Consider the following 576716-nt stretch of genomic DNA (forward strand, 5'->3'; position numbering starts at 1 on the left):
CAACAGCACATGCATAATCCCATCACTGGGCAGAGGGAGTGGTGCTTACTTCCTTTTGGGACCAACATGCCACAAAATCAGAGCAACAAAGAAGCTGGACATCTGAACTGGATTGTCCATTTTACAAGAGGGAAACTGAGGACTAAAGGGAAATGAATGTGAAAGATGTTCAAAAACAGTCCCTTTCATCTCCTAGAGAGGAGGAAAAGGACTTTAAGATGGTGCCCTTCTGTTTGCAGCCATAAAACCCAATCTCAGGGTCACATTTTTGCCACATTAAATAAAAGCTTGCTGTCAAGTGACAGGGACCGCCATGAGGCACTAACTGGGCTTTCCAGCCTTCTGGTCTGCTGGTCATGTAGCCTGGCATACTCTTGAGTCCAAGGAACAAACTTTTGCAGTATTTAGGTTTCATGAATCAAAGAATAATGATTCTCATAAATCTTACTCAAATACAGAAATAATGATGTTTAAAAGATAATGCCTGTTCAAGTTTTACCAACCACTACAAATCATTGAAAGATGCTAACAAATACCACTGATTGTAGCCTTGACCAAAACCAAGTGAAGGAAATGTTAAACCAGAAGTTTCCAATTTGTATTTGCAAAATTTCTGCAAAGGATGGCTACCAGGAACTTGTGCTCCTCAGGAGACCCTGATGAAAGTGTGTTGGTGACCCATAAGTTGTGAGAAATGACCCCCCGCCCTTCCTCCTGTCACCCTGCAGATATGAGAGCTCCTGGTTGAGACCTCCTCCCAGAATCAAAGGGGACGTTTCAGCCCCTCCCTGACCTTGGCTCACACTCTGGCTGTGTGCCCAGCCCCTCTCTCTCCTCATCCTTCAGCTTGGCTTCTCCTTGCCCTCAGGTGGGAGTTGAGGTCCCACTCATAAAAAGAGTCAACAATGTTTCTGGTGACCTGATCTGGCAAATGGGCAATAAGCCAGGCCTTGGAAACAATGTCAAGTCAGTCATTCCTGAGGTTCTTTGGCAGCAGAACCTTCAAAGAGCAGCATGGGCATCATTATTGGGATGGCGTATGTGTGAAACAGAGTCTTCAGTGATAATACTAGGCCTACAATGGACAGAAAGTTGGTGTTGGAATTAGTATTGGTGCCAAACCTTCAGCTCCATGAAAGCGGGATCCAATCATCTGTTTGGTTTTCTATCATTTTGCAGCTGGGAGAGTGCCTGACAGTTACCAGGTATGCAAGGCCTAGTGTGGAAAAAACAACTGTTGAAGGATCCCGTCTGAGGCCAACAGCTGCGTTGCTTCCTATAATCCTGGGTCTCCCGACAACCCCTATGACCTGACCCAGGGCAACTGCTGGCCTTGCCATGTGGCAACCCCTGGAGAAGAGTGACAGGCAGCAAGGAAGCTGGGGGAACTACTCCTTTGTACCCTTGGGGACCCCTCTCTGGGTAGGGAGAAAGGAAGAATATTGTGTACATGATCCATACAGAGGATTTCTCGCTGGGCAAAACATTTTCAGCAAAGTGAAATTTGTAAAGAGAGATGGGGGGACTATTTTGAAGTGTCTTTAGTTTCACAGGCAAGACACTCTAACCCATTTATTTTTAAAAATTATTTATTTGGCTGTGCTGGGTCTTAGTTGCAGCATGCGGGAGCTTCAGTAGCAGCATGTGGGATCTATCGCATTCCTTGATCAGGGATCGAACCCAGGCCCCCTGCATTGGGAACATGGAGTCTTACCCACTGGACCATCAGGGAATTCCTTCTAACCTAAATGGAGATTATGGATGAGGTGTGTGTTGGGAGGGATTGGCTTTGGCTGGAGCTTGGGGCCAAGACTGATACTCACCCAAAAGACAGGGAGGGAGGGAGGGGGATTTTCTTATACAGAATAGAAAGCTAGGTGAGGAGGAGGAAAGCACAGCATGGTCACCATGGACGAGGGCTTACAAAAAAGACTCAACGCATTTTTATTTGAGTGTTTATTATTTTTTTTTCCAAAGAAATCCATGCAAAGGGAAAGACAGAGAGAAAGACATGGCAACCATGTTCTAGCAGCCAAACATAGGAAAATAATTTGGCACAATTTGATTTTTTTTTATTGCAAAAGACAATCTATACTACCACTAAAATTTGCCCTCCTCATGGAGATGCCACGTGATTTTCGAAAACGTAACGCAGGGTTAGTCTTCTACTTAATGGCTGAAGGAGGTATAGAAGATAAAAAAATAGGGAAAAAGAAAAAGGTGGTTCCCTTTATAGAGGGAGACCACAGGGTGCTGAAGGGCAGCACATATCCTGAGCTTGGCAGTCAGTGCACCAGGAGGAAAAAGCACAGCACAGAGATTGCCAGGCTGGTGAGAAGCTTCAGGGGAGGATGGCCATTCCCAAGGTTGGGAGAGGCAACTATCTCGTTGTCCTTCTGATTCACATGTTGCTTGCTTCCGGGAGCATCGTCCACGTCCAGATCATAAGCCAGTTCTGCCGAAAGAGAAGAAAGACTTTAATGCAGGCTCACCAACGGCTTCAGGTATGCACTCTTCATGGCCAGGCACTTGTCTGGACTGCTGGGGTAGCCCGGCTTTGAGTTCTTCCTTTCCTCGAAAGGAAGGCCACTGGGAGATGGGACGAAAACACGGGTGAGGAGCTGGGGGCCCGCCCGAGGAAGAGGGCTAGTGGTATTCCTGCCAGAGAGCACACCAGCAAGGCGCACGTGAGCTGGCCACGCCCCTCCTGCCCTTGGCTCCACCCACACCCCGGGGTGCACACTGGCCCTTGTCACGTCTCCTGGTCGGCAAGGCTGTGCCATGTGGTAACTACATGCATGTTCTCATGTGTATATGTGTGGGTGGGGGAGGGGATGTGAACCCCCAGTGTACCTTTTCTGTGTCTTGCACCCCTGGCCTTAGAGTTGACAGTAGGGTAGTTTGCCATTGAAAGTTGTTTTATTTTTCTGAAATATTTCTTCTTTTATCTATATGGTCTTTTCATTGCTTTTCATTCACACATGATATGCATAGGATTTAAATTGATATCAAGTAAATTAAGATTAAGAGGCCTATGGGTAACAGTCCTTCTTTGCCTACCATTATGAGATATCTTTATGATTCTGAAAAGAAACTGGGGTACTGGTGTTGGCCTAACTCAAAAGTCCCCCAGAAGGCAAATCTAAGTTAATAGTGGTGTATCAGGAAATTAAAGATGGTTGGCCCAAGGCTCAGTTTCTTTTAGATTTGCTTTTCCAGATTTAGAGTGCAAATCTTTTCTTTTGGCTTTTCTAGACTCGGTCACCAATGTTTCTATTTCAATATCTTGTGAAGGTGATGTGATGCGAGCAACTTCAGCAGCCAACTGTCCTGTGGCCAATGGAGCCAGAAAGATCTCTTGGGGACATGGAGATGCTTAGCAACAGGCAGAGAGGAAATGACTGGGATTCTGCAGAAGGAAGGAAGGAAGAGGAAGGAAGAGCTCCTCTTACAGCGGATGAAACATGCAATAAGTCACAGGAAGAAGGTGTGGGGACTCAGCTGGTCCAGGATGTGTGCAGAGCAGGGCCTAAGACCAGGGCTGCTGTTAACAGGCTGGCATTGCTGAGAGCAGACAGCAAAGTCAAGGTGATCAAAGCCAAAGGGTCTGATTACACAGTCCGCAGTGCTACTTTCCAAAGGGCTATTGCAGATTATAATGCCACTAGCAATGATGAGGGAACCAAATTTACTATGTCTCAATAAAAAAAGATACTGTAGTCTGTATAAGGTGATACCTCACAGTTTCTTTAATTTGCATGTATCTGATTACTAGTATGGACTTCCCAGGTGGTGCAGTGGTAAAGAAGCTGCCTGCCAACGCAGGAGACGCAGATGCGGGTTCATTCCCTGGATTGGGACGATCCCCTGGAGAAGGGCATGGCAACCCACTCCACTATTCTTGCCTGGAGAATCCCATGGACAGAGCAGCCTGGTGGGGTGCAGTCATGGGATCACAAAGAGTTGGACACGACTGAGCACACATGTGCAATTATTAGTATAGATGAAGGTTTTTTTTGTTGTTCACTAATTATATTTCTCAATGAAGGACAGTTCATATTCTTTGCCTTCTTATCTAATTGGTATTGATGTTTTTCCTATTAATCTGAATGCATATTTCATTGAGTCCTTTGCTTATCATATTCAATACAAATAATTTTTCTATTTTGTTATGAACTATATTTTTCATTGCTGTACAAAGAAATGTCCTAACTTCCAATATATAGGAATCTGACCACATTGTGCTCTTCTGAAGCTGAGGAAGTGTTTCTTCTTCATTGTTAATAATTCAAATCAAAATTTCCCACGAACCCTCTTACTGAGGGAAAAGCAAATCAGCAGACTAATCTCCATTCCTTCTCCCCCCACAATAACTAGATACAAAGAAAATCAAAGAGAAAAAGAACAAAGAGCAATGCTTTGCTTGGAAATCAGACCTCTGTCTCTGCAAGGTGAATGGTGCAGGGCACACAGAGCAGGCGGAGGTCAGCTGTCAGTCGGCAAGGACAGTGCAGGCTTAGGGCCTGATCAGATTTCACCAGCCTTGAGAACACATATGGCTGGGTCTGCTGAAAGCCCAGCCTTGAGTTTCACGGCAACATCTCAACTTAAATGAAGAGGAGTATTTTTAGGACTGACCTGAATGAGAGCCTTCTCAGCAGAGCTTTCAAATTCCTTTTCCGGATATTCCCCTTGCCCAACATCAGGATTAAACAAACAACATCTACTACTGTGAACACTTGGTTCCCATACTATTTATCTTGCTCTTCAAATAATCCATGAACACTACACACTTTTGTCTACTATAGCAGTTATGGTACACCCAGGAATTATGTTAAATCCAGCAGTTTCTCATCTTTGTACCACCCAATACATCTTTTGTTATATCTAGGATCTATGCTTTGAAATTATAAAAATGACTACCAATTATCGAGTCCTCATTGTGTGCCAGGCACTGTGCTAAGTACCCTTTATATACATGATCTCATGTAATTGAACACTCTCAGCAATGTTATGAAATAGGTATTATAATTCCCATTTTACTGATGAGGAAGCTCAAGCTCAGGTTACTTTTTTGCCCATGTTTACACGTCTATGGGGTCACACAGAGTCGGACATGACTGAAGTGACTTAGCATAGCATAGCATAGCATACATAGCTGGTAAGTGGCAGAAGTGTTCTTTGAACACAGGGCTAACTCTGAACTTCACATGGAGCTATACTATACACAAATTGCAAGATTTTATATACCAAATATACTGCAGTGATTAAGTAGTAATGGGTTCCTTCTTGAAAAAAAAAAAACCAAAACCTCAATTAGTGAAAATATCCTGCCAATGAGAACTAAAAACCAGATGAAATAAATGAAGCAAAAAGACGACTTACAGACTGGGAGAAAATATTTGCAAATGATGTGACCAACAACAGCTTAATTTCCAAAACAAACGGTTCATACAACGCAACAATAACAAAAACCCCAACAACCCAACTTAGGTCTTATGGGCCCAAGATCTAAATCAACATTTCTCCAGAGAAGACATACAGGTGGCCAACAGGCAATAAAAAGATGCTCAACATCACTAATTATTAGGAAAATGCAAATCGAAACCACAATGAGATATCACCTCACACCAGTCAAAACGGCTATCATTAGAAACCCTACAAATAACAAAGAGAGGGAGTGGAGAACAGGGAACCCACCTACACTGTTGGTGGCAATGTAAGCTGCGCAGCCATTACGGAAAACATTATGGAGGGTATCCCAGGAAACTAAAAATAGAGTTGACATATGATCCGTCAACCCCACTCCTGCGTGTATATCTGAACAAAACTATAATTCAAAAAGATACATGCACCTCAGTGTTCACAGCATCATGATTTACAATTGCCAAGATATGGAAGGAACTTAAATGTTCATCCACAGATGAATGAATAAAGATCTGGTCTGTGTATATACACACACACATATATATGGAATATCGCTCAGCCATAAAAAAGAACGAAGTAATGCCGTTTGTAGCAATATGGATGGATCTAGAGATTATCATACTAAGTGAAGTCAGAAAGAAATACAAATACCTTATGATATCACTTATATGTATGGCATCTAAAATATGACACAAATGAACTTATCTATGAAACAGACAGACTCACAGACGTAGGGAACAGACTTGTGGTTGTCAAGGAGGAGGAAGGGCAGGGGAAGGATGGGAGTTTGGGATTAGCAGATACAAACTACTACATATAAAATGGATAAACAACAAGGTCCTACTATATAGCACAGGGAACTGTAGTCAGTATCTGGTGATAAACCAGAGTGGAAAATATTTAAAAAGTATCTATGTGTATAACTGAATCACTCTGCTATACAGCAGAAACAGAACACTGTAAATCAACTATACATCAATAGGAAAAAGCACATGAGAGAAATCAACATTTCTGCATACAACCGATCACAGTTGATTAAGTAGCCTTCTGAAGCTTTGTGAACTACTGAAAAGAGTTTTAGGTTTTGGGACCCCAAGTGGTTTTTATATCAGCTCTATTTTCCTGAAGCAATCAGCAATGATGGCCAAGGCCATCAGACACACACCTGGCATAAAGCTGGGCCAAGTCTCCTACCTCCAAATGATCCTAGGAATATTCAGAATAATACCTTCCTGTGCTTCCTACGCTGTGGCTATGGGTTTCCTGAGGCTTCCCACCCAGCAGCAGCAAAGCTTTATCACTCAGTCCTATAGCCAGGCTCCCGTGGCTGATACTGATTGGGGTCCCAGCAAAGATTCATTCTGAGCCTGGGCCACCATCATGAAGAATAGAGATAAAGAGGACAGCTTAGCATGACAAGGAAGCACTATGGGACACAGAGGAAATAGAGATTTGGTTAAGATAAGCATGGACATTCCTGGACAGGGGAAATACAATCCAATTTAATTCAACAAACTTAATGGCAGCCTACTATGTCCCAAGCATTGAGCTAGAAGATTGGAGAAAGACTTACTTAATGTTTGCCTTGAGGAATCCACACTATGGTGGGATTACAGACCAATAGACAAACCAACAAGACACATGACAGAAAGTGGAAAGGGTTCAGATAAAGGCAAAAATGAAACACCAGGGGGTTAGAAAGGAGAGAAGGGACTTCCCTTGTCTAGTGGTTAAGAATCAGCCTTCCCAACCTAGATGTCCATTGACAGATGAGTGGATAAAGAAGATATGGTACATATATACAATGAAGTATTACTCAGCCATTAAAAAGGAATGAAACTGGGCCATTTGTAGTGATGTGGATGGTCCTAGAGTCTGTCATACAGAATGAAGTCAGTCAGAAAGAGAAAAATATCATATATTAATGCAATATGTGAAATCTAGAAAAATGGTACCAATGAACCTATTTGCAGGGCAGGAATAGAGATGCAGACAGAGAGAACAGACATGTAGACTTGGGGTGGAGAAGGGGAGGGTGGGACATATTGAGAGAGTAACACTGACCGCCATGTATAAAATAGCTAGCTAGTGGGAAATCTGGTGCTCTGTGATCATCTAGGGGGTGAGATGTTCAAAAGGAAGGGGATGTCTAAGTCACGTTGTTGTACAGCAGAAACTAACACAACATTGTAAAGCAATTATACTGCCCCCCCCCCCCAAAAATCCGCCTTCCAATGCCGGTGGTGCAGGTTTGACCTCGGGTCAAGAAACTAAGATCCAACATGCCACAGTTTCAAGAAAGCCTGCGTGCTGCAATGAAGACCCAGCATGGCCAAAATATCAATTTTAAAAACAAAGAAGGGAGAGAAATTCCAAATAAAAAGCTTGCTGGAGGGCTCCTTTGGACAATTGGGTTATAACTGTGCCATGAAGCATGGGTGGACTGTGGCAGGGCTGAGTGAGACGGTTACCCATTTCAGGCAGAGGGTTCCGCTGGAGTCGAATCATCAACACCCGAGACTGCTGAGGGCATGCTCAGTGCGCGCCAGTGGCCTCTATGGAGGGAAGCAATGTTGAGCGCTCATTGTTGTGGGGGGTGTGTTTGTGCACGTGTTGCTTGCTGATGATAAAGGGTAAGACAGGAAGGAAAAGAAAATAAAGGCCAGATCTTGACAGATTAGAAAGATAAAACTTTATTCTGTGGGCAATAGGGAGCCACTGCAGGTTTCTAAGGAAGGAATCCGCACAATCTGTTTTGTGTTTTTCAGAAAGATCATTGTTAATAGTTTGGAGGACAGCCCTAAGTGGGTGGGAGAGACTTGTCAGACATCTTGTCTTGGGAAAAACAAGAAGCCTGTGGGAACAGTATCTGGGGATCTGCCAGTAGCAAATATTACAAAAAAAAAAAAAATCAAAAACCTACGAAGAAGCTAAATCTACACCAAACCAAGACCATCTCATTTTGCTACATGCCAGATGCATTATGGGGATCACCACAAACCATACTCTTAAATCACTCATATTTTTATGTTGATCAGTGATGTTTGGTTAGGTCCATAGTGTAAAATGTACATAAATTGTTTCTGTCTTGCAGTTGAATGTCAGTGAGAACCTTTTGGGCCAGCAAGGAGATTTTCATGCTAAATTCAAAAATCTGTTTCTATTTGTCATCAGTTTAACTACACCCAGAGGGTTAGACCCAACAGTCTGTACTAATTACAGACTCAGCCCTGACTCTCATTTTGCTCTTATGTCCTTTGTGTTGCAGATTAGATAATCCCTTTAAATTATCATCAGTCATTTAGGCCTGAGCTTTGTGTGGAAAAAGTTTTCTGCATTGGAAGAAGCACTTACTCTGGGGTACAACCCTGAATATTTATTGGAAGGACTGATGCTAAAGCTGAAGCTCCAATACTTTGGCCATCTGATGTGAAGAGCTGACTCATTGGAAAAGACCCTGATGCTGGGAAAGATTGAAAGGAGGTGAAGGGGAGAACAGAAGATGAAATGGTTGGATGGCATCACCGACTCAATGGACATGACTTTGAGCAAGCTCTGGGAGTTGGTGATAGACAAGGAAGCCTGGCATACTGCAGTCCATGGGGTCACAAAGAGTCAGAAACAACTCAACAATACTACCAACAACCCCATTCTTAGTTATTCAGAATCTCCTAGGGGAGTTAAGGAAGATGCCTCCATCCTGGGAGTCTGGAGCCCTGGGTTCCAGGCCTGGCTCAGTCACTGAGTTACTATTTTACCTTTGGCAAGTCACCTCTCCCGGGCCTCAGTCACCCCATTTTGCTAAATCAAGGTACTGGACTGGATGAACTCTAAATTTCCTTCTAGTTTTATTTCTCTCTGATTCCAAGGCTCTTGGGGCCCAGTGAGGAGCACAGTCTGCTCAGGCCGCCATCATTCCTCTACCCACAGCAGCCAAGATGGCTGCCCCACCAGAGCACCTGTAAGCTGCAGTCAGTTGCTTTTCCTGGGGTGTGAGCCTTCCTAGTGATGTTCACCAGCGACCAAATTCTGAATCCTCTTTCTTCTTAAGCTGGTTTAATGGTGGATAAGAGACCCTGGCAAGAAATAAATCCATGCTGGACTGTTTTTATTTTCTTTAAACCCTGACGGCTCCTAAAAGGCCATAAACACCAAGCCCTGGGGGAGAAGTTGCTGAGGTACATCAAGCAGGCATGCACAGGCAACCAAGGAAAATCCGTCAGCCAGTGAGACAAGCCTTTGGGCCCTTACAGAGCCACTGGGGTCTTGAACATATAAGAAGATTCAAACGCTCACCCTCTGGTGGCATGGGCATCAAGCAGGGCAAGGCAGCCCTAGAGGGGCCTCACCCACCCCAGCTGGCGGACTTCACAGGGGCAGCCCAAGAGAAGAGTTGTCATTGCGATACCAGGGGAGCAAATGCTGCTGCTGAGCTGAACAGGGGGTGTCTTCCTTGCCAAGCCTTCACCAGCAGAAGGCTTCAATCCAGGCCCTAATATGGCAACAGAGCAACACTGTTCTCCCCGTGTTTTGTATCTGCTGTGTTTAGTCAGGCCCTGGGACATGAGTATGTGAAACCAGCATGCACTGCTTGGTAGGCCCCCGAGGCTGAAATGGGGAAAATCACTAGAAATTGTACTATTGCACACTCTGCTGCCCCTTCCCACAGAAGCCTTTGGGCTGTTGGCTTCTGAATCCCTAATTGATCTTGGTTTTCCTTGTCCTCCCCTCAATACAACCTTCCTTCCTGCCACATCAACGCCCCCCCCCCCACCACCTTTGTGAACTTTCAGGTGTGAAATGACTACTTAAGACTTGAAAGCAGAGGAAAATGACTTTGTTAATGAACCTCAGGTCTCTGGGAGTGAGTCGGAGATTTTCTTCTTCATAGATCAGACGAGGGAAATGGCACACTTGAGGCCTCTGGTTTTAATTGGTCTAATGGGACTCCTTTTAGGGTCCATTTCACAACGTGCCTTCGTGACAAATAAGTGAGCTGCCTATTTCCCTAGCTAAGTGACTGCAAATTCTGGGAACAAGCCAGTCACCGCTCCTGGAAGAGGGCCGGGGCAATGAGATGCCCACTTCATTTCCTACAGCTAATTCCAGCCTACAAATACCCTTAGGTACACTGCTAGATGCTGAAAGGATCCAGTGGATTTACCGCTAGTACAGGCATGGCCTCTCTTCCTCTAGGCTCTGTTTCTCAGTCTGGGCTGGGTGTACCTTCAGGTTACACTGCAGTGGGCTGTGGGGACATGAGGCCATGGCATGCTTCTTCCCAGGGATTTAGAGGGAAGAGCACACTATTTTATACTGGGACATGCAAGGCTGTATGATGGAGCAAAAGGCTGTTATTTGCAAACTCAGTTAAGATTTCATCAAGTATTTCCCGTTTACTAGGATCTCCAGGTTATGTCCCAGATCCTCAGAATCAGGTGTTCACTCCCACTCTTCACTGCTGTATAATGGTTTTAAGAGCACCATGGGATACTTGGGTCACCCAGGCTGTGTATACTATCAAAGCTGGGCTATTCTGACCACATATTCCTGATTAATGACTTAAAGTAACTTTTGCGATGGTAACTTCCTTGTCAGGAGAGGAATGCCACAGTAATTGCCCTTAAATGGGGCTCAGAAAGCTTAGTGTCTAATACAAAATGGCGTCCAGGGGATTTGGCCACTAACTATGCCTCACTTTTGTGTCCAGCCACTGAGAAAGGAACAAAGAAGAACATCATGTAATACGTTTGGAGACTGTCATTTTGCTGTAGAATCTTATTATGATGTGGGCCAATGCTATACTTGTTTAGGTACATCATGAGTCAAGTCATATTTCCCGAAACAGAACAACTTCATCCTGGAAGCTGACAGTGTGGATGGGTGGTGTGGGTGCTGGCTTTCCTCCACCACCAGCCTGAGAATGATCACCACCTTCCACGGGAGTGTCATAACTATTACTCTCAGAGATTCAGACCCTTCTCTCAGAGATTCAGACCCTTCTCATCTGAGGCTGCCTAAGGGCTCCACAGGAATCACGGTTCCTCAAAGCCTTTCCTTCCCACGGGAAGTAATGGCCTGAGACTCACTGGAATATGAGAAGCCGGTGACAGAGACATGATTCAGCCAGGGCCAGGGGAGAAGATGAAGAAAACAGGCTTCAAGAAGGCAAGTGAAGAGAACACTTTGAAGAGAGGAGGGGAAGCACAGTAGAATATTATAGAAAGGTCAAGGAAAGTAAGGACTAAGAAGCTACTCAAAGTGTCAACAAGAAGGTGATGGAAGATTTTTGAGAGAACTTTCGATCAGGTTGGACCAAAAGCAGATAGTACTGAATTGAGAAGAGAGTGGGCGCTGATGTGGATTCACTCAATACTGATTAGCCTTTGGAGAGTGAGTGAGATGAAGCACTGTCGTCAGAACTGTGTCTTGTGGCAGAGGTATCAGCAAACGCCTGCACAACCAAGCTTCATTAGGAGGTGTCTCCAGAGTTCCAACTCCAGATGGTCTTGGAAATGCTATATTCTTGTTATCCCTGATGCATTAATACCTGTACCAATGTTTATAGCAGATTATTCACAGCAGCCAGGAGGTGGAAGAAACCCAAATGTCTATCCGTTGATTCATGGATAAAGAAAACGTGGTCTACCCATATGATGGAATATTGTTCAGCCATAGAAAGGGATGAAGTACTGCTGCCTGCTACAAGATTATATGAACCTTAAAAACCTGACACTAACTGAAAGAAGCCAGCCACTAAATACCACATAATACATGATTCCATTTCTATAAATATAACTAGGCAGAATAGGCAAATTTTGGCAATGGTGGTAATGGTCGCACACGTTACAAGTGTAAATAATGCCTGTGAATTGTATACATAATGGTTAAAAAGACAAGTGTTTTGTGATATATATTTCACCGTGATTAAAAAACTATAGAAGCCAAAAGATAATGGCATTTACGGGTACATCCTAGCTCCTAAGGGGAGTGTGAATGCAGCGTTCCTCTGGCATTTTACTTTAGAGACGAGTGAGTGTGTGAATATACCTGATACCAAAACAGCCACCCCCAAAAGGTATGCTTCGAAATTCAAGTTGTCCAAAAAAATTTAAATGGATATTTAAGCACTACCTTAGAATTGCAAATATGGCTCCTCAATTGGGAGTGAAGGAAGAGGGCAATTTTTGTCAAGAATTTTAATCTGAGGCTATTTTAAGAGAAATTTATATACAACCGCAGGAAACTTACATTTACTTTTGTGAGTCACACAAATGCTAAGCTGAAAATGCATTTTTTAAAAACATCAATGAAGGAATAAATACACTCTGTCCTCATTACTTTAAAAAATTTAATGGTTTAGATTCACAGAGCTCTGTTTATAATATAAATTTCGAACATGATGCAGCTACAGAGGTATGCATCATTGGGCTTTGAAGATGTAGAAGGAAGATACAAAATGTCACTTTTTGTAGCCAAATCAAATCGCTGAGGGGGCGGTTAGGAGTGAGGGAATGCCCTTATAGTCCCTTGGAACCCGCGCTCCAAGATGCTTAATAAAAAACTCTCTGATAGTAGTTGACATAGGGCTTTAGACAGACTTGAATGGGAAAACCTCAAATCTGGTACTCTTCCGTTTTTAATCAGCCATGGTGGATCTTACAAAAAATGTACCTGAGAACTAAACTGCTTACAACATCCAACAGCAAAGGAAAGTTACTAGAATAATAGCCAATAGGTCAAAATGGCTCAAGTCCCTGAAAACACTCAGCCTGGGTGTAGGAACATTACAGGCCAGAAATCAACAGGAGGCAGGTGTCTTCATAAATGAAAGATGAAAAGCCTCTCTAAGTGGTTTTATCTGAAGCTGTTCCCCAAAAACTCTCCAGTTGTGAAATGCCCCCCTCATCATTAATGGGATTTGGGGAACTGAGTTTATTTTACTATCAATTTACTTGGAAGAACACATTGTCATCCTGGCTCCCTCCTCCCTTCCCATCTTTGGGTCTGGACTGTCAGTACACCACCGTTCACAAAGGTGCCACTTCCTGTGTCTGTGTGGGGGTTTTTGGCTGAGCTGCTTGGCATGTGGGATCTTAGATCCGTGACCAGGGATGGAACCCATGCCCCCCTGCAGTGGGAGCATGGAGACTTAACCACTGGACTGCCAGGGAAGTCCCCCCTCCTCAGTCTTTGGGCAGTGACCATTTCTCCTCTTCTCCTCAGCCTCTCTCCCCCTGTTTTCTCCCCTCCCGCCAGTCCTCAGTGCCCTAGCAGACAAGGTGCCCATTGCTCTCCAATGGCCCGCTGCTGTCCGGGAAGAAAGAATATGTTCTATTCTGTGACAGCAGAAAAAAGACAAATACCCTTTTCCCCAATCACTTGTTGAATCACATTTCTCTCTTCTCAAAATCCGATGATGGCTCCCTACTGCATGTGGGTAAAGTCCTAGTTCCTTAGCATGGGCATTCATGAGCTTCTTGAACTCATCTTGTCTTGCTTTGCAGTTTCAACTGCCCATGTATTTCCCCAAGTACCATAGACTGTGGTCATACCACCCCGTTTATTATTTTGTGAGAGTGGCAAGTGCTTTGAGCTTCCCATGTCTTTCTTCATGCTGTTCCCTCAACTTGGGATGGCATCTCTTTTTTTCCCTCTCTCTCAGGCTTCAACTTACATGGCACTTCTTCCAGGAAGCTTTCTTTCCCTTATCACCCCAGTCCAGATGAATCACTTCTCTCTTTGATTATTAATTGGATTGTACTTCTATCATAGCATGAATTTCAATCTGCAGCATACGTAGTCGAGTTAGTCACTCAGCTAGGCTTGGAGCCCCATCAAAGGAAGAAATGAGTCTTACTCCTCTCTGTAGCTCCCACCTGGTACTGAGCTAGCAGAGACAGTGAAAAACTGAATGAATGCGTGAATCAATGGCCACACAAATGAACATGTAACCCCAGTCTACTGAGAATATGAAGGTGAAGGGCTACCTCCTTAGTAGATACCCTTCCTGAGAAGTCTATCTTTATCAACTGAAGATTTCCTTAGCGGAAGGAGTCCCACGGAACAATGATGAACATAACACAAAGGCAGGGCCAACAGTGTGGGTGGCCCAGGAAGCACATGGCAGCGTTCAAACCCTGACCTTTAGATACCAAAACCGCCCTTTCAATAGCCAGTTCTCATTACCCACAGCATCAGTTCACTGTACTGAGTGTGGACGGAATCTACACGATTTGCTTCTTACTCCCTTTCACTGTCTGAAACTCGATGCCTTACTATGTAAGCAAGGGACTGCTGCTGCTGCTGCTGCTAAGTCGCTTCAGTCGTGTCCGACTCTGTGCGACCCCATGGACTGCAGCCCACCAGGCTTCCCCGTCCCTGGGATTCTCCAGGCAAGAACACTGGAGTGGGTTGCCATTGCCTTCTCCAAGCAAGGGACACATGCCAGCATCCTGGGTGCCATGCTGGGTGGGAAACAGGATTGCTGGTGAGCGGGTTCCATTTCTTTTTCACTTGGAACCGTTGTGATTGGCTTTCCATACCTTTGACCCTTGCCCTTGCCCCGGAATCTACCCACCACTGGAGCATACCCTGCCCTTTCCATCACCACCAATTCCCAAATGAGGAGCTGTTTTCTGGTGATGGACATTTCAGTGCCTGTCCCTGCAACATCAAAATACAGCTTCATGAATGAAGTCCCTTGCTTGGCTGTAAAAGCACAGAGCAGTAAGACCTCAATCCCTATAGTCACACGTGCCGGCACCCCTTCCCCTTGCAGAGGTCTGTGGAATGGCTGCCAGGAAAATACAATTATGTGCTGGCATGAGAATAAATACAATTCCTTAACCTAAAAGTTCTGTGTTTTCATTCCCCCCCTTTCCATTTCTCTATTCACTTCTTTTTCTCTTTCCATTGCTCTTTAAACTCATTTCCTCTGTCCAATTATCCCTTCTCTCCTGTCTCTACAGTGATCTTTTCCATATCCTTAGGCAAAGGGCAAGGTTGGAATCCTCTGATGGATTCCGAATGTTAAAGATGCTTTTCTGTTCCTCTGCACTTTGATTTAAACCTCTAACCTGGGTTCCATTTGTTTTAGAAGAGGTTCTAGTATCTCCTTAATCTTCCATCAACATATCCATGGCCTTCCTGTTTACCCTCGGCACCATTCCTGCCTCTCAGCTCAGTGTCCTTCATTGCCCCACCCCCCCACCGGCCACCTCCACTGACCTACTTATCTGCCACTGCTCCACCCCCCTGCACCACGCATACCACTGTTGCTCCTTCCCTTCTCTTTCTCATCTCAGACTTCTTGCTTCATAGCCATACCATTTTAGTACTTCTGTTTCACAGCCTTGTCATCCTTCTAAGGAGAAAATGATTTGAACTCAAAAGAGATAAAGAATTTTCTTTAATTACTGCAATCTGACAATTGCATAGGCTGCCCCTAGGCAGTGAGATCCATCTCGGAAGTGGTCCATGAGAATTTGGACAGCCATTTGGTAGAAAGACTGGTGAAGGGATTCAAACATAGAATGAGGGGGTGAAGGTAAATAGCTTCTGATGACCCTTCCAAACCCGAGATTCTAGGATTTCATTCAGGTCTTTCTAGGTCTCATGGCAGGGATAAACGGTGAAGGGACAGGGTTCAAGTGACCTTTGCATTCCTCCCTTTGACACAGACACTGTCTAGAGAGGAATCTAAAGAGACTGCTTTGGATTCTCTCTTTCAAAGAAAGGGATCAGTGTCTTTTGGAGACCATGAGTAGCTTAGAGACCAGAGCTTTAAGTTTGCCAAAGAGTTATCAACCAAGACATAAATTTAAGGGAGTAACTACTGACCTGCCTAGGGTAGGGAGAAACCCCCGCACAAAATCTGTCCCACTTATTAAGATAGAGGCTAAGTCTCAGAAATAACGTGAGCATTTGTCAGGCAATATGAAATGTGCATGGGCCTCCCTGGTGGCTCAGACTGTAAAGAATCTGCCTGCAATGCAGTGATCCAGGTTTGATCCCTGGCCCTGGGTCGGGAAGATCCCTGAAAAAGGAAATGGCAACTCACTCTAGTATTCTTGCCTGGAAAATTCCACGGACAGAGGAGCCTAACTGGCTACAGTCCATGGGGTCGCAAAGAGTTGGACACAACTGAGTAACTCACACACTATGAAACATGCATATATGGTATGGGATGGCCATAAGAGGATGCTGTTTATAGAGAAGACAGAACAAGCATCTTAGGAATTCTTTCCATGGAAAGTTTTCCCTATCAACAGGAAACAATTATCAGTAATTTGCAGGTGGTAGACACCTCGCTCAGTACAGCCACATAACGGTATCATTCAGGATCCAGAGGAAGAAAAGAGTATCTTGTAATAAACCACAGCATCACTGACTCAACAGATATGAATTTGAGCAAAATCTTGGAGATAGTAAAGGACAAGAGGAGTCTGGTGTGCTGTAGTCCATATAGTTGCAAGAGTATGGGACAGGACTTAGCGACTGAACAACAACAACAAAAATAAACCATAATGGAAAAATATCTGAAAAAGAGTATGTATGCATATATGTGTGTGTATGAATCAGCTTGCCATTCACCTGAAACTAACAAAATGTTGTAATTCAACTATACTTCAATTAAAAAATAAATACATAAAAAATAAATAGGGTTGTGCTTGCTTTGGCAGCACGTATACTAAAACTGGAATGATACAGAGACAATTAGCATGGTCCCTGCACAAGGATGACATGCAAATTCATTAAGTGTTCCATATTTTTAAAAAATACATAGGGCAGCCCTAGTTCCTTATAACTAAGAAGGGGCAGAAGTTTTCCATATTGTTTTTACCTGTCTACAGAATAAGGCAAATGTGCCTGTTAACACACAAATACATCTCATTGGCCAAATCAATTTAAGAAGGGAAATGACTGAGAAGAATGAGGAATCAGGCTATAAGCATAAGAGAGGTGTTAGAAAATGAATGATGAGATTTCAGACTGAAAGGCCTTGCAGGGGCAATAATGAAGCCACATTTAAAGACACTAAAATGCAACCAACAACAACAAAACAGATCAGAACCGGGGCCTTATAGCCTGGCACTATAAAATGGAAATATATGCTAGAAGTTAATACAAATAATGAACACAGCAACTATACTGCAATCATCTGAAGGAAGACAGGGAATAGGGTGGTAGTGTTTATTGCTGGGTGAAAAGCAAATCACACACATACAGGAGATTTTGATGTTGCAAGAGATTGGGGAAGGATCAGGATGTGGCATCAGCAATGTACGCTTCCTGCCTTTATTTCATGGGACTTTTTCTAACCAATTACGGAGAAGAGATTAGACTGGAAAGTTCTCCCTGGAATCGGAGCTTGCTTCAAACTAAGTTCCAATAGATACTTCCCCCACCCCTCATTTTTACTTTTTAAAGAAATTTATTGAGTACATACCACATCACCTACTTTAAGTAAATTTCAGGTATACAGTTCAATGACTTTTAGTAAATTTAGCAAGGTGTGCAACCATTGTAATTCAATTTTAGACCATTTTTATCAGTCATGGAGGAGAAGGCAATGGCACTCCACTCCAGTACTCTTGCCTGGAAAATCCCATGGATGGAGGAGCCTGGTGGGCTGCAGTCCATGGGGTCGCTAAGAGTCGGACACGACTGAGTGACTTCACTTTCACTTTTCACTTTCATGCATTGGAGAAGGAAATGGCAACCCACTCCAGTGTTCTTGCCTGGAGAATCCCAGGGGCAGGAGAGCCTGGTGGGCTGCCGTCTATGGGGTCGCACAGAGTCGGACACGACTGACGAGACTTAGCAGCAGCAGCAGCAGCTATCAGTCATGCAGCTTTACCCATAAGGTCCCTCGTACTAGTTTACAGTTAATCCCTCAATGGTTTCTTTTGAGTTTCTCATCTTCTCATCTTGAGCTCTCTGCATCATCGAATACTGTTGTTGGCTACTCTGTCTTAAAACTTGCTGTCCCCCTCACTATCTGATACCACTTCCTCTCGGGTCCCTCCTCTAATCATTCTCAGACTGCTCTGGGGGCTGTTTTTCTTAAGGACAGGCGTTCTCTCCTTCTTTGACTCTCCTCACTTCTCACTTGATAAGCCTTCTTGAACGTTCTCATCTGTGGCCCTGGTTTTCTCTTTCCCCAGAGTCCCAGATCTATCTCTTGCTCAGACATTGTCTGGAAAGTGAACTGTTCTGACCTGGATGTCCCTCAGGCAACGCAGACTCAATAAGCCACAAACAACACAGCGTTTCTATTCCCTTAGCTGCTCTTCTTCCAGTGGGCCCCTGCTGCCCCACCCTTGCCCCACTTCAGCTTAGCTTCAACTAGCCATCCAGTACTTGAAAACTGGATGAAGCACAAGCTGGAATCAAGATTGCCAGGAGAAATATCAATAACCTCAGATATGCCGATGACACCACCCTTATGGCAGAAAGTGAAGAGGAACTAAAGAGACTTGATGAAAGTGAAAGAGGAGAGTGAAAAAGTTGGCTTAGAACTCAACATTCAGAAAACTAAGATCGTGGCATCTGGTCCCATCACTTCATGGCAAATAGATGGGGAAACAGTGACAGACTGTATTTTCTTGGGCTCCCAAATCACTGCAGATGGTAACTGCAGCCATGAAATTAAAAGATGCTTGCTCCTTGGAAGAAAAGTTATGACCAACCTAGACAGCTTATTAAAAAGCAGAGACATTACTTTGCCAACAAAGGTCCATCTAGTCAAAGCTACAGTTTTTCCAGTAGTCATGTATGGATATAAGAGTTGGAGTATAAAGAAAGCTGAGCACTGAAGAATTGATGCTTTTGAACTGTGGTGTTGGAGAAGACTCTTGAGAGTCCCTTGGACTGCAAGGAGATCCAACCAGTCCATCTAAAGGAAATCAGTCCTGAATATTCATTGAAAGTGAAGAGGGAATTCATAGGGCCTGGACTCCATCTTGGCCTGCTCATGCTGATCATGCTCGGCCACCTCTCCAATGGACTCTGAGCTCTGTGTTTAGTGACTATGGAAACAACAGAAGGATAAGACCCCCTCCGGACAGGCCATAAATTTTTCCGTACCTATCGGAGTGTAACCTTGGGCTTATTGATTATTGGCCAATTGTTTAACTGTTTGAGCACATAACATGTGAATTGATGGGGTTATTGGGATTGTATTTTCCTTGGTTTATGTAAGTCTCAAGGAATTTGGAGTGGTGGGTTCAGACATGTACACATGGGGTATAAAAGATTTTCACAAATGCTGGTCGGGGTCCTTGGCTAAGAGGAGACTCTGCCTTGGGCCCGCCGGTGTAATAAACTGCACTCCACTATCTGCACTGTCCTTCTGAGTGAGTTTGTTTCCGGGAACGCATGGCTACAACAGAAGGACTGATGCTGAAGCTGAAACTCCAATACTTTGGCCACCTGATGTGAAGAACTGACTCATTTGAAAAGACCCTGATGCTGGGAAAGATTGAAGGTGGGAGGAGAAGGGGATGACAGAGGATGAGATGGTTGGATGGCATCACCGACTCAATGGACATGAGTTTGAGTAAACTCTGGGGGTTGGTGATGGACAGGGAGGCCTGGCGTGCTGCAGTTCCATGGGGTTGCAAAGAGTCAAACACGACTGAGCGACTGGACTGAACTGAGCTATCCAGTTGCCCAAGCCAGAAACCCACAAGCCACCCTAGATTCCTTTTCCTTTTTCATCCTCCAGGTCTAATTAATTGTCACATCCCATGAATTCTGCTTCCTTAATATTTTGTGACTTCTTCCCCTTCCCAGCGCCACTGCTTATTCCCACTATTGCTTAGATGACATTATTCTAACCTCTCCCCTGGTCTCCTTCTCATGTAAACCATCCTCCACACAGTTGATAGACTCCTTTTATTTTGTTAATTTTTGAAGTACTCAACACATGAATATGTTCTTGAAGCTAAAGACTGAAACAATACCTGAATATATGGAGTTAAAAAAAAAAAAAAAAGCCAGCCACCTTTTCAACATGTCCCTTTCCACAACTCCAAAGAGGTAATTACCAGTAAATGTATTTTCTGTGCATATGCTACAAGGTCTTGGAAATCTTTGAATGTTAATACATGGAGAACTGCCTCATTCCTTTAACCACTGCGAGAAATTCCATAGTATGAATAGATATAACGGTGCTATTAGGCATTTTCCCACTAATAGGCATTTAGTTTGTTTTTAATTTCTCCCCAGCATGAACAAGGCTGTAGTGAACATCCTCTGACACACACCTTTGAAAACATGGTGTCTTTCTTTCAGAAATATCCCGAGAATAACACTGGCAAGTAGGGATGGAGGCTATGCATGGGAGATAAGTCGCAAGATAGTAGGACAGAAGTTGGGAAAGCTGGGTTGGAGATTTTGAGAGTAAGAAGATTATTTTTTTCTTAAAATGATGACATTCAGTTCAGTTCAGTTCAGTCACTCAGTCGTGTCCGACTCTTTGCAACCCCATGAATCGCAGCACACCAGGCCTCCCTGTCCATCACCAACTCTCAGAGTTCACTCAAACTCATGTCCATCGAGTCAGTGATGCCATCCAGCCATCTCATCCTCTGTTGTCCCCTTTTCCTCCTGCCCCCAATCCCTCCCAGCATCAGGGTCTTTTCCAATGAGTCAACTCTTCACATGAGGTGGCCAAAGTACTGGAGTTTCAGCTTTAGCATCATTCCTTCCAAAGAAATCCCAGGGCTGATCTCCTTTAGGATGGACTGGTTGGACCTCCTTGTAGTCCAAGGGACTCTCAAGAGTCTTTTCCAACACCACACTTCAAAAGCATCAATTCTTCGACACTAAGCTTTCTTCACAGTCCAACTCTCACATCCATACATAACCACTGGAAAAACCATAGCCTTGACTAGACGGACCTTTGTTGGCAAAGTAATGTCTCTGCTTTTGAATATGCTATCTAGGTAGGTCATAACTTTCCTTCCAAGGAGTAAGCGTCTTTTAATTTCATGGCTGCAGTCACCATCTGCAGTGATTTTGGAGCCCAGAAAAATAAAGTCTGACACTGTTTCCACTTTTTCCCCCATCTATTTCCCATAAAGTGATGGGACTGGATGCCATGATCTTTGTTTTCTGAATGTTGAGCTTTAAGCCAACTTTTTCACTCTCCTCTTTCACTTTCATCAAGAGGCTTTTGAGTTCCTCTTCACTTTCTGCCATAAGGGTGGTGTCATCTGCATATCTGAGGTTATTGATATTTCTCCCGGCAATCTTGATTCCAGCTTGTGTTTCTTCCAGCCCAGCGTTTCTCATTTTGTACTCTGCATAGAAGTTAAATAAGCAGGGTGACAGTATACAGCCTTGACGTACTCCTTTTCCTATTTGGAACCGGTCTGTTGTTCCATGTCCGGTTCTAACTGTTGCTTCCTGCCCTGCATATAGGTTTCTCAAGAGGCAGGTCAGGTGGTCTGGTATTCCCATCTCGTTCAGAATTTCCCACAGTTTATTGTGATCCACACAGTCAAAGGCTTTTGCATAGTCAATAAAGCAGAAATAGATGTTTTTCTGGAACTCTCTTGCTTTTTCGATGATCCATTGGATGTTGGCAATTTGATCTCTGGTTCCTCATAGAGGATATTAATAATATGTTTATGTGTGTTACGTTGCTTCAGTTGTGTCCGACTCTTTGCAACATTATGGACTGTAACCCACCAGGCTCTTCTGTCCATAGGATTCTTCAGGCTAGAATGCTGGAGTGGGTTGCCATGCCCTCCTCCAGGGAACCTTCCTGACCCAGGGATTGAAGCCATATCTTTTACATCTCCAGCATCAGCAGGCTGATTCTTTATCACTAGTGCCACCTGGGAAGCCCATCAATAACATAGGATGATATTAAAGCATCTTTGGGGAAAAATCATCTTATCACCCTATTGCAACAGCTATTTTTAAAACAGATATTCATTTAAAACAAAGGAGGTACTTCTGAGTTATAACAAATCTGTCTGGTCACAACAGCCACAGAATACCTGGGAGTCACAATGACCCACTTCCAATGCAAGGGGCATAGGTTCGATCCCTAGTTAGGGAACTACGATCCCACATGCTGTGCAGCACAGCCCCCCACCCCCCAACAAAAACCCCTAATATTATGCTTTACTGTATAAACTGGATTGTGGAACAAATCCTAGTACATAAGCTGTCTTTGGTTATACCCATTTTACTATTGTATTCCATTTTTATTTTCACAATTTTAGAAGGATATTGAGAATACTTCCCAGAGCAGAGAATCCAGATCATTAAGGGGATGGAAACTAGATCTGAGGAAGTGAAATGAAAATATAATTGTCCTGTGATCTGTGATTCACTTCTAAAAGTGGTGACATCTTGTCCTGATACCCACTTGGCTGAGTTTTTAATGCCACTAATAAGTTCATTGCTCAGCCTGCAAATCCACCACCGCATTAGCAGCAAGGAACACTATAAGGGGGAATCAAAATGAGCAAACTGTAATTAGGTATGCCATGTCACCAGAGAAAGTAATTTACTAAAGGGATTACCATGATTAAAGATGCATTCTCCTTAAATAGAGATTGTTTTCTTCCATTGATTTGTCCCAATCAATTCCCCCTATGTCATGCAGTATTCCAGTTGGACAGCAATTTTTGTTGTCTTTTTAATTTCTCTGCCAAGAGATTACAGAAAGTAAGTCAAGCTTCTGCGGTCACTATAATTTCCTCACAAATGGAAGAAGTATTAACAGAGGACTATAGAGACAGATTACAGCTTAGGTCACCCAGGGGAGAAATCCGAAGCCCCCTTTTGACTAACAACAAGGTAAGTAATCCTCAAATCTTTTTTTCCCCTTAGTATTAAGCCTAAGACCGAGTTTAGGAGGCCTCCTTTTCAATTTGATTTTTTTTTTCTTTTTTTGGCTTCACCTTTCTCATGCCCTAGGCAGGCAGGCAGAATGTAGAGAGTATGGGGCCCTGGATACAGACTTAGGCAGCATTCTTCACCCCCCAGTCTCTCTCAGCCTGCCTTATTTACCTCGTGACTTTTTTCTCTTTCCCTAAAACCTCTTCTAACCCTTGCGGTTTCCATAGTGCTCTTTTGGCAGAAAATAGGACTGAAAATGTATCCAATTCTGGGTCCTTATATTTGTTACAAATACCTGAGTTGTTCTAAAAGATGTCATTTTAAATGTGATATCACCGATAACCCCTTGAATTGGACGAGTGGCAGCCATGGCTGAATAGAAGGGTTTGTGTTATGTATGGTTGGTCCGGTGTAATTAACTAATTACTTGCTGAGCACTAGGAACATTTATTGACGTCCTGAGAACCATGCAGGCCCGGCACTGCGGTTCTCACTGACGGCACCCATCCTCAAGGAGTCCATCTGGGGAGGCGCAGACCATGAGTATCAACTGGGAGCCTGTTGTTTGCTAGACACTGTGCCAGGAGCCATAGGGGATACGGAGATGAGGAAAACTCAGTCGTTGGCCTCAAGGACCCCTCTATCCTGTCAGGAAGGAGAGACAGGAACAAAAATCACTGTATCCAGGTTAGAATGGGGCAAGTGCCACAAGAAAGGCAGGAGCTGAGTGCAGTGGGGGTTCTGGGGTGGAGCCTGACCCTTGCACCTTTCTAGTTCTGCCTGTAAGCAGAGAATCCTTGGTTACTGGGCACCAAAGTTGTGCTGCTTCTTAAGTGAGAAGGATGAGAAGTATGAGAAGATATGTAAATGTGATTTCTAAACCTTAACGTGCTCTACAAGTGTGTTATTTTTTTAAATATAAATTTATTTTTTAATATAAATTTATTTATTTTAATTGGAGGCTAATTACTTTACAATATTGTATTGGTTTTGCCATACATCAACATGAATCCGCTACGGGTGTTATTTTTTGTTACTTGAGAAAACCAGAAATATTAGTCCTCTCTCTGGAGAGACATTGCTCTAGAGCCTAAGTAAATCTCTCCTGTTTTCCCACCCCCACCCTACCCCTCCTCTCTCTGGCTCTCATCTTTTCTGTGTGATGGCCCATGGAGCTCAGGGAAGGATCTTGTCGTGTCCTTTGGTCTCAGTCACTGACTGACAGGAAACGTAGGTCAGTAACTCAGGGCCGGATGTGAGTGGGTGTGGAGGGCCCCCTGCCTTCACGCGGGGTTCTCTGTGCTGCATGATTTCCAGCGCACCGCTTCACTGGTGTTCTGTGTATCTGAGCACAGGCATGGTGGGGTGCAGCTGCTCTTCAAATGAAACCCTAAACCCTTTCAAACACTCGGCAATCTTTCTACTTTCTCTGCTTGCGAGGCTCCGAAGATTTCCCTCCATACATTTTTCCAGCATGATGTGAGATGCCAGTTAGTCCAGAGAGATTTATGAGAATGTCATTTACATGTAGTCTCCCTTAAAAAGGAGTTCCCTATCCCCTGGAGTTTTTGCCACTAATTATCTGTCAGTTTATTTGCACATTTTATGAACTGAAGAGCAAATATATGCCCACTTAAAAACAAACACACGTGGATGGATTATTTTGCCAGTCCTGATTATTGAACTACAGACAAAAGTCAGAGATAATCAAAGAGGTTGGATGCAATGAGCCCGGGGTGTGACAAAATCTCATATTCTCATTCCTCCTTAAGGAAAGGAAAGTAAACTTCCTTCAACAATGTAGGACATGTCTTACTGAGGCATTAAACACATACACCACTTTCCAAAGAGTTTCTGGCTGAGAGGCTCTACTGTGCTAGCCTTGATCACCTTCCAACTTCTCTCACTACCTACCCACCCCCTGCGCCCCCACGCCTGTCTAAAAATACCAACTCACCTTGGGTAAGAAGCTGTAGTTAGGGGAAGGTTTCATCCAGTAGATTGGTAAACAGACTATCAGCCTGAATGACTGAAATTAGCAAGGCTAATGCAATGTCACTATTCAAAACAGCACCAATTTGGAATTTCTTAATGGCCTCAGGAGAGGGAGTCTTTATACATCCTACAATCTCTCTTCATTCTTACCTAAATTCCTTCTCATAGATGTTATGAATGGCCTGTTTTGTAGCCAACACAAACTTTGTCCAGTAAAATAATGTCAAGAACTCAGAATGAAAAGAGATTAGCTGTTCCTGGCTCCTGTTATTTTAAAGCAGAAATAACTTTGGCTTCTACTGATTCATAGACAAAGCTTGAAATGCAAAGCATGCTCAACTCTAGATTCAGCATGAAAAGGACCTTAAAATATGCCCAAGTGCAAGTAATGGACTTATTAAAGGGAAGAAAAGAGGCACTTTTCACAGACTCCCAAGCTCTTTAGTCCTGTCATATCAGTAATCTTGCTTAAGAATTTCTTTCTATTTACATTTCTTCTCCCTTTAAATATCCTCAGGACGCATATGGCATCAAGTATTGAAGCTTGTAAGACATTAATTTCTTTATGTTAATAATGGAGAAGGCATGTAAAGTGCACAAGTGATAGAACTTGGAGCACTTGCAACGATTTCAATAGGAATTAAAAATCAGTTCTGTATTTTTAATTGAACACCTGATAATTCATCAACACATATTTGGGGAAGCAAACTTCCAGTGGCTTCTTTGGACTCTTTTTGGCATTGTTCCAGACCAAGTGCATTCTCCATTAGGAAATTTAGTTTATATTTGATGACAAAAGCATGAACTGCACCATTTGAGTGATTATGAAAACCTGTATAAATTCATAATAATATGGCTTGAAAGCCATAGTACATAAAACACAAAGTTCTAAAATATACACATGGCACACACATATAGACTTTCTGTTTTAACTTTAAGAGAACTCAAAAGAATGAAATTAGGCCCTGGAAAACTTCTGGGCATCTTGGAATATTCGTGTAAAATCAAAAAGGTGAAGGAGTCACGAAAACCTTCTCAAGCAGCATTAAAATAAGGAGGCCGCCTGGCTCAGTTTCCCTTAGAGGTATGAGGTTCTAGTCTTGAGTTTCCCCAAGATCAAGAATAAATGAGGAGGTGGGAGGGAGGTTCAGGATGGAGGGGACACATGTACGCCTACCAATATTGTAATTATCCTCCAATTAAAATAAATAAATAAATTTAAAAACAAAGAATAAATGACTTGATGTCTGTGCCTTAGTCTCCATCTGCAATAAGATAATGTGGTAAAGTAGAACTCAGATGGAATTTGCACGGCCAGGTCCGTTCTGGAGAGATGCTAGTCTGCTTCCACTGGATTAGTCTGCAATGAGGATCACCATCATGGAGCTGCCCCGGGAATGTTAGGATCTAGAAGGGCAGTGTCAGAGACTGAGGGTCCCAGCTTCTTAACCCATTCTCTCAGGTCCCTCACCTACTAGCTATGTGACCACATTTTTTAAAATCTGAGCTCTTGATTGCTAATCTGAAAAGCGAACATAATACCACTACCTTCATAGGTTTATCGAGGGAATTGACTGAAATAATACATAAGTCCTAATTTGTGGACCAAAGAAAGGGAAATGGTCGGGAACAAAGAAAAAAAGACAACTGAAATATGTTTCTGTTCCCTGAATAGGCTGAGTTTGGGTATATTTAAATTTTTGTTTAGGGACCAATAAATGAAGCTGAGCTACAAGAATCCAAAACACTTGGAGGATGAAAGAGGCAGGCTGGCTATCTAATGCTATGGAAACAAGACAATTCAACTTTCTTTTTTAGAAAGTCAGTCCAGTTGATTTGTGTCTAGATAGTTAGATTGAGTTTGAACATGCAATTAGTGGTACTTAATGTTACATATATTAGAAATAATCTGATTCACAAAATCCGCTCAAATGAGAAAGAGGCAGTTACAGGTAACTGAAGATATGAAATGTCTTCTTGCATACAGTTCTTGTGACTGTTTTGAAATGCCAGATACTAGATTTCAGATATAAATCAAGTTGTCACTCCTCATAGCTTTGTGATGGTAAAAAGCAATAGGCTAGCACATCAAGCATTTTTGAAATAACAAAGTTCAAATACTTCCTTTTTCCTTTGCGGGCAGTTCAGTCTACTTAACCCTTCATTTGCTGACAAGGCTTCCCTCAATTTTATTCCTCCAAAGCCAGGACTCTGGGCCCAGGCACCTGTAAGTATGTGATTTTGCCAGGTCGGGCTCTATGTCCCATTTCCTATGTGTGAACCATGACCATTTCTAACAATGTGTCCTGTGTCGTGGCCCTCAAAAATGTAGGGGTGGGGTTCTGGCCAACTATTCACCAGACTTCATTTCCCATGCCAACACTTCTTCTAGAAGTACTTGGGAGGAGTGTGCTGAAAGGTTGGGACAATGCCAAATTATGAATTCATAACCTAATAGAGGAGTTCAGGAGCTTAAAGGGATCCCAGAATCAAGTCTGAGATTTTGACCCACCCTTGAGTGACCTGCCACTGTTAGTTGGCCTTGAGACCATTTATCAACCTTGATCTCTGTTACCAGTCCACAAGCTCCCTGGGGGAGATGGATCCTGGATCTGCAGAAGGAATAGGAAGAAATCAGATAGCCCCACGTAGTTAACGCGTCTACCTGGGACAAAATTGAGAAGACAAGTGTATCTCTTCCCATTTTAATGTCCTTTGCATCATGGTCCTTCTTATCTTCTCAAGAGATTTACTGACTTCACGCTGTCTTGTAGCAGATCAGGGCAACTTTCCTAGGCTAGCACTGCTCCATCAGTACCCAATTCTCTCAACATGTCCCTCTCCCCCATCACAACACAACAGTCTCAAGCCCTATTTCTGCAGAGCCCTGGGTTTTGTTTAAGTGACAATGAGTGCTCATGAACAAATCAGAGACTGCCATCCTTTTCCTGTGATGCATACTGTGTAAACTCTAGGAATGCCAAATAGATCAGGGAGGAAGGTAGTATAGTGGTAAGAGTCCTAGACTGGGAGCCAGAAACAGAGATGTCAATAACAGACCAACTATATACTAAACTCTGACTTCGGGCAAGTTATATAACTTCTCTGGACCATAGTTTCCTCACCTGTAAAAACAGCGTTGCTGTAAGGTTGTGTGCGAACACTTAGCATGGCGTCTGGCACAGAGCGGGTACCTCCAAAATGTAAACATTCCAGAAAAAGGCAAATAGGGATGGGAGATTCCTGGCCCCTCCCTCACGCCCTCAAGATATAAAAGGACACTCATAAAGGGGACAACAGAGGATGAGATGGCTGGATGGCATCACTGACTCGATGGACATGAGTTTGAGTAAGCTCCAGGACTTGGTGATAGAAAGGGAAGCCTGGCATGCTGCAGTCCATGGGGTTGCAAAGAGTTGGACACGACTTAGCGACTGAACTGAACTGAATCTTCCAAGGTAGTGCAAGTGGTAAAGAACCTGCCTGCCAATCCAGGAGACCTAAGAGACATAGCTTTGATCCCTGGGTCAGGAAGATCCCCTGGAGGAGGGCATGGCAACCCACTCCAGCATTCTTGCCTGGAGAATCCCATGGACAGAGGAGCCTGGCGGGCTACAGTCCATCATGTCGCACAGAGTCAGACACGACTGAAGTGACTTAGCACACACACACATAATCTTATGTACTTCAATTGTGCACACCAGTGGACCAAAGCTCCAGGGGACTTTAATGCTTATGTAGATTTAAACTCTCAAAAATAATTTATGAATTTTTCTTCTCTCAAGGATTCTTTTGGCAGAACCAATACAAATATGCTAATAACACAAACCACAAGAAGAATGGAAGATGAACAATCAATATAACCACTACAAAAATATCAGGCAGCTGCTCTTCTTTCAACTGGTTCAAAGTTGCTAAGTCTTCATGCTGGTGTCTCCTTTTTAAACAAATATGTTACTGCAGATGGTTTATATCCTTTCCACTCAACTGTGGGATTTCACATGTATGGGAGGTGCTAGGCAAAGATGCAGAAACTGTCACGTCTTTAATACCCAAGTAGCGTGCAGTCAGGCTTTCCCAACGCCCACCACCCTGTGCTCTTTCGGCTCCTGACCTCCACGGTAGCCTTGCAGGAGTGAATGAAAATACCCTGGGAGCAGCTGTCACGTCTCTGCTCAAGAATCACCAGTGCCTCCCCGCTGTTCCTAGGATTAAGTACAAACTCTTTGGTTCTATACCTTCCTTCCTCCTGGGAGAGCACATATTATCACATGTGGCTTCTTCATCCTCATCATGTCTAACAATGTGTGAGGCACAGAGGAGGTATGCCATAAAAATGTGTAAATTGAGCTGAAATAACTGGCTGAATTCAATTCTCTCTGAGCACCTTGTCTTCAGCCCTTGCACCTTCCCAAGTTAATGCAGATGAGGGCATTTCCCCATGCCATCAACCACCTGCCTACAGTTAGCCAGAAAGGAACTTGGAAAACTTTGAAGGTGGCCACTAAAAATCATCAAGTGGCCCATCCTCAAGGGACCTTTGTAACTATGGAGCCCTTAACAGATTTATGCTTTTGGGGAGAATTGAGCTATGAAATAACGTGAAATAAGGAGAAAGCATTCCTGGCATGCCACAGGCAGCAAAGGGAGATTTTGAGGAAAAGACAGACCTGAGAGCAGATCTACACTCCACCTATCGCCAGCAGTAAGACTTTGAGCAAGTCACTTGACTTCTTTTAGCCTCGGTTTTGTCATCTCTGCGGCTGCTGCTAAGTCGGTTCAGTCGTGTCCGACTCTGTGCGACCCCATAGACGGCAGCCCACTAGGCCCCCCCGTCCCTGGGATTCTCCAGGCAAGAACACTGGAGTGGGTTGCCATTTCCTTCTCCAATGCATGCAAGTGAAAAGTCAAAGTGAAGTCGCTCAGTCGTGTCCGACTCTTAGCAACCTCATGGACTGCAGTCCACCAGGCTCCTCCGTCCATGGGATTTTCCAGGCAAGAGTACTGGAGTGGGGTGCCATTGCCTTCTCCATTTGTCATCTCTAAAGGGAGCCTAATTACCTCCCCCACTAGCTGCTGCGCACATTACATGAGAGCATTTATGTCAAGTTCCTCGTAGAAGACTCGATATTTAGTGGGATCTCAATAAATATTTGTTGGTCAAAAGTGGAAGAATGACTAATTTTCCCAAATAAAGCCATTAGCCTCAGAACTGGACTGGCCAGAATGCTTCCTTTGAATCATTTTTCCATGTAGAGCTTGCCAGGCTCCATGATGATACCCACTCCCCAATGTGTATTGCTGGCCCAATGGATTCTGTTGCAGATTACGATCTGTTTCAGTGATGCGTCTGCTGGCACAATGAGTGAGTCATTTGTCTAGAGTGCAGGTGTTGACGGCGGCAGTGAGGGATTCCTATGTGTAGTTTAAGAACTATCATCCACGTCCAGATGCCAACAGGGTGGCCCTCCTCTGGAGAGGACACGGGGGCCTGACCTGAATGAAGGCACTTCTGTTCATAGCATGGGGCACTAGGAGTTATTGTGGCTTTTCAACTTTTTTTTTGGCTTCCTAACTGAGAACTGAATTCGTTTTTTTTTACATTTATTTTTAATTGAAGGATAATTGCTTTACAATATTCTGAATTCAATTTTTAAAACACACACACACACACACACACACACACACACACACACACACACACAAACTCTACCCACATGGTGGTATGGAAGTCAAACGGGCACTGACATCACTACTTGTCTTCTATTCTTCCAAAATCTTTAGCTGTACTGCAGCTAAGCCTGTGAAACCTATGGACACCACATGAGGTATCAAAATGAATATAACACACCTGTATAGCTTCAGGTATCCTATGCAAATAAAATACTCACCAATTGGTTTATGCTGCAGAAGGTGAGCAGACACAAGGTCAAAACATGACCTTGGGCCTTTTCTTCCTACAGAGAGGGCCTTATCCCCTCAGCTCCACCTTACCTCTCACCACCAGCAACCACCACTGTGCCCTGTGACCTAGCTCAAGCTTGACTTCTAGACCACAAAAGTGATGAGTAATGAACAAAACCAAAAACCTTTGAGTCTGTCCATACGTCAGTAGCTTCCAAGCAGAGACAGGAAAGATAGGATAAAATTAAAAAGGGAATCTTCCCCTTTCCTTCCACCTTTTTCTGAAATTCAGTGACACCCAAGCAGGAATTGGCTCAAGAGTCACAAGGGCAGAGAAAAGTTCAGTATTTCCCTTATTTCTTCTGCACTGATGCCAGCAGGAAGCTGCAAGGAACACATTCTTATCAGGCTAGTTCCTTCCCTTTGTTCAAGTACTTTGGAGTGTATACTGTGTACCATACCGTGGATTGAATGCCAAGTTTCCTGGGTGGACCCAGTCTCTTCCCCTTCCTAGAGTGCACCTAAGTGTGTAACGGCGGCACAGAACTGCATGTCCAATCTGCCTTGCCACGAGACCCTTACCTTGGCTCTAAGAAGAGAAACAACAGACTAAAGACTCTGATCACTTAAAAATTATGGCCACATCCCATTGGAGTAGCATCCTCCAATTCTGAAAACACAATTAAGAGTTGCACATTTTGCCTGTGATGGACAAAACTCACATTCTCCTTGGCAGTCAAACCAATGGTCCATAGCAGAGCTCTTTTAGTTGCTTACTTTTCTTCCATTTGAGTTTCCTGTTCCTCATTTGGATTTATCCTTGCCTTTATCTCCTGAAAATGTGGTCAAGCTATTGACCAATGTCTCTGGCACTAAAGATTTTCCCCATCTCCCTAAGAATACTTTTTAAAAGAAAATATAGAAATGCAGTTTAATTGAAAGTCAACTTGGAATTCAACATGCTCCACATATCTGTCAAAAAGGGATTGCAGAGAGGCCCAAATCCAACAAATAAAAACTGGGGCCCATTTACAACACATGTTTTCCTCTTGACTTTACCAGAGAAGCACTTTAAGAGAAACCAAAGCATTTCTCATTTATTTACACATAAAACCTTTCATGTTCTTTTCAATGTACCAAAAACTTTACGGAACTTTTCAAAGGGATTTTGAGAGAAAAGGAAGTCATACTGGACAACAATAAACAAACTACCAAACCAGTTGAAACTGCTTTAAAAACCTAACAATGCAAAATTCTGAATGAATTCAATCCTTAACAAAGGATAAGCTCCAGGTCTGACATAGGAGAACAAATCCTCAGAGAATAATCAGAAGGCTAGAATGAAGCACCGAACGCCCAATTTGTATCACTCAACCTGATGAGCAACTTAAGCAGAGAGAAAGCTACTACAGTCCGCAGTGAGCCGCTCCCTTCTGTAGGCTAACAAGGAAGCCAGAGGAAGGCAAGCGACAGACCCAGTAGATTACCTCCCAGATGTCCAGAAAGCATGTCCTCCCTCTCCATGTTCCCTCTAGTAAAGGGGTGCCTATTGACTCCAGAAACAGTCACATAGTACCCACGCTGGGCCAGGAACAATGCTAAGTGCTGAGGGTACAAAGTTGAACAAGACATGATCCCTGTATTTAAGGCCAGCTACAACTGACAGAGCATCTACCACGTGGGTTCTTAGTGCGCATAATTTCATTTAACCCTCATAAGAATCCTATGAAGTAGTGATATCTCCATTTTACAAATGTAGGGACTGAGACGCAGAGAAGCGTGGTTGTCCAAAACACTTGTATGTGGCTACATTCTCATCTACTGTGTTACATTGTCTCAGTCAGGTACAGAGAAAGTTTAGAGGAGGAATTGAGCACTTCTGGGTTGGGTATGAATGTTTTAAAGTCATGGAGATTTTATGAGGGAAGAAGCACTGAAAAGGAGGCTGGAAAGCATGGGTAGGTATGGATAAGTGTAGATTAAGGGGAAGGAGGAAGTGGAAGGACAGATATAAATATTTCAGATGGAAAAAGAATGGTAAATAGGGAGGCACAAAGGCACAGAAAAATGGAAAATATTCAGGAAACACTTTGGCTGTACTGAGCGAGAAGAAGCAAGGGATTAGATGGGAAAGGCTGAGTAGGATGAAACTGTAGAGGGCCATAAAAAAATGAGTAGTTCAGTCCAGTCACTCAGTCATGTCAGACTCCTTGCAACCCCATGGACCGCAGCACACCAGGCTTCCCTGTCCATCACCAACTCCTGGAGCCTACTCAAACTCATGTCCATCACGTCAGTGATGCCATCCAACCATCTCATTCTCTGTCGACCCCTTCTCCCACCTTCAATTCAATAAATGAACAAATATAAAGCAGTTGTCCAATGCAGATGAGCTTTTAACCTTGGAGCTACAATCCTTTCAAAGCTGTGGTGTTCCTGCTCTATTTCTGTCTACAGCCAAACACTAGGAAGATTTTAGGACCAACTGTGTGTTGCGTGTGTGTGTATGTGAGACTTAGAAACCATGATCCCAGTTCCTGGGAGCTGGGGACAGAAGTTGCCTTTCTTCACAGGAGAGCCCACTGCCGTGAACCTAGTTCCTGACCATCACTGTTGATGGGAACTTTAATTGAAGTAAAGATACAACTTCAATTATAATAGCCTCGAAGCCTGATTCTATAAATTCTTCTCCAACCAGAAAGGTTTTATATTTTTCTTAGCAAAATTAGCATTTGGGAATTAAATGTTGTATTTCACATTACTCTGTGCTGAATGGACGTTGGTATCCATTTTACGGTTAAATGTGAGACACATGTGGCCATATCTGCATAGTGTCCCTATAGATACAGACAGTAAGCTCTTAAGAGCCATCTTCATATTGCATAATGAGTATTAGCAGATGGAAGTTATTTTAGATTACATAAATTTTGGTTATGCTAGAAACATCAGCTTTAACACATTTGTATCAATACAGAACATTTTAAAACAGAGATATTAATGAATGTAATATGAAATGGGCACATCTGTGGATGATTCATTTTAAGTTGAACAAAAGGATTCTCTTAAAGGCATCCAATGTCTCAGCTCTCACTAGAATCAGGCCCTACTGAGCTTGGGCTTCTGTCTTTTCTCAGCATGAGATTCACTGCCTTTACTAGCTTGATTTACTGAAAGAGAATTAGATATACAGTCCAGGTCTGAGAACCTGGTCTTTGGCCATCTTTATATTACTGTAGCCAGTGTGTACCCAATTTTAGTACTTAGAGACAGGATATTTTGTGGTTGATTTTAAGAGCATTTATGTAAGAAGTAAAAAAAAAACCTCATAAGAAATGGTTCTCCTGTGTTTCAAACTTAAGCTTACCTACTGTGAATGTCTGTGATTTTTATTATTGCATAGCTTTATAAACTTATACATATGTGCATGGCATAAGTATCATGAGGATTTAGAATAATGAAAAGAGATCGGATTTTTTCTTTTTGTCTTGAAACCCACATCTTGGTTGATCATAATATTTTTATTTCTTTGATGTTTATTTGCATTACCTTATAAATCTACAAGTGAGAAATTTTCACTGACAAAAGGCAATATTGAACACCATTTAAAATAGGAAATTAGTTCCAGAACTTATTTTTTTGAGGTACAGCCAGCTTTTAAAAATGGCATAAATGATAGCAACAGACAATTTAGGCATCACGTTTGACTTCATCCAGTCACTCAGAGTCAGCCATTGTGTTCTATGCATTTAGGCTGTCTACTTCTTTTCAGGTGTATTGATAGCCATTTTCTACAGCTGATCTGATTTTGTCACTGAGGAGATTGAGAATACTGGTCAAATAGAGGTTTCTTACTTTCTGGACTCTTATGGCTTCAGCAACAGGATAACAAACCACCACATTCAAGTACTCAAAATCCCCTCACTTCTGTGCTGGTTTATATCAGTTGCTTCAGCCTGGGAGGCGTGGCAGAAGGATTGAAAGCTCCAAGTTCAGATAAGCCACAAAGTGGAAAGTTCAATCAAAGATCCTTCCTCCATGTCCTTTAGAAGAGGGCATGTGATTCACAATTACCATTTGATTTTAGGGTTAAAAACAGACCTATAGGAAGTCTCTTCTGAAGGGAAAGGGAAAAGGAAGGATAGGAAAGGGAAAGATAGGGAAGGGAAGGATAGGGATGGGGAAGGAAGGACAGGGAAGAGGAAGGAAGGACAGAAAAGGGGAAGGAAGGATAGGGAAGGATAGGGAAGGGAAGGATAGAGAAGGGAAGGATAGGGAATGATAGGGAAGGGAAGGGAAGGATAAGGAAAGATATGGAAATAAGGAAAGATAGGGAAATTTAGGGAAGGCTGAGTCGGACACGACTGAGCGACTTCACTTTCACGCATTGGAGAAGGAAATGGCAACCCACTCCAGTGTTCTTGCCTGGAGAATCCCAGGGATGGGGGAGCCTGGTGGGCTGCCGTCTATGGGGTCACACAGAGTCGGACATGACTGAAGCGACTTAGCAGCAGAAGCAGGGAAGGGAAGGGAAGGGAAGGGAAGGATAAGGAAAGATACATAAATAAGGAAAGATAGGGAAATTTAGGGAAGGGGAGGGAAGGATAGAGAATGGAAGGGAAAGATAGGAAAAGATAGGGAAGGATAGGGAAGGGAAGGGAATGAGAGAGGAGGAAAGGGGAGGATAAGGAAAGCTAGGGAAATGAGGAGAGATAGGGAAACTTATGGAAGGACTGGGAATGGCCGGGAAGGATAGGGAAGTGGAGGGAAGGGAAGGGGAGGGCAGAATAGTGAAAGATAAGGATGGGGAGGAAAGGGGAGGGAAGGATAGGGAAAGATAGGGAAATTTAGAGAAGGATAGGGAAAGGATGGGAAGGATAGGGAAGGGAAGTATATGGAAGGGAAGAATAGGGAAGGTACAGGAAGGATAGGGAAGGGGAGGGAAGGGAAGGGAAGGATAGGAAATGGTAGGAAAGGATAGGCAAGGGAAGAGAAGAGAAGTTTGAATGGAAGGGAATGGAAGTTTGAAAGGAAGGTTGAAGGGCAGTTTGAAGGGCAGGTCATGGCACGGTACTACTTTCCCTGAAGCCATTAAGTTTTAGTATGTTGTATCTTCATTTTCATTTATCTCAAAATATTTTCTAATTTACTTTGTGATTTCTTTTTCAATATAGTTTATTTAGGTTTATGTTGTGTACATAAATAAATAAATTAAATCAAAGAAGAAAGTCATTTGGGAAATTAACCAAAATCAATGTAACAGAAAACAGAAAAACCAATAGATGAAATCAACAAAACCAAAAATTGGTTCTTTGAAATATCAGAAAATTGACCAACATTTAGCTCAAGTGAATAAGGAAAAGAAAGAAAAAAAATTACTAAAATCAGGAATGAAAAAGGAACATTACAACTAACCTTATAGGAAAAAATTATAAGGAAATATTGTGAACAGCTGTATACCAACACAATTAGATACCCTAGATGAAATGGATATATTAATAGAAATACACAAACTACCAAAACTGACTTAAGAAGAAATAGAAAGTCTGAAGTGACAAAGCCCAGGCCCAGATGGCTTTTTCTATCAAATGTTGAAAGAAGAATTAACAACAATCCTTCATAACTCTTCCAAAAAGCAGAAGTGGAAACACTACTAACTTATTATATGAGGCCATGATACTACTATGTAAATATAACACAAAGGGAAATAAACTACAGACCAATATCCATGATAAGTATAAGCACAAAACTTTACAAGATATAAGCAAAGCAAATCCAGCAATATGTAAAAAGGACCATATACCATGACCAAGTGAGATTTATCCTAGGAATGCAAGGTTGGTTTAACATACAAAATGTAAACAATATAATACACCATATTATCAGAATAAAGACAAATCCCACATACTTATTTTAATAAATGCAGGAAAAGGATTTGACAAAAATAAACATTTTTCATGATAAAAGCACTTAACAAGTTAAGAATAGAATGGAATTTCCTCAAAATGATAAAGGGCATCCACAAAAAACCCAGTGCTAACATCATATTTAAGGGTGAATGTATAAAAGCTTTCCCCACAAGGTCAGAAACAAGAAGGATGTCAGATCTTGCCTCTTCTATTCAACATTGTAGAAGTTATAGCCAGTGTAGTCAGGCCAGGAAAGAAATAAAAAGTGTCCAGACTGGCAAGGAAGCAGTGAAATTATCTTTATTTGCAAACAACACAATTCTGCATGTATAAAATTCTGAGGAAATCACTAAAAAATATTAGAAGTAATAAATGAGTTCAGCAAGGTAGAAGAATACTAGATCAATATACAAAAGTCAAATGTATTTCTATACACTTGGGATGAGCAATCAGAAAATTAGGGAAACAATTCCATTTACAACATTATCAAAAACAATAAAATATGTAGACATACATTTAATAAGAGCCATGTAAAACCTATATTCTGAATACTATAATACACTGTTGAAAAAAATTAAAGACCTAGATAAGCAAAAAGTCACCCCATTCATGGACTGGGAGACTTAATATTGATAAGGTATCAACTCCCCCAAATTTTTCTACAAATCTAGAAATTGACAAGCAGATCCTAAAATTCATAAGGAAATTCAAAATACCCACAATAGCCAAAACAATCTTGAAAAAGGAGAACAAAGTTGGAGGCCTCACATTTCCATGTTTAAAAACTTACTGCACATATAGAAATCAAGACAGTGAGGAACTGGCAAAAGTATATATTAATAGAATAAAATTGAAAGTCTAGAAATAAACTTTCACATTTGTAATAAACTGACTTTGATAACAGTATAAAGATCATCTAATAGAGAAAGAATAGCCTTTTCAACACGTGGTAGCGTAACTGGATATCCATGTGCAGAAGAATGAATTTGGATCCCTATCTCACACTATGTGCCAAAATGAAAATGGATCGAAAGACCTAAATGTAAGAACTAACACTATAAAACTCCTAGAAGAAGTGTAAATCTTTCTGACCTGAGATTAGGCAATCATTCCTTATATATGACATGAAAAGCACAAGTGAAAAGAAGAAAAACAATAAATTGGACACTACCAAAATGAAAAACTTTTGTGCCGCAAACAATAGCGTAAAGTGAAAAGGTAAGTCAAGCGTGGGAAAATACATGTACAAGTCATATCTGATAGGAGTTTTGTATTTAGAATATATAAATACAACCCAGCAGTGAAAAGAAAATAACAATTTAAAATGGTCAAAGGATCTGAATAGACATTTTTCCACAAAGAAGATCTACAAATGGCCAATAAGCACATGAAAAGATGCTCAACATCATTAGTTATCAGGAAAAGGCAAATCCAAACCACAAGGAGATACCACATCACATCCACTAGGATATAATAAAAAAGGTAAATATTGGAAAGGATGTGGAGAAATCGCAACATTCACATACCACTGGTGATAATATAAAACAGTATAGTCACTTTGACAAACAATCTGGCAGTTCTCAAAACAGCAAAGACTTAACCATAAGCCCCAGAAATTCCACTCCTAGTTTTATTTCCAAGAGCAACAAAAACATATCCACACAAAATCTTGTTCATAGCAGCATTATTTATAATAGCCAAAAAGTGGGACCAACCCAAACTTCCATCAACAGTACATTGTGATCTATTCATACAATGAAATACTATTTGGCAATAAAAAAACTGAAGTATTATACATACTTCAACATGAATGAATCTTGAAAGTATTATGCTGAATGAGAGAAGCCAGTCACAAAGGATCACAAGTAGTAAGATTCCATCTATACAAAATTTCAACAACAGGCAAATTCATAGAAACAGAAAGTAGATTAGTGCTTACCTAGAGTTGGGGCGGGGGGCAAGTGGGAGGGATAACGGTCTATGACTAAGGGGCATGGAGTTCCTTTTTCAGATAATGAACATATTCTCAAATTGTGGCAACAGTTGTGCAACTCTGTGAATATACTAAAAACCACTGAATTCCACACTTAAAATGGGTGATTATATAGGTATTTTAAAGATATCTTAAAAAAAGCTGTTACTAAAAATAAAAAAATGACCAGTTCATCAACTCATATTTAAAATGAGATTCCATAGAGGCCCACATTAATAAATGCAACATTCTTTATAAAGTGGAGATTATCTATATTCATTGGTCACATCATATGAGCCAAAGATAACCACTGGTTCAAGTTATTTTAGATTTTTTGTCATTTCTTACCAGATTTTTCTGTGAACAAATTTATACTTTTCAGCCAAGGTTGTAGATGTTTAAAACTCATCTGTTCTTCATGGAACATGTCCGATCTCTGGCTGGCCAGAAAAGAGGACTGATTTAGTGAGCATGTCTAGGCTCAAGGAAAAGAGGAATAAACACTAGACCAGATTTGTTTATATTTTTACAAAAGTCCAAGTTGACCAATTCAGTGGATCCTCTCATGCACTCTATTTGCATTCCTGTGTCTACCTTTTCTCATCGGGAGAACCAAGAACAAGGGGGCTCAGGGTTGGCCAGTGGAGCACAGCATAGATAGAATGGCCAGTTTCAGGACCCTAGTGCTGAATCCTGGTCATGACCTGTTTGTGGACCTGTCTCATGGGCTGCCAACTGAAGGCTTACATGGCATAGACAGGTGTCCTATGAACCAAGAAGGGAGGAGGCAGAGCAAAGGGTTGGCTTTAGAATTTCATGGCCTTTGGAGCCAAAAAGGCATGGGTTGGAATCTGGGTTCAACCATTTATTAGTTGCATTATCTTAAGACATGTACTTAATCTCTCTGAGCTTCATTTTCCTCATCTGTAAAATGGGGGATATAATATCACCAACCTTTCAGAGGATATTGTAGAGATTAAATGTGGTAATATTCAGGCCAGTGTAATCACAGAGAGAATTACCAGTGTTGAGTGTTACTATGTTTCTGACTATCGTTGTTGTTGTTACTGCTAGAATGAAGTTCATTCCCACAATCATTTTGAATCTTTGAAACATGCAATTCTCTAATGTACGAAAGACCTACAAAAAGCCAGGCTCACTCCCAAGTATGCAATTTAAAATTTAGAGTTGCATGGAAGGGATAATGAATAATTCCAAATGTATTATTTTAGCTGGGGCACTGGGCCCAAGAACAGCACATGGGGCCTTTAGCCTGGCTGCCTGCTCAGTCTCCCAGAACCAAGATTATGCAGGTTTCCAAAGATATGTTCAGGATAAGCTGTCTAAACCAACTGCTGCCCCAGCAAATGATAGCCTAGGACGTACTCAGGCCAGATGGTCACAGAGCACAAGAATGCGCTGTGGGTCAATAATTATAGGTCTCAAGTGGAGCGGAGAGGCGTGAACTCAGATCTCCCAAGCACGGAGAGTGAGTTACTCGAACACCATGTGCTCTACGGTCCCTGCTTTAGGGCCAGACTCAGGCACCCAGAGGAACTGTGATTCATAGGAAAGATACCAGGTTACAGAGAGAGAGAAAGGAGAGGGAACCCAGACTAGCCCAACAAAACTGGCCTGAGCACCATGCTTTCAGCTCATCCCTTCACGACCTAATCCCTAAAGGCTGGAGAGACCCTGAACTACGCCTGCTGAGGCTGTTCTGATTTTGAGCATCAAGTCCATGGAGAAAGTCAATGGCTATTTACCGGCATAAGAGGACTGTTATCATCATCACCAACAAATATTCATCAGCTACATGCACTGGGCCATGTAGCAAGGTAGTTATGGAAATGCTTTTTGTCATCAGAAAGAGTTGGGCTCCAATTCTAGTTCTTACCATGAATTGACCTTGGGCCAGTAATCCAACTCTCTGAGCCTGGGTTTTCTCCTGTACACAAGCTAATATTAAAACCACATAGGATTGTCAGAGGGTTTAATCAGATGATGAATTTGAAAGCTGTTTGTAAGTCACAATCTGCTAGTTGATTTTTGTTAGGTGCAGAATGGTGGATCTAGGGTTTTGGAAAAGGAAGAGACATGGAAGGCTGAGGCCATCAAACATGAGCTTTGTGGAGGAAGATTTAAGTACTGGAGGGGAGAACAGAGGGCATCACAGGCAGATGTAATGAATGATCTGATCAAAGAGAAGTAGGTGGTAATGAGATTGGTATGTTCAGGCAAAAGATGGACACTTGTAGTTATAAAAAGTTCCAGACGACACTGGAATCATTAGCACATCCATGGTCTCGTGATCTGAGTTCAGGGTTAATAGGCACCTTGGTCTGGGGATCAGGAAATACAGGCTGCACAGTCCTCACTACTATTTGACACCAATGCAGAGCTGTCTGCTCAGGTCTTGGACAAGGACATTTTTTCCCTCCCGGCCAAGTGCCTTGTCTCCTGGTAGTGCTTGCCACTACGCCACTGATGCAGCCCAGACAGCCAGACATGAAGCTAAGATGAAAGCAACAACACGTCTATTACCCACCAAAATAGCCTATTCCTTAAAGCAATTAGATTCCTGATTAGAACACTTTAATGGGGAATGAAAAAGTGCTTAGAAGGCAAGAAGTTATTAAACAAATGGATCAAATATATTTACATACACACAAATGTACACTGCATATCATCACTGAAATAAGAAAAGGTTAATCATTGGAAAAACACAGCACAATTCATTGTGATGTATTCTTTTAAAATCCAATACCCCTCTAATCTTGCTCTTTTAATTTATGAACACTCAGTTCAGTTCAGTCACTCAGTTGTGTCCAGTTCTTTGTGATCCCATGGACTGCAACACACCAGGCTTCCCTGTCCATCACCAACTCCTGGAGCTTACTCAAACTCATGTCCATTGAGTCAGTGATGCCATCCAACCTTCTCATCCTCTGCTGTCCCCTTCTCCTCCTGCCTTCAATGTTTCCCAGCATCAGGGTCTTTTCCAATGAGTCAGTTCTTCCCAACAGGTGGCCAAAGTATTGGAGCTTCAGTATCAGTCCTTCCAATGAATATTCAGGACTGATCTCCTTTAGGATGGACTGGTGGATCTCCTTGCAGTCCAAGGGACTCTCAAGAGTCTTCTCCAACACCACAGTTCAAAAGCATCAATTCTTTGGCACTCAGCTTTCTTTATAGTCCAAATCTCACATCCACACATGACTACTGGAGAAGTAATAGCTTTGACTAGACGGACCTTTGTTGGCAAAGTAATGTCTCTGCTTTTTAATATGCTGTCTAGGTTGGTCAGAACTTTTTTTCCAGGAGCAAGCATCTTTTAATTTCATGGCTGCAGTCAATATCTGCATTGATTTTGGAGTCTAAGAAAATAAAGTCTGTCACTGTTTCCATTATTTCCCCATCTTTTTGCCATGAAGTGATGGGACCAGATGCCATGATCTTGGTTTTCTGAATGCTGAGTTTTAAGCCAGCTTTTTCACTCTCCTTTTTCACTTTCATCAAGAGGCTCTTCAGTTCCTCTTCACTTTCTGCCATAACAGTGGTATCATCTGCATATCTGAGGTTATTGATATTTTTCCTGGCAATCTTGATTCCAGCTTGTGTTTCATTCAGCCCAGCATTTCGCATGATGCATTCTGCATATAAATTAAAGAAGGATGACAATATACAGCCTTGACATACTCCTTTCCTGATTTGGAACCAGTCTGTTGTTCCATGTCCAGTTCTAACTGTTGCTTCCTGACCTGCATACAGATTTCTCAGGAGGCAGGTTAGGTGGTCTGGTATTCCCATCTCTTGAAGAAGTTTCCGCAGTTTGTTGTGATCCACACAGTCAAAGGCTTTAACGTAGTAAATGAAGCAGACATAGATGTTTTTCTGGAACCCTCTTGCTTTTTCTATGATCCAACAGATGTTGGCAATTTGATCCCTGATTGCCATGCCTTTTCTAAATCCAGCTTGAACATCTGGAAGTTCTCAGTACACGTACTGTTGCAGCCTAGCTTAGAGAATTTTGAGTATTACTTTGCTAGCATGTGAGGTGAGTACAGTTGTGTGCTAGTTTAAACATTCTTTGGCATTGCCTTTGGGACTGGAATGAAAACTGACCTTTTCAGTCCTGTGACCACTGCAATTTCCCAAATTTGCTGGTATATTGAGTGCAGCACTTTCACAGCATCATCTTTTAGGATTTTAAATAGCTCAACTGGAATTCCATCACCTCCATTAGCTTTGTTGGTAGTGATTCTTCCTAAGGCCCACTTGACTTCACATTCTAGGATGTCTGGCTCTAGGTGAGTGATCACACTATCATGGTTATCTGGGTCATTAAGAACATTTCTGTCTTTTATTGTGCCCATCTTTGCATGAAATCTTCCCTTGGTATCTCTAATTTTCTTTAAGAGATCTGTAGTCTTTCCCATTCTATTGTTTTCCTCTATTTCTTTGCATTGATCACTGAGGAAGGTTTTCTTATCTCTCCTCACTATTCTTTGGAACTCTGCATTCAAATGGATATATCTTTCCTTTTCTCATTTGCCTTTTGCTTCTGAAGATTCATTTGGAAATCATATAGGTCGTCATTTGGATAGGCTTGTTTTAATTCACTTTCCTTTTTGGATTTCTTTTTCTTGGGGATGGTTTTGATCACTGCCTCTTGTACAGTGTCATGAAGCTCCATCCATAGTTCTTCAGGCACCCTATCAGATCTAATCCCTTGAACCTATTTGTCATTTCCACTGTAAAATTGTAAGAGATTTGATTTAGGTTATACCTGAATGGTCTAGTGGTTTCCCTACTTTCTTCAATTTAAGTCTGAATTTTGCAATAAGGAGTTCATGATCTGAGCCACAGTCAGCTCTTGATCTTGCGTTTGCTGACTGTATAGACCTTCTTCATCTTTGGTCGCAAAAATTATAATCAATCTGATTTCAGTATTGAACATCTGGTGATGTCCACGTGTAGAGTTGTTTCTTGTGTTGTTGAAAGAGGGTTTTTGCTATGACCAATGCGTTTGATTGGCAAAACTCTGTTAGCCTTTGCCCTGCTTCATTTTGTACTCCAAGGCCAAACTTGTCTCTTACTCCAGGTATCTCTTGACTTCCTACTTTTGCATTCCAATCCCTTATGATGAAAAGGGCATCTTTTTTGGTGCTAATTCTAGAAGGTTTTGTAGGTCATCATAGAACTGTTCAACTTCAGCTTCTTTGGCATTAGTGGCTGGGGCAAAGAATTGGATTACTGTGATGTTGAATGGTTTGTCTTGGAAACAAACAGAGATCATTCTGTCGTTTTTGAGATTGTACTGCACTTTGGACTCTTATTGACTAAGAAGGCTACTCAATTTCTTCTAAGGGATTCCGGCCCACAGTAGTAGATAAAATGGTCATCTGAATTAAGTTCGCCCATTCCAGTCCATTTTAGTTCACTGATTCCTAATATGTCGATGTTCGCTCTTGCCATCTTCTGTTTGACCACTTCCAATTTACCTTGATTCATGCACCTAACATTCCAGGTTCCTATGCAATATTGTTCTTTACAGAATCGGACTTCACTTCTATTACCGGTTGCATCCACAACTGGGTGTTCTTTTCTCTTTGACTCTGTCTCTTCCTTCTTTCTGGAGTTATTTCTCTACTCTTCTCCAGTAGCATATTGGGCACCTACTGACCTGGGGAGTTCATCTTTCAGTGTCTATCTCTTTGCCTTTTCATACTGTTCATGAGGTTCTCAAGGCAAGAATACTGAAGTGTTTTGCCATTCCCTTCTCCAGTGGACCATGTTTTGTCAAAACTCTCCACCATGACCTGTCTGTCTTGGGTGGCCCTACACGGCATGGCTCATAGTTTCATTGAGTTAGACATGGCTGTGATCCAGGTGATCAGTTTGGTTAGTTTTCTTTGATTGTGGATTTCATTCTGCCTGCCTTTTACAAATAGCTGAGAAAAGAAGAGAAGGTAAAGGCAAAGGAGATAAGGAAAGATATACCCATCTGAATGCAGAGTTCCAAAGAATAGCAAGGAGAGATAAGAAAGCCTTCCTCAGTGATCAATGCAAAGAAATAAAAAAAAAAAATCAGCAGAGGCCACAGGATTGGAAAAGGTGTTTTCATTCCAATCCCAAAGAAAGGCAATGCTGAAGAATGTTTAAACTACCGCACAATTGCACTCATCTCACACACTAGCAAAGTAATGCTCAAAATTCTCTAAACTAGGCTTCAACAGTACTGTGAAAACTTCTTCAAGAGATGGGAATACCAGACCACCTTACCTGCCTCCTGAGAAATCTGTATGCGGGTCAAGAAGCAACAGTTAGAACCAGACATGGAAAAAGAGACTGGTTCCAAATTGGGAAAGGAGTACATCAACGCTATATACTGTCACCCTGCTTGTTTAACTTATATGCAGAGTACATCATGTGAAATGCTGGGATGGATGAAGCACAAGCTGGAATCAAAATTGCTGGGAGAAATATCAATAACCTCAGATATGCAGATGATACCACTCTTACGGAAGAAAGCGAAGAGGAACTGAAGAGCCTTTTGATGAAAGTGAAAGAGCAGAGTGAAAAAGCTGGCTTGAAACTCAACATTCAAAAAACTAAGATCATGGCATCTGGTCCCATCACTCCATGGCAAATAGATGGGGAAACAATGGAAACAGTGAGAGACTTTATTTTCTTGAACTCCAAAATCACTGCAGATGGTCACTGAATTCATGAAATTAAAAGTCGCTTGCTCCATGGAATAAAACCTCTGACCAACCTAGACAGCATATTAAAAAGCAGAGACATTACTTTGCCAACAAAGGTCTGTCTAGTCAAAGCTATGGCTTTTCCAGTAATCATGTATGGATGTGAGAGTTGGACTATAAAGAAAGCTGAGTGCTGAAGAATTGATGGTTTTGAACTGTGGTGTTGGAGAAGACTTTTAAGAGTCCCTTGGACTGCAAGGTATTCAAACCAGTCAATCCTAAAGGAGATCAGTCTTGACTATTCATTGGAAGGATTGATGCTAAAGCTGAAGCTCAATACTTTGGCCACTTGATGTGAAGAACTGACTCATTGGAAAAGACCCTGATGCTGGGAAAGATTAAAGGCAGGAGGAGAAGGGGACAACAGAGGATGAGATGGTTGGATGGCATCACCGACTCAATAGATGTGAGTTTGAGTAAGCTCTGGGAGTTAGTGATGGACAGGGAAGCCTGGCGTGCTGCAGTCCATGGGGTTGCAAAGAGTTGGACATGACTGAGCATCTGAACTGACAGACTGAGTTCACTTTCCTACTGATGTCTGCCCTGTGAGTAGAACAGATGTGTTGAAGGCTGGATGGATTTGTACTCGTCACAGTGGTCCTTTTCCAAGAATGATAAATACTTTGGGTTCCAAAAGATTAAAGACAAACAGATAAACCCTAGCATGGGTGCCTGGTGACTTGATTGGCTCTCTTTATATTCATCCAAATGACTCAGTGATGTGTTTTCAGCTTTTCTTGCCCTAATGATCTCTCTCAGTGCCACTGATTTTGTTAGGTCTTTAATATTTTATACCTCTCTGTGCAGTTTCTTCATCTGCAAAACAGAATAATGGTACCTACCCCACAGGACTGTTAGGAAGATAAAATCAATTGCTTCACAGAAAATGCTGAAAACATTACTCAATATATAGTAAACACTCAAAAAAAGTGAGCTCTTGTTATCATGCCAAATCTATCACTACCTCCTTCATGCTGTCTCTGAATGGCACTGGGATCTGTGCAGTTGCCCAACGAAGGAACAATCATCTGGTTCTTGACTACTCTTTCTTCTTCATCTTGCCACATCTAAACAATTGGGCTCTGTTGATTCTTCTTCTTAATGTGCATAGAGATTTCCAAAATGCAAGTCTGACCACGTCATAATTCTCCCGTAACTCGTACTCTCCCAAACTCCCAGCCTTCATATACATACACGTGGAAAATCTTACACCAGCCAACCAGAGTGCCACCTCTGATCTCTGGGTGGTGTGCCCTGCAGTAGTATGTTGAGAAGGATTATGAGGTCACATCTGGGCCCAGTGGAATGGGGTGCTGTGATTGATTATCAATGTCTGCCATGAGAGGGGTGGGGGTAGGGAGGCTGATGACCCATATGTTGTGAATTTATAGACCCTGCTATAGGATCAAGGCCAAGCTCCTTAACAAGGCAGAGAAGGCTTTCATGCTCTGACCCTAACTAATCTTCTGGCCTCACCTCTCGCCTCTCTTTGCTGTGGCCCATCATGCTGCATATTGTTCCCAGAACCACCATGCTCTTTCTCACCTCCATGTCTTTTCTCATATTATCCTCCTGCCTTGCAATGCCTTCCACCTTTCCCCTGACTCTTACACATTGTTTTAAGACTCAGCTTACTTTCTGACCACCCTGTCTGGGTTTGAAGCTTTTCCTTTGTGTTTCCACAACCCCATGTGCATACAGCAATCCGTACCTTAATCACATCACATCATAATTATCTAGTTCAGTGTCTGTCCCCCATGCTCCCGACTGGACTAGGTGCTTACATGGGCAGGTACTGTGCTTATTCATAGCTGTATGTCCAGGGTCACGCGACAAAAACTTATTGAGCACAGGTGATGTGCCGGGCACTGGCAATCACCTGACTTCAAGCTCATAATGGCTAGAATGGGTATTAACAAAACAAAGCACTCTTGAGGGCAAGGATTCACTGTGGAGGAAGGCACATCTGAGCTGAGTTTTAAAGGTAAAGAAGGGGAAACTTTTCTGGGCTAAAAAACCAGCATGTGCAGAGTATTAACAGCCAACAGTTATTAGAACCCATCGAGGGGCACACACTGAGCTAAGTGCTTTATGTGTGTCGCAAATACAGGGATTTATAAAGGCTCAGGCAGGCCTTAAAGAGCAGAACAGCAAGTTCAGGAACAGCAAGAAATTCAAAGTAGTTGGAACATAGGGTGGGGTAGGGATTAGCGGGAGACAAGATTAGAGGAGGAGGCTGAGCCTGATTGAGAAAGGCTGGGCTGTGAGATCTGGCTTCAGGACTTCTCATTGTTTCCTGGAATCCAGGGACAGCAAGGAGAACGCCCTTCTGACCTCAAGTTGCCATTGTAGGGAGACTACAACAGCTCCTTGAAGGAAGGTAGACTAATTTCCATTCCTTAAGCTGAATCTGATTGAGACGCTAAAACTCCTGTTTTAGGCTCAAGTATGCCTTATGTGTTCAGGTTGAGAAAGCCCTGGAACTGAAATGTGCATAATTTCTACAGATACTGCCCAAATCATTACCACTACCAAAACCTAATCCATCTTCATGAAGTGGCGGATGGGGAGAAGGAAAGCCAGAACATAAAAAACTAAACGGAGAGAGAATTCATGGCTCCTTGCTCTAAAACGCCTGAGTCAGAAAGATATTAGGGCAGAAAAGTGCTATCTCTGGATGTCAACTAAAAATGATAAAGCATTTATGAGCCAATAGACATGAAATCCTTTCATTATTGACTTAGTCTTCTAGTGCTGTGTGCACAGACACATTCAGAAATCTGCAGAAGCAGAGCACAGACGTTCTGACTGCACTGCTGCGTACCTGGGTAGAAAATCTCCAATACCCTGCTCCAACTGCATTTTGGGAGAATCTCATTCCTCAGTCCTATAGCAACCAGTGCTGTTCATGTGAGTATGAGTAACATGTTGCCTCCCGGCACAAACAAGAAAGAAATGTTAAAAGGGAGAGTGGGGGTGTGTTCCAAATTTAGCTTTCCTTCCAACCTCTGCCCATATGGTTGGTGGTTAAAAAAATTATTACCAAGCCAACAAAATGTAACCTGATATTAGGAGTTCCACTCTCAGTCTGTGAAACCAGGGCTAATCCCAGCACACGGCATTCATTTGTCTTAATACCCGCCGATATAGGGAGACTCAGCTCTGAAAGTGGGCCTTGCTTTGGTGCCCCATGAGCTGGACTACAAGACTCCCAAATCTAGATTTGGGAGGGAGCTGAAGAGATTTCCATTGGTTAGCAGAGAGATTTCAATGGCAGTCCATCAACCTCAACAGGGAATAAGGGCTTTTGAGGAAGGAAAAAAAAAAAAAAAAACTTTATGCATCTGGTTAATAGTTTCCAAGTTTCCAATTCTAGGATTCCTAAGGAATTCCAAAGGCATCTTAGATTTCAGACTAACAGACAATGAGGGGCTCTTTCATTTGCCAGCATAACTTTGGAAGAGAGAAATTTTCTCCCACTTGTGGTAGAAAGAGCTATTGATTCAAGCCTAGAAACTTTAAGGTTGAAGGAAGGAAAATAATCTTTCAAAGCACTCCCTTTACCCCATGATGTGCTGGTAAATGTTTAATAACTGGCTCTCTCTCCAAAAAAAAAAAAAAAAAAGCATGCATGTTGGCTTATTTTAAATTTTGTTGGAATAAAGGATGTGGGTCATACAATTTACATACCATAAAATCTATCAATATTCTTTAAACTCCAAAAAAAGCCAGTTGGTTTTCATAGAATGCTTTCACTGACTTTTGCCAGACTCTGGCATCTGTAGCCAGGCCAAGGTTGCAATTGACAAGCAAGTGTAGTTCCTGCAAGAACACTGCTTGATATATTGGTTTACATTAAGGAACAGGACAAAAATGAAATAACAAAGACTTATGTGGGAACATCACTCCTTTATCAATGACAGTAGTGACTTTTCTGCTAAATTGGATAATAGTTTTCAAATAGTGGAAGAATAGTTTCTCGATGTATTGTGCTATTTATTCACAACAAAATAGCTACAGAGACAACCCCATTTAAAGTTTAATCTGCACTGCTAACATTTTTTTCCATCACTTTCTTGACTCTAGATTCTTGACAATCAACAAACCAATAAGTCAAGCCCTCATTTGTAGTTTTCAGTGATTTCTGGGGTGTAAATATTTCTGTCATGGTCAATTTCAAGCTAATGATGTGAAGACACTACACACAGAGTTGGGAAGAGTAGACAGTACTTCTACCACTCAGGCACAAGGAGACACAGATAATGTCAAAAAGGCATAGGTAATGTCAAACCAGTCAGTTCTAAAGGAATCCAACCCTGAATATTCATTGGAAAGACATGCTGAAGCTGAAGCTCCAATACTTTGGTCACCTGATATGAAGAGCCAACTCATTGGAAAAGACCCTAATGCTGGGAAAGATTGATGGCAAGAGAAGAAGGGGATGGCAGAGGATGAGATGGTTAGATAACATCACTGAATCAATGGACATGAGTTTGAGCAAACTCCGGGAGATAATGAAAGACAGGGAAGCCTGGCATGCTGCAGTTCATGGGGTCGCAAAGAGTCAGACGTGACTGAGTGACTGAACAACAATGGTAAAACTACTAAAATAACCAGGATCTGATGAATTTTGAATGGCTTGTTTTTAATAGAATATAATTATAGCTATATAGAATTTAATTTTTAAGAATGGCTATTTTAAACAACTGAGTCATGAAAATTCTGAAAAGAACAGTTGGCTCATGTGAACCAGTGCAAGCCAGCAGCGGTACCCCACTGCCCCCACCCCCATCTAGACTGCTGCTTGAGTCTATTCCACCTCTGGGTCCAAGGGTAGGGAGTGATCCAAGGCAGAGACAGACAGCGGGTTACTTCTTCCCACTCAGAGTGGGGTCTGCTGCTCTTTACTGCCAGTTTTCGAGGACATAAGTCCAGAAGTTGCAATAAGCACTTAGACATTTTTATAGCAATTTGACAGAGAGATTTTTTAGATCTGCTGAGTCTCATAATTACAAACTGTGGCTTTTATTTTTGTAGGCCTTTTTATCATTTCCTTTTATTATGTTGTACAAAAGTATTGGTCCATGACAGATTTGGGAGGAACAACAATTGCAACAAAAAAACAAACTAAAAAAATACTCTGGTTCTTCACTAGAGAACCTGAATGTACTGGCCTATTCTTTGAGGCCAGAGTTGGAAGGGAGAGTGGTGGAGGAGATAAGGGTGAACTGGACAACCTTAATATTGACCATTCAGCCATTAAGGATAAAGAATTGTAACTGGAGGAGGGTCCATATCCCAGTTTGCTTTTCTAACATGAGGCAGGAAGCTACAAGCCTGGAAATAATTGGGGAGAAATTAGAACTGGATTCTCATAGTAGTAAAACAAATCTAGAGGCTGTGAGTGACAGACAGGATGTTGAAAAGAATTGCTCCCTGGAAGAGTCTGCCATTTGTAAGGATCCATTTGCTTAGGAAAATAGTTGCAGAAAATCATAATTGGTGACAGGTGCTCAAATACAACCAGAAAATCTCTTCTCCACTCCTCTTTCTTTCCTGGAGCCTGAAAAATTGCCTCATTGGTTTGCTCCAACAACTTGGTTCTCTTTTGTTCTACTTACATGTCTGCATCATAAAACCACAGCATCTCAGAGCTATTCAGGACCATGGAAGTCAAGAGCCCCTAATGTAGGTATTTATCCATTCTCTGACATTCCACTCTACCCTCACACCAAGCCAATGTTTCTGATATATAGTTGTTCATTCACTCAGTCGTGTCTGACTCTGTGACCCCATGGATGGCAGCACGCCAGGCTTCCCTGTCCTTCACTATCCCCCAGAGTTTGCTCAAACTCATGTCTATTGAGTCGATGATGCCATTCAACCATCTCATCCTCTGCCACCCCCTTCTCCTTTTGCCTTCAATCATTCCCAGCATCAGGGTCTTTTCCAATGAGTCAGCTCTTTGCATCAGGTGGCCAAAGTACTGGAGCTTCAGCTTCAGATATGTGGTTACTCACTCTCTAATCAAACACCTCCAGAGTCAGGAAGCTGATTTCCTAGAACAATCCATTCCACTGAAGAATTGCTTAAAGTGGAAAGTTTAACCTTTTTGTCAGTCAAAATATATCTCCTTATAAATTCCAAGTATCGGTTCTAGATCTATTCTCATCTTCCATATGCAAGACCTCTAAATAGTAGAAAGTGAAAGTGAAGTTGCTCAGTCATGTCCGACTCTTTGTGACCCCATGGACTGTAGCCTACCAGGCTCCTCCATCCATGGGATTTTCCAGGCAAGAGTGCTGGAGTGGATTGCCATTTCCTTCTCCAGGGGATCTTCCCGACCCAGGAATCAAACCCAGGTCTCCTGCACTGCAGGCAGACGCTTTACCATCTGAGCCACCAGGGAAGCCCCCTAATTCTCCTCTTGTAGAGACTGAATGCTGGGACTTTTTTTCAGTTGTCCTTCCATTGACCCTGTTTGCAGATTCTTCTCCATCCTGCTCACTCTCCTCAGGATGCACTCAAGGCTACAGACTCACAATGTCTCACACAGTGTATCCTCCCCCTCACTGGAGGCCCTACCCCGGTATTGACTGGAAGAGGGATCTCTTGTCTCTTGGCTCACAACTTCCATTGCTAGAAGGATACTTTGAGGAAGCTAATGAAAGAAGCTTCCCAGGAGGCGCTAGTGGTAAAGAACCCGCCTGCCAATGCAGGAGACATAAGACTTGGGTTTGATCCCTGGGTCAGGAAGATCCTCTGGAGGAGGGCATGACAACCCACTCCAGTATTCTTGCTGGGAGAATCCCATGGACAGAGGAGCCTGGCGGACTACAGTCCATGGGGTCGCACAGAGTCGGACATGACTGAAGCGACCGAGCACACACACACAATGAAAGAAGCAGAGCGCGTGAAAGCTACCAAGTAGGATGCAAAAAGAAGCAAATGCTGACAAGTAAACCTTGCCCATGGATAACTGAAGTATTTATCAAACACCTACTGAATGACAACTGGGGCAAGGCAGGAGAAGGAAGCAGAGGTTGGTGACTGATTGCTGATGACAAAGACTTGCTTTCTAACCTCTGAGAGGCACATCATTAATCAAAGAAACCACTTCATTCGGAAAGCCATCCTGAATGTGCTAATGAGATTGCCCCCTGGTTTAACAGAGACTGTTCTCAGACACCAGAATTTGCAGACTAGCCTTGACTCCATTTTTGTTTACTTGGTAATTATATTAGTGCTTAAGTCCACCAATGAGCTACAAATTAAGATTCTGTCTGCACAGGTATTCCCATTCTCATCTTTAAAGGTTTTATTTACCATCACCCATATCCATTAGGATTGTTTTAAAAAAAATCAAAAGGCAGTAAGTAAGTCTATTTAGAAATATCAAAAACCAGTAGTGCTTTGGATCATTTTTCTGGATCATTAAACATCTCTTGGACAGGTGTGTACGTAGGCAGGGTCTGTAAGAAGATTTCCTTTCAGAAAGACTAACAACAAAAACTGCCAGTAATGTCATTCCTACCAAAGGAAACTGGAACTCTCCTGTCCCTGGCACAGGCAAATAAGAGGAAGAAAGTACCTCTGTTCTTTTCACCATATTAACAAAGTTAACAGACAGCACTGTCTGAATTGGAAAGAGACTTGATAACATGTGTGTGCACTTGTGCAATGCGTGTAGTTTCAGGGGTTTTGTGGAAGGTCAGTGATTGTAGGGCAGCTGATGACTCTGAGTCCCTCCTCTAAGAATGGGACCTCAGCCTGGCTTCATATCTAATCTCCACCTGCAGCCCCTGGGACTGTGCTCACCACGTGCTCTCAGCTTCTCCCTTGTTCTGCAGGCTCATGATTCCTTGCTCCCCTGGGGTCCTCTGATTTGGCTCCCTCTAGAGTCCATCGTTCATCAGGAGAATGTAGGGCCATCACTCAGGTTTGATTAGACATTGAATCTCTCTTTCTGGTGCTCCCAGATCCCTTGGGGATGAAGTGAGGATCCCTTCACTTCTCTCTGTCAGCTCAGGTGGAGGCTCTGGGCTGGCCACTTTCGTGCTGGTTCTGCTCTTTCTTTTCTGCTAGTAAGTATTGAACCTCCCCCTCCTATTCCTTTCTAGTCACACTAGATCACAGCAATTAGTTGAGGCTGTCACTCAAGTGGCCAACATGGCTTCCTCCAGGGGAATCAATCACCCCATTTAGCCACATTCATATAGTCAACTGTTTCCTTTTAATTTGAAAATTGATGACAAAATATAATACAATGGTCACAAATTGCTCACACTATCCCCAACACTCCCCCAATTCTTACAGTTGTATGGAAGGTCTACCAATAAGCAGAAGCATTATAGCATTTCCCCTGATAAAAGCCTCATGGCCTAATGGTTCAGAGGGCAGTAGACCCACAAACGTGAACCTCAGCATATGTCCTTTAAAATAACAAGATGGTAACTTTAGTTTTTACCTTTCCTTATTCTCATCTTCCACCAGCTTACCTGAAGTAATTCCCTAGTCAACACTAAGGCGTGGGGATGGCCCCTTTCTGGGTACACTTACTCAGTTGGCTGGTAATGTCACTATGAAAGTTTGCATCCAGATCCCTCTGCGTGAGCCATGGGAACTGCACAAAGCTCTGGGGTGAGGTGGGAATGGCTGTCTTGTCCATGTATTAGCCTGAACCACCTGGTCTGTGTCTGGGAGAAAAGTGCTATTATAGTGAGCTTTGGTTCCTTCAGCTTCCCTATGGCATTTGATCTCTAAAAGAGAAGATCAAGGCATGAAAGCAGATTGCTTGTAGCTAAGAGCAAGATAGAATGGAAAGAATCAGGGGCCCTTTCATGACCCTACCCAACTCATTGTCCTCCCCTGCCCTGACTGCCCTACTAACACCAAAGAAAACAAAACATAACTAGCTGAGATTCTTTCAAGATGTACATGACTACTACTTTTGTGACTGGTTATTTGCACAACTCAGCAGACATATTTGTCATTGTTTAAATACCTTCTTACTGGGCTAAAAACAAGTTAATGAGCAACTGAAAATGCTACCCTGGGGATGAAAAAAAGAGGGAGCACATTATAGTGAAATTTGTTGGCCAGAACATTGGGAATTTAATTTATTATTCTTATTTTAGCTGTAGGCTTTTGATGAATAAAATTCAATTATGACCCCATGGTACCAAATAATATTAATAAATGTTACCCTAAATGGGTAATTGCTTTACAGTTTATAAAGTATTTTTATATTCATTATCACATGTGTTTCATTCAATACCATATGAAGTGGGCAGATCAGGAAATAATTTATTATTTTTGCATATGAGGAATATGAGGCTCAGAGGAGTTGAGTGACTTTGTCCAAGTCCAACACTGGGAGGTAACAGAGCAGAACTGAGACTCAGTTTGTCTGACTCCACAGATGAAATGCCCTCCTTCCCGTGATATCTCAAGCTTCAGCAGCCTAAGGGTAGGAGAGTGTCCCGATCACCCATCAGATGGGACCTACCTCCCAGGGTAAATGACAGGGGGTCCACTTATGCTGAGATCTCATGGTTGAGGGACTGATATCCTAAGGAAGAAGGCTGAAGGGAGTCACTACAGGATCTTAGCTGAGAATTTCAGAAGTGCACTTAGTGGTTAGCAACCTTCAACATAAGTGCCAAAGATCTGACTGCTGGGTTTCCAAGGAGTGCAAAGGAAGTGAGATCAGGTCATTCAAACTATAGAATACATTGTGGGAAAACTGCCATAATCTATTCCCAGACTTGTTACCAGCAGGGCAGTATAAATCCGCACATATTTTGAGCTCTGAACAGGACTTGATGACTTTCCCATTAAAAAAATCCAAGGACATTTCATTCTCCTACAAACCCTGTACTCATTCTTCAGCAGGCAATATGATTTGTTCTAAAGTGTGAAAAATTTGCAGATGTTACCCATGATCAAAGGCCCATTTTAGAGTTCCTCCATTAATTTTACCCTTTTCACCAAGCCAACCAGTCAATGACTTACACGTGACTACCAGCCCACATTTGTGAGGGTTTGAATTGACAGTTCAGAAGAACAGTTTAAGCCACTGAAGCATCCTTCCCTTATTCTATGTGCACAAGTGTGTTAGGAATCGGAGTATAAGGCTACATCCACTTAAAAAAAAAAAAAGAATGAAAATCATTGGCTTAAAAATATTTTCTAATCTCTGTTTTTAGCAAGAGGAGAGTCATTGTTCTTTTGCTTCTAGATTGTAAAGTAACTGTAGGGAGGGAGTATGGGGTGCAGAGACTCATGGGGCTCACAGCTTCTCTCCAGAACTGCTGGGAAGGGGTGACTGGAAGGGGTGGGGAAGCAGCCAGCTTCTGTCCCTCCCAACAGCTGGGGAAGACAGAGAGGAATGGTAGAAGGGACCTACTGAGACTTGGATTCACCTTCCCTTCCAGTCAGGGAACAAGTGTCAAGTTTTCTTTTTTCAGTCCTCACACTGACATGAAGAGACTGCATGTTTCTTGAGGGCAAATATTTCCACAAGAAACACTGGCTGAGTATGGCAGGAGACTGCCCTTTGGCTCTAGGGCTGGTTCAAGTCCTAGGCCCGAGGTATGTTCCATGGACTGTTCTCCTCACGCTGCCACCAAGCAGCTGAAGCCCCTCTGCCTCCCAAGGAGCCACAAGGAATGTTCCTATATTCTATGGTCTGTTTCTGCTTTCCTCATCCAAAGAAATCAGCTTTTGCAGTATCCATTCTTTGGCCCAGCTTGAGACAAGAGCCTCTTTGTTTTCTGACTCGCTGCTATAAAGATGTTAGGCTCGCCAGCATGCTTTGGCTGTACCCACAGAACAGCACAAGCTGGAGCAAGAAGAGGTCCAGGAGAGACAGGGGTGAGGGAGTGCTAACACAGATGTCTCTGAGACAGGTACTTCTTGCTGGGAGTTTTTCTGTGAGCATAAATTTCAATTGTGTTTCCAACAGCAGGTATGCACATATGCACACCTACATGTGTGTGTGTGTGTGTGTACATGTGTGCGCATGGGCATGTGTGTGTGTTTTCTCTGTGGGTGAGACTTGGCGGACAGGAAGCAGATGCTTAAGATGCTTAGTCATCATGTCTTGGCCAGGGACACATGGCCAGAGCTTGCAAAGCTTCTCAGGGCTCAGCCCCAGCCAAAGCTCTGCGAGTTGCCAGCTACCCAAACAGCTTACAATAAGAGCTTTGACAAGGCCAAAAACTAGGAACAATGCTGATGGCAACCTGGCAACAAAACAGTCATCTTATTGCACCAGGTCCATCATGGATGATCTATCTTTGGAAGGGAGTCTGAACATGGGTGTTCAATGCGAGTGCTTTATAACTCATGCACTAAATTCAATCTTTTCAGAAAATACATGCTGAACTAGGGTTGCTGAGAAAGCCAAAGAGCTTCCAGAGACTTTGGAATAATAATAACAGTCCTCTGGTTGTTATAAATATTTGTAGAGCTTCATAGGTTACAAAGCACTTTCACACTTATTATCACCTTTGATTTTCACAACCACCCATTGAGGTAGGCAAGTATGATCATCCCCATTTTATAGCTAAAGAAACTGAGGCTCAGAGCAGCTACATAACTTGCTCAAGGTCCCACTGTAGTAAATATGCTAGGACTAGAACCAAAGTATCCTAACCTATCACAGAGATGATGGGCCTTGGGCCTCTCTTATACTCCTTAGAGTACTTAGCTCAATGCAGGGACAGGTTAGTGGCTTCTGGGATGCTTCAAGTATTAAGCCTAAATGCCACAAGAGTTCAATTAGAAAGTGGTAACGACTAAACAAATCACCTAGGAATTGTGTTAATATGACCTCCTGATTCAGTAGGTCTTGAGGTGGGGCCTAAGATCCTGCATTTCTAACAAGCTCCCAGTTGATACAGATGCTGTTGCTCCATGGACCCCACTTGGAGTAGCATGGAGTAAGGGGAGCTTGCAGAATGTCGGTTACCTGGCTTTAGTTGCCTTTTATGGGTCTTAAATAAACCAAAAAATAAGGCGATTAATTCTGATCTACATTTGCAGGCTCTTGGAGTTCCCATAGGTCAGTAGCAAGAGCAACACGCCAGGTGCTTTAACAGTAGGTAACATTTTTGGAGTGTTTACTAGGTCCAGACCCTGTGCCAAGTGCTTTGCATGGATTATTTTATTTAATGGCCACAACACTATGAAACAGGCTGAGAAAAGAGGTAACCCTCCAAAAGGAAAACATATTAGCCTTGTTTTGAGAAGTGAAAGGAATAGGTCAGCTGTAACTGTGGGTAAGAAGACATCGTTTAGTGGTCATCTCAGCAGCAATTAAATCCAACAATCGGAAAGAAGGGTCAGACTCCAAATTCAGAAAGAAGAATTATAGGAAAAAAGAGAGCACTTGGGAAACTTTAGGATGAAGACTTTTAAAAGTGAATATAGCTCAGAAAGCCTGGTTACTGCTCAGAATTTCTTATGAGTATCCTACAAGTGTGCCGAGGGCCAGGTGTGGGCAGCCCTTGGTAAGAAGCCTGGCTTGTCTGACTGGGACAGTCAAAGGAGCTAGTATAGAGAAAATAAGATCTGTTTTAATGTGTAAATAGCTCAGGAGAAGAACAAAACACAGGGAATCTGCATGGTCAGAAGAAGGTGTCCCTGAAAGACTCCGGTAAGCATGTTGCCAGGGACTAAAGCCAACATCACCACAGACTGTTGGCACTAGCATGGCCAGCGAGAGATGCCTGGGCATTCTCTTCATTTTACAAATGGAGAAACTGACTTCTCAAAGGAGGCAGGGGCTCGTCCTGGGACACATGGGAGTTGGAAGCAAAGCCAAGAATAGAAGCTCCGTGTCCTGCACTTCCTCCAGTGCATCAAAAGCTGGGAATAAGTGAGCCAGGGAGAGCAGCCAGTAGGACTGCTTGCTGGCCAGAGTGCAAAAGAACTGTTCGGGGACAAAAGGGAGACAGGAGAGAGATTGAACATACTCTGAGCCTTGTTTTTTATTTTCAAGTTGTCTTTTGGAGGAAGGAATTTGGAAGCTCTAAATGAGATAGAGGTAAATGCACACAGTGTTCCAAGTCTAGTTGACTAAGTGGATGCTGATGTATCACCAGGATCAGATGGCATCTACCCAGATTTGAGGTAAAATTGTGTAATAGCTGACCAAAGTGTATAGCTTGTTATTCCTAATAGCTATTGTGCCACGAGCCTGGCAGATTGCCAGTGAGTCTCCTCTTTATAAGAAGCATTTCAAAGGGGACTCAAGGAACTCCAGGCAGGTAGGCTCACTGAACATGTTTAGGCAAGTGTACCCTATTGGGAGCAAAGCATCATTTTTTCTGTAAATTAAATTAACCACCATTTGTGTGGCATTTTACAGTTGACAAAGCACTTAGGGTTAATCATGCCTAACTAATTGACTAGAATTCTTTGAGAGGATAAATGTGCATTTGGACAAAGGGAAACCAGTAGATGTAATCTATTTATATTTTGAAAAGGCCCTTGACAAGCTCCCACACCAAACACTCTTTAAAAAAGTTAAGTCACCATGGAATTGGGGAATTGCACTTTGAAATGGATAAGGAAGTGGCTTCTAGGCAGGAGAGCAAGAGGAGGGATAAACAGGGACTTCTGGAGAAACACGAACAGTGGTGTGTACTAAGGATCAGCATGGGGACCAGTTACTAGTTTGCTGAGTCATCTAAGCAGCCTTTAGCTGACCACAAGCTTTTTGGGGGGAGCAAAATGCAAAGCAGATTTGTCCAATAAATGGCCTCTGAAAGCCGACTGCCTGACTCTGAATCCTGACTCTGACCTTAGCCACTGCATGACCTTAAGCAAATTACTCTACCTCTTCCAGCATCAGTTTTCTTATCTGTAAAGTGGGAATAATAATAGTGGTGTTGTGAAAATGACATGAGGCAACGTGTGTGAATTTCTGGCACAGCGCTTGCAGCATGGTAAGTGTCCAATAAACAAAACCTTCTATGAGTTTTACTTATTATGTTTACTCAACATTCTTTATGCAGGATGCCAGGCTCTTGAGTGACCATGTTATGCCTTAGGAATGGACTTTGGGAGACAGTGCAGACTATTTCTTGAACGTATCGGCAGAATTTGTTTTAGTAATTCAGAGGGCAGAGATAAGTATGCAATGAGATGGTTGTGAAAGATTTCATTGAAGGAAACGAACAATTATGGAGCATCCAGTATGTTGCAGATACTGGGACAGATGCTTCACAAACTTTTTCCCTTGATTTGATCCTGAACTAGTTGCTTAATGATGGATGGATCAAATGGATCCCCTTTTGATGGATGAGGGAATGCAGATTTAGCTAGGAGGCTAAGAACTGACCCAGGTCCTGCTAGCGCATAAGGAATAGAGCCAGAATTCAAATACAAGTTTACTCGACCCCTAAAAATATTTTCACTGCATAATACTTGAAATGCATTTTTAGGGATGAGTATAATTCAATAGAAACTAAAAGGGTATGTACATAGAAATAATTGTGGGGAACATTTGAAGACAGGAATAAGAACAGTATGTCAATTCATGCTCCTGGGGGATGAGTATGGTTTGTTCTTTCCGAAGTGTAGGGTTGCTGTGGGGCTAGTGGTGGGAAGTGACACTGGAAGGATACTCTAGGCTAGACCAGAAAGCCCTCAGAACTCTGCTAAGGAGTCTGAGCATAACCCTCCAGGCAACAGGATGGAGCTGAGCTAGGAAGAGGTAGGAGATGCTTTAGAAAGATTAACCTGGCAGCTGTACAAGGTGAATTTGGTGGAATCTTCTGCCTGGGTCTCTGATTCTTTGTTCTCTAATCTGTTAGCCTAAGGCTCTCAATACTCCTGGCTTAGCCTAGAAGCCTGGAGACCACTTAGAATGTGATTTTAGCATAGGCGGGGGTGGGGGATGTGAGGAAAGGAGGATAGAAAGGAAACAGTGAGAGAAGCAGAAAAAAAATGATAAATCATCTACAGAGATTTGGTGCCCAACTGTATATGAAAGGCAAGGGAGACGAGTCAAAGATGACTTCAGTTTTAAGCCTCAGAGACTGGGATAATGGTAGTGGCATTAGAAAAATCATGATATTAAGGGAGGAACCAGTTTGAGATGGTCTATTGTTAAGTTTGATTTATGATACATAGAGTTAGGGGTAATGGTGGGAAAGTCAGGAAGAAGAAAGCTAGTAAGTAGCTGGAGATCTGGGAAGGTAGCTCAGGAGACCAGTGAAGACTGGAGGTAATGATTTTATGAGTTATCCCCACAGTGGTATAATACTTAAAGAATGTTCACGGCAGCATTAACCACACAGCCAAGAGGTAGAAACAGCCTAAATGTGCACTGATGGCTAAAGGAATAAAGTAATCACGGACAGGCATACAGTGGAACATTATTTAGCCTTAAGAAGAGGGAAATCATGTAGTCATACCCTACAATGTGGATGAAACTTGAGGACATCATGCTGGGTGAAATAAACCAGTCACAGAAGGGCCACATGACTCCGCTTCTATGAGGGAGCAAAGTAGCCAAACTCATAGATGCAGAAAGTCAAATGCTGGTGCCAGGGACTGAGGGGGGGGAAAGGGAACTTAGTGTTTTATGGGGACAGATTTTCAGTCATACAAATGAAGTCTAGAGATCTGCTGTACAATCTGTATATTATTATTAATAACAATACTGTACACTTAAAAGTTTGTTATGAGGGACTTCCCTGATGGTCCAGTGGCTAAGACTCTGTGCTCCCAAGGCAGGGGGCCCAGGTTCCAACCCTGGTCAGGGAACTAGAGCCTACATCCCACAACGAAGGGTTCACATGCTGCAACTAAAGATCCTACACGCCACAATGAAGGTCAAAATTCTTATGTGCGGCAATTAAAGACTTGGTACAGTCAAAAAAATAAATATTTGAAAAAGTTTGTTAAGAGGGTAGATTTCATGTTAGATTTCTTTTGCCAGAATAAAAAAAAAAAAAAAAGAACTTACAGAAATCATTTTTAAAAAATGAAATAGCCAAAGTAGATAAGATATGTATTTTCTCTGGAGAAGTGAGAAAACATAGAAGCTTAAGAAGAGACTCAGTTTCAGGACAGCATATAAATAGGGAAGGAAAGGGGCTGAAACAGAAAGAGGAGCTTGTAGGGTCTCAGAGGCCACAGGCAATAGGATTTCAAGGAGAAGGCTGTGCATTGCAGAAGGAAGAACGGACACCAGAAGTCTTAAGACCCAAGTTGGATTTCTAGCTCTTTCATTTAGGTGAATCTCATTTCTTCTCTGAGCGCCAATTTTCTTGTAGTCATACACTACTTTATCTCTCTGTATAAATGGAAACAAGAATGCCTATCCATACGAAAGCATTTTGAACACTGGGCGAATTGATACAAATGTGGCTGGTTAAGAAATATTTTTTGTTATGGCTGTTTGCCTTCTTGGCAGCATCAGCTCTCTATTTTTCTTCTACTTGTTTTCATGTAGCTGTACAGTTATGTAGCATAGCCTATCAGTATTAAACTACTAGTGGAAAAAACCAAATATGACATTCTCAGAGGAGAAGGTCACCTAATGTCTTTTCTTTGAAAGTTACCCCATCATTGGTTTTTCACTAGGCTCTCAAGATTGCATTTCTTTTTGCATCTCTTTGTATAACTGAGAAGAACCAAGGAAATTTCCAGTAGGAAACAAAGCCAACTGATTTAGGTCAGTTCATTTTAGACAATGAAAAACAGGAAGTTACCCTTTTAGGTCCAGAGAATTTTTAAAAAGCTACCTGAAAACTTCATTTTTCTCAAGTGTCACCTTTCCTTGATGGCATTGTGTGTTACAGAGATTTTAGTGAAGTTATAAAGAGCAGATTCAATTGGTATTTAATTCCCAAGCATCACCATTTTAGCTCAGATTTGAACCAGCACTAATCACTTACCCGCAAGGAAGCGGAGCTGGTTCTTCACTTTCATCATTCCATCACCAGAGCCTCCGATGCACTCATCTTCATCATCGCCACAGTCTCCACTTTCAAGCCCTTCCTCATCAAGGTTTTTATCCAGAACTCTACCTTTGGGTACAGACATGGTCCTCAGGAGCTGAAAGAAAACAACCAGGATTGCAGCAACTTTTCATATTTCTCAGGTAGGTCTAAGACAGTGTGTTTTTAATGGGAAGCATTTTAAAATGTGAAAAAGAGCTACACAGAAAGTTTTAAAAATCATTTTCAAACTTACATAGACATACATTGCTTATACTCTTTAGAGCTGCATACTTCTGGACCTTTCCATAGCATTTGACATGATTCTCCACTCTTCCACTCTACTGCCGCCATCAGTAGCCAGAATGAGGATCGTATCAGAACTTTCCCATGTCTTAAGCCTCCGTGGGAGGAGAAGCCACTGATGAGGAACTAAGTCATGATAGGCAAAGCATATTTATAGGCTGAGAGAACACCAAGTTCAGAAAAGATGCCTGTGAAAGCCCACTAGATCTATATTTACATTCACCTAATTAAATCAGCAAATGCATCCCACCACATGAAGAAAATGGCAGTGACATTTTATACACATTTAGATGAATACTTATAATTAATTGTTTCATACTATGCCCTGACCACTTGAAAAACTTTAAAAAATATCTCCATCTTCTACAGTTTCCATAAGATGCTTTGAGATTCATTCTGCTTTATTGTAGATCATATACCTAATAAGAGGCATGCCTGTTTTGCTCTGCAGTATCTGGCCTTTCAGTCACACAGTCGATGCCTTTTTAATTTTAGGGTGACTTCCACTCCCAAAAGTCTCACCACAGACTCAGAAGCCCAGCTCACAGCATGAGTGGTCTTCTGAGGGCAATTTTACTTTTCCTCACCATCTCTCCCCAAGGTTGTATTCCAATACCCTCTGTTCCTACTGTAGCTTCGGCCCCACCATCCATGTTTAGTCCTAAATATCAGTCCACCTCCTATTTTTAAATAATGGACAACAAAAGATGTGGATATGCAGAAAGTGAGACTTTCGCAATTGCAGAACAAGTATCCAAGAAAAGAAACGCTGCATATTTACACAGGCACATGTTGGTTTCCGTGGCTTTCACTGTCTGTGTTCACTGGCCCTGCAAAATATACTTTTCTGCTCTCCACCTGTGATTTAGCTGTTACACCATGATCTACTTGGAACAAGCTATATACCATAGAGAAATGTGACTCTGCAGGTTTGTTTCCCTTTCCAAGCAAAGAAAGAAAAATCCACAACAAAAAGCTGGTTCTTTCCTGGGCAACAGCCTCTAATGGTATCAGTGAAGCCAACCCCTCTATCATCTTCTACTCCAGCACCATCTCCACCATCAAACTCTAAACACATTTCCTTCTCTACCCTTTCCCCCATCCTACGCATCTAAACGTAAAATATAGACACAAAGGCTGGGATAAGCTAGACCAGCAGTTCTCTAACATTTAGATTTCAGGACCCCTTTATACTCTTATTGGGAATATCATGGAACTTTTGATTATACAGTTGTATCTATCAACATTACCATCTCATAAATTATAACTGAGAAGTTAAAAGAAATATTTAAAAACATAACAAATAAAAATCCCATAACATGTTAACATAAATAGCATTTTTAATGAAAAAGAAATATATTTTCCCCTGACATAAACCCATTAGAAGGAAGGCTGGCATAGTTTTACATTTTTGCAAGTATCTTTAATATCTAGCTTCATATGATACCTGGATTAACATATCTACTTCTCCCTTCAATCTGTTGTTATATGTTGTTTCAGCTGAAACATTTGCAGAAAATCCAGCCTCTCACAGGTATGTAATGGGAAAAGACAGAAGTATTTTATTAAGAGTAGCCTTTTCAGATAATTCTGGATATTTTTCATTGAAACTACATAAAAACTCAACAAGTGAAAAAGGTTACTTGCAATGTTGAATATGAAACCATATAAGTAAACTTTCCATGTTATGTTACATTAAAATCCATTGGTATGTTTTGAATATCGAATGGGCCTTTTACCCATTTTGTCTCATCATGCACAGATCATCTGGAAAATATTGGTTCACTGAGCTCTGCAGGTCTCCCAAATGTTGACACCTTTCATTATATGATATTTTTTAAATCACATTCATTAACATCACCTCCAATCTCATTTAAAAAGTCTTTGAAGCATTGGGAAGCTCTCAGGGTCATGGTGGTAGATACAAGTTTTCCAAAATTTTAATTTACTCTTTAAAGTTTGAATTTTATCCTTGGCAACAAATACTGTCAGCATTTCCTTTAACTGTTAGGCTCTCTTTGTTCCTTTCAAATAAAATGTCTAACAAATACTCAAGCCTGCATAACCATAGTTTGTCAGTCAGTAAAAAAGGCTAATTTAGCTCATGGCTTAAATAATCTCACAAATGCTTTTCCTTCAGACACATATCAACACAGTTTGTAGCATAAGTACCTTACACGTAAGTCAAATGTCATAACGCAGAATGTATTTTTTAAAGTACACTCAATTGTTAAGGTTTAATATATTAATCATTTTTACTGCCTTAGCAATGATATTCTTAAGTGGAGTGCCTTTTATTTTCCTGCAAGTGTAGTGATTACGAGTACAATTTGGTGTCACTGCCTTGATTCATACTGCGGTACTGACAGTTGTTCTCACTATTGCTTCTGTATCATCAGTGCAAATATCAGCACAGTGAAAAGGCAAATAATATTTAGTATTGTTGTGCAAGTCATTTTGACTGTGTGGGTCCTTGGGTTTCATGGACTACCAGGGTTCATTAACTATTTGAGTACTACTACCTAGACGATGTCATTTCAGTTTGACCAAACCACCCTAATTTCTTCCATTACCATTATGAAATGAACGCGAAAACTGCTTTTGACATACACGTTTTAAGGTCAATTTTGAAAAACACATCTTTCATGTATGTCACAGATTACCTGAATTAGAACTGTTCACATAAGGGGAATCTGTGGTTAGATACAGCTTTGTGGACTTGCTATTTCTCAAGCACATCCCACATCTGTGCCTTTTATTAATCCCTTCAGCAAACATTAATTGAGCACCTAATGTGAGTTGTTTTCATTTCCGTCTATTGAAAGCACTCCATCCTTTCAAGCCAAGTTCAAATGTCACTTCCTTAATAAAGCCTTCTTGGCCACCACAGATGGTCATTATAATTCTCCCTTTCCCTCTTCCAGCACTGCTCCCTGTATCTGTACCTCCCAAATAGCACTTTATGAATGCAGCCTGGTATTATTTATTGTACATGTGGCTTCACTCCACCACCAGACACTGAATGCCTTATTTATCTCTGAACCCCATACCATTTAAAGCAGTGTCTGGCACATAGTTGTTGTTTAGTCTCTAAGTTGTAGCCAACTCTTTTGTGACCCCATGGACTGTAGCTTTCCAGGCTTCTCTGTCCATGGGATTCTCCAGGCAAGAATACTGGAATGGGTTGCCATTTCCTCCTCCAGGGGATTTTCCAGACCCAGTGATCGAACCCTCATCTTCTGCATTGGCAGGCGGGCTCTTTACCACTGAGCTACCAGGGAAGCCCCTGGTACATGATTGGCACTCAATAGCACTGAACTGAAGCAAAAGGAAGTGGCATGGAATATTTAATTCTCTAAGAGCTACTTCCACAACCTCATAAAAAAAGAGAAAGCCAAAGCACAGATGAATTATAGAAAAACTTGTAAATGAATAGCTAAAGGCTTTTGGACGACCCTGGCTGAGATCTGTAGCTAATCTTTGAGAGGCTGTTTTCCAACCTCGTGTACAATGCCTCCAGTATTCTCTGGTATTTCAGGTTTTTTTTAAAAGTGCAATTAAAAAAAAAACTTTAAAACTTTGCCAGTGAAATTACTTCTTTAGTTCTTAAATTACTCCCACTTGGGTGACAACTTCAGCATTGAAGAAGGATTATAGCACACTTTCCAACCATATTACATACACGTTGCTGATGAGCCTAACCCTCACACATTAACAAAACCAATCCAAACCTAGAAAGCCAATGTTAATGCAAAAGTCTTAAAGGACTCTGAAGCACCAGAGTGTTGAAAGAAGGGTAATGTGTCAGAGATGAGGAGTTGCCAGTGAGGACTGTGGATTTAGTACAGCCTGGAATTTGGCATAGAAATCAAATCAGCTAATTACAATTCACAATATTGACCTTCTCGTTCCCTCTCTCACTCTTTACAATGTCTTCCAGACTGAACGCTCACTTTATGAAAGGAAAGTTATGAGGACCTTGCACAGTTAACTTTAGGTGCCTAATGCTTTTGATTAACTGTTTGCCATTTTCAAAGGACAATATCCTATTAGCTTTTTAAAAGCCAGGGCTCAGAATAATGATTATTAATGTAAACTATCTTATTAAAACACTGGTCTGATGATTTTGCTCCACGACCCCACTGAAACATTCACTAAACCTGACATTTCTGCCTTGCATCATTCGGCCGGCCCTAGTGAGAAGTACCTGAGACCTTTCCACTGCACAGCTTTTTCCATTTTCTACCCTCCTTGCTACTCTGTTGACTCACATGAAACTTTCACAGTTGCTTAAATATACAATCAGTTTTTATTTTATGATGTCATATTTTCATTATGTAAGTATTAAAATAGAAAGATGAAAGAAAGGGATATAAGGGGGAAATTCCAATTTCCAAACTTTAAGAACCAGTGTTTGGTTTTCGAGGGTAGGGTTTGCTTCTAACGGCTGTATTTTTACACAGTTGAACTTGCATTTTAGAATTTAGAGTGACTCGGGTTAGAATCCTGGCTTTCCCCCTCATTAACTTCTTTTCTTCCACTACTAACTTTGCTGCTTAATCTCCCTAAACCTCAATGTCCTCATCTGTAAAATGAGGGAAATGCCTGTCTTCTAGAATTGTTGTAATGAATAAATGTGATCAATGTAATACTTCAAATGTGTTTAAAACACCTACACAGTGCCCTCCGGGGATCTACCAGAATCTACCTAACCATTTTCCTAATTTTGAAAATATTACATTACTTCTAGTTCTTTTGCTCCTATAAATAAAGATGGATCATCAGGAGTATTCAACAGTTCTTTCCATATTTTGGATTATTTCCTTAGTTTCCCATTAGTAGGATTACTGGGTCAAATGGTATGTACATTTTTATGTACCATGAGAGTGAGTCTTCAATTTCCATCTGAATCACCTAGGATGTTTGTTAAAAACTCCAGCTTCCAGGCCCCACCCACAGAGCTTTTAATTGAATAGGTCTGGGGTGGAGCACAGCCCCATCCAGCCCTGTCCCCACCTTCCCGTGAGTGAACCACAGACCACACTTTAAGAAGGGCTACTCTAGTGATAGACAGAGTGCCTGATGAACTATGGACGGAGGTTCGTGACATTGTCCAGGAGACAGGGATCAAGACCATCCCCATGGAAAAGAAATGCAAAAAAGCAAAATGGCTGTCTGGGGAGGCCTTACAAATAGCTGTGAAAAGAAGAGAAGCAAAAAGCAAAGGAGAAAAGGAAAGATACAAGCATCTGAATGCAGAGTTCCAAAGAATAGCAAGAAGAGATAAGAAAGCCTTCTTCAGCGATCAATGCAAAGAAATAGGGGAAAACAACAGAATGGGAAAGACTAGAGATCTCTTCAAGAAAATTAGAGATACCAAGGGAACATTTCATGCAAAGATGGGCTCGATAAAGGACAGAAAAGGTATGGACCTAAGAGAAGCAGAAGATATTAAGAAGAGGTGGCCAGAATACAGAGAAGAACTGTACAGAAAAGATCTTCACAACCAAGATAATCACGATGGTGTGATCACTGACCTAGAGCCAGAAATCCTGGAATGTGAAGTCAAGTGGGCCTTAGAAAGCATCACTACGAACAAAGCTAGTGGAGGTGATGGAATTCCAGTTGAGCTATTTCAAATCCTGAAAGATGATGCTGTGAAAGTGCTGCACTCAATATGCCAGACTTTGGAAAACTCAGCAGTGGCCACAGGACTGGAAAAGGTCAGTTTTCATTCCAATCCCAAAGAAAGGCAATGCCAAAGAATACTCAAACTACTGCACAATTGCACTCATCTCATACGCTAGTAAAGTAATGCTCAAAATTCTCCAAGCCAGGCTTCAGCAATACGTGAACCATGAACTTCCTGATGTTCAAGCTGGTTTTAGGAACGGCAGAGGAACCAGAGATCAAATTGCCAACATCCGCTGGACCATGGAAAAAGCAGGAGAGTTCCAGAAAAACATCTATTTCTGCTTTATTGACTATGCCAAAGCCTTTGACTGTGTGGATCACAATAAACTGTGGAAAATTCTTCAAGAGATGGGAATACCAGACCACCTGACCTGCCTCTTGAGAAACCTATATGCAGGTCAGGAAGCAACAGTTAGAACTGGACATGGAACAACAGGCTGGTTCCAAATAGGAAAAGGAGTACATCAAGGCTGTATATTGTCACCCTGCTTATTTAACTTACATGCAGAGTACATCATGAGAAACGCTGAGCTGGAAGAAGCACAAGCTGGAATCAAGATTGCCGGGAGAAATATCAATAACCTCAGATATGCAGAGGACACCACCCTTATGGCAGGAAGTGAAGAGGAACTCAAAAGCCTCTTGATGAAAGTGAAAGAGGAGAGTGAAAAAGTTGGCTTAAAGCTCAACATTCAGAAAACGAAGATCATGGCATCCGGTCCCATCACTTCATGGGAAATAGATGGGGAAACAGTGGAAACAGTGGCTGACTTTATTTTTCTGGGCTCCAAAATCACTGCAGATGGTAATTGCAGCCATGAAATTAAAAGATGCTTACTCCTTGGAAGGAAAGTTATGACCAACCTAGATAGCATATTGAAAAGCAAAGACATTACTTTGCCAACAAAGGTTCGTCTAGTCAAGGCTATGGTTTTTCCAGTGGTAATGTATGGATGTGAGAGTTGGACTGTGAAGAAAGCTGAGCACTGAAGAATTGATGCTTTTGAACTGTGGTGTTGGAGAAGACTCTTGAGAGTCCCTTGGACTGGCAAGGAGATCCAACCAGTCCATTCTGAAGGAGATCAGCCCTGGGTGTTCTTTGGAAGAAATGATGCTGAAGCTGAAACTCCAGTACTTTGGCCACCTCATGTGAAGAGTCGACTCATTGGAAAAGACTCTGATGCTGGGAGGGATTGGGGGCAGGAGGAAAAGGGGACGACAGAGGATGAGATGGCTGGATGGCATCACCGACTCGATGGACGTGAGTCTGAGTGAACTCCGGGAGTTGGTGATGGACAGGGAGGCCTGGCGTGCTGTGATTCATGGGGTCGCAAAGAGTCGGACACAACTGAGCTGAACTGAACTGACTCTAGTGTTACTCCACCTCCCAGAAACCCAGTGAAACCATCTTTGGACAAGAGTCACCTCAGCTCCACAGGTGTCTGAATCCTTAATGCATGTTCTTCAAACCATTTTATTAAAAATCAGATGATTTCCTTTTTACTTAGGTATGGACACCATGACCTTTTGTCTTTGTAGTTAATGAAAATACTCTTGTGTAAAGTGAGTGACTTCAGGATTACAAAGGGAAATATTTAAGTTTCCTTGGAACAGGTATTCAGGGTTCTGTGATAAAAGGAAACAAGCCTCAAATAATTACTTAAGAAAATTAGAACCACAGGATAAGAGCAAAAAAGGCTTTCTAGAGTACAGCAATTTCATGTTCTTAAAACCATAACCAAGATAACAAAAGAACACTGCAGCATGGGACAGTGTGATTTGGCCAAAGCTCTTTTCATGCTTGGTTGACAGGAAAACAAAGATCAAACGATGTACTTGTTGTTCTTAGGGGGATCAAATATGCTGAAATTAGAACAGAGGGAAAAAAAAAAAAAGAACAGAGAGAGCAGCAATTCTCTATCTGCCTATATGGTATAAGTAATGTGCCTCTTGGAATTATCTTGATTGTAAAAATATGGACTTTATCAGCCACACACTTTGCTAGGACTTAACATATGTTCTTTCATGTAATCCTCAAATCCACACTATCAATTTGTATAAACAAGGAAGATTGCCATCCCCATTTCCCATGTCAAGGGAGGCTGGGAGAGGAGATAAGACTAGACCAAGCACTAAGTAAGTGATAGAGTCCTCATTAAAAATAGAGTCTTCTTCTAAGTCCTCAGGTCTTCAAAAAAAAAAAAATAAATAAATAAAAACAAAAAACAAAACCTATGCTCTCTTAGGTAAAGACATCAACTAATGGGGCCTTCCTTCACATTTTTTGTCATCTTGACTTCTTTACCTAAGATAATTTCCAGTTCAATCTCATTTTCTCAGACACTATCCATGAACTATACCTTGATGGGAAAGCCTTCTGTTATTGGCTGGGAGAGCTGGTTGGGGGGACAGGGTGAAGGGGGAGATAATGACACCGGATGCCTCCTGCTTTTTTCCCAGCCTCGCATCTCCTGTGTCTTAAAGAACCAAACCATCGTATCACAAACACATTTGTTTTGAAAAGCTTCAGACAGCTGGTTAGAATAGAATGAAGAATTCCATCACTGCTGCTACATGGCTAAGAGTTTTCTTGACTTCAAGCACTTTAGCATTTTAAAAATAAAGGATAAATAACCAAATATGGGGCTTGGTACATATTTTGAGGATTTAGCTAGTTTTGTCTCTTTTGGCCACTCACATACCTCTCTCTAGGCATTTTTCAAAATATCTGGAATCCAGGTTACCTTTTAAAGCTATTGAGCTGGGCTTACAAAACTGATTTTGAACTATTTGGGTGCTCAGCATTATACAACCTGCAAGGAATGCTTTGGGGGCTCGGCTTTCCATGTCCACAGCGATGTAAATACATGCTTGACTGTTTGTATTTGAGTAGCATAAGCTAATGGGAAACAAATGTAGTGGCTCCAATGAATCCCAGCTTTGGAGGAATGCCATTATTATTTATACGTTGTGCACAGCCACGAGACCTAGGGCACGTGACCTCTGCTTTGCGTGCACAGTTTCTTTGAACTAATGCACCAAACCACAGTCACAACTAATTGGAAACAATTGCAACTCCACACGTTTGAGGAGAAGCCAGAACCAAAGTGCATAGGGCTAGAATGAATGGCTATATAGGCACTTCACACATTGGAGAGGCAATAAAATATAGCCCTTAAGAGTGTGAGCTCTGGAATCTGACCAGCATGGATTTGAATCTCTACTCAGCATACTTACTATCTGTGTTACTTTGGGCAAGTCACTCAACCTCTTCGAGTTTCAGTTTCCATGCCCATAAAAGAGAGGATAATGCTATTTATTAACTTCACAGGGTTGTTGAAGATTTAAACTCAATAGTACCTTTCACCTTTCATAGTCCCATGTATCTTCTTTCATAGAACTTTCCACAGTCTGTAATTATACAGTCCCCCGTTGCACCCCCACTAACAGAAGAAATAACCGTCTGTTTCAATTACCGGTGTGTAGTGCAGTGTTTGGTACAAAGTAAACGTTTACTAAATATTCATTAAATGGATGAATGACTAAATAGAAGAATGGGTACAAAGTGCTTAGCACATTGCCTGGCGAGGCTCAAACGTGTTAACTCTGTTGCTGAGGTTGATGGTGATGATCGTAAAGATGCGGAAAGGGAGGAAGAGGAGAAGCAGTAGCAGGCACAGGAGCCACCATGAAGGGCTTATTACAAATGCTTTGTGAAGCCAAACAAGTAACACTCCATGGCCAAATACTGAGGCACCAGGAGACAGGGTGGGTGAAATGTTTTTAAGAGGCTGGGGAAAGCCTTCTGGATGCTCCCAGGAAGATAAGGGTCTATGCACTAGGGATGCACGCAGAGAGAGAAATGTGCAGTAATAGATAGCAGTGGGCCTGTCAGAGGCTCTATACACTCCTGCCTGGGCATTGCTTCCACTTCTGCCTCTTACCCACAGCACATGCTTTCTCTACCACTTCTAGCTTCCCCGATTCTTACTTGATGTTTGTTAATGTAGAGTGGAAACGTGTGAAAATAAGTCCTCCCAATTCAGTAAGTACCTGGATAGTAAAACAAGCCAGGAGGTAAGAGAAGCGAACTTGGGATGAAATTAAAACTATTCCCATGGGGCTCCCTCCCAGTGGTAGAAAAGGTTCTCTGCAGTTTTAGGAAGCTGTCCACTGCCTTAAAATAAAAATATCTACAATAATATTACTAATAGCTTAGAATAGCTTAGAATAATAAAATTACTAATAGCTTAGAACTGTAGAGTTTTATACTTTTCTAAGAGGAGGCAAAGCATGGTGGCTAAAAAGCTCACTCTAGAGAAAAAAAACTTGTATTCAAATCTAGACTTTATCATTTACTAGCTTTGTTACTATAAGCAAGTTATTCTTTCACCTCTCTGAGTCTTATATTTCTTATCTATAAAATGTGTTTCATAATACCTATTCCTATCTCCCACATTGCATTATCATGGGGATAAAATGAGGTAATCCATGTAAAGCACTAAGTTTAGTATCTGGCACATAGTAAGTAGTTACACAATAGTGTATTAAATTTTATATTAAAATAATACATTTATAAGATCTGAATCTCTGAAGAGGATGAATTCTGAATTTTTGGTTCCAGTTAACATTCAGCTATGGCCTGGGTAAGACTTGTTCTGTGGGACACGTGTTGTTTAGTCGCTCAGTCATGTCCGACTCTTTGCAATCCTATGGACTGTAGCCCACGAGGCTCCCCTGTCCATAGAATTGTCTAGGCAAGAATACTGGAATGGGTTGCCAATTCCTTCTCCAGGGGATCTTCCCAACCCAGGGATCGAAGCCATGTCTACTGCATTGGCAGGCAGATTCTTTACTACTGGGAAGCCTATAAGCGCTCAATAAATATTAGTTATTACTATCAGCATTTCATTATTTTTATAATTAAAGGTATTTCTATTTTCTCAGTGGATCCATCTTGCACCCCTGTAAGGCAGCAGGGCAAGTATTATTAGGTTCATTTTTATAAATAAAGAACTTGGAGCTGAGGGAGATATGAGGCAATGTACTCATTTTTACCTTGAAAAAGTTCAAGTGTAGGTACTTTAAGGTGGTTAGGATTTGGAACGGGGCCAGGGAGGAAGGCTTTTGTACTCCAGCATTAAATTGGAAAGGGTATGGCCCTGGGATGAGCACCATTCCTGATACATAACAGGTGCTTAGGAAATGCTTGGTGATCGAAAGAATGAATGAACCAAAGGGCTAACAAAATAAGCAAGCAATTTATTCACCGAATTTTGGTTCTCTCAATCTCCCTCTCTTCAACTCTGGTCTCATAAGCCACTGCTATTGCTTTCGCATGGTTTTAGCTGATTCCTGCCAGGGAGCCCTGGATATACTGAGGCTAGACCGATGTACAGATACACGGAGTGACTGACTGCCAGCAGGTCCTTTACTCCCCCCTGGCTGAGGGAGCCCCTTCCTCTGATAAAGTGGGATAAATTGAAAGAGGAAGGCAGGAAATTAATCTTTTTAAGCAAATGAACCAACTAATTCAAAGGATGTAGCCAAAACCAACCAAAGCACTAAGGGGCTGAACATGGTTCCTTCGGGCCACCTGGTGAGCCTTTGCCAATCCCCAGGTGAGTCTTCTGTTTCTAGACGAGTTGGTCTAATGGGGGTCAGTTCCGTGCTCTGTAATGACCTCCTTTAGTGTCTCTAGCATTACTAGAATGAATCTCATTTTAGGGGTTCAAAAGCCCCACAAACACAGTTCTGGTTCTAAGGCTGGAGTCAAGGCTGGCCTAGCCTCCAGGAGCCGGCCAGATTGGGCTGATTTGCCAGTGTGGCCGCAAAATGCAAATGCAGCAGGGTAACCTTTCAGGCCGCCAAGCCCAGTTTTCCTCGGAAGGCATTCAACCCTGGCCACCACCATTGTTGAAGATGAGTGACCTTTTTGTCCCCATGTCAGTTTTAAATTGTGAAAAGTCTCAGAGATGAAATGTATCTTCTTTTCTGGAATGAAAACTTACATTGAAGACATCTGTGAAACCCCATAGCTCTACTTGGTTTCCAAAGGAATCACCTTGTTAGACGTGGGAGGGCCACTGACGGAGGGTAAAGGCCCCAGGGTGAGGGTATATTAGGATATCGCGTTTCCTCGGGGAACTGAGGTTACACAGACATGATCTGCACATTTGCTGTTGTCCTAGTGTATAAGTGGGACTCATTCCAAATAGATATTTTGTGGTTATACTTTTGGGAAATGAGAATTCTTGCCTCTAAAAATAACCTCTGTGAATGAACCACAGCAGCTATGTCATCAAGCACAGGGCTTGAAGAGTCAACCTCAATGGCCGGAGTAGAGGGTTCACTATCTTTCAGGAGGAGGCCCACCAAGGGTTAGTGAGATGCCTCTAGTTTTCCTGTGAGAGCTTCCTGCCTTTAAAGGTGAGGTCTAGATCAGGGTTGATAAATAGGTTTTCAGTGAAAACCGTTTTCCTTCTCTGGTGTACGCTTAGAAAAATATGAACTTCAAATATGCTTCAGATAATTAAGGCTGCATCGTATTATTCTGAAGTGTAATAAATGGCCTGGTGCCTCTGGTACAAGTAAATTAGCTGGGACTTGATGAAAAACTAGATTCTGAGTTTCTAGTTATTCTTTCCTTGGAAATCAGAGTGCTTTAAACCCTTCCCTTTCCAAGTTTTAGGCTGTAGATTCCTAAGAGGGAAGGAGGCTCCCATAGGAAACAGAAAACATGAGTAAAATTATTTTAATAATCATATCTAATCACATACTTTTAAAGGTTGAAATAGATGAATCAAAAGATTTAAAGGTTGAAATAGATGAATCAAAAGATTTAAAGGTTGAAATAGATGACTCAAAAGAATGGTGCTCTTCAACAATGTTCACAGCAGCATTATTCACAATAGCCAAGACATGGAAGCAACCTAAATGCCCACTGAAAAATGAATGGATAAAGAAGATGTGGTAATACACATACATACATATACATACATCCAAAGGCATATTAGTCATAAAAAGAATGAAATAACGCAAAATGCACCAACATAGATGAATCTATAGATAACCATATTAAGTGAAGTAACCCAAAGACAAAGATCATATGATATCATTTATATGTGGAATGTAAACTAGGATACAAATGAACTTATTTACAAAACACAAATACTTTTAGAAATTCCACCTGCAGAAGTTTCTGCTGGGTTGATTGTATATTCTTATGAAATAACTGCTACTTAGCATTTGGCTAAACTATCCTTCACACTCACCTTTCATCCCCTAAATAAAACACTCACTCACTTAGTATATGGCAATACTTGCCACTTGGTAGCACATCTTAGATTAATTTCACTTCTCTGACGTAAATAAGCAGAGTTGGAGTCTAGTACAGATATAATTATTTTCATCCCCATCTGGGTTTCTCTAATCATTGCTTCTTATTCTTAAATTCCAAATCTCATCAAGCACTTCTCCTATTGGCTCTGCCTAGGAATCCATTTCTCATACAGGCCCCTTGTTTTTCCTAAAAAGCTCATTACGATTTAACCACAAGGTCTGGGAAGAGCACCATGTAGCCAAGTCCAGCTAATTTGTATTCAGTGTTGGGCAGAGCTTGATTCTGTGCTATTTTGGTGGTGTATATGTCCTAGGGATTATTTTCCTTGTTGGCTCTTTGGTGGATGGGGTATGTAGATTTTGCTTGCTACTAGAACTGAAGAGCTTGGCTGGCTATCTTACCTGAGTTCCTTCTCTATTTCACACAACTATTTGGTGGTGATGGTAGTGATAGAGTAGCAGGAATAGGAGAATGTAAGTGTGGGAGGGGAAAAGGACAGTTTATGACAGGCTGCAGCCAACACATATTTATAATTTTACCTTTATTTGTTTCTTTTCATTGAGCTCAGTAAGTAAGAATGGCTTTATCAGTTCTAACACGGACTTCTCCACCATCTTCTGAGACTCTTTTTAGTCATATTAACATTTTGTTAAATAAACACCTGTTTCCCTCCCCCACAATGTTTAACCTCTTTTGATATAGTGGGTAATATGCACACATTCTGAACATCTTGTTTATTCAACACATTTCTGGATACAGCCATGGTAATTTTCATCTTTGAAGAAATTAGCTCATATGCCCATGCAACAGGTAAGGAGATGGTTGGGAAGCAGAGAACTTACCTCTCAGAGAATGGCGTCCAATGTAAGAAATGGAGATATTAGGTGTATTGAGCACCCTAAAGTAGTCAGCATTATATTCAGCCTGTTACTAAGGGAATCAGGTCATAGACCTGGAATGGTAAGTGAGTTCGAAAGGACCTGAGAGATCATATGGTCCAATCCCATTTTACAGATGAGCACAGCAAGCCCACACAGACAATTGTTAGTAGAGCTTTTCAGCACATCAGTGCTGCCTAATCCTTGGGGATATCACAGGAGAATCAGTTGACAGCAGGTAGGAGAGAGGCTCGGAGAAGGCAATGGCACCCCACTCCAGTACTCTTGCCTGGAAAATCCCATGGACGGAGGAGCCTGGTAGGCTGCAGTCCATGGGGTTGCTAGGAGTTAGATATGACTGAGCAACTTCACTTTCACTTTTCACTTTCATGCATTGGAGAAGGAAATGGCAACCCACTCCAGTATTCTTGCCTGGAGAATCCCAGGGATGGGGGAGCCTGGTGGGCTGCCATCTGTGGGGTTGCATAGAGTTGGACACGACTGAAGCAACTTAGCAGCAGCAGAAGAGAGGCAAAGGGACTTGCAAAATGACTTTAAAAACAGGGGCTTCCCTTCTGGCTCAGCTGGTAAAGAATCCACCTGCAATGTGGGACACCTGGGTTTGATCCCTGGGTTGGGAAGATCCCCTGGAGAAGGGAAAGGGTACCCACTCCAGTATTCTGGCCTAGAGAATTCCATGGATTTTATAGTCCATGGGGTCACACAAAAAAAGAAAAAATAAATATATAAAAAATAAAAACAGGAAGGAAGGCGATGAGGTTCTTTCTCCTGGATCATTAGTAGTAGTCAAAGCACAGGCTACGAAGAGGACAGCGTGGCTCCTGAGAACTTGGCAGCCAATTTCCAGGTTGGCATGGGTAAGGGGTAATAATAGAACATGAAGCCTGCCCTCAAGAAGTATATAGTCCAAAAGCAGTTCTTCTCTAGAAGGTGTAAAAAGCAGTGGAATAACACCTTCCAAAGTCCTCATCTTATCTGTTTCCGATTAGGTGGATAAATTCACCTGCCAAAGTATTGGTACTTCTTTATTTTCTCCCATTCATCTCTTCCTGCCTATTCCCAAATAATTCTGGTTGAAAACATCTTAGAGAGGCTTAATCATACTGAAATCCTTGCATTTGCATTCAATTACACATAATTCCATTTTGTTTCCTACTCTCATTACATTTAAGCATTTTGTTAAAATAAATGGTAAATTCCTAAGTTATGGTAGCTTTCAACTAAATTGAAACTTCAAATATGTTGCAGTCCCAAAGATTAGGTTTGGTAGGCTGGTTATAATCTTTATATCTTTAAATAATAATTATGTTTGGGGACTACCATGATATTTCAGATGGTCGACATCTTGTGTTTTAATGGTTCCAGAAAGAGACAGGAATATGTAGTGTAACCATCAGTGATGTTATATGTAGTGATTCTACAAGTTTGAACTAAATTCCAGCATCATTATTTGTCAGTTAATAGTGCAGAGACTTTCTGCTATAAATACATCACCTACAGCATCAGAGACAAAGTGTTCAACAAATTTACACACTGAGGTACTCACCGTTATGCAGATACCTTAATTCATGGAAAACAAGTGCATAACTGCCTTAATTAGTACAGGTTTTACAGGAAGCTGCTGTTACTGCTAAACAAATTCTTCTCCTTTCCCAAACATGACCCTAGTCCAGGCCACCTCCAACTTGACTTGTATTTCTTATTCTATTTACACAAGCCAGAAAAAATATTTTCTATCAGCTCAGCTGGGAAAATAGATCCTTCACTTTTGTCTACACTACCTCCCTTTTAGAGGAGCAAATCATTCCCTATATTTCTTTGTGAAGTTCCACTTTCTAGCTCTATGTTAAAAAACTATCCAAACCTACTATTTCTAACAGCTCTATTTAAAATCAAAGACAAAGGAAGAATTATGAAAGCAGTGAGAGAAGCAACTCATCATGTACAAGTAATAATCAATAGGATTAACAACCAATTTCTCATAAAAAACCAAGAAGCCAAAGACAGTGGGATAAGAGATTCAAAACACTGAAAAAAAATTTTAAAAACTCTGTCAACCAAGAATTCTATGGGCTTCCCTGATTGCTCCATGGTAAAGAAGCCACCTGCCAATGCAGGAGCTGTAGGAGACTGTGGGCTCAATCCTTGGGTCAGGAAGATCCCCTGGAGAAGGAAATAGTAACCCACTCCAGTATTCTTGCCTGGAGAATCCCATGGACGGAGAAGCCTGGGGGGCTACAGTCCATAGGGTCACAAAGACTCAGATATGACTGAGCACGCACGCAAAAATTCTATATCCAGCAAAACAGTCCTTCAAAAAACTGAAGACATTTCCGGAAAAACAGTAAAGGAGTTTGTCACTATTAAACATGCCTTCAAGAAATGGTACAGGGAATCCTTTCAGCTGAAATGAAAAGATACTAGACAATATCCCAAAAGCTGTAGGAAGAAATGAAGAAAACTAGAAAAAGTAACTCCATTGATTATTATTATTCAATTTTTACTTGGTAAATATTTTTCCTATTTCTTTTATTATTTTTATTTTCAATTAATTTTTTCTTTGGCTGTACCATGTGGCATGCAATGGTACAATGGATTGAACCCAACCCCCTGTGGTGGAAGTGCAGAATCTTAACAATTGGACCACCAGGGAAGTCCCTATTTCTTTTAAAGGAAAATTGCATAAAGTAATAATTACAATTATGCATGGATGGACTTATAAAGATATAAGGTGTATGGTAATAATAGCACAGAGGAGAGAGGGAACAAAACTATAGAGTAGTAACATTAAGTTAGTATTAATCCAAACTATCAATGTGCATGCTCAGTCTCTTAGTCATGTCTGACTCTTTGCAACCCCATGGACTGTGACCCACCAGGGTCCTCTGTCTGTGGGATTTTCGTGGCAAGAATACTTGAGTGGGTTGCCATGCCCTCCTCCAAGGGATCTTCGTGACTCAGGGACTGGTCAACTCAGGGATCAAACCCACGACTCTTGTGTCTCCTGCATTGGCAGGTGGATTCTTTACTACAAGCGCCACCTGGGAAGCCCAACTGTTATAGTTAAGATGTTAACTGTAATCCACAGGGAAACTACAAATAAAATAATTTTTAAATGTGATAAAATAGATGACAAGGGAATTAAATTACAAACTAGAAAATATTTAATGCAAAAGGCAGTTATGGAGAAAGAGAGAGAAAGAGACATAAGATATGTAGAAAACAAGCAAGATGATGTGAATCCTATTATATCAATATGACATTAACCATAATTGGATTAAACTCTCCAATCTAAAGGCAGAGATCTAATTATATGCTATGCTATGCTATGCTAAGTCACTTCAGTCGTGTCCGACTCTGTGTGACCCCATAGACGGCAGCCCACCAGGCTTCCCCATCCCTGGGATTCTCCAGGCAAGAACACTAGAGTGGGTTGCCATTTCCTTCTCCAATGCATGAAAGTGAAAAGTGAAAGTGAAGTCGCTCAGTCGTGTCCGACTCTTAGCGACCCCATGGACTGCAGCCTACCAGGCTCCTCTGTCCATGGGATTTGCCAGGCAAGAGTACTGGAGTGGGGTGCCACTGCCTTCTCCGGATCTAATTATAAACTGCCTATAAGAGACACACTCCCCACTCAAAGATAAAAATAGGTTGAAAGTAAAAAGATAAGAAAATATACTATGCAAAGAGTAACTTAAAAAGAGCTAGAATTGTTATACTCATATCAGATAAGATATATTTTAAGACAAAAATTGGTACTATAGACAAAGAAGTTCATTTTTTAAAAACATTGAGGGTCAAGGCCAATCCTTTACAATTATAAATGTATATGCATCTAACAACAGAACTTGAAAAGACATGAAGTAAAAACTGACAGAATTGAAAGGAAAAGTAAGCAATTTAAAAATAATAACTAGGGGCTTCCCTGGTGGCTCAGGGGTAAAGAATCCGTCTGCCAATGCAGGAGACACTTGTTCGATCCCTGATCTGGGAAGAAGCCACATGCCATGGAGCAACTAAGCCCATGCACCGTCACTGTTGAGCCAGTGCTCTAGAGCCCAGGAGTCATGACTGCTGAGCCCACGTACCCCGCCGCCCATGCTCCACAACAAGAGAAGCCAGCACTTTGAGAAGACCGTGCACCGCTGGAGAGGAGTCCCTGCTCACTGCAACTAGCGAAAAGCCTGAGCAGCAATGAAGACCCAGCATAGCCAAAAATAAATAAAATGATATTGTAAAGCAATTTCCCTGCAATTAGAAAATAAATTAAAAAAACTGGCACACTCATAACTATAGATATTAATATCCTATTTTAAATAATGGCGAGAGCAACTAGACAGATTATCAACAGGATATAAATGACTTAAACAACATTATAAACTGGTGCTGAGGAAACTGGATATCCATATGCAAAAGAATGATTTTGATTCCTACTTCATATAAATGATTTTTGATCTCTACCTCATGTACAACAATTAACTCAAAGTGACTGAAAGCCAAAATGTAAGACCTAAAATTATAAAGCCCTTAGGAGAAAATACAGGGGTAAATCTTTGTGAATTTCAGTGAGGCAAAGTGTAAGTGACAAAAGAAACAAAATCAATTGGACTTCATCAAAATGAACAACTTGTGTGTGACAAAAAAGACTATCAAAAAAGTGAAAAGACAACTCACAGACTGAGAAAAATTCTTTGAAAACCACATATCTGATAAGGGTCTTGTATCCACATTATCTAATGAACTCTCGTAAGTAAAAAATGAAAAGAGACCTGATTTTTAAAATCTAAAAAAGATCTGAATAAACATTTATCTAAAGATATGTAAATGGTCAATTAAAAGATATTCAACATCATGAGTCATTCAGTTCAGTTCAGTTCAGTTGCTAAGTTGTGTCCGACTCTTTGTGACCCCATGAATCGCAGCACACCAGGCCTCCCTGTCCATCACCAACTCCCGGAGTTCACTCAGATTCACGTCCATTGAGTCAGTGATGCCATCCAGCCATCTCATCCTCTGTCGTCCCTTTCTCCTCCTGCCCCCAATCCCTCCCAGCATCAACATGAGTCGTTACTGACATGCAAATCAAAAATCACAATGAGTTATCACTTCACACCCACTAAGATGGCAACAATAATAATCAGAAAATAACAAGTTAGGATATGGAAAAAGGGGAATCCTCATACATTGCTTATGGGAATGTAAAATGGTACAGTCATTGTTGAAATGGTTTCACTGTTCTTCAATAAGTTAAATTGTTACATATAACTTAATAAAATTATATACATTATAAATATATAATTACCATATGACCCAGCAATTTCACTCCTAGGTATATACCCAAAATAACTGAAATCAAGGACTCCAGCAGATACCTGAACACAAGTGTTCAAAGCAGTATTATTCACAATAGACAAAAGGTAGAAACAACCCAAATGTCCATCAGTGAATTAATGGATACATAAAATATAGTGTATCCACACAATGGAATATTACTCAGCCATGAAAAAGGAACAAAGCACTAATACATACTGCAACATGGGTGAACCTTGAACACATTATGCTAAGTGAAATAAGTCAGTTAAAAGGACCATACATTATATGATGCCATTTATATAAAATGTTCAGAATAGGCAAATTCATAGGAACAGAAAGTAGATTAGTGGTTCCCACAAGTTGGGGGAGGGGAGAATGGGGAGTGACTGCTAATAATATGGGTTTTCTTTTTTGGGGTGATGAAAATGTTCTGGAATTAGATAGTGGCGATGGTTGAAAGGCAATGCCAAAGAATGCTCAAACTACCGCACAATTGTACTCATCTCACACACTAGTAAAGTAATGCTCAAAATTCTCCAAGCCAGGATTCAGCAATACGTGAACCGTGAACTTCCAGTTGTTCAAGCTGGTTTTAGAAAAGGCAGAGGAACCAGAGATAAAATTGCCAACATCCGCTGGATCATGGAAAAAGCAAGAGAGTTCCAGAAAAACATCTATTTCTGCTTTATTGACTATGCCAAAGCCTTTGACTGTGTGGATCACAATAAACTGTGGAAAATTCTGAACGAGATGGGAATACCAGACCACCTGACCTGCCTGTTGAGAAATCTGTATGCAGGTCAGGAAGCAACAGTTAGAACTGGACATGGAACAACAGACATATTTCCTATTTGGAACAACAGTTTCAAAGAGTAAAAGGAGTACGTCAAGGCTGTATATTGTCACCCTGCTTATTTAACTTCTATGCAGAGTACATCATGAGAAACGCTGGACTGGAAAAAACACAAGCTGGAATCAAGATTGCCGGGAGAAATATCAATAACCTCAGATATGCAGATGACACCACTCTTATGGCAGAAAGTGAAGAGGAACTAAAAAGCCTCTTGATGAAAGTGAAAGTGGAGAGTGAAAAAGTTGGCTTAAAGCTCAATATTCAGAAAACGAAGATCATGGCATCCGGTCCCATCACTTCATGGGAAATAGATGGAGAAACAGTGGAAACAGTGTCAGACTTTATTTTTCTGGGCTCCAAAATCACTGCAGATGGTGACTGCAGCCATGCAATTAAAAGACACTTACTCCTGGGAAGGAAAGTTATGACCAACCTAGGTAGCATATTCAAAAACAGAGACATTACTTTGCCAACAAAAGTCCGTCTAGTCAAGGCTATGGTTTTTCCTGTGGTCATGTATGGATGTGAGTTGGACTGTGAAGAAGGCTGAGCACCGAAGAATTGATGCTTTTGAACTGTGGTGTTGGAGAAGACTCTTGAGAGTCCCTTGGACTGCAAGGAGATCCAACCAGTCCATCCTGAAGGAGATCAGCCCCGGGATTTCTTTGGAAGGAATGATGCTAAAGCTGAAACTCCAGTACTTTGGCCACCTCATGCGAAGAGTTGACTCATTGGAAAAGACTCTGATGCTGGGAGGGACTGGGGGCAGGAGGAGAAGGGGACGACAGAGGATGAGATGGCTGGATGGCATCACTGATTCGATGGACGTGAGTCTGGGTGAACTCTGGGAGTTGGTGATGGACAGGGAGGCCTGGCGTGCTGCGATTCATGGGGTCGCAAAGAGTCGGACACAACTGAGCGACTGAACTGAACTGAACTGATGGTTGCACAACTTGGTCAATATACTAATAACCAGTAGACCATACATTTAAATAAGATAAATTTTGTAGTATGTGCATTTTATTTCTCAATAAAAAGAGAAAAAAATGGAAACAACTAATTAGGAAAAATTTGCAACCCCAAATTTAGAAATAAACTTTCTATTGCTAGAATTGAAAAGGTCACTGAAAAATTCTACTCTGTGGACAGAGAAGCCTAGTGGGCTACAGTCCATGGGGTCACAAAGAGTCAGACATGACTGAGCAACTAAGCACAGCACAGCATATCTTATTACACCAAAATCTCAGTGACCTCAACTTCCACAAGAATCTCTCATGGATTTGCTTTCAGTACTCATTCAGACCATGGAAAGCGAGTCATGCGAGGAGAAGGGCCATCAAGGAGAAGCAACATTGCTAGTCCTGATATGACAAGGGCCTGTAGAATTTTAGTACATGATGAAACACTGGGAAAAAGAATTCAGTAAACAGTTGTCATTTGGCTAAATTCTTGAGGTAGAAAATGAAAATGATTCCTAAACCATGAATAATGTATTGGAAAGTTATGGTTTCCTGGGGGAGTTGAATTCACTCCTACTGTTAATAGTAATAGTGCTGTGTGAATGACTCTCTGGATCCCAAGTGGGAAACTTGGCAAATGAGGTTGTTATATTTCTGAAATTTCCATCATATTTCCAGTCTCATCTTACAAGGGAAATATTATCATCTGATGCTTTTGGAACATGGCTATACTCTTTCCTTTAAACTAACAGTGCTAGCTTTCTGATAAGTACAAATTCAACAAAAGCCTACTTCTAAATCTGGTTGGATGATTCAAAGCTTTATCTGTTCTAATCCATAGGTAACTTAAGACACCACATGTAATATTTTGGAGCCTATTTTTACACAAACAGAAAAATGGTAAATTCTAAATACATTTCAAACATATAAGGAAAACAAGTGCTTCTGTGGACAATCTCTCTATAGGGATTGCCTCCCTGCGCTCTGAGTTAACAGACTGCCCTGTGGGCATTGGCTGTAGGAGTACAGCCATTCTGTACTGCTTATTCCAAGAACTACACAGTTACGAAACTAGTAATTCTCTTTATGAAAGAGCTGCCTACTAGGCTTCTCGTTTGCACCACTGCATCTTACTGACATCTGTCAATCATACCAGGAACCTGGAGTCTAGGACAAGGGGAAGATACGGCTTAATCAGTTTGCCTTTTAGTGTTGATGGGTTAGGCATTTTAACGATAGTTAACGCCGCCTTTATTTTTGTTGTTGTTACTATTGTTTATAACCTTTGCACCTGAGGTTGTTGTATAGATGAAGTTTAGCAATCTTAAAACAACTAGACTGAACCTATCTCAACACCTGCATTGGGGTTGTTTATGTAGTTGATGGCTTCCCCCAAGAAACTCTTGAAACCCACATGTCCCAATTCTAACTATTCTAATATACTAAGAATCCCTGAAGAGATCAATGAAATAAACCACTGGTTGACATCAGACTCCCAAGTGAGTTGCTCAGTCATGTCCGACTCTTTGTGATCCCATGGACTGTAGCCCACCAGGCTCTTCTTTCCATAGAATTTTCCAGGCAAGAATACTGGAGTGGGTTGCCATTCGCTTCTCCAGGGGATCTTCCCAACCCAGGGATCGAACCTGGCTTTCCCACATTGCAGGAAGATTCTTAACCATCTGAGCTACCAAGTGTGAGTCCCATAGATTACAGAATAATGACTCCCAAGGTTGACATCAGAAGTGTCATCCTAATAACTGGTTGATTGTTGATAGCTCTTAAACTGGTTAATAGCACAGGATCTTAAATACATACACACTAATTAACATATTAGTAATTAGTAAGTGAATATGAACGTTACCAAAAAGTACCCCACCCCCATTTTTTACGCAACATACATTTTATCTATATTATATTCTTACCAAACTTTCCTATCAAGTAAACTATTTCCTGGTTTTTATTAAGCTACATAGCCTGTGTATCATTTACAAATACAGAGTTCCTATAAAACCTGATAATTCACAATAACAATTCCCTTCAGAATCTGAATAAATCTGCTATAGGCATCCGCACAAATCAAAGCCACCAAGTAATTCCAGCGGATATATTTGACCTAATTGCTATATGTTTACACATAAAACAAAATGTCACATTATAGTTGACTGTACATTCTTACATGCTGTGAATGCTGATTTATTTCAGGTTTTAAGTTTCATGTTCAGCCTACAAATTGTATTACCTAAGAGAAATTGCATTCTGGCTTTCAAATAAAAACCCTTGCTATTTGCCTGTCTAATAAATTATAAACAAGTTTGATCTGGAGTCATAGCTATATTGGGCCCCTGCAGATCATCTTCTAATGGGGTAGCACAGTGTACTGCAAAGGACAGGCAGGTCTTCTCGGCTTTGACACTCTCTGGGTCTTGGGGGAACTCTCTCCCCTTCTCTGAACCTTGGTTTCCCTGCATATATAACGAGGGGTTTGGACTGCATGAGCTCCAAGTCTTTTCTAGCTCTGACAGGCTATGATTTTCAGAGATTGTTAAGAAGAGGTAAGGACAGGAAAAGGGGAAATTATTTTCAAATGATTCTTTGTGAAAGAGACTTGAGTTTTGGGGACTCAGGATTTTGTGTGTGTGTGGCAATGCAAGGAAACCTGATCTAATTTTAGCTTCAACACAGTAAGGAATAATTGCTAATCAAATGTTAATAAAATGCTTACAGGCTTTAGGTCTGGAAAAGTCATTTTAAACAGAAAAACAATTGGGAATGTCAGCTGTTTTTTCACCTGTTCCTAGAGGAAATTCTTGGCTTTTAACTATGACATCCTCCTTTAACTCAACTACACTACATTTAAACCTACTAGCAACCTCTCATTTTGAATTACACAGCAAGATATTCAACCCAGAGAATTGTCTTTCCCTTGACCTGAATCCTGTTCATCCAAAGGTTCCAGCACTGCATTGAAGTTCCTGCTTAGGAGGGCCTCCTGTCTATGCTAGAATGACTAGATGCCCTAATGAAACCATGAAACTTTATAATGAGATACTAAAGACTGTCCCCTCCCTAAGAATACTTTCTATGCTTGATGGCCTCCTCTCTCAACTGCCAAACTGCAGGGCTGAACTTGCAAGCAGGCAGAAGAGTTGGTTGTGGACAAGCAGAGATCTGAGAGGTGCTGGGTGGCACTGTGTCCCCAAATCTTTTCCTTCTTAGGTACTTGCAGGGCTTGACATTCCAACTCTAGAGACACATTCCTTTGGGATAAACACTGATCACCTCAGGTGTCTTCCTGAAATAGAATGTCTGTTGGAGAGGTGAGTTATTAAATCACCAACACTTTGTAGTAATATTTCCTAGGGAGAAATCCTTAATATATTTTCCCTTGTTCCATAATACTGTGGAAAAAGAGATCCATGGTCAGATAAGTTGGGAAAACACATTATGCTACATCTCTTCATAAAGTGTCATAATGCATATTAGCATAGTAAAGGTTCTAAGTCCTGATGTAAACAAATTTTATTTCATCCACTGTTTAATCCTTAGGTGAGCATATGGAATGCTTCTGAAAAAAAATTTAAATTGGTCCAATACACATAACATTTACCATCTTAACCATTTAAAAATATATAGTTCACCAGTGTTATGTATGCTCACATTGCTGTGCACCCAATTTCCAGAACATTTTCATTTTGCAAAACTAAAACTTCTCATCCATTAAACAACAACTTCCCATTTCTCCCTTCTCCCAGCCCCTGGCAACCAATGTTCTACTTTCTGTCTCTATGAATTTGACTCCTCTAGATACTTCATGTAAGTATAATAATATGGTACTGTCCTTTCGTGCCTGGCTTATTTCACTCAGCATAATGCCTGCAAGGTTCATCCATGTTGTAGCAAGTGAGAGGATTTCCTCCTAGGCTGAATAATATTTCATTGCATGTACATACTACATTTTGTTTATCCATTTATCCATTGATGGACATTTGGGTTTCTCTTACCTCTTGGCTATTGTAAATAATGCTGCTATAAACGTGGGTATGCAAATATCTCTTTGAGATTCTGCTTTCAATTCTTTTGGATATATACTCAGAAATGGAATTGCTATATCATACGGTAATTTAATATTTAATTTCTTGAGGAACCCCCATACTGTTTTCCATGGTGGTTGCACCATCTTACATTCCCATCAACAGGGCACAAGGATCCCAGTTTCTCCACCGTCTTGACAACACTTGTTATTTACTGTTTTTATTGACAGTAGGCACCCAAATGGGCTTCCCTGGTGGCTCAATGGTAAAGAATTTGCCTGCCAATGCAGGAGATGAGAGTTTGATCCCTGGGTCAGGAATATCCCCTGGAGAAGGAAATGGCAACCCACTCTAGTATTCTTGCCTGGGAAATCCCATGGACAGAGGAGCCTGACAGGGTCGCAAGAGTCAGACATGACTTAGCAACTAAACAACAACAACAAGGCACCCAAATAGGTGGATCTCAGTGTGGCTTTGATTTGCATCTTCCTAATGATGCTTTTGAACTGTGGTGTTGGAGAAGACTCTTGAGAGTCCCTTGGACTGCAAGGAGATCCAACCAGTCCATTCTGAAGGAGATCAGCCCTGGGATTTCTTTGGAAGGAATGATGCTAAAGCCGAAACTCCAATACTTTGGCCACCTCATGCGAAGAGTTGACTCATTGGAAAAGACTCTGATGCTGGGAGGGATTGGGGGCAGGAGGAGAAGGGGATGACAGAGGATGAGATGGCTGGATGGCATCACCAACTCGATGCACATGAGTCTGAATAGGCTTCGGGAGTTGGTGATGGACAGGGAGGCCTGGCGTGCTGCAATTCATGGGGTCGCCAAGAGTCGGACACGACTGAGCGACTGAACTGAACTGAACTGAATGATTAGTGATTTTGAGCATCTTTCCATCTGCTTGTTGAAAGAACAGTTTTTTTTGTTTTGTTTTGTTTTTTTTTTTTTTACACCATATCAGTAAAATTTCTGGGAAACACACTCAGAGGTATATTGCTAGAGCAGATGAATGATAATGACTGCTTTTCAGGATAGAGGAGTTTTTGTCCATTTATTTTAAGAGCAGCTAATATTTACTAGTTTGAAGGTAACATATATACAGTTAGTATGTGTCCAGACAGTGATTATCTCTGGGTGGTAGGATTAGGAGTGAATTAATTTATTTTTACTTTTATGTAATTTCTAAATTTCTACAATTAACCTGTATTAAGTAATTTTTAAACTCTAGTATGCTGCTGCTGCTTAGTAGCTTCAGTCGTGTCTGACTCTGTGTGACCCTATGGATGATAGCCTGCCAGGCTCCTCTGTCCATGGAATTCTCTGGGCAAGAATACTGGACTGGGTAGCCATTTCCTCCTCCAGGGGATCTTCCCAACCCAGGGACTGAACCCAGGTCTCCTGCAGTGCAGGCAGATTCTTTACCATCTGACCCACCAGGGAAACCCAAACATTAGTATGCTATGCTATGCTATGCTATGCTATGCTAAGTCACTTCAGTCGTGTCCGGCTCTGTGCGACCCCATAGACGGCAGCCCACCAGGCTCCCCGGTCCCTGGGATTCTCCAGGCAAGAACACTGGAGGGGGTTGCCATTTCCTTCTCCAGTGCGTGAAAGTGAAAAGTGAAAGTGAAGTCGCTCAGTCGTGTCCGACTCTTAGCGACCCCATGGATTGCAGCCTAACAGGCTCCTCCGCCCATGGGATTTTCCAAGCAAGAGTACTGGAGTGGGGTGCCACTGCCTTCTCCGAAACGTTAGTATACTTGATGATAAATAGCTAGAGTGCAGTACTGTGCTAGCTGTTTTGGCCGTAGCACTCAGCCTCCAGTGATCCTTTTCTTGTCACAATTTTTATGTTCTTGTGTGCCATTTAGCAGTTTCTTAGGTTCTGACTTATATCATTTGCTAATTATTCTCTGTGCATGAATATTGACAGCTTCAATACTTGCAAAATCTTTAGGGGAAGGCACTGTGTTTTATATTTCTTTTGCATACCCCAGTAATAATAACCACAATTTCCAACCCTAACAAGCCACATCATCTAACAAAGGATGTGTTTCTCTGTGTTCATGTGGTATCTGACCACGTGAAGCAGTTTGGGAGTCTTCATATAGATATTACAATACCGAAATTCTGGTGCGTTCTCAGTGATTTATGAGGCAAAACAGACAAATGTTTAAAAGTATGCTCTTGAATGATGCAGAACTGTTACCCAAACCCAACAATAAAACATTCTCAAAACATTAGAGGACACTGAATATAAGAAATTAAACAATAATTTCTCCAATATTACAAACACTAGTATTCTTATTTCTCCATTTAAATTTTGGACAATATTTTGATTCTACAACTTAGCATTTTGTCAAACATTGTTTAATTGGTTTTATGTAAACTGACTTGTTCCTAAAATAATATCCAATCAGAATATGCCATCTCATCTATTAGCTTTCCTCCTCTCAACAGATGTTCTGAGTCCTCATTGTTTCCAGATTACAATCAAGCTGTCCATAATACAGAAATCCAAACATCTGGGCCAAGGGAAAATGGGCAAAACCATTCAATCAGGTAATGGAGGAAATGCTTCCTGCAAGTTTATCAAACAGCTATTCCCACAAGTGATATCCTGAAGTTACTAATCTGGGCTTTGCTGAAATTCTGATACAAAAAACCAGAGTGGACCTTTATGTGTGGCTGCCTGATCGAGTGGAAAGAGTAGAGGATGTGGAGCCAGACCTGGGGTCAAAACTCAGCTCTACCAACTTGCCAACTGGTTACACATACACAAGTCACTTCCCTAATCGGTCTCATCTGTAATAAGCAGATTAAAATGCAGTCATCCCTCTGTATTCATGGGGTTTTCATTCTAGTTCCCCACGTGGATACCAGGATCCTCAGGTGCTCACAACCCTTATATAAAATGGCAAAGTATTTGCATACAACCTATGCACATCCTTCTGTATACTTTAAATCATCTATAGATTACTTGCAATATCTAATACAGTTGTAAATGTGATGTAAGGTGCTCTCTAAATAGTTGCCCATGGTTAGCAAACTCAAGTTTTGCTCTTTGGAACTGTCTGGAATTTTTTTTTTCCCTGAATACTTTCGATTTGAGGTAGGTTGAATCCACAGATGTGGAAACTTCAGGTAGATGACTGACCATAGTACCTAAGAGCAACTGTGAGGAATCAATGAGATGATACATGTAAAAGTATTTTGTAATATGTCACCCATAGTAATTTACGGTAAGTTTCTTGGTGGCTCAGCTGGTAAAGATTCCGTCTGTGACGCAGGAGACCTGGGTTTGATCTCTGGGTTGGGAAGATCCCCTGGAGAAGGGAAAGGCTACCCACTCCAGTATTCTGGCCTGGAGAATCCCATGGACTGTAAAGAGCTGGACACGACTGAGCGATTTTCACACACACACTACAGAGAAACTCTACTTAGAAGATTATCAATGTCTTCAGAAAGTCTGTTTAACCCAGGCAACTATTATGGACCATTTTAGTCCTTCACTTATTCAAAACAAAACAAACAAAAGCCCCAAAACAACTGAAAGAGAATCAAGCTAATTAATATGTAGAAGAGAGGAGTGTATAATCTCCTAGCATAGTCACACTTTTCCCCTTATCTTCTCTTATTTAAACTATAAAATATCCATGCAAAATGACTGAGCAGGCATTTCATTAAAGAATATATACAGACTGCCAAGAAACACATGAAAATGTGCTTACCACCATGACCCACTAGGGAAACACAAATTAAAACCACAATGAGATACTACTACACATCTACCTAAAAGTCTACACTCAAAGAATGAGAGTACCAAGTGCTGAATAGGATACAGACAAATTAGAGCTCTCCCACATTGCTTGTGGGACTGTCAAATGGTACAATCACTTTGGAAAACAGTTTAGAGTTTCTTAAAAAGTTAAACATTTATTTATCATATGACCCTCCTGGGTATCTACCCAGAAGAAATTAAAACATACTGTGGAGTCCCAGACCAAGGTCACAGGTGCAAGGCCTTGTTCCAAGGCCACAGACATGGAGCCCAGAATAAGGTCATCTCTGGAAATGACTGAACCCCACAGCAGCCACTGCCATGAGCCACCCTGATCTAAACTGGCCAGCTCCCTGACTCCATATTAGGTAAAAATGCCCATCCTAACCAATCACCTAATGCCACCCTTCCAGCAGGAATTTTGTTTTGAAGCTATAAAAATTGGCTGCTAGCCTATGAAAGGGGTCAACTCTCCCTTGAACCAGCCTGCTGTTCCAACTGTCAGCTTTCCCTGGTTTGTCAGGAGCTCAGCCTCCTGAGCTCGCAGTGCCCTGATTATCTCTAATCTTTGTTTTTCATAAACTCACTCCTTTCTGAAATACTGTATCTGGAAATTCTTTTCCAATCTGCACACAGACCATGACACATATGTCCATACAAAGCCTTCTACATGAACGTTCAAAGCAGCATTATTTATAGTAGTCCAAATCTGGAAACATTCACCAACAACTGGTGAATGGATAAACAAAATGGGGTATATATCCAGACACTGAAAGACTACTCAGCAATAAAAAGGAACAAAATATTGATATATGCTACAACATAAATGAACCTCAAAAACATTATGCTAAGTAAAAAAAAGCCTGACACAGAAGCTATATTGTATATAATTGTGTTTATATGAAATATTCAGAAAAGGTAAATCTATAGGGACAGAAAGCAGTTTAGTAATTGCTTGGGGCTGGGAATGAGTACAGAAAGTGACTCCAAACAGGCATGGAGAAATTGTTGGGCTGATGGAAATGTTCCAAATTGGATTGGGGTGATGGTTGCTCAACTGTATACATTTAGTAAAACTCTTCAGACTGTATGTATGACAAACCTAGACAGCATATTAAAAAGCAGAGACATTACTTTGCTAACAAAGGTCTATATAATCAAAGCTATGGTTTTTCCAGTGGTTATGTATTAGTGTGAGAGTTGGACTGTGAAGAAGACTGAGCGCTGAAGAATTCATGCTTTTGAACTGTGGTGCTAGAGAAGACTCTTGAGAGTCCCTTGGACTGCAAGGAGATCCAACCAGTCCATCCTAAAGGAAATCAATTCTGAATATTCATTGGTAGAAATGATGATAAAGCTGAAGCTCCAATACTTTGGCCACCTGATGCAAAGAGCTGACTCATTAGAAAAGACCCTGATGCTGGGACAGATTGAAGGCAGGAGAAGATGATGACAGAGGACAAGATGGTTGGATGGCATCACCGACTCAATGGACATGAGTTTGAGCAAGCTCCAGGAGTTGGTGAAGGACAGGGAAGCCTGGTGTGCTGCAGTCCATGGGGTCTCAAAGAGTCGGACACAACTGAACGACTGAACAACAATGGGTGAATTTTATTAAATGTAAATTATATTTCACTAAAGTGGTTAAAAATCTCTTTGTAAAAAAGGGAGAAATGCCAGTCAATGTGACAAAGGAGAAAAACAAGCTTTGATGAAAATGCCTGCCCTTGGAATCAAAACCCAATAGGAAGCCAGCAATGTCTTCCCAGATTCCTTTCTTATCCTAGCTTTCAGCCACTGTAATCATGCCATTAGCTTGGAGACACATTAACTACAGCAAGTTCAAGTTGATACTTTTAAAAACTCAATTACTACTCCTCTGAGATTTCTCTTTTCCATCCCATGTCTTTCAGTTTTTTCAATATTTGTTTTATGTTGTTCCCCCCGGAAATGTGTTGTTTTGCTCAATTTATACACACTTCTTCCTTCTATAGTCTGCATGAGCTCTTTTCTCTTCCTCTTTCCTAATTCCATGCTCATGGCTCTTACAGGCAGTATTTCATAGCAATGAATTTATATTGGAACAGACAGATCCCAACAGATAACTGAACTACTTACTTGTAGAACTAGTGATTTCCAATCTATACTAACTCTTGTATGGATGCAAAATATCATTATCTATCCAACAATGCAGAAGTGAACAGAAAATGAAAATAGGCCAGCTAGACAATACTTTGAGTTACTCTGCGAGGACTGGAGGACTTGGCATCAGACAAATGCACTGCATGTGTGAATGCTTTAGTCATGTCCGACTCTTTGTGGCCCTGCCAGGCTCCTCTGTCCGTGGGATTTTCCAGGCAAGAATACTGGAGTGGGTTGTCTTGCCCTTTTACAGGGGATCTTCCCAACCCAGGGATCGAACCCACATCTCCTGCGTCTCCTGCATTGCAGGCAGATTCTTTACCACTAAGCTACCAGGTAAAGCCCTGAACCAAAGGCAGAGGTAGCCAAGAAGAGTCTTGGACACTGAAGCGACACCTTAAAGCATCTCTCTCTATATTGTACAACGTAGTCATAAAAGGTAAGGAAGTCTACTTTAGAAAGGTTTCTTTAAAAAAAAATAAATAAAAAAGAGTTAACATTTTGAAATTTTGGTCCTAACTTTGAGGTGTCAAAACTACCTGGGCTTTCCAGAATTCCCAAGAAATTTAGGACCTCAATGTTTAAAATGTACCTAAGATGATATGCCAGACGCATGATTTGTTTATCAAACCACAACCAACACATTCATTATGCTCTGGTATACTGCAAAGAGTAAAGCATTTGGAGTCTGAGGACCTGGATTCTTAAGTCCTTTGTTTCCTCCACTTACTGGAAGTGAAACCTTCGGCAGATCTCTGAACCTCACAAATCTCTAGTTTCCTATGCTATAAAATTAGGATAACAGTAATACCTACCTCACAGGGTTATGGGAATTAAATGTGCTTGTGTATATAAAAAGGACTTTGTAAACTGCAGAGACCCATGCCAATAGAAGCTTTCTACTTTCCAGAAACTCCAAAATTCTTTAGATGTTACTCTGAACTTATAGGGCATGCCCCAAGATTACTTCAAAAAACATTGCTTTCATTTCCCTATCTCTAAGGGGTCTTGTTGATCCTGACATATCTGGCCTTGCATATGGTGGTTTCTTACTCTGCTGCACACATTAACGTTTAGTCTGCAGTGTTTGAATCTGTTTCTTACACTAACACTTCCTGGCTCACGAAAGAAAAAACACCATCGATCCAACATTTCTATTGCACCACTTTCCCTGAAGGATTTCCACATGCATTCCCCACTGGGTGAGATGCAACTGCTATTTAACAGCATATAGCAACACTATGCAAGGGTCTGAGACAGGATGCGAGCGAGGCAATATTGTATGCTGCTGAAAGGACAAGGCGAGCCAATGTCAACAGATGCAATTACCAGATGTGAACGCTGGCCAAGGCGGCCTGGGCAAACTCTCCTTTAAGAACTGCCATGGGACCTTTAATGCCCCCAAAGTCACTGCAACCTTGGCATCACATCTTATTCAAAGCAGAAACTTCTGGAGCCCTGACCCTTTGCATTTGCATCAATCTAGTTTTGACTGGGGGCCAGGGGTGACTTACATGGTTTTACTAGTAGATCTCCCCTTGCTATTCAGAAGGTAGGCTCTCTGGAAAATTCACTTCTAAATATGAACTTGGCATTATTTTGGAGTGATTTAAAGGGATGATAGCTGGAATGGATCTGGACACAAGCCACAATTTAATACTCCTTCCCCATGTGGCTGCCTTTTCCACTTCCAACATGCTGGGAAGAGCAGTTGTACTCCAGTCCCACATGAACTTGGAATGAGCCAACTGTCCTTACTTTGTTCTCACTTTGACACTTATTTCCTTTCCAGTACAAGACAGGTGCACTGCTGCTTGTAGAGTAGGGCAATGGAAATGTACTGGGAAGAATGATGCTCTAAAAGGCAGTAGATGCCTTAGCCAACCAGATCCGAAGGGAGAGTAAGGAAGTTTACTCTTAGTAAACTCCACTCTCCCCAGGGCTTCCTCTCGCAGGCCATCCATGATGACTTCCACAATGATGTCCAGAAAGAAACTCTACTAGGGGCAACATAAATTCACCCAGGGATTGTCTTTCAAATCTATTAAACTCTGGATGGCAAAATAATAAGGATGTGTAAGCACCTGGTCATCAAAATGAGTCATTACTAGATATTTTAATTGAATCTATTTTCAATACAGCAGGAAGTGTCAAATATTTATGTGTTCCTACATGACGAGAAGGGTTTTTGTCCCCTAGGGAGTCCAGATGTGTGTTAGACAAACTACTATTCTCACACCTTTACAAACACACAGAAGGAATCTGGCCTACCTGCTTATTCCATTTTGTACTATGAGGTGTTACTTTAAAAATGTGAACAGATCCTTTATTCATGATAAAACAGGAGAAAAACCAATCACTTGGAATTTATGATCAGTTAATTTTTTCATTCTCGAACCTAAAAATGAATTGATTGTTCCTTCACCCACCAGCCTTTTCTCCTCTGTTCCCTTCCTTCCCATCCATTAGTGTTGATAAATCAAGTCTGTTTGTGGTTTGTGGCAGTGTTTGTCTAGGAAGGGTGTGATATTTGAATGGGGGGGGGGGATATACCAAGGCTCCAAGTTGGCCTCAAGAACAATGAATCACCAATAATATATCTTGTGCTTTCCTCCTTCCACTCTTCAGTTGGTGTCCATGCATACTATATCATACACTATGTACATCTTTCTGTTTTCTAGTGTAGGTATATATGAAAACCTTGCCTCTAAATTTAATTGTGGATCCTAAGAGTAGAGGCAGAGTTCTAATATTGTCCCCAAGGGACCTGGCTTCAAAGGAATGATATGGTTCAGATATTTTTTTTTTTAAGATTCTGTGGTTAGACTTTTCTCTCAGGCTGCTAACTCAAGTTCATAACTGCCCAAGCTACAATTCCAGTGAGTCCCCCAACTCTCACAACCCTCACCAGGTACCTTCACTAATTCCCGTCTTCCAAATACACCATACGGTTTCACACCTCCATGCTTTGTCCATGCTATGCTCTTAGCCTTGTGTAACCTCCTCAGTTAAAATTCTATGTATCTTCCAAAAATCATCTCATATGTCATTTCCTTCACAGATTCTTCCCCAATTCCTGTTCAGTTCAGTTGCTCAGTCATGTCCGACTCTTTGCGACCCCATGAATCGCAGCACTCCAGGCCTCCTTGTCCATCACCAACTCCCGGAGTTCACTCAAACTCATGTCCATCGAGTCGGTGATGCCATCCAGTCATCTCATCCTCTGTCGTCCCCTTCTCCTCCTGCCCCCAATCCCTCCCAGCATCAGAGTCTTTTCCAATGAGTCAATTCTTCGCATGAGGTGGCCAAAGTATTGGAGTTTCAGCTTCAGCATCAGTCCTTCCAATGAACACCCAGGACTGGTCTTCTTTAGGATGGACTGGTTGGATCTCCTTGCAGTCCAAGGGACTCTCAAGAGTCTTCTCCAACACCACACTTCAAAAACATCAATTCTTTGGCACTCAGCTTTCTTCACAGTCCAACTCTCACATCCATACATGACCACTGGAAAAACCATAGCCTTGACTAGACGGACCTTTGTTGGCAAAGTAATGTCTCTGTAGCTGAATCTGTTTCATCTGTGCTCCCACAACAGTTTGTTTGGGCCTGTCTTAAAATCCCAGTCACATTCTGCCTTGTATTGTAATTATTTGTGTCTCTGTCTGTCTCCTCCATGAGACTAACAACTTTTTGAGGGTGGAACTGTGTCTGATTCATCTTTGTGCCTCTACAGATTCCCAGGGCCTAGCCAAGTGCCTGGTACTCAGTGGCTAAATAAACAATAAGCATTTAGAATAGGAGCTCAAGTACTATATGTTGATTTATTGAACTGTCTATGTCTTCTAGCTGTTAATCAAGGAGCCTGGCATAGACCACAAACCCAATACAGAACACAGAACATCTGTGTCAGAATAATTCCCCAAATTTTTAAATGTCAAATTTTTGGAAATTTGTTTGAATTCTTTTGCTTGCACGAAACCTTTGTGGGCCTGGCAGTTAATAGAAAAAAAAAATCACTGACTGACCTCCAAGAGTTTTAGCCACAGAACATTTTGCAGACATTAAGAATGAAAGCTTCTGTTTAGGCAGTACTGGTTAATTTCTAACACAAAGTTATTTCTGGTCACAGTGTTAGGGCATAGATTATTTTTCACTTTTCTCAACACTGTCATGCCCTGAACAAACACTCTTTTTTGGAGAGTCTGCCTTTCTGAGGGTCCCAAATAAAAGAAACCTCTACTGATGACATCCCCTCCCCTTCAGCCTATCGGGAGCTGGGTGGGGTGGGTAGTGGTCTCCCTGCAGGATGTTCTTGCTGTGGCCGCCAGAAGCTCCAAATAAATGACCTACAATCCTTCCCTAGAAAAAATTAGGGAAAAGTGCCTTGGAACATGCTCCACTGATACTAACTAAATATGTTTGCCAGTGTTTCCAGCATCAGGCCCAGTAAATCTGTGAGATGCTAGGTGTCGATTTGTGGTTTTTTCCCCTCTTTCTGAATTCTAGACATCTTGGAATCTATGTCGTTGATATTCCAACATGCAAGTTATTTATCATGACTAACACAGACAGAATTACCTGCTGCTGCATTCCAGGTATATAAGTATGTCCCTGTCTAACCTGCTTCCTCCCTCCAGCTGTCTCGGTGTAGGGGAAATGGGGATTCCCTCCCCCACCCCACATCTTCTCCAACAACTGTGATGTCAAATGCAATTATTTGCAGAGGAATCTGCTGTGTGCATGGATGAAAGGGACACATGCAAATCCTCAACAAGAAAAGGAAATACCAGCTCTGGGGAAATATGTCCCAAAAGCATGCCGCTCGGCTTGGCGACTCTGCCCAAGGCCCCCTGTGCAGATATTAACAAGCTGAGCACAATATGACTTTAGGAATGCAAAGAAAAAACTGTTTAACAGTTGAAAAATCTCCTCCTCAATCTGAGGTCAACCCAGCTAATAAAAAAACTTCAAAAACTTCTGAAAAACCATGAATAAGCCCCAGATGTTCCTGTTCTCGGCTAAACTTTCCACCAAGTCGTTTCATACCCTCTAGTTTTCACAAGTAAAACTATTGCAACCTCTTGTGCTTTCCTATCTCTTTCCAAAGAAAATGGCCTCCAGTCAAATTCCTTCTCCCACCCACAGTAACTAATTGTCCATACTGTTATTCATCTCCTTTTCTGAAGAAGAATTAAATTGGCAAGATCCCTTAGTCCAAGGGTGGGGACCTTTATTCTCCCAAGGGCCACTGACCCACAGAGGGAACAAAAATCAATGGGGGCCACACACAATTAAGAAACCACTTGATTTAGTCTAGTTTGTATTTGTTTTTGTGGAATAAATATAAAATATTCACTTCATCTCCTCTAGAAAAATAACAGAGGGGGGAAAAAGCTCCATTCAAAAGATACAATAAGTGGTTAAAATATAGTCCAGGTCTATGCTACAGCAAGTTTGGGCAATGAGGTGGTTAAATAAAAAGATGTGGAGGGAGAGGTAAGAGAAAAATTGGGAAAATAAGAGAAAAAAAATGAAAGGTAAGGCAAAGAAACAAGCCAGGAGATTGTGAGAGGAAGTCGAAAAACAGATTCCGAGAGAAAGGAAAAGAGGGGAAAACAAGAGCTAGGCTTGGCAGACTCCCTAGTTAATGTCTTGGTTGCAGTAAACAGCTTGTACCCACCCCCCGTGCTCCCTGTACGCTGGGTATTAGAGTTAAGTTATCACCGGCCTTTGAAATCCTTATTAGCTTTCTAGCAGTTTCAGAAAAGTCCTCTCTGTGCTGAGAAACAGCTGGTCTGCTTTGATTTTCAAACTTCAAAGCTAGTTTTTGAAATAAAGATTATTTTCGCAAGAAAGTCTGAAGGTTTTACATGTGTGTAAAGGAATGACTGAAAAATCTCTGACGTTGCAAAGCTGTCAGATGGCCTTATCTTTGGTCTCTGAGAGATTAGGGCTGTCTTATTTCATAGAGTCTGGATATTATATCTGGAATCAACATTTATTCTATAGATTTGAAAGGTTTTTTTTCCCCCAAATCAAACTTAGTGGGGTTTAGCTGAAAGCTGGTGTAGCAGACAACATGCAATGGAGACCACATACACATCTCTGAGTTAAGTCAAAACAACCAGCGCCCATGGCTCTTTACTACTCTTCTCCCAATGAAAGTTCAACTTCTGAATGACTGCACCTAGCAACTCACTAAGAGAGATGTTGCTTCGAAGCTGCAATACTGATTTTAGAGCTACTATATATGTGCTGCTGCTGCTGCTATGTCGCTTCAGTCGTGTCCGACTCTGTGCGACCCCATAGACGGCAGCCACCAGGCTCCCCGGTCCCTGGGATTCTCCAGGCAAGAACACTGGAGTGGGTTGCCATTTCCTTCTCCAATGCATGAAAGTGAAAAGTGAAAGTGAAGTCGCTCAGTCGTGTCCGACTCTTAATGACCCCATGGACTGTAGCCCACCAGGCTCCTCCGTCCATGGGATTTTCCAGGCAAGAGTACTGGAGTGGGGTGCCATTGCCTTCTCCATGTATGTGCTACTGTACCTTATTCCCAGAATATTTGGGATTACCCTCTGCTGATGGTGTATTAAAGGCAAAACGTAACAGGAAAATGTCCAGAGAAGGGGAAGTAAGATAATGAAAGGGGAGAAGAAGGCAAAGCTATATGATGACAGATGAAAATCACTGATACCCTGAGTCTGAAAACATGAAGGCTAATGGGAAAAATGAGAGAAATGCATATAGCTGTGATGGGTAGGGTAACTACAGTCTTTGTCCCAGAACACTGCTTTTTCAGATTTAAAGATGATTTTTAAAAAGTACTTGGGAAGAGAACAGAGAAGTAGAAAATAAAATGAAAACTACCCCACTATTGCTAATGTTTTGATATGTAGTTTTACAGACTCTTTCCCTGTACGTACCTTTATACATGTGCTAATTTTTTGTTAAAATTGGATTGTACTTTAGTACTGTCTCATCACCTGATTTTTGTACTTCACAGTATATCACGGATAGCTTTCTATCTATAACAAAATTTTAACAATGTTTTTAATGGCTTCAGATTATTCCATTGTATAAAAATGGCGTAGTTCACATAATAAATCTCCTATTGATAGACATGTGCACTGCTTTTAATTTTTCCATGCTAACACCACCACTGAAATATCCTTATACACACATCTTTTTTTTTCCAGATCAGCCTTTTAACTTAAATATTACAATCATCAAAGCCTCATCATTGTTGTTGTCATTGTAATCATCATCCAGAGACACAGGTATAAGATTTTACACCGAACATAAGTCATATTTTGGGAAATTATTATTTTCCCTACACAAGCATATATGCAACAAAGCATTTTGAATTGTACATCCAAGTGCAAATCATTCCAACATATTATCATCCATTTATGTTGTAATTTTAAATTTTTCTATAAATTCTTAGCTTATACACACATCTTTGTGGACTGTCACACTCTTGCCCTGGCAGAAATTGCTACAGGTAGAGCTACTGGTTCCAGGCTACTTCCAATGACTTGCCATATACTGAGACTGTCTTAATGGTTCTTCTCCCCTCCAAAGAGTGGAAGAAAGATCACAGAACTTAGAGTAAATGCAACCTTTTAGTCACTTAAAATCTGAGTGTCAATATCTTCATCTATAAAGGAGAATATTAATGTATTCAGAAAACTAAGATCATGGTATCTGGTCCCATCACTTCATGGCAAATAGATGGGGAAACAGTGGCTGACTGTATTTTCCTGGGCTCCAAAATCACTGCAGATGGTGATTGAAGCCATGAAATTAAAAGACCCTTACTCCTTGGAAGGAAAGTTATGACCAATCTAGACAGCATATTAAAAAGCAGAGACATTACTTTGGCAACAAAGGTCCATCTAGTCAAGGCTATGGTTTTTCCAATAGTCACGTATGGATGTGAGAGTTGGACTGTGAAGAAAGCTGAGCACTGAGGAATTGATGCTTTTGAACTGTGGTGTTGGAGAAGACTCTTGAGAGTCCCTTGGACTGCAAGGAGATCCAACCAGTCCATCCTAAAGGAGATCAGTCCTGGGTGTTCTATTGGAAGGAATGATGTTGAAGCTGAAACTCCAATACTTTGGCCACCTGATGTGAAGATCTGACCCATTTGAAAAGACCCTGATGCTGGGAAAGATTGAGGGCAGGAGGAGAAGGGGACGACAGAGGATGAGACGGTTGGATGGCATCACTGACTCAATGGACATGGGTTTGGGTGGACCCCGGGAGTTGGTGATGGACAGGGAGGCCTGGTGTGCGGTGGTTCATGGGGTCGGAAAGACTCAGACACGACTGAGCAACTGAACTGAACCGAAATGAATGATAACCAGCTCACAGAATATTTGTGAGAAATACACATGGTCATGTAAATTAAAGAGCCTCATACACTTTAAAGCACTCTGTGGTGTTAGTGTCTTAGCTGTGTCTGACACTTTGTGACCCCATGAACTGTAACCCACCAGGGTCCTCTGTCCACGGGACTCTCCAGGCAAGAATACTGGAGTGGGTTGCCATTCACTTCTTCAGGGGATCTTCCTGACCCAGGTCTCCTGCATTGAAGGCAGATTCTTTACTATCTGAGCCAACAAGGAAGGCCCTTAAAGCACTTTAAATGCAGAAATTCTGATTTTCTTAACATTTTATACTAAGAATTTGGAGGCACTTTTAGGGAGTATATTCTCCTAGATGTCCCCCACACTAAGAGTGCTCAAAGAAACCTCTGAGGGCTTGCCATCACCCAAAATAGCATTCCTGAGTCTCCAGACCTCAACTGTCTGCCTACAGGGGGCAAGGGGGAACCGTTCAACCTAGTAGATGTCTGGCTGCCATATACCAAGGTGGCATTTGATTCCCCAAGTTGTGTGCTACATGGTATTCACCTGGTGATTGTTTACCATTGTCTGCTGTACTGGGGAGAAAAGTTTATCATGTTTTCTTCCTCATTCAGCCCTCTATAAATACACCCAGTTTGCGTGGGCCTGAATTGAACGCTCTGGCAAGAAACCAACTTTCTCAGGAAGAAAGAGATCAGTTGCATTACAACACAACTTGCAAATTCCTTTCCAAACTTCTGGTGTTTTTGCTTTGGAAAAAAAAGTGCTGCTGTTCATTATCACTAGCCAAAACCATTTATAGATTATGGATTTTTTTTTTAATCTAGAAAGGAGCACATAGCAAGTATGGTTCTCAAGCCAAAAGCATTTATATAGATTATTTTAAATCTAGAAGGAGCATATAGAAAGCATGGGGCTTCTTAATTAGATGTTTTGAAACACCCAGTAATACCAGCACTCAGCAAGTACTCGATAAATGCTATGTAGTCTTGATCACTGTCTTTCTCCAGGAGTCATTTTTTAACTTTCTATTAAAGACAGAATCATCACTAAGGGCATAGAGAAAAAAAATCAACCTATAAGAAAAATTTTAACTTATATGGAATATGAGAGTGGGTGGATAGGAAGATGAGAAGCGAGCAGTTGTGGGCAAAGAGGTTCCCCATCTCAGAGAAGGTAGCATGGCATAAGTGGGAGTCAAGTCCCATATTTGGGGGACTTATAAAAGGAAAGCAACAAGTATTTTTGTGGTAGAGACAGAAGTTATACAAATGAATCAACAAAAGAAAAATATAAAGTGAAATGTAAAGTCATATTGGAGACTTCAGTGCTATAAGAAAACAAAGATGTTATAAAAAAAAAAAAAAAAAAAGATTGCCCATCCCTAGAAGCCAAGGGCAGTGAGTGTCTTATCGATTTTTCTAGTCACTGTGCCCATCAGGGGATTGGAGGTGAAGTAAGGCAGGCCTGGAGTAAGGGTGATGGTATACAGATAGAAAAGGATCTCAGACAAAGAAGGTTACAAAGAATGACATGAAAGCACTTAGTGATTGACGGGCTCCAGGGAAGAGAGACCAGGGCTAGATGATGCTGAGAGTAGATAAGATCACAGACCCATTTGTCTTCCCTTACAGAAACTACTTCCTATAGAAAAGCACAAGAAATATGTTTAAACAGGATAGATGATGATAAAGATTTTGATCACCTGATTCTCGCCTGCAAATAAGAAAGTTTCCTACATATAACTGAGGCAGGAACCACCACAGTCTTCAGAATCCAGGAAGATGAGTTGAGAAATAAAACAGGGACATGAATTATAATTCCATCTTAGCTCTTCAAGCCTCAACAAGCTGAGCTTGAAGTAGAAAGGAGACAGCCAGAAAATGAAAATTCCTGTTACTCAGGCTCTGGCAGATAAAGTAGGTTTCCCATCTCCTCTCAATACCATATTTTAGAGAGACAGAGTTAGCATAGTAGGAGGGAGCAGGTCACAGCCTCGGGTCTCTGTCAAAAATCACTGCACTGGATGGGAACCATGGCATAGCCGCCAAATGAAGGTCAACAAAGGAAGACAGAACAGTGAGATCACGAATTTGCCAAGTTCTGAACGAATGGAATAGTGGACTCATGGGGTGGACATGGTACAATTCCACCATGTTTCTCAAGAAAGTGAAGAAAGAGAGATCTTAAATGTCCTCATCATAAAAAAGAAATATAATGATGTGATTGAATGGAGATGTTAGCTAATGCTATGGTGGTCATCATTTTATGATATAGAAGTGTATCAAATCAACACATTGTACATCTTAAACTTTCATGATGTTATATGTCAATTATACTCAATAAAACTGGAAAAAGTAAAATAAAATTTTAAATCAAAGGAAGCACTATTCTAGATGGTTTTGGCAGATTTAGCGTATTCTGTACATACTTTTAAAGGTTAAACTGTAACGTAATATTTAATTTTTTTAATGCTGGAAAGAATGCCCCTGCTTTCTCTCTTTCATGCATGCACACTATCTCCCTATAAACAAAATACATTTGCCCTATCCCAATATTCCTTAAAGTCTCAACCCAATACAGACTCAACTCTAAGTCCAAAAATCTCATTAATCATCTTAGCTGAAAAGTCCCAAATCTCATCATCTCAATCAAGTACTAGTGAGACATTGCACATAATCCATTCTAGGTCAGAATTTCCCCTCTGTCTGTATGCCTGTGAAACTAGAAAACAAGTTTTCTGCTGCCCAAATTCCATGGTAAAACAGGCGTAGGATAAAACTTACAGACTCCCTACACTGGAGTTAAACAGCTGGTTCAAAAGCTGGAACAGAATACTTCACTTATTCACACAATAAAAAGTCATTGCCTAAGATGTGCCAGGCACTGTTCTAGAAGCAGAAGATACAGTGGTGAGTGGGGCAGATAAGACCCTACCCTTGTGGAAGTGCTGTAAACAGGCTTTTACACTGCCTGCCTTCTCTGTATCTTCTCTGACCAGCAAGGGCACAAGAGTGCTAAGGTGGAGAGAAAAAGTGGTATCGAGTGCCTGCCAGCCAGCCAGCCTCGGCGAAAGGTCAGCTCAGCTCAGCTCATTGTCAGCAGACGTTTGAGTAAAATGAACAAACAGGGCCCTATACTTTATAAAGTGTATAAAGTTCTTGAAGACCATTCTAGGGAAACAGCACAAACTATAAGTAGCTGCCATAATTAGAAAGACACAGGAGTTGGTAACAAATGGGAAAATGTGTTTTAAGGAGGTTGGAGAAGGCGAACAGTCACCGCTTCCCTTGGGTCCCCCCCCTTCCTCTTTGTGAGGCTGTCACGAAACACAGTCGTCTCTCCAACACATCTAAGCACCCACGGTGGCAGCTGAAGAAAAACCACTATAATCTCTCTCACTCTTTCTCACAGTTTTGGTAATTTTTGAGGCTTCGGTGAATGGATGACGCTCAACATTCAACAGCCAAGGAGCCACTTTTAATTGGAATCCTGAATAAAAAAGTGTGTAACAAATTGATTAAAAAGTAATAGTTAACACATTCACCAGGGACTCTAAATACTCTATTGTGAGAACTTCTACTTCAGGTTCAATGAAATACCAGAATTAAAAATAATTTTTTTTTCTGTGAGACCTGAGTTAGGTACTGGTCTGCTGTGAGGTCACACCACGCTACCTTCACTCTTGAAGCCCGAACCAATGCACGCTCCAGCCTCCCTATGTCCTGGCTAACAACCAGAAGATGACTGGCTTGAACAGGTACAGAGCAGTTTTCATCCCCCGAACTGTTCCGTCAGGAGGTGGAAAGGAAGGTGAATGATTTTTAGTAGCAAGCATCACATCTTTGCCTTGTGAACCTGAGCAAGCTTAACTGAACTTTTTGCTTCCAATTTCTGATGTCCAAGCCACCCTTCATGCTCCTCGTGGAGTTAACATCATAAAACACTGATCTGACCTCGTCACTCTGGCTCCAGCGCCTGCACTAGCTCAGGAAATATTGGTTTATTAAACAGGTAGTATCAGTTTATTAAAAACTCACGTGGAGTCGTGAAATTTACAATCCCCAAAGAGTTCTTCTGAACCTTTAAAAAGAATAGATAGTATTTCTCTAGCTACTTACTTGCACGCCCCCCTCTCTCTCTAGCCCAACTTCCACTGCTAACAGAGGGAAAGTCAGATGCTCTATACTATTCATGACCCTCCCAAATTTTGCAGTATACCATCTTTTCAGTCTCATCTCTCACTACTTACATCCTCTTCCACTCTGGTTATCGATGCACTTTCATGTCTTTGTGCCACTGTACATACCACGTTTCTCTGCCAGGAAGATCCTTCCCACCAACCTCTATCTGTCAAAATTCTCCTCATCTTTCAAAGCCATAAAGGCTTAAAGGCTACCTATTTTTGAAGTCTTGAAATTAACCCTTCCCTTCTCTGGGTGAGCAGAGTACTTGGTTTATATTTGTCTAGTGACACTTACACTATGCATGGGATTATAGTTATGTAGGTATGTTTTCATTACCCTCCTTGAAAGCAAGAATTGTGCTTAAACTTATTCCTATATCCTTGTCCACAGCCCCTACCTCCAGTACATAGAGCTGCTCAATAGTGAACAAATGAATTCAATGATAATGATACACGTATATGTAAGAAGTCTATACAAGGAGGAGGGATTCTTTATATCTTAACAATAGAGCCCACCAGACTCAGCATTGCACATAAGGTGTGCATTCAATAAATCAGTGCTAAATGAACAGTGAGGAGATATATATATATATTATAAATTTATATATGTTTTACTTTTTTTCCTGATTGAGTTTCATTTTGAAAAGAAGTCATAGAAGGAATCATGGTTTAACTGATTTCCAAGAACAACAGATAAGAACAAAGACTGTTCATCCAAGCAGAAGCTTAGACCTGAGCTCCCTCTCAGCCTCTTACAATAAAACCTGTAGCTTTAACAATAATTGGTACTGTGGGTTATCAGATTGCAATTATTGATCAACCAATTTGCTACACTAGCCGGGGGAATGACATTCTGTAAAATAGAAACTAGCAGTAAGAAAACTGTTCCCTACAGGGACACCCTTATCATACACTTGGGTCTGGCAAACAAAGGCAACAGCGCCACTGGATTCTGGTCTGGAGATCCTTCAACTGCCTTCAAGAATCCATATGCAGCTATAACTAACTGCCTCTAGCTTGGCTTAATCTTTTGTACCAGCCCATTAATGAGTCTGGATTCCTTCCCCATTTTCCATGGTATCCCAGGCAGGGATAAAGGCTCAGGCAGCAGGGGGCAGCTCTCTTTTTGCCTGACAACAAGTGGCGGCTGGTCCCAGCGTGTAGCTAACAAATTCCATGGTTCTTAGATGGCAGAGCCCATGGAAGGGGTCTTGTCTGCCTTAGACTCTGCAATGCAAAATTGAGCTTTGGGAATTTGGGCCTAGGCAGTGTTCCTGGCATTTGTGACATCACCCCGACAGCTGAAAGTGATGGTGTCTCAAGAAAGCTCAGTAACCCCAAGCCCTGTGAATTCTTTCTGCTCTGTCGGCATGCGAAATACACACACACACACACACACACACTCATGAACATATTATATGCCACTCAAAATCATTCTAAATACCTCCTGTGAGACATATGCCAATAAGGATAACATGTCAGCCGGGTTTTAAATATAGGAACTGCTCACCATCTTCAACCAGAGAGCAAGATGTTCAAAAGGAATGCAGATTAATTTGCCCTGAACTTTATAGCTCTGAAGTCTTTTCACTTGATACCATCCTTCCATGAAAGGTCCTGGTGGGGCTCAAGATTAAAATCGGACTTCTGGATCATGGTCTCTAAGTTATACTCTAAGGATAGCCTGCCTATTAATAGATCTTCCACTTTAGGGCAGAGTTCAAACTTGGAAAAATCTGAGGAACTTAATTTAAACGCACGCTCCTTCATATATGTGTGTGTGTACATACACATATGAACATATTAATACATATATATGCATATATAATTTTTAAATTTATCAGCTTCATTTTCCATTCAGTTACCTTGAGCCAAACTGAACATTAAATAGTTAAAAAATCTGTCAAGGATTCGCTAGACATACTTTTCCAAGACTCTTTATGATTGAGATAATTATATTTAAAATCATTTAAACAATAATTCGACCTAGAAAAGTTAGAGTTTCTACATTCCAAAAACTGATAAACTGAGGCACAGTGAATCAAGTTACTTAAAAGGTTACCTGTGACTTTCCTTTATGTTAACTCTTCAGACTATCATAACATGAAGAAAAAGAGTAGCTATAATTTATTGCAAGGGTCCCCATCCTCCAGGCCATGGACTCGTACCTCCCATCATATCAGTGGCAGCATTAGATTAGAAATAAAGTGCTCACGGAGATGACCCTGGGGGATGGGATGGGGAGGGAGGTGGGAGGGGGTTCTGGATGGGGAACACATTTGCACCCGTGGCTGATTCATGTCGATGTATGGCAAAAACCACTACAACATTGGAAATTAGCCTCCAATTAAAATAAATTGATTGATTTAAAATAAAGAAACAAAGTGCTCAGTAAATGTAATGCACTTGAATCATCTCAAAACCATTCCCCCACAACCCTGCTCTATGGAAAATTGTCTTCCATGAAACCGGTCCCTGGTGGCAAAGAGGTTGGAGACCAATGATTTACTGTGCTACTACATGTATTATCTCTAACACTTCTATTAAATCTTCAAGATAGATTGCAGTATAGCTATTTCACAGATTAGGGGACTTGAGGTACAATGAGGTTAACTAATTCGGCCATAAGCTAGGCAATCACAAAGTGACACATCTGGGACTTAAACATTAGATCTACGTTTGGTTCTAAAGCCTTTGTACTTCCCCCAAACTAGATTATATAGTGTTGTGGCTCTCCAATTTCTCATTATGACTGTAAGTCACCTACCAGTAAGACTTTACAACGGAAACAGGTAGTATTGGTTTATTAAAAACTCATGTGGAATAGTGAACCTTACAATCCTCAAAGAGTTCTTCTGAACCTTTAAATAGGATAGATACTATTTCTCTAGCTACTTACTTGCATGCTCTCCCTCCTCTACTCCAACACATATGTATATATTTACCTGCCTCTGTTCCTCCCACCCCCCCAGTAATGGCCACAACATCAAAAGAGTGGCTAAATCATGTTTGTGAATCTTCATGTAATACTTCCCATTTTTCCCTGAAACATTTCACCTTGCTAGTTTTCTCTGCCATTCTATCCTACTGAGATATTTTGAGATCCTGATTGTGTTATCTATGCATCGGCTAACCCCATCTAGCTTCATGCCATCACTAAATATCAGAATATGTCTTCTCTGTCTGTAGTAAGGCATTGGTAACAACTTTAGGCAGTAAAGGTCAAAGCAAATAGCTAAAAGCCTCTCTCCAGGCTAACACTGACACATTAAGAAAATACTCTTTAGGAATGATGCTGAATTAGCTACACACTCCCCAAACCATACGATTACTTAAGCCAACATTTTGTGTCACTTGTTTAAAAATGATCATAGGAGTTTCTGGCAAACACTTTGCTGAAATCTAGGTATACCATATCTATATCACATGTACATATAAGTAAGGGGAAGTGGTCTGATTTGTTCTGAGTGAGCCCAAAGTGGCTCCTAGTAACCATCACCATGGTGTCTGGAAGCTCACAGTCTCCAAGATTCTGGTCTAGAATTCGGGGAAGATGTGATACCAGGTTCCCTGATGTGTGGTTTCCATAATCCAATTGCCCCTCCTTATTCAAGGTGAGGGTAAAACTTTGTGCCTTTCTCCAGTCTTTTGGCTCTTCTTCTGCTTGTTGTGATGACTCAAAATTTGCTAATAGTGATACCATGTGAATAACCAGAAGACTCTTCAGTGCTATGGGATATAAACTGATCTGAACTTGGGCATCATTATCTAGGACTTATCACAATGGGAATTCTCTTAGCTGATTTGGTCTTGTCAACTGCTTACCCATAGCGCAGTGATGAACTAGCAAGATATGGACTGTGAAGTAAATAACACAGATCCACTAAACAAGTAAGACCATCTTTAGAGGTTAAAGCGTCTGCCTGCAATGTGGGAGACCTGGGTTTGATCCCTGGGTCAGGAAGATTTCCCTGGAGAAGGAAATGGCAACCCACTCCAGTATTCTTGCCTGGAGAATCCCATGGACGGAGCAGCCTGGTGGGCTACAGTCCACGGGGTCGCAAAGAGTCGGACACGACTGAGCGACTTCACTTTCACTTTAACTATATTAGGAAATTATCCAAGACAATGAAGTACATATGAATAATATCACAATTTTTACTTTGAACATTAATTATAACTCTGCTGGAAATATTCCACTCAAAATTTGCTATGCAAAATTACCATGGTTGCTATCTAAGGAAAGCATATAGTTAGGCACACAGAACTGACCCCATTATTGTTACTTTACATTCACTAAATACTAACACTGAGCCTACACAGAATATGGAAACATCCCTGGCCATATGTCAAATAAGCTTACAGTTGAAGGTTAGGTCTCAGTGTGTGTGTGCGCTAAGTCACTTCAATCGTGTCTGACTCTGCAACCTATGGACTGCAGCCCACCAGGCTCCTCTGTCCATGGGATTCTCCAGGCAAGGATACTAGAGTGGGTTGCCATGCCCTCCTCCACGGGATCTTCCCGACCCAGGGATTGAACCCATGTCTCTTAAGTCTCCTGCATTGGCAGGCTGGTTCTTAACCACTAATGCCACCTGGGAAGCCCTAGGTCTCAATAACCATGGGTATAAAGGAGTAAGGCCAAACTTTTGGTTGAGCCAATTAACATATGGCTGCCATCCTGGGGCAAACGTATCTGCTCTCTATTCAGAAGTTAGTTTTATTACCATTGAATTTTGTCAAAATCCTAATGACATGGCCAAGGAAAACTTTGTTTTGGTCTTCAGCTTCAAAGAAGATACTTTTGGCTCACCAACATGAGAATAATGGGCCTTCCAATGGGAACATCATTTCCAATAGGAATAATGTCTCCACCAACCCATTCATACTTTCCATATTGTCTCCATTTTAACTAACAGTTCATTTTAGGAGTGGCAGATGGAGATTGGAAGGCATTCTGTGACTGCGTTGTGTATTGTAGATACTTAGTACATTCATTGAGTGAATGCTCACATGAAGAAATGGCTCCATATGGGATTAAACCTTTAATATTAGCTTCAAGGGCACTCTGAGACTTTTTATTGTTTTAGCAGTTGAAGCCCTTTGTTTAAGTGAAATCTTATTTAGAAGACCCATATGTAAAGCAGATTTTAGACACTCTGGTTAAAATAGGAATGGGGGACGCAGAATAACCCACACAGCACGTCTCCCACATCTCTACTCTCCGTGGAACACAATCTGAACACACTGCCTTGACAACTGAGCTAACTGGCACATAAGCCCACTGACTAATATGATGCTAATTTTGCCATTCTGGAAGGAGGGAGAAGCACTGGATAAATCATTATAGGGTACCCAGGAAGGTGGAGGAGTTGAGATACGAGCATGAGAGTGAACGGATGACTAATGACTAATCCTGAGTGTGGACAGGAGCCCAAGTCAGACTGTGTGAGTGGGCATAAAACCACGAGCAATAGGTCCTGCTGACTCTGCCCGGTTTGGGTCCAGTGATCCCAGCAGAGAGTCCCCTGCCCCGGCTCCTAGCCCACGTGCAACCACTGCTCACTGGGTTTAATGAGGCAGGAGGCACTGAGGCGTGCTTATTATGACCAAACACTAGTTAATAGATATGACAAGAGATAATAATTAGCAAGTTCCTGTCTCTTGCTATGCCCATTTTCGTTCCAAAGATGAACTGCTTCAGTAGGGGCTTCTGCTGTGGTTGGGAGTTCTGTATAAGAAAATGTGCTTGCGTGTTTAGAAGCATGTTTTGGATTACACAAGAGCCTTTGGAAGCAGAGCAAAGGCACCACAAACTATCAATCTGTTTGTTTCCCAGGCCCAGCTTTGTCACTTACTAGCAGTGTGACTTTGGACAAGTCATTTCTCTCTCTAGGTTTTCATTTCCTCATCTATAAAATCCAAGGGCTGGACCCTAAAACCGAAACATCCCTGCACACTAGAACAGTGCACTTACATAACCCTCTTCTTTAGTACAAAAGCTGGTTAATATTCAATGTGAAAAGTACCTTAAATTAAATCAAAGTTCAGAAATAAATTTAGGGCAACAAAGATTAACTTCTTTGAATGAACTGATCTATAAAATACTGTATATAAGGGTCTATTCTGTAAATGCCACTATGTTAGGTGCTGTAGAAAACAGACTTGTATGCATGATTTCAGACTTAAGGAGCTGACAATCCAGAGGCAGGATACATATATGTTCATAAATATATCAGGATAAAAGTTGTCTCTGAATTTCCGAATAGTATTTGAACATACATACACCAATATACTGCTTATAATACAGGTTTACGGGGGGCAGAGAGCAATCATTTGTAAGCATTTATTTTTGCTGTGTTATATTTGGCCAGCAGGTAGATGTAAATAAGAGACTACGGATTTCATAGATATTTTGGAAATATATTTCTAACTTTGTAAACCCAATAGCCTTTATAGTTTGATAGAATTTCCTTTTCATATGTAGAACTTGTCTTTCCATAGCTAACACTTCCAATGCTGCTGCTACTGCTGCTAAGTCGCTTCAGTCGTTGTCTGACTCTGTGCGACCCCATAGACAGCAGCCCACCAGGCTCCTCCGTCCATGGGATTTTCCAGGCAAGAGTACTGGAGCGGGGTGCCATTGCCTTCTCCGAACACTTCCAATACTTCTTACTAAAAAAAACCTTATGAAAGAGTATAATACTGCAATGAAAAAAGATCATGTATTTCCTTTCACTGATAAGCCACAATCACCAGCAAATGTTGTTGCTATCAACAACATTTTGGCTTACCACTCTTGACTTATCTTCTGCTTTTGAATAACTTAACTTAATGTGCAAAGATTAAAATACATGACCCAATTTAAGTACCTTTAATCCTGTATCCTCTAAAAAAAGCAAATAGTTCATTTTCAAGAAATTTAATATGAAATACTTGGGAATTCATCTTGGTGCAGTGTTATTAAACTGTACACAGTAATTAAGATATTAAAAACACATGCTCCCCAAAGCCACCAGACATTGTAATTATTTTTCAAGCTATTAAGCAAAATGACAGAAGATTTTTTAATGATAAATGTGTTTTGGAATGCATCAGCTAATTCCCTTTTACTTCATGAGATCATGTTTAGCTCCACAGAGTCTAGGTCTGGGATTTGAAGACCAACTCGCATTGTTCTTTTATAACTCAGAAGTCATTCATTGGCTGTTGTTAACATGCCATTGTAGATACTCAGTCTTTCACACACACACACATTCTGACTCCATATGGAAATGGCAATTATTACAGTTCGGCTACACTATTTGTATGTGAAGAAGTGTGAGAGACACTGGAACATAATTTCATTTGGAAAGGCCTTTTATTTAAATTTGACTCTCAAAACGTTTCTCCTTTGGTTTAGAAATTTTAGATCAGTGTTAGCTTTTCTAGCAACCACTGGAGTAGGCCAGCATTTTATGACTCTCACTGGTTTTATTGTGAGAAAAAAGTTACTCAAAGAATTTTTGATCATGCTTGAGATTCATTTAAAGATTTTAAAAACTTACATGCTAAGGTATGCCCTGGGTACTTATCTGACATGTAACAACTTTATTAATTGATTTATTAAAGTTGCAACTTTCTATTTCAAAGTCAGTGCCTTTTCACGATACCAAAATAATCTGTCAGGCATCTTAAAAATACTTTTCAGGTATTTATGAAGGGGGATGGAAGTGGAGACATTCCACTGTCTGCTCGACATTTAAAATTTTCTTTGGCCATTTAAAATCATTTTATGAGTTAGAGATAGCTAATAGAAAGTTTGTCTGCTGTCTATGTCACAAAGCGCCTCGGTTGCCACACCATACACAATTGGGGTCAGTTTTCTAGGACTCTTCCCAGTGGATGCTTGGTAAACAACATGCTTACTCTTTCTCTGCTGCCGATTTTAGAGCTTCAGACCACAGACATTACTACATTAGGGACTTGGAAAACAAATTAAGGAGTTTCTGCTATTTGTACTTCTTTCTGCACATCTTTTATATATGGATCATGCTAACCATAGCAAGGCATGCTGTGTATTCAAAGACATACAAGGAAATAGCACAGAGACTGAGATCAGTCCCCGTGGATTCTAGGTCTAGTTTGACCACTTACTATATGAAGGTCACTTAGACATCCAGTGCCCATAGGTTCTTCATCTGGTAAATCTAGGTAATAATGTCTGCTTCTCTGAGTCACTGTGAAGATCCATTTATGTAATGTTCATGAAAGAGCTTTACAAACTGAATTGTGCTGTGCAAATTGATGGCAGAATTATTATCATTCATATGGAGTCACATGGCTAACACGATCTGAAGACAGATCACCTATCTGGTTCTGGAGGAGGGTGATAAATGCAAAAGTGTTTTTGTAGTTTAATGTTTTCATGGCCTAATGAGAACAAGGCAGGAGAACAGAAGAATTGGGTAGGGGGAAGGGCAAGTTTAAGTTCCATCTGCCCAGGCTGGAAGACTGGTGGGAAGGGAAGAATCTCTGAAAAGATGCGAGGTTACAAAGTAGAAAGGGGTGACCTGGGAACAGGGTGTTTAAAAAAGAGTGGCAGGGCAGAGAATAAAGTCACCAGACTTGTTCACAAGAGGGTGCTGGGTTAAAGCCTGACCTTGAGCCACAAATCACTGAATCACACGGCTGGAAGGAATCTTAAGAGGCCACCTCGTCCACACCCCCACCATTCAGCAGGACATTTCAACCATCCCAAACAGATGAGACTATCCAACTTTGAATGAAAAGCTCTGACACCAAATGAGCAGGTATTGACTGCTCTGGCTTCAGCTGTTTCCAACAGGCAGGAAAACAATTTCTGGAATTTCATTTGAACCCGAACTGAAACCGAGGGAAAATAATAAACAGCTAGGTTTTTCATGGAAACAATAGCTTCTGTAGTAGTTTAAGGTCTGCGACATTAACACTAACGACACAGCAAGTCTTAGAGAGAAACTGTTACCAACAAACTGAGTTAGAGGACGCACAGGCCACAGTGGCCTGTGGGTAAGAGTGGATCATGATCATTCTTGGTATTTGTAGGGTCTTCTCTCCATGTAGGAGCCTTGAAGCAGGATAGTAAGAAAAACACAATTTTTCTTTTAAAGCAATATGGCCCAGCAAATTCCAGGACTGATATTGAGGACTTAAGAGTTCAATTCCTCTCCTAACACAAGACAATAAATCCTCACACACAAATTAGAAACTGCAAAGGAAATAAAAGGGTCCTCATTTCCAATCGTGGGAATGTTACACAAGAACTCTGGTTTGGAAGGAGGAGGGGAGGACATTCCACACCTGCAGGTCTTCGCAGGAAAGGGGCCCTGGGCCTGACCCTGAACACGTCCCCTCCAGGTTACATCGTGGGACTGTCAATACGGAAATAATGTTACATTACTCCCTCAGTGAATATATTATTTCACCTCCTATCAACAGCAACCATAACTTGAAAGGAGGCAGCTGAGAATTTCCATGGAAGAAAGTGAAGAGGTCTTGGGGGATGTGCTCATAAACGGCCTAGCCACAGTCCATCTGGATGGACACACACGGGCATGTGTGCATAGACCAAAGTAGCTCTGCACTGACAGTTGCATATGTTGGAGCGGCCTACCGTACTTTAATAGTGGCAGCACCAAGCGAGGAGCTTAGGAAAATAACAGTATACTCTTGGATTCTCCACTCACTTACATGTGAACTGAGGCAAGTTAACTTGATTCTACCTCCTCATCACTCTAACTTTAGGTCAATGTAGCCAGGCCTTCAGTGAATCCAGATGTTTGGCAGTGACTAGGAAACAACATCTGGATGATTGGTTGAATTTTCAACTGAACTTACTGGATGTTTTGGCAGCATGCCCACACAGCCCTTAATGGCTTTCTGCCTCAGTTTCCCTAGCTATAAAAAAAGGTTCAAACATTATCACTTACCTCCCAGGAGGCAGTGAGGATGAAATAATACCCAAGGGTAACAATGAGTTCCTGAAAAGAATGATTCTTTGACAGCACTGTATCTTATACAATTCCAGGCTGGATTTTTTTTTTCCAATATGAGCAGTTAGGACTTTTAGGACATAAAAGCACTTTGAAATATGGTTCAATGCTACACAAATACAACACATTATCATCATCATCCCATTCTTCATTGTGACTTCCCTAAAGTGTCTCACTTTCAGATTGAACCATGGCCAAAATATGAATTTTACTGAAGGTCTGAAAGATGATATATTTTGGCCATGTAAAGCAATACAGATGAGACAAGAAAAAACCAGCGTGGGTGTTTGGAGCCCAGCCAATTTTAACAGCTCAACTTAAACAGGTAAAACTGGTCTATCAATGAGAATTAATTGGTTGCTCAATGGTATTTATAAAGGAACCAAAAACGTCCACACATATGTCCATTGGCAAAGGTAGGAGAAAGTAATTATAATGGTGACCTCTCCGACACTGACAATATGCACCTCCCTATGAAGAGGCTTCACCTTTTGCGGCTGAAAGTTAGCAGGAAGAGAAAGAAGGAAACATGGGAGAGAAAGATGTATCAAAGGGATCTCTTTGATCCACCCAAAATTTGGGTGGCAGAGTTAGACTGGGAAAAAGTATTGGAATACTATTCTCTTTCAGACTCACTCCAAGTCCTGACTACAGAGGACATCCTGACTACAATAATCACCTTAATTGTGTCATGCACATGCAATTATGTGTGTGTGTGTGTATACATATATATATATATATATATATACATTTTACATATATATGCATATGTGTAAAATGTATAATTATACATAAATTTTATATAATGGGATATGAATAGACATAGATACATAGATATGATTTCTTATACTCACAATAACCTTGTAAGGAACTATTTTGCTAACTCTAAATACTACAGATGAAAACTAAAGCTCAGAGAAGTTGAATGATTTGCTCAAAGTTATATATCTAGTAAGACCCACAGTTGAATTGGGATCCACATGGATTCAAAGCCCATGTTCTATTCATTATATGACATGGTCTCCCAGAGCATTAATATCAAACACCCAAAGTCTTGACTGAGGGGCTTGCTATAAATTGTCACTTTTAGTGACTGCCAGATCATATGCTCTGATGCAGCTTTCCCTTTTTACAGGGTGGGGCTCCATCCACAGGTCTTTCTCTGATATTTCTTACGAAATCCTTCTCACAGTACCCAGCCCACCTCAGGCCTAAGCAAGTCACCCCAAAACTGATGAGCAACATCACTGTCTAGCTCTTCTTCATTATTGGCTGCCTTGTCTTTGTATTTAAACATGTGTTTCTCCTCCAAGGAAGGTATGAAAACAGGCCAGACTCCTTTTGAATCCTCAAACTCCCTGGAACCTGGCTGAGCACATAGTAGGTATTCCTTCATGTCTGGTGACCAAAGACATCTGTTGACACTATTCATTTAAAATGAGGGGCACAGAGATGGACCCTGAGGTTCTGGCCTTACCAGTGCTTGGATCTAACCAGTTGAGTGGAGTCACCCAGACACATTTGGTTTGAGATAATTTAGAAATAATTCAAAGAAACACTGCCTTTGTCCCCAGGTAAAGCACACCATCAGCAATGGGAGGTTTACGCTGTGCTCTGAATTCTTCAGAGATGTGTTTTGAAACATCTTGTATGTAACCAGGCTTTATAGAACTTAGCGAGGTTGTGAGTTCACCAAAAAGAAGGATCTGTTATGCAAATGCTGCCACGATTCTGTGCTCAGAAGCAGTAACAACTAATTATTAAGTGCTCACGGAGAGCAGAGCACTTCATTAGGCTCTGGAGGAATCTCACTCAAAAGTGTAGTAAATACTTTCACAATGCCATTCGCCATGAAATATGTCACTATTAGGAAGGCCCTTCCAAACATTTTTCCTAAAAGCTATAAAGATTTCACTGCTAAACTTCACAGGAAAAGACAAAATCATGCCAATGTCATCCTACAGAAACCTCTGTCCTTGCAGCAGGAGTTTAATTTCATTAAGTCCTTCCTCAGCTATGAATAGAAGTCAGCAGTGCCAGGGTCCTCCCACCCATGGACCATAGGGTAGGAACACTGCCACTCTGGTATCTGGTGGCATTTTTGATGGCATTTTTTAAACTGTGGCCACAAAGCAATCACAAGCAGATGGTACAACTGACTTCTATTTGTGTCTCAGTTACTAAACTCCTGAGAAGAAAAACTGTGCAAGTCAAGGGAATCTGTGGGTGCTCTGTGCATGGCAGTGACTCAGAAGTTGGCATGGGTGCAGTGAAGCTGGTCCTCTCGTATCTTGCTGGTGGCAGTGAAAGCTGTCACATCCCCATTGGACAGCAGTTTGGAAACATGCAGTAAAACGCTCATATCCTTTAACCCCATAACTCCAGTATGTTAAGAAATTGAGCTAAGATCAGGAGACAGCACTATGCAGGAGGTCGCTTTATTTAATGGTAAAAATTTCAAGCAATCTGAATGCATAGCAAAGGCAAATTAATTATAATTAACACTCAAAGGAATCTTTCGGGGCCACAAAAGATGATTAGTATGCAGATTTGTGGCAACATGAAAAAATGTTTCCAACACAGTGTTAATTTTAAGCAGCAGAAATCACTAATATACTTCCCATTATGTAAAAAGCCTATGTGTGATTTTTTTGACCAAATATTAAAAAATATAAAAATGAAAACAGGGTGGACTAGTGGGGTTGAGACAAATACTTTTCCTTCTGTATTCCAAGCTTTCTCTTATGTTGCGATATTTTCTTTATAATTTAAAAATGGGGTGAAAACAAAGGTCAGAAGTCCTGTTTAGCAGAGAGACTCTGAAGACGATGAACATGGCTGCCTTTCCAATAAGCCCAAGAATACAGTTTGAACGCTCAACATCGTCCATTGCTCAATTTTTTGCCATATCTGTTTTTGCTGGATACACACATACCTGGTTAATGTGCTTCAGTTTGTCAATAATTTGACTGACCACTGGCTCAGGGCCCTTCATTTTCAGCTCATGGAGGTTGAACTGATTCTTCATTCCATTCCTTGCTGCCTTTTGGCTGTATCTGGAAATATGAAGGTAAAGAAAAGGTTTGTCACAAGAGAGTTCCAAGCAAAGTGCAAGTTGACTGTATTTGGCACATGGTCGAGCTGACCACAAGCCACCTTTAGCCTTCCAGCCCGTGGGATGACTGCATGGTACAAAGGTAGACCACTCCAGATAGAGTCTACTTGTACTGGAGAACATTCACTCAAAAGTCAACAAGTTTCATCCACCTCATTAGAACTGATTCAAACGTATTCTTTTTAACGGCTGAGTAATATTCCATTGTGTATATTAAACTGGAGCCTATTATACAGAGTGAAATAAGCCAGAAAGAAAAACACCAATACAGTATACTAATGCATATATGTGGAATTTAGAAAGATGGTAACGATAACCCTGTATGCGAGACAGCAAAAGAGACACAGATGTATAGAACAGTCTTTTGGACTCTGTGGGAGAGGGCGAGGGCGGGATGATACGGGAGAAGGGCATTGAAACATGTAAATTATCATATATGAAACAAATCGCCAGTCCAGGTTCGATGCATGATACAGGAAGCTTGGGGCTGGTGCACTGGGATGGCCCAGAGGGATGGGATGGGGAGGGAGGTGGGAGGGGGGTTCAGGATGGGGAACATGTGTACACCCATGGTGGATTCATGTCAATGTATGGTAAAACCAATACAATATTGCAAAGTGTTTTTTTTTTTTTAAAGTTAACAAGTATTAATTCACCATTCCTTTTTTCTCGGTGTTGGGGATATAGCAATGAACAAGACAGAGACAAGGTCTCTGCCCTTATTTTGCCCTCCATCTAGTGTAGAGTCCAGAAGAGCACTAAGGGAGGTGCTGGGTTTTGGCCAGGGAAGCACACAGGAGGGTCCTTAATTCTGAGTGTGCTTTCTATTCATCTGAAGGATAAAGACTCTTGCATGTTCTTTACTTCTTCCTCCTTCTCCACTTCCTCCTCCCATCATTTCCTGCAGGTCTGGGCAGCCCAGCTCCTCCTGAAAAGGCTTTCCCAACCCATTTGCAGCATAAATTATACCTGCCAGCTTCTGTCTCTGTTCTCCACAGGGAGGCAAACCAGCAGCTCAAGGGAAGGTTTTAACGTGGTCCCCCAGGATAAGACATAGGTTTCTGCTTCAAGAATGAAGTTTCAAGCTATCTATGGACATCCTCACCAGCATGAGAATGGGGGATATTTACAATCCTGGGCAATTCTGCCTTTCAGTGTGGGGCTTTGTCAACTTCAACTGGAACAGTAATTCACTACTGAGGTGGTTTCTTTGCTGGCTTCATGGTTCCAGACCTTTGTACATTTACTCATCTTTCAAAACAAGGCAAACAGACACAAAACAAAAACAAGAAACAGATTTAATTTTCTCCTTTATCTTTTCTCATGTAGAAAGACCAGAACACTGTTACCAAAGGGGGAAAAGGCTTTGATCTCTTTTTTTTTTTTTTCCTTTTTCCTCATCCTGATAATGGAATATTTTCTTAAAGAAATGGAAAAATTAGCAGGACTTTTGCCCCTACCTTATACACTTAAAAAATTACAATAGGGCAGTTGAATTAAGGGCAAATTCATATTTTTTACTCATATTTTTAATTACAAAAATAACAGTGCTCATTGAAGACAATTAAAATATACAGACATAATCAAAGCATACAGCACAAGTTCTTGCATCATCTTATCCTTCCAAGAGAGAGTCATCTTTAAGTTTGATATATATTCTTCTAGAGGTTTCCACATGCACATGTGTGCATATGTGCATGCTCAGCCGCTCAGTCGTGTCCGACTCTTTGCGACTCTATGAACTGTAGCCCGCCAGGCTCCTCTGTCCATGGTATTCTCCAGGTGAGACTACTGGAGTGAGTTGCCATGCCCTCCTCCAGGGAATCTTCCCAACATGGGGATTGAACTCACGTCTGCCTTCATCTCCTGCATTGCAGGCAGATTCTTTACCCACTGAGCCACGTGGGAAGCCCTTCACAGGCGTATACTAACATGCAAGTCTAACCAAAATTGGAATTGTACTATTTATGCTGATTTGCAACTTATCACTTAATATGTATCTTGGATACATTTCTGTGTCAGAACATAAATAACTGCTTTGTTTTTATTCCTCTGTATGGCTAGATCATAAATTATTTATCTAATCTCTTACTGATAAACAAGTGAGGTATTTCTAATATTTTACTAATATAAACAATGCTACAAAGAACATCCTTGTATGGTGATCTTTGTACATTTCATGAATGTCTATTAAGGATAAGTTCCTAGAATTTAATCAATTTGTACTTCTAATCCCAAATTATGACATGCCAAGAATAATTAACACCACTGTATTTTTGCACAGCATTTTACAAAGCGGTTTTGTATCACTTAGCTCACTTGAGCTTCTCAGCCACACTGTGAGGAGATAGGGCAGACCTCATTATCTCTTTATTATTGAAAATTTCACAACTTCAGAAGACAGTGATCTAATAGATGCTTCCTTATAGTATAATACTCTGTCAATATTCAGTTCAGTTCAGTTCAGTCGCTCAGTCCTGTCCAACTCTTTGTGACCCCATGAATTGCAGCACGCCAGGCCTCCCTGTCCATCACCAACTCCCGGAGTTCACTCAAACTCACGTCCATCAAGTCGATGATGTCATCCAGCCATCTCATCTTCTGTCATCCCCTTCTCCTCCTGCCCCCAATCCCTTCCAGCATCAGAGTCTTTTCCAATGAGTCAACTCTTCGCATGAGGTGGCCAAAGTATTGGAGTTTCAGCTTTAGCATCTTTCCTTCCAAAGAACACCCAGGACTGGTCTCCTTTAGAATGGACTGGTTGGATCTCCCTGCAGTCCAAGGGACTCTCAAGAGTCTTCTCCAACACCACAGTTCAAAAGCATCAATTCTTCAGTGCTCGGCTTTCTTTATAGTCCAATTCTCACATCCATACATGACCACTGGAAAAATCATAGCCTTGACTAGACAGACCTTTGTTGGCAAAGTAATGTCTCTGCTTTTGAATATGCTATCTAGGTTGGTTATAACCCTCCTTCCAAGGAGTAAGCGTCTTTTAATTTCATGGCTGCAATCACCATCTGCCGTGATTTTGGAGCCCCAAAAAATAAAGTCTGACACTGTTTCCACTATTTCCCCATCTATTTCCCATGAAGTGATGGGACCAGATACCATGATCTTAGTTTTCTGAATGTTGAGCTTTAAGCCAACTTTTTCACTCTCCTCTTTCACTTTCATCAAGAGGCTCTTTAGTTCCTCTTCACTTTCTGCCATAAGGGTGGTGTCATCTGCATATCTGAGGTTACTGATATTTCTCCCGACAATCTTGATTCCAGCTTGTGCTTCTTCCAGCCCAGCATTTCTCATGATGTCCTCTGCATATAAGTTAAATAAGCAGGGTGACAATATACAGCCTTGACTATTTAGCTTACCTAACGTTAAAACTTAGCGAATACAATGTGTGTGCATGTGAAGTACTTCAGTTGTGCCTGACTCTTTGCGACTCCATAGACTGTAGCCCGCCAGGCTCCTCTGTTCAAGGGATTCTCCTGGCAAGAATACTGGAATGGGTTGCCATGTCCTTCTCCAGTGAATATACAGATCACCCACCAGATACCAATTGCCTTTGGGGGCTGTGTTAAAGAAATGTAATGCATTTCTTTAAGGGAAATTCTTTGTTTATATATCTGGTGAGAATCAGCTCCCCACTAGCCTCCTTTTGTGTGCTTGTATATAATGCTGTCTGTTTAAATATCATCTCCCTCTTGATGACCACCAACTCCATCCTCTTTTTCTTTATATCTACTGATGCCTGAAGCAGAGACCTGATTCACAGGTAAAGAGGTAAGCAGTTCTAAAATGAACTTTAGGAACGTGTCCCTAGAGACATCTCCCTGGACTTATTCCTATTGAAGCCTGCCCACGCCTATAAAACAAGTCACCTTCTAAAGTTTATTATCCTCAGTGGAATAGTGTAAAGACATCTACCAACTTAGTGACTTTGCCCTGTACTCCTTCTTCCAAATCATTTATAAATATTAAGTCAAATTAGTCCCATAGCTGATCCCTTGTGGCCCTACTGTCTATTTCCTGCCATTCAGAAAAATGCCCTTTCAGCTCTTTTTTTTTGTTTCTTACCTCCAAGTCTTGGATAAGGAGCCGGGACTAAACTAAACATGGTGACTCAATTTTTTAAAAACAGCCTTGAGTTTAAAAGCTTGCCAAACTTTCTGAAAGTTGAAACAGCATCCACTATTTTGCTCTATCCATGTGCTATTTAAATCCTCAAAAGACTTAGTAAATTAAGCATGGTTTCTGGTTACAGAAGTGTTGGGAAGAGCCGGCTTATGGCTTAGACCTAAAACTTTATTTTATTTACTCCACAAAGCAGTAACCAAAAGTACTGGTTCGATTGATGTCTACATCTGCTAAAATTTAGTGGCCCTATTTTTAAATTTAGTGGCACTATTTTAAAACTCTCCAGGAACTCTGCTCTTCCCCTATCCATTTAGGTATGTGAATACCTCTCCCCCATCCCCAATACTATGTCCTGTTTCTCACACCTCTACTCTTTTCTCCTTAGCCAGACAAAATGTAGAGCAGAATCTTAAAATTCTTGAGTGTTCAAATGGAATACTACGCAGACATCAAAAGAACAAAGTTAGAACAAAGCTGAAGATGGCCCCAAATTCTTGAAATCTGGTGATGCTACCATCACTGATAGGGTTCCTGGCAAGCGCACGTGTGTTGAGAGCTTCTCTATCCTCCTCTGAGCCATTTTGCTGTTCGCGACATGAGACAGATGGTTCCTGTGGGTGTCATCAAAGCAGTAGACAAGAAGGCAACTGGAGCTGGCAAGGTCACCAAGTCTGCCCAGAAAGCTCAGAAGGCTAAATGAACAACATCCTCAATACCTGCCATCTTAATCAGTGGTGGAAGAATGGTCTCAGAACTGTTTGTCTCAATTGGCCATTTAAGCTCAATAGTGAAAGACTAGTTAATGGTAACCGGGCATGATAAACCTTCAGAAGGAAAGGAGAATATTTTGTGGACCATTCATTTTTGTGTGGCCGTTCTAAGTCATTGGTCTTCAAAATCAGTACTTTTTAATGGAAACAACTTGATTAAAAATATGTCATAGAATTTGAGACACTTAAAAAATTTAATGAGAAAAAAAAGAATGGTAAAAGCAGTTACTTCCAGTAAGTAAGATATTGGGGGAAATTTTACTTTTTTATGTCCTTCTATATCTTTTACACTTTAAAACCTTTACAGTAATTTTTAATGAGTGAAAATTTATATAGCAGTTATTTTTAAGGCAAAAGAAAACAACATGAAACAACAACAATAACAACAAGAAAAAACAAACCAAAGGAAAATAAAAAGTGGGCCTAACTCCTAGGCCTCACTCAGAGCCTCTGGGAAAATATTCTTGTTAATCAGAGTTATGTTGGCCATGACTAGATCCCCGGCTTAACGGTGATCCCTTATGAGAACACATGTTTGGGCCAGTACATACAATGTCACCCTGGAATTCCTTCACACCTCAGATGGTTATCATCAGGTCACAAACTATACTTTGTTAGGTTAAACACAGCCTATATGTTTTCTACTCTTCAATGAGGTAATGCTAACCTATTTCAAAAGGACAGTCAGTAAGGATATGACTGAATGTGTATTATTATGAGGACCCTGTCTCTAAACAGAGGCATAAAAGCCATTCAAGTTCTTGCCCACCTTCCCAGAAGATGCATAGAGTCCTCTCCTGATGGGAGTTGAGGGCCTCCCTGGGATTCATTCTGAACTGCTGCTCTTGCACCCAAATGCATTGTGGGTACCACTCTGAGTGGCTTGTGCTCCTTCCACATACATTCCATTTGCCAGCCTGTATAGTCTGCGAGCTCTCTGAAGGCAGAGGCTTGGTTAGTTGTCTTGTGTACCACCCAGAGCACCTCCGAGTGCATGCAGTAACACCAGCTGGCAGTGCCGAGTGCTCTCTCTGTGCCAGATACTGTTCCAGCATGAGGAAAAATACAACCCGCAGCACCACACTGAGTCCTCCTAAAAGCCCTACAAGATGGACAGTATTATCATCAGCTCCTTCTTGCAAAGAAGAACACCGAGGCATGAAGTGAAGCCACTTGCCGAAGGTCACACAGCTACCCAATAGCAAAGCTAGAGTTTGAACGTTTGAGTCTACGTCCAGCTGCCTCTGTTCTTAACCGCTCCACTGCTATTATTCTTTAGAAATAATCCACGCTGACTAAATATTTGACGTTTCCATTTCACGCTGCCCAATTCATGGTATGATACAATTAGCCAGCTACTGGTGATGGTCTACGAGGCTCACAACAGGGCCTGCCACAACAGCTCTCTTTACCTAATCAGCGGATTCCTGGGCTTGCCCTTTAAAAGCCCTTGAGGAGAGCCCTGTGTATGGAGTTTCTTCTCCCAAACAGAGATCCAACAGCATCACCATTCAGTGAAATATTTGCATTCTTGAAAGATAAGGTATTGAAGTTAGACATATAAATAATCCTCCTCCACCACCACTGTATAGACAAACACCAAAGGTGATCTGAAATCTCTAAGGACAATAGGAAAGTGAATGTTGGCGAAGGCCTCCCTGCCATGTAGCAATACGACATATGCAATGGAACCCCAGGGAATTTTATGTAACATACATGCTCCAAGCTTTAAGCTCAGAGGGACTCAGTTAGGGGTGTCTCTGTAGAGTTGCAGTAATTAATTCATTCATCCAGCATTTTATTTTCACTCACTTCCTCTGTGCCCCTGGTGTACAATGGTTCCTGACAGGTTTTCAGTGAGGCTGAGCCACTGCGGCCACAATTCTCCCCACCCAGACTGCCCAGAGTGTCAGGAATGGGGACACTGTTGGCCATGGGGGATTTTAAGGATGGGTTATCTGCTTAGCAACACTCATCTCTAATTAGATTAACTGTCCTCTCTCCAGAACACTGCTTTTTCCTAAAGCTTTGACATGGTTCTGGCAATGAATACTGGCCAGTGGAGGAGGAAAAATAGAGAGGCGCTCCTGCCTCCTAAATCTAAACTCTTCTTAACTGGACATGTTATGCGTGATGTTAGAAGTGTCCCCATAAAGCATTACCTGTGGTGTCTTCTTCCCCCATCCAGTGTGGTACCTGCTTATTAGCACAAAAATAGCAAATTTGATTTGTAAAGTGAAAGGAAGACACGTCTCTGTTCAGGCAGATTGGGCAGGGATGGAGGGGCGACACCTTGCAAAAGCCGTAAAGAGCAAAGGAACCCAATGAAAATAGGACATCTGGGCGTGATGGTGTTAGGACAACCGACACAAAGAGAGCACTAGTAGAAGAGGAATAGAATCAAACGTGTAAAATGGGCAGTCTTTTCTTCCTGGGTCTGTGCCGGCTGAGGCAGCACAGGTGAAGTGGAAGGAAATCAATGGATTCAAACATACAGCATTCAAATAGGAAGCACCCTTGTCCAATCCACTGATGGCGCAGATGAAGAAACTGAGACCCAGGGAGGGACTTTCCCAGCAGCACAGGTAGTTAGTATCATAACTCTCACCTTTAGAAGAAATTTCTTCTTTAAAAGCTTCCTTAAATACACGTTGGTGATTTTGAGCATTGCTAGTACAGATGCAGGAGAGAGAAGTTGCTAGAAAATTCACTTTCCTCCTTCTTCTAGGCATTAGACTACTGGAAAGTATTCGAAAGCAAGTCTTAGAAAAACCAACTTGCCCCCTCCCCCCACCAAATATTTAATTTCACAGAAGCTTGTTTCATTTACTGCAGGGGTTTTAGATGATCTACAAAGTTACAGATCTCACATTCTCGGTGCGCCATCTTATGGAAAGGCTGCAGTATTGCAAGTAGCCCTTTGCCCAAACAGTGATTTATCAGACTGTTTCCTTGGAAAGCACTCCGGCTGCAACAATCACTGTGAAAAAATGGCATAATTTAAAGAGTATAAATACCTTTAAAAACAAACTACAACACAGGGTAGAAAACCCACCTTATCAATAGGCCTAAGAAAATGTTCTTTTTCTATCCAAGATGCAGTCTTCATTTACATAAATGAACAGAAAAATAAAGCAAAAGTGAAAATTGCTGAGTTTAATAAATATGTTTAATAAAGAAGGCAGCAATTTGCTTCTCATTTATGTATGCACAAGTCTAAAGAAAAATGGTTTTCATAATTGTTGGTACAGCAATACCACTTCAGAGCAAATATCAGACAGGAGAGTGCCAGAAACAGATATGACCACCGGACTCCAAGAACTACTTTGATTCTCAAACAATAGCCTTTCAGAAATTACAGATATATTTCAACAGAAAGGAAGCAAAATTTAGAGTAGAAATCAGGGGGCTGAAAGCCCATTTATACCTCATCTAGTGGACATTACCTATATAAGGGAATAGCTATATTAGAATCCACTTTTAGCCTAGTTTCAAACCTCACTGTGAGGAGAGACTAAAAGATTGGTCTTGGAATATAATCAAGAAGTCATTTAAACCTCAAGAAGCGAAGAATATTTTCCAGATGGTGAGGAAAGCTTGAGAAGTTGATATCACCCGCTGTGGGGAACAGCCTCCTGCAGAGATGGGGAGGCAGAGAGAAAATGCCTGAATGTTTGTCTGAAGAGGCAAACTCCACAGAGGAGCCTGGAGGTAAGGAGAGAGAAAAGTAAATAAGGAAGCAAAAGCGATTCCTGTGAGAACCGCGGCATAGGCAGAGCCTGATGTGTGGGAAGGTTGGTGAGAACAGCCTCCTGGGCTTTGAGCCCTGACCACGGGCAGCCGACACCAAGCCAGGGCGGGCAGGGCTGCTGAAGGGTTCTCTGAGGGGTGTCCTTGAGGGGAACATACCAAGGAGGAGAGGAATCTGAGCCAGTGTAAGATTTCCAAAAATAGCAAAAAAAAAAAAAAAGGCAATTCAAAGTTCACTAATTGGGAGTGGAGACGTAGCAGCACAAGGTGTGTGATGGTGATTTATCATTAAATCACCCCAAACTCATTTACCGAGTCCCTCTAGGCCAGACAGTGGGCTTCCCTGATAGCTCAGTTGGTAAAGAATCCGCCTGCAATGCAGGAAACCCCAGTTTGATTCCTGGATTGGGAAGATCCACTGGAGAAGGGATAGGCTACCCACTCCAGTCTTCTTGGGCTTCCCTTGTGGCTCAGCTCGTAAAGAATCTGCCTGCAGTGTGGGAGACCTAGGTTCGATCCCTGGGTTGGGAAGATCCCCTGGAGAAGGGAAAAGCTACCCACTCCAGTATTCTGGCCTGGAGAATTCCAAAGAGTCAGACACGACTGAGTGACTTTTACTTTCCAGCCCAGAAAACCAGATGTTTTCTTGTCCCACTGGAGTTAAACCAAAAGGAAGTGGTTTTTACCTTTTTTTAAATTTTTTTTGAAAGTTAGATTTTAACTCAAAAATATTTGAGTCATAAAGGACCCTCGAAATCATTTAGTTCAATGCACCGAGGCCAAACAGTAGCCATCCAAATTATTATTGGTATCACTGCTGATGGAATGTGATTAAAGCCACAACGTCCCCCAAATAGAAAAGCCAAGAAGAAGAGGTCAAAGAACAGGTCGCACACACGAGAACATTGTATGAAAGTAACTGATGTTGAAAATAATGATCAATAATTATTTATTTTTAAAAGGTAAAATTCAGTCCTGTCTACATAGTTTACTGAGACAGCAAAGACCGTATACTTTAGAAAGGCTGAGTAATATGGTGCAAAGAGCACTGGTCCTAGAGTCAAGACATACGTTCAAAGGCTGCTACTGTGTGACTTTTGACAAGTAACTAAACTCTCCTGGACTTGAGTGTCCTTATCTCTGAAATAGGGATAATGCCACCACATTTGTTTTGAGGATTAGCTGATGTAATGAATGTTAGCAAATTTAAGATAACATACGTTAAGTGTTTAGAAGAGGGCCCAACACATTTATACGAGCACTGGTATTGTTTTGTGAAAGTATCCGACACAAAATAGGCCTTCAATAAATGTTACTTGGAAAAGAATTTTCTGAAGTAGAATGAATAAATCTTGCCATGAATACTTAGGGGAAGCTTCAAGTCTGCTCATCCCTGTACAGAGAGAACTGGAGAAGTGGAAGAGTCTCCGTTGGGTGAGTAGCCAGCACTGAGCAGGCAGGCCTGATTGAAAGGAACTACTCCTCAGCAGAGAGCTCCTCACAAAACTGCTAGTGGACGGGGCGTCTGAGGCAGGGAACTTATGGTTAGGACTTCAAACGGTTCAGAATTTATTTTAGTCCATTGAAGAAGACATTGTTGACCTGTGCCCCAGGGCAGACAGCCAAGTTTCCCGAGTGATCAACTTTGGGTGTCAGAAGCCTTTTCACTCTCTCCTCCCTCCACATTTCATGTTCCTGCTCTCTGTGACAGAAAATATTCTGCTTCCACTTTGCATATAACTGTCACAAGTAATGAATTAGATGGCTCTTGGAAACACCCACACACTTTTTCAAATCTTTCTCTTCAGAACACTGCTTTGTTTGTCCCAGGTCCCTGCGGGATCCAGAACAAACATCCATTCTTTAATGCAAGGATCTTCAAAATGAAGAAGAGAACTTTCAAACTCTACCTACAATCACACTTCACAGACTGAAGAGGAGTGTCAGGGAGAGGCAAGTCTGAGTTAGAGAAGAATGTAACTTGTGGATTTTTTCCTTGCATTGCGTTTTACAAAGAAAAGCCTCCTAAATGTTGCTTTGGATGTCTTGCTGAACCTTATTTCATGAACTGACAAAGACTGTGAGCAAAGGATAAACTGTTTTTACATGAATGGGTACTACTGAAATGCTTTAAAAGAAAGCTCAACATTCTTGTCACTGTTTCGTTGTCAGTGTCTAAGCCACAGTCCTTTACAGGCCCCTAATCCTTGAGAAACCTGTATGCAGGTCAAGAAGCAAGTTAGAACCAGACTTGAAACAACAGACAGGAGAAAGGAGTTTGTTAAGGCTGTATGTTGTCACCCTGTTTATTTAACTTATATTCAGAGTACATAATGCAAAATGCTGGCCTGGATGAATCCCAGGCTGGAATCAAGACTGCAGGAAGAAATACTGATAACCTCATATATGCCTATGATACCACTCTAATGGCATAAAGTGAAGAGGAAGTAAACAGCCTCTTGATGAGGGTCAAAGAGGAGAGAGAAAAACCTGGCTTAAAACTCAGCATTGAGAAAACTAAGATCATGGCATCCTGTCCCATCACTTCATGGCAAATAGATGGGGAAAATGTGGAGAAACAGTGGCATATTTTATTTTCTTGGGCTCCAAAATCACTGTCGATGGTGACTGCAGCCATGAAATTAAAAGACGCTTGCTCCTTGGAAGGAAAGTGATAACAAACCTAGACAGCGTATTAAAGAGAAACATCACTTTGCCAACAAAGGTCCGGATAGTTAAAGCTATGGTTTTTTCAGTAGTCATGTACGGATGTGAGAGTTGGACCATATAGAAGGTTGAGCACTGAAGAGTTGATGCTTTCAAACTGTGGTGCTCGAGAAGACTCTTGAGAGTCCTTTGGACTGCAAGGAGATCCAACCAGTCAATTCTAAAGGAAATCAGTCCTGAATATTCATTGGAAGATCTGATGCTGAAGCTGAAGCTCCAATACTGTGGACACCTGATAAGAGCCGATTCATTGGGAAAGACCCTGATGCTGGGAAAGATGGAAGGCAGAAGAAGGGGATGACAGAGGATGAGATGGTTGGATGGCATCACTGGCTCAATGGACATGAGTTTGAACAAACTCCAGGGGACAGTGAAGGTCAGGGAAGCCTGGCATGTTGTGCTCCATGGGGTCAGAAAGAGTCAGACATGACTTAGCGACTGAACAACAACAATAAATCTTCAGTGCATGGGATTAGGCCTACTGAGATCCTGAGACAATGGTGAGAGCTTAGCTGTCTGACCTATCCTTGGAGCCAGTATTTCATGCTTTTGGGGTGAACCCTACATGTTCAGGCATGGCTTCGTCTTGTCAGGTATATTTTCCTGGGCCATATGGCCAAATTCCATCCTGGTTTCTGTGTTTATATTCACCTGAGTCAGTCCTCTGCTTTATCCAGTGGCCAGCATACAACAGGCAGTCAATAAACCTCTATTGAAATGAATTGAGACTGAAGACTTCATCCAAAGCTGATCTATTCTGCCCAGCTCTTGTCAGTCTGTTCCCCTGGGGTCTTCCCCCCAAATCTGGAGCCAGTGACTGAGGACCTGCATTATACTGGACTTCTGTCTGGGCCCTGCCAGGAAAACCTGCTACTGTGTCCCAAGCCTCCAGATCGCAGCACTTTGGAAAACAATGGCCAGGTAGGGGATGGCAGAGTTCCTGCCTGAGGCCCCAGTGAACACCATCATTCAAGTGGTGGGTCACTGCCCACTTGGGCCAGCCGAACAGGAGAGTTGCCACAGCGCGAACACCACTCACTCATGCAGCTTGTGTCCCATCGCTTGGGCTCCCACACTGAGCCCACCCACACTACACAATATCAATTTGCATCACAAACCCTATTCCAGTGGTCTAAACTTTGGCCCGCTTCTGAGAAGATTTTACCATTGTGAAAGCAATTCTTTGAACCCATCTGTTATACTCGCTACGGTCAAGGCAATAACTTCGAGAGGGTTTCAAATCTGATGGTGAAATTTCCAGGTTCTCAGTTTTGGGGGTCAGAAAAAGGATTTGCTGTCTTCCATCAGTACAGAGGCTTCCCAGGTGGCACTAGTGGTAAAGAACCCACCTGCCCATGCAGGAGATGTAAGAGACATGGGTTCGATTCCTGGGTCAGGACAATTCCCCTGGGGAAGGGAATAACAACCCAGTGACAAAAAGATATCTGAGCTTAGAAGTAAAGAGAAGAGTTTTGTGCTACCTTAACCACGGAGAAGGCAATGGCACCCCACTCCAGTACTCTTGCCTGGAAACTCCCATGGGCAGAGGAGCCTGGTAGGCTGCAGTCCATGGGGTCGCGAAGAGTCGGACACGACTGAGCAACTAAACTTTCACTTTTCACTTTCTTGCATTGGAGAAGGAAATGGCAACCCACTCCAGTGTTCTTGCCTGGAGAATCCCAGGGATGGGGGAGCCTGGTGGGCTGCCGTCTATGGGGTCACACAGAGTCGGACACGACCGAAGTGACTTAGCAGCAGCAGCAGCTACCTTAAGCAATGTGATTCCCTGGTGGCTCAGATGGTAAAGAATCCACCTGCAATGTGGGACACCTGGGTTCAATCCTTGGGTTGGGAAGATCCCCTGGAGGAGGGCATGGCAACCCACTCCAATATTCTTGCCTGGAGAATCCCACGGACAGAGGAGCCTGGTGGGCTATGGTCCATGGGGTTGCAACGAGTTGGACACGACTGAAGCGACTTAGCACATGTCAGTACAGAATGCAAATACCTTCTATTCTGCACTTGCCTATTAAGCATCTACGCAGCTCTGTGCTTAGTCACAGAACCCTGGGAGTTAGAGACACTGAACTGTCCAGTGTCCTAAGCCCACTATCCCCAGTTTGGACTTCACAGACCAGATTCTGGTTTGGTCTTTGGCAAATCTGGTCCTCAGAAAATGAAATCTTCAACTAGTGACTGTGTGGGATTTCCCTGCAAACTGATGCTTGAGAACGTGCAGCCCACCACTTCATGAGCTGAGGACACACACCGGCCTCCATCACGACACCCAGAGAGCCAGCAGAGGGCGCCTCTGTGGCTGATGGAGAGGAGAAGAAACTAGCAAGAAGAAGGCGTTAGACTTGCCCAAGGACACTAAAAAGTCTGGCCCGAAGAAAGCAGAACTGCCACTTCTGCTGCCTTCTCTTAAACTCGGTCCCAGAGCCCCAGGATGCAGGCTGCAGTCAGGGCCCTGGGGAGCAGAAGGAAACACTCTGGTGGAAGTGTGTTCCAGTATTCCCCTGGTGGAAGACGGTGCCCATGGTGGGCATGGCCAGAGGAACCAGACTAGAGCCACCAGCCCTTCCACTGCCAATAGCAGAACAGCTCTGTCCTTGGCGGGCCCAAGTCTGGCACGGCTGCTCTCTAGTCACCAGCAATAAAATAACACTCAAGAGTAACAGAGTGAAGGAAAGGTGAACTGAAGTGTAAACCACCCCTACTCCAGCCTCCCCAGCAGTTGGCAGGTGCCTCCAGGTCCTCGACTCTTTGCACCTGCTCTCCGGCCAGAACAAGGGGCCTATTGTGTGCAGCTGTGTGCAGGGTGGTGCTAAGCAAACAAGAAGTGCCTCTCCTGATCATAAAGTAGATGGGATTCCAGGAAAACTTTACTCAGCCAAATAAAAGTGATTGTAAAGCACTTGGTGAAATATAAACTGCTACACAAATACTTAATAAAAGCTCACAGCAATGCACACAAGGACAGCTAGGTCAAAAATTACCCTAGCTCTCTAGCCCTGAGGGTTTCAGCAAAGAGAGAATTGTCTCCCTCCCTTGGGTTTGCTCAGCCACTTTGTATCCCTCTGCTCTGACCTGCCCTTCAGCCCCTGGCACTCCACTCGATGGATCTCTCCCCGCACTGATAGAGCTCTGTGGATTGAGGGCTTCTCATTTTCATTCTGGGTGGTTGTGTCAAATATTATTTGGAGCAACAGACACTGAATTCCATTTCTTTTGCTCAGAAGCTCCACTGGGGTCGTGTGGTGCTATGGGGGTGGCAATTTCTTTAAGGTTTAATTATGTGAATTTCACCCCAAACTCTCCAATATCAGAAACTGAGTACTCTGACAGCTCAATCAGCCAACCTACCTGCCCCCCTGTAGCCCCAAAGATACCCGAAGGATCTGTTCTAATGAGAATGATTACACCCCGGGGCTCCTTTTCAATTGCTTTCACTTTGGTCTGTTTGGGAAGCCATCAGAGAAAGAACTGGATATTCAATGTCATCAAGGAGGCTTTAGAGCAATCCTCCTCCATTCAGACTCCCCCCTTCCATCAAATATCCTTGCCATTGAAACTCATGGACTGTTAGAGCTGGAAAGAGCTTTAGAGGTCATCTTGTCTAACTCCATTTTACAAATAGAAGACTGGCGGTCAGTGACTTGCCCAAGGTCACACAAACCAGTTTGTGGTAGAGTTAAGAGCCAAGCTGGACTTCCAGTCTAGGGCTAAAGGGGTCTCTACTTGCATGGGCTTCACATTCATAGGTAATGGTGTTATCATAGGAGCCATGGTGTAGGGGAGATGGAATGGAGGGCTGGCCTCAGAAGGAGGTGAAGGTCATTGGCTCTTTCTCCCAGGGGATACCACCTTCCAGCCCTGAGAAAATTTGAAAGCTGAGAAGCATGGTGCAAGAGGCAGAAAAAGAACTGCAATTCCCTGGGCCAGGACTGGGGACAGACCAAGGGAAGGATAGAATTTAGCAGCACAGGCCAAGAAAAGCCACACAGAACACCTATCCCAAGTGTGCTGGACTAGGAGAACAAGCTTAGATCAGGGTTTCCATCAAGAACAGGAAGAAGAGAAGCCAAGCGTGTGACAGGCAGTGTCGTGGACAAGACAGCATAGACTACCTGATTTCGGATCCTACCTCTCTTAATAGTGCCGTGGCTTTTGTTGCTATTTAACCATATCATTGGGGCTTCCCTTTTGTCTCAGCTGGTAAAGAATCTGCCTGCAATGCGGGAGACCTGGGTTCAATCCCTGGGTTGGGAAGATCCCCTGGAGAAGGGAAAGGCTACCCACTCCAGTATTCAGGCCTGGAGAGTTCCATGGACTGTACACTCCATGGGGTTGCAAAGAGTCAGACACGACTGAGTGACTTTCACTTTCAACCACATCAATAAATGAGGGTAATAATCATGTCCTGAAGAACTATGGATGGAGATTCATAACACTGTACAACAGGCACTGATCAAAACCATCCCAAGAAAAAGAAATGCAAAAAGGCAAAATGGTTGACTGAGCTATTCTCAAATAGCTGAGAAAAGAAGAGAAGCAAAGGCAAAGGAGAAAAAGAAAGATATATCCATCTGAATGCAGATTTCCAAAGAAGAGCAAGGAGAGATAAGAAAGCCTTTTCCAGTGAACAATGCAAAGAAATAGAGGAAAACAACAGGAGAGATCCTTTCAAGAAAATTAGAGATACCAAGGGAACATTTCATTCAAAGACAGGCACAATAAAGGACAGAAACAGTATGGACCTAACAGAAGCAGAAAATATTAAGAAGAGATGGCAAGAAGACACAGAAAAACTATACAAAAAAGATCTTCATGACCCAGATAACCATGATGGTGTGATCACTCACCTAGAGCCAGACATCTTAGAGTGTGAAGTCAAGTGGGCCTTAGGAAACATCACTATGAACAAAGCTAGTGGAGGTGATGGGATTCCAGCTGAGCTATTTCAAATCCTGAAAGATGATGCTGTGAAAGTGCTGCACTCAATATGCCAGCAAATTTGGAACACTCAGTAGTGGCCACGGGACTGGAAAAAGTCAGTTTTCATTCTAATCCCAAAGAAGGGCAATGCCAAAGAATGTTCAAACTACTGCACAATTGTACTCATTTCACATGCTAGCAAAGAATGCTCAAAATCCTTCAAGCTAGGCTTCAACAGTACATGAACTGAGAACTTCCAGATGTTCAAGCTGGATTTAGAAAAGGCAGAGGAATCAGAGATCAAATTACCAGCATCCATTGGATCATAGAAAAAGCAAGAGAATTTCAGAAAAACATCTACTTCTGCTTCATTAACCACACTAAAACCTTTGACTGTGTATATCACAACAAACTGTGGAAAATTCTTCAGGAGATGGGAATACCAGACCACCGGGTCTGCCTCCTGAGAAATCTGTATGCAGGTCAAGAAGCAACAGTTAGAACCAGACATGGAACAATAGACTGGTTCCAAATTGGGAAAGGAGTACGTCAAAGCTCTATATTGTCACCCTGCTTATTTAACTTATATGCAGAGTACATCATGTGAAATGCTGGGCTGGATGAAGCACAAGCTGGAATCAAGGTTGCAGGGAGAATTATCAATAACCTCAGATATGCAGATGACACCGCCCTTATGGTAGAAAGCAAAAAGGATTAAAGAGCCTCTTGATGAAGGTGAACGAGGAGAGTGGAAAAGCTGGCTTAAACATCAACATTCAAAAAACGAAGACCATGGCATCTAGTCCTATCACTTCATGGCAAAAAGATGGGGAAACAATGGAAACAGTGACAGACTTTTATTTTCTTGGGCTCCAAAATTACTGTGGATGGTGACTGTAGCCACCAAATTAAAAGATGTCTGCTCCTTGGAAGAAAAGCAACAACAAACCTAGACAGCATATTAAAAAGCAGAGACATTACTTTGCAGACAAAGGTCTATATAGTCAAAGCTATGGTTTTTCCAGTAGTCATGTATGGATGTTAGAGCTGGACAATAAAAAAGGCTGAGTGCCAAAGAATTCATGCTTTTGAACTGTGGTGCTTGAGAAGACTCTTGAGAGTCCCTTGGACAGCAAGGAGATCCAACCAGTCCATCCTAAAGGAAATCAGTCCTGAATATTCATTGGAAGGGCTGATGCTGAAGCTGAAGCTCCAATACTTTGGCCACCTGATGTGAAGAACTGACTTGTTGGAAAAGACCTTGATGCTGGGAAAGATTAAAGGCAGGAGGAGAAGGGGACAACAGAAGATGAAATGGTTCGATGGCATCAGCGACTCAATGGGCATGAGTTTGAGCAGCTCTGGGAGATGATGAAGGACAGGGAAGCCCGGCGTGCTGCAGTCCATGGGGTCACAACGAGTTGGACACAACTGAGCGACAGAACAACAACAATCACGTCCAGATCAGAAGGCTGTGGTGAGAATTAACTTAATGCACACATGAGAAGCACTATAGAAATGTTAGCCATTCTTTTGATTAAGACTTTCACTGTTTCAGTCCTACTCTCTGCAGTCAAATGCTCTACCCCTGGGCTATGCCACCTCCACTCAGTCCTACTTTCTGAAGTTTCACTGCACGCTCAGACAGGAATTAGAGGGGGCAAAGGGAAGAGAGAAGGTTTCAGAATGCCTCAGGGAAGAAAAGGTAAGAGAAGGTAAACCGTGACGGCTGAAAGCCGAACAGATCTGCAGTTCCCCAGCAACACTTCAATCATCCAGTGTAAACCTCCTATGGTGGTGCCTTTTCCCTATGCTCCTAAGGGCATAGTTGCCAGGAGATGACCAACTGTCCCTCTTTGCCTGAGACTGAGAAATTTCCCAGGACTTGGGACATTCTGTGCCCAAATTAGAAAGTCTTGGGCCAACCTGACCAAGCTGATCACCACAGGGGCCAGAGGGTGTTTGCGGTTCAGGATCCCTATGTTATAACCAGAGGACAGAGCACTCCAGCTAAATGCCATCTGCTGGGGTTTGGAAAAGCTGGGTCATCCAGAAGCCATGTGAAGGGGGGCTTTAATTGGACTTTCATCATATCTATGAAGAGCAGGGGAAGAGTTTCTAAAATTAATGGGTTTCATCAGGGGTACGTTAGCCCGTTTGAGGATGTTGGTCTTCAGCAGGACATTCGCACAATAGCCTCATTATCAACGATCCTTATTGGTTCACTTTGATTCTCTGATGCAGGCTTTCTTCAAGTTCTATTCCCAGTGGTGTTGTTATATGTGCTTGAATGTAATAAAGCTGCATTTATTTTAAAAGTCTGTCACTAAGACTTTTCATTACTTTAAACTGATGCTACAAATCCCCCAAAGTATCTCCTTAAGCAGGGCCAATCAGTTTATTCAACACTGTGGAATGGCTTGTTTAAAAATAGAAGTTTGTGGGAATAGGTGGATTTGCTTAAGGAAAAAAGGAATTTAAAGATGTTTTCGATGTGGACTATTTTTTAAGTTTTTATTGAATTTGCTACAATATTCTTCTGTGTCATGTTTTGGTTTTTTGGCCGCAAAGCATGTGGGATCTTAGCTCCCTAACCAGGGACTGAACCTGAACCCCTCCTCCATGGGAAGGTGAAGTTTTAACCACTGGATCACCAGGAAGTCCCCAATTTTTTTAAAGTACTCTTTCTGGAGAGATGCATAGACAGAGAGATACTCAGGAAGATGCTCAAAGCTGTGTATTCATAAAGAGAGTCCAGTAATGCTATGCTAATTAGCCAACACATAATGCCATTTATTCAAGGTAAAACTTCCCTCCGTGTCTGATCTATTTTTCTACATTTTTGTTGTTTAGTCCCTAAGTTGTCTCTGACTTTTTTGTGACCCCATGGGCTGCAGCCCACCAGGCAAGAATACTGGAATGGGTTGCCATTTCCTTCTCCAGATGATCTTCCCGAAGTGAAGTGAAGTGAATGTCACTCAGTCGTGTCCAACTCTTTGCGACCCCATGGACTATACAGTCCATGGAATTCTCCAGGCCAGAATACTGGAGTGGGTAGCCTTTCCCTTCTCCAGAGGATCTTCCCAACCCAGGGAACAAACCTACATCTCCTACATTGGCAAGCGGATTCTTTACCACTGAGCCACTTGGGAAGCACTTTTCTACATTAACACCTGGTAAATGGAGGGTGCCTCACAATTTTCAAAGATATTTCATATGCATTTGCTTATTGGAGGCTCACAACAACCCTATGAGGTCAGCAGGGGAAGCATTAATTTCACCATTTCATAGAAGGAGGAAATAAAACATAGAGTTAAAGTAAACCTGTCCAAAGGCAGACACATATACCATGAGCAAGCTGGATCTGGTACTCAGGTTTGTTACCGACAAGTATGTTTGTTGGTTCATTTATTGAATTCAACAGTATTCAACAGTAGAGAGAGTCAATCCTACGGCAGGTACAACTAAACAGGGAGGATACATAGAGAAGACACAGGGCTTGTCTTCTAGTGGAAGATTAGATAAAACATGCTCACTGGAGATGTGCCAGAGGGACACCTATGTGCTGAGGGTCTTAACTCAGACTGGGCTTGGGGCAGGAGGATTCAGGCTCCTCAGAGGAGATGCCATTGAGTCAAGGATAAGGAGGGGCAGGCCACAGCAATAGCTTTTTCTGGCCCCTTCAGGCCTTTTCTGGTCCTGGTCATTAAGCTTTTCAGCCTGAGTTTTTTTTTGGTGGGGGGGCACACTGCATGGCATGTGGGATCTTAGTTCCTTGACCAGGGATCGAACCCTCACTCACTCCCTGTACTGGCAGCTCGGAGGCTTAACTACTCGATATCCAGGGAACTGCCCAGCCTGAGTTCTTGTGTAGCATAACCCTCTACACATCCCTTGGACCCAAGGCTGGTGCACCCTGACCCCAGGTGAGGCCAGCTCACTCTGGCTCTCTTTCAAGAGGGACTTATCCCAGCTCTGGGCCTGAAGCTGTGCCCAGAAGCAAGAAGGGGGACAAAATGGGCCATCGAGTAACTCAAACTATGGTGGCTTAAGATCCATCCATTCGGAGACACGTGGACCACTAAAATACCAGGGGGCAAAATGTAGACGCTCCTGTGACACCGGAGCTACAAATCAAAGTAAATTTTCCTTCAGAGGGAAATGAAACTTCATTACAGAGGCGACAAATCCAAGGATCAAAGGCACACTCACGTAAAAAAGTAACATTCATTGGCTTGAGAAATTGGGCAATCATGACTGATTTTAATGACCTCTCTCCTTTTCCACAAAGGTTAACCCAAGGGTGACAGAAAGGACTTCAGAGAATTGGGCAACTAGATTTGCCCTGCAACCTCTCCCTTCCTGGTTTCTAACGTAAGTAAAATAGAAAGATTCCCTGAATGAGTCACTGTTAAGAAGTTCTAGGTGGAACCGTTGAAACGGCCTTTGCTATGAAACAAGATATTAAAGGTAGGCAGTCTAGTCTAGGACATATCCATAGATGCAATTAACTCTCACTTTATCAGCAGTGGGCCCAAATGCCTACCACCTGTGCTGAACAGGGGCAAGGGTGAGGATTTTAACATTTTTGCAGAAGGAAGAAAAAAAAAAGATAAAGATGAGAGGGAGTGGGTGAAGCTGTCTCCCTATTCAGTTCAGTTCAGTTGCTCAGTCGTATCTGACTTTTTGCAACGCCAGGGACTGCAGTACACCAGGCTTTCCTGTCCATCACCAACTCCTAGAGGCTACCCCAATTCATGTCCATCACGTCAGTGATGCCATCCAACCATCCCATCCTCTGTCGTCCCCTTCTCCTCCTGCCTTCAATCTTTCCCAGCATCACGGTCTTTTCCAATGAGTCAGTTCTTCACATCAGGTTGGAAAATATTGGAGTTTCAGCTTCAGCATCAGTCCTTCCAATGAATATTCAGGACTGATTTCCTTTAGGATGGACTGGTTGGATCTCCTTGCAGTCCAAGGGACTCTCAAGAGTCTTTTCCAACACCACAGTTCAAAAGCATCAATTCTTCAGTGCTCAGCTTTCTTTATAGTCCAACTCTCACATCCATACATGACTACTGGAAAAACCATAGTTTCGACTAGACGGACCTTTGTTGGTAAAAGACTTCAGAAATGGATCACTGAAGGGAATTAAAGTCATGCAGAGCTCCATGTCTCTTCCAGTAAAGAACGGGAAGAACCATTTTTATAGGCTCATTTTATTGAAGAACAGCAATAGCAGCTACCATTTCTTAAGGGCCTACTATATTTTGGGCACTGTACTCTGTATTCACAATATCTCTGAATCCTGTCAACAATTCATTAAAGGTAGAAATTATTAACTCCATTGGGCAGATGTGGAAATGGGCTCAGAGAAGAGAAAGAGCTAATACCTACTGGAGCAGAAATCCAAACCCAGGCTTGCTGACCCGAAAGCTATGCATTGAAACAACTACTCCATGGCTTTTTATGATTGCCCCATAACTTTTCAATTTGCCTCTGGGTGCTTTTTGTTAATTCCTAACTGCTTGACTTTATTAGTAAAAATCACCAGAGAAACGCAACCAATATTTTGCATTCGCTTAAGTATAGGAGGTAAAGGGCAAAAAACAAACAAACAAACAAAAAACCTGCAGAGCTGAGTTTCTCGCAAAGGAGCCCCCAAAAGCCTACCCTGGGGCAAGAACTGGGGCCAGTGGCAGTAGGGAAGGGGCACCTGCCAATCGTTTCCTGCAGCGGGTAAAATCTATAGGAGATCACAGCAGCCCCAACAATAAGGCAGCCAGAGGGGTCTAAGAGCAGAGCCACTGGCAAGAGCCTCCCAAGAGGCTCCCCTAACAGGCCTCTGCCTGTCCTTCAAACTCAGAGTCTCAAGAGTCCATTTTCTTGATGCTCAGTGACTGCCAGAAATAACTCTTCTGGGTCAGAGCACCTGGATGAAAACGTTTCAGGCGGGTTCTGCTTGTGTCAGTCAAAGGCGTTCTGATGCAGCAACACTGCTATCACTCAAGGACTGACTGTCCACTTCAGACAGAAAAGGCCGGGGCACTTGTCCCGCCCAGCAGCCTTGTTTCAGTCAATTCGCCACCTCCCTTACGTGCTCTCAGAGCGCTGAATAGAAAGCAATGGCAGACTTCAAATTTGTAAATAAATATCAATCAGAATGTATACAGCCAAAACTATGTTGGGTACCATCAGCGATTCTGACGTTACTTAAAACATTTCTGGAGTGCCTCTCCGGAAAGTCTATGTAAAACCAGTTTAAGTGTCACAAGAAATACACAGCTCCTTTTATCCTCTTACCCCAAATAGATCCCAAATGGTATAACGCAGCTTAAGCAGCCTCCCCATTCAACAGTGTGGTTCCAAAAGACTTACAGATATTTACCCCAAATCCAGTGTGCCTTGACAGGAAGAATGGCCTACAACTCTTCACCCTGGCCCTGGCCATTTACCTGTCCTGTTCAACCACACCCTAATGATGTGCCAATATCAACAACAGCGATCATGTACTCATGTGTCAGCACAGCCCTTCACAACAGTCCTGCAGAACAGGTACAATTATGCCCATCTCAAAATAAGGGAAGAGGTTGTGCTGTTAAAGGACCTGCCAGAAGCACACAGTCAATGTCTAAACCAAGATTAAACCCTTCACCTGTATCATTCTAGTGACTGCGCTCACTCTTCCAGACACGCACCAATCACCAGGCTCATGCATCCTAACCTCTCAGGGCCTTCTCTAATTCTCCATCTGTATCACTGATGATCAGTGGGGCTGAACACCAACAGCTTGCAGACTGGGAAACTGACCATATGACCTCAAGGCTTTTTCTCCAGGGAATCTTCCCAACCCAGGGATCAAACCCAGGTCTCCCGCACTGCAGGCAGATTCTTTACCAGCTGAGCCACTAGGGAAGCCCAAGAATACTGGAGTGGGTAGCCTATTCCTTCTCCAGAGGATCAAACCGGGGTCTCCTGCACTGCAGGCAGATTCTTTACCAACTGAGCTATCAGGGACCCTTTCCTAAAGAAGATGTCAAAAAATATTTTGAGGACTGGTGGCCTCAGTGAAGTCAGTCCATGACCTACTAAAGTTGCCTACTCTGAAGGAAGCAATAATACCTCAAGCACATAGAAGCCCTGATGTGTTAAATAAATAATTTCTTAAAAGCAATTATAGTCCTTCATGGATCCGTCTCCTAAGCCTTCCAAGCAAAAATGGAGCAGTGCATGGAGCAGTGACCATAATAGGAGACAGGCCTTACTCCACCTTCAGAATCACATTTCAAAGAGGAAGCTGTGTGGTGAGATTGGTTTGGTGAGGGTATGGATGTGTGGGGTCCTGTCTTGAAGGCCCAAATGCTCTTCTTATAATGAGATGATCCAACTGAGCGTGGGTGGGGCTGGCCTAAGTACTAATAGGGCACACTCTGCTTCAAGAATAGGTCATCCAGCCTTCAACAGGTGGTTACAGACATCTGTGCTGAGCCATGAGGGTGTCTCCTCTCACTACTTTAGACCTGACAGTTGACAAGCCCATCCTGAATGTGGCAGACCACATTATGCTGTTAGTCACTAGGATAAGCTGGGTTTTTCTCACTCAATTCTGCAGGTTGAGCTGCTGTATGTGACACTATAATCTTAAGGGATAAATGTCACTGTATTGCCATAGAGTAGGTCCTGAAAAATAGCTGTCACTAGAGGCAAGTTTTGAAATAAATATATGATGGAGAATATGCCAATCTAAGCCCTTAGAGGAATTATTGCACGGGGGTGCATGCCAAATGTATCTATTTTACCTTATCAGGATTATAAAAAATCTTTCACTGACACAAATATTTCATGCTACACCAAGTTAAGCCATTTTCTATGTAATCTATTTTTCCTTCCAAACTTTTCCGTGAGCAATTATGTTTACCTAAAGCAAGTTAGAATGTAAGCTGCCATACTAGCTATACCTCAGTACTTTCATTCTAGGACACACAGTCAAATCAGAAAAAATTCAAGAGTCATGTTTCTGCTTCCAGGAAGATTGAATAAAATGAAATCCAAAAATGTCTGAAGGGGACCGAGAAGCCGTGGAGGCAGACAGTGCTCCAAACAAAATAATATTTTCCTGGTCAAAAAAAAAGGAAAACCAACCAAATCCCTATTTGTTCCTCTCTCCCTCCTACCAGCCTTTCACAAGCAGAGCTTCCTGCAGGATAGGGGGCAGAGGAAGAACTAGCAATGAGAAGAGCTGGGATACTGAAGACTGCACCTCAGATTATAATCCTCCAGCCACCACAACAGGGGCTGCTGAGAAAAGATATAAGCCCTGGCTTCAGCACGAGTTTAGTCTGGTTTGTGCCTAAACCAGCTCAGAAGCCAATGACTTTAGAACTTGACTCAATATCACTCAATTTTATTTCCATGATCCACTGTTTACTTTCTTTCCTCTGTCCACTTCCTCTTGGCTCTGTTTTTCTGTAATCTTATATTTGCTTCTCCATCGGGGTTTTCACTGGCTATACCATATTTAAAAATCTATGTATACAGCCTTGAGCCTTCAAAAACTACAACATAATCCTAAACAAACAGAAGGCAAACAATAATAATAACTTATTTTAGCATGAGAGTATGGGAGCTATATGTAGCAACTGCTGAATTCTGCTGGCCTGTTCTGATGTGATTGGAATGAGCTGTGCAAATGTCTGTGTCTGAATATCTATACACTCGGCACATAGGTCTTTTCTGCAATTAATCATTCATTGCCAGATTGAAGATTCTGAAGGTCTTTTCGTTTTGCTCTGTGAACCAGTGAAAAACCTTTTAGTGTTACAAATTGGCCCCTCCCCCTACCTCAAATCCTCAAAACAGTGTTCTTTAAATAACTGCATTATAAAAACAGAATCAACAATTTTCCCTCATCTTTCCTGCATATACAGCAAAAATCAACCATTTTGTTCATCTCAATTAAAAAAAATTATTTTGCACATGTCAGAAATTGGGTGTTAATGGTTCTCACATTCATTCCCACTTGTTGCTATGACACAGTCTATCCCTCCAATCCAGCAGAAGAAAAATAGTCTCATTACCCTACTTTCCTGAAGCATTCATAAGGTTTCGAGACCAGAACAAAACTCGAGAAGTAAAATAATTGCTTAGTATATTCCTGCTTCTGCCTTTCCAATTAAGTAGAGAAATCCTGGAGAGGCCTTATAAACATTGGAAGACTTGTCTGATCAGTGGCAACAAGGGAAAATTCGCAGTAAGAGTATGTGTCTATAGTCTCTCAGGTGAAGTGGAAGGTAAGATTATGTAAGAGGCAGAGGACATGCCTTCACTGCAGTGTGACCCTGCGGATCTCATGGAGTTTATTCTCTAATGCCAGGTGCCCCGTGTACTCCACCCAGAGTCCCAGCGTCATACTGAGGAAGTGCAAAATGGATACTGATCCACAATGAACACAAGTGGCTATGTAGATCTATCAGCCAGAAGAGAACAGAAACATTCTGGGGCTGACATCTAGATCCAGGCCATGGAGGCCAACAACATGGCAGAGGAGCAGCAAAACCAGCTAGGACTGGATCAGAGAGGGAACCGAGGCATCGTGCCACAAAGCACAAATAGTTGTACATGTGGAATTGATGAACGTCAAGGTCACCAGGGAAGTAGAAACTCCTGGAGGAGGTATGCTGACTGTAGGAGAAGCCAGCTGAGTATACATACAACACTGAGAAAAAAGGACTCAGAGGAGAATGACTGCAAAGGCCCATGGAGATGAGGACAGGTGGAGGAGAGCCTAGCACGGGAATGCTGCTCAAGTATGATGAGGATGAAGACATAAAGCTTTGGCTCTCTTATCCTCAAGGTTAAGCGTGAGCCAAGCTGATTCAGAGGGGGTGGGAAAAGCCTAACCAGGGCGGTAGTTGCTCAGGGTTAACATAAAAACGGGTGGAGGGACTTCCCTGGTGGTACAGTGATGGGAATCCGCCTATCAGTGCAGGAGACAGAGGTTTGATATCTGGTCCAGGAAGATTCACATGCCATGGGGCAAATTAAGTCCGGATGCCACAACTACTGAGCCTGTACTCCTCAGCAAGAGAAGCCACCGCAATAAGAAGCCTGCACGCCGCGACTAGAGAGTAGTCCCCACTCACCGTAACCACAGAAAGCCCATGCGCAGCAACAAAGACTCAGCGCAACCGAAAAAAAAAAGGGGGTGGAAAACTGATGACTGGATAAACAAAATGTACTATATCCATACAATGAAATATTATTGGCCATAAGAAGAAAAGAAGTGCTGGTACATGCTACAACTTGGATGAACCTTAAAAAGCATTATGCTAAGTGAATTGTTCCATTTATACGAAATATCCAGAATAGGTAAATCTAGAGATTGAAAGCAGTTGGTTAGTTGCCAGAGGCTGACGGAAGGGGAGAATGGGAAGTGACCACTAATCGGTACAAGGTTTCTTCTGGGGCGATGATATAGTCTTAGAACAAGATAGAGGTGCTGATTGTACAACACTGTGAATGTGCTAAATGCCACTGAATTGTACACCATAAAATGGTTACTTTTATATCATATGAATTTCACCTCAACACACACACACAAGCACGCATAGTTATCTTTATAGGTTGGGTTTTTGTTCCTTTGAAAATTCCTTACTTTTAGTCAAGAAAATTTATGAAAATCAAGAATCTTGAAAAAGAATAAGATTTGTCAGTGGGGACACCTGATTAAAATGAAAATATTGATGCTGAAGAAAATATCAATTAGTATCAGCTGGGTTATCATAGCAATTTATACCCTCCCACTATGGATCCACAGATCTCTCAACTTTTAAAGAGTCAAAGTGATTGTCACTCTATAGGCCATATTTCATATTCTTTCAGTTTTATCTCTTGTGAATAAACTTAATTGAACTATGCAGGAAAAGATACCCAATACAGATGGGTAGAACCTCTGCTTTGACACCTCTGAGGGGAGCTCTCTCTGGACTGCTGAGTAAAAAGGCTGGCTGATTTTTTCCCTTATTTTTCTCCTCACTGAGTTGTAAACCCCTCAGCAGGGGCAGGCACTGGCTTATAATACCTATCACTGATGCCCCACAGGGCCTAGTACATACTAAGTGCTCAATTTTTGTTGAAGGAACCTGAATTATCAGATGTTAAATGGAAAAACCAGCATTTTTTCTAAGGTTTTTGAACATGTATAGGTTCAAATAATTTCTCTCATGCTAATTCAAAATAAACAATTAAATAATAAAACAGGGCTTACGTGGTATCAAACTGTTTAAAAGAAGAATGAAAATTTCAGCCAGATAGTTGGCCTAACAGTTCTAAAAAGGTGCTTGAGAATGTATTTGCTAAATTGTTCACCCTTCATACGGGTATTTTCAGCATCATTGCAGGCAAAGCCTACATTTAGCTGTTTTTAAGCCCAGTGTTAGCTTTCTTCCGTGGGCACCTTTATATTTATCTTGGTCTCAGGGATTCTCTAATTGAAATTCTCTGTGCTTCTACAAAGGCAAAAGATGGAGGATTTTCTGCCTTTGGCAGTGGTAGGAGGTTTTTGCCTGAAGGATACATGCTGGTTCTCATGATGGAGTATACCTCACATGACTCAAGCTTGCTAATTTGAAGACTTCTTTGTGAAATCCTGGAAGCCAATATTTATTTCCAGCCAAGATGGGGAGGAGGTGGAGGGAGGGGGAGGTGAGAAGACAAATGATGCTTACGTGGTACTCCCTGAGACTAGATGTGTGAAAACGTTCTTTTCCTGCATAGTTTGATTAATTTTATTCAGAAGAGATAAAAACTGAAAGGATGCGAGATATGGCTCTGTTCAGAGAGACAGTGACTTGTTTGACTTTTAAAAGTTGAGAAATAGGTAGATCCACAGTGGGAGGGTATAAATAGTTATGATAACCCAGCTGATGTGGATTTTTAACATCAATATTTTCATTTTAATCATGTGTCTCCACTGACAAGTCTTCGGGATCCTTGATTTTCATTAATTTTCTTGATTTAAAGTAAAATATTTTCAAAGGAACACAAATCCAACCTATAAAGATAACAAAGTCACAACCCATTTGACAATATGAAGTGGCAACTGTTACTTAAGACTAAATGAGAAATTCAATGAAAAGCCTCAGAGAGGGGATATAACTATAGATGATACATGCAGCTCAAGACTACTCTTCATAAATGGTGCAAAGAGAGGGCACACATATGCTTAGACTACAGAACTTCATATTATTAAATGTATATTCTTGAGTAATTTGGTAAAAACCTAGTTTAAGACTATTTCCTGCTCCCATCATTGCATCCCATGCTATGCAGGCTAAGTTGCTTCAGTCGTGTCCGACTCCATACGACCCCATAGACGGCAGCCCACCAGGCTCCTCTGTCCCTGAAATTCTCCAGACAAGAACACTGGAGTGGGTTGCCATTTCCTTCTCCAATCACTGCATTAGGTCAGTGATTAAAGTCCAGGTTAATGATAAGCCAAGGTTGCCAACCATGGAAGAAGCACTTCCTGGATTACATTACCCGTATTCTGTCTACAAATAACATTTGACTTCCTTCCTTCCTCCCACCTTCTTTCTCTTCCTTCCTTCATTTTCTGCATCATATATATTAACAATAAAAGTTGCTTTGAAAAAAATAGGTTTTGCAGAAGTAACAAATAAGAGCTTGAAATAATGGCTTTCCTCCATACTATAATATTTATTATTTTGTTCAATATCCTAAGATATTAAAAGCTGGCAAATTAAACAGAAAAGTTTTGTTTAGCAGAGCTATTTTCATGGTGCAAAAGTGCCCCCTTGGTTAACTTCTGGACTCATTCAAAGTTAGCAGGCTTTGGATTCCACCATTTGATAGAAAAGGATTTTCTCAGTTTCAGGACAACATCCTTCATGAAAGTATACCGAACATGAATAGTTTATATGAGTAAAATTCAATTTTTAAAAATCCCACTAATTCAAAAAACATAGGACTGCCTAAGAAGAAACTGTTTTGAATTAACTAAAACGGGATCATCTGATATATCAGAAGATATATCCAGTGCAGTGACAACATTTGCTCTAAATGATCACAACAAGGAGGAAACAAATATTAGTGCTGATACATAGTAGGTACTCAAATATTTGTTAAATGAGTAAATGAATGAATGATTACAACAGTAAATAAGTATAAACTAAAATTTGCTTTTTAATTAAAAAAACCATGGTTATGCTGCTCAAAACAAATGAAAAATTGTTCATTTTTCACCATCTTAATATACCAGTGGGTAAGTTATTAGGATGGTTTCTCATCAAGTTTACACAAGAACCACATACTGAACCTGTGGGAATTTTCTTTTTGAAATATGATATCATTTATACCTGTTTTAATGGAGAAGGAAATGGCAACCCACTCCAGTATTCTTGCCTGGAGAATTCCATGGACAAAGGAGCCTGGCGGGCTACAGTCCATGGGGTCGCACAGAGTCGGACACGACTAAGCGACTAAACAGCATACCCGTTTTAAAGCATCTGCTTTTTATAAAGCCAAATACCAACTGCTTCTCTTTGATAATTTAAATGAATATGCCACAACAGTTGGATACATTTTCATGATTCTACTCAGCACCTGATAGAAATTTTAGCATGATAAATATACACCCCATTCCCATTGTTCCAGGTCAGTACAAAGCTTAGTTGAGAAACAAGCTGTTTTCAGGCCTATGTTCTACTTTGCCCTGGGAAGAGGAGGGGTGGTGGGGGAAGGTAGAAAGAAGAGAACTAACACCAACTGAGCTTCCAGTATGTGCCTGCCTGCTAGGGGCTTTATCTCACCTGCTAGTTACAACAATACTGGGAGATACCCCTTTCTTACAGAAGAGGATCTTGACACTTTCTGGGTGAAGTGACTGACCCAAGACCACACCGAGTCAGCAGCAGAGCCGAGATGAAAACCCAAGTTCATCTGGCTCCAAAGCGTTCCTCTGTCCATGCCATTACATCTAATTACATGCTAATTAATTCCATTTAGCATCATTATTAATTATCCTATGTCTGGATATTGGGTTCTGCTAGAATGTAAAGGTCCTCAAAGCAAGTAACTTGCCTGTCATCTTGTTCATCTTCATACCCCTAGCACCCACCTCAATGCCTAATGCATAGTATCTCAAAACATAATCATAAACATAAATCTCAAAACATAAATGTTGAAGGTATGGATGAATGAATGGATAAGGAAATAAAACACACAGACTGTTGGAACTAGTGCTGCTTTAACCCAACCACCTCAGTTCTTGCCTCAAGTCACTTGCCCTGGGTTAAACAACTGGTCAGTGAAAGATTCAGAACTTGCACCCAGGTCTCTTCTGTACTCCCCTCTACAATATGCTACCCCTTGCACACACATTTTTGAAAGCATGTTCATCCACCCCATTATGGAGTTTCCTAAGCATTTTACCCTCCTGATTTAATTCTTTAATTGTAAGCCATTTTTTACACATACAAAGCAATGGCGGTCAGGAATATCACTAGCCCGCTAGAATGAAGGCTCCTTGAGGATAGGAAAATTTGCCTGTTCTGTTTACTTCTACATGAGAGGCACTTAGAAAATGCTCAGTAAATCTTTGCTGAAAAATAATATATATTATTTCCTTTCCAGCGATAAGCAAATTCTTCAGACATGACAAATGTTAGTACAGATAATACTAAGAAACACTCAAAGAATCAAACATTTCAATAAAAATGATGTGAAATGGTACTCCTCCTTCCCTCCCCTTTCTTCTTTTCTCCATCTTCATCTATAACACAGGGGGAAATAATGCAATTTCATAGGATTGACATAAGGATAAAGAGAGTTAACACATACAAACACTTAGCATGGTGCTTGATATGTAGTTCATTCTCATAAATAATGACCATTAGTACAAATATGATTTCTTTAAATCAATCAATCAATAAGGGCCCACATGAGAAGGTGGAAGAAGCCAAAGACCCACAGAAAAAAGACTTGCCTTATGCTTACCATTTGTAAAATGTACCTGAATCCATAGTTCTCTGTGCGCTTCAAAGTTTGTAAGTTCTATGAGGGCTGTAAGTTATAGACAGTATGTGCCATGTCATAGATGTTCATGTGTATGTTTTTTTCTATTATTTTTCTCATGAAATGAATGGAGAGAAGACATAACTAAGCCTGAGATGAGCATATGATGAGTATTTCTCATATATTGCTATATTTAACATTCAAAAAAGATTACCTCTCCACGAGTTCTTGTCCATTCCAGCAAAGAGTGTCATTTTCAGCCACAGGGCTATGGCTGCAGATGTAGCCAGGCAAAGCACTATAGAAGCTGATGAAAGATTTTAACTTCTGAATTAGTTCCCTGAAAGAAAAACAAAACATCTGTGCATAAGACGCAAGTAAACCCAGTATGAGGAAAGTTTAATTTCCTTATCAGCATGACAGAAAGGCTCTGCCAGGCTGATTAGAGCAATAAATGATTTTAAAAGACATTCTTGGCTACAAGGTCACAATTTAGGTTTTTTTTTAAATCAATAAAATGATATTAGAAAAAAAAGTTGCCTGCCATATAAGGTGCTATTCCTATCAGAAGGATGATTTAATTCTAACATCCATTTTCTAACACGTTCAGCTTCCATTTTTCATTCAGATGCTGTTACCTACATTCTCAAAGGTGCTGATTACAAGGCACATTGAAGCGCTACATATCTTTTGGCTTCTGAGTGTAATTGAGTGCATTGATTGTAATTTTCAATGCTATTACCCTAGAGATGGCCCCTTTCCATATAGACGCTGGCTATTAGTTGCAGATCAGAATCGCAGGGTGCTCAGAGCAGTATAAGCTCTATGAAATTCTCCTGACAATGTCATCAAAGAAACTCACATCTGCTAGAGGAGGAAGGTTTCTTTGTTCTTTGTTTGTATATTGTGGTTCCTATAAGGGGGTTGGGAGGGCTCCTAGTATATTTTATATATTTGCTCTGGCTTTCATGTTATAGGAGTGCGTGTGAGAGACAGACACACACAGAGAGAGAGAAAACATACTATATATGCAAATATGTATAAACACACACCCATAAATACCCGCAAAATTTTTGGCCTATTATCTTCTTTCAGATGTACATGAACACACAAAATAAGACACTATAGACTGGAGGGAAGTGTATATGCTTATAAAGAAATACTAAACTATCTATGCAATAGATGTCCAGTAGCAAACAAACCAAAATAAAATACTATTTTCTAAAGCAATATTTCTAGTATCAATAGAAAGGAAATTAAAGAGTACTTCCTGTATCCAAGTTTATCTTAAGTCTCCACTAAGTTTTTAGAGAGTCTCACTAGGGAATTTCCTGGCAGTGGAGTAATTATTCAATATTGTCTCCAGGCTAAGAATGGACTGACCTGATATACAGGCCTCTGGAGGAGCTAGAGGCCTGAATCTCATTTGGACACTGGTGAGAGCCCAGAAATGCCTTCTGGGGGTTGTTCTCAGATTTGGCTAAAAGAAGAAGACTGGTGGAAATTATTTTCTTGCATTTAATGCCATTTTCCATTTTATTACCATAAGACGACTCATTTCAACTAATGATTCAGAAGAAGACAGAGAGAATGCGTGCTTACAATACTTGGGACATCTTCAGAAAGGCTCGAATCACAGTAAAGCCAGGGTGATGGACAGAACAACTGGGGAAGGGCTATTGAGACATATATAACTCCTGATACCCCAACAGTTACTTCCTGTTATGCTCAAACTCTCTCATAGTCTACTCCTGGTGGCTGCGCTTCGTCAATCTCCAAAGTGAAGAGGCTCAGTATAGGGCTCTGAACATAAAAGTCAACATTAGAGTTTCTCACAGAGGAAAAAGATGGGTTCAATTAACGCTAATAGGGGAGATGCTCCATTTTACAAGGTAATAATACGGTTCCCAAGAGTGGAAATTGAAAGACTAAAGGCTGAGGCCGAGTAATTCCCCTCCTTACACGAGGAAATGGAATATGGCTATTAGTCTATGAGAAGTGATGGCCCTCCCTTTAATGAAAGTTTCCCTTAGGCCTCCTCCTACCTCCAAATTTTCTCTCACTAACATAGCACTGGCAATAAAAACTGAACTCATAGCAAAGCCTTCCAGTTTGACTTCTCTAGAAGTTAAAAAAAAAAAAAACTCAGCATAACACTCTGAACTGCTTCCAGCCTCCCAACTCTTGCAGTCTTTTTCTTGGCTGATCATAAAGATCACTGACACACTGGAGCAGATTCAGAGAGGGTCTATCTAAGTGTTGAGGGGACGAAGGGCTGTGATAAACCTAAGACCTCCCACTTTAGTATGGAAAGATATTACTCGGTTGGGTCAAGATAAAAGTCTAAGAAAGCCACAAGGAATGTAAATAATGTCTGGCTCATTAAAACTGTAGAACTTAGGGAATCTCTCTGACACTTGAACAGGGTAGCCTGGGGAAATAAAAGATCATCTTACTTCACAGAGTACTCATTACCTCCATAGGACATACACGATGGATCTAAGAGACTGTATTTTTAAAACTTGTTCCTGAATTAGTTATTTTGAATTTAGAACACAGTATCATCTAGGAGCTATGATATAATGATGGTTGGGTTCTCAGGACAGCCCCTTAAAACCTATTAGGAGTAGTAGCTAAGAGCACTGATTTTGGAGTCTAACTCATATGAGTTTCAAATGTCAATTATTCCCTCACTTACTTAACAGGAAAACCTTACTAGACAGACTAAACTTCTCTGAGGCTTAGTTTCTTTATTTTAAAATGAAGCAAATGATAGGTTGCTGGGATGATTAAATGAGACAATGCATGTAAAGTGCTTAGCATAGTACCTGGCACAGAATAATACCTCACAATGTTAGCCATTTGGCAATTTATTTCCATTATTATGAGCCTGTAGAATATAAATATATAATCTATAGAAATATATATTATATTCCAGATAAACTTATGTATGCAAGATAATTAAGCTTTTTCAAGTCCCAGATAACTTTATATACACAAGATAAATAATATTTCGTCTGTTAAAGTGGGTATGAAAAAGTACAACCATGTTCTCTCCCTAAATATTTTTCCTGTTACTCTTTTTCAGAGACTAGATAGCTATTGGACTGGGTAAATCACTGGACTAATCTGGTATAGCAGTTTGGATGGTCTTTACTTGGTAGGAAAGTGGTGGTGGCCTTCATAAGGATTCGTGTCTAAGAATCTGATGTTGAATTTTAAAAGGTAGATTAATCATCAGGTGGGATACCAAGGGGGGAAGGGAGGAGGGAAGGGATGGATTGGGAGATTAGGGTTGGCATATATACACTGCTGCTGCTAAGTCACTTCAGTCATGTCCAACTCTGTGCGACGCCATAGACGGCAGCCCACCAGGCTCCCCAGTCCCTGGGATTCTCCAGGCAAGAACACTGGAGTGGGTTGCCATTTCCTTCTCCAATGCATAAAAGTGAAAAGTGAAAGTTTAGTTGCTCAGTCGTGTCCGACTCTTCACGACCCCATGGACTGCAGCCTACCAGGCTCCTCCGTCCATGGGATTTTCCAGGCAAGAGTACTGGAGTGGGGTGCCATTGCCTTCTCCCATATATACACTACTATGCATAAAATATATAACTGATGAGAACCAACTACATAGCACACGGAACTCTACTCAATACTCTGTGTAATGGCCTATATGGGAAGAGAATCTAAAAATGAGGGGATATATGTATATGTATAACTGATTCACTTTGCTGTACAGCAGAAACTAAGAACAATGTAAAGCAGCTATATGCCGATTTAAAAAAAGAATTGAGATTCAAAAACAATTAAAAAAATTTTCTTAAATAAAAAGGTAGGTTAATCCTCAGGGAAATGTAAATCAAAACCACAGTAAGATACCACATCACCAGCATGACTATAATAAAAAAAGACAGGAAGTGAAGAAACTGGAACTCTCACACATTGCTGGTGGGAATGCAAAATAGTGCAACCACTGTGGAAAAGAGTTTGGTGGTTTTTCACAAAGTTAAGCATAGAGTTCCCACATGACCCAGCAATTCCACTACTATAACAGGTATATACACAAAATAATTAAAAACAAGTACTCCTAATAAGTACATGTACACACCTGCTCAGAGCAGTACTATTAACAATAGCAAAAGGCAGAACAAGACAGATGTGCATCAACTGATAAATGGATAAATGATTACATATTCCATATGATGGAGTATTATTCAGTCTTAAAATGAAAAAAGTATTCCTACATTCTGTAACAGAGGTGTACCTTGAGAACATTATGCTAAGTGAAAGAAACCAGTCATGAAAGACCACATACGATTGATTCCATTCATGTGAAATGTCCAGAATAGGCAAATGGAGAGAGACATAAGGTAGATCAGTAGTTGCTTTGGGCTGGGACAGATGAAGGCTGGGGAACGACAGCTACAGGGTATGGGGTTTCTTCTGAAGGTGACAAAAACGTTCGAGAATTCATTATGGTGAGGGTTGTACAACTCTTTGACTATAGTAAAAACAGCTGAATTACATACTTTAAATGGATGAATTGTATGGTGTGTGGATTATATTTCAATAAAGCTGTTACTGAGATATAACTCCAGAAAAGCTACAAGGTGAAATATGTCTTAGAGAAAGAGAGGGCTTGTCTACAAGAGAGAGAGACTCCTTGAAATAGTGGAAAGAGACAGTCAGGAGAGCTGGGAAAGAGCCAGTTTGGATGGACTTGAAAAAAAGATAAGGGTGAAGCGTGAGAAAAGAAATTTGTAAGAGCAGCAAAGACTGGTTAAAATCTATTTCTTCCATCTTAGAAAATGAACTCTGCTGCTTTTTTCTCATTATAAAAGAAAAATGTATGTTCAGTATTGAGAATTTATAGAATATAGAAATGCAGAAAGGAAAAAACCCTCTTATTTATAGTCCTACCAGCCAGAGATAATCATTGCTAATATTATAGAACATAGACATGTAGAAGGGAAAAAAAATCTCTTATTTATAGTCCTACCAGCCACAGATAATCACTGTTAATATTTGGATATATTTCCTTTGTAGACTTTCCTCTCCAGAAAAGTTTTACTGTTATTTCTCTAAAACCTATTCTTCTTGATAGGCTATCCACTGAGTTCTTTTTGGTTCTCAGTGTACATTACCCCCATTAGAATCCACCGAGAATCCAGGGTGGGTTTGGTATACAAAGAACATCAAAATGATGAAATAAATGCTTGTTCTCAAGTAACCCCCAGGACCTGCGGGATGAGGCAGTAGCTGCTCGATGTGAACAAGGAGCAGGGCTCTAGCGCATCTAGAAAACTGGCCAATACTTCACAGTCCCCACATACAGCTTTTCGGTTCCAAAAGACTGAGAAAATAAGTCTTGGTTTCCAAAAACTTTGATTTTTTAAAAGAAAGCCAGACGTTACATTTTTCAGGATAGAAGACTTCCTAAACTGATGGAGAGCTGATGACACCATAGCCCCCAAAGTAGCAAAGTAGGACAGAAGCAGTTTACTGCCTACTGGGTTTACTGGGCATCTCTTTCTCCTCTTCTTTGTCACTCCTTCCTACACTTGTTCTGGCATGGGAACTAAGTATATTTTACTTTTATCTTTTCTTAAGTAACTTTCTGTCTCCCTGCTTATACTAGTAAGTTTAGAAGGAGATGAGTTGAATATTTTATTTCTTTAAAGAAAGATACCGAAAACTAAATTGACATATTAATTACCCATGTGTGACTCAGTTCAGATTTCTTTTCTTTGTGCTAGTAGCACATGACAGACAACAAAAAAATCTCCACTCATGAAATAAGGCAGTCTGCTCAACTGAATTGTCTCTGGTTAAAAAAAGGAAAAAAGTTTGGACAATTAGTTGCCTGGAATGGAAAAAACAATTTAATTGAAGGGAATGTTCTTTGATTCCAATTCCACTTTATTCTAATCATACATGTCAAACATATCATTTGACATATAAATAGTGGAGCCATAGGCTCTCGCTTGGGACAAACCCAATGCTTGCTCACAGCAGTCTACTCAGGAAAAAGAGTCTCTTCAATGTGTTAAATGTGGAACTAAAGGACAGGGCCCCTTTGCATGCACGAACTATTTTGAAATGTTGCAGATGGGCACACGTGATCTTCCCTGGGGTCTCCCACCATCCTCAAGAGGAGAGTCCCCTTCTTGAGTTGAGGGGGAGGGGATTCCCTTGGCTTTCTTGCAATGATTTGCTTGGGCCAGGCATCAAAGCAGCACTAATTGAAAACCACTGCAAATAAAAACAGCCTTTCATCCCCAACTGCAGATCTTGAACTTTTCTCCTTTATCACCAGGATTTTTTTTTCTTAATATAAAATAATATGAGCTCAAAAAAATTGAAAACACAAAAAAGCATGTAAACTAAAATAATTATCATTAGAATGATGCAGAATCGTGCTTAATTCTGCTGCAGAGAACCTTTCACAGTCTGACCCTAAACTATCATTTTCTACCATTCCAAAGACTAGCCCAGACTTTTTCTCATACTGTTCCCTTTGCCTGGAATACACTCTTTTCCTTCTTTCATTTGTAGAATTTCTGTTCTTCCTTCAAGGCTCAACTTAAGAGTTACCTTTTCACAAGAGAGCTGCTAACTTTCCCATCTATGATGCTGCCATTCTTTTGTACATAGCCCTGTTTTGGTACTCACCCATCAATGTATCAAAATTGTGTGTCTCTGTCTCCCTAACTAGGCTAGGAGCTCCTCCTATTTATCAGAGCCTAGGCCTTATACCAACATAGATGGTGTTGACAAATGTTGAAAGCAGCAGAGTTCTATTTTGGGCAGAATGACTTGTACCAGACCTGAAACTCATTGATTCATTCAGGACATGTTTTGTTGTTTTGTTCAGAGGGGGGAAGGCACCACTGAGCTTACAAAGCTGCCCGGCCAAACCAGAGCAGCAATCGGAGAGGCAGTGGGAGTAAGCATTGATTCTGGACCAGGGAGCTGAGATCAGCTTTTGTTCTTTCCCTTCTAGGTCATTACTAGTGTCACCTAATCCATTGCCCCTTTAGGCCAAGTCAGAGAGGAAAGGGAGGAGGGGGAGTGCAGGACAAGGGAGGCTGGAATACATAGATGTAATTTCATGAGGGTAGAGGGACCATGTGACTTTCTCACGGGTTAGCAGTTGGGCCAGAAGCTTGGTATGTAGATGCTGAATGGACTATATTCGACTACAGATTTTGTGTTTGGAAAAGGGAAAGATAGTGCTCATGTCATAAAATACCAAACTTTGGGGGGATATGCAAATGACAAGGTAAGTAGTATCATAGGGGAAGTGGTGAAAGAGACATTCATTAGAGCAAAGGAGGGTCAGACTGACATCTGAGATGTGCTGAAAATGTTCGAGTTGGAAAGGGCTGTGAAAATATCATTTCTTCTATTCTGATTGTCCTACTTGTACATCTTGTCCTATCCTCACTGGTTGAAATCTGATGACAGATATTTTCAATATTTGTATCTCCAAGGATTGCTGAGTCCCATACTTAGACCACCAGTTGAGTTATCAAATCGCCTTTAAATTGAACTAAGCAATTTCTAAGATTAGTTGTGTGTTGCAAACTACCCAGTTGGGGGCAGACAAAACAAACAGATGATTTCTGAATGCTACCAAAGGAATCCTGCATTTCTTTGTGTGTTTTTATTTTAATAAGGCAATGGAGCTTTTCAACTCATAATCATATTCAGACAGCTTGCTTACAACCGCCACAAACTGAAAGCTACAATAGGGCTCCTTTCCAATTATCAGAGGATGGCCCTGGAGCATGGGTGTGAGGGGTGCTGGAGGCACATATATTTTTTGGACAGTGTAAAATGCTGTGCAGAACAAAAAGAGAAATTTACAAAGGTACTACCACTCTGCCCAAACAAGCCCTCTTAATAACATCAGATTGCAGGGGGCAGTGCATTTAGCAAGAGAGCATCTTAACCTTCAATTCTCCACTCTCCCTAAGAGGGTTTACAATGCCTATCTGAGAGAGTTAAATGAAATCAGATACTCTCCTGTTGCTTTGTTTTCTTATTCCAGCAGAGAATTCAGAAAGAAGGGCTCCATCTCAGTTTTGCTTCAGTTTGCAAAAAAGATGAGAAGCATTATGGGGTGGGCTCATGTTTCCAACACCCAAGGAGTCCTACCTGACTGCAACTTATTCAAGTCTACAGGTTTTGCCATTTTTCTCACTACCCTTTCTTTTCTTTGGCGGTTAGCAACAAATTCAAAAATGAGTTTAACAAAGTGCCAAATCTGGGTGCTCAGCCAGGAACTCATTTACCAATTTTTTTCTTTTCCCTGGAGGAATCAACACCCATAGAGCTCTCCCCAATAAGGCAAAAGGGGATAGATCTCACAGAGCCCAAGATAGAAGGCAGCAGGATCTTAATAAACCTATTTACTTATAAGTGTGTTTAGGTTGACAGAGTAAACTCAAAATGTGACTGGAATAGTGTGCTATTTTGAAAAAGCTTTACATGTGATTCTGTTACAAATTAATACACCATATCTCCCATGAAGCCTCCACTCTATCTGGGCAGAGCTCTCTCCTCCCTTGTTGGCTGCCTCCATAGACACTGCACATTCTTTTGCACTTATAAAACTGGTTTGAAATTATTTGTACTTAAGTCTATTTCCACATTAGACTGATTTGGCAGAGCAGAGACTGTGTTTTGACTTTCAGTGCCCAGTATACATTTTGGCACATAATAGGTGTTTCCCAAATTTCTGAACTGAACAACAGCAGCAACAACAAAATATATATATATACACATACATACACACACACATATATATACACACAGTACTATATATGTAATTTATATTATGCTGTAAATAAAAATAAATATAACAAACAAACATTACAATTTCTGTTTCATTTTATGTATTATTTATAAATAATTAACACATATTATATAAATTCCTCATTTCAGTGCAATATGCAAGAGATTTCCACTAGTTAAAGATCAACAAGTAATGTTAATTTCTCAGGTGGTTTGGGCAGAGTGAAAGCAACGGAGAACAATGGACAGGGGACAGACAGAAGCTAAAAAGGGCCTCGAGAAATGCCTTAATTTCGTCTTCCCAGAAAGACAAAAATTTCCCAAAGAACCCCTTTGCTCTGTGGAAATGGTTCTCAGAGCACTCTGGTGCCAGGACCCCTGAGATGGTTTTAAATATGTCCAAGGACTTTCTCAGTGGTCCCGTGATTAGGACTCCACACTTCCACTGCAGGGAGTGCAGGTTTGATCCCTGCTCGGGGAACTAAAATCCCGCATGCCTTGTGGCACTGCCAAAATAAAAAATATGTCCACAAAATCTTTGACACTCCTCTATTCAAGAGGTGGAGCTCAATTTCCCTCCCCTTGCATGTGGACTAGAACTGGTGACTTGTGTTTAACAAATCAAATACATCAGAAATGACAGTGTATCACTTCTGAGACTAGGTTGTAAGAAACATTGCGGCTTTCTCCTTGCTCTCTCTCTTCCATGGCTCACTTATTCTGGGGAAGTCAGCAGCCGAGTTATAAGGACACTCAGAAGGTCCGTGTGGTAAGAAACGGAGGCCTCCTTCCAATCAACTAACTTGTTCCACGTGTAAATGAGTCCCCTTGGAGGTGGACCCTCCTGCTTCCCGTCACCTGTCAGTGGACTGCAGCTCCAGGAAACACCTTGACCGAAATTTCTTTGAGACTAAGGAGCACCCAGCTAAGCTGCTCCCAAAGTCCTGACAGAAACTGGGAGATAATAAATGTTTGTTGTTTTAAATAACTGTTTTGTTGTCACTTTTTATATAGCCCTAGATAACCAACACAACCCAAAAGGTTCTTAAGAATTGTTGAGGACCCCGAAGAGCTTTTGTTTACATGATATATAGTGACATCTACGGTTTTAGAAATTAAAACTCAGGAAAAAAATTTTAATTTATTATTAATTTTAAACCAACAAGTCTTGATATGTTAGCATAAATAACATTTTAATGAAAAAAGTGTGAAAAGCAGTAAAGCTTTTGCGTTTTTGCAAAATATCTTCGCTGCCTGGCTGAACAGGAGACAGCTAAATTTCGGCATTGGTTTCTATATTTAATGTGTTGTCATATATTATTTTGGTTGAAGTGTATGAATAAAAACCAGCTTCACACAGATATGTAGTTAGTAAAAGGAAGATCTTACACACCTCTGAAAGAGTTTCTGGGACTCCCTGAGTTCTCAAATCACACTTCAAAACTGCTGCTCTAGGGAAACTAGAAATGTATTAGGTTGGAAGTCAACAAAGAAAATGGGACTTCCTGAAATGCTTTGGAGGACTGTCTCTCAAGTGGCCTTACTGCCCTCTCTCGCTCTAAACTGTATCATATATGCTTAAGAGTTGCCATTTCAAAATCTCCTGTAGTAAATGGGTATGAAAGAAAATAATTTAGTCCAAATCTGAGACTGTTACTTATTTCATCTCTTAATTTTCCATCTCTAGGCCAATCTCTCCCAATCCTCTCAAAGTCATCACAAGGCTAAACTCATGCCTAGCTATTCCTGAGCCAGTGGCAGGGTTGGCTACTGGTGCAGTCCTTTTGGGGAAATCAGTTCTTCAAGATTTGCACTGAACTTCCCAATCCAGTTTTTATGCTTTATAGGAAGGCATGAAACTATAATAGGGAAGGGGGGAATCCAGATGGGGGAGGGAAGAATGAAAAGAATAAGAAACTTTAATTTGGTCCCTCAACTGCTGTCTTAAGGAACTGAAACCAAATCCTTCATTTTATCATTCTTAAAAGAGTGTGTAGAGTGTACACTGTAGGTGTGTACACATCAGAGTGTCTTGCCAGTTTCTCTTTGGTGAACTCACCCCAGACTCAATGTCTGGGAATTGGGAAAGACACAAACCAAGCCATGGAATTGTGAGACCAGATCATAAATAAAAAAGGTTTTGCTTAATCAATAAAAATCTTGGGAAATCTATTCCACTCTGTGTTGCTGTACTGGATATTTACATATGGTAAATTTACATTTAAATATGGCTTGGATATAATACAATATCTATTTTCTTTTAACATTAACAGAGGATAGAATTTAATTAATTGAATACTCTACTCAGAAGAACTAAATAACATGTATTTAAGAAGCTTCACTCCAGTGGTTTTTGATCTTAAAACACAATTGATAATTGTATGCTGAAATCGAGAAGGAAAAAAAAAAACCCTCTCACCTTCTTCGGCTGGATAAGGTTTCTTCACGTTCTACACGAGCAACTTTTAATACCTTCTTGTCAATAAATAGATCTTCAGGATAATAAGCAGATCTATATTGACGTTGTTGAGAATGGGCACATAACTTGCCAATCTGAAAAAAGAAATGCAATATAATTATATGATACTTTCACAGATATGATAGTAGAAACAAATTCTGAAAAGCACTTCAATTTCTTCCCCAATTTCTTTTTAAAGAGCAGAACGAAGCTATTACTGGAGTCAAAAAAGGTGATACGCTTTTAAGGCAAAGAACCAGGAAGGCTGAAGACCGGCGGGGGCACTCTGGGTGCAGTCTATTCACAGATTTCCTCAGATGAAAATGCCTTATTTCTATAGTGAAGTACACGTTAGAAAGGACCCTCTACACAGGACTTATGCTACTGATACCTTTCAATGGCACTTGATATTTATCCCTAGGAAGTTCACAAATGGAAACTTTCAAGTTTAGGAAGGTTTGGTGTAGGAAGTGAAGGGGTGTGTGGGAGATGTACAGAGTAGTCTGTTAATAGAAGAGCAACCTCCTGCACACAAAGTGATCTGATTCTTCTGAGCATTTTGCTAGCTCTTTTTAAAATTATATAAATCTCAGGTGTACAGCATTAGAATTTAAAGCTTAGCTCTATTACACTCAGAGCAATGATAAAAATGGCATCAGCTTTCTTATCTCAAATCTAAATGATTTGGTGAAAATATTTGTAGATTTGTTATTTGTTCACTTTCAGTCAAAAGCCTGAATAAACTTCTATATAAGTATGAATATTAACATATGTTTCCCTTTGTGCCAGATGCTATGCTTCGTTTCCTTGTGTGTTATTTTAATAAGGCAACTCACTGTGTGCTAAGTCGCTTCAGTCGTGTCCAGATCTTTGCGACCCTAGGGACTGGAGCCCATGAGGCTCCTCTGTCCAGGGGATTCTCCACGCAAGAATACTGGAGTGGGGTATCGTTTCCTTCTCCAGGGGATCTTCCTGACCCAGGGACTGAACCTACGTCTCTTTACATCTCTTGCACTGGCAGGTGGGTTCTTCACCACTAGCGCCACCACTTTAATAAGGCAGAGGGCTTTTCAATTCATAATCAGATTCAGACTTCCCATTTTATAGCTGAGGAAACTGAGGCTCAGAGAGGTGATGTGACTTGCCTGAGACAAAGAGGCAGTGGATTCAGCGTCTGACTTGGAACCTACATGTCTGACTTCAAAGCTAATGCAACATCGCCTTCCAAGAAGATAATGCTTGGTTTCCAGTTGCTTACATTCTATGTTTTGGGGGATAAGAAAGAATTCCCAGTTCTCAAAAACATAGACAAGGTTTAAATATAGATTGTATACTTTAGGGAAAATACTAGAGATACTTTGTGAAGACAAAGGTTATATCTTTGTCAACTTCTATACCTCCATGGAATTCACACTGGATTTTATACATGGTTAGGCATTTAGTAAAGACATAATTGAAGTGAATTGAAGGAAAATCCTAGTATCTGATCTGGCATACCATTCTACCGAGAGGCCATGGGCTCTGAGTGCTAATCCCAGCTTTTGGATTTCTGAAGATGGTCCTGATCATATTCACTAAGCTATCAATCTCTTAATAAAGGGACAAATAGCATGTAGCTGGTATAGCTTTGGAAAGTTATCCATATATAAATGAATTTTTGAAGTATAAAAAAATTTAGAATCCGCAGTAATATCACCTCCATTTATGAAAGACAGCACCTATATAGCATGATATTCAGACTACCTCTTCTCAATAGTTTATCTTAATGAGAATAAAACAAAAGTTGCAGACATTTTAAAACATTCCATTTGGCTTTGGAATGTATGATACTGTATTTTTCAGATGTGTTTATGTAATGTCACTTGACTTGGGCTAATTAACTTCAAATGAAGAGTCTATTTTCTGAATTCGCCCCATTTGATGGCAGTCTGGTAGGGTACTTTAGGTAGGGGCTGCGTGGCTGCACTGGGGAGTTAAGTTCTAATAACTTACATAATGCAGCTACAAATAACTGAGGGCAGACTGTGCATCATAAAATTATGTCCTTAGACACATAGGCATTTCTTTGTTAAACTGCACATGACCGTTCATGGAACAAAATCTTGATTTTCCTTCCATAAATATCTATTTATGACTCTGTGAACACATATCAATGTTAGAGTTTATTTCGTAGAGATTCATGGATTCTAATCATCACATTCAGGAGCACAGGACACACTGTCTTCATCAACACCTGTTTCAAATCCAGCACCAAAATCACAATCTTTCACACATCTTGCACAGTAACTTGTCTACTCGCAACCCACAGCTGCAAAATCTCCCTCGCCATTGAAAGTCTGTCCTTTGTATCAGTGAATACTAATTGGACCCCAGCAAGACTTTAAAGTTTTGAGTCCCTCCAAATCTACTGGAAAGGGGGCCAGCTGAAGCAGAAGTAGGAAGGTTAAGAACAAATGAGAATGTAGCAAGCCTGCAGTCTGACCTTTCTTCCCAAGCCACCCAATGTGGCATTATCAAGCCGACTTCCCAAGGCTCTGTGTGGGGTAAGGGGCAAACAATGGTATCCTGCCAACACCCCCACTGCCCCATCTGAAATCTGCCACATCTTATCAGACAGGCTGTATTTTCTTCCACAAATCTACCATGAAGCAAATTCTTCTCATATACAAAGCATTTGTCAAATGTAGACCCCCCTTTGGGCCCTTCTCTCCACATCTTTCTCCTCCACACTGTGTGAGCTGTAGGTGAATATTATGAGCTTATTTTGAGAAGTAGACATAAAAAGAAAACATAATTTACAAAGAGATGTGGTATTCACATTAAAGAGGTCCTTTCAGCTTCCTACTTGGGAAACCTCAGGCTATGCTGAGAGACCTGGCTCTTATTCTATAGCTGCACTTGCTAAAGAAGTCAGCCTCCCAAGTGGCATTTGAGAAATCAGTATCCTGCCCAGGAGTTTTAGACTCTTAAATAAAAAGTGCAGTCCAATTTCTTCTCACTGACTAATGTACCTAGTCAAGGATACCACTACCTTTAAATCTACTTAGTTGGAGTGAATTTATTGGATACGAAGGTGTCTCTATCAGTAGACCGGGAATATAAAACCTTTCTGTTCTCCATGAACTGTGATTCCTAATGGTGCCTTTATTTATGTGCCAGAACCTGTGGCAGGGAAAGCAACAGTGCTCTGAAGTGTTATAAGATCCAAAGTGTTAGAAGAAGCCAGGGCCTCTGAGCATGTCCAGGCCAGCAGGTCATTGTTGGTTCTAGGAACTCTCAGGTGACAAAAAACTCAGACTTGATCTTTCCCTCTAACCAGAGTCCAGAAGCACTGGCTTTGCACATACATGGAGAATATACACTGCTGGGCCCAGCAAGGTATTTGTAAGAGCCCAGTAGACTGGACATCAGGAAGTGTGGCCTAAACCCCACTTCCACCTGTCACTGAGGGAAGGACTTCCTTTTGACCTCCCATAGTTCCAATCCACCTGTAACTCTAGTCTCAAAAGAGGAAGATGTGGTATTTGAAGTGCCATATTTTATTCTGGGCTCCTTTGAAAATGTGGGGATTCCTTTCCCAAGAGAGTAATTTACCGAAAATTTTGAAACTATGCCAAGCATTTGGGTTTGAAGCAATTCATACATACACCCCATAATCAACATGTCAAGAAATGCAGATACTCTACTGATTAAATTCATTCTCAGGCTCCCATTCATTGTTGGTTCTAGGAACTCTCAGGTGACAAAAAACTCAAACTTGATCTTTCCCTCCAGATGGCTGAGCAGAGAAAGAGAGTCTATGTTTTAAGCTTCTCATCAACACCAATGCCTTGCATTTGTTACATAATATGTCTCTCCAGCCTGGTGCTTCACAAAAAACCTCTCCACCCATTCCCTATTGTATCCAGTGAGTCCTACCACAGTGCTCCGAGGCATATAGTACAGGTATTATTGACCCTAAAGAGATAAAGAAACTGAGGCTCACAAAAGTTAAGGAACAAAAACAGAGTCAAATGCCTAGTAAATGGCAGAGCCGGGGACTAGAACCCAGATTTGTCTGACTTTAAAACCTATGGTTTTGTTTTTGCTTTTCCCCCCTATGCCATGGATTTCTATCAAGAGGATTGACTCTGAGGCTTGGTGTGGCCTGGTTCCATAGTCATGTGGACATCCCACCCATAACTGCAGAAAGATAATGATTATGAAACCTCTAAAACTATACTTCAAAGAAGGGCTCGTTCTTAAAGATCAATAGAAAAGTGATACCCAATTTTGACCAAAGTTTCAGAAAGTATTGCTCATGGAATGATTTAAACTCTTTGACCGGCCAGACAAGATTCATTTCATAACCATACCAAAGCACTGAATGTCAAGTTCTGTTGGATGTGGGAACGTGGTTCTCAAGTAGGTCTAGCCTGCTGCTTACTGCCTGCAGGATATCCCTGGACCCTGCCAGGTCTGTTCTGGTATCTGGCTTAAGTATATCCTTTACAGTTTCTCCCCAAATGGAAATTCCAGGTTAATCCTATGGCTACAAGAATTCAAGAGGTTTAAGCTTTTAGCTATAATGGCCTACATTAATGAGTATCTCTGCCTCTCCCCTACTCTTAACTAGCCCTAACTGCTCTCTATTTAAACATCAGATGTATGACTTTACATTCTCTTTCTTAAAAAGCAGCTAAGGAAGGGTGGTGGGGTGGCAGGCGGGTGGGTGTATGTGTGCCTTAACTTATATGGTCCATAACAGAAGGAAGAGCAGGAGGGAAGGGGGAAGAGGAGGAAGGAGAGGAAGCAGCAGAAGTGAAAAGAGAAAAGTTCCCATCACTAAGGCAGTGGTGGGAGCTGAGCCACGACGACACATACTGCCCTCAGCAATCTGACCGCTTCTAATTGGTAAGATGGATATCCCACTGACTTGTCCTGTGAGCAGTACAGCTCCTTTCCTCTCAAGAGCTGTGCCTGAGGCCACCAAGACTTGAGGACCTCTAGGGGACCTTTTCAGTTTTATTTAATGACAGAATAACTACTCTGCTAGAATCCAGCTGATGACTGTGGTCCCAAGGAGTGTTTCTCTGAGAAATGTTGCTAAATAATTCATATAAATTTAGTCTTCCATTGTCGATGGATGTAGCAGAATCCTGAAGAATTAAAAATAAAATATCCTATATAGTTATACAATTTAATATTGATTCTGACCCTGCAGTCCACTCTGGTGGAATATTATGTGTGGCCTTTGTTTTAGGGAACCTTGGGGCTGGCTAGAGGGTAGTGTGGAAAGGCCGAAAGTTTCCAGTTAAATGAAAAGAATGAACTTCAGTTCATTTTGTTCAATTGTCTATCATATCATTGTTCAATTTCACTTAATTAAATCTTAAAAGTTTTAAAACAAAATATACATTGAAATTATGTGATATACAACATAAACTTTTAAACAGTAGCAACCATGCCCATTTAACAATTCTACAGGTATAATAAAAATGCTAATATATGTTAATGTTTAGTCTGTGGTTAATGTTTTGTCTTGTTAATTTCCCCAGGGCTTTTATTACTGATTTAAATCTGCCACACTACTCAACTGATTGCACTGCTTCCACGAACTGCATGGAAGTAGCTCAAATGAATACTGATTAACAGAAATGAACAAACATTTGGCTGGGCCAACCATTCTTATTATATGCTTGTAATCATTACATACATTTTCTTACAATGAGATGGGCATGGCAGGCAGTTTCCACTCATTTTTCCTACAGAATATATGCATATGAGTATTAAATTAATTTATAACCTTGTACTTCGGGAAGAACATCATTATTAATTAACTATTGATTGATCAGGATAGAGAGCACAGAGGATAATGAACAGACCTGGGGACAATGTGAGCATTTTATGCTCCCACAGATTTGCTGTGACTCATCATTAATTGCTTGACCATTAAAATAAAAGCTCACTAATAATCTGTAATGTATTCTGAATCAAGCTATTTTTAAAAATCAGGTGCCACTGTTTGAACATTTCATTCAAGTCAGCTCTTTAAATAAGCTGGAATTTTAAAAAGTGGAACTAATGTCCTATAGATCAGTCTGATGTTTAGTGGAACTATATCACTTACGTGAAAAGAGTCAGGAGACCTGGGTTCCAGTCCCAGTACATCCTCCTACCATTTCAATAACTCTAGAAGAGTCCTTTAATCACCTTCAAACTCGGCTTCGTCGTCTGTAAACTGAAGATAATAATGCCTGCTGTACCTGGCAGTAGTGTGAAGATCAAATAAAATAATGGATGAAAGTGAAATGTCTCCCACATCCAGAAAGAAAATGGACTCATTCATTCCATAAGGCAGAACTGCTTACCTTTGGCAACCCTCTTTGTGAATTAGAATCCTGGCCCAGCTGGTCAGGTACATAGCTACCAATAAGTAATATTTGGAGGAGTTCTTTAAAAGGGGGACTTTGGGGAACTAGTGAAACTGTTTGGTGAGACTGGATCCCCACTCTGAAAGGGAGCTATACTGAGTCTGCCCACATTGTTCATGCATCACAGTCTGATCTGTTTTGCGCTGGGACCCCTGGGATATCCCATTCTGTTCTTCAGGGTTCCAATTATTGATGGGTGGTACATGATCTTCGCCAGTTACTCTGTGTCTCTAACTTGTTTACTTGTGTCCATGGGAATGAATGCTGTGAGGAGGCGAGACAGGTTTTAAAAAATCATTTTGTGGAAGAGACTTTTATTTTTAGTAATTTATAACTGCCATAAGTGGATTCTGAGAAGAAACAGAACCGTGCATGTGTTCCTAAAGTTTATGTAATACCAATCCCTTCCCAGCACCAGGAGCCTAGGACTTTATTGTTTAATCACATATGGCCAATATTGTGGGGGCTAAAAGAGAACTCCATGCAGTCAATAAACTAAATACTGAATTCAAACATCACTCTTTCAAGTATACTCATCTGCTTGTGTTCCCTGTCCCAGCGAACAGGAATCAATCACCTACTCACAATTGCTCAAGCCAGAAGAAATGAAAGCATTTCTGGTGAATTCTCCCTCTCCCTGACTTCTCTATGTCCAGCCACTAAGTCTTATTTTTTTCTCTCATATAACTTTTAAACTTCTGGGCTTTTCTCTATACTCAGCTTTTAGGATACCATAAACTGCCTCAAGAAACTCCAATACTTTGGCCACCTGATCTGAAGAACTGACTCATTGGGAAAGACTCTAATGCTGGGAAAGATTGAAGGGGAAGGAGAAGGGGACGACAGAGGATGAGATGGTTGGATGGCACCACCAACTCAATGGACATGAGTTTAAGTAAGCTCTGGGAGTTGGTGATGGACAGGGAGGCCTGGCGTGATGCAGTCCATGGGGTCACAAAGAATCGGACACGACTGAGAGACTGAATTGAACTGAAACTGCCTCTTAGAGCAGTGCTTCTCAAACTTGGATATGCATACAAATCACCTGGGATCCTACACAGTTAGATTCGAACACATACAGTATATCTGGGGTGAGGTCTGGGATGAGCAGCAAGGTCCTTGGGCTACTGCTAAGTCACTTCAGTCGTGTCCGACTCTGTGCGACCCCACAGACAGCAGCCCACCAGGCTCCCCCGTCCCTGGGATTCTCCAGGCAAGAACACTGGAGTGGGTTGCCATTTCCTTCTCCAATGCATGAAAGTGAAAAGTGAAAGTGAAGTCGCTCAGTCGTGTCCGACTCTTTGCGACCCCATGGACTGCAGCCCACCGGGCTCCTCCGTCCATGGGATTTTCCAGGCAAGAGTACTGGAGTGGGGTGCCATTGCCTTCTCCGAAGGTCCCTGGGCAGTGGTTATCAAAGTGTGGCTCCAAAACAAGCAGCATCAGTATCACCTGGGAACTCATTACAAATGCAAATTTTAAGGCCTGACCTTAAACCTATTGAATCAAAAACCCTGGGAGTAGGGTCTGGCCATCCTCCAGGGGATTTTGATACACTTCAAGTTGGAAAACCACCAGTACATAGATGAGCCCAGCATCCTCTTGATTGGCCTTCCAACCTCCAGTTTTGACCTCTTTCAATTCAGAGGAACCTGACATGGCTACAGTCCATGGGGTTGCAAAGCATCAGACACGACTGAGCGACTGAACAACAGCAAATTCATTCCCTTAACAGCAGTTCTCTGAGACCCTCTCAGGAAGTCCTAGAGGTCAAATCTATTATCATAATAGTACTAAGACTTAACTTGGTCTAGTCCCTCACAAATACATTGAATAATTTTCCAGAGACGTCATGTTGTATAATGACATCATTGCTCTGGAATATGTGGGTCTAGGTAGCAGGTTTAGGGCACAAATATATTTTATTTCAGAGGTTAATTTATTCTCAGTCCTTAGTGCTCTCATTGGCTATTTACTTAGGTTATGCCTACTATAATTTTTGTAACTTCATTATCATTTAATTTTAAAATCCGGAAGCTTTGTGTCTATGTGAAAACACAGTAAGTAACTACAGTTTGTAGTCTTATTTGCAATAATAAACATTTTCTGAAAAAGTATTAAGATTAACTATAAACAAAAATACAACAAAACCTCATTCCTTTGGCCTTATATACATTAATAATTCATCATAGTATGTATGATTCAACATTTCAGAATACGATTGTAGTGTGAGCTAAGTTGTAGTCATCTTGAAAATCATTCAGTTTAAAGAAAAAGGAGTAAAAAAAGGAGTTAAATATTTAAAAGAAGTTATGAGCTCTTTAAAAGTCAAAATTTGTTAGAGCTTTTCAAAATAGAAATGGAAAAACAACTGAAGCATAGTTTACAGTAAGCTGTTATATTACAGTAGCTGGAGAGTTACACATGGGGTGAAGAAACGAATAAACACGGAAGGATTGATATTTGCTCAATGTCTACAGGATGAAGACTCAATAGGAAAAAAAAAATCACACCACCTTCCAATGAAAGAAGGTAACTCACCAAATTAAAGATTTAGCTGCAAACATAAAGATGGAGTTATACCTCCTCAATTGAGTTTTTGCCTTTCAAATGGACAAGTCTACACTCATGAGCTGGACCTGCTATTTTGCTTATATCCATCCAGTATAACTAATCATCGAAGATCTATGAGAATTTGGGGGAAAAACATGAGCAGTGTGGAAATACTGTGTTGAATAATGTTGAAATTCATGATTTATCTTCAAAAAACTATGAGGGCATTTACATTGATGATGCAAAAGATATAGGAGGTAAAACTGCTGGCAGCTTAGCATGAGTCAGGTTAGAGACACCAAATTCTTAATAGTAGTCACTGTACTTCCCACTGCTAAGCACTTCTGGTTTTTAAAAAAGCCAATTTCACTTAATGCACTTGAAGAAACAGTAAAAATTTTAGTAAATGTTCACCCTTGGAAAGGAACAAAATAAGCCGGTTACTTTAAAGAAAACAATTGACAGTTTGTAACCAATGATAAAATTTGCATTATCAGGGCTCCCAGTTCCACATGTAAGGAGTTTGGAAGTTGCCACTCCATCTAAAAAACAAGTAAGAAGCTAAACAAGACTGAAAATTCAACTCTTTCCAGATCTATAAGAGAGGAGGGGAGAGCTGGTAAACTACTACTACCAAAATGAGAGAAACAGATAGCAAATAGAGGGAGTAAGGGCTTACAAAGCACAGACTTAGGAGCAGAAACTGCCTTGGGAACCCAGGGCTGGAGTAGGAAAACAAACTGTAACTGGCAAACTGCTAGAGGCTCAACAAAGACAACTTTGAAAGTTAAACTCTCCAGAGATACCTAGTCATAAAGGCACCCCAACAATGTGAATTTTACCTTCAGGAGTTTGACCAGCTTCCCATAGTAAATGTCTGAGAAAAAAATTCCTCATGCTTCCAGCATGGAGAAAGGGAAAGGAATCATTTTGAAATACACCAGAGCACTCTGGTCTTCTCAACAAGGCTTGCCCTCACCAGAAACCAATTAACTAAAGCCTAATGCTATAGGGTATTTTCAGAACCTAACTCACCTGGGCAAGAGAAATACCCAACTCCAGCCCACTCTAGCCATCCTGTCCCACCTAATAGCGGAGGTGGAATTTTAAAAACTGAGAAACAGTTGGGAGGTTTATGCTCCAGAGGCTTAGGCTCATTAAAAGTCCAAGACCTAAATATAAGACTGTAGACTGCCTCCTCTTCCCTACATCTTACTATCATATCATTACAGGCCTATTTATAGCAGTTCCTTTTAAGCAGTAGATCATGTCCAGCTATCAAGAAGAAAATTACAAGGCATACTAAAAGGCAAAAAGCACTAATTAAAGAGACAGCAAGATGTAGGAATTATCAGGCTGGGAATTTAAAACAACTATGACCTATTAATAATGGATACAGTAAACAGTACCCAAGAACAGATTGGCAATGTAAGCACAGAGATGGAAATTCTAAGAAAGCCGAAAAGAAACACTAAACAGAAAACTACTAACAGAAATGAAGTATGCCTTTGATGGGCTTATTAGCAGATTGGACACAGCTGAGAAAAGAATCTCTAACTGGAGGATATGTCAACAGAATGCTCTAAAACAGAAAAGCAAAGAGAAAAGAGACAAAAACAGTAGAATATCTAAGAACTGTGGGGCAACTACAAAAGGTGTAACATATACATAATGGGACTATCAGAAGGAGAAGAAAGAACAGAAGAAATATTTAAAATAGTAATGACTGAGAATTTCTCTAAAGTTAGACACCAAATCATAGATATAGAAAGCTTGGAGAACATCTAGCAGGATAAATGCACCCCCTGCAAAAAAAAAAAAAAACAAAAAAACACAAAAACCCACACATAGGCATACAATTTTCAAAATACAGAAAATCAAAGATGAAGAAAAATTCCTGAAAGAAATCTGGGATGGAGGAAATATCCTACTTATAGAGAAACAAAGATAATAATTATAGCTGACATTTCTTTAGGAACCATGCAAGCAAAAAGAGAGTGGAGTAAAAATAAAGTGTGGAGAGAAAAAAAATCACCAATCTAGAAAGTTGAGAGTAATCTGAAAAATTACCATTCAAAAGTGAAGGAGAAATGAAAACTTTCTCTGACAAACAAAAATTAAGAGAGTTTGTTGCTGGTAGACCTGCCTTGCAAGAAATGTTAAAAGAAGTTCTTTAGAGAGATGGAAAATAATATGGCTCAGAAACTTGGATCTATATAAAGAAAGAAGAGCACTGAAAAAGGAATAAGTGAAGATGAAATAAAAACAAAACCTCTTTTCTTACTCTTAAACTGGAGAAGGCAATGGCACCCCACTCCAGTACTTTTGCCTAGAAAATCCCATGGACGGAGGAGCCTGGTAGGCTGCAGTCCATGGGGTCACTAGAGTCGGACACGACTGAGCGACTTCACTTTCACTTTTCACTTTCATGCATTGGAGAAGGAAATGGCAACCCACTCCAGTGTTCTTGCCTGGAGAATCCCAGGGACGGGGGAGCCTGGTGGGCCGCCGTCTGTGGGGTCGCACAGAGTCAGACACGACTGAAGTGACTTAGCAGCATATATAAATGAAATGAATGACAGCAATTATACAAGAAATGGGAGTAAGTAATTGGGATTATTTCGTTATTATAAGGTATTCACACTATCTGCAAAGTGGTGTAGTGTTATTTGAATGTGAACCTGGATTAGTTGTAAATGTATATTGCAAACTCCAGGGCAACCAATAAAAAAAGCTTAAAAGAACTAAAATTGATAGACTAAGAAAGGAGAAAATAGTGGAGTCACATAAAAAGCTCAGTTAAAACTACAAAAAGCAGGAGAAGAGTGGAAGACAAAACCAAGAACAATGTACAAGGGCAGCAAATAGAAAACACGGTGACCAAGACATTCATACATACATAAATATTAACTTTGAATGTCAGTGGTCTACATGAATTAACTAAAAGACAGAAATTTTCAGGGTAGATCAAAAACATGACCTAACTATATGTTGTCTACAAGAAACCCACTTTAAATATAAAAACCCATAGAGATTAAAAGTAAATGGGTGGAGAAAAATGTACCATGCTAACACTAATCAAAAGATAGCAGGCACAGCTATACTGATTTCAGATAGAGCAGACTTCAAAGTAAGAAAATTTATCAGGGATAAAAAAGGGCATTACACAGTGATAGAGAGGTCAATTCTCCAACAATTCTTAACATGTATGTGCATAACAATAGAACATTAAGCCACATGAGGCAAAAACTGATAGAACTGCCAGGGAAAATAGATGAATCCACTATCATAGTTAGAGGCTTCAACACACCTCTCTCAGAAATAAACAAATCCCAGCAGGCAGAAAATCAGTAAGGACATAGTGGAACTTAACAACACTATCAATCAACTGGATATAATTGACATCTATAGACTATGTCATCTACCAACAGCAGAATATACATTCTTCTCAGATACACATGGGACATTCACCAAGATGAACCACATTCTAGGCTATAAACACATCTTAAAATGTTTAAAAGCAAAGGAATCATATAATATCTACAGTTTGACCACAAAAGAATGGAATTGGAAATCAATAACAGAAACATAACTGGAATATTCCAAAATACTGGAAGATAAGATAACATGTTTCTAAATAACACTTTGGAGAAGGCAATGGCACCCCACTCCAGTACTCTTGCCTGGAAAATCCCATGGATGGAGGAGCCTGGAAGGCTGCAGTCCATGGGGTCGCTGAGGGTCAGACACGACTGAGTGACTTCACTTTCACTTTTCACTTTCATGCATTGGAGAAGGAAATGGCAACCCACTCCAGTGTTCTTGCCTGGAGAATCCCAGGGACGGGGGAGCCTGGTGGGCTGCCGTCTATGGGGTCGCACAGAGTTGGACACGACTGAAGTGACTTAGCAGCAGCAGCAGCAAATAACACTTTGGTCAAAGAAGACTAAAAGAAGATGAAAATACAACTTAACAAAATTTGTGGGATGCTGTAAAAGTAGTGCTCAGAGTGAAATGTATAGCATTAAATATGTAATTAAAAAATCAGAAAGTTCTAAAATCATACGTTTCTACCTTAAGAAACTAGAAAGTGACAAGCAAATTAAATCTCATGTAAGCAGAAGAAAAGAAATAATATGACTTAGAGCAGAAATCAGTAAAACCGGAAACAGGAAATCAATAGAGAAGATCAATAAAACCAAAAGCTGGTTCTTTGTGAAAATTGATTTAATTGATAATCCTCTGGTCAGGCTAAGAAAAAAGTAGAGGACACAGATTACTAATAACAGAAATGAAAATAAATTAAAAGGAAATAAGGGAATACTATGAACAGCTCTATGCCCACAAATTTGATAACCTATATGAAATGGACCAATTCCTTTAAAGACATAATCTGCCAAAACTTACACAAGAATTAGATGATCTGATTAGAACTACACCTAGTAAAGAAATTGAATCAATGATGAATATCTTTCCAAAGCAGAAAGAACTAGGCCCAGATGGATCACTGGTGAATTCTATCAAACATTTAAAGAAGAAATTATGCCAATTCTCTACAATCTCTTTCACAGGATACAAGAAAAGGGAACACCTCTTCACTCACTATAGGAAATCACTGATACCAAAATAGCTAATGAACATGAACATGCTTGTGTGCTCAGTCGTGTCCAACTCGTTGCAACCCCATGGACTGTAGCCTGCCAGGCTCCTCTGGCCATGGGATTTTTTTTTTCAGACAAGAATACTGGAGTGTGTAGCCATTTCCTTCTCCTGGGGATCATCCCAAGCCAGGGATCAAACTGGAGTGTCCTGGGTCTTTAGTATTGCAGGCAGATTCTTTACCCGCTGAGCCATTGGGAAAGCACCCCAAATAAAGACATTATATTAAAAGATCTTTCATATTATAAGTGATAAAAGAAATACAAATTAAAATGAGATACCACTACACACCTATTAGAAGGACTGTAGAATTATTCTGGCTATTAGAATGCCCCAAATCTGTAAAACTAACAACACCAAATGCTGATGAGGATGTGGAGAAGCAGGTATTCTCATACATTGCTGGTGGGACTGCAAAACGGTACAGCCATTTGGGAAGACAGTTTGGTGGTTTCTTGCAAAATTAACCACACTCTTACCACATGACCCACCAATTGCACTCCTTCCTAGTTTCCTAAAGGAGCTGAAAACTTATGACTACACAAAAACCCACACAAGGATGTTTATAGAAGCTTTATTGCATAATTGCTGAAACTCAGAAGCAATCAAGATGTCCCTTAGTAGGTGAAATGAGTAAAAAGTTGTGATACAGTCAGACAATGGGATTTAGTTCAGCACTAAAAAGAAATTAGCTATGCTATGTTAAGTCATGTCAGTTGTGTCCGACTCTGTGTGACCCCATGGATGGCAGCCCACCAGGCTCCCCCGTCCCTGGGATTCTCCAGGCAAGAACACTGGAGTGGGTTGCCATTTCCTTCTCCAATGCATGAAAGTGAAAAGTGAAAGTGAAGTCGCTCAGTCGTGTCCGACTCTTCACGACCCCATGGACTGCAGCCTACCAGGCTCATTTGTCCATGGGATTTTCCAGGCAAGAGAACTAGAGTGGAGTGCCATTGCCTTCTCTGGAAATTAGCTATAAAGCCATGAAAAACATGGAGGAAACTTACATGCATATTAGTAAGTGAAAAAAGCCCATATGAAAAAGGCTACTTACTACATGATTCTAATTAGATGATATCCTGGTAAAGGAAAACTATGGAGACAGTGAAAAGATCAGTGGTTGTCAGGGTCGGGGGTAGGTGCAGACATGAATAGGCAGAGGATAGAGGATTTTTAGATGAGTAAAAGTACCCTGTATTATATTACATTGATAGATATATGTCATTATACTTCTGTTCAAAGCCATAAAACACATAATATCTAGTGAAGCCTAACATAAACTATGGACTTTGGTTGATAATGATGTTGCAGTGTAGGTTCATCCTTGTAAAAATTTTTTAAAAAGAAAAAAAATAAGGACTAGCCTGGTAAAATGGGGAGAGTTATGCATGTTTGAGGTCAGGGGCTATATAAGAAATCTCTGTACCTTCCTCTCAAATTTGTTGTAAACCTGAAACTGCTCTAAAAAATAAAACCTTTCTTTTTTGCCACATTGTGCAGTATGCAGGACCTTAGTTTCCCGACCAGGGATCAAACAAGTGCCCCCTGCAATGGAAGTGTGGAGTCTTAACCACTGGACTGCCAGGGAAATCCCAATAAAGTCTTTCAATAAAAAAAAGCTTCCACTATCAAGTAAAAATCAGGATTTGGTAAAACTTAGTTCTTCCACTATGAGCTTTACAGCTTTTGATGAGGCTGTGGTGATATTAACGCCTATGGTATTTTGATATTGTACAGTGAAGCATGTTAACCTTTGGCAGATCTGCATAACTCAGTGAACCCCATTTTTCAAATGATACAAAATCACATAATGGCTAAAGATCCACTAAAACTGCAAGGAAGATTTTTTTTTTGTAACAGAAAATAAAAAGTTAATTGATATGTTTCAGGTTCCATATTGCAGCTAACCTTTAAGAAACTGTCACTTAAAAAAAAAGGAAACTGTCACTTGTCAAATTTTTATGTAATATCAGAGAATGCCTTAGTTATCTTAAAAGCATATTAAAACACTGCTCTTTTTCCAACTGTTTATCTGTGTGAGATCAAATTTTCATCAGTTTAACCACACTGAGTGCAGAAGCAGATATGATAATCCTACTATTAAGGATTATTAAGTCTACTAGTAAGTCAAAAGAAAAAGATTTACAAAATGTAAAACAATGCCACTCATCCCATTAAAGGATTTTGTTTTGGAAAACGTATCTATTTTCTTAGAAAAATATATGTGAGCATGATGACTTTACTATTTGTTTTAAGAAATCATTTGTATTTATGTGGCTTGTACCAGCTCTTAGTTGAGGCATGGGAGATCTTTAGTTATAGCATGTGGGATCCAGTTCCCTGAGCAGGGATTGAACCCGGTACCCTGAATTGGCAGCACAGAATCTTAGCCCCTGGACCACCAAGGAAGTCCCTATTATTTTTTAAATAAAATAGTAAATAAGTATTTTAAAATCCTGTTTTAATTTCTAATACAATAAATAACAATAGATATAATTCACATAAGCAAGTCTCTTTGGAGGCTTCTATACTTTTTAAGAGTGAGAAAGAGTCCTGACACCAAAGGTTTCCTGCATACTAACACCCAGAATAATCAGAAAACAATAATTTATAAGTAAATTACAAAGTATTTATAGTAAATAAAGCATTATTTATCTACTGTGTTTGGAGAGCTTCACAGGTAGCTCAGTGGTAAGGAGTTCACCCTCAATGAAGGATACGCGGGCTCAATCCCTGGGTGGGAAAGATACCCTGGAGAACGGCATGGCAACCCACTCCAGTATTTTTGCCTGGGAAGTCCCATGGACAGAGGAGTCTGGCAGGCTACAGTCCATAGGGTTGCAAAGAGTTGGACATGACTTAGCAACAAAACAACAACAAAATGTGTTCTGAGTGCTGGAGTCACAGCAAAGATAATATCATTACTCAGCTTAAAAGCCTTCAGTGGCTTCCCATAGCCTTTAGGATAAAATATATATCTTACCTTCACTTACAATATCCTTGATGATCTTGTTCCTGCAAAACTCCGAGCTTTGTGTCTCCCTCCTCCCATCACATTTTATGCTGAGTTCTTTCATAGCATCATAAGCTTTTTACACATGCTCTACATTCTGCCTGGAAACCATCCCCTTTTTCTTTGGGTTCCAATTTATATTTGACTTCCTTCCAGAAACTTTTCCTGTCCCCCAAAGTCTGGATTTGATCTAATTCTCTAATCTCCTACAGTCCTCTATACTTCCCTGACCATGGTACTTATGACACCGCATTGTAATATTACTTCTTTGAGCCTGTCTGTCCACAAAGGTGTAAGCTTCACAAGGACATAGACAAAAGCAGTCTTGTTCATCACTGAATTACCAGTGCTCAGCAAAACTCTCTACTTATTAGGTGATTAATAAATATTTGTTGAATGAATAATAAATTAAGCAATAAAATGTTATATAACATATGTATCAAAATACCAATCATAGGACATCAGCAAAAATTTCTGCATATGTATCTAGGAGAAATCTCTCCTTCAAAAAAGCTGTGAAAAAACTGGAAAAAAAAGTCAGAATCAACATTTTCATAGCTCGAGAAATTAACAAAAGGACTGCAAAGATCCAAGGAGTATTTATTCAAGAAAATGACTGAACCTCTGAAAGAGTAGTGAGCATTCTATGAATCCAGTAATAGCCTGATATCAAAATTGCAAAGATATCACACACACACACACACACACACACAAAACGGAGAAGGCAATGGCACCCCACTCCAGTACTCTTGCCTGGAAAATCCCATGGACAAATGAGCCTGGTAGGCTGCAGTCCATGGGGTCGCTAAGAGTCAGACACGACTGAGCGACTTCACTTTCACTTTTCACTTTCATGCATTGGAGAAGGAAATGGCAACCCACTCCAGTGTTCTTGCCTGGAGAATCCCAGGGACTGGGGAGCCTGGTGGGCTGCAGTCTATGGGGTCACACAGAGTCGGACACAACTGAAGCGACTTAGAAAAAAAAATCACAAAAAAAGAAAACTACAGAAAAATATCACTTATGAAGATAGACTAAAAAATCCTCAACAAAATTCTAACAAGCTGCATCTAGTAACACATCCCTGAATTTGGAACCCTACCTCATAAAGACTTATACTTAAGTGCTATAAATATACAACTTTTAGAAGAAAATATAGGCATAAAGTTTTGTGACACTGGATTTATTTGGCAATGATTTCTTAGATATGACACTAAAAACACAATTGACAAAAGAAAAAATAGATAAACTGGACTTCATATAAATTAAGTACTTTCATGCCTCAAAGGACACTATTAAGAATGTGAAAAGAAAACCTACAGAGTGAGAGATAATATTTTCAAATCATATATCTGATAAGCATCTAGTATTCTGAACACTAAAGAACTCTTATGACTCAACAATAAAATAATAATAATATTAAATACATGGATATAATCTGATTAGCCCCTTTATAGTCTATCACTTGCCTGATACTAATTATGCATCTTCATTTCTCATAGCTTGTTGCTATTCATGTGTCTGTTCCTATTCACTGGGTTTCCCTGGTGGCTCAGTGGGTAAGGAATCTGCCTGCAATGCAGGAGACCCAGGTTCGATCCCTGGGTCAGGAAGATCTCCTGCAGATGGGAATGGCAATCCACTCCAGTATTCTTGTCTCGAGAATCCCACGGACAGAGGAGCCTGGAGGGCTACAGCTCATGGGGTGGCAAAGACTTGGACACCACTGAGTGACTAACACTTTTACTTCCTATTCACTATGCACAATTAAAACTTGAGTCTGACGAAGAGGTATAGTATGTAATGGGAATGCATAGTATGGAAAACTGAGGCTGACTATCATGCAACATTACCTACCACTCTATCACAGAATTCCAGATCACATACAGCAATGTCCATGCTATCCCAGGTACAGGCTACCACCGCACAGTACAATGTGTCAGGAGAGCCGAATTTTGGATTTTCTTTAACTCACTCCGATTATCACTGTTGTTAAATTCTGAGAGGCTGAAGGGGTAGGGTATTAGATGAGTTAAAAAGAAAAAATATTAGAGTACAACATACATTATGTATATACTCCATTTCTCATGCAAATATTCAAAAACCACTGTACTGCCAGGCACTACTCCTAAAATTGTATGGGAAGCCATGTACTGATAGATGGCAGCAGGACTGTTCCAGGATTGTTCCGACTGTAACTTCAGCCAAACCCACTAGCCACAGTCCATCTAAATAAAGACATGGTCTCTGACCAATACCTGGAGTCTCTGCTGATTGCCCTGCACTGTAGACAGACCTCTGCTGATTGGTTTTAGCAAAAGATATAATCAGAAGGGTTCAGAAATACTGCTGAGATGAATTTTGAAAAGGACATGATTGAAAAGAGAGAAAAAAAATCAGGTGAATTGAGAAGAGTTGTGACCTCTGAACAGAAATAGCACAAAGAAACTCATCTTGCGCGTTTCCTCTGTGACAGCAGCGTTGAACACTGCTATCGTTCTCACCCTTTCAGCCTATAGATGTTATTTTCACTTTTTCCTCCAATCTCTTCTTTTGGTCACTTCCTTAAATGTCTGTCATGGTTTTCCTACACCCTGGATTGGCTTCTGTCCTTGCCTATGCAATTAATGAGGTAATATAGAGCCTCAAATTCTAAACTCTATTTATCTATGTGTATATAATGACTAGCCCATTGATCTAAATCAAGGTGTGAATATATATTTGAAAACAAATATAAATAAATGTTTAAAATTCATATATCAAAAAAAATTAAGGAGGTAGTGCCATTTTGTCAGCTTGTGATTCTTTTTGTTCCCTAGTATTTGCACAACTCCAGCCACCCCACAGAACTCTGGGGCATCATCTAAAATGGGCTTTCACCTGCTGCCTTCAATACGCTTAGACTCACAGACACATGGATGTCAGGGCTGGCAGGCACCAGGAAATTAGTTAGGCCAATTCTCCCTTTTACAGATAGGAAACTGAGATCCAGAGAAGGTCACGGGTTTACACATGGCCAGCTTTTGGAAGTGCTGGATGTGCCCACAGAATTCATCTCAGTTGAATTTCGCTTTCTGCAAAGAGATTTTAGAAGCTTTCCCAAATACAATAAAACTCAAACAGAAATGGTATCGAAATGGATTGCTGTTTTGTATCATCTGTGCTCCTCCACCCTACCATTATGAATAATTGAGAAATTATTGAAATTGAAGGATCTACTGCTTATAGATCATTTAAGAATGAAGGATATTCTAGGCCAGTTTCAGGAAATCTGTATGGTAAGCATTCTAATAACTAACATTGTGGTTAGTTATAGCCCTTTGCTCTTTACAAAGCACTTGTCCATATTACATTATGACATAGGTGCCTTATAACCAGGTCTATGAAGATCTTATGCCTATTTTTACCAAGAGAGGTTCTAAGAAGTTAAGTGATTGCTCAAGGCCACACAGCTAATAAGGGACAAAAAAGGGCCTTTAAACCAGGACCTAACACTCCAAATTCCAACATGCTTCTCTATAGTCCCTGTTGAGGAAACTGTTTGGGAGTAACTTAGAATCAAAGATTCACCAAGTTCAAAGTTAATACTTAAGAAACTGTGGTCTTCAAGAAGATGGAAAAAATGAGTACCAACAAAAATAACCCTGGCCAAGTGTTTCCTGTATTTCTTTCCTAACAACAAAAATGGTCTCAAGTGACACACACATTGTCCAGTTGGACATGGTGATTGAAAAATGGGACCTATTTTTGATTTATGCTGAAGAGTAATAAGGACTTCACTTGAAATGTGTCTTAGGTACACCAGATCTGAACTTTAAAACCCATCTCTTATTCTTCATGAGTTACTCAATTAGTAGGGTGAATATCCAAGGCCTATTCTAGCCCGAGCTCTGCTACTGGGACCTTTGTGCCCTTGGTTAGGCCTTCTCGGGGCCTCAGTTTTCTCATCTACAAGATGAAGGGGACTGGATTAAATAAGCACTCCCAACTGTGGAATCTTAAAATCCTATGGCTCTAAGAGCAGGTATGGTGCCAGGAAAAAGGAGTCATTCCCCTTTGAAAGTAGAGGCTGTCTCCTTCCTTGCCCATCATTTTGCCTTTTTTTTCCCCCTCATGGTTTTGCAGCCACTATAATAAAGATAAGCAAGACTTGGACAAGAAGCTTGCTCCCTGTATCATGATCTTTTAACAGATTTCATAATTTAATATAGTGATGTGACAACTAATAATGAAAAATAAACAGAAGTTTGAGGGACATACACGGGGCTTCTGATGGGCACCATCAGATCAGAGAGTCTGCAACCTGTCAGGAGAACATATTACCTTGGGCAGCTGGGGCTCACAGAGAATCGCCCACTGATTTCAAAGGCCCTTCAATGGTACCCAGAATTATTGTTAATAGAAATACTCTCAGGTCAGCTATAGACCCCTAAGACAAATCATTTAGCCTCTACATAACACAGGAGAATTGCAAAACAAGTTTGTTCCAAGGAGAAAGGTACTTTTAGCAAAAATCCTTGTTGTAGCATTGGATTCTGCCCATGTGGGAATTGTCTGCACAAAATTAGTGACGTCTATTACAAAATACTGGTAGAGGCAATTCTGCTGACTCCACAGCAGGCACGGCAGCTATGCAAACCCTCTCGGATTGGGGACACCTGAAACATACTGTTCGACTTGAAGAACAATCAAATTGCTTCATTTCTGAGTCAATTTACAGTGAGTAAGAGCAGGACTTCTAAGACATATGTCCAGAGGAGGGCAAGTGTGATAAAGAAATGAATTACTGTGAAAATGACTGAAGAAGAAAGGGAAGAAAAGCAACGCTTGGCTACACATAGCTGGTGATAATAATTCTTCCAGATCTTCCGAGGAATCAGCCCCCGGTCTTTTAACAAGAGGAAAAGAAACAAAATGAGATTCTCACCCTTTGCAACAAAGGGACAAGCACTAGTGTTAATAACACTGCTGTGGAGAACAGGCAAGTGGACACTGGAAGTCCAATAGAGTTACCAGGAAAAGACAAGATGATGAGTAGCTTTTTTGTATTGACTTTCCTTCAGCAACTTCTGATCAACTGACAAATCAGCAGGCCTCTTGCTAGTGTCATGAAATCATATGTTTCTGGAGCCAAAGAGAGGGAGCAAGCCTGGACATATGAGTGCTCTATCTGCTCAGTTTTATTAAAAACTCATTGCTTGTTGCTAAGATGTATCACAAAAGATTGCTTTTCTAATAAACAATAAAGACAGTCTCTTCATTCTGTTTCCTTATCTATGTTTCCCTAACATATAAAATAATATCTGCCTCACGTCTTGTTATCCTGCCAGAGCTAATAACATACATGACTCAGAAGTGGATTGTTTTGATCCGAACATTGGCAGTTCAGCAACAAAAGAACACGATGACATTCAGGTTCCAGCTCCCCTGCAAAAGGCCGCTAAGTAGGTCTCCCTTCAGACACCACCTCAAATATCAATTCTGAGACAGCGAATCTGGATTACTGAGTAAAAATAAATGCTTAAAAAGCAACTAATTAAATAATCATAAGAAAAACACATGAAGTAGAATGACTGCATGAAGTCAGCATTCAGTTTTATGGATCACACTATAAAAATAGTCCTTACACAAATGTCCAAAGGGCAAACAAAGCTACAAGGAGCTCCGTGGAGTCTTGCAGCCACCTACTCATTCACTTTCTTGGTCACTCACCTCTCTGATGTATCAATCTGCCATCCTCTTCTCACACGCTCCCCTCTCAGCAGACAGTCACATGTCTGTCTTCCTATTCTTACTCTTAGGTGTTCAAATAGTCCTTCTCTCCATCGCCCCACTCACCTCCATGCTCACAAATCTTTCTGTTTACTCTGCAAGGAGGATTTTACTTGAAATGTGTCTTCCAAAGAAATCATTCCCTATCTGGGTGGCCTCGTATGTTGTCCAATGAAAACGCTGGCAGTCATGTGCTCTTCTTATCAAGAATTCCCTTCAGATCTAAATTTCTTACCTGTGATCTGCCCCTCTCTGTGTGTTGACTTCAGTCTTTGTGTTCACTCTCAGGTTACAGACTTCACAACATGGGCCGGGAGGCAAGGTGCTTCACTTGAGCCCTCAAAACATACACATCTGATCCCAGGTCTCCTGCTGCTGCTTTTTTTTTTTCTTTTCTGCTGTACCACGTGGCAAGTGGGATCTTAGTTCCTGAACCAAGGGTTGAACCCATACCTGCCCCTCCACCCCTTGCCATGGAAAAACAGAATCTTAACCACTGAGCCTCCAGGGAAGTCCTCTCCTGCCTCTTCTTAAATGGAAAGAAAATATATGTGATTTCACTCCACTCAACCTCAGCTTCCTCATCTGTAGAATGGGGACAATAATAAGTTTCACTTTATGTCATTGTGGTGAGGGTTAAAAGAAAGGATCTATACAAAGTGCTCAGCACTAAGCTCGGTATATAAAAGGGACTCAAAAAACAGCAATTCCCTTTCCTCCAATGCATACTGTATGCCCACCCTGTCACTCCACTCTCTAATCTTACCAAAAATTTTAAAAAGTGACAGAGGGCTCTTCTGAACATACTTTATGTTCTTCCTCTTCACTCCCTTTTACCATGGTTATCTCCAACTTCCTGTTCTCCTCTATATGCATCCTTCCTCTCCAATCTGGTTCTCTGGTTCCTCACTGGTACAAGAATATGAATGGACTAAACCAGCTCTAAGGATTCCAAACAGCACAACTATAGCCACAGTCTGGGTTCCAATGCTTCTTGGGCAAACATCCGTTATAACGACTCCCTCAGAAATAGATTGGATATTGACAGCACATCATACAGGAAATTGTCCAATAGGAAATTATTGTGGGTATTTTATTTTGAACTGGATTTTTCTCTGGTCAGGGAAAAGTGCATAAGACACAGTTAGACATTTGTCATTTCAATGAAAATCCCTGAAAAGCAAACACTTACTACGATTTAGATGAAGCCATGGCCTTTTTATTAAAAGCATGAAACTGACATACGGTGCTTCCCCATCCCCAGGGAAACAAGCTTTCTGGGTTCTATTTATTTGCTTCTGAAAGTTTTATTGAGTTTTCACTTTGAGACCTGAAAACTGTCCTAAAAGGCAATAAAATGGCACAAGGCTAGCCCTAGTTCTCCCCACAAGCAAACTGCCTCACGCCTATGCCAGTGGCCTCTGTGGCCTGTGTAGCAATGCCCGCCCTCTGCTGTCACTTCTTCAGTTAAAGATCTGCCTCTGGAGATAAAACACCATGTAGCAGGTCTTCCCATAAAAGGAAATTGCAATCTGTTCTCACTATTACATTTTTATTGAAGAAGAAGAATTGAGAAGGAAGAGGAGGGAGAAGGAGGCAGGAAAGGAAAGCAATGAAGAGAAGGAGCAGAAGATGAAGGACAATTTAGACAAGAAACAAAGTTGCCTATTAGGGTCGGTTATTCTCAAGTGAACCAGGCATCATCCTATAAATCTCTGCTGTTGCATAGTTTATTTGAAACCATCATGGACTCAATGAGTTTACCCAATTCTATTTCCACAAACTAAAAGTACACCAATCCAGCCTAGAGAGTTTAGCATGGTATCACCCAGGCCATTTGGTTTGGTATCTCCTTTAGCAATGTTCGCTAAAAACAAAGATTGGCTATGGCTTGACTTTTAAAGCTATGTATCCAATTTGAGACAATAAGTACATTTTATTCTGGAAGCTAGCAATTAGCTATTTGTATGCAATTTATGACTGAATAAAACTTGAGTCTTCAAGGGCATTTGCTAAAAAGCTGTGCATTAGCTTTTCTACCAGTGACTTCATGAGTGCTTTTTTTAAAAAAATTACTACTCATAAAACTCAAGTAGAAAAATTATTAATGATGTTCAGGTTTCTTAATTAGTCCTACTTTCCCTTAATGAGAGTCTAAAAGCAAGGGTATAATTTTATAGGAAGTGGTTTCTTTAGAAACAGGACCAGTTCCCTTCCCCACAAACCTTTTCTGTTTTCTTTTCTGGAAACAATCCAGGCCCACCCAGACATCCAAGCTCCTGTTTCCAAACCTCCCATATATACAGGTGACTGGTCCAGAGTGGGAGGCCTGACCTCTCCAGCACCCATGTTGCCCTCTTGCTGCTGGAGCCAGCTACAGTGGGCCTTGGGGAAAGGCAGTATATCAGACTCCTTTCTTCCAAAGTCAATCCAAGGTCTCAGGATCCGGGTGGCCTGCTACTGCTTAGGACAGAAGTCTGGGCCATAGGATGAGTTCTGGGAGTGAGTAAGAAAGACCCTCTTCCTTCTATATTCCTTAGTCTCTACCTAAGTTCCATGCCTCTGTGGTTCCTTGTCAACAATCATCTATTCCCCACAAACTTGGTGCTCGCCTCTTCACTGGCTGGAAGAGCCTTTATTCATGGGGAAGTTCTCTGTGACAGCTTCCCAGGCTAGGTTGCTGTTGCTGCTGCTGCTGCTAAGTTGCTTCAGTCGTGTCCGACTCTGTGCAACCCCATAGATGGCAGCCCACCAGGCTCCCCCATCCCTGGGATTCTCCAGGCAAGAACACTGGAGTGGGTTGCCATTTCCTTCTCCAATGCATGAAAGTGAAAGTTAAAGTGAAGTTGCTAAGTCGTGTCCGACTCTTAGCGACCCCATGGATTGCAGCCTACCAGGCTCCTCCGTCCATGGGATTTTCCAGGCAAGAGTACTGTAGTGGGGTGCCATTGCCTTCTCCACAGGCTAGGTTAGAAGCCCCTTAACCTATGTCCTTATATTGTGTATTGGATGGTCTCTGTTTCTGTCAATTGTATCCCTCACAAGACAGTGAACTCTTTTGAGAGCAGGGTCTGACTTTTTAAAAAATCTTTTTATTCATACCACACAATCCAGTACAGAACATACCTAAAGTACTCAACAAACACTCATTAGATGTATAGATAAAGCTGTGACCTTGGTAATAATGGTTATTACCACTGAGTCAGGCAAGTATTGGCTTCTGGAGAAAAACCTTTTCAAAGGAAGTCAGTTTTCTGAAATGAACCACCTAACAAAAGAAGTACCATACACATTGTCAAACACTGAAGATATAACAGTCAAATGTTCTTTTTTACCCCTATTTTTAAGCATTAGTTTAATTAACACTGATGCTTTCAAAGTCCTAGAAATAATCAGGATCATTAGTGTCAGCTAGAAAAAGGTATGAAGAAAGTTTCTGTAATATAGCCCAAACTGTTTTCACAAGATAGTCTGGAAATAAATAGCTCACTATGAAATTTATGACTTGCTTTATATATTAATCAACGGTACAGTGGTGCTCTAACAAGGTTAAAAGTGTTCGCTGATTTCCATTATAAAGATAATTTCAATCAAGCAGCCTAACAGTCTCATGGTGTAGGTCATTCTATAACTCAATTGTACTAATGACTATGGCACGCATGCAAACAAGAGAATAACACTGGCTGAAAGAGCAAACCTAGAATAAATGTTTTATTGAAAAAAAACAATGATTTGCATCTTGTATTTTCAATGACCTTTTTAGTACTCATCTGCAGATGAAATAGAATCATTCCTCATGGCACAACAGATACCTTTTGTTCCTGCTCATCTATTTTGTGTAAATTATATATGCTGACCTTTAATTGGCTATAACTGGAGCACATTCTGAGCAACACTTTCATATTGATTTGCGTAGACTTCTGCACGAGTCTAAGAGAAACAAGACTGACGGTTTCTATTCACTATTTATATAGCGAGCCATCTTTAAGATGTTCTCCAAGTCTAAACTGCATATTTGTATTTGATTCCTTCTGCATAAAGACTTTCTCAGGTAACTTTTAAACACATAGATACAGAATACCTTGGCAAGAAATTTCATCCTCTGCCTATTTTAATTTTCTTCACCTAAAAATGCTCATAATATATAATTATGGCTGATATGTGCTGTTGTATTGCAGAAACCAATACAACAATGTAAAGCAATTTTCCTCAAATTAAAAAATAAATTAAAAATAAAATTAAAAAGATCATATGGGAAAAAAGGCTCATAAGAGTCTGTACATTGAAATCCACACTCATAATGCATTTATTGTGATTTCTAGGAATCCTGTAATCAAGAAACAAAGAGAATCAAGAAGCATCTTAGATGTTATTTTGAATATTTTTTGGTAGGAGCAGATACAGTAAGTCCCCTCCATATGAACCTTCAAGTTGTGAACTTTCAAAGCTGCGAATATGTTTGCATGTCCAATAATGAAAGTTAGCATACTCACTATGTCCTATCAAAGAATTAATATTTTAGAAAGAATACTGGCGTGTTTGTCAGAAACCATAGGTTTTACACCCTAATATGACATTAACTAGTTCATCTTTGGAAAATCCTTTGCCCCAAATCATATGCCTGAGTATTCTCAGCTTCAAAGTAAGGAGACTAGAGTAGATCTTTGAGGGTTATTTCTGACTCTAAATATAAAGTGGAAAGTTGGTTTAAAAAAGAAGCTTTAATTTAATAAAATTCAACATCCATTCATGATAAAAATTCTTATGAAAGTGGGTATAGTGGGAACATATCTCAACTCAATAAAAGCTATTTATGACAAACCCACAGCAAATATAATACTCATCAGTGAAAAGCTGAAAGCCTTCCCACTAAAATCTGAAGACAAGGATGCCCACTCTCATCACTTCAATTCAATACAGTATTGCAAGTCCTAGTCACGGCACTCAAGACAAGAAAAAGAAATAAAAGGTATTGAAATTAGTAGGGAAGAAACATGATATTATATATCAAAAACTCTAAAGATTCCATACAAACTATTAGAACTCATACATTCAGCAAGGTAGCGGTATACAAAATTAACACAGAGAAATTGGTTGCATTTCTTTATACTAACAATGAAATATCAGAAACGGAGTGTAAGCAAACAATCCCCTTTAAAATCTCATTTAATACTTAGAAACCTCACCAAGGAGGTGAAAGACATATGCTGAGAACTAAAAAACATTAATAAAGGAATGAAAGAGGATTCAAAGAAATGGAAAGATGTTCTATGCTTGTGAATTGGAAAAATTAATATTGTTAAGATGGCCACAACTCAAAGCACTCTATAGATTTAATGCAATCTGTATCAAATTGGAGAAGGCAACGGCACCCCACTCCAGTACTCTTGCCTGGAAAATCCATGGACGGAGAAGCCTGGGGGGCTGCAGTCCATGGGATCGCTAAGAGTCAGACACGACTGAGCGACTTCACTTTCACTTTTCACTTTCATGCATTGGAGGAGGAAATGGCAACCCACTCCAGTGTTCTTGCCTGAGAAATCCCATTAACAGAGGAGCCTGGCAGGCTATAGTCCATGGGGTCACAATAGAGTCAGATACAACTTAGCAACCAAACAACAACAACAACATCAAATGACCCATGAAATTTTCCACAGAACTAGAATAAACAATCCTAAAATGTATATGGAACCGTAAGATATCCAGAATTGCCAAAGCAAACCTGAAGAAAAAACCAAACAGGAGGTATAACCCTCTCATACATCAGATAACACTACAAAGCTACAGTAATCAAAACAGGGTAGTACTGGCGCAGAAAGAGACAATGGATCAATGGAACAGAATAAGCCCACACACCTATGTCAGTTAATTATCAACAAAGGAGGGAAGAGTATACAATGGAGAAAAGATAGTCTCTTCAGCAATTGGTGTTACGAAAGTTAGAGAACCACATGCAAATCGATGAAATTAGCACACACCATCACACTATATACAAACATAAACTCAAAATGGCTTAAATATAAGACATGATACCATAAAACTCCTATAAGAGAACAAAGGCAAAACATTCTGTGACATAAATCGTACAAATGTTTTCTTAGGTCTGTCTTTCAAGGCAATAGAAAACAAAGCAAAAATAAACAAATAGAACCTACTCAAATTTACAAGCTGTTGCACAGTAAAGAAACCATAAACAAAATAAAAGACAAGCAAAGGACTGGCAGAAAATATTTGAAAATGATGCAACTGACAAGTGCTTAATTTGCAAACCATACGAACAACTAGTACAATTCAATAACAAGTAAACAAAAGCCCAATTGAAAAACGGGCAGAAGACCTAAATATACATTTTTCCAAAGAAGACATACAGATAGTCAATAGGCACATGAAAAGATACTCATTATCACTAATTATTGGAGAAATGCAAATCAAAACTACATTAAGTTACCACTCCATAACAGAAAGAATGGCCACCATTAAAAACTCTAGAAATAATAAATGTTGGAGAGGATGTGGAGAAAAAGGAATCCTCTTACACTGTTGGTGAAAATGTAAACTGGTACAGCCACTATGGAAAACAGTCTGAAGTTACCTTAAAAACAACAACAACTAAAAACAGACTTGTCATGTGACCCAGCAATCACACTCCTGGTCACATACTGAAACAAAACTAAACTTGAAAAGGTACATGCATCCCTATGTTCCAAGCAGACCCATTTACAATAAGCAAGACATGGAACAACCTAAATATCCACTGACAGATGAAGGCATGCAGAAGATGTGATACACGCATACCATGGAATATTGTGTGTGTGTGCTCAGTCGTGCCCCACTCTTTGCAAGCCGACTGTAGATCGCCGGGCTCCTCTCTCGATGGAACTTTCCAGGCAAGAATACTGGAGTGGGTTACCATTTCCTACTCAGCCATAAAAGAATGAAATAATACCATATGCAGCAACATAGATGGACTTAGAGATTATCATACTAAATGAACTAAGTCAGAAAGAGAAAGACAAATACCATATGATATCACGTATACATGGTATCCGGAGAAGGCAATGGCACCCCACTCTGGTACTCTTGCCTGGAAAATCCCATGGACAAATGAGCCTGGTGGGCTGAAGTCCATGGGGTCGCTAAGAGTCGGACACGACTGAGCGACTTCACTTTCACTTTTCACTTTCATGCATTGGAGAAGGAAATGGCAACCCACTCCAGTGTTCTTGCCTGGAGAATCCCAGGGACGGGGGAGCCTGGTGGCTGCCGTCTATGGGGTCGCACAGAGTCGGACACGGCTGAAGTGACTTAGCAGCAGCAGCAGCATACATAGACTCTAAAATACAACCCAAATGAAAATATTTATGAAACAAAAACAGACTCACAGACATAGAGAACAGACTTCTGGTTGTCAAGAGAGGAGGTTTGGGAGTTGGGAGATTGGGATTAGCAGATACAAACTATTATATATAGGAGGGGTAAACAAGATCCTACCATACAGCACAGGTGATTATATGCACTATCCTGGGATGAGCCATAATGGAAAAGAATATGAAAAAGAATATATATGTATAACTGAAAAAAATGCAAAACTTTATACCACCTACAGGACAAAGAAGGAAGACAGACCAAGTGAGACCTTTTCCCAGGATCAGAGATCAGGAGGTTTCAATAACAGAAACAAAAGTCCTAACCCACGGTCAGCATTTCCCAAGGATGTTTTTGAGAAGAGATGGTAAAGGAAGCTTGTGGTTTCGGAGGATACTTCCTGTGGCATCCCTGACAGAGCACAACCTCAGCTTTTTAAAACTGACATGAGGCCAATCCCAAGAATGACGTTTCAGGTTTTTATGGTCTTCTTTTATGGACATGTATGCTTGTGCTAACCTGGGCTATTTGTCTATATTTCTACACTTCAGTGTTTTACTTTCCCCTATAAGTTGATATTACATTTGGCCAATTAGCCAAATAGTACAAAGCAAACATCTTGAAGTATTTATGGATTTTTCCTTTGATCCCAGAACTTACAGATGCTACTAAAATACCCACTTAGTATTTGTTTTTCCAGTCTTTACAACAGGCAGTTGTATCATATTTGCTTACTTTGCTGTGCTTCTAATCCTCACTGCTCTGTCTTGCTGATTTGTCTACCACATTCTATCAACTAAATCTCCCCATTCTGGCTTGACAGATAAAACAAGGAAATGTCTTCCCTATGATAACTCGTTGTAGCTGCTGGACTGATAGGTTTCTTTCTTTATTAATCCAATAGGGTCTTTTATTTTGCAGAGTTAAGCTCCCCATATAGAGTTCTCACTTGTTACTTCCTAAAAGCTGTGTATTGCCTTGAAAGTTGCATTCAAGGAGTGTTTCTTTCTTCCTCTTCTTCTGTCACTTTGAAATCCAAGGCCAAGCCCAGGAGGGTTGGCTGGTATGGGTGTGGAGTGAGGTTTCTGGCTAATAATCTAAGCAAGGAAATTTAGATGCTGTATTAAGAGAGGGGACTGAAGGAATGGAAGGAGAAACAGGCAAGTAATTTAGATCCAGGCAAGCCTGATGGCCACTAGATTCAGGCCAGAAGTTTCAGGCATCCAGATAAGGATCTATAAAACACAAGCCCAGGGACCTGATACAGAGTCTAGACAAGAAGACAGCAGCATCTGGGCAAAGAGTCTAAATGGCAGATAGATGGTATTAACAAAAAGGGAACATGAATCCTACGGTACTACTATCAAAGCCAGAGAGAACATGAAAAACCTTATAAAAAATCAGAGGCCTAAATTAGTTATCTGCACTGTCCCCAAACCTGAGGCAAAAAGGCTAGATATCAAATTGAGTGACTAAGAAAAATTAAGAATTGGACTTCCCTGGTGGTTCAGGGGTAAAGAACCCGCCTGCCAATGCGGTTCAATCCCTGGTCCAGGAAGATCTCACATGCCATGGGGCAACTAAAGCCATGCTCCACAACTACAGGAGCACGCACACCGAGAGCCCAAGCTCCGCCACAGGAAGCCACCACAATGGGGAGCCCACGCACTACAACTAGAGAAAAACCCGCAAGCAACAGAGACTCAGCACAGCCAAAAATAAAGAAAGAAGATTCTATGAAACAAGAAAAGTGAAGAATGAAATGAGAGAAGAAGCAGTAACTCTTCCTTAAAAACCAAAAGTAGGCTGAGAATAAGCAATATTCAAGTGACAAGAAACCAGTAATCATCCAAATCAGACAAAAGGATAGAGGGAGAGATTTGGGCAAATATACAGATGCTTCTATTCATCTCAACACCTCCTAGACACCAGTCAAAAACAAAACAATGAAAAATACCCTCTTCAGGAGGGAGAGGTGTCTGGAGGGACTGGATCACCCAAAATGGCACTTGAAATGGCTCAAATTTGTACAGTTACTGTGCGGCTTTCCCCTTGCTTTGGCCTGATTCAATCCTTTATAGGGTATCCACCCCAGAATGTCAGTATTAAAGAGCTTGCTACACTTTATTTTCTATATACACAAAGAACTATCATTAACTGAAATATTAACTGTGCTGTGCTTAGTTGCTCAGTCATGTCCAACTCCTTGGACTGTAGCCCCCCAGGCTTCTCTATCCATGGGGATTCTGCAGGGAAGAATACTGGAGTAGTTTGCCATGCCTTCCTCGAAATATAAACTGGTTCCCTCAAATTAATTTTTCATTGCCTGCAAGTATGCTTTGGATGAGAAGTTGTGTGTCAGAGAGACCACACACTTTCTTCTGAGTTACTTTCTTCTACTTGTGAGCAGTTCTCAGCAGGGCAACTTAGAAGGGCAGTTAGTTGTATTGTCACCCTGCTTATTTAACTTCTATGCAGAGTACATCATGAGACACGCTGGGTTGGAAGAAGCACAAGCTGGAAGCAAGATTGTCGGGAGAAATCTCAATAACCTCAGATATGCAGATGACACCACCCTCATGGCAGAAAGTGAAGAACTAAACAGCTTCTTGATGAAAGTGAAAGAGGAGAGTGAAAAAGTTGGCTTAAAGCTCCACATTCAGAAAACAAACATCATGGCATCCAGTCCCATCACTTCATGGCAAATAGATGGGGAAACAATGGAAACAGTGGCTGACTTTATTTTTGGGGGGCTCCAAAATCACTGCAGATGCTGATTACAGCCATGAAATTAAAAGATGCTTGCTCCTTGGAAGAAAAGTTATGTCCAACCTAGACGGCATATTAAAAAGCAGAGACATTACTTTGTCAGCAAAGGTCCATCTAGTCAAGGCTATGGTTTTTTCCAGTAGTCATGTATGGATGTGAGAGTTGGACCATAAAGAAAGCTGAGCACCAAGGAATTGATGCTTTTGAATTGTGGTGTTGGAGAAGACTCTTGAGAGTCGCTTGGACTGCAAGGAGATCCAACCAGTCCATCCTAAAGGAGATCAGTCCTGGGTGTTCACTGGAAGGACTGATGTTGAAGCTGAAACTCCAATACTTGGCCACCTGATGCGAAGAGCTGACTCATTTGAAAAGACCCTGATGCTGGGAAAGATTGAAGACAGGAGGAGAAGGGGACGACAGAGGATGAGATGGTCGGATGGCATCCCTGACTCAATGGACATGAGTTTGAGTAAACTCCGTGAGTTGGTGATGGACAGGGAGGCCTGGCATGATGCAATCGATGGGGTCACCAAGAGTCGGACACGACTGAGTGAACTGAACTAGTTTTATTTGTGAAAGCAGCCTTCCAGGGGTGGGACTGGCATTGTCACTACATTCCTTCCCAGAGGGGAGGCTGGAACTACACTGTCCAATCTGTATCATGTGACCATTGAGCACATGAAATGTGACTAGTCCAAGTTGAGATGAAAAACAAATGTAAAATATCTCATTAACAATTTTTAAAATGCTGATTACATGCCAAAACGCTAATTCGGGGGCATAATTAGGCTAAATAAAAATATTAACTTCACCTATTTCTTCCAACCTTTTACTGTGGCTTTTAGAAAATTTAAGATTACTATGTGGCTTACATTATACTTCTATTGAGCAGTACTAACTTGGAAATAACACTGAGATACATTGTCGCCAAAGGAAAGTACAAAGTATATTGAATTGTAGGGAGAAAGGAAAATTAAAATTCCATGAAGACTAAACACAAAAAAAGTAGATGACTGCAAAATAAGACTCAGAATTAGTTGGCAGAGCTGATAGTAGAACTGTGAGAGGGCCTTTTCCAGATAACAAATAATTTTCAAATTCTAGAACAACAAGTAGACAATTATTTGGCCACCAGAGTGGACAGGGCATTGAAAAAAACCAAAGCACTGGTCTATCAATATCTCACTGGAATTGTTAGTATAAATCTAAGTAGACTCTGACAATTTAAGTTGTGTACTGTTAAGTCCTAGAACAGCTACTAAGAAAATAACAAAAGAAGTGGAAAAAAATCTTCAAAGAAATGAAAATGTTACACTAAAAAATATAAACTTAATGGCAAAGAAGGAAACAAAGGAGGAACACAGACAAAAAAATATATGAGGCAAATAGAAAACTAAGAGTAAAATGGCAGATGTAAATCCTACCATATCTGTAAGTACATTAAATATAAATGCACTAGATACACAAGTCAAAAGAGAAGGAAGAAAATAGTAAGTTAGAGCACAAATTAATAAAATCAAGAATACAAAAACAAAGAAAGCAACAAAATTGAAAGTTGGTTCTGTGAAAAAAATTAACAAGATCAATCTACCTTTAGTTAGGTTGACAGAAAAAAGAGTCAAATTACTATCTAAGGAATGAAAGAGGGGACATTAGTACAAGTCTTATATAAACAAAATACGTCTTAAGGAATTACTAAGAAAAATTGCATGTCAACAAACTATATAACATAGATGCTAAATGGACAAATTCCTAAAACGGCAAAAATGACTCAAGAAGAAATAGAAAATCTGTATCAATTCATAACAAAGCGATTGAATTAGCAATTTGAATCTTCCCATTTAAAAAAAAAAAAAAAAAGCCCAGGGCCAGATGGCCTTACTGGCAAATTCTACCAAACATTTAAAGAATAATTAATGCCAATCCTTATAAAACCCTTTTGAAAAAACAGAAGAGGTGGGAACACATCTCAACTCATTCTATGAGGTTAATACTACTCTGATAGCAAAACCAGACAAAGACTACAAGGAAACTATAGACCAATATCTCTCATGAAGATAAATATCAAAATCCTCAACAAAAAGGTATAAAACAAAGCCCACCAATGCATTAAAAGGATCATATATCACAACCAAGTGATATTTGTCCCAGAGATGCAAGGGAGGTATAACATCTAGTATAATAATTAGTTTAATTATTATTATTGTTATCACTTTAGTATACTTATTACATTAATAGAATAAAAGACACATATATATTAGATGCAGAAGAGGAATCTGATTAAAAAAATCAATATACCTTGACAATAAAAACAATCAACAAACTAGCAATACAAAGGAACTTCCTCAAACTAATAAAAGGTATTTATGAAAAACTCACAGCTAACTCTATACTTAATGGGGAAAGACTGAAGACTTTTTTTCTTAAGATTAATAAAAAGACACAGATGTCCATTCTTGCCATTTCACTCGAGGTTCAATCCATACATTTATGGTCAATTGATTTTTGAAAAAGTTTTTAAGACCATTCAATGGGGAAAAAACAGTGTTTTCAACAAATGGAGCTGTGAAAACTGGATGCTGCTGCTGCTGCTGCTAAGCCACTTCAGTCGTGTCCGACTCTGTGCGACCCCATAGACAGCAGCCCACCAGGCTCCCCCGTCCCTGGGATTCTCCAGGCAAGAACACTGGCGTGGGTTGTCATTTCCTTCTCCAATGCATGAAAGTAAAAAGTGAAAGTGAAGTTGCTCAGTCGTGTCCGACTCTAGCGACCCCATGGACCGCAGCCCACCAGGCTCCTCCGTCCATGGGATTTTCCAGGCAAGAGTACTGGAGTGCGGTGCCATTGCCTTCTCCTGAAAACTGGATATCCACAAGCAAAAGAATGAAGTTGTACCCCTACCTCACACCAAATATAGAAAATTAACTCAAAATGGATCATACATCTATACATAAGAACAAAGCCTAAAAAATTTTTAGAAGAAACCATAGGTGTAAATCATCGTGACTTTGGATTAGGCAATGATTTCTTAGATATGACATACACACAAAAATATATAAATTAGACTTCAACAAAATTATAAACTTTCATGTTTTAAAGGATATTATTAGAAAAATGAAAAGACATCCCACACCATGGGAGAAAATATTTGCAAATCATATATCTGATAAGTGTCTCATATCAAGAATATACAAATAATCCTTACAATTCAACAATGGAATGACAGATACCCCAATTTAAAAATTGAAGAAGGATCTCAATAGACCCTTTCACCAAAGAAGATATACATCTTATTTGGCCAACAATCACAAGAAAATTACTCAACATCAACAGTCATTATGCTCAGTCTCTCAATTGTGTCTGACTCTTTGAAATCCCATAGACTGTAGCCCACTAGACTCCTCTATCCATGGGATTTTCCTGGCAAGAATACTGGAGTGGATTGTCATTTCCTCCTCCAGGGCATCTTCCCGACCCAGGGATTGAACCTACGTCTCTTGCATTTCCCGCATTACAGGTGGATCCTTTATCACTGAGTCACAGGGGAAGCCAATCTATATTTATACAATGGAGTATTATTTGGTCATAAAAAGGAAAGAAGTAGTGAAACATTCTATAATATGGATGAACCTTGAATACATTATGTTACGTGAAAGGTACCAGACAAAAAAGGCTGGACTTGTATGATTCAATTTCTATGAAATGTCTAGAACAAACAAATCCACAGAGACAGAAAGCAGATCAGAGGTTTTCAGGGTAAGGGCTTAGGTGGGTGGTGGGGAGGAGAAGAGGGAGTGACAACTTATTGGTACAGAGTTTCTTATGGAAAGATAAAACTGTACTAATACTGATTTTTGGTGATGGTTACACAACTCCACAAATATACTAAAACCCACTGAATTGTACACTTTAAATGGGTAAATTGGTAAATGTATTCTATATGAATTATATCTCAATAAATTAAAAAAAGTAATGATGTGGGATTTACCACTAACTCAGTGGGAACAAGGATTTGGACTGGAAATTAAATTGATTTAAAAATACAAGATGCTCCAGACAATGGGATATTATTTAGCATTAAAATGAAATGAGCTATCAAAAAGACATGGAGGAAGATTAAATGCATACTACTAAGAGAAAGGAAACAATCTGAAAAGGCTACATGCTGTGTGATTCCAACTACATGACATTCTGGGAAAGGCAAATCTATGGGGACAGTAAAACATAACAGCCGTTGCTAGAAGTTCAAGGCTGGGGTGGAGCAGAAAGGAGGGATGAATAGGCATGCACAGAGAATTTTTAAGGCAGTAAAACTGTTCTGTATGATGCTATGATGGTAGATACATGTCACTGTACATTCATCAAAACCAATAGAATGTATAACACCAAGTAAAGTGTTCGTCGCTCAGTCGTGTCTCTTTGCAACCCCATGGACTGTAGACGACCAGGCTCCTCTGTCTGTGGAATTCTCCAGGCAAGAATACTGGAGTGGGTTGCCATTTCCTTCTCCAGGGGATCTTCCTGACCCAGGGATTGAACCCAAGTCTCCTGCACTGCAGGCAGATTCTTTACCTCTGAGCCACCAGGGAAGCCCAAGAGTGAACCCTAATATAAAGGATGGACTTTGGGTGATAATGATACATATCAGTGTAGGCTCATCGATTATAACAGATGTACCACTCTGGTGCAGGATGTTGATAGTGGGGGAGGCTATGGATATTGAGGAGGCAAGAGATATATGAGAAATCTTGGTACTTTCTGCTCAATTTTGCTGTGAACTTAAAAAGTACTTTAAAATAGTCTATTTTTTTTAAAGAAAGCATTTAAAATGTACTTTATTATACTTCTGATTTTGTGGATGGAGAATCATGCTCTCTATACTGATGCTGGGAAAGGCTGAAGGCAAAAGGAGAAAGGGGGCAGCAAAGAATGAGATGGTTAGATAGCATCACTGACTCAATGGACATGAGTTTGAGCAATCTCCAGGAGATATTGGAAGACAGGGAAGCCTGGCATGCTGCAGTCCTTGGGGTCACAAAGAGACATGACGCAATTTAGTGACTGAACAACAACAATACTTTTGATGGCTCCTCACTATCCCAAGGAGGGACTCCATTCCCCTTTAGCTTGATTTAAGAGAAAAATGAAACCCCTACCCTATGGAAGACTAGAGGTGAGGAGAGAATGGTAGTCACATGCTAAAACTGATGCAATCAAGAAAATGTCAATTAAGAAAACCCTGATACACACTGTATTTTTTAAATCTAGAATTTATGACTTATTTGTATTATGCCAGCATGAGTGGAGCAATGATTATATTAAATAAATACTGTAGATGACATGTGCCAAGAGAAAATCATTTTCAGATGGTTTAATTCACTTCCCATGTTCCTGTTTCTCTCCTGTAACTCCCTTCACTTCCTCCCTACTGTTTTCTTCTTTTCCCTATGTCCAAAGAAATAGAATGAAAACCCAAATCCCCCAAATCATAAAGGTAGTTGCCATTCATTACAAGGCGGGGAAGAGACTCTGAGTAGGCAGGATGGATAAGAACAGACAACAAAATTGGAGGATTTCATAAAAGTATAATGTCTAAAACAAGAGGATATCATTAAATTATCCCAAAGACATGTACTAGGTATCTATTCATTTCTTCCGTTTGAACTTTTTATTTTGTAATGAGGTATAGCCGATCTATTTATTTTTCTACCAACCTAAATTTAATCATCATTTAACAGTAGTACCCAGCAAAAGCAATTTAGCATCATACTGCATCAGATACACTCCAAAACAAAGGGACCATCAGCACAGCTTGAGTCCTCCTCCACTCCCAAGTATTTCAGCACTAAACCCAAACAAATTCAATGAATGCTAGAAATCCCCATTGGGAATCTAGATATATCACACTGCCCTTTATTCATGAGTCTTCTGTGAAGATGTCTCTGAGCAGCTGGAAAACTTATGAGTTCAACTTGATCTGCCTGGCTGGGCATCAGCTCACCTGAATACCTGGGGGAACATGATTGATCCTCCTGGTTATTCGTGGCAAGCATTGGAAAAATGGAAGGAGAGGCCTATAGCCATACAGGCTGAATGAACTTGTTCAAAACCACACCAAGGACTTCCCTGGTGGCTCAGTGGAGAGGAGTCTGCCTGCCAATGCAGAGAACATGGGTCTGATCTGTGGTCTGGGAGGATTCCACATGCCACGGAGCTGCTGCTGCTGCTGCTGCGTCGCTTCAGTCATGTCCAACTCTGTGCGACCCCTGAGACGGCAGCCCACCAGGCTCCCCCGTCCCTGGGATTCTCCAGGCAAGAATTCTGGAGTGGGTTGCCATTTCCTTCTCCAATGCATGGAAGTGAAAAGTGAAAGTGAAGTCGTGTCTGACTCTTCGCGACCCCATGGACTGCAGCCCACCAGGCTCCTCCGTCCATGGGATTTTCCAGGCAAGAGTACTGGAGTGGGGTGCCATTGCCATGGAGCAGTTCAGTCCAAATGCCACAACTCCTGAGCCAGTGCTCTGGAGCCTGAACCACAACTACTGAAGCCCATGCAGCCCAGAGCCTGTGCTCCCCAACAACAGAAGCCACCGCAATAAGCACCCTGTGCGCCACAACTAGAGAGCAACCCCCACTCGCCACAACTAGAGAGAAGCCTGTGCAGCAACGAAGACCCAGCACAGCCACAAATAAAACTAAATCAATCAACAAACAAATAAATAAAACACACCAAACTCTGAATGAAAAGACCTGCAGGAGCTTCAAGTCCTCAGGAGACATGTGGAGTACCTCGACAAGCAACCTCGCCTGACAGAGAGCTATCCTAGTGTTAGGAAAAGAATCCCGAAATTCTGCTCCAACCCAACTGGTTTCATCTGTTGAAACGGCAGTCTAATATTTGTGCTACCAGCTTCTGTCATAGGGTTTTTGTCACAAGGGCTCGGTAAATATTTATCAATGATGGTGTTGCTAATGAGAGGATCCCAAAGATGAACGCCCCCATGTGAGGAAAGACCTAGGAAGAAAAGGCCACTTGGTATCACAGCATATGAAATCTATCATGTTACATGTCAGATTTCATAGTGCTACTAGGTGCTAGGCATCCCCGCTAATTTGCATAATAGTTCTAAGAGGTTGGCATTTTCCTCCCCATTTTACAGATGATACAGCTAAGAATAGGGAGATTATACACTATGCCCAGTGTCACTAAGATAAGGACTGGCTGAGCAGAGATTCACACCATAACTCCTGAAGCCTGTGTTCCTTCTACTACATCAGAGCACCTTTTTTTACCCTGCTCCTTGCAATACCAGGCTGGCCCATTCCTGTGCAGGGTATTGACTTGGCTTTCCATCTTGAAAGCTTTGCTCTTAAAAATCTCTATGGTGCTATTAAAATGAATGTTGCAATTTATTATCCCTGGTTTCTTGAAGAGTCTTTGGTCAATGATAACCAAAGCTGAGACAATTCTGAATGGGGCTTTTCACAGCAGAGTGGTTTGAGTCATGCATTATTTTTTTTAAAAAATCAATGGATTACAGATTCAGAAGAAATGATGGAGGAAGAAACAGACTTTAACTTGATAAACACAGATGTGTGAGGGAAACATTCCCATAAGTACTGTATTCTTTCACCCTCTGTGATCCAGGGCTTGTTACTATCCTTTTCATGCTGGAAGGAAATATAACACGCACTCTATAGCTTCCATCTGTGAAGTTTGATTACGACAATTTATCACAATTACTGTTTTATTTTTAATCAGAGTAAGGGCACTAATTTAGTTTCTTGCTCTTTTGTCCACAGTACTTTGTCTAGAAAACTTGTGAAGAGACTGTCCAAGGGTAATTTATTTTTTTTATTTTTTTTTAATTTTATTTTATTTTTAAACTTTACATAATTGTATTAGTTTTGCCAAATATCAAAATGAATCCACCACAGGTATAAGGGTAATTTAAAGTATTCATAATTTTTAAAAAATCTGCTAGGAGGTTGCTATAGTCAAGAAACCTATTCACTTTACATTAAGAATTGTTCAGCAGAATGGGGCAGTAGAGTAAATCAGAAACTCAATTACTATGGAATCCCTTTTCCTGTTTGGAAAGAGATCATTGCAGGGTTTAATGCATAATAAGAAAGGCACAGAACTTAGTATTTCATTGGATTTCTGATCTGAAAGGGGGGAACCTTAAGTGCCATTATCTTTTAAAGTATCTCTTAAACCTAAGCTTATCAAAAATGGTTTTTTTTTTAAAGGGTAAATGGAATAGACCCTGATCCTGGGGGGAAGTCTGAGCTCTAAACAGATTTAGAAAAATCTAATTAGGATTTATTTAAGTATGAGAAAATGCAGAGAATAAAAGCTAAGCCCATAAGAATGGTTTCCATGCTGTTTTCAAGGCCACATATAGGAAATAGGATGAATGATAACAGAGAGCAGTCAGGAATGAAAGACCCTAAGCGATTCCCTGGCTCCACATTGTGCCTCATTTCTACCAAATAAGTCATCTTGTGTCCACCTGCAGAGGGAGCCAGGCTCCACTTTGACACTGAAGACTGGCTGTGGCTCTGGGCAAGAGAAGACCCTAAGAAGGCCCTCCATTAAAAAGCAACCTTGTAGCTGCCACCTACTTCCTGGTGTTTCTGCCTCAGTTCTTTAACCTGGAAAAATGGTACTAATGATCATTTTTCCTTCCTTGTCGGGATTGTCATAAACATTAAATGAGTTAATCCACATAAAGGGCTTAGAACTACGTGTGGCATATGCAAGTGCTTATAATAATCACTTTCATCATCATCCCATTCTTCACTGTACAGATTAAGTCACTTTTCCAACACCAGTCTCCTGTGGTAGCACAAGGCACAGACTTTGTATCAATAGTCTGCTTCCTGAACTGATGTTATTTCCCCTTTACGATGCATAGCAGGTGATTGCAAAAGCACTGAAAGGCCCCTCACACATTTAAATAGTTCCCCCTACAGCTGTGTCATGGTGACTGCGATCTCCAGCCTTAATAACCCCTTTGAAGAGTTTTCTGGTGATATAAAATTTCGTTAAGTGAAGTGGGTTTGTCTCAGGAGAGGAACACATTAGAGAACTAGCAAAAGTAGAAATGGACTTCCTGTGATGACTAAACCGTGATTAAACATCATTTTAAACCAAATGCAAACCCTGAATGAACACTGAGACTGAGAAAGACACAGACAGGTATAATTTTGAAGAAGAGGGAGGGGGGATAGGTTTAGAACAGAGGGTGGTCAGAGGTGGAGGCCAGGCAACTGGGGAAAAAAAGGGTTAATGTCTTTCAGGAGGGTTCAGGGGACTTCAACTTCATTCACAAACATTACGCTCTTAGGTTTTATCGCATGAACCTGAGCCTTGAACTCAGATCTAATTATTCATAATTTTCTAGAAGCGTAAGAGCAACCTGCACCCAAAACTCAAGAGATATGTGTATGCTGGCTGACAAGGTGATTTCTGGGCCAAATCAAAGTCTCTTTCAGCTCTACTTCATGAAATTTAATGATAAAAATAATTCACAGTGTAGGTTTGAGTTAGAAAAAGAGGGGTTCATCTACTAACTACATAAGAATACCAAGAACGACTTTTAAAAATCATACATTTAGATTTTTTCTTTGGAAAAAAAAGATACAACATTCACTTCAAGCATTACTGGGGCTGCATATTTTATGAGGTTTATTTGGACTGCATATCTTTGATGGGCTCTATTTGTGGCTGAAAGTACAAACATACTGATTACAATCACTCTTTCCTACATTTAGGAACAAAATTAATTATCTGCAAAAAGCAGAAAGGCTTAGACAGACTCTCAGTCAGTAAATGATAATAGACAGCACCCAAATATAATGACTCTGTTTCCTACTTTATCTGTTTTAGGCATTCTGAGTGGAATGAAAAAAAGGAAAAATTAATTCACTTTCTGAATGTTCTTCGGAAAGGATTTGAATTTGGGCAACAGGAAGTCAGAATCAACCCTCCCCAACCTCCCACTCCCCCTCCATTTAAAACAAGAAAGCCACCTTGATGGAGGGTGCACTTCGCAAAGAGACTTTTTTTTAAACCTTCTAGTTTTTAGTACAGCTTTTATTTGTTTTTGTTTACTTTATAGGCTTAGAAGAGAGGGTGATCAGAGGTTGAGGCCGGGCAAGGGATGAAAGGGCTGAAGTCTTTCAGGAGAGGAATTTATTGGAATGATATGACTAACAGTTATACATGTCTCATTTTACTAGGTGTTTTATAATATGCTGATACATTGTTGTATTCGAAATGCTTTATATGTTAATTCTACAGTTTTTTAATTTTACAAAGTCCTTCTTTCCACAATGTTATTCAGGTATAATTTTCAATTTATACATTTCGCCCATTTCAAGTGTACAATTTAATGATTTTTACTAAATTTATGAAGTTGTGCAACCATGACAAACCTTTTTGGCAACATTTTCATCTCCCAAATAAGATCCCTCATGCCCATTCTAGCTGTAGCTCAGATGATAAAGAATCTCCCTGCCAGGCAGGAGGCCTGGGTTCGAACCCCAGGTCAGGAAGATCCACTGGAGAAAGGAATGGTAACCCACTCCAGTGGTCTTGCCCGGAGAATCCCATGGACAGAGGAGCCTGGCAGGCTACAGTCCATGGGGTCACAAAGAGTCAGACACAACTGAGTGACTAACTACACTACTACTGATGCATTCTGAATCCCTATCGCCAAGGGGACATTTTAAAGGACATTAAGAACTCTGTACCTTCACCAAAACAAGGGTTATTTATCTTACTCTATTAGGCAATGGCAACCCACTCCTGTATTCTTGCCTGGAGAACCCCATGGACGGAGGAGCCTAGTAGGCTACATACAGTCCACGGGGTCACAAAGAGTCGGACACGACTGAGCGACTTCACTTTCCCTTTCTTTCTATTAACAGTCTAGATAGCATATTCAAAAGCACAGATATTACTTTGCCAACAAAGGTCTGTCCAGTCAAGGCTATGGTTTTTCCAGTGGTCAAGTATGGATGTGAGAGTTGGACTGTGAAGAAAGCTGAGCGCCGAAGAATCGATGCTTTTGAATTGTGGTGTTGGAGAAGACTCTTGAGAGTCCCTTGGACTGCAAGGAGGTTCAACCAGTCCATCCTAAAGGAGACCAGTCCTGGGTGTTCATTGGAAGGACTGATGCTCAGGCTGAAACTCCAATACTTTGACCACCTCATGCGAAGAGTTGACTCATTGGAAAAGACTCTGATGCTGGGAGGGATTGGGGGCAGGAGGAGAAGGGGACGACAGAGGATGAGATGGCTGGATGGCATCACCAACTCGATGGACATGAGTCTGAGTGAACTCCGGGAGTTGGTGATGGACAGGGAGGCCTGGCGTGCTGTGATTCATGGGGTCACAAAGAGTCGGACACGACTGAGTGACTGAACTGAACTGAACTGATTAACAGTCTACCCACTAAGGAAAATAATGGCAAACAGAAAGAGGTAGAACAGTACCTAGTACCAGAACTCAGAAAGTTGTGGCTGCTGGTGATGATGAAAGTGTGTGTTTTATCTTATGAAGGCTGTAAGACACTGGAAGAAATCTGCCCCAAATTCTGTCATCGTGGCCTTATGTGAAATTCTTTATTACAGCAAATATTATAACTATCCCTTCCCTGGAGGAAATGACTATACTACAGTGTAAGTGCGTTTAAAAATGCTTCTGTGATGTTCATAATACATGCTTAATTTTTAATGTGGGTGGGGAGTGACAGCCCTTTAAGAAACGGGCCAAGTGGAAAGCATTTTCTGCCTGAGACCTGAGAAACACAGCAAAATGCATAGCAGAGGCCATCTGCAGCACTACTGCAAGCGAATGACGTAGCCCTACAGCTGCCAAAGGTAACCTTATTCCAAGTGGGTAAAAAAGAATCAGAGGAATCACACTGTGTACATGACTCCATTTTTCTGAGGTGTTTAAGGTTCTGCAATTAAAAAAAGAGAAGCAAGTATTCGAGAGCTTTTCTACCCTCACCAGATAGAAGGCTGCTTTCCCTCTGCTCTGATTCCCAGACCACCCAACATTAAAAAGGCATTTTGGACTCCCTCATTCTCATCATGGGAACAGATGGATTCTCTGAATACCAGGTCATCAGTGAGGCCTTCCTAGACTGCTGCCCACTTGAACAAATATTCCTGACTTTCTAACCTTTCTGAATATATTCCAAGCACAAATCTGTCCTCCACAGCACTCCTACAGACATGGATAAGCATCTGCTTACTACTCGGTGGTTATCACTTGCTTCATCATGCTGCTGCTAAGTTGCTTCAGTCGTGTCTGACTCTGTGCGACCCCATAGACGGAAGCCCACCAGGCTCCGCCATCCCTGGGATTCTCCAGGCAAGAACACTGGAGTGGGTTGCCATTTCCTTCTCCAATGCGTCAAAGTGAAGATGCTCAGTCGTGTCCGACTCTTCGTGACCCCATGGACTACAGCCTACCAGGCTCCTCTGTCCATAAAACAGAAAAGTCTCAGGCAAGCTACTTAGCAACACAAAACTCCCAAACCCAGAGCCTGAACAAGCAAGAAAGGAAACAAGAGCTTGGAGACTGAAAGAGACAGCAACAGAGTAGTAAGCAGATGGAGGCCCAAAGGGGTGAGTTTACTCCTAACCAGAGGCAACTACTCAAATGCCCCTTTTATATTTTTTAAAGTATTCTCTGAAGACATGAGAAAACAGCTGCCATCTATTCTTCGATGTTCCTTCTGCTAGCGTCCAACAGTTGGCGCACATCCAGCCTTTTGACTAACCAGTCAAGGCTGAGCTAAGTGTCTTTCAGCAACTTCTTATTTCCTTGACAGATCCTCCAGAAGCATCATGAACTTGAGAAGTTTTGGCAGCCATCCAAGGTTGGGGGACTCATGTGTTGCAAGATAATTCTCCATGGTCCTCTTGTGTTTCTGCACGTCTTATAAACATAGGCACATCTCCCCGCCCCCAGACTATTTGTATCAAGTATCTTTCTATACCAAATAGTCTTGGAAGATAGTAATGGTGTCTCTGTCAGAGAAAGCAGGGGACAGTCTTAGTATCTATGAGAAAAGATTTGAGTTCCCTAAAAGCTTGTGTGAGGGAACACAGCTCCACCCATCAACAGAAAATTGGATTAAAGATTTACTGAGCATGGCCCCACCCATCAGAACAAGACCCAGTTTCCCCCTCAGTCAGTCTCTCCCACCAGGAAGCTTCCATAAGCCTCTTATCCTTCTCCATCAGGGGGAAGACAGACTGAAAACAACAATCACAGAAAACTAACCAATCTGATCACATGGACCACAGCCTTGTCTAACTCAATGGAACTATGAGCCATGCCATGTAGGGCCACCCAAGACGGACGAGTCATGGTAAAGAGTTCTGACCAAATATGGTCCACTGGAGAAGGGAATGGCAAACCACTTCAGTATTCCTGCCTTGAGAACCCCATGAACAGCATGAAAAGGCAAAAAGATAGGACACTGAAAGATGAATATATTTCATCTTATACTTATACTTATACATCTTATACACAATATACTTCATCAATAGCATATATAGAATATGCTATTGAAGATCAGTGCAGAAATAACTCCAGAAAGAATGAGGAGACAGAGCCAGAGCAAAAACAACATCCAGTTATGTATGTGACTGGTGATAGAAGCAAAGTCTGATGCTGTAAAGAGCAATATTGCATAGGAACTGGGAATGTTAGATCTATGATTTGAGGCAAATTGGAAGTGGTCAAACAGGGGATGGCAAGACTGAATGTTGACATTATAGGAATCAGCAAACTAAAACAGACTGGGATGGGTGAATTTAACTCAGATGACCATTATATCTACTACTGTGGGCAGGAACCCCTTAGAAGAAATGGAGCAGCCATCATGGTCAACAAAAGAGTCCAAAATGCAGTACTTGGATGCAAACTAAAAAACGAAAGAAAGATCTCTGTTTGGTTCCAAGGTAAACCATTCAATATTCATGGTAATCCAAGTCTATGCCCCGACCAGTAATGCTGAAGAAGCTGAAGTTGAATGGTTTTATGAAGACCTACAAGACCTTCTAGAACTAACACCCAAAAAAGAGGCCCTTTTCATTATAGGGGACTAGAATGCAAAAGTAGGAAGTCAAGAAACACCTGGAGTAACAGGCAAATTTGGCCTTGGAGTATAGAATGAAGCAGGGCAAAGGCTAATAGAGTTTTGCCAAGAGAACACACTGGTCATAGCAAACACCCTCTTCCAACAACACAAGAGAAGACTCTACACATGGACATCACCAGATGGTTATATCAAAATTAGATTGATTATATTCTTTGCAGCCAAACATGGAGAAGCTCTATACAGTCAGCAAAAACAAGACCAAAAGCTGACTGTGCCTCAGATCATGAATTCCTTATTGCCAAATTCAGACTGAAATTGAAGAAAGTAGGGAAAACCACTAGACCATTCAGATATGACCTAAATCAAATCTCTTATGATTATACAGTAGATGTGAGAAATAGATTCAAAGGATTAGATCTGATAGACAGAGTGCCTGATGAACTATGGACGGAGGTTCGTGACATTGTACAGGAGACAGGGATCAAGACCATGCCCAAGAAAATGAAATGCAAAAAAAGCAAAATGGTTGTCTGAGGAGGCCTTACAAATAGCTGTGAAAAGAAGAGAAGCCAAAAGCAAAGGAAAAGGAAAGATATACCTATTTGAATGCAGAGTTCAAAGAATAGCAAGGAAAGATAAGAAAGCCTTCCTCAGTGATTAATGCAAAGAAATAGAGGAAAACAATAGAATGGGAAAGACTAGAGATCTCTTCAAGAAAATTAGAGATACCAAGGGAACTTTCCACACAAAGATGGGCACAATAAAGGACAGAAATGGTATGGACCTAACAGAAGCAGAAGATATTAAGAAGAGGTGGCAAGAATACACAGAAGAACTGTACAAAAAAGATCTTCACAACCCAGATAATCACAATGGTGTGATTACTCACCTAGAGCCAGACATACTGGAATGTGAAGTCAAGTGGGCCTTAGAAAGCATCACTACGAACAAAGCTAGTGGAGGTGATGGAATTCCAGCTGAGCTATTTCAAATCCTAGAAGATGATGCTGTGAAAGTGCTGCACTCAATATGCCAGCAAATTTGGAAAACTCAGCAGTGGCCACAGGACTGGAAAAAGTCAGTTTTCATTCCAATCCCAAAGAAAGGCAATGCCAAAGAATGCTCAAACTACTGCACAATTGCTCTCATGTCACACGCTAGTAAAGCAATGCTCAAAATTCTCCAAGCCAGGCTACAACAGTACATGAACTATGAACTTCCAGATGTTCAAGCTGGTTTTAGAAAAGGCGGAGGAACCAGAGATCAAATTGCCAACATCCGCTGGATCATAGAAAAAGCAAGAGAGTTCCAAAAACCATCTATTTCTGCTTTATTGACTACGCCAAATCCTTTGACTGTGTGGATCACCACAAACTATGGAAAATTCTTCAAGAGATGCCAGACCACCCTCCCTGCCTCTTGAGAAATCTCCATGCAGGTCAGGAAGCAACAGTTAGAACTGGACATGGAACAAGAGACTGGTTACAAATTGGGAAAGGAGTACATCAAGGCTGTATATTGTCATCGTGCTTTTTTAACTTATATGCAGAGTACATCCTGAGAAACGCTGGGCTGGAAGAAGCACAAGCTGGAATCAAGATTGCTGGGAGACAATGTTCATTGCAGCACTGTTTACAATAGCCAGGACATGGAAGCAACCTAGATGCCCATCGGCAGATGAATGGATAATAAAGCTGTGGTACATATACACAATGGAGTATTACTCAGCTAATAAAAAGAATGCATTTGAATCAGTTCTAATGAGGTGGATGAAACTGGAGCCTATTATACAGAGCAAAGTAAGTCAGAAAGAAAAACAGCAATACAGTATATTAACGCATATATATGGAATTTAGAAAGATGATAATGATGACCCTATATGCGAGACAGCGAAAGAGACACAGATGTAAAGAACAGACTTTTGTACTCTGTGGGAGAAGGCGAGGGTGGGATGATTTGAGAGAATAGTATTGAAACATGTATATTATTATATGTGAAACAGATCACCAGTCCAGGTTCGATGTGTGAGACAGGGTGCTCAGGGCTGGTGCACTGGGATGACCATGAGGGATGGGATGGGGAGGGAGATGGGAGGGGGGTTCAGGGTGGGGAACATATGTACACCCATGGCTGATTCATGTCAATGTATGGCAAAAACCACCACAATATTGTAAAGTAATTAGCTTCCAATTAAAATAAATAAATTAAAAAAAAAGATTGCTGGGAGAAATATCAATAACCTCAGATACGCAGATGACACCACCCTTATGGCAGAAAGGGAAGAAGAACTAAACAGCCTCTTGATGAAAGTGAAAGAGGAGAGTGAAAAAGTTGGCTTAAAACTCAACATTCAGAAAACTAAGATCATGGCATCCGGTCCCATCACTTCATGGATAATAGATGGGGAAACAGTAGAAACAGTGTCAGACTTTGTTTCTGGGGGCTCCAAAATCACTGCAGATGGTGATTGCAGCCATGAGATTAAAAGACGCTTACTCCTTGGAAGAAAAGTTATGTCCAACCTGGACAGCATATTAAAAAGCAGAGACATTACTTTGTCAACAAAGGTCCATCTAGTCAAGGCTATGGTTTTTCCAGTAGTCATGTATGGATGTGAGAGTTGGACTATAAAGAAAGCTGACTGCTGAGGAATTGATGCTTTTGAACTGTGGTGTTGGAGAAGACTCTTGAGAGTCCCTTGGACTGCAAGGACATCCAACCAGTCCATCCTAAAGGAAATCAGTCCTGAATATTCATTGGAAGGACTGATGTTGAAGCTGAAACTCCAATACTTTGGCCACCTGATGTGAAGAGCTAACTCATTTGAAAAGACCCTGATGCTGGGAAAGATTGAAGGCAGGAGGAGAAGGGGATGACAGAGGGTGAGATGGTTGTATGGCATCACTGACTCAATGGACATGAGTTTGAGTAAACTCCCGGAGTTGGCAATGGACAGGGAGGCCTGGTGTGCTGCAGTCCATGGGGTCATAAAGAGTCAGACACGGCTTAGCGACTGAACTGAACTGAAGTTCAAGCCTCCTCTCCTGTAATGCACCTCACTGTGTGTGTAGGAGTCATCTGGTCCTCTTTGCCTTTCCCTGTGGGAGCTGGGGCTTGGGGACCCAGCACAAATGCTGATACCCTGGCTACTGCTCTCGTGAGAAGTAAACTGTGCTGCACATCTGAGCCGGAGTCTCCTCTCCTTATCCAGCATCCATGATACTGGCTGCGCAACTTGTTAGTTTGCAATCAGGGTAAAAATCTCAGATGTTTCACAGTTCTTGAGGATACTTTCTTGCCACATTACTCCAGAGACCACGGCAAGGGGGGAAGACTTCTTTCTAAAGATTCAGAACATATAATCACAGTGCCACTCTTGCCAAGGCAAAGGCAAGTAATTCTAGATTTGTGAGGAGCCCATTGGATTCCCTAATATGACCCATAATATACATAATTTCAAGATGAAGCATTATAGAGCTTCCCTTGTGTGACCACTGTTTGAAACATGTCCCAAAATTAACATTAGGTGCCTGAAAGTGATGTAGATTTTTTCATTTGTATTTGGCTTGTCAATAAATAGGTACTCTATGTTTTAAAACTATATATTTTCCCCATGGGAATCACTAAAGCTATTTTTATTGTGAACAAAAAAAAGATGGCATGCTGTAAACATTTTTCTCTCTCCAGAAATGGACCTCATGGAAATAAAGCTGCTTACCACAGTTCTAGATGCTGACCTGCAGACAGTAATTAGGCAGTGAGCCATTTACTTGTTTTTATCACTTTGAAATCACTTGCTACTGACAACAGCTTGTATGAATTCAGACAAGGTATCTCTATATGAGACTAAAAAATGAAAGTCCAAAGTGATGGCATGAGGAGAAAAACACTGACATTCTGACACCTGAGAAATAACCTCAGCTTTCAAAAGCGTAGGGCTAATCTTGGAAATTCTGATGAGCTACAGTCACTCACATAGACAGCAAAATATAAGAATTTGATAGAGTGAATTATTATTGAGGATCAACAGAGAATCTTCCCGAGAGCTTCCTAGCTCACATAAATAAATACTGACTTCACTGAAGATATGTTCAGAAATTCTACCTAAGAAAATGGATGTACCTGAATACTGGAATATGTTAGGTACTCAGTAGGCAGTGTTACTAATATTAAGGAGACTCCATAATGGAGACCTGGGTGTACTGAAGTCCAGAATCAAAGACAAATGCATTAAAAACTGTATGTTGATACAACAGGCAGACTCCAAACACTGCAGCGGCAAGATAATCCATCCCTCATCGCTGGCACAGTGCATACAGATTCTAGGCAAAGTCGTTTCACCATGTGACTGGGTCTTCCATCACCTATAAAAACATTCATTCTTCCTCTAGAAACTATTCTGTGCCTTTAAATGTTACGGAGACAAAAAAATCTCATGTTTTGTAGTACTTGATTGAGGAATACTATAGGAGAAATCTCCAAGGAGGGAGAATGAATTCACAAACTGATTGTGCAGCTGTAAAAACAGTAGAGAGTAATACAGGATATTAAACAAGATAATCAAGACCCACATAGCCTGTGGCAAAGGAATGAAAATTTTGGTGAGAAGATAGTGAACCTATTTGAAAGAGCAATGTAGAGAAACTGTGAGAAGCATGTGCTTTGGAGTCCGACAGATCCAGCTTTGAATCCCAGCTCTGCTACCTCCTGGCCAAATGATTTCTGAGGACAGCAACAGTCACGGTCATCTTTCCAGCCACTTCTTGCACCTCCTATGTCTGTTAGTGGCTCCACAATTGGACACTCACTAAATGTTCCCTGAGATGAATGTTATTTCAGACAGTGCTAAAATTAATATCATAGTGAGGAAAGACCGGTTCCAAATTGATAAAGAGTACATCCAGGCTGTATATTGTCACCTTGCTTATTAAACTTATATGCAGAGTACATCATGCAAAATGCCAGGCTGGATGAAGCACAAGCTCAAATCAAGGTTGCCGGGAGAAATATCAATAACCTCAGATATGCAGATGACACCACCCCTATGGCAGAAAGCGAAGAGGAACTAAAGAGCCTCTTGATGAAAGTAAAAGAGGAGAGTGAAAAAGTTGGCTTAAAGCTCAACATTAAAAAAACTAAGATCATGGCATCCGGTCCCATCACTTCACGGAAATAGATGGGAAACAATGGAAACAGTGATAGACTTTATTTCTGGGGGGCTCCAAAATCACTGCAGATGGTGACTGTAGTCTTGAAATTAAAAGATGCCTGCTCCCTGGAAGAAAAGCTATGACCAACCTAGACAGCATATTAAAAAGCAGAGACATTGCTTTGCTGACAAAGGTCCATCTACTCAAGGCTATGGTTTTTCCAGTGGTCATGTATGGATGTGAGAGTTGGACCATAAAGAAAGCTGAGTGCCGAAGAATTGATACTTTTGAGCTGTGGTGTTGGAGAAGACTCTTGAGAGTCCCTTGGAGAGTAAAATCAAACCAGTCAGTCCTAAAGGAAATCAGTCCTGAATATTCATTGAAAGGACTGATGCTGAAGCTCCAATACTTTGGCCACCTGTTGGGAAGAATTGACTCAGTGGAAAAGACCCTGATGCTGGGAAAGATTGACGCTGGGAGGGGAAGGGGCTGACAGAAGATGAGATGGTTGGATGGCATGACTGACTCGATGGACATGAGTTTGAGCAAGCTCCAGGAGTTGGTGATGGACAGGGAAGAGTCCATGGGGTCACAAGGAGTTGGACATGACTGATCGAGTGAACTGAAGTGAGGAAAGAAGGGGAAAAACAGAGAAGGTAGAAAAGGTTGCAGTTTTGGACAACATTCAATGAAGCACATAACTAGTCAAGGTAATGAAATTGTGGGAGAGGAAACACTAATGCTGAGAAACTCTGAAATGAATCAATAAAGAAAGTACATAAGTAAAAATGGAAAAATAAAAGTGCAAACAGCCATGTGAGGACATATCAGCAATTTACTTTAGGGGGGGTAAAGAAAGTAAGCACAATCATAGAGATTCTTGAGAAACCTTCTGAATTAGCAATAAACATCCAACATGCTGATTACTGGGCTTCCCTGGTGGCTCAGACAGAAAAGAATCTGCCTGCAATGCAGGAAACCCGGGTTCAATCCCTAGGTCAGGTAGATCCCCTGGAGAAGGGAATGGCAACCTGCTCCAATATTCTTGCCTGGAGAATCCTGTCCATGGGGTCGCCAAGAGTCAGATACAGCTGAAGGACAGAGCACATCCATAAGGTATGGAATTCAATAATGTGCTGATAAATTTTAAAATGACACTCTCAAATACTACCCAAATGATGCCTCAATACTATTAAAGACCTACTCAGTACTCACTTGGGGCCATGATATTTAACCTAGTTCACAAATGTAGATGAAGAACCAAGATGGATCTATTTACAGTCCCATCATTAATACTTTTCAGTAAAACTTTTCTCTTTCCTTACCTTCCTCTCACCTCTTCTCTCTTTCTCTCTCTCACACATATAAACACACAATAAAATATTGGTATTTTTATCCACTTCTTTGGGTTAAAATAACATGAAACGTCCTGGCACTTAAAAACAAGTTTAAGAAAAACTCATTATCCATTTGGCACTTAGAAACACGCTGTAGAAAGAGTACTGCACTGTGGCTTAGTTAGTACTTGCCATGTGCCTCGAACTCTGCCAGGTACTTTGAACCTATCATTTCAGTGAATTCCCACGTATCAGCCCCATTTGATAGATGTGCTCACAGCTTTGCCATTGTCATTCACTTCCAACCTCTGGGCCTTATCTTCTAAACAAGGTGGCTGGATTTGCTTCCAAGGAAGTATCAGAATCAAATGGAGTACTTTTTAAGTGACAAATTCTCTGGCACAGACCTATGGTATCAGAATCCCCAGGGCAGGGGGAGGGGCTCCAGGAATCTGTTTAATGAGTTCCCTAGATGATTGTGGTGATGAGTCAAGTTTGAGAACCACATGCTTACCACCTCCAGGCGTGCAGCAAGGAACAACATCCTAACATTTGCTCACATGTCTTCACTTGGTAGTCTGAAGAAGGGAAAAGTATCTTAGGGAAAACTAAAACACTAAGAGGGCATAATTATAAAAAATTCACAGTGCCCCACTCACTTCAGATCAGATCAGATCAGATCAGTCGCTCAGTCGTGTCCGACTTTTTGCGACCCCATGAATCACAGCACGCCAGTCCTCACCAAAAAACCAAAATGTCCTTCATGATCTGGGGTAGATGAGCAAAGTCCCAGCTTGGCAGACTTCATGGCTCCTGCATTGTAGGTGGATTCTTTACTGCAGAGCCACTGGGTAAGCCCATGGCAGACTTCATGCACAGCTTATAGCTAGCTAAAAATGCTGTCCTAACAGAGCTCTGGAAGAGCTGATTTTCACAGAGGTCTCTCACAACTTAACCTCAATCAGGACTAACTGGCCGGGTCTCACATTTGATCACAAGCGGAAGGTGAGGGAGCTGCAGCAGAATCTCATTAATGCCTTAGTTTTCAAGGCGCTTAGGCTTGGGGGCCTTCTGTGGTTTTGTTAACGGGAATAGTGCTCTGCAATCCACCCAGCCCTCACTTCCCCTCACCACCCATAATGAATGACCCGGCCCCTTGATGGGGCATACAGAGTATACTGGATCACACCTGGGCCGTGATTCCCCACCCCCACCATTTGGTATACATTACTTAGAGCTGGCAATCATAAACCAGTAACAAGGCAGAGTTTACATACACTTTCTGTTCTAGTTTATGCATTCCCTGGGGAAGACAGACTTCACGCTCTCATAACCAGCAGGGAACTGGGAGCAATCAGGCCCTTAATGGCCAAAACAGAAAGGGACTGACTGCCTCACTGAGCACCTCCTGACAGCCAAGGCTTTTCTTCCTGAATGATCATGGCATGAAATGTACTCCCTGTGTGTGTGTACACGTGCGCACACACAGATGGGCCCACGTGCACCTAACACACAGCAGGGTTGGCACCCCCAAAATAGCTGTTCAATTTAAGTTCAAGATGTCTTTGCAGAATCCTAATGGAGCTTTTTGAGTGAAAATCTGGGAGGGTCTTATGGGAGACAGATCAGTGTGGTGGAAAGAGTGCTCGACTGTAGCAGCAGCAGACCTTGGACCCTACTTCTGGCTCCTCCACTAACTACATAACTGTGGGCAAGCCTCTCTGAACTTTATTTTTTCATTTGTAAAATCAAAGGGACTGGACTAGGTAATCTCTTTCAGGCCTTCTAAGATTCACATTATAGTGAGATGTTCACTGTGCTGAAAATTAGTCAGTTACACGTCCATCTGTCAACAAAGCTAAACTGACCTTGTAAAGACTTAAGAACTATGTCTGGGGCCATTGAGTACCCAGCAGCTGGCAAAGTGCCATGAATAGAGCACATGCTTAAGAAATGTTCACTAAATAAACTTTCATGTCTAGAGCCTGATCAAAATAGTGGACTCAATCCACTACCAGCTCCGCCCCACCTTTTTTTCTGTGTTGAAAATAACTAGAGTAGAAAACATGTTTTCAAAATGTTGCTGTCAAAGTGACCAATATCAGTTTTCGAAATGTTGCTGTCAAAGTGACCAATATCAGAGGCAAACTTTAAAGCCTCCCATACTCTGTCTTTAATGTTATCTTCTTGTTTTTCCTCTTATTGAAGACATTTCCACACCCCTGGCACTCCGCTTTGTGTCGGACACATAGAGGGCCCTCAACGAACATCAGGTGAAATGAACATATGAATGCGCTGGCTTTTCATTTTTCTAATTCTCTGAGATTTACTTTTGTTTAAGGCCTAAGAATCTGGCCTCAAATTATAAAGCAATCAGAGGAATAATTAACCACTGAAGAACACTATTGCTAGGACATTTCTGTTCATTTTACTATAAAATATTTTCTCAGCAAATGTGTTTTAAATGGCTAACATTCTGAATGGGACAATTAGAGCAGCTCTGTGAGTAGCCATCCTGTGGGTTGCATCATTTTTTGTTCTCCTTTCTTGTTTAATTCACCAAAGAAACCAATTACCCCTATCATTTCGTACTTGCAGCGCTTAAGGACAGGGCTAAATGGCCCAATCTGCCCTCCACATTCTGGGTAAGCGATGGTTCAGAGTACATAGCAGTTGCACTGCATAGAAGGTAAGAGCATGAATCAAGTAAGGCAACAAGCCAGGGTTGGAACCCAAGTTTCCCCACTGCCATTTAACTAGCTTTGATGTCTGGGCAAGGTATTTAGGCTCTGTGAAGTGAAGTGAAAGTCGCTCAGTCGTGTCTGACTCTGCGGCCTGTGGACTATACAGTCCATGGAATTCTCCAGGCCAGAATACTGGAGTGGGTAGCCTTTCCCTTCTCCAGGGGAGCCTCCCAACCCAGGGATCAAACCCAGGTCTCCCGCACTGCAGGCAGATTCTTTACCAGCTGAGCCACTAAGCTTCATCTTGTTGCTGTGTCTGACTCTTTGCAACCCCATGGACTGCAGCACGCCAGGCCTCCTTGTCCCTCACCATCTCCCAGAGTTTGCCCTAGTTCATATTCATCACATCGGTGATGCCATCCAGCCATCTCATCCTCTGATGCCCTCTTCTCATTCTGCCCTTAATCTTTCCCAGCATCAGGGACTTTTCCAATGAGTCACCTGTGAGTGTCAGATGACCACAATACTGGAGCTTCAGCATCAGTCCTTCCAGTGAATATTCAGGGCTGATCTCTCTTAAGATTGACTGGTTTGAACTCCTTGCTGTTCAAGGGACTTTCAGGACTCTTCTCCAGTACCACAGTTTGAAGGAATCAATTCCTCAGCATTCTGCCTTCTTTACAGACCAGCTCTCACAACCGTTCATGATCACTGGAGAGATCGTAGCCTTGACTATACGGACCTTTGTCAGCAGAGTAACGTCTCTGCTTTTCAACACACTGTCTAGGTTTGTCATCGCTTTCCTGCCAAGAAGCAATCGTCTTCTGATTTCATGGCTGCGGTCACCATCCGCAGTGATTTTGGAGCCCAAGAAGAGGAAATCTGTCACTACTTCCACCTTTTCCTCTTCTATTTGCCATGCAGTAATGGGGCCAGATGCCATGACCTTAGTTATTTTTAATATTTACTCGTAAGCCAGCTCTGAAGCTGGCTTCATCTACTTCTGTGTAAAATGGGGATAATATTAGGATCTATCCCATGGATTACTGTGACATAATTTTATGTAAACTGGTCAGCAGAACACTTCAAATGTGGTAGGATCCCAACAAGGCTAGTGTATTAGATGATTCTGCCACCTCCTTCAACAAAGGTGGCAACATTCAGGAATTAGTTACTATAACCTTAGTGAGAGCTCTTGGCTCTATGTTCTTTTCTGTACTGAAAAGTGTGTGCTCCTGTGGTTCTGAATGTGTGCATCCTAGCTTAGCAGGTACAATGTAACTAATAATGTCTGACTGAAACCAAGCAAGCTGCTCCCTCACAGAACTGTCCCACCCCAATACAAATACCATGAGGCTTACACTGGTATGAATCAAGGCTGCAGAAACAACTGTTGGAAGATATGAATGTTTTGCCTCATTCATTTGTAGCTTTAGTTAGTAGGTTCTAGCTGGGTTTCCTACTTTTAAAGACACTACTCAAAATGCAAATCAAAACTAACATCGCAAATCCACTACTCAAAATGTTGCTGCTTCTGCTGCTAAGTCGCTTCAGTTGTATCCGACTCTGTGCGACCCCATAGACGGAAGCACACCAGGCTCCTCTGTCCATGGGATTTCCCAGGCAAGAGTACTGGAGTGGGGTGTCATTGCCTTCTCCGTTACTCAAAATAGTAACGTGATTAAGAGCACAAGAGTGAAATCAGAACCAGAGAAACTGGTGATAACCTAATTAAAAGGACACCTGATCAATTTGTGAATCATGGCTCTTTCATTAACTATAGCTGGGTGCCCTTGGTCAAGTTTCCATTTCCCTGAGCTTCAGTTTCCTCGTTTACAAAATGGATATAATAGCTCATACCTCACAGGGTTGTCAAGAATGTTGTGTTAACTAACAGCAGTGGTAACAATAACTAATAATTACCGAAGAACTGTAACCCATGTTACTCCCAATGAAGAAGATATTCTTTTTAATCTTTATTTTATCAATCAGCAAGATGAGGCTCATATAGAGCCTCATAACCAAGGTCTGAAAACAAGAAAGTAGATGGATCTAAAATGCAAAGCCAGGCTTTGGACTCCATAACCTGTGGATTTAATGCACTGCCCAGCTTTGTGAGGACATTCAGGCCCTCTATCATCCCTGCCCATATTTTTCTTAGTTCTCTCCGATGGCACCTACTGGCCATGCCACCACACCCCCAATAGAATCCAATTCCTTGGAAAACGGTAGAATGGTACTCACCGTGGTGGTGAGCTTTCCTCCGTTCTTCTGGACGTACTGGATGGAGTCATGGATCGTAGAAAAGAGACCAAGCAGTACATTCTCCATGTCATAGACTCTGTACATGCCGTTCACCAGTTCCTCCAGAGACAGGATGTATTCTCTCCAGTACTTGTCAATCTCCACCACACCTGCCATACAGCCCTGCATGACCACATTGCAGTAGCCGCCACATGGTTTCACCATCATCAGTCCCTGGCAGTAAGAGCAGTACCACATCCTCGTGAGCATTCGGCCACAGTCCTTACTGAACTTCAGGTGATCAGTTGTGTTGATCACTTCAATTCCAAGATTCAGGGCCTGGAGGAAGATCCTAGTGACTTGCAGTGACTTGGAAACCTGGGTCATAATAAGCTTGGGGAAATTCCCAAATACTTTCAGGTCACGCCTTGCCCCTCGGAGGCACTCATTGATGTCTAAGGTGGACTCTGGAAGGCCTGGGTTCATTAGCTGGGTATAGATGACTGGAAACAGGCTGTCAAACAATTCATTGACCATGTCGTCCACGTTGATGTCAGAACCCAGGATGTAGAGAGATACATCAGTGAAAAATTCACCCACAAAGTCAAAAGCTTGTGGGGTCAGGCTCGGATAGTTGTTCTTGAACATGGCATTGGTGTAGTTCTTGGCGTGGCGAACAACAATTTCAAAGGCCTCTGCAAAATAAGAGATATAGAAATGCCCACAAATTAAAGCATGCAAGTCCAGTATTTAATTGAATTTGAGATTTCTCTATCACTGTGGTGATTAAGGTCCCATTTGCCTTAAATAATTGACTCGTGTTTACTTCTCGCAATTGCCTCTACTCCTGCAGTTGTTTGTTCCTATAAATCAATTTTTCTTTCTGAACATGAAGTCCAAACCTTGATGTGTACATAAATTCTTAAACACACAAATTATATTTCAAATGACAAAAGTCAGGATTCAGTTAACATTCTGGCCTCTCATAAAAATAGCGATTAAAAATTGGCTAAATGAGAACTTCTTTTTCTCTCATTGATTTATTCAGTTAAAAAGAAATTGTATTTCAAGACATTTATTTCATTTTTAGACAAAGATAAATATTTGACAACCAACCATATACTATATAAACACACATAACGATTTAAGCCTGTTCATCTCTGGAGGAAAGGCAAGTTCTTAGCCAAGAATAAAAGCTATCACCAATTTAATCATTTTGGTAGATAACTTTAAACGGAGCTATCTGACAGATTGCCAGACCTGAAAATGGAATTTATCCCCTAAACGGTATCAGGATGGAAAAAACAAGGCATGTACTTATCTATACATTTGATACTGAAAATAACACCTCTGCTATTTGCAAGCTGAACATCTGGAAGGATAATAGCTAAGCTTCCTTGGTAAGTTCGGCTTCCACATGGCTTGGAAGCCTTATCCACTCTACAGAGACTATGGGTTCAGGATTACATCTGCTGCCCCTAACCCTTGGCATAAGGCCTGATTAGTGTCACTGGTTTGAGAGAGAAAGTAATAATGTCACCATCCCATTTTCTCCAAACTGAAGCCCTCTAGACACAATTTATCCCAAATAATCAGAGTTCTGCATTTCTTATGAGGGAAAGGAAAACAACAATAACAGATTTTTCAAGAAATAAGACATAGTTAAAACACAAAAATAATCAATTTTCCCAAGACTTTTAAAATTAACTTAGCACTTTCATTTCCTTCCAAAGAACAGAGGTCCACAACAGATGTACCCCAAAATGATGCCATTTCAGGAGCCTTGAAAAATCAAATTATTACCATTTTCAGACTACCTAGAGAGACTGCATTCCAACTGCTCCTTGGGATCACTTAGCCAAACATCTCAGTCATCTGTGGCAGAAGTGAGCTCTAGGTTGTACCACCACCATCTGCCCCAGATTCCTCACAAAGTAGAACACGCATACTAGATTCTTCCCTTGGGTTTATGACCATGCTCAGAAATGTTGAGCGGATGCCAGAGCAATTCTACTGGGTTTCCAAGCCCACTTGAGAAAGTTAATCTTCATTTTCATCAATTGCTAAATGTTCATTTGTGATTTTTGTTGTTTAGAATACTAAGAACTTCTTGGAAGTCTTATCTATAACAATCTCTTCTTAACCTCATACACTATTCTCAATCCTTGAATCTAAACATTGAATGAATTCAAGAGATTTTCTAATGCAATCCAAAGGACCAGTCAATTAATTCTTCAAAATCATCAGAAATTTGAAGATTTAAAACTATTCATTAATTTTAGCTACCAATCCTTTATTAATACTAGACTCTGTGCTAGGTTCTAGGGGTATATAAGTGCTAGGTAGATGGGGATAAATAATATGCTATCCTTGTCTTGAAAGTATAAGGTATGTGTGTGCATGCTAAGTTGCTTCAGTTATGCTTGACTCTTTGCAACCCCATGGACTCTAGCCCACCAGGCTCCTCTGTCCGTGGGACTCTCCAGGCAAGAATACTGGAGTGGGTAGTCATTCCTACTCCAGGGCATCTTCCCGACCCAGGGACTGAACTCTGCATTGGCAGGCAGATTCTTTACCACTAGCGCCACCTGTTGTTGTTCAGTCATTCAGTCGTGTCCAACTCTTTGTGACCCCATGGACTGTAGCACACCAGGCTCCCCTGTCCATCACCAACTCCTGGAGCTTGCTCAAACTCATGTCCATCAAGTCAGAGATGCCATCCAACCATCTCATCCTCTGTAGTCCCCTTCTCCTCCTGCCTTCAATCTTTCCAGCATCAGGGTCTTTTCAAATGAGTCAGTTCTTCCCAATGGGTGGTCAAAGTATTGGAGCTTCAGCTTCAGCATCAGTCCTTTCAATGAATATTCAGGGTTGATTTCCTTCCGGATTGACTGATTGGATCTCCTTGCTGTCCAAGGGACTCTCAAGAGTCTTCTCCAATGCCACAGTTCAAAAGCATCAATTCTTCAATGCTCAGCCTTCTTTATGGTCCAGCTTTCACACCTATATATGACTACTGGTGGCTAGAGCCACCTGGGAAGCCCTTAAATGCTATACCATATACCTTATAAGTGGGGCTTCCCTGGTAGCTCAGTGGTAAAGAATCCGCCTGCAATGCAGGAGTCACAGGAGACAGGAAATGCAGCTTCGATCCCTGGATTGGGAAGATCCCCTGAAGAAGGGGATGGCAACCCACTCGATATTCTTGTCTGGAGAATCCCATGGACAGAGAGCCTGGCAGGCTACAGTCCCTAGGGTTGCAAAGAGTCAGACATGACTGTAGCAACTGAAAAGGCATGCATAGCATTTACAAAGCATTTCCAAATATATTACAATATCCACTTATTACCACAATCTTCTGAGTTTGGTTTTGCAGTCCCCACTTTATAGATGTAGAAACTGAGGCAAGCAGAATTTAAGCACTTTCCCACAGTCATGCAAAGCAGAAGTAGTCAACTCAAACTACTGTCTCCCAGCAATGGTTTCACTCTAGCTGTCCTCAGCCATATGGCCAAACACACACATTCTCAAAAGTCTTTGAAAGTCAAGTTCATTTTTAAGCTCATTATATTTCTATCGGCTTCTCCTCTCTGAATGGAAAAGTACTGGGAGAAATTGCAGCTAAAGCCAATTGTACTTTCACCTTTGTCTTGGGGCTGCATAAGGTCAGAGAAGGAAGACAGCTGCTGAGATGCTACCCTGTGGATCTCAGTCATTGAAGCTACCCTAAAATGAATTCTCTACAAGGCAAATTTCATCTTTGGCACAGTACATTTATTCTCTAATGTGCAAGATATATGGCAGTGAAATTCCATACACTATATGCCATAACTGTTTTAAGTTTCTGTTACAAGCACTGCTGGATCAATAGGAAAAGAAAATTATAAAAGATCACGAACTCTTCTCCAGAAATAATAACAACAACACATATTGCAGGGGGAAAGGGCTAGGGGTTCATATGCAACCTCAAACTCACATGTGCTCCCTGCTCCAACTTTCACAGCTCAGAATCCACTTAGCACATCTCTGGGTTTTACCCAACCCCCTTACTTCTATATCACAGGACAACAGCCCAAACCATAACTACTCAAGCAAAGACTCCTTGGGGACGTATAGGAACCAACACTAGGTGAAAAGTGATGCTCAGCTTGAAGTTGGCAACTTGAGGTTTCCTGAAATGAAGCCAAGAGCTAGAATTACTGCAAAAAATGTTCAGCCTACTGATTTTTTTTGGTCAGATAATAATGTACACTTATGCTAGGGGAGGTTTTCCTCTGTCTCTTTCCTGGGAAGAAGTCAAGCATTATATCCAGGAAAAATTAGAACAATGTAAAATCAGAGATATTATGAAAAATTTGGCACCAAACAGAAAACATTCTATTTTTAACACTATATATAGAAAGATGATACAGATAAATACATCTGATAAATTAATACACATCCAAATATAGCAAGGTTTCTAGATTTACTAATGCCCCTATCACTATCCTGGTCACCCGTTTTGGACACACTTTACTGTTACCAACTTCCTTCTTAAATTATGTTGCTCCAAAAGGGACACAACTTTCCAATATGGTTTGATATGTAAAGTGTGCAATCAAACTATCACCTCTCTTGAAACGAATCAATAACTTGTCCCCTATTAACCCAGGACGCATATCCTATCACCAGAGCAAAATGACTGTCCTTAGTACTTGGTGCAGATGTTTCTTTATTCAGACCCAGACCAAGGGTCTTTTCAGTAGAAGACTGGACTTCTTTTTTTTTAATATAAATTTATTTATTTTAATTGGAGGTTAATTACTTTACAATATTGTATTGGTTTTGCCATACATCATTTGGAGAGAAGAATAAATAAACCATTGAGTTCCCTTCAAGGCCTTAAGAATAAAGCAGTCTTATAGAGGCAAGTTACTTTTTTCAAGGTAGTTTTTCCAGCATTGTTAAGAATGGCAAAGACTTCATAAGAACTTTTTAAATTCCTAGGATAAATGTCACACAATGGGTTGGACTCCAGTCTTTGTTTTCAAACACAGGTACCTTAATGTAAAAAGAAAACTGACATTTATGAGATACTTGTAAAGTATATGCCAGGACCTATGATGAACTTGCTCACATATGTTCTCTTACTTAAATTTAACACAACCCTATGTATTTAGAACTATTTTGACTGGTGAGGATAGTGAAGTTCAGACAGATTAAGTGACTCAGACAAGATAATATCTCTAGATGAATACCATGGCTTAAATTGGAATGTAGTCATTCTTAACACCAATATCCCTGTTAATTCCACAACATGCTCCAGTCTTGAAAACTGGACATTGGGAGACTTCTGGTTTTGGCTACAACATGTAAAGAGCTTGGAAATTATAAATTGTCATTCCCATTCTCAACAAGATAATAATAAACAAACTGAAAACCAATTATTCTTAGATTCCTCAGGGAACTGAGGTCACAGGTCAAACTGCTACCTTGAAATCTGGAAAGAGAGGCAAATACAGAGAACCACAGCTGAGATCTGCTAACCTGGAGCAGACACCACTCAAGCCATAAACTACTCAGAACACTTACCCAGTAATTCAAATTGCTAGAGGCTGAATGGGAACTGACTTGAGAGTTAAAAACTCTTGGATACCCAATTTTCTGGGTCTCCCACATTCCCATGGGATTTACTTCAAGAAAACACACAGAGTTCTCATGGTTAAGATCTAAGAAAAATCTTGTTTATTGGCAGAGGAAAAGTAATAATTTAGAAATATACCATAAGCATTCTCCATAACAAATGCCTGTTTTCCAAGGAACACAACTTAACCAGAGCTGAATAAATAAATAAATAAATAGAAGAAGTGCAGTTAGACACTCCAGTCCCCTCTAGCCTTTCTGTAACACCAAAGGGAGGGAAAAAAGGCTGAAAAATATTATGAGGGTTACAGTCCATGGACTTAAGCCCACTAAAAGACTGATTAATTGTAATACTATACATCACTTCAACTCCCCCCATACCTTACCATCAGAAAGACATAGATTCTATTTAAGAAGGAGTTCTTAGAGAAACCCACCAAAAATAGGTGAAAAAAAAATAGACTCCAGAGGAAACTAAAGTCTCTGGCATCTATGACTACAGCAAACAATAAATAGCCCAACTCCAAATAACATTAACATAAAAGTTCACACTAACAGTCTAATTACCTCAGTTCCTACTACCCAATATCATATCCTGCTTTTAACAAACAATTATAAGCCATGCAAAAAGCAAAAACAAAACAAAACAAAAAAAACAGTCTGAAGAGATAAAGCAATTATCATAACCACACTCAGATATGGCACAGATTTTGGAAATATCAGACACAGAATTTAAAATAACTAGCATTAATATGTTAAGAGCTGTAATAGAATAAGTGGACAACATACAAGAACATATTAATAATGTAAATACAGAGACAGAAATGCCAAGAAATATCAAAAGGAAATGCTGCTGCTGCTGCTAAGTCGCTTCAGTCGTGTCCGACTCTGTGCGACCCCAGAGACAGCAGCCCACCAGGCTCCCCCGTCCCTGGGATTCTCCAGGCAAGAACACTGGAGTGGGTTGCCATTTCCTTCTCCAATGCATGAAAGGGAAAAGTGAAAGTGAAGTCGCTCAGTCGTGTCCGACTCTTAGCGACCCCATGAACTGCAGCCTTCCAGGCTCCTCTGTCCATGGGATTTTCCAGGCAAGAGTACTGGAGTGGGGTGTCATTGCCTTCTCCAACAGTCAGGCAGAGGAGCAGGAAATGATAGCAATCGAAAACACAAACAGAAATGAAGTATGCCTTTCATGGGCTTATCAGTATACTGGAAACGACCAAGGTAAGAACCAGTGAGCTTAAAAAAATGGTGATATAAACTTCCCAAATGAAAATATGGTGAGAAAAAAACGAGACACAAAAAGGAACATCCAAGAACTGTGGGAAAAATCAAAATCTGTAAAATATGTATAATTGCAATTCTAGAAAGAGAAGAAAGACAAAAGAGAGCAAAAGAAATATTTGAGGAAATGATACCAAAAATTTCACAAAATTCATAATAGATACCATCCACAGACCCATGAAACTCAGAGAATTACAAGCAGGTTGAATACCAAAGTACCTGCTCTAAGGCATATCATATTCAAATAGTAAAAAATCAAAGACAAAGAGAAAATTTTCTAAGAAGCCAGAGGAAGAAAGAAAAACATCTTACCTATAAAGGAACAGGATAAGAATTATGTTGAACACCTCATCAGAAATCATCCAAGAAAGAAGAGAGTAAAAGGAAATATCTTGCATTGAAAGAAAAAACAACAAGCTAGAATTCTCTTTCCAGCAAAATTACCATCAAAAAGGAAAACAAAAACCTTTCTCAGACAAACAAGAATGGAAGAAATTTGTCATCAGTACACATGGCTTGCAAAAAAATGTAAAAAATATGTTTTTCAAGAAAAGCATATAAGCCAGAAAATCAGATCTACATAAAGAAAGGAAGAGCATCAGAGAAGGAATATATATATATATATGAAAAATAAAACCTTTTTTTTTAAAAAAATGATTTAACATATAACTTTGTTCAAAGTAATAACAGCAATAATGTATCGGTGATTATAGTATATGGATAAGTAAAATGAATATTATAAGGCACTGGAACTACCAGTGAAGCAATTTAGTGTAGACTTGAAAGTGGACTTAAAGTAGTTTAGAAAGCATATTGCAAACTTGACAGGAACCACTAAAAATTTTCAAAATGAAGCATAATCAAGATGGAATCATATATCTCAGGCTTCAGTTAAAGCCTGAGAAGGCAAAAAAAGAGAAGAAGATTAAAAATAACCAAAACAAATAATATGTGCAATAAACAAAAAGCATTTATAAATGATGAATATTAACATATTACCTCACTAATCACTTTAAATGTGAATGGTTTAAATACAAAAAGTAAAAGATAGAGATGATCAGAATAAACATAAAAATAAAACCCAACTGTAGATTATCTAAGGTAACACATCTTCAATATAAAGATACAGATAAAGGGATGAAGAAAGACATATCATACTAACACCAGATAGAAAAAACTGGAATAGCCAAATTAGTTTCAGAGCACACTTTGGAAGAAGGAATATTATCAGGAATAAAAAAGGGTGTCACATAATCTGAAGGGTCAATTCTCCAAAAAGACGTAATTCTTATATATACAAACCCACAATTATAGTTGGAGACATCAGCACCCATCTATCAATACCTAATAAATCCATCATGCAGAAACTGACTAAAGACATGGTTGAACTGATTAGCATCATCAATGAACTAGGTCTAATTGACACTTATAGGATAATTCATCCATCAACAGCAGAATATACATTCTCAGGCTTACGTGTAACATTCAGCAAAACAGACCGTAACACTTGGCCATAAAATACACCTTAACAAATTTAAAAGCTCAGAAATCATACAAATAATGTTCTTAGCCCACTCAATGAATTTAAATTACAAGTCAATAACAGAAAGGTAAGACAATATCCAATCCTCTGCAAAGTAAACAACACATTTCAGTACAACATATGGGACAAAAAATGTCTTAAGAGAAATTTTTTTAAATGTTTAACTAAATGAAAATGACCATTCAACTTACTGAAATTTGTGTTATGTAGCAAAGGCAGTGTTTAGAGGGAAATTTGTAGCATTGAATGCTTATATTAGAAAAGGAAAAAAGATCTCAGATCAATAAATTTAAGATTTCACCAAACAAAACTAGAGAATTAAGAGCAATATAAACCTAAAGCAAGTAAAAGAATACAAATTATAAAAAATTAGGGCAAAATTCAGTGAAACTGAAAATAAATATCAATAGATAAATCCAACGAAACAAAAAGCTAGTTCTTTGAAAAGATAAAATTTTAAAATATCTGGCCAGGCTAATCAAGAATAAAACAAAAGATACAATTTATTAATATTAGAAATGAAAGAGGGGTCATTATTAATAATTATATGGATATTAATAGGATAATATATGAATATTATGAACAACTCTATGTCCCACGACTTGGTACACTTGATAAAATGCACCACCAATTGCTTAAAAGACAAAAGCCACCAAAACTTACAAAATGACAAATAGGCAAACTGAATTATTCTCTGTTCATCAGAGAAATTATGTGACCAATTAATAAACTTCCAAAAGCAATGCAGGTCCAGATGGTTTCGCAGGTGAATTCTATCAAACATTTAAGGAAGAAAGAATACCAACTCTATACAATCTCTTCCAGGAAATACAAGCAGAGAGAACATTTCCTAATTCATTCTGTAAGACCATCATTACCCTAAAACCAAAACCAGATAAAGGCATTATAAGCAAGGAAAGATAGATACCAATATTTCTCACAAATATAATACAAAACCCCACAATAAAATATTAGTAAATCAGTTCATATAATCCATCATATTAAAGGGCTATAAAAAATTGTACCAATAGGTACAGAAAAAGCATTTACCAAAATCCAACACCATTCATGATAAAAACTTTCAGTTAACTAGAAATAGAGGGGAAATTTCTCTACTTGATAAAGTAATTTACAGCTAATATCATACTTAATGGTGAGGAATTAGAGGCTTGCTCCCTAACTTAAGATAAGGGAACAAGGCAAGGATGTCCCTTTTAGTGCTTCTATTTAATATCATATTTAAAGTCCTACCTAACATATTAAGACCGGAGAAGGCAATGGCAACCCACTCCAGTCCTCTCGCCAGGAAAATCCCATGGGCAGAGGAGCCTGGTAGGCTGCAGTCCATAGGGTTGTGAAGAGTTGGAAACGACTGAGCGACTTCACTTTCACTTTTCACTTTCATGCATTGGAGAAGGAAATGGCAACCCACTCCAGTGTTCTTGCCTGGAGAATCCCAGGGACGGGGGAGCCTGGTGGGCTGCCGTCTATGGGGTAGCACAGAGTCAGACACGACTGAAGTGACTTATTAGCAGCAGCAGCAACACACTAAGACAAGATAAAGAAATGAAAGATACACAGATTGGAAAGGAAAAATAAAGCTGTCTTTGTTCAAAAATGACATGCTTGTCTATATAGATCATCACAAAGAATTGATGTAAAACTCCGCTTGAATTAATAAGCTTATATGGCACGGTTGCAGGATACAAAGTTAATATACAGAAGTCAATTGTTTTCTATACACCAACAATGATGAACTGGTATTTCAAATGGGAAACACAATATCATTTACATTAGCATCCCCAATGGAAAGCTTAGATATAATTTTAATAAAATATGTATAAGAATAAGTAGAGAGATATTCTCTGTTCATGAATAGAAAGGCTCAATATTATTATGAAGTATATTCTTCCAAACATGATCTATACATTCCATGGAATATCAGTCAAAATCCTTGCAGGTTATTTTGTGGATAACAATACTAAAATTTATATGGAAAGGCAAAAGACCCAAAATAGACATCACAACACTGAAGAATTTCAAAATCACAGGACTAGGACACCCAAGTTCAAGAATTTCTATAGGTTATTATAAGATAATGGCTATATTTCCCTGTGCTATACAGTATATCCTTGTTCCTTATCTACTTTATATATAGTACTTTGTGTCTATTAATCCCATACCCCTAATTTGTACTGTGTCCCTTCCCTCTACCCTTTGGTAATAATTTATAATGGAGTATAATCCGAAAAAAAAAAAACCAAAAAACTGAATCACTGTGTTCTACAGCTGAAACTAATACAATATTGAAAATTTTAAAAAGAACTACTAGACAATCAAATTGTTAATTACTGTTTTCTCAAAGTGCCTATATCTACAATCAGATACATGAGAAACATTGAGACCAAAATAAATTTTCAAAGAGGGAAAAGAAATTCTTATAAAGTTACAGTAATCAAGATGGCATAAAGTGAAAGTGTTAGTCACGCAGTAGTGTCTGACTCTTTGCAACCCCATGGACTGTAGCCTGCCAGACTCCTCTGTCCATGGAATTCTCCAGGCAAGAATACTGGTTGGGTTGCCATGCCTTCCTCCAGGGATCTTCCCAACACAGAGCTTGAACCTGGGTCTCTTCTGTATCCTGCGTTGCAGGCAGATTCTTCACTGTCTGAGCCACCAGGGAAGCCCCCAAGACAACAGAGTGTTAGCAAAAGAATAAAGAAATAGATCAATGGAATTGAACACAAAATCTCGAAATAGACTGACAAAAAGAAGAAAGGCAATTCAATGAAAAAAAGATAGTCTTCTCAACAAATAGTTCTGAAACAACAGGACACTTATATGCAAAGAAATAAATCTTAGATACAGACCTTACACTCTTCATAAAAATTAACTCAAAAAGGACTGTAGACCTAAATATAAATTATAAAACTTGTAGATGATAACATGGGAAAAGATCTTGATTATTCTGAATTTAGCAATAAGGTTTTAGATAGACTATCAAAAGTACAATACACGAAATAAATGATTGATAAGCTGGAATTTATTAAAATTTAGAACATTTGTTTTGTTAAAAGAATAAAGAAACAAACATCTGTTAGGAGAATGGAAAAACAAATCACAGCCTGTGAGAAAATATTTGCAAAATATAAAAGAACTGTTAAAATTTAACAATAAAAAACAAACAATTCATTTAAAAATGGACAAAAGATCTGAACAAACATCTCATCAGTGAAAATATGTAGATGGCAAATAACCATAAGAAAATATGCTCAATGTCTTATGCCATTAGGGAATTTCAAACTAAGCCAACAATGAGATACCAATACACAGCTATTAGAATGGCTAAAATCCTTAACACTGACAATACCAAATGCTGACAAAGTTGCAGCACAACACTGCTGATGGGAATGCAAAGTAGCAAAGTCACTTTAGAAGACAGCTTGGCAGTTTATTATAAATAAAATTATGATCCAGCAATTGTGCTCCTAGATATTTGTTGGATCAAATTGAAAACAAGTTCACACAAAAAGCTATGCATGAATGTTTATAGAGTCTTTGTTTATAATCAACTAGAAACAAGCAAGATGCCCTTCAAAGGATAAACAGTGGTATATCCACACAATGGAATACTATTTAGCAATAAAAAGAAATGAGCTATCAAGCCACAAAGAGACTTGGAAGAGTCTTAGATCATTTATTGCTAAGTAAAACAAGCCAGTTTTAACAAGTTGTATACTATATGATTCCAACTATTTGCCATTCTGGAAAAGGCAAAACTATTGGGAAACAACAATCAGTGACCAGGGATTTGAGCATGGTGGAGAGGCGGGGAGAAAGAGTAAACAGGTGAAGCACAAATATTATTAGGATGGTAACAGAGTTCTGTATCATATACTAATAGAGGATACAAGACATAATGCATTTGTTAAAACCCACAGAACTGTGAAACAGTAAATTTTAAAGTAAACTATGGACTTCAGTAAATAATAATATCGATACTCAATCACTAATTACAAGAAATATAACATATTAATGCTAAAAATATTAATAATAGAGGAAACTGTGTGCAAGGAAATGGAAGCAAATAGGACTTCTGTATTATCTACTTGACTTTTGCTTAAATGTAAAACTGTTCTTTAAAAAAGTCTAATTTTTCAAATGAGAAAAACTGAACCTTGGAAATTAGTACTTGATGGAACTAGTGACTAGAACCACTGAAAAGTGTTAACTCACTCCCTCTGCTCAATCTGCTTTGACATTTCTTTCAAGAGTTAGGGAGTTTTACCATACAAATAGATGTCATATGGCATCAATGTAATTTTAATTGGAAAAACCACTGGAAAAAGTTAATGGACTAAAATACCCAAATAGGTAACACATGTCAACGCTACTTTTGAATACTGAATGATTTTTTAAAAAATCAACCACATAAAAATACAAGTTTAGGTGGTAAGAAAGCCTCCTACATTTTTCACAGTAGTTAATATAGAGGATACTAGAAGTTCTGCTGCAATTTCTATTGAACTTTTCTGGAATTTTATGTTCCACGTTAATTTAGATAGAATTGACAAGCTTAGAAATAAGTTGCTATTACACATGAACCATTGGCTGGTGCAGGTCCATGACCAGACTGCAAATGTATGTAGCCTTGCATTCTAAGTCTCACATGCTAGACTTCTAAATATCAATACAAGGTGCATGAACTGGAAATAAAGAAATAAATGAAATAAAACATGAAGGAAACATTTTTAAGCGCTATTATATATATCATTGCATAGATAGAGGGATAGATAAATACATAGATAGACACGATGAATTTTTCCCCAAAGACTATTTCAGACCAGAGAAGACAATTAAAATGATTTACCCAAAGGATCTCCAGAAACAAAGATGAATATCCATAGCTACTAAGAAATTTATGACTCTTGCAACAGTTGACCACCTTTTGCCCCATTAGCCCAATGAGTTCTTATTCTTCACCCTCCACTAGCTTTTCTGAAAAACTACTTTGTTTTAACCTTCTGTACATTCTGATTCACGTAGTCAATCATTTTTCTCTCTTCACATATGTTGGTTGAAAGCATAGACCAAATTTGTGGTCTGCCTCTATCAAGCATAGGAAACTTCATGTCATGCATTCTGTGTCACAACCCTAGTCCTCGTTCCATCTTACTTCCCTACCTGTATTTTTCCCTTTGCCTAATTGTTCCCATGTATTTTAGTTGCCTTGGATCTTGCTTTTACTATGTGCCCCTTTGTAGAGTACTTTAAACTCTTTTCAGGAGAAGGTAGGATATAAATAACTAGGTAGGTAGATAAATAAGGAGAAGGAGAAAAAGAGCAGCTATACCTACTACTTCAAGACAAAATATTATTTCAACAATGTATTCTCATGAGTTTTAGTTTTAGTAGCAATGATAGAAATGTTTGTATTCATAAATGCCAGACACTTCCCAGGGGCTCATTAGCAGCCCAACACTGTCTTCCCTTACAGTTGTCAGGGCCTGAGATTCAATCTGCGTACGTGATCCTTTCAAAACCTTTTATCTTTCTGCCCTTCTATTATATCTTAAAACATTGGTCAAGTATATATAACAATGTTAAAACTGGGTAGGCATGAACAAGGCTGACTTCACCATGGCTTGGAATATGTCTGTTTTCACACTGGATTCAGGAACAAGCCACCTTTGAGAAATCAAGAAAGTGGCTTAACAGTAGAATATAATGGAATTCCAGATGTTGACTTTAAGAATAATTTCTCCTGGAACTCATTTACTGTGGCTACACCAAGAATAACTCTGATTCTTATGTGATAATCTTGTGGTCCAGCATTTTTCATGCTAGACCATACCTTGCCCGTCATCTTGGTGAGTAAGTTCTAAGACTCAAGTTTTAGTCTTTTTCTCATTTTCTGTCTCCCAGGCTTTCACTTGAAGAAGCCAATCCTTGATTAATTAGGAAATATTCTTACATATTCAAGGTTGCCATGGCTAATAAATGACTCCCACAAAAAGAGGCATCAGGGTCACGTTCTTAGATCTTGTAGTTTACTCTTTACAACAGAAAGTCTGAGAGTATCCAAGGAAGTCAAGTTTTGTATGTAGTTCCTCCCAGAATCCACAATTACTTTATTAAAGTCCCCAGAGCTCACCAAATCATTCTACTTAACTAAAATATTTTAGTAAAAATAAAAGTTTTCCCCCATCAAAGAGTGGGACATGGATTGCTCCAAACAAACAGTCACAAGAATGGCTTATGTCTTAGCCAAACAAAAAAAAATCATTAAGACATTCTAGGTTTGGTTATTATCTTCTCAGCTTGTGAAATTTTCTTTTTGTGACAAAGAGATTCAAGGGATTATATCTTATAGAGTACCTGAAGAACTAGGGATGGAGGTTCATCACACTGTACAGAAGGCAGTATTCAAGACCATCCCCAAGAAAAAGAAATGTAAAAAGGCAAAATGGTTCTCTGAGGAGGCCTTACAAATAGCTGAGAAAAGAAAAGATGCAAAAGGCAAAGGAGAACAGGAAAGATATACCCATTTGAATGCAGATTTCCAAAGAATAACAAGGAGAGTTAAGAAAGCCTTCCTCAGTGATCAATGCAAAGAAATAGAGGAAAACAATAGAATGGGAAAGATTAGAGATCTCTTCAAGAAAATTAGAGATACCAAGGGAACATTTCTTGCAAAGATGGGTTCAAGAAAGGACAGAAACTGTATGGACCTAACAGAAGCAGAAGATAAGATTTTTTTTGTATAGTTCTGTGTATTCTGTTAAGAAGATGTGGCAAGAATACACAGAACTATACAAAAAAAATCTTAATGACCCAGATAACCACGATGGTGTGATCACTCACCTAGAGCCAGACATCCTGGAATGCAAAGTCATGTGGGCCTTAGGAAGCATCACTATGAACAAAGCTAGTGGAGGCGATGGAATTCCAGTTCAGCTATTTCAAATCCTACAAGATGATGCTGTGAAAGTGCTGCACTCAATATGCCAGCAAATTTGGAAAACTCAGCAGTGGCCACAGGACTGGAAAAGGTCAGATTTCATTTCAATCCTAAAGAAAGGCAATGCCAAAGAATGTTCAAACTACCACACAACTGCACTCATCTCACACACTAGCAAAGTAATGTTCAAAATTCTCCAAGCCAGGCTTCAACAGTACGTGAATCATGAGCTTCCAGATGTTCAAGCTGGATTCAGAAAAGGCAGAGGTACCAGAGATCAGATTGCCAACCCGTTGGATCATAGAAAAAACAAGAGAGTTCCAGAAAACCATCTACTTCTGCTTTATTGACTACGCCAAAGCCTTTGACTGGATCACAACAAACTGGAAAATTCTTAAAAAGATGGGAATACCAGACCACCTGACCTGCTTCCCGAGAAATCTGTATGCAGGTCAAGAAGCAACAGTTAGAACTGGACATGGAAAAACAGACTGGTTCCAAATCTGGAAAGGAGTACGTCAAGGCTGTATATTGTCACCCTGCTTATTTAACTTATATGCAGAGTACATCATGAGAAATGCTGGGCTGGAAGAAGCACAAGCTGGAATCAAGATTGCTGGGAGAAATATCAATAACCTCAGATATGCAGATGACACCACCCTATGGCAGAAGTGAAGAAGAACTAAAGAGCCTCTTGATGAAAGTGAAAGAAGGGAGTGAAAAAGTTGGCTTAAAGCTCAACATGAAAACTAAGATCATGACATTCTGTCTCGACACTTCATGGCAAATAGGTGTGGAAACAGTGGAAACAGTGACAGACTTTATTTATTTTGGCTCCAAATTGTAGATGGTGACTGTAGCCATAAACATAAAAGACGCTTGCTCCTTGGGAGAAAAGTTATGACCAACCTAGACAGCATATTAAAAAGCAGAGACATTAGTTTGCTGACAAAGGTCCATCTAGTCAAAGCTATGGTTTTTCCAGTAGTCATGTATGGATGTGAGAGTTGGACTATAAAGAAAGCTGAGAGCTGAAGAATTGATGCTTTTGAACTGTGGTGTTGGAGAAGACTCTTGAGAGTCCCTTGGACTGCAAGGAGATCCAACCAATCCATCCTAAAGGAAATCAGTCCTGAATATTCATTGGAAGGACTGATGTTGAAGCTGAAACTCCAATACTTTGGCCACCTGATGCAAAGAATTGACTCATTTGAAAAGACCCTGATGCTGGGAAAGACTGAAGGCTGGAGGAGAAGGGGACGACAGAGGATGAAATGGTTGGATGGCATCACCAACGCGATGGACGTGAGTTTGAGTAAGCTCCAGGAGTTGGTGAAGGATAGGGAGGCCTGGTGTGCTGCAGTCCATGGGGTTGCAAAGAGTTGGACATGACTGAGTGACTGAACTGAATGAATGAATGAATCAGGGATAAAGAATTTCTGAACTTCCTACTGTTACTAACCATACATGAGGAAAATAAAAAGTCTTTTATGGAACTACTGAATGAAAGATTTTGCTGAATAAAGAGGGAATAGCTTCATTTAAAGGTTTCAATGCAAAGATTCTGGTAGTACATTTATCTAATAAAAACATATTTCTTTTCAATATACCATTATATATTGAAAAGAAAGAGCACAACAAGGGGATTTTTCTGTTGAAAAATCTGTTGAAAATATTAGGACAATTAATGTATTTGTTTGATACAGTCTCACTCTTGTTTGCTCTTCTTTCCTCTAACCACTTAGACACTAAATGAGAAAAGTTAATTGTCAGTAGTCTATGAGACAAAAGAGTTCTGTCTGTAACCTGTTATTAGGAATTTCTGTAGCACTTTATATTACTCCAAGGGCTTCACAGCCAACACTTTAGTGACTATTAAAGAAACAGACTCCTCTTCCCCATGGTTACTAGAAGATGCAGTTCCAACCTCCTTCCTCTCACACTAATGAGAAGTACCAAATTTGATTTGGTTTAAATTTATTCACACACTCTGCCAAGGTCTTATTCACTCATGCACTCAACAAGTATTTACAGAGCACTCTTTATAACAACTTTTCACTTTTTACACACATAGAGCCTAAAGGCTACAGTCTACTCTCAAATGAAAGATAAGATAGATCTGGGATAGCAGTTTCCAAGCCTCAGGCTTGGGCTATGGCTTTTCCTGCTGAGCCATAACATAGTCTCTAAAGATATGTGTCTGAACCAAATTTCAACTTGTTTGAAACCTAAATTATCACAGGCCTCTGACATTATGTGAAGTCAACAACAATAACCACTTGCTAGAAAACTATTTAAAGACCATTTTCGAGGCATCTTACCTCTCTCATTAGATCAACTGCACTTGTATAAAATTACATTTTTTTCCACTTAACATTTACTGAATGTACACTATCTGCTGTACTGTGAATATACCAAGTAAACAGGGTCCTTATGCCCTAGAGGCTTGCAGCAGCCAGCTGTGATAAAATACTGGATGGCCTATTTTCTTTGAAAAGCATAAAATACCTTATAGATATGAAAGTAATTTTTGTTCCGAGAATACTATAGCTTAAATACACATAGTATACCTGGCAACACAATCACCATAACTGAAGTGTTTCATGCCATTCCCGAGTTTTAACGCTTGTGTTCTCATTGAATTCTCCTCCTTCTCTATTATGGAAAGTGAATGTGCATGCGTGTGTGTGCATCTGTGTTTGTCTGCGTGTGTGCCCACACTCATGTATGCAAAGCGCAGTGAAGGGAACTATTACTAGCCCACTTTCACAGCTGAGATAACTGAAACTATGATTGGCCATAAGTCATAGTTATGCAGCAGTTGCCCACAGCAACGAAACACAGGACTCCTGACTGTGCAATGTTTTTTTTGCCATTATTACCATCTCCTTCCAAGGAAACTATTGCATAGCACTTAAAGATTAGTTTTCTGTGTAGTAAGAGCGAGCATCTTCTTACTATATACTTTGAAAAACATAAGATACCTCATAGATGTGAAACACTGCAGTGTTTCATGTATTATCAGAACCCCCCTACGGTGGCTCAGAGGTTAAAGCATCTGCCCGCAATGTGGGAGACCCAGGTTCGATCCCTGGGTCGGGAAAATCCCCTGGAAAAGGCAATGGCAACCCACTCCAGTACTCTTGCCTGGAAAATCCCATGGATGGAGGAGCCTGGTGGGCTGCAGTCCATGGGGTCACTAAGGGTCAGACAGGACTGAGCGACTTCACTTCATTTCCCTATGAGGTGAGTATACTATTATCTCCATTTTAAAAATAAGAAAACTGAGGCACAGAGAGGTTAAGTAACTTACCACAAAGGATATACAGTCAGTAAATAGAAAAGCCAAGGTTTGAATTCAAGCACTTTGACTCCAGAGCTTACACACTAAAACACTAAGCAATAATTCCTTGAGGTATGAGTAGCTTGCTTTACCTTTTTTTCCCCTCGTGGTTCAACACCAAAAAAGTATTTCAGCTGTTTGGCTATACTGGGTTTCCAGGATATCTCAGGAAAGCAACTTCATAACTTGGGTAGGATGTGAGAACAAGGCAAAAGCCTGAATGATTCCAACTACTTACAGAGAACAAAAATTCCCCAGAAACACATAGCCTGCAGTGCCTTATAGCCACAATGAAATGGAAATTATAAGAAAATAAGAGAAAAAGGTCAATACTATGCATTTCCTTGGGATTATTGATATGGGTATGAAATCTCAGAGCTCTCAGCTCTAATCATAAAACTATGGTATTTAACTGAAAAGCTAGCCTTTGCAAAAAGGCCAGGCCCTCCCTTGAGCCCACAGTTCCTTCAAAGTGCTACTGGCAGAGACAGGATTCAAGGGCCAGGATCTTGACAGTTTCTTGGGAATCAGCGTCCTGCAGGACACTCCAGGTCAGGCAACACAGGGAAGGTGAGGGCTGGCTTGATAAACTCAGGGGGAGAAAGCTGCTCGGGTGAACTCAATGGGCTCTGGGAGTGGCCAAAGACTTGGCAGGAAAGTCAGAATCATCACAATGACTTCAGCTGAATTCAAAGGCAGGGAGGAAGGCAAGGAACACCAGCAAAAGTCAACCACGTGGCTTTCCCCTGAGCTTGTTTAAAGGAGGGAATATTTCACTTTAGCAAGCTGCTATTATATTCTATAAACTTTATAAAATGCTTTTTGCCTCCACATTAGAACTGACTCACACTGTGTGTGCATCTGGTATGTGTCTATGTAAAAGAATGGGGTAGGAAAAGCGGTGGAACTATAGGATTAAGGTTAGAACCTGACCAAAGAAAAGCCAGCGGGTGGAAAAAATTACAGAGTATCTGAAGACGTCCCTGGTGAAGCTGCGCAAGGTAGTGTATGTTTCCCTCAGATTCTCAAGGACATCAAGGCACTGGAGAAATCACTATGATTTGCAATTATGACTTGACTGCCGGAGGGTCTGATAAATGCTGGATGCTTCTCAAGAAGTCAAAAAATGTTTACATGCAAAAAGGGAAGTGTTTTAATTTGCTTAGCAGCAAAGACCTAAAGGAAATAATTCTTCCTTCAGGAAAAAGTTGAGAGTAAGTAAATGTGACTCCATGGACATTCTCATGAATCACTTTTCTTTCTTTTAAAAATAGATGTTTGATAATCTCTTTTTTGACATTACCTTTCTTTTGTTTAACAAGAAAATTATTGTTATGTATCCAAAAATACATGTGAACCTATCTGAGTACTGCCTGTGATTTCTTTCCTCTTCCAGACCTCCTCCTCTCCACCTTAATCTTTGGATAAAGAACCAGTTCTAGTGACCTCTAAAATGGTGAAATGCAGTAGGGAAAAAAAACCACTACAGTATCAGTAGGATCTATGAAGCAGGTCATCTAATCTCTCTCAGTTCAATTCAGTCACTCAGTCGTGTCTGACTCTTTGCAACCCCATGGACTGCAGCACGCCAGGCTTCCCTGTCCATCACCAGCTCCCAGAGCCCACTCAAACTCATGTCCATCGCATCGGTGATGCCATCCAACCATCCCCTCCTCCATCATCATCTCTCTGCTGCTGCTGCGTCACTTTAGTCGTGTCCGACTCTGTGCGACCCCATAGACGGCAGCCCACCAGGCTTCCCGTCCCTGGGATTCTCCAGGCAAGAACACTGGAGTGGGTTGCCATTTCCTTCTCCAGTGCATGAAAGTGAAAAGTGAAAGTGAAGTTGCTCAGTTGTGTCCGACTCTAGCAACCCCATGGACTGCAGCCCACCAGGCTCCTCCGTCCGTGGGATTTTCTAGGCAAAAGTACTGGAGTGGGGTGCCACTGCCTTCTCCGCATCATCTCTCTAGGCATGCATAAACTATTAATCGGTACCTATTCGCACCAAACGAGCTAAATTTTGAGGCTTGACTGCTACCTGAATTCTGGTCTTTAGCAGTTATTGAGGGCTTTGGCAACTATCTGAAGAGGCGAAACTTCTGGTACATATTCAAAGAAATTAGTTACAGAAACATCTTTTATTAAACACACAATTATATTTGTTTTTAAAGGGCACATTTCTTTAAGATATATGAAGGGCATGCTGAATGCCATGCATGCAAGAAGAGTATACCACCGTCCTTCCACAGAAGTGTGACATCACCAGCCACGAGGGCTGTCGGTGTCGTACTATTGAACAATGTTAATGACTAAGGACGAGGTGACCTAATGGAATCTGACATTCCGAACAATCTTGAACAGCCAATTATCTTAACAAAATGGCCTTAACGGGGAGTTATAAAAATGGAGAGCTGGCGACTAAAGTAATCCTAGAATTACAACCTGGAAGAAGAAAGGTACCCTCTCAGAAAGACAAGCAGCCATTCCCACAAACATAAATGCTTGATTCAGCTTCCCATTTCGTGTTGTCTGAGTACCTCTGGCAACCATCATATGCAATAATATTAAAATCAGTGAGGGAATCCCAGGTCCTGAGTGAGAAAATAGGAAACAAGCCACTCAGAGGTACCACAGTTACTTACAGCATCCCAAACATGGCCCACCTTGACTGGCCATTTGTCCATGAGCTTCCAGCAAACTCCAGGTCTTTATTTAAAGAAGATCCAACCTCATGATTTTAGAAATGTCTTTGGAAAACTCCTCTGGCAGCCTTTGCCAATCCCTCCCCCCTTTTCCAGATAAGGGGGTGGGGGGCTGAGCACAGGCGCCTCCTCACAGCAGGATGATTTTCTTTTATATTCTAGGAGTGTCATCCAGGCCACAGTGAATTTCCTTCCTTTTAACTCTTCTATTCCTAAACCTCCACAAACTCAACCTAATTTTTAAATCTAGGAGGGAATAGGGAAAAGGACTGAATGAAGATAGTTCCATGGGGTAGATGGACAGGGGGCAATATAAACAAATATCAAGGCTCAAGCCCCAAGAAGGGAACATGTGCGCAAAAGGAAATCCAGTTGTTGGCCAGGCAGCACCACTTAGGTTTGCTTCTGGTACACTGACATTTTCTGGATTCAAAGAAAATAGTGCCTAAATCACTAAAAGGCCTGGGCACTATTTAAAAATAATGCATGGAGCGGTCTGATGTCTTAAGTGGCTTCCTGCCAGAAGGACCTTTGCCACAGTGCTACATTCAAGAGAGCTGATTTTAAATGGCCATTTGAAAACCGGTCCATTGCTGTAACTTGGCAACATGCCTGGAAAAAGCTGATCTTGTGATTGGGCATTTTAAAGACAATCTCTAAAATATAAGCCACAGTCACTTTCTCTAATGAGACCTTCTGATCCTGTCGCTTAGCACTTCCCTTAATCATGCTTGGGGCTCCCCTTGCAGGACCGCAGGCAGCCCCGATGCCACTGCAAAGGAAGAAACATCACAGTTGCACTGTGTCCTCCTCCACTGACCTAACTGTCCTCAACTGAGCTATAAATTCCAGCTTGCTCTCCAAAGAAGACATACAGATGGCTAATAAACAGGAAAAGATGCTCAACATCGCTCATGATTAGTGAAATGCAAATCAAAACTACAATGAGATATCACCTTGCACCGGGCAGAATGGCTATCATCAAAAAATCCACAGACAATAAATGTTGGAGAGGATGTGGAGAAAAGGGAACCCTCTTGCACTGTTGGTGGGAATGTAAATTGATACAGCCACTATGGAAGACAGTGTGGACATTCCTTAAAAAACTAGGAATAAAACTATCATATGACCCAGCAATCCCAGTACTAGGCATATATTCCAAGGAGACCAAAATTGAAAAAGACACATGTACGCCAATGTTCGTTGCAGCTCTATTTACAATAGCTAGGACATGGAAGCAACCTAGATGTCCATCAACAGATGAATGGATAAAGAGGCTGTGGTACCTATACACAATGGATTATTACTCAGCTATAAAAAGGAACACATTTGAGTCAATCCTAATGAGGTGGATAAACCTAGAGCCTATTATACAGAGTGAAGTAAGTCAGAAAGAGAAAAACAAATATCATATATTAACATATATATGGAATCTAGAAAGATGGTAATGATGAATGTATGTGCAGGGCAGCAATGGATATGCAGACATAAGAGAACAGACTTATGGTCAACGGCAGGGGAGAGGAAGGAGAGGGTGAGATGAATGGAGAGAGGAGCATGGAAGCACATACACTACCATATGTAGAATAGGTAGCCAATGGGAGTTTGCTGTATGACTCAGAGAATGCAAACCAGAGCTCTATAACAACTACAGGGGTGGGAAAAGCTGGGAGGTGGGAGGGAGGTTCAAGAGGGAGGAGACATATGTATACCGATGGTTGATTCATGTTGATGTATGGCAGAAACCAACAAAATATTGTAAAGCAATTATCCTTCAATTATAAAGAAATAATTTTTAAAATTCCATCTCATGGGGTCTAGAACCCTGGAGCTGACAGCACTGAAAATTCTCTGTGTTTTAAGAAGGAAAGTTGAGGGGAAGTCCCTAAAACATTAGTGTACCCGATTGAGCCATGTACCACAAAAGGACAAATTACAATTCAATGTTCTCATTTTCCAAAATCCGCCTGTGGAAATCACCAAGGTCAATGACTCTGGTCCAAAATGACTGAAACCAAAGTAGAGAAGTGAACTCTTTTCTAGTCTTCCCTAGGCTCTCAGTTCTTTTAGCAGGGAAAGGGTAAGGAAATAGAAGTGCGCTGTGGTCCTGGCATACCACGACATCAAAGGTTCACTGGAATAGTAGTGTGAATGATGCTCAAATTGTCCCTGTGATAGACCCATTATGAGGCTGCTCCATTGCTGTGCTATATGTTTAGGCTTTTCAGGACTTTTTGGATCTGAGTTTTTACTGTGGAACAAGTGACCAGTACTCATGCTGACAAATTATAAAATGCCCCTTTCCCCCGTGATCTTTTCCTCCTCCACTACTGAATTTTCAGTTTTCTTTCTATGGGCCTCTCAAAAACACCAAGTGGAGGTCAACAAATGTGGCCACAGAAGGAAAAAACAAAAGTTTATCTGCCATTTCTCAATACTCCTTAGACTACAAGTACAATGATATTGGTACTTCTGAGGTGGCTCAGAGGTAAAGAAGCTGCCCGCCAAAGTAGGTGATGCGGGTTTGATCCATGGGTTGGGAAGATCCCCTGGAAGAGGAAATGGCAACGCACTCCAGTATTCTTGCCTGGGACATCCCATGGACAGAGGAGCCTGGCGGGCTACAGCGCATAGGGTCGCAAAGAGTCGGAAACAACACCGTGATTAAACAACAACAATATACAGTACTTTTTTTTTTTAAGCTAAGAGGTTTTGTGGGTCAGCTCATACACTGGCTTACCAACTTGTTTCCACAAAATGCGTTAGGCCAGATGAGAATGTTAATTCATCTGAGCAGCCATTTGTCAGTGTTGATCATAAAGAAAGGTGCTGCTGTGTTCTGCCAGCACAGACCAATGTTGAGTCAGGTATGCTGCTGACAGCAACCCAGTGAAAAGATCCACCATAATTGGTCCCAACCTAGCTGGAACTGTGTCTCTATCATTAGCTCATTTGGCTAATACTACGATCATACCCTACCGCCATAAGTGCCAAGTGTCCTTTTTTCTTTAAATTAAAATTAAAGTTAATTTCATTTTGTTTCAGAAATGCCATGACAGCCCTGTGAGTGCTGACACTGACAATCCAGGTGGAGTATCATTGGTTAACATGTCAACAGACTGGTTCTAACCATCTCACCCTCTGCCACCTCCTGAGATGGTTAGACGGCATCACTGACTCAATGGAAATGGATCTGAGCAAATTCCAGGAGAGAGTAAGGACAGCGTGCTGCAGTCCCTGGGGTCGCAAAGAGTTGGGTACAACTTAGTGACTGAACAACAGACTGGTTCTATAATGATGACTAACTGACAATATTCTAACAACAATAATAATAATGACAACAGGAACAACTCATATCTGCTTGCATGCATGCGTGCACTCAGTCATGTCTGACTCTTTGAGACCCCATGATCTGTAGCCCGCCAGGCTCCTCTGTCCGTGGAATTCTCCAGGCAAGAATACTGGAATGGGTAGCCATTCCCTTCTCCAGGGGGTTTTCCCAGCCCAGGGATTGAATCCGGATCTCCCACATTGCAGGCAGATTCTTTATCACCTGGGCCACCAGGGAAGCCCAACATCTGCCTGACACATTCATTTGAACTAGGCACTATTCTAAGCCCTTTACATTCATTCATTCATTTTAATCCTCACAACCACCTTATGATAGAGACATTACAATTATTATTCCCATTTTATAAGATGAGAAAACTGAGGATCAGAGAGCAAAATTAACTTGCCCAAGCCCACACAGCCAGTAAGTGGTGCACAGCTGGAATTCAGAGTGAGGTCTGTCTGGTTCCAAAGTTCTTAAGCACCTCTCTCTAATGCCAAATATGGGAGACTTGATTCTCCTTGGAGAAGGAGAGAAGACAGAAGTTTGAAATGGCATATTCACTATTACTACAATTTCACACAATAAAAAGGGCATGTGATTTTTGTTTTTATTCTGTGGAATTTTTTTATAGAAACAGAGGGAGTTAATTGGCTGGAGGATGCTGAAGACTGCCTTCAAAGAAACCTCACTAGATCCAGAGTTGAGTAATACTTCTCTCAGGTATAGATTCACATCAACCAAGCTCACAAAGGGCTGTGTGTAAAATTTTTAAATTCCCAGGCTTTGGAGACTCCAAACTTAATTTTGACAATGTCTCGAATTAATTAAGCACATAGTATCAAACCCTCTTAAGACTGCTATATCAAAGCTAAATGCCACTGTATACATTTATAATGATAAATATAATTTACAACCTGACAGATCCTCACTAATCTCCCTGGTAAATAACATGGGAAGCCAAATTATCATCCAAGACTTGCTTAACAAACATAGAGTTGGTATCAACTCAAGTTATAAGATTTGAATGTTTAATAATAGCATCATGTTAAGATATATCTCTATAACTAGGATTTTATAATAACATGTTACAACAATAGCTAACATTTATTGAGGGATTACAATGTACCAGGCACTGTGCTAAATACATAAATTATCTTCCTTTATTCTCACAAAGGCTCTATGTGGTAAGTAACATTATTAAAATAAAGACTGAACATATAGCCACTTGCCCAAGATCATAAAACTAGGGAGTGTTAGGCATGAGACATGAACACTAATCAGTCTGATTATGGGACGTCACTCATAACCACGCTGCTTCATTGCTGTGACGCCTACTCCAGAGCCATACAAGGCAGTCTCTCACCTGGGTAGAGTGGGCTGATCAGAGCTACTAGCTTTCTCGGTGACTTTCTCCGTTTTCTCTGCTTTCATGACCAACAGCCCCTAACTCCCGCTGCCTAATTGACATATTCTTTCTTCAGCTGTGTTAACACGGTCAATCAGGCTACTGTCTGGTCTTTTTCCCTAGAAGCCATTAAATCTGCCTGTCTCTGTCTCAGTATTGCTCTCTCTCTTTTTGAAATTTAAAAAATAAAATTCAAAGAAGCAGCATAATAATCACCCATATTCCTGAGAACTATTATCAACAATAGATAAATTTTGCCAATTTGCTTCCAGTTTTTTCTTCTACATGTATGCTTTAAAAATTATACAAATAATATGTGATGACATTCTTCTTTTATAATTTACTCTCTCCAAAGGGAATTTGCATAACTCTGTTCTCCTTTATAACTTGTTGATTTCCTAGCTTACCTCTTAGGGGGAAATTTATTTTCAATATTTTCAGGTGCTTGGGGAGGCCGCTTCAAGCTGCTATCATGCCCCAACTACCTATTACCAGATATGGTAAGATTGGTATAAAAACAGGTAGATAAGACTGACCATCATATTAACAGCAGAATTCAAAACCATATACTTTGTCTAGCTTGCTTAACTCTTAATTGCTAAGAAAAATCCAGATCGGCATAAAAGATTGCAAAAAATGGCATTTTAAAGGAGTCAGTGACTACACAAGCTTTCCCCAACAATGCAAAAGTATTTATATTTTGACAAGGAAATTACAGGATTGAATATAAACAATTAATTACATGGGTGACTTTAGCAAAACTGAGGGCATCATTTTGAAAAGAGATACCTTGGAAATAGCAAAGTAACCTATTTAGAAGCACCTCTGAACATTTCTGAAACTCACAGACATAATTCACGATATCAGATGAATGACAGTTATATTTATTTCAAAGCAAAAAAGTAAAGGGGCTGTTGGTTTTGGGGTTTAAAGAAAGATGCGTGCCCAAAACTATTTTTAAAGGTTACCTGCAAAAGGATAAGACCACAAAATTAATGCAAACTAAAAAGCCTCCCTGAAGGGGAAAACTGTGGTGTGCATGGCAAATATCAACAAGTGAGCCCAGTGAACAATGGTCAAAGAAATCTTTTCCATTGAATCAAAGAAGCCTTTTTCAGTCTGTGATACATTAAACTTCTAGAGTTGTCATTATAGAGTTATTTTTATAGTTTATCTACTCTAAATATATCTTTCTCATAATATATATATATAGCAGAAAACAGAGGAGATATTATGAACTAAATTCATTGCTATTTCTGATAAAAACACCATTCAAAGAATCTTATCATAGATTATGAAGTATCAACCAAATGACTTGCTCCCCCTCCTGGCCACGCCAGGTATGACATAACACATCCCTCCTGCCTCAGCCCTTCACAGAACCTTTCTCAGACACCATTTGGCACACTCCTACTATGCAGAGATCCAGAGTGTTCTACCGCCAGTATTAAGGCAAACAACTGTATAATCCTTTTATTCTCTGGGCTTTCAACTGGAGTAGCAAAATCTACCTATTCATATCATTGTTTTATACATAGAAAATCAACATGTCCTTTAAATTTACTAATGCCATGAACCCTTCATTATTCCTCATTATTCTGTGTTATCAAATCTCTCTGGATCATTTGAGCTGAACATCCCAGGCTCCTTCTGATCCACCTTCATCTTCCTATCTCTGCTCACACTGTCTGACAATCATCCCTTTCTGGTCATTTTTCTCAGCCCCTACAGTGATAGTCCAAAGCACAGAATACTGAGCCAGGTGCATCTCTAATACCTTATTACGTAAAAAACACTTCTGTTCCACTCACAGTCCATGCACTTGCCTGCGCACATCCTCTTACAGCATTATAGCAATGAGTATACTCCAAAATTAGTGCAAAAAGTAGACAGTCACAGCCTTCCTTTACTAATGCATGGACCATCAGCCCTTCTAAGAATTGAGATTTTATTCTCGTCTCACCTTCTCTTTCTCCACTTCTCCCCTGGTCTCTACCCCTCTTGATCCAGGAATTACTTGCATTTCAAATCGACCAACTCCTGTAAAAGGTTGGCTTCTACTCCTCTTCATTTTTTCCTATCTGCTCCAGACCCATGGAGGCCAATTTCTTGACCTGAAATCATGGCATCATAGTGCTCACCTCCCCTTCCCAGGTTAGAAATCTGAACCCTGACTCCAGCACATTGGCTGAACCCACAACCTCACCAATATATTCTAGTTAGGCCTGACACCTAGAACTCTAATTCCAGAAAACAAAAGCTTAGTGTGAAAATATTAATATAAGGATCCTCTTAACAATTCTGCTTACATCGAATTCAGTGTCTCCTAGACATTTTTGGTCTGAAAATCTATGATACCACAATCTCCCGGGGTGCTTGTTGTAGGCCCTACTACAAATATATAAACTCTGAGTTTCTAGGCATTGGTCTCAAGAATCCACATTTTAACAAGTTCCCAAGGTAAGTCTGGTATAGAAATAGGTCTGGGCCTACTGACTATCAAGCCTGTCATTTCACAGATGAGGAAACTTAGAAGCTACTAAAAAACCTAAAGCTCATCAGTCCCAGTCTTTTGTTCTTTCTATCATACTTCTGCCTCTCCTGCAGGGAGAAGCATTTGAAACTATCTTGCGTAAGAGCTAGTTATAATGTCCATGACCACAAAAAACTTGTTTGTAAAGAATACAGTGGCCTATCAGCTAAACTTTCTCAGTTCAGTTCAGTTGCTCAGTCGTGTCCGACTCTTTGTGACCCCGTGGACCACAGCATGCCAGGCCTCCCTGTCCATCACCAACTCCCGGAGTTTACTCAAACTCATGTCCAATGAGTCAGTGATGCCATCCGGCCATCTCATCCTCTGTCAGCCCCTTCTCTTCCCGCCTTCAATCTTTCCCAGAATCAGGGTCTTTTCAAATGAGTCAGCTCTTTGCATCAGGTGGCCTAAGTATTGGAGTTTCAGCTACAGCATCAGTCCTTCCAATGAATATTGAGGACTGATCTCCTTTAGGATGGACTGGTTGGATCTCCTTGCAGTCCAAGGGACTCTCAAGAGTCTTCTCCAACACCACAGTTCAAAGGCATCAATTCTTCGGTGCTCAGCCTTCTTCACAGTCCAACTCTCACATCCATATGACTAGACGGACCTTTGTTGGCAAAGTAATGTCTCTGCTTTTGAATATGCTATCTAGGTTGGTCATAACTTTCCAAGGAGTAAGTGTCTTTTAATTTCATTGCTGCAGTCTCTCAAAGCCCTCTCAAAACTCTTTGAAAACCCTTTTAAAAGGGTTGCACACTATTGAAGACAGCCATCTCGTGGTGACACATATTGACTCCTGAATATTTATGATTTCTCCTCCACAAAACTTAAATGGGTCACAAACAGGAGAGAATGTTGAGTTTGAGCATTGCATTGGAGCACAAGAGAATTATATGAGAATGCTTACATGAGCTATCTAATGTACCTATTACCCCTTCTTCATAAAGACAATAGGATGAGAACCAAACAGCCAAAAGCAAAATGGAAAAGAAGCACTAGCAAAGAAAGACCTGTAGCCCTTCAGACAGCCTTAGGCTTTAGTTGCTTCCAGTTTAGCTTACAGTTTAATAACTGACACACACAACCTAACTCTAAAAATGCCACCAAAACACTACTAGAGCTTATCAGTGAATTTAGTAAAGTTGCAGGACATAAAATTAATACACAGAAATGCCTTGCAGTCCAATACACTAACAATGAAAAATCAGAAAGAGAAATTAAGGAAACGATCCAATTCACAATTGCAACAAAAAGAAAAAAATATTTAGGAGTAAACCTACCTAAAGAGACAAAAGACCTGTATGCAGAAAACTATGACACTGATGAAAAAAATCAAAGATGACACAAACAGATGGTGAGATACCATGTTATTGGATTGGAAGAATCAATATTTTCAAAATGACTATACTGCCCAAAGCAACCTAGAGATTCATCAAAAAGTGAAGTCGCTTAGTTGTGTCCGACTCTTTGAGACCCCATGGACTGTAGCCTACCAGGCTCCTCCGTCCATGGGATTTTCCAGGCAAGACTACTGGAGTGGATTGCCATTTCCTTCTCCAGAGGATCTTCCAAACCCAGGGATTGAACCTGGGTCTCCTGCATCGCAGGCATACGCTTTACCATCTGAGCCAACAGGGAAGCCCTATCAAATTACCAATGGCATCTTTCACAGAACTAGAACAAAAAATTTCACAATTTATATAGAAACACAAAAGATCCCAAATAGCCAAAGCAAGCTTGAGAAAGAAAAATGGAGCTAGAGGAATCAACCTCCCTGACTTCAAACTATACGACAAAGCTACAGTCATCAAGACAGTATGTTACTGGCACAAAAACAGAAATATAGACCAATGGAACGCTATAGAAAGCCCAGAGATAAACCCATGCACACATGGGCACCTTATCTTTGACAAAGGAGGCAAGAATAAACAATGGAGAAAAGACAGCCTTAATAAGTGGTGCTGGGAAAACAGGAAAGCTATGTGTAAAAGAATGAAATTACAACAATTCCTAATATCACATAAAAAAATTAACTCAAAATGGATTAAAGACTTAAATGTAAGGGCAGAAACTATAAAACGCTTAGAGGAAAACATCTGCATTACACTCTTTGACATAAATCACAGCAAGATTCTCTCTGACTCACCTCCTAGTTTAATGAATATAAAAACAAAAATAAATAAATGAGACCTAAACAGTTAGAACTGGACATGGAACAACAGACTGGTTCCAAATAGGAAAAGGAGTTCGTCAAGGCTGTATATTGTCATGCTGCTTATTTAACTTATATGCAGAGTACATCATGAGAAACGCTGGGCTGGAAGAAACACAAGCTGGAATCAAGATTGCCGGGACAAATATCAATAACCTCAGATATGCAGATGACACCACCCTTATGGCAGAAAGTGAAGAGGACCTCAAAAGCCTCTTGATGAAAGTGAAAGAGGAGAGTGAAAAAGTTGGCTTAAAGCTCAGCATTCAGAAAACGAAGATCATGGCATCCGGTCCCATCACTTCATGGGAAATAGATGGGGAAACAGTGGAAACAGTGTCAGACTTTATTTTTCTGGGCTCCAAAATCACTACAGATGGTGACTGCAGCCATGAAATTAAAAGACACTTACTCCTGGGAAGGAAAGTTATGACCAACCTAGGTAGCATATTCAAAAGCAGACACATTACTTTGCCAACAAAGGTCCATCTAGTCAAGGCTATGGTTTTTCCTGTGGTCGTGTATGGATGTGAGAGTTGGACTGTGAAGAAGGCTGAGCGCTGAAGAATTGATGCCTTTGAACTGTGGTGTTGGAGAAGACTCTTGAGAGTCCCTTGGACTGCAAGGAGATCCAACCAGTCCATTCTGAAGGAGATCAGCCCTGGGATTTCTTTGGAAGGAATGATGCTAAAGCTGAAACTCCAGTACTTTGGCCACCTCATGTGAAGAGTTGACTCATTGGAAAAGACTCTGATGCTGGGAGGGATTGGGGGCAGGAGGAGAAGAGGACGACAGAGGATGAGATGGCTGGATGGCATCACTGACTCGATGGATGTGAGTCTGAGTGAACTCCGGGAGTTGGTGATGGACAGGGAGGCCTGGCGTGCTGTGATTCATGGGGTCGCAAAGAGTCGGACACGACTGAGCGACTGATCTGATCTGAATAAAATTCAAAAGCTTTTGCACAGCAAAGGAAACTATAAACAAGACAAGAAGACAACCCTCAGAATGGGAGAAAATAATTTTCAGATGAACCAACTAAGAGTTTATCTCTAAAATATATAAACAGTTCAAACAGTTTATAAAATATATAAACAGTTCAATATGAAGGAACAAAACAAAACAAAAAAATGGGCATAAGACCTAAACAGACATTTCTCTAAAGAAGACATACAGATGGCCAATAAACACTTGAAAAGATGCTCAACATTGCTCATTATTAGAGAGATGCAAAACAAAACCACAGTGAGGTATCACCTCACACTGGTCAGAATGGCCATCATCAAAAAATTTACAAACAATAAATTCTGGAAAGGATGTGGAGAAAAGGATACCCTCCTACACCATTGGTGGGAATGTAAACTGATACAGCCAGTATGGAAAAGAGTATGGAGATTCCTTAAAAAACTAGGAATAAATAAATCTACCATATGACCCAGTAATCTCACTACTGGGCACATGTCCTAAGAAAATCACAATTCGAAAAGACAGATGTACACCAGTGTTCATTGCAGTAATATTTACAATAGCCAGGATATGGAAGCAACCTAGATGTCCACTGACAGATGAATGGATAAAGAAGTTGTGGTGCATTTATACAATGGAATATTACTCAGCCATAAAAGGAACAAATTTGAGTCACTTATAGTGAGGTGGATGAACCTAGAGCCTCTTATACAGAGTGAAGTTAAGCCAGAAAGAGAAAAACAAGTATCTTCTATTAACACATGTACATTGAATCTAGAAAAATGGTACTGATGAACCTAGCAGAGAACAGACTTGTGGAGAAAGCAGAGGAAGGAGAAGGCAGGACAAACTGAGATAGTACATTGACATACATACACTATCCTGTGCAAAATAAATAGTTAGTGGGAAGTTGCTGAATAACACAGGGAGCCCAGCTGGTGCCCTGTGATGACTTAGAGGGGTGGGATGCTCAAGAGGGAAGGGATATATATGCAAAATTATGACTTATTCACGTTGCCATACAGCAGAAATGAACACAAAATTGTAAGACAATTTTCCACCAAATAAAAGGTTTAAAAGAAGAGAAAAAAGAAGAGACTTACACAAAGAAATTTTTCCATTGTAGATAAATATTTTGGAAACAAAATTAGTAATGAACTCTTATCTGCTGCTGCTGCTGCTAAGTCGCTTCAGTCGTGTCCGACTCTGTGCGACCCCATAGACGGCAGCCCACCAGGCTCCCCTGTCCCTGGGATTCTCCAGGCAAGAACACTGGAGTGGGTTGTCATTTTCTTCTCCAATGCATGAAAGCGAAAAGTGAAAGTGAAGTCGCTCAGTGGCGTCCAACTCTTCGCGACCCCATGGACTGCAGCCCACCAGGCTCCTCCGCCCATGGGATTTTCCAGGCAAGAGTACTGGAGTGGGGTGCCATTAATAGAACCAATAGTGTGATTATTTGATAATACAAACAACTGAGAATTTAAGGTAATAATCAACTACTTTGGGCCTGAGTCAGATGACCATAAAGTCTATTACAGAATTATCATGATCTCCCACTTGGTAAAAATGTAAAAAATCACTTCAAACTTAGTTAAATATAGTAGCCAAAGACATGCAAGACTCAACTGGAAATACCAGATTGTTTTCTTTACCTGGGACTGCCTGACGGCCTCTGAAAGCTTGGTTTGAATATGACAGAATAGGGCTCATGGGTGATTCAAGAAATAGCAGGTGGGAGAGTTATATAAAGATGTGACAAAGGCACTGGGCTTATATATGTGATCAGAGCTGACACCAAAAGTATTTGGCTATGAGTTTAGCTAGATCCAAATGTAATAAAGGTGGTAGAACACTTGTATGGCAATTGCCTACAAAGGCACGGGGCCTTAGAGTCTGGAAGCCTGTGCTGTGTGTATATTTGCTAAGATTAAGCAATTTTAGTTATCTTCTCTACTTCTCAACTTATTGCTATTTTGGTCACCTGGAAAGAAAGAAAGATTATACAAACTTTCAATTTAATGAAAAAGAATCAACAGCCTGGACAGCAAGATCAAACCAGTCAATTCTAAAGGAAATCAACCTTGAATATTCATTGGAAGGACTGATGCTGAAGCTGAAGCTCCAATACTTTGGCCACCTGATGCAAAGAGCCAACTCATTGGAAAAGACCCCGATTCTGGGAAGGATTAAGGGCAGGAGAAGGGGGTGACAAAGGATGAGATGGTTCGATGGCATCACCAACTCAATGAACATGAATTTGAGCAAATTCCAGGAGATCGTAAAGGACAGGGAAGCCTGGCATGCTGCAGTCCACGGGGTTGCAAAGATTTGGACACGAGTTAGCAACTGAATAAGAACAAGCCTGCCTCAGGAAATTCAAACAGGGGCTCTGTATCAATCTAGAGGGGTAGGATGGGGCAAGAGATGGGAGTGAGGTTCAAAAGGTAGGGGATAGACGTATACCTATGGCTGATCCATGTTGAGGTTTGACAGAAAACAACAAAATTCTATAAAGCAATTACCCTTCAATAAAAAACTAAATTAAAAAAAAGAAAGAACAAGCCTGCCTATCTTAGTCTCTATCTCTCTTCCGTGCACCCAGAGTACATTGTGTGTACTCCTTATATCAGAGCATACTCACTAAGGTGTAATGACAGTCTACGCTTACAAACCTATCTCTCCATATGACTGCTCTAAGGGCAAGAACTGTGTGTCTCATTCATCTTAACTACAGCACCTAGATAGATTCTGGTTACATAAGAGGCTCCCAATTTTGTTGTTTAGTTGTTCAATCATGGCCAGCTCTTTGCAACCCCATGGACTAAACCTGCCAGGCTCCTCTGTCCATGGAATTTTCCAGGCAAGAATACTGGAGTGGGTTGCCATTTCTTTCTCCAGGGGATCTTCTCGACCCACGGATCGAGCCCCCAGTCTCCTGCAGCTCCTGCATTGGCAGGCAGAGTCTTTACCACTGAGCCACCAGGGAAGCCTAGTTCCCAATGGGTGTTTGCTAAATGAATGGATGAGTGAGTTAACAGATGAATGAGAAATCAAAGGACGTCAACTAGACATCATGGATGGTTCACGCTGTGCACAATGAATGCTAAAAATGAAAAATTAGACAATCAATCAACTGGTTTTTCTACAAGATACCAAACTAGGAATATACTTGCTTTTACTGCCTCCGAATATCAAGACATTTCAACTAGAACTGAAGGACATAAAACACTTTTGTTGTTGTTCAGTCGCTAAGACATGTCCAATTCTTTTGCGACCCCATGGACTGTTTGTTGTTCCCCAGACTCCTCTGTTCACAGGATTTCCCAGGCAAGAATACTGGAGTGGGTGGCCATTTCCTTCTCCAAAGGATCTTCCCAACCCGGGGATTGAACCTGTGTCTCTTGCATCTGCAGGCAGATTCTTTACCAATGAGAAACCAGAGAAGCCCATAAAACACCTCAGACTACTGCACAAGACTTGGAAAATTCACACATAATCTGCCGTTAGCTTTATCTGTTAGGACGTGGCTTACAATATTGTGGGGGTATTTCAAAAAACTCTTTATTATCTAAGGAAACAACAAAGACTTTTTAAACATTATCTCAATAATCTTCTAAACATAGCTGTAAGGCAACAGCAATTTTTACCGATGAGAAAACAATTACTAAGGAAGATAAGTGACTTAAAGTTATTAAGTTAATCAGTTAATTACTAATTCAGTTGACATTTGACACTGTTGATATCCTCCTTCCTAAACTGCTTTCTCTTGACCTCTCTGACACTAAACCATTCTTACTCTTTTCCTTTTCTTATGAATTTAAACTTCTTTGCCAGTAATCCTAAAGGAAATAAATCCTGAATATTCATTAGAAGGACTGACGCTGAAGCTGAAGCTCCAATACTTTGACCACCTGATGTGAAGAACTGACTCACTGGAAAAGACACTGATGCTGGGAAAGATTGAGGGCAGGAGGAGAAGGGACAGAGGATGAGATGGTTGGATGGCATCATCGACTCAACGGACATGAGTTTGAGCAAGCTCCAGGAGATGGTGAAGGACAGAGAAGTCTGGCGTGCTGCAGTCCATGGGGCAGCAAAGAGTCAGATGCAATGGGACAACAACAACCAGAGAATGAGTCTAATTTTAAATCTATTTATTTGAATTATCTTTGCCAATGTATCTATATGTGCATAAATATATTTACATACTTTTTGAAGTTCTTTTCCATTTAGAGACAGATGTATTATAGTAGTTAAAAGCATGAACTCTGGAGCCAGAATACATGTACTTTCAAATCCTGACTCTGCTACAGGCTAGATGGGTGACCTTCAGTCAGTCACTCAAACTTTCATTATTGGATTCTCTACCTGTAAGATTGGGAAAATAATAGTACCTACCCTCAGATGGTTGTTCTGAGGGTTACAAGATAAAATATTTATAAAAATGCTTAGAACAGTGCCTGGCACATAATATACTAATACTCAATGTTAAGTATTATTAATAGCATTATTTCATATGCACATTTTCATGTAACTATGCAATGTTTCATTGGCTTAGCCAATTTCATCTTGCATAATTTTAGACGAGTTCATAGGAGTTTGGGAAAAAATCACTAAAAATTAAAAACAGGAGGTAGATCATACCCATCATTTTTGTTATTCAATGGTTTTTTTTCAAACTCCCTCATTGTTTCAACTCTTCCCTTTCCCACCACATCCTAGACTCCTCTTTTTCCTCCAGGTTATTGCTACAACCCCAGCCCAGGCACATAGCACCTCATAGTATTTTAATGGAGCTCATGTTGGATGCATGGTAAACTAATAAAGCCCCCACTGAAGTAAAATGATGTGTGTTAGATCACAACGAACCTAGCGATGTCTTGTACATGGCGCCTCTGTATAAATGTCATATAGATAGATGAAATGAGGTGGGTATGGAGACTATATGGAAGAGGAGGCTGAAAGCAGATGGAAGCCAGGTTGAGAAGGGACCTAGGCACCATGCTTGAGTTTAGGTTTGATCTTACAAGCTATGGAGGGTCAATACATTTTTCTGAGTTATAAAAGTGGGAAAGGAAAAAGGGAAAGCTATTTGCAGGCTAAAAGAGCAGTTTATAGCTTTCTCACTATTCAATAGTAAAGTTCATTTCTCTTTAACCCTGCCACAACTGTTTCAGAGCAATTTCTTTTCTTACCTGTCCCTCCACAAGGAAGCTTTTTAAAAGATACAATATATCCTTCTGTACTTTGTTTTAATAACAGATTCTTTTTTCTAAAGGGTTCACTTATATCTCGTTTTCATTGCTTTTCTGTTTTATAATATTAAAGAGAAACAATGTATGTCCAAGATTACCCTGTCTGAAAGACAGGTGGTTGCTGGTAGCCTGGGAAGTCTAGACCTGAGCTAACTGTGAGTTCCAGCTGGTCAGTTTCACAATAATTACCTATCTCTGAAAGCAATCTATATAAGAACATATAATTACCGACCAACTTGCTTCTGCAACACTAGAACTGTGGTCTTAGTGATAGCCACCCTTCAGAAATGCGGTCCTTCGCCTGGGAAACAAGCAGTTCTGTTGCCAGAGATTTAAAGAGAGATCGACAGGCAACATCACCACCTTGATCACACCCCTCACAGTCTACCTGGGGTGTTGTTACCCCAAAAGGGATAGAGAACAATGAACTGCAGTACTTCAATAAAACTTCCAAAAAGGAGGCTCCAAAGGATTTCTGTGTTAGCATCTTTATAGTATAGTCATAGTGAATAGCAACTCATCAGGGACCTTTCTCCATAATGGCTTATTCCAAATATTTACTTCATTTTTCTCATATCTCAAATCCCAGGAGAATTACAATGTTCTCACTAACTTATTGAAAATTATTACAGAAACGATATTCTCGGTATGAGCGATATTGCATTTCCTCCTCCAATTACAGCTTTACATTGTGTTTCTTTTTAATTCTGTATGTTTTTTTATTATTTTCTCTCTGAATCGATCCTCCGCATCTACAAAGGTAGCTCGATATTTTCTTTCTGAAGTGCCTCACAGTGATGTACTCTGGCAATATAGGCTGGAAGGAAATCTCTCTCGGTCTCATTTCCTTCACTACAGAAGTAAATCCACTGGCATGCCTCATCCACAAAAAGGTAATGGGAATGTTTTCCTGCCACATGAGTCAATCCTGATGCAAGAGAAGTGAAAGGCCAGGCCAGATGGCAACTGTCACAGCCGGCTGGGTATACTGCCAGGATCATAGAGGCTAAAGCTGGGCCAGGTGTCACAGCTCAAAACGAGGCAACTGGGGACTCCATGAAATGACTCTAAGGCCAGGATGACAGGAGACCAATAAAACACTTTTCCAACAAACTGAGAAAATAATAACTTGCACCCTTTTCTTTACTAGCGGACTCCTATTTGCAAAGGCGAACTCTAGATTGCTTGGAGGAAGTGATACATTAGAGTAGACCTCTTCTGAAACTCTTTGGACCAGGCTGATGAAGCAGAAACTAGGTGTAAGTATGCCACAGGAAAGTGGGGAAGAGGCAGGTTGGTAGTGAGGAGCTGGCCGAGGCCAGGCTTGTTTGGCTTCTGCTCCAGGTACAGTGAGGGCCTGCACTGTACTATGGGTGCCACGTGCCCCAGAGAGAATGAGATGTGAGTCTTGTCCAGAAGGACCTTGCCGGGTGTGAAATCCAACCTCTGCCATGTCATCAACAGTTTATTTAGGCTTCCTGGGGCTTTAATGTTACACGCACTTCTGAGGACAGAAATTAAGAACTCCTTTTGAGTCAGAAGCACTGTCATTTGCAAAGACCTCCATGAATCATGCAAACTAGAAATTCATCAGAGAGCTCATTCCCAAAATAGGAACTGCTCTAAGAAGAGACAGCCCTAGAAGCCATCATGTGCTGTACTTAGTCGCTCAGTCGTGTCTGACTCTTTGCGACCCCATGGACTGTAGCCCGCCAGGCACCTCTGTCCATGGGGATTCTCCAGGCAAGAATGCTGGCGTGGGTTGCCATGCCCTTCTCCAGGGGACCTTCCCAACCCAGGGATTGAACCCAGGTTTCCCACATTGCAGGTGGATTCTTTACCATCTGAGCCACCAGGGAAGCCAAAGAATACTGGAGTGGGTGGCCTAGCCCTTCTCTAGCGGATCTTCCTGACTCAGGAATCGAACCAGGGTCTCCTGCATTGCAGGTGGATTCTTTACCAGCTGAGCTACCAGGGAAGCCCCAAAAGTCACCATAGGGATCCTACTTACTGAAAGGGCAGACCTTCCCTTCCATCTTTTCTGTGCGAGACAGAGTATTAGCCCTAAGCCCCTGGCCCAGCCCCAAAGCAACATCATGGTACATACACGAACCCTGCAAGCTCATACTCTCTGCTAGGGGCTGGGGACCTAACCATAATTACCACCACTTGCTAAATTTCATCTCTATGGCAAGTATAATAAAAAGGTGGCTCTCTTTCTGAGAAGCAGTTGTTAAGAGTAATCACGCTTGAAACCATGATAGAAATGCAAACCTGAGGTTGCTGGTTAGTGAACAAAAGGCAAAGGAGAGCCCAGCAGAGTCAGCCAGTTACCTTGGGAAGCTCTCAGAACTCCACCTGCTTTAACTCATAGACATACTCCTCCTCTCAGTACACCTCTTCACATTTCCTATTCCACATGCCGCCCCATCCTCTCTCTCTTTCTCTTACTCCATCCCCTTTCCCCATTTCTTCTTCTCTATACTCTCCTAGCATCTTACTAAAGGATGGAAGTCCTAATCAGACTCAGAGTAGTCTGCTTATCCATGGCTGCTGATGGACTGTGCATGTCCATTCCAACATCAAACACAAATGAATTTGGGATCATCCACTCAATCAGATTACCAATGCCCCTGCTTCCCTCCATTAGCACTAACAACTAAGAAATGACCATAGAAATTCAGACTGGATGTCTGGTATATGGACTTCCTGTGCCTGGTTCCCATGGTAACAGAGATCTGTCACAAGAATAGGTTTTACACATCTATGCAAACTGGCTGCCAAAGCTTTCAACCCAGACAGCAAAGAGATGGGTTAGCAGAGGCCAGCCCTCAGAGTTTGCTGGGCCTGCAGAGCCTGGTGGTGGTTTAGTTACTAAGTCGTGTCCGACTCTTGCAACCCCACAAACTGTAGCCCGCCAGGCTCCTCTGTCCATGGGATTTTCCAAGCAACAATATTGGAGTGGGTTGCTATTTCCTCCTCCAGGGGATCTCCTCCATGCAGGGATTGAACCCAGGTCTCCTACACTGCAGGTGGTCTCCTGCATTGCAGGGAGATTTTTTATTGACTGAGCCACCAGAGAAGTCTGGCAGATGTCAAAGAATCAGTAGGCAAGGAGGGGACCAAGAGACCTGTGCCACCACCGCAGACATCAGGCAAAAAAAACGTGTCAAGGTACTACTCAGCTTGGTCAGGAGAATCCAAGCAGATAGGGGCCACAGAGAGCCAGGGATCCTACAGTTGGAGGTGCTGGGACCACATGAAGGCAAGGTACAATGAGCCTTTCCTGATCTGAGTTTCAGGGCAGCATCTCCAGGATCTATTTAATGGCTGCCATCATTCACAACAACAGAGACTGCATTTCAGGAACTGTGAAGCAGTTCCAGACCACAGCATAGAGTTGCAAAGCTTTTGGGGGTGCTTTAAGATGAGATGGAAAGCTGTGTTTGACAGGCCAACAAAGATAAGCCAGCAAATCTTGGGTATCCTAGGGTGGATTACCTTGCTTTTACATGCTTATTAACAAAGTTAAGCAAAGCAGATGAAAGAATGGCTGATGTTGCCTTGCTCTTCTTTTCACTTCTCTCTGTGGGCCAGCAACCAAGCAGGAGGCCTTTTAAACATGAGAACACTTCATGATTTTCATCTAGCTAGGAGAAGGCCCCTCTGGGCTGAGTGGGGATGCCATAATTCTTCAGCATAGCCTAGAGTGGGACAGATGTCTGAAGAGGGTTTTGAGGAGAGATGCTGACCAGCGGGACTTTTTAAAAATTTTCCACCTTCTTTCATTCTTAGGCAGCCCTCAGAGTCAAATGAGGGCTAATACATACACCAAAGGCAAAGAGAGATTTTCAGAGGAGCCATGCCCCTGCTCTCCACGATTGGCCTGGATAATCAAGAGCTGACTGTAAGCATTCGGATCCTTGGGAAACAAAACTAAGCTTTATAAACACCTTCTCAGTCTTGTTTTAAGGGGAAAAAGCCTAATACTGGTTTGTATGACATTTATCAACATTAGGGTTTTTAGGACACTTTAGGCAGTATCACAAGTCAGAGCAGATTGGATTCATTAATGGAATTGGTCTGCCTCTCTAAACATCACAGCAACTTTTTAGTAACAAGAAACCTTACTTCCTCCACTTATTTGAGCTGGAAAGTTAATGTAGTGTGCTTCTGAAGAAACACATAATGTACATGATGAATTTTCATCATCTTGCTGGAAAGTGATTCTTTATGTTCTTATTCCAAATTTACAGCAAGTAAATTTAACGTTCCAAAGCTGCTGAGCCTTTTTAAGACCTCACTATCAATTTGTGGGGCGCTTTAACTGATTCTGACCTGGAATTGATTAGTGCTTTCTGAAAACCGCACGTGTAGCAAATTGCTGCACTTTAAGATAAATCAAGTTATTTGGGGAAGTTACACTTTAACTATTCACATTTTTTTCTAAGGAGAAAAACACAGCCTTTACCTGGATATCCTGCAGAGGGTCAGGGACCCAATCTGGCACTCTGATTTTCATAGGAAAATTGTAATCAGAGTTAAAAATCTCTACTGGTAACTAGGAGTCCATGCTGACATGCCCCTGGGCAGAGCTGATTTTAAAGTTACTCACTGATCTTTGGTCAAAAGTCATAGGCCACAAAAAGGCATCTCAGAGCACTATGAACACTTAGGGGATGTTCTAAGCAGATGTTCCGTTTCCTTTTTAAAAATAATACTGAGATATAATTCCCATAATATAAAATTCACCACTTTAAAGTATACAATTCTGTGAGTTTTGGTATATTCACAAAGATGTATAACCATCACTGCCATCTGATTCCAAAACATTTTAACCACTCCAGAAAGAAACCTTGGACACATTAGGAGTCACTTCTCATTCCCCTTCTCCCCACCCCCAGCCCTGGCAAGCCCTATTCTTTCTGTCTGCATGGATTTGCCTCTTCTGGACAATCATTCCTTTTTGCATAAGGGTTTTTGACTTTTATTTTGTTTCTTAAGTAACCACTGGATTTTCCCCTTCAGGAAACAATAAATCAGTAGGAAATGTTGAGGTGGTTCCATTTAAAATTTACGTCTTTGAACAAACCAGCCTGAGAATTTCCTTGCGAGAAACTTCCCTTAGGGCCTTTACTTCTGGATGCGGACAGGTGTTGACAGACAGCACTGCCTGAGCACAGACCTTCCCACCAGGTATCATTCTCTTTCTGGAAGTGGGAGGGTCTTATTTTGCTATTTGTCAGAGACAGGGCAGATGGGAATATCTCCAAGTAAGTCCCAGTCTGTCTGTAGGAAGTAGTATAGCCAAGTAGACTCCAAAATCAGGTAAACTAGGTCCAAACCACAGCTCTACCACTTTTTATGTTTTCCCAGCTGTGTGACTATGGGCAAGTTTTAATGACCTCTCTGAGCCTCAGTTTTTCACCTGTGAAAAAGAAAGAGTAGTATCTACCTCACAGGATTATTTTTGAGGACTAAATGAGATACAGATAGCTAGACAGATAGATGTGAATATAGATATAGATAACTTGGTACTAGAGCAGGTATTTGCAATATCTCATTAAATATCTCAAATTAAATGCCTATTATGTGCCAGGTACAGGTTTTTGTATTCACTGGTTACTGACCTTCCATTAAAAGGAAAGATGAGATTCTGAATACAAGGATTGGCAATGCCTATAAAAGATATTGATGGAATAAGATGACATGATGTCAGAGCAAGTAAAAGACTGCTATCACACCAGTAAACACTAGCTTCAGATTAATTTCTTGACAGGCAAGGCAAGTTGACATTCTCAGGAAATTAAAATTCAACATATTCTTTCTGTGAAGAATACTACAGTCCATGAAAATCAATGTTTCACCCAGACTATACAGCAGTCAGTTTCTCCAGTAATATAGCAATAGCTATTCATGCACAGCATAATATAAAATCTATAGATCAATAAGCCCTCTGACTTATAAAAGTTACAGCAAATTGCCAGGGACAAAAGATCTAGAAAAGATAAATGTCTATCATCAAAAGACTCCTTTAAACACAATCCTGTCAAAATAAAGAATACATATTTTACAAAGTATGTGTGAAATTCCAACAGGATTTTTAAACACAATTAAGCATGTATCTTCACTAATAAAAGTTCCAAGTCGAATAGTCTATAACTGTATACACAGTCCATGTGGTAGGTGGACAAAAACAAGGGAATTACCATAGGTCTCTACCTGTAGTGATTATTTAACTACATCAGGTTTAATGAGCAATAACTTGATGCTTAATGCTGTTTATAGCAATAGAATATAATCACAAAGCAGTGGGTTCCCAACAGAATTCCATTTCTATAGGATCTCCTATAATCCTTAAGAACTAGGTTCAACTGAATCTCTGGTCCACAACTACCTGAACCTCATCAAATTACACCCAGGAAGACCAGACTGGAGCTACCAACATTTATCAGTATCAAAGGAATGAGGATTAGGATACAACTGTGTATCAATAATCTGATATTGGAATGTATATATTTTTCTCTCAGCAAAACCATCTAAAAGAAACACTCCTGGATTCTAGCTAGGTTCTGAGGGTCCCATGGCAGAGTGAATGGCTGTATGAAACTAACTTTTTGGAATTTTTTTCTGAAAAAAAAAAAAAAAAAATCTGGTCTTCAGTTCTTCCAGCAATCAGGCTTTGATTTTAAACAGAAAGAACACTGAACAAGTGGTGAAGAACCCCTGAGAATTCAGTTAACCATTTCCCTCCAGCACAAAGAAGTTTGGAACAAGGTGGACTAAACAGAGTGGTAGAAGCCTAAATGCCATGTAGAAGGCCAGTCCCCTGCTTCACAGCTTGTATCTACCCTACCCTGTCCTATCCTACCCTGCTGTGTGCGTGCTAAGTCACTTCAGTTGTGTCCGATGCTTTGCGACCCCATGGACTGGAGCCTGACAGGCTCCTCTGTCCGTGGGATTCTAGCCTAGCCTATCCTAAATCTGGCTTCTGTCCCCATCTCTTGCTCCTGTGTGCCTAGAATACAGTGAGGGTCATATGCTACTTATGGCTGCTGTCAGCTAGATATGTGATGTTAGGCAAATTACCTTTTTCTTCTTTAGTTAGAAGAAAATTGCTTTACAATGTTGTGTTGGTTTCTGCCATACACAAACACGAATCAGTCATAGGTATACATATGTCCCCTCCCTCTGGAACCTCCCTCCCACATCCCACCCCATCCCACCCCTCTAGGTTGTCACAGAACACCAGGTTTGAGCTCCACATCATACAGCAAATTCCGACTGGCTATCTATTTTGCATACGGTAACGTATATGTTTCCATGCTACTCTCTCAGTTCCTCCCACCCTTACACCGTTGTGTCCACAAGTCTGTTTTCTATGTCTGCATCTCTGTTCCTGCCCCACAAATAGGTTCATCACTACCATCTTTCTAGATTCCATATATATATGCAGGCAAATTACCTCTGATGCCAAACCTCAAACCTGCTTTTTTCCTTCCTCTTCATCATTCTACTACTACCTTTCATTTCTTCAGTTTCCAAAGCACTCAAAAAATGCAGACACCAAGGCTGAGTTCAGTTCAGTCACTCATTCGTGTCCGACTCTTTGTGACTGCATGGACTGCAGCACGCCAGGCCTCCCTGTCCATCATCAACTCCCAGAGTTTACTCAAACTCATGTCCACTGAGTCGGTGATGCCATCCAACCATCTCATTTTCTGTTGTCTGCTTCTCTTCCTGCCTTCAATCTTTCCCAGCATCAGGGTCTTTTCAAATGAGTTAGTTCTTCGCATCAGGTGGCCAAAGTATTGGCGTTTCAGCTTCAGCACCAGTCCTTCCAATGAATGCTCAGGGCTGATCTCCTTCAGAATGGACTGGTTGGATCTCCTTGCAGTCCAAGGGACTCTCAAGAGTCTTCTCCAACACCACAGTTCAAAAGCATCAATTCTTCAGTGCTCAGCTTTCTCTATAGTCCAACTTTCACATCCACACATAACTACTGGAAAAATCAGAGCTTTGACTAGACAGACCTTTGTTGGCAAAGTAATGTCTCTGCTTTTTAATATGCTGTCTGCTGCTGCTACTGCTGCTAAGTCACTTCAGTCGTGTCCGACTCTGTGCGACCCCACAGACGGCAGCCCACTAGGCTTCCCCGTCCCTGGGATTCTCCAGGCAAGAACACTGGAGTGGCTTGCCATTTCCTTCTCCAATGCATGAAAGTAAAAAGTGAAAGAGAAGTCGCTCAGTTGTGTTCGACTCTAGTGACCCCATGGACTGTAGCCTACCAGGCTCCTCCGTCCATGGGATTTTCTAGGCAAAAGTACTGGAGTGGGGTGCCATTGCCTTCTCTGAATATGCTGTCTAGGTTGGTCATAACTTTCCTTCCAAGTAGCAAGCGTCTTTTAATTTCATGGCTGCAATCACCATCTGCAATGATTTGGGAGCCCAAGAAAATAAAGTCTGTCACTGTTTCTACTGTTTCCCCATCTATTTGCCATGAAGTGATGGGACCGGATGCCATGATCTTAGTTTTCTGAATGTTGGGTTTTAAGCCAACATTTTTACTCTCCTCTTTCACCTTCATCAGGAGGCTCTTTAGCTCTTCTTTGCTTTCTGCCCTAAGGCTGGTGTCATCTGCATATGTGAGGTTATTGATATTTCTCCCGGAAATCTTGATTCCAGCTTGTGTTTCATCCAGTCCAGCATTTCTCATGATACTCTGCATATAAGTTAAATAAGCAGGGTGACAATATACATCCTTGACATACTCCTTTCCCGATTTGAAACCAAGTTCAGAGCAGAGGAATGACTTGCTCAAGTTTGTACAATCTATAAATACAAAAAATCCCTAGATGTTCAAAAGAATATGTGCATAGTAATAATGAAGGGTGTCATCGGGGAAAGGCAACCACTGCGAACAGGCTTCATTTTGACAAATTTTATTTTGTCAGTGTCCCAGCGTTCACCTGACTCATGCTAAGAAAGATCCCAAGTAACTGGCATATGCAACCAGAATGCCTAAGTATTCATTTGCAATATGAATTATTACTACTAGGGAGACTAGATTCTCATATTCCTGGCCATATCTCCACTGACAAGCTACATGAAAAGATGAATTACAATCAGAGGGTTGATTAGTGAGTCGGAATCATTACCAGATGAGTCAGTGAAATCACGTTCAGTGGTATCAGGTCTTTGTAATCTAATGAACCGTCTCCGCAATGAAAATAAACCTGCTACAGGAACTGGCCCTTAGAACTAGACAGGCTCTGCAGAATGCCCTCAATTACTCTCTCCAGCCTCTGTTCTCCTTGACATATCACTTCTTTAACAATGTTAATACCTTCCGGTGACACCTCTCTGCTTTGATCTATTTCATCTTGTTTAAAGTTTAATTATCAGAGAACAACCTATTTTCAGAGTCTTCAGGGGACACCTGTCACCTCCATGGACCGCCAACCGAGACCAGGTCCTTTGATTCTGAGTCTGAAAGGCTTTCAACTACACCTTGCTGCCTCACCATCAAACAGGATGATGCTATATCCTTCACAGGGTTGTTACAGGAGAAAAATGAAACAAATACAGAAATGCTTTTAAAGGGCCCTGCAAATACAAGCTATTATCATTTGAAAAAACACAAATCAATTTTGCTATTCTTCAACTTTACCAAATAAAGTTGTAAATGAGACCAGAGTGCACTTGAAGAATTTCCCAAAGGGAAATATTCTCAGTCAGCTAAAAGCTTGGGGGAACTCCTGCTTAACTATGGCTTTTATTTAAGCTCCCCAAGGCAATTACTTATTTCCAAAACAATGCTGATGCAAGAGATACAATGAAATGAGGTCAATGAGGGCAGATTCCTCCCCAGACAGGACTGGGAGAAGTCTAGGGTAATCAGTGCAGTATTAGTAATTAACTGATAAATTAGGAGTCAATTGGCTGGATTACATAGAGAAAGTGGGGATCAGCCATACACACACACACACATACACACACACACACACACATATACCAGCTGATTTATGAGAGAGAAAAAGGAGGAAGAGGGGGAGAGAGAATGAAAACGAATGATAAAGCACCAAGAAAGAAGTATGTGCAGCAAAGAAGTCCTGGATTTTAGCAAGCGTCAGAGGCAAAGAAACAACCTGTTCCTCTCCTACCAGCCACAAGAAGCATCTCTCCCTGGGAAGAGGGGCCGATCATTTCCTCAGGAGATTGATTACACTCACACTGACCATTATGGATGTGAGAGTTGGACTGTGAAGAAGGCTGAGCGCCGAAGAATTGATGCTTTTGAACTGTGGTGTTGGAGAAGACTCTCGAGAGTCCCTTGGACTGCAAGGAGATCCAACCAGTCCATTCTGAAGGAGATCAGCCCTGGGATTTCTTTGGAAGGAATGATGCTAAAGCTAAAACTCCAGTACTTTGGCTACCTCATGTGAAGAGTTGACTCATTGGAAGACTCTGATGCTGGGAGGGATTGGGGGCAGGAGGGGAAGGGGACGACAGGATGAGATGGCTGGATGGCATCACTGACTCGAGGGACTTGAGTTTGAGTGAATTCTGGGAGTTGGTGATGGACAGGGAGGCCTGGCGTGCTGCGATTCACGGGGTCGCAAAGAGTCGGACACGACTGAGTGACTGAACTGAACTGACCATTCTAAAAGCGACCTCCAATTATATTAATCACATTTCATTTCAAACTCTTCTTTGATTTTCATGTGTCATTCTCCAAGTTGGAGGTGGGGGACATAAAAGGCTATGTTATTATAGGAGATGAAACATCCTTATCTTTCAAAAGGACATGTTTTTTGCTAGAAATTTCTTTACTCCAAAAATGCTCACTTAAAAAAAAAAATTCAGATGGGGAACACATGTATACCTGTGGCGGATTCATTTTGATATTTGGCAAAACTAATACAGTTATGTAAAGTTTAAAAATAAAATAAAATTAAAAAAAATTCCCTTTAGCAGCAGAAAAACCAGAGGTAAATAAAGGTTAAGCTGGTCACTTGCTACACCCTTATACTACATGCCTATTGGTGTGTTCAAAGGCATGTCCACAATTAGACTGTCAGATATGACATCATAGCTACATATGATAATAGATTTTAAAGAGATGAAAACCAAACTTTAAAGGTCAACTAGGAAAATACTCCCTTCCAATCTTTGAATCGTTATGTAAAAAGAAATGAGAACAGGAGGCTGTTTCTTCTAAAGAAAGATCCAAACTCAAAACACACAGTATGGATAACCCCATGAAAGGAATGGGAGTTAAGTCGTAAAAAGCAGGAAGGGCCAAGGTTATGCCAGAAAGTGCGCATAGGGCAGGCTCTCAACAAAGGCAGTGTCTCCTCCATCCATCCAAGTGACTAGACTGCCATGTGGATGAGGGTTCCACTTCATTAGTGCTTTGACCCTTTCTCTGAATCTGATGACCTTTGAGCATCACCCCCGCCATTTTGTGAATAATAGAGACTTTTCCTCTACAGAGTTCTCCTGACTTGGCGCCTTTTAAAGCAAGCAGAGACAGCCCCTCTCTTCCAACAAGCACTCGAGGAGAATACAAGGAGCAGCCATTCTGCTGGGGGGAGGGGATGGTTGGGAGGTGGGGGGAGAGACAGCAAATGAACTAGTGTTGTATCTACCCTGGAAGCCCTTCCTCTAAGACACACAAGCCACCTAGCACTCACCTGGCTACTCTCAGGCACCAAAGGATTACAACGAGATATTTGAGCAGGAAGACTGCCATTCATGCAGGTAACTGCACACTTTTCTATGCCAAGGATACCTGCCAGACACAAACATTTAGAGATTTAGCCTCTCTCTTAACTTTAACTCATGTTTGTGTCTCTCCTTATAAGCCAGGTGTCCTCTCAATATATAGAAGCTCAGTAACAATTTTTTCCCCACTTATTTTATCTGGATGCAGCGCAGAGATAAGATAATTGTTTGGAGTCAGGGAACACATGTATTCTAGTCATACTTCTACTGTGGAAAAAGCTGTGTCTTTAGGCTAGTCTCTTCCCCTCTCTGGCCTCCATTCCCTAGCACCCTCACAATGGTGTGTTCTCACACTTCATTCAGCTCTCCTTTCAAATACTACTTCATTGGAAAGGCTTTTCTGACATCTCACCACCACCCACCTCACTCTTTTACTTGAGTCTGCCTTACCTTTACATCATAATAGCACTTGGCACAAATTTTCAGTTGCCTTATTTACACATTTCCTTGTTTGCTGTCTCCTTGCCCTCCACCTCCTCACCTGCCAACTAGCTTCAGGGCACAGTGCCTATCACACAGTAGGTGCCAAAAGTATCTGTTGAACTAAAAATTAAAAGCATGGTAGATGCTCAATAAATGTGTATAGAGTGGGACAATTAAAGCGGTGAAATGGATGAATGCAAGGTCCTTCTCAAAGTAGAAAGTCTACAGACCATGGCATCTGCATGTCCTGATAAGAATTTGGTGGCCAAGCAGGCACCTCCACATCTGCTCCCAAGAGCCAGAGAGACAGCTCAGGCATTTGTCTCCCCTGGGTTCCTAGAGCTCAGAGCAGGGCTGTCCGGCATCTCTCCGAGCTGGACACCGGGGGGCAGTAGACCCACACTTGCTGCTTCCATCCAGCAGAGGGCCAGAGGCAGGGAGAATCCAAGTTCAGAAGAAATGGCAGGACTACGGCGTTCAATTGGCATGTCAGGAACGGCGCCTAACTGCCCCCTGACGTGAGGAGCTGTAGACTGCAGGACAAAGGGTTCAGTAAAGACTTCATTCAAAATTGGTAACATGGAACTCAAACGTGAACAACAGACCCCAAAACCATCTGTTCTTGCCAAAGCCAGGACGGACTCCATGGCCAGCTGCCAGAAGTGTCCCGGGTTGCTCTATACACACTAGCAGAGGGAGCCACGTTTCCTTGTAACAAAAGCCCATTATGTAAAGGGCTGCCAAATGCAATCTTCTTTTTGATGTGTTCTCTTTAATTAGAGTAATGTAATAAAATGATAATGATAATCTTTTGGTTTACACTCATCCCGAGTTCCCCCTCACCCAGAAAAAAAGCCAACTCCTGGCATCAAAGTAAGCTGACATTACAAGCTGATTATTTGCCTCTCCAAGAAATTTATCATTGTGACTTGCTAAAAGTGCACTTTAATTAAAATACTGTACCCATTATAAACTGGGGCTTCTTTTTTTAAAGAGTATAATTACATCCAAAAATTGAGCACTCGGCTACAATATTAAAGGTATGTATGAAAATATATATAAAGAAAACCTTATTACAGTTAATATGTATGGGCATATGTACATAATTTCTATTTAGAAATTTAAGGCCTTAATGAAAATCGAAAACCATTCAATATGTGAATTTCGATTGTGATGTCATATTCTATTGGTTTTGAATTCTTAGCGCCTATAATGTACATATTTAATTTTAACCATTCCTTCCTGTGAAATAACAGGTTTGATGCTCTTAGTAAATATAGTCCAAGCCTTACGCCTAAACAGATTTTCTTCATATTTTCCCCCTAATTCACCAAACCCACAATATCCAAATTTTACTCCCTGGGTACATCCTTTCATGGACTCCAGTGTTACACACAACCCCTCAGGCCACCAACTGCAGTCTGCTCAAAATACTAACAACCTCTATATATTTGTGTGGCAAACCAATAATCTCTAGCTTCAGAACTACATCACTGCCTGGGACCTCTGAGAGGCTTCTGTATGGTGTTTCTTCTATAAACCTGCAGAGCCTCGCTGTAAGCTTTTGATGAATTAAAGTATTCATTTGGAACTAGATAAGCTTAGCAGGCTTGTCCCTACAAGTTCCTGTTAATAAAGTTGAGAGTGTTTCAACCCTCAGGAGGTAAAAAGAAAGAGCTGGTCCATCTTGGACTGTCGGAGGTGATCATTTTCAGACGGCCCCCTGATAGTGTCAGCAAACGTAGCCACCTTTAGCATCATTTAAACCAAGCTAACATAGCAGACTTCTCCATCTACATACGACACAGCAGAATGAAAGAAAAAAAATAAACAGCTCTAAACTTACATAAATAACTCCACAGAAAATTCAAAAAAGCAAAGCCTTTTCAAAAGCACTCCTTTTTCCTATGCGCAAGACATGTGCAGAAAGCTGGTTCCACTTAGCATTTTTACCCCAGCTGCCCTAGATTCACGGCACCTGGACAGGGTGTGGACACCAGTAAGCACTGCTTGGTGTCTGCTCCGTTTTTAAACTTCTTATCATTTCTACAGAGGCTTTAGTTTTTAATCAAAAGAACAGGAAGTAAGCTGAAAGCAATAAAACACAGAACAGAGCAGGGCCTGTGAATTCCAGGGAAAAAACCTAAGTGCTTGAGAATGTCCCTAAGCACAAAGGAGGCCTCCTTTGTGTGAAAGTTGCGAAGAAGGAGCTGGAGGAGCAGACAGCTAAATATAGCTTACTGAAAATACACAGAGTCTACACCCGGGTCAGTAACCTTTTTAGCCTTGAAGGCACCTAGGTTTGGGGGACCGGAGGAGTGTACCATTCCTGCTGTCTTATTTTTTCTACTCCTTCCTCCCAGTATTTCTTCAGCTTTCCCCATTTTTTCCCCTCCTCCTGCTTCCACTCATTGTCTGTTCCTTCTCAACCTTGTGGAAAAGGCCAAAACCAACTACCCTGAATTGGGGTTGGAAACCTGCCTCCACAGTGGCCTCAGGTATCTCAGAGCCTAAATGTATCTGAGTGCAAAAGCATATCCACTGTAAATGCCCTTCCATAGGACGGAAGGTTGGCTACTAAGCAGCAGAAGATGCTACTGGCTTCCTAGTCTAGTTTAAGGAATATGTAAAAATGTGGTGACTAGCAAGTAGGCAAACAAGTTCTAAGAGGCAGAAACAATATCTTCGTACTTGCTGCTGTTGCACATTTTTGCATACCTCCATCTGACTATATCACGATACACGGAAACAATCTATTTTTCTCTTAGTCTACCCCATTGGACTGTGAACCCTTGGAGGCTAGGGGCTTTGTCTCTCTCATCTTTGCATCTTAGTATTTACCTCAGAGCCTGACACACAAAGGGGCATTTGATAACTATTTACCTGAATCAAGCTCTGTGTCAAGAGTCAACAAAACACTGCCTTCAGCCTAAACTCTGCCAACTGAAAATAAGCTAATGTGTGGATCATAGAATGTTTTTAAAACCTTAGTAGTTAAGACAGATATGATTATTCCAACCAGAAAACAACTGATATAATCAAAAGAAGCACGGAACATTCAAAAAGTTGTTCTATTCCTCAGGAAAAATGTCCTTCAGAAACACTATCCTTTATCTGCCTGTCAGGAACCATGTTCTCCCCTTGTGGTAATTCACATAAAGTGGTCATAGCCATGAAAAACTACAAAGGCAGAGAGTCTGCTTATGCTTTGCTAGGATTAAATATTAAATAAATGGATAAGGGTCACACATGGTCCCAATTCCAAATTCATGTTGCAATGCCTGGTCAAGGTGGGGTGAGACAAGAGAAAATTTCCAGCTTCTATTCTGAACAACCTGGCTTTGGTCCGATAAGATAGATTGTCATGAAAACTATCCAGTGAAATGTAATTTTTCATTCAAATCTTCAAAAAGAAAAAAACAGTAAAACAACTTTACTATCTTGCTTATGTATCTAAATACTTATGGACCTAAAAATCTGTTTTAAAAAGGTTATATTACAAGTAATATAAATTATCTTGAAGCTTTTGAAAAACACATTATGTGCTAGAATACTATTCTACTTCTTGTGCTGCTGTGATATGAAAAATGGTGGGTCAACCCTCTCATAAGGATCTCAAATAAACAATCATCATCTATATTGTACATGGAGTTAAGTACATTCCATGGAGCAAAAGTCCTCAGGGACATAGACTAGAGCCATTTCTTAATAGTTTAATATTTCAGTAATTTATATTTTTACTTTTAAACTTAGAAGGTAATGTGAAACATTTCAACACGATCAAGAAACTCATTTCTGAATGCTCAAGTATAAGCACAAAATCAACCCTAAGCTGATACAGTTTTTTAAGTATGAGTTTTAAAATAGCACTTTCCACCATATATGACAAATCCTTAAATGTGCCTGAAGACTAATGTACTGACAAGTTAGACATTTGCCATAGTAATACCAAGGAAGGGGTGCACTGGGAGGAAACAAATGGTTTTCAGTGAAAACATGATAATTAGGAACTGGCTATACCTTATCTGAGATTCAAAACAGAAACTACTAAGAAGGAAGCCTACTTAAATTCTGGAACATTCTCTATTCCTATAGATCAGTTCAGTGCTTATTTAGATGAGGTTTCTCTAATATCCACTGCTTCAATTACTTGAGTAGCCACCAGTCAAATTAGGATTTCTGAGGACACATTTTTTTAAAATGACCCAAAGCTTAAGTGGTACAATTTATTAACTGTCAGAGATAACTTTTTCTTTTTTGTTCAAGAAACCATAACGCTGTCTGCTTTGCCCTCACAGTTAACCTAACTAAATCTCATCACTACTACTTTTGAGTGACCACAGACAAGCCCAGTCCTACCTTGTCTCAGGATAATCTCCAAAACCAGGGAAGCTCGTAGAAAGCCCAAGGCTCAGCATCAAGTCTCCCTGGGCTTCTAGTCCTGCTCTGACATTTTACTCCAGTTGCAGTAAGGGAGCCTTTAGTAACTCAATGAGATTTATATGCCTCGGTCAGTTCCGGGAATCCTGCTCCTGTCCTTGACACTCTATCTTGCCTGACTCAGTTCTTGTCTTGATTTCCTGGCTAGAACTCTAGTTCTTCTGGATTCCCTTGCTGCTGCTCCTTATGGTTCTGGCCTTAGAGCCAAGGATTAAAAATCCATGTTCTTAACTAGAGTCAGATGGGCTCAGCTGAAATCAGATATCCCAATTGGGCACAGGCCTATCTCCCTTCCTAGACTCTGCACTCAAGAACAAAGACCTTACTATTTTCATCTTTATTCCATAGAACTGAACACAAGGCGCAGCATATAGAAAGCCTGCTGCTGCTGCTGCTGTTAAGTCGCTTCAGTCGTGTCCAACTCTGTTCAACCCCATAGACAGCAGCCCACCAGGCTGCCCCATCCCTGGGATTCTCTAGGCAAGAACACTGGAGTGGGTTGCCATTTCCTTCTCCAATGCATGAAAGTGAAAAGTGAAAGTGAAGTCGCTCAGTCGAGTCCGACTCCTAGCGACCCCATGGACTGCAGCCCACCAGGCTCCTCCGTCCGTGGGATTTTCCAGGCAAGAGTACTGGAGTGGGGTGCCATTGCCTTCTCCAGTAGAAAGCCTAGAGAGGGCTGAATCAGTAGACCTCTACCATATTTATCATTTACTTCCATGTTTACTTGAACCGATGTTATCCTCATAAAGCTAAACTTCTGGAATTTTCTCTGATCACCACCCCCGTGTTCCCGAGTTTCTTTAAAGGCTTAGGGACAAGTTTCTTAGATTTTGTATCTAAAATTTACATAAATAATTGTTAAATCTTAGTTCTGTTCTTCTTAAGTCTTCTCTCAAACCTCTCAATATTAAGAAAAAAATTCCTACTTCCTGAAAAAAAATTGTAAGAAATTTCCTGATATCTCATGTTTACAAATCTTTTCTCAATAGACTAAGTTTGTCAAAACATCAAGAAATCCCTTTTTATAATGCTTCTTTAGCACAGGTGAAGAAAGGTCAACTTCAAATTCAGCTGGAGCTCAGTAACACATTAAGATGGTACACTTCATTTTATATTTAACTGGCAAAAACAACAGAGCAAACCGGCTTTCCTTCACTGAAAGATCAGATTGCTAATAATTAAAAGAGGTGCTGTTCAGATATGTGGTGCAATGATGATGTTCACAAGAGAGGAGATCCTGGTCTATGTGTCTTCAGATCTGCTGGCCCATTGATGCTGGCAAGGGAAGAAGGAGTAGGGCTCAGTCCTCCAACAGCCAGTACCAAGGCTCTTAGATATCGAGGACAGGCATTTGAACCCCATGGGACACAGGATGAACGTGCTTATTTTCAGGAACTTCTCTGAACCATCCAGCTTGTTTATTTACCTCTCCTGAATAGAACACTGACACTATCACACTGCCTGTGCTTTGTATGTGGAACAATCTGCAATAATGAGTTTTGTAAACAGCTAAGTTCAACTGTTGCTGTTGTTCCTGTTTTTGCCATAACTAAACATATTTATATTATACACACACATATAAATATATAAATATATATACGCACACACTTTTTTTGACCGAATGGCATGTGGGATCTTAGGATTAGTGTTAGGCATGTGGGATCTTAGTTCGCTGATCAGGGATCAAACCTAAACCCCTTAGAGTGGAAGCGCAGAGTGCTAATCACTGGACCACCAGGGAAGTCCCAATAAACACTTTATATTTTTTTAAAAGGCCAAAAACAAACAAAAAAATGACCTAAAAATGCATTCCTTTGAACACTACCCTTTGTCTGCTACCTTCTTTTAGAAAGAAAATTGTCCTTGGAAGTGAGAGCCATTAGGTCCTCTAAACTTAGGTAGAAATTAGTATAATCTGGTGCTTCCTTCACTGGGACAGAGCTGGGGTGGCATATAGAAGATGAAAGTGTGCAAAAAAGGGTGGTGGATGTTTTTATTTCATCTCAGGCCAACACTTGTTAAAGCAGGACATGGTACAAGCAGATCTGCTGCTGCTACTGCTAAATCACTTCAGTCGTGTCCGACTCTGTGCAACCCTATAGATGGCAGCCCACCAGGCTCCCCCATCCCTGGGATTCTCCAGGCAAGAACACTGGAGTGTGGGTGCCATTGCCTTCACCAACAAGCAAATCAGTCCTCATAATTTGTGGGTCCCAGTGCAAACAAGTCTTCCCCGGTGGCTCAGTCAGTAAAAAAAAAAAATCTGCCTGCAATGCAGGAGACCACCTGCAGCATAGGAGACCTGGGCTTGATCCCTGGGTTGGGAAGATCCCCTGGAGAAGGAAATGGCAACCCACTCCAGTCTTGCCTGGAAAATGCCATGGACAGAGGAGTCTGGCGGGCTACAGCCCAATGGGTCTCAAGAGTTGGACACAACTTAGTGACTAAACCACAATAGTGCAAACAAAAATCCAGGGCATCCTTTTGTTTAAAAAAATTGAGAATTGCAAGTGGACAGCATTTAACCAAGTGCTATGCCCTAAGCACAGGGCTCCGTATGATTGTGCATGCATGAGAGCTAAGTCACTTCAGTTGTGTCCAATTCTTTTTGACCCCATGGACTATAGCCCACCAGGCTTCTCTGTCCATGGGATTCTCCAGGCAAGAATACTGGAATGGGTAGCCATTCCCTTCTCCAGGGGATCTTCCCAGGGATCCCACCCAGGGATCGAACCCAGGTCTCCCACATTGCAGGCAGATTCTCTACCAGCTGAGCCACCAGGGAAGCCTCAAAGGAAAAAGGATAGGCTCCACTTTTCCCAGGGTGACCTGATGGGTCAGTGTGTCAACCCAAGGGAACGTGAATAACTTTACAGAGAGGTCTCTGCTCTCTTATCAGTTTGCTGGGAGCCACCCAGAATTGGCGGCACCCTTCTGAACAGAGCTGGTCAACTAACCTTGCATTTTCTTTGACCCATGATACCTCTAATCCCTTCTTTCATTGGCCTCCCAAAGATTGACTGCCTTGGGGAAATTGAGTTTGTACCAAAAAAGTAACAGACAAAATAAGAAAAAAAAGAGTCAAATTCAATAATTGGAATAGGTAAAAATAATTATGTCACCCTATGATTAGATGGCTGTTTTGGCTTCAAATGACCACCTCTACCATCTGAGACGGCTTTCCTGGTGACTCAGCTGGTAAAGAATCTGCCTGCCATGTGGGAGACCTGGATTCGATCCCTGGGTTGGGACGATCCCCTGGTGAAGGGAACGGCTATCCACTCCAGTATTCTGCCCCGGAGAACTCCATGGACCATATAGTCCTTGAGATCGCAAACAGTTGGACACAACTGAGTGACTTTCACTTCACTTCACCATCTGAGAATTGCCCAGAACCAAAGAACTTACTTAATGTTCCACAGAAATGTTCATCTTCTCACTGCTATATAAATACATAGACCAGCCCAGATATTACAGATAATAAATCAGGGTGTTTAGATTTCTGGGGACTTGAGCAAAGAATTCCAGGTTCCACACTCAATCTGAGTTCATCCACTGTATTATAAAACTCAAGCATGCAGAACTCTGAGATATTGGTTATTATGGTATCTGTCAACCTAACCTTTGGGGGTTCATTTTGTTCTGAAATCTCTTTAGGTGGTCATTTATTTAAACAAGAAAACAAAAGAAAAAAGCACATGTGAATGGTTTTCCAAATAATAGAGTAGGATGCATATTTAAAAAGCAAAAGCAAAAAAAAAAAAAAAGTCCTAGTGTATTGTGGAAAGACTGTAGAAAGAACCATTGGAGCTATGTACAGTAGGAAGTTCCAGGGTGGTGTCATCTGCATATCTGAGGTTATTGATATTTCTCCCAGCAATCTTGATTCCAGCTTGTGCTTCATCCAGCCTGGCATTTTGCATGATGTACTCTGCCTAGAAGTTAAATAAGTAGGGTTACGGTATACAACCTTGACGTACTCCTTTCCCAATTTTGAGCCAGTCCATTATTCCATGTCCAGTTCTAACTGTTGCTTCTTGACCTGCATACAGATTGCTCAGGAGGCAGGTCAGGTGGTCTGGTATTCCCATCTCTTGAAGAAGTTTCCACAGTTCGTTGTGATCCACACAGTCAAAGGCTTTAGTGTAGTCAGTGAAGCAGAAGTAGATGTTTTTCTGGAATTCTCTTGCTTTATCTGTGATGCAACAGATCTTGGCAATTTGATCTCTGGTTCCTCTGACTTTTCTAAATCCAGCTTGTACATCTGGAAGTTCTTGGTTCACGTGCTGTTGAAGGCTAGCTTGGAGAATTTTGAGCATTACTTTGCAAGTGTGTGAAATGAGTGCAATTGTGCGGTAGTTGGAACATTCTTTGACATTGCCTTTCTTTGGGATTGGAATGAAAACTGACCTTTTCCAGTCCCGTGACCACTGCTGAATTTTCCAAATTTGCTGGTATATTGAGTATAGAACTTTCACAGCATCATCTTTTAGGATTTGAAATAGCTCAGCTGGAATTCCATCACCTCCACTAGCTTTATTCATAGTGATGCTTCCTAAGGCCCATTTGACTTTGCACTCCAGGATGTCTGGCTCTAGATGAGTGATCACATCATCATGGTTATCTTGGGTCATTAAGACCTTTTTTGTATAGGTCTTCTGTGTATTCTCACCACCTGTTCTTAATATCTTCTGCTTCTGTTAGGTCTATACTGTTTCTGTCTTATTGTGTACATTTTTGCATGAAATGTTCTAATCTCTAATTTTCTTGAAGAGATCTCTAATCTTTCCCATTCTATTGTTTTCCTCTCTTTCTTTGCATTCATCACTTAGGAAGGCTTGGAATTTAACTAAATTAAAAAGCATCATTAAAGACCACCAATGTTTGAGAGAACTCTCAAACCGAACTGGACTCTACTTCTCTCCCTAGGGGAAGGCTTAAATGGCCAATTAATGGGAGAAGTAAGCCTTTTGTTTAAGCACATCTATGAATTGGACTGTGAAGAAGGCTGAGCGCCAAAGAGTTGATGCTTCTGAACTGTGGTGTTGGAGAAGACTCTTGAGAGTCCCTTGGACTGCAAGGAGATCCAACCAGTCCATTCTGAAGGAGATCAGCCCTGGGATTTCTTTAGAAGGAATGATGCTAAAGCTGAAACTCCAGTACTTTGGCCACCTCATGTGAAGAGTTGACTCATTGGAAAAGACTCTGATGCTGGGAGGGATTGGGGGCAGGAGGAGAAGGGGACGACAGAGGATGAGATGGCTGGATGGCATCACTGACTAGATGGACATGAGTCTGAGTGAACTCTGGGAGTTGGTGATGGACAGGGAGGCCTGGCGTGCTGCGATTCACGGGGTCACAAAGAGTCGGACACGACTGAGTGACTGATCTGATCTGATGTGTTGATTTCAAATAGTCTAAGCTGCAATGACGCCATCACTGCTTCCATCTGAAGTCTACTCATGTATGACATCTTCCCTTACAAGCAACTAATTGAATAATCAAGAATCTCCCCAGTAAATGAACTAGGAGATCTGAGCACTAGTAATCAAGGTTAGTAGAAACAGCAGGATTGATCAATGACTTCTGAAACTTTCTTGTAAGGAATATCTCACAAGAAAAAAAATGCGGCAACAGAGTTCACCAAGGGGGTTCCTTTTAATTCAAAGAGAAATGTGACCACCAAGAGTTTTTCATCTGAAGCAGCCATAGAAATTAGATAGATAGGTGGTCCCAGTCTTTAACCAGCCCATGCAGAGATGGTCTTTGAAATACATTTTCTACTTTTTGTCAGGTTCAATTGAAAGTATTCTAAGCAATGGAGTTGTAGCTTTCTTCCTTTCTACTTTGGAAAATGGAGGTTCATAAGTCTAATTTTTCATAAAAATATGCTTGCTAACATGTGCTTATGCATGCATCTTTCTGCTTAAGAATCCAGTAAATCCACATAAAGGCCAGTACAATTTTAAAAAACCATGCAGGAAAAAGCACTTCTTTTTCTCTAAGGAAAGAAACAGCTACTGTGTTTTTAAAAAACTGACAGCAAAACTGGCATGACCTTAAGAAATACTAATCTTGGGTAGCTTCAACTAAATCTCAGTTATCTCTTCAAGTCTTCATTTCAAGGGATTTTAATTAAAAGGTCAAGAACACTAAAATACAACACAACATGTATTAGCACATCTTGGTTAAACAAAGAACACTTACAGATACATTTTGTCAAGGCTGTAAAGACTCTTTATACCTCAGGCACTCAGATGAACTTCACTAATAGGTCTCTTAAGCTTTGGTTTTTTATGTTTTGTCTCCAGGAAGTCTGCATTCTAAGTTTAATTGCACGTGAATGAATTAACCATCCAGAGGGGAGTGAGTGAGTGTGTGTGTGTGTGTGTGTGTGTGTGTGTGTGTGTCTGTCTATCTGTTTGTGTGTGTATGTGTTCAAAGATAGTGAGAGAATATAATGAAGAAACATAAACGGGCCTAGAGGGAAAAAAAAGCCCTTGCTGACATCTCCATTTCTGATAACCATTGGTAACACACTTAATTATAAACTCTAACACTCTTAATCATAAACACCAAGCCTTATAACCCCTTCCCAATGTAAGACTCAATACAAACAGAACAATAAGATGAATAATTAAACTTTCTGAAGGTCTGGATAGAAGCAGCATTTCATAGAACCATGTATTCTATATCTGAAGTACAATATATAAAATAAGCAGATTGCTAAGCACAATAGGTCTCCATCATCTAGGGAAAACTCCAGGAACTCTACTTTTTATATACATTCACACGCACACCCTCATCAACTCATGAAAATAGATAACTGATGAGAACCTACTGTATAGCTCAATGCTCTGTGGCAACGTGAATGGGAAGGAAATCCAAAAGAGATGGGTTATATGTATATGTATGGCTGATTCATTTTGTTGTGCAGTACAAACTGACACAACATTGTTAAGCAATTACACTCCAATGAAAATTAATTTGAAAAGATAAAAAGTTAATGGTATTTAAGAAGCAGGTGTTATATTCAAAACAACATAATAAATTAAAAGCCAAATCTGTGACTGAGTCTAGCCTGTAAACAGTCTTATATGAACTGCGTGGTTATTAAGAATGTGCTTAATAATCTTCCTCCTATGGGCAAATTATTAATCATGATGATCCCCTGCCTGCATATCTGCAAAGCTGATTCAAAGCCCATGCATCCATATCTTCTCCTCCATTCCTCCTTGTCTTCTTCAATCCACAGGAAGGCTGAATGGCAAGGGCTCTGGATTGAGATAAATCTAAAACCTTGGTTTCCAGTCTGGAAAATGGTGGTATTAAACCTCCCTACCCTCTCTATCTCACAGGCCTATTGTGAAAAGCAGATAACACACATAAAACTGTTCTAAAAGACATCCCTCCAAATATGCAACAATAATACTTTATCAATAAAAACAATCTACATATTACATGCTAGTGATTGATCAAGCATGCAAAATTTTTTCCAAGTTTCTTATCTAATGAAAGATCCTGCCAGAGACTAGGGACCAGTCCAGCTCCCCTGGGAAACATCTGTTTAGATGAGCAGAAGGAGAGAATGAGCAGAAAACTTGGAGATGTGTGAAAGATGCAAGGTCACAAGAGAAGAAATTCAAAAGTAAAATATGACTCCAGCAGGATGCAGCCGAGACAAAATACTGGACTAAGTTGATAACCAAAGTAGATATAACTTGTTTTAATTCCATAACCAAGAATTTAGACCAAGTGAAATTTCCAGGTTCCCTACCATGGTCCAAAAGATCCCATTCTGACCTTCTAGGTCACCTGAGAAGACGACTCCCCTTCTGACCCTTTGGGGCCTAAAATAGAGACTGCTCCCTCCATCCTTCAATTTGACTGGTCTGGCCTTAAATGTGCCCAAAGGGAAAAGCATTCTTCTCTCCCCAGGCACAGTCAAATGGGAAAAATCCTTGATGGTTCCATCTGTTTCAAATGAGAAACAGATCTGATTCGAGAAGCCTGGAGTGTCCAGGGCTTACAGTTAGATCTGGAGACAATGCTTGGAGGGGAAAAATCCAATATTCAACCTCAAAAATGGCCTGGTATCTATACTTGATTCAGGTTAATTTGAACCACAACTATCATTTATCCTATATTACTGACCAAATGCAAATTTTCCCCAAAGTCCGCACGTGTCTTTCATATCTATAGACCTCTATCTTTTAAAAAAAAATAAAACAATATTTTTAGTGTGGAAGCCACTAAAGCTAAGAATGTTCTATTTCTTTAACATAATAAAATCAACCCAGTATCCTATTTTTTCCTAAATTATTTCTCTTTGGGCAACTTTGGAAAATGTGCATCCCATTCAATATCTAAGTCCACAAAAAAGATTTCCTTTCCTTTAAACAGATAAACAAATTGCAGTGGAGATGACGCCATTGTCTCTGGGATTTTCCTACATATTTCCTTTAAATATATCTCGAAAACTTGCTTTGCTTTGGAAACTACCTTCTTTTGAAAGGACAAGAGAAGAATCGTTCACGTTTTATGATCCCTGTTGGAGGCAACAAAGCAGCAGCCAAGTCCTGAGGTGATGGACAAGGCAATGGTCTAACCTGGCTGCAAATCAGAATGGCCTGGGGAGCTTGTTAAACAAAAGGGAAAACAAAAACGACCACCACAACAAACACAGACCCCATACAAATACCTCCAAGTGCAAGGCCAAAGAATCTGTACTTTTAACTAGTTCCAAAACATCTGTACCAACCCATCACATCCTCAGGTATCAACTTGGCTCTCTTCTGAGGATACTCCTGTCTCTCTCCAGTCCTGACCTTTCTCTTGAGCTCCAGATAAGCCCTCTGGGTATCTGAGGGGCACCTCCAATGCACTAAGGCCCAAATACTGAATCTATTTCTTTTCCTCTCCAATTTGTTCCTTCTTTAAGTCTCATTTCAGGTTGCTTTTAACATGAAAAACAGACAAATGCCAAGATCAGTTGCACTTCTATGAACTAGAATTCTAGCTGGCTCGCAATCTTATACCTTGCTATTGTTTAGTCACTAAATCAGGTCCAACTCTCTGTGACCCTCTGGACTGCAGCTCACCAGGCGGCTCTGTCCATGGGATTTCCCAGGCAAGAATACCGGAGTGGGTTGTCATTTCCTTCTCCAGGGGATCTTCCCAACCCAAGGATCGAACCCGCCTCTCCTGCATTGGCAGGTGGATTTTTTACCACTGATTCACCTGGCAAGCCCAACCTTATACCTTAATATTCCTTTAAAATTATGTTTTTAACTGATAATTAAAAAACATGTTACAAACTTTTACCATCCTTTATTTGCCAGTTTTCTTGGGGACCACATACATTTTTTTCAAGGAATGGACTCTAGGAAACACTCTGTTTTATTTACAAAAATCAACTAGGCTTATTATATTATTTGTATGCAGACATGGAATATCACCATTATTTACCAAATTGGGTCCTTTTAAAATAGGCCTTAACTGAAGTATCAGTTAAGTATCAGAAGAGGCAAGTTCCATCATCGGCTTTTCAGAGAGATTGTTTATCCACCAGATTACACAAAAGCAAGCACATGGAGGTTAAAATTGGCCCTGGAGTTGTGCTGAGTATATGAGAATAGAACTTAAGCTGTAGCCTTTGTTAGAATTCTCTGATCCATCATTTGGTCTTGACAACCAAAGGGGAATATAAAGAGGACAAATATTAGACACAGAAAGCTGTGGTAGTGTCACAAACGGGTCATCTACACAGCCTCATCTTGATCCTCCCCTCACCTCTCCACCTATCCCTCACCCCCCATCTAACACTAGGAAGAAAATAAAAGTGGGTGCCTTGTCTGGAACTCCCTTTCCGATAATGCCTCAAGGAAGAATTGAACTGGTGAAAGGGAAGAGACACAGTCTAGGATTTGGAGATAGTGAAATATAAGGTCAAGTTCTAGACCAAAGTTACAGCTGGATGTAAGACAGCTTATCTTTGAATGTGATCATCAGTGAACTCTGTCTCACCATTCACAATTCCACATACTCAATTACAACACAAGAGTGATGGTGCATTGGAAAGAGCCCAAGCTTCGGAGTCAGCCAAACCTAGGTTGGGATCCCAGCTTTGCTAACTGATTGTGCATGACTTTGAGCAAATTCCTTAACCTCTCTGAGAGTTAGTGTCTTCCATTATAAAGAGAGGATACTAACAGTGTTAATACCTTCTATGTTTGTTGAGAGGAGTTAATGAGAAATCACATAGAAAGTACATGGCACATAGCAGGCCCTGTGTAAATGCTAGCTTTTATCCCTATTATCATCATTATTAGATACCTTGAGGAATTACTCTACATTTCTATTTGAAAATTATATTATCTGAAAGTATTCGGTTTGTTGTTGTTTAGTCCCTAAGTTGTCTCCAACGCTTTTGTGACCCCATTGACTGTAGCCCGCCAGGCTCCTCTGCCCATGGGATTCCCAGGCAAGAATACTGGAGTGGGTTGCCATTTCCTTCTCCAGCACACCTTCCTGACCCAGGGATTGACCTCGTGTCTCCTGCATCTCTTGCACTGGCGGGTAGGTTCTTTACTACTGAGTCACCAGGGGTTGAATCATACTAAACTGCCATTTTTTTTCAGCTTAAAAAAGTCAAGTATCAGCAATTTTATGTCTTGCAGGCTAAACTTTTAAGAAGTATATCCTGGGAAAGGCATACACTGTGTTTCATACCTGGTTATATGTGGCAAATGCACAACCTCTAAGGAATGAATGACTATGTAGTAGAAGGATGAATATCTGGTACGTAGTGCACAACAGAGAGAAAGTAACTCTGTTAATACTAGCCAAGAACTGAAGGCCAAACCACTGCAATGCCATTGGCAGGACTTGGCTACACTACTATGAAGCAATCATGAAAGGGCCCTGAAAATAGGGAGGAGACCATGTCTACATAAAACAAATTAAACATAAGCCCAGCCCCAAAGAGTTGTTCCCTGCAAAAAAGGCAGAGAGCTTAATGAAAAACATGCCCTCAAGACAAGGCGAAATTTAACACACTCTGCCTTTCCTTCTTAGTCTCAAATGACAGTTTAATTTTTCAAAGTAATCCATATGTGTTGGGGAAAGAAAATGGGAGAAGGGTCGTCTAATCCCAAAATACAAATCAAAGCTTAGAATGCTTCGTAAATAAAAAATTACAGACTTTTGGATATAAAAAATTGAATATAAGAACACGCAGGTCAGTGGGGAAATATGCCTGGTCCTTATATGCTATAACATTAGGAAATAGAAAAACCCAGAATCTTTTATGTTTGGAAGCAGTATAATATAATGAAAAGAGATTGGGGCTTTGGAGGCAGAGAAATCTGTATTCAAATTCTGGTTCTACCACTTACTAGCTATAAGATGACAGAAAAGACTCCATTAACAGGATTGCGGTGAGAATTAAATGAGATAATGTATGTAAAGTACCAGTCACACAATTACTATTATAAAACCAGGAAACAACCAAATACCTGTTCTAAGTTTGCAAATTTATAATACCAGTACCTACAGTTTTGACTATATTCCTACATATCCTCCTGCACACAAAGATGCATAACACACAGAAAGAAACTTCATACATAATAAAAAGATAGTACTTTTTATGGCTTCAGTATTCCCAAATACAAATAAAGAAGATGCATTTAAATGAAAATATGTTCTGAATGCACTAGAAAAGTTAGTTTTTCACTGTATCTTTCAGGTTACTCTCATTTTCCTATTCAAATCCTTGTTCCCTGAATTTAAATGAGGTCAGTGATGTGGAGGAAAGACAGAAGATGGAGAAAAAACTGAAAGCTATATATAAGAGTAAGGTTAGAAAGTGAACCAATATGAGGGCCAAGAAGAGAAACATCAATTCTATAAAGTATGTGAGAGGAGGATGAGACATTAGGGGGTGGAAGGAACACCAATGCACAAATGACTCGAGAAAATAACTAACCAACCCTCAGCAACACGTAGACGATTTCATATACCTCCACTATCGAACTCTCTAGGAAACTCGCTTACAAAGAAGTTAGTTGTATTGGCGCTCCTTTTCATCCATTTCTTACAACTTTGTAAATTGTGAAGCCAAATGGCTAGCTTGCCTGAATATCAGAGGTTTGTTTGGATGAGAGCAAGTTCCAAAGTAATCAATTTACTAGTTTGAAAGTGCCAACCAGGAGGGTAAAACGGAGGGTAGTGAGAAGGAGCTAGAGACACCCTCTAGCTACAGCTGTTGGAGCTACAGCTCCAAGTTGCCCAGCCAGAGCCATTAAATGAATGAAAGGAAGAACAACTGGCTTGGAGACTCAGTGGTGGCACCCAACAATGCTATTCAGTCAACAAATGCCGACTGAGCCATACATAAAAGGGGAGTGAGATGTTGATGTCAATGCTGAGGGCCTTATATCAGTCATGCTGATTTCCATTACAATCTGACAATATTTTTATTCTATATCTTTTTTGTTCATGTACCCCTAAACTCATCCGAACATTTTCTCTGTCATCTGTATCACTGGTGATGAAGTTTCTGACAACAAAGTATATCACTGGAGAACATCCTCTTCATTAATGAGGTTATCACTACACTGCCTATCACCAGGGAAAGGGAATCTAGTGTTTCAATCACAGGGATGAAAGAATACACACAGGATAAAAGCCAGAGGAGACCATGAGTATTACATTTATAACCTTAATCTCAGTTTCTGGCCCATTTCTTTCAGTTACATTTGTGCAGTTTCAAATACGTCAGCCAACAGCAAAGATTTTTAGTCATTCTTAACTCTCAACCAGATGCAAAAGTTCAAGTTCACTATTTCAGGAAAAACTGCACTCCATTGCCTAATGTTGGCTAGTTTGAAAAATATGCCTCAAAATCCATTAAGGATTCACTTGGTTCCATTCTCAAAAGAAAAGTATTTTTTGATTTAAACTATCCAAATGCTTCTATAATATCTAATTGGCTTAGATCTTGTGAACTTATCATCCTAACTAAACCACAAGAAAGTGAGAGAAAGATCACAATGAATTTGTACTGAAGGTTCAATAAGAGTCAGTGCACTTAATTAACTGTGAAGCACTGATTTGGAGGGAAGAGGGGCTGGTGAGTCTCATGTCTGAGAAATTTCACATCTAAAAAGCTATCTGTTAGGAGAAAGAAAATATGAGAATGAAATGGCTCTGTGCTGTCTGTTCTTTCATCTAGCTAGAGTGGTGAGGCAGGGAGAGTAACTAAAAGAAGCCTGGGCTGAGAGCCAGAAGACCTGGACTAGAACCAGTTACTATGGGTCCAGAGTCTCAGTTTCCTCTGTGAAAAAGTGTACACTAGAGGCTTTCTAAAGCCTCTTACACCTTAACTAGTCTTCCCTGTGAATAAGGTGACCATACATCCTGATTAACCTGCTACCTCTTGATGGGGGTGAAAGAGGAGAGTGAAAAACTTGTTTAAAACTCAATATACAAAAAACTAAGATGATGGCATCTGGTCCCATCACTTCATGGTAAATAGATGGGGAAACAGTGGAAGCAGCAACAGATTTAATTTTCTTGGGATCTATAGTCACCGATGACAGTGACTGAAGCCATGAAATTCAAAGACGCTTGCTCCTTGGAAGGAAAGCTATGACCAACCTAGACAGCATATTAAAAAGCAGAGACATCATTTTGCTGACTAAGGTCTGTATCGTTAAAGCTATGGTTTTTCCATTAGTCACATATAGATATGAGAGTTAGACCATAAAGAAGGCTGAGTACCAAAGAATTGATACTTCCAAATTGTGGTCCTGGAAAAGATTCTTGAGAGTCCTGTGGACAGCAAGGAAATCAAACCAGTCAATCTTAAAGGAAATCAACCCTGAAAATTCATTGGAAGGACTGATGCTGAAGCTGAAGCTCCAATACTTTGGCTACCTGATGCAAAGAGCTGACCCACTGGAAAAGCCCCTGATGCTGGGAAAGATTGAAGGCAAAAGGAGAGGAGAGCAGAAGAGGATGAGATGGTTAGATAGCATCACCGACTCAATGGACATGGAGATAAGTGAAGGGCAGGGAAGTGCTGCTGCAGCCCATGGAGGCGAAAAGAGTCAGACACGACTTCGTGACGGAACAACAACAAACCTGCTAAAGTCTCCACTTACACCTTGTAGATCAACCAACCTGTTGGTTGTTTTTAGCTCTTCTTTCACTCTCAGTAGTGTCCCTTTTTGGACAATAATTTACATTGTCATTCTACCTCTGAGTCATTTTTAAATGTAAGTTTTGTACTTTGGTACACAGCTCTAGATAATTACATATCTCTAGCTAACATGCTTAAAATTACAGAGCTTCATTCCTAAAGAAAGGAAGGAGGAAAAAGAGGAAGGAAGGGAGGGAGGGAGGATAAAACCAGTGACATAAAAAGAAATAAGTTTGACTAAAGTGAACGTAAAGTTGAGTTTCCTCTATTTGGCGAAAGAGATGTAAAGACTCTAACTGAAATTACTGAGGGTTTTTGTTTGTTTGTTTTTTTGTTTCAGAATAATTACACAGGAAATTCTCCTATATAATTCAGCTCCCATGGGACCATTTTAAATCTCTATTGCATATCTAGAAAGGGTTATTTATATTCTGCTTAATGGGCATTGATGTTGCTGCTTAAGTGTGACTCACTCCCTTTTATCATCAAACACCATTTATATATAGTATTGGTCAAGGCACATAAGTTAAATTGAGGGAAAAGGGTCTAATTCTAAAAACTAGCCATTCTGAAGTCACAAAACTCAACATAGCTGCTCACATAGGCTGAAATCTGCCCTCGGGTAGCCACCAACAATTCTTATTCGAATAATCACAGAGTTTAGGGTGCTAGTTTAAATGTGTCATGAGAATTTCAGGCTTAAATAACTTCTTTAAATATTGAGGCTACTTAAAAGAAATTCCTCAAAGGTACCTAAATCTAATTTAAAATGTATGTCTCACATAAAAGTTTTACTTTAAAAATCAAATAAGGAAAAGAGGTTTTGTTGGAAACAGTGATGATAATTCCCAAGTCTTCCTTTCCTGGGATTACAAAAGTTTACAACAAACTATTGTAAAAACCCAAAACCATATCTAAATTATTGAAATAGAACAAAATTTCAACAAATATTCATGCTGCTAAGCTGTTACTGCTAAGTCACTTCACTCGTGTCCGACTCTATGCAACCCCATAGACGGCAGCCCACCAGGCTCCCCCGTCCCTGGGATTCTCCAAGCAAGAACACTGGAGTGGGTTGCCATTTCCTTCTCCAATGCGTGAAAGTGAAACGTGAAATTGAAGTGGCTCAGCCGTGTCCGACTCTTCGCGACCCCATGGACTGCAGCCTACCAGGCTCCTCCGTCCATGGGATTTTCCAGGTAAGAGTACTGGAGTGGGGTGCCATCGCCTTCTCTGGTATTCATGCTATTTGGGTTAAATCTTATTGAAATTTCTTTGGAATCTAAATATTTCGCTTGTTTTTTCAACCTAGAAGCAGATATATATGAGTATCTAATGGACTTCATCATATAAAAAATATTAGATACTTCCAGTGAAGAAATACCTGGCAGACAGGTCTAATCTCAAAAACTATTTATCATTCAAGCCAGAAGGATCTACTTTTTAATTACAAAGCCATTTGAGAAACAAAATGCTGTTAATATTTAAACTCAAATGATTTTCGATCTTGATATATTTGGCTCAGGCTATGTATATAGATGTACAGGTGTGTGTGGAAAGCAGTGGCCACAATTTCCATAAGCCCTATGGGAAATTGAGGGTAAAGGGTGGACATGGGTGGCAAGGAGATATAAAGAGATCTCAGTCCAGATCTTTCTAGCTTGACTTTAAATTGATCTTGCTGCCTGGGAGGTGATTCACGTTTTAGACTCTTGCTTAGTGGTATATGCGTGCCTGGTAGTATAGTCTCCATCTTTCCCCACCACATCTCTTGCCAGACAAATGTTTGAACCTACTGCCCCTGAATATTTGAGGTTCCATTTTTTAAAAACAATCCTTCCTTGGGAAACCAAAGAGAAAGTAGCATAGGGTGGATACTGTCAGCAATAAACACAAGGAGTCCTGACTCCCTGTGAGCTATTCTCAGGGATTTAGTGACCTAATAATCTTTGACTCTAGGAATTATACACCAGACAATCCAGAAAACAATCCTAACCAGCACTCAGACTCTCTGGCCCTCTAAGTAGATGCTGATGTACCTCTCTATGCAAGCAAAGTAATGCTCAAAATTTTCCAAGCTAGGCTTCAACAGTACGTGAATCAAGAACTTCCAGATGTTCAAGCTGAACTAAGAAAAGGCAGAGGAACCAGAGATTAATAGAAATCTCTGGATCATAGAAAAAGCAAGAGAATTCAAACCAAAAAAAAATCTATTTCTGCTTCACTGACTACACTACAGCCTTTGACTGTGTGGATCACAACAAACTGTGGAAAATTCTTAAAGAGATGGGAATACCAGACCACCTTACCTGTCTCCCGAGAAACCTGTATGCAGGTCAAGAGGCAACAGTTAGAACCAGACTTGGAAGAGCAGACTGGTTCCAAATTGGGAAAGGAGTACATCAAGGCTGTATATTGTCACCCTGCTTATCTAACATCTATGCAGAGTACATCATGCGAAATGCCAGGCTGGATGAACCACAAACTGGAATCAAGATTGCCGGGAGAAATATCAATAACCTCAAATATGCAGATGACACCACTCTAATGGCAGAGAGCAGAGAGGCACTGAAGAGCCTCTTGATGAAAGTGAAAGAGGAGAGTAAAAAAGCTGGCTTAAAACTCAACATTCAAAAAATAAAGATCATGACATCTGGTCCCATCACTTCATGGCAAATAGATGGGGAAACAATATTTTCTTGAGCTCCAAAATCACTGCAGACGGTGACTGCAGCCATGAAATTAAAGGATGCTTGCTCCTTGGAAGAAAAGCTATGATCAACCTAGACAGCATATTAAAAAGCAGAGACATACTTTGCTGACAAAGGTCCATCTAGTCAAAGCTATGGTTTTTCCAGTAGTCACGTATGGATGTGAGATTTGGACCATAAAGAAAACTGAGCACCAAAGAATTGATGCTTTTGAACTGTGGTGTTGGAGAAGACTCTTGAGAGTCACTTGGACAGCAAGGAGATCAAACCAGTCAGTCCTCAAGGAAATCAGTCCTGACTATTCATTGGGAGGACTGATGCTGAAGCTGAAGCTCCAATACTTTGGCCACCTGATGCAAAGAACTGACTCATTAGAAAAGACTCTGATGCTGGGAAAGATTGAAGGTGGGAGGAGAAGGGGACAACAGAGAATGAGATGGTTGGATGGTATCACTGACTCAATGGACTTGAGTTTGAGCAAACTCTGAGAGTTGGCGATGGACAGGGAAGCCTGGCATGCTGCAGTCCATTGGGTTGCAAAGAGTCAGACACAACTGAGTGACTGAACTGAACTGAAGTTCCAAAACCATTGTCAAAGCCACTTGCTTAACACATCCCCAGCTATGAGCTAAGCTATTATCTGCCCCACTTGGAAGTTCAGTGAAGTGAAAGAAGAGTCTCTTGAGATGGGTTCAATATGGAACATTTTACCCGAGAGACTCTCTTTCAGAGAATTCACTTGTCAACTTAAATGGCAGGGACAGGAACTCCTTAAGAGAGTTTTTGACTTTCTGAAACTTGCCCCACAGGCCAAATCTATTTAAGTTTAAGGTTTTCCCATTCTCGGCACAGTACCTATTCACTCTGGCCCCTAATACCAGCCCTAGGAAAAGAGAGCCGGAGATAGCTGCTGCTGAGAAATGCCTCTGTTAGGGTAAAGAATGTTCAAGAAGCAAGAGCTGTCACAGCTCCTTAACTAAAATGAATATCCACATCTTACTTATAAAGTTGATAGCCATTCCGATAACACTGGCTATAGCAAAGATCAATAGACCTAATTACCCTGTCCTGTATTCTCTGAGACTAACCTCTGGGGAAAGGAGTACTGCTGCGAACACTGTATGCAGCATTAAGTATTAATAACACTCTCAGGTTTTCTGAAAGGACAGGTAAAGTCAGGAAATACAAAAAAAGAAAAAAAAAAACACTTTGATTTTCTGACCATCATTAAAAAACTAACCTGCCCATGAATGTCAATATTATGTCAATAATTCCAATGCAGAATGAAAGGAATGTGGTGCACAACCCCCATTAAATAGAAGAACACTAGGCGACATTCCTGATGAGTTTGTATAATTAGTGAGGGTTTGGAGCTAGTGGTGCACGGAGCACCCATCAGCAGACAGCTCTCTGGTTAGTTAAAATTCTGGAGGACATGCCAATGTTTCTTCTTTCCACTCTGCTCCCTAGAATATCCTGAGGAAGCAACTTTCAAGTTGCTGTCGGCTCAGATCGGGGCAGTGGGTAAATAGCAGATGAACAACAGTAAGATGCTGTTACATCAAAGCCCAGGCTTGCCAAGCACAGAGGGCCTAGGCCATATAAAAGCCACTCCTGTTTGCTAGGCAGGGATTCAATCGCACAAATGTCAGAAATGGAAAGGAGCCGAACATGCCCCTGTATTGAGACATGCTGAAGAAATGCCCGCACAATGGCATCTTGCAGGCTGTTAGGGCTAATGGTGAGGCTTGGAGCATGGAGAACGGACAGCTGTGCTTTTAGGGGACATTTTCGGATGCAGAGGTCACTGGAGAAATATGTCAGTTGGCGTAGTGAATTACCCCATGCTAAGAGAAACCAGATCAAATTTTTGGCTGGTTACCCAGGACACTCCAGGATACCTCTTCTATAATATGATTTTCAACCCACATCCTCCTTCAGCAAAGGGAGTATTTGTTTACCCAGTTTTCCCTTTTCTCTGAAGCACACATACTTTATGGGGCTCCTTGTCAGAAACAGTTCCCCACCCTGGAATGAAAACTGCTGACGTGGTTTCCTCAACTGAGGCTTGTCTGCTCACTAGGAGGGACAAACAGTTTCAATTAAGGACAGCACGTAAGCCTTGTTTGAGATGCTACATTCTGTCAAAACCACAGCAAGCCAGGGCAAAGGCTGAGAGTAAAGCCGTAAGGCCTTTGGAGCAGATTCTTAGTTTTATCAGAATCCCAGAGTCCTAGGAGATCAGAGAGGACTTAAGAGACTTCACCCAGCCTGCTGGTCTTGCTTGTGCTTAGTTGCTCCATCTTGTCTGTGTCCCCATGGATTATAGCCCGCCAGGCTCCTCTATCAATGGGATTCTCCAGGCAAGAACACTGGAGTGGGTTGTCATGCCCTTCTCCAGGGGATCTTCCCCACCCAGGGATCAAACTCAAGTCTCCTGCATTGCAGGCGGATTCTTTACCATCTGAGCCACCAGGAAAACCCAGTATTTCTAGAAATGAGAGAAAGGAGGTGCTCGGCTTTCCCCAAGCCAGCAATCTTGGCTTTAGATTCCATGTCTCCAGATATCTGAGTTCATAAAAAAATAAGGCACGGCGGCAAGTTTTACATAACATGTCTTCTGCATCCAAACTTTGACAGTTTGATTAAAACAACCAAAAACAGAAAAGGAAAGAAAGAAAACCCAACAAATACAGCACATAATTACAGAGAAACTGTTACAAGTCACATGGAACAGACGAAAAAAGTCAAGACCTGATCCCTGCTCATAGGTGCTTAGATAGTAGAAAAAAAAAAAAAAAAAACCAAACATAAAAACAAGCAGGAAGGAAATGAACAGCTTCATATTTTGCAACACTATAAACTCATAAGTAAAGCACAAATTGTGCTGAACACTGTATTAGAAGGTACTAATCGGGCCCTACAGACAATGACGAAGTACAAGAGAAATTAGAATATGTTGAGAACCGGGGGACTTGAGACCAGAGAAGGTACAGGAGCTGGAGTGTGAAGGAAGGCTGAATGAATGGGCTCCAACATTTTAGGATGAGGAAACAGCATGAGTGAAAATGCAGAGGTGGGGGTGAGGTGTGCACGATGAGAGCACATTTAGGACACAGAACCCTGATGTACACATCTTCTGAGGGTCAGGCAAGTTGGGGGCCAGTTTCTGGTAGGTCTGAAAAGTCACACAGAAGATTTTATGTGTGGTGAGGTAAGCGTCAGAGAGACATTTTATGTTCCTTGGAAGAAAATAATAGCTCTCTCCTGAAAGCTTACAAATGTGCTAGCACTCTGCTAAGCTCCTTACATGGATTATCTCATTGAGTATTCACAATAAGCCCAGGAGGTAGTACTAGCATTACCCCTATTTTCTTAAAGAGGGGGAAATGAAGATCAGAAATATTAAGCAACTTGACTAGGACTGCACAGTGAACAAGAGGAAAAATCAGAACTGTAACCCAGATATGTGGGATTCCCTGGTGACTCAGACAGTAAAGAATCCACCTGAAATGCGGGAGACCTGGGTTCTATCCCTGGGCTGGGACGATCCCCTGGAAAAGGGAACAGCTAACCACTCCAGTATTCTTGCCTGGAGAATTCCATGGATAGAGGAGCCTGGTGGGCTATACAGTCCATGGGGTCACAAAGAGTTGGACATGACTAAGTGAATAACACTTTCACTTTATGTCAGATTCCACTGCCCATAAACACTGTGCTCGTAAATAGCTTGCTTTATGTGATGAGGGTAACTTTCAAAAAGTATGACATTATTATAAAACAGAGAGGGTTAGGAAGCAACAATACTGGTTAAGAGCAACCTCAAGGGACTTTGGGATTCCCAGGTGGCTCAGTAGTAAGGCATCCGCCTACCAATGCAGAAGACTCAGTTTCAATCCCTGGGTTGGGAATATCACCTGAAAAAGGATATGGCAACCCACTCCAATATTCTTGCCTGGGAAATCCCAGAGACAGAAGAGCCCGGTGGGCTACAGTCTATGGAGTTGCCAAAAGTCAAATATCACTGGGTGACTGAGCACACATGCCCAGGGGACTTCCCTGGCAGTCCACTGGCTAAAACTCCATGCTCCCAATGCAGGGGGCCCAGGTTCAAACCCTGGTCAGGGAATAAGATCTATCATACCACAACTAAAGATCCCCATGCTGTAATGAAGAGCTGGCACAGTCAAACAAATTTTAAAAAAAATTTAAAAGAGTAACCTCAATAATCCAGTCAACTAGGAGAAGAGCTTCCAAGAAAAGGTAGTAAAAATTAAGAACAGAGAAAGGATAAACCCTAGAGACAATGGTGATGCAAAGGGGAAAGCACAAGATTCCTAGGAGAAGGTAGGGGAGGGGTAAGATGAGTGGTTTGCAAAGAGGTGGTACAAAGGTTAAATTTTAGACATGTTGACTTTGAAAGAATGATGGAAAATGTCCAGTGGAAAGCTGAAGGTGTGAGCTTGAAGATATACCTTTGTTTTATGTATGGATCACTAAAGAAATCTGCAAATCCATTCCCCAGAAAATGTACACTTGTGTGAACTTGAAATTTTGCTTCACAGTTCATAGGGCCAGCGACTCTTCAAAACCCACTCACAATACCTTTGGTACAAGCCATGAGTAATAAATTGAGAATGAAGAGAGACAGGCTGGGAGCTTTATTCATAGTGGGTATCATATGAACTTCTCTTGACTTCCAGGATCCTGCCCTTTCTGGTTCCCTCCTTCCTGTCTGATGGCTACTTCTCCATTTCTTTCTTTCACTCCTACTCTTTTCCCTGTCCAGTAAAACTGGGTGTTAACCAAGAATCTAGCATATCCTTGACCCTCTTTTGTTCTCTGTACAGGTTCAGTTGGTTGATTTTTATAGAGATATTGTCAATATTAAATGAAATAATAGGTATAATTTGAAGGGCACAGTCCCTGGTTTGTATATCACTCCTAGAAATGGTAGCCATGATAATAAGTTGAGAAAAACAGAAGAAACAAATCGGTTGAATGAGACAAAGAACAAGCTTTGACAAGTTTCAAATAAGAGCAGTATTAGAGAAGCCCAAGGAGAAGAGCGTATCACAGAAGGAGGAAGAGGACTCTTAGTGGTGTGAGGCACCTCAACAAGAGCAAAGGAACAAGGTTAGATTTTACTTGAGTTTTCTCAAGTTCAAATCAGGAAAGGACACTCGCCTTACTCCTGGTCAAAATAATACTTTCCAAGATGCACAGTGGTGATTAATCCCCTCTCCCATAAGGTACCTCATGATGACACAAGAACACGCTTGTTGCAGTGGTAGTCATGGTTGCTACAGTTTATAAGTTAACCCTGTCATCACCAGAAAATGTGGAGAATGAGCCCTCCAAAAATATATATCAAACTTGGGGAACACATGTATACCTGTGGCGGATTCATTTTGATATTTGGCAAAACTAATAGTTATGTAAAGTTTAAAAATAAAATTAAAAAAAAAAAGAGAGAGAAAAAAAATATATATCAAACTTGGAATACAGTTTTCAAGCTGAAAATTCAGAAGTCAAGCATCTCTCAGAAGCCAATTCTCCTCTAATCAGGTCCAGAGGGAAGAATGTCATGCAAACATGCCTCTGGCGGCATTTAAACGAAACAGCGTCCTCTTATCAGTTCCCAACCGGCCTCTCCCAGCACATGCTTCTCAACATTCAATTAAGTGCCATGCTCTTACATTTGCAAATAGATTAATCAGGTCTCATGAAAAATTGGCAGGATTTCTTCAGCTTTCAAGGGGTCAGATCTTAGTTACCTAAACTAAGTTTGATGGGCCACATACCAAGAGTTATATCTGTCGGAGCTTCTTATTTATAGTTTTCCCTTTAAATTTTTTTGAGTACTTCTCAGTTCAGTTCAGTTCCACTCAGTCATGTCCGACTCTTTGCGACCCCATGAATCGCAGCACGCCAGGCCTCCCTGTCCATCACCAACTCCCAGAGTTCACTCAGACTCATGTCCATCTAGTCAGTGATGCCATCCAGCCATCTCATCCTCTGTCGTCCCCTTCTCCTCCTGCCCCCAATCCCTCCCAGCATCAGAGTCTTTTCCAACGAGTCAACTCTTCGCATCAGGTGGCCAAAGTACTGGAGTTTCAGCTTTAGCATCATTCCTTCCAAAGAAATCCCAGGGCTGATCTCCTTCAGAATGGACTGGTTGGATCTCCTTGCAGTCCAAGGGACTCTCAAGAGTCTTCTCCAACACCACAGTTCAAAAGCATCAATTCTTCAGTGCTCAGCCTTCTTCACAGTCCAACTCTCACATCCATACATGACCACAGGAAAAACCATAGCCTTGACTAGATGGACCTTTGTTGGCAAAGTAATGTCTCTGCTTTTGAATATGCTGTCTAGGTTGGTCATAACTTTCCTTCCAAGGAGTAAGCGTCTTTTAATTTCATGGCTGCAGTCACCATCTGCAGTGATTTTGGAGGCCCAAAGAATAAAGTCTGACACTGTTTCCACTGTTTCCCCATCTATTTCCCATGAAGTGATGGGACCAGATGCCATGATCTTCGTTTTCTGAATGCTGAGCTTTAAGCCAACTTTTTCACTCTCCACTAGGGACCTATTAAGTGAAACTAGAGCTCTACTGGTTGACTTTAAGAATGTAGGGTTAAATTCTACCAGATCTGTTCCTGAATCACGTGTGAGAAGTCAGTAGGACTCCTGGGGAAGGAAATGCTTATTTTTCCCCAGCAACTGGGTATTATCACTAGAAAATATGTGCACGGAAGAGGGAGGAGGTGGGGAGTATTTGAACCACTTCTGTAAATAAACAAGTCAGTGAGTATGATGCATAATTCCAAAAATTTGCATCTGCAAATTTGCATTTCAGATTTCTCAAAAATTATAATACAAGTGAGCTGGCTTTTCATTCCTGCTTCCCTCCTCCCGTGATCATCCCCAATTTCAGCTATGATTCACTAAATATTTTTTCCCATTGGAAATTATAAAATGATATCCTAGTTCATTGTTTCATTTTACACTGAATTTCATTGGGTTTTCAGACATTTACACTGTCAGCTCTCCTTCCCTTACTGTAAAATCCTTTTTATTGACAATTCAATCATGTCAAGTTTGGAACAGGAGAGGCACTGATTTGATCAGCTATCATTGGATTTACAATATATAAATGACAGCACCATATCTGGCCCTCGTCTAAAGCAGCTGCCTTTTATCGATTTATATTCCACTAGCAAGGAAGAAAAATTGCAGCACAATGTAGTGGTATGGTCCGAGATCAATACCAATTTTTTTCTTAATGACACAAAGGCCAAGATAAGGACAGCATAAGTCAAAGCTAGACAGATCAAATTTGTCCGATATCCCTTTCAATTACCGAAGAACATGCACAGGGATGTATAACATTAAAGCAAAGGAGAATATTATTCCAAGTGGTTTAAAATTACGACATCAAACAAGACGGAGTAGCATCCTCCCCAAGATATGGAATTGAAATAAGCTGAGAATGGAGGACCACCTTCCCTACCTTGGTCTAAAGCAGCTGGGCATTTCCAGAGTTAGCCTAACTACTAAACCTCAGAGCGCTGCTTCAGCTGTGTAATCCCAACAAAGAGGATTTAAACCAGGACTCCAGGACAAGGAAATGGCAACCCACTCTAGTATTCTTGCCTGGGAAATCCCATGGACAGAGGAGCCTGACGGGCCACAGTCCACGGGGTTGCACAGAATTGGACATGACTTAGTGACTAAACAACAACAATCAGAACCAGACATCCTGAATTCCTTAGATGTTGATATTGAATGATAGGTAATGAAGAGTGAAATAGACTGGTTGCTCCCCAGAACATAATACTTGTTGCAGGAAGCCAAAAAGCAAATTACCCAAACAGCTTAACAAGCTCAATAGAGTGGTTGGCCACATCTAATCTGGGTAAGTTGTAAAGTTATGGCTATCTCCACTACGGCAACAAAAGGCTGCCCAATTCCCTTGGGAATCTGGGATGATTCTGTAGTTCAGCAAAAGGAGCTGGGTCCAGGTCAAAGCAGTTCTTTCTAAAACTGATGTGCCACAACCCCAACCCCACATCAGTTCAGTTCAGTTGCTCAGTCATGTCTGACTCTTTGCAACCCCATGGACTGCAGCACACCAGGCTTCCCTGTCCATCACCAACTCCTGAAACTTGCCCAAACTCATGTCCATCGAGTCGGTGATGCCATCCAACCATTTACTCCTCTGTTGTCCCCTTCTCCTCCCGCCTTCAATCTTTCCCAGCATCAGGGTCTTTTCCAATGAGTCAGCTCTCCACATCAGGTGGCCAAAGTATTGGAGCATCAGCTTCAGCATCAGTCCTTCCAGTGAATATTCAGGACTGATTTCCTTTAGGATTGACTGATAAAGCCAGCTCTAAGGAATGCTGCAATGGAGAATGCCTTGGTGATCTTCTCTCCTGAGAGTTTAAAAAAATAAACAAAAAAACTTGCTACCAACACTGAAGGAGGCAGGGGCTTCTCCTCATTAAACAATGTGCCTATTCTCTTTGCACATCTTTCTGATAGTGTCCTCTCCAACATAACACAAACATGGTCAGGCACTTTACATAACAACAGATGAGATAAATTACAGATAAAACAGAAGTGTTCACGAGAAGCACAACGATATCTTGAGAGGGCTTTGGTGAAATACGTTGTAAAGGGAATTCAAATATCTAATTAGTGGTATAATAGATGATGTCTGAATTCCTTCCAGTCCTAAAGTTCTATGTTTCTAAGTATTAACAGCTCACATGCCCTATTGCTAGTGGGGAAAAAAACAGAGTAAAAACAGCGTAAGTCTTTGGGACCAAACTGACTTGGGTCTATGACTAGACTCCGCAACTTACTAGCAGTGTGATCTCAGGCAAGGTACTTAGCCTCTCTGTGCATCAGTGGCAGGCACAATAGGTGTGCTGTACATAATATCTCATTTGATCCTCATAACAATCCTATCAGATTGTTATCTCCACTTTAATATGAAAAAAACTGGTTCAGTGAGCTTAAGTAAACTTGCTCAAAGTCATACATAGTTGTAGAGTTTATATTCAAACCATGGTCAAGATGGCTCTAAAATCAACTTTTACCACTGATTCCATCAGGTTACCATCAAGACTTCCATCAGCCCTTCGAGTTCAATCTAAGCCTGAGTTATTTTCTTCACTGTCCCTCTGGTTACTGAGAAATCAGGTCTGGGCCACATAAAGCTAACCAGAATAGAAGCGTATAATCCCATCTACAGAGTGAGTGGTCAATGACAACTTAGATACCTGCTCAGGAAAGAGTTAGAATTAAAACATGGAAACCTCACTTCTTCAAGCCATGTTTGTTATCAATGTCACCATTAATAACATATCTAATTGAAGAGAAACAAGTGTCTCAACACTAAGGGCAAAGAATGGATGCTGTAACAAGAATACAAAGGGCAGCATAAGACATATATTTTATTTAGTCTATTTGAACTTGATTTTACAGTAGTGCTAATGCATTTTTTCCTTGCCAACTAGTACAATACTTACTGATCATGATGTCAGATGATGCAGTTTAGCTAGGGGTAGCAGAAGCAGCTATTTCAACCTGGTGTGAAGTAATCATAAATAGAATGCCTTTTTTTCCATAAAATGTCATGCTAGGACTTTGAGTGACAGTAATGCTGGGGCCATCAGATAAATTATGGGCTGCGAAGCTTGCTAAGGCCATACCAGTAGTTAGCACAACTGAAAAGTCAGGAAGCCAAGGAGATTATGCAGGGATAAAGAAAGATACAGACATCAGAATTCAGAGCAGGCAGTGGAGTCATGTGTTTGAGTGGAGTAAATGGGAGAAGTCCATACAAAAAAATCATTCTTTGAGGCATCTAGCTTGAACCAGATACTCTTATGTACTTTCTCTCACAGAAAAAATACACCAGTTATATCTTCAGCTAGTAGCAAAGAGGGAAATGATATCAGCTGAGCAAAACAGACACAGGAATAACTAGCTGGTAGGTGGGAGACAGTACAGAAATGTGATTAGGCACTCTGGCAATAGAGTCTCAAAATGACTGTGGTCAAAGTTACGACTGAGAAAATATACCAGGAAGCTAGTCCAATTGCCAGCACATAATAGAATCTCAACATATTCTTTTAAGTCCTGCAAAAGAGATTATGCCTAAAAACCAAAGGATGAAAATTTCCAAGTGTATGCAAAGTGATCTTTCTAGTCACACATCTACATAGCAACATTTTCTATAAAATTATATTTTTCAACACATAATACTTAAAGACGAGGGTAAGTTAATAACCAAGGATAACCTCAAAACAGCTTATTTTGGAAATATGAATGTATACTAATTATTGCCAGCTAGCAACATGTCTACTACAATGACTAATACGCTTTCTGACTTCATAAGAAAGAAAAAAGAATTTTGGTTAAATATATACCAATTATTCATATTTGGAATTTCTATATAATCCTGGCACATTCTTAACTGGCCCAAATAAGTGAAGAACAGCATTGTCACAATCCTCGTACTGTCACCTGTATCTATCGTTCAGGAATATCAGCACACTGATGATTCTGCTCAAATCGTGGTGGAATGGAGAGTTACTTTATACCTCTTTTGAAGCTCTGCCATCCTTTTTTCTTAGACTGTGTACTTAATAGAGACAACCTGGGGCTAGAGAGAAGCAAATCATTTAGAGTCAGAAAACCTGAGACCAAGGCCTAGTTCTGCCACTTACTAGATGAGCTAACTCTCTGTGCCTCAGATCCCCCACCTACATTAACTAAGGTTACCTCTTTCCATGTAGATATTATTCATCTTTATATCTATTACCGACATGAAAATTGTGCCAGACAAACAGTGAGCAGATGCCCTAGAAACATTTGTTGCTTGGTGATGAAAATTTCAAAAACACATAATAGTTGACCCTGGAATTTTTTGTTTGCCAGAAAGACATGCATATTAAAAACAAATATTATAATAATTCTACAATTATCACACCCCCAACATCATTTTATCAAAACAGATTGCCTTAAATTTATTTATTTTTAAAATCATTTCATTTTTGTTTTTTCAAACTTTAAAAAATGCTTTATTAAACCTTGTAACAAATCTAAGATAGGCACTATTATTATTTTTAATTGTAGTATAATTGCTTTACAATGTTATGTTAGTTTCTACTGTATAACAGCATTAATAAACTATATGTATACATATATCCCCTCCCTCCCACCTCTCTAGGTCATCACAGAACACTGAGCTGAGCTCCCTGTGATACAGCAGGTTCCCACTAGCTAGCTATTTTACACATGGTATTGTATGCACGTCAGTACTACTTTCCCAATTCGGCCCAGCTTCCCCTTCCCTCTCATGTTCATATGTCCATTCTCTACATCTCTATTCCTGCTCTGCAAATGGATTCATCTGTACCATTTTTTTACATTCCATATATATGTGTTAATATACAATGTTTTTTTTCTCTTTCTGACTTACTTCACTCTGTATGACAGACTCTAGGTTCATCTGCTGCTGCTGCTAAGTCACTTCAGTCGTGTCCGACTCTATGTGACCCCATAGACGGCAGCCCACCAGGCTTCCCCGTCCCTGGGAATCTCCAGGCAAGAACACTGGAGTAGGTTGCCATTTCCTTCTTCAATGCATGAAAGTGAAAAGTCAAAGTGAAGTCGCTCAGTTGTGTCCGACCCTCGCCGACCCCATGGACTGCAGCCTTCCAGGCTCCTCCGTCCATGGGATTTTCCAGGCAAGAGTGCTGGAGTGGATTGCCATCGCCTTCTCCACTAGGTTCATCTACATCACTGTAAATGACCAAATTTCGTTCCTTTCATGGCTGAGTAATATTCCATTGTATATATGTACCCAAAACTTCTTTTATGAATTGGCATCACTTGATCTAGTAAACAGGTAACTATATACTGCAGAGACCATGCATTTTATCTTCCTAAAGAACATGCATAAGTAACACATGCCAAACATTCAAACATATTTAGAAGATACAATTAACCTAATTACCATAGGATATTAAAAGATCCAGAGTCTCACAGTATAATATACAAAATGTCCAGGATATGACCAAAAATTACTTAGCATACAAAAACTAAACTAAAACAAAAAACAAAACAACTCACAAGGGCAAGGATGATCAATCTTATCTCGCCAACACTGAGATAACAAAGATGATAGAGTTGTCAGACAAAGATATTAAAGCAGTTATAAAAATGGTGCAAAAAATGAGGATAAACCCTCTTGAAAGGAATGGAAAGATAGTATGTTTCTGCAAAGAAACAGAAGGCATAAACAAGATCAGATGGAAAGTTTAGGTCTGAGCAACACAATTAAAAAAAAAACTGAAGAAACAAACAAACAAACTTCACTAGGTTCATTCAATGGCAGAATGGAGATGACAAAGATAAAGCAATATAAATTCTCCAATCTGAATAACAGAGAGGAAAACGATTGAAAACAAAAATGAACATAGGCTTATGGAGGAAAGATAAAACACAAAGTCTAGTATTTGTACCACCAGAGTCCAAAAAGATAAGGAAGAGTGTACAGAAAAACATAAATAGAAGAAATTTACCCCAATTTGGCAAAATACATAAATCTACACATTCAAGAAACTCAGCAAATGTTGAACTGGATAACACCAAAGAGATCTGTACTCAGGCACATAATAAACTGCTGAAGTTAAAGAAAAAGAAAATAATCTTGAAACTGGCCAGAGAAAACTAATATATTGCTTACAAGGAAATAACAATTTGAATGACTATGGATTACTCAGGTGAAACCATGGAGGTAAGAAAAAAAAGCAGCACATTTTTTAAACTGCAGAAAAGAACTATCAACCCACAATTCTGCATCTAGTGAAAGTATTTTTTAAGAAATAAAGATGAGAAAAAAACATTCTCAGGTGACGGAAAACTATGAGAATTCACAGCCACTGAACTGCTATAAAAGGAGTCCTTTGTAGAGAAGGGAAATGATATCAGAAGGAAAATTGGAAAATCAAGACTGAAGTAAGAGACAAAAAATAATGAATATCAAGATAAATAAAATATAACATTTTCCTCTTCTTGAGTTCTTTAAAATATGCTTCACAATTAAAAGCAACCATTATAGCAATGTCTGGCAAGATTTTCAATATATTTGGATAAAATAATATAAAAAGAATATAAAAGGGATATATACAGTGGAAGATTTCTGCATTCATCTTAGGTTGGTAAAGTATGGATTGTAAAAACTGTGAAAAATAGAGTATGCATATTCTAATCCCTAGAGTAATGACTGGAAAAAGAAACAGTGACCCCAATCTACAGGAAGAAACACAGAACACCAATAAAGGTAACTCCATAGGTAAATATAAAAAAAGAGTATAAATGTATTTTTTAATAATTATTTTCCCTCCTACTTTATTTAAAAAACAAGGGCATAGAGCAAACACTATAAATCTGTGTTTGGAAACATAATGTATAATACATAATTTATGAAAATAATAGCATAAAGAACAGGGAGGAGTAAAGTTTTTATATATTAAGATGATATTAACCTGAACTAGATCATCAAAAATTAAGAAGATAACTCTATGATAACCTACATGAGAAAAGAATCTGAAAAAGAATGAGTATATACATATGCATAACTGAATCACTTTACTGTACACCTGAAACACAATATTGTAAATCAACTATTTGCCAATAAATTTTTTTAAATAAAAACATTTAGAAATAAAAGGGTTTTTCCTTTGGTAATGGAGGGATAAAGAAAAAAAAAAAAAAAAACAAGAAAAGAAATGTCCAGCATAAGCAAACCTATAGCGACAGAAAGTAAATTAGTAGCTGCCTAGGACTAGAGGGAATGACAGCACTGGAGGTCATGGCTAGGAGGTACAAGATTTCTTTTGGGTAATGAAAATACTCTAAAATCGATTGTTATTATGGATGTACAACTCTGAATATATTAATACTAAACGCCACTGAACTGTATACTTTAAATCAATGACTTGTGTGGTATGTAAATTATATCTCAATAAAGCTATTAAGAAAAAGAGCAAAAAAAGAAGTTAATAGGACAATCACTAAGAAAATAACTAGATACTCTACAGCAGAAGTGATAAGGGAATTAAAAATGGCATAGTAAAATAACATATATTTAAAACAAAACAAGTCAGAAATGGAAGAATACTAGAATAAGAAAAGATATAGGACATGGAAAATAAATAATAAAATGGCAGACGTAAATGCTACCTTTTATTAGTAATTAGTAATCACATTAAATGGAAATTTATTACACTAATTGAAAGAGATTGACAAAATGGATATAAAATATAATCTAACTATATTTTGTCTACAAGAGACACACTTTAAATTTAAAAAAAAAACAAATATTTTCAAAGTAAATGGATGGAAAAAGATACAGATATACCATGAAAACAGCAATCTAAAGAGAGCTTGAGTGGCTATGCTAAAGTATTACACTAATAACACTATCAAAAATTGTTGCTAGACACAAAGGACATTTTATAATGTTAAAAAGTTAAGAAGATGTAGCAATTATAAACATATCTGTGGACTTCCCTGGAGGCACAGTGGATAGGAATCTACTTGCCAATGCAGGGGACATGGGTTCAATCTCTGTCTGGGAAGATGCCACACGCCAAGAAGCCCACGCATCACAACTACTGAGCCCGTGCTCTAGAGCCCGCAAGCTGCACCTCTGGAGCGCATGCACCATAACTAATGAGCCTGCACGCCGCAACTACGGAAGCCCATGTGCCTAGAGCCTGTGCTCTGCAACAGGAGAAGCCACCGCGATGAGAAGCCCGCAGCAAAGAGTAACTCCCGCTGGCTACCACTAGAGAAAGCCCACACAAACGCAATGAAGACCCAATGCAGCCAAAAAAATGACAATCAATAAACATATCTGAACCTAGTAACAGAAACCAAAATACATGGAACAAAAGATGACAGAATTAAAGAAAGAAAAACTTCAACAATAATAGTTGAAGACTTCAACAACCCATTTTCAGTAATTAACATATAGCACAACTAGACAGAAGATGAGCAGAGAAACAGAAGGCACAAACAACACTATAAACCAACCAGACTTAACATTTATACAATGCTCCCTCCAAAAACAGTAGAATACAATTCTTTACAAGTGTCCATGGAACATTCTTCAGGATAGACCACAAATCGAAAACAATTTAAAAAAATTTTTAGAGATTGAAATGATACACAGGATTTTCTGACCATAATGGAGTGAAATTAGATGGTATGGGAGGGAGGAGGGAGGAGGGTTCAGGATGGGGAACACATGTATACCTGTGGTGGATTCATTTTGATATATGGCAAAACCAATACAATATTGTAAAGTTAAAAAATAAAATAAAATATAAAAAAGAAACCATTTGAAAAGGAAATTTGAGAAATTCACAAAATATGTGGACATTAAAAGCAAAAGGTATACAACATGTATACCTGTGGCGGATTCATTTTGATATTTGGCAAAACTAATACAATTATGTAAAGTTTAAAAATAAAATAAAATTAAAAAAAATAAAATAAAATAAAAAGCAAAAGGTAGAAAATAATTTAGCATGCCAACATTAATCAAAAGAAAACTGGAGTGCCTATTTTAAAACCAGAAAATGTAGATTACAGAGCAAAAAGATATATCAGGGATATCACATTACATAATGACAAGAGTCAATCCACCAAGAAAGCCTACCCATTATAAATGTGCATGCACATAACAAAAGGGCTTCAAGATACATGAAGACATAATATAGTAAAGATGTCAATTCTCCCCAAATTGATCTATAGAATTAACATGATTTCAAGCAAAATTTCTCTAAGATTTTCTCTGTACAGACGAGCTGATCTTAAAATTCCTATGGAAATCCAAAATACCTAGAATAACCAAAACAATTTTGAAAAAGACAAATGAAATCAAAACAATCATAGCACACAATTTTAAGTCTTCCTTAAAGCTCTAATGGTATAGACAGTAGACAGTACTGATATAGATCTATGGAATAGAACTGAGAGTCCAGAAATAGATCTACACAAGTATGACCAATTGAGTTTTGATAAGAGTTCAAAGGCGATTTAATGGAGCAAAAACAGTCTTTTCCGCAATGGTGTTGGAGTAATTGCACACATGTACTGAAAAATAATGAACCTCTCCCTAAAATCATGTCTTACACAAAAATTAACTCCAAATTGATTACAGATCAAAAAATTGATTATAGATCTAAATGTAAATTGCAAAACTATAAAACTTGTAGAAGAGAACATATGTGAGAAAATATTTTGACCTGGGTTTGGGCAAAGAGTTCTTTTAAATGACACCTAAGGCATAATCTATCACAGAAAAAAATGATCACTTGGACTGATTCATCACAAGTAAAACTTTTGCTCTGAGAAAGAGACTTTTAAATGGTATCTTATTTATTATTTATTTATTTATCCGGCTGTGCCAGGTCTTAGCTGGGCACTCAGGATGTTTGTTGTGGCATGTTGGATTTCTTGTTTCTTTTTTTTAGTTGCAGCATGCAGGTCTAGTTCCCCAATCAGGCACTGAACCTGGGCCCCGTGCTTTGGGTACAAGGAGTCGTAGCCACTAAGCCACCAGAGAAACCCTGAGAAAGAAACTTTTAAAGAGAAGAAAAAGACAAACTACAGAGTGGAAGAAAATATTTGCAAATCATATTTATTACAAGGGATTTATATTATAGTATATGAAGAGACCTCAAGTAATAGATCTTCAAGGGCATTATCCTGAGAGAAAAAAAAATTCTAAATGGTTACTGTCAGATTCCATTGATATGATGTTCTTGAGGTGACCAAATTAAAGTGCTAGAAGAGTGATCACTGGTTACTACACGTTAGTGTTGAGGGAAGAGTATGACCATCAAAGAGCAACACAAGGGAGTTTACTTGAGATGGAACAGTTTAGTATCCTGGTTTTCATGATGTGTATACAAATTGACACATGTAATAAAATTTCAGAGAATGATACATGAAAAAGTATGTGTAAAAAGTAGTGAAACCTTAATTAAATCTATACCTGAGTTAACAGTACTATGCCAGTGCCAGTTTTCTGGTTTTGACAATGTACTAAGGTTATGTAAAATATTATCATTGGGTCAATCTAGGTGTAGAGTACATAGAAAATCTCTGCATTTTTGTAATTTCTTGTAATTTGTGAACTTTTTCAAAATTAAAAGTTGTACTAAAAGAGCTCAGCAATATGAAAACAAACAATCCAATTTAAAAATGGGCAAACAACTTGAAAAGACATTTTGCTGAAAAAGGATACATATATGACCAGTAAACACATGAGAAGATGCTAATATCATTAGCTACTGCAGGAATGCGAATTAAAGTCACTGTTGAGATACCATTATACCCTATTAAAATGGCTAAAATAAATATTGCTGACAATAATACCAGGTGCTGACTAGGATCTGAAGTGACAGCAACTCTCATCCATTGCTGGTGGGAATGCAAAATGGTACAGCTACTCTGGAAAACCATTTGGCAGTTTCCGATAAAGTTAACCATACACTTATCATATGATCCAGAAATTCCACATCTAGACATTTATCCCAGAGAAATGAAAACTTATAGAACTTATATACTCAATTGTGCATAGCATCCTTATTTGTAGTTTCCCCAAACTGCAAACAACCCAAATATCCTTCAACTGGAGAATATAAGAACAAACTGTAGCACATCTAAACCACGGAATACTACTTGACAGTAAAAAGGAACACAGTATTCATACATGCAACAACTTGGATGAATCTCAAAGGCTAAGTGAGGGAAGTCAGTCTCAAAAGGCTGCAACATTAGAAGATGCCACTTATATGCCATTCTTTAAAATGCAAAACCAGAGAGATAGAGAACAGGACTGGGATGGTACAAAGGAGTAGCAAGACAAAGTTTTTTTGAAGTGATGTCTGTACTGAATCCTCATTTCAATAGTGGTCACATGCATTTATGCATGCGTTAATAGTAAAAAACCTCTACACCAAAAGAGTCCGTATGCTAATTTATTGTATGCTAATTTAAAATAAAATAACAATTATGAGAGTAATACTGTCGTTTCACAACCTAGAGATTTAAAAGTAGGAGCACATATGTGCATAGCACTTACAGAGTCCAGGCATTTTTCTAAGTATTTGACAAATATTAACTCATTTAATTTTAACAGTAATCCTAGGAGGTAAGTCAGAGAAGGCAATGGCAACCCACTCCAGGACTTAGCCTGGAAAATCCCATGGACGGAGGAGCCTGGTGGGCTGCAGTCCATGGGGTCGTGAAGAGTCGGACACGACTGAGCGACTTCACTTTCACTTTTCACTTTCATGCATTGGAGAAGGAAATGGCAACACACTCCAGTGCTTTTGCCTGGAGAATCCCAGGGAAGGGGGAGCCTGGTGGGCTGCTGTCTATGGGGTCGCAGAGTCGGACACGACTGAAGTGACTTAGCAGCAGCAGCAGGAGGTTAAGTACTAGAATTCTCCCCATTTTACACACAAGGAAAGTGATACATATTGAGCTTAAATAATCTGTCTAAAACGACAAGACCTGAGATGAGGTGGGGCTGAGATTAAAGCCAAACTTCAGTCTAAGTCCAGTCTCTACTGTTAATTACGAAGCTTTAGCGAGTTCTATGCTCTATACTATACGCTCTTTAGAAGATATTCTCTCCCCATTATAACCCTATTTGAGGTGCTTATTAACTGATACTTTCTAAAGAAAGTCCTTAAGATTTAAATTCAAACAACCAGTCAGTCAGGAAGAGACGAAAAGCAGAAGCAAAAGACCTACCTGTCGGAATTTACATCTCACTTTCCCACAGACTGTACTGATTAACACAGGTGGCTGGTTTCTTGCCATGAATTTTTTTGGTCTCCTTGCATAAATCCATATGACACTTGCCATTTAAACATAAACAAAAATGAACCTTTATCATTCACAAAACTGCCAAAAGAGTTTTGGGTTTCCTATAGTAGCTGCAGAAGTGGAAGAGGAGTTTTGTTTTTTTTTTAACTTGTTTGCTGATATTAAAATTAATTTCTAAAGGCATGTAGGACAATGGTACTAAAAAGATTATTAATTTATGCGGTCTTGATTTGTGTTTGTTCCAACCACATTGCCTTTGCCTACATTCAGAATAGTTAATGAAAACTCACACACACCAAAGTGCTGAGCAAAGACAAAAACAAGTAACACAAAATCTCTCCTTGGGGAGAAGGAATAGATGTTATAGAGGACCATGTTTAGTTATTGTTTTTGAAATAAAATTGACCAGAAAAATTAACTGGGTGGCGCTGTGCAAATTGTACTGTCTCTTCAAGGACTGATTTTACTTTGAAGGGAAAACAGAGCCAGATACGTTGTTTGGGGAAGGAAATGGATCCTACGGGTTTCTATAGTTAAGATGCCTTTGGATTGTTTCCTTCTTTAATATGTTCAAAATAAGTCCTAAAATGAAGGGCTAATTTCATGAAGTAGACAAGGAGTGAGCTTGCTTAGAGGTAAGGAAATGTTTAAGAGCAAGAATGTATATAAGTTCACTGTTAAACAACCGCAGACACATTCTGACTTTCCCCAAATCCATATTAACATACCCCAGCCAGCTGTATGCTCTAAGGTCCACCATTTGAGAACTAAACTGCCCGTTTATATTTCAAATGCATGACTCTGACAGCAGTTGGAAAGTGTGTGGGAAGAAGTGCACCAGGGACCAGGAAGGAGGAGTGAGGTTCTGATGAAAACTGGGAGGGGAGAGTGATACCTTTGCTCTTCATTCAACAAACAGGCACTGAGCACCTGCTAAGTGCTGGGCAAGCCACTAAGATCCCAAAGCCTTTGGGAAAATACTAGTGGGGCTGTGTTGGACAAGGCAATGGCACCCTACTCCAGTACTCTTGCCTGGAAAATGCCAGGGATGGAGGAAATCCCATAGGCTGCAGTCCATGGGGTCACAAAGAGTCGGACACAACTGGGCGACTTCACTTTCACTGTTCATTTTCATGCATTGGAGAAGGAAATGGCAACCCACTCCAGTGTTCTTGCCTGGAGAATCCCAGGGACAGGGGAGCCCGGTGGGCTGCCGTCTATGGGGTCGCACAGAGTCGGACACGACTGAAGCGACTTAGCAGCAGCAGCAGCAGTGGGGCTGTGTAACTAGAGTTTTCAGGGCATACGACAAAGGATGGGAGATCACCAAGAAAGAAGTTGAAGGAAAATGCAGCAAACACATACTGAAGGGCTTTGTATTCTATGCCAAGGACTTTCACATTGTATGTCTTTTGTTTAAACACAAATAATCCATGTTTACTGTACAATATTTTAAGAATACAGAAAAAATGTTAAAAAAAATGCACCTCCACCACCCAAAGCTGCATAGTCTCTCTTTGCATCTCAGTCTGTCTTTCTCTCTTTCTAGATAGCCAGGTATGTCTCTCTCTTTATATCTATGGACAGAAATATATGTACACACTCTCTCTCTCACACACACACTCAGGGCTTTTCCCACTTAAAATATAGAATGACTATTTATTCATATTATTAAATCTTCAACAGCATCTTTTTAATAGCTGCCTAGGATTCTATCATATTGCTCTTTCATAATTTAACCAGTCCTTTATGACTTGTTGTTTCCTATTTTTGCAATTATACCAGGAGTTATTTCTGAAATGCAATCCTGTTTGCATTCCGTGACAGCTGTTGCCCAGGAACACGGCGGTTTCAGGCTGCCCCAGGGTACAGCTGCTGAAGAGAAAAAGGAAGAGTGGAAGACCCTTCGGTGATAAATAAGGAGAGAAGTCGGGCACTTTGTGAAAAGAAAAAATGGATTCAGGTAACCTGGTTCTTACTAGAGAGGAAATAGTAAGAGGGAGGAGAAAGACTGCCCATGCTGTGGGCCCTGGTTAAGTTATTCACTCAAGAAAACGTTATCACTCGCCTACTCAAAACATATGAATCAACTCAGACCCTTAGTCTTAGAATAACCCAACCAATGTTTCCAGAATGATTTCTGACGCAAGCTATCATCAATCAATAGTTCATTTGAGGCTTCTGACCTCAAATCAAAACTCAAAAGTTTTGACAAAAAACTGACTGGGCATGTTCCAAGATGATCACCTGTGTTTCCTAAGTTCTATTCTCATATTAATTTAAATCATCAGAAAGCCAAGTACCTGGCCCACATTATCTCAGCCTCCAAAGAAATGCCTAAACTGAATTATGACTTAATATCACATTCTCACCCTTTATGTGCAAGGCTGATACAGCAATTATCCATTTCAACAGGGTTGTTGTTCCTTTGCAAAACTGTAGCTGAAGATGTCTGCTATAATCTATTATCTCTCACAGAAGGGTCCAAATAATAATTTTCATGATAAATTTTGTCTGGTGAAAAGAAGTATACATATTTTTCTTCAGTAACAATGAAAACTATACACGCCAGTGTATTTTCCTGTTTACTTTTTGCTGCTAGGAAACAGATTATTGGATTGGCCTGTCCAAATACCTCATGGCATCCACCCTTTCTGGTTCCTTTGGTTTGTCTCCGTTTTTCTATTTGAAAGGTCCTATGTTTATTTTTTTTAATTTTATATACTACCTTGGATCATTTTGAAGGTACATGGAATGAAAGGAATCTTAAATATAGTCAGTAAAAGCTTTATGGTAACAACTGAGACACATGCTCCTAAAACCTGGCTCGATAGCTATCCATATCTGATCGGGGCTTGTGAGATTTGATATTCCGTAGTTGATAGTTTTGATTGTGGTCTCCATGTGATTGATGTCTTGATCTGTGCCATTAGAATTCATTTTCATAACATATAAATGTGTACATGCAAGTGCTGGTAATATAGCATCTCAAGGTAACTAAACCTCTAGAGTAAACTATAACTCCCATCTTTAATGCATATAACCCTGAGCCATTCTTTTTCTGTGCAGACAGCAATGAAGAATGGAATGAATCCAACTCAAAATTGTATGAATAGGCTCTTTTCTCTATCTTTGATCTGAAGAGAGAGGACTTACAGTGAAACCTGCTTAAAACTCTTCAAAGGCTCTCCACTTAATAAGAGTTTTCATCTTCAGGGAAAAGTATAAATGCAATGGTAAGATGTTCACGGTAGCTTAAGTAAAAAAGGCAAACTACACAACAATATGATCTCAATTATATCACAGATACACAAATAAAATAGACCAAAAATGGTCTATTAAATGGCACTGAAATTGAAAATAGGGTTAAAAATTATTCTTTTTGTAAATCAATATATTCTTACTTTTCTAAAATAAGCATGTGTTAGTGCTGTTATCAAGAAAAGAGAATCATCCTTCTGCAAAGTTGCAATATTCACATATTGCAGAAATTAGAGATGACTCCACCCACCCACCCAGAGGCATGCCAGAGCTGGTAGAATACTATAAGCCTCTCTCTTTAGATTGAGTACACCTAGGCTGTGAGAAGACTCATGATGTCCACAGAGTGTCATAGCCAAATCAATGGCAGAAGTTAGAACAGATCCAGGGCTCCACCCAGTACAGAGCTCTGATGCCCCAGCTACCATCTGAGTTCTGGCAAGATGCTAGACCAAGGACTTAGATAGGGATCCGGCTAAGCTACAAGACTCGATGGTTCCTTACAACTGTGTCCATCAAATACAGTCTGGCAATACAACCGCCTCTCAAGTTGGAAGACCTAAAATCAGACAACAGAGAAACAATGTATTTTTTAAGGCAAAAGAATTTTTAAAGACACAGAATCATTTTCAGACATCTGTGATGGACACCGTTCTAGGATTCAATATATTTTTTTAAATTTCAGATTATACATCTTGCTTGCTTAAAAATATGGCAGACAAAGACAGTTCTTTTGGCTGGCCTTCTGACCTCTTGATCCAGAGCTTATTAAAGGATATGTTGGGAAACTGATTTTTATTCAGGGACTAGGAGTTGGCCTGAGCTTTCAAATTCCACCTCTTTCCTTACAATAGAATGGTCTTTCTTTTTAAAAGCTCTGTGCCTCTGAGTTAGGACTACATAAAGCCTCAGTCAGATAAGTTTATTGTGTTTTAAGTGAGGGAACAGCGGTAAAACAAAGGAACATGGTAACTTTTGGACAACTGGTTCCCAATCTCTGACCACAAGACAAATTATGGTAACCAAGAGACATCCTCCCTAATCTCTTGGCCAAACATGGAATCAGGAATGGAGTCCAGACTTTTTGGTTAGGGGAGATAAAGTACCTTCAGGACCATACTCTTCCAGACAACAGAAACAGTAGTAATGGTGATGATTATAGTGCTTCATCCTCAGCAGGACTCCCAAAGATGGAACAACCCAACAGTTCTTTGGAGGCCCTCTTGGCTTTGGTCTGTGTTGGGAGACAATTCTCCATGGACAACTAATGTTTCTACATATCTTGTGAACAGAAGCACTGAGTGCCTTTGTTTTGGAACATTTTTTCGAGGATGTATGTATAGCAAACAGCCTTGGAAGACAGAGAGAGTGTCTAACTCTGAAGGAAAGAGCAGGTTCACTTAGAAGATATAGCTGAGTGTGGTCCAGTATAATGAAGATACCGTCTCTCTGGAGCAAACAGATGGTATACTTACTGCCTGTTATAAAAGATTTGAGCTCCCTAAACTCAGGGTTCCTCTCCTGTAATTCCACCCACTGAGTGTACAATTACTACCCACCTGTCTTCGCATCATCTGTGGGTACTAGGGCCAGGGCAAAAATGCTAATACTCTGACTACTGCGTGAATAAGAAACTGTTCTTCATCTCTGATCCAGGAACCTTGTGCCTCCTGCCAGCAAGTTAGGTAAAAATTCAACCCATCACAGTTCTTAACAATCTGTACTCCCTGACTAGACTTGTATAAAATCCACAGAAGCAATTAGGAAGAAAGTGCAGAATCTACAGCCAAAAGGTGAAAGAATTGCTCATGCTTCAAGACAGTCACTGTCACAGAACAACTGCATGTGTTTTTAACAATTAACTACTTTAGTTGCACTGGGGCCATGGGGTCACAAAACCTCATTAGTGCTTGATTTGGGGCCACGGTGATAAAAGAACAGGTTTCAGTTCAGTTCAGTTCATTCAGTCAGTCATGTCCGACTCTTTGCAACCCCATGAATCGCAGCACGCCAGGCCTCCCTGTCCATCACCAACTCCCGGAGTTCACCCAGACTCACATCCATTGAGTCAGTTATGCCATCCAGCCATCTCATCCTCTGTCGTCCCCTTCTCCTTCTGCCCCCAATCCCTCCCAGCATCAGAGTCTTTTGCAATGAGTCAACTCTTCGCATGAGGTGGCCAAAGTACTGGAATTTCAGCTTCAGCATGATTCCCTCCAAAGAAATCCCAGGGCTGATCTCCTTTAGAATGGACTGGTTGGATCTCCTTGCAGTCCAAGGGACATAACCCAAAATGTCTTCAAGGGCAGGTTTAGACAGAAGCTGAACTGCCTTATGAAGGACCTCCTTGGAAGAATCAAAAGTCCAGTCACTGGCCTGTTCTGTATCTAGGAGAGCTTTGGTTTAACTCTCGGCCTAAAGACCAACAAAGGGCTTCCCTGATGGCTCAGTCAGTAGAGTCTGCCTGCAATGAGGGAGAGCTGGGTTCGATCCCTGGGTCGGGAAGATCCTGTGGAAGAGGAAATGGCAACCCACTCCAGGATTCTTGCCTGGGAAATCCCATGGACAGAGGGGCCTGGTGGGCTACAGTCCATGGGGTCACAAAGAGTCAAACATGACTGAGTGATTAACACTAAAAACCAACAAGCATTTTTTGACATTTTGTTCAATTTACATAGTATCACCTGAGTTAAATTCACCCATTCCAGTCCATCTTAGTTTGCTGATTCCTAGAATGTCGATGTTCACTTCTGCCATCTCCTGTTTGACCACTTCCAATTTGCCTTGATTCATGGACCTAACATTCCAGGTTCCTATGCAATATTGCTCTTTACAGCATCAGACCTTGCTTCACCCTGCTTATTTAACTTATATGCAGAGTACATCATGAGAAATGCTGGGCTGGAGGAAGGACAAGCTGGAATCAAGATTGCCAGGAGAAATATCAATAACCTCAGATATGCAGATGACACCACCCTTAGGGCAGAAAGTGAAGAGGAACTAGAGAGCCTCTTGATGAAAGTGAAAGAGGAGAGTGAAAAAGTTGGCTTAAAGCTCAACATTCAGAAAACTAAGAGCATGGCATCTGGTCCCATCACTTCATGGCAAATAGATGGGGAAACAGTGGAAACAGTGTCAGACTTTATTTTTTGGGCTCCAAAATCACTGCAGATGGTGACTGCAGCTATGAAATTAAAAGACGCTTACTCCTTGGAAGGAAAGTTATGACCAACCTAGACAGCATATTAAAAAGCAGAGACATCACTTTGTCAACAAAGGTCCGGCTAGTCAAGGCTATGGTTTTTCCAGTGGTCATGTATGGATGTGAGAGATGGACTATAAAAAAAGCTGAACGCCAAAGAATTGATGCTTTTGAACTGTGGTGTTGGAGAAGACTGTTGAGAGTCCCCTGGACTGCAAGGAGATCCAACCAGTCCATCCTAAAGGAGATCAGGCCTGGGTGTTCATTGGAAAGACTGATGTTGAAGCTGAAACTCCAATACTTTGGCCACCTGATGTGAAGAACTGATTCATCTGAAAAGACCCTGATGATGGAAAGATTGAGGGCAGGAGGAGAAGGGGACGACAGAGGATGAGATGGTTCGATGGCATCACCAACTCAATGGACATGGGTTTGGGTGGACTCAGAGTTGGTGATGGACAGGGAGGCCTGGCGCGCTGCGGTTCATGGAGTTGCAAAGAGTCGGACACGACTGAGCGACTGAACTGAACATAGTATCACTGTTTAAAAAATAAAAGTTTTCAGAATACCTAATTCATTGTGGAGGGTTTCTGGAGGTTTTTTCCAGCTCGTTATAAACCATACAATATGCCAACGTATTCTTTTAGTGCAATTATGCAGAAGAAATACAATGTACAAACTGGACCCCTTTATTCAGCAGTGGCGATGTTCCAAAAAATAACTGAGAAAGATGTTACTTCCACTCCAAAAAACAAGCAGTAATTCTTAAATGCCTAGAGAAAGCTGGGTGGCTTTTTAGAATTACTAGATTATTGCTTTACTATTTTAAAAATTCAGTAATTACATCTTAGCTGGGGGGTTACGCTGTTCATTGTCCATTGTGGTGATAGCCTGCTTCTCTGTCCTAAAAAATAACCCCATTTTTCATTTATGAATATTGTTATCTATGTAACTAAAATGACTCATAATTTGTTTTCTCCTGAAATGATAGGTTATGTTCAGAAATCCTCATTTTCAAAAAGAAAGGGAGGTGGGAGGGATGTTCCCATCTCCACCTCCATGTCTAGCAAATAAGTCAAGGTTCCCCACTGTCTTTGCCTCAAAGGGTCCCCAAAGTACTTGTGGAAGCAGATGTTATGTGAGACTCACACTGAGTATTTGAGTCTTTCTGTTCCCTGAACACATTAACTTGACACTTGGAAACATTATATTTGTAAGTTATTATCACACTTAAATTTCTTAAATATTTCTGATAGAAAAGAGATCCACATGGTGTCAATGAAAACAATAGTTTCATTTTTATGTAAAGAAAAAGCTTTCATTTCCCCACCCTTTATATACCCACCTGGCTGTTATCCAAATTTATTCTTCAAATGCAAATTCAGATGTTTGCTGTATCTGTCAAAGCCGCAACAACTATTCTTGCTCCTGGCCTAACTGAAGTACTCAAGTTAAAGCCGAGCAAAGGGCATAACCCTGTGGGGTCTGGCCCCTCCCCACACCACCCACCATCTGCAAAGGAAGCAGTAGAAGCCTTTCTACCAAGTCCTCTTTAACTCCCTTAATGGAAGGTGGCAGAAACAGCTCCAGTGTGATGACGTGGAAAGATTATTGATCCAGGGCTAAGGGAGCTGACTTCAGCAGGGAGCTATCTGATTCACATGTACGGTAGCCAAAGAAGGGCTTGAAGGACAATGTTCCAGCAGGAGAAACAGGTAAAGAGAGCATAGGACTGACTCATAATAGCTTTATTCCTCAGAGCTGAGTTTCTTCAGATGAAAATCCCCCACCCACATCCCATGTCCATACCCAAACACACCACCATCAATATAAGCACCATCTGCTTTTCCTTTCTGGTGATGGTACTGGGAGGTCCTCACTGAGAAAACAAAGAGGCAGCAGGATTTTCAGAACTTGTTATTTGAGTAGTTTGTCGCTAAGGCCCCGAAGCATTTTTGGCTCCCCCTTGTGGGGAGAAGCTGTATTAACGCACACCCTGTGCCAGGACCCAGGAGCTAACTTTTATCTGGGTCCTGGGAGAATATACTTATTTTAATTAAGTTAAAGGAATAAAGAGGGTGCTTGGGTGAAGGCAAATGAGTCATCGAAACCTTTGAGGGTGATTCTCAAGCTCAACTAATATTAGTCCTTTGTTTCCTATTTTTAAAAATAAGTATCATTTGAGATTACTCAGAACACAAAGCATTCATGTGTATCTACTGGCTAATAATGATTAGACATGTGACTAGAAACACTAAAAAAGAAGAAAAAACAATGAACTTGGTTTTCAGAGACCTAAGTTCTAGTCCCAGCTCAGTTCCAAGCTCAATGGATGACTTTTGACAAGCCACGTAGCTATTTCAGATTCTTTTGTTACGTAAATGGTGATAATAGCTTTCATAGATACTTCACTGAACTGTACAGTTTCAAATTAGGATACTAAAGTATTAACAGAAGTAATACTGTTTTGTATCCAACATATGTATATTTATAAACAACATATATGACCTAGAGTTCCCTCTAACAACGACTCTAGGCAAAATTATCTCCTCTATAATACATACATACATACATACATCTCCTCTATAATAGATCCATATATACATACAGCTAGCAACCATTAAGGTAAGGCTCAGGGATGGAGAAGATGCCACAGAGAGGTCTCGAGTAAGAAAGTCTTCAATCCCAATCTGAATCCATCTCTCTTTCACTGTGTGATGGAAGATTCAGTTTCCTCATTTTCTAAAACGGAGTTAAAGATAGTAGCATCTTTTCCAGTAAGCTGTTGTGAACTTTAAATGAGGTAATGCAGATAGATCACTTTAACACAGTACTTGGAATATTAGAAAACATTCTGAATCTGTCAACTGTCATGATTGTCATCACCCTCTTTCCTTCTCCTTTGACAGGGATTTCAGTCTCAGCATCTCAGAACTAGTGCATTATGGAAGGTATGTGGGTCAAAGGAGAAAGTTGGAGTTCTGCTTAAGTTGGAGCAAGGAACGATTACAAAGGGCCACATGGCGAAGTACCCAATAAGAGGGGAATTTTTTTAAAAGGCAAAGCTTTGTTCCTATCCTGAGGATGCCTGTCTATGTGGGCCCCTTCTGGTAGAACTGGATATTGAGATGCCAAGGAACATTTGCAATGACTCTCAGACATCTCTTCTGGTCCATAAATAAGCCCTTGAAACATCCCTTAAAAATTATAATTATATATATATATATATATATATATATAGCCCATGTAATCCTAATGCATCACCTATACTTTTAAAATTTTATCAACTTATTTTTACCAGTATCACATTCCACTACTGTCAAAACAACAAAGATACCTATAGACAGAGGCTTCATAATGCATACCATCATTTGGCAAACACTTCCATGTTTACTTCAGGTAGGCATGGGATTAAAAAGGTGATGACGGCACTTCCCTGGTGGTCTAGTGGCTATGCTGCACTCCATGCTCCCAATGCAGAGGCTCGAGTTCGAACCCTGGTCAGGGAACTAGATCACACAAGCCACAAGTAAGAGTTTGTATGCCACAAATAAAAGAACCCTCATGCGGCAACTAAGGACCCTGCGTGCCCCAACTAAAGATCCTGCAACAAGAACTGAAGATCTCACATGCCACAGCTAATATCTGGTCAGATCAGATCAGTCGTTCAGTCGTGTCCGACTCTTTGCGACCCCATGAATCGCAGCACGCCAGGCCTCCCTGTCCATCACCAGCTCCCGGAGTTCACTCAGACTCACGTCCATCGAGTCAGTGATGCCATCCAGCCATCTCATCCTCTGTCATCCCCTTCTCCTCCTGCCCCCAATCCCTCCCAGCATCAGAGTCTTTTCCAATGAGTCAACTCTTCGCATGAGATGGCCAAAGTACTGGAGTTTCAGCTTCAGCATCATTTCTTTCAAAGAAATCCCAGGGCTGATCTCCTTCAGAATGGACTGGTTGGATCTCCTTGCAGTCCAAGGGACTCTCAAGAGTCTTCTCCAACACCACAGTTCAAAAGCATCAATTCTTCGGCGCTCAACCTTCTTCACAGTCCAACTCTCACATCCATATATGACCACAGGAAAAACCAATATCTAGTATAACTAACTCAATAAATAAAAAGGCAATGAGACACTGGCCCTAGTCTCAAGGACTCACAGTCCAGTGATGAGGTATCCAGAAAGGGAATGCAGGAAGGGCAAACTTAGAGAGGAAGGTGGTCAATTATGTTTTGAACATGTTCAGTTTGCAATGCCCTTAGATAGCTGCTTGGAATGACAGAAGTCTAGGCTGAAACTATGAATATACTTGAGTCCTCAGCAGTAAGCCTGTGAGTCAGCCAGGTACAGTGTATGCAATGAGGAAAAGCAAAGATGAGCCCCTGAGGAAACATACTGAAAGGGTAAACTGAAGAAAGCGATAGACAAAATAGAGGCTAAGAGTCAAGAACAATCAGGAAAGAACGCCAGTCCAGAATCACTGTTATGATCATTCCTATTTTCAGTACTCAGAGGGCTTTTCCTTATTCACGTAGATGGTGCAGTAGCCAGCTTCCAAGGTGGCCCGCAATGACTCATACCTCTTGGTATCTCTGCCCTAGAAGAGTCTCCTTCCAAAATGAATCAGATCTGGCCCCGCTTGAGCAACAAAATACAGTAGAAGTGATGATGTAAGACTTCCAAGTCTAGATCAAAACAGGCATTGTGGATTCTATTTTGGTCTCTCGCATCATTTGTCCTAAGAAAAGCCAAATACCATGCTAAGAGGACGTTCAAGCCAACCTACAGAGAAGCCCATGTAGAAGAACTGAGACTCCCCACGTTCAATCAGCATCAATTTGCCAGCCAAGTGAGTGAGCCATCTGGAAATATATCCTCCAGCCCCAGTCAAGACTTCAGATAAATGGAGCACCAGCCACCATCTGACTGCAATCCTATTAGAGAACCCACATTATGAACCATTCAACTGAGCCATTCCCCAATTTCTTATCCACAGAAACCATGAGAGATGAATTGTCATTGCTGTTTTAAGCAAGTAAGTTTGGAGTGATTTGTCATGCAGAAATAGATAACTGTACAAATGCCTCCTTCTCCTAAATCTAATCAACAGTTTTTAAAAAATCTGTAACACTTTATTCAGAACCATACATTTCCTGCTATGAAAAGTTTCTTCCACTAAGTCATTATTGGTACATTTCATTACTGTTTCCCCCCCTGTCCTTTACATCAACTAATGTATCTTAAAACTACATGAACTACATGGCTGTTGCTAGGGGTCATTCCTTGGTTTATACATCCTTTTAGCAAGAGACGAAGTCCCAGGTAATAGATGTCACAGAAGACAATCATTGAAAGGAAACTAAAATAATTATTCTAATATCTTCCTGGCAAAATATACTTGTGAATAAAGACAAGTTAACCATGACATGGAAGGCCAGTAGAATCTTAAAAATGTGACTGGACATTCATGGTAAATTGATTTAACTTGTTCACCAAAAGAAAGTGTATGAGGAGCCCAAATTAACCACTTGCACCAAGGATGATTGTACAGGAGCCCAGGTTTATGGAAGACAAAGCAGACCTATTTGTGAAACCTTATTTGGTAAATCCACTTTGCTTCAGGAAAAAAAATGGAAACAATCAGAACTTATTTTTCACATTCAAAGGGAAGCAAGACTTATTTCACAAAACCCTCTCACTCTTCCTACCTCCCCCCTTTACCCTAAAGTTTCTGGAATGCGAGGGAAAGACAGAAACATATGACTGACTCACAAGAATGGCAGCACATAAGGAACAGTTTTGATGTTTAAATGTTTGGTCCCATTTTACATCACATGCCTCCACCATATTCACTGCAGAAAGTAACAGTCACTGCAGATAATGGGTCAATAAGCCAGTGAGACTACTGGAAGAAACTATAGAAAAAAAATGACTAATCCAGGGACAAACCCTGAGGGTCCTGGCTCAGAAGGCAAGTAGGTTGTAGGCAACAGTGGAAGGAGCAGAAATACCAAGTCCCTTTTTTGCACTCCTTGCACATTCCTCATGGTTGGAGCTAGGATCAAGCCTTCCCAGTTTAGACAAATGACTCCGTTTGTATATGCTACTTTTGAAGAGATAAGGTGCTGGTCAGGAGAAACAATAAGCTGAGACTTAATAATAGATTAGATGAGGTGAAAGGGGAAGTCAGGCCTGGAAGGAGCTGAAAACTGGGGGAGGGTATAGCTACCAACTAGCACAGTCCTGCTGACATAAAACGATGAGAATTAGGCCTGGGGTACCAATGTGACTGGCTGAGGACAGAAGGTGGGGTTTGTGTGGAAGTTTTTCTTTCTTCAAAGATGAGAGGAGCCTAGAGAAGTTCAGTATTTGACAAGAGAAACAGAATAAAACAAGAAAGAGAAAGCCCACCTCTCAGATACTCAGGAAAAGAAGATCCTAGTCTGACATCAGTATGGGTCCCAGGAGCGGAACATAAACACCCAGTACCTTCAAGGCGCCATCAGAAGTCTCTCTTTAGTTACCACACTCCCAGAGTTCAGGAGACTACGGTAGAAGTGACGCTAGGAAAACTCCTTTTAAAAATTTTTTTTTTTAATTTTATTTTTTGGACACACCACGAGTCATGTAGGATCCTGGTTCCCCAGCCAGGGATCAAACCCATGCCCCCTGCATTGAAAGTGCAGAGTCTTAACCACTGGACTGCCAGGAAACTTCTAGGACAACTTTTATAAATATCTATTAATGTTCATCAAAATAAGACAAGAAAAATAGCACAATAAATAAAAAGAATATCAATAATATTTGGTATGATACAATTAACTTTTATTTACCATTATCTGCTGACTGCAAACTTTCCAGGATCTTCTGCCACAATAGTTTGAGTGAGATCTTTATAAATTCACTTGCTCATATCATAAAGAATCCACCTGCCAATGCAGGAGACCCGGGTTCAATCTTCGGTCAGGAAGATCCTCTGGAGAAGGAAATGGCAACCCACTCCAGTATTCTTGCCTGGAAAATTCCATGGACAGAGGAACCTGGTGGGCTAGAGTCCATGGGATCGCAGAGTCAGACACGACTGAGCGACTAAGCAGCTAATGTTACAAATAAAATATTAAGAGACATTTTTTCCTTCCTCCATCCAAATGTTTTGATACTGAGTCCCTAGATAACACTCCCTAATTCACAACTGACAATAAATGGAGATTTCTGTAATGTTAATCCAAAATTCTTGAGACGGTGAGAAAAATACATAGGTGGAAGTCTTTACAGGCTGCAATTCTGAATTCAGACTTAAGGAAGGATTACTGTATATATACCATACCTAGAGTAAAGTGAATAAAACGTAGCCTAGCAAGGATTTTTGCCTCACATGCAAATAACTATTTGAAATTAGTCTACCAGGAGCTACTTCTAAAGTATTTGAGAAGTTTAGTCTCAGGAAGTTTAAAGGCTTCCTCAGGCAATCTTGTTTACAAATTAACAGAATTCTGAATTAATGAGGTCTAACTGTGATCTGTAGGGATTGGGGGCAGGAGGAAAAGGGGACGACAGAGGATGAGATGGCTGGATGGCATCACCGACTCAATGGACATGAGTTTGAGTGAACTCCGGGAGATGGTGATGGACAGGCCTGACGTGCTGCGATTCATGGGGTCGCAAAGAGTCGGACAAAACTGAGTGACTGAACTGAACTGAACTGTGATCTTTTTAAAAAACTTCAAATACAGGCTAACTTTAACACACATGGAAATAATTCTCCTCCCACTCCAATGATACACCCGACCTCAAAAACATAACTTTTCTTTTGGGAGCTACTGAAGAATTCTTGCCAGAGATTCACTTTCCAATGGCACGATTTTGAAGTGAATGACAAATACTCTAATATTTACGTCCTTTAAACACAACCTGGCTAACAAAAATACATATTTGTTTTCTCCAGTACTTTTTCCATATTTCTCTCCAAAGACCTGAAGGGATGGTTTGGTTTTACAGTCATCATAAATTTATGATCCTGAACTTGTGACCCAATGTGGATGAGACCCAGAATGATATCCAACATGAAAAGGCAGAATTCACTCAGTTCTACAAAACTGTGTTCTTTCGGAAATCCTGAAAAATGTTCTCCTCTCTAAGTGCCATCAAAATATTTTATTTTTATAGTTTAACCAGCCCTAATAAATACATACTGTATAGTTTTGTGCCTATCAGTTACAGATGAATAATTCTAAGATTTGATACCACAAGATTCAATATCATTTTATTAAACAGAACTTCATCACCTAAACTAGTTGTGCCTATAGAACTCATTCTAAAGCTTCCATTACTCAAACTACTCCTTATGAGAGCTAACACATAACATTATGACATTTAAAAATAAAGACTGACATCTCAAATATTCTCTATTTTGAAACCTTTGATATGTGACCCTTCCAGTCACAAAGCAAAGCAAAAGCCAAGAGCACCTAACTTAAGTGAATTTATAGAAACAAATTATATGTATACATACATATACATTGAATATATGCATATGACATATGATAAAGACAACAGACATGCAGCAAAGCAAAACCCATAAAATGTTTCAAGATAAAACTATATAATTACACATGATACCTCATATAGGGCATTTCTCTACCATTTGCCATCTGTATTAAGGAGTATTTTTACTTCTCTCACCAAAGGAGGTATTTTATCCTCTTTTACTTCAGAGTAGGCATAGATACCTTCAAAAAACTCTTTAAAAGCTGATTCCTGCTTGAAGATTGATTTCCTACCATAATTTTCATTATTCAGAAAAGGTATCTTCTATGAAACATGGATTTCAGATGCTCTCAATTTCAGATACCACTGTATATGCACTCACTGGAAGTAGAAATCCAACTGACTATATAATGTTTTTATAAATGGAACAAGTTGGCTTAAATTGGACCAATTTTAGGAGACTTTTCCATTGCCTACTTTCCATGACAGTTCTCCAGCTCACAGCTTTTGAATCTGAAATAAAGAACTTTTACAGCAACAGTTAGCATAGACCTGTTATCTATAAAGAGGAAATTTTTCATAACTTAAAAATAAGAATGAACATTTTCAAACTACAATAAGTTAATACTCACGACTGTGTTCACTTAAAGAGAAAAAAGCACAATACAGAGTCCCTGACTTGTTGGATGGGAGTCAGAATCAGAATTAATGTTATGTGCTTACTTCTCTGATGCCTGCTTCTATTAATGTACAAAAGAATTTGATCATAAGAAAGGAAATATGTATTAAAAACACCAGCCAGAGGAGACAAAAGAAACAGCTACTCACAGAAACAATGTGTGTCTGATTGTTTTTTTCTGAAAACAGAAGCATAGAAAATCAATGCTGCCACTTCAATGAAGGAAGAGAAAGGGGTGTCATTTCACATACATGAAATGATAGAACAAGGAAGGTCAATCAGTATTAATAAAAACAACGGTGGAAAGAGATACTGCTAATTACTGCAGAAACATTCATGACAACCAAGAATTCAAAATTAGTTCAGCTAACCTAAGTCAGAGTCCATTGACACTTCATGGCCACAGATTTTCTGCTTGTTTTATGGGGAAAAGAAATATGGGGTGGGAGTGAGAGAAGAGGTTGGAGCCAAGGGGGATTAAGGAACAAACAGAAGGAAGAATTTGTTACCTTGAAAAAAATTTATCATAGGCCTGCTTCCTGAAAGAGTCTGTGGTATTCCTCCCATAGAGCTCACAGATGGAGAAGGGTAATGGACTGGAAGATGAACTAGGAGATACACAATCTTCACATAAACCAACTGAAGTGGTCATACCAAACAAAAAGCAGCATTGAAGCATGCATGCTGATAGACTGCAAGAATATCAATGCTGATCACATTCCTAGAGGAAACTGAAATCAGTTGGAAACAGACAAGAAATCCAACGTTTCCAGTGATGCTGATGTATTTTTTTAGCGAGGTCATTAAAACTGTAAGGTTCAAAAAAAAACAAACAAACAAAAAAAAACAACTGTAAGGTTCAAAGGCACACCCTTCCTTTATGGTATATTATCCTCGTAAGGGCCAGGTGGTCCCATAACCAGCAAGGTACACATCAGTGTTATAGGGGAAGGAAGGCTGATACGCTATAGCACTTAGCAGAGTGACTCACATGCTCTCTAAATATCTCTGGGAGGGCGGAAGGATGTACAGAATAAAGATGTTTAGAGAAAAACAAGGTCATTAAAAAGTTTGGGAGTAAGTTTTTAAGTAAAGGTAATGACAGTGGAATTATTTACACTTAGATAAAATGAAGAAAACATTTCATAAGTCTTCCAGGATACTGTAGGCTTCCTTGGTGGCCAAGACAGTAAAGAATCTGCCTGCAATGCAGGAGACCTGGGTTCAGTCCTTGGGTTGGGAAGATCTCCTGGAGAAGGGCATGACAACCCACTCCAGTATTCTTGCCTGGAGAATTCCATGGACAGAGGTGCCTGGCATGCTACAGTCCATGGGGTCACACACAACTGAGCAACTAACACACACACACACACACACCAGGATATTTTGGGCTTCCCTGATGGCTCAGATGGTAAAGAATCTGCCTGCAATGTGGAAGACCTGGGTTTGATCCCTGGGTCAGGAAGATTCCCTGGAGAAGGGAATGGGCATGGCTGATCTCCATCTCTGCTGAAGAGAGGACAAGATGAAACACTGTTTACACAAGTTAGGTTAAACGTAAGTTACATACAAAGAAGACTTCTTGTCAAATACTTGGACAGATTACTAAGTGAAAATGAAAAGTGTTAATCACTCAGTCATGTCCGACTCTTGTGACCCCATGGACTGCAGCCTGCCAGTCTCCTCTGTCCATGGGGTTCTCCAGGCAAGAAAACTGGAGTGGGTTGCCATTTCCTTCTTCAGGGTATCTTCCCAACCTGGGGATCGAACCTGGGTCTCCCTCATTTACCATCTTTACCATCTGAGCCACCAGGGAAGCCCAAGATTACTAAGGGAAACTGAAAATACCTTAAAATAACATGGATTCTCATATAGCCAAGATGAACTAGGCTGGACAACAGAATAAATAAGTTCACTGAAGTTCCATATGGCTCTGATCAGTTTCTGATCAATTCTAGCAAGCACTCTAAAATTAAAATACAAATTTTATAGAGACCTTGGAGATACATGTTTTTTCCAATCACTGTACTTAACATCCATCCTGATCTGTCAACATATAACAATAATATGCCCATAATTCACCATAACTTTCTAATAAAGTTTAATACCAGCATTCAGCTTAAAAGGTAACCATTTCTATTTCATCAACCTCTCTTTTTCTTTTTAGTAAGCTCCCCTCATCCACTTTCAAAATCTTTTCCATCTGGCAAAAAAGTCACAGAAAAATCTCATTTCCTGTGCCCAGTCTGCCTGATCCTTGCTGGAGACAGGACCCACTTAACTGTCACATGATCCTTTGGTCCAGTCCTTACTTGATCTCCCTACCCCCACTCAAAGGTAACCTCAACCACTTCTAAACTTGTAGAGCTCTGTGTTTACCTGTCTTAGCACATTTGACAAATTCTACCTTGGATTATTACTGGGCTGTATCTTCTCTTTTCTAGCAAACTAGAAATCCCTTGAGGGCAGAGATTATGGCTGACTCATCTCAGGATCCCTATGACTTCAAGGAAACTGCCTGGGTATTGAAATTCAGTGAGTTGAATTACAGCCCTTTCCTAGGTTTAAAGCCATGGTTTAAACCTAACAGGTCCCTGACAGGAACTTACTTAATTGTTTATTTCTTTCAAGTCTGGATTATTGTGTAAAATACTATAATAGATAAAATCAATAATCTTTACTTTGAGCCTCGAAATTAAACTATAAGATACTAAAATTCTATTCACCAGATATGTTCTTTATGGTCTAACATGAGTTTTTTGTTAAATAAAGCTAGCTGTGCTCCTTCCTTAAAGCTTAAGATGAAAAAAAAAAGTTCAAACCCAGCAAATTCACAGGATTCTCATTAGCTTCTCCACAGTCGCTTGTAAAATGATTTGAAAAGTGAAGGTTCAGAACTTCACACAATTATCAGAACCTCCAAAGCTTGGGAAGTACCCTGAAGAATGAGAAAAGATCACTAGTGTCCAATTTCTGAGGGGGGTGGAGATCAATAGCTAATATCACTCTACCAAACAGAGATGTGGTATTTACTCAGTAATCCTTACAATAGCTGCCGGCCTCAGTCAAAAACTACTAACTTTAAGTGCCAAGAAATGTTAGCTGAGCTGAGCAGAGTCATAGAAGCTGCATTTAAATACTAGTGTAATGATCATATAACTTCAAGCATGTATGAAAGTGAGAGTGTTAGTCACTCAGTCATGTCCAACTCTTTGAGACCCCATGGACTGTAGCTCCTCTGTCCATGGAATTCTCCAGGCCAGAATACTGGAATGGGTAGCCATTCCCTTTTCCAGGGGATCTTCACAGCCCAGGGATCGAACCTGGATCTCCTGCATTGCAGGCAGATTCTTCTGTGTGAGAAACCAGGGAAGCCTTCGAGTATGTATAAGACATATGTATTTGATGAGTTCATCTTTCCTCATCAATGGCAATGATGAGGGCACCTATCCTCAGCATAGGTGCCCAACAACGAATTCTGAATGGGAATAGTCTTCACCTAGTACACTTTCCTCTTTCCCTGGGCAGAATCTCCAATTAGGAGTGAAAAAGTGATAACATTCATGGTTAAAAGAGAACTTTGATTTGTCTAAAAGAGCTATTTCAAAACTCACCCCTCAAAGATCCTATTCCTCATTTATTTTCCCCTAACTTCCAGATCATTGAAAAAGCAAGAGAGCTCCAGAAAAACATCTATTTCTGCTTTATTGACTATGCAAAGCCTTTGACTGTGTGGATCACAATAAACTGCGGAAAATTCTGAAAGAGATGGGAATACCAGACCATCTGACCTGCCTCTTGAGAAACCTATATGCAGATCAGGAAGCAACAGTTAGAACTGGACATGGAACAACAGACTGGTTCCAAATAGGAAAAGGAGTACGTCAAGGCTGTATATTGTCACCCTGCTTATTTAACTTATATGCAGAGTACATCATGAGAAACGCTGGGCTGGAGGAAGCACAAGCTGGAATTAAGATTGCCGGGAAAAATATCAATAACCTCAGATATGCAGATGACACCACCCTTATGGCAGAAAGTGAAGAGGAACTCAAAAGCCTCTTGATGAAAGTGAAAGAGGAGAGTGAAAAAGTTGGCTTAAAGCTCAACATTCAGAAAACGAAGATCATGGCATCTGGTCCCATCACCTGATGGCAAATAGATGGGGAAACAGTGGAAACAGTGGCTGACTTTATTTTTTTGGGCTCCAAAACCACTGTCGATGGTGATTGCAGCCAGGAAATTAAAAGATGCATACTCCTTGGAAGGAAAGTTATGACCAAGCTAGATAGCATATTCAAAAGCAGAGATGTTATTTTGCCAACAAAGGTCGTCTAGTCAAGGCTATGGTTTTTCCAGTGGTCATGTATGGATGTGAGAGTTGGACTGTGAAAAAGGCTGAGCACCAAAGAATTGATGCTTTTGAACTGTGGTGTTGGAGAAGACTCTTGAGAGTCCCTTGGACTGCAAGGAGATCCAACCAGTCCATTCTAAAGGAGACTGGTCCTGGGTGTTCATTGGAAGGACTGATGTTGAAGCTGAAACTCCAGTACTTTGGCCACCTCATGCGAAGAGTTGACTCATTGGAAAAGACCCTGATGCTGGGAGGGATTGGGGGCAGGAGGAGAAGGGGATGACAGAGGATGAGATGGCTGGATGGCATCACTGACTTGATGCACATGAGTTTGGGTGAACTCCGGGAGTTGGTGATGGACAGGGAGGCCTGGAGTGCTACGTTTCATGGGGTTGCAAAGAGTCGGACGTGACTGAGCGACTGAACTGAACTGAACCTCCAGAAAGGCCTTTACCCTGGCCCACATGAATACTTGTTAAAAATGGATACTTCTCAAACATGACTTCTAATTTTGCCAAGGTCTTAACATAAATCCTTGCTAAATAAAATCCCATAATGCACATCACTCCAATTACTGCATCAAAGAGTTTTTCTTCATTTATGCTTAAAAATCAGTGGAGTACTTAGCTTATTAGATACTGTAGCACTACCCCACCCCCTGGTAAACCAGTTAATATTTTATCTATCTACTCTCCAACTTCCCAGTACACTAACTATAATGATTTCATGGATTTCATACAATCAGTCTTGTTCTCTCCATTGAAAAGCTATCCCCACACATCTTGCTACTCTCTGTGAAGTAGGCCTTATTTCCTCCAATTATTTCATATTATTACTTTAAAATCTTTCTCCTCTATTGATTCACTTCCAATAACATTAATATAAGTTCTACTTTCCCTTCCTGTTGTTTTTCCTTCTCCCATACATGGCTTCATCCTTATATGCATGCAAATTCACGATCAAAGCAGCTACGCATTTTCCTTTTCTGTTTACATCCCTACTGACTGGCACAATTCTTCATTGTTTCTACCATAATCCAACTCTGAGTACTTTTTAGCAAATTTCAATGTCATGAATCTTGCCAAGATTTCAAAATTTCTCCAATCATTTGGGCTTAAATGCATAGCTAGAAGAGAATTCAAACATTAGGAATAACTTCTTGCCCATGAAAGAGAGTTAGACTTAAATACTGAAACAGACCATGAGGAAAAACAAGATATAAAATATCTATGTCTCAAAATCTCAAATAGGATGGAAAACCACAACTCATGTATGATTTAGGTGTAGGGATACCTAAGCAGATGGCTGCATTGAGGAGCTTATTTATTCAAGGTCTAAGGTTCTACAATATACTCATCCAGCTACATGTCTCAAATTTTGCTAAGAAAATTTTTAGATTCTTGTAGAATGAAGATAAAATTCATTAAAACAAAGCCAAGTCAAGATATTATCCCAAACAACTCAGTATTTTATTCAGTTTGAGCTCCTCTTGGGGAAAAGATGGAATCTGTAATTTAATAAGGCCTTTGAGGGGTGAAGGGGTGAGACTGACCCATCTTCCTGCCTTTCCTTAAAGCTGGTGCCAGGTTGCCTCTAGAAAAAAGGAGGGAAATTATTAGAAAATTTACTGAATCTGGCATATTGTTCAACCAACTAGGTGCAATCAACTGCTATGGGTATTAACTTTACTTTTGAGAACACATAGCTCAAAGGGTGGAGAAGGCAATGGCACCCCACTCCAGTACTCTTGCCTGGAAAATCCCATGGATGGACGAGCCTGGAAAGCTGCAGTCCATGGGGTCGCTGAGGGTCGGACACAACTGAGAGACTTCCTTTCACTTTTCACTTTCATGCACTGGAGAAGGAAATGGCAACCCACTCCAGTGTTCTTGCCTGGAGAATGCCAGGGACGGGGGAGCCTGGTGGGCTGCCATCTATAGGGTCACACAGAGTCGGACATGACTGAAGTGACTTAGCAGCAGCTCAAATGGAATTCTTTGAAGATCAGGGCAAGATTTCCTCATTGTTAGGGGACTAAATACACCCTAAACTTTTACAAATCTTGGCAAGCTACATATCATTTCTAATCATCTGCCAATTGGTTGAGAGAGAGTAATAAGTAGGAACTTTGCCAGTCAAGAAATAAACAACACACTGAGACAAGGATCATGGGGCTGGTAGGAGTTTGGCAGAGCCAACAGAGAGGCAAAAGTGGGGGAAGGGGCTCAAGGTAGCCAGGTTTCTGATAACAGCACAGTCTGCTATTTCAATAATAAGGCAAGATAACACATATAACTTTGATGTTTTAAAATAATGCTATAATCTTTCATTAATATCATTGTCACCTATGACTTTTCCTTGTAGGGCACATCACAGGTAATGTTACATAAATAAGCAAACCCAAAGGGCTAAGAATTATCAAGGAAATTTAAGGGAAAGTCTCAGAAGAAGAAGGTATGGCATATCATTAATATTTGGTAAATGTGACACGTAATTTTTAAACTTCTTTAAAAAAAAAAAGCATCTTATGTTTTATTCCTTTAAATGTTAGTGACCTCCAACTATATAGAACGAAGCAGCATGTAGTATCAGAAAACCTAAGGAAAAACAGAGGTTTCGAAATCAGAGAAGCAAGAATTTGGATTCTACCACTGCCACTTCTTAACTGTGTAACCCTGGGTGATACTGTTAACATCTCTCATTTCTCTCATCTGTAAAATGGGTGTGATACTACAGTGAGAAATGTGTGCATGTTAAAACACGTAGTGCAGCACCATATGCTTAACAATAACTGTTCATTTCCCTTAGGATCTCCTTCTACCCACTACCCTCTTCAGTTTACCCTGATCTCCTCTGTTTCCTTCACGTTGCCCATCCACTGCCAGTTTGCATTTCTCTACAATAGTTATTACACACTGCTACATCTAAAATGTATAACCACCAAGGACTACTGCATAGCACAGGGAACACTGCTCAATATTACATACCAACCTAATGGGAAAAGAATTTGAAAATGATCAGATACATATTTATGTATAACTGAATCACTTTGCTGTACTTGAAACTAACACAACATTGTTAATCATTTATAGTGAAAGTGAAGTCGCACAGTCGTGTCCGACTCTTTGCGACCCCATGGACTGTAACCTACCAGGCTCCTCCCTCCATGGGATTCTCCAGGCAAGATTACTGGAGTGGGTTGCCATTTCCTTCTTCAGGGGATCTTCCTGACCCAGGAATCGAACCCGGGTCTCCCACATTCCAGGCAGACGCTTTAACCTCTGAGCCACCAGGGAAGCCCTGGTGGTATAATCATTTATACTTCAATATAAATGGCTGCAAGGGAAAATCTGAGCCACTTCCCTGGTGGCTCAGATGGTAAAATGTCTGCCTGCAATGCGGGAGACCTGGGTTCGATCCCTGGGTGGGGAAGATCCCTTGGAGAAGGAAATGGCAACCCACTCCAGTATTCTTGCCTGGAAAATTCCATGGACAGAGGAGCCTGCTAGGCTACAGTCCATGGGGTCGCAAAGAGTTGGACTCGACTGAGCGACTTCACTTTCACTTTATAAAATAAAGAATTTTTAATAGTTATTCTTTCCAACTGATGCCTTATGGTAAAATCAGGAGTAATTAGCAGTACTTACTGGGACTGATTGGATACCTTGCAGATTTATAGGACTAGGAAGACTTCTAGACACTTTGAGTTTAAATGCCAAAATGTAACAACACACCTTGGGTGATTATCATGAGTATCTAGATAGAGCATTATGTTAGGTCCTCAAAGAAATCAGTCTATTGGAGGAGACAGACTTAAAAACAAATAATCGTAGTAGAGTGTAAGAAGCACAAGAATAAAGATGTGGAAACCCTACTACACTGTTGGTGTGAATTAAATTTGGTGCAGCTGCTATGGGAGACAGTATGGAGGTTCCTCAGAAAATTAAAAATAGAGTTAGCATACATTCCAGCAATCCCATTCTTAGGTATATATCCAGAAAAAGCACTAATTTGAACAGATACATACACCCCGATAGTCATTAACAGCACTATTTACAATAGCCAAGATTTGGAAGCAACCCAAGAACACAACAAATGACTCTATAAGGATGTGGTGGTGGGGGGTGTGTGTGTGTGATGGAATACTATTTAGCCATACAAGAATGAAATTCTGGCACTTGCACCAATGTGGATACATGTAGAGAATATTATGCTTAGTAAAATGTAAGACAGAGAAAGACAAATACTGTATGATACTACTTAAATGTGGAATCTGAGAAAACAACAAGCTCACAGATATAGAGAACAGGTGGCTGTCAGTGGCAGCGGGTGGAGGTGGGTAAATGGGTGAAAGAAGTCAAAAGGTCAAAACTTCCAGTTATAAAATAATAAGACATGAGGATACAATGTACAGTATGGCAACTGTAAGTTGCTAAGAAAATAGATCTTAAAGATTCTCATCACAGAGGAAAAACTCTAATTGTGTATAGTGACAGATGTTAACTAGACTTACAGTGGTGATCATTTCACAATATTTACAAACACGGAACATTTCGTGTACACCTGAAACTATGACAGCGTTGTGTGTTGATTATGCCTCAATAAAGAAAGTGAGAGATGTATGAATACAAAGCTGGCGAGGGGGATGGGGAACTCCAAACTGCTGTATTGTACTGATGTGGGAACTGGGGGTGAGAGTTAGGACAGTAGTCAAAGAAGATCTCTTGGAAAAAGACACTCGTTCCAGTCCTAGCTATGCTCTTATCCAAGCTGCATCGCCTTGGCCAGTTCAGCCCACCCCTTTAAGCCCATTTTCCTTATCAGAAAAATGAACAGATAGGAGTCAAGAATCTCCATTAGTCCTTGTGACTTTAAAAGTCTGGAACATTTTACCAACTAGGCAAGGGAAGGGAAAATAGCTCTGAATTCCACAGTTATTTCTTCTTTCCTCCTATTCTTCTCATCCATTCATTTTCCCTTGCAGCCAACTAGTCATTTCTGGTAGCTTTGCTTTTGACTCTCTTCTATCATGATGGTGTTGTGTTTATAGATTTGATATTATGGTTGCAAAACAGCTCTTTTGGCAAAAAGAGGTTCCCTAGTATGAAAGGATCCGTTTCTTCCTTGTTCCTTATAAAATAAGATGATAGGTTGAGTCCTGGGCAATGATTTAAAATTTTAAATCCATAGATTCTTTTTTTCTAACACGTCAAGACGTCAAATACTATTTTAGTAACCTAATATTGACCCTCACAAAAGCTCCACCTCCATAGCCATTTAACAAACATTTATTAAGCCTTTCTCTGTGTCAGGCATTAGGCTGGGGGCTATGGGAGATGCAGAAATGATTAAGATATGGGCCTGGTTGTCAGTGAGCTTATGATTTATTTAGCGGCTGTGGCACTGAGCCCAGTACTATATAAAACATATTAGCAAGGCAATCTTTGTTCTGTCACAACTGGAGCCACGAGTCCTCAACATGTATATGTGGTTTTGACTAGAAGTTGTACATTCAGTAGGTGCTGAAAGCCACATGTCAAAAAACTGAGCTGCTTTAAAAAAGCTAAACCCATTAGTAGTCAAAGAAATTTAAGTTAAAACAATGAAATTCCATCATTCTCCTAGCAAATTGGCAAAGATATAAAAAGATAAACTGCAAGGACAACAGTGTGGTGAGATGGGTACTCATATATACTGTTAATGGAAATGGTAAATAAAGTATAGTGCATCCATAATGAATCATGGTACAACCACAAAAGTGAATTCTATACAACCATTAAAAATAAACTTTTTAAGAATGTGTAATGATATGGTAAAATACTCATGATGTAATATTAAGGCAATATGACAAGTATCAAACTGAATATAAGCTTAATCGCATTCTGTTAAAACAATATATTTTTCTTTGTGAATGCATAGAGAAAAAAGACTGAAATATACCAGAATGTTAACAGTAATTATTGCCAGGTAGTGTGATTACAGGTGATTTTACTGTTCTTTTTAATATTTCTCTGAATTTTCCAAATTTTCTGTAACAGTACTATTGCTTTGTAGTAATAAAAAGGTATAACAATGCATATAAAAAGGAAGAACATACACTAAAAAGTTAATAGCAATTTTCTTTGGATGGCAGGATGATAGTCTGGGTTTTACGTTCTTCATGGTTTCTATACTTTAAAAAAATTTCTAGAGTGAACATGTACTAATTTTACAGGGCTAAAACTCAACTAAGAAAAACTAGATTGTCCAAGGAGTTAGCAAAGACAAACATGAATAACCATGTGTTATTGAAGTGAGCCCATTCTACTGCCATGGAGCTTTGCAATACTTTCAGGCTCTGTCTCCACTGGCTCTGGTTCAGGCCAGGTCACTTAACTCGTGTCTGTTGTAGGAAATCAATAATTACTCCATGCCTCAAAGGGATTCTGTGATGGTGAGTGTGATAGCATTGGTGAAATGCTTTGAACTCAGGAAAGAAAGATACACAGCAAGTAGTAATGGAGATTTTCATTCTCTACTGTATGATGTTTGTTTAGATTGTCTTCCGCAGTTTCACCCACTGTCATTTCTGTTATCTATGTGCGTATTGACTCCCAGATTTCTGTCTACCACTGTCCACCCCCACGAAACGTTTCTTTTCCCCAAATATCCCTTCTTCTGCCCTATTCTTCTTGTTCTCTGGCTCGTTTTGCCTACATTTCTTGCTCACACCCGCAAATATTGTCATACCAAGTTAAATTGATTATGAATGAATCATGAACTTGATTAACCAGTTTCTCTTGAATCAATAAAAGTTTGTTTAATTAACTTGGATATGAAGTTGATAGAACTATTTTTTCAATTGCCATTCTTTGACTCTTGCTAGGTATGCTGCTGCTGCTGCTCAGTCGCTTCAGTCATGTCGGACTCTATGCGACCCCATAGATGGCAGCCCACCAGGCTCCCCCGTCCCTGGGATTCTCCAGGCAAGAACACTGGAGTGGGTTGCCATTTCCTTCTCCAATGCATGGAAGTGAAAAGTGAAAGTGAAGTCGCTCAGTCTTCTCCGACTCTTAGCGACCCCATGGACTGCAGCCTACCAGGCTCCTCCGTCCATGGGATTTTCCAGGCAAGAGTACTGGAGTGGGGTGCCATTGCCTTCTCCGCCTGCTAGGTATAGCTATCCATGGAAATTGTATAAGGTAGGAAACATTCAAATATGAATGCCATCACCCCTTTCACCCTATGAGTTCAGCTGCAACAGCTGTTCAAGACTCCATGCCTCAGAGTCAGGGGAGCAGGGAGATGGGAAATGGGAACATACCACCGTATAAATGAGCTGCCTCTACTGGTCACTATGCCCTTGCCCAGAACAGCACAAGGCACAAAGCAGGAGCTCAATACGTGACAACATAATTGGAATGACACACTACAGCACGGGAGCCCACATCCCAAGCCAGCAAATAACCTTTTACTGGCAAGTACAGTCCACTAAGCCTTTTGGCAATTATTCCTGAACAATAAAGCTGTCAGCCCTTGTTTAAAAAAAAAAAAGTACTTATAGATAAAGGGATAAAAGGGGGAAAAGGGAGCTAGTCTTGTTATAAGAGTGGGGGAGCAAAGCTGAGGAAATATTTTAGTCTGCCAGACAATCTTCTGAGATGGTATGGTGGATGTGAGATCAGATTGTTATCAAGATGAATGGATATCTGGGTACACAGAACAGGCCATGTGGACAGAGTCTCATAAGTGGACAGTTCAGGAAATGGACTGCTGATGGAGTGCCCCGCCATTATCCAGAGAAAATTCCCAGCAATCACTAATCTTCCGTCCACCCATCCCATCTAACACCAGACAGACATTCTTGCTCTCACACCATCTCGGGTAATTACCCTTGGGGCCACTGCGAGCACGCTGTGTGCCTCTGTGCAAAGTAGGAAAAGGCTACTTTCTGGCACCAAATGACACTCCCTCTGGCTCACCCAGCTGGAAAAACGATGAGGGATTGCAAATAGTGCCCTTTGGGGGCAGACTCCCCCCCAAAAAAGCAATGGTTGGCAACCAATACCCTGGCTGATCTCAGCTCCCACATGATGCACCCTTCAGCCTGCCATCTAGCATACTCTGGGACCCTGCTGGTGCCTCCTCCTAGCTCCTACTCCTTACCTCCAATTCCATACCCCTGCTCCAGTATGAGTCCAGGTCAGGTTAATTTCTGACAAACTGCTACCCACTCCTGCATTCGACTCCCTGACCTCCATCACTGATCCAGTCACACTGGGTACTATTGTCATTTCTCATTGTGCTTTGGATTGGGACCAGATTCATCCCTGAGTGAATGAAAATTAAAGGTTTCGGTCAGTATCTTAATGAGAAGAATATCATTTTGGGATATGGAAACCTGAATGAGTCTCATGGTAGTGCCATTAACTATTTCTTGGAGTCTTGGAAATTCTATCTACTGTATGCCCTGGAAATTAAAATCACACATTAGTGAATAAGGCTTTGTTTCACCCACAATTACTCAAACTTATAAACAGTGGAATCTACTGAGAAAGCCTCATCTTCCTTGCATTCCAGGCTTCCTTCCCAGTATACTCCCCAATAACACAGCCCTTCTGTGCACCCCAGCCACCTTTCCTGGAGAGGAGAGGATGTCTGAAAGCAGAGCTATTGGAGCCTTAGCACGGGGTTCCCAGAGAACAATGATTGCAGATTGGAAGCCCCTGGCTCAATGTGTCCCTCAGGATCCAAGCCGTGCACCTGGTGAAGGAAAGCTATTGTCAAAGAACTGTGCTCTGCCAGGGACCCCAGGACCCGGTTTTGGTGTGTGGGGGTGGAGATAAAGGGGTGACCATCTCTGGCTTCTTCCAATCAGGATGACTGACTTTAGAAAACAAGGTCTAAGGCTTGGGAAAGAGACATTGCTTGTCTGTGCAGGTGCCAGGTTCCTGACAAAAAGAAAATTTCAACAGATTTACAGACACCCTCTATGTCAAGATTTTGAGTTTGCAAAGCGATAATGGCATTATCTCACTGGACCCTTGGCAATCCTCTGAATTAAAAAGGGGAAGTAGAGATTTCCCTGGTGGTCCAGTGGTTAACACTTTGCCTTCCAATGCAGGGGGTGTGGGTTCAATCCCCAAGCTAAGGTCCCACATGCTTCATGGCCAAAAAACCAAAACATAAAACAGAAGCAATATTGTAATAAATTCAGTAAAGGTTTCTTTAAAAAAAAAAATGGTCCACATAAAAAAAATATTTAAAAAGGGAAGTAAATTCCTGGTATTGATATATATATGTGTAAATCACTGAGACTTTCATCTATATGTTATCCCAGTGAATAATTTAAATCCTCATAACAAACCTGTGAAGGTAAGTACCATTCTTATCCCCCTTTTGTCTAGACTCGGAAACTGAGACTCAGAGGGCTTGCTTTGTAATAGTCACTGGGTTAGGCGTTGGGAATACAAAGGACAATCAGGCAGACATAGTCCTTTCCTGGAAAAATTCACAGCCTAACGAGGGAGATCACCTGATAAGTGACACACAGACCACTGTGAAAACTACAGAGTCGGACACGACTCTGTGCGACCCCACAGACGGCAGCCCACCAGGCTCCCCCTTCCCTGGGATTCTCCAGGCAAGAACACTGCAGTGGGTTGCCATTTCCTTCTCCAATGCATGATGTCCATGGGATTTTCCAGGCAAGAGTTCTGGAGTGGGTTGCCATTGCCTTCTCCGCAGCACTTAATGAGTGCTTACTAAATACTAGGCTCTGTGCTAAGTGCTTTATGGATACTGTTCTATTTAATCCTGACAACATTCCAAGGAAGAAAGGTCTATCCATATTCCTATTCTAGAAATGAGAAAAAGCCTGATAAAGATGGACTATTTCAGAGTTGACCATCTAGGATAGAGTAAACCAGAATTCTATTGATTTGACAATAGATGTGCTGTTAACTGGGCTTCCCAGGTGGCGCTAGTGGTAAAGAACCCGCCTGCCAATGCAGGAATGTGGGTTCAATCGCTGGGTGGGGAAGACCCCTTGGAGAAGGGAATAGCTATCCACTCAAATATTCTTGCCTGGAGAATTACATGCACAGAGGAACCTGGCAGGTTACATTTCACAGAGTCGTAAAGAGTCAGACATGACTGAAGTGACTTAGCACGCATGCACGAGATGTTAACTACGAATTGTAGAGGGTCCTATGGACCAAACATTGAGAGCATCTTAAGCTTCTTATTCTAGTACACATAGTAAATCTTTTTAAAAAGTTAATTGGATACTTCTATACATTTCAAAATGATCACCATGATAAGTCTACGATATGTCACCAAAGATACTACTTCATTATCAACTATATTCTCCACACTGTATATTTCATACTCGTGATTCATTTAATTTGCAACTGGAAGTTTGTGCCTCTTAATCTCCCTCATCTATTTCTTTACTTTTCCTCCCTGCCTCCCACCCCTCTGGCAACCACCTATTTGTCTTTGTATCTATGTTTTCTTATGCTTGTTCATTTGTTTTGGTTTTTGGATTCCACATATAAGTAAAATCATGTATGTGTCTTCCTTTGACTTATTTCATTTTTACCATAATACTCGCTAGGTCCATCTAGGTTGTCACAAATGGCAAGATTTCATTCTTTTTGCATTGAATCTGTATACCACATTTCCTTTATCCATTCATCTACTGATGAGCACTTAGGCTGCTTCCATGTCTTGGCTATTGTAAATAGTGATGCAATGAACACAGAATCACTATGTTCTGTAACAGGAACTAACATAGTGTTTGTTGTACGTCAATGATACTTCGAAAAAACAAACTCAGAAAAAAAGAGATGAGATCTGTGGTTACCAGCTTTGAGGGGTGAAGGGAGGATGAACTGGATGAAGGTGGTGAAAAGGCACAATATTCCAGCTATAAAATAAATAAATACTAAGGATGTAATTTACAATGTGATTGATACTGCTGTATGTTATATATGAAAGTTGTCAAGAGAATAAATCCAAAGAGTTCATAAGAATAATTGGTGTAAAGCAGCAAATATTATTGGCAAATAATAACCAAAAGAGGAAGAATGGCTTTGTAGGGATGAGATACTTCCAAAAACTAAATTCTGATAGCATGCTTATATGTATACTATCTCAACAGGAAATAAAAGAGAGGGGCCTTGTTCGTCACATGACTCCATATTTGATTATCACAAGAAAAAAATTGTTTTTAATTTTGTATCTATATGAGATGATGGATATTCACTAAACTTATCGTGGACATCATTTCATGATGTCTGTAAGCCAAATCATTATGCTGCACACCTTAAATATATATAGTGTAGAATGTCAATTATATCTCAGTAAAACTGGAAGAAAAAATGTTGATTGGAATATTCATTTTAACCCAGTTGGGAGGAGGCAACTATATAAATAATAAGCATAAAACTGCAGGGCCTTAAATTTTTATTTATAGATAATTTCATCATAGTAAGTGACTAATCTGCATCTCATCTGGGCCCTCAAAAACAGGATCTATGACTGGGATCATTTGATTTAAATCCAAGAATGAAACCTACTTAGGCATATCTGAAATTTGGATCCTAAGAACTGAAACCTGGCCAGCTACTATGTAAAGCTTCAACTTTGAGTTCTTGTTTCCATAAGATTAACAACCTCAAAGTTGGATAAGCTAAAAGTATGTCTTCTGTACTAGTTTAAATGGGGACTGGATCATGGATGATACTAAATATATTTGGAGATGCTTAAAGAAACTGAAGGGAGAAAGCCCCAATTTATAGAGAGTAGTTTTCAGCTCCTTAAACCAAACTCATAAATAAATTAGTCTTATATGTGAATATAAACTTGCATTTCCTCTTTATTAAGGCTAAGTCTTAGTATTTTGGGGAAAGGGGCATTTCTTTGCCACTCACTAAGTGAGAGAGTTTACTTTCCACTCTACCTATGAAGAATGGAACATATTTAATAAGTCACATCTAGTTTCCTGTCTAATCAGCATATGCCCAAGTATCATTTGCCAGGCTCTTCCCACTGTAGAAAATAACAATCATCCCTAGATGACAGCACAAGGATGTATCAAGATACAGTTAATGTCCAACCAACAGGCCATATAACAAAAGTAAAGCAGGCAGCTCATGCCTTTATACGGTGCCGATTCATACATTATAGCCTTCTCACTCCTAGACAATATTAATCACAGAAGCCACAAAAGCTATCCTAATGCCTCCCAGGCTTCCACATATGGCTGTGACTTGCACAACTCTAGAGGGTGCCTTGCACATGGACCGTGATGTTTATATGCAGGGCATAACCCACACACTTGCATATATCAGTCTACTATATTTCCCCACTGCTACCCCCGCTCCCAGTTATCCCAAAACATAGCTTGGGCAGTTTTGATTTTTACATACTGGAGACGCTTTTGTTCACACAATCTCCTGGCACTGAATATGGACTCTGTTTAGCAGCACTAGGAAAGCACAAGAGATACCTGCTCACTTCTTAACACTGCTCTTCTCATGTCAATTCTAAGAACATTCAGCAACATTTTCACTCTTTATTAGACATTAATGAAAACAATAAGCAAAGCTGGGTCAATAGTAATTGGTCTCAAATAGAAAATGACATCCAGTCAATTATTTTTGATAAGTCCCTAGGAACAGCAAGTAAAACATTTGTGCAATAACCCCTTGTCAATAGAATAGCCATAAATCTGGATTGCAATACTCTGACCAATGCTCTAAGGAAAAAATATTTTAAGCATAGTAAGAGAATGCTGAAGAATGATGTTATCCCTCTCTCACTCTAAGTAAGAATGAACATTTTGATAATCTTGAAAGTTTCTTCTTGGTTCCACTGGGCCACAGGAATAGCTTTAAATTGTTATTTCTGGCAGGCAGTAAATGAATGGATGCAAACATCTCCTATTCCAGGATAGCGTTAGCAGGCAGAGAAGGGGTCACCCAAGTGATGGAATTTGAAGAGTGCTGAGAAGGCCACACAACTAATAAATGCTATCATTTATGTTACCTCACTCTTTATTAAGGGCACTGTGCAGTCACCGAACAGTATTGCCACACACACACATACCCCTAGTTAACGTGAAAACATTCCTAAGAGAGATAACACATTAAGAATCTCTGATTACTGGCACATTTTCCTTTCCACAGACAGCGTCTGGAAGAAAAGGAATACCCAGCTAACTTTAAGTAGAGCGAGAATGGCATAGGGCAATAGATTCAAAACCTTGATCACAGGGCTATTTTCTAGAAAAAGTGCAGCACGGTGCTGGTTTTGGGATGGGAGGGCTAAGGACAGTTGGGGTAGTATTTAAAAGGCATCAAATACTGGACATCTTAGGAGGGGAAAGGAGAAGAAGGGATGAAAGTTGAAGAAAAGGTTAAAGGGCAGGAAACCCAAATTGCACTCACTTCATGGTTTTGGCTAAAACCTTTCCTGATCCCATTTCACAGGGATTGACTCTGAAGAAATTTCCCATAATAGAATTAGGAAAGTAGGCTATCATTTGGTATGTGTTCCTGGAAGGCTCACATTAACCGACAGTAGCTCCTGGGAATTTATACCAAATTTGTTCTCCAGCTGTTGGCATAGCATGATGGTGGGTAGATACAAACAGCTGCAACTCCCATCGCCTCTCATTTCCACCTGGCTCTGATCGCTGTTCAGCCCCATCCCTAATCTCTGTGAACAGGCAACACTCACATCTCCAGCAGCCTTGTCTCCTCTGAACCCAAGTGTAACTGACAGATGGGCTAAGTTGCCCAATTTAAAAATATTTCTTCTTGGGAATACAATTCTAAAGTTTTGGTGAAAATTTATGGAGAAATGTGTTGCTATTTCCAAACATTTGATTTAACTTTTTTATTGAACATTTTTATTCATGAAGCCAGGAAGTTTCTTACTCAAATATGAGTGTGAAACACAACTCTCAAACTGTGAATGAAATGAAACTAAAATAACTAGTGTTGATTTGGGGTCTTCTTTCATTCTGAATGTCCCTGCATTTATATAGCCTATGGAAACATACCTGGTGTTTTACACAGATTATAACTTGCCAATGGGAAAAGTATGTCCTTGATCTTCTTGAACTGAAAATGTGATATGGGCACAATAAACTTACTCTTAGACATAAGTACTTTAAATGTGGTATTGTTTTCTGTTTTTTAATTTAACATGTCCAGCTGTTGCTCTATTTATAAGTTCTCTTCTTTCAGTAAAATTCAATTACAGCTATCTGTGGGATGTCTTTTTATCTATATCCCCCACAAAATGAAATGGTATTTTAATATTAATGTTTTCTCCCTGTATAAGTTAAAAATTCAAACCTATCATGGAAACCATATATTCTAAAGAGATAACATTACACTGGGTGATTTTGGTACTGAGAAGCAATAAGAGTCATTCTCATTTTTCTACATATAAGCCAACAAAACAATGTAATTGAGGTTACAGTATTACAGATGGTATGTTTCAAAATTCTTTTGCACTTTTTCACAAAATAGTTGCATATCGATGCTGTCATTTCATGTTGGAAAGTCACAAGCAATCCTCTCCATGGAGTGCCTACTCTATAATGAGCTGTGTATGTTATTGAATCAAGCAGGAGGGAAGAAAGAACAAGAAACATTTCACACAGGAAACAGCACTCATGGAAGGAGAAATCAGTTTGGGTTTTGGTTGCTGCAACAAAAAACCATATAAAGTTTGCTTACTTGAAAATGTATAGGCAGATGTAAATCAGCTGATTCTGTTGTCTCAGTAAAATGGAGTACCTTTTTCATCTTTTCTAACATGTGGTAATTGGTAAGCAACCAACATAATAGTTACAAAAACCTGAAGCCCAAAGCTAATTAAGCCCTGGCACCATTTTGACATTAAATCTTCAGCACAATTAGGAGGGCCAAGCAATTTGCTGAATTGTACGGCAAAAAAACTCAACCAAGCCACTTCACATGGGCCAGAGATGCTGGGCCTTACTGGTTTTAGGAGACAATGCTACAGGGATGTCTGAGGGCATTTTAGATCCACTTAATGTAGCTCGGGAAAGTAAATATTACTTGTCATGCAAATTTCTAGTTTTAAGAAGTGGCCAGCTACAGAGATTAATAAGGAATACAGACAATTTAAATATGAAAAATTGAAATAAAAACAGATGAACATGTGTAGTATTTCCAGACACAGTCATCTGAAGCTATTTTTCTGCCTTCCTCTCTCTGAGCAATAAGAGAAAGAAAATGATACTTAAATTGAAAGAAACTAAAGAGAAATGACCTCATGTTCCATTAACCAAAATCAATACCTTATATATGCAAATGCAAGTTTCAACAGGGTATCCATATGCAAACTGTAAATATGAAGCAGCATTCCCTTTATGCACAATCCAGCATTAGGTCGCTATTTATTTAGGAGATTTTCAGTAAATTGCATGCTTTAATCTCTGTGTTATGGGAAATGGTCCCTTCACCTCCTTCAGAAGTTACCTATGGCAGCTATTAATACCCACAAGCAAGGCAGTGTGACCCTGGCAGTGCATAATTCCACAGTGCATGTTTAATTTTGAAGGTGAAAAACGAGACATCATCCCCTCATAACATTTATTTTTATGACTCTCCTAATTCTTTGAAATTTATTGTTTTCACTAAAAGCACCCAGAAGGTAATTGAAATAGATTTTCCAGATACATTTCTAGATTATCTTAACCTACAGTAACATGTTAACTCATTCATAATATTCTTAGCAAATACAGGAAATGGAATTTCCCCAATTTAAAAAAAAAGTCCAGACTAACCTGCTACTTCAATGTTCTTCAATAAAACTAAAGTCATTTTCAAAGAACTTCCATGTTTTTTTAGAGATCAAGCCCCCAAACCTCTTGAGTCAGTCATCAGAACTAGAAAAGGGAATAGGTAAATAAGAGATGGAAGTGGCTCCTCTAGGGTTGAAAGTACTAGGGGAAGAAGCCATCATTCTCTCTCAGGCTTCCAGGCTGGGCATTTAGTGCCTGAGTAATATCATTTACGCTGATTCTCTTGTGACTTGAAATGACTAACTCCCAGGAAGGAGTTTGTTCCTGTCAGTGGCACGTTTGGCAATGAGTCTTCACTGAATCAGATGCTGAATTATTAGGTTCCCAGGCCCAGAAAATAAACGGCAGAAGGAGAATTGATAATAGTGTTCAGAGGAACGAGAACGTTAGCTAAAACTGCAACTGGGGAAATGAAAAAAATACCTGAAAAAGTCACCGCAAGCACAGAACTGAATGAAGCCCAAGGAATCACATGTAGAATAGTCTTTGGTGTCTGGTCTTCCTACCTAGCTAGGCAAGTCCTGGAGGGCAGGCCTCCATCTTGAAAATCCCCTCTATTCCCATAGTGGCAACGTTCAAAAAATACTGGCAGAATCTATGGGGAAATGGCATACTGTAGCACACATTCACTTGGTCAATCAGTCAAACTTTATTAAACAGTCACTATGGGCAAGTCACTGGAGCAGACGCCGTGGGAGAGACAAAGAGCTCCCTCAAGGAGCTCAGGGTATAAGACATGTTTACAAATAGCTGTTAAAGTACAAAATAATAACAACAACAAATGCAAGATACTAAATGACAGATTCCTTTAAGGCAGGGGTCCCCAGCCTCCAGGATCTAACGCCTGATGATCTGAGGTGAGGCTGATGTAATAATATAGAAATACGGTACACAATACATGTAATGTGCTTGAATCATCCCCAAACCATCCCCCAACCCCAGGTGGTGGAAAAATTGTCTTCCATGAAACTGGTCCCAGTGCTAAAAGGGTTGGGGACTGCTGCTTTAAAGAGATACACATGAAGTCTAGAGCAATGGAAGATGAATTCCAGCTGGAGGAAAAAGAGAGGACCTCATAAGGAGGAGCCATTTGAAAAGGGCACCCTCTCTTGCAGCCCTCCGAATCGTCCTTCATTCAGTTTCGTTTCAATAGGCCCTTGGTGCTGGCTCCCTCCTGCCCCTCCTCTGCTGCCAGCACTTATTCTTTGACTCAGGTTTTCTCTTGGGCTCACTGCCAAGCAGAACACAGCTATATAGTTTCCCCATCTGTATCTACTTAAGCCCAGAAACCCTTTTGAGGTTTTGTAAAGGGTTTTACAGCTAATAACTATAGGGGAACAGACAAGGTTTAATAACACACACAGAGAAGTTCTAAGAAACCTAAAAAGCCTCCAGAAACAACTATCACAGATCCTAAGTGGAATGGAGATGGGATTAGGCCTGATTTCCCTAGTTCCTTTCACTGAGCTCAAGGCTTCTTCCGGTATTCAGCACTACCCACCTTTCTTCGCCCCTGTTACCATCCTTTTCTTTCACACACTTAAAACTTGAAGAGGAAATGTAATGGTAGGAAACTGGTTGTCTCGGAAAAGAAACATGCCAGTCCTCTACATCTCAGAAAATATGAGTTAGATTTAACAGCTTCTATGTAAGAATAGTCATCTTAGATCAGATGCATGGTGCCTAGGAAGAACTAATGACTTTTAGAAGGAATGCCTTGCAAATTTAACTTGTGTGAGTAATTGTAAATGTCACAATTATAACTTCATTTGAAATGCACACAGAATCTAGCACTAACAGATGTTTTCATGCGTTCTTCCTTACATTCTACATTAAGTCACACCTGTTGGGGTTCACTGAACATAAGCAACTGTAAGCGTGATGGGAAGAATATTGACACAAACCATGGCAACACAAGCACATTTCAAGCTTGAATGGCCCAGTCTGCTTTAATAATGAGCTCAGAATAGAAACTTGAACTTTCCAAAGGGTGGGGAAAGAGAGGGACTGTTTTTTTGGTTCTAAGAGTCCTGGGCAACTACAGAAATCACCATTTTACATTTCATACGACTTCAATGAATTCTCACACATGGAAATTCAACTTTGATTTTTTTTTTTAGTGATGATATATCAATCACCACTCTAACAGCAATAAGTTAGGGAGTAGAGGGGAATCCTCTTTTTTCCAAGCAACATTTGGAAGGACAATTGAATTAATTCATTTCAAAAGGAATGCATGGTTGGAAAATGTATGATTTAAGTGATCACTTTTCTTTTCCAAATATTCAGTGCGCTTGGTAGTCCCCCCAAAATAATGACTGTGTGACCATCATCAGTTTGCCAACTCCCAAATCATTTACTTTCACTGCTTCTCTTCTTAATTTCATGACTTTCTCCAGATAATCTTGAAATTTTGCCATGTTGATGGCATACATTCAAGATAAAGCTTAACTTTAGCTAAGCCCTGGTTGATGTTAAGCAAGCCTTTTATTGATATCTTGCAAATTACCTGGCATTTTCCAGGACAGCCAATCTAAATCTTTCCCATTTTCTACTCTTTCCAAGTTTCCCAAGTCCCAAACCCAATCCTATCCTCTTCACTTCTAGCAAATAACATTCCTTTTCACCAGATAAAATTGAAGATATTAAACAGAAGATATTCTGAGTTCCTATGATGCCTTGCCTCTCTGTCTTAACACATTACTAAGGTTATCATCTTCTCTCCTGGAGTGACTGCCACTCAATCCTTACTGCTTCAACTGATCTCCCCATTTCTATTCAGGGCATCAGCATGCTAGTTCCCAGTTACTAATGGCTCTGAAAGTAAAAAACCTTTCTTTCGTTCCTCTCACTCATCCCTATCCATCTACTCATCAAGTCTTAACCAGTTCCCTTTTCCTCAGTATTTCTCACACCCATCTCCAGCTTTTCTCTATCTCCACTGCTACTTCCCAAATTAAGATCTTCATCATCCGTGCAATGCAAGGGACACTGTGCTCAGCGCTTTACACAGCACGGCTCACACAGCAGGTGAACAATAAATCTTTGTTTGATACGCCATCATTTTCCTACAGATGATGCCAAGCAACTATTAACAACCATCACCACAAACTGGCAATCCCAGAAGAATTTTCTTGTAAACACATAAAAGCCTTGAATAAAAAGTTTCATGTGAGACATCATACACTTTTAACCACATAAAGTAGGAATGGAGAAGCGATTAGGTGCTATAACGTGGCAGTCCACTATCCTTAAGTAGTGCAACCGTATGGTACACATTAAGTAGAAACGTGCTCTCTCACACAGAGAAGGATTTATCCATACGACAGTGAAAATGGGGCCGACATATTTAGTCCCTTCCAAAGGGAGCAACAGGATGCCAAACAAGACATTGTCCCTTAAATGGTTTCAACCCCATTTAATACCCAAAGAACTGGAAGATAACAGGTTACCTTTTATATTAACTGTCTCCAGGCACATCATACAATACCTTCTCCAAAGACTCTGAAGAAACATGACAGAAAGAAGAAGTGCAATTTTCTGTTTCAAGTACCCAGGAACCTCATTTGTTTTTCCTCTGAGTGTCAGACATTCTCCTTGGTATATAAATGCCAAGGGGATGTTAAAGGACGCAAATGTAGCTTCTTACAGAAAAAGAACTAGCTGTGTAGGGCTACCTAACTGCCTCTGTGGGTATCCTGATCACACTAAAAGATCTAATGTCATCAGTAAAAGACACATTCCTGGTTTTGTTTATATAATTCATGGTCCTCTGGAGCTCAAAACTATTCCTACAACAGTGTTGACGTGGAGAGGAGAAAACTAGAATGATTTCTGCTTCCTCCCAACTGTCTTTTCTTTGTTCTTGTATTGCTCTGGGCTTTTGATGCGACCTTGAGAGGGATGGGGATAGAGGGATACAGAGATGAGAAGAGAGGAAGAAAGGATACAGATGGTGTTTCTAAGTTTTTAGAACTTCTGTGAGCCTGGCTACTTCAACTAATCATTTGCCTGCTGGCTGCAAAGTCTGCCTCTCTTTTCCCTTCAGTTCCATTTTGCTGTATGGGTTTAACTATTGATAAGGAAATCTTGGGTAGGAACAGCATCAATGTTGGAAGAAAATTGCCTGACCTAACTGCCTGATGGCTAGGGCATTCACCTCACTTTGTGTCCCCAAATCACAGATGTAAAAATCATCCCTTTTAAAAGACAACTGCCCCCCGCCCCACTCAGTGCCAACTGCCAAAGTAGCTAAAATGTTTAAAAGGCCCCCACAGAGAGCACTTAAAAGTCTTTCCTTTCCCTTATATTTCCTGGTATAGACTGTCTTCCTGAAATAGGAATTGTGCAGTACATAATAAAAAGCTGAATTTGCTAAGAAGTTTTTATACCCTCATAAAGTAGCCCTAGTCACAGCCACCTAACTGGCAGGAATTGTACAGGTAACAGACGGCTGGAACCTCAACCACACAGTCTTCTAAACTTTAGTTAATAGGCCCTGGCAGGCTGCCATCCCAGAAGTTTACTACAAAAGTAAAATGAAAGGCTAATGAATTTTAAAATGATGCCAGGCAGAAACACTACCCTTTGGCATTCTTTTGCCATTTAACAAATATCACAGACAACTCTGCAGGTTCCCAGGTACACCAACCAACACAAAGTACAGAAAATACTAGCTAGGCCTATTGTATATGCTCTCCCCTCAAAAATCCAAAGACTGTTGCTGAGATGCAAACCATCCACAAAATATTAAAATGAATAAAATGGCGCCAGGGGTATAAGCAAGATGCTTTTTCACCTGGGTTGCAACATACTATTCTGGACTCCCTGGTGACAAGACAGAATAAAGCTTGAAAAATTTAGCTGATATCTTCAGGGGATGCAATAGGAAGGCAGATTACAGACCTCAGGCACTTCAGTCAAAACAGATTGAGGCTAAGAAAGGATATAATCAGTCTGTCAAATAATAATGGATATTGATGAGGTGAAGTGAACTTATTCGCCAAATCCTAATACAGCAGAGATAAAGAAGACTTTCAAAAGTAAACAAAGCTAAGCTTAAAACAGATTAAAATGGGTGATGGTGGGAAGGAGCCAATTTAAACATAGAGAACACACTACATTATTCAAACCAAGAGGAGCTAATGGCTGAAACTACACAGTTTCCCCAAAATTGAGAAAGACACATTCATAAGATTTAAATCCACAATGGTTTACTGAATGAGGATAATTTCAAAATAGAACCTGATCTTCAGAAGCAGACTCCTTGAAAGTGCAGAAATGATCCAGTTCTAATTATGATACCTAAGAAGCGTTCCCAAGGTTTACTAGGGATCTTATTTGTACCCAAAACAAATCATTAAATTACAATGACATTTTTATGAACATTTCCTTCTTATTAAGGAACATGTTTATCCTCAATTGTTTTTCTAGAATACGGTTATAATCCTTCTATTCCATGTTCTATAGCCCCTAATCTTTTGCAATTGCATTTTGGGAGTGCATAAACAATCCTATTTTTTTTAATCTCAGAGAAACCTTTTTTCTGTTTGGTTTGACCAATAACTACTTGAGCATTAAATGTCATGTTATCTTAGTTTTGCTGCAACTCCTTTATCTCATCCCTTTTAAAGATTTGTTTGGCTTCCCTGGGGGCTCATTGGTAAATAACCCCCTTGCCAATGCAGGAGACACAGGTTCAAACCCTGGTCCAGGAAGACCCTGCTGCTGCTGCTGCTGCTAAGTCGCTTCAGTCAAGTCCGACTCTGTGCGACCCCATAGACGGCAGCCCACCAGGCCCTGCCGTCCCTGGGATTCTCCAGGCAAGAACACTATAACTAGAGAAAAGCCCACACAGCAATGAAGACTCAGAGCAGCACAGCCCAAAATAAATAAATAAAATTATAAAGATTTGCTTATGTTGCTGAATCTTAATCCTTCCATTTTATGCTTATATTTCTTTCCCTACAGTTCCCTATACACAACTATCTTACTTTTCAAGTCCTCTGATTTTGTTCCTTTCCATATTTGTTGAGGACAAACCAAGAGAAAATAGCTGTAAGCCACAGAGTAAAATTTTTCAGGTAGTCATATCAGTTAGACTGAGAATGATGCTATTTAAGTAATATGTTGGACAACAGGCGATGTTTTTGTTCTTTAGTCAGCATGGAGCAGTTGCAGGAAATTAGGCCAGCCTCTCAGCAGCTCAAGTTAGACCTTTATAGTAAGACTTCATTATTTAGTTTGAAAGTGAATTTCAAAACCAGACTCACCCATAGTCAAATGTAAATATAAACAGACTTTCTAAGTCTCATATAAATGAGTTATTCATCATCTGCCATTTGTAATTGCTCATACTTCTGGTTCACTGCCATTAATTAAATGCATCAGAAAATTCGCTTTAGAATATTGACTTCAAAGGTAAACTGCTAGGGTCTTGCTTTTAAAATATGTCAGATGAAGGCAGTGGCCAAGACAGAATAAAAAAAAAACAAAACAGATACTATGTCAAGGACGGACTCTGAGCCATCCTCTGGCTAGTGGAATGTCTCATATGAAGGGCTCACATATGAGATCATTTGATCAACAACTTTTACTTTCAAACATCCAGGAATACATACTACATCATTTAACTAGAAAGTAGTGAGTTTGAAATCACACAGCTGCTCAGCTTGATCCAAAGAGATGTTAACCACTCTGGCAAATTTTCCAATCCAAGTCTTTCATTTCCAACTGGTCTCATTGGGTGGCCCACATGATATATGCAGAAACTAAAAAGGGGGCTGTTTCAAGTAGGACACCCTGAAGGGTTATTTTACAATGCCACATGTTGTACGGATTAACTCAAGATATTGTTCCTTGGGTGTTGCTTTAAACTAGACAAGTTTTTAAAATGTATTCATATTTATTGAGCTCCAGGCATATAGCCCTAGAAAACAGCTGGGAAATGAAAATGAGGGTGTTCGGTCCCTTGCCTGCCTTTTCAACTTTCTCTTTCACTACACTATTCCCTTTAAGGAACCATTTATTCCAGCCCAAATAGTTACTTTGGCACCCACAAGGCTCATTTTTCCTGGCTCCAAGATTTTGGTCAGGCCATTATATATACAATACATATCACAGTCTCTCATATCCCTTCATCAATAGCCTCTCCATCATGCAGGCGTAGCTCAAAAAGGGATAGTATGCGCATGACCTCTTTGTTAACTAGACTATAAACCCCCACTTAAAAGTAGAAATTGCATCTGACATACCACCCTCACAGTATCTAGCACAGTACTTGGCACTTGGCAGATGCTCAATAAATACTTGCAGATTGACTGAACCTGTCAACTGATATCTATCAAGATGCTTACTGTAACATGGACATCTTGAGAATTTAACTTCAGAAGATGCACATATTCAAAATATAGTTCTTGTGGTCTGATAACAGTTAAGCAACAGAGACCTCCACTACTATCATTATCTGAATTCAGTGTAAACACCTTGATGAGAAATTGGCATTTCCTTGGGTGAAGATGCTCAAAGAGTAATAACATGCCTAAAAGTTCTGGGGATGTCATATACAACATGGTAACCATAGTTAACAACGCTGTGTTTGCAAAGAGAATAAGTCTTAAAACTTCTCCCTATAACACTTCCCTGGTGGTCCAGAGTGTAAGACTCAGCACTCCTGATGCAGAGGGCCTGGGTTCAATCCCTGGTCAGGAAACTAGATCCCACATGCCACAACTAAAGATTTCATGTGCCGCAACTAAGACCTGGAGATTTTTTGTGTTTGTTTGCTCAGTCATGACTGACTCTTTTGTGACCACATGGACTGTAGCCCACCAGGCTCTTCTGTTCATGGGGTTCATGCCAAATAAATTAATTAATTCTAACAAAAAGTTCTTACCACATGCACATACACACACATAATATAACTATGTGAGGTAAGTAATGTGTTAACTAATGGTATTGTGGTAATCATTTCATGATATATACATATATCAAATCATTACACTGTTCACCTTACACTCAGACAATATATCCATTATGTTTCAATAAAGCTGGGAAAAACAGTCATTTCCCAAAACACTGAAACACTGCTACATTCAGAAATATTAATAGGCTATTTAGATCCTTATTACTAAAGCCATCTACCTGGATTTGCCATCTACCTGGAAAGCTGTTCAACCAATACAAAACAACTGAAGTAAGGGACATTAACACATTTTAGGCAATTAGTGTAACATGAGCACCATTCCCAAGCATCTTTAATTCTTGTCAAAGATAACAAAATTCATATTACATAGATTCCTATTTTATTAAGATAATATGATTTGAAATAATAATGACAAGGCCTACAACAGAATACAGATCCTATTAACACCTGGAAAACGTTTTCCCCTCAAAGGCATATCATGATACGAAAAGAAGACTTCCAACAACATACTACTAACTCCAGAAGCAATGGTACCTATTAAACACTTACACAGGGCCCCCAGGGTAAGGTGATACTAAAGAGAACATGGCCTTAAATAAGATAAAGCCTTACCCCAGCTTTCAGAATCTGAATGTTTTAGTTTCAGTTTATGTCCCTTCTATCTATTCCAATACCTTGGAATCCAGAAGTAAAACAATATCATCACACTGATTCCCTAAGACAAAGAGCAAAAGGCCTTCAATAGAGTCCAAATATGGCTCCCTGGTGACCTAGAATTTGTGAATGGGCCATCCTCACACAGCCATGGTGCTGAGCTGTTCTAAGAATTGAGTGTATGCTACGGGAAAGAAGTAAAGGCTACCGATGTGGTTTTGCCTTTTGGCAGTATTGTTTTGTTTTTGTTTTGGTGGTGGTGGAGCAGAGGTTTGTTTTACTTCCCACATTTGGTTTGGTTCTATTCCAATTAAGGAAATCATCTTTAATTGCTATATTCCATCTCATTCTGAAGTCCTGACATAAAAAACACATAAAAATTATGTGGTTTTATTTTTCCTTCTTTTTCCAAAAACGAGAGTCAACAAAAGTTTCAGTTCGTTTTGTAGATGTTAAGGGTTACTTATTATGGTTTGAGAGAAGATGCAATCTTGACAGAAGTAATCTTTTCAATGTCTTGATGCTGAACTGGAAAAACTATTACTTAATAAAGAATAGTACTTTAAACCACCTCTTTGTGACCAAGAAAAGAACAACAAAATCACTTTAGGCTATCATTTCTCAGTTAAGCATCATCTCTATAGTGGATATTTTAGGTGTAAGTCAGAAAACATATTGCAAATATAAAAGAATGACTTTGAGAAGAGACCCATGCATTCATGTTTAGTTCTCATTATTTATCAAATTCCAAACACATTAGAGTTTGTAAATAATAATAGAACTAAATTTATTTTAAAGCCATGGCTGGATGAGGTTTCCCTGCACAAACTGCACAGTTAAACCACTATAGATCTGTCACTAACTTTACAACAGCAGTGGTGGAGTGGAAAAACTGTAGAACTGCCAGAAAACCAAAGGACAAGTGATATTAGTCATATGACCCTGGGCAAGTCTTGAGTCTTTCACTGCTACTGCTGCTAAGTCGCTTCAGTCGTGTCCGATTCTGTGCAACCCCATAGACGACAGCCCATGAGGCTGCCCCGTCCCTGGGATTCTCCAGGCAAGAACACTGGAGTGGGTTGCCATTTCTTTCTCCAATGCATGAAAGGGAAAAGTGAAAGTGAAGTCGCTCAGTCGTGTCCGACTCTTAGCGACCCCATGGACTGCGGCCCACCAGGCTCCTCCATCCATGGGATTTTCCAGGCAAGAGTGCTGGAGTGGGGTGCCATTACCTTCCCGAGCTTTTGGGATAATATCAATTGTTCTTTCCTTACACACTGAGGATGGGACTAAACGGAAACAACTTTTCAAAGTGTAACTTGGAAAATACATCAAAGAATTTTATAACTTCATACATGTTTTTTTAACTCAGGAATCCTGAAATTTCAAGATTTTATCCCGATAAAATAACTAGAAATGCACCCAAATATTTAGGTACCAGAATGTTAATCACAGCATGAATTCTTGTTGAAAAAGTCAGAAACAATCTAAACAGATGATGAAGTCCAAATAAATTGGGCTAAATCCATACAGTGGAAACTCTGCAGTATTGAGAAGAATACTTAATGAACTAGCAGGTTCACAATAAACACATAGCAGAAAAGTGGGTTTCCAAGCAGTACATAAAACCTAATGCAAATTACGATACAAACACAACATCTGCAAAGGAAAAAGACTGGAGTGCAATAAGCCAAAACACGAGCTATTGACTCATTGTTATCTTTAGAAGGAATTATGGATGATTTTTATTGTCTTTTTATACTCAGCATTTTCAAATCTTCTTTAAAAACCATGCATTGTATTTATAATCTGAAAATGAATTTTAAGTAATTTTGCCTGTCTACTGCTATTTTGGATGGCGGTATGAAATATTTGTGAAAGTATATTTGTAAATGCTAAGATAATATTACAAGAATAATACATTGCTTAAGTTGTGTTGGACTCTTTGTGACCCCATGGACTGTAGCCGGTCAGGCTCCTCTGTCCATGGACTACTCCAGGCAAGAATACTGCAGTGGGTTGACATGCCCTCCTCCAGGGGATATTCCCCATCCAAGGATAAAACCCACATCTCTTTTTCTTTTTTAAAAAATTTATTTTAATTGGAGGCGAATTACTTTACAATATCGTAGTGGTTTTTGCCATACTGTCTCCTGAATTGGCAGGCAGGTTCTTTACCACAAGCACCAGCTGGGAAGCCCATTACAAAAATAAGATCATATTATTATTGTTAGAGGGGCTTCCCTGGTGGGTCAGAGGGTAAAGCATCTGCCTGCAATGCAGGAGACCTGGGTTCGATCCTTGGGTCAGGAAGATCCCCTGGAGAAGGAAATGGCAACCCACTCAGTACTCTTGCCTGGAAAATCCCATGGACAGAGAAGCCTGGTAGACTACAGTCCATGGGATCGCAAAGAGTCGGACACGACTGAGCGACTTCACTTCACATTATTGTTAGGGAAATTCAAATCCTCACTGTCAACAGACAAAAATTAAATAATTCAACTTAAAAAAAAGTGTTTCTGAAAAGAACTGTATTGAGAAAGTTCCTTCTGTGGCCTTGCTTGACTTTCCACACCTTAAATGTGCTTCTTACCTTTTCTTTTCATTCTACATATGGTACTTGATAACATGGATCAGAAGCTGTTGAAAACTCCTTAGAGTTATTTTAGCTATACAACATTTTTGTTTTCTAAGGTAAGAAAGTATATTCCACTACTCTGTCCAGTTAGATACACAGCAAAAATGTCCACATGACTGCAGGAGTCAAGTGAAGAAGTGTCCTCTTTAGTACGACAAATGAGGATACAGTACATTTATCTATCTTTCATCACTGGCAAGGCTTCCAGTCCAGAAGACAAACTTAGAACCTATAAACTGCTAGATAAGAGAGCAATACTAGAAAACTATACAAAACTCGAATATTTTGGAAAATATAGGAAAATGGGAGTATACAAGACAAACATAGAAATTGGAGGTATAAATGACAGAATTTTTAAATGTGTCCACATGACAACTGTGCTTTATTGGACTGAATCAGCCTCAAAGAGAAAGGGCCATGGCACATCCAGGGAGACATTTTAAAACTGAGACATCAGTGAACTACCTGCATAGGATTAAGTGCTTTGTCTCCCTGGTCCCTCATCCATCCTGAGAGATAAGAAGATTACCCAAATTTCCACCTCTGGCTTTTTAAAGATTTAGTCTATCTATACAGAGGATGCAAGCTTCTAAAAAGTACACTTCAAATGCAAAGTCAAACAACTCAGTGGTTATCTCTGTAACATCTAAATGAAAATTCAAAAATTGGTGATATTGAGAGGTCTATCAGTCAAATGATCACTTGACAAGGTTAATGAATGGAAACAATAAGGACAATCCAATGAATAGATCTATATTAAAAAAAAAATAAGAATGCAAGCCTTACTTGAATCCTCATTATTTTTTGAACGAACTATCACTATCTTGCTTAACTCCAAGATTCTCCCCTTTTTCATAGCTTAAACTCTTTAAATAAAAGTCATCATCCATTTCATATTATGAAGATTTTTCTATAGAATCCCATAAAACTGAATGTAAAAGGGAGAAAACAGGACAAGTTCACTAAGAGAAGGCACTGTAAAAGCAGGACAAAAATCCAATGATGCTTCTAACCCAATATTTATGGCCACATATCCGAGAGAGAAAATAAACACAACTTTTATGAGCACAGTAGCTGACTTTGAGGTAAATAGTAATCTGACCCTCATATGACAAAAAATCAGGTCAGATCCTCAAGGAGAAATTAGATATCCTGATGGAAGCCAGCAATGAATGATCTCCTCTTATACTTAACAGACCCCATTAAATATTTTTTCACTCACTCAACCTCAACAATGTTCACTTGAACTTTCAACAACCTATTAACATGAGTTGAAAGCAAAATACTGATGTTAACTGTACAACCACAGCCAGTTTCTCAGAAATGTGAACCTACCCTGGCAAGTCACCAACCATACTGGGTCACACATTCTCCTCACACTGTTCCATAGTAAAGATCAAAGTGAAAGTGAAAAGTGGAAGTGTTAGTCTCACAGTCAGGTCCGACTCTTTGCAACCCCATGGACTTTAGCCCACCAGGCTTCTCTGTCCATGGAATTCTCCAGGCAAGGATACTGCATTGGGTTGCCATTTCCTTCTCCAGTGGATCTTCCAGGCCCAGGGATAAAACCTGGGTCTCCTACATTACAGGCAGATTCTTTACCAACTGAGCCACCAGGGAAGTCCAAAGAACAAAGGCCTACAGCATCTTACTGCTTTCAGATACACACAATAACAACAATCCCATTTGAATATGATATTTAAAAATGAAAAGACCAATCCACATTAAAGTTTGCCTTGCCTACCTGTTTAGCTTTGATAGTTCAATCTTCTATTTGACAAGGAAAAATTACATAATATGATCCCCTGTGAGAAAAGACTGGTTGTTTTTCCAGGAAGTTGTCAATGAGATCTATTCAAAGATCAGGAAAAAATCAGAAAGACAATGAAAACAACCCAAAACGTTACAATAGGAAATGCATTGCAACTTTTATAATCACTGATAGTAAAGCTGAAATGAACTTATTTAAAATAAATCGAGGTACCAGTCTTCAAAGAATCATCCTGAACTGAAGAGCTTTTTCTGAGATTTAACAAAAAAGTAACATAACCTTTCTAGTTCGGTATATCTTGATTTATATTGCTACCTCCTAAACATACTCAACTGTTCAGGAAAACCCAGCAAAGTTACATGTTTACAGCCAGAAACATGCTTTTTAAAGTCATTAACCAATTTGCAATCATTTGAGAACCTCTCTGCCCTGAGATATTTCAAGAAAGACAAGTTTGTTAATCATTTGGTCATGCTGCAATTCAATATCAGCAGCGGAATCAAGCCTTAAGCCCCTTCAAATTCTAAAATACCTTCCAGAATCCCTCCCAGTATTGCAAAGGGCTTTTCCTGCTCTCACTTGCACCAACAATCCCCATCAGTATTATGTGCACACGCACCATTTGTTGCTGACACTCAACCAGAGACACAGACAGACATGCTCCACTGGAGGACTGATTTCCAGAGCGAAGAGATACTTTAAATGAGAAAAACAATCTACCCTGTGTGCTCTAATTGCCTGTGTGCTGTGTACGATTTAAAGAGAGAGAGAGGGAGGAAGGGGATGGGGGAGGCAGCAAATGGATTTTAATCTATAAAGTGAAAATTAATATGTACAGCATTTTATTTTCAAATTTAAGTCATTTCCATTAAATTTAATTTACCTAATTGTTAATGAATTAGCAAACACATTTAGCAACCAAATCACCTACTAATTGGATCCTAATGAAAACTACTTAGCTGCTTGTATTCATGTTGATCATCTTGTATGATTCAACAGGGTGAACTACACCCAAGACCTCTAGCTAATGAAACTGTACTTCTTTTTTTTTTTAAGCAATTTAACTTTAAAAAAATTTTTTTAATATAAATTTATTTAATTGGAGGCTATACATTGTATTGGTTTTGCGATACATCAACATGAATCAACCACGGGTGTACACGTGTTCCCCATCCTGAACCCCCCTCCCACCTCCCTCCCCGTACCATCCCTCTGGGTCATCCCAGTGCACCAGCCCCGAGCACCCGTTATCATGCATCAAACCTGGACTGGCGATTTGTTTCACATATGATATTATACATGTGAAACTGTACTTCTATTTTTCACTTTGTTACCTGGATCCTCAAAGTGAAGAATTTAGTTCTTTTTTCCCCTCCCTCTAGGGTCAGGGACAGTACTGCTGCAAACTGTAAAGCAGTACAAAACATTTACATCGAAGGGGCTAGGAGATCATCTGGCTCCAAACAACCCGTATAAACTCCATATGCCACTGCTTACTGATGCAACAGTAAAAGAAACTCTTCACCAAGTTGTTAACCAGGGTGTGTAAATATCTGCCAGTGTTCAGTATAAAGCCTGAAACCAGGCTGGAAAATCTGGAGATGCTTTAGAAACGTCTTCCCAGGATGCCAGAGGGCTCTCCCCCACCCCTCTCCTCCTTTTCCTTTCTTCAAGGCAAAGGGATGTAGCCAGAGGCAGGGCTTCTTCCTGTGGAATGTATGGCCAATTAAATGTGAGTCCTTAAAGCACTCTGGGCTCCTTTAGTCTGGGGGCCCGGGCTTCAAATGAGGGTATCCCCTCCCCTACCATGATTCCAGTGATAACAATCTTACAATCCATTCTCTTTCCTCTATAAACACAACCCAATGACCTGCTTCCTTTTGTAACTGGTGCCAGACCCTGAGGTGATTTCATCTACCACCTTTCCTAATCTATAGCTTGACCTGACTAACAACCATTTAAATCTGGACCTTGACTAAAACTGTTCATAGGTGCTACTGAGTGATATGGCCCTTAAACCCTGCTTGAATTTGTCTATTTTTGCTCCTGAAAGATACTGGACCTTGGACTTGCTCTTTAGAAATGTGCTTTTTAATACCTTTGGATGTGTTTAGATGCATCATCCTTTTTTGTCCCTAGAATGAAAGACAAATAATTTTGCTTGATTTCCATTTAAATGACCACTAGATATTTGAAACAACTTTTTGTGGCTTAGCTGCCAATTTAATTAATAAGGAGTTGCCTGTGGGGTACAAGTCAGCAAGCATTTACAAAACCTAAATTGTGCTCACCAACTCTGCCCCTAAACAAGAGCAAAGTTGCACACCAAGTCTTTGCCTACAGAGAATTACTGTCTCAATCTGCCATTACTCATCATGTGACCGACCTTGCACTAACTGTGCAAACAGGCAGGGGACAACGCAGAAGCTGGGTTGAATGGGAAGATGTCTTGCTCAGAAGCAGGAGACATGGTGGAGGGAGACCTATCCAACCCCTGACAACCTTATTTCTAATCTGACTCCCACTAGATAACTCAAATTTTTCCACAGCTGCTCCCATTTTCCCTTCGCCAGATAGCCCTAAGATAATATCCATCTTCTGCTAAAACAGTTCCCTAGGTCCAACAAAATGTCTCAAGCTGAGCCGTCATTTACATAAAGACAGGCTCTGAACTTTGCTGAGAATGACTTCATGGTCTGCTAGTCTAAATTTAGAAATACACATATGTATAAATACATGCCTCTGTGCGTACACACACATAAACATATATGAATCACTCAGTTCAGTTGCTCAGTCGTGTCCGACTCTTTGCGACCCCATGAATCGCAGCACGCCAGGCCTCCCTCTCCATCACCAACTCCCAGAGTTTACCCAAACTCATGTCCATCAAGTCGGTGATGCATTCAGCCATCTCATCCTCTGTTGTCCCGTTCTCCTCCTGCCCCCAATTCCTCCCAGAATCAGGGTCTTTTCCAATGAGTCAACTCTTCGCATGAGGTGGCCAAAGTATTGGAGTTTCAGCTTCAACATCAGTCCTTCCAGTGAACACCCAGGACTGATCTCCTTTAGAATGGACTGGTTGGATCTCCTTGCAGTCCAAGGGACTCTCAAGAGTCTTCTCCAACACCACAGTTCAAAAGCATCAATTCTTCGGGGCTCAGCCTTCTTCACAGTCCAACTCTCACATCCATACATGACCACAGGAAAAACCATAGCCTTGACTAGATGAACCTTTGTTGGCAAAGTAATGTCTCTGCTTTTGAATATGCTATCTAGGTTGGTCATAACTTTCCTTCCAAGGAGTAAGCGTCTTTTAATTTCCTGGCTGCAGTCACCATCTGCAGTGATTTTGGAGCCCAGAAAAACAAAGTCTGACACTGTTTCCACTGTTTCCCCATCTATTTCCCATGAAGTGATGGGACCGGATGCCATGATCTTCGTTTTCTGAATGCTGAGCTTTAAGCCAACTTTTTCACTCTCCTCTTTCACTTTCATCAAGAGGCTTTTGAGTTCCTCTTCACTTTCTGCCATAAGGGTGGTGTCATCTGCATATCTGAGGTTATTGATATTTGTCCCAGCAATCTTGATTCCAGCTTGTGCTTCTTCCAGACCAGCGTTTCTCATGATGAACTCTGCATATAAGTTAAATAAGCAGGGTGACAATATACAGCCTTGATGTACTCCTTTTCCGATTTGGAACCAGTTTGTTGTTCCTTGTCCAGTTCTAAGTGTTGCTTCCTGACCTGTAAATACAGGTTTCTCAAGAGGCAGGTCAGGTGGTCTGGTATTCCCATCTCTTTCAGAATTTTCCACAGTTTATTGTGATCCACACAGTCAAAGGCTTTGGCATAGTCAATAAAGCAGAAATAGATGTTTTTCTGGAACTCTCTTGCTTTTTCTATGATCCAACGGATGTTGGCAATTTTATCTCTGGTTCCTCTGCCTTTCCTAAAACCAGCTTGAACATCTGGAAGTTCACGGTTTATGTATTTGCTGAAGCCTGGCTTGGAGAATTTTGAGCACCACTTTACTAGCGTGTGCGATGAGTGCAATTATGCGGTAGTTTGAGCATTCTTTGGCATTGCCTTTCTTTGAATATGTGTATCTAAAGTCATTCCCTAATCACCTTTTAAACAAATTTGTTGGTGTTCAGTCACTAAGTCATGTCCAACTCTTTGCGACCCCATGGACTGTACCATGCCAGGTTTCCCTGCCCTTCACCATCTCCCAGAGTTGGCTCAAACTCACGTCCATTGAGTCGGTGATGCCATCCAACCATCCCATCCTCTGTTGTCCCCTTCTCCTCCTGCCTTCAGTCTTTCACAGCATCAGGGTCTTTTGCAATGAATCAGGTCTTCACATAAGGTGGCCAAAGTATTGGAGCTTCAGCTTCAGCATCAGTCCTTCCAATGAATATTCAAGATTGATTTCATTTAGGACTGACTGGTTTTACCTCCTTGCAGTCAAAGAGACTCTCAGGAGTCTTCTCCAGCACCAGTTTGAAAGCATCAATTCTTCAGTGCTCAACGTTCTTTATGGCCCAACTTTCATATCTATACATGACTACTGGAAAAACCATAGCTTTGACTACCCATACCTTTGTCAGCAAAGTCATGTCTCTGCTTTTTAATATGCAGTCAAGGTTTGTCATAGCTTTTCTTCCAAGGAGCAAGCATCTTTTAATTTCATGGCTGCAGTCACCATCTGCAGTGATTTTGGAGACCAAGAAAATAAAATCTGTCACTGTTTCCACTTTCCCCATCTATTTGCCATGAAGTGATGGGACAGGATGCAATGATCTTAGTTTTTAATTTATTTATTTTTCAATTGAAATGTAAGTGCTTTACAGAATTTTGTTGCTTTGTCAAACTTCAACATGAATCAGCATTAGGAGTTAGTTTTTTAAATGTTGAGTTTTAAGTCAGCTTTTTAACTCTCCTCTTTCACTTTCATCAAGAGACTCTTTAGTTCCTCTTCACTTTCTGCCATAAGGGTGGTGTCATCTGCATATCTGAGGTTGATATTTCTTCCGGCCATCTTGATTCCAGCTTGTGCTTCATCCAGACTGGTATTTAGCATGATGCACTCTGCATATAAGTTAAATAAGCAGGGTGACAATATACACCCATGTATATTGTACTCCTTTCCCAATTTCCTGGTTCAAAATCAAGTCAGTTATTCCATGTCCAGTTCTAACTGTTGCTTCTTGACCCGCATACAGGTTTCTCAGGAGGCAGGTAAGGTGGTCTGGTATTCCCATCTCTTTAAGAATTTCCCACAGTCTGCTGTGATCCACACAAAGGCTTTAACGTGGTCAATGGAGCAGAAGTAGAAGCTCTTCTGGAATTCCCTTGCTTTCTCTATGATCCAACAGATGTTGGCAATTTCTCTGGCTCCTCTGCCTTTTCTAAATCCAGCCTGTACATCTGGAAGTTCTTGGTTCACGTACTGTTGAAGCCTAGCTTGAAGGATTTTGAGCATTACCCTGCTAGCATGTGAAATGAGTGTAATTGTAGGTAATTTGAACATTCTTTGACAGTGCCTTTTCTTTGGGACTGGAATGAAAACTGACCTTTTCCAGTCCTGTGACCACTGCCGAGTTTTGCAAATTTGCTGACATATTGAGTGCATTATCATCTTATAGGATTTGAAATAGCTCAGCTGGAATTCCATCACCTCCACGAGCTTTGTTCGGAATAATTCTTCCTAAGGCCCACTTGACTTGACACTCCAGGATGTTTGGCTTTAGGTGAGTGATCACACCATCGTGGTTATCTGGGTCATTAAGATCTTTTTTGTATAGTTCTTATATGTATTCATGCCACCTCTTCTTAATCTCTTTGCTTCTGTTAGGTCCTTACCATTTCTGTCCTTTATTGTGTCCATCTTTGCATGAAATGTTGCCTTGGTAGCTCTAATTTTCTTGAAGTCATCTCTAATGTTTCCCATTCTATTGTTTTCTTCTATTTCTTTGCATTGTTCACTTAACAAGGTTTTGTTATCTCTACTTGCTATTCTTTGGAACTCTGCATTCAGTTGGACATACCCCATGAACAATAAACAAATTTTAAAACCTACAAAAGGTTAAGAATACCTTTATCCTGTCTTTATTATGGGCCTTTCAATACTTATAGATCCCACTTGTATTGCTTTCCAATACAATTATAGTAGAAGGTTATAGAGGTATTTACTTAGAGACACCACTGCTCTGGAATCAGCAAAATAGCCTCTTTTGTACAATCTTCCCTATCCCTTCATTTGTAAGAGCATTTAGAGTACCCAGCTTAGCATGGCCAAATCAAAACTGTAGGTTTTGTGGTAGGCATTTGTTTCGATGAGTCTCTAATACAATGTGACCATTATTGCCATCCTGCCCTTTAACAGGATTCTACATGCAACATATCCTTACTGTGTATGTACTGAAAAGACACAGAATGAGACAGGGGAATTGCAAGTCAGTTTTTACAGAATATAAGGAATTTAAGCTAAAGAAGGGCATGAAAGAGAGGGCAATTAAGCCAAAGAAATCTTTTAAGCAACTTTATGGGGGGTAGAAATTCAAAGTGTATTGGGATATACTCCAGAATCTAGACACTCAAATTCTGAACATTATATGGTCCTCATTACCAATACTCTTCCCCCAGCAACCCCCCTATTTGTATTCAATTTTAGCTTTCATTACTGAATTTCAATTGTCCTGAGGAAATGTTATTCTTCAACACTGCAACCACAATATACTATTAATAACTGCTTCAGATATATGTTGCCTGAGTTGCTAAATCCCTGTTAAATGATTAAAGTAAGGTTGTCTTCTACTTTCTGGCTCTGTGTCAAAGATATGTTAAATGGTCTTTTAAATTTTTTAATTACTCAGTTCCTGAAACTACATTATACAACCCTTATGCAATAATTAACCTGTGGCTTTCAACAGTGATTAGTGAGCCTTTATTATGGTAATGTGGCTCATTCCTCAGTCACTCAGTCGTGTGCAACTCTTTGTGACCCCATGGACTGCAGCATGCCAGGCTTCCCTGTCTGTCACCAACTCCTGGAGCTTGCTCAAACTCATGTCCAATGAGGCGGTGATGCCATCCAACCATCTCATCCTCTGTTGCCCTCTTCTCCTCCTGCCTATTCCTAGATGAAGAAATCTCCTCCGGCTCATTCCTAGATGAAGTTTATTAAGCTCATTGAGATCCCAGGAAAGTTTCCATAGGTCCTCCTCTAAAAGGCTATACCCTAAGAAAGAGAGAGACTTGAGGCACTGAATAGCAAGGTTTCACTAGCAAAAGAAATAAACAGCCTCTAACTACGTTTACCAATTGCACTAAGAAGTTTTCATTTTGGCAAGTCAAGAATACTCCATCATGATTGCCTATCAATTTTCTGCATGCAAGTTGTCTTCACTTCTCAGAGTCTCATTCCTCTAGACTGCAATAAGCCCTTGGGTCTTCCAGAGATTTAACAAATCACAAGCCAAATACACAGCTAGGTCACTTGGTGGATGTCTCCTTAGCCAATCATCAAAGCCAAGACCAGCTCTAGGTAATAATATTAACTTATGGATTTCTATGATGTACAAGCACTGTATTAGGTGCTTGGCACATATTATCTCATTTAATCTTTACAGCAACCTTTTGAATGGGTTGTTAGCCATTCCATTATATCAATACATATCAGGAAACTGGGATACTGAGATTAAACAACCAATAGATGCTGACTGCAAGGTCCCAGCTACCATGCTGTAATTGTGTATCTACAGAGAGAACCTCGGGGACATTAATAGACAAGAATCTTCCTGAAAGAAAATTATAAGTCACCTGTATGTAAATATACAACTGTCAAAGCTTGCGTCTCACATTCGCTTAAAAGCCTAATCCATGCTCAACATAAACTATAGTACAAGAAAATTCATCAAAAGATATCAGAGATGAACTGTTCATTTGTCATATCAAATTAGGAAAGGCACAAACCACAAAGTCAAATTTTTTTCCACATCTAAATTAGGTGCTTTCTGGTAATTTTAGTTTACTCTCGAAACATTAGCCTGCCATTCTGACTACTGTCTGTTGTCAAATATTAACCAGATACTTTGGATAGAAATATTTCCCCTTTGTCTATCAAGAAGACAATTATCACAGCACTAAATATTTTACTCTTGTAAACATGCCATTTGACTTAATTTCAAAGATTCCCCTTCCCCAAGATATTTGACTCCACATCACCTATCACTTTTGGAAAGCTTATTTGTGGTGACCCTGGCAATACCTGACCCATGTAACAATTCACTACAGCTTGGGTTATGTGGCATAGAGTCATTACATATAGCTTCCTAAATAACTCCTTTTAGGGAGTCAAAGAAGATTCTTCTTCTATGTTAACAGGGTCACACATTTTACTGAGAAATATTATTCAGATCTCCCTTATAGGTATCCTCAATGGCCAGAGTTAAAAAAGAATCAGAATATAATCAAAGAAAAGGTATCTCAGCAGGAACAATGTAGATCCCTCTCTCTCCAACCCCGGTCCTCATTCAGAACTGAATATTTTTCATTTATCTGCAGTTCTGGTAAGTTTTGTAACCTAGCTGTTCAGCCCCAAACAGATTAAATGCAGCAAGTTAGAGGGGTAAAGGAATGTACTAATAGGTTGGTATTCTGGTGAGGATTATAGAAAAACCCACAAAAGCCTTATATTTTAAGAGGCCAAATCTATTTAGATCTAGATATATGTTTATCCTTATGAAAGGCCTAAGGCTGAGAAGAAAAAAGCAAAAATTAGATGACTGTAAGTAAATATGACCGAGATTACTAAGCATAAGCTTTGTTGGGTATGAATGCTATGGGTCTTTGTGCATTTTGTTATGTTCCATGACAATGTCAGGATTTCCTCACTGGGCTATAAAGTAACCTTAAAGCTTACATTTTAAAGTTTACAGTTTAGAAATTTTAAAAAATTCACTTTAGACAAAGATTAAAAAAAAACAGGAATGAGAAAGTTGAGATGTACTGAAGAGGGAAAAAAGGAAAATAACAGGAATTCAATTTTCTTCCCTAAATTCCTTTGCACACCCATTAAAAGTATAAAAGTTTATTGAACCCTTACAATGTACCAGGGAGTATGTTGAGTGCATTGAAAAGATAACTTCATTTAATTTGTGCATCAACTCTGTGAGACAGATATTATCATCCCCATTCTATGAATGAGAAAATTGAGGCTCAGAGACTCGATGTTGTCAGGGATTAGAACTCAGGTTGGTTTGACTGTACTCAGTAACTTCTACCCTACGCTACATCCTGCCCACAAAAGTAACTCAAAGATACATATTCCTGGTGGACCAAATTGTCTTCATCTCCAGACAGTCAGAAGGGTTGCATGTCAACACACAAACGACTGGCTTGATTGTGACAAACCAGTCAGAGCAACTGAACAAATGCGTGTGTACTGATGCAGCAAAAGGCAAGAGCAGCCTATTATTAGAATACACACAACTCATTTATGATGTAAATGGAACACAGATTTAAATTCCCTCACTCAACAGTGGTGCTGAATGTAGTAACACTTTGTCAAAGAGTTTACACCACGCTGATAATCAATGCTTAACGAGGTCCTTTTCTCCAGACTCAAGACCTTTATGTTACCGTCATCCTGTTAACCATCTCATTTTCTCCACTTGAATAGCTTTGTCCTCTTACAAAGAAAGGCCCATCACTATGTGAAAGTGGCAGTATAATTAATTTTTGCAGTAAAAGCCAAATTGTTTGTGCTCAAACATCCTGCAGTTCAGGAAATGTCAAAATGTCAGACCGTGTAGGTGGAAATAAACTCTGCATTCCACTTCCAATCACTTCCTGTAGGGAAAGAATAGCTAGACATTCCACTGAGAAAGCAGAAATGCACAGGACTGCTTCAAAAAAGTGGCTCAGTGTCTTTCTTATCTGATAAACATGTCATTATCAGTACATCTTAATCTGTTTGGAGTTCAGGCATCAGACCCTAGTGCTGCTTATAAGATCCTTTCACATCTCCAGAAGCTGGTATATGCCCATGTGAGTAGACACAATACATAATCCCCCACTCCCTTTTGGATTGTTTTTAATAATAACATTGATTTTAATTTCCTTATTACAAAATACATGTACACCACAAAATGTCTTGCACAAAGTACTCAATAAATAATTATGATTTAATTTTAGAAAAATTAGAAAACAGATAAAAAAAGAAGACAGTAAAACCCCCATAACCCCATTATCTAGAGAAAATCACTGTTTCCTGTTATCTGTGATTCCAGCCTTATTTCTGGGCATATTAAATAATTTTTTATAAAAATGGAATCACACTATATGTAATATTTTGTCACTTAATAATAAGTTGTCAGCATTTTCCTATGTCATTTTTAAGAGCTGTACAATATTCCATCATATAAATATCGCATAATTGAACCAATCCCTTAATGTTGGAGATTCAGGTTATTTTCAGTTTTTTAATTGCATACTAACAAATGAATAACCTTATAACTAATTCTTTATGTACCCACTTAGTTATTTCCTCAGGATAAATTCCTGGACACGCAAAAAAGGGAAACAACCATGATAGATGAATAAATTATGTATATCCATACAGTGGAATACTGTGTCTGTTAGTCTGCTCGGTCGTGTCTGACTCTTAAGCATTCCATGGATTACAGTCCACCAGGCTCCTCTGTCCATAGGATTTCCTAAGCAACAATATTGGAGTGGGTTGCCATTTCCTTCTCCAGGGTGTCTTCCCAATCCAGGTCTCCTGCATTGGAGGCAGATTCTTTACTGTCTGAGCCACCAGGGAAACCCAGCGGAATATTACTCCGCCATGAAAAGGAATGAAGTTCTGATACATGCTAAAACACGGATGAACCTTGAAAACATCATGCTAAGTGAAAGAAGTCAGATGGGAAAGGACAAATACTGTATGATTCCACTTACACAAGATGTTCAAAACAGGCAAATCCATAAAGACAGAAAGTATAATGCTGTTGCCAGGGGCTGACAGGAATTGGGAATGGGAAAGGACTGCAAATGGATATAAGCTTTCTTTTGGTGGTAATGAAAATATTCTGAAATTAGACAGTAGTGATAACTGCATAACCATGCAAATATACTAAAAAAACACACACAATGAATTGTACACTTTAAAGGGATGAATTTTATCTCAGTAAAACAATTTTTATCTCTAATAAATATTAGAGATAAAATATTATGTCTATATCTCAATAAAGTTATTAAAAAGTCTGAGGTCTGTTACTGTTTGGTCAAAGGTTAAACAAAAATTCTAAGCTTTTTATTTTAAACAATTATTTAAAATGAACTAAAATTAATTGTCTTTTGAGAGTGTTCTGAATGTTGTGCAACAACTAGTAAGATCACCTAAATAAACAGTTTAGCTGAAAATCACCTAGACAGAGACTTAACCTTGGCATAAAAATATTGATATCATGAACACTTATAGCTTTATTATTTATATATTACAAAATTCAGAAAGGACAGAATTCTTTTTTGGGTAATACACACACACACAGCTTTTTTAACATGAAAGCATACAACAGTTTTCAATAGTCAATAAGGTTACCTGTAGTGATACCATGCAAAATGCCAGATCCTGGGTCAAGACAGAAATGGCAGAAGGGATGTTAGTACCTGGCTCTAAGGGTCATCTCATCTAAGATAAATTACAGTGCTTTTTCAGATACCCTATACTGTCTCTGAACAAAATACCACTAAACACCATTTTACTTCCTGAGTAGAACCTTAAAAAAAAAAAGGCTACAAGCAAAGGCTTCAGTGTACATTCTATTTCCCTCTCAGTGCCCTCTTCATTTCAAATGATGCAATGAACTCACTTTTGCTCTTCACTTCTCCTCTCTGGTTTGCTTCTCTTATGGGCACCTCCTAAGTGGTTCAAGCAAAAAGACCCATCATTGCTCAGCAGTGAGGGCAAGATTAAGCCACAAGTCAAATACCTTCCTGAGACCTTTAACCTTGTCGAATGGGGTGGGAGAGTGATGAAAGCCATTCTGCATACCAGGAAGGTCTAATGTCACAGCCTACAATCTGTCCAAACAGGATGCTTGGATTTTGTTTTTCCTAAATGGTGACCAGGGTGGCTAAAAAGTAGTATTCCTATGATGACACCCTCAAGTCACTCCACACCAAAAGAGAGGGAAAGACAAGCTGGAAAGAGGGAGATAAACTACCTTTGAGAGCTGCCTATATGAATACTTGGGAAGAAATGCCTACGAAGTCCCTGCAAAGAACTTTACATACCTTGGAGAGGAATAAAGTGTCCACACAACTGGCTAGTCAGGAAAAGCACTGCCAGGAGAATGCAGGTTAGGTTAGGTAAAAGTTGTAATCATAAGACATCAGGCAAACACAGCCAAAGTTTCAGATGCATGTTTAATTACTTTATTAGGTACTAGCTCAAATATTTCTCAGGGGCCAGTCTTTCAAAAAGCCATCAGTATCTTCCCTAGGTTGCTAATCAAATTATATTTTTGAAGTTCCTGTCATTTCTTGGTAGTTTCTAAAGAAATTGTGTTACCTGCGAGGTACTCAAGGAAGAAGATTGCATTTTCCCATTAGGTTTAGCCTGTGTACTCCTTTAATATGATTTTTATTATTTTTATTTATTATTTATTATTATTTATTAATTTTATTTTTATGAGGCATCGTTCAAAGTGCTTTATTTAAAAAACTAGTAATTATACAGTCCAGTGCTTAGGATTTCAAGCTTCCACTGCAGGTTCGATCCCTGGTCAGGAAACTAAGATCCCAAATGCCTAGCTGCTGCTGCTGCTAAGTCACTTCAGTTGTGTCTGACTCTGTGCGACCCCATAGACAACAGCCCACCAGGCTCCCCCGTCCCTGGGATTCTCCAGGCAAGAACACTGGAGTGGGTTGCCATTTCCTTCTCCAAAATGCCTAGCAGTACAGTCAAAAGTTTAAAAAGAAGAAAAAGAAACAAACAAAAAACAAACTAGTAATTATAGAATCAACCAATACAGTAATGAGAGGCAGGTTTAGAGCATCAATGCAATGGCATCTGATAGGGAAGATGTTTTACCGGACAAATGAGTTAACCCTCAGGAAGCCTGACAATACCAGGAAGAACACGTAGTATCCAATCATGCCAGGTGATTTAAGACTAAAATGATGAAACCAGTGTTGAAGACCGGAGTCCCAGCATACTCATCTTCCTTTCTTTAGGCTGTCTCATTGTGAACATAATAGGGCTGACAAAAAACTCTCGATCTTTTGGTTTTCTAATGTTTGTTCGTGGGCCTCTGGCCACTGGAACTACAAACACTTAACCTTCAGAACTGGCCCCGAGGTCTCTTGCAAGGTACACACAGGACAATCACAAGGTACATCCTCTCATCTCTCAAGGAAACAAAAGAAGATTTAAATTGTTCTCTCTTCTACTTTTCTGTATAAACATTTTCATCATTCAAATGCATAAAATTATTTCCAGAGTGTGTAGTTATTTTTGTGCTACCATATATGCAGTAACTGTAATAATGCTTATTCAATGTTAAAACTGAGCTTCCCTGATGGCTCAGATGGTAAAGAATCTGCCTGCAATGCAGGAGACCCAGGTTCAATCCCTGGGTCAGGAAGATCCCCTGTAGGAGGAAATGGCAACCCACTCCACTATTCTTGCCTGGGAAATCCCAAGGACAGAGGAGCCTGGTAGGCTACAGTCCATGGGGTCTCAAAGAGTTGGAAATGACTGAGCATAAAGCTGGCTAGCTAAAATGCTAAAATTACATTTCTTCTCTCTTAGTTCTCTACCAATGACAAGTTGTTAATTGGTGGATTTCTGTGAGTGAAATGCATAGAAACACCTGAAGAAAAGCATGGACATTATAGTTATATGGAAATCAATTTAACACACTTGATCCAAGGACCAAAAGCATCTACTTGGTTACTTGTGAGTGCAATTTCAATCAGTCAATCAACAAACATTTTCTGAGCTCCTTCTATGACCAGGCCCTACGCTAGGTGCTGAGGATACAAATGAGACATAGGCTAGGCCCTGGAAGTATTCAGTGTAGTGGAAACAGCACCAGACCGCTGGATTCCTACAGATCTATTCTAGAAAAGCGTCGACCTTCCAATCAAAGAGACTCACTTTTTACTTCAGCTACGATTATAAATAGGAACTGCTCTTGGGAATTTTGCCACCTCTGTGAGGTGGCCCCTTATTCCCTTTATGGGTAGCTTAGATTGCCGGAAAGTTATTGCCTGGCTTGAGAAAGCTGTATCTCCCTATAACTCTCCTCCATCAATCCTAGTGTGCCTCCTCCCACACCAAAAACCAAACACGTACACACACACACACACACACACACACTAGCTTAATTCTATTGGACTTGAGAATACTTCATGCTTTTCACATCAGCCAACATGGCCCCTTTAAACTCTCATTCCCCAAGCTAAAAAATTATAGGTCTCTCAACTTTTTCTCATGTAATGTGATTCTGAGTCCCTCTGCCATTCCTTATTAAAGTAATTCCAGGTAGCAGCAGATAGAGTTATTTAGAAGGTTGATAGCTGGGCCCCAATAACAATTTACAAACCTATTTTGATGGTGGAAAAGGGATGCACTAGGTCCTCAAATAATAGGGCCCCAGTTTGTGGTCTTTATGATCAAGTATATATTATCAAGAATAATAATTCATATCCTGCTAATGTGCAGCAAATCACATTAGAGCTTCAGCTTTAGCAAGGTCTTGAAACCGAACACATGCTCACAGCACAGCTCAAAAGCATGAATTTTTTAAAAAAGCAATCTGTATATTCATCTCAATCAGGTCTCCTGATTACTGCTCACTGGCAAGAGAAGTTTCTGTCCTTGCTAAGTTTCTGCACCCTTGGACTCAGCAGTCTCTCCCCTAACTTTTCACTCTATATAAAAACTTCCAGTTACAGTTATTAAAGATACAAAAGCCAATCATCCCCATGAATTTAAGGTGTGAACAGAGAATCACAATGCTTCTCCAATCCAATATATTTTTTAGATAGAAGAAAGTGAGCCTTAGGGAAAGTGACTTGTAAGTGGCAGAGCCCTGACTAGAACTCAAGTTTCATGACTTTTCTCTGTTTTCTATCAAAATGCATCTAAGTTTAAAAAAAAAAGTCTGCAGAAAACATCAAGAGACATAATTCAACTAATAGTGGTGTCTTGGTAAAAAAAGGTTCTTGGTGACCAAAGTTGTATGCAATGAGTTTGGGTCTCTTCCACCTTACCACCACCACTTTTTCCTCTTTTCAGCAGCTCCCTGTAAACGTGTGTTTCCTGTATCCACCTAAGGCAACAGAGGACACTAAGTTTGTAAACAAAATCAGATTCAAATAATATTTACTGGACATCCACTAAGTGCTGGGCACTTTCACACACAGGATCTCATTTATTCTTCATAATAACTCAGTGAAGTAGGTGCTACTATGCCCGTTTTCCAGATGAACCACTGGAGCTCAGCTCAGAGAAACCATATAAGTACAGTCAGGATTCAAACCCAGAATTTTCAACTCCAAGTCCAGTATTCTCTCTGATACTTTCTCTGTGTCCCTTTTAATAACTCTGATGGTTAGGATGGTATGGATGGTCTACTTGATCCAAATTCTTGCTTGCTTGCTTCACAAATTGATTTTAAGCTTTATCGGGTTGAAATTCTAAAAGATCCAACTTTTAGCACTCTTCTTTGCATATTAGACTATGATGGTATCCTGTCTATAGCAGCAGTTAGGACAGGAAGGTTTCCCATCAGGTTTCAGCAGGCTATAAGAAAACTTACAGCCTGAACAAGGGAGAGATAAGGTAGACTAAACATGCCGTTGTAGATGGTGCCAGGAAACCCTGAGACAAATAAAATAATTGGGTTCATCTTTTAGAAGGTCCACATCACTTTGGCCTCAAATAAACCTTGACACCCAAGCAGGAGTACCAGGCAACCACAAAGGCCATTTATATCTCCAGGTTACTATAAAAAGGAAAGAGCAAGTTTCCTAACCCAGATGTTGAAACGCTAGGTTGTAGCCTCCTGTTTGTAACCAATGAGTATTCACAGGACAGGTGGGTAATGGAGAACGAACATTCCCTCCCAGCATTTTTAATTAACTGGTTGTTGGATTTATTGGTCAGCTCAGTGGGAAATCAGAACCTACTACTTGGGGGCTATTTTTATAGCCTTCTGGAGTTGGGTTGCCTTAGTACAGACACCTGGCACCATTCCTAGTGGTTATATCTGTATTTTTCCCTTTTAAATAGCAACCAGTGAGTAGATTTGAGCATTCCAGGCATCTGGCTAGTAATCCAATATAATAAAGGTACCCCCTTCCATTTCCACTTTGGTAATATAGCCTATGCACCACCAGTTTATCCCTTCATATCCAGCAGCAGGTCAGTGGCAAAGAAAGTGTGGTTAAAACACAAAGTAAACTCTGTAAAACCTGAGAAGCAAGGGGCTGTATCCATCATCAATACGTTTATAAGCTATAAAACCAGAGTAAGTAGTCTCTGAATAAACAACAGTTGATCTTATCAGCTCTAAATTCCTCAACTCAGAGTTTCAGCTCATTTCCTCTTTGTCTTCCTTCAGATGAAGCACTGTTTAGAAAAAAAACAGTCCTTTGCCATCGGACCTCTTTTTACAGCATACATTAACAATTTCCGAGCATATATTTGGGTGGCAAATTGTAACCCAATACCTATTTTGCAATAAAACTACCACAGCATTAAATTGACATAATAGAGACAGAAATTCTATTCAGTCAAGTTTTGGTCATGCAGGCACTCACTTGAACGTGGGAGATGAATTAAGCTCATCCTTGGGAAATGCAAGGGTAATGACTGAAACACAATGTGATTGAGCTAATTATCAACCAGGTGTGCTTTAAGGAGTTGATGGTTCAATCTATTACTGCTAAGTGCACAAGCCTTTTTTGGGGAGGCGTTTATGAGAGCAGCTCAGACACTGCAACTTCTCAGAGGGCAAACGACAACGTTTCTGCAGATCTTGCATTATGTTTGCTCAACCTAAATCTTGCCCAACCACCAAGGCCAGCTCAAGAACCTGGAAACTTTTCCTGACTGTTCAAGGCCCCAGGGAGCTGGCCAACCCCTGGAGCCCACTTAAAGTCGCCATCCATAAGCAACTGGCCTCTATGGCCTTGTAACAAGAGTCAAATTTTCATTTGTATATGTCTGGTCTTCTCAGCTAAATAAACTGCTCAAAGGCACACACATGTTTTTCTGTCTCCCCCAGGATGTCTGACCTTGTTAAGTATTTGCAGATTAAGGTCTTCTGCATGAAAAGTAACTTTTTAAATACTTACACACTGCTGTATGGATATTTCTTACATTTGTTTGTCTCTGTAAATGGAGTTCTGTATATGAAACATAAACTATGTAATGGCTCTGGTTCATTATAATGAACATCAGTCTCCACAGTGTGGGACATGGAGCTGGGTGTGCTGCTTCCCTGGGGCCATATCTACCTTCTTACAATCATCCTCTGTTCCTTCTTCCATTCTTTTTTGCTATTTCCTGCACTCACATACCTCCTTTTTCTCCTCCTTGTTCCAGTACCTCAAGGAGCCTGGCATTCCCAGGTACAATCAACCAACTCCAGCACCCGTTTCTTCTAAGTTGTCAAAGTATGTATTCTTTAAACTGGATATCATCAGTCTTCTTCAATGAATTCCAGCACTCTATATTATAGAATCTCAGAGAATAGAGACTAAATCCAAGCCATCACTGTAGGTGAAATCTGCCTCCAACCCTCCATCATGACCCAAACCTAGTTCAAGGAATGTTCAAGAAACAGTTTGACTGAACTTCAGGATTCTAGGTTGCCTAGCAGCTATTGGAAGATCCTTATTCTCTGAGTGGCTGTTAAATAAGTGAATTGACTAACAGTCTACTGGTTATTAGATTCCTTGTAGACTAAGGCATAGAATCAGAACACACACATGCCAACTGACCTATGGAGAGCTAGTCCAAGTATTCAAGCAGGCATTCTCCTGGCAGAGACTTCTTTGGGTTTTGGCACAGGGAAACTTCAATATTTGAATGTTAAATGTTGAACTTACATTTAAAAGATAACAGTCAATCAAATATTTATTGATTGCCTGGCACATACGGGACCCTGTGCAAAAAGTCTATGAGGAAAAAAAAAAAAGGATGTGTTTTCAACAAAGTAATGCAATCAAGTGGTGGTAACAATTACAAAGCATCAACTCTGTACACTTGTTCTTAAGAGTCCAAAGCCATCCAGACAGACTAGCTGTGGGGCCTGAGAAAATATCAGATGTATATACCTCACTCCATGTGGAAGGTCTAGAGATTAAACCAAGCAGAGCTACAAGGCTTCATCTTCTTTAAACATTTTACCAACCATCACTGAAAACCAATTTCCTTCTTGAATGCTCTTCCAACAAAAGGAGGAGGAAGGAAACTTAAACCAGGATATAAGATCTTACCTAGGACCATTTTTAAAGGTCCTCTAAGGGTTCCCCATTTGCTGGAATCTTCTCTCATGGAGATCCCTCTGCTCAGTTACCATTCATGTTCTTCTGCTAGCTTGCTGCACTGAGCAAAGCAGGCTTCCAATCAAGCTTCAACTGGCCAAAGTTATCAAAGAACAAACTACTTATACAAAAAGGCCCACCAAGTACCATCCAGAAGGAAAACGGGAATTTTTTTCACAAAGTAGGATTCGTTTTTTAAAGTAAATTATGTTCTGTATTGTCCATCTCTCTCTCTCTTTCTTTGGAATAATATATTGTTAAATTGTTTATAAATACAATCACATAGGTTTTCCAGCAGTTTCTGTTTGAATCAAACCAACTCCTTCTGTTAACATATCATAAAATAAATCCGCTGAAAGAACTATTTCTATGATAGGTGTATTTAAAGGCATGTGAAATGCTATGTTTTAAAAAAAAATTAACTATAAGTCAAATAATTCTGATTTCTTAAACAGGGTATAGCAAAAAGGCTTAGAAGACATTAACCTGAGTGAATTTTTACACCAAATATTTACTCACTTAATATTAGAGCGGTTTTTAATTTTGAAACATTCTTAAAAACAAGCACCAACTTTTTATTTCACCAAAGCAAGTAATCTGTTCATTTGTATATGAACACATATACACACACATCTTTTAAATTTGTCTCTATTTTTGAGTTACAGTTACTTATCTTAAAGGAAAACAAAAGGTAGTTCCTTTTTTAGAAATGTGAGGTACATGATTATAAGAAAGCCACTACCCCTAGGAATATCAAAATGTCTTTCCTCATTGGAAATAAACTGATACAGCAAAGTCCTGGGTATTTCCAGGATTCTGGAGCTAGTTGTATAACCAGAAAGAAGCCATTTAGACTCTCTCAGTTTAGGTATGTTAGAGCCCTGCCTAGCAAAGAATACTGTCAAAATCTACTGTTTAACTTTACCCAGAGTTGGGCCAGAGGATGTATAAGGTCCTTGCGGTTTCTAAAAATCATGCATGAAGATGCCGTCTAAAATATGAGGACCTATTTTAAAGTATCTTGTATTTGAACCCTCACTAATTTGTTAGGTAACAGAAACTACAGTGATACGTCATAGTATGTGCCTCTTAAAAGGAAAAGAGTTTTAAGAGTATTTTAAGACATTTCATTCCCGGAGAAGGCAATGGCACCCCACTCCAGTACTCTTGCCTGGAAAATCCCATGGACGGAGGAGCCTGGTAGGCTGTAGTCCATGGGGTCACTAAGAGTCGGACACAACTGAGCGAATTCACTTTCACTTTTCACTTTCCTGCATTGGAGAAGGAAATGGCAACCCACTCCAGTGTTCTTGCCTGGAGAATCCCAGGGACGGGGGAGCCTGGTGGGTTGCCGTCTATGGGATCGCACAGAGTCGGGCACGACTGAAGCGACTTAGCAGCAGTAGCAGCAAGACATTTCATTGCTGCTATTTTCCCCTTATTTTTTCTATATTTAAAAAAGCTTCCATAATACAAATATAATTTTTATTCTCAGAAAAAGTAGTTCTCTCTATATTGGCATGTGGATTTGGAGGTCAAAGATGGTAGTAAGGAGTATTTTATTTTTCTGAGTATAAAATTATAAATCTGCATTCTAGAAATTTTAGAATATATAATACAAAAAGGAAATGTTTCATAAATCCACCAAAAATAGTCTCCATTAATATTTTACTACATTTCCGCATAGTATTTTCTCTATGGGTATTATAAATAGTCAACTGGGATCAGGTCTATTATTCCATATTTTACTTTTTCATGTGTATTATTTTGTGAGTACTTTGCAGTCATTAAAAATATGTGAGAACACCATTTTAATGGCTTTATCATAGTGTACTCTATACAACCAATCCAAATTGTTTACTATTACAAATAATGCTGCAATGAACTCCTATATAAATGTTTTTGTGCGCATCTCAGGTACACCTGAACTTGTATCTCCTTGCAGTAACTCACTGCCCAAGAAGGAAAGAGCAGCACTGTGGGAAGCCAAGAGGGGGCTAACTTGCCCCATTCCCACCCCTCCCCTTTTTTACTTGTCTTTCTACTGTTCAGTTTTCCCCTCCCTCACTGTGTTAAATTTAGCTCTAGATTCTGATTGATTCTACCCTGCTGCACTGAGCTGAAGTGGCTGAGGAGACAGGCAAACACATACAAGGATGCAGCTAGAAAAGAAGGCACCAGTGACCTGGCCCATGGGGCAACCCACTCTCTGGCTGGTGATCTGAACAGCACTAGACACCAGACAAGAAGTGACCAGTTTTCCTAGCCTGGGTCAGGATGGGAAAGGGACCACAAGCTCTCCATCGACATAGCCCCTGAGCCTCAGGCAACAGCCATGCCATTACTGGCTCTGGGCTTCCCGGGTGGCTCAGCAGTAAAGAATCCACCTGCAATGCAGGAGATGCAGGAGACTCAGGTTTGATCCCTGCATAGGGAAGATCCCCTGGAGAAGGGCATGGCAACACACTCCATTATTCTTGCCTGGAGAATCCCATGGACAGAGGAGCCTAGTGGGCTATATTCCATAGGGTCACACAGAGTCAGACAAGAATGAGCACACACTGCAGCCCTGATGGCTTAGCAGGTAAAGAATTCACCTGCAATGCAGAAGACACGGGTTTAACCCCTGGGTCAGGAAGATCCCCTGGAGAAGGGCATGGCAACTCACTCCAGTATTCTTGCCTGGAGAATCCCATGGACAGAGGAACCTGGTGGGTTACACTCCATAGGGTCTCAAAGAGTCAAACATGACTGAAGTGACTGAGCAGGCACGCATGTCATTACTGAAGTACAAATTCCTAACACAATTCAGAAGACAGAATAGAAGTACAGCTGGAGGGCTTCAGAAAAAAAACTCAATATACTATAACCTGAAAGTAAACATTAGTACTCTCATCAACATCCAGTTTATTTTTTCTGATATATCTGACATAACTTTTTCTTTGACTTCATGGAGCTCTGTGTTTCTTATAGCATTTCTTCCTTTAGCCAAAAATGGTTTGACATCAAGGTGTGTCACCGGACCACATACAGCTTGTTAATACAGGAATTATTCTGTAAAACATGGTTTCTCCTTGCAGAGCATTGCAAACTAAGTGGGAAGCAGAAAGGAAAATACAAGGAAGGACTAGAGAATAATAAAATGAAGCAGTGAGACTATTGTCAAACTAGCATTTAGTGCTCTGAGAAGTAAGCAATGAAATGGGATAGTCTCTGGCTACCCAGAGAGAGACAGGGAAGATGTTCCTAAGATTAAGAAAACCACCGAAGAGGGAATGCGCCCCCATCAGTAATCAGTCTAGCATATCTACCCCCACAGACTCAAATGATGCCGAGACGGCAGGAGGCAGTTAGGCAAAATATGATGGCTAGGCTACTGGCTCAAATCTGGTTTATCACTAAAGGCCTTAAGAGGCTGCATTCTAGAGGTAGGAAGGACCCAGATACTTCAAAGAGAAACCTAAGCCCTTGATGAAGCAGCACTAAATAAGCAGCAATAAAAAAAGAGAAACTAACAACCAGCACTGGGGCCTAAATCTGTATAAAAACAAAAATAAAGAAAAATAGCCTTTCCTGAAAGAAAGTTGACATCCAAGTGCAAATGGCCTCCAGGGTACCTTTCACTTGCTTTCCCGCCATTTGTACATGACCTTATGCACACGGTAAAGAAAGCAAATTTACCACATCATCTTCACCCCATGGGGTAACCATCTGCTCCCTTCAAAATAAATTTTCCCCTGTCCTCACCAAGCACCAATATTTCACATGTTTAACTATCAGGAGACACTTACTTATTCTTAAAAACATTTTATTTAAAAAAAAAAAAAACAGGGGTTGAAAATTCATATAATCAAGAAGCCCATTTCAAAGGAAAGTTGGAGCAATGGAAAGAGCGCATCTTCCACTTAGTTTTGCCAACATATTTTGGACATCCTGGGGGAAAACATTCATAAAATTGTGCTGTTTCTGCCATAAATCACTCCAATAGAATTCTTTGTGAATTATCCTCTGTCTATATGGAGATCAAAGACTCACCGCCTCTTCCCCCACTAAAACAACCTACAGTTCCAATGGAGTCATCTGCAGGCAAATGATCTAGCTATTATTAACACTTGCCAGACCTACAAGACTCTAATGTTAACTGCAGTTGAGGGGAAAAGAGTTTTGAAGTACATACCATTCTTTCCAGTAATCCAGATCCTCGTTTAAGTATACTCATCCCTGGGATCACAGCTTCAGATTATCAAGTGGAAAATCTCTTGTCAGTATCAACCAACCTAGGACATCTTACAAGAAAATTCATATCAAATCCATTTTTAAATACTTTCTATTTGGGGGCTCTATAGACATGTCAATTCAATGCTGAATGAAATTTTTCATTTAACAGAGATTGGAGGTTAAAAAAAAAAAAAACAAAGGAAGTGACCAATTCTGAAAAATAGTTTGCTTCCCACTGAGACAGAAAACAAGGGGATACAAGAAAATAAGAAGAAAGTATTTTTAAATAAGAGGAGGGAAAACACTAGAGATGGAGAAAAAAGAATAAAACACAAGCAAGGAACAGAAATAAGTTATCAAATTCATCTGCAAGTGGGCCTTAGGAAGCGTCACTATGAAGAAAGCTAGTGGAGGTGATGGAATTCCAGTTCAGCTATTTCAAACCCTGAAAGATGATGCTGTGAAAGTGCTGCACTCAATATGCCAGCAAATTTGGAAAACTCAGCAGTGGCCACAGGACTGGTAAAGGTCAGTTTTCATTCGCATCCCAAAGAAAGGCAATGCCAAAGGATGCTCAAACTACCACACAATTGCACTCATCTCAAAGTAATGCTCAAAATTCTCCAAGCCAGGCTTCAGCAGTATGTGAACCATGAACTTCCAGATGTTCAAGCTGGTTTTAGGAAAGGCAGAGGAACCAGAGATGAAATTGCCAATGTCCGCTGGATCATAGAAAAAGCAAGAGAGTTCCAGAAAAAATATCTATTTCTGCTTTATGGACTACGCCAAAGCCTTTGACTGTGTGGATCACAATAAACTGTGGGAAATTCTGAAAGAGATGGGAATACCAGACCACCTGACCTGCCTCTTTAGAAACCTGTATACAGGTCAGGAAGCAACCGTTAGAACTGGACAAGAAACAACAGACTGGTTCCAAATAGGAAAAGGAGTATGTCAAGGCTGTATATTGTCACCCCACTTATTTAACTTATATGCAGAGTACCTCATGAGAAATGCTGGGCTGGAAGAAGCACAAGCTGGAATCAAGATTGCCAGGAGAAATATCAATAACCTCAGATATGCAGATGACACCACCCTTATGGCAGGAAGCAAAGAGGCACTGAAGAGCCTCTTGATGAAATTGAAAGAGGAGAGTGAAAAAGTTGGCTTAAAGCTCAACATTCAAAAAACGAAGATCATGGCATCTGGTCCCATCACTTCATGGCAAATAGATGGGGAAACAGTGGCTGACTTTATTTTTGGGGGCTCCAAAATCACTGCAGATGGTGATTGCAGCCACGAAATTAAAAGATGCTTACTCCTTGGAAGGAAAGTTATGACCAACCCCTAGACAGAATATTAAAAAGCTGAGACATTACTTTGTCAACAAATGTCCGTCTAGTCAAGGCTATGGTTTTTCCAGTAGTCATGTATGGATGTAAGAGTTGGACTATAAAAAAAGCTGAGCACCGAAGAATTGATGCTTTTGAACTGTGGTGTTGGAGAAGACTCTTGAGAGTCCCTTGGACTGTAAGGATATCCAACCAGTCCATCCTAAAGGAGATCAGTCCTGGGTGTTCATTGGAAGTACTGATGTTGAAGCTGAAACTCCAATACTTTGGCCACCTGATGAGAAGAGTTGACTCATGTGAAAAGACCCTGAAGCTGGGAAAGATTGAGGGAAGGAGGAGACGGCGATGACAGAGGATGAGATGGTTGGATGGCATCACTGACTCAATGGACATGAGTTTGGGTAAACTCCACGAGTTGGGTGATAGATAGGGAGGCCTGGCGTGCTGCAGTTCATGGGGTCGCAAAGAGTCAGACACGACTGAGTGACTGAACTGATCTGAACTGAATGTGTGTGTGCTAAGTCGCTTCAGTCATGTCCGATTCTTTGCGACCCTATGGACCATAGCTCGCCAAGCTCCTCTGTCTGCGGGATTCTCCAGGCAAGAATACTGGAGTGGGTCGCCATGCCCTCCTCCAGGGGCTCTACCATGTCTCCCAAGTCTCCTGCATTGGCAGGTGGGTTCTTTCCCATACAGCCACCTGGGAAGCCATCTGCTTAATAGTGTTTCATTATCGTTAACGAAATGCATATCGTTAATATGCAATATACAAGAAAACAGAGAATAAAATTAATTCCACAGAAATAGATATACATGCTATGTAGAACTCTAAGACAGAAAAAAACAGGATTATAAAATGTGAACATGTATAAAAACTCTATTTTCTCTTCAAATCTAGACTGTCTTCAAACATTCTGAACATCCTCAATGAAACTGGATCTGTTATTTACCTCTGATAGAATCCTGATCCCTGCTACCCACAACCACTCACTAACATTACAGACCAAATTTGGAACCATTTCGTTTTCTGAGGGCTGCATGGTCCTTTTTTTAAAGTAGAAATGATGGGGAAAATGATAATGCAAGAGACTCAGGGACCAAGTCTCTCATTAGAGGAAGAAGCAGGGCCAGGCTGCATTAATATGTAGCCCACAATGAAGTTTGCATCAAATATGCCTGTGAACATGTCTTCTTTGAAGAAGATAAACCGTGTGTTAAACAATGGATATTGGAAAACCTACTAGTAATTTTCATAGAAGAAAACTGGACTGAATTGAATGTCTAGAGTCATGGGTTAGTGCAAATTACTTGTAATGGATGCATTTTTACAGTATACAGAGGTCTGACAGCTTGAACTTTCATACATCTGAGCAATATATAAATATCCATTAGAACAGATTTTGATTTAACAAGATAATACCTGATATCCAGATTCTTCCAGTACACATCAAGCGATTCAATCTTATCCATTTGCAATCAATCTCTCATTCTTCCCTCCTCACATCCAGGAGCCAGTCATTCAAGACTTTATTAAGTGCCTGTTACTACAAGGCACTTTTTCATGTCCATTTACACAAGGTACCTGGCTCTTTAGAATCTGAGATGCTGATTATTTCCTTTGTAAGAATTGTATCATCTTTTATTTGTAAAGTTCATTAACACACCCTTGATCCAAGTGTGCCTAGTATATATTTACATTTACGTGCTTTGAATGAAAGTGAATTAAAATTAATTTTAATTAAATTTAGAATTAAAATCAATTTTGCTTTGAAGTTGTTTGGATTTGCTTTTTCCTCACAGTTTCTGAATGCCCTTGATGTAACTGGTGACATGCAGGAGGACTGAAGGCCTAGACTCTATGGATCTATTCCTAGATATTATAGGACTCATAAATTCTCTTAGAAATAAAAATGCTTTTTAAAAAAGAAATTTAGAAAATGCAAAAAAAGACAAATGCAAAAGTAATTTCAGTCTGATAATCTCACACTGAACAACAGCCACTTTTGATATTTTAGTATAAGACTTTCCAGGATTTTTCTCCATATAAGTTTAGGTTTATTTATTTTCGTGCACTTGTATCATATTCTATGCACAGCTTTATATCCTGTGGAGACTATAAACTTTAATGGCTTTATAACCTTATATCAAAGGGACAGATCACATTTTATATAACCATTCACTTCTCTATTATTAAATACTTGGTTATTTCCAATATTTTTGTTATCAGAAAACACCTCTGTTCATAAGGCGTTTTTTTCCTGTATTCAGGATGGTTTTCATAGGAGAAAGTCCCAGAAGTAGAATTATTGGATCAAACTATGAATATTTTCAGGCCCTTGATAATACAAATTGCCAAACTGCTGTTCCAAAAGGGTTGCACCAGAAATGCATGAGTGTGTCCATTTAACTAAAGCCTCACTGGCAGTGCGTGTTATTTTTTATCCACTCTTTCTTTCCCTGTTGTTGTTGTTGTTCAGTCGCTCAGTCTTGTCTGACTCTTTTCAACCAATGCCATAGAAAGACCACCATGGATTCTTTCCCTAATCTGCAAGTGAAAAAATGGTATCTCATTGTTTTCATTTGTATCTCCTCAATACTAGTGCCTGAACTTTAACTTAGTTTTGAAAATGCTCCTTTTGGAGAGAATGCATTTTTAGGATTTCTGTTAAAACAGACATGCAAATCTAGTATTAGATCCTAGCAGAAGGCAAAAGAAAATGACCAAAGGAGAATCATTCAAATACTTTTAGGAACTTTGACATTTCTTCTCTGTTCTTTAATGACTATAGATGCCAGGCATTATAGTTCTTCATCCGTTTTCTCCCAGCTGTACATAAGGTGTCACACTTGGAAATTTCCCTCCATCATTCTGTATGCATTGCTGGGGACAGACCTTGTTATCAAACACAGTGCTGGACCAACTGATGTCACAGTGAACAAAGACTGAATCCTGGTCTAACAAAACCCTAGTCTAGTGCAGAAGGCAAGAGGGTTGTCCAGAGGAATGTGGAAGTACACAGCCATGAAACCTAACCAAGACTTGAAAGGTCTAAGCCGAGGCTTAAAGCAAAAGCTGACACTCCACCCCCACCCCTCAGGTCTTTCTTTCAACCATTTCTCATGTGATAGGATTTTCAGACCCATCCTGGTCACTGTCTTCTGGATATACTCAACTTTGTCAATGTTCATAAAATGTGGTGACTATACTTGAACATAATACTCCAGATGTGGTCTGATCAGCACACATGCTTCTAATACAGCCTAAAATTGTTTGGCTTTAAAAAAAAATAAGCTACACCACATTGTTGGCTCATATTAAACTTGTGATCAGCTAAATCCCCAAGAACTTTTTACATAAACTGCTGCCAAGTCACATCTCTCATATCCTGTACATATGCAATTTTTTAAACCTAAATTCAAGACTTTACATCTATCACTGTTAAATTTCATCTTGTAGGTTTTGACCTAGAGTTCCTACAAGCTGAGGTCATTTTAAATCTGGATTCTGTCATCCTATATATTAAACTATGCCACCCAGCTTTACGTTATCTGCAAAGTGAAAAGCCGGTCTTTGTGATCAATTGTGATCAAGACTTTGCTCCATTAAGGTGGGGGCCATGATATGGACACCTTTGTACCCCTCACAGTACTAAGTAGGCTGCCTTTTACACAGTAGGTGCTCAGTATTTGTTGCGTGAACGAATGCCCAGGCAGAGCCAAAACAGTCCTGTGGCCCTTCACTAAAACATCTTCCTCCAGGTTGACGCTGAATCTGTTGCTCAACTAGCTGTGAATTTGCCTAATTACTGGTTATGCAGTCAAATTTCACAATCTTATGCACAAGATATTACAGAAAACTTTCGAATGGTTTGCTAAAATCCAGACATCCTGTATTTATGTTTGACATTCTGGCACAGTTGTTAGGATGCAGACAGCACGATGCAGCCATGAAAAAAACAGACTACTAGAGGCTGTTTATCATTTACCTCCCTGACACTTTCTCCTCAATCCTTACCCAGATTACGGGGGAACTTCCATTTTCTACTTTCTCCTATATGAATACTCTTGAATATTCAGTCCTTGTATGCCTTTAGTTTCTTTACATTAGAGAGGCAATTTTTTAAAAATAATTTTACATTAAAAACTGCACTGACAAAGTGAAAAACTCATACATTTTTTATTAAAAAAAACTAGATGTATATTTAGGTTTATTAGCTTTTGAAAGAGGATAAACCTCAAAAGAGCCTACACAGTCCTATGCCTTCAAAAGAACCTATCAAAGTTTACAATTTTTAAAAGAGCAGAAACATATAGTATTTTACATGGAATATTAATGAGAGAACTGATAGACACTGACTTAAGGCACCAGGGAAGCCTGAGTCTGAGACTATAGGACTATACTGTCACCCAAATATCCTTCCCCACTCTATTCCTGTCCCTTGAAAGTTTGGAATCAGAGATTTTAAGAAATAGGCTGTTAAAGAAATAAAAGAATTCTCAGAGAATGAGCAGATAATGTGCCCAGCATGATTAATGGCCCTTCAAAGATGAGCAAGTGTGGGAAACACATGACTCCTGGCAATGTGTGCTTTGCCTGCCAGATGGTGCCTGACCCTCCACCCCATCCTTCATCCCTTTTTGGAGCTTTACCCCATCCATGACACCCATTCCATCTTTGACCTCCTCTCCTACCTCATCCCTGATCTCCACCCTCCAGGCTAAGGGATGAGGTGAAGCTGAGGGATGGGGTGAGGATGCCTGTTTTGCACATTACTTGGTAATTTTTAAAAAGTAGCTGGACATTTTACTAGCTTGTTTTGTAGGCTTTTGCAGAAGTCCCCCCTCCCCGCCCATGTTAAAATGGTCTTGTCAAAAAGTTCCCAGCATCAAAAGAACTGATCAAAGCAAAGTGTGTCCAAATGCCATATAACTACCTAAATGATGGAATGAAAGGAGTACCTGAGAATTAGAAGATTTGAGTATATATTTACGATTTCTACCAATCATTTGGCAGACCTTGAGAAATTCTATTCCTAATCTGAGCCTGTCTTCCTTGTAACTGGAAAGTTTGGGCTAAATGATCTTCATAGTTCTTTCCCAAGCAATGATTCTCAGATGCCTGGTACTGTTATTACTATTTCATTTGTAATTATCTTGCCTTTAAGCATCTCTGGGTCAAGGACCACATCTCATACTTCTACAGAAGGCATCACACAATCTGGGCCCATAGTCGGCACTTACCATTTTTCAATTGAACTGATTTCCCACTTGTGAGCTAAACTGGCTATAATCAGGCTTCTATTCAATAATTTTTCTCTGAAGAGCATATGACACCACAGGTAACCTTGGTTGCTGGTCAGACTGTAACCATCAGACCAAAAACTCTTTGCTTACAGAACATAAAAATTTACAAGGATGACTGAGAAAATATTGAGCCCCCCAAAAGTAAATCTGATGCAAGGTCCTCCACAGTAGACCCTGGCCAGACGGACTGATGCTTCCAAATGACCCCTCCTTTCAACTTCATCACCTCTCCACTGCCCTTGGCCTAAATAGTATATGTTAAATCAAAGATGAAAAGCACCCTACAGTCCAAGAAGGAAAAAGTAGCCTGGTGAGATATCACTGATATTTTACATTCTAGGATAAAGCTTTTCTTACGATCTAAGTAGTTCAGTGATTTTTTTCAAAGTAAATTTTACTGCTATCAAACTTTAATTTATGCTAACAACCACAGGGAATGTCATAATAATTCAGAACATTTTAATCTTCTTTTTGCTAAAATAACAAATTAATTCCACAAGTGTTCATTGAACCCCAAGTACATGCTAGACACCACTAGTCACTAGTTTGTTCAACTAGATATAGGTTACAATCCTGGAAAACACCATCGGTTTTTTATCTTCTTTTCATGACAGTGATTAAACACCCAGCTTCTCAGATTTTTTAAAAGGTATGCTCCAAGTTCCTTATTAAGACCATTCACCAAAAGCTAATCTGAGTATGTTTCTCTTTTGATACATGTTACTACCATCCTGGTCAAGTCTGATTAAAGAGTCATGCCACCGTAATTCCAGACTCCCATTCCTTACTAACAGAAGAAACTGAAGTACTGAACAGATAACCAAAATTTCTCAGTGGGTCTACGCTTTCCTTTAGCCTGACTTCATAAGAATGAAATATAAGTGAACTTTTAACCTTCTGTACTGCTTCCATAAAAAAATGATGGCAGCTATGGCAGATTTCTGTTTTTAAATGAAACGGTCACAGAGTTAGGAGCTGTACTAGTAAAAACAGCCCAAGAATGGCACATAGAGAATCTGCAGTAAGGTCTTGTCACCTGGTGGTCCTGTTAGTGGACTTCAGAAAGATGTGGAGTTTCGCACTTCTCTGATTCTTAAGTAGTATCAGGTTTAAAATGTTGTAGCATTAGGCAAATACACCACATGCAGAGGAAAGCTAGTCCTCACCAATGGGCATTTGGGTCTTCCCTGGCAATCTGTGTGTTTTCAAACTCATGGTCTCAACACATCAGTATGTGCAGATCAGCTGTGAATATGTTTTGCATCAGCTGTTACTAATACTGAACTACCAACATTTGTAAGTAATTTTCTTTTTAAAAAATAGTACATTGAAAGCTGTTCCTATACTACAGAAATACCATCACTAAATCATTCACATTCCAGTGGGCTTTCCAGTCCAAGAGAGAAGAAAGGGGCGGGATTACCGCTGGTACACTGGGAAGTGCGCAGAAGCCAGGCTAGCCCCACCTATGGGAGGGACCTACTTGGGAGGTGTATCTTGAGGACTGAAGAAAACACAGCTGGGGCTGAGAATTAAGTTTAACTCTAGGCAGCCCAGAACATGCAGTCTTAGCTCTCCTAATAGTTGGGATCTGCTGATCTGTAGGATAGCCTAAACTTTAATTTTCAAGATATGAAGCGGTAATAATTTGGACTTGGGGGATTTTGAGGGTGTTGTTTTATTGGAGAGGGAGGGCAATATTCCAAAGCAAATACCTGTCTGATTTTCAACTCTCTCAGCCTGCAAGAGATAGAACAGAAAGTGGGAGAGTGGCACTGCCTTAAAGTCAGGAGTTTGGAGCCAGAGAAGGAATTCTCTTTTGGACCTGCTGAGTTTCAGTTGATGGTAGGAGACTGAATGGAAAAATACAAACACATGTAACTTATTTGAGCTGGTTTCCTCTTATGTAAAATGGACTTAAGACTATCTGCCTTGAAGAATGTTATGAGAATTAGAGATAACGTAAATAAGTACAGAGCACAATGCCTGACTCTAAAAGACAACTTTTAGTTGAAGTGAAAGACAAAGGAGAAAAGGAAGGATATACCCATCTGAATGCAGAGTTCCAAAGAATAGCAAGGAGAGATAAGAAACCCTTCCTCAGTGATCAATGCAAATAGAGGAAAACAATAGAATGGGAAAAACTAGAGATCTCTTCAAGAAAATCAGAGAAACCAAGGGAATATTTCATGCAAAGATGGGCACAATAAAGGACAGAAATGGTATGGACCTAACAGAAGCAGAAGACATTAATAAGAGGTGACAAGAATACACAGAAGAACTATACAAAAAAGATCTTCATGACCCAAATAACAACGATGGTGTGATCACTCACCTAGAGCCAGACATCTTGGAGTACAAAGTCAAGTGACAAAGCTAGTAGAGGTGATGGGATTCCAGCTGAGCTATTTCAAATCCTAAAAGATGATGCTGTGAAAGTGCTGCACTCAATATGCCAGCAAATGTGGATAATTCAGCAGGGGCCACAGGACAGGAAAAGATCAGTTTTCATTCTAATCCCAAAGAAGGGCAATGCCAAAGAATGCTCAAACTACTGCACAATTGCACTCATTTCACATGCTAGCAAAGTAATGCTCAAAACTCTTCAAGCTAGGCTTCAACAGTATGTGAACCAAGAAATTCCAAATGTTCAAGCTGGATTTAGAAAAGGCAGAGGAACCAGAGATCAAATTGCCAACATCCACTGGATCATAGAAAAAGCAAGAGAATTCCAGAAAATATCTATTTCTGCTTCATTGAGTACACAAAAGTGATTGTGTGGATTGTGACTGTGTGGATCACAACAAACCGTGCAAAATTCTTAAAGAGATGGGAATACCAGACCACCTGACCTGCCTCCTGAGAAACCTTTATGCAGGTCAAGAAGCAACAGTCAGAATGGGATATGAAACAATGGACTGGTTCCAAACTGGGAAAGGAATACGCCAAGGCTGTATATTGTCACCCTGCTTATTTAACTTATATGTAGAGTACATCATGCAAAATGCTGGACTGGTGGAAGTACAAGCTGGAATCGAGATTGCCGGGAGAAATATCAGTAACCTCAGATATGCAGATAACACCACCCTTATGGCAGGAAGCAAAGAGGCACTGAAGAGCCTCTTGATGAAGGTGAGAGAGGAGAGTAAAAAGCTGACTTAAAACTCAACTTTCAAAAAATGAAGATCATGGCATCCAGACCCATCATTTCATGGCAAACAGATGGGGAAGCAATGGAAACAATGACAGACTTTATTTTCTTGTGCTCCAAAATCACTGCAGATGGTGACTGCAGCCATGAAATTAAAAGACGCTTGCTCCTTGGAAGAAAAGCTATGACAAAAAGCTAGACAGTGTATTAAAAAGCAGAGACATTACTTTGCCAACAAAGGTCCGTCTAGTCAAAGCCATGGTTTTTGCAGTAGTCATGTATGGATATGAGTGTTGGACCATAAAGAAGACTGAGCGCGGAAGAATTGATGCTTTTGAACTGTGGTGTTGGAGAAGACTCTTCAGGGTCCCTTGGACTGCAAGGAGATCAAACCAGTCAATTCTAAAGAGAATCAACCCTGAATATTCATTGGAAGGACTGATGCTGAAGCTCCAATACTTTGGCCACCTGATGCGAAGAACTGGCTCATTGGAAAAGACCCTGATGATGGGAAAGATTGAAGGCAGGAGGAGACGGGGACGACAGAGGATGAGATGGTTGGATGGCATCACCGACTCAATGGACATGAGTTTGAGCAAGCTCCAGGAAATGGGGAAGGACAGGGAAGCCTGAAGTGCTGCAGTCCATGGCGTCGCAAAGAGTCAACCTCGACTGAGCAACTGAACAACAACAACAAAAGAAAACTTTATTATTAGTCCCTAAGATCTATAGCACTGGGGCATCGGTAAGAAGTGAGAACTGGAGAATTAATGATATTGAGATAGCAGCTGAAGCCATGAAAATGAGTAAAGAGTAGAGGGGGAAGGGAGCACTAAAGACATCCCCTTTCGAGAATAGTCACATTTGAATGGAAGAGGAAGATTCGTCATCAAAAAGGAGAGAAGGAATGCTCAGAGGGGTGGGAGGGAAACAGATACATGTACTGCCACAAGCCAAGGGAAGGAAAACATTCAAGGGGGAGGAAGAAAAATAAGCCCCAGTGAATTCAGTAAAAAGTCTGTCATTGGTAACCTGCAGGGGAGCAATTTTACTAAAGAGGCAGCGGCAGAAGCCAGATTACAAGGTGTTTCAGAACGAGTGGTAAAGAAATGGAGCCAGCAGATATAAAGCACTCACTTGAGAAGAGAAAGTCAATAATATTGCAGTCTGACAGCTGGACTTGGTCCAGACACGCAAGAACAGACTTTAGCTGTAAAGACTTAAATGTGGGATTTTAATATGGAATTTCTGATGGCTGCAGGTATAGAGGGGCCTCCCAAGGGAAAAACACATTCCTACTAAAACTAAATATGGCTTTCATAAGCTCAACAAAGAGAGGCCAACCTTGGTTGTTTCTTAAATCTCCATGGCTTCAAGATAATGCCACTCAATTCTAGGGACTGAGAGAGGAGAAAAACAGAATGAAAAATTTAAGACTGTACAAAGATTTGTGAAGAGCCTTCTCTCTTAGGTGGCCTCCCTGCAGAGCTTTTGTTCTCCAAATTCCCAGACCCTCCAAGACTCTTAAGGAGCATAACCCAATCAAGCCTCCTCAGGTTAAAGGGAAAAGAAAAGGCTTGCCTATTAACTCCAAACCAATCACTTCCTGCTTCCCTTGTGTTACACAAAGTCCCTATTTTCATTGAGTAAATAAATAAGTCCCCAAAAAGCAGAGTAGTTTTCAGGAAAAGCTGGTAGGGTCCACAAAGCTGATTAGGACTTATTTATTTGAAAGTTTCAAATAAAAGGTATTTCAACTGGTCAGGAATGTTTGAGGACTATTAAGATGTGACAGGATTCCCTAGGTAAACATGTCCTACCTCAGGCTTCTTGGAGTCTCTAATCCCTATAACAAGCAAGGTCCTAAATAAGAGAAATAATAATACTAGCTACCATTATTGAGCAAGCATGCACCATGTGCCCTTTACATGCATTGCCTCACTTAATCCTCACAATAGCTCTACGACGTTAGATATTATTAACCCCAGGGATGCAGAGTCCTTAGGCTAACCCCTGTTGCCAAAGGACCTCCCAGGATTCACCAGCATAAGTGCCCTATCGTCTGGCCACGGACTTGTATTTTCTTATCCCAGTACTGCTTTGACTGCTTGGTTTTCAACAGTTAAGAAAAAATCAAAAATATATCTTCTCCCTTTTCTATCTGATGTCATATGGGTTTTGGAAATAAACAGACCCCAACTTGGGCTTCCCTGGTGGCTCAGTGGTAAAGAATCTACCTGTCAATGCAGGAGACATGGGTTTGATCCCTGGGTTGGAAAGATCCCCTAGAGAAGGAAATGACAACCCTCTCCAGTATTCTTGCCTGGGAAATCCCATGGACAGAGAAGCCTGGCAAGTTACAGTCCATGGGGTCACGAAAGAGTCAGACATGACTTAGCGACTAAACAACAAGACCCCAAGTTCATATCCTGGCTCTGTCCCCAACCAATCTGTGTGGTCTTAGCCAAAAAGACAATCATAGTAACTTCAGTGTTGTTGTGAAGACTGAGGTACTAGTACAGTGCCTAGCACATAGTGAATAATAAAAAATTTATATTTTTTAAATTCAGAAAAATATGGAGAAAAAAATGAACTATCATGCCCACTGAAGGAAAGTTACATGGCTCAAAACAGCCTGGAGTTAAAACTCCCCTCCAGGTCCTCCCCACCATTCTATGCAAAACAAAGAACTCTCTCACCCGAAGAAAAAAATGGACATTAAGGTTGATTGCACCCAGCTCCCAGCTGGTCCAGCCTCTGGTCTATCTCCAAAATTCCTTACCCCAGCCGTTTAAGAGATAACTACTCCGAACAACCTTGGAGAAGAACAGGCCCCCTTAAGACAGTAACTTTCCACATACATGCCTATATATACTTACTCTTTTCTTGGATAAGTGGAGCAGCTCGCTAATCTGACTGCTGCCCCTTCTTGCCTCATTAAAGGTGATCTGTTCCTGTAAAGTGCCAGTCTCGTTCTTTTTCTGAACCTCGCCTTCTCTAACTCCTTTACTTTACACCCACCATCCAAAAATAGGCCCTGAGATATTTCAGTATATATGTATATATGTTTCTTCCACCAAACTGGAATTTTATACACACACACACACACACACACACACACACACACATCCCATTCTTTATAAAGTGTTAACATATATCATAAAATATTCTTTGGAAATATCAGTGTTAACAGCTTCATAATATTCCAGTGAATAAATTCACCATAACTAGTTTAACAGACACAACACTGATTAAACAGAAACAATTGACCTCTGTAGCTCAACCCAGAGGATTCTTCCAATGAGAATTCCAGGGAAGAGTTTCTGTTTCCCTTAAATTACACCTCATGTTCAGCCCCCAAGCTTCCAGCCATCTTTGTCAGGGGTTACTGGCTTTAGTGTTACCTGCATATGTCTAAGCAAAAGCTTTGAAAGTTAGACTTTGGGGCCATGTCCAAGGCAACCACTAGCTCGAAAAAGATGCAACATGATGTACATTTAACCATAGCTAACTAATAATAAAATACATATTCTGAACATTTTAACAAACCACATTACCATGTATTTTGTGACATCAGAGGAACATTATCAAACTAGAGGACTGGTTCACATTAATATATCCAAGATAAATTACTTAAATATTTTATGGGATACCCAGACAGTAGAGTACTGCATAGCCATTAAAATCATGTTGACATCTATGTAATAACACAAGAACATGTTCTGAAAATAGTTACGTTTTTTAAAAAGCAGGGTATAAAATGGTATGTATGTTTGTTTTTGTTTAGTCGCTAAGTTACGTCCGACTCTCTGTGACCCCACGGACTGCAGCACACCAGGCAGGCTCTTCTGTCTTCCACTATCTCCTGGAGCTTGCTGAAATTCATGTCCACTGAGTCGGTGATGTTTTCTAACCATCCCTTGTAATGTATACATATAATTGAAAGATCTAAAAAAGAAAAGTCTACTAGCCAAACTGTTAATAGGTCTTAGTATCACAAGTAAATTGTTTGCTTCACTATCTTACCTATATTGCTGCATTTTCTAACGTTAACAGGTATCATACCAATAAATTATTCTTTTAAAAAAGCCAAAATTGTACGTTCATTCATATTCTAAACCCCTATTATGGTGTGTGCTACCATTCCCTATGCATTCTGGCTTGTCAAGACTTAATTATATCAACAATAATAAATAACCATGATGGAGCCCATAGAATACTGGAATTAGAACTGGAAACTAAACTCAACCTGTTCCTAACATTATGCCCTTGGCAAACTGCTTAATCTCCTGAAACCACAGCCCTCATCTCTAAAGTAGGGAATATCTTGTCTACCTCACAGGGTTGTTGTGAGTTGAAATGAGACAGTGCAGGTGGAAATGTCTCTTCCTATACCTGGTAAATGGAAAGTCAGTTAAACCTAGTTCCAATACCTTTCTCAGCAAGATACAAAGTGCAAAGTGACTCTCATTATAATTATTCAACTTCTACTCTGTGTTTCTCTTCTCACTCAATGTGTCCTTCTGTGTTCAGACTGGAATGTAAAAAAGAATACGCAAACAGGAGAGTTGCCAACGAGAGTGGAAATACCTGAGACAATGGAGTAGACAAATAGCTGAGTACCACACAGTCCTTGTATCATGAGATGCTTGATCACAAGCAGAATCAAAATTAATGCGGTTTGTCGCCCCTACCTACCCTGTAACCCTGACTTAAACCAAAAAAGAATAGAATCTCAGGTTTAAATCTCATATTTAAATGGTCCAGTGTTACTGCAGATGTAATTGCCAGAGGCGCACATCTGATTTGAGCTTTGGGAACGGGGAGATGTATTAACAAGTGTGGTTAATAGTCATAAGGGAAGGTTAAAGGAAACTCTTGTTGACTTCGTAACAGAAGAAAAGGGCTATATGTACAGTCAATGTTAATTATGCTCTTGTTAGCCATATGATCTTATGAGAACAGTTCTGTCTGCTTCTGTGCTAATGAGCACCTAAAACTAAGGATCTGTCATGTGCATTTTATTACTGCCATTGGTTTTTTCCAAAAGCAGTGACATGTTTGTCCTAGAGAGAAAAAAGGAAGGTATTTCCAAATGAGAGTTATAATAATAATAAGCCTCCAACTCTTCCTCTTTCTTTTTTCCACCTCTCTCTCAAATAAGCTGGTGTATCATTCTGTAACTTACAATTTCCAAAAAATAAACTGAGAAATGTGATGGTATTAAATATGAATAACCATCTGTGCCATCTCTTTGAGAAGAGCAGGAACTCCAAATACAGGAACACAAAAAAGCCCGCCCTCTGGCATATAGATACTTAAGCAAAAGGGTTCTTTCAATCCATACACTCGAACATTTTAAAGAGGTAGATGAAAAATGAGCTCTTCAGTAAAAATTCTCACTTTTTAATGTCTGCAATTTTATCTAACATTCAGAATTGCATCCTGGGTTAGAATTGTATACTCGGTACATCTTCTTTAAAAACCATATAAATCAAAAACTACTAGAAGTCTCAAAACATCAGATAATATGATTGATTTTATTCTTTTATGACATCACCTGAACAGGAGAGGAATGAATGGGCTTCAGAAGCCTCTTATTTTTCCAGCAGCTTTCTTACAGAATAATATACTTTCATAATGAAATGTAAGATTATAAATTGCCAAATTGATTTTGCATCAGTGGTAAAAAGTCATAAGTGACTAAGTGTCCTAAGGTGACCTAGTATGTTATAGAAAATGTGAAACCATAGTATACTGACAGTTTAATTGGTTTAGCAAGAGTTCATATCACTTGGCTGAAATGCATCATTGGCCTTTTTATCGTTACATCTTATTGCGGCTTTAAAACTAAAGTAGATGACAATCTTGTGAAATGTTTCCTTTACTGAATCAGGTTCCTGTCCTTGACTTTATTGCTTTGCTTAGCTTTCCAAAGCCATGTTTACAAACTTCCTCTGCCTTTTAATATATTTTGAATAGTGAAATTTATCTCCCCAACTTGATCCTTTCGAGCCTGGAGATGGGAAAACTCTAGTGTATGGTCAGTGCGAGGTGCACGAAAACAGATAGCATCAAGGAGGTAAATACCAGAGTGGATGGCACCTTGACATTTATTGCTGTCTAGTGCAAACCAGAATATATAATTTGACTCTTTTACAGCATTAGGAGGGCAATTTAAATGCGTTAGGACTTGAACTATCAAAAGATGCTGTCTCCTGTCTCCAGATGTAATTACAAGACAAGACTATTAAAACAGTCTTATAAATACGAGAGGAGCTAAGACTGTGAAGGGTGACAGAAGCGGAAAGAACTACTTCCCCAGCAATGGCAGCTCGTTTTCTGAGAGCAGTCCCTACAGCAGAATAGGAGGCTGGCTTGCAGGCTAGGGTGTATTCCTCCTGAATGACTGGTGTCAAAGGAAGGCCCTGAGCTCAACTGCGACCCAACAAAGCAAGATAGGAGCAGAAGTGACACTGCCACCACCAAGAACATTCTACGCCTTCTGCCTCCATTCTACTTCTGCAGGTTAAACAGGCAGAATGCAGTCATTAGTCCTGCTTATTGAGAAGCTGCTTACTATATGTGAGGAGCGTAGAGTGCTAGGCAATGGTGCATTTAGCAAACCCAGGCCATGCCAAGTTGGTATTCTCCAAATCCCAGGTATGTAGTGACTCCCTAAGGGACAACTTTTTGTTTTCCCCACCCCTTCCATTCAGTGGTATTAAAGTGTGTGTGTGCATGTAAATATCAACAAGAATCAAAAGGTTTGTCTGTGAATTTCACAATATTCCCGGAAACAAGGTTAAAAAGAAAGAGAATCTCCAGTTACTTGTCAATACGATATTGTCTTTTAAAAGATCATGTCCCAGTTAGCTACCATGTTAAGGAATTATATACAAAAATGGTAAAAGGATGAGTGGGGGAGGGGCCAAGTCTGGTCATTCTTAAACCACAGGCTGACACTCAGATTCTAAGCAGGGAGCCAAGTTAAAGCAAGTCCATGCAGAAAAGATGCTTGTTCTTAATAGTAAGACTCAATGTTGATTAGGATGTAGTGAGACGGGCACTTGCACACTGCTCCTGGGTGTACAGATTGATAAAACTCTTCTGGAAAGTGATACGGTATTAAGTATCTAGATCTTCCTAAAAGTTTATATTCTTTGGTGCAGTTTCCTTATGTCTCTAGCCCAAGGAAACATCAGAAATCAGCACAAAGTTATATGTACACAAATGTTCACGGCAGCACGAAATTTGAAACACCCTAAACGTACATCAGTAAGGGGGTGCTTACATACATTATGCATATGAACAATCACACTTACCATGAACTTCTAATGGCATGTGAAAGTGCATGTATATGTTGTTAAGGAAAAGGGCAGAGTTCAAAACTCTATGTAGTAGAAGCAAGTATCCGAGTGCCCCCATCCCAATCCTATGTAATTTCAAAAACATCTTCAAACAAAGTGCGTGGGGGAAAAAAAAAAAAAAGCAGAGATGGGGATGAAACTAGAGAATGTCGTGCTTACTGAAATGTCAGACAATGAAAGACAAATACTATATGATATCACTTATATGTAGTACCTAAAATATAGTACAAATGAATGTATATACAAAGGAGAAACAGATGCACAGATCTAGATAACAAACTACTTACTGGTTACCACTGGGGAGATGGAGGGGATAGGGCAAATTAGGGCTATGAGATACAAACTACTACATATAAAATAGATAAGCAACAAGCAAATATCATATAGCACAGGGAATTATAGCCATTATCTTGTAATAACTGTTAACAGAGTATAATTTGTAAAAATACTGAATCATTATGCTGTACACCTGAAATTTATATAACATTGTAATTCAATTACATTTCAATTTTTTTTGAAAAGCAGAGCTTATCACCATTGAAAGTAAGAGAGTTTGACCATTTGATTTAAAAAAAAAAAAACCTTTTTATTTTGCAATAATTTTAGATTTACAGTAGAGTTACAAAGCTAGTTTCACTTGGTTTCCCCTAATAGTAACATCTTAAATAACCATGGGCCACTTGTCAAAATTAAAATGTTGACATTGGTACAATGCTATTGACCAAACTACAGCCTTTATTCAGATTTCCCCAGGTTTTCCACTAATGTCTTTTATCTGTTCCAAGCTCTAATTCAAGATACTACATTGCATTTAGTTGGTCACTTAATTTTAACAACAGAATTCAAATTTGCGCCTCACCCAAGACTCATAAACTGCCTATTCATTTAATTAAGTTTTCTTTTAGCTTAAGCCATTTCTATTGAAGAGCCATGAAGGTATAAAAAAGATCATTTTAAAATAAGTCAAAATAATCTGTTTTCCTGATTTTCACATGAATGTATTTCAGAATTCTTCCCAGAGAACTTCGTGTTTTCCCTCTCCTGTGGTCCCTGGGTCCCTGTTAACTGGCTTCACATTCCCCTAATGATCAGGCCCCAAGTGGCTGGGCACCAGGGCAGCACCATCTCAGACACAGAACAAGTACTAAACTGGCTGGAGTAGAACTTTAAGGTTGGGAGCTACCATCAATAACTCAATCTTGCTAGAAATAACCTCTGGATAAAAATGACTCACTTACCAAACATTTCTTTAGCATCTATACATAAAATCCTTTTTAGCATCATGTGTGCTATTTCAGAGTGGTGCAGAGAGGCTGAGTAACTCCACAAAAAGTCTATTAGTTAATAGATGGCAGAACAGTGATTCTAACCCCAGTTCCTCTGTTACTCTAAATCCATGCTCTTGATTGTCTTATTGTTCCTCCTTGAGAAACTCTCAGTAAATGATGGAGCCGAATTATTCCAGTTCTAGTTCTTAAACCCTGACTATTCCAACCTTGAATAGAACTCTGACCCAGCAGTGGTTCTGATTTGATATTTGTGGCCATGTGCCTTCCTTCCCCTTTTACTAAACCTTGGCCTTAGCTGCTCAGACGTGCTATATATATACCAACCAAGTTGACCCCTCTGTAGTGTGTCTCAGTCATGTTCCGTTAAAGCTTTCTGGATCTGCCTGCTTGGGGACCATCCTGCCTGTCCCCAACGATGAGGGGCCTCTGGTGTCCTTTGCTCTGTCAGCCACTCTGCCCCCTCTGGAACACGGGCCTAGCTGTACCTTTGGGCCCTGCACTCTGCCAGTTGGCTTGGCAACCTTGGAGACAGGAAAAGGGAAGTCTAGCTGAAGCAGCCTGGATTTCCCGGGAGAGTTGACACTTGGCAGCAAGTAGCTCAAAGGAAATGACTTCCTAATCTTCCTGAAGATTCTTCTTCTGGCTGAAGAAGAAGGACAAGAAAGCCTAGTCCTGCTCCTTTTCTTCACACTGAGAATCACTCAAAGGATGCTATTCACAAAACAGCACTAGGGAAGACCTAGGGCAATCTCAGCCTAGTGTGTTCCAGCTTACAAAGGAGCTTCCCCACTCTGGGAATGAAGGACAGAGAAGAAAGCAAGTCCTTGAGCCTTAGGGAAAGGGATATATCAGTGACTTAGCTCCGTGGATACTTTCTAAACTCCTCCAGTCACTACCAAGTGACCTCAGGAACTACCAGCTGTGCACAGGTGGCAGAAGCCTTTGATGACTGGTTTCCTCTTCCCTAGAGTCATTTAGCAGCAGGAGGGGTTGTGGGGTGGAGAGAGCAGCTGTTTATTCTCATGACACTTCCCCCTGCCAAAGACAGCTCTTTGATTGATCCCCCGGCAGAAGATCTAGCTTGTACTCGGGACAGAAACAGTTTGGGGATAGATGGGTTATGCAATTTCCTCTGGGTCAAACAGGGAATCCTCAGGAGAAACTAGTGACTTTCCCTAGTGCCGTCTGTTGATGGGAGTGAAGGGGGGTAAATACAAACGTACCACCACCATTACCCTCTTCCCACCTTTTCCTCTGACCTTTTTAGAAACCATCAATGTAAGCTTACATGAGTTTATTCACTTGGTCCACACTAGAACTGTATGAGATAGAGTCTTCTACCACGCATTTTAAAGATGGGGAAACTGAAGCACTATGGAAACAACTCCCAAGATCACAAAGAGGCAGAACTAGGATTTGAACTCAGAGTCTTAGAACTCAGAGAGTCATTAGGATTAAAAACAGACTTTAGCAAAGCAGCCTTACATACCCTGTCACAGCACCCCTTGCCAACACACACACACACACACACACACACCCCTACTCCCACCATGCCAGTGACTGTCTTTTCCAGCAAAGAGCAATGTAATCTCCTTTCAGGAAACAAAATCTGACCAATTTAGTTAGGGAGAGAAGACAGGCTGAGAATAGACAAGCAAGTGAAAGTAAAAATCAAACTTGCTGAAAACAGGAAGTAGAGAAAGCAGGCTGGATGCTGTGATCAGAGATGGAACACAGTAGATGTCAGGCACTGATTCCTTGTTTGTGAGATATTTTAAAACAAGAATGTAAAAGAAAATAGTTGGAAGTGCGCTCGGCGGCCCCGTGGATCTGTCTCTTGCTTTAACAGTGCTTGGACGGAACAGACCCAGGGACGCCCCTTGCTCCAGCCTCCGACCACCCTCCAACCTTTTTTCCAGTCGCAACCTCCGGAGTCAGCCACTCAGTTGTCTGCAATCACGGGGACCAGTCACCATTTTTTAACTCCTTATTACCAACCAATCATGAGCTCCCAGATTCATCAGAATTATTCTACCGAGGTGGAGGCTGCCGTCAACCGCCTGGTTAACATGCAACTGTGGGCCTCCTACACCTACCTCTCTCTGGGCTTCTATTTTGACCGCGACGATATGGCCCTGGAGGGTGTCGGTCACTTTTTTCGCGAATTGGCCAAGGAGAAGTGCGAGGGCGCGGAGCGTCTCTTGAAACTGCAAAACCAACATGGCGGCCGCGCCCTCTTCTTGGACGTGCAGAAGCCATCTCAAGATGAGTTGGGTAAAACCCAGGACGCAGGCACTCGGCAGTGGCCACAGCGCAGACCCGACTTCACTCGCTCGCAGTTCGCTCCGCACCCTCTTGCAACCATGTCTGACAAACCCGATATGGCTGAGATTAAGAAGTTGGATAAGTCGAAATTGAAGAAAACGGAAACGCAAGAGAAAAATCCACTGCCTTCGAAAGAAACGATTGAACAGGAGAAGCAAGTAGGTGAGTCATAATGAAGCGTGTGCCGCCAGTATGCACTGTACATTCCACAAGCATTGCCTTCTTATTTTACTTCTTTTAGCTGTTTAACTTTGTAAGATGCAAAGAGGTTGGATCGAGTTTAAATGACTGTGCTACCCCTTTTCACATCAAAGAATGGAGAACTACTGACAACGCAGGCCGCGCCTGCCTCTCCCATCTGCCTGTGTGGCTGGCAGGGAAGGAAAAGAACTTGCATGTTGGTGAAGAAGGAAGCTGGGTGGGACGACAGTGAAATCTAGAGTAAAAAGCTGGTTCAAGGTGTTCTGCGGGCTGTAAAATGCAGTTTAATCGAAGTGCCATTTTTTTTATTGTTCAAATGATTTTAATTATTGGAATGCACAATTTTTTAATATGCAAATAAAAAGTTTTAAAACCTGAAAAAAAAAAACAAAAACAAAAACAAAAAAAAACCCAGGACGCTATGGAAGCCACCCTTCTCGTAGAGAAGAACCTGAATCAAGCCCTGTTGGAACTGCATGGCCTGGCTTGTACCCGTGGAGACCCCCACATCTGTGACTTCCTGAAGAAGCACTTCCTAGATGAGGAAGTGAAACTCATCAAGAAGATGGGTGACCACCTGACCAACCTCTGCAGGCTGGCTGGTCCCCAGGCTGGGTTGGACGAGTATCTCTTCGAAAGGCTCACCCTCAAGCATGACTAGGAGCTTCTGGAGACTGGTGGCCATTGAAGAACCCACCTAACATCAGGGCTGCCTGAAGCCCCTCTCTGCAGCCATTAGGCAGCTTTTTAACACCCTGGAGCCCTCTCTCAAGCCTTGGACCAAATGGAAACAATAAAGCTTTTTGCAGAAAAAAAAAAAAGAAAGAAAATAGTCTAAGTCACATCCTCTCTTATAACCTCATCCTAAAATACAGGGTAGGGCTTCTGTGATCATTGGGAAGACAAAAGAAAGGAATTATTGCCTTTTCCTTCTAGCCTTCCCTGAATTCCAGCATCAGTCAAGGCTGGGAATCCAAGCTAGAAATGGAGAAAACTAGAAGAATTCCTAAGAGGAGGGCTATACACTGCAACCAGCAGGTCAAGGGACTAGGCGACCACACTGAAGAGCCTGGGAACAACTGGAACATAACAGCTGGTTGGGCCAAGGCTTCCCAGCCCTAGCCTCAGCACTGACACAAACCCACTGTTTCTTTGCATTGCAAAAGCATATCACCCTCAAGCTGGATCTTCCAAAGATGATAACATTGGTTCCCATTTAATTATGAAAAAGGAACAATCAAACTAAGCAGATGACTCTGGGCTTTCCTCTACTGCCACAGGTAGAATTTCAATGCTGATTGACACTGACAAATGCCAGGTTTTGGAGGGAAATGGCAGAATCCCAAGATGCTCTGCTTGGGTATTCTCTGTCCTTGTAAATTACCCAGGAACATTGTTTTTAAAAGAGAGCAATCACCTTGAAGTGCTGATGATTCTAAATTTGGGGATCACAGATATCGGTGGTTTTTACATGACATTTACATATGAAGACATTCTTAATGAAAAATATATTCTATACTGTTTAGCATAACACTGGCTGAAAAATATTCCACTATGTGTGCTGTTATAGGGCTGCAATTGAAATTCCAGTCGCTTTTGGAAAATGCTCAACATTTTTGAAGCTATTTCCTACCAATGAGTTTATCACACAATATATAGAACCCAACTGGCCACTTTAAATGACTCTAGGAGGCAATTGTATATCAAACTCCTCCATAATGGATTTTTTTTTTAAATTGTTAAAGAAACTCATCAATCCTCAGTAATCATTTTAAAGTAAAACTGATTCACTCATAACTAAGCTACTGCTGCCCTGGCTCCCACAACAGAAGCCATGACCATGAATAACTCCAAATCACCCCCAATTCTGGAAGTGCTAATTACCTCCAGGGATGCTACACGGGCAGCTGAAAAGCCGGATGACCACAAGCAATTAGCCAATCAATTTCGCTTCAAATTGCCCCCAACACAATTGGCAGAAAGCCATACATGGAGTTTAAATGGCAGTCACCTATTTGAGAGGAAACAAAAGGTTTTAGCCTCCCACACTACATTAATAACCGCCATGATGCCCAAAATTACCACCATCCTAATCACATGTTGGGATTTAGGCCCTGCTCAGAAAGCAAACAGATTACTCATTTTTGAATACATTTTAGTCCATTAGCACCCATTAGCATACTAAGTAGGTGTCACCTAGGAAAACTGAGGGCAGTGTTCTGATGGGATGGGAAGGAGAGTCAGCCCAGCATAGGAAAAGGTGACAAAGAAAGGAGTATTTGGCAAACACTGGTGAGGGGAACCAGAAAACAAAGCCCCTCTGGTTCCCATATTCCTTAAACGGGAAAAGTAGGTGGCTGTCACAGATAATAATCTCATCAGTCTAACATCAGTCTCAAGCAGGATTTCAGAACACAGCATCAAGCAGATTTGTGAGCAAAGAAATAAGTAATCACAAGAAGCTGGCATAGTTTTATAAGAACAAGTCATGCCAGTAACCTCATTTCCTTTTATGATGGGAGTATTGGACTGAAAACTAAGGGAAAACAGTGGATATACTGCTTCTGGATTTCAAGAGGGTTGAGAACAAAGTGAACAGTCATGTCCAAGACAGACTATTAGAGATTGGAAAGAATACTGCTAGCTTCCTAGCTAGAATACTGCTAGGTTCCTTCTCTGCTTTAATGGCTGTATCCAAAGGTGCTAGTTAATAGACTAATGTCAATCCAAAAGGAAATTTCTGATGGGGAACCTACGTGATCTGCTCTGCTCAGCATTTTTATCAATGGCTAGTATGATGGCGTAATGGTACACTGATCAAATTTACAAACTGCATGAAGCTGGAAGGCACAGTTAACTCATTTTGAAATCCTAGTGATCTCAACAGGCTACAGTTTTAGCTGAAATTTGACAAGATATTATTATCATATAAGACCAACACCCCAAACATGGGATGAAGGCTGGTGACATCAATTTGGAGAATTTTGCTTGACTTTAAGATCAAGACTCATTGACTCAATAGGGTCTTAGGCTGGCTGCCTCAATAAAAGAATCGTATGTAGACTATAGGAGGTGAAGGCTACTCTGTGCTCAGTATTGGGCAATTCTGGGCACTGCAATTTAGGGGACTAATCACCAAATAGAAGCTTATCCACATGAGAGTGACCAGTATGGCAAAAGAGTTACAAGGAGATTGACTTTGGCCCAAACTAACATAAAAACTAGCAATTAAAGCTGACCAGAAATCAAATGGGCTGCTTCTTAAAGGGCAGGATTCCTTCATCAGAGGAGGTTTTCACTACAAGACCAAATGATCACTGGCTCATAATACATTGTACAGAGGAGTCACATAAAGGCAGGAGGGCTGCATTTGATGGACCTCTAACGCTCCCTGTCAACTCTGAGATACTGTGACATTATGGAACCACCTTCCTTAATTTATAGAACTGAAAAAGGACACAGAACTAAAACCAAACCTCTTGGTAGTGAATTAACACAGGAAAAAATATTCTGAACCCAGAAGAGAGACTACAAAAATAGCAGACAACCCCCATGCTTTCTTGCTCCAAACTCCTTAGCGGTAGGGGTCTTGTTTGCATGGATAGCTTGGAGGTTTAAACTAACTTCACTTGGGTGGCTGAGATGTTTGTAATGAGGATGAGGGTAAAGAGAGTCAAATGGTGATGTGTAAACAACTTATTTCCCTGCCTTCTGTGAAAACAGTTTGATGTTTTTCTATAGACAGAGTGATTTATATGAAAAGGGACAAAAAACAAACAAAAAAAAAACCCAAACAACAAACTAACCCACTTTTAGAATATTATTTGTGAAATGCTACTGAAAGTCCATCTAAGTCAAAGCATCTCTTCTATGAGCCCGTAATTAAGACATAAAAAATAATGGAGAGCATATCCATAAGCAGACAAGACTACGTTTATGAGGAATACAGCTGCATAATCCCATGTGCGTGTCTGAAAATGCACTGCAGCACATGGCATACAGTAGATGCTCCTGAATGGTTGCTCACTGGCTAACAAAAACAGAGAAAGAAAGTTTCTGAGGCATTTAACCAAAAACTGTCCTCAAAATTCCAGCCTATAGTATGACAGCAGGATTTAGAAGACCATCTTCTACTTGAGACAACTTAACAGGGATCGGCCGTGTTAAGTTGTCCTTGCTGTTCCTTGACTTCTGGGTCACTGAAAAAAGGACAGTCTCCTAGGCAGATTGCTCAGGGTCAGTCCTCTGGAGCAATCAGTTAGGTGCTTCCCCAGTGACATGGAAAATACTGGCTCTCTCTGCACGTTGGGAGGTAACACAGAATGTAAAACTGGCCTGTTGCCTCTGGAAATGTTTCCTTGGACCCAAAGTCCTCCTTCTAGGGATAGCCTAGACAGCTTCTGCTCCAGGTATAACTTTTCAAGTGCATGAAAAGATATGACTAAACATATTCCCTTCGACACTGTGTGTCAGAGAAAAAAAGCAAATAACAAACCCAGGTGCCAACAGGAGAGGAGATGGATAGGAATATTACACAATCATTTTTAAAAAGGACAAAACCTTTCAGTACTTATTTTGAAAGACGATGTAAGATATATGAAGTGAAAAATTATATTGTAAAACAGCACATATGGCACGGTCACATTTACATAGGGAAAAAATTGAGAGTGACTAGTGAGTGAGAAGGCAATGGCACCCCACTCCAGTACTCTTGCCTGGAAAATCCCATGGACAGAGGAGCCTGGTGGGCTAGGAGTCGCTAGGAGTCAGGCACGACTGAGCGACTTCACTTTCACTTTTCACTCTCATGCATTGGAGAAGGAAATGGCAACCCACTCCAGTATTCTTGCCTGGAGAATCCCAGGGACAGAGGAGCCTAGTGGGCTGCCATCTATGGGGTCACACAGAGTCGGACACGACTGAAGCAACTTAGTAGCAGCAGCAGCAGTGAGTGTGTATGTACATACACAAAGGCATGGGAAATGGTTTAGGAAGGACACACACATCAAACTGTACCGTATTTCCAGTCAGCATAGCCAGTCAGACAGAGGGAGATGGACAAAGGGGGACTTGGAACTTTTCTATTTTCACTTTTTACTCTCTAGATATGTCTGTATTTCTTTTTTTTTTTTTTTTTTTTTTTTGCATTAGGCACATCTAAATACTACACACACTTTTCCATCTCAGAAAATTACATGCATAATTTGAAAAAATATCAAAAACTAAGGACTCAAGCTCTCACCAAGCCTCCACGGACTTCACAGAGGGCCATGCTGAAGGACCCACTTAGCTTCCCTGCTCCACTCAAGTCATTCCCACTCTCTCTTGGGGGTGAGGGGTTTCAGGGGAGAAGAGTTCTCAGGGTGGTACATAGCCCCAAGTGGGGGACAGTTTATGAATAAGTGACCTTCTTAGAAAGTCAAAACCCAGGGAGAATCAACAATCCTGTCTCATTAGAACCCTTTCTCAAAGCCTTCTCGTAATAAACAACAGCAGTGCTCACTATGAAAATTATGTAATGCACCTACCAACTACTTGCCATTGTTGAAGAAAGATGGAGAAAATCTGGCACTTGAGGCAAAAAGAAACTCAGTAAAATGAAGGTGCTGATTCATAAGCCTCCAGGCAATAAAACCTTGATATGCATGTTCTTTTCTATCCAATCCTCCCAGACACACTCATGCACAAGTTGTTTAGGAAAAGAAAATGAGACAGCATCAAATAACTAGATTGAATCAACAAAGCGCTCCTGTAAATCACTCGTGAGTGCTTCTTCGGTTAGACACCAAACACTTTCTGTGCTTCTTGAAAGAAAAGGTTAACGTGAAAAAGCACCTCCTGGACCAAGGTCTTCCTCATCAGAATGTGAATGGAAGACAACTCTATCCTCAATTTTGTTACCTGGAAAATAGGAACCATGTGTCTCCTGAAAGTATAAATGTTCTGAAGTGTTTAGCTTTATATAAATATAGAATTATCTGATCCCGGGGTCAATTTAGTCGTCAAGTCTATCAAAGTGGAAGTGAAAGTCACTCAGTCATGTCCGACTCTTTGCGACCCCATGGACTATACAGTATAGTCCATGGAAATCTCCAGGCCAGAATACTGGAGTGGGTAGCCTTTCCCTTCTCCAGGGGATCTTCCCAATCCAGGGATCAAACCCAGGTCTCCCACATTGCAGGCAGATTCTTCACCAGCTAAGCCATAAGGGAAGCCCAAGAATACTGGAGTAGGTAGCCTATCCATTCTCCAGCGGATCTTACCAACCCAGGAATTGAACTGGGGTCTCCTGCATTGCAGGCAGCTTCTTTACCAACCGAGCCATCAGGGAAGCCCCGAAGTCTATCAAAAGTGCCTGACAATGGTTCATTTTCAGCTTCAAACTTTATTTTGGACTTCATGAAATCCAAATTATTTTTTAAAGTAATTTTAAAAAGAGCCATAGAAGGCTCCCTGGTGAAGGCAGTACTTGAGGCAAAAGACAGTATAGAGCAGAGACTGAGAACCCAGGCTCTCAAGCATGTCTGGGTTTGAAATTCCAGCTCTGGTACATAATAGCTTTGTGATCATGGGCAACTTATTGAACATCTGTAAAACATGGCATCAATAGTATCTACACTTCATATGGTTGCTGTGAGGATTCGATGACTTAATGGATATAATGAGCTTAGAATAGTATTATACTTGGTAGATAGTAGACACCTATTAGATTAAATATTTAAATTAAATAATTAAATATTGGCTAGTATTATATTGTTAATGAAGCAGACCAGAGATAAACAAGGTACTATGGGACACAGAAGAAGGTAACATAATCCAGTGGAGGGGGTAGACAGGGAAGGTTTCTTAAAAGAAATGATATCTGAGTTACTTCTTAAAAACTGATAGACACTAGAGGAAGGATATAAACCTGGAGGCAGAGAGATTAGTTAGGAAGTGGTTTAAAAGTCCAGACTAGAGCTAAGCATCAAAACCAGGGCAGTGATGGTAGAGATAGTGAAGAGGAATAACTAGCAGGATTTGGTGGTGATTGGCTGCAGGGAAGAGAAATCAGGAAGGAGTGGGCAGATGCCAGCACTTGAGCAAGTTGCTTATCCTCTCTGGACTTCAGTTTTCCTCATCCATAAAATGGAGATAATACCACCTACCTAACAGGATTACTGTAAGTAAATCAATTTTATTTTAAAACCCATAACATAGTGGGGACTTCCCTGGTGGCTCAGACAGTAAAGAATCTGCCTGCAAAGCAGGAGACATGGGTTTGATCCCTCGGTCAAGAAGATCCCCTGGAGAAGGAAACAGCAACCGACTCTAATGTTCTTGCCTGGAGAATTCCATGGACAGAGGAGCCTGGCAGGCTATAGCCCATGGGGCCACAAAGACTCAGACATGACTAAGCTACTAACACTAACATAGTTGCACCCAGTAGACAATTAAATTGAAACTCTATTATTATAATTATTATTAAAAATAATTACAGCATTGGCTCAGATGGTAAAGAATCTGCCTGCAATGCAGGAGACCCAGGTTCGATCCCTGGGTGGGGACGATCCCCTGGAGAAGGGAATGGCTACCCACTCCAGTATTCTTGCCTGGAGAATTCCATGGACAGAGGGACCTGGTGGGCTACAGTCCTTAGGGTTGCAAAGAGTCGGACCCAACTGAGCGACTGACACTGGAACAGGCCCCTAGATGATAACTAGGCCAAGAGGCTCAGGATCAGGAAGAGACTTGCCCAATGATACACTATCTGCTTAGTGGCAGAGCCATAAACAAAAACTCTTATCTTCTGCATTCTAGTCAATGGCTGTTTTTTTTTTTCCTTCCCACTATATCATTCCAAGTGATTGGCTAGAGATGCTGTCCTCCCAAAGATTATGGTGAGATCACCCACATGGTTAGCAGTCTACTCCTCCCAGTGCCAGCAATGAATAAGATTCTAAAACAGACCGGAAGACCACCTCCTTCTACTCACTGTAAAAACTGCCCATACTTCCTAATCTGGTAGTTTTTCTCCCATCTCTCATCATGAAAATAGAAAGCTCAGTGTACATAACAAAGTTGAATCCACCTTGCTATTTCTACAGATGTTGGGACTTTAACTGTATCACTTCCCAAGAGAATTAAATGGTATACAGTAGCTTCATTATGATCAGAACAAACACAGCTGGGCTCCTAAATGGTGCAACTCCTCCAATGCCTCTTCTGGGCTTTAGTTTTGCTATTGCTATTTTATTTCTTTAAGGAATGTTTATTGCACTCAGTTGACAAACATGAGTAAAGTTTCTAATTCTACAGACCAAAATACAGCCCCTCTTAAAAAGCAACATAGGTGAGGACAAAGTAACTACATTTGAGAAAGTAGATGGGAGGCAACATTTGAAATAATAGTTCTTCCCTCAAGCCAAGTTGGCATCTGAGTGGTAGCAGAATATGCCAACGATCAGTACTGAAATGGGTATTATTAAATCTGGGAATCCTGACTTAAGTGCCATTAAAATAACTGAGGCTACTTACTTAAGTCCATTAAATAATCAGAAATTTGAAACTATTTATTCAGACTAGGATTCTTCATAGAAGCAGATTAGAGCAGAATGAAATCTAGAGATTAGTCAGCCTTGTGGTTCTCAACAGTTTGGGGTACATAGACCCCCAAATCTGATTTGAGATATGTGCTCTCTCTTCCAAAAAAAGTTACACATACAAAACATTTTATATACAATTTCAGGGGCTTTGTGGATCCCCTGCAACCTGTCCAGTTAAAAGACCAATGTGCTAATCTACTCACCTCTTTGGACAGACAATTTACACTTCAGAAAGGTTAACTTGATCAAGCTCCATTAAGAAAATAGCCCTAAATTTTAAAATGTGAATTACACATAACAACTCTAATTTGTAATAGTCCCTTACATGAATGAGTGTATAATGCTGTTTGGTTTAGTATACAATTTTATATATACATCTTCATATTCTCCTAAATAAGATAGATTGGAAAAGCAGCTGCTCCATTTTATAGATGAGAACCCAAAGTTTAGAGATATTAAAGTTCCACCAACATGTGTTGAAAACCTATTTTGTGCATCTACCCACCAACACTCAGTTAGGAGGCAGAGATACAAAGATGGGCTCAAAGAAGATCCTCAAGGAGCTTCAGTTCACTGAAGGGGACAGAAATCCTCCTCCTTCATCCAAAGCACATCACTTCTAGTTTGGCCAGGTGGCAATAGTTGTAAAGAATCCACCTGCCAATGCAGGCGATATAGGAGACGCGAGTTCGATCCCCGGGTTGGGATGATCCCCTGGACAAGGGCATGACAACCCACTCCAGTATTCTTGCCTGGAGAATCCCATGGACAGAGGTGCCTGGTGGGTTACAGTCTATGGGGTCACAAAGAGTCAGACAAAACTGAAGTGACTTAGCACAGCACAGCACAGGATACAGAAGGGAGCATGGAGCAGGCAGGCCTGAGCAAGGTGGCAGAGAGACCGGCAAGTTTGACAAAAGATCCGCGCTGGCTGCAGGTCCCAGAGCTAGAAAAATGACCAAGCTGGAACTGGAACCTATATGTTTGGGCCCTAAGGCTGGTATTTCCCCATGGGATGAGCTTCCCAAGGACTTGGAAATAAGATGAGGCTGAAAAATCATTCTGGGAGCACAGCTTCAGTCACATCAGGAATAAATCCACCTCACTCTTCAATTTTCAATAAGTGTCACTCTCAGTTAGTACATGCTCAGTACCTGTAAATCTGCTTTAGCACAGGAAAATTAATTAGCCATGGTTCAACTTAAACATGAGACAATTAAGTATGTAAACCTGAAACAGTTTCTCCTACAAGTGACTGTGTTACTATACTCCGATGTTCTCCCTCCAGCTTCTCCATTTTCTAATCTTGCTTCCTTTGTGTTTTGCTTTGGCTCTAACTATTTCTCTTTTCTTTACTGTTACGCTGGTAATCAGGGCCTCTGAATGGCTGGGTAGAAAAAAAGAAAACAAAAGTGATTCTTAGAGAGCCCATACAACTGTATTCAAGTACAAAGCCACATTTCTACTCTAGTTTCACTGTCTGTATTAAAGATGTCTGGAAAAAGAATAATAAGTGTGCAGTGGGGGTTGGTAATAGCTGCATGGGTTGACACAGAGAGGATTGTTCAGCTATATTTTAAATGTTTTTCTTCTTGTCTTCTCTCCCTGACCTCCCACTGCCAGTGGCCCATTCCCCCACCCTGCTCAACCCATCCCCTAAAATGTCCTGAGCATTTTTGAATCATGATGAATTATTTCCCTTTTCAGAGTCTCTGGAGCTATATCTGTAGCACTGTATTTAATATGATTTGCAGTACACATGTTTAATTTGAATATTGCTCATTTTTCAGTATTGAGTATATTTTAAGTTCGTTGAATCCTTTATTTTTTTAATGACCTCTGGAGGACAAAATTTTCTGTGGGTAATATTATCACGATATAATGTAAGACATAGAAGAGTTTTGATTTATAAAATTGGCTTCCATATAATTTTTCAGCATGACACGGGTTCAATACCTGTGTCAGGAAGATCCTCTAGAGAAGGAAAAGGCAACCCACTCGAGTATTCTTGCCTGGGAAATCCCATGGACAGAGGAGCCTGGTGGGCTACAGTCCATGGGGTCGCAAACAGTCAGACATGCCTGATATGCACACACACAGATATCTATTATATCAAGTCAGACCTACCCAATGAAGGCCTAAATGATAACACTAAACTTAATGATAATCACAAGTTTATCATACATTTGTATGACAACTAAAGCATTATCTTATTTGTGTCTCATAATAATTTGAGATTTAGAAAAGACTAAGATTATCCCCATTTTACAGACAAAGAAAATGAGGCTCCAACAGGTTAAGTGGTTAGTTCAAGGTCACACAGCTTCCACGTGACAGAAAGGAACAAGAAATCAAAGGTAAAAGTTTTTCACATATGCTTAAACCCCTAGGATAAAAATATCACAGATCTCTCACCTTGACTTAAAAGTGTTAACAACGGCTTGTGAAAAATGAAAAGCCTTGAAGGAAGGCAGAATAAAAATCTAAGAGACAATCACTGATCTTTTATCTTCTAGACTTCAAGCTGAATCAAGTTCTTAAAAAAAAAAAAAACCAATAAAGCCCAGACATTTTCATCATAACAAAATAAATAATTCAGTCAGGCTTTAGAGGACTCCTGCATTATGATTGGCTATTTGATATATTTGTGACTTAGCCACCACTACACTGATTAAAGCTAACCTCATTGACGCAGTTATGTCGACAGAGCCTGTGACACTGACAGTTACGAATGGAAAGTGTAAATAACAATAAATAACCTGAAGCTTCCACGTTTATTCCTAATGGAGGATTTAGCACTTTCAAAAGTCAAATGCCTGATAGGCTAAAAATTACAGCTTTGGTCTATCTGGCGCCAAAGAAACTATTGAAATTCATCACTGTCCTCTCTTTAGGAAGATCACCACGGAGCCTCAGGTTCTTCCAGGCAGACAGGCAACTTTGACTTAAAAACAAAAAAACTCCGATTCTCTGAGCTGCAAGCAGATGTAGAAGTTATCTGGTCTAACCCCACATTTCATATATGAGAAAATGAACAAAGGCCCAGAGAAATGAAATTAATTGCCTAAGGTCATCCAGTGAGTCATGATGGAGTCAGAGCTACAAGCTGCTATCTTCTTATTCCCTGTCCAATGCTCTTGTCACTAGACCACACAACAGGGAGAAATCTCCACCCAGGATACACAGGCAGCCTGCCTGCCTCCCTCCCTCCCTCCCTCTTTCTCTCTCTCTCTCTCTCTCTCTCACACACACACACACACACACAGACACACACTTATACACACAGACATCAAATATGAATAATAATGGACCTATAAAGATAATTGAGTCCATATTCTCTGTGCTGAATTTCTATTGGTCTTAACAGAAACAGATCAAGGACTCTCAGATGTAAAATTATATGCAATTTTTCAAGTCCACCTCATGATTACCAATTAATGCCCTATTTTAAGGCATACCTGAAAATAACATGTACACCCTCTGCTTTATCACTAGCATTGCTTTTAATGAGTGCAGTATGATTCCATTTTTGTAAGAAAATCTACATATGTGTATTTGAATATATGCAGAGAGAAAGCCAGAAAACTTATGGTCATCTCTAGGTGTTAGGATTCTGGGTGGTATTTATATTGTTTTATATTTACCAATATTTACCAATTTTTCTTTCAAAACAAACACCTATAATTTATGTAGTATCAACGGGATAGCAGAAAAGGAATAATATTAGAAATGTTACAATATTCAGACATATAAACTCTTGGTATTTTTCAGGCTCCAAAATAACTTCACAACCTCAATGCATGGTCAACTAGGCTTATAACATAAAATATGCTCAATTAGAATTTCCTTCCTGGGAAACTAAGAAGCCTTTGAATCTGGTCATCATCCCTTTCCATGTGTACATTTGGTCTATAGAATATGGAAAGCAATTTATTAAGTTACTGTCCCCAGAGGGCCTCTCATTCAAATTTAGGAGTGGGTAGCTCAACAAGCAGTATGTTGTCCTGGAACATCTTCACTACATTGATCTGATAAAGGAAAGGACAGTTTAAGTTAGTTAAGTGTGATTAACAACTACTTTCCAAGAATAACAAACATCAGCTAACATTTACTGAGCACTTGCTGTATACTAGGCACTATTCTAAGTTTTACAAGCATCATATCATTTATTTTTCACAACAACCATGTGCGTGTGGTTAGGTCCTATTATTTATTATCCCTGTTTAAGGAAATTGAGACTTAGAGAGGTTAAGTGTGCTCCCCTAGGTAACAAGATTCAAGCTCAAAGTCAATTTGTTCCAGAATCTATTCTCTTAAACATGACACTACTTTTTATTATTTGTTTCCATACCTGGAGTAACTCTAAATCACTGCTAATAAAGTGTTTCCAAGTAGAGTTTCTATCAGGTTTGCTTTAATAAGCAAAGCTCATTATAATTAGCAGCCCCAATTAATGGGCTTGCTCAAGTCCTTCAAGCAAATTAAACATGCCTTCCTACAAATCTTATATACACTATTAATTTGTTTAGCAGATTCTTTCGTAAACTTCAGTCCAAGTCAAATTATCACAATATTCAAATTAACAGAGCCAAAAGTTAATGAGAGTTCACTGTAGATCATTAATTTTTGCAAAATATTTACCTCCTGCCTTGCCTTCACTTCTGCCATTTCAGCACTTACCGCTGCGCTAACAGTTACACTTAGGGCACGTACAGACGTATGTGCGCATTCTTATAGTTTTCATCTAACGGGCTTCTGACCACTTTCAAAATAACAAGGAAAAGCCCAACTGTGGTCTTGCTTGATTTGTGAGACATTTCTAACACAGTCTCTAAAGAACTATGCTTTAATAATTTGTTAAAAACCCAGTCTAATGCCAAATAAATATACAATAGAAGAAAATGCCCAAGTTGACATATGTAATTAACACTTGCATTCAATGTTCTTAAACAGTCCTCTCTCTTGTTATGCCAAGTCTGATGGTCCAGAATTCTGGTGTCTAAATTAGTACCAGTCCACCCAACTCCCCAAACAAATAAGCATAATTAGACTGCTTCTGTCTAGCTTCTCTCTCCCATGTACATCATATAGGCAAAGCTTCAGATCAGTTCTGAGTTCCTTATTTTGACTAATACAGGTCACCTTCTCAACCCTCCCATGTTTACATTCACACAAAAGAAAAAATAACAAGAGTGCCACAAAGCTTCAACTGGAAATGCTTGAAAATATCATCAGTGAACATAAAGCACATTGAAATCTCTTGAGGAAAAGTGTGTACAAACCATACCTTTAAAATATTGAATATTTCTATTACAGTCTTAATACACCTAATATAGAAGATATGAGCAGAGAATTCAAGTTCAAGGAGTCGAGGTAAGTGTTTCCTCTAAATAGATTTTATGAGCAAAGAAATGACAGACCCCCATGTTTCTCTAACACTGTCATGCCCACATTTTAACTAGGCCAAGAAAGAGAGGCCCTGTGTGGTACGGCTAACTACTTATGGGAGTGATTTCACCATACAACTATAGCAAATTTATTTCAGTTCCAGATATCACTTTCCCCATTAACTCAGGAGACCAAAGGAGCATAACCGCCTTCCTTTCATCCCTGTCAAACTCAGCAAGTTTCTCAGGAAGCAAATACTATTTAAATCATTTTCATAATTCTAAAATGCCTGTAAGACAAGCCCAGGGTCTAATTATGCCACTTAAATTTGTTGAAGATGTTTGGGTTTTTCTTTTTTTAATTTCAATACCGAAAGAGCCCAAGGGTTTAAAGCCCTAATAATCTAATAAACTTTGTTAAGTGAACATTGTAACAGATACGCCTGGATGGGATTTTGTAAATACCAGACAATTTCCCCTGATCTTTATCAGGGAAAAGAAGTCTAAATCTTTGGCAGGAAGAAATTAAATGTAGTGCAAAATAATAACATCTGGCCAGATTGTGTTTGTCAGAGTAGCAGCCCCTTTAGATGTCAGCCTGAAAAGTACTAAAATGAACTCTGAAGGGGGTGTGTGCGATTCTTTATGAGGCAATAGGAAAGGCTGCCGTGCTGCCATAGAATACTCGGGGTACAATTAACTCGCCAGAGTATGTCCCTACAGAGAATCGTTTCACATCAATGGAATTTGAAGCCTTATGCCAAATAAAATTTGGGGGCCATTCTTGAGGCATTTTGTTTATTTCTCCATTACTGTACAGATTCCTCACAGCACTTTCTATTTCTCAAAACTCTCTACGATCATTTTTATCACTTCGTAAATCTTATTTTTATCTTCTACCTCCAAGGGAGACAGTGTGGCTCAATGAAAAGAGCAATGACTTTGAAGTTAGAAACTTAATGCTGCCACTTACTGGTTATGTGGCCTTGGGCAGATTGCTTAATGGCTCCAAACTCCAGCTTCCATGTCTGTGAAATGGGGATAATAATACCTAGCCATATCACTACCATAAGGAAGATTAATCAAACCTAACACACAGTCTTTCAGTAAACTTAGTTAACCTTGCTTCTCCTTCATGTAAGTGACCCAGATGAGTTCAAATGTCTAACCTCACAAATGTCTAACCAGCTATCCAGAGGCCTCTGACCTTCAAGAAGGCTTAAGTTATGCAAGTATACACTATCTTCCCCTCCCATCAAAATACAAACAAAAGCCTTCAAGGTTATATTTGAAATAATATGTGTATCATTTAAGCCTCTTCTTCCATTATCACCCATCTCAACCATCTGGCAGAGATTGCCAGAAAGAACATACTTTGTTTTTCTACTAATGATTACTTTGATGCATGAGATAGCTTAATTGTTTTTCCTCTGATTTTTTTAAGCTGGCATTTAGACAGGGAGAATTCTGGTCATTTCATAATTTTGTTTTTAAAAAAAAGGTTTTCCTAATAACTCTTTCCAGAATATGTACCACAAAACAAGGCTAAACTGCTGATTTATCTGATAGGCCAGTGTGTCTGTTTCAAATGTTAATTGCTAGAAAGAGTACTGTTTTTCCAGTCCCTAGGGAATACGAGTGTGGACAGAAGGCTTTGGGTTTTCTCCCACCTACTGCTCTGTTGGACAGGAACAGGCACTCTGGCCTCACTGAATGAGTTTCTTTAGCTACCCTTCATGGGCTGGGCATGTGGGAGTAAACACGCATACTACTTCAAAGAATAATTCCAGGGCCCATTTTCCCAGCTGGGAAGGTGGGAAGGATGCCCAGAATCCATGCTCCAGGCCGAGACTGGTGGCAGGCAACATTTCACCACCCTCCCAGGGCCTTCCCAGCTACCAGAGCACAGACTCCAGTGCAATTCTAGACCAAGATTATATCCTAGTAAATGGTCAGAAAGGTCTCAAATCTACAGGGGAAAAAAGGCAATGCTGATAGCAGTACTATAAACAGGAACTCATTCAGACTAATGGTCAGTGTCAAAGATAACTGCATAACAACAACAATAATCCTTTAAACTTTTCAAAGCATTTTTATATACATTACCTCTTTTGGTCCTCAAAAGCTCTGGCAAGTTGGTAGATCGGGTGTTATCACACACATAAGAAAACAAATTCAGACACTTTAAATTACTTACCAATTTTTACACAGCTACTGTCAGAATAGGAAATAGAACATATTTTTGATTCATCTAAGGCTAACATCAATTAGGCAAAATCCAAAGGCTATATTGAAAGCCTAAGGAAGATATTGATACATTTGACTGGAAGTGTTATTAAAGCACCATAAAAAATGAATATTGTATTAACAAATCAGTAAAATCAATTTATAACATATAAAATGGGTTATGATCCTGAATATATAAAGAGCTCTTAAAAATCAATAATAAAAGGGCATTCCAATAAGAACAATGAATAGCTAAATTTTTTAAAAGATGAAAGAATATTATTGAGAAAAATCACAAAATAAAAAGTACAAATGATCAACAAAGTTTCCTGACAAGAAAAGACTACTATTTTTTCACCTAAACTGGGGTTATTCTAAAAGGGCAAATGGTCAGGAAAATGGACATTCATACATTGCTAGCAAGAGAAGAGATACAACTTGATGGAAATAAAATAGGCAATAAATGTGAGAAACCTTAAAAACTGCATAAGCCCCTGACCCAGCAATTCCAGTTCCAGGAATTTATCCTAAGGAAATAAAGATATGCATAAATACTTACATGGACATTATTTTACTATGGTCTACTGAAAGCAACCTAAATTTCTAACAATAGAGAGAGCTGGATTAATAACATATGAGAAAATAGCATGACTAAGTACTAGGTAACCTCTAAATATTCTATTACTATTATATTATACAAATATTTACATGGAAAGATGGTTATATTGCATTACTTGAAAGAGAAGTGTAATCCATTTTTTAAATATATGCATACCTATATCTGTACAATACTGAACAAAAGTATGTTAAATTATATACTAAAACATTAATAGTAGTTATCCTCTAGGGGATAGAATGTGGGTCATTTTATTTTCTACTGTTTCATTTCTTCGTGGGTTTTTTCATTGTATCTAATAAACATGTATATTCATTTGTATACTAAAAACTTATTAAAAAAAAGAATATTCTCAAACAAAGTTTGCTATATTACTTTAAAGTGCCCACAGTAATCAAGAATGACATATAAGAGTGTATCTGGAAAAGGTGATCCATGCCACCATTCTTGTTATTCTTGGTCACAAGATGTACATCTTTGGCTTTGCACTTTGTTCACAGTTCTCTGTGAAGAGGTTAGGCTGGAGGAAAAGACCAGCCAGGGAATGGCGAGGCTAGATGCAGAGGCAGAGGCTCAGGTAAACATAAGACATTCCATCTCAATGGGAAAGCATCAATCCACTATCTAGACTTTTAAGATCTTACATCTGAGTAGACTTCAAAACCTAGGAATAAATGCTGTAGGCAATAGCTTATACTTTTCTGTCCATCTGGTCATCATGGTAGTGATTGCAGAGGAAGTGGAAGAGACAGTAATCTGCTTCTATTAATATTACTTATTTTAATTGTGTGTGTATGTGTATGTTTCTGAAACATTTACTGAGTGTCCACTATCTCACTGGGGGATACAGGGTTGAGGTAGAATACACATAAGCCCCACCTTCAGAGAGGTTATTCTCTAGTAAAGGAGATTCATGTTAATAAAATAATCATTATATATCACTATCAACTTGGTAAGTGCTAGAAAGAACATAGGATCCCAGGAGAGGGAATACAGTAGAACTTGTTCTAATCTGATAATTACATTTCAGTTAATCAAGTCCAGTACTAATGCTAAAGAACTTCAACCAAAGGAGGGAAGCAAGATAAACATCCTTATTTCATCATTTTTGTTCTCCTTCCTCTCCTAATCAACCCAATGAAATCAGAGTCTGCCATTGCTACTTAGATCAAGAGGCTACATTAACTCATTCAGACCACTAGGGGACTATGGAGAAAACATAGACTCTTTTTAGTCTTAAGTATACACATACACGCAGAGAAAGAATGAAAACACACAGAAACGCTATTTTCTGAAAACATAGTTTTCTCTGAATGACAAGATTATGAGTGGGTATATTAGAGCATTGCATATTAATTAAATGATATTATAACATGAAAAGCATTTTTAATGTATATGTGCCAGGTATCTGACATTCAATACTGCAAAGCAGGTATTATATTTCATACACAATTATGCTTATAAATGTATGAGAAGGAATAACAAAAACAATGGCTACCATGCATTTGTTTCCTATAGACCAGCACAGAGCTGAGTTCTTCCATCCTCACTAGATTTAACCCTCTTTAATTCATGGCTCAGAGAGAAATGACTTGCCCTGGGTTACAAAGAGAGGAGATAAGAGAGCTGGGACTTAGATTCCAGTCTACCTGAAGCCAGAGCACATGCCCGTCTCATTACGCCCCCACCCCCTGCTTCTTGCCTAGGTGTTTTGCCCTTTCCAAAGGGATAACTACTTTCCAAAGGGCTAGCTAGGAAGTCCAGAAAGACTTGTACCTAGTAGGCAATTAATAATGTTTAAAGTTTAGTTTAAATTTACAGAAAGATGTGTACTGATTTACCTAACTCCCTCACTGGCCCTTCTCTTTGATCAAGAGTCACATCTGTCTGGAGAATTCATACAGGCAATCTCTTCCAAGAATCTCTGCCCTCTGGTTGAAATTAATCTCTTCCAACCCCACAGCCCCATACAGAGGTGAATTTCCTATGAAGTTAATGAAACAAACTACAGGGACCCGCACTTGCAAGCCTCCTTCTAGAAGAACCACAGGCATTTTGTTTTTGCACATTTGTCTCCTTTTTCTAAGAGGGCCTTCAAATTCTGTAACCTTTGAGCCTTAAAAAACCTGGATCCTGATGTATGGCAAAACCAACACAATATTGTAAAGTAATTAGCCTCCAATTAAAATAAATAAATTAAAAAAAAAAAAACCTGGATCCACTCCTAACCCCTATAGAGAAACCGGCTAACATTTTTTTTTTATTGAATTTCTCATAGGATACTCATGTATAAAAGTCTTGGTTTCTGAAATCTGAGCTATTTGAAAGTAGGCATGAAGTAGTTTTTATCTTTGAATTCCCTATACCTGCCTGCCTTCAGACGTGCTAGATACTTGCTCAGCAAATGCTACTTAGTTAAATATAATAGAATTCCCATGCAAGAAAGCTAGAACTGGGGAGATTGTCCTTGACCATGAAACAAAATACACAGTGCTATAAAACACGTGGTGATTAAGGGCACAGGCTCTGGAGCTATATGTCCAGGGTTCAACTCCTGTCTGCTCCATGTATTTATTGGCTATGCAACTTTAGACAAGTTACTTAATCTCTCTAAGCCTCTACTTCCTCAGCAATAAAATGAGGCTAATAATAAATAGTACCAACTTTGTGGGTTGGTGTGAGGTCTAAATGAGATAATATAAGTAAAACACTTTAGAACAGGAAATTTTTCATTCATCTCTCACTGACTTAAATACATATTCAGACAGGAGGTTTGTGATTCTTACTGCAAAAGCCTTCAATTTCTCTCCTCCACACCAGCTCCACATCTCCTACCTCTGCCACCTAGACTCATTCAAACCCAGCCCAAGTGATCCCAGAGCCTGCCATCTTGAACTTACACTCCACGGCTGAACTGAGAAGCAAGGGAGGAGACCACAGACATGAAACCCAGTTCAGCTTTTGCAGGTGGCCTGGATGTGAGCTGATGGAGCCTGAAACTAAAATCAGAGAAACAGAGCTACAAGGCAATGGTATGTGATTAATGAGATGACTGAGACATAGGGAAGGCAAAGGGGAACAGAATGTGGGGGAAAGATGGGAGGAAGTATGAAAGAAGCAGCAAGACCTGATGACTGAATGAAAGAGCAGACAGCAAAGGGAGGAGTACCACGGTGTGCAGCAGCCCCTGGAAGCATCTCACAGTCAATAGAAGGAAAGGTGTTTTTCATTTCTGTGATACCACTTCCAGCTTAAAGGCAAATTGTTTGTACCTCCACTCGATTGACAGGAGAATTCAAATCTCTGGAACATATGCTTCATTACTCCGCTATCAGGTAGTACAACTCAGTGAGACAGAAAGAGGAGGAGGAACATATGTTTTCAGAAAGTAAACAAATCCCAGTAGGGGAGGGGAGGGAGTAATCACTCCAGCCAAAAGTGGTATTTTTCCTGGAAGCTTCTAGAGGGCAGGGACAATTTGCTTTAATTTGCTTTGTCAGGCCCACTAGTGAGAAGGTGGGCAGTAATGAAGGCAGCTCCAGGGGGGAGTTCAGAACCAAGGGGCACAGGCTGGGGTAAAGGGTTAATCTGCACAATCTCCTCACCCCACTCTTGGCCCAAGACAGTCCCCACCTGCCCACTGAGTCATATTTCTAAGCTCCTTTTATTAAACAGTTTTCAGTCTAATGACTGACTTCTAAATCAATAGCGGGCACAGGAAAGGTTTACAACTCTACCCACACGCCTCCCCCCTACCCGGAACCATCTCTGGCTCTGCTACAGCCGCAGAATTTTGAAACTGAATTAAATCCAAAAAATTCTTAGTTTAAAACCAAAATAACTTTAAACGCCCAGTTTCCAATTGTTTTTCCATAGTACTAATAATTAATCACATTTTTAAAAACCTTTATAACCAAAATATCTCTTTGAGTCAACACCATAAAAGTCCACTAATTAAAGCCAGCATCTTCTGGCCTCTGATGAGAAATTCACCCTTTTATAATGGGATTACTAGAGCTTTGCTGTACAGATGAGTGGTTTGATTAATAATTTACATTTTTGAGGATATATAACCTCACTCATGGTCATGGTCTGCGTTCCTAAAATTCTCAGAGTCCGTTTAATGTTATTATATTTGGTCTTGGCAAATGAATTAAGTCCTGATTAGACATCAGTGTAATTATTCTCTCCTGTATGTTGTTTTTGAAAAAGAAAGGGTTGTGACAGAATGGCCCACAGTTTGTGCTGAGGACTCACTGCAGCTCAGCATGGGCAGGAGAAGTGTCAGACTAGGCAGCAGGAAAAAAAGTGTGAAATGGAGAAAAATTGCTCAGTACTCACTTAAAACCCCCACCACATTATAAAAACTAAATTAACAAATGATTGAATCTCAAAAACATGTTTATCAACATTCAAGCAATTATTTAGTCACATATTAACTGTGAAGGAAAAAAGCTTTGCTTGAATAATGTCCCTAAACAGTTATTTCAAGCAGAAATGACTGGAGAAATTGCTCTGAGCTGATGGAAAAGGGTGTTCTAACCAAGGACAATTTTATTTAGGGGGGAGTGGGAGAGACAGGAATCTGACAGAAAAAAAAGAGCAGATGGAAATGGAAAATAAGGGAGCAGAAAAAGAAAAGAAGCGCAAAGCACTGCCCCCACCCCATTTGTCTCTTCCATGGAGAGCAGGTAGGAGAAAGCCTTCCAACACTGGATGAAGACAGCGTTTTTCTTCCTCTCTGCCCTGGTAGAATGGACCAGAAAATGCAATGAAAACATGACCTGAACACAACAGTGCCTTTGTGATCTAGCCTTTCATTTGTGTGTAAAATACACCAGGTAGGGGCCTTCCGAGAAGATTTCAGAAGCTTAAAAAAGGATTGCTCATGGAAGTATTGGCATTTCAAACAACACAGCTTCATATCTATGAATGCATAAAATAAACCTCTCTTTCAAAGGGTCCTTTGCCTAAGTGCTCTCTCACCTGTGCACTGGAGCTGCTTCAGCATCACCTACACTTGGCAAAAGTTGTTAAATTACATCAGGAACTCCGGCTTTATCTAGGTTACTGTCTGCAATGGTAATGCATCATTTATCTGGCCCATGTGGGGTGAAGCAGCCACAAAATGAACTGTCTAGATAATACTGCATGCATATAGTGTTTTACAGTTTTCAAGACATTTTCGCATACATTACCTCTACTTCTGAGGGAAGCAGGACAGTAATTATTGTCTCCATTTTGCAGATAAGAAAACTGAGGCTATTAGAGTCTAAAGAACCACTCAAAGTCATAAAGCCCATAAACAGAGAACCAGAATTTAGATTTTTCTGACTCCAAGTCCAGCATGTCCTCCTTCGCCTTTCAGCACCAAAAGTATTTTTAGCCATTCAAAATGGAAATATTCAGGGGAAAAAATGAACATAACTTGATCTTTCCCTATCAATTCATAGCCATCACTAGGGACATTAGTTGTTGGATCTACTATAACCTAGGGGCTCTGAGGCACGTAGCAATATAACCCTCTATAAGATGCTCCCAGCTGCCACATTCAATGGGTGCTTGAGTCACTTTTATGTCCTCTATTCTTACTGTCACTCGTTAACTTCTTGCTCCTCATATGTACTTTCCTCTGGCAGTCTTTCAAAAAATGCTTCTAGTTAACTGCTTATCTACTAGTGACTAGAAAACTAGAAAATCAAGTTTGTAAAGACTGTGCATAAATGCAGAACAGTAGTAGGCTCTGAACAAGGACCCAGGAGCTCTCAGATGAGTCAACTACCTAAGCAGGAGCTTCATTTTAGGTGCACAGAGATGTTTTCTGCTTACCCAGCATTTCTCCTCTCTGATAGAGAGACTTCCAGTTGTGAGAGAGGCAACTTCCAGAAAAGCAAAGTGTTGCTACATTCTGAAGAGTATTCTCACTCCAAATCAGTGGTAACTTGGGGAAGACTGGAATCCTCTACCATACAGAAAAAACCTGGACATACCCCAAATATTTCCTGGGTGTGTGTGTGCTAAGTCACTTCAGCTGTGTCCAACTCTTTATGACCCCATGGACTGCAGCCTGCCAGGCTCCTCAGTCCATGGGATTCTCCATGCGAGACTACTAGAGTGGGTTGCCATGCCCTCCTCCTGGGGATCTTCCCATACAAGTTTAAAATTCTACAAAGAAAGCAGAACCCAAGGCTTGAAGATAGATAGGTGGTGGAGATATGATGAAAAATTCAGAATTCTATCCCATTTTTCTTCTCAAGGACCACAAATCCTGCAACTTCTTAATTTTGTTTTACCTCAAGCACACTAAGAACAAGGAAAACCATGTCACATGATGGCTTGGAAAAAGCTGGGCATCAATGAGTTTCCTCATCTGTAAAATGGAGATGATTACAGTATGAACTTCATAGGGCTGCTGGGAAAATTGAATGAGAGATAATTATGTAAAAGTAAGCATCGTATAGTAGGCACTTAACAAACTGTTACTATCGCTATTATTATTATCATTATCATCATCATCATCCTCATTATTAGGTAGTGGAGAAGAAAAAGAGAAAAGGAAATCTACTTTAAGTGAAGGGGTTTTTCAAAAAGAATTAATTAAGCAGAAACAAAAAACGATTGTGCTGCCCCATTTTACTTAGCACATCAAAGTAAATTAAATTTAGGAAACGAGGCAATGCAAAGATTGAAAATAAAGAACAACTTTTTTAATGCTTCAATCATTATCAAAACAACATTAGCAGTAGAGCATTCTAACCACTGTAGCAAAGGGCCCCAGGCTCATTTATGAGGGCAAAGGCTTCCTGCAAAAGAAGACATAAACTCCAAATCGAGGCAGTAAGGATTGCTCGTGGAACTGTGCACATATTTGCAGAACGCAGTCACTACTTAATACCCCCAATGTGGACTAGTGAAGGAATCCTAAAGAGATTGTGGATTTAGGCCAAGATCAAGACGCGCCTTCTTCAACTTCATGTGGTGAAAACAGCTCACATCAAATTTCACAGGAGTGAAGTATTGGAGCAATTTTCTCAATAAATTGTTCTACCAGAATCTTGGGGATGGGGTGTATTTTAGAGAAAAAGCAACTGTGCTCCCAATTTAAATTAATTGGAATACTAAGTAGTTATAAGAAAAAAAGGGGAGATACTCTTTTTCTCAGTAATTAATAACACATCATCTTGTAGCAGTCCCTGATTGTAGTCTTGTCTCTCCAAACAAGGGGACAATCGTACAAAAAGGATTTGGGGCAATGTCTCTACAAGCACGGTATAATTGCCTCGAGGTCTAGGACCATGTTTTATTTTTTTCTTTTGGGGTTTATTTTTTCAAAAAAATAAACAGGAAAGGAGTAAGAAGACAGAATGAAACAGATACCAAATGAGTACACATGGTGGCAAGGCACCAGCCTTGAGAAGGCGGCAGCAGCAATGAGTTTACACATCAGTTGTCTCCAGGTTCCTTTGCTAGGGTTGTCCTGCCTGTCCCCACAATTTGAGAAATGATGTCTCTGTCTGTGTGTGTGTGTGTGAGAGAGAGAGAGAGAGAGAGGACAGCTAATAGGTATTGTCCACCCCCCGCCACCATCTATTCACATGACTAATGTTCAACTTCCATTCTAAAGCAGCCATGGTTGGAAGCTAATCCAAAATCTTGTCAAAACTTTCTCTCCTGCTCTTGTGCTGTTCCAGAAGCAGAAAATACAACATGCAAAATGCAGAACTGGATGGAGATATGAATGCTGACATGCAAGGTCCTCAGATGGACAGCCGCATCAGCTTACTCTGCACTACAATACCAGTGTGATCACGCCAACACCCCGCTCCAGCCAGACCAGGAAAAGGTAGCAAGATAACATCTGTGAGCTTGGTTTCTCCAGGAATGAAACAAATCACAAATACTACATTCTAGAAAAGCACCTTGACACCCCACAGAGTAAGATTCAGCCTTCCTTCAACTCGATTGTCGGTGTCACATCACTTCTCATCACCCCACTTTCAAACCCAATGGATCAGCTCCAAAACTAATCTAAGAAGTACATGAATGGTACATGTATTTTTAAAACGAGCTTAAATTATTCATTCTTTTGCCAAATTGTTAGTCTCAACAAACTCTTCACAAGAGTCTGACTGCATAAATAGCTTTAACAAATACTTCAAGCTTCTGTATTATACTTCATATAATCAGCCCAATGTCCCCTGAGGCTTTGACCCAAGAAACTGTTGTGAATGTATGTTTTATTAGCTAATTAGAATAATTTTTGTAGCTAATTCTAAGTATTTCGTTACAATAGACAAAATAAGCTATAATCAGCCCACCTTACAATTCAAACAGGTTAATTCTTATAAAGGTGCCATAAATCAAGCGTTTGAATGTTAAGTAGTCAGAAGTGTTGTTTTTTTTTTTCACCTGACCCCAATTCTCTCCTTGTGGGACAAGAAGGCAGCTCATTCCATCCGCTTAAGGAAGAATAGAAGAAACCTCCAATATCCATAATTAACTTTCTTTCACAGAAAGTGGTGTAATGAAGCAGCTAAAAGCAAACACTCGGCGAGTCAGGCTGTCTAGGTTCAAATCCTACTTTCCCCATTTATTAGTTGTGTGACCTTGGGCAAGTTACTTAACCACTCTGTGCCTTGAGTTTTCATCCATAAAATGGGGAAACTAATCATACCACTATGGCTTCCCTGGTGGCTCAGAGGTTAAAGCGTCTGCCTGCAATGTGGGAGACCTGGGTTCCATCCCTGGGTTGGGAAGATCCCTTGGAGAAGGAAATGGCAACCCACTCCAGTATTCTTGCCTGGAGAATCCCACGGACAGAGGAGCCTGGTGGGCTACAGTCCACGGGGTCGCAAAGAGTCGGACACGATTGAGCGACTTCACTCACTCACTCACTCTTCACTCAATAATACTCCTTACTTCAAAGGGTTTACTGTGAGGCTTAAATGGGTTAATATATGTAAAACACGTACAAGAGTACCTAGCACATAGTGCTACACACATATTTGCCATCACCACTATCACTCCTAGCTATCCTTTATACACACACATAGTAAGTACTGAGACTCAGAAAGAAAGGAAAGATAGCCACTCACACAGATGAGAAGATGTGGAGCCATTAAGCCAGTTTCTCCCTCTTAAATGAAAATAGTCCCAGTGGTCAGAAAGAGTTTGTGCATGTTCCACAAATATCCAACTAACTTGTGCAGAAAACTGGTATTTAAGTAAACTTTTTTGTGTTTTAAACAAGTTTAATGGGCTAGTGGAGAAAAAGTACCATTTACTCTTTCTTCAGAGATTTATATCCTTTCCATACAGGTAAACAGAATGTCCTTGGACAATGATTTTTGACAATACCCACCTTCCCAAAGACTGTAATGTGGCCTCTCCAAAAACCATGTTTTTCCTTAACCAGAATCTCTCATTGGGAGGTTTTCATATCAAGCGTTAATACTGGAATGGTAATTTCTAAATTATACTTAGCATGTGGAAAGCCCAGTGCCCGAAGAATGATGCCATTGCACAGCACATCTCAAATGATGCCCAGAACTCACCTTGGAAAACTGCAGCATTCTGAATAATTAAGAACTTGAGCTCCATACTTGCAGACTGAAGCAGTTGTTCCATGTTCAATCGTGCTGTTAGTTGATACTTTTCTTCCATCTTTCTTGAGCAGCATGTTGGGCCCTTGGGGAGACACACTTGCAAATCTGATCCTGAAACAAATAAGTTTTTCATGTTTCAGTAAGCAGAATGTCACACACACAAGGCAAATACAGCAAAACAATGCATTTCTTTTAAAATACAGTAAAATCTTGATTATTTAAAATTATAGTTTATCTTAAATAATCCCTGATTTCTCCCAGTTATCCTTATGACTGAATCTTTTTGAATAACCATGAGAACTTAATGCCTAGGTTTGACTCATAAATTCTGCATAAACTAATTTATAGCACAAAGTATACGTCATTGAACACCAATATTTAATTTGCCTGTTAAAAGACCAGTCTTCACTCCTACAATTTCTTTTTCATGCCTATAATTTATGAATGAGAACACAACCAAGAAGCAATTTTCAAACTTCCAGTTATGATTTCCAAGTGAAATGTATGTCTGGCCAATCCCATGCTGCTAACATTAGCATATAGACAATCACCAAAATCCCTTACGACCCCAACAATTCTAGCTCTATAACAAATGCCAAACTCTTGTTCCTCTGAATTTCTGAGCCACCTCTTCACCACCTCCCAAAGGATACAGAATGCTTTTTTTATTTTTGTATCTTGATAAAGATTTTCCAAATGAATCATCTTCTCGATTATTCCAAAATTAGGGAATCAGAACCTTTTCTTCTCAGTCCTTATTCAATGTGACACTTGGCAGTCCTCACAGTAAACCAATCCCTATTTAAAATTCTCCCCATCCCGTGCTTTAGTGAACCTACTCTGAGCCCACACATCCCCATACACCCACATACACCCTCCTACTGCTATGGCTATTCTTATTTGTCTTTTCTTGCTTCCTATTCTTCTGCCTAACATATAAATGTTGTTGACTCCCTTTCTCATTCTCCATCTCTCTCAACCCTGATGATCTGATATAACTCCTATGACTGCTGAACTCTCTAATCCTGACTTTACCTCTCTTCTCAGCTCCCAAATCCCACATTTTCAAACTACTCTGGGAATCTCAAATTCAGCATACCCCAAACTGAACTCAATATATCTCAGAAGCACAAACACAAAGTCTCCTGTATTCTGTATCTCAGTTAACAATTACCATCTACCAAGTTTCTCAATGATAAAAACCCCTTTTGCTGTTTTCTGCTCTTCACTGGTGACTCAACACATTCCTGTATCCCTGGAAGTCATCAGTATGTGAAAGAAAATTGAAGCCGTGGGAGTAAGAGTCGTTCAACAAATGTTTTATTGGGTATCCACTATGTGCCAAGCACTGTGGATATATAGCAGTCCTGTAACAACCCTGCCCCTGTGGAGCTTATATTCTGGGAGGCAACAAACTGCATATGTAAGGTCAAGTAGTGATAAATACTACAGATTAAAAAAAAAAAAAAACTAAGTAAAGGGAAAACAAACTGTGGTATATACATACAATGGAATACTACTCAGCCATAAAAAGAAATAAACTATTGATACATGCCACCACACGGATGAACCCCCCAAAACATTATGGTAGGTGAAAGAAACCTGATTTTAATATTACCTACTGTATGGTGACTGCAGCCATGAAATTAAATGACGCTTACTCCTTGGAAGGAAAGTTATGACCAACCTAGATAGCATATTAAAAAGCAGAGACATTGCTTTGCCAACAAAGGTCCGTCTAGTCAAAGCTATGGTTTTTCCAGTGGTCATGTATGGATGTGAGAGTTGGACTGTGAAGAAAGCTGAGTGCCGAAGAATTGATGCTTTTGAACTGTGGTGTTGGAGAAGACTCTTGAGAGTCCCTTGGACTGCAAGGAGATCCAACCAGTCCATCCTAAAGGAGATCAGTCCTGGGTGTTCATTGGAAGGACTGATGCTGAAGCTGAAACTCCAATACTTTGGCCACCTCATGCAAAGAGTTAACTCATTGGAAAAAGACTCTGGTGCTGGGAGGGATTGGGGGCAGGAGGAGAAGGGGACGACAGAGGATGAGATGGCTGGATGGCATCACCGACTCGATGGACGTGAGTCTGGGTGAACTCCAGGAGTTGGTGATGGACAGGGAGGCCTGGCGTGCTGCGATTCATGGGGTTGCAAAGAGTCAGACATGACTGAGCGACTGAACTAAACTGAACTGTATGGTTCCATCTAGAAAGTGAAAATTCATAGTGACAGAAAGCAGTTCAGTGGTTGTTGGGAGAGACAGAGGGCAAGGAGGGGGTGAGAGTGAGGAAATTTGGGAGAGTGATTGGTATGCTCGTTATTTTGATTGTGATGACTGTTTCATGGCTGAAGGTGTATGTCAAATTGTCAAAGGGTACCCTTAAAATATTTGTGGTATGTCAATTAAACTTCAATAAAGCTGCTGATTTTTTTAATGTTTAAGGAACAAACTAAGGGACATAGGGGATGTAGTGGCTGCAGGGATGACTCTATTTATATAGGGTAATCAGGGATGGTTTCTTTCACAAGGTGACATTTGAGGAGAAGCGAGAAACAGGAGGGAGTCCCATGATTTTATATCCTCCACCAGTACTAGCAAATATTAGGGCTCAATGAATATTTAAGTCTAATCCCCTTCTTCTGTAATTCCTGTTTTACTCAAACTTTCCCTTCAATAAGCATTTGTTGAGCTCCTTCTGTAGTGGCCATGAACATGGGCATCTCAGACCTCCTGCCGCAGGGTGTATAACTGACTAACGACCCCAGCTGCTGCACTCTGCATTCACTGCCATGTTATACCTATGCCACAATCCAGGGGCTGCTCCCAGCCAATGACTGAGCATGGCAAAGGTGCTGACAGGCATTTTGGCTTGAGGACTCCCCACTGACCTTGACAAAACTTCCTTAAAACTGCCCTGCAGTTTACATTCTTTCTACTCAATCCTCCTTCCTTCCCTCTCCCCTCTACAGGGGTCAGACCTACACCACAGTCAAATGGCTTCTCCAGCATCCTTCAATTCCCTGCTCATTTCCTTCCCCAGTGTTTTCCCCAATAAATTTCTTGCACATCTAGTTAACATCTGCTTCTCAGAGGACCCAGGCTAACATATCTTCTATGTGCCAAGCACTGTGCTACATAGGTACAGCTTTCAACAGGAGAAATGTGGACTGTCTAAAGGGGTTAAGAGATGAATACCTAGTGCATATAAATGAGTGCAATAAAGCAACATCATTAGCTAGGTTGACAAAACACATACATGGGATATCCCCCAGAGGGGGCACACCCCCAAAGTTCCATGAGGTGGTTGGCAAAGTAACCTAAGTGCATGTGTGTTCAGTCATATTCAACTCTTTGCAAACCCACGGGTTGTAGCTTACCAGGATCCTCCATCCATGTGATTCTCCAGGCAAGAATACTGGAGTGGGTTGCCATTCCCTTCTCCAGGGGATCTCCCCAACCCAGGGATCAAACCCATGTCTCTGGCATCTCCTGCATTGGCAGGCCTGTTCTTTACCATTGTGCCACCTGGGAAGCCCTGGCAAAGTACAGTTTCATAATAAATATCAAATCTTACTGAAATGAGGCTAGAAAGCATACTCAGACATTCTTTTTAAAATATTTATGTTTTATTTAGCTATGTTGGGTCTTAGTTGCTGCACGCAGGATCTTCGATCTTCATTGCAGCATGTGGGATCTTTAGTTGTGACATGTGGGATCTAGTTCTCTGACCAGGGATTGAACCTGGGCCCCCTGCATTGGGAGTGCAGAGTCTTAGCCTCTGGACCACCAAGGAAGTCCCCATATTCAGACATTTTAGACAGGTTTTCAACATCTGAGGTGTTGTTTTCAGTGGGGGGGATTAATTAGCCATAAGTTATCAGAAAATTGATTATTACAATGTCTCATTTCCCTATGAATTCCAGTTAATCATGGCCTTAATGTATGTGTCCAAGTTTTGTTAATTTAGGAATGAAATTAATCAAGTTCAACCTCACGTAGGATCACTGTTGGAGTTCACTGTATTGACTCCAACCTCTCCACTTTCCCCTCCTCAAGGGAGCTGCTAACAAAAGTAGTGAAGGAGAGCACAGATAACATGTATCACCGACCCTAATCCAGCACTGTGATTTATAGTACTGGATGGAAAGGTGATATTTAATGTGTCAAAATACAATTTGGGGTCTGGAGACACAGAGTTCAGATTTATCTCCTATAAATGTCAATCTCATGTACAAGCCTTAAACCAATTTTAATAGGGTCTAAGCTCAAAGGCTTTATTATTATCTTCAGGAAAAAAGAAAAAAAAAACAGAGCTCTCTAGCTCATGGTGTTCTTTCTATATGAAGTTACAAAATGTAATGCTTTTCTAAAAGCAGAAACTGATGTAGTTTACTGGACCAAGAAAGGAAAGAGTCCCCTTGGGGACATGTGGTTAATCTAGAGTTAAACAAGGGTAGTTGAGACTGATGTGTAGATATGAAAAATCCTACATAGCAGGCAATTTCCGTATACCAAGTTCCTGTCCATTTAGCAAGGTTTAATTTATTTTCTTAGTAAATTGATACCTAAGTAATGTGTGTTTAAAATACCTTTATTTGCATACACTCTTAAAATTAAATGTTATCAATAAACTCTTTGTGTTTCTAAACCGGTGTTTCATCAATGGTGAAGATTTCCAGTTTTCAAGAATGGTGGAGTTTATTTGGAAGGGTGGCTGTTAGTACTGCTTTTCTCCCACCAGCTCTAACCAGTGGGAGTCATAATATAATAGGGCTCATAGTTTTTCTTTGTGAAGTACCCTGAGCACCTTACTATAAGGTAACAAACTGCCACTCGATGTACCAACAGAAGCCCAGGAATGGCTCTTTAAATTACCATGACCCCAATTTGGTTTGCCTTAATATGATAATTCACAAAGTAACTTAGAGCAAGCATAGGGGTAACCGTTCCCTAAGTTGATCAAGTCTCATCACTGTACAGACTCCCACTACCTCAAGAATTTGTTTAGCCAAAATCTTTAAAGGACTAAAATCTTAAATGAGAACTTATGGGAAAACATGTCAGATGTCATGAAGAAAGGTACTTATTATATCCAAATATAAGAAATGTATATATAGCAGTATTTATCCTCCCTCCAACTTATCACTGCCTGGTTAATCAATAAACCAGTACAATTGATCTGGGGGCTAAGAGTGAGCTATAGGTTGGAGGAAATAAAACATCTCTAAACTGATAAGAATTCAGGATTTCCAAACCACAAAGGAGAGAAATAAATGCCAAACGGAAAAACATTTTCTTTTAAGTAAATTTCATATAACTCACAGGCCAGGTTAAAATAAGCCTCCGCACATGATAGCATAAGGAGCAGTGGGCCAGGAGAGCTAGACATACCTAAATTAAATGACAACAATGAAATACAACCATTTTAATGCATGAACAAGCACAGGAAAGAAACAAGACAGAAAGAATGCACAAAACAGAAAGAAATACAGAAAGAATTTAGAGAGGAATCCTCATCAACAAAACAAAGAATTACTCTGGGAACCAAATGCCAAGTGGGATGAATAAAAAGTAAAACCCAGGGCAGATGACTAAGGAGGCACACTGAGAACTGGTACACACTTGTGTGAATAAAAGCAGAAAGGCCAATTCAAAATAAGATGCAACCTACAAAAGATGTAGTAAGTAGCAAAGCATTCCTTAAGTATGTCAGGAACAAAAGAAGGTCAAGGGGAAAGTGCTCCTTTATTAGGTGGGAAAGAAAAGTAATCGAGGGCCACACTCGTCAAAGAGGTGCTCTTTTTTTTTTTTTTTTTTTGTAAAAATGGAATTCAGCTGGGAAATGGGACTAGAGACAAGCAGTATAGCCTGGGATGGAGATAAGGAGAAGACTTAGCAATTGACTATTCAAATGAGTCACAAAGGTTCAACTCTTTAGGTCTTAATAACTTGCATTCCTAGATGCTAAAAAAAAAATTAAAGTCATTATGGGGCTGCTAGTTCCCATTTATTTTGGAGGATTAAAAAGTACCTTCATACTATAATCTCCTCTCCTAGATTCTGAGTTCCTGAAGAGCAGAGAATGACTCCCATCTCCTTCGGGATGCTCTGTCGATCTCAGCCAGCCCTGTGCATGTAGCGGTGATTAATGAGGGCTGCAGACTGAGAGCACTAGAAAAGAACTTTCTGTCTGATCGAAAATGGAGGAGTGGAGATAGACAACCCTGAAAATGTTACATCTGTATGCTTAACTTTGATCTCTGAAAAATATTTTAAAATACCATAAAAATTAATTTCCAAACATCTTGAAGATTCACAAATAGATGCTTCACTTGAAGGAGCTATGAAGTAATTTATTCCTAGTTATTTTGAGACAATGTCTTGCTTGCACATTGGGTCCAGCTCTGGGTCTTCCAACTGAGAATGGATATTTGAGTTATGGAAGCTCTTCTCTGGAGGATTATTCCCATGTGTATCCAAGCTGGGCACCTTTACCAGTTGCTTCCCCTTCCAGAGGCTAAATCACAAGAAGTCCACAGCAGGCTCCCTCCCGTGTACTCTTGTGTAAAGGGATCTCTTAGGTTTGGCTACCTATGGCCTTGCATTCTTTTATTTATTTATCTGGCTGTGCTGGGTCTTAGTTACATTCAGGATCTCTAGTTGCAGCATACGAACTCTTAGTTGTGGCACATGGAATCTAGTTCCCCAGCTAGGGACTGAACCAGGGCCCCCTGCATTGGGAGCATGGAGTCTTAGGTACTGGACCAGCAGTGAAGTTCCCCAGCCTTACCTTCTTGGCCCATAACACAGACTCTTTCCTTCGGGCCTAGTTCTTGGTCTTTCTTTAGCTCCATTCAAAGACTTGACATCTTAGACTGCTCCGGATTCCCTTAGCCACCTCTGCCAGTACCAGGACGTCAGCACCACATTCACTTGGAGACCCCATTCCAGGCCTGAGCCTGGTCTCTAATTGGAAGGGGACAGTGAACACTGTGTATGAGGCTGTTTAAATGCATCTGTTCTATTGGATTTTATTCTAAGTCAGTTAAGTTTTAACAGCCTTACATCATTGTAAGACACTAGTAGGCAGGAAGGAGCAAAACACTTATGGCCCCTCTGGTCAAGTAGTTTACAATTCAGTCCTAAGCCCCACCACTTACCAGCTTGCAAGCAAAGATGGATTATTTAACCTATACATGCTTTTTCAATCCTTATTATCAACAGCACTTACCCTGCAAAGTTGTTGCAAGGACTGAGTAACACTATGCATATGAAGCTCTTAGCCTACTACTTGGTACAAGGTAAATATTCAATATATGTTAAGTAAAATTAAAATAAACAAAAAATAAATTCATGCTAAGAGACCAGACTTTCGCACACAAAAATAGCTACAGAACAGTTAAAGCTGATATATGGTTAGGTGAAAAAATATGCAGTATATTTTCTGAGGGAATGGAAATAGTCTATATTTTAATCGGGGTGGTAGTTACATGGGTATATAAATTTGTCAAAACTCAGTAAATTCTTCACTCAAAATGTACTTTGTTATTTGTAAATTATATTTCAATACAGTTGATTTTTTAAAATATGAAATATAGACAACATTTGCTATATAAGTAAATGCTCACCAGAGGCTCTAGGGGTCAAACAAGACTTCCAAGAGGAGGTGGGGCTTAAGCTAAACAGTTAAAGATGAGGCCAATGGGCGAAATGTGTTTGGCACGAGTGGAATAGTGGGGCAAGTCTAACCCGTCTGGAGAAAAGCTAGAATCTGGGGTGTAGCTAGCTTACCAGACAAGAGGGGCCAGAGTCTGAAAGGCCTGGAATGGAGTTAAAAGACTATGAGCTTGACTGTACAGACAATAAAGAACCCCGTTGAGTCTCAAACAGAGGCACAATATGATGAAGGGTGCTGTCTAGAAAGATTAGTCTTAAAGCTTGAAGTTGGGAAATGGACGAAATAACCCCTCAAGGTCACTTCCAGCCCTCTGATTCTCTAATTACCTTTATTATGTTCTACATGTTGGTTATTTTACTACACTGCAATTTTAGCTAATGACCATAAATTGTCAAAAATCACATTTAAAAACACACTAAAGAACAGAAGAAATATTAATGCAGACCTTTATCCTCATACTTTTCTAAAAGCAGATAGAACATATTCAAACAGCAACAGAAGAGAATAAATCGTCAGGGCTCAGTAACAATGAAAATTGAAATCTTTTCCATATATATGTATGTGTGTGTGTGTGTGATGATTTGACATATTTTATTGCCAAGGTCTGCTTTATGAACAGCAGACTTTTTTGCTAACAAAGGTATGTTGTGCTAAAAGTAATAATGCAATATTACCATTAAAGTAATATTAAGCAAAAAATGAATGATATCCAAAACTGGTTGCTTCATGACTTATTGGGAAAATAATAGATGCCTATTAGAATTATCCAAAGGATTAAGTGCAGATTGCTCTACTAATGAACCAAAAAAAAGAAAAAACCATATCAACCATTTTTTTAAAAGGTTTTTTTTTTAAACAGAGGACAAGTCAATTTGCCATCCAAAAATATTAACTAATTTCCTTAGCATATAATAGTGACTTGCTGTTAGAACGGTGCCTTTTCCCCTAATTAATCATTATCTAAATCAAATCTTACACGCTCATTAATTTCTTACTAATCAAGATAGGAATACAGATGAAAGAAGTGGCTGCATTTGAAACCAATGGGGAAGTGAGAATTGCTGGTAGAAGAAATTGTCTTAGGGAAGCCAGATGAAGGTTACTCTTCTATTATTTAGCCTGGAAGAACATGACCTTGCAGAGGGCACACCTGGGTATCACGAGCTCAGACTTTAAATCAAAGATCATGCCTGGGGCCGCCACAGATTCTGCCTCTGTAAAAGGCAGGCCAAAAATGTCGCTACCACACTGGAGTACTGGGAGTTTAAAGCAACCCTGGAGATAAGCCATTCTCTAAGCCTGAGAATTAAACAACGAATTACCTTTATCTCTACTGCCAACTGTCAATTAATTGCGTATCATTTCATGCCCAGTAAAGGCTGAATCCCTTGATCGCTACACTCTCCCACAAAGAGGTTCTTTCTGGACCACATTGCCAACCAGTCATCAACATGTGCTCTGGGAATACAAATTCACTGATTACATGCAGCCTGCCAAAGTGGTGAACAATTCATTCATCCAACATTTACTGAATGCCTACTCTGAGCTAGGATCTCTGCCCAACTCAAGGAATACAATAATGAACAGGGCATAGTCTCTGCCCTGGAGTTCACAGACTGGTCCAGGAAATGGACTCCCAAACTAACAGGAAACCTCTAGATCACTCAGGACATCTCATTCACCTTTTCCCCCTATAGCCAACTGTCACTGGTTATAACTAAGTCGTCTCCAACTCTTGCGACCCCATGGACAGTAGCCCGCCAGGCTCCTCTGTCCATGGGATTTTCCAGGCAAGAATACTGGAGTGGGTTGCCATTTCCTTCTCCAGGGGATCTTCCTGACCCAGGAATTGAATCCGGGTCTCCTGCATTGCAGCCAGGTTCTTTCCCAACTGAGCTACAAGGGAAGCCCGCTCCTACTGATTCTGCTTTTTAAAATATCCCTCATCATTCCCCTTCTTTCCATCTCTGCCTCATCACCTCACCTCTTTTCACTTGGAAAACTATTACAGCCCCCAAACTGGCCTTCCTGCCTCTACACGCTCTTCCATCTAAGCCCTAAAGAGATGTTGCTAACATATACATCTACATCCTTCTCCTTCTTAAAACAGAGCAAGTGCACAGGGCTGTGAAAGGGGTGGCACACTCAGGCATTGCCGAGCAAACTGGTAAGGCTAGAGGCAAAAGTGAGCTGGTGGAAAGTGGCTGGGGCCAGATGAGGAGGAGTGATATGAGCCCTGCCACAAGATGATTCCTAGTTATCTTTGGCTACTTTTTGTTTTGTTGTCTTTTTAAATACTTTTTCCAGCTTTACTGAGGTATCACTGACTCTGAGTTATCTTTGGATTGGATTCTCACAGGAAAGAGTGTTCGTGGAAGCAGAGATGTCCTCCATCCTCCACAAGCTGTCTACCCTTTGAATTCCCACAGCACTCCACATCCTTTATACAGACACTTCTCACATTGTGTAACTTGCATCATGGTTATATTTGCATGCCTTATCTTTGCTAGATTTAAGTTCCTTAACTGACTCATCTTTGTATCTCAAGGGGCTCACTGAGGTTTGGGCTTCATGCCTCCCCTTTGACTTGGAACCAATGCCAGAACGTCAAGAGAGTTCAATTTTAAAGGAACTAGGTCAGACCAATTGATGCTACTAGAGCAACTTGTGGAGAAGGCAATGGCACCCCACTCCAGTACTCTTGCCTGGAAAATCCCAGGGATGGAGGAGCCTGGTAGGCTGAAGTCCATGGGGTCACTAAGAGTCGGACACGACTGAGCGACTTCACTTTCACTTTTCACTTTCATGCATTGGAGAAGGACATGGCAACCCACTCCAGTGTTCTTGCCTGGAGAATCCCAGGGACGGGGCAGCCTGGTGGGCTGCCGTCTACAGGGCCGCACAGAATCGGACACAACTGAAGCGACTTAGCAGCAGCAGAGCAACTTGTAGAACAGTATTCCAGGGAAAATGAAGAGTGCTCAGGCCCCAAAATGGAGATCTCTCTCCTCCTCTTTTCCCCTCTTCTCTTCCCTCCACCCTCCTCCCACCCACCTATATTACTTCAACAGGGGAAAACCCTAATAAAAACAAAATAGGGGTGGAGGATATACCAATTGGGATAAAGAATCTTCAGAAATCTGCCAGAAGAACTAAACCAAGGCAATTTTCCTGTCTCCCCAAGTCACTCTTTCACTAATTGCTATTCTACTCAGATAAGTAGCAGAGATCCCATATTTTAGGAGATGTATAATTTTTATTTTTCAGATACAATCTTCAAATATGTAGACCTGAAGCATAGCTGAGAATTTCAACAACCTAGGCCCAATCTAAGTGCTAGGCCATTCCCCCTGTGTATGAAATCACACTGGGGCAGGGGGGAAGAAAGAACCCTCTGTATCAAGACTAAAGTGTTATTATCTGCTCTGGACAACTCAACCAAAACCGTTTCAAATCTGGGCCTCACTAGATGACTGCATAGATAATTTCCGGTCTGAGAGTCTAAGTTTCCAACTATAGGTTAATCGATAATCACTGAGCCCATTCTAGATTACGAATTGTTGTTTAGTCACTCAGTCGTGTCCAACTCTTTGCAACTCCATGGACTGTATCCCGCCAGGCTCCTCTGTCCATGAAATTCTCCAGGCGAGAATACTGGAGTGGGTTGCCATTCCCTTCTCCGGGGGATCCTCCCGACCCAGGGATTGAACCTGTGTCTCCTGAAGCTCCTGCATTGCAGGCAGATTCTTTACCACTGAGCCACCAGGGAAGACCAGGACTCAGTATACCTAACCCTAAAAAAGCAACCTTTTGCTTCACAGATGTCTCTGGTTTGTAAAATCCCTGTACCTGATGTTTCTGCAAACCACAAAAACTAGACTGAAAACACACCAACCACCCTGACCCTACAGATCCCCTGAAAAGGATCTGAAAGGTTTTTCAAGTGGTTAATAAGCAATGGTTGCCTTCTTATGGCTAAAGTGTTTAGAAAAAGATATATTTTTATGAGAAAAATCCAACCCAACAAGGCCAAGAGTTAAGACACCAAGTCCATGCTGAATAATAATATGGTAGCCTACTCTGTTTCAGAACTCTTCTTCTGATCCAGCATGACTAGGTAAGTCATTTCACTCCCATTTAGAAAGTGGGTTAACAGCAGTTGCCACCCACATCCCCTTCAGGAAACACACTGAAATGTTACAACCAAATTTAAGCTTCCCTAGAACAAGCTACCCTTAGAGTAGAAAGCTCTGGTAAATTGGTATGATTCAAGAGGCCCTGAAAGTTCTCTTCTATAGTAGATTGACTGGTACCCCTAAAGAGATGATGCCTACCTCCTAACCCCTAGAACCAGTGAATGTGATCTTATTTGGAAAAAGGGGTCTTGAAGATGTGATTAAATTAAAGATCTTGAGATGAGGTCATCCTGGATTAGCTAGGTGGGCCCTAAATCCAATGACATGTCCTTATGAACAACACACACACAGAGGAGATACAGGAAGAACAGAAGGCCATGTGAAGACGGAGGCAGGGACTGGACTGATGCTGCCAAAAGCCAAGGAAGGCTTGGAGCCAACAGAAGCTGTAAGAGGCCAGGGAGGATTCTCTTACAGCCTATGGAGGGAATTCAGCTGATACTTTGATTTTGTACTTCTGGCCTCCAGAACTATGAGCTAATAAACTCACTTGTTATAAGCCACAAAATTTGAGGTAATTTATTATGACAGCCCAAGGAAACTAGTACACCCTCCTCTCTACCACCTATAAGTATCTACCTATGTGTGTGTGGCCAGTTGCTCAGTCATGTCTGACTTTTTGCAACCCCCTGAATCATAGCCCACCAGGCTCCTCTGTCCATGGGATTTCCCAGGCAAGAATACTGGAGTTGGTTGCCATTTCCTTCTCTAGCGGATCTTCCCGACCCAGGGATCAAACCTGCATCTCCTGCATTGCAGGTGGTTTCTTTACCCACTGAGCCACCTGGGAAGTCCCCAAGTATCTGCCTAGTAATGTCTCAATGTTTCATCATGAATGAGTTACTACTTTGATTAAACAGTTTCATCAGGTGTTGTCTTAAAGTGCAACATTTCTTGAGTAATTAATTCTCTTACTCCAAACCTAAAGAGTTTATGTGGGAGCTTCCTTCAGCACAGGAAAGAGCGGGTGGGAGTTAACCCAGAACACCTGGACAGTCAAAGTGAAAGTTTTAAAAAGATCAAAAGGGACAAAAAAACAAATCTTATCTATGTTCAGCCTTGAGAAAGTCCTACTGACAAAGCCCAAATGTCACTTTAACAGCATTAGTCCCAAGCCATAAAACAGACGTCTTGCAGAAGCAAAAAATAATAATATTGCCTTAGTCCTTGGCTTATATTACAGAAAAGTTGTTAGAAGGGTGCTCAGACTAATCCAAATGCCTCATTCTCAGTGCTCAAATGTGTTCGTTATCTTTTTAAAGTATTTATTTATTTGGCTGTACCAGGTCTTCGTTATACCACTCAGCATCCTCAATCTTCATTGCAGCGTGTGGGCTCTTTAGTTGGTGAGTGTGGGATGTAGCTACCTGACCAGGGATTGAACCTGGGCGCCCTGTATGGGGAGTGCAGAGTCTTAGCCACTGGACCTCAAGGAAAATTCCTGTTTGTTTTCTTAAGTCTGATAAATTAGATGTATTTCATATACATGAAAAAAGAGTTTTAAGCTATTAGCAACCGAACAACCACAAAGAGAGCTGGCATATCCCATTGTCTTTCTTCACATTATAGGTGCCCTAGTCTTCCAGCACTTCTGGAGATGCTGTTTAACCAGCCCCCAAGCAAATCTTTCCGATGCCCAATTGCCCTTACTGTTAAGATGCTTCTCCCAGCTCTAATGGCTAACCTAAATTTCAGTTTCAAGCCATTGCACCTTGTAATTACTTTCTCAGCCACTGTAAATAATCTGTGCCCTCTATTTTATCTTTCCCCTTTCCCTATGATAGGAACCTGTGGAAAAGGGAGCCGGTTGCCTTGTTAGTACAACAGACACATTGCACCTGAGCAAAATGCAGCCAAAAGAAAATCAAACCCTCACTCTTGATCCCTTAGTGAGAAGCAACGTTATTGATCTTTTCCTTTTTCCTATCCTTCAGCTGATCTGAGCGTCTACACTGACATGCTCTAGTGCTGTGGCATTTATGCCATCTTGGGGAATAGCTGTGTAAATGCTCCAGTAATTTTATACATCTTCAGCATACTGTTGTGTTAGAACTTTAGTATCTGAAGGACTGGGAAGGACACATTTTCCTCCTCCCCCTCCTCCTCCCCCGACTCTCATGTAATATGAATCAAAATCTTCACTAATTGGCCCTCCTCTTGTGTGTTACTGAAGTCTAGACTTGGTGGCAACCCCTTCTGTGGAAGAGATTTAATGAAGGTGAAAGTGCATGGGAGAGGAGTTGGCAAGCAAATCAGCTATAAGAAACTTGGAGACATGAGTTTGGGGTAAGCTGAGATTGGAAACTAAAGAATATTGTTTCAAACACACACATACACGTTGGTGAATTCACTTTGCCCTGAACTAAATGTTTCCAAAAACTGAGGAAATTTTAAGTTATTACTGCAACACATAAAAGATGGTTCCGTGATGCTCAGTAGTGACTTTTTTCCTCCTTGCTTTCTTCGGGAGCTACTAAAAACAAAAATAAATTACCCAAACAGGTGATTTGGGGATTGGCCTTCTCATCCCAGGATTTCACTGAAAAACTCAAAAATTGCTAATAGTAACTTCATTCTCCTGTCTGGCTAAGGATGATTCAGATACAGAGCTCTCTAGAGCCCAGTGTGGGCTCCAAGAGGCAGTGCCAGGAGGGCTCCAGATCAAGCTGAACGAACTAAGACTGGATCTAGGACCTCCCTGTGAGCTGCTAGTCTTATATGACCTGCCTTCAGAAATCCACCAGCTCTTGAGACCACAATAATTTGATTCGGGAATATCTGCCCCATTTAATTTTTACTTTCTTAAAAGAAAGAACTGAAATAAAGTAGAAACAATATGGGAACTATGGGGCCAGTTGTCCCCAAACCATGCTGACCCTGCATGTATATCTAAAGAGTATAGGTGTTCAAAGTAGCTGATGCTACAGACAACTAGGGCAGTGATGGAAACCATTTGATACAATCACTGAGGCAGATCAACCCAGAGATGATAACCGTCACTGAACAGGAAAATCAAATGCCCATGACCCCTGTCTGCTGAGCTACATTTGGGATGCAGCATTCCCACAGATTCAAGCCTTTGCTCTTCCCACGCCCTCCTCCTTACCCTCAACAGATACAGAGACCCCTCCAAGCCTGGTCCTCATCTGTCTCCATGTCTGCCTCCCCCATCAAGAACAGAGAGTAGAGTTGTTGTTGTTGTTTTACTTCAAACCCCTAGTATCTAACATATACTGGATTCTCAAAACTGGTTTCAAAAATAATCCCCAGAAATGCTGAGCCCATCACAAGAGTAGTGATTAGGAACATGGCTCTGAAACCAGCCTAAGTAGATTTAATTCATTTTGTGGTTATTCAAACTTGGACAAGTTACTAAACCTCTGTAAGCCTCCGTTTCCTTATCTGTAAAATGGGAGAAATCATACCCACCTGGTAGTTCTATTGTAAAGATTAAATGGGATGTTGCCCATAAAGGGCTTAGCACAGCGCCTGGCTCAATAAATGTTAATGATTATTAGCACCGCCCCCAGCACAGGTGCTCAATAAAAACTTGTTGAATTGAAGTCACACCAGTGGGAATGAATAGCAGATGTGAAGGCAGCCTGAGCTTTTTTTTTTAAGGTTTTTCCTCACCTCACTATGCACTAGATGACCTGTGAGAATTTTTCTTTTTCTTTCATTTTTTTTTTTCCTTTCTTTTCTTTTTTTCGAGAAATGGGATAGAATAGGGGATAGTTAGGCTCCAGTTTTGCTGATCTTCAGTTTTTCATTCAGGGCAGAAAACCAAGTCTGGCAAAGTCAGGCAGATGATTTTCTGAAGAATATGACAAGGCTATTATAAATGCTAAATTAAAGTTGTGTAATGAGCATGAATCTGAATATATTTAAATTTCCTCTAGATCCAGTTATTCCAGCATCATCCTTATATATTTTTTAAGTGTGCTTTTTGCAAATGTGAGGAGATCAAAGCCCTAATAGATAGCAGAATTTCTTCAGGGGTGGGGGTTGGGTTGTGGGTGGGGAGGGGATACACAATTGTCATGAAAATTAACCCCTGAAAATGCACAGGATTTTATTACCCAACGGATGCCGGAGGAGATTACTAGATTTTTAAGGTCTTTGCTATCAAGAGAGCAACCTGCATGCCTGAAATAATTAAGAAGAAGAAACTCAATTATCTAGTAAACTGAAATTTCAAACCACCCTGCTTACCTAAATGAGAAAAGCTGCTTAGACTAAAGCGTCATTACTTCTATTTAGACAAGCCTTAGCAAAGATATACAAGGAGCTAAAGAATGGGACCCCACATTCTTCCCTAAGCCACAACAATGCCTGTTTATGTAAATAGGATTTTCAATAACGGAACGGAATCTGAAAAAAAAATGTTTTCATTATTGTCTCTGAAAAAATGCAAATGCGGAAGATGAAAGTCAAGGGGCTTTCACTATGATGGGCACTGAATCCCCTAAAATATTTATCCTATGCGAGTCTGAGCCTGGATTCCAAGTGGATCTAAGAAACAAGCCATGACTCTTTTCTCCTTAAAAAGGTCTGAGTACAATATGAAGAATCACAAAGGGTTCTCTGACTCTGTGGCAAGTTGAGTGTGTATTTATTCAAAAACTCCATTTCGAAAAGGAAGAAAAGTAGTAGTAGAGATCTATTTACCTTTATCTGGCAGCCCCTTCCAAAATTGGGGCCAAAATATAAATACCCTTGCCTCCATCATCATCACCACCTGACAATCAAACACTCCTGCTGCATGACCATAACAACTTCCAGGCACAAACTAAAAGCTCATTAAAGACTATATGAAGGCTATTTATAGAAGAACTAAACAAAGAAGGAAAGGACTACTAGCAAAATTAATTAGACTGTTCATGCTTTTGACAACTATTAACTATTTGTTTGAACTCAAGTGTCCAGCTCCTTTACTGACAGGTATTGATGACTATAGCGATGCCATATATCCAGAGTTTTTAACTGACCTTGTGGTTTTTTTGGTTCAAGAACTCTGGTTTTGACCTATACTCTGTATATCAGCCTTCCTGTTGCTGTTTAGGCAGCTGATAAGAGGCAGAAATCCTTCTTGCTCATTAGGCCATTAGCTGCTGTTAAGCAAAGGGCTCAGGGAGGGGGGTGTTCAGTGGCCCAAAGGAATGTGTCAAACTCCACATATAAAGCCAGCCCCGATTTGGGGTTAAGAATTTAACCTTAAAAGGTTGACAAGTCATAAATTTGCCTGAGGTTCATATATATGTGTGACTTTCACAGTTTATATTTCCTCGCCAGGACTCAAAGTCAAAACATGCCCCTGATTAATGAATGGTACTAATTGTTATTCCGGACTTGAGAGCATTAGTCTTTATCCAAAATATTTTCTTAAAAAACATACAATCTCATGCTTAAAACTCTTCTGGCTTAGGGGAGTTTGGATAACTGGTCAGGAAAAAAAAAATAGGAAGAGGAGCCTAATGTTATCTGTTACTTGGTGCTACCATTTTGGTAGTCAAGATTGACTGAAAAGCTTCCATTTCACTGTGTCCATCAAGCAAAGTGCAAAGGAATGTCTTCCAAATCTAAACATGTGAGATAAAGCAACCATCTGTGAGTCCACACAAAAACTGAGCTGGGGCCCAGGGTAGTGAGGAGGTTGGGGGGAGGGCTAAAGTATCTTTAAGCACATTTTGTCTAACTTATCTTGTTAAATATTTATACATAACTGCATAACCTAACAACCTTGGCCAGGCTTGGAAGAGATAATAGATATAGGACAAACCCAAGATCCCCAAAGTGTAAACACACAGAAAAAAAATACCACAGAATACTCCAATTGGAATACACTCTGTAACCTGCAGTCAAATTTGAAACTAGGCCACTAAAATCCTACAAATGAAACAATGTCCTGAAATGTGATCCCTTCGTCACGGAAAAGCAGACTACAGTTTGGTTAGCCTACAAGGTAGGTAGCAGTTCTACCCCATGTTAGCAGTGTTTCAAAGGGGCTCCCTTAACCCAAGAAAAAGGAAAGGCATTCCGTGTAAGAAAAGAGATTTTGAAGAACAGAGATGCAATTTGCATTCATTGAGAATTATGACAAAGTAAGAGTGAATGTAAACTATATTGCAACGATCAGAGGTATTCAAGTCAGATATATTTAGCCTTGTTCTATCTGTACAAGAAGCCTCTTAACTACTCAGAGTTCTTAGAAAGTGGAGTGTAAATTCATCAGTGCACATTTTAGACCTCTTCATTTCCAAACTAAGGAAGTGAATTTCACAATATCCCAAGAGAAGTAACCAGGTGCCCCAACCCAATATGTGGGCAGAAATGCAAAGCCTGTTTTCTCTCCAGAATCGCTGAGGGCAAGTGGATGTGGAGGAGGCAGAGGAAGACAGGGGGAAAGAGGGGAAAAAGGGAACTCAGAAGCAATAGGAAAAGGAAACGCCACTTTAAAAATAGTGAGGGAAATACAAAGCATTCCACTCATCTTTTTAAGAAAACAAGAAACACAAAACCATTCAATAAATATAGCAAACCATAAAACACCTTCTGTTCTAAACTATCACCACTTGAAAGAGTGTGCGGGTGGGAAAGAGGAAGGCGAAAAAGGAAGACAAAAGCACACAGAACACTCACTCTTCCCCTTACTGTGGGTGTCAGAGGAACTTGGGCTGCTTATCACTCCTCTATGGAATGCTCCGGAGCTTTGGGGAATTTGTTAGTTGGTAAAACATCATGCGGCCACCAAGACCTCTCTTGAAAATAAAACTGAATATTGTTGAGGGGTGGGGGAAGACTCTGAATAACTGAATAAATGTTGATTCCAACATCACCTTCAGGCATTGTGAATGAGGCAACCTCACTCTCTCAAAGAACATAAAGGCAATCTGACAGCTTGTGAAGGCCAAAAGAACCTTCAGGCGACGTTATTAAATTGACCCACAGCACTGAAGTTTCAAAGGCAAGAAATGACTTGGGTTTTAGAAATTAACACTTGTATAAAACCTTCAGAATTCCGTGGGGGAAAATAAACCTTATTTCAGAAATAGACTTTGAAGTTTGAAAACAAAGCAGAAAATCTGTTTCTGAAAACAGAAGGGACTATTTGAAACACTGAGCACAGTTCTCCTGTGGCTCTTTGAAACTCCTCACAGGCTCCACTCTGACTTCTGGAGATGGCCAGAGAAGACACACCACAGAATGCAGCAAAAGAGAACGTGGGGACCATTACTTCCCTAGAACATGCGCATGCTCAGTAGCGTCTGACTCTGCAACCCCGTGGATTGCAGCCCACAAGGCTCCTCTGTCCTGGGATTTCCCAGGCAAGAGTACTGGAGTGGGTTGCTATTTCCTCCTCCAGGGCATTTTCCTGACCCAGCGATGGAACCTGTGTCTCCTGCATTGGCAGGCGGATTCTTTACCACCGCGCCACCTGGGGAGCTCTAGATTCTCCAGGCAAGAAGACTGGTGTGGGTTGCCATTCCCTTCTCCAGAGGATCTTCCCGACCCAGGGGTCAAACGAGGGTCTCCTGAATTGCAAACAGATTCTTATGAACTACAGGGAAGTTCCTAGTTCCCTAGAGTAAGAGCAAAATGATCACAAGAGATACTGCCTCTGGCCACGTTAAATTAAGCCAAGGCCTAGACAATAGGGGAGCAAAGACTATTTTCCAAACCAGTTGTAGTTATTAGCAAATGAGCAAAGATCCTGTAGGCTCTCTCTAGCCTACCCCTTCTCACTTTCTTACACCCCTACATCCTCTCCCTCTTGCCCCACACTCCAAATCTCTCTCTCCTTCCCCCTCCTCCCACCCTCCTTTCCACCCACACCCCACGCATCCACATCAGTGAATAAACAGCTGAAGCGGAGCACAAACTTGAGAAGTCAAAAGAACAATGATCTATTATATGCAAGACCCTCTCTTAAGTGCTCCAAGGTTCTTACCCTCAAGGAGTTTATATATGCATACAAGTAACCTGGGGGGGAATCCTGTTTAAAAAGAAATACGGATTCAGTAGATCTGGGGTGGCAGCTGAGATTCTGCTTTTTTCTTTCTGTTTTGAAACCCAGATTCTACATTTTCTTACAAGCTCCCAGATGCTGCTGATGCTGCTGGTCCAAGGGCCACACTTTAATGAGCAAGGATCTAATAAGAAACAAGTATATAAATAATTTACAAGAGCAAAGAAGAACCAAAGCCATAGAAGTTCATTGATCACAGGGTTCAAAGGGACAATCACATCTAGTCTTGGTTAATCATAAAGTGATTCATGAAGAACATGACATTTCACTGACACCTTGAAAAATGGGTAAGACGGCCACAGGCACCAAAGAGAGGAAGATAGTCAGGTGGTCTATAAGTAAAGGCTTGAAGGCAGACAACTACAGGATCCTCTCAGTAATGAGTTAGCAGCCTGTTATGCTTAAATAGAGGGCACACATGTCAACAGAATAAGAGTGAGAGGCAAGATGGAGGCAGACTTGCAGGACTCAGACATCTGATATGGATGTGAGATGTATAAAAAGAGAAGTCAAAGATGATTTCAAGGTTTCAAGTTGGGTACCATGCAGAGATGCTATCACCAGAAATAAGAATGTTGGAGAGAGGCAGGTTTGTGCAGATAGAAAAAGAAAATGATGGACTAATTTTTTACTGTGTTGAAAGTGAAGCACTGGCAGGACTTCTGGATGGAGATATCCAACAGGCAACTGGGAAATACTGAACTGGACAGCAAGGAAGAGGTCAGGTTGGAAAAAGACGGGGGAGTCATTCAAGCAGTGAAGATAATGAAGTCATGGGAATGGTTGTGGGAATGAACAAAGAGAACAGAAAGGGCAAAGGACAAACCCAACTGGAACACTTGTGTCTAATGAAGGGTGGGAGGAAGAGCATAAACAAGCAAAGAGAATCTGTTTTACAATTAGGAGGGGAAGCCAGAGTGTACAGTATCACAAAAGTCAAAGGAGGGTGGGAATTTAGAACAAAAACTTTATATCCATCCAGACCATATTCTTCCCCTCATAATACAGTGTGAATACTGGAAAGAACATGAGCTATGGAGTGAGACTAATCTGGATGTAAATCCTGGCTCCACTACTTAAACAACCTTGGGGAAAGGAAATTTCCGGGCCTCAGTTTCTTCGACTGTAAAATGGAGATGACATCACCTACCTTTTAACTTTGCTGTGTAGATTACATGAGAAATTAAACATAAAACAAGTGACATCCAGTAGGCAGTCAGTGAATTGTAGTCTCCATGCTCTTCTCTTGTGCCCTTTCAAACTAGGCCATCAAACAAAGTAGACTCAAAAAATCTACTGAAGAACAAGGAGTTTCAAGCTTATGTTGAATGAAAATGGCAACCTCAGCAACAGAGAAATTCAAGAAACCATTTTGCCAGAGAAACAGAAAAGTATACAACCCTTTGCCCACCACCAACCAAAAAAATTCCCATCTCCATAGACACTTGGGGGGAGGTTCAGGAGGGAAGGGAAATACGTATGTTTGTGGCTGATTCATGTTGTTATATGGCAGAAGCCAACACAATATTGTGAAGCAATTATCCTCCAATTAAAAATAAAGAAAAAAGGAAAAGACCAGCCCAATTACATAAGTATTCCTAGTATTTGCCTGGAACCACATGTTTCAAAGACTCGTCAGCAGGGCCCAGTCTAAAATGGAATAGAGACCAGAGCTCCAAAGCTACACAGTTAGAGCTTTCTTTCTCTCCAAAGCAGGAGAGCTAGAGGGACCTCCATGTGGGAACCAAGCAGATCCGTGGAACTCAGAACCTGCTGACACTTTACGAATGGCTGAATTGTTTGCACATAAGATATATAAAAACAAGGCTTTACCAATGTAAATGTAAGGTGTGACTGTGAAAGACCACCCACCGCTAAGAGTTAACAACAACTTTCAAACAGTTTAAATGACATACATAATTATTAATTATTGCTATCAAAAATAATAGAAGTCTGATCGGTTGCTTCTAATGTATTTTTCTACATAGAAGTCTGTGTGTGTGTATGTTGGAGGACATTATCTTTTTTGCAAAAGTCTTGCACTATGACAACATATACTCATACTTTTAATCAAGAGAGTTCTTAAAGTCTTTGGCTGTTTTTTTTTTTTTTCCCTGAAAAATCACCAGATGTTGGCAAAACACACTTTAAGACATGTCACATGAAAAAGCCTGGAAAATATCATCCACACCCATGAGTTCCAACTTGAGCCTATATGCTAATGATTCGCAATCCTGCTTCTCTGGTACTCCAGAAGAGTATATACACTCTTTCCCCGTGATCTCATCTATCTATCCCCAGTATTAAGTTACCATCTACATGCTGATAACGTCCAAATAGATACCTCCAGCCTTGACTGCTCTCTCTTCTATGGTCCAAAACACAACCTCAACTACCTACCAGGCATTTCTGCCCCAATGATCAAAGGACCCCTCAGACACAACCTGTTCAAAATCAAACTCATTATTTTACCCCTCAAAAACATGTTCCTCTTATGTTTCACTCATTCATTCAGCAAATATTTACTGAGCACCTATTATCTGCTGTGGCCCCACCACCCAGCAAAACTAGAAGTTCTAGACTCTCCCTTCTATCCTAGTAACCAGTCAACAAGTCATGTCTATTCTACTTCCTCTATTCTCTCAACTTGATCTTTTATTCTATTTACTGCCCTGCCTTTTCACCTGCATTATTAAAACTCTCTGCCACCACTCACTCTCCAGTTATCCTCCATACTGAATAGTGTTTCCTCTTCTTAAAATGTTTTCATGGCTCCTCATCATCCTTGGATACAGTTCATCAAAACTCCTTAGCATTTCCTACCTACTTCTCTTGTTCAACTTTCCTCTACTTTCCCCACATCTGCACTCCAAACAATCCAAACTAGTCCAATACACCAAATGTCTCATTTTTTCTAGTAACTCTGTACCTTTGCATATACCTTTACAGGAGAGCCCACTTAAGGCAACTGGTTACCCTCTTCCAAAATTCAACAGCAACCAGATCCCCACAGGGCACCCAGCTCATCACGCTGCCTTGACATCCATAGTTTTCCTTACTGGCTCCCTCCCTAAGCAGTGGTTTTATCTTATTCATCAGCTCCTAGCTCAGTACCTGGCATAGAATCAGTGCTCAATAAATGTTGGTTGAAGAATGAATGAAAAACTTGTAATATTTATTCAGAGATAGCATACAAAGTTCATTTTTAATAGGTTCATTTTCTGAGAATTTCCATGTGTCTTTCAAAATAGTCAAATGTGGTTCCCCAATAAAATCACTCTATGAAACCTAACTTGAAAACTATCTCTTGGATCATAGTCTCATTTCCGGGGAGCTCAACATGCAATCGAGCCAGCGCTAGATGTAGTTCTCCAAAATGAGCCAAATTCATAGCATGGGTTAACCATCACAACTTGAACAAGGATCATATCTCTGTACTTAGGGAAATGATGGAACTCAATAAATGAGCAGTAGCTCTATATCAGTGACAATTAGGTCTGCAACACTTTGGGGTGAATCCAACTGAAAATGGTTTATTCAGGCGCTAAAAAGCTGTACCCCCTTAGTTCTTCCCAGTGTAGGTTAGGCTTATTCTCTGAATTATTAAGGGTGGACAGTTATAGGGATATTTTACATATGTGTATGTACAAGTATACACATATGTATGGGGCTGTTGGAACCCAGCAGATCTGTGGAACTCAGAACCTGCAGACACTTTATGAGTGGTTGCATTGTTTGTACATAAGATATAAATGCAAAGCTTTCATGACACAAATGTAAGGTATGATTGTGAAAGACCACCCACTGCCAAGAGTAGCAACTCACAACTTTCAAACAGTTTAAATAACACATAATTATTAATTATTGCTATCAAAATAACAGAAACATATATTTATACATATATAATCTATTAATATATACATAAAACATATACAAATACCATATTCAGATAAAGCTGCAGCTAAAATCTCTCTACTTGTCAAACTTCAGTTTTTAAAGAGGGGCAACAAGGCTCCCAGGGTCACAAAGAATAGAAAAATATGCTTCAACTTCACCACCCCCTCTTCCTCAGTCTCTGCTACAAATCAATTTAGAAAGTGATGCATTCAGAGAATCAGTGTTTCTCTAGGTACATAGCATCCTGAGGGCTTCCTGGGTGGCGCTAGTGGTAAAGAACCCACCTGCCAATGGAGAAGACTTAAGAGACTTGGGTTCAATCCCTGGGTCAGGAAGATCCCCTGGAGGAGGGCATGGCAACCCACTCCAGAATTCTTGCCTGGAGAATCACATGGACAGGGGAGCCTGGTGGGCTACTGTCCATGGGGTCACACAGAGTCAAACATGGCTGAGAGACTTAGCACACATGGCATCCTAGGATGTCATTTGACCGCAACAAAGTCCTCCAAACTAGGTCTCTATGTGTTTATTCTTACATTCATTTCAACTTTGAATAATAACTCTGTACAAGGCACTCTGCTCACCACTCTAGAGGATCCTGTGACAATCAAACATGACTCCTACATTCAATGAGCACAGGGTCTGTCAGAGGCTATGAATAAACAATGCACTTCAAAATCATGGATACTAAGTAAGAAGTCCAAATAAGGTAATTTCGGGAGCCGAAGGATATCGGGGCATACCTCTGTACTGTCTCTGCACACATGTGTATTCCCATGTTCAAATGTTTCCCCATCCTTTTTAGTCCATTACGTGTGAATTAACTTTTTGATACATACCAGAGGGAGGGCTTTTTACCTCCTCCTTGTATCTGTCACCCTAACTTTTCCTGGCTCCACCATGCTTCCCTCAGCTTCAATCATCCAAACCAAAATTTGACAAAGAGCAATGGAGAATCCTAGGATGCCATGATACACACTGGAAGTACCAGTATGCAGAGTTTGGGAGACAGAGAACAGAATCACAATTAAGAAGGAAACTATTCAAATCTAATATTATTTTTAAACAATCATAATCTTTTTCTCTTTTCCCCTCTATACTACTTGGGCCTGTATCTGCAAGAACATTGCTAGCCAACTTTAAAAGGATGCCCTAATGCATACAGAAATTAAGAGGACTTTCATAAGGCCCTTTATACTACTTCAATAAAATTCCCATGGCTGAAAACCCACTTTGAATTATGTCCTTTTAGATGTACATTTATGAAGCTTGATGTTTAAGTAAGATGCAGCAAACACTGAAGAAAAACGGATATACATTTAGTATATGTTTCTGTAACTGATACCAGTTGCATTATTTTCACACTACAGATCTGTAAAGTGAAGTTAAATGTATGCATTTATGTACATGTAGACGTATTAAATTTATTTTTAACTACTTAAAATAACCTTGTAAACAAGTACAAACCACTTACCTCTTGTAAGTCTTGGCTATTCTACTTTTCCCAGGGAGTTATAGTACAGCCAAATGCATTAAACCAATGTCCTTTATCACTTACCTATAGGCAACAAATGGATTTTGGACCTTAAAAAGTAGTTCCTTTTTTAGAAATTTTAGTATATTAGTAAAAATGAATCAACTACTTAAATAATGGTTTATGGAAATTTTATGGTTACAATACATTTATAATTCCATTTATTTATTTAGCCCACAAATTTTATTGAGTACCTGTTATTTGTACTATGCACTATGCTAGACACTGGGGATACAAAGATAAAACACAGCCCCTATAACCCTAAGAAAATCACAATCTAGTAAGGAGATATAAATAATTACGAACACATACCTTAAAGATACCATAATCAGGATTTCTAATTTTCCAGTAATAAACTTATATTCAAAAGGCAGATTCAAAAAAGCCAATTAAAATTCTAAAGTTTTGCTGAAATTGAAAGAAATAAATGCATGCTTCATTGTGTAAATTTTGAAAAATACTGAAAACTCAAAGTTTCCACTTCTGAGAAATGTACATCTTTCAACTTTCAGGTGAATGGTTGGAATCCAGTGGGTGGAGCTTTCATTTACAATCGCTTTAACTTCTCTGTCCCTTTTTACTGCCACTTTCGCTTGTATTTTATCTGTCTTCCTATCAATTATTTATCAATATAAGCCTATTAAGTATACTTCAAAGAGCTTAGTAGATTTACTAATCTAGCATATAAATGCAATTTCAGCTACTAGACGTAATTAACTGTTCAGAACACTAGCAACACATTTTGGTCCTAACATTGACTCCTTTTTATTCACGAGAAAAACATACAAACTCTCAAATAAGGCTTTAACATGGAAATGCGTTCCCTGTTAATCAATCTGGATTCATTTTTATTTAAAAATGGCAAACGAGTATTTTTAATAATTAGCACTTGGATAATTAATATTCAACTGGCCTAATCTGAAGAAGAGAAGTAAATCTTTACATTGTCTGTTCACCAGGCATTCAAGTCAGACTATAACGTTCGAGTGAGCGTTTTCCACTCACACACAGCATTTCAAAAGGCACGTTTTCTCTGCTGATAATGCTCACCTTCAGGATGCTTTGTGAATCACATTTTTACTGTCATTATGTTTCAGGAGATAAACTCCCATTACTTTATGCTCTTTCTAAAGCCAGTTGGGGGCCCATGACTTGGACTCTTATTTTCTGGTACTCATTGCTTAATGGAGTCCTCGGGATCCTGTTTCAAGCCTGACAACTTGCTAAACATGGGCAAAAGAGGGGAGATTTTTCAGCACACACTTTCCATTAGACCTTAGATTAACAAAAAACACTGAACCCGCTTAGAAGTTCAGCTAGGGCTGATGAGATGCTGGCTCCTGGTGTGATCTCTGGAATTGAGGCTGTGCACAAATTCTGATTCCAGGTTACAGAAACCTGTGAGGTACTTCAACAGGTCCATGCATGTGTTATAGCTCAACTCCCAAATATAGTAATGTCAACATTAGTGAGAAAGGTCTAGCTGACATTAAATCAAAGAGAGTTTGATTTAAGAGATGTCTTACAATTTATGTGCTATAATAATTGTTGATCTTTAATGATACTAAGCCAGTCATAACAATGTTGCTAATTTCAATTTGTTCTCTGAGTACTCAACCTTAATCTCAACCTTAATAAGCCCTGCCTGATGGTAAGAGTCGCCAGCTAACTGAGGTAAGCCTGAATCAGTCTCCAGTCAAAATATATGCAGCTTGAAGTTTGTCCACATACCCCAATATGTCTCATAAAAATTTGGACTTAGACTTTAAGTAAGATGACATATAGCTTAAGAAAGGATTTGAGAGTTTCATCAAAGAATACATAATGATCTAAAAATGCTGCTGCTGCTAAGTTGCTTCAGTCATGTCCAACTCTGTGCGACCCCATAGACGGCAGCCCACGAGGCTCCCCCGTCCCTGGGATTCTCCAGGCAAGAACACTGGAGTGGGTTGCCATTTCCTTCTCCAGTGCAGGAAAGTGAAAAGTGAAAGTGTATTATCTATTATTTACGAAACATGCTATGGTACTCTTAGCATTGGGCTCCACACTGCATCAAATGCAGTGCTTTCCCTTTAAGGAGCTTATAATCTAAAACATACAAATAACCATATGCAGAAAAAAAGCTAGAGATCAGAGTAAAAGGAAGCATTCACAAAAATGTACAAATTCAGCATGCCAGAACTTTTCAGTTGAGCAATATGATCCCCAGTGAAATTCTTTCCAAATGATGTATCATGTGCACAAGTTATAAGTGATTATCTTCAATTTTCTTAGAAATGAGTAATAAGATACCTCTTAAGACCCATGCTTTTGTATATGCATCAAACACTAGAGTTGGCGTGGTCCTATTGATAGCTGCCATTTAAGGAGAAAACATATTTTCTGTCTTTTCTCGTAGCAGACAAATCCGGACCTCTTTTCTCCCAGGTTGGTAATAAGCAGCCTCTTTCTAGGCTACAGTGAACAGCAAACATTGCAACTCTAAAGATGGAAGCAGCAGAATGCTCAAAAATATTGCATCAAAACATTGGATACAACCTACCAGCCCATAAGAAAAAAACCACATTGCCAAACTGACACCATCTGTGTCATCTAACAGCCATCGAAATCTTCTTATGCCTGTATTTCCTAATGCTTACAAACAGAATTTGCTCCAAGAATTAAGAAAACTCTTTTTAAGATGGCGGCCCTATTAAGCGACCTCTCCCTATCTCCCACTTCATCTCTTCAGTTTTTTTTTTTTTTTTTTTCCCATTGACCAGGCTGGCTATTGTGACCATTTCAGCTAATTTCCTGAAGGTATTTTCTAGCCCTTTTCACCCTATTTAATCCTACAAGTTTCCTGAGAAGCCTGTTTACTCGTATGCTCCCCCACTAGACTGTGAGCGCCTTGACAAAAGAGACTATGTCTTCTTCCTCTGGGCACCCCCCAACACCTAACAAGAGAGCCTGCCAAGGAGCAGGCAATCTGAGACTCCTTTCAAGCCAAGGTGCTCCACCGATCATCAGCCATCTCCTCAATCAGACTGATGCTTCCCTCTAAGTACATCCCGTTACCGATCATCAGGATTAGTAATAAATATATTCAGACCACATCTGAGCAAGTTCGCCAAACTAGTCCAAGTTAGCACATGGTAATACGACTTTTCCAAAGTTTCAACAAATCACCTGCTCACTCAAATGTCTAGTGCAATCTCAGGGGAGAGAAACTCTCCCATGCCTCACTTATTCTGTCTCCCAGCTTTAGCACCACTAACAGCTTCCAACTAATTGGGGAGCCACAGCTGGCAACCCGGATGAGATCGCTAGTTCTCATACTTTAAAACAACAGCAACAAATACCAAACTCTCTCTTTTCAAGAATGTTGATTTTTATTTTTATGTTGTTTCATCTATTTTGAGAAACTCCAAGTCGATTTTGGCTCTTCAAGGCTGCCTTTTACCCATACAGGCATTTGGCCTTCTGGATTGGTTCTTGAACTTTCCAAGGCCCTCTAAGGCAAGATTCCTCAATCTTCTGGGAGTTGCAACACTACCACGGTTTGTTTTTCTCATTTCCATCCATTCCCTTCACCACCACCACCCCCCTCCAAAAGTGGTGTATGGCATTCATAAAGTGAATTACACTTGATTTTTGTTTAGAGGAATTTTTTTTCAGACTTCTGTAACATTCCCTTGAGACAATTGGAAACATCATTGTCTGATTACTAGCTCACTTTCCTTGCCTAAAATTGTATCCATTCTTGATTGCGCCTGTGGGTAGGTTAAGCAAAACAAAATAAACATCTAGACTTATGAGCTCATTGGCTTTTTTTCTGAATTTTTCTAAATTAAATAAGGGCAAAAGAGCTGCACTGAAAGTCAGTTATATGGATTTTTCTGCCAAATGCTAACTGTGTGCCTGGTTTCCATCTGTGGTGCTTTCCAAGTTACAAATCCTTTTAAAAAAAAAGAGTGGGGTATGAAAAGATCTATGGATTTGGGGGACATGCCATTTAGAATTGCTATCCTGTGTGTTTGAACACTAAAAAAAACGGGAACACGAGATTGTAAGGCTTTAGATCAGCTTTGTGGAAGTCTAGTGTAGTCCTTCAGCACCAGTGATTTATTTAGGCTGGCCGATTTCAAATGCTATTTAGTCTCATCCATATTAGCATAAGAAATGTACCTTCTCCAGTCTAACCCAATTCTGCTAATGGTCGAAGTTAGCAGTCAATCCCAAATGCTCCCCCTAAGTGACACAGGACATTCTTGAGGATTTCTCCTTACTGTGACCAAATCTCATTTTATCTGGGACAAAGAAAGCTTTAATGCAGTTAATACAGTGGAGTGGGCAAACTGAACACGGCTTAAAATATAGATAGGGAAAAAAATGTCAAGCGGTCATCATGATGGTTCATAACTATCAAGTACTTTGCAGCTCTTTTTCAATTTCCAACCACTGAATGACAGCGGCAAATCACACATTTATTCATTTTGAAATTATGCACTTGCCATTGTATTTAAGTCCGCCATTATCATCTCTTCTCTGAAATACTGATGAGCTCTTTCCACACACGGACATTAGGATTTTCACCATGCTTTCTGTATCTACAAAGACCTTATTTGCCCAACTAAAGTTTGGGACACATGGTTTTATGCCAGGGGTATTGGAAATCTGCACGGCCCCCAGAAAATCCAGGCTATATGGTAGCTGTGTGGGTATCATCCACCATATTTGAAGTTTGGCTTTGCTCCAGGGCGAGTCAGAACAGTGCCTGCCATATAGAAAGTCCTCAACAGGGCATATGTTTGTTAAATAGAAGTGAAGTAGAGAACGCTGGGTTTATATGGTAAAGATACTCGGAACATGATTTTTCCTATAGAGTTTGGGAGATACTTGAGGAAAATGAAAAATCTCCATCACAAGTCTCTGTTCTCTACATGGAATATGGCCATCCTTAGGCCAGGAGTAAGGGAACTTGGAAGGAGGGAGCCCAGGCCAAATCTCATACACACGGTGTGTGGGCCCTCCCAATACTTCTATACAGATGCTGCAAAGAGGCAGGCAGCCAGAGATCTGGGGGAGGGCAAGGGAGGGTGAGGGCCTATTTGAGTTTCTGTAGAGGGGGGTTGCTAAATGAGGATCTGTGCATTCCCTCTGGTCTTTTTTCCTCTTTTAAGTACAATCTTTACTCCTTGGCTTCAAATCCGCCCAGTGTGGCCCCAGCCCCAACCTTGGACCCATTCATCTTGTGGGGGCTCATCCTGCGAGGACCAATTTTTACATTATCAACAAAAGCTTGTCTCTGGCCTTAGCAATCTAATTACCAAGGACGGCACTTCGAGGGGAGAGAGATCCGCCCGCTGTTTCAGCTCTGTGGAACTGATTCATAGGTTGCCCCTTACAGCTCCTGCACACGCCCACGTGTTATGTTATTAACACTTAACAGTGGAAGAGGTAGTTTTACCCTCCCATAGAGCAAAATCCTGCAAAGCAATATTTAACATATGCGCAAATGCATTTCAGTCACCAAAAAGGGTGACCAATCACCTTTGCAACTAAACAGCAGGCTCGCTTGGCTCTTTTCATCCACCTAAAGAAAAGGCTGAGGGCGCGCTGGCTGCCTAGGTAACCTCCCGCTAGTGAACGCTCGCCGGCAGCGCCCACAGGGCGCGCATCGCATTCACAACTTGGCCCAACCAGCAGGCCCGCCTCCCTGACTTGCTGAGAGCCACGAGCCAAGTTTTGGCGAGGGCTGCTCCCTGATCCCTCGGAAGCGCGGGACGCGCGCCTTGGTGGATGCATGGGTGGTGAAGAGACCTCGGAGGCCACAAACGTTTTACGGTTTGTGAATACAACCAGCCGTTTCTTAGAGCGCACCTCTGATAAATTAACCTGTTTGAAGCCGACTCTTCTTGCCTGCATTGTCAGTGTAGCAACTTGTCCTAATTGGATTCTAAGGCAGGCTTTTAGGACTCCAACCGTGGGACAGTCAATCACACAAGGCCATTAATATTCATCTGTTGACAGCGGCAGCGCTCAGGGAAGGTTAAAATATGCCCTTACAACACGATCTGATTGTGCTGAACAAAAGGCAAGCGTTCAGAAACTTTCCTCCACCTAAAATCATCTTCCCTTCAGGGTCCAGCCTGTCAAGAAGGCAGATGAATTTGAGAAGGGGAGGAGTTAAATCATCTTTGGACTCTTGCTCCCCCGGCCAGCAGCATGGTTTTGGAAACGATTTTGCCAGCCTAGAGAAGAGACGCTGTTTTGAAGGGAAAAGGCTCAGTCCTCCTCATTTGGGGGACCCTCCTACTCAAAAGTTTCCCTCCGCGTGTCTTTACCTGTCACTGCGGATTCGGAGATCTGTCCTCAACTTTGCTTGCACTTGGGCCCGCGAGCCTTGGGAACCCAGGCTGCAGAAAGGAGGGCGTGAGGGCAGGTTGGGGAAAGAATGGCTGGAGCCGCGGTCCAGCTGAGGCTGAAATTCTGGCATGTAAGTGTGAGCGAGGGTGGCAAATTCCCGCGGCACCAGCTCGGATGTGCGGCGCCAGTTCGCCGAGGCTAGGAGAACCAACTCCAGCCTTCCCGCCCTGCCCCCCTCCCCAAAAAATGGGCGCCCGCTAGAAGGCCATGCTCGCCGTTTCAACCACTCGCATCTTCGCTGACAGCCCAGCGAGCCTGGGAGATGTGGACACGGTCCACATATACCCTTCTTCTCTTCCTCGGGAGACCTGGCCGGGCTCGAGCGCGGGGACCACTCCCAGGTACTCAGGCGCTGGGCTCACGATCGCGGCCCCGCGGGGCTAGCGCGCTCGGGTTACGGCCACCATGCGCCCCTTGGCTCACCGCCCGGCGCAGGGAATGCGCGAGGGACGACTCCTCACCTGGCACCGGGGTTTCAGGCACCCATTTGAGTCCGGGCTGCAGTCTCTGGAAGAAGGAGCGGACCTGGTGACAGGTGGCGTCCGGCGGCGGCGGCGGGGGCTGCGCCTGTCCCGGGCAGTCCAAGCTGAGCAGCATCGCCACCACCAAGCACGCGGTGCGCACGGTCCCTGCCATCCTGCTTCGAGGGGAGCGAGGAGAGAGTGGGAGAGTGGAAGCGGGGGCGAGAGAGGTCCCAGGACGCGGCAAGCCTAGCAGTGGCCCTAAGGAGCTGGAGACGTGCCGCTACCCAGCCGCTGCAAAAGTTTCCTCGCAGCTACCTGGGCGCTGGGCGAGGGCGGGAACTGCTTGGTGGCTCGGGGCGGGGCGGGGCTGACCGGATTGGGGCGGGGCGAGGAGGGACCGGTCGGGGCGGGGCGAGGCGAACAGCGCGGCCAGGGGGCGGTGGTGGCCGCGTGGCCAGCCTGCGGGCGCGGGGCTGCGGGAACTGCTGGGGTACCGCAGTGTTGGGATCCCGCAGGAGCCGCGCGAGAGGAGGACGCGGAGCGCGTGCGGTGGCTCCTGGCCGCCCAGCCCAGCTGCCGGCTCGCCGCCGCTCTACACAGGGCGCTCTGGCATAACTACTGCAGAGGGGCTGCAGGCTCGGGCGCGCTGATTGGCTTCCCAGCAGCCGTCCCCTCTGACTGGCTCTGAGAGAAGTTCCCCAGCCTCACTCCTCCTTCCCGCCGCTCATTGGCCTACAGCCGAGTGGGCTTTTTCCTTTAGGATTTTTGCAACCTCTCCATCCTTCCTTGGGGTGCGTGGAGGTCCCTGGCCTCGGTACCCACCCCCCCAGCCAGGTCCAGCTCGTCTCTGGCCACCAGAGCTTCCCAAGAGGTCTTCCTCCTCCGCACAAAATCCACCTCTTCTTCCTGCTTTCTGAGGGGCTTCCCTCGATTCTTTTTCCCAACGCAGCTCACAAACCTACCCCACAAAGAGTCACATTCAGGGCAGCTGGGGACCGCTGGCGAAGGGGGGTAGGTTCACACCTGCCTCATCTTTGAATACTATAACTAAAAATCTGACAGCCCGTGGGGTTTAATTTAATAGAAGCACACAAAGTCAGATAAGGCACCTGATCCCAGGATGTTAAAAGAATGTCTCCTGTAAGGTAGCCCCTGGTGACCCTTCATGAAGCAAAGCACAACTGGTGACAACAAGATAACCTGAGGCTTAAAGTCAGCCTAATTCATTAGAAAACCGTTTCACACAGCAAATTCATTGAGCCAGAGCTAGCCTGTTTGAGAGGTCTCCTACCCCAAATCCCACCTCTCCTGCTTAAATTTCATCATTTGAAATCCAGTTCTTTGAAAATCAAATACCTGTCAGAGGAGAAATGCATTTAGTCATTACCCATAAGTAGGGATCTTTAACTCCCATATTCTTTCTAGTGGCTCACACACACCTTAGCACAATGCCTGGCACATAGTAGGAACTCAATAAGTATTTGTATAATGAAATGACTTAACACTTCAGTGTGAATTAGTTTACCATCTGATCCTGTTGTCTCTGATCTAGGGAGAAGCAGGTTCAGATAAAGAAAGGAAAAGGAGAGCCTCCACCCCAGGAATTCTGCAGTGAGTGCCAGGCCATGGAGGAAGAGGTTGTGTGCCAGAACTTGTGGGCTGAGAAGAGAGACAAAGGAAAGGTAGGTGACTGAGGGGCTCATTCATTCATTCAATGACAAATATTTGAATTGCTGCTACGTGCCAGACACTGTGAGGTACAAACAATGAGATACAAAGATTAACCGTTGGTACCTGACCTCAAAGATCTACGGGTCTTGTGGGAAAGACAACCAAACAGAAAAATGTCAACCCAGCATGTGGTAAGTGCTAACATGGGGGCAAATGCAAAGTTCTAAGGGGCGAGAAGGCAAGTCACAGAAAGCTTCCCAGAAGAGGTGATATCCTAAACTCAGGCTTGAAAGACCAGTAGGAGTTGAGGTGAGAAAAGAAAATGGGGGGAGGGTGTCAGGGGAAAAGAAGCAATGTGAACAAAGATTCTGACAGGAGAGAGCATGACCCAGTTGGATGATGGGAGGTGCAAGTAAGGGTCTCAGGCCGGGGAGTTAGGGAAGCTAAAGCAGCAGAGGTAAGCAAGGGTCAGATTATGAGTCCCCAAACCATGTAAAGGAGCCTGGGGAAGCACTGAAGGAACTTCTAAGCAGAGGGGTGATATGATCTTGTTTGCCCTATGAAAATATCTCTACAGCAACATTGTGGGGATTGGCTTGGAGAAGGAAGCAGATTGGAAGCAAGTTAAGAGGCTGTGAAAATAATCCAGACAAGAAATGATAAAGTCCTGTGGCAGAGGAGACTTGGAAAGGGAAAACACTACTGGAGATATTTAGGAGATAGAATTTAAAAGGCACCGAGTAGATGTGGGGGTTGGGAGAGAGGGATTCAAGGACGGAAGGCTCATTCATTCTTTTTTCAACAAACATTTGAGTGCGGCCTACGTCTCTGGCATTCTTCTCCTACTTCATAATTTTGCCTGGGGCTAGGCCTGCGCCTGCATTGAACATTTGACAAATGACATATCCACTTTAAAAGAAACACCAATTAAGAGTCATAATTTGGCTGGTGAGTTTGATATGTTCCACCTGTGGAGCCCTGTGACCAAAGGGCAGATTGGAAGGCAAGCATTGATTGAATTTCATGACCTCGCAGAGGAAGACATGACCTCCCATAAATTCATGATCTTCCAGAGCTCATGCAACTAACTACAAAGGCAACAGTTGTTTTCAACTACTGGGTATTGAGTACCTTGAACAGAGGGACTATGACTTATTTTTAATATATACTTTTGTATCTAATATACTTTATATGAACCAGGGAAGCAATTAGGGCAGTGCTTCCCTAAGTGAGATGTGTGAATCTCGGGTGGTATGTGTACCAGTGAAGTTTTGTTTTGTTTTTAAATAAATTTTTGTTGTAATGTGGATCAGAAATGTATGAACATGCATAGTACTACATCCAACCCATGATTTCATTAAGACAAAGTTAGTAGACAATACTATGATCAATTAACTTAAATAAAACTGTGAGTTAGCTTTAAAATTTTTTAATAGTACTGAGAATATGAGGATTTAGCAAAACTTGCGTGGTGGTATGTGAAAGAGTAGAATTTGGACTTCGGTCATAAGCAAACTCACCCTGAGGTTTTGGCAAATATTTAAGGTTTTGGCCTTAAAGTTTCTGCTCCCCCTACAAGCAGCTACTTGAGGGCTTTAAGCCGACCTAAGGAGTTGGAGAAGGGAATGGCAACCCACTCCAGTGTTCTTGCCTGGAGGATCCCAGGGACGGGGGAGCCTGGTGGGCTGCCTTCTATGGGGTCGCACAGAGTCGGACACAACTGAAGCAACTTAGCAGCAGCAGCAAGGTAGGATTAATAAAACTTGCTAGGCTTAAGGAGTGGTTGCATTTTTGTAATAAGTGACTCCCAAAGACTTTCTAACGTTTCAGTCCCCAAGCTAAGACTCTGCCAGTGGGATTTCAGGCCCTGGAATAGGCACTGAAGAATAGGCTTTTGGTCAGGACAGACTGCAGGGACACTCTGGACAGCTGTCCATTCTGCCAGTGTCCGGTGTGTCGAGTTTTACTGACAAAATCCCGTTCCTTTACCAAACTGTTAAAGCTGTTACTTTATCTGCTATATATTGCCAAGATGGGTGACTATGAATTAAGATTGGGTTTTATTTTTCTTTTTACATAAACAACCATCTTACTTTTCAGGGCTCCCTTCCTTATTTTCGAAGTCAGGCCAATGACTCATCCTTACTCTTCAGCTGGAAAAGACAAAGAGAAACAATCAGTCTAGAAACACAAAAGGATGTGCTGATTGAGCACCAGTGTTCACTTTCCACAATTCATGGCTCTGTGCTTTCAGGCCCAGTTGGAAGCATTTAGATAACACCACTGGGCCCCATTTTCCTCTTTGGGCCTCAGAGGAAGGCTACCTAGCACAGCAGGCCCAGAAGAACTTTTCTTCACCTTTCGTTCCTAGTCTCTAGTTTGAAAGAATTCGAGAATTCCCAGCTGTAGCCAGCAGCTATTATCTTGCTGTAGCTGGGAGGAGAGTCTGGTTCTATGACTCCAAAAGCAGCATAAATCAAGGTTTCTGGGAGAGGGTTAAGAAAGGGTGTTCAACAGCTGCCGCCATGGGAGGGGCTCATATATAGCCATGCATACGGCCACACACGCACACATGGTTTGTTTTGGGCCCAGTTCCCCTTGCCACCACCCCCCTTCCAGGTGATGCTCTCCCCACCCCATTCCTCTGAGGCACACAGTATCTTCTCCCCTTCACACCACCCTCAAAACCTCCTTTCTGAACAGAAATTTTAAAACTCATCCGCTCACAGTGTATATGGTTGATGGGGTACAATGGGGCTGCCCACCCAGGGTAGGGGGTATTTTCACAGGGATCAAAGCTTTAAACCAAAGGAACAGGGCTCTAAAAACTGTGGAATTCGAGGCATTTGCTAGTGGGAAGGGAGTGTTTAAACTGAGGGGCAATGAGGCCTTTTTTGGTACACCTGAAATCACATCATGCAGACAGTTGCTTATATGTTAGACTGGTGCTGCTCACAGTCAACACCTCCCTAGCCACACCTCTGTGCTCTATGGCACACAGCCACTTTGTCTCCTTCTCTTGCAGTGTATGACTCCTTTGTGGGGCGGAGGGGAGGGGAGGCGCCAGGCACACTGATCCCAATTCTCCCAAATGTATAAGCTATGATCAGAGAATGAATTATGGTCCTTTGGGAAAGAGTGTTCATTCATTCATCCCAGCCAGCAGGCCAGTGCAATGTAAATGGTAACTTTGTAAGTTGAAAGACTTAAAGCCATTTTGAAAATTGCATAATAATCCTAGGCAGAATTTGGCTCCATGTGTGTGGAAAATTAATAGACCCAGCTGAGATGCCTGCATTATGAGTTGTGGATGGATAGCCTCTCCCCAGACCAGGACTATACTTTGCCCTCACTAAATCCACAAAATATCCTGAGGTTCTTGTAAGTTAGAGTTCAAGACTTTGAAAACAACTATTGAAATTTTTATTTGTGGCATCATGTTTATTGCTGCAAATAAGAAATTATTCCATTCTGTCTTCATATGTATAAAGGATATTGATCTAGATTCCTAACATATTTCTTCATACCCCTAGTCCATTGATTTTTTTTTGATTGGGCAGATAAATGTATATCTAACATTTTGTCTCTATTGCGTAAGATAATCAGTTTTCTACTAAAATTTAAGGAGCTTGTAGTTAGGTGATTGAGAAGATGGTAGCTTTAAATGGAAAGAGTGGTGACGCCTGAGGCATGGCTTTAGGTGTCACATGGCAATTCGTGAATACTTTGTTTTGCTTTGAATTATTGTGTCCCCCAAAACTCAATGGTTTAGGTAATATGTTTATTTGGATGTATGCTGTGTAGAATCTATAAGTAAATTTGCTAAGTTTTTTCTGGGTCTTTTTGCTCTGGAGCCTGGGTGCCCAATAGGTCAATAGTTGACCTCTAACCATTGACCGCTCACATGTTTGCTTCTCTCAAGGCCTTTTCCCACCCCCAGAGCTCCCTGAGCTCCCAACAACATATGGGAGGGAGTCAACAGCCACCACGGACAGCAGTTCATACTTTGAGTGGCCTCGTCCATCTGACTTCCCAAGCCTCAGCCACAGTACCAAGTCTAGGGGAATTTCAACAGTAGCATCTCATAAGTAAAGGCCATCACCCCACTGCTAACTCTATAGCCATTGTAAAGTCTACCTATTAGAAACTGTGTTGTTCAGAGGCAGTACGGTTGGGGCCTGCAGCCAAAGGAGGGGAAGAGAAGTGCTAGATGGTTCCATCCCCTACCAACCAAGCCCAGAGGCTGCTACACTTGCTGTACCAAAACCTGGGGTGACCACTGCATTTACCACATTGGGTAAATGTCTGTTTACCTTTTTGTCTCTATCATGACTTTTGAGCTTTAGATGATCAGGAGTTCACATTAATATCAGAAAAGAAAAATAATATTAAATAAATTGACCCTTCACTACAAACTGTTTGAGAAGTATTATGCTAAGTATGTGCACAGTGCCTTGGCCCATGGTAGTCACTGAGTAAATGTTTTTAAATCAAGCTCTGAAATGCTTTTCTTTACAAAAATAAATTCCCACATTCCCTAATTATAGGGAATTCCTATTCACAAGGCATAAAAACTTTCCAATAATAGGTAGCCCATGTGAGGATAAATGTGTAACTAAAAGATTTCTCCTACAAAAATTATCCCATAGGAACACTCTTCTTCTTTGGCTCACTCTTATTCAAGTAATACTCAGAAGACAGGAAATATGGTTTGCATGAGATTTTGCCCCTCAGTAGAACTTGGTGTAAATTACAGAATGGAGGTTGATCTCCACAACCTTCATGTTTTATTATATCCATTATTTCCCCCCTAATTTATGTCATGTTTTCTGTTGTAAATGAAAGAGACGCTTGCCTGTGTACAAAAACATAGCAAACATACCAAAACAAAACAAGATGATAAGATCCAGAGGGAAGTAGTCTCCTTGGAATGCCTTCATCTCATTCATTCTCATGTCAGAAGTACAGCAAGTCTCCCCTGCCATAAATAAATTGCATGTCATTACTCAGAAGATTTAAGCTCTGTTGGATGTCTCCAGTCCTTCCCTAACTGCTGTTAAACTTATGCTTAATACCATATGGTTTGTTAGCAGCTTTTTGTCTCATATCGTTCTGAAGTTGTTTCATATGAGAGTACCCTATCTTCCCAAATAGATTGGAATAATCGAAGGAGCAGAGGAGCAGCAGTCAAAAGCACTGGTTTCTCATTCTCGTCCTGCCTCTCTGAGCATTGTGACCCTGAATATGCAACTTCACATCTCTGAATCACAGCCTCCTTAACTGTAAATTGAGGATGGCCGACTTCATGCTCTCCAAGGTTCCTTCCACCTCTGACAGTCTGTGTCTCTAAGATTGTGAACTCCTTGAAGGAAGAGTTCTTACACTTCTGTACCCAGAATCTAGAGCAGTGCCTAGGATATAGTAGGCCCCCAGTACCTATTTATGGAATGAAAGGCTGAATGCATCCACAACACAGACCCCAGAAATGGCTTCATAGGAGATTCTCAAGGTATATTTGTTGATTCCTTAGCACTCTCTTTAATCAAAGTATTGTGTACAACAATTAAAATCTAATTTTTCTCCTAATGAGCAGCACAGTAATGCTTGTTGTAAGCAATATTGCAAGAGTAGAAATATAAACAGACATACTTCCTTTGTGTTTTCTTTATCTCCAAAAATCTAAATTAGAGATTTTTGTAATTAAGTCATTAAATTTTTTAAATAACTGAGGCTTTGATGTTGACTCTTTAAGATTGTAAAGTACTAAAGGTAAGAGACTATGTTTACCTAAATCTCAGTATACATGGGCCTAACAAATTACTTTGTTGTTTGGAAATTATGGTAATAAACTTTCAGGGGGGGTTAGTATTCATTTTTCCCTGTTGAAAACCTGTGTCAATCCTTTCTATGGAAATCTTTCTGAACTGTATTACATATTTCCCTGCCTTAGTAAACAAAGTATATGAAATCTAATCTAATCTATTCTTGATGTTCTGTTATATCATATTCAATTTTTATACTAGGCTATGAATCTACAGAAATGGTGAGACAATAAGCTGAGTCTATGCTGGGTCTATGGCATGGCATGAAACTTGCTTTCTTAAAAACAATAACAAGAATTCCCTGTAGAAGGACTTCCCTGGTGACACATTGGCTAAGAATTCACCTGCCAATGCAGGAGACACAGGTTCAATCCCTGGTCTGAGAAGATCCCACATCCTGCGGGACAACTAAGCCCACGTGTAACAACTACTGAATCCCCGGTGCCTGGAGCCCGTGCTCCGCAACAAGAGAAACCCCTACAATGAGAGGCCTATGCACCACAGCTAGAGAGTAGACCCCTCTCTCTGCACCTAGAGAAGCCCACATGAAGCAACAAAGATCCAGCACAGCGAAAAACAATAATTAATTAATTTTTAAAAAGAATACCCTGTAATGATTTATCTCTTCCTCTTTAACATATGATGTAGAATGTATAGATCCTTGCCCTCCTGCATTAGTCTGCTATTTACACATTGTAATACTGAGGTCAAAGGCTAAGTTAGCCCTTCCTAGGATGTTCCTCTGATTTCAGCACTAGTACCTTCAACCTCTCAGTCGATTTCAACCCACCCTCCAGTTTACTTGCTTTAACTTATGTTGCAACACAGTGATCACAAAGGTCCACACAGCGTGGTGGAGTGGGCATAGGTTATGCAGTTCAATAGTTCCAAGTCCAAATTTCAGCTCTATTACTTACTAGCTGGGGGACCTTGGATAAGCCACCTTACCTGGTTGAGACTTCACTTACAAAATGAGGATTAAACACTTAACCTCCGTTGATGAATGGATGAATAGATAGATAGATCCATGTGATAATACAAAGAGAACACAATGGTACTTATGGAATATAGGCAGTCAGAATACTAGTGTCCACTATAATATTCTTTCAGCTTTTCTGTATGTTAGGAAAAATATAACCTTGCAAAGTCTTTGAGAGACTAGAGATAAAATAGGTAAAGCTTCTGGAATGTTGTAGGTATTCATATTATTCTATGAACTTTAAGGCTATTTCTTTTAAAAGCCATCAAAGCCAGGTTTGTTTGTTTATTTGTAATAAACATTAATTAATATTTTTATTACCAACATTTATAGAACAGTCACTATGTTCTAGGCACTGGTGATATAGTGATGAGGGCAAAATTTTTGCCCTCATGTACATTTTCCAGGTTGGTTTTAACCATCAGAGTGAGCAGGCATCTTCAGTTGTCAGTTCACTGCCAGGGTTACCTCAATGCCAGCACTGGGACTGCCAGATTATCAAGGTTTTACATGATTCGTAAGTTTGAAGGAGGCATATGCTCTGAGAGGGTCTCCTTGAACTTCACAATCTCGGCTGCTGCTCAGTCCTCCTTCAGCCTCCCTAAAAACAGGTCCATGTGGAGAGTATGAGAACTGAGCAGTGTTCATTGATGGCCAGAGTCCAGCAAGAGACCTGCCACAGGCCCAGGAATTCTCAGACACCGATTTGCCATTCCATTTCCCAGGGCTTAACCTCTGTCGTTTGGCCTCCCCAATTACAATTACATTTCCAGACCTTTTTTTCTTTTCTTTTTTTTTTTTTTGGCCTTACCCTCAATTCCCAGCCTTAGTAATGGCTCGTATTTCCTGGATGTAACTACAGGAGCTCAAATTCACTTCTGAAAAAAAAGTTTTCAAACTTAAGCTTGCAGCCAGATCTACCCTAGTTTTAAACTTCACAGTCATACTCACATATACTCATATCATTTCCAACTTACCATTGTACAGAAACATCATGATGTATTTATTTTTCTTTTTTTCTGCTTGATACTAGGCTATGAATTGACTCTTCTTCAGAGGAAAAAGGCCAATGATATCCTGACAACCGGAAAGAATGCCATTCTCTTGGCTGATAGTCTGCATATGGAGGAACAACATTTCACACACAGATGGAAGGGAAAGTTCATCTTCCTCAGTATAACTGCTCCTATGGCAAAAAAAGGTCATTTAATCACATGGGAGCAGCTAGACGAGATGATAATATAAAGCAGGATTCTGTGTGCTTCTAAATCATCGGGGCTTTATCAGCTGCCCCTACACCACTCAAGGATGGGAAACCCTGAGACGGTTAAACAGAAACATCAAAGAATAAAGGATGGATGTGCCTGTTGTCCTTTTGTATATTTTCACAGATATGGCTTAGTTCTTGCCTCTAAAATGAGAAGAACAGCAGGTTACCTTGCTATGAGCAGTTGTGTTCACAACTGAAGCAGAACTGAATCTGAAATCCAGGGAGAAATTCACTTTCTCACTTTAGTTTTGCTGCAAACAGAACTTGTAATATTACTGATTACTTTAACATAGTCATTATATTTAGTGTCATTAATACTAAAAAAAAAAAAAAAAAACTTTAAGCCTGCCAAGTTTCCTTAAACCTATGCTAATATTATTATGGATTCTGAAAACTGAGGCAATATATCTACTCATATCATTTTTCCTTCGAATTTGATCTTTGGGTTTTTTTTAAAAATTCAACAAGCAGGAATTAAAGTAATGGTAGCACACGGTGCAATTTTGTGAGCTGACAACAAACCTCTTGATCTGGGAAAGAAGGGCCAAGTTTTCAGGACTACCTATTAAGTAATAATCCCAGTTAAATTTTCTCTTTTGAGAATCTCTTATATTTGTTTAAGACTTCATTCTTCTTACAAAGGGCTTCCCTGTACCTTATCTGGATTGTTCTTCCCAAGAGTCCTCTGAGCTAGATCAGGCATGAGATAGATATGGGGGCAAATATTATTGCCCCCATAATATTGATGAGAAAACCTCTGAGATTCAGAGAGTAAAGTGATGTGCCCAAGGTCACATAGTTAGCTGGTCAGCAATGAAGACAGGGCCATAACATGAGTCAGATACCTCCAATACCTCCCAAACTACAAAATCCCAGCAAGCCATGTGGCAATGGTTTAAAACCTAAATGTCATAGGCAAAAACTTTTGAATATTATCCAGATGTCTCTGAAAGCCTCCCAGGATTCAATATGCACCTTAAAGAGCCAGGCATGAAAAATGACATGTTCTGAGAAGCACGCCAATTTGAGATTTACTAAATGAGAGAGAGAAGTTAGGGACAACAGAGACAGAGCCAGGTTTCAAACAATATTTCTTTTGCTCTTCGATTCACTGCAAACGATGACATTAGCACAAGGTAGAAAAGACACCATGTTGGCAGTAGAAAAGTGAGTTTGTATCATATAATTCACTCGAAGTTTGTGGGAAAAAAGGTGGAAGGCATTTTGGAAATTGCCTCTGCAGTTTGATTTTAAATGTTTGAAGAACCTTTTCTTCCTTGTAAGGTGGTTCTACTGTCATCATGTTATCAGAAAGGCAGATGAAGAAATTAAATTAAGTCTGAATGAAGTAGCCTTTGAAAGCATCTGAACTGCACTTCCCCATGCCAGCGGAATTTGACAGCTAATTATGGAGCCCATATATGATACAAAACTCAGAATTTCTCAAAACGTAGTAGTAATGCCTGAGCAGGGAGAACTGGTTACATTCATTACAGGAAATTCAGTTTCCCTCAGGAAAAGTGGTTCCATGGGTCAGAGTCAGGCCTCATGCTTGGAATTAGGGATTCAGGTCTGCCTGAAGCCCTCTTCTTCCTGCCTTGCTTTTACAGACCGAGAGAAGCACGAAGTCCCTCAAAGGAGAGCTCCCCACAGTAAGGAAAAGTTAGCCTAAGAGGGAGCTAAACCGATGATGCTGAGTTGCCAGAATCCCTCCACAGGCCACCCAAGCGGTGAAGAAATTCATGGAGAGAAATAAAGAAAGAAAAGACCCACAGCCGTGAGCAGAGCCAGCTGGGAGGGATGTTATTACTTTATTTCTGTTTTCTTAACTATGTGCGTGTGTGTGTGTGTGTGTGTGCGCACGTGCGTGTGTGCATGTGTGTTGAGGGGGAGGGAGGATTGATTGCAGAAAATGTCTGGATCCACAGCACTCAAGATGGAAACTTTTGTTGATATAATTTCTCCTAACTTTCCTACACCTTCCTTCCCTTCTACTCCATTTCCCCAGTGGCTATCAAGAGCTGTATATATCTGACCACAAAACATCCAGTCAGTTCAAGTCAAAAATGCAGCCAGCCATCTGGATTGACTCAAACTCTGTCTACACACACCAATTGGCTTGGGGGTAAAAAAATGTAATTCAGTGGAACAACTGGTTATTTTTAAAACAACGAGTTGAATTCAGACAACCATCCAATTAGTTGATTTCAAAATGCCTGTTTGGCGACATGAAAAGGGTTATTTTCAAAGGGCCTTGTGTGTGTATAAACAACCTGAATGCTATTAAATTGACGAGCTATTTCAGAATCAAGTAGATAAGGCCAAAGCGGCTGGACTCTGTTTATAAAGGGGAAACCTGTTAGGGTAGCAGTCCATCAGGCGCTCCAGAGGGTGACACCTTCTGTTGGAAGGCTGAAGTCTTTCATTTGACAGTGGCATAACCATACCCTTCTCTTTGCAGAAGCAAGCATCTCATTCTTTTTTTAGAGAAACCTCCTGTGCACTTCTTCCTGGATGTGCCGCACTAGACAGAAGGCCAAAGATTCAAATAGACCCTCAAAGGCAAATGCTATTGGGTTAACTATTGCCACGTAACACATTTCCCCATGCACACGGTGACGGTAACTCGATTGTCTCCCCTCTTTTCCAGGTTTCAGCCTCACTGCATACAGCCAGGAAGCCTCTTCTGAGCCATTTGACCCGATTCGTGATGAGTTGAGTCAGTTTAAACCGCACAGCTATATGTTCCTGAGCTTTTATCCCCCTGAAATGTGAAAGTTCTTTCCCAGTGTTACATTGCTAAGAAATGATTTAAGAAAAAAGCAAGGACGAAGGTCTCCTCCTGAAGAGAATTTTATTTGCACTCCCCATGCTTTGTCATAAAGGGCATTCAACTGTGTTAATCATATAAGAAGTTTTAGAGAAGCTCTCTTTTTCACATTAGGCTTAAAACATCACCCCTGAGGTGGTGCTGATGGCTCCCTTAGAAAAGATTTCTTTGACATCTAAGACACAAAGGACTTCAGCAAACGCTCAGAGTTAAACGAGTGGTGCTTAAGTGCTGACTCTCCATCCCCAGTGACAAGCATTTACTAAGTGAAACTTTTGTTACTGCAAATGTCTTACTTGGGTGTGTCTTAATCCTGCATGTTGTGGAGGTTTTGTTTTATTGTGTGTATGTGTGTATGTGTTTTTTTTTTTTTTTAAAAAAACCATTTATTTTATCAGAGAGGATTCTCACAATGGAAGCATTCATTGCCATGGCTGTGGCTGAGTCTTTAGGTTTAAGACTGGTTAAGCTGCCCCAGGTAAAAGTGTTTGCACAGCGACAGAAGTATAGAATCACAGCCCCTGAGTTGGAGGGGGCCCCATTAAGCCAGTCCTTGCCTTCAGGCATCCACGCCAGAGGAATAGCCACCTTTCTCTTTAAGATCTCCAAAGACAAGAACTCCACATGTAGTTCTTTTATTATAAAAAGTGTGAACTGTAAAACATGTTTACAAGGGAATAATATTATAATCCATCTTCAAATTATTTCCTTTTTTAAACATTTGCTTTCCCAAGCTTTAAAAAATTAATACAGTAAAGTTTCCTTTCTCCTTTGAAAAAATCCTTTCAATAGAAGCATTTCTCCTCTATTTGAGGACCCACATGGGACACTGCTCTCAGGAAATTCTACCAGAGATCCTTATGTTTCTCCTAAAAAGCAGGTTTGCTTTCATCTTATGGATACTTTGAATCAAGAGATGTTGCCTCTTTCCCTTTGACTGTTGGAAAGCTCAGAGCCAAATGTAGAATCAATGAACAGGACCCTATCTCAGCTTCACCCACTTTCCTTCCTTTGCTTTCTCTTCATCCAAATTTCTTCACTTAGTTGTGTTTTTTGCTGTTGTTTCTGGGATTTCTGGATTGGTCTGTTGTGATGTTTGTAAACAGTTTCATGAAACAAGAGCAGCAGAGGCTCTGGATCCTAGCTCCACCCTTTCATAGTTTAACCTGAGTCTCAGTTTCCTCATCTGTAAAATGGAGACAACAATTGCAGTTTCTCCCTCATGGGGTTGTTGTAGGCATTAAATAATACATGTATAGTGCCAAGAAGACAGTATCCATTATTAATAACTATGTTACCTTTAATCATTTTGGGAGCAAGAAAGGCAAAAGAAAATTATTATTCCTCAAATCAAATTTTCAATCTTTTATCCCACTTCTCCTTCTGTCTTCTGTATGAATTGTCTTTCAAGTGAAATCATTTGATGTTTCACACTTTGATGAAACTCCTACTACCTTACAGGAGAATGCTCCCCAAACTTCTTTGATCTTATTGGAAAAGACCCTGATGCTGGGAAAGATTGAGGGCAAGAGGAGAAAGGGGCAACAGAAGATGAGATGGTGGGATGGCATCACTGACTCGATGGACATGAGTTGACCAAACTCAGGGAGATAGTGAAGGACAAGGAAGCCTGGCATGCTGCAGTTCATGGAGTTGCAAAGAGTTGGACATGAGTGAGTGACTGAATAGCAACTACAAACAATCAACAAAATCACTTATTAAAAACACAGATTCCTACTCTTGGACACCTGAAATTACTGTGTCATTGAGCAGTCCAAGGTCTGATGTTTCTGGGATCGATGTATTCTGTATTGGATTTGATCACCAGCTTTTTGTGCAATACATGCCAAATTGTCTGTACTTTCTTCCAAGAATCTAATTGCAAACTTCCAAACTTCTCACTAACATTTTATTTTTGTTTTCGTGCTTTCCGTTCAGTGACTTTCTGTACTTCTTTTTATTCTTTTACTTCCTGTGCTGCTACATGCATGAGCCTATCTTTTTTCCGACTCCTGATGCCCCTTTGTTGTACCAGCAGGTCCTTTTCTACCCCTCACCCCCAATACTTCTTTAGGTGAAGTATATCAGAGCTACAATTGTCATTTGTTTGTATCTTTTTGTGATTAAATGTATATGGACATTATCACAAAAACAGTTACTCAATAACCATTTCAACCCCTTCTTTGGGGAGAAAAACATCTGCAGCCTTTTTAATTTTATTGGCCTGCTTGATGGCTGTACAACCCAATGAAGAAGGAGCCCCACCCACCACAAGGCTCTTCATCCTGCTGGGGAAGCCATACATAGTTGAAAGACCAAAAAGTGCAAAAAAAAAAAAAAAAAAAGATTGCATCCGCCTTCCTCTGTTTTACATGGATAAATGCCAAATCCTTCATACTTAAACTTTTCCCCCTTCCTTTATTTTGCCTCCCCGTTTTCCTTTGAATGAATGAATAAATTGTCCAGCCCTCCAAATTTTCTTAATAATATACCTCTGTAGCTCATTCCAGTGTTTAATCACTTTGATGAAAGAAAGAAAGAAAGAAAGTCTTGCTTACTAAAATCCTAAAAATCTTTCCTGCTTTATCTTAAGACTGTTGGGCTGTTTCCCCTTGTTACATGTGTGTTGCTAGGATAATACAAGTATTTTCAAGATGAATTCTCTGCCAAAAGATCTTGCCACTGAGTCATCACCATCCTCATCTTTTTAAAAACATGAGCAAGTCTCAGCAGCACTTCATTCACATTAGTAAACATTACCTAGGGAAAGAAAGAACAGGCTTCAAGAACATGACATCATCATTAAAAATAAATGTTTACTGAGTACCTACTCAGTGCATAGTGCTGTTAGTCCTAGAGATGGAGTAACCACCTGCCTTTATGCACACCTGCACACATATGTACTCCCATGTGCTAAATACAGAGAAGTGGCTCACACTAGAAGGATTACTGGAATTCCAAGGAAGGAGTAATTCTGCCCAAAGGGCCCAGGTGGTCACAAAAGGTAAGACTCCAAGCCCTGAGGAAAGAGTAGCAGAGAGCCTGAGAGAATTAATGTGAACAAAGACCAGGAAACAGGAATGAAAATAGTTTGGGGGGGAAACAATTAGGAGACCATTTGATGGGAGCAGACAGTTTGTGTAGACTGGAAGACAAGTGGGAGATAATAATGGAGCGCTAGACCTTAGTCTGCTTATAGAGGACCTTGAATGCTAGGCTAATTAGTGTTGCCTTATCCTATAAGCAAGAAGGCGTGCCACCCTCACAGATAAAAGAAAACAGACCACTGGGGCTTCTGGGTACCTTCGAGGAAAGGAAGCAGGAACTAATTACAAGAACTTTGTGAAATGGCTTGAGTTTGTGTAACTCTTCTCTGTATTTGTGACTTTCTTATTCCCTTGAAGTATCAGCACTGGGATTACCGCAAGAAGAGGATAACGGGAGAGAGTACAGCCTACCCCAAAGGAAGTGAAAAGGACCCTAAGGAATGGAATAAGTGGTGGTGGTGGTTTTAAAAGTAGAAAATAGACAAGAAAAATCTCTGAGGCTCACAGAAGGGATAAGAAATGCTGCATACCTGGAACCAGCACAGGACTGCCAAATCCTTTGAGGGCTTTGTGAAGAACCCTAGGTATTTCCCTACCAGACAAACTTTTGCAATAGTATATCTCATGCTAACTTAGGGAAGGGCCCTTGAATGGGCATTGTTACATGAATGCACCATTTTGTGAACCCCAGAGAACTCCGAGAATATTCTTTAATATTCTGTAAGTGGAATTGACGAGGTATGAGGTAACATCTTAAATCCCCTAATTTGAAAGCTCTGCTTGGGCCATAGGAGCTCCCCAACTCCTCACTTCGATTTGATGCAAAAGTAAAATAAAATTCTTTTCAGTCAAGAGCTCATTGTGCCCTGCCAAGATAAGCAGTTGATTTGGATAATCAGGAACTGCTCTCTGCTCTCTTCCTAATTCAATATGGCTTCAGTATTGTGAATGGGCAGCTGTCTGTCTAGGAACACAAAAAGCTTCTGTCTCCACTGATCTTTATTTCTAGCTGAGCTGCTCTCTCTTGGTCTTAAATTCACCCCTTTCTCCCTTTGCAAGTAGGGTATCAACAGTGTTTAGCACAGAGTAATAGGGGAAAGACCCTGTTGCCTCCTTTCACCCACTCTGCTCATGAGTCAAGAAGACAGGAAACATCGCTTTCCTCACTGACTTTCATGATCATTTTGTACTTGATACATACTAGATATTCAGTAGTATTTGGTGAAAAAAAGTACTGAATGTCAGGTGCTATGCTAGGTTCTGGGCATTCAGCAGTGAAGAAAATAAGCAAAAATCCTCACCTTTATGGAGATGACATTGTAGTGAGAGCCAAGAAGGAACTATAAGGTCTCAAGTTATATCAGACACAGCACTGAGCACATGGTGAGCACCCAATAGATGTGTGGTGAAATGGGAGACTCTAATATAATAATGCATCTACTTTATGTTTCTCTGCCTCCTCAGTCTCATTTAAAAAAACTTATTATCCTCAAAAAATTAAGAATATAATTACCATATGATCCAGTCATTTCATTCCTATGTATATGTCCAAAAGAAGTGAAAGTAGAAGCTTTAGCAGCTATTTGTATACCAGTGGAAAAGGAAATGGCAACCCACTCCAGTGTTCTTGCCTAGAGAATCCCAGGGATGGCGGAGCCTGGTGGGCTGCCGTCTATGGGGTTGCACAGAGTCGGACACAACTGAAGCGACTTAGCAGCAGCAGCAGCCAGTATTCCTGCCTACAGAATCCTGTGGCCAGAGGAGCCTGGTGGGCTGCTGTCCATAGGGTTGCATACAGTCGGACTCAACTGAAGCGACTTAGCATGCATGCGTGCGTTGGAGAAGGAAATGGCAACCCACTCCAATGTTCTTGCTTGGAGAATCCCAGGGATGGGGGAGCCTGGCCGGCTGCCGTCTATGGGGTCGCACAGAGTCGGACACGACTGAAGTGACTTAGCAGCAGTAGCAGCAGCAGCTCATAGCAGCATTTATGCATACAAATAGAGTATTATTCAGCCTTTAAAAGGAAGGAAATTCTGATACATGGTGTAACTGGATAGACCTTGAGGACATTATGCTGAGTGAATTAAACCAGCCACAAAAAAGACAAGAAAGTAGAATCATTGGCTGCCAGGGGCTAGGAAGAGGGAGGAATGGAGTTTCTCACGTTAACAGGCATAGAGTTTCAGTTTAGCAAGATGAAAAAGTTCTAGAGCTGTGGAGCACAACAACTTGAATATACTTAAAATATTACTGAGCTGTACACTTAAAATGATTGTGATGGTAAATTTTCTGTTAAGTGTATTTCACCACAATTTAAAAAATTTTAAACACTTATTAAACCTCTTTTTGTGAGCATTGTTCAAAGATTAACAAACACAAACCCTTTGCTGAAGTTTACATTGTAATACAGACCCTTCATGATGTGGTCAGGCGTGTCAAGGCCACACAGGCAAGAGAACACAAACATTCAGCCCAGATATGGAGAGGCAGCTGGGTATTTACATTACCCAACAGAGCAAAGGTGAGTGCATTTTGGGATGGAAGGAGGGCAGGCTGTCCATACAGGGTAATTTGACTAGATGCTGCTCCCAATACATTTCTCAAAAATATATCAACGCCACAGCCTGTCATGCATTCCACAATTATAGTCCTTTTTTCAAATCTTGAAGGATTAGGATCTTCCACAACTCCTAATGAGTAGGCAAATAACCCAAGAAGGGACACGACTGGTTTTCAGCTAACAGTTTGTTTCCTGTTTTTTATTACAGGGCTCCAGTATGAGAGAGGAAGCAGTGGGGGAGGACAGGAGATGGGTGGGCAACCAAGATCAGCTTTCACTTTTACACCCAAGTGAAGGAGGCAGGGAGGCAAAAGATACTGATGTGACAAATCCACCCTCACAGAGGCTTTGAGGAGCTGTCCTCCCCTCAAATAATGGAGAGTAAAGGAACACCGTTTCTAAACATTAGCACTGATCAGCTTCCTGAGGTAGTGATCTCCGTTCCTGTGACAAGAAGGACTCAAGCAGAGGCTGGGGTGGGGAAGGGTTGTTTCTCCCAACTCTACATTCTCTGCTTCTCTTAACTTCCTTTACCTCGCCCCACAAGCAACTGTGTGTGAGAGATTCTAGGGAGAGATCTCTTTGCATTCCCCATGAAGAAAAAGTTTGCTGGGCAGGATTCTTTAAACCATACTGCAAATGCATTTCTATCTCCTTAAAGGAACAAACTTATTAAGGACTTCAGCACATGGTTTATGAGTCAATGGCAACTGCTAATAACAAATGGGTCTTATCTATTCTAGAAAGCAAGTCTCTGAGAATCTCTCTTGGGAACCATTGTGAGCAGTTAGTTTGAGTTATTGTACACATAGACTTCAACTAATAAAAGGGCATGTTTTAAGACATTCCAGAATTCCAACCTGTCACTAATTCAGATTGGTCTGCCTGCCCCCACCCCCATTAGTCCAAATAGATGAGATTTTACTGAGGCAGATTTTCAAGTAGTTTGCAAGTGGTAAGGAAGAAGAGGTTTCTCGCACCCTCTCTCTTAATTTGAGACACACGGTTTGACATCTCACTATTAGGATCAATAGGTGACCATTTTTTCCCAACTTATTATTTACCTTGGTTCTCACTAGAAAGTTGTGTTACAACAAGAATGAGCACTGACTTTCTTGCCAAGTTCCAAACAACTTTGTTTTTCTTCTTCGGTTTCATAAATGTTATTAAGCTAATGTCAAATTAAGTTAGCTTTCAAGCATTTGGGCTTCAAACATGAAGCTCAAATGCTCATCAATAACTTAGAGGTATCCTAGAATGAGATAACTTAGAGGTATCCCAGAAGATGCTCTGGCTGGTCACGCCCTTTGAGATATCTCTTTGGCTTGCAATGACACCTGTGATGTGTTACTTTTGAACAATATTTTCTAAGATCATCAAGCTATAAAGTGCATGCTCAAAAAAAAGTGAGCCATACGTCATTTAAAGGACATGTTTAAAGAGAATATTTAAATAAGAATTTCATGTTTCTAATCATATTAAGAGCACTTCATCTCTAAAGCCTGTGGGAGCCTATCATGCCAAGGGTTCTAGCCTGTGTGCAGTAGCTGGAGTTTCCCAGGAAGACATTAAGCCAGGTTCAGAAGCTTTATATAGGTCTTTGGTTTTATATATGTGTGTATACATACACACACATATGTCAATTGATAGTTGTATTGATATTTGTTTCCTATATGACAAGAATTATGACTTGCTGTTGAAAAAGCATTTTGAGAGCCCCAGGAATAAAAAAGAAGCAATGATGCTGCTCTGGTTCTGAGTCTCATTAATAGAAAGGGAGTGTTAAGGCTTGGTGATAGGAGCTTACCTGGCTAGCAGCAGGTAAGACATGTGACTGAGGGTTTGAGGTAGTTTAGTGCTAAGAGGAAAGTATTCTGAACTGGGTTTTGTAGCCCAAATACTTTATCATCCCTTACCTCCCAGCATGCACCTCATGTAATAAGCTTTAAAAGCTTACAAGGCAGGCAGCTTATAACAACAAAGGGATTCCCCTTCCAAGAAGTTTCCCGCCTGAGATGACACACGTAGTACAGAAATGTTTCACTGTTAACCAGTGTAATATATGCATTAACTGAGGGATAGAGGAGCATAAGCGCTTTAGCTTCAAAGGCAAAGTGAAAGAATTTGAAATGCACAATCTTACAATTAAGACTTCAAAACCAATTTTCAAAGTACAAGTAGATACAAGCCAATAGAAGAGGGCTAAAGTAAATGCAGGATCAGTGATGCTGTGGCCAATGCAACAATGAAGCAAATCTTAGGGAGGCACTTTTCTCATTTAAAAGATGCTTTTTTGCTCATGCAATTGAAATACACTACCAGGATCCTCTCTGAAGTCTTTCCTGTCTCTCACTCTTCCCCTGGCTACATTGGCCTACTCTTTCTTTTTGGTTGGACTTCCCTGGTGGCTCAGATGGTAAAGCATCTGCCTATAACGTGGGAGACCCAGGTCTGATCCCTGGGTCGGGAAGATCCTCTGGAGAAGGCAATGGACCCCACTCCAGTATTCTTGCCTGGAAAATCCCATGGACGGAGGAGCATGGTAGGCTACAGCCCATGGGGTCGCAAAGAGTCAGACATGACTGAGCGACTTCACTTTCTTTCCTTTTGGTCTCACTGTGCCCTGGTACACGCTCCATCACATCACCCATAACAACTTACTGCATTTCTGTTTTCATGTCTGTGTCACCGCTGGACTTCAAGTACTTTGAGGACAAGGTCCTCTGATTCTTTTGTGTGTCTTCATCACTCTAATTCAGTACCTAGTGCATAATAGGTGTTCAAAACTTTTTTTGAATGAACGATATCCCATAATACCCTGTGATGAAAAGAACCACAGCTAAATAAACGTTCCTGTTAAACTTATGTCAAGCCAATTTAGGGCCCTGCGGAAGAAAGAGAACTGTAAATTCCCAGGTCCTAAATCAAAGGTTGAAAGCTGGCTCCTCCCTAGCCATAGCTCCTTGATATGGCTCCTGATTAATAATCTGTTACATCCTCAAAAGGGGTCATTTTAAGGTAACACAGAGGAGCTCCCATGACCTATTGACCTTTTATATCACCAAAAAGGAGCTAACTTTGGGTCAAACCATGGCAGAATACTTTGCTGTGATTCACATATTACCCAGAAACCTTTGGCTTCCCAGAATTCATAATAAAAATACCAAATCCCCAGCAATAACTTTCAAACTCCACAATTCTTGCTAACACAGCAGAGTAACACTTGGATTCTATGCCAGGCCTCCTGACCTTTTGTTAATTGCAAAATAAACAGATCTCCAGTTTAGAGGGGCCTTCTCCTTTTATGGGCTCCCTGCAGGGTAGGCACTGCTTGAATGGTATTTATTTCGGCCATATTTGCTTTCCAACACTTGTTCAGAGCAGGAGGCAGGTGTCTGGGAGTGGAAGGAACAGGGATTGGAATAAGAGGAGAGAAGCAGGTGCCCTCATATGCTGAAAGTGCCCAACTTATTCTTCAGAAGAGGTTGACATCCTAGAATGATGTATGCAAATGAAATTTTATTTTAAAACTCTTCAAAAAGTGTATCTGAGCTTGTACTCTTGTGCCTCACCCTGCACTCACATGGCTCACTATGACAGAAGCACAAGCCGAAAGCTGAGGGAGCCCAGAGGAGAGAGAACTGTTCTCCTCTGGCCAATGCTAGTGATTGACATAGAGCTGAGCTAAGGAATGGCTGCGGCGGCATCATGAAGATTGGCCACAGGCCTCAGTATTGCAGATTCAGAAACTTGTTTTTATGAGTTGCTCTAGGGCCAATCAAACTCCAAGGGACTGATAAACAAGAAAGTCAAGTACTAATATAAATGATGCACTAAAATTACTTTACTATGTATTTACTATATGCCAAGAAGTGTTCTAAGGGCTTTATATGAATTATCTTATTTAACAATCATAGCAACACTATGAGAAAACTACTCCCGCCACCTTCATTTTTAAAGTCAATAAACAAAGAAGACTCGGAAAGGTTAGGACTTACCCAAGCTGGGCAAGTTAGGATTCTCTTATTAATAAAAGTCTATCTGATTCTAATGTCCATGTTCATAACCTTACACCCACCATTACTCATTATTTTATACTGAAAAAATGGTACTTGTTGGCTAGTTTGTGTACTGTCTCTCCAAGAAGGAAGATAATGAAAACTGAGTTAAGTCTTGAAGATTGTTTGGTAAGTGTCAAAATCAGAATAAGGAGCCCAATAAATACCTTTCATGGATGACGAGTTAAGAGTCCTCAAACTATGCCAGCCTAGTGAATTAGACTCTTTCACTCCTACTCAATAGATTCCAGGCCTATAAATCAATCAGTCAAGACACTCTCCTCCAGAACTCCAGTGATTAAGTGTAACTCTGCAATGTTGCTTTTTCTGCCCTTAAACACCCATATCTGGGCCCTATCTTGAACCTCAGGCAGTGACGAGGGTCTTAGAAACTATTCTTGCTCGATTTCTGCCAACCTTCTTCTAAGAGCTGGATTCTGCTCTCCCTAAATCCTATGCCCCCACCATAAGGCAGCTCCTTTTGCCAGACTGGCCCTTCAAGAACTACTGATGACCAGAACTATACCCAAGTTAGTTAACTCTTTCCTTTGGACCACCCAGCTCTCCTCACTAAAGTCCATTAATTTATTCATTTAACTAATCTTTACCATGTACCTTCTATTTGCCAAGCACTGTGCTAGGGGCTTGAGGGACCAAAAGGAGGGACATCTTCTGAGGTGATGATGCTAATGCCTTGGGTTTGGGGATATAGTACAAGAATCACCCAGGTTTATCAGTTAAGGTCTGGGCAGGAAACAGATGGCATACTCAAACTGAGTACTGTTGGGAGAATTTCATAAAGAGGTTATTTATAAAGGTATGAGTAGAGTGTAGGAACCTCACAAGAGACTGAGTGGTACCCAGGAGATAGTAATAGCAGGGAGCTGTTACCCACCCGAAGGGCTAAGGAGTGGGAACAGTATGAAGAGTGTGGTTTTATAGGACCTGTGGCCTTCAGCAGAGGGAAGCAGCTGCTGCCAGTACTTGGCCCATCAGAAGAGAGCCTGGGGAATAAATACTCCAGCTTCACTCTCCGTCCACCCTCTGATCTCCAGTTGGTGCCAAACACAACCAGAAGTCAGGAGGCAAGGGAGCCCATTAATGCAATCCAGATGGATCCGCCTCCTGTGGCACAGAGCAGAGTGAAGGGCGGATCTGCGTATCTAGTAACACTGTGCAACTTGATTATTTCCTCCCTAGCCCCAGTGTGCTCCTGAGAGCAGATTCCTTCCACTTCCCCCTTCCTCCCTATTCCATACGCCAGACTGCACTTCTTATCATGGCATCTGAGACACCCCATGACTATTTAGTGACAAAATCAGATCACAGACCTGAACTCCTCTCAATCCAATGTGTTTACTTCTAGTTATCTCATTCTCTGCTAACATGACGACGATGATGATGATGATAGCTGTCATGTTTTGTTTTGTTTTTTTTTTTAATTCTTACGATGTGCCAGGAACTGTGGTGTTTAGCATAGAATCCTTTGCTCCGAAAATAGTGAGGATTCCTTAGGTGTCTAATCTAGGGCAGGGAAAAAAACCTAACTTCCAGTGGACAAGTGAGAATAAAGACCAACATTTTACCTTTACAGATAGTAAGACGTTTTTATGGGTACCATTTCCATTCTGCCTCTGTCACCCTTCAATTGCTCTGTACCAGATGCAAAGAGGATGTAGTTAACACATTCTAATTATGGGCTCTAGGAAGAGAGCTGCTTTTATGGAATGCACTCCTGCTGCCACTTTGGCTTCTGTTGCAGAGGCTGCTGAGTGTGCTAAATGCTCTCCAAATGCCCAAGGGGCACCCTCAAGATTTGAACATGCAAACAGAGGAGCTTAATCATGGATACTGAGAACCAGAATGATTCCATTTATAGCAGTAAAGTCCTGAAAGGCAAGGTAAGTGTTTAAGGGAAAACTCCAATTGTACCTAAGGGTCAAGACAGTTTCATCAATGATTTGATATATCCATCTAGTTCAGTTCCCCCCAAAGTTACAGAATCTGTAAAAGAATTACTAGCCCTTCCTGGGGGAGGGCAAAGGGGTGAGGAGAAAGGCTGAACATAAACCCAGCAGGAATTCTCCCATACACGCAGGGCAGCTTATCTTTGTTCACCAAATGTTTACGCAATGGTATGTAAACTCCACCAGGTCAGGGATTTTTGTCTTACCGCCCCCTCCATTGCAGCATCTCTAGCACACAGCATGGTGGCTGATGTATAGTATGTGCTCAATAAATATTTGTTAAATGGATGAAAGCGGAGTTTCCTCTGATGCCCAAAGACTCAATAATAACTCCCAAGGTTAGGTCAGTTGGAAATTGCTCTGGGCATCTGGAGGATACTGTCCCTTCCATTCTCTCATATACTGGGGTTTAACACTTAACCTTTCCTGTAGCATTTTTTTTTTCCAATCATGGTCAAAATAAGTCTTTTAGTAGTGCTTCCCTGATGGCTCAGATGAAAAAGAATCTGCCTGCAATGCAGGAGGCCTGGGTTCAATCCCTGGGTCAGGAAGATCCCCTGGAGAAGGAAATGGCAACCCACTCCAGTATTCTTTTTTTTTTTTTAACTTTACAATATTGTATTGGTTTTGCCATATATCAACATGAATCCACCACCGGTATACACGTGTTCTCCATCCTGAACCCTCCTCCCTCCTCCCTCCCCATACCAACCCTCTGGGTCTTCCCAGTGCACCAGCCCCAAGCATCCTGTATCGTGCATCGAACCTGGACTGGCGACTTGTTTCATATATGATATTATACATGTTTCAATGCCATTCTCCCAAATCATCCCAGCCTCTCCCCCCACTCCAGTATTCTTGCCTGGAGAATTCCGTGGACAGAGCAACCTGGCAGGCTACAATCCATGGGGTCCCAAAGAGTCGGACACGACTGAGTAACTAAAACTAATGCTTTCACTTTCAGTGTTAGTTCATCCCAAAGCTACTCAAATAAGTTGAATGAATATCATTAGATCCACTTGGAAAAATGTAATGATTTACTCCTTTGCTTTGGATATCTTAGTGCTGTAGCTGAGTTTGAGACACTCCTAGAAAAGAAAGAACAGGCCCAAACCTCACCTGACACCCAGTACCATAGTTAATGTTAACTGTTTCTGTGCTAGTGAGCTTTTTTCATTATTTAATTGCTGCCCCAGTTCCAGAGATGGGGGCAATTGACAAGATATGTAATGAGCTTTCATGTTCTTCATACAGAGCCAATTAAGGAAGTGGCTGCACTTATTTTGCAGCTTATTCAGACCAGTAATCTTCTTCTTCCTTTCAGATACAGTCCTATGGCTGAATACTCAGGGCCAGAAATAGAGCAAGTTTAGCTGCATTTTTACTCTGTGTATTGCTAAGGGGAAGGACATGCCTATTACAGCAAGGATTTGCAAGATGGTCAATTTACTACAAGCAAATCAAACCAGACTGGAAAGCACTCTTTCTAATAGATATTATTTCCAGACCCTTAACTGGGATCCCCAAGGTGATCTACTTAGACAAACTAGATTTCAGTCAAACATGTATAACCTGCTAGATTTGTAAATTCCTTGAGACAACTTACAAATGTCTGTCTTATTCATTGCTGTGTCCTCAGTGCCTAGCTCAGTGTCTGGCACCTACTAGGTAACCAATGAAACATTGATGAATAAATGAAGGAATCCTTTCAGATCAACTTCTAGTAGGTTTGCTGGCCAAACATCACAGTAAATATTTTAGGCATCTCATAAAGACAAATGGTGAGGATGATGACAAGGAATAGCTTCTACTCTGTTTTGGATCTGAGCAGTCATGTGTTTAGATCATGTGGTCATTCATTCATGTAATAAACATTTATTGAAATGTACCATGTGCCAAGTACAGGGAATACAAACATGAATAAACTGTGGTACTGTCTGTCAAGGAATTCAATCTGTCTAGGGAATAGACAATAAAATAATTGCAATGCTGTCTTATAAGTGCTTGAGGGGATAGGCACCAAGGGCTGTGGGAGCACAAAGGAGGGACATGTAATTTAGGCTGAGAGGTCAGGAAAGGCTTGCCAGGAGAGGTGAGAATTCACTGGAGTTTTGTAGGGCAGGTGGAAGTTAGCCAAGATGAAAAAGAGAAAGGCATGTTTTAGGCAGGCATGTTTTAGACACAGGCTGGTGAAAGCAGCATGCTGTTTCCAAGGAACTATAGGTAGTTGATACAGTTTGATGTTGTTTTTTAGTCACTAAGTCATCTCCAATTCATTGTGACCCCATGGACTGTAACCCACCAGGCTCTTCTATCTGTGGGATTTCCCAGGCAAGAATACTGGAGTGGGTTGCCCTTTCCCTTCAGGGGATCTTCCCAACCCAGGGATTGAACCCGTGTCTCCTGCATTGGCAGGCAGATTCTTTATCATCGAGCCACCTGGGAAGCCCAGTTGATACAGTTACTATTGACATTATGGCCTGGATAATTCACTGTTGTGGGAGGCTGTCCTGTGCATTGTAGGATGTTGAGCAGCAATAGCTCTAGATCTGACCTACTACTTGAGTAGTACCTTGATTCCCTGAGTTGCAACAACCAAAAATGTCTCCAGTTATTGCCAGATGTTCCTCAGGGGGCAAAATCACTCCCAGTTGAGAAACAGTTAGAGGCAAAGGTTTGTGTGAGGAAGTGATGGGAAACAAGATTGGAAGGCCAGGCAGGGGTCCAGGTCATGAAAGTCATGTGCACTGTGATAAGAAGTTTGGACTTTATCCTGAAGATCACAAGAAGCCCTTGAAGCATGTCAAGCCAGAAGATAATATGTTCAGATGTGCAAGACTTATCACTCTGGCAGCAGTGTCGAGTGTAAATTTGAAGGGCATGTGTGGAAAGAGTGGAAGCAGGGTGATGAGTTCAAAGACTCTTGCAATCATGCAGAAAGGAAGTGATAAGAGTCAGTGTTTAGGCAATGGCTCTGGGAATGGAGTAAAGGGGGAAGATTTGAGAGAGATGAATAAAAGTAAAATTCTTGGGAGGATTTAGTGATTTAGGGATATTGGGGAAATGAAGGAAAAGATATGACTCCGAAGTTTCTAGTTTCAATAGTTGGATAAATTATGGGGTCGTTCACAGATGAAGAAAACATAAGAAGAAAATCAGGTTTGAGGAGGCCTATACATTTTATTGGGCTTCCCTTGTAGCTCAGTGGTAAAGAATCCACCTGCAATGCAGGAGACCTGGGTTCAGTCCCTGGGTTGGGAAGATCCCCTGGAGGAGGGCACGGCAACCCACTCCAGTGTTCTTGCCTGGAGAATCCCATGGACAGAGCTGGGCTACAATCCACAGGGTCACACAGAGTCGGACATGACTGAAGCAACTGAGGAGGAGCAGCATGAATTTTATTACTGTGTGTTGAGTTTGAGCTACTATAGGACATTCAAGTGAAAACGTTCAGAAGGGGCTTTGCCATTCTGGTGGGCATTAAGCAGAGAGTTATGGGAGCTACTAGGGTAAATGGGTTCTGAAAAGGAGCTATGTGACTTCCTGTCATATACGACTACATTTGCCACTAAACAGCTCAGAGCCTTCAAGGTTCTCACAGTCCATAGAGGGAGACAGATAAGTAAACGTGCGACAATAACGCAGTTTGATAAGCACTATGATGCATATCTGAAGAATGCTGTAAGAGCAGGAGAGGAAGAGCACCTAAAGGAGTGAGGGTAAGGCAGAAAGGCAGAGAAAGCTTGCTGGTAGAGGCAATATGGGGCTTCCCTGTGGCTCAGTGGTAAAGAATTCACCCGCTAATGCAGGAAATGTGAGTTTAGTCCCTGGGTCGGGAAGATCCTCTGAAGAAGAAAATGGCCACCCACTCCAGTATTCTTGCCTGAAGAATCCCATGGACAGGGGAGCCTGGCAGGCTATAGTCCAGGGGGTTGCAAAAGAGTCAGACATGCCAACAACAACAGAGGCAGTATGATGGAGAGGGGAAGAATCACAGAGGCCAGGAGAATGGTCCTTGCAGGCTTTTCACTAAGCAGCCTTTCTCAGCCTCAACACTATTGGTATTTAGGCTACGTCCTTCTTTGCTGTAGGGGCTGTGCTGTGCATTGCAGGATGTTGAGCAGCCTCCCTGGCCTCTGCCCACTGGATGTGAGGAGCACCCTCCTCCAGCTTGTGGCAATCAAAAATGTCCCAGGTCTTATCAAATGTCCCGTGGCGGGACAAAATTAGCCCAGGTGATTGATATTGAACTACAAGGAGCATAATTTGATCAAAGGCCTGAGGTGCTGTATTCTGAAATTCATCACTGAATGTGCATAAGGCTGCACTTCCACAGGCCATCTCTAGTGAAGAGACTGAGGCCATCAGGAACAGTAAGACAGACCTGTTGTGGGGGAGATGCAGGAATCCACCAACACCAGACTTTGGCTCAAGAGAATGGTGAAGGCCTCTCTGAATCTTTCTTTGACTACCTGGCAATCTAGCATAGTCCTACCAGATATTTCCCTATCTTTCCAACATGGCTCAGATTTGTATCTCAGCCTGATAGCTCTCAGCCTTCTCCAGCAACCTCTCCAGTTTCTCTCATACTGGTCTTCCCTAAAGAGATTTTTGCATGTTTAATCCCATATTGGTTTCTGCTTCTCAGAAGACCCAGACTAACATAGGCAGCCAGACTCTGGTATCAGAAATACCTGGATTCAACTGTGTGGCCTTGGGCAAGTTACCACACTTCTCTGAACCCCGTTCACTTGTATGGAAAATGGAGGCAGCACTGTCTACCTCAGAAGGTTCTATGAGGATGACATGAAGCACAGCCCTAGATACCAAGTAAGAGTTCGTTAAGTGCAGACTCTTCGTAAAGTCTGGGTATGTGGACAGAGGACATCCTGAGCAAACTGGACAACATGATACACAGACATGGTGTGAGAAATGCCATAGAAATGTGGGGAGGGATGTGAAATGCTATAAGCATTTCAGTACCTCAGAAACACAAACTGCAAGCAGGAAGTTATGAGTGATGATGAGAGAGGTAGGCAAGTCCCAAGTAGAACAGTTCCAATCCTTTCAACCTTTTTAATTCAACCTCTATTCTGCAATCCTTTTATCAGCTCCTCTGAGCCTTCTTCAAGTTCACCACATCTGCCTTTAAGCTACAAACCTAAACCTTCACATAAACCCCATCCAGATTCTCTCATTCAAAGTGTCTGACTAGTTGGGAGAGAGACTAAAGGGTTTGTTGCTTTGCAGTTCCTCCCCTCAGGATTCTAATTTATGTGGCCCTGAATGGAGATTACTCGGAGGGAAAAAGATCTAATCGCTATTTGGCCCTTGCCCTGACAACTCTTTCATTCAATCTAAATGCATTAACAGGGACCATTTTCCCCTCAAGGAGAGTTAATCATTACTCCATCTCCTCCTCTCTACCTTCTCCACTTCCTACCAATCCCCCAACACACAAGAATAATCCAGACATGTCCATGAGCATGAGAATTTTTAAATCTGCAGTAATATAACCAACGTTTAGATGTTTTGCCAGCTAGACTTGAATTCAAGACCCAATCCCAAGGATGAACAGCTATACAATCTTCAGCAAGTCAGAGTATAAGTTTCAATGTCCTTTTCTATATAATGGGGCTAATAAATTCTACCTTGTATGAAAAAGCATTTTGAAAACTACAAACACAAGGTAAGTTATTACTTCAACTTGTGTCAAGTTAGGAAGTCTAAAACTACCCCTCTGACGCCCTTTAGAATGTTCTGTGCTTTCCTTAACATCCTTACCCAGGCAATAGATGTGAAGAAAGACAATTGGTTTTCTAAGTATGCAGAGAAAACGCTGCCCAGAGCTTCTCTGGGAGAAAGATATAAGCAAAAAAGGACTGGCAATGCCAAGCTCTGGACTGGGTTTCATTCATTCAGCTTTGCCAAACTGAAATTTCTCTCCTTATGCCCTATACCTGCTCCTGAGACTTAACTAATCTATTCTTATTCCCTCTACCTTACTTGGTTTAGGAGTTCATCCTTTCATGCCTGAAATCATTCTATATTTTTGTCTACTTGATTACCGTCTATCACCTGCTACTATGAATATAAGTTCCATGAGAGCAGGTTTGTGTTTTTTTGCTGTTGAATTCATTGAAATATCTCCAGGACCATGTACAGTGTCTGGCTTAGTTACTCTCTGAATGAATGGATGGATGGATAAATAAATGAAACACTAGACATTTGCAATGGGATCCTGGCTGGGCTTTCATATTCCAATCCTGTATGCACCTCCATATTAGGCTTCACTCAGGTGGTGGTAAGAGAAAGGGAATGTAGACTTTGAAGAGGTGGTGAAGGAGTAGGAGCTCCACCCTCAAGAGTGGAAGAGTAATAGTAAGAGGGTTTTAAAACTTCTAGAGCCATCAGAAGAGTGTTATTTGGAATCATAAACATGAGTAGACTTGCCCAAAATGTGTACTGGGGAACACTAATCTTATGAATGCTTTTTAACAAAAGGTTCCATGAACAAGTAAGTTTGAGAAACACAGCATCATTAATTCTACACTCAGTGCACCCACAGATTCACAAGGTATATAAGCATATTAAAGGCTTTCAAATGTCAGATAGAAAAGAAACAATCTTAATCACAGAAACTTTTTATCATCTAATATCTGTGGAAAATATTTTAGAAAAAACTGGTCTAGGAAATAACCACGATAAGAAAGTTATCAGATTTCTAGAAGCCTTAAATCCCTTCCTTAGAATTTTTTTATCTGCTGCCTATTTCCATTTAGTTACCACCAGAAAAATGGAGCTTTAAAGGGAAAGGAAGCTGAGTGTTCAATAGGAGCTACCTCTCTGGGCAAGGCAGAGAGTAACTCAAGTAGAAAAATCAGCTAGTGGGATCTGTGGAAAAAAGGCAAAAAGCAAGTTTCCTATGAATCACTCTCTCAATGACTATAATCAGTCTTCCTCTCCCCATACTCCACTGAAATTGCACTCACCAATGGACTGACCCCTTATTGCAAAACTCAGTGGGCACTTTCCCGTCATTAGCTCTCAGATATCTCTGACGCAGTCGACACTCCCTCGTTCTTGAAGCATCTGTTCGTTTGCCGTCTACAAAATCAGGTTCTCCCGATTTTGGTCCTACTTCTTTGGCTTCTCCAGCTCAATCTCCTCATACTGTGAATCCTTAAATAGTGGTATTCCTTGAGAATGTGCCCTAGGCCGCCTTCTCTTCTCACTTGACACATACTCTGAGCACTTACCTACTCCCATGGCTTCCTACCATCAGTAGGCTGATAACTCCCCAAATCTGTATGCCTGGTGTGGTACGTCTCCTTGATTTTTGGACCTTAATATCCAACATCCTACTCAACATTTAAACTTGAACTTATACTCAACATGGGCTTCCCTAGTGGCTCAGTGGTAAAGAATCTGCCTGCAATGCAGGAGACCTGGATTTGATCCTTGGCTCTGGAAGATCCCCTGGAGGAGGGCATGGCAACCCATTCCAGTATACTTGCCTGGAGAATTCCAATGGACAGAGGAGCCTGGCAGGCTACAGTTCAGAGGGTCACAAAGAGTAGGACATGACTGAGCAACTAAACACAGCACAGCACATACTCGACATACAAAAATCTGAATTCATCTTCTTTCTAGGAGCTCAGAAAACAGCATCATCAGCAAGCCAGCTGTCCAAGTGAAAACCCTTGAGTCAACCTCGACTTTCTCTCTACAGTCAATCATCACATTCTGTCAATTAATTCTCCTAAATATTTCTGAAATCTATCTTCTCTTCATCCTTCATCCTCATTGCTACTGCCATTCTTATTTCACAGCCCCCAGTTCAGATCAACTCCTTACAGATCTCACAGCCTCTGGTCTTGCTACTCCTCTCCCTGCCCCAGCCCAATCCATTTGGTCACATTGCAACAGGAATGCAATTGGTCTTTTCCAACACAGGTCTGATCTTATCACCTCTGCTTAAAACACTTTAAGAGGACCTCAATAAAGAATTAAAACTCTTTAACATGATTTCTGGGCTTCCCAGGTGGCCCAGTGGTAAAGAATCCACCCGCCAAAGCCAGTTCGATCCCTAGGTCAGGAAGATGCTCTGGAGGAGGAAATGGCTACCCACTCCAGCGTTCTTGCCTGGAGAATTCCATGGACGGAGGAGCCTGGTGGCCTACAGTCCATGGGGTTGCAAAGAGTCAGACATGACTGAGCACTGAACGTGATTTCCAAAGCTCTTCATGATCAGATCTTGCTTTCATGGTAAAGTATAACGGTTACACTCGGAAGCAAGACTGGCTGGGTTTATATCTCAGCTTTACCATTTTTAGTAGCTGTGTAACTTTGAGCAAGTTAACTTCCCTATGTCTTAGTTTTCTCATCTGTAAAATGAGGTAATTACAGTACCTACATTCTAGAGCTGTTTTTTAATACTTTGTTAATATATGCATAGTTTTCAAATAGTGCTCTCTGTTAGCTTTTCATAGTAAAATTATCTCTTCAACCTTTTGCTATTTCTTCTCCTCTCTCTCTATCCTCTAGTCATATCATATGTCTTTTAGTTTCTACAGCATAACACAGTCTCCTTTTTTAAGTGCACTATTCAATGGCTTCTAGTATATTTGTAGAATTGTGCATCCATCATCTCACTCAATTTTAGAATATTTTCATCACCCCCCAAAGAAGTCCCACACCCCTTAGCCATCACCCCCAGCCACCTCCCTCTGCCCTAGCTCTAGGAAACCACTCATTCATCTACTTTCTGTCTCCATGGATTTACCTCTTCTGGACTTTTCATATAAGTGGAATCATGCAATATGTGGCCTTTTGTGTCTGACTTCTTCCACTTAGCATAATGTTGTCAACGTTTCTCCGTGCAGTAGCATATATCAGTACTTCATTCCTTGTTTATGGCCATGCCAAGTGTTCTTTCATTGACCTTTGTACTTGGTATCCCCTCTGGTAGTAACATATAGCTGCCCTCCACCTCGACGCACATGGCTAACTCCCAGTTAAAACTTCAGTTCTCAATTTAGATGGAATGATAAGATTGCCCCCTAGAAGCCTTTGATGACAGCCCTCTTCCATATCCCCTCCTGCTCCAGCCTGAATTAGCCAGCTTCCTAGGTGCTCCCCCAATATCCTGTGCATCCCTTCTTGCTTGTTTTTTTCTGTTTTTCTCTCAGTTTGCCAGCTGAACAGTAAGGTGGGCTGTGTGTATGTTGCTTGTACCCAGCACCAGCAGTGTGTGACACATGGTAAGCAGTTAATTACTTTGTTGAATTAATGAAACAGGAACATGAGAAGCTGGCCCAGAACAGAAAAGTGGACGTTTTATTGGTAGCAGACCAACAGGAGGTTTTTCGCTGTGTTACTAGATTAAACTTTCTAAAACACTGCTTTTTTCAAATCTAATGTCCTCATGCAAGATGCTGGGCCTCAGTTTTTCCTCTACAAAATGAAGAGTTCACCTGAATAATCCTTACAGTTTCTTTCACCTCAGACACTGATTGCTTTCAAGTATCAGTGATACTTGTAACTTGAATGCAGAGTTCCAAAGAATAGCAAGGAGAGATGAGAAACCCTTCCTCAGTGATCAGTGCAGACAAATAGAAGGAAATAATAGAATGGGAAAGACTAGAGACCTCTTCAAGAAAATTAGAGATACCAAGGGAACATTTAATGCAAAGATGGGCACAATAAAGGACAAAAATGGTGTGGACCTAACAGAAGCAGAAGATATTAAGAAGAGGTGGCAACAATACACAGAAGAACTGTACAAAAAAGGTCTTCATGACCCAGATAACCACGATGGTGTGATCACTCACCTAGAGCCAGACATCCTGGAATGCGAAGTCAAGTGGGCCTTAGGAAGCATCACTACGAACAAAGCTGGTAGAGGTGATGGAATTCCAGTTCAGCTATTTCAAATCCTTTAAAAAAGATGCTATGAAAGTGCTGCACTCAATATGCCAGCAAATTTGGAAAACTCAGCAGTGGCCACAGGACTGGAAAAGGTCAGTTTTCATTCCAATCCCAAAGAAAGGCAATGCCAAAGAATGTTCAAACTACCACACAATTGCACTCATCTCACACACTAGCAAAGTAATGCTTAAAATTCTCCAAGCCAGGCTTCAACAGTACATGAACCATGAAATTTCAGATGTTCAAGCTGGATTTAGAAAAAGCAGAGGAACCAAAAATCAAATTGCCAACATCTGTTGGATCATTGAAAAAGTAAGAGAGTTCCAGAAAAACTTCTGCTTTATTGACAATGCCAGAGCCCTTGACTGTGTGGATCACAATAAACTGTGGAAAATTCTGAAAGAGATGGGAATACCAGACCACCTGACCTGCCTCTTGAGAAACCCGTATGCAGGTCAGGAAGCAACAGTTAGAACTGGACATGAAACAACAGACTGGTTCCAAATAGGGAAAGGAGTATGTCAAGTATATTATCACCCTGTTTATTTAACGTATATGCAGAGTACATCATGAGAAATGCTGGAATGGATGAAGCACAAGCTGGAATCAAGATTTCTGGGAGAAATATCAATAATCTCAGATATGCAGATGACACCACCCTTATGGCAGAAAGTGAAGCGGAACTAAAAAGCCTCTTGATGAAAGTGAAAGAGGAGAGTAAAAAAGTTGGCTTAAAACTCAATATTCAGAAAACTAAGATCATGGCATCCGGTCCCATTACTTCATGGCAAATAGACAGGGAAACAATGGAAACAGTGAGACTTTATTTTGGGGGGCTCCAAAATCACTGCAGATGGTGACTGCAGCCATGAAATTAATGAAAATGAAATGAAATGAAAATGAAGACGCTTGCTCCTTGGAAGAAAAGCTATGACCAACCTAGCCAGCATATTAAAAAGCAGAGACATTACTTTGCCAACAAAGGTCTGTCTAGTCAAAGCTATGGCTTTTCCAGTAGTCATGTACTGATGTGAGAGTTGGACTATAAAGAAAGCTGAGCACCGAAGAACTGATGCTTTTGAAATGTGGTGTTGGAGAAGACTCTTGAGAGTCCCTTGGACTGCAAGGAGATCCAACCAGTCCATCCTAAAGGAAATCAGCCCTGAATATTCATTGGAAGGACTGATGCTATAGCTGAAACTCCAATACTTTGGCCACCTGATGAGAAGAACTGACTCATTGGAAAAGACTCTGATGCTGGGAAAGATTGAAGGTGGAGGAGAAGGGGACGACAGAGGATGAGATGGTTGGATGGCATTACTGACTCGATGGACATGAGTTTGAGTAAGGTCTGGGAGTTGGTAATAGACAGGGAAGCCTAGTGTGCTGCAGTCCATCAGGTCGCAAAGAGTGGGACATGACTGAACGACTGAACTGAACTGATATGTTTAGTTTTATAATTGTGAAGGAGAGCCAAAAGGAAACCAAATGCAATAAAAGTACATTTCTCTCAAATTAATACAAAGTGGCACTTTACAAAATGCTTTTTTTTTTCCTTTAAAGTATTAGCAGTATGGCATTTACTGGCATCAAATAAACAAAAAAAATTAAAATAATGTCTTACATTAGAATGGTTATCAGCTAGAAGCTTCTGAATCCTCTTTTAATCAGTTCTATCCTGACACTTGATTGAATTTTTAATAGTAAGTGCCTGTGCATTTATCAGCATTTAATTTCTCTCCACTGGCCTGGCTATGTAAGATGGAATAGAAAGTAGGAGGTACTGCTCTCTCTCAGTGAAGCCTTTCCCAGCTCCATCAGCCAGGCCTGAACTCTTCTTAGTGGGCTTGCTGTTAATGAATATCACTGTGGCTCCTTCTCAGTCTAGACTGCTCTCCATTAGAGCAACTAGAGCTAAAATTGTCAAAAGCAACAAAAAAATTTAGAAGCACAGCACACTCCATCTATAAACACACTCTAAGGCTTCAATATAATAACTCCCATTTATCAAACACCATGTTGACTCTTTATAACATAGTATAATGTTCGTAACCATCCCATGGAGTAAGTATTATTATTATCCTCATTTTACAAATAAGGAAACTGAGCCACAGAGAGCTTGAGCAACCACCCAAAGTCATGCATCCAGTAAATGATAGAGCCAAGATTTAAACCAGACCTGTCTAAATGCAGAGGCAAGGCTTATGATGGTACAGTACACTTGCCTTCCATTAGTAATTATTCATTTACATATCTTCCTCTCCCACTGTGCTATAAGCTCCCTCTGGGTTTGTGCCACCAGAACCTAGCATAATGCTTTGCACAGTGGTTCATTCATTCCTTCAAAACAGATCTATTGAGTGTGTACTATATACTAAACACTGATTGTAGGACTAGACTGTACATCAGTGAACAAGGCAGTAAGACCCCTGGCCTGATGGAGCTTACACTCAGGTGAAGGAGACAGGCAAGTAAAAAACCAAGATTTTTCTATGAAGAAAATACAGCAAGAAAATGGAACTAACAGTAGCTTGGGGTGGAGGTGGGCAGTGCTTTATGAGACTAAGGTAGGTGGTCAGGGAAGGCTTCTCTACGTAGGTGATGATTCATTTGAGCTGCAACTTAAATGATGAGAAAGAGCCAACCATGATAAGAGCCAGAAGAAGCATGTTTCAGGCAGATGACCCAGGATGTATAGGAGCCAGGAGCTAAGAAAGTGTTTTGCCCATTAAAGGACAGAAAAGAGGGCTAGGGTGGGCAGAGCACAGGAAGCAAAGGGGTGACTGATAGATTGTGCAGGCCCTGCGCACCTCTGGTCGTACCTACACTTAGGATTGGGACTGCTGCCCCCTATTGATTTATAACAAGAGCCAGGCTGGAAGAAACACATTTATGAAGGGGGATATTCAGGCCAGATCCCTGGGCTCAGGAAGGAAAGCATGGGTCTTCCCTGCACCTGCTTCCTCTGTTCCCTGGGAATGCCTATCTCTGTAGCCTCCTCCCACTTTTTACCCTCCTTCTGCCTCCTCCTCCACACACATCTCTAAACAATTTAAGCATGCAAGCCATATCCTTCAGCTCCTCCTGACACCATGAGACAACCAAGCTGTGCCTGAGCCTCTAATGCTGAAACCCTGGAGTCAAATAAGAGGGAGTGATGGTGGCAGGGCGGCCGCCACATCCCGGCCTGAGCTCACAGCTCTAGGGCTTCTTCTGCTTGACTCCTGGAGAGATTCAGACCATTTTAGTTTGGTTAAAACATCAGTCTAGAGGGTGTGCTTCCTAACTACTATGGCGAGCAGGAAGGAAAGCAAGACTCAGAGAAAGCAAACACTAGGGACAAGAATTACTAGCACGGCCTCTGCACCAAGAGCAGACAGGCTGGATGGGGCTCCTAGCACAAACATGCCCAGGTCTCATAGCACAGAGGGAAACGTTTTCCTCTCTTGAAAGCCAGGTCCAACACTTCTTACTCCCTACTGCCCCACTGTGGAGAAATGCTTTCAGGAAAGCAAATAAATATATTTGTTGCGGTAGTCTCTGGTTTTGGGTTTCTAGCAGCCCCCATTTTCCATTTCCTCCAACACCTGTCTAGCTCAGAGAAAAGGATTTCTGACGGATGTATAATAGCATCGTCTTCACCTCTCACTGTTAAAATTTAAGGCCAATAAAATAAATGAAACATTTTAGAAAAAGAGCAAAATATTGCATAAGAAAATAGGAGGAAGGAAATAATAAAGATAAAAACAAAAAATTAATTAGAGGATGTAAAAACAGTGGAATTAATAAGTAAATTCAAGAGCTGGTTGCTTGAAAGGGCTAATAAAGTAGATGAACCTCTGACAAACCTATGTAAGAAAAACATACACATAAAATTAAAAATGAGAGATGGAATATAACAACCAGGATAAACAATATTATTTAATTGTAAAGAAATGCTATCCACAATTGTATGCTAATACATTTTTCTTCAAAATATAAAATACTAAAATTCATACTGCTGCTGAAAGGGAAGTCGCTTTAGTCGTATCTGACTCTGTGCGACCCCATAGATGGCAGCCCACCAGGCTCCCCCATCCCTGGGTTCTCCAGGCAAGAACACTGGAGTAGGTTGCCATTTCCTTCTCCAATGCATGAAAGTGAAAAGTGAAAGTGAAATCACTCAGTCATGTCCAACTCTTAGCGACCCCATGGACTGTAGCCTACCAGGCTCCTCCATCCACGGGATTTCCCAGGCAAGAGTACTGGAGTGGGGTGCCATTGCCTTCTCCAAAATTCATACTACAAGTAGAAAATTTGAATAAATTAATAATTGAGGAATAAATCGAGAAACTGTCACCACATAAAGTTGTTAAAACTAATAAATAAGTATTTTCAAATTTCCAAGGAAGAAAGTATAGAAAAAGTTAGGAAATACCTAATTTGTTCCATGATAAACAAATCTAGCCCTGATCCCAAAACCTGACAAAGATAAAATAAAACACGAAAATCAGAGACCCGTATAAACTCTGAATATAAGGAAAAAATCTTGAAGATCCTAGCAGTCATGATTTAGCAAAACTTAAATCCCATGGATGGAGGAGCCTGGTAGGCTGAAGTCCATGGGGTCGCGAAGAGTCGGACACCACTGAGCGACTTCCCTTTCACTTTCACACACTGGAGAAGGCAATGGCAACCCACAATCATAAAGGACTGATTGTAGGAAAGCAACAATGGTTGAGACTAACACAGTCTATTAGTATAAGACTATCTATATAAAAAGCCTCTTGATGAAAGTGAAAGAGGAGAGTGAAAAAGTTGGCTTAAAGCTCAACATTCAGAAAACGAAGATCATGGCAACTGGTCCCATCACTTCATAGGAAATAGATGGGGAAACAGTGGAAACAGTGTCAGACTTTATATTGGGGGGCTCCAAAATCACTGCAGATGGTGATTGCAGCCATGAAATTAAATGACGCTTACTCCTTGGAAGGAAAGTTATGACCAACCTAGACAGCATATTCAAAAGCAGAGACATTACTTTGCCAACAAAGGTCCGTCTAGTCAAGGCTATGGTTTTTCCAGTGGTCATGTATGGATGTGAGAGTTGGACTGTGAAGAAGGCTGAGCACCGAAGAATTGATGCTTTTGAACTGTGGTGTTGGAGAAGACTCTTGAGAGTCCCTTGGACTGCAAGGAGATCCAACCAGTCCATTCTGAAGGAGATCAGCCCTGGGATTTCTTTGGAAGGAATGATGCTAAAGCTGAAACTCCAATACTTTGGCCACCTCATGCGAAGAGTTGACTCGTTGGAAAAGACTCTGATGCTGGGAGGGATTGGTGGCAGGAGGAGAAGGGGACGACAGAGGATGAGATGGCTGGATGGGATCACTGACTCTATGGACGTGAGTTTGAGTGAATTCTGGGAGTTGGTGATGGACAAGGAGGCCTGGCGTGCTGCAATTCATGGGGTCGCAAAGAGTCAGACACGACTGAGTGACTGAACTGAACTGATATAGGTCTGGTGGCCCAGTGGTAAAGAATCTGCCTGCAATGCAGGAGACTCGGGTTCAGTCCCTGGGTCAGGAAGATTCCCTAGAGAAGGAAATGGCAACCCAATCTAGTATTCTTGCCTGGGAAATCCCATGGACAGAGGAGCCTGGTGTACAGTCCATGGGGTCATAAAAGAGTCGGACATGACTTGGCAACTAAACAACAACAAATAGGTTAAATCAGTGCTTGCCAACTTTTTTCATAGCATAGATAGAAAATAAAAATATTTGTATGGGTCATTGGGGTATGCAGATGAGGCTGTTCCTAGCTGGAGGAGAAGAGAAGGGGTCTCTGGCTGTCCCAAATCACTGGTCATCTTGAGAGTCAAGAGGATGGATATATTGGTACATCCATAACCAAGGGTGCTATTCACAGTATTTATCAAGTAATAAAGTACAAGAATTGACCAATCAGAATGTACTTGGATTCTGTGTGGGAGCATTAAATCTGGGTGCTTGGGGTGTCATACTGTAGCAGGTGTTACTCCTTTAGCTGGTAAATTCCCAGGAGGTCTGGGCTGGGGTGAGTTCCAGGAAACAGCTGGGTCAGTGAGTGAGTGCTCAGGGTGTTTAAGGCAACAGTGATTGACTATGGAAGTATTTCAATATTTTAAATGATCCAGTTGTTTTAGTGAGGACCAGTTGAATATAAGCTCTGTCTGCAACCCAGACCCAATGCATCATGTGAGTCACTTGGGAAGGTCTGGATTAACCTGCACTCTTAGTCTGTTTTAGGACTTACCACCCTGTATTGTAATGGTTGGCATCTTGTCCTTATGACTAGTCTGTGATACTATTCATCTTTGTCTCTCCAGCACCCTCATATAGTGCCTGACACAGAGTAGAACCTTAATAAGTATTTGCCAGATGGATCAAGATTTAATTCCAAGAGAAAACCAAAAGAGCAAATAATAATATTTAATATGCATTCTGTAAAATTAGGAATAGAATGATGAATATGCTAAGGATATATTTGAAAATGATAAGATGACAAAGACCATCTACTTTATTTTTAAATATTTATTTATTTGACTGCACTGGTTCTCAGGTGCAGTATGTAGGATCTTTAGTTGTGGCATGTGGGATCTATTTCCCTACACTGGGTGCACAGTCTTAACCACTGGAACACCAGGGAAGTCCCAGAACATCTATTTTAAACATGAAGCATAATAATATTTATTGAAAATTATTAACAGTATTTCCTTTTTTAAAAAAACAAGAAAAAGATATCTTCTATCATTTTCAATATTATTTTAGAACTTTTGATCAATTCAATAAAATATAAAAAAGAAATAAAATACAAGTATTAAATAAATTATGATGGAAAATACAAAATATAAGGAATCTAAGAATAAACAAGAGAGGGACTTCCTCAGCAGTCCAGTGGTTAGAACCTCACCTTCCAATGCAGGGGGTACAGGTTCAATATCTAGTCAGAGAACCAAGATTCCACATGCCTTGCAGCCAAAAAATATATATATATCTCTATACTTTAAACAGGGTTGAAGAAGACATATATATATAACAGAAGCAATATTGTGACAAAGTCAACAAAAACTTTTAAAAATGGCCCACATAAAAAATTAAAAAAAAAAAAAAAGAATACACAAGACGGTACCCATCTTGTGGAAATAGTTGTGGATCAAGGATAAAATGGGGTTCTGAAAAGCAAGTCTTTTTGTAAAGTACAATGATCTGGTGTCTATTATTCTCTGTGTTTATTGATCTATTGTTATTCCCTAGCCTTTAGAACAATTTTGTTAAATGTTCCAGCCTTATTTCAACTATGCTAGAAAGTATTCAGGTAAAGTTAATGTAGCCACATTTAGACCAAAATGCTCATGGGGGAGCAGAATCTCTTCTTTCATAGACAGGCAGTCATGGGTTGTGGGTAATTATGTAGGTAATTGAGTGCTTGAACTAGGCACTGCTTTACATAATCTCATTATATTTATTTATTTACGCCTTGAGACCTTGGTTCCCCAACCAGAGATTGAACCCCAGCCTTCAGTGAAAAGCATGAAGTCCTAACCACTAGACCGCCAGGGAATTCACACATAATCTCATTTAAACCTCTTCACAAACCAAGGAGGTGGATACTTCTTAAACCTCAATTTACAGATGAGAAAACTAAAACTCAGAAAAGTGTAGTGATGCACCCAAAATTATACAGCAAGGAAAATGGCAGAACTTCAAACTTCTGTCCAACTTCAAACGCCTGTTCTTTACTGCTACCTATTTCAAAAGACCCCTAGGGAAAGACAATTTGTTGAGGACAAGAGTTAAGGGTTCTAGGCTTAATTTAATTAACGAAGGTAGATGTTTTCCTTTTATGAGATATAAAAGATGAATTAAATAAATAGAACACATGCTATGTTCATAGATGGAAACCCTAAATGTTGTAAGGATATAAATTCTTGAATCAGTTGTTATTTTTAAGTGCCACATACTGGAGTAAAAGTAACTCCAGAGATGGACAGAATCTAGATAGCTTATGAAAGGAGAGTCTTTGGATGTATTTATTAATATATTTTACTTGATGCCCTTAAGAGAGATACCTCGAAGTCCACTGGGGTGTCTTCTTCAACCCTGTTTAAAGTATAGAGTTCTATAGCTCTAGTTTCTCCCCTGGTAACTTCATGCCAGACATTCTCAGAACACAAGAAGACCCTTGTACTTGGCCATTATTAAGACCCTCACCCACTTTTAGCTCCCTCCTTCCTAACAGACAGGAATGTAATCTAAAGACTCTTGCGTGTTTTGATTTTGCTTTCTCCATCTTTTCTCAAGACTTCTCCTCAAGACTTATTTTCCACTTTTATAATCACTTCAACATTCCTACTTTTTTGTTTTGCTTTATAAGCTTGTTGCTTTTATATGAATGAATAGAAGCTCATTAAATCATCCAAGATTGAGGTGCTTCAAGAGTGGAAGGGGTTCACAAATAAAACACTTAGACCATTAAAAGCATGGACCAGCCCAGTGATCCTGGATTTAACCCTGGCATTAGTTCAGAAATACAGAGATCCAACTGTTCTCCACTGGGCACTCTGAAGGAAAAAATAAGCAAAAGTAATCTTCACTCAAAGAGGACCTGCAAAACATCCCATATCACAAAATAAATCCTCATACACTAAACACAGATTAGTAATAACTAAAGAAACAAAAATGAGCTTGGGATGATGTCAAAATCCTGCTCTGACTCCACATAGTCTGGGAAAGACTGTGTAAGTGTAATAGTTGAGAGAATAGACTCAAGACCAAACTGTTGAGACTAGAATCCTGACTCTGCCACTTACTACCTGGATAACTTTAGCTAAGTCCCTTCACCTCTTTTTTTTGTAAAATGAAGTAGTGATAATAATTACCTCAGAGAATTGCTGTGAGGATTAAATGAGATAACATGTATAAGGCAACTGTTAACACTGTTGACAATTACATACATTAATAAACTCTGCCTCCTCTGCCAGAACCCCAAGATGACTTCTCTCGTGTTTTCCTGCACTGATCCAATTGCTTACCCTTTTGTCACAGGCAGCTTTACTGTTGATTCCCTCCCCTCTTCTTTGACTTCTCTTACTGCCTCTTCAAACATCCCTCCCTGCCAAATGCCCTTTTGCAAGCTGCTCTTAAAGCTCCAGAGTGTCAAGGCTCAGTACTCTCTCAATCCCAAGACCCAAGACTGCTTTCTCTTCCAGGGATTCTAGCCCTATTAATGAAAAATAGCCAAATATAGAGCATAGCGTTTGTCCTGTGGAGATTTGCAGATGTAAAATAACAGCTGTTCTACCACAACTGTTGTTTTTGAGAAATTCAAACTGCTCAGATTAGACCCATGCCAAAAGAAATTCTTTCACCACTGAGCATGCCCTAATTAATTTCGAGGCCAAGTCTAACTTCCTCAGTGACGGGGAGATTTTTACAAACCTTCATTTACCTTACTTTGGACTTTTTTGCCATCTTCCCTCAAACTTCCCATGTCCCCATGCCAGCTACCACTACATACCAATGCCATCTGTTCTTCAGTCCCTCCCATAAAGGCTTTTAATATTTGCCTTTGCATTTTTTCCTTTATTTTCAACTCCCTCCAAGTCCCTGAGCAGATAGCCAATCAAGAATATCAGACTAAATCACTGCATGTGTGTGTGGTCAGTTTTGTCCAACTCTTTGCAACCCCATGAACTGTAGGCTCCTCTGTCTATGGGATTTCCCAGGCAGAATACTGCAGTGGGGTGCCATTTCCTCCTCCAGGGGATATTCCCAACCCAGAGATCGAACCCACATCTCCTGCATTGGCAGGCGCATTCTTTACCACTGAGCCACCTGGGAAGCCCCATAAAGAATCAAATCAAATATTATTTGGCAAAACTAATACAATTATGTAAAGTTTAAAAATAAAATAAAATTAAAAAAAAAAAACAGTTAAGAGAAATATACCAAGTCCCATAAGCCCAATGCAACATTCACAACAGTGCCTGGGTCACTGAGCATGAGATCACAAAACTCATCTAAAGCCAAACAAGAAACCCATTCCTCTCAGAATAAAGATTCATGGGTACAGCTGCAATCCAGGTGCAGGGGTAGCATATTTCAGTGATGGTTCTATGTTCATATTACATTCTGGATATTACCCAATATCATTACAAGTCTTTCCCAGCCATCCTTGGCAAAACCTCAGAACCAGTTCAAATTAAGCAGGCAGAAAGCACACTAAATTTTGGACAAGGAATCTCCTAGAATTTCTCAGTAAAATCTTCTGTAGCCTGGGAGCTAATATTTCAGTTGTCACCATTGATCATTAAACACTCTATGATTAGATTGTGAGCTCCAGGAAGGCAGGGATTTGGGTTTGTTTTCTATTCTGTTGTGCTCCCAAAACCTAGCACAACAGGAGGCATTCAACAAATTTTTTTGAATGTATAAATAACTACATTCTCAATTTTACCTTGTGGTGTGCCACACCCTCCCTTGGCATTAATCCCCAAAGAAATTAAAATAAAATACTTATTACTCATTTAAACTTTTTAAATCCCCAAAGTTTAACTAAGTTAACTGACACTAACTTATTTCCACAAAAAGTAAAATCACCATTTGATCAAATCCCCAGACCAAGGAAAAATTCAGTTAGTTGTACATTAACACAGCTAAAATGATTTTTCCCATTGTACTAGACCATTCCTCAATGATAATGTATCAAATTTGATAAATTCCTAATCTAAATCCCAAAATGTTTGCTATGACACTCAGCAAAATGATTCTAAAATCCATTTGGAAAAAATAAACATCAATAATATCAAAACAATATTTTGCAAAGGAATAAAAAGGATAAGGTACAACCTTGCCAAATATTGGAACACAACATAAAATAATAATAATCAAAACAACATAGTACTAATATAAAACAGAAAAATAAAGAGAACTAGTAGAAAAGGAAAGCAATCCAGAAAGAAATCATTTATATATAAGAATTTACTATGCAAATGAGGTAAGCACTGTCAAACACTGGGAAAGAAATATTTATGTAATAGTGCTAGGATAACTATAGCCACTTTGGGGGAAAATTTGGTTGAATTACATTCCTTACATTATGCAACATAAATTTTGGATGGATAAAATATTGAAAATTTAGTTAATGAAAAACAAACTGGGTTTAGGAAAGAACACATATTATATCTTTGGAAAGATATTTTCTAGGAAAAGAAATTTAAAAGGAAATGATCTTTTATGACTGCGCTGTTTAAAAAAGTAAACTTCTAAGCAATACAGAAAATTTTTTAAATTCTTTTTTTAAACAATTAATTTATTTTAATTGGAGGCTAATTACTTTACAATATTGTAGTGGCTTTTGCCATACACTGACATGAATCAGCCATGGGGGTTTATGTGTTCCCTATCCTGAACCCTCTTCCCACCTCCCTCCCCAACCCATCCCTCAGGGTCATCCCAGTGCACCAGCCCTGAGCACCCTGCCTCATGCATCAAACCTGGACTGGCAATCTATTTCATATATGATAATATACATGTTTCAATGCTATTCTCTCAAATCATCCCACCCTCGCCTTCTCCCACAGAATCCAACAGTCTGTTCTTTACATCTGTGTCTCTTTTGCTGTCTTGCATATAGGGTCCTCGATATCATCTTTCTAAATTCCATATATATGCATTAATATACTTTGTTTATATATATAATATGTTTTGCTTATGTTTTCCTCTAGGAGTTTTATAGTTTCTGGTCTTACAGTTAGATCTTTAATCTATTTTGAGTTTATTTTTGTGTATGGTGTTAGAAAGTGCTTGAGTTTCATTCTTTTACAAGTGGTTGACCAGTTTTCACAGCACCACTTGTTAAAGAGATGTTTTTCTTTCTGACTTACTTCACTCTATATAATAGGCTCCAGTTTCATCCACCTTATTAGAACTGATTCAAATATATTCTTTTTAATAGCTGAGTAATATTCCATTGTGTATATGTACCACAGCTTTCTTATCCATTTGTCTGCCAATGGACATCTAGGTTGCTTCCATGTCCTGGCTACTGTAAACAGTGCTGCGATGAAATTGGGGTACACGCCTCTCTTTCAATTCTGGTTTCCTCGGTGTGTATGCCCAGCAGTGGGTTTGCTGGGTTGTATGGCAGTTCTATTTCCAGCTTTTTAAGGAATCTCTACACCATTCTCCATAGTGGCTGTACTAGTTTGCATTTCCACCAACAGTGTAAGAGGGTTTGTATAGCAAACCCTCTTTGTTTTGGATAGCAGCTATTCTGACCGGCGTGAGATGGTACCTCATTGTGGTTTTGATTTGCATTTCTCTGATAATAAGTGATATTGAGCATCTTTTCATGTGTTTTTTAGCCATCTGTATGTCTTCTTTGGAGAAATGTCTGTTTAGTTCTTTGGCCCATTTTTTGATTGGGTCATTTATTTTTCTGGAATTGAGCTGCAGGAGTTGCTTGTATATTTTTGAGATTAATTCTTTGTCAGTTGCTTCATTTGCTATTATTTTCTCCCATTCTGAAGGTTGTCTTTTCACCTTGCTTATAGTTTCCTTCATTGTGCAAAAGGTTTTAATTTTAATTAGGTCCCATTTGTTTATTTTTGCTTTTATTTCCATTACTCTGGGAGGTGGGTCACAGAGGATCCTGCTGTGATTTATGTCAGAGAGTGTTTTGCTTATGTTTTCCTCTAGGAGTTTTATAGTTTCTGGTCTTACATTTAGATCTTTAATCTATTTTGAGTTTATTTTTGTGTATGGTGTTAGAAAGTGCTTGAGTTTCATTCTTTTACAAGTGGTTGACCAGTTTTCACAGCACCACTTGTTAAAGAGATTGTCTTTTCTTGCCTCCTTTGTCAAAGATAAGGTGTCCATAGGTGCATGGATTTATCTCTGGGCTTTCTATTTTGTTCCATTGATCTATATTTCTGTCTTTGTGCCAATACCACACTGTCTTGATGATTGTAGCTTTGTAGCATAGTCTGAAGTTAGGCAGGTTGCTTCCTCCAGTTCCATTCTTCTTTCTCAAGATTGCTTTGGCTATTCGAGTTCTTTTGTATTTCCATACAAACTGTGAAATGATTTGTCCTAGTTCTCTGAAAAATACCGTTTGTAGCTTGATAGGGATTGCATTGAATCTATAGATTGCTTTGGGTAGGATATTCATTTTCACTATATTGATTCTTCCGATCCATGAACACGGTATATTTCTCCATCTATTTGTGTCCTCTTTGATTTCTTTCCCCAGTGCTTTATAGTTTTCTATATATAGGTTTTTTGTTTCTTTATGTAGATTTATTCCTAAGAATTTTATTCTTTTCATTGCAATGGTGAATGGAATTGTTTCCTTAATTTATCTTTCTGTTTTCTCATTGTTAGTGTATAGGAATGCAAGGGATTTCTGTGTGCTAATTTTATATTCTGCAACTTTATTATATTCACTGATCAGCTGTACCAATTTTCTAGTGGAATCTTTAGAGTTTTCTATGTAGAGGATCATGTCATCTGCAAACAGTGAGAGTTTTACTTCTTTTCCGATCTGTATTCCTTTTATTTTTTTTTTTTCTTCTCTGATTGCTGTGGCTAAAACTTCCAAAACTATATTGAATAGTAGTGGTGAAAGTGGGCATCCTTGTCTTGTTTCTGCCTTTAGGGGAAATTCTTTCAATTTTTCACCATTGAAAAAATTCTTATGATAATCTGCAAAGATTTATATAATCTGGATATCTAGTGTCTCTCTGACCTCAGCTCCTCACTCTGCTCAAACATGCTGGCTTCCTTGAACATACCATGTATGATCCTTCTTCTGGGCCTTTGTACTTGCTATTTACCTCTGCCTGGAATGCTGTCTACTCATATACACACATGTTCAAATGTTCCATAACACCCTATGTACAATAACAATGCCTCCACCCAACACTCTTTGTCCTCATTACTGACCATTATTTTTCTTGAACTATAGCATTTATTATCCTCTAACATACTATAAATTTACTTGTTTATTTATTTCTGAATTATTGACCATACTAGAATTTAAGGACTGTGAAGGCAAAAAATTTGATTTCTTTATTGCTATACATCTGGGGCCTGAAATCAAACCTGACATATAGTAGAGGTCAATAAATATTTGCTAATGAATGAACAAAAGACTAAACTAAGAGCAAGATTCTACCATAGAAAAACTCCATCAAACATGATAAGCAAAGTCTTAATGGCTCTTCTAGATAAAGAATTTGTCTGAATTGATAAAAATGACATTAAGACTAGGCTCATAATAGCAGTCAAGCAAAATGTGCTGAATGAATGAATGAACAAGTGAATGAGTATATAAATGAATAAGGGACATGAACAATCAGTTCACATGAGAAAATAAAAGTAGGAAGCAAACATGGAAAAAATATTCAAATAAAAAGGGATTAAGACAAATTAGCAGTTTAAAATGCTCAACGAAGTTTCGGTTCAAACAGTAGCAATATAAATCGATAGACTTCTCTTTTAAAAGTATGTCAGTATGCTTCTGCTTGTAACAGGATGCCCAATTCAGATTCACTTAAAGGGAATTTATTGAATCATATAACTAAGAGTTCAGGGGTAAAGAGGTTCCAAGGCACAGTTTAATTATGGATCTAGCTCTGTTTCTTTGTAATCCCTTCACCTCTGCCTACGTCTTTGTGTTGGCTTCATCCTCAGGTTGCCGCTCCTCATTGATGCAAAATGTCTGCCAAAGGAATGAGGCTATATAATTCCTCTTGGGATCTTGGGAAAGAGAGTCTGCTGCATTTTATAAGCATGGAAAGAAGTCCTGAGCTTCATACTGACTGGGCCACCACCAAACTGATGTCTGTGACCAGTGGAATACCAGAGGCCAAGTAGGTTAGGCCTGGATTGCCTCAACCAAATACTATGGCAGAGAATGGATTGCCCAGAGTGGTTAAGAGTAATGAGGGTTCACAGTTGGAGGTGGTGGTAGAATCAGTTCCAATCATATCAAGTAGTTCCTTAGAAGAGAACCACAATGTCCACTGCAGAAAATAATTTGGAAAGACCTATCAAGAACCTTTAACCTAGTAATCGCATGCCTGGGAATTTATCCTGAGGAAGGAATTCAAATGAACAAAAACTATATGCATCCATATTTACTTCAGCTCTGTATTATATGAGTAATTGTATTAACCTATACTACCAAAAAGGTCAGTTTTCATTCCAATCCCAAAGAAAGGAAATGCCAAAGAATACTCAAACTACTGCGCAATTGCACTCATCTCACATGCTAGGAAAGTAATGCTCAAAATTCTCCAAGCCAGGCTTCAGCAATATGTGAACCATGAACTTTCAGATATTCAAGCTGGTTTTAGAAAAGGCAGAGGAACCAGAGATCAAATTGCCAGCATCTGCTGGATCATTTAAAAAGCAAGAGAGTTCCAGAAAAACATCTACTTCTGCTTTATTGACTATACCAAAGCCTTTGAGTGTGTGGATCACAATAAACTGTGGAAAAATCTGAAAGAGATGGGACTACCAGACCACCTGACTTGCCTCTGGAGAAATCTGTATGCAGGTCAGGAAGCAACAGTTAGAACTGGATGTGGAACAACAGACTGGTTCCAAACAGGAAAAGGAGTACATCAAGGCTGTATATTGTCACCCTGCTTATTTAACTTATATACAGAGTACATCATGAGAAATTCTTGGCTGGATGAAGGACAAGCTAGAATCAAGATTGCCGGGAGAAATATCAATAACCTCAGATATGCAGATGACACCACCGTTATGGCATAAAGTGAAGAAGAACTAAAGAGCCTCTTGATGAAAGTGAAAGCGGAGAGTGAAAAAGTTGGATTAAAGCTCAACATTCAGAAAACGAAGATCATGGCATCTGGTCCCATCACTTCATGGCAAATAGATGGAGAAACAGTGGAAACAGTGACTGACTTTATTTTGGGGGGCTCTAAAATCACTGCAGATGGTGATTGCAGCCATGAAATTAAAAGACGCTTACTCCTTGGAAGAAAAGTTATGTCCAACCTGGACAGCATTTTCAAAAGCAGAGACATTACTTTGCCAACAAAGGTCCGTCTAGTCAAGGCTATGGTTTTTCCAGTGGTCATGCATGGATGTGAGAGTTGGACTATAAAGAAAGCTGAGCATTGAAGAATTGATGCTTTTGAACTATGGTGTTGGAGAAGATTCTTGAGAGTCCCTTGGGCTGCAAGGAGATCCAACCTGTCCATCCCAAAAGAGATCAGTCCTGGGTGTTCATTGGAAGGACTGATGTTGAAGCTGAAACTCCAATACTTTGGCCACCTGATACGAAGAGCTGACTCATTTGAAAAGACCCTGATGCTGGGAAAGATTGAGGGCAAGAGGAGAAGGGGATTACAGAGGATGAGATGGCTGGATGGCATCACTAACTCAATGGACATGAGTTTGGGTAAACTCCGGGAGTTGGTGATGGACAGGGAGGCCTGGCATGCTGCGGTTCATGGGGTCGCAAAAAGTTGGACACGACTGAGCGACTGAACTGAACTGAACTGATACTAGCAAATACTGTAATAACTTAAAAGCACAACTACTGAGAAAAATTTAAACAAAGTATGCTATATAAATCAATATTCAATGGAATAGTATGTAACTATAAAGGTAATAATTACAAACATAATGTAATGACACTAGATATATAAACATTCTTACATAATATACATATATACTATAATATAAAAAACTGAATACAAAATTCTGTATATACAAATAGTAGAACAGAACATAAAAAGATGAAAAGAGTCATTTTTCAAGCAGATGACTATTTGTTTATCTATTTGTCTGTGCCCATGCAGCATGCAGGATCCTGGTTCCCTAACCAGAGCTTGAACCTGTGCCCCCTGCATTGGGAGCCCAGAGTCTTAACCACTGGACCACCAGGGAAGTCCCAAAAAGAATCATATTTAGATACGAGAATTAAAGGTGATTTTTTTCTTTCTAAAATTGCCTTTAATTTTGTCTTGAAAATAGATTTTAAAATCAAAGAGAGACTTGGATTTTAAAATCCAATAACTGAGATATTCCTGAGAAGCATGTGTACTCTAACAATGAAGTCAGATTCTAGGTTAAGCCAGTGGCTCCATCAAATCCTGGGCAGAGCTGCTCTTCAATATGTTGGCCTGTCATCATCACCAAATACTCCGTTTCTTTTTTGGTTTCCTTTTCCTATTTTTGCATCCCCTCCTCCACTGATCTCTATGTTTCCTGGAATTGTCAATCAAGGTCAAAAAGATCTTATAAACTCATTTTCATTGAGGTTCCCTTGTGGGAGGTCTTACAAAGTTGAGGTGGGGTGCACAAAGCTCAGTGTAAATAAATAAAGAGATGAGAACTGATGCTTTGATTCAGTTCAATTTTGGAAATGAAAAATGAGGGTCCATTTTGAAGATGGAAGAGAAGAGGCCTTCTAGTACCTGTCAAGCGTCTATTATCCAAATGTTTATTTAATTGCTAAATTCAAGACATTGTGGGAGATATAAATATGAATAAAAATTACAGACTAGAAAAAGGGATAGGCCTATATACAAATAACCATAATAAAACGATGAAAATAAGAAGTACATAAATAGGACTAAATGATACACAAATTCAAGGCAATAAATTATTTCAAGCTGATGATATTAGGAGAGTCTTCCCAGAGGAGGTGATGTAGCTCCTGGGGCTTGAACGATTGGAGAGGTTGTAGTATGCATCAGTTCAGTTCAGTTCAGTTCAGTCACTCAGTCGTGTCCGACTTTTTGCGACCCCATGAATCACAGCACACCAGGCCTCCCTGTCCATCACTAACTCCCGGAGTTCACTCAAACCCATGTCCATTGAGTCAGTGATGCCATCCAGCCATCTCATCCTCTGTCATCCCCTTCTCCTCCTGCCCCCAATCCCTCCCAGCATCAGGGTCTTTTCCAACAAGTCAACTCCTCGCATGAGGTGGCCAAAGTACTGGAGTTTCAGCTTTGGCATCAGTCCTTCCAGTGAACAGCCATGACTGATCTCCTTTAGGATGGACTGGTTGGACCTCCTTGCAGTCCAAGGGACTCTCAAGAATCTTCTCCAACACCACAGTTCAAAAGCATCAATTCTTCGGTGCTCAGCTTTCTTCACAGTCCAACTCTCACATCCATACATGACCACTGGAAAAATGATAGCCTTGACTAGACAGACCTTTGTTGGCAAAGTAATGTCTCTGCTTTTCAATATGCTATCTAAGTTGGTCATAACTTTCCTTCCAAGGAGTAAGCATCTTTTAATTTCATGGCTGCAATCACCATCTTCAGTGATTTTGGAGCCTGTATGCATAGAAAGGGGAAAAAGATTCCAGGCTGAGGTAACTGAATAGGAAAACTCACTAAGATGTACATAATAATCACAAGTACTAAGTTTCAGTGAATCTAAGCCACCAATGATTATAAGACACATTGTTATTTTATTCAATACTAAGTTGGTGATGGACAGGGAGGCCTGGCATGCTGCGATTCACGGGGTCACAAAGAGTCAGACACGACTGAGTGACTGAACTGAACTGAACTGAAGAAAAGATAAACACTGCCAATCAAACAAAAAACTTGATGCTGTCTTTTCATTTGGAATTCTTACTCTGTGTTTACTGAAAGAGCTCATTTAAACTTTAGACATAGACCAAGCAAAATAATGCAAAATGCCAGGCTGTATGAATCACAAGCTGGAATCAAGATTGCTGGGAGAAATATCAATAACCTCAGATATGCAGATGACATTACCCTTATGGCAGAAAGCTAAGAGGAACTAAAGAGCCTCTTGATGAAGGTGAAAGAGGTAAGTGAAAAAGCTGGCTTAAAACTCAATGTTCAGAAAACTAAGATCATGGCATCTGGTCCCATCACTTCATGGAAAATAGATGGGGAAAAAATGGAAACAGTGACATTTTATTTTCTTGAGCTCCAAAAATCACTGCAGACAGTGAATGCAGACATCAAATTAAAAGTAACTTGCTCCTTGGAAGAAAAGCTATGACCAACCTAGACAGCATATTAAAAAGCTGAGACATCACTTTGCTGACAAAGGTCTGTATAGTCAAAGCTATAATTTCTCCAGTAGTCATGTATGGATGTGAGAGTTGGACCATAAAGAAGGCTGAGCGCTGAAGAATTGATGCTTTCGAACTGTGGTGCTGGAGAAGACTCTTGAGAGTCCCTTGGACTGCAAGGAGATCAAACCACACAATCCTAAAGGAAATCATGGGAATATTCATGGGAAAGACTGATGCTGAATGTTCATGGGAAAGACTGATGCTGAAACTGAAGCTCCAATACTTTGGCCACCTGATGTGGAGAGCTGATTCATTGGAAAGGACCCTGATGCTGGGAAAGATTGAAGGCAGGAGGAGAAGGGGGCAACAGAGAATGAGATGATTGAATGGCATCATTGACTCAATGGGTATGAGTTTGAGCAAACTCCGGGAGATGGTGAAGGACAGGGAAGTCTGGCGTGCTGCAGTCCATGGGGTTACAAAGAGTCAGACACGACTGAGCAACTAAACAACAGGTAAAACAAAATAAGTATAATACTTCTATAGTTTCTTCTCAGCGAGAGAGGAAGGAGCCAGATGATGCAGGGCTTTGTAGATCATGTGAAGAATTTTGGCCTTTACTATGTACTTAATACTCAAAACTGCTTTCAACAATAAAATACTAGCGGACAGCTCTGACCATGTTCCTACTGGGAAGACCATTCTCTTTCACACCTGATACTTTCCCTCGCAATCTCCATGGATTACCCCAACAGAGTAATTCTTAAAGAGTAAGTTGTCATCAATGGACTTGAGTTTGAGCAAACTCCGGGAGATAGTGAAGGACAGTGAAGCCTGGCGTGCTGCAGTCCATGGGGCTGCAAAGAGTCGGACATGACTTACTGACTGAATAACAACAAGTTGTCCTTATTCTTCTATAAATAATGGGCCAGAAGAGAGCAAAGGCAAGAAGAAATGGGTCCATATATACTATCAAACAATGTTAATGAAGGATACTTAAACCACGAATAAGCTACATTCTTTTTATGCCACAATGACTTAGGAAGAAAATGAACACAGGTTCTGGCCTGTGTGTGTACTCTGTCACTCAGTCGTGTGCAACTCTTTGGGATCCCATGGATTATAACCTGCCCACCAGTCTTTTCTGTTCAGGGAATTATCCAGGCAAGAAGACTGGAGTGGACTGCCATTTCCTATTCCAGGGGATCTCCCCAACCCAGGGGTCCAAGCCACATCTGCATTGGCAGGCAGATTCTTTACCACTGCACCACCTGAGTCGGGAAGATTCCCCTGAAGAAGGAAATGGCAGCCCACTCCAGTATTCCTGACTGGGAAACCTTGTGGACAGAGGAACCTGGCAGGCTACAGTCCACAGGGCAGCAAAAGAGTTGGATACAATTTAGCAACTAAACAACCATACGGCACACAGCCGCTGCTCTGGCTAATGAGTTCTGGCCTACACAGAGATTAATAATGATCATTCTTGAGAGACTGTGCGGTTGAACTGCGAAATCAAATCCCCAGCAATATAGTAAAATCAAGAAAACCTTTTTATCATCCAAATGGACATTCAAAAGGCATAATATTGCTATAGGAAGGCAAGAAAAAAATTATTTGGATTTTACAAAATGCATATATATGATTGATATCTCTAAAGTGATTTCAAAGTTTACTACATGGTCCCTCCTCCAAAATATATACAATATATAGTTATCGAATATTGGTCAAATTAATGTACCTAACATTTATGAAACCAGTCTGTCATTTTATCTTAATTCTACATGAATGAAAGAGCAGTCCCATAAAATTGAAAATGTGATTTAGCAATTTAACAAGGACACAACAATACTTTGGAAATGAACAGCTTTTAACTAAGTAGTGTAATATACCTACTTGGCATACTAAACAAATAATACACTAAATACTAAATAGTTTTCCTTACTACTGAGTTTCACTTAAAAACTGGAAATTATCATTGTACCCATAGTTTTAATTTAAAATTCCAAGAATTTTTCAAAAGTATACTAACCAGATGTGTCTTCTTGGAATGTGTAACCATTTTAATGACAAATTACTACTGAAATATTATTGAAAAGAAATGTATCATAGGATTTTACAAAGAGCTGTGAAAGGTAATATTAAAAGTAAGGGCAGAAATCATACTAAAATGGACTCACCTTCAATTTTTAAGATTATGTTTACATCTATGATTAATCTATATAGAGAATATTAACATAATACAATATTAAATATGCTGCACCATCTCACTTACAGACTGATTACAGGGCAAATTAAAGTGTCATGAAGTCATCCTGCTAACCTTCAGGCTATTGCTGTCAGACTGTAATGTGCATGCCAAACACCTGCGGATCTTGTTAAAATGCAGATTCTGATTCAGTAAGTCTCCATGGGACCCATGATTCTGCATTTCTAACAAGTTCCCAGGTGGTGTTCATCTTGCTGGACAGCAATTTGAGTAACAAGACTTGAGGCTACAAGAAACTTTATATTCTGAAAGAAACCTTATAGAAAATGCTTTTAGACCCCACTTCTTTCTTACTTCCAAAATATTCAACAAAAATTTAAAATATTTCCTCTGGATAGAAATGTTGTCTATTCAGAATAGACTGTGATTGCCAAGCCAGAGGAGGGGTGGGGAAGGGAAGGATCGGGAGGTTGGGGTTAGCAGATGTAAGCTTTTACATATAGAATAAACAGTGAGGTCCTACTGTAGAGCACAGAGAACTATATTCAATATGCTGTGATAAACCATAATGGAAAAGAATATGAAAAGAATGCATATATGTATAACCGAATCACTTTTCTGTCCAGCATAAACTAACACAACATTGTAAATCAACTATACTTCAATAAAATTCTATTCACAGTGAAAGACGAGAGTGAAAAAACTGGCTTGAAACTTAGCATTAAAAAACTAAGATCACTGGAGAAATGTCTGTTTAGGTCTTCTGTCCACTGTTTGACTAGGTTGTTTGTTTTTCTGGTATTGAACTGCATTGAGCTGCTTGTATATTTTGGAGATTAATTCTTTGTCAGTTGCTTCATTTGCTGCTATTTTCTCCCATTCTGAGGGTTGTCTTTTCACCTTGCTTATAGTTTCCTTCACTGTGCAAAAGCTTTTAAGTTTAATTAGGTCCCATTTATTTTTGTTTTTATTTCCATTATTCTAGGAGGCAGGTCTTAGAGGATCTTGCTGCGATCTATGTCAGAGAGTGTCCTGCCTATGTTTTCCTCTAAGAGTTTTATAGTTTCTGGTCTTTCGTTTAGGTCTTTACACAATATTACCATATGTAAAATAGATAGACAGTGAGAGTTTGATGTATGATGCAGGGAACCGAAGCTTGTGCTTTGTGACAAAATCCCATGGACGGAGGAGCCTCGAAGGCTGCAGTCCATGGGGTTGCTGAGGGTCGGACACAACTGAGTGACTTCACTTTCACTTTTCACTTTCATGCATTGGAGAAGGAAATGGCAACCCACTCCAGTGTTCTTGCCTGGAGAATCCCAGGGACGGGGGAGCCTGGTGGGCTGCTGTCTCTGAGTCAGACACGACTGAAGTGACTAGTAGTAGCAGAGGGGTGGGAAGGTGAGGGAAGTGAGAGGGGCGTATAAGAGGGAGGGGACATAGTATAACTATGGCCATTTCACGTTGATGTATGGCAAAAATCATCACAATATTGTAATTGTCCTACAATTAAAATTGTTTAAAGGAAAAAATAGATAAATAAGTACTGGAGATGTAATGTACAACATGATAAATAAAATTAACACTTATGTTATATATGAAAGTTGTTAAGAGAGTAAAGCTTAAGAGTTCTCATCACAAGAAAAAAGGTCTTTCTGTATTTCTTTAATTTTGTATCTATATGAGATGATGAATGTTCACTAAACTTATTGTGATAATCATTTTATGATATATGAAAATCATATCATCATGCTCTGCATCTTAAAGTTTTACAGTGCTGTTCTCGATTATATCTTAATAAAATTGGAAGAAAAAAACTAAAGTCATGGCATCCAGTCCCATCACTTCATGGCAAATAGAAGGGGGAAAAGTGGAAGCACTGACAGATTTTATTTTCTTGGGCTCCAAAAACACTGTGGACGGTGACTGCGGCCATGAAATTAAAAGACACTTGTCCCTTGGAAGGAAAGCTAGGACAAACCAAGACAGAATATTAAAAAACAGAGACATCACTTTGCCGACAAAGATCCATCTAGTCAAAGCTATGATTTTTCCAGTAGTCATGTAGGGATGTGAGAGTTGGACCATAAAGAAGGCTGAGCGCTGAAGTATTGATGCTTTTGAATTGTGATGCTGAAGACTCTTGAGAGTCCCTTGGACAGCAAGGAGATCAAACCAGTCAATCCTAAAGAAAATCTACTATGAATAATCTTTCATAGGTAACATTGGGCTTCCCAGTTAGCACCAACCTGTCAATGCAGAAGACATGAGAGAACCAGACATGTCTGAGAGCTAATGCACTAAATTGCCTTTACAAGAGCACTGAACATAAGGGCTACCATGAAAGAAGGCTGTGGTGGCCTCATCTCTATTTTCACTAATTCATAAAAGGATGAAATGAGTTGTAGTAGAAATAGGCAGTTCTTGACAGTGTTATAAAGCTCTATGATATAAGCTGTCAGAGGAGGCTGCAAAATCTTCTGCCCTGGAACTCATTAAGAACAAGAAAGATACCCACTTGGAATAAATCCAGGAGTAGAGTCAGAGAAATACCAGACATAGAGATGAACTAAACATGGTCTGCAGCAGGGCTGGCTGCAGCCAAAAAACTGGATCCCAGCCAGCTGCATAGGGTAGCCATTCCAGCAGTCTGGCAGGACCAGTTAACTCTAGTGTGGCCAGAGAGTGTCAAGGGGTGGTTCCTAGAGAACTGGACTCTCCAATTCTGCTTCATTCCATCTCCTTTCTTCTGTGAAAACATGGCCACAACAGGGCCACTAATATAACATTTAGAAATCAGAATATGATTTATCCTAAGCCTCTAGGATCTTTGATTAAAATATATATTAGACAAAGAAACAGCAACTGATGTTTAAAAAACAAACCTCAGGGACTTCCCTGGTAGTCCAGTGGTTAGAACTCCATACTTCCACAGCAGGAGGCATGGGTTCAATCCCTGGTCAGGGAACTAAGATCCTGCAAGCGGCACAGCTGGCCAAAGGGGAAAAAAATGTGAAGCACATGGACCCCAGTCCCTACAGCTTTTGTCCATAAATATCAGTAAGGGGCTGATGGAATACACACATGACAATTTAACCTTAATTCCTGACCCTGGCTCTAAGGTCATTCACAAGGGTCTGATTCCAGTCTCGAAGACCTCCTTTACCCATAGCAAAGACATCAATTTGACCCCAGCTACAGGCTTATTGCTAGCCGCAGACACAGTTCTGTCAGCAGAGCTTTAGGAAGGTCCACTCCAACACTCTTAAGACTCAATGTCAACTTGCTTCAAGTCCTGTCCTCGTAGCCCAGTTTGTTAAAATGGAATTCCCTTCCCTTTTGCCTTTCCTCCCTCTCTTCCTTCCTTCCTCCCTATCATCCAGCAATTCCACCTCTAGGTTTTTACCCAAGAGAAATGAAAACATGTCTACAAAAAGACTTGAATATCAATATTCAAAGCAACTTTATTTTTAATAGCTAAAAATCGAGAAACAGCCCAAATGTCCATCAACAGAAGAGTGGATAAACTGTAGTACATCCATACAATGGAAAGAAGTATTGAAAGTGTTAGTCACTCAGTCATATCCAACTCTTTGCAACCCCATGGACTGTAACCCACCAGGCTCCTCTGTCCATGGAATTCTCCAGGCATGAATACTGGAGTGGGTTGCCATTTCCTCCTCCAGGGGATCTTCCCAACCCAGGGATCAAACCCAGGTCTCCTGCATTACAGGCAGATTCTTTACTGTCTGAGCCACCAGGGTGATTTCATACAATGGAATACTACTCAGAAACAGAAGGGAAATACAAACTGATACATGCAATGAAATGAATGAATTATGAAAACATGCTGAGTGCAAGAAGCTAGACACAAAACAATATATACTGCATAATTCCATTTACATGAAATTCTAGAACAGGCAAAATCAGTGGTGGAAAAATCAGAATAGCAGTTGCATCCGGGATATGTTATGGTTTGAATTAGGCCTGTCAGTTGATTCAGTCATGTCCGACTCTTTCCGACACTATGGACTGTACCCACCAGGCTCCTTTGTCCATGAGGGCTCTCCAGGCAAGAATACTGGAGTGGGTTGCCATGCCCTCCTGCAGGGGATCTTCCCGACCCAGGGAGTGAACTCGAGTCTCTTATGTTTCCTGCATTGGCAGGCGGGTTCTTTACCACTAGCACCACCTGAATTATGTCTCCCCAAAATATATGTTGAAGTCCTAATCCTCAATACCTGTGAATGTGACCTTATTTAGAAACAGGGTCTTTGCAGATAGAATCAAATTTAAATAATTTGATTAGAGTGGGTCCTAATCCAATATGACTGGTGTCTTATAAGAGAGACAAAGACAGAAGCCCACAAGGAGAATGCCATGTGACGACAGAGACAGAGGTTGTAGTGCTGCATCTATAAGACAAGAAACACCAAGTACTGCCAGGAACACCAGAAGCAAAAACAAGGGAATCGAATGGATTCTTTCCTAGAGGCCTCAGCGAGAGTGTGTCTCTGTGGATACCCTGATTTGGGTACATTGGAAGGACTGATGCTGAAGCTGAAACTTCAATACTTAGGCCAACTGATGCGAAGAACTGACTCATTTGATAAGACCCTGATGCTGGGAAAGATTGAAGGCAGGGGGAGAAGGGGACGACAGAGGATGAGATGGTTGGATGGCATCACCGACTCAATGGACATGAGTTTGAGCAAGCTCCGAGAGTTGGTGATGGACAGGGAGGCCTGGCATGCTGCAGTCCATGGGGTCGCAAAGAGTCGGACACGACTGAGTGACTGAACTGAACCCTCCAGAACTGTGAGAAAATAAGCTTCTGTTGTTTTAAGCCATCCAGTTTGTGATAACTTGTTACAGTAGGAAACTAATACAAGGTGGGTGAAGTAGGGACTGACTGGAAAGAAGCATTAGGGAACTTTCTGGGGTAAAGAAAATGTCCTATATTTTGATAGGGGCTTGGGTTACATGAATATATCCGTTTGTCACAACTCAACTAATAGTACACTTAAGATTTATCTCAAAAAGAAAAAGTACCATAAATAAATACTGAATTATAGTTAATGACATTTCGATACATGCTGAAGCATTTAGGGGTGAAGGGTACCAATGTCTGCAACTTACCTTGATTGATGAATGGCTGGATGGACAGATATATGGTAAAGCAAATAGAGTAAAATGTTAATCACTGCAGAATCTAGGTAGTGGGTGGGTGTTTGCTCTATACTTCTTTCAACTTTTTAAACATTTGAAAACTTCATAATAAAGTGTTGGAGAAAAAACAAACTCTGCTTTTGTATGAAAGCGTCCTCAAAACCAGTTCCTTAGCCTACCATGCCTCTGCTTCTTCCACACAGACTGGACATTCAGGAGCTGCCATACCCTCAAAACATTTTACAGTTGAGAAAACTGGGCTGCAAGGTAGTTCAGTGACTTGCCGAAGGTCACACAGCTAGTAGCAGAGTCATTTTATTCCCCAGCTTTGCAAGGCTGGAATCATCCTGTGTTGCTACTGCTGCTAAGTCACTTCAGTCATGTCCAACTCTGTGCGACCCCATAGACGGCAGCCACCAGGCTCCCCCATCCCTGGGATTCTCCAGGCAAGAACACTGGAGTGGGTTGCCATTTCCTTCTCCAATGCATGAAAGTGAAAAGTGAAAGTTTAGTTGCTCAGTCGTGTCCGACTCTTAGCGACCTCATGGACTGCAGCCTACCAGGCTCCTCCGTCCATGGGATTTTCCAGGCAAGAGTACTGGAGTAGGGTGCCATTGCCTTCCTGTGTTAGTCACCATTAAATACCTAGCCCAGTGCTTGCACCAGGTACAGGGTAGAAGTTCAGGATGAATGAAAGCTTACCAAGTTGTGCTCTTTACTGCTCTGCACACACCTTGTCCTAAGGTCCAGGCCCTACCTGTGCTCCAGTTCTGGTCAATGGATGTATGCCTCCTCCTGAGCCAAACCCTCACTCTGATGTCCTACCTAAACCCCTAATCCCACAACACCAACCTTGCTACCTTCCCTCCTACAACTGAAATCCTATTCATATCCAGACTTTGATACATGTTCACAGTTTCCTCCTGTCAACCTACCATGATTTCTCACATCATCTAACCAGATTCCCTGCTTGTCTGGTGGTGCTTCCCACTTCTTGGGCCACAGACATGGAACACAACTCCTACCCCCACCACCGATTGCCTATTGTGGTCACATTTTGCCTGCTGGTCTGGCCTTTGCACCAGATCTCTAGCAAAGAAAAAACAGAAGCCTTTACATCAAACACTTTCCAGTGTTACCTGCTTCCTGGTGGTCTTGGGCCCTGTCTATCCCAGCGTGATTCCCTCGAGGTACTCCTCAGATCCTCACAGACAAAATCTGAGCCACTGCCCATTGTTCTAGGGATGGAGATAACTTCTCAAGCCTGAAGAGAAGAGAAGGAAGGCAGAGAAGGAAGATAGAGAGGGAACCCAATAAACATTTTTCCTTTCTCTTCAAAATGTAGGGCAGCATGTGAGCATGACAAGATTGGGGTAAAAAGTGCATTTACTTTAGAGGGAACAAAACACCAAACCACTAACCCAGCACTTGCAGAAGGGCAAAGAGGAAAGCAAAGTTTACAAAATGGACATCAAATGCAGACAGATCAACAAAGGTTTTTGGCACAAAGCAGCTAAGGCCTGTGAAAGAGAAGTTCATGTGTAATGTCCAGACTGTCATCTTTTCATGAACTCATTTGATCCTTCTCAGCTGTACTGTGACTCAGTAGGTATATCAACACTGTCTCTGAAAATCCGTCTTTAGTTCCCAGGCTCTGTCAAGTGAATGCCTACATTCATAAACATGCTACAAACTATAGAGAGAGACTATGTGCTGTTCTCTGTTTAGTCACTCAGTCGTGTCCGACTCTTTGTGACCCCATGGACTGTAGCCCACCAGGCTCCTCTGTCCGTGGGGATTCTCCAGGCAAGAATACTGGAGTGGGTTGTCATGCCCTCCTCCAGGGGATCTTCCCAACTCAGGGATCGAACCCAGGTCTCCCACATTGCAGGCGAATTCTTTACTGACTGAGCCACAACGGAAGCCCACTGAGACTATAGACACATCATTTGCATGTGGCCTGCCTGTGGCCAGCCTGACTAAGGTGGAGAGAGTGCCCAGGAAGGCAAGCTTTCCAGCTGGAACTGCTTCACCAATCAAAGATAATTCCACAAAAGTATTATTTTCACTAAAATTCACTTTGGATGAAAATAGCCTGTGACTAATAAAGACATGGACATAATGAATTATTTTACCTTAGATATGCGTAAAACAGAATAAACCATGTCTCCCTCACTCCACACCCCCAGCTCTGTAAAGACTGTAACTTAGTAGCACTGGAGGAAAAACACAGGGAACTGAGTAAGGGAGAGCAAATCATGCTACAGGCAAAGAGCAGATAAATGTAAAGAGAATAAACTAACATTGTGTGGCATAGTAACACTGAGTGGTTGCGCCGGTGATTACAATTAACATCTTCATCTATAATAGTCTAGTTTTTATTAAAATCAACTTCATTTTAATTGTTTACAAAAAGTATGCATTCCTAAAACTCCATTCCTTCTCCCTTCCTTTTTGCTTTACATTTTATACATTGTATGTCCATGAACACAGATTTAAAATCATTGCTTTCTGTAGCTGTCTTTCTAAATCAGGTGGAAAAAAGAAGTTACAAACTATACATATGTATACATACACTTATATACCTATATACAGTCTTTTTATCTTTATCTATGTAGCTAACTTTTCTGGTGTTCTTTATTTATTCTTGTGGGTTCAAGTTACTGTCTAATGAGTGTCCTTTCACTTCAGGCTAAAGAGCTCCCTTTGGTATTACTTGGAGGGCAGGTCCTTCAAGAAAAGCAAAGAATTATTTACTTTTATTCTTCTGGGAATGTCTTGGTTGCTTCCTCTTTTATGAAGTACAGTTTCAATGTATTTAGAATTCTTGGTTGACTGAAAGGTGAAAGACATACACTGAGAACTATAAAACACTGATAAAGGAAGTTGAAGATGATTCAAAGAAATGAAAAGATATCCCATGTTCTTGGATCGGAAGAATTAATATTATCAAAATGGCCACACAACCCAAAGCAATCTACAGATTTAATGTGATCCCGATGAAATTAAAGGAGAAAAGGAAAGACATACCCATTTGAATGCAGAGTTCCAAAGAATAGCAAGGAGAGATAAGAAAGCCTTCCTCAGCAATCAATGCAAAGAAATAGAATAAAACAACAGAATGGGAAGACTAGAGATTTCTTCAAGAAAATTAGAGATACCCAGGGAACATTTCAAGCAAAGATGGGCTCAGTAAAGGACAGAAATGGTATGGACTTAACAGAAGCAGAAGATATTAAGAAGAGGTGGCAAGAATACACAGAAGAACTGTACACAAAAGATCTTCATGACCCAGATAATCATGATGGTGTGATCACTCACCTAGAGCCAGACATCCTGGAATGTGAAGTCAAGTGGGCCTTAGGAAGCATCACTATGAACAAAGCTGGTGGAGGTGATAGAATTCCAGTTAAGCTATTTCAAATCCTAAAAGATGATTTTGTGAAAATGCTGCACTCAATATGCCAGTAAATTTGGAAAACTCAGCAGTGCTCACAAGACTGGAAAAGGTCAGTTTTCATTCCAATCCCAAAGAAAGGCAATGCCAAAGAATGTTCAAGTGAAAGTGAAGTTGCTCAGTCGCCTCCAACTCTTTGCGACCCCATGGACTGTAGACTACCAGGCTCGTCCGTCCATGGGATTCTCCAGGCAAGAGTACTGGAGTGGGTTGCCATTTCCTTCTCCAGGAGATCTTCATGACCCAGGGATTGAACCTGGGTCTCCCATATTCCAGGCAGACGCTTTAACCTCTGAGCCACCAGGGAAGGCCCAAGAATGTTCAAACTACCGCACAATTGAACTCATCTCACATGCCAGTAAAGTAATGCTCAAAATTCTCCAAGCCAGGCTTGAACAATACATGAACCATGAACTTTCAGATGTTCAAGCTGGTTTTAGAAAAGGCAGAGGAACCAGAGATCAAATTGCCACATCCGTTGGATCATAGAAAAAGCAAGAGAGTTCCAGAAAAACATCTACTTCTGCTTTATTGACTATGCCAAAGTCTTTGACTGTGTGATCACAATAAACTGTGGAAAATTCTGAAAGAGATGGGAATACCAGACTACCTGACCTGCCTCTTGAGAAATCTGTATGCAGGTCAGGAAGCAACAGTTAGAACTGGACATGGAACAACAGACTGGTTCCAAACAGGAAAAGGAGTACATGAAGGCTGTATGTTGTCACTCTGCTTATTTAACTTATACGCAGAGTATATCATGGGAAATGCTTGGCTGGATGAAGCACAAGCTGGAATCAAGATTTCTGGGAAAAATATCAATAACCTCAGATATGTAGATGATACCACCCTTATGGCAGAAAGCGAAGATGAACTAAAGTGCTTCTTGATGAAAGTGAAAGAGGAGAGTGAAAAAGTTGGCTTAAGGCTCAACATTCAGAAAACGAAGATCATGGCATCTGGTCCCATCACATCATGGCAAGTAGATGGGGAAACAGTGGAAACAGTGACTGACTTTATTTTGGGGGGCTCCAAAATCACAGCAGATGGTGATTGCGGCCATGAAATTAGAAGACACTTACTCCTTGGAAGGAAAGTTATGACTGACCTAGACAGCATATTAAAAAGCAGAGATATTACTTTGCCAACAAAGGTCCATCTAGTCATGCTATGGTTTTTCCAGTAGTCATGTATGGATGTGAAAGTTGGACTATAGAGAAAGCTGAGCGCCAAAGAATGGATGCTTTTGAACTGTGGTGTTGGAGAAGACTCTTGAGAGTCCCTTGGACAGCAAGAAGATCCAACCAGTCCATTCTAAAGGAGATCAGTCCTGAGTGTTCACTGGAAGGACTGATGTTGAAGCTGAAACTCCAATACTTTGGCCACCTGATGCGAAGAGCTGACTCATTTGAAAAGACCCTGATGCTGGGAAAGATTGAAGACAGGAGGAGAAGGGGACTACAGAGGATGAGATGGTTTAATGGCATCACCGACTCAATGGACATGGGTTTGGGTAAACTCTGGGAATTGGTGATACACAGGGACTCCTGGCATGCTACGGTCCATGGTGTTGCAAAGATTTGGGCACAAATGAGCAACTGAACTGAACTGAACTGAACTATGAAATTATCTATGACATTTTTCACAGAACTAGAACAAATAATCCTAAAATTTATATGGAATCTGAGGAAAAAGAACAAAACTGGAAGATAACCCTCCCAGACTTCAGACAATACCACAAAGTTACAGTAATCCAATCAGCACAAAAACAGACATGTAAATCAATGGAGCAGAATACAGAGCCCATAAATAAACCCACACACCTATGGTCAATTAACCTTTAACAAAGGATGGAAGAATATACAATGGGGAAAAAAACAGTCTCTTCAGCAAATTATATTGAGAAAGCTGGACACCTTCATGTAAATTAATGAAGTTAGAACGTGTTCTCTCACCATGCACAAAAATAAACTCAAAATTGTTTAAAGACTGGAATATAAGACATGACACCATAAAACTCCTAAAGAGAACATAAGAAAAACATTCTCTGACATAAATTGACATAAATCATTGTACCAATATTTTCTTAGGTCAGTTTTTCATGACAAATAAATGATTAGTATCTAGCCAAATTTAATAAGTTTTTTCACAGCAAAGGTAACCATAAACAAAACAAAAGGACAACCTATGGACTGAGAGAAAATATTAGAAAATGGCACAACCAAAAAGGGTTTAATTTCCAAAATATAGAAACAGCTCACACAGTTTAATAACAACAACAAAAACCAATAGAAAAATGAAAATTTCTCCAAAGAAGACACATAGATGGCCAATAGGCACATGAAAAGATGCTCCACATTGCTAATTATTAGAGAAATGCAAATCAAAACCACAATGAGATAGTGAATTCTCTGGAGGTCCAGTGGTTAGAACTCCATGTTCTCATTGCAGAGGCCCCAGGTTCAGTCCCTGATTGGGAAGCTAAAATCCCACAAGTTGCATATCACTCATTATTTGTGGCCAAAAAAAATGTTTAAGTGATTTAAGAAAATGAAAGCCCTAAAGACTCCACCTGAAAATTACTAGAGCTAATCACTGAATATAGTAAAGTTGCAGGATATAAAATCAACACACAGACATTCCTTGCATTCTTATACACTAATAATGAGAAAATAGAAAGAGAAATTAAGGAAACAATTCCATTCACCATTGCAATGAAAAGAATAAAATACTTAGGAATATATCTACCTAAAGAAACAAAAGACCTATATATAGAAAATGATAAAACACTGGTGAAAGAAATCAAAAAGGACAGTAATAAATGGAGAAATATACCGTATTCATGGATAGGAAGAATCAATATAGTGAAAATGAGTATACTACCCAAAGCAGTCTATAGATTCAATGCAATCCTTATCAAGCTACCAACGGTATTTTTCACAGAGCTAAAACAAATAATTTCACAATTTGTATGGAAATACAAAAAACCTAAAATAGCCAAAGCAATTTTGAGAAAGAAGAATGGAACTGGAGGAATCAACCTGCCTGACTTCAGGCTGTACTACAAAGCCACAGTCATCAAGACAGTATGGTACTGGCACAAAGACAGAAATATAGATCAATGGAACAAAACAGAAAGTCCAGAGATAAATCCATGCACCTCTGGACACCTTATCTTTGACAAAGGAGGCAAGAATATACAATGGAGAAAAGACAATCTCTTTAACAAATCGTGCTGGGAAAACTGGTCAACCACTTGTAAAAGAATGAAAACAGAACATTTTCACTTTTCACTTTCATGCGTTGGAGAAGGAAATGGCAACCCACTCCAGTGTTCTTGCCTGGAGAATCCCGGGGACAGGGGAGCCTGGTGGGCTGCCATCTCTGGGGTCACACAGAGTCAGACATGACTGAAGCGACTTAGCAGCAGCAGCAGAACACTTTCTAACACCATACATGAAAATAAACTCAAAATAGATTAAAGATCTAAATGTAAGACCAGAAACTATAAAACTCCTAGAGGAGAACATAGGCAAAACACTCTCTGACATAAATCACAGCAGGATCCTCTATGACCCACCTCCCAGAGCAATGGAAATAAACGCAAAAATAAACAAATGGGACCTAATTAAACTTAAAAGCTTTTGCACAACGAAGGAAACTATAAGCAAGGTGAAAAGACAGCCTTCGGAATGGGAGAAAATAATAGCAAATGAAGCAATTGACAAAGAATTAATCTCAAAAATATACAAGCAACTCCTGCAGCTCAATTCCAGAAAAATAAATGACCCAATCAAAAAATGGGCCAAAGAACTAAACAGACATTTCTCCAAAGAAGATATACAGATGGCTAACAAACACATGAAAAGATGCTCAATATCACTCATTATCAGAGAAATGCAAATCAAAACCACAATGAGGTACCATCTCACACTGGTCAGAATGGCTGCTATCCAAAAGTCTACAAACAATAAATGCTGGAGAGGGTGTGGAGAAGAGGGAATACTCCTACTCTGTTGGTGGGAATGCAAACTAGTACAGCCACTGTGGAGAACAGTGTGGAAATTCCTTAAAAAACTGGAAATAGAACTGCCATATGACCCAGCAATCCCACTGCTAGGCATACACACTGAATTGAAAGAGACACGTGTACCCCAATGTTCATCGCAGCACTGTTTACAATAGCCAGGACATGGAAGCAACCTAGATGTCCATCAGCAGATGAATGGATAAGAAAGCTGTGCTACATATACACAATGGAGTATTACTAAGCCATTAAAAAGAATACATTTGAATCAGTTCTAATGAGGTGGAAGAAACTGGAGCCTATTATACAGAGTGAAGTAAGTCAGAAAGAAAAACATCAATACAGTATACTAACATATATATATGGAATTTAGAAAGATGATAATGATAACCCTGTATCCAAGATAGTAAAAGAGACACAGATGTATAGAACAGTCTTTTGGACTCTGTGGGAGAGGGCGAGTATGGGATGATTTGGGAGAATGGAATTGATACATGTATATTATCATATGTGAAACAAATCACCAATCCAGGTTCAATGCATGATACAGGATGCTTGGGGCTGGTGCACTGGGATGACCCAGAGGGATGGTATGGGAAGGAAAGTGGGAGGGGGGTTCAGGATGGGGAATGCATGTACACCCGTGGAGGATTCATGTCAATGTATGGCAAAACCAATACAGTATTGTAAAGTAATTAGCCTCCAATAAAAATAAATAAATATATACTAAAAAAAAATCTGTAATAAGATATCACACTGGCCAGAATGACCATGATCAAAAAGTCTACGAATAGTAAATGGTAGAAAAAAGGGAAGCCTTCTACACTGTTGATGGGAATGTAAATTGGTGCAGCCACTATGGAAAACAGTATGGAGAGTCCTTAAAAAACTAAAAATAGAATACCATATGATACAGTATTCCCATTCTTGGGCATATGTCTGGAGAAAACTATAATTCAAAAAGATACATGTACCCCAGTATTCACAGCAGCACTCTTTACAATATCTAAGACATGGAAACAACCTAAATGCCCATTGACAGATAAATGGATACAGTTGTGTTACATATTAATATATGCAATTGAAAATTGCTGCTGCTACTGCTGCTAAGTCGCTTCAGTCATGTCCGACTCTGTGTGACCCCATAGATGGCAGCCCACCAGGCTCCACGTTCCCTGGGATTCTCCAGGCAAGAACACTGGAGTGGGTTGCCATTTCCTTCTCCAATGCATGAAAGTGAAAAGTGAAAGTAAAGTCGCTCAGTCGTGTCCGACTCTTCACGACCCCATGGACTGCAGCCCACCAGGCTCCTCCGTCCATGGGATTTTCCAGGCAAGAGTACTGGAGTGGGGTGCCATTGCCTTCTCCGAATTGAAAATTACTCAGCCACAAAAAGAGCAAAATAATACCATGTGCAGTAACATGAACGAAGCTAGAGATTGTCTTACTGACTGAAGTAAGTCAGACAGAGAAAGATAAATATCATTTGATGTCACTTATATGTGGCTTCTAAAAATGGGTACAAATAAACTTAGTCACAAAACAGAATTAGAGTCACACATATAGAAAACAAGCTTATGGTTGCCAAAGGGGAACTTGGAGATAAATTAGGAAGTTGGGATTAATAGATAAACACCACTATGTAAAAATAGATAAACAACAAGGATTTACTATATAGCACAGGAAACTATATTCCATTTAAAAAACCTATATGGAAAAAACAACCTGAAGCTATACCCCTGAAACTAACACAATATTGTGAATCAATTATAGTTAAATAAAAAGAATACTTCTGGGAAAATAAAAAATATGACAGTCATTCCAGTTTCTGACCTCCATAATAGCAGAAACATGGTTGCTCAGTCTCAACTCATTAAAAAGAAAGGAGTGGGAGTTTGGGATGGACATGTACACATTGCTATGTTTTAAATGGATAATCAACAAGTATAGCACATGGAACTCTGGTCAATGTTATATGGCAGCCTGGATGGGAGGGGATTTTGGGGGAGAATGGATACATACATGTACATGTATGGCTGAGTCCATTCACTGTTCACTTGAAACCATCACAACATTGTTAATCGAATATACTCCAATACAAAAAAAAACAGTTTTTATTAATGAAAAAGAGAGGAGAGGTGGTGTTGTGGGCTGAATTGTGTCCCCACAAAATTCATGTTGAATCTCAAATCCCCAATGTGACTGCATTTGAATATAGGGCCTTTAAAGAGGTAATTAGGGTTAAAGAGATCAGTTCAGTTCAGTTCAGTTGCTCAGTTGTGTTCGACTTTTTGAGACCCCATGGACTGCAGCACACCAGGCCTCCCTGTCCAACACCAACTCCTGGAGATTACTCAAACTCATGTCCATTGAGTAGGTGATGTCATCCAACCATCTCACCCTCTGTCGTCCCCTTCTCCTCTCGCCTTGAGTCTTTCCCAGCATCAGGGTCTTTTCACATGAGTCAGCTCTTTGCATCCGGTGGCCAAAGTATTGGAGTTTCAGCTTCAGCATCAGTCCTTCCAATGAATATTCAGGGCTGATTTCCTTTAGGATGTACTGGCTGGATCTCCTTGCGGTTCAAGAGACTCTCAAGAGTCTTCTCCAACACCACAGTTCAAAAGCATCAATTCTTCGGTGCTCAGGTTTCTTTATAGTCCAACTCTCACATCCATACATGACTACTAGAAAAACCATAGCCTTGACTAGATGGACCTTTGTTGACAAAGGTTTTGTTAAAGAGATAATTAGGGTTAAATGAGGTCTTTGGGCTTCCCTGGTAGCTCAGCCGGTAAAGACTCTGACTGCAATGCAGGAGACCCTGGTTCAGTTCCCGGGTTGAGAAGATCCACTGGAGGAGGGGTAGGCTACCCACTCCAGTATTCTTGGACTTCCCTGGGGGCTTAGATGGTAAAGAATCCACCTGCAATGCGGGAGACCTGGGTTTGATCCCTGGATTGGGAAGATCCCCTGGAGGAGGGCATGGCAACCCACTCCAGTATTCTTGCCTAGAGAATCCCGATGGACAGAGGAGCCTGATGGGCTATAGCCCATGGGGTTGCAAAGAGTTGGACACAACTGAGTGACTAAGCACAGCACAGAGGTCATTAGGGTGGGGGCCAAATAGTACTGGTGTCCTGATAAGGAGGAGGCACCAACAGCATATGTACATAGAGGGAAGGCTATATGTGGACACAGAAAGAAGACAGCCATCTGCAAGCCACAAAGAGAGGCCTCAGGAGACATCAAACCTGTCAACACTTTAATCTTACATTTGCAGCCTACAGAACTGTGGAAAAAATGAACTTCTGTTTTTCAAGCTGCCCTGTCTGTGAAATTTTATTATGGTAGCCTGAGCAGACTAATACAGGTGGTATCCTGGATGGGATCCTGAAACAGAAAGAGGATATTAGGGGGGAACCAATGAAATGTGAATAAGTGTGGATTTAGTTAGTAGTAATGTACCAGTTTGGGTTCATTAGTTATGGCAAATAGACTGTAATAATACGTGGAACTAGTGGAAAGTGGGTGTGGGCTACACAGGAGTTCTCTGTACTATCCAATGACAGTACAACTTTTCTATACATCTAAACTGCTCTAAAGTTAAAAGTTTATTTTAATGAAAATAGAGGAGAAGTAGCCAAGCCCACAGGTACAGGGTAGCAGAGGCCTGCATTCAATGTTCTAGACTTCCCAGGGCAGCAACATTTCCTGCACCACTACTTCCTCTCTGGAGACATATACCAGAGCTCCCCCTAAGTTTCCTTTTGGGCTGCCTTCCAACATGTGAAGCAAGGTGTGGATCACTCCTGCTCCAGCTCCCTTGGAGCTGCTGCACAGTTGTTTCTATTGGAAATAGATTATGGACCAGGAAAATGGAAAATCTGATGGTGTTTCCAGTCCCCAGTCTCTGTAAAAAGCACTCATACAGCTGCCCTTTTTCACTCTCTCAAAAGGAGAGGGAACAAGGTTTCTAAAGCTCATAGGCCCAGGCCATAGAGGTTTATGAAGGAGATGTTGGTGTTAAAAAAGAAAACTTTACAGAGCAGCAAGGAGCCAGTGTGATAAGGCAGGTCGGCCTTCATCCTTCATCTGCCACATCATGGACTAAGACCAGAGGCCCTTGTCAGGGCCTCCCACTGTTTCTCCCTTTGGACTAACTTCTACTGCAACCAGCAAGTCTGGTGTCTTTGTTGATCTATCCCTTTTATGAACCACCACACACTTTGCCCCTGAACAGCAAGACAGGGGTGAAGACATTAGACACCATGAACTCCTTGCCTCTATAGTGGCACTAATACAGCAGTCCTGGTAAAATGAGAAAGGAAATCTCCATGAGCCTGAGGCTCGGAGCAGCACTGACCTGTGAAGCTGAGGCAGGTGTGATCTGCTCCCTTGTCCCTGCTGTTTTTTCTGTGGAGAAAGTCGTTAACTTGTGTCTCAGGTGCTACCAGACAAACCCCCTCCTGGCCCCTCCTATTCCTCCAAAGGAAGCAGAGGTCACTCTTGACCTGTTCCCCATATATTCCTTCCCTTGAGTGAAGATAAAGCTGGAAGAGGGAAGACATCAAGTCCTCTAGCTTTATAAAGTTCCACTAGCCCAATACTGTAGAACAAACAAGGTTTTAGGCATGACAGAAGAGGAACACGTGAAACTTGTAACCTTTCCAGTTCATGTTCTAAATAGCTGTAAAGAAAAGAGTATTGGGAGTAAGATTCAGACTGGCATCTAAATCCACGCATTCACCTGAATAGGCAGCCTGGGACACAGAACCTTCTCCCCACCTCACACCACTTGAAGAAGCAGCCTGCCTCTGAGAGTCTGTCGGGTGTGCTTGAATTCCTAACAGGGAGGAAGGATGAGAACTTTGGTCTGTCTAACAAACTTCTCAGGAAATCCAGCTCCTGGATGAGGTGGGCTTTGGAGGGGCAAGGCCAGTTAGTTGTGCAAGGAGCTCCCAGAGCCCTCATTGCCCCCTGCTGGTGCCGGGGTCACGTGCTCTCCCTTCCCCGGGGAAGGAAGGGTCCCCTTGCTCTTACTCTTGCCAGGTGAGGCAGGGAGCTATTTTGCACAGCGCTCTGCTGGAAAGAAAGTGGATAGTGTGGAACAGAGGAAGAGCATCTCAGAAGAAAGAAAACATGAACTGAAGTACCGTCCTGTTTTCATAGAGCCATAGCAGTTTTCATACACTGTATTTAACAGAAGCTCAGTCTCTTCTTTGTAATTATTTGTATGCATCATCCGGACCTTCAAACTATCTGTATTATCCACAATTATCTCAACTCATCTACATGTTCAGTTTCCCAGGAAGGGAAAAACCTCTCCTGACAGTTTATGAATTCTGGGGAATCTAACTGGGGGAGATGTAGAAAAGCAAACAATTGGTAGGGCATATAATTATCTCTTTCAAAGGAAACATTCACCTCCAGCTGGCCTACTTGTGTAGGTTCTACTGCCTGAAAAGAGAATTAATTAACCTGGGCAGGTCTCTAGTGCTTGCATGTCCTCCTTCAAAACCTATTTACAAACCTGCTTAGAAATGCTGGGCTTTTGCAAGCAGAGAGTTCACTTATAAATACAGCTGCAGATGGAATTCTTTGCAAATGGAAATGGAAAATTCTGAACAGGAATAACTTGACATTTGATTCTGGAACAATGGTAAAATGTCAACATCTGCCATGAAAATATAGAACTATAAAATAATGATTAAGGGTCCTTTCAGGTTTTTTTAAAATATATACCACTGTTTGGGTTTGGTTGTTTCACAAAGCTCTGTGCAGTATCACTTTACTACTATTTAAGCAATTGAGTAATTAAACAAGCACACTTAGACATTAAATTTTATTGGAACATAATAATAGAATCATTCTATCAGAGCTGTGGTCCATTCAGGCCAGAAGTCTCTCTTTTCCATGTACTAGAAGCTGGGTTTTTTGGATAACCTAATAATCCCTTGTTAATGATGATTTCAAAGATCTGGATTCACAGAAACATCCCAAATTCTGTTAAAAAACCATTTTAATGTTATCATTTATAATTGTGCTAAAACTTTCCTTAAATTTATGAACAATATGAACCAATACCAGCTCTTGAATGGCTAATAAAATCTGCTGCTTATAGTGTTAAGTAGCACCTCCAACTTTTTTTTCTTTTTAAAATATTTTTATTGTGATTAAAAAAAACACACTTAACATAAAATTTACCATCTTAACACTTTCTAAGTGTCCTGTTCAGTAGTGTTAAGTATATTCACATGGTTGTGCAATCAATCTCTAAAACTTTTTTGTCTTGCAAAACTGAAATTATACCCATTAAACAACAGATCTCCCTTCCCCTCTCCAACTCAGCTCCTGGCAACCATCATTTTATTTTATTTCTATGAATTTGATCATTTGAGGTACCTCATATAGATGGAATCATACCATATTTGTTTGTCTTTTTGTGGCTGGCTTATTTCACTGAGCATGATGACTCAAAGTTCATCCATGTCATATCATGTGACAGGATTCCCTTCCTTTTTAAGGGTGAATAATATTCCATTGTATGTATATACCACACTTTATCCATTCATCCATTGATGGTGTGTGTGTGTGTTCAGTCGCTCAGTCACGTCTGACTCATTGTGACCCTGTGGACTGTAGCCTGGCAGGCTCCTCTGTCCATGGAATTTTTCTGGCAAAAATACTAGAGTGGGTTTCCATTCCCTCCTCCAGGCAATCTTCCTGACCCAGAAATAGAACCTGTATCTCCTGCATTCGCAGGCGGCTTCTTTACCACTGTGCCACCATGAACACTGGGCTTTTTTCTGCCTCTTAGCTATTGTAAATAATGCTGTTATGGACATGGGTGTGCAAGTATCTCTGCAAGATCCTGATTTCAACTGTTCAGGACCTATATCCAATCATGGGTTTGATGGATCATATACTAATTCTATTTTTAATTTTTTGAGCAATCACCATACTGTTTTCCATAGCATCTGTACCATTTTTCATTTCTACTATCAGTGCCTTCTACCAAGGTTTCAATTTCTCCACATCTTATTTTCTGTTCTTTTTTATAGTAGCCATCCTAGTGGGATGTGACTTGGTATCTCTTTGTGGTTTTGATTTACATTTCCCTAATGACTAATGATGTTGAGCATTGTTGGCCATTTGTATATATCTTTGAGAAATGTCTATTCAAATTTTTGTCCATTTTTTAATTGCGTTATTTGTTTTCCTGTTGTTCAGTCGTAGAAGTTCTTTATATATTCTGGATATTACCTCCTCATCAGACATAGGATTTGCAAATCTTTTCTACCATTATATAGGTTACTTTTTAACTCTGTTTATTGTGTCCTTTTATGCACAGAAGTTTTAAAATGTAACATAGTTGTATTTCTCTATTTTTATTTTTGTTACCTGTACTTTTGGTATCACAACTAGGAAATCCTTGAAAAATCCAATGTCATGAAGGTTCTACATTTAGATCTTTGATCCATACTGAGTTAATTTTCATACATGCTATAAAAGTATGGGTCAAACTTGGTTTGTATGCATATGGATATACAGTTGTTTCAACACCATTTGTTTAAGAGGATTTTTTTTTCCCTTTTGAAATTCATGGTCTTGACAGCTTCGTAAAAAAATATTTGACCATATATATGAAAATATATATATATATGAAAATTTATTTCTAAGGTCTCTGTTCTATTCCAGTGATCTGTAGGTCTGTCTTTATTCCAGTACAACGCTATTTTCGTAACTATATGTTTATAATAAGTTTTGAAATCAGCACGTGTGAGACCTCCAATCTCATTCTTTTTTTTCCCAAAGATTGTCTTGGGCTATTCAGAGTCCCTCAAGATTCTATATGAATTTTAGATGGATCTTTCTTTTCTTAATTTATTTATTAAAAAGAAATTTTGTTGTTGTTCTGGGTCATTGTTGCTGCTCATGAGCTTTCTCTAGTTGCAGTGCACAGGACTTCTTATTGTTGTGGCTTCTCTTATTGCAGAGCACAGACTCTAGGCACATGGGCTTCAGTAGTTGCAGCATGCAGGCTCAGGAGTTGTGGCTCGTGGGCCCTAGAGCATGGACTCAGTAGTTGTGGCACACAGACCTAGATGCTCAATGGCATGTGGAGTCTTCCCAGACCAGGGATTGAACCCATGTCCCCTGCATTCGCAGGTGGACTCTCAACCACTGTACCACCAGGGAAGTTCAGGATGGATCTCTCTGTTTCCACAAAAAATGCAATTAAATCTGTGGATTACTTTGGGTGCTATTGACATCTTAACAATATTAAGTTTTCTAATCTACGACCACAAGATGTTTTCCATTTATTTGTGTCTTCTCTGTTCTTAAAAAAAACCAACTGTACTAAGATATAATTAATATACCATAAAACTCACTCATTTGGGAGTGCCAAATATTTTTCTCTCAGTCCATAGGTTGCCTTTTATTTTGTTGATGGGCTCATTCGCTGTTCAAAACTTTTTAATTTACATGGTAACATTTGTCTATTTATGCCTTTGTTGGCTATGCTTTCAGTGTCATATTTAAGAAATCATTGTCAAGACCAATGTCAAGAAGATTTTGCCCTTTTTTTCTTCTAGGATTTCTATGGATTTGGGTCTCATTTAAGTCTTTAATTCATTTTTTGTTGCTTTTTGTATATTATGTAAGATAAGGGTCCATATTTCATTCTTTTGCATGTGGACATCCAGTTTTCCCAGCACTGTTTTTTGAAGGACTGTCCTTTCCCCATTCAATGGTCTTGACAGTCTTATTGAAGATCAGTTGGCTATATTTGTGTTGGTTTATTTCTCGGCTGTCTAGGCTGTGCCTTTGGTCTATGTGTCTGTTTTTATGCCAGTACCATACTGTTTTGTTTACTGTATCTTTGTAATATATTTTGAAATCAGGATATGGGATGCCCCCAACTTTGTTCTTCTAGCACAAAATTTCTTTATTTGGGTTTTTTTGTGGTTCCATATGAATTTTACGATTGTTTTTCTATTTTTCTAAAAAATGCCATTGGGTTTTGATAGAGATTGCATTGAATCTGTAGATAGCTGTGGGCAATATGGACCTTTTAACAATACTAATACTTCTGATCCATGGACATGGGATATCTCCATGGATATTCCTCCATTTATTTGTGTCTGCTTTCTTTTATCTAGAGTTTTATAGTTTTTTTTAATGAATGATAGCTAGTTGTATTAATATACCACATTTTGTTCATCCATTCATTAGTGGATGGACATTTGAGTTGTTTTCACTTCTTGGCAATTATAAATAATGCTGTTATGAAAATCAGTGTACAAGTTTTTGTTTATATGTATTCTTTCAATTCAATGTCTTTTAGTATATTTACAAGCCTATATAACAGTCCTATAGTCACACTACCCTGAACGTACCTGATTTTCTCTGATCTCAGAACTTGGTTAGTACTTGATGGGAGAAATATCAAATCTCAGATATGCAGATGATACCACTTTAATGGCAGAAAGTAAAGAGGAACTAAAGAGCTTCTTGATGAGGGTGAAAGAGGAGCATGAAAAAGCTGGCTTGAAAGTCAACATTCAAAAAACTAAGATCATGGATTTGGTCCCATCACTTTATGGCAAATAAAAGAAGAAAAAATGGAAACAGTGAGAGACTTTATTTTCTTGGGTTCCAAAATCATTGTGGACAGTGACTGCTGCCATGAAATTAAAAGACACTTGTTTCTTGGAAGAAAAACTATGACAAACCTAGACAACATATTAAATGGCAGAGACACCACTTTGCCTACAAAATTCTGTCTAGTCAAAGCTATGTTTTTCCCAGGAGTCATGTACAAATATGAGAGTTGGATCATAAAGAAAGCGGAGGGCTGAAGAACTGATACTTTCAAATTGTGGTGCTGGAGAAGACTCTTGACGATCCCTTGGACTACCAGGAGATCAAACCAGTTAATCCTAAAGAAAATCAGCCCTGAATATTTATGGGAAGGACTGATGCTGAAGCTGAAGTTCCAATACTTTGGCCACCTGATGCTGAGAGCTAACTCATTAGAAAGGACCCTGGTGCTGGGAAAGATTGAAGGCAAAAGGAGAAGAGGGTGGCATAGGATGAGATTGTTAGATAGCATCACCAACTCTATGGACATGAATTTGAACAAATTTCAGGAGATAGTGGAGGACAGAGGAGCCTGGTGTGCTGCAGTCCATGGGGTGCAAATAGTCGGACACAACTTACTGACTGAACAACAACATGCAACAATCGCCATTCTCTAATTCCAGAATATTTTCATCTACCCAAAAAAGAAACCCTATACCTATGTAGTCATTCCCCATTCTCTACTCCCCCTCAGCCTTTGGCAACCACTATTCTACTTTCTGTCTCTATATATTTGCCTATTTTGGACATTTCACATAAGGGGAATCATATGATATTTCTCCTTTTGTGTCTGGTTTCTTTCCCTTAGCATAATGCTTTCTAGTTTCCTCCATGTTGAATAAGGATTTCATTCTTTTTTATGACTGAATAATACTCCATTTTATGAATATACAACATTTGTTTATCCATTAGTCAGTTGAAGGGCATTTGTATTGTTTCCACTTTTTAGCTTTCATGAATAGTGTTGCTGGGAACATTTGTATACAAGTTTTTGTGTGGATGTATGTTTCCAATTCACTTGGACATTTTCAGTATCTTTAGGAGTGGTATTGCTGAATCATATGGTTACTTTGTTTAATTTCTTTAGAAACTACCAAACTGTTTTCTAATGAACTAAACCGTTTATATTCCAAGCAACAATGTATGAGGTTTCCAATTTCTTCATGTCTTTACCAATATTTGTTATTATTTATCTTCCAAATATTTGGGTTTTTTTACCAATGGACTTCTCTGTTTCTCAGCACTTTGTTAGCTTTCCCTCACTATGGTTGTCTCAGATGGAGTGTGTTCAAAGTCTTCCCGCTGAACCTCTATAGTGGGTTAATTCAAGCAGTAGACTTGAGCAAGATGAACTGATTAAGGTGTTTGATTTATGTTTCCTGCTTTGAGAGCATATGGATGCTCCCAAAGGAATGGTCTTCCAGAAACTGTTTATTACCACTCTACTATATGATAATGTTTTAAAGGTGAAAGCACAGTTTTCACTAGAGGGGTATTTGTATTTCTCCCTAATGTCAATCGGCTTTCCACCTACTTCTTTGTCTACACTAATCAAAACCTGAAGGAAGAAAGATGGATAATGTAACATGCTGCCCTTCTTTCACCCCAAAAGCCTAAGATCCTGTAATGGTTTTTGTAAAATCAGAACATGATTACCTAAGAAACCATGACTCCATGTAGGAAGCTCCTGTTGTCTTTCCTTTCTGTACTATTCACTCTTCTGTTTCCATTTTCTTTATGATGAATCAGCCTTTAACATGCAATGAAAATTCTCAAATATGTAGGCACTGACAATTTTTAAGTAATTTCAGCTCCTAGTAAAGTTTTCCCATTTTTGAAATTTGCTATTTTTAAACATATCTTAAACATACAAAATTGTTTTGAAGAGAGTTATGTAGTTTTCTTATGTGAGAAGAGGAATGGCAAAGTTGGAAGCAATATTTAAGCATATTCTCAACAATCCATTTGAATTTCATTTGTAGGAAAGAGTATACTTTTAAGACACTACAGGACATAGCTTTTTTTGCCTCATGCTGGGAATCCAAACAAGTAAGTTGCATTTACATCTCAGCCCCTAACTTGATAAGTGGAATTCTAGATCATTACATTTGCTTGCAAAGAAGTATCAAGCAGTTTTAAAGGTCTGATATTTTCACTGAGATTTAATTTACGTACCAAAAACTTCACCATTTTAAAGTATGCAATTCAGTGGCTTTTAGTATATTCAAAAGGTTGTGCAATCCTCACCACTCCTTAAATCCAGAAAATTTTCATCACCCCAAAAAGAAACCCCATGCTCAGTAGCAGTCACCCCTCTTCTCCTTCCCACCAGCCAATGACAACCACTAATGTACTTCCTGCCTTTATGGATTTTCCTATTCTGGACATCTCATATGAAAGGAATCAAACAATACATGGTCTTTTTGACTGGTTGTTTTCATGAAGCATGTATTCAAGGTGCATCAATGATGGAGCAGGTATCAGTGCTTCATTACTTTTTAAAATTTGTATTGACTTCCCTGATGGCTCAGATGGTAAAGCATCTGTCTACAATGAGGGAGATCTGGGTTCGATCCCTGGGTCAGGAAGATACCCTGGAGAAGGAAATGGCAACCCACTCCAGAACTACTGCATGAAAAATCCCATGGATGGAGGAGCCTAATAGACTACAGTTCATGGGGTCGCAAAGAGTCGGACACGATTGAGTGACTTCACTCATGGTTAATCCAATGTGTTAGTTTCAGATGTACAGCAAAGTGATTCAATTATACATATGCATATATTCATTATTTTTCAGATTCTTTTCTCATATAGATTATCACAGAATCAGATCAGATCAGATGAGATCAGTCGCTCAGTCATGTCCGACTCTTTGCGACCCCATGAATCGCAGCACGCCAGGCCTCCCTGTCCATCACCAACCCCCAGAGTTCACTCAGACTAACGTCCATCGAGTCAGTGATGCCATCCAGCCATCTCATCCTCTGTCGTCCCCTTCTCCTCCTGCCACCAATCCCTCCCAGCATCAGAGTCTTTTCCAACCAGTCAACTCTTCACATGAGGTGGCCAAAGTACTGGAGTTTCAGCTTTAGCATCATTCCTTCCAAAGAAATCCCAGGGCTGATCTCCTTCAGAATGGACTGGTTGGATCTCCTTGCAGTCCAAGGGACTCTCAAGAGTCTTCTCCAATACCACAGTTCAAAAGCATCAATTCTTCGGTGCTCAGCCTTTTTCACAGTCCAACTCTCACATCCATACATGACCACAGAAAAAACCATAGCCTTGACTAGACAAACCTTTGTTGGCGAAGTAATGTCTCTGCTTTTGAACATGCTATCTAGGTTGGTCATAACTTTCCTTCCAAGGAGTAAGCGTCTTTTAATTTCATGGCTGCAATCACTATCTGCACTGATTTTGGAGCCCATAAAAATAAAGTCAGCCAGTTTCCACTGTTTCCCCATCTATTTCCCATGAAGTGGTGGGACCAGATGCCATGATCTTCGTTTTCTGAATGTTGAGCTTTAAGCCAACTTTTTCACTCTCCACTTTCACTTTCATCAAGAGGCTTTTTAGTTCCTCTTCACTTTCTGCCATAAGGGTGGTGTCATCTGCGTATCTGAGGTTATTGATATTTCTCCCAGCAATCTTGATTCCAGTGTGTGCTTCCTCCAGCCCAGCGTTTCTCATGATGTACTCTGCATATAAGTTAAATAAACAGGGTGACAATATACAGCCTTGACGAACTCCTTTTCCTATTTGGAACCAGTCTGTTGTTCCATGTCCAGTTCTAACTGTTGCTTCCTGACCTGCATACAAATTTCTCAAGAGGCAGATCAGGTGGTCTGGTATTCCCATCTCTTTCAGAATTTTCCACAGTTTATTGTGATCTGGGCTATACAGTAGGTCCTTGTTATTTGTTTATCTTATGTATAGTAGTGAGGCTTCCCTGGTGGCTCAGTGGTAAAGAATCTGCCTGCCAATGCAGAAGATGTGAGTTTGATCTCTGGGCTAGGGAAGATCCCCTGGAGAAAGAAATGGCAACCCACTCCAGTATTCCTGCCTGGGAAATCCCATGGACAGAGGAGCGTGGCAGGCTACAGTCCATGGGGTTGCACAAGAGTTGGACACGACTGAGTGACTAAATAACAACATATAGTAGTGTGTACATGTTAATCCCAGGCTCCCGATTTATTCCTCCCCTGCCCTGCCACATTTCACTTTTGGTAACCATAGATTTGTTTGTTATATATGTAATCTTGTTTCTCTTTTGTAAATAAGTTCATTTGTATTATGTTTTAAAATTAGATTCCACATATGAATGATATTATGTGAAATTTATCTTTGTCTGACTTACTTCACTTAGTATGATAATTTCTAGGTCCATCCATGTTACTGAGTGCTTCATTACTTTTAACTGCCAAATACTATTCAATTGTCTCTATATACCACATTTTACTTATTCATTCATCAGTTGGTAGACTTTTGAGTTCTTTCTACTTTGGGGCTATTATGAATAATGCTTCTATGAACATTTGTATACTAGTTTTTGTGTGGATATCAGTTTTCATTTCCCTTGGATACATACCTAGGAGTGGAGTTCCTTGAATATATGATAACTCTATGTTTAACCACTAAAGGAATTGCCAGTCTGTATTCCATAGTGAGTGTTCTCCTTTCACCAACATTTAATATTGTCTGCCTTTATATATTTATATAATACCCTAGCCATTATAGCTACCCTAGTGGGTATGAAGTGGTGTCTCATCACGTTTTGATTTGCATTTCCTTAATGACTAATTATTTTGAGCATCTTTTCAGGTGCTTTTTAACCATTTGTGTATCATCTTTGGGAAAGTGTATATTCAAATTCATTGCCCATTCTCTTAAAAAAAAAATTAGTCACACCCCATAGCATGTGGGACCTTAGTTCCCCAATGAGGGGTTGAACCTACACCCCTTGCATTGGAAAGTAAGTAAGTGTTAGTCACTCAGTCATGCCCGACTCTTTGCGAACCCATGGACTGTAGCCCATCAGGCTCCTCTGTCCATGAGATTTTCCAGGCAAGGATACTGGAGTGGGCTGCCATTTCTTTCTCCAGAGGATCTTCCCAACCCAGGGGTTGAACCTGGGTCTCCTGAACTGCAGGCAGATTCTTTACCAACTGAGCTACAAGGGAAGCCAAAGAAGAGTTTTAACCACTGGACTCCCAGGAAAATCCCCATTGCCCATTTTCTAATTGGAATGCCTTTTTATTGTTGAGCTGTAAGAGTTCTTTATATATTTTGTATGTAAGACATCATATATGTGATCTGCAAATGTTTTCTCCCATTCTGTGGGTTGTTTCACCACTTTCTTGATGGCACCCTTTGAAGTATAAAAGTTTTAATATTCATGAAATTACCTGTTTTTTCTTTTGGTTGCTTGTGCTTTTGGTGTCTTACCTAAAAAGTGCCTAGATTCTCTAATCTAGGTCATGAAGATTTACACCTATTTTCCTTCTTAAAGTTTGATAGTGTTAGCTCTTTGATCCATTTAAAATTAATTTTTGGTATATGGTGTGAGGTAACTTCCCTCTTTTGCATGCAAATATACATTTATCTCAGTACCTTTTGCTGAAAAGACTATGCTTTCCCCATAGAATGGTCCTGGCACCTTTGTTGAAAATCAATTGACCTTAGAAGTGAGGGTTTATTTGTGGACTTTCTTTCTTACTCCATTGATCTATATGTCTTTAGGCCAGTATCACACTGCTTTCATTAAAGTAGTTTAATAGTAAGTTTTGAAATCACGAAGTGTAAAGTTCACATTCTTTGTCCTTCTGATCCCTCCGGTGGCTGCTTAGTTGCTTATTTTCACTGTGCTTGTGGGCTGTTGATTTTTAAGGCTACCACAGGACTGGGGAGGGAGCATGGAAACATAGGGACTTTCTAATAACACAAAGCTTACTGTTCTTATCAAGATTAAGCCATTTTCTTGAAGAAATGCTCTCTGGATTTTTGTAAGCTTTCACTTATTTTCTGGAATACTGGAAAAGTTACTTTTGACAATTTTTGGCTAGTGTTTTCATTGCTTTTACTGAAGGGAGGGTTTTCAGAGTTCCTCATTTCATCATTCTTGAAGTCATCTAGATCTGAGTTTTTACTCTCTACTACTTCCTCCTTTGCACCAAATGTTGTTAGATCAACTTGTGCAGCTTTCTAGGGATTGAATAGGTAACAGAATCACAGATTATCATATGCATTTGGGCTTCCCTGGTGGCTCAGATGGTAAAGAGTCTGCCTGCAATGTGCGAGACTCGGGTTCGATCCCTAGGTCAGGAAAATCCCCTGAAGAAGGAAATGGCAACCCACTCCAGTATTCTTGCCTGGAGAATCCCATGGACAGAGGAGCCTGGTGGGCTACAGTGCATAGGGTCACAAAGAGTGGGACACGACTGCGCGACTTTGCTTTCTTTCACAAACCAGCAAAAAACTTCTGTGTAAGACAGGATCCTTGTCTTTTTATGTATTAATGTATATATCACTTACGCACACTGAAGTAGAGTATTAAAATGGGAAATTCTGTCATATATATATATATATATGATCCAACCTCCATAGTACAATTTTGTCAATTGACCAGTAATATCCTTTACAGCACTTTATTATCCTTTAGCACAGGATCCAGTCTAAGATCAGATATAGATTTATTTGTCGCATTTCTTTAGTTTGGAGCATGCACACAGTCTTTCTTTTATGACATTGAGATTTTTTTAAGAATAAAGCCTTCATTCCTTTTAATAGACTGTTCCTCATTTGGAGTTTGTCTATTATTTCCTCATAACGGCACCCCACTCCAGTACTCTTGCCTGGAAAATCCCATGGACAGAGGAGTCTGGTAGGCTGCAGTCCATGGGGTTGCTAAGGGTCGGACATGACTGAGCGACTTCCCTTTCACTTTTCACTTTCATGCATTGGAGAAGGAAATGGCAACCCACTCCAGTGTTCTTGCCTGGAGAATCCCAGGGACGGGGGAGCCTGGTGGGCTGCCGTCTATGGGGCCGCACAGAGTCGGACACGACTGACGTGACTTAGCAGCAGCATATATTCCTGGCTAGAAAACTACATACTTGCTGCTGTGTCATTCATAGGGTTTAATATTGAGAGACATATTAAGGTCTCTCATATGAGGTCAGGTTTATCTGACCTCCATGGGTGATGTAATTTTTGATCATCCAATCAGGTTGTTTTCTGATTTTTCTGCTTTACACTTAATAGTTTTTTCTCTAACAACTAATAAGTAGTCTGTGGAGAGACATTTTAAGAACAATGTAAGTATTCTGATCCTCATCAAAAATTTCCCTTTGGTTTAGCCTCAATTGATGACTCCTGCTTAAATCAATCTTTACTACAATGGTTGAAAAATGATGATTTTCCAGCTCCAGTACTCCCTCTGCAATTGCCATTCAATACTCAAGGACTCATATTTTAAAACAGCTTTATCGATGGTCCTTTCTAGGTGAGGAAGCTAGTATGACATACTGCAGTCAAAACCAGCTTGTTGGTCTCAGTGAGGATAATATGGTGTGGTGGGGGGAGCTACTAGGATAGGTAGCAGGGCCTGTATGGGTAATCAGAAATTGTAGTTCACTGGTCCTTTGGCATTATATAACTGAGCAGGTACCCTAGGGACATATAGATGTGCAGCCCACTGAGGTCCTTCTACAACTAACAAAATTCCTGGTTTAGTGAAGGGAAACATGGTTTGATCTACCACAATAGAGAGTCACGACCTTTCACCCCATTACCATATCTGAGTCAGTTTATAGATTTAGGATCTCATAAATGAAAAGAGTCCAGGTACCCTTAAAGAAGAATACCACAAGTATATATACATTTTCCTCATTTTCTGCCCAGTGACACTGAAGCCATTTTCCCTACAGAAAGGGAATATCCACATTTTGGAGAACAGTAGATCCTAATTTTCAGTTAACACTATTTTCTGGACAGTCAGAACACTATGGCCACCAGCCATAGACTTTTAGGATAAGGATTGACAGAATATAAGTACAGTTTTGACCCTAGGCAGTCTTACCATAGGCCCAATGAAATCACCAAGCCCAATTCAATGAAAATACTCCCAGTTCCTAAAGGTATAAATGAAATGCATATCCTCAGCAAACAACAGAATTCCCACTGGACTTCTTGAGCCACAGAGATAGGCCTTTGAGACTATTATGGAAGAAAAGGCCAAGTATAGACTCTTGGAACTCCACCTCCTTAACAAGGAAGCAATATTGCCTCCCTGGTAGAATAGTAGAGATAAATGTTACCATAGTGGCTCAGATGGTAAAGAATGCACCTGCAAGGCTGGAGACCTGGGTTTGATCCCTGGATTGGGAAGATTCCCTGGAGAAAGGAATGGCTACCCACTCCAGTATTCTTGCCTGGAGAATTCCATGGACAGAGGAGCCTGGGGGGCTACAGTTCATGGGCTTGCAAAGAATCAGACACAACTGAGTGACTTTCAAATCAACATAGGAGATATAGAAGTGATGATTTAATTCATATTTGGCTACTTTAAAGGTCAGGTGAGTCTGAAAGTGACCTTAAATTATCATTAATTGTATGTCAACTCTAAACCTGGCTACTGTTCCAGATGTGATCTTGTAAACAGTTGGCAAGTAGTTATTGATCTAATGAAAGCACTTTCTCTATATATCAATCAGGACAAAGATTAGGGTGAGGTGAGTGAAGCAGCTGCCTCTGGCACAAAGTTTAAGGGACTCCCCCCAAAAATTAGTAACCAAGATAAATGATATTTTAATGCAATATTTTACAAAACTAAAACTAATGCAAAAACCCGTGACATACAAAATAGCAAAATTTTAAACAGAGACAAGGTTAGCAACAGAGAATAGCAGAAGCAGAATATCACAGATTATGTCAATTCTTAAGCCATGTGCTACTAATTTGCAGGGAACACTGATCATCTCACCATCCCACAGCACATCATTGTGCTGCTGCTGCTGCTGCTGAGTCACTTCAGATGTGTCTGACTCTGTGTGACCCTATGGACCGCAGCCTGCCAGGCTCCTGTGTCTATGGGATTCTCTAGGCAAGGGTACCGGAGTGGGTTGCCATGCTCTCCTCCAGGGGATCTTCCCAACCCAGGGATAAAACCCGGGTCTCCTACATTTCAGGCAGTTTCTTTACCGGTGAGCCACCAGGGAAGCCCCTATCATTATGTTAGTCTACCACTGATAATATCATATTGACTAAACACAGAAAGCAAAAATTAACAGGTACCTCAGATGCTAGAAAATGGGCAACAGTTCCCCCCAAAATACAAGGTTATCCTGACACATCAGTAAAATTTTGGTGGGAGGGGGGCAAGTACATCCAGGATTTGAGACATACTGAATATCCCTTCCAAAGTAAATAAAAAGTTGTTGCATCTTTGACTCCCTATCATTTAAAGAATTTCAACGGATTTTTAGAAAACATAGATCATGTTTGGCTGGTTGCTTTTTTCCATTTACTGGCCTACAATGCTGTAATCTTCCATCTTTGAGAGAACACAGAGCAAGAGATGGTGCTCCACCTAATCCAAGGAGTGGTTCTACCACTTGGCCACTATAACCCATTAAACCCAATGGTACCAGAAACATTTGTGGCAGATTGGGATGTTATAATAGCTTGTGGAAAGTCCATACCCAAGAATCACAGCAAGGAGTCCCTGGAGTTCTTAAACAAACTTATGTTCCCTTAAGGAAGTAACTTTTCTCCTTTAAAACCAATCCATGTCTTGCTTCTGGTTTCTGGTTGTTTTTAGTTTCTGGTTGAATTTCTAACACAGATCTTCAAGTGACTAATTATAACCCAAACTGCCCATCATGAACTGAATGCTAAGAGTCAGCTGCCTAGCTATAACCTTAGATGTACCCTGAAGCATTTCCTCCTCAATGGAAGCTATTGAGTATATATTCAGAATGTGGCCTGAGTAGATATTGAAGTTACAAGTCTCAGAATATCTACTCCTGCTTCATAGCTATTTTTGCAATACCAACAAACTCATGGGAAGTTCAAGGCTTATTTAAAACTGGCTCTGCATAATATGCCTGAAACAGCCAGAAGTGAATTGTTCCAGCATTATAGCCCTGAGGGCTATCCCAGAAGAACAGTGGAGAAGTAAAGTCCTCCCAGTGTGCAGAACTTCAAGGAGTACAACTTCAGGTCCACTTTGCTTGCTTGGCCTTTAGGCCAGGATCTATACCAGTGGTTGGCAAACTTTTTCTCTAAACAGCTGCTGCTGCTGCTGCTGCTAAGTTGCTTCAGTCATGTCCGACTCTGTGCGACCACAGAGACGGCAGCTCACCAGGCTCCCCCGTCCCTGGGATTCTCCAGGCAAGAACACTGGAGTGGGTTGCCATTTCCTTCTCCAATGCGTGACAGTGAAAAGTGAAAGTGAAAAGTGAAAGTGAAGTTGCTCAGTCGTGTCCGACTCCTAGCGACTCCATGGACTACAGCCTACCAGGCTCCTCCGTCCATGGGATTTGCCAGGCAAGAGTACTGGAGTGGGTGCCATTGCCTTCTCCGCTCTAAACAGCTAGGTAGTAAATATTTTCAGCTTTTGGGCCACATATGATCTTGTTGCAACTACTTAATTTTACTCCTGTAGTGTAAAGATGACCATAGATAATATGTAAATAGAAGGATAAGTATTTCAATAGAACTTTATTTATAAAAGCAGTTAATAAACTGGAGTTTACCAGCCTCTTAGCAATACAATTCACTGGCAGAATCTAATGGTTTGATTTGTTGTTATGGATTTGGAAAACATGAAAGTAGAAAATTGGTAACTAGATTAGCCTCTTAATTTGGGGTCCACAGAATCCTAAGTGGCTGGAAGATGGAACAATATAATATTATATAATCCTGGTTTCCTTAATAATCTTATGTATTTTATGTGTTGCACTTAAAAATACTACTCTGAGAATGGGTTCATGAGCTTTACCAGACTACCAAAGCTTTTAAAAGAAAATGGCTAAGAAGTCTTCAGAATGGGCCTCAAGAATGAGAACTTTCATGTCTCAAGTAGAATGCATGCTAAAAGGCCTTAGTCTCCATTGCAAAAGTATTGTACCAGCAGGGTCAGAGAGAGAGTGAATCCAGAAACAGTTTCTGCTTTAGTGAGGGAAGTTGCTACCCCATCCATAAAGGAAGGGGTCTAATGCAATCAACTTTCCCTAAGGTTATGGCTAGTCACCTCAAAGTATGGTACTTTACCAGGGGCTCAAAGTGTGTTGCTACTGATAAATTGGGTTGAAGTCCACAAGATTCACTGGTGTTATGTACACCATCACTGAAGGTGCAGGTCTCATAGATCGTTGGAAAGGTTACTGAAGACTCAGTTATGGTACCACCTAGGAACTAACACCTTGCAAGGTTGGGATGCTGCTACAGGATGTGGAATCACTCTGAGTCAGCCAATAGTACATATAATGCTATTTCTTTCATTGTCCGAATACATGGGACTGGGAATCAAGAAGTCGAAAAGGTTACTGGCACCTCTCATGAATCATTAAACCTAATGGTCCATTGACAAACCTTTGTTTCCCATATTTGAAACTTAGAAGTTGAGGACAGTAGTATCTTTGATAGACTCTGGCAGTAATGACAACTTCATTACATCAAAAGTCTTGGCAGCAGGTCACCAGACAATGGAAAAAGTATGGACAAGACCACTCGAAAGCTGTGAGTATGAACGAGATTTTATTCCTGGGAGTTCCAAGAAATAGTGTGGTTGAGTTCTGATGTGGAGAGAAACTGGAGACTCCACAAGAAGGAACTCAAGCACCCAGAGAAATGATGAGTGTGACCCTCGGATCATATTGTGATCATTTAAACATGATAATGGCATTTTTCCCCAGGAAATCTGTGAATTTTACAGTCATGCAGCTGAAAGAATCATGACTTATGTTTTATAATTTATACAGCTGTTTTGATATATTTTTGACCATCTTACTTCTTTTAACTATTAACATTTTTTGTATCTCTGTGTATGTAGATATGTGCTCCTCTATCAATGTTGTACCCATCTTTACCTTTAAGATGAGAAGGAAAAACCTCAGTCCTCCTCCTGTGTATCCCTTTTATTCTCATTACTACTTCACTCACACTTCTGGCACCAGATGTGTGGAGATTTTCCGCCACCAGCAAATTCTCTGTGCCACCAGCTGGCTGTCCTAAGATTTAACTCAATTCTGATAGGATCTATCTGGAGATATGTCAGATCCCACAGGTGAGCTCAGTCCCACAAGACTGCCCCCTGCCACACACACATACATACACGCACACACTCACACACACACGCACACACACACACTTCAGATGCCAGTCACAAGCCCTGATCAACTGGCTATAGATCAGAAATTCCAAGGACCCTCTCTTCAGGTTTGATTAATTTGTTAGAGTGGCTCGAAGAACTCAAGAAGACATTTACTTACATTTACCAGTTTATTAAAGGATATGATAAAAGATACAGATGAACCACCACATGAAAAGATACACAGGGCAAGATCTGAGAGGGTCCTGAGAACAGGAGCTTCTGTCCCCATGAGGTTGGTATATGTCACGTTATGACTGACCATTAATTCCAGTACCAGCCCTTCTCCTTTCTCAAAAGAAAGGGGGCAGGACTGAAAATTGCAAGCCACTAATCATGGCTTGGTCTTTCTGGTGACCAGTCTTCATTCAGGAGACAGCCAGGAGCCCCTTTCCCCCTAGAGTTGCCTCAATAGAACAAAAGACACTTCTATCACCCAGAAAATGACTTGGGTTTTAGGAGCCTTATACCAGTAACCAGGGAAGAGACCAAGATAAAACTTTTCTACTGTCTCACAGTGAGCATGTCTTTTATGTCACTCCAGGCTGGTGTGGTCTGGGATAGCATAGATTATAATACAATTTTGTATTATATAAAAATACAATTATAAATTATAATACATTTTTTTACCATCATAGTGTTCACCCTAACAAGATTCTAAACTCCTTAAGGAGGGGTCTTTGTTTTATATCAATGTTACTCAAAGTGTAGTGTGTAGACTCTATATTACCAGTCCATAGCTAGACAAGTACAGGAATTAAGATTAAGCATTTTAAAATATTTACAGATATTTGACAAGATAATTTTCATGTCTATAGAATCTTTAAAATTTTTTGGATTTTTATTTTCTATGACATTGATCTTTTAATTCTTGTAATAGCTTGTTTTTATTGTATTTTATAAAAGTATTAGTTCACTACAATTTGGAAATTTTTAAAATGTCCTTCACCACATATTTTGAGAAGCAGTATTTTTATATCACTTTTTTATAATTGGAAGCTTTAGAGAAGACGAGATGGCAGAGAAGAAGGATGTGAAGCTTTTGAGTTTAAGTTTGACGCCATTTTTTATAGCTTAATTTGTTGTTGTTTGGTTGCTCAGTCATGTCCAACTCTTTCCGAGCTCATGGACTACAGCATGTCAGGCTTCCCGGTCCATCACCATCTCCCAGAGTTAGCTCAAACTCATGTCCATTGAGTTGGAGATGCTATCCAATCATCTCATCCTCTGTCGTCCCCTTCTCCTCCTGCCTTCAATCTTTCCCAGCATCAGGGTCTTTTCACATGAGTCAGCTTTTTGCATCAGGTGGCCAACATATTGGAGCTTCAGCTTCAACATCAGTCCTTCCAATGAAAATCCAAGACTGATTTCCTTTACGATTGATTGGTTTGATCTCCTTGCTGTCCAAGGGACTCTTAAGAATCTTCTCCAACCATCACAGTTCAAAAGCATCAATTCTTTGGTGCTCAGCCTTTTTTAATTGTCCATCAATTCTTTGGTGCTCAGCCTTTTTTAATTGTCCAACTTTCACATCTGTACATGACTACTAGAACAGCTATAGCTTTGACTATGTGGACCTTTGTCGGCAAAGTAATGTCTCTGCTTTTTCATACACTGTTTAGGTTTCTCATTGCTTTCCTTCCAAGGAGCAAGTGTCTTTTAATTTCATGGCTGCAGTCACCATCTGCACTGATCTGGGAGCCCAAGAAAATAAAGTCTGTCACTGTTTCCATTGTTTCCCCTTCTATTTGCCATGAAGTGATGGGACCAGATGCCATGATCTTGGTTTTCTGAATGTTGAGTTTTAAGCCAGCTTTTTCACTCTCCTCTTTCACTTTCATCAAGAAGCTCTTTAGTTCCTCTTCACTTTCTGCCATAAGGGTGGTGTCATCTGTATATCTGAGGTTATTGATATTTCTCCCTTTAATCTTGATTCCAGCTTGTGCTTCCTCCAGTCCAGCATTTCTCATGATGTACTCTGCATATAAGTTAAATAAACAGGGTGACAATATACAGGCTTGATGTACTCCTTTGCCAATTTTGAACCAGTCCATTGTTCCATGTCCAGTTCTAACTATTGCTTCTTGACCTGCATATAGGTTTCATAGGAGGCAGGTAAGGTAGTCTGGTATTCTTAAGTCTTTAAGAATTTTCCACAGTTTGTTGTGATCCACATAGCCAAAGGCTTTAGCATAATCAATGAAGCAGTAGTTTTTCTGGAATTCTCTTGCTTTTTATATGATCCAATGCTGTTGCTGCTGCTGCTGCTAAGTCGCCTCAGTCATGTCCGACTCTGCGCGACCCCATAGATGGCAGCCCACCAGGCTCCCCCGTCCCTGGGATTCTCCAGGCAAGAACACTGGAGTGGGTTGCCATTTCCTTCTCCAATGCACACAAGTGAAAAGTGAAAGTAAACATCTATGATCCAATAAATGTTGGCAATTTGGTCTCTGGTTCCTCTGCCTATTCTAAATCCAGCTTGTACATCTGGAATTTCTTGGTTCACATACTGTTGAAGCCTATATTGAAGGATTTTCAACATTACTTTGCTAGCATGTGAAATGAGCGCAATTGTATGGTAGTTTGAACATTCTTTGGCACTGACTTTCCTTGGAATTGGAATGAAAACCAACCTTTTCCAGTCCTGTGGCTACTGCTGAGTTTTCCAAATTTGCTGGCATATTGAGTGCAGCACTTTCACAGCATCGTCTTTTAGGATTTTAAACAGCTCAGCTGGAATTCCATCACCTCCACTAGCTTTGTTTGTAGTGATGCTTCCTAAGGCCCACTTGACTTCACACTCCAGGATGTCTGGCTGTAGGTGAGTGATCACACCATCATGGTTATCTGGGTCATTAAGATCTTTCTTGTATAGTTCTGTGTATTCTTGCCACCTCTTCTTAATATCTTCTCCTTTTGTTAGGTCCATACCATTTTCTGTCCTTTTTTGTGCCTGTCTTTACATGAAATGTTCCCTTGGTATCTCTAATTTTCTTAAAGAGATCTCTAGTCTGTTCCATCTTATTGTTTAATTATAAAGACTGAAATACAAGTGACAATATGTGCAAAATATTTCCAATGAAATGAGAGGAAGGAGAAGAAAGAAAAAAGAAAGAAATCTTTGGTGTATATTATCGATATACACCTGTAGCATTATAAACACCATCAGATATTTATTTTAGCTCAGTATATCTCAGACAATAGGTCAATGATAACTTGTAACATCTCTTGGTTCTAATGTGAAGTTTTTTTTTATTACAAGGGATAAAAAGGAATTCCATGTTTGGATTTTGTCCACTGAATAAATTTGTTTTTGTGAACCCTAGTTCTTGATACATACAAGTTTACTTTGAAAGACATTTTGTAAAATCCTCCTTTCACTTATGACTTTTAAAATATGTTTTTTAAATGGTGGATCTTATACTAGTTTAACTTCTGTTTTGTCCAGTATGATGCTGGTTCTTAAATGCATGATTGATAATGCATTGATGCTTATGTTGTAAAGTCTTAATACTGTATTTCATGTGTGAGCCTAGAATGAAGAAAATTCTGAAAATGGAGATATCTCACCAAAAAAATGAATGAAAAATGATGTCTAATAACTAGACTATTAATTCATTTAACATGTATTGGACACCCGAGTGCCAGATACCCAAAGCTAGGCCATGGTATGGAAATGTAATTTTAACTTTCTTGCAACCAGGAATACTCTTATTTTGTACCCCATTAATGGCCAGGTAGTATATCCTTGAAAAAAGTTTCTATTTGTCTAATACTAGAAGCCTAGTTCAAATTCATAATTGTTGAATGAGCTATTCTGGTGCACTGAGGATTAACCCATTTCCATAATATTACATTGTGAGGTAAAAAAGAAAGCAGGAGATAAGACTACACATACACTACAATTACAGAAGGGTAAAACATGCATATGAAAATAGCCCAGAAATCAGTAAAAATGATAATAGCTGTGTTGGAATAGTGGCATTATGGGTGGTTTTTATTTTCTCTGTTTTTCAAATCTTTTGTAATATATTATTTTCATAATTAAAAAATAGAGGCAATAGGCAGGAACAGACATTTCACAAAAGAGGAAATTCAACTAGTAAGCAAACATAAAAAAAATTTGCTCTCACTAGAAAAAGAATATATATTAAAACATCATTGTGGTACAATTCTTCATCTAATTGGCAAAACAACTTCTTTTAAAAATAAAGCTTAACCCATGGCTTATTCATGTCAATGTATGGCAAAAACCACTGCAATATTGTAAAGTAATTAGCCTCCAATTAAAATAAATTAATTAATTTAAAAATAAATAAATAAAAAATAAAGCTTAAATGTCATTGAGGATACAGGAAAACAGTGCTCTTATACATTATACATGGCACTACAATTGGTTTGATCCTTGTTGTGGGTTGAACTGTGTACCCCTAAAATTCATACATTGAAATCCTCACCCTTAATGTAGCCTTATATATGGAAATAAGATTGTTGCAGATGTAATTAGTTAAGTTAGGATGACATGATGCTGGAGTATGGTGGGCCCCTAATCCAATATGACTAGAATTCTTAGGAAAGGGGGAAATTAAATTTTTGTTGTTTAAACCACCTAATTTGTGGTATTTTGTTATGGCAGCCCTCAGTTCAGTTCAGTCACTCAGTCGTGTCCGACTCTTTGCGACCCCATGAATGGCAGCACGCCAGGCCTCCCTGTCCATCACCAACTGCGGGAGTCTACCCAAACACACATCCATGGAGTCGGTGATGCCATCCAGCCATCTCATCCTCTGTCATCCCCTTCTCCTCCTGCCCTCAATCTTTCCCAGCATCAAGGTCTTTTCAAATGAGTCAGCTCTTCGCATCAGGTGGCCAAAGTATTGGAGTTTCAGCATCAACATCAGTCCTTCCAATGAACACCCAGGACTGATCTCCTTTAGAATGGACTGGTTGGATCTCCTTGCAGTCCAAGGGGCTCTCAAGAGTCTTCTACAACACAGAAAACTAATAAAACCCTTATACAATTAAAATAGCAAAAATATATTTATATGTTATATATTATGTAATATATTTATATTTGTATATATAAATTCAAGTCATATGTGATCAACTATGCATAAAAATGTGATGAAACTGATTTTTTCTCTTCTACCATTTTATTTAATGTATCTCTTTTATAATGAAAGGAAAATTAATAAAATGTAAAAATAAGAACAAATCTTTAATTCCCTTACCAATTAATTCAGGGACTAGTAATTGAGAAATGTATCTATTTAGTCTCTGAAGGACATTTCAGACAGTTCTAAAATTCTTAATTCTGCAAAATAGTTTTCTTGTTGGTGTATTAATATTTCTTGTAGGTTAAAAAACCTTCCAAGGATATATGGATGAAAATTCAATCAGAACCTCATTGCTAAAAAGGATTCAAGTCAAATACACAACTGCAGAAATTGCAGGACTCATTGAATTCCCTGTATCATCCCTGACAGATGCTCATCTGGCCTCTGCCCAAGTACTTCCAACGATAGGGAGGTCACTGCTTTTCCAGTTAGGCCAGGCAACTGTTGCATAGCAGTTATAGCCAAGAGTCATCAGTGTATTAAGCTGAATTCTGCTTCTCCTTATTGTGCCCAGGGTTCCCTTTGCAACAACACAAAATAAATTTATTCCCCGATTTATATGGCTCCCTTTTAAATATAAGAAGCCTTTTGAGGTCATACATTTAATTCCTGATATTATTCCTTGTCTGATATTGTTTCCAGAGATCCTCTTTTCACGCTTACTTGGTTGCTCCATAGTCTCTCAGTGCACTTCAAAATATGATACAAAAACAAAGTTCTCCAGGTATAAACTGAACAAAGCAGATTAGTGTGAACAATTACCACAGCTGATCTAGAACAAGGCTAAATGCTAAAAATTTATTCTTGCTACTAAATACTTTTCCAGGCTCTTTACATATATTATTTTGGTTCTCTCAATCATCATGCATTATTATTAGTCATATTTTACAAATAAGAAAATGGAGGCACCAAGAAGTAACTTGCCTAAGATCACAGAGTCCAAGCTGAGACCAGTTGATGTCCAAAGCCCTTTCTCTCAACCAGCTCTTAATATGCATTTCTGGAATGCATGTTTAATAAATTATTGTTGAATGAAAGAAGGATTTATATATTTACTCTTTTAGTAATTTTTTGGCCTTGTCCTAATCTTGGCACTTACAGAATTAACAGTGAACTGAATTCACCAGATGCTTGTCATATAAGCAGACTTTAATGCTCATCCCAAACAACCTTAGCCCGCATCTCATTAACCTCAATGCAAAAAAACATACATTTCTCTCTATTACAATTCACTTGTTTGTGGCTCATCATTACAGCCTGTTGAACTAGTTCTGAATCCTGTCATATGGTGCTCTCCTAGCTTTGTATCATCACAAATTTGCTAAACACACCTTCTCCAATAATTCTTCAGTTTGAAAAAGAAAAAGATTTTAAAAATTCCTAATTTTCTATGACATCAACTATTGCTTTGATAGCTACACATTTAATGAATAAAATAAAAGTAATGACAATAGGAAAGCATAGCCTGTAATTCAGTTTTAATTATTTCATGTTGATATTCAGCCCTAATGGGGCTGAAGCTATGAAATTTTAGTGCAGTGCTTGGAAACTAAGAGAGTGACTTCACCTAATGCAATATAGGAACCATCAGCTTTATGTTGGATGTCTGGATGTGACTAATAGAAAACTCAACCCAAACTGGCTTCAACAATTGTCAGCTTATTAAATCATATGACAAAGAAAACAGATAAAGCAGTGTCAGCAATTCACAGGTTCAACAATATTATCAAGTATTCATTCTTTCCATTTTTCTACTCTGAGGTTCTCTTTGTCTGCTACTGTTCTCATAGCTGCAGAATGGTTACAACACCTCCAGGCACTATGTCCTCAAACAATTTCCAAAGGCCAGGAAAGAGGACATTCTTTTCTGGTGCTTCTTTCTAAGACTGAGATAAAGACCTTCCCCAGAGGCCTCCAACGGACTTTTCCATTTGTGTCATTATCAGAATTAAATCACATGTCCTTGCCTAAGCCTGTCATTAACAAGGATAATGGAATTCTCATGGCTTCAGAATGGGGAAAATATTTGCAAAAGATACATCTGATAAAAAGGACTATTATACCAAATATATGAAGAACACTTACAACTCAATAAGAAAACAAGCAACCTGTAAAAAAAATAAATGGGTCAAAGACCTTAACAGGCATCTCAACAAAGATATACAGATGGCAAGTAAGCATATGAAAAGATGCTCCACAACATATGTATTTAGGGAAATGTAAATTAAAACAACAAGATACCAGTACACTCCTATTAGAACAGCCAAAATCCAGAACACTGACAACATCAAGTGCTGGCCAGGATGCGGAACAATAGGAACTCTCCTTCACAGCTGAGGGGAATGTAAAATGGTATAGCCATTTTGATGATTTCTTATAAAACTAAACATACTCTTTGTTGCCATACAATCCAGCAATCTCCCTGCTTGATATTCACCCAAAGGAGTTGAAAATTTTTGTCCACACAAAAACTTGTGCACAATGTTTATAGCAACTTGCCTCCTAATTGCCAAAACTTGGAAGCAACCAGGATGTCCTTCAGTAGGTGAATGGATGCATAAACCATGGTTCATCTAGACATTGGACTGTTATGTGATGCTAAAAAGTAATGAATGATCAGGCCATGAGCAGACATGGAGGAGACTTAGATGCCTATCACTAAGTAAAAGAAGACACTCTGAAAAGGCTACATACTGGATGATGCTAACTACACGACACTCTGGAGAAAGGAAAACTACGAAGATATTACAAAGATCAGTCAGTAGTTGCCAGGAGTTGGGGGTCAGAGAGGGATGAATAGGCAGAGCACAGAAGATTTTTAGGGCAGTGAAAATACTCTGTATGATACCATGATTATGGATATATGTCATTAAGCATTTGTCCAAATGCATAGAATGTTCAACACCAAGAGTGAATGGTAATGTAAGCTATGGACTTTGGCTGATAATGATGTGACAACATAGGTTCAACAATTGTAACAAACGTACCATGCTGGAAGGGATGTGGGTAACAGGGAAGGAGCGGGAGGCAGGCTGTGCATAGCTGGGAGCAGAGATAAACAGAAAAATCTCTGTACCTATTGCCGTGAATCTGTCACTAGCAAAGGCCATTAATAATTCCCAGGAGATAAAAATAGAATCTAGGTAATAAAATGAAGTCTAACGCTTTTTTTCCTTCTCTTGTCTTTTGTGCTTAGTCTAGTTTCACTTGTTCCTGGGGTTGTGTATGGAAGCCTCGCATCCGGCACTTCATAAGAGAGTCCTAGCGTGAAATGACTGTGCCTGATGCCTCAGCTTAGCGGGCCCTGTACAGAAGCTCTGTACATGACATTGCAACCCAACATGGTGGCAGCAGACTGGATGCCGATAATGCTGCACATGACCAAGATGGCAGCGGCAGGCCAAGTGCAGAAGCGTCACGCCCAGCACTTGGATCTGGACCGAGTGCTATGAGCAGCACAACCATGCCCACCTGTGAGAAATCCTGGGCACTGCCTGCTGACAAAGCCCTATAAAGCAGCCCTGCCCACAGATGTGTGCTCTACAGCGCAAGCTCGCACCTCTCCACTCTGATCAGACCACTCCTTTGCTTTCTTTGCCTCTGAACTGAACTTGGTCTCCTTCTGTTGGCTCCAATGACACTGGGCAGGAGGACCGTTGTTGGAGCCCAGCTAGAGAGAGTCAATAACAAATCTAAAACTGCTCTAAAAAAATAAAATGAGTTTTAATTTAAAAATTTACCAAGGCCAGCTTAGCTGGGTAACGGACTGAGCTAGAAGGGATTGAGCCTCTGTTGAAACCTACAGTGCCTCAAACCAGTACAAGTTGGGGTTCTGTTATCGTGGAAGAGGTGGTGATGGTAGGCAATCAATGGTGTCTGCAACACGTACCAGGATATACTGACAGTTTAAAATGTGGGATGAACAGATAACATCCAGATGTACTTGATTATATATAGTTAGATACTATTTGGCAGTGGAATCAAACTATTAAAACCCAAGCCCATTGGCTTGCAGTGGTCCACTTGGTGGACATTATCATGGATGAAAAGTGGAGCTGATCTCAAAATGCCATAAACAAATTACCACACATTTCATCCATTCAACAAAGGTCGAATCAAAAAGGGAAGGAAAATTTCTTTCAAAAAATCCAAGTAGAATTCAGTAAATGCACAACAATGAAGTATCATGATCTTGCATTTATTCCATAGAAAAATAAACAGTATACTTCAGGCTTCCTTATGTTTATACAAGTATACTCCATAGTTTCTTTGATGTCTTCAGTATAAAGGCACACTAATACCAGTTTTTAATAAGGAGTAAGAGTGATATAGTGAATATTTCATTTTTAGGAGTTGGCAAAAAGATTATTTTTAAGTTTACTTCAAAGGAAAAGGATGAAATAATAAAAGATGAAAGACTGATTCATGTTCTCAGTGCTAGTTAATTCAGAAGACTCCACAGTCCCATTTTTATCTGCTGACTGCAATCTTTCTAAGATAATTGATCTAGGTTTCTGTTTTATTGCATCTGCTGTCACTCATTGCATTGTTTGCCAGATTAGAAGTGTTTGATATAAGTTTATGTACTAGGTATAATTTCAATATGTCATCCAGTCTTTGTTCATCTTTCACTGTCAGTTTATGGCTTAAAATTGCCTCTCCAGGAAATCTTAATTCACTATTATCTAACTGCTGCATTAAAAAATAATGAGGGAGGGACTTCATCACCTACCATTTCAAACATAATTCCATAAACCCTACACACTCAGAGCAGCATGATTAGTTTGCTTAGATTTTAAATTATTGAGCCCAATTTATAACAGTTTTACAAAAACTACATTTCAAGTCCCGTGAACCAGATTCATTACCTGGAATTAGGAAAACAGGAAGTATTTCTAAAAGAATTCTAAAGACATCAGTGGTATTCACAGGATCAGATGGATGAGTACAATATTATCAAATCCAATAGCAGATAGAAAAATGTCCTTATTTGGTGGGACTGGTACATTTTGTGTTTGTGACAAAGTAAAACAGACAATAAATACAAGTCTAAGTACCTGCTACAGAGCTAACAGAAGGGATATTTAGCCATGTGCCCTAGAGAGTACATATGCCTCAACCATAAATCAGGAGGAAATGCTAGAGCAAGTGCAGAGAAGGAAGTTTGTTTTTCATAGAGTGAAGTCAGAAAATCTACAAGAGGGGATGACCCATGAAATTCAAGGAACAGAGCAATGATATCTCAGAAAGTAACAATTTGGTTCAGAAGTTTCTAAGAAGCTGTGGTGAGTAATGCATTACTCAGAAGCCGTTAACCCACAATTCTCCCTGAAGACAAGTCTGCTGGGAGTCCCCCTCAACCTCCCATCAAGTTACAGAGCAGGGACTTTTGTGTTTAAATTCAAACAAGCTTATCAAGACCATGGTGGTTCAGGAAATAGGCAACAAAGGAAAGTACAATAAATAAAGTGCTCTTCACAATGAAATTTGTCATACTTTTCGAGAAAAGTAACTATCAAAAGAATTTTGCATAATACCTTACCCCAGGGGGTTGAAATCAAAGTTTTCACAAATTCTTAATCTTCCTACAAAGTTGGAAAAGAAGGTGTAGCACATAGCAGTACAAGAGAGCAGCATCATTTGTTCATTCAATAAGCGTGTATTTAGTACCTACTATGTGTAAAATTCTGTGTAAACAGAGGATACAGAATCAAAGAAGACATTGGTGTTGGCCCCCAGGAGGTATGTTGGAGGGAGATGGGCAAATAAACTCATGATTCCAATCAAATGTAGGGAACCCTAGGGTGTATCCGCATAGAGGTTACCCCCATCCTCATTCTATTCTCTCCTGGCATCCTTTCTCATCTATTCCCCCAAAATGTATAGATGAAAATAGAAAATGTTAGGAAAAGGAAAGATAGAGAGGCTTATGAAATGAGGAGAGGATAGCTAAATCAGCCAGACATCCAGAATGCACGAAATTGACCACTTCTCGTTTTGTCAACAAATAAATTCCAAGGGGAAAAAAAGGGGGGGGGGGGCAGAAACCTTACATTTAAAGAGATTTAAAAATCACAATAACCAAATGTAATGTGCGAAGTTTGCCTAGATCCTTATTCAAACAAATCAAAAACTATAGGACACAGAGAAAATTTAACACTATCTGGATATTTGACATTAAGGAGTCATTGTCAATTTCTTTAAGTGGATAATCATATTGGAGTTGTGCCTTTTTTGAATTCTTAACTCTTAGAGACTCTTACCAAAGTATTTACAGATGAAGTGATAGGATGGTAGAGATTTGCTTTCAAATGATCTAATAGGGTGGGGGGGGGGGGGCGGCGGGCAGGGAATGTGGCAGGCTGTAGAATAAACATAATTGACTATATGTTAAAAATTTTTGAAGCTAGGAGACAGTTACATGGTGGTTCATCGTATTATTCTCTTTACTTTTGTGTATGTTTGAAATATTCCATATTAAATAAATCATCTTAGGGAGTCAGAGGTGGCTTCCCAAAGGAAATTTGAAGTGAGTTTTGAAGGTGGACAAGAGCTATCTAGCTGAAAAAAAAAAAAAAAAAAAAGGCCATCCTCTCATCTCAAAGAACTTAAAAATAATAGTACCTTTAAAACAATAAAATAAAAACTGTGAAGTATACCATGTGTGTAATAGTGTATTTAAGGCAAATACATAGTTCAAAGAATAAAAATACAATGAAAATCTATTGATATACCACCCAGCTTAAGAAAGAATGCCTTTAAAACCTTCCATGCCACTCCTCGGCCTAACATCCCTTTCTCACCACCTGCAAGAGCTAGCCACTCTGCTGAATTTTGTGCTATTTATTCCTCGTTTATCTTTAGAGTTTTTATCACATGTGTTTACCTCCATAACCACAAACCAATAAGATATTACTTAGTTTTACTGTTTTTGAACTTCAAAGAAATGAAATTATACTGCATGTGTTCTCTGACTGACTTTGTTCAACATTTTCTAGATTTATCTGTGATTCTTTTTTGGTAATTGCAGATTATTCTTTTGTTTTGCTTTTCCATTTTATGAATATGCCATATTTATACAACCATAGCGGAGAAGGCCGGAGAAGGCAATGGCACCCCACTCCAGTACTCTTGCCTGGAAAATCCCATGGACGGAAGAGCCTGGTAGACTGCAGTCCATGGGGTCGCTAAGAGTCGGACACGACTGAGCGACTTCACTTTCACTTTTCACTTTCATGCATTGGAGAAGGAAATGGCAACCCACTCCAGTGTTCTTGCCTGGAGAATCCCAGGGACGGGGTAGCCTGGTGGCTGCCGTCTATGGGGTCACATAGAGTCGGACACGACTGAGGCGACTTAGCAGCAGCAGCAGCAGCAGCATACAACCATAGATGTAAATTATACAACTGATGAATGCTTATGTTGCCTTCAGTTTGGGGCAGCTTGCTATTAAAAGTAATCATTTGCATGTCTTTCGAGCATAGATGCAAGGATTTTCCTAGGACTGGAAAATGTCAGTTTTCATTCCAATCCCAAAGAAAGGCAGTGCCAAAGAATGTTCAAACTACTGCACAGTTGCACTTATCTCACACACTAGCAAAGTAATGCTTAAAATTCTCCAAGCCAGGCTTCAACAGTACATGAACCATGAATTTCCAGATATTCAAGCTGGTTTTAGAAAAGGCAGAGGAACCAGAGATCAAATTGCCAACATCCGTTGGATCATAGATAAAGCAAGAGAATTCCAGAAAAACATCTACTTCTGTTTTATTGACTATGCCAAAGCCTTTGACTGTGTGGATCACAACAAACTGGAAAATTCTGAAAGAGATGGGAATACCAGACCACCTGACCTGCCTCCTGAGAAATCTCTATGCAGATCAGGAAGCAACAGTTAGAACTGGACATGGAACAACAGACTGGTTCCAAATAGGAAAAGGAGTACGTCAAGGCTGTATATTGTCACCCTGCTTATTTAACTTATATGCAGAGTACATCATGAGAAATGCCAGATTGGAGGAAGCACAAGCTGGAATCAAGATTGCTGGAAGAAATATCAATGACCTCAGATATGCAGATAACACCACCCTTATGGCAGAAAGCGAAGAACTAAACAGCCTTTTGATGAAAGTGAAAGAGGCGAGTGAAAAAGCTGGCTTAAAACTCAACATTCAGAAAACTAAGATCATGGCATCCAGTCCCATCACTTCATGGCAAATAGATGGGGAAACAATGGAATCAGGGAGAGACTTTATTTTTTTGGACTCCAAAATCACTGCAGATGGTGACTGTATTCATGAAATTAAAAGAAAGAAAAGGTCAGTTTTCATTCCAATCCCAAAGAAAGGTAATGCCAAAGAATGTTCAAACTCCTTGGAAGAAAAGCTATGACCAACCTAGACAGAATATTAAAAAGCAGAGATATTACTGTGCTGACAAATGTCTGTCTAGTTAAAGCTATGGTTTTTCCAGTAGTCATGGATGGATGTGAGAGTTGGACTGTAAGGAAAACTGAGCACCGAAGAACTGATACTTTGGAACTGTGGTGTTGGAGAAGACTCTTGAGAGTCCCTTGGACTGCAAGGAGATCCAACCAGTCCATCCTAAAGGAAATCAGTCCTGAATATTCATTGGAAGGACTCATGCTGAAGCTGAAACTTCAATACTTTGGCCACCTGATGTGAAGAACTGACTCACTGGGAAAGACCCTGAAGCTGGGAAAGATTGAAGGCAGGAGAAGGGGATGACAGAGGATGAGATGGTTGGATGGCGACAGAGGATGAGATGGTTGGATGGCATCACTGACTCGATGGACTTGAGTTTGAGCAAGCTCTGGGAGTTGGTGATTGACAGGGAAGCCTGGCGTGCTGCAGTCCATTGGGTTGCAAAGAGTCAAACACAACTGAGCGACTGAACTGAACTGAATGGCTTAAGAGTAGAATCTAAGTGTAGGATTGTTGCTGTTGTTCACTCACAAAGTCATGTCCTACTCTTTGCAACACCATGGACTGCATCATGTCAGGTTCCTTTGTTCTCTGCTATCTCCCGTTGTTTATTCAAATTCATGTCCATTGAGTTGGTGATGCTATCTAACCATCTCATCCTCTGCCACCCCATTCTCCTTTTGGCTTCAGCATCAGAGGCTTTTGCAATGAGTTGGCTCTTTGCATCAGGTGGCCAAATTATTGGAGCTTCAGCTTCAGCATCAGTCCTTCTCATGAGTATTCAGGGTTGATTTCCTTTAGGATTGACTGGTTGGATCTCCTTGCAGTCCAAGGGACTCTCAAGAGTCTTCTACAGCACCACAGTTCAAAGGCATCAATTCTGCAGTGCTCAGCTTTCTTTATAGTCCAACTCTCACATCCATACATGACTCCTGGAAAATCCATAACTTTGACTATATGGACCTTTGTCTGCAAAGTGATGTCTTTGCTTTTTAATATGCTGTCTAGGTTTGTTGTACCTTTCCTTCCAAGGAGCAAGTGTCTTTTAATTATGTGGTTGCAGTCACTGTCCACAGTGATTTTGAAACTCAAAAAAATAAAATCTGACATTGCTTCCATTTTTCCCCTTTCTATTTGCCATGAAGTGATGGGAACAGACACCATGATCTTAGTTTTTTGAATGTTGAGTTTTAAACCAGCTTTTTTACTCACCTCTTTCACCCTCATCAAGAAACTTTTTCATTCCTCTTCACTTTATGCCATTAGAATGGTATCATCTGCATATCTGAGGTTGTTGGTAGTTCTCCCAGCAGTTTCGGTTCCAGTTTTTGATTCATCCAGCCCAGCATTTCACACGATGTACTCCACATATAAGTTAAATAAACTGGGTGACAATATTCAGCTTTGTCATACCCCTTTCCCAATTTGGAACCAGTCAGTTATTCCATATCTGGTTCTAACTGTTGTTTTTTGACCTGCATACAGGTTTCTCAGGAGACAGGTAAAGTGGTATGGTACTTCTATCTCTTTAAGAGTTTTCCACAGTTTGTTGTGCTCCACACAGTTAAAGGCTTTAGCGTAGTCAATGAAGCAGATGTTTTTCTGTAATTCCCTTGCTTTTTCTATGATCCAACGGATGTTGGTAATTTGATCTCTGGTTCCTTTGCCTTTTCTAAACCCAACTTGTACGTCTGGAAGTTCTCAGTTCATGGACTGCTGAAGCCTAGCTTGAAGGATATGGAGCATAACTTTGCTAGCATGAAATCAGCCCAAGGTACAGTAGTTTCAACATTCTTTGGCATTGCCCTTCTTTGGGATTGGAATGAAAACTGACCTTTTCCAGTCCTATGGTCACTGCTGAGTTTTCCAAGTTTGCTGACATATTGAGTGCAGCACTTTAACAGCATCTTTTAGGATTTTAAATAGTTTTATGGTTTTTTTTTTTTTTTTTTTTTTTGCTGTGCTTAGTCACTCAGTCAAGTCCAACTCTTTGTGACCCCTTGGACTGTAGCCTACCAGCCTCCTCTGTTCATGGGGATTCTCCAGGCAAGAGTACTGGAGTGGGTTGCCACGCCCTCATCCAGGGGATCTTCCTAACCCAGGGATTGAACCCATGTCTCCCACATTTCAGGTGGTTTCTTTACCATCTGAGCCAGCAGGGTAGCCCAGGATTTGAAAAAGCTCAGCTGGAATTCTGTCACCTCCACTAGCTTTGTTTGTAGTGATCATTCCTAAGGCCCACTTGATTTCGCACTCCAGGATGTCTGGCTCTAGATGAGTGATCACACCATCATGGTTATCCAGGTCATTGAGATCTTTTTTTGTATAGTTCTTCTGTGCATTCTTGCCTCCTATTCTGCTTCTGTTGTTAGGTCCTTGCTATTTCTGTCCTTTATCATGCCCATCCTTTCTTGAAATGTTCTCTTAGTATGTCCAATTTTCTTGATGACATCTCTAGTCTTTCCCATTCTATTGTTTTCCTCTATTTCTTTGCAATGTTTATTTAAGAAGACCTTCTTATCTCTCCTTGCTATTCTCTGGAACTCTGCATTAAGTTTTCTTTTCTGCCTTGCCTTTTGCTTCTGTTCTGTCCTCAGCTATTTGTAAAACCTCCTCAGACAACCACTTTGCCTTCTTGCATTTCTTTTTCTTGGGGATGGTTTTGGTTACTGCCTCCTGTAAAATTTATGAAACTCCATCCATAGTTCTTCAGGCACTCTGTCTACCAGATCTAATCTCATGAATCTATTTGTCACCCACGCCTGTATAATCATAAAGGATTTTATTTAGGTCTTACCTGAATGGCCTAGTAGTTTTCCCTACTTTCTTCAATTTCAGTCTGAATTCTGCAATAAGGAGCTCATGATCTGAGCCACAGTCGGCTCCAGGTCTTGTTTTTGGTGACTGTATAGAGCTTCTCCATCTTTGGCAGCAAAGAACATAATCAATCTGATTTCGGTGTTGACCACCTAGTGATGTTCATGTGTAGAGTTGTCTCTTGTCTAGTTGGAAAGGGGTGTTTACTATGACCAGTGTGCTCTCTTGATATATTTATGTTAGTCTTTGCCCTGGTTCATTTTGTACTCCAAGGCCAAACTTACCTTGAAATACCAAGAGTTTCCAGGTATCTCTTGACTTCCTACTTTTGCATTCCAATCCCCTATGATGAAAAGGACATCTTTTTTTTTTGGTGTTAGTCCTAGAAGGTATTGTAGGTCTTCATAGAACTGGTCAACTTCAGCTTCTTCAGCATCAGTGATTAGGGCATAGGCTTGGATTACTGTGATGTTGAAATGGTTTTGCCTTGGAGATGAACAGAAATCATTCTGTCGTTTTTGAGCTTGCACCCAAGTACAGCATTTCAGACTCTCTTGTTGACTATGAGGGCTACTCCATTTCTTCTAAGGGATTCTTGCCCACAGTAGTAGATACAGTGGTCATCTGAATTAAATTCACCCATTCCTGTCCATTTTAGTTCACTGATTACTAAGATGTCAATGTTCAATCTTGCCATCTCCTATTTGACTATGTCCGATTTACCTTGATTCATTGACTTAACATTCCAGGTTCCTGTGCAATATTGCTTTTTACAGCATGGGACTTTACTTTCTTCACCAGACACATCCACAACTGAGCATCGTTTCCACTTTGGCCCAGCTGCTTCATTCTTTCTGGAGCTATTAGTAATTGCCCTCCACTCTTCCTCGGTAGCATATTGGCCACCTCCTGACCTGTGGGATGATCTTCTGGTATCATATCTTTTTGCTTTTTCATACTGTTCATAGGACTCTCCTGGCAAGAATACTGGAATGTGTTGCCATTTCCTCCTCAGGTGGACCACTTTTTGTCAGAACTCTTCACTTTGACCCATCCATCTTGAGTAGCCCTGCATGGCATGGCTCATAGCTTCACTGAGTTATGCAAGCCCCTTTGCCACGGCAAGGCCATGATCCAAGGATTAAGACTGCTTTTTTGAGATGTCAGCTGATTACATCAACTCAAAATGGAAGGAGACTGTCAACTCCACTGTCACTCAGCCAGTGGTGTTAACAACACTCAATAATGTCTCTTCATAGAACTCAGCTTTGAAAAAACTGTTCCATGAGCATAGTTTGGCAAGATATATCTTGCACCTTATGAGGGAGTGAAAAGTTGAACTTAGGTGCCATTTGCTGCAAAGCAGAGACAGTTCTTTGGGCTTCATCATAGCTGGAATAAAACGCCCCTCAAGACTATTCCCCTCCCTTTAAGTCCTTGCTCACCAAGCATATTCATGAATTGTATCTCTCAACAATTCTGATATCAGGAAAAGGGAGTACTTTACATAAGACACTACTCAAACATCCTATTTATGGAAAAGTGATTACCTCTATTGGAGGACAAGATGCTGAAGTATAAAACTGGCTGACAACAGTGAGAATGGAAATATAAAGACTGCATGACAATTCCTTAGAACTCTGAGAGGTCAAGAGTTTAAGCTTAGGGCCTGAGAATATGATAATGCCACTAACAGACATAAAATATTCAAAAGGACAGGTGTGAGGTGGGGGCGGGGAGCAGAATTGGAAATGATGACATTGGCATATACTAGATGTGTGGGGCCTTTGAGATATCCAGGTGAAGATGGCCAAGTTGGGAGCCTGGAAATCAGGTCTGGAGTTCAAGTGGAAAATTGGAACCAGAGATACACATTTAGAAGTCGTTCACGTAAAGCCTGAAATGAAATTACTAAGAGAGGGAATGCAGAACAAGAAGAATTTTGAGCATGAGATCTTGAGGGCTTATCTACATTTAGGAAATAAAGAAAAGGAAGAAGAGCCAGTAAAGGCAACACAAGAGACTGTCAAAGAAGTGAAAGGAGAACCAAAAACACAGAAGGCAAGGAAAGAAAGTGAGAACTGAAGGCTGAGGAAAGTGAAAAAGTTTGGAGTAGGTCCTCTAAATAAAACTGTGGGGATTCACCTAGTGATAAAAAAGAGGTAGACAATAAAGAAAGCTTCCAGTTTTGTTATCGTTATTTAGTTGCCAAGTCGTGTCCAGCTCTTTGCCACCCCCATGGACTGTAGCCCTCCAGGCAGCTTCCAACTATTCAGCACCTATTAAGCAGCGGGCACTGTGACAAGAACTGCCTGGATCATTGTTTTTATCATGGTAGAAATCCACACAACATAATATTTACCATCTCAACTATTAAGTGTACAGTTCAGGGGCATTAAACACGTTCATTTTGTTGTGTAACCATTACCACCATCCACCGCCATAACTCTTTTCATCTTGCAAAACTGAAACTCTATATCTATTAAATATTAACTCCCCACTCCCCTCTCCCCTCAGCTCCTAGCAATCATTATTACACTTTCTGTCCTTATGATTTTGACTAAGTATCACATAGTTGTGGAATCATACAATATTTGTCTTTTAAAAATGTGACTGGTCATTTCACTTAGGATAGTGTTCCCCAATATTCATCCTTGTAGTAGCATGTCACAGACTTGCCTTCCTTTTTAAGGCTCAGTAATATTCCATTGTATGCATATACCACTGAGAGATCATAGAAAATATATATATTGGTCTCTGCCCCTAGTTCCTGGCACAGGGCCCCAGAAAACCTTGCAAACTCCTAAGTGATAAGAGCACAAGGAACATCTTGTGTTCTAATATTTGGTTTTTGACCCTGGTCCCTGACTCAAGGCTCCTGAACCCCCTGGAATTTCCTAGGTGGTAGGAGCATCATTTGTTCTTATGACCAGTAGGTCTGGGTGAGCTCCTGGATGGAGGCAGGTCACCAGAAATACTTCGTCATGATTAGAAGCTTGGAACTTTCAGCCTCAACCCCACTTCTCTAGACAAGGGAGAAGGGCTGGAAATAGAGTTAATAATTGATTATGCCTATGTGATGAAACTTTCATAACAATCCCAGTGTGTGTGTGCATCATGTCCAACTCTGTGCTGCCCTATGGACCATAGCCCACCAGGCTCCTCTGTCTGTGGGATTCTTCAGGCAAAAATACTGGAGTGGATTGCCATGTCTTCCTCTGGGGGATCTTCCAGGCCCAGGGATCGAACCCATGTCTCTTAACATCTCCTGCATTGGGAAACAGGCTCGTTACCACTAGCACCACCTAGGAAGCCCCAAAATCCCAATAGTAGGTGGTAAAGGGAGCTTCCAGGCTGGTGAACACATCCACGTACCAGGAGGGTGATGAACTCAAATTCTGCAGAGACAGACACTCCTGTACTTGTGACCCTCCCAGATTTTGCCCTATGGTCTCTCTTCATCTGGCTGTTCTGTGCCTTTTATCATATCCCTTAATAAACTGGTAAACAATTGTTTCCCTGAATTCTCTGAGTGTTAAAGCAAATTAATACAACTTCAGGAGGGGTTCATGGGATCCTTCAGTCTGTAGCCATGTTGGATAGAAGTTGTGGGTAACCCAGGGATTGGGTTACCTGGCAACTGGCATCTGAAGTGGGGGTGGGGGCAGTTTCTTGGGACTGAGTGCTTAACCTGTGGGGTCTGACTCTATCTCCAGATAGAGAGTGTCAGAATTGAGTGAAATTATAAGATACCCAACTGACGTATCAGAGAAGTGCTTAGTGGGGAAACCGCCCTCCCACCACATCAGGTGTCAGAAGCATTGTGAACTAGAAGTGTGAGAGTAAAGCAGAGGCTACTAGGTTTTTCCTCTTTACAACCACACTTTGCTTGTCCATTCACCCACTGATGGACACTTGGTTTGCCTCCACGATTTAGCTATTGTGAATAACATTGCTGTGAGCATGGGTGCACAAATAACTCTTTGAGACACTACTTTCAATTATTTTGGGTATATACCCAAAAGTGGCATTGCTGGATCATATGGTAATTCTATTTTTAAATTTTTTTGAGGAGCTGCCATACTGTATTCTACAGCAGCTGTACCATTTTACATTTCTACCAACAGTACCCAAGGGTCCCAATTTCTTCACATTTTCACCAAAACCTGTTATTTTCTGGATTTGTTTTGGGTTTTTTTTATAGCAGCCATCCTAATGGGTTAGAAGTAGTATCTCATTGTAGTTTTGATTTGCATTTCCCTAATGATTAGTGATGTTGAGCATCTTTTATGTTTATTTCCATTTGTATTTTTCTTTGGAGAAATGTCTATTCTGATTCTTTGCCCATTTTTGAATCGGGTTGCTTGTTTTCTTTATTGTTGAGTCTTTGAAGTTCTCTTTATGTTCTAAATATCAGATATATGATTTTCAAATATTTTCTCCCATTATGTGGATTGTATCCATTATTCCATGGATAGTATCTTTTGATGCACTAATTTTAAATTTTTCATTGAAGCCCAATTTGTCTATTTTTTCCTATTGTTACTCATGCCTTTGATGTCATATCCAAGAAATCATTACCAAATCCAATGTTGTGAAGTTTTTGTCTCACGTCTTCTAAGAGTTTTATTGTTTTAGGTCTTACTTAGGTACCTGATCCATTTTGAGTTTATTGTTCTTTGCCTATTATTATTACTATTATTATTACCGTGCCACGTGGCATGTGGAATCCTAGTTCCCCAACCAGGGATTGAACCCATGCCCTCTGCAGTGGAAGTGCAGAGTCTTAATCACTGGGCTAGGGGGGAAGTCCCCGCCTATATTATTTTGAATTTTCTCAACAACTCTTGATGGTAGATAGTATTGGTATTCCTATTTTACAGAAGAGGAAACAAACTTTCAATGATGAGGACCTTGTCCAAGGCCATAGTGATGGTAAGAGGAGTCAGGATTCAAACCCATGTTTGTATGACTCTACACCTCAGGTTCTTGCCATATGTCATACAGTCAAGGCTTGGCCAAGATTAGCAGGAAATCATAAGAAAATTAGCCAGTACCTGACTTTTACTTGAGAGTTGGAGGTGTGCGGTTTCCCCAAAGCCTGGGATTGGCCAGAGGACCTCAGAGTTCAGTTCTGGTGTGACTGACCATAAGCCCAGTTGGGAAGTGAGCATAACAAAGAGTGGAATGGTGATGGGCGATGGGGGGCAGGGGAAGGCGAGGCGGAGGGAGCCTCAAAGCATAGAAGGAACTTAAAGGCCTAGATGCAGTCAGATCAGATGTAGAAGGCTTTGGTAAAGATGGGAGTTTCAGAGTTTGCACTGAAATCTTAGGAGATGTAGCACTCCCCAAAGCTAGCCACACTTACTGTCTCCCCTCTAGATCTTTGCACATAATGTTTTTTCCTACCTCCAATACTGCTTGCAATCCACATACCCACCCCAGTCACACACACACCATGACTTTTCCTGGTTAAGTCCTACTCACCATTCAGTCTCAGCTTAGATGACCCCCATCTGAATAAGATGCCCCTTGTCTGTGCTCCCACAACACTCCATGCCTGTTCTGTGCCAGGCACTGCGTTCACCACTGGGAAACAGAGGTGAACAACAACAACAGAAATCTCTGACGTCTAGTTCCCCCATAGTCTGGTGGATGAGACAGAAATGTAAATCATAGTGGTGTGGATACAAGGCATTGAGGTGACAGCTGTCCCAGGGAAGAGATCCTCAAGTTGGGCTTTGCAAGCTGGAGAGGTAAGAGGCAGCATTGAAGGTGAGGTTACTGAGGTCACCCTCCTGGATGGACCCATGGCTTTCACATTGCACTGCTCACTGTCTTAGGCATGCCTCCACCAGGAGCCCCGACCTCTAGACCTAGCCCCACCCTGCAGCTTCCAGCATTGCTCTTGGCCCAGAGTTAGGGTCACCAGATGTAACAAAAACACAGGTTGGGAATTCTCTGATGGGTCAGTGGTTAGAATTCCTCACTTTCAGTGCCAAGGGCATGGGTTCATTTCCTGGTGGGGAGACTAAGAACTCACAAGCTGCGAGGTGTGGCCAAAAACAAACAAAAACACAAGCTACCCAGTTAAATTTGTATTTCCTGAACAACAAATATTTTATAGTTTAAGGACTCCCCAAGTATACACATGGGACATCCTTATACTACAAAATTTTTGTCATTTATCTGCAGTTCAAAATGGGGCATCCTGTATTTTGTCAATCCTACTAAGAGTAAATGTTCAATAGATATTTATGGGAGTAAGGGAATGACAGAGGAAAGAATAAAAGAAGCAAGGCAGGGAAGAAAGGAGCCAGTTCATCCCTGATGGAGTGTGCGCAGGAAGTGTTGCAGGCTTGAGGAAACCGCTAGATTTGTCAAGGCCTAGAAACCACAGAAAATCTGGATTTAATATAATTTCTCGTTATTTTCTTTCTTCTTCCTTTTTCCTCCAGTTTTATTGAAATAGAATTGATATATAACACTGTCTAAGTTGAAGGTGTACAACATAATAATGTGATACAGGTGGTTATTGGGACATGGTCACCATGGTAAAAAAAAAAAAAAATTAACATCCATCAACTCACGTAGTTACAATTCTTTTTTCTCATGGTGAGAACTTTTCAGGTCTACCCTCTTAGCAATGTTCAAATATGCAAAACAGCATTGTTGGCTATAGTCATTACGTTGTACGATACATCCCCAGCACTGTTTCAGTTCTATATAGTATAAGGTAAACAGTTGTTTCCTCTTTTTTTTTTGTTAAAAAGTCTGCCCTCATGTGGTAGGAAAAAAGTATTAGGCCAGAAGCCTTAAATCTGGTCTTTGAGCTCATTGGGGCAACAGGCACCACAGAGGCATGTGATCTAAAAAGGAGGATGTGATACTAGGAGTGTGTCTGTTTGTTTATGCAGGTGAGGGACAGGAGAGGAAGGAACAAAAGATGAATGGGCTTTATGTCTCAGATGCCAGGAGAGTATTGTTAAAATAGCTTTTTAAAATGATGTGAAATGCATTTGTAACTCTATGCAAACCAACATAATCTGTTTCCAAGCTATCTGGGTGTGAAAATACGTTAAGAGACGGCCTAAAATTCATGCAGTAGAATATTTCCATCGAGACACACTTTCTAGATGGTAAAGTACTATTTCAACGTTGTCAGTTAAAAAACCACCATGCGGGGAGTTCCCTGATGGCCTGGTGGTTAGGATTCGGTGCTCTCCCTGCCATGGCCAGAGTTCAATCCTTGATCAGGGAACTGAGATCCCACAAGCCACGCGGCATGGCCAAATTGATTAAAAAATTTAAAAGCCCCCATGGTGACTGTGGATGTGAGGAAAACCTGGTTTGCACGCTTTTCCTGATCACTAACCTTCCTGGTCCTCTTCCCCAATGTAGGTGGCTCATTGTCTCCAACCGTGAGAACAAGAACAGATGAGGTTACCATCGTCCAAAGTGATTCCAGTATCTAAGTGGGCACCCCCCCGCCAAACACCAGGCTCAGGGTTCCTCCAGGGTATCACTCACAACCTCACACACATGCCCACGTACATAACTTTGGCTTTGCCATCTCTGGGTACACCTCCTCTTCTGACATGTTCAACTCCAAAATCTCACTCTCAGACTGGACCACGACTTTCTGTTCTTTCTACTTTCTCGGCTTCCCACTGAGACTATACTTTTAAGTTCCAGCAGACTTTCAGAACCATGAGCCACCCCTCTTTTCCCAGCCTATCCACCCTCTCCTGACTTCACATCCTTCCCTCACCCTGGAGGCCTCACGTGACCACTTGAACTGCATTCTCACCAGCACCTGAGCTTCTTGGCCTCTGTCTGTCAGCCTGGCCCCCAACTCTGCCTCAGTCTGATCATCTGTCTGCATCCCCCACTTCCAGGAGGATGACCATCACAGCTGAAGCAAGGGGCACAGCGGGAGAAACAGGTGCCAGCCCACAGTTAGGAGAGCCCAGTTCAGCTCAGGCCTCAGAGCTTTCCTTTGGCTTTCACCTGTCCTGCATCAGCTACCTCTCCTTGTCATCCTTCAGCTCTTCCCAAGCTCCTATGCCTCTGAGTATCTCTGCTTCCTCATAGACAAGCTGGGGGTGATCATATCTATCCTGCAGGTTGTTGTGAAGAATGACAGGTATGCACATAAATGGCATGGCACACTGCAGATCATTCATATACACAGCACAGTTATTGCCACTTTTCTGGCACCCAACACCATCTGCATTTCCCTCACTCTATACAAACCAGCTTATCTCACAGGGAAAAGAGAAGGCATGAGGTATGGGGAAGATGGGGAGCTGTACTGTCCTAATCTACAAACTTGACTGACACCCACCTGCACTAACTTGCATCTAGTCTTCGAGGAGGGGCCCCTCCTCTTTGCCCAGGCTGGTCCCTCCCGCGAGTCAGATACTCACTCAGTCCGCCCCTTTTCTCACCTGTATCGTCCCCCTTTCCTGCCCCATTGCCACAGGTCATACACATGCTCAGATCTCCCCCATCTTAAAAGAATTTCTTTCTCTCTTGGCTCTAAATCACATCTCTCTTTCCTTTCACAGTCAAGCTTCTTCAGACAGTGGTCTGGGCTCATTGTCTCCACTTTCTCACCTCCCACTGATTTCTCTCCCCACACCCCTGCCCAGTGCAAATTTCTCTCTGCTCTCAGGTCTCCAGCCTGGCCCTCCACTGTGGACTACAGAGCCCTTATTACTGCTGGGGCTAAGGGCCCTTTAAGAGAAAACTCACATGCTCACAAGAAACATCCATTTCTTTTCACATCTATCTACACTGGGACTAGCTCTCCTGATCCTAACCCCTCTCCTGAGTTCAAAAGTGCCCTCTATCACTTCTTAGCTATGTGATCTGGCTTAAGTTACTTGA

General features: G+C 40.6%; 2 protein-coding genes, 1 long non-coding RNA gene, 2 other non-coding genes and 1 pseudogene across 7 annotated transcripts; 4 read left to right on the forward strand and 2 right to left on the reverse strand.

Moving 5' to 3' along the window:
• Positions 1-1941: 1941 nt before the first annotated feature.
• GPC3 (glypican 3) lies at positions 1942-461699 on the reverse strand. 3 transcript variants are annotated; one of them, XM_025277126.3, is made up of 8 exons: positions 461368-461685; positions 429113-429274; positions 220508-221202; positions 162378-162511; positions 151374-151499; positions 119625-119745; positions 62753-62912; positions 1942-2455 (listed from the first exon to the last, which is right to left on the reverse strand). In XM_025277126.3, the coding sequence occupies exons 1-8, from the start codon at positions 461540-461542 to the stop codon at positions 2286-2288; spliced, it is 1743 nt and encodes a 580-aa protein (XP_025132911.1). In that variant the 5' UTR covers positions 461543-461685; the 3' UTR covers positions 1942-2285. The 3 variants fall into 3 exon arrangements, with proteins under 3 accessions (XP_025132911.1, XP_044793416.1, XP_044793417.1); XM_044937481.2 differs by lacking the exon at positions 461368-461685 and adding an exon at positions 444148-444202; XM_044937482.2 differs by lacking the exons at positions 1942-2455; positions 62753-62912; positions 119625-119745 and adding an exon at positions 141151-141303 and having other exon boundaries at positions 461368-461699.
• LOC112582455 lies at positions 17096-17202 on the forward strand. The gene has a single exon (XR_003106985.1). It is a non-coding gene; the product is annotated as a U6 spliceosomal RNA (small nuclear RNA).
• On the forward strand, positions 401542-403574 carry LOC123332021 (ferritin light chain-like). The gene is made up of 2 exons (XM_044937483.2): positions 401542-402506; positions 403160-403574. The coding sequence occupies exons 1-2, from the start codon at positions 402222-402224 to the stop codon at positions 403403-403405; spliced, it is 531 nt and encodes a 176-aa protein (XP_044793418.1). The 5' UTR covers positions 401542-402221; the 3' UTR covers positions 403406-403574.
• LOC123331961 lies at positions 402512-402716 on the forward strand (annotated as a pseudogene).
• TRNAG-CCC lies at positions 432888-432960 on the reverse strand. The gene has a single exon. It is a non-coding gene; the product is annotated as a tRNA-Gly (tRNA).
• A 6-nt stretch (positions 461700-461705) lies between the features above and the next one.
• Positions 461706-471230, forward strand: LOC123332022. Its single transcript, XR_006548857.2, has 3 exons — positions 461706-462381; positions 462923-463052; positions 470876-471230. It is a non-coding gene; the product is annotated as an uncharacterized LOC123332022 (long non-coding RNA).
• The last annotated feature ends 105486 nt before the right edge of the window (positions 471231-576716 follow it).

This window comes from Bubalus bubalis, chromosome X (genome assembly GCF_019923935.1).
Source record: "Bubalus bubalis isolate 160015118507 breed Murrah chromosome X, NDDB_SH_1, whole genome shotgun sequence".
NCBI classification, from domain to species: domain Eukaryota; kingdom Metazoa; phylum Chordata; class Mammalia; order Artiodactyla; family Bovidae; genus Bubalus; species Bubalus bubalis.

Bases quoted from the DNA above. Each gene is read 5' to 3' on its own strand.
- LOC123332021 (XM_044937483.2), top strand. From the start codon at position 402,222: ATGAGCTCCCAGATTCATCAGAATTATTCTACCGAGGTGGAGGCTGCC. The intron at 402,507-403,159 runs GCAGGCACTCGG...AAAAAAACCCAG, and splicing joins AGTTGGGTAAAACCCAGGAC to GACGCTATGGAAGCCACCCT.
- GPC3 (XM_025277126.3), bottom strand. From the start codon at position 461,542: ATGGCAGGGACCGTGCGCACCGCGTGCTTGGTGGTGGCGATGCTGCTC. The intron at 151,500-162,377 runs GTGAGAGGGTTT...TTTTTCTTTCAG, and splicing joins ACCTTATCCAGCCGAAGAAG to GGAACTAATTCAGAAGTTAA. The intron at 2,456-62,752 runs GTAAGTGATTAG...CTCTTTCGGCAG, and splicing joins CCAGCTCCGCTTCCTTGCGG to AACTGGCTTATGATCTGGAC.